We start from the raw sequence: 558,228 nt of genomic DNA on the forward strand, positions 1-558,228 counted from the left end.
TGTTTTTAATATGATTTTGCGTGGCTTAACATAATTAGACGCTAATGAGACTGATTTTTTCATTTGATAATAATGTTTGGAATCTAAAAAGTGATTTCAATCATCTTTTTTTCAATAAATGTTGATTTGCTTAACTTTGCAATGCTCTGCATTTTATTGGGTCACACTAGCACTCGTATTCTAATCTACAGCATGTTTCAACATGTTTAATCAAGGTGTATTTCTGCATTACATATTATTGAATGAAAATAGAAAAATAAATGCATATACCAAACAGCTCACAAGAAGTGAGTTCAAATGAGATTGCTGCATGTCTGCATCCCCGCAGCATTGGGTTGTTGCTCCAATATGGGCAGGTCGGCATTCTCCTCCGGCATGGCATTATGCTCCAGCCCGTGTTGCTTGGCGATGTTATGTAGCATGCAGCAGGTCACTACAATCTGGGCCACTTTTTCTGGCCTGTACAGCAGTGCTCCTCCAGTGCGATCCAAACAACGGAACCTGCTGTTCAAGATTCCAAAGGTGCGCTCTACAATATTCCGTGTGCGGATATGGGCCTTGTTGTACCTTATCTCTCTGGTAGTGGTCGGGTTGAGATGTCAAGAGGAAGGGGTGTAGGGGGTATGCACTATCACCTTAAACATATGAATCAATATGAAACACGCTCTTGTTTTTAATTTAATTATTTTACAAAGGATTTTACAAATTGACTCACCTACAAGCCAGCCATTTCCAAACTTGCCATCTCGCAACTTGGAAAACAGAAAACTGTTTCTCAGAATAGTTCCAAAATGGCAATACTGGATAGGCAATATGTTTTTATGATTGTTTCCTCATTCATTCCAAAAACGTTCACAGGAGGGTGAAAAATGCGTTCTCTTCTATGGAAGCGAATCGTGACCAGTATTTAAATTAAAATGCATTTGCAGAAATGCTTTTTCATTTTAAGAATGTGGCTACATTATTTGACTCATAAATAAAATTAATCATCAATCATCCTATTTGCATTTTAATTTTCTTCTTCAAGACTGCTCATTCTTTCACTTAATTAAAATGAAAAAGAAAAAGACATTTGAGATTTAATTTTCAAAATATGCCCCAACAAATAGATACCAAAATTCAATTTGAAATGTAAAATTTGAAAATTAAAATGCATTTGCAGAAATGCTTTTTCATTTTAAGAATGTGGCTGCATTATTTGACTCATAAATAAAATTATAGCTGCTGCGCAGCAATGGTCAGGGCCGGGTAATTTTAGGCAAAATTAGGTAATTCTGAGCAACACACACACTAAAACAAAGCATAATACAACTTAGAAGTTACATCATATAATTATGGCATGCCCTTCAAATTGTGGATGAGTGGCTGAAGTGATCAGACTCATAATATACAAAGGAAAGAAAACACTCAAGAACAAGAAAGTAAGAATAACATTAACTGCTAGCAATTATGAACAAACTGGCCTGATCTAGCTCAAAGCTAAACATTATCCATGGTGAAAAAGATGAAAACATTTTTTAAAATGTAAAAGTAGCTATTGGATAGACTCTGCATATTAACTGATAGCTAAGCCAAATAAACAGGGAAAAGAGACAAGGGATAACAGGGAAAAGTGTTGATAAAGAGTAATTGTCTCTCCTCAAAACTGCCTGGATCATAATTATTTTAACCTTAGTAATCTCTAATCCACATACTATGATCATAGGACTTTCACATTAGAATATCCATTCTGCCTTAGCTGAGGCTTGAACTCACAACTTCTGAGCCTGAGGTCCATGTTCTATCTCACTGAGCTAATTGGCAAGTGACAGTTCATGTGTGGCTTCACAAATTGACAAAGCCAAGCATCAGGGTGCCAGACAGTAGCCATCCATGCCATGGAAAAGCAAATTTCAAAGTGAAAGTTCCAAAGCTGTAGCACATATGGTTGATTTGTTATGAATTTTCAAAGTTTTGAAATTTAGTGGCTTGCTGTAGCGCCACCATCAGGACTATTGGCTTGTGTTTCCAGTTGAGGACATCTGGCATGGGACTGGACCTTTATGAAAAGTTGAGGTAGATTTCTCATATGGAAATGTTGCACGAGCTGAGGTTTGAACTCACAATCTTCAACACCAAGAACCATCCTCTATCCCACTGAGCTAATTGGCAAACAGAAAGATCACATGTAGCTTCACAAATTGACTAACGCTAGGGCCACACTGCCCGCGGAAGCGCCGCGAATAGCCTCGAAGCGCCGAGAAGAGAAGGCAGTTTCCTTTCCTTTCCAGCCGCAGCTGCTTTGGAACAGCATCAGGTTGAGCCGCAAACAGCAGTTTCTGACTCAAGTCTTTCTTCAACACCTTCTGCTCCTGAGTGCTGTAACAATGCTCGAGGTAAGATTTTAGCAAGAAAAGCTAGCAAAATAACAAGCAGTTGCCGGATGGATTTATTATGATGTCGTTACAGCACGAGATACACTGTTATTGAGTGTTAAGGCCAATTTCCACCAGATGCGTGTTGGTTGCGTCTCCGCTCCGGCACGGCAGCGGAGCCGATAGGATTCCATTCTAATCAATATGTTTGTTTCCACAGGCTGCGGCTGTGCTGCGTTCCGGCTCCGTCTCAGCTCCGGCACTCCGGAGCCCTCCGCAACAGATACGCAGGACTTCTATTTTTGCCGGACGCCAGAGCACAACGCAGCAATTCAGCACAGAGCAGATCGTGCGGGGCAGGAAGTCGTGCACAGAAACACGATAAAACATCCGGTTAATTTTCAAAATATAATACACACAGTGTTCACGGCGGATCATATTTCCCTGCACTACACCTTAAAAACTAATGGGCAGAGGCAGGCCTGAAGTCAACAGGTCAGAGGTTTTCAGACGTCATTTCACCCCGTGAACACCATGGACGAAGAGATATTAATCATGGCAGTGCACCGAGATGTCTTCTGGCGGAGCTGCACCACACCGCACAGCAAACGCAGCCGGTGGGTATTGGCGGACGGCAGAGGACGCAGCGGATAACCAGCGCTGCCGTTCCGCAACGGACACGCATCCAGTGGAAATCCAGCGTTAGGGCCCGCCAGGCAAGCATCAGTGATTTTTTTTTACTGAGGTTACAGTTACAGTGGGTTAGAAAGTTCACAGTAACCATTTATCTGTTTAAACAACTAACTTAAACGTCAACAACAGCAGGTCTGACATCAGTGTGGCGCGTTTAATTAAGCATTGGTGCCGAGTTCCGTTTGCATCACTGAAGTGACAATAACCATGGTAAAGCACACCCTCGAGTGTAATAATGCGATTATACAACAACTACCAATAAAAATACATAATCAAAATTTATCCATAATGTCAAGCAATACGCTCTCAAAATATAAAATATTTTTGCTAGTGTTCTCTCTGTTTCAATGGAAATACATGAGGTCTGACGTTAACTAGTCCTAGGGGGTATTCCAGAAAGCGGGTTATGTGAAAGCTCAGAGTAGTAAAATTTTCATGGGCTGTTCATTGAGTTACGGAGTTAATACGTCTGCTGACTTGACAGTTATTTAAGCTAGTAGCAGCAGGTGCAGTGTCTCTCAGTTTGAGCTTATACTTTGTAGACATTGTGATTTCTCAAAACTGAATAAATACCACACAGTCCAGCAACTTTTCTGGGGGAAACCCTGTGACATCGACACGTTAAATAATTTTCATACATACAAAGCTGTCTTCGTTTGATTCTAACCCATAAAATATGGTTGTCAAATATTGAATCTGCATCGTGAAATTAATATATTATGCACAGCTAAGATTAACTGATATGATATGGAGTACCTATTGACATCAGTGTGTAATAAGCCTGGAGGCCATGGCTAACAAGCTGCAGTCAACAAACACGCTTGTAAACTTGTAAACTTGCCTCTATTATTATCTTGCTGTTCTGCATTAAATTTTTAAGCAAACAAATATCCATTGATCAAAGGAATTATTGGACTGTATGTTTATCTCACCATTTATTTTTGTATGTTTATGTATAACTACTCTATATCCTTATTGTTATTTTTTTTTCATTCTGTTTCTTCTTTTTAACATATTCAAAATAAAGTTAAATTCAGTTCAATTTATCTTCTGCTTTTTTCCCTATATTTCTTCCAGCAGAGGTTTTGAGGCTGTTCAGTTCTTACCCTGCATGAGGTGTACAACGGAAGTCAACCTCACCAGCCATCATGACCAAAAAATTAAAAAAGACCACATACACTCACGTTTTCTTCTGCCTGGCTAAAAGAAAGGACAGTGGGGTCCCAACCCCAGCAGAGAAAAGAGGGCAGGTCTAGGGGAAAGGAAAATCACATTCCCAGTTAGGTCTACAAGTATGTATTGCATAATGTCAAGTGTAAGGGACCGAGCCAGCAAGCATGACGAACACAGGTGGTTTTTCAGAAAAAAGGGGTTTTATTTACCCAAAAAATGCAAAAGAAAAATATTTTACAAAAGATATAACAAAGGTTTGGGCACATAAAAGAGGTCAACCTAACAGAATGTAACTCAAGAAATATAGACTCAATATAAAGTGAGTTAACTGAACGAACTAACAGAGTAACTGCCCAACAAAAGACAAACCAGACCTACTGAACTGGACACAAAAGGACACACACAGTGGCTGATCAGACCATCTCAACAAAAAGGGGGATAACATACAAACACCACTAACTAAATTACAAACAATACAAAACTGGAATTACTGGAATTTCTCAATTGTGGGATCAATAAAGGTGTATCTTATCTTATCTTATCTTATCTTAAACACAGCAATTAGATTTTCAGTATAAATAAATTCAACTACTAGCCTAACGAAATGAATCAATAAACCAATACAATCTAACGCAATAACAAACTATTTGGTAACACTACATAATACGGCCCGCGACTTAGAGCGTACCTACCGCTCACTTAGAGCGTACCTACCGCTCACTTTGCACCTAATTTAACCCCCCCCCCATTTCCCCCATGTTTTGCAGTATAACTAGGCTGCTTCTTAGCGCGTAACTCCTGTTGACTTATGTCCTACTCTACACCAACTTCCACAGAAGTACAGAGTAACTCTTGCTCACTTCCCCCACTATTTCCCCCGTGTTCTACAGTATAACTAGGCTGCGTCTGAGAGCGTAACTCCCATACAATTACGTCCTACTTTACACCAACTCAGAGTAACTCACTTTGCTCACTTTCCCCCGCTACTTTCCCTGTGTTTTACAGTATAACCATTACAGTTGGGTCATGAACGCTATTTGATCGATGAATAGTCAAGTGTAATACGGTGTGTGCACTGATGTAGCCTACATTTTCGAAATACGTTTTGTTATCCATAGTTAAGTGGAAAACAGTTAAGAATGTTTAAAAACACAAACTTTGTAGTTCAAAAGGAAATGTAATCCACTTGTTATGGTTTAAAAGGCTAATGATTCATGATGTGAAATGTAAAGACAGGATAAAGTATTCCATGCCGAGAAAAACTTTACAGTTAAAAGTTTGCTCACTTTGTGTTACTGTGATGTATTTACGTAATAATGATAATGACCACAAAAAGAAATTGAAGTTGATGATGCAACACAGTAATACCTCTCTTTCTGCACAGGTGATGTTTTTTTAGAGATTCTGTGGAAAATTACACGTGGATTTGACATTCAACCTGACGAGGGAGATGGCTAGCCACCCATGACCCCAATCTCTGCCTTGACCCAAGGAGTTGGATCAAGATCACCTTTTATCCGGAGGAGCTCATACATTCTTCCATCTCCATCACTGGGTGTCACACTCCAGTATGATAGTAGTACCACAATGATCTTTTCCACTTGACTTTTGACTTAAAAAGTACATTTGTCAACTGAAACTGACTTGACTGACTATTTTTGACTTAGAAAAACCAAACGGATCACAATAAAGGATCAAGACTAAATTGAACAGTTTATAACAGAAGGAACAAAACTGAACGTAAATAACAAAAACCAGTAGAAATATGTTATTTTATGTTGTCAGGGACACTTAGTTTCGTCTTTGGATTGCTTTCAGATGATGTTATCTTGTGAAACATTGAAGTAACTGTGTTCTAACTCACTGGCTCTAATTACACATTAGTTACAATGGTAGTAGACTGTACTTAGACACTAAGGAGGGGATAACAGTGCAAACTTCATAATACAGCCCGGTTCCCTGTAGTTAGCGTGTACTTCCAGGAGAGCTAGGGTTTACTTAGACACTAAGGAGGGGATAACAGTGCAAACTTCATAATACAGCCCGGTTCCCTGTAGTTAGCGTGTACCTCCAGGAGAGCTAGAGTGTACTGAGCGAGAGTTACTTCTGTTAAATTAGGTGCAAAGTGTGGCAGGCACTTGGTTTATTATCAGGTAGCTCTAGTAAGTCCTTAAAAACTCTCCAGCTAATTCAGAATGCAGCAGCACGTGTACTAACAGGAACTAAGAAACAAGATCATATTTCTCCTGTTTTAGCTTCTCTGCACTGGCTCCCTGTAAAATCCAGAATTGAATTTAAAATCCTACTGTTAACTTATAAAGCTCTAAATGGTCAGGCTCTGTCACATCATAGAGAGCTCATAGTGCCTTATTATCCCACCAGAACACTGTGCTCTGAGAACGCAGGGTTACTCGTGGTCCCTAAAGTCTCCAAAAGTAGATCAGGAGCCAGAGCCTTCAGCTATCAGACTCCTCTCCTGTGGAATTATCTTCCTGTTACGGTCCGGGAGGCAGACACCCTCTCCACATTTAAGACTAGACTTAAGACTTTCCTCTTTGATAAAGCTTATAGTTAGGGCTGGCTCAGGCTTGCCCTGTACCAGCCCCTAGTTAGGCTGACTTAGGCCTAGTCTGACGGAGGACCCCCTATAATACACCGGGCACCTTCTCTCCTTGTCTCTCTCTCTCTCTCTCTCTTTCTCGTATCCTGTAACTGCATCTTGCTAACTCGGCCATTCTGGATGTCACTAACTCGGCTTCTTCTCCGGAGCCTTTGTGCTCCACTGTCTCTCAGATTAACTCATATCGCAGCGGTGCCTGGATAGCGTGACGTGTGTAGTTGTGCTGTTGCCGTGGTCCTGCCAGATGCCTCCTGCTGCTGCTGCCATCATTAGTCATTAGTCATACTTCTACTGTTATTATACACATATGATTATTGTCACACTTGTATACTGCCAGATATTAATATATACTTTCAACATATTGTGCCACAGTAGCCACAACTATAACTATAATATTATTACTTTCATTAGTGTTGTTGTAAGCTACTGTCATTACCGTCTGTCCTGCATCTCTCTCTCTTTTCCCCCCGTTAAAGCGTTTATTTTGAGGAGTTTTTGCTTATCCGCAGAGGGATGTTGTATGCTGTAAAGCCCTGTGAGGCAAATTGTGATTTGTGATATAGGACTTTACAAATAAAATTGATTGATTGATAGCTTGAATCCATGAAAACACAAAAACCACATGTAAAATTGTAAAGAGCTGTTGTGCGATTGACTATACAAATATATTCAACATGAGAGCAGAGCTATCTTTTTACAGACTGCTGAAAAATAAAGACAAGCATCACTAAAATTTACAAAACTACTACATGAATAAACTACTACATGAATAAAACATGTACAATGTAAACATTGTACATATTTACATATTTTAATCTCAAATGTGTTAATAAATGATTGTACATCTTATTTCTTCTTAAAAAGTGCATCTTATTCACTCAAAGAGAAATTACATCTCAGTCAAACAGGTGCATGTGTATTAACATGGGTTTTTTTCTATTAAGCACCTCTGAGGGCAGTACCAGCACTGTTATGCTGAGTAGAGCTGTTAGGACATGTCCATGATGTTGTATTAACGCACAAATGTTTACATTTTACCCCCAAGCCAGTTATAATACTGCTTTGTTTTTTCCTCAGATAAATACTGTGGTGCATCTGACTTTTCCGATCACCGAGAGTTGAACTTTCCACAACTAAAGCACTGTGGTGGGTTTCAACTCCTGCGGAGCCGAGGCTCTCCAAGGTCCAAGGTCTTGGAAATCATTCCTTGCCCAAAGGATGGGTATACTCCAGAGGGCCTGTGCAACAAAGAACTTGGAGTGGGGACAGCTGTGATTTACATAAGGCCACTCCAAAAAGATACTGACCTGCAGGTAATAATTTGTTTAGTATTATCTATGTTTAGTAGTATGTAGTATTTGATTCTTTAGAGTATGATAGAATATTGGTAAGGAAATCCTCAGCCAGTAACCCTCACAACTGAAATATGTCTGTACAAAATCCACCAAGCTCTAATGTAAAGAAAGATGTTTGATTGCTTGATGCATATTTATGTTACTATTGTCTCATTTATGCTAGGATCCTCCCAGTGTGACCCTCACTCCTCAAACAACTTGTTTATACAAAAATTTACATGGTGTAAATCGTGAAGTCCTACAGACATTTTATTATCCTAAAACATCAGTTGACAAAATTGTTTTTTTATTGTTATTTTATGAGTGTGTCTCACACACTGAACTGTTATGGATTGTGTTTTAGATTTCTTCAGTGTATTAACAATTTCCTGCTATCATTCTAAGAAAAAATAATTCAGATTCAACTACTGAAGAAACCTTTGAGAATACCCCATCAGGAAGCTCAGAAGAGACCCAGGCAGGAACCTCAGCTGCTGCTAGCTCATCAAGCAACCAACATCCACTTGAAGAAATTCAAAGTAGTAGCTCTGAAGGTGCAAAAATAGAAGGAACTTTTAGCTGCTGTCCTAAAGTCTAAAATCAACGGTTTTTTTTTTTTTTTTTTAAATTTTCTTTTACCATTGTTGTCCAGTTTTCACTTATAATGCCTTGATTTTCAGAGAGGACAGCAAAGCCTGATGTTTACAAAGCAGCCAACATGTTTCGACGTCACTTGCTCAACAATGCTGAACTCAAGCCAGAGTTGGTTGCAAGGCTTGATCTCAGATCCACTGAGGAAGGTCGTGAAAGGGAGATTCTAACTTTCTACAAAAAAAACAAACAAACCAGGAATTGACTGGGCAAGCCCATTTTCTGTTATACTGACTGGTAGGTATCATTCATTAAATGTGTTTTGACACTAGGTCTTCATCAGTGTGTGAAGGTGGAACAGGAAATGACATGTATAAATACTTGTGCTTGACAAGACACAGGTGTAAATTAATTATCAATTAGCCTGACTGCTCACTTAACTGACAGATGGTCAATATAGAATAAAACAAACATTGTAAAAATACATAGAAAAAATAGAAACTGTGAACAGGCATAATAGGAGAGAAGGTACCCATCGAGGCACTGAATAGAACGTGCCACATATGAGTAGTTAATTCCCCTATGAACACGCAACAATCTTAATAGTCTAGTACTAGACATAAACATTATATTGGACACAACAATGATGTATAGTCCCAGTAAGGATGAGTAAAGTACCAAGACCACATAGTATTACAAGAAGGCCAGCACAGTAAAAATAGATAAAGTGCTAGAGTGCTTAGTACACTATTGGCAGTGTGAAAAATTCTAACAGGCACAGTAAAAACATAAAGTACCATGTTGCTGCTCCTGAGGTACAGTAAATCTTATATAAAACATCTGCAGCAGAATATACAAAAATGCAAAAAGTACACAGAAGATCAAAGAAAACAACTTAATAAGAGTTCCTCATTCATGCCTCAGTCTGAAGTGTATGTATCCAGAATGCTTCACGTTGTAATAAAACTCTTTCTCTGTTGCCACTGCGTTTTAAATGTTTAATCTCTTCTATACCTTGATATCTGAGGGTACAAACTTCGTGTCCAGCACTGTGAAAATGTCTTGTCACAGAAGACTTCTCATCTTTGTTCCTAATATTGCTTTTATGTTCAGACATGCGGGTGTTGAGTTCTCTCTTTGTTTTACCAACATAACACAGGCCACACGGGGATTTAAGAAGGTAGACTACAAATTTGGTCTTGCAGGAAATCCTGCTCTTCACTGGATATTTACGACCAGAGTGTGGATGTACAAAACCCAAAACCAGTGAAGTTGGCACGTTATGTAAATCGTAGATAAAAACAGAATACAATGATTTGCAAATCCTTTTCAACTTATATCCAATTGAATACACTGCAAAGACAAGATGTTTAATGTTCAAACTGAGAAACTTTATTTTTTTTTTGCAAATAATCATTAACTTAGAATTTAAAGGCAGCAACACATTGCAAAAAAGTTGGCACAGGGGACTTTTTACCACTGTGTTACATCGCCTTTCCTTTTAATGACACTCAGTAAACATTTGGGAACTGAGGAGACCAATTTTTGAAGCTTTTCAGGTGGAACTCTTTCCCATTCTTGCTTGATGTACAGCTTAAGTTGTTCAACAGTCCGGGGTCTCCGTTGTCGTATTTTACGCTTCATAATGCGCCACACATTTTCAATGGGAGACAGGTCTGGACTACAGGCAGGCCAGTCTAGTACCCGCACTCTTTTACTATGGAGCCATGCTGTTGTAACACGTGCAGAATGTGGCTTGGCATTGTCTTGCTGAAATAAGCAGGGGCGTCCATGAAAAGACTTGGATGGCAACATATGTTGCTCCAAAACCTGTATGTACCTTTCAGCATTAATGGTGCCTTCACATATGTGTAAGTTGCCCATGCCTTGGGCACTAATACACCCCCATACCATCACAGATGCTGACTTTTGAACTTTGCGCCTATAACAGTCTGGATGGTTCTTTTCCTCTTTGGTCCGGAGGACACGATGTCCACAGTTTCCAAAAACAATTTGAAATGTGGACTCGTCAGACCACAGAACACTTTTCCACTTTGCATCAGTCCATCTTAGATGAGCTCGGGCCCAGCGAAGCCGGCGGCGTTTCTGGGTGCTGTTGATAAATGTCTTTCGCTTTGCATTGTAGAGTTTTAACTTGCACTTGCAGATGTAGCGACGAACTGTAGTTACTGACAGTGGTTTTCTGAAGTGTTCCTGAGCCCATGTGGTGATGTCCTTTACACACTGATGTCGGTTTTGATGCAGTACCGCCTGAGGATCGAAGGTCACGGGCATTCAATGTTGGTTTTCGGCCTTGTCGCTACGTGCAGTGATTTCTCCAGATTCTCTGAACCTTTTGACGATATTACGGACCGTAGATGATGAAATCCCTAAATTTCTTGCAATAGCTCGTTGAGGAATGTTGTTCTTAAACTGTTCGACAATCAGCTCACGCATTTGTTCACTAAGTGGTGACCCTCGCCCCATCCTTGTTTGTGAATGACTGAGCATTTCAGGGAAGCTGCTTTTATACCCAATCATGGCACCCACCTGTTCCCAATTAGCCCGTTCACCTGTGGGATGTTCCAAATAAGTGTTTGATGAGCATTCCTCAACTTTCTCAGTCTTTTTTGCCACTTGTGCCAGCTTTTTTGAAACATGTTGCAGGCATCAAATTCCAAATGAGCTAATATTTGCAAAAAAAATACAAAGTTTACCTGTTCGAACATTAAGTAACTTGTCTTTGCAGTGTATTCAATTGAATATAGGTTGAAAAGGATTTGCAAATCATTGTATTCTGTTTTTATTTACGGTTTACACAACGTGCCAACTTCACTGGTTTTGGGTTTTGTATAAAAGAATTACCCTTAATCATAGCATTACAATGCACACAATTTGGGCAGGGGACATTCCCATTGGGCAGTGAAGACAGAAAATGTTGTGGGCGAACAAAACAGTCAGTTTTCACCAGTTTGTCTCTCAAATTAGGGGCTCGTTTTTGGGCAAAAATTGGAGAGTCTTTATACAAATGGCCAACCTGTGGGTCCCTTGCTAAGATATACCAATGTTTCTTGACACAATTTTTAATGTCTGCATAGATATTAGAGAATGTAGTGGCACAGACTAAACGTGAAGCTTTTCGAGAGCGTGTTTTAGAGGACAGCAATGACTTTCTGTCTCCTTGTTTTATCTTATCCAGGCACTTGTCAAGAGTCTTTTTATCATAACCTTTAGCTGAAAATCTGTTACAAAACTCCTATAAAATAATATTAAAAGTAGCCTCAGTACTACAGATTCTTTTAACTCTCAATAGTTGACTAAACGGAAGACTTTTTTTTTTTTTCTTTTTTTGAGACCAGGTGGATGGTAGCTACCAAAGTGTAGGAAACTATTAGTGTCAGTCTTTTTTCTAAACACACTGGTAGTCAGTTGTTGAGCTTTACACACGTTTACATCAGGAAAGAAACTGAATTAGAGCTAAACTCAAGCGAGAACCTGATAGTAGGCATCCTAGAGTTCATATAAATTTTAAAGTCTTCGACTTGAGTAACAGTACCTGAAAATATGAAAAAAATATCATCGATGTAGCGAAACCAATATTTTACGAAGGGCAGAAATGGATTGTTATCATAAATAAAATCCTCCTCAAACTTTCCCATGAATAAGTTTGGGCTCAGTTAAGGATTCATTGCCTGACACAATGGGACGTCCAGGTACTGGCTCAACAGAACCCTTATGGATTTTAGGGAGAGTGTAGAATCGAGGACGTATAGGATACTTTTGAAAAAGAAACTTAAATTCATCTTGCGAGATGAGCATGTCCTCTAATGATTTTTTGAGAAAGGTATGAATTTCATCTTGAAATCTTATAGTAGGGTCACATGAAAGAGAAACATAGAAAGAACTGTCACTCAACTGTCTCAAAACCTCTTCTCTATAGGCTTTTGTACTTTGAACAACCACCGCACCCCCCTTATCAGCCCTACGAATAATGATATCAGTGTCATTACAGAGTTTGTTTATGGCTTGTTGCTCACCTGGGCTTATGTTTGAATGCAGTCTCTTTTCAGCTTTAAACTAACCATTCACCTCTTGTTCCATGAGCCTACAGAATGTGGCAACAGCAAGGTTCAAGGCTGGAGGAATGAAAGTACTCTTGGCCTTAAGCTTCGTGCTCACAGCTGGATAAGACTGGGCGGGGTCAGGTGGAGAAGACTCATGTTTGGCGGGATTTGCAAAAAGATTCTGTGAGGAGAATGGAACATTAGTGGGCCCTTTGTCAAAAAAAGCTTTGAATTTGATTGATCTTAAAAAGTTGAATGGTTCAGGGTGTTGGTGGCTTAGTGGCAGAGCAGGCACCCCATGTACAAGGCTGTTGCTGCAGCGGCCTGGGTTCAAATCCAGCCTGTGGCTTTTTGCTCTATGTCATCCCCCCTTCTCTCTCTCCCCCTTTCACACTTACCTGTCCTGTCCATTAAAGGCAAAATGCTCAAAAAAAAATCTTAAAAAAAAAATTAAACAGTTCAACTTTAGTTTTAAATGATTCAGCTTTATAAGAAGGGACAAAAGAAAGACCTTTAGCCAGGGTGGATGTCTCCTCCTCGGACAGGGGTCTGTTGGACAGGTTGATCACCGATGTGACGCTGTCCTGGACTTAGGTGTGTTGCCTCAGAGATATTGGATAAAGTGAGATACCCCACTCTACTCACTTCCTGATTCAGTGACGTCAGCGCCACGCCCCCACAGGAGACTTGCAGCAGCTCTGAATGTATTGTCGTCAATGAGGAAAATGAACGTGATCACAATTTATGGTCAATTCTTTCGCCCTATAGTCACTAAAGTAAATACTGGGTTCATTTTCCACAAGCCACACATCTTACCAACATTCTAACACTAAAGCTGCATTTTTCATCTGCACAGATCAAGAGAAAGTACCTGACACAATGGGACGTCCAGGTACTGACTCTACAGAACATAACAGTGTATAATTGAGGACGTATAGGATACTTTTGAAAAAGAAACTTAAATTCATCTTGCGAGATGAGCATGTCCTCTCATGATTTTTTGAGAAAGGTATGAATTTCATCGTGAATTTCATGCCTGTTCACAGTTTCTATTTTTTCTATGTATTTTTACAATGTTTGTTTTATTCTATATTGACCATCTGTCAGTTAAGTGAGCAGTCAGGCTAACTGATAATTAATTTACACCTGTGTCTTGTTAAGCACAAGTATTTATATATGTCATTTCCTGTTCCACCCTCACACACTGATGAAGACCCGCCCTGCATTCCAAATTGCATACTTCTACTATATACTTTTAGTATGTACTGCAGCTGCCCTTAAAAAGTATGTAGTGTAGTATGTAGTATGCATGCAGTATGCATACTATTGGGACACCATCACATCGCTCCCTGAACTCCGACCCTCTAGCTCACTTCCGCTGCCGTCCGTAGCGCCACATTTGAGTATTTTGTGTTGTTGTACTTCGGAGATGCAGCAAATCTCCTCTCGCATACCGTCGGAGGTGCTGGAGAGCTCTGTTGCTGTTATTTCGTAATGTATGTTGTTGTTTCTAATAAACTGACATGTTCACGTAAACAGTCCCGAGCCTATTATTAGTGACCTGTCTATTGAACTAGTCACCAGTAGGCATATTAACCCCCTTCACACACAGCTCTCTGTTGCTGGCAGATGTTTGTTGTTAAATATATTTACAGCTATGCAGCTGCTGGCACTATATTCTGTCTGCACGTGAAGCAGCCTTACATTCACATTACTTTTATTTGTAGTGTAACATGCTTGCACATTCTTACTACATTACTTAATATGTATTTGACTTTTACTATTTATATATTTACTAGTCTATTCTGCTCATACCTGGCCCATAGTGTATTCATATTTAGTCATATTCATTCATTATTTATACCACACGTACACCACTGCCTATACTGGTAGAATCTTCTATATTGTAGTCATAGTTGAACCCTAACATTGATTATACTATAATCACAATAAAGTTGAATGTTGTATCTGTGTTCTTGCAAAACTGTATGATATGCGATACTGCGAAATATGGCCGGATGTAGTAGAACATCCTGGTACTTTTGGCATACTGCATCTGACATACTATATATTGGGACACACTAATTCTTTTTCTGGCATACTAAATAGTATGGTAGTATGGGTATTGGAGCGCAGGGCCGGACTGCGTCCGAAAGGCCAAGTAGTATGGCTTGTAGTAGACCAAATTAGTATGTAGTATGTCCGAAACCGTAGTAGGGAGGAGCAGTATGCTACCACCCCTACTAAACACGCCTACATTGTAGTATGATGGCAGAGCATACTGCAGGGCTACTACTTACCCAAAATGCACCACAGGCTTCTTCTCCGTCTTCTTCTTCATTGTAGACGTTGCACGGCATGTTACCGCTCTCATCAGTCTCCTATTTAAATGCAGCGTGATCACCGCTCGGCAAGATTCAAAACATCGTGGCGGAGCAACGGCAACCAGCGGCTGGAGCAGCGCATCAATACAGATGTAACTACCACACTTTGTTACATTACTTATATATATATATATATATTCAAAAGACAACAAAAAAAACAACGATTAAATAAGTAATGATAATAATAAATACTAGTACTGTTAAAACAAATGATGATTAAGTTTGGCATAATGAAAGTAGGCTACATCATGGCAGAGCAATTTTATTGGATGTCATTGTACTGTGTGAGGAGACAGGTGTTCAAAGTGACTCAGCCTACACACATGACGGAATGTGCTGGTGGAAATGCTGTGTCTAGATATTGATATTCAATGAACTAATCACTTGACTGACACATGATGTTAGCTTTGTGACACTTATGAGAAGTGATAATGATGGTTGTCATCACCATAACAGGTTGGATTATTTAAAAAAAACAATATAAAGGATCTTCAAAGTGCAAAGTGTTGAGAAGCATGAGAGAGTTTGCAGACATGTTGCTGGTGGGTCAAGAGTGGCCAGCTTTCATTTTGGCGCAATACCTCAGCCAAGCCAGCAGATGGGGTGCTTTCATAGGCACCTCCATCCGCTGACAGAGCAGAGGTACTGCACATGTGCAGTACCTCTGCAGGTATCTGCAGAGTGTTTTCCATCTGTAGGCATCTGCAGATGGAAAACACTCCATCTGCCAGCAGATGGAGTGTTTTCCCACCAATCTTTTAGTATGTCCGAATGGACCCAACTTGTTTAGTAGGTAGGAGTACTATCTAGTGGTAGTACGTAGTAGTAGTATGCAGTATGCCAGTGGGCCTTTCGGACAAAAAGTTTGATGGGCACTTGAGTGCTGCTGGCCTTTTTAAAGACTGACAGAGCCGTGCACCTCCACAGTTTTTTTTTTTATCTCTGAGAGTGCTCATATTTTCCATTGTTTGTTACTGCTACTGAACACAGCACCTCACTCACAAAGCACAGCATAATGGCGTCATATCAGGACATTGATACCAAGAGGCGAAGCTCAATAGAACGCCCCATAGCAACAGACTCGCCCATGGTTTCGTCCTGCCACCACCATTTTGGACTGTCAGCAGACCGCAGCAGACCCGCTTGCATACAAAAACACACAGACAAACTAAAGTATATCGCTATTAATTATGCTTACAATGCTGCTCACCTCGTGATAGCTTGGTCACAGCTGCTTTTTCACGTTTTTGTAAAGCAAAATATAGACTTTAAAAAAAACAAAATGAAGAAAAACAGCCTAGATGGCATCTCTACATATTACATCCACTTATGAGAAGATTAACTTAATTACTCCTTCAAAATCACCCCATAAGCCAATCTACCAAAAAAAAAAAAAAAAAAAAAAATCAATATTTTAACTGGAAACACATTAATGGCGACGTAACATAGTCAGGAATTAAGATTTATTTACAGTTTGTACAGTAAGGGGACAGTAATAATAATCATAATATAGGCTATTTTAATATGATGTTTTAATGCTAAAGCAGATATAAATGATAGATGAAATGATCTGATATAAATGGTCCAAGAGGCCATGTATATATATATATATATATATATATATATATATATTACGCACTACTGTTTTCTTTTACTTTCGTCAAAGAGCATGGATCCAGTGATAGTTGTTGCAGTTACGTAATTGCACTACAGTTACGCACTACTGTTTTCTTTTACTTTCGTCAAAGAGCATGGATACCAAGAGGCAAAGCGCCGTTGAATTTTTGGCAACAGCCACTAGGGGCACTGCGGTAGCGCTGCCGCCATTTTGGACTGTTGAGCTTGGACTGTTACGCCCAGACAACATGCAAGATGTCAAGGAGAGAGTCTCCTCTCTCCTTGACATCTTGCATGTTGTCTGGGCGTAACAGGAGAGAGTCTCCTCTCTCCTTGACATCTTGCATGTTGTCTGGGCGTAACAGTCCAAGCTCAACAGTCCAAAATGGCGGCAGCGCTACCGCAGTGCCCCTAGTGGCTGTTGCCAAAAATTCAACGGCGCTTTGCCTCTTGGTATCCATGCTCTTTGACGCAAGTACGAGCTACTATGCTTGCTTTCTCTGACACAGACTCTGAGAGCATCTTGAGTCTGTTCCCTGAAGACATGCTCTCCACTTCCAGCTTCAACCTGGACTCTGCAGCATCATTTGCCCAGCGCTACGAGAACTTCTTAAAGAATGAAGTGCGCACATGTTTGCATGGCTCTACACTAGCTCATTACTGGCGCAACTGGAGGATACCGAGAGGCCTAATCAACAAAGAACCAGCGCTTGGCTGAGGTGACAATGAGTTTTGTATGAAAATCCTTAACAAGTGCTCCTTCGATCTCATGCTGCTTAAAATCAAATGCGCTGATGACGAACTCTCTAAGATTAAAGCTGATTTGGCTATCCTACGTGAAGAAATGAACATCAAGCTTGAGCAGCCTCAGCTACAAGAGGTAGCCTACTGAATAAATGCACTGAATTGAGAGACTCCTATGAAAAGCAGCTGACAGAGAATAAGATGGAGAAATACCGCAGAGACACCATGGATTATAAGAATGGCCGTGTTTATCCATGGATGTCCTCTGACGGATACACACCACAGTTTGGACGCCAGCGCAGGAGACAGACCAGGCCCCACACAGATATTTCTCCTTCCGGGGGCTCCAGCAGCGACACGACATCCAACAGTGGCCAAAGGCGTTTTTTAGAGCAACCATCCGTGGGGTACAACACAAGGAACAAGGCTCGAGGCAGCGGACCAGGAGGGGCGGGAGACGACACCCTTCGCACCAGAGGCAACCAGAGATATTGGATAAAGGAGATACCCCACCGTAGGCTTATCCAATGTTAAGAATACAGTTACTCTTCCTGTCTCCTAAGTGGGCGTGGTTAGCTCTCCCTCCAATCAGAGCCTGTTCTCCCTCAACCCCCGCCCTTCCCCACCACCTCGTTGAACAGAGGATCTGTGGATTACCTGTCTGCTTCCTTTGGGAATGAAAATACATTCTTCCTATTATTGCAGCCTATTGCTGCACAAAGCTTGGGCATTTTTTATTTATTACTAGCGGTAAATAACTGTTTGTAAGCTAACTGTGATTTTGCGCCTGATTTTACCACCTGTTTATCAAGATCACAAGATCTCGCGAGAACTTGTTTTCTGAGACGGACAGGGCTCAAACAAAGTTAACTTTATCTTGATCTGTGCGGATGAAAAATGCAGCTTTAGTGTCAGAATGTTGGTAAGATGTGTGGCTTGTGGAAAGTGAACCCAATATTTTACTTTAGTGACTATAGGGCGAAAGAAATGACCATAAATTGTGATCACGTTCATTTTCCTCATTGACAACAATACATTCAGAGCTGCCGCAAGTCTCCTGCGGGGGCGTGGCGCTGAAGTCACTGAATCAGGAAGTGAGCTGAGTGGGGTATCTTGCTTTATCCAATATTTCTGAGGCAACACACCCAAGTCCAGGACAGCGTCACATCGGTGATCAACCTGTCCAACAGACCCCTTGTCTGAGGATGAGACATCCACTCTGGCTAAAGGTCTTTCTTTTGTTCCTTCTCATAGAGCTGAATCATTTAAAACTAGAGTTGAACTGTTTAAATTTTTAAGATCAATCAAATTGAAAGCTTTTTTTGGGCCCACCAGGGGCGAAAATCCCATTTCATAGTTGGGGGGGGGACAATAAACAGTAAAATTTTAGATAATAATTCCAGGGGGGGACAAGGAAAAAAGTTGTAGCCTGTCTTTTATACAGCATCTTTTACTGCAGTTTGACACTTTAATCTTCTCTCTATCTCTCCAACAGGCAGAATGAATGTCTATACTTATAAGAAATGGCTTAACAACTAAACATTTCCTGCAATTAAACTGGTAAACTGGTTTATAAACAGTGTGCTGTGAGATCTGCCGCTGCGCACCTCACAACCGTGCGTAATAGTCGCGCGTAATAACCGCTCCTCAGTTAAACTGAACGTCTTTCATGTTTGTCTCACTGACAGGTGGAGAGCCTACAGAAAGGTATCCATTAGCTACGCTCCGCCACAACTGTGCGTAACATTCGCACGTAATGACCGCTCCTCGGTTAAACTGCACGTCTTTCATGTTTGTCGCACTGACAGGTGGAGAGCCTACAGACAGGTGTACCCATTAGCTACGCTCCGCCACAGCCATGCGTAATAGTCGCGCGTAATGACCACTCCTCGTCGGTTAGACTGCATGTCGTTCATGTTTGTCTCACTGACAGGTGGAGAGCCTACAGACAGGTACCCATTAGCTATGAGCTGCTCTGCCACTGACTGCTCTTGTCCTGTCCTCTCCCTCTTCTTTCTCTCCTGTCCTCTCTATCACTAAACTCTGAGCTTAATCATTAGCTTTTAGCTTAGCAGCACTCGTAATTGAGTAGGCTTTTGAACAATGCAGGAGAAATGATGCAGACAGTTTATATTATCAGCCTGAGCCTGGGGCTTGTTGTAACAGTAAATGGGATGTGTTGTAACTTGTGTAAGTTAAACTGTGTCTGTGTGAGTGTACATCTTACCCTGCGATGCGCGATGTGGGCAGCGGGTCCAGCCACACGCTGCTACTGCTGCCAAGCAGCCCCGCCCGTTGGAAAGAGTGTGGGATATATGACTACTAGGAATGGGAGGGGGGGACTAAATCTTTTAAGATTTAAATAGCACATTATTGCGTGATTATAATGAGTACAGCCTACATTGTGCTTTTAATAAATACTACTGCATTGTTCAAAAATTATTAATTGTGTCTCAAATTATTCTAGGGGGGACAGCTTTACTGAAGGGGGAGTCAGGTCCCCCCCTGTCCCCCCCTGTCCCCCAAGGGATTTCTGCCCTTGGGGCCCACTAATGTTCCATTCTCCTCACAGACTCTTTTTGCAAATCCCGCCAAACATGACTCTTCTCCACCTGACCCCACCCAGTCTTATCTGGTGGTGAGCACAAAGCTTAAGGCCAAGAGTACTTTCGTTCCCCCAGCCTTGAACCCTGCTGTTGCCACATTCTGTAGGCTCATGGAACAAGAGGCGAATGATTTGTTTAAAGTTGAAAAGAGACTGCATTCAAACATAAGCCCAAGTAAGCAACAAGCCATATACAAACTCTGTAATGACACTGATATCATTATTCGTAGGGCTGATAAGGGGGGTGCGGTGGTTGTTCAATGTACAGAAGCCTATAGAGAAGAGTTTCTCTTTCATGTGACCCTACTATAAGACTTCAAGATGAAATTCATACCTTTCTCAAAAAATCATTAGAGGACATGCTCATCTCGCAAGATGAATTTAAGTTTCTTTTTCAAAAGTATCCTATACGTCCTCGATTCTACACTCTTCCTAAAATCCATAAGAGTTCTGTTGAGCCAGTACCTGGACGTCCCATTGTGTCAGGCAATGAATCCTTAACTGAGCATATTTCTATTTATCTTGATTCACATATCAAAGATCTTGTATTCAAGATCCCTTCATTTCTAAAAGACACAACGGATTTCCTTAATAAACTTGACATGGTACAAAATATCCACAAAGATGATTTGATTTGCACGATGGACGTCACGAGTTTATGTGTATGTGTACACATAAACAAATGTGCCACATACTGAAGGGCTAGAAGCATTGAGATATTTTCTCAATCAAAGAGAGGCTCCCATTCGTCCTACAAACTTTTTGGTAGAAATGTCTGAACTTATCCTGAATAGGAACTATTTTAAGTTTGAAGACACCTTTTATTTACAGTGTCAAGGAGTTAGCATGGGTAGCTCCTGTAGCCCAAATTACACAAATTTATTCATGGGAAAGTTTGAGGAAGATTTTATTTATGATAACAATCCATTTCTGCCCTTCGTAAAATGTTGGTTTTGCTACATCGAAACGCCCCACTGTAGTTGAGGCAGAAAAGCCCAGTGGAGTGCAAAAAGATGACTCTCATCATCAGGATTCAACATCCTTTCTCTCTCCAGGTTTCGAAAGAGAACATGGAATGGGTCCAGGACTTGGATGTACACATCTCTCCATAGGCATTCTATCCTGGAAGGGCAAGTGACATGATAAATAAAAAAATTACAAACAAAATGAAAAAAATGTTTTTGCTTTGAATTATAATTGACAAAATTTAAATTATTTAAAATTAGAACTGAAGACAAAACAACGATGTTCAAAGAAATTATTGGTGTGCATAAAAGCGGTAACTTTAGATAGTCCTGAGTAACAAGCTAATATCCAGCCAGGATTTAGATTGTGACAGACAGTAAAGCTCCGCTGATGAATGAGCTATGGACTGAATAAATGAGGAAATTGAACAGCGTGTCTGACCCTACGCTAGGGCTGGGCGATTATGGCAAAAATCAAAATCACGGTTAATTGAACTTTTAACCTCGATTACGATTAATGAATGATTATCTCCACCCTTGATGAACAATTATGTTTTTTCACAGTTTCTTTTGTTTTGTATTTTACACTGCCCTCACACCTGGATATTTTGTGATATTTTCACACAAGTATCTTTAGGGAGTGAAAATAATTATGTTTTAAGGTGTGATGCTGTGGTTAATGTCTAGTTTAGGCACAAAACCCACTTGATTAGAATTATGAAAAAGATCATGGTTTGGGTTAAAATGATCACTGGAGACAAGTTTTCAAATTCCTTAAAGATATGCAACCTTTACTGTCATGGCAACAGTGAACACCAGGATTAATTGACATGAGCAAGATTAAGTCGATTAGAGTTTCTAAATGTCGATTTCGATTATTTTTCGATTAATTGCCCAGCCCTACCCTACAGTTTTATATATGAGGCCCTGGTCTTGGTAGAGTACTTGCCTAAAAAACTAAGTATGAAAATGTGTGATGTCAGAGATAAGCAAACTACACACTATAATGTTTGATGTATTAAGCTTTATGTCAGTGGTCAGAGGAGAGAAGATCATAACATCCAACAATTATGTGAATAGAAAAGAAGAAATAAAAAAAATAAGAAAAAAAAGTTTGAAAGTAGTTCTCTGGTCCCTAAATGTTGTCGTAACCCTTACACACTGTTCGGGTCTATTTTGACCCATTTTTCAGAGCCCTACAGTGCAAGTATTTCACTCACATTTGAGTGAAATATTCCAACTCTTTCATGAAATATTTAAACCCTAACATAAAAACCCTTTATAGGTTACCCTATAACTGTTGTTAGTGCCATTATGTTCTCCTGCCATGGTTTTCTCATAATACTGTGCTACTGAAAACTTACCGCTGGTTATGGACACTCCTTCCAGTAATGTGAGAGTTCCGGCTCTCTCCTCTGTGTTTCACCATGAATTGGGCAACCTCAATGTTCTCACCACCCTTGTCAGAGCGCACACATGATGACAAACCAAATTTGTCGATGCCATCAATGAAGCTCTCCAACACGGTATATGCCTGATTGTTCGTTGCAGCAGACAGATACACAATTAAACGGCTGAAGCCATCTATTCCACCGTGAACAACAAATCGCCAGCTATTGGTAAAAAAAAAAGGAGAAGAAGAAAAAACATTCTTCTAAAATATATAAGGCATCAGATAGCAATTTGAAAAAGGTTCATACACAGCTTATTTGACACGAAGAAAGGTAGGGTACAATGAAGAAAAGTTGTGGAGCGAGTGAACAAACTCAATATATCATATGTTCGAGTATGTACCGTATTAATTTGTGTTTTCCATCTATGTGCCACATTGCATTTGGTGTGGAGTATTGCCTCCGTCTTAGTGTCCGATTGGCCATGGCCCGCACTTCATTCCCAATTGGGTCCACTCTTTTTAAGGAGTCATGTACTCTTGTAACTACAACAACAATAGCAAACATTTAGTTTCAAAGACAAATTACATGTAATATTAACAGCACTTCAAAAATCAATGTTAACACAGGTAATGCTAATTAAGGTAAGATTTCATTTATGCCCATTTCATTTAAATAATTCTATTTTCATTTTATTTTATTATTTTAATTATATCATGTCATCATCTTTTTATCGTCCTTGTTAAATAAAGCACTTTTAACTACATTTTTGTTAGAAAAGTGTGATACAAATAAAGTTTATTATATTATTGTTATTATTATTACTTAGGTCAAACTGAGAGAACGTGCATTGATTGAGCTTACAGAGAACTTAATGCATTCGTATGGGGATAAACTTTATATTAAAGGTAGGGTCTGGAGGATTTTCCAGTTGCTGTTTGTAAACACACATTCAAATTTGGCGCCTCCTATCAGGCTCAACTCTCCCGGGTGTACAGAGCCCGGAGGTATGGAAGAAGGCTTCACAGAAGAGGCTCAGGCAAGGCTCATGCTGGTGCATGCTCGGAGACGCTCGGACACGGCACCTGCGCTCTCTCATTGGCTGGGGAAATCTGCCCAGAAGCGGTCCGAGCTCACAAAAACATCAAAATACGGTTAAAGGGCAGGAGCTCTGTGTGACCGGCCAGCCCTGTCCCTTTAAGGCCGTGGCCGGCGCATGTGTGTGATGTAGAGGTGCAGGAAGGAAAAACAGAGAGTGTTTAGTCCACAACAGTGTCCAGACAGAGTTCGACCAGAAACGGTGTTGTATTCTGCTTTTTGCCGACATAAGGAATTAAATGTGTGGTTTTGCACGAAAGAAGCCACTTCGTCCTCCTTCCTTCCCACACTTTGGCCTGGACTCTTAAGACGCCAGTTACCAGCAACGAGCCAAAAACATTAAAAACCAGCTCCCAACTATGGTTCGGAGAGGAAGGGTTAAGAAACAGTCACCACCACACATGAGTAGAAGCCCATAGGTGATGATTAAGCAGGATTTCATTTGTATATGTCTATATTTTGTTTTGTTTGAAAATCCTCCAGATCCTACCTTTAAACTTACTTTGCACTAGCAGTCCCCTGGCATGAAGGAATGACTTCATCATCCTGTATCCTGTGTTAGGGTGACTTTGGTGGATTTCTGCAATGATGACATCCAGCTCTTCATCACTCAGTGCAGAATACATGTCTGACATTCTAAACAAACAAAAAAACAATTTCTGAAATGTATCTTGGCAAGAGCAAGAAAGATGGTTTGTTAATTTTTTTAATTGACCATTTTCACAGCAGTCATTTTGATGTGAATTTTTTTTAGCTTATTGTGTGTGCACGGGTGTTTGCCACTATCATCACATTATGCTGTCAAGTCAAGGATACATAGGGAAAATGAGTTTCCTCTTGAATACTCGATTCAGAGTATTCAAGAATGAAACCATTCCCCTGTCGGGAGTTATTTCAATAATCATGGCTCACTATTCACCTTATTTTTCATGGAAACACGGAAGCAAAACAGAACGCAGCCAGCTTCTGTTTTTTTGTGTGATGCTTCCGGTCCAGCACCTTGTTGTTTACCTTGTTGAGTTTAGCTATATATATATATATATATATATATATATATTTCTCACATCGCTATATCACCGTTTAGACTAATCTGATGTTTGTAAAGTCTATAAACACAATGGTTATCGTAGATTAGCTGGGTTTACCGTTAGCTGTTAGCTGTTAGCCGTTAGCAATGTCTGCAATTACTCAATAACTCAATAAACGGTCCGTGAAAAAAATATTTTTTTTCCAGCGGATGTCTTAGTTACAACACGATTGAGTTAACTGGAGTAGTTTCATGTCGTATCCGACAACGGGAGGCTTTTAACAGATGACGTCCTGATGTTAGCTTTGCTGCTAGTGTTAGCTGTCCCTGTCAGCTGCAGCCACTGATGCATTCTAGACATTGTGATTTCCCAAAACTGAATAAATACCACACATAGCAACACAAAACTGCTTTGCTAGCTCAGTCATGTTGTAATGGCTGGATGGTTGATGCGTACATGCTGATTCGGGTGCCGATCCGCGCATCACTATGGCTTAATAATCAACTAAGTCAATAAAAACAACTCGCCCTGTGTTATGAGTGTATATCGCTGACAGAAATAAAGAAAGAAAATGAAAAAAAAAGAGAGAAAAGCAGCGTACACCTCACATATTTATTTCTCACAGTTGAGCACATGTTTGGCTGGCATACAGAAGCACAGTCTGTGTGTCTGTGTGCCGAGGGTGAGAGCCGCAGCTTCAGCTGCTCAGGTAGAGAGGCTGTGTAGCCCGGTGTGTTTTTTCGCTGATTCGGTTCTGCAGGTTCTCTGCTGGTACACTGGAGACGGGGATCAAGCAGTTTGTCTCACTCGGGATAGACTGTGCTTTTTTGGTTCATAGTTTTTGATTGACGTGCGATTTATTCGCGTTTAGAGGGAATTATTTTTACCGGCAATTACTGGATAACGGAAACGTGGGCACAGTTATCTATATAAAATACAAAGACTAACTAACTAACTAACTGAATGACTAACATAAACAATTGAAAATCGAAAAAAATTAGCTTGCACCGTTAGCTCCAGTAAGGGAAAGCATGAGGGAAAGCGGCTGACCAGAAGTCACGCACAAAAACACGGAAGTTGATCACTGTTTACTTCCGTGTTCGAAAATAAGGTGGATACAGTATAGTGAGCCATGATTATAGTATAGACACTACAGACAACTCACTGTGATGTCATAAGGCTTATGACATCACAATGAGTCGTCTATAGTGATCTACGTTAGTTATAAAACTTATTTTTAGTGGCAGTATTATGTTTTCTTATGACAAGCGGTATAATAACATTTTTGGCAGTTTTGTGTGTTTTTTGGCGGGTTTTGAACACTTTTTGGTCTGGAAATCATCAGCTGTACCTGGTAGTGACATGGCTGCTGTGAATATGGATATTAGCCAAACTGATAAATCCAGGTGTGCCTTACACTACAGCAGTCACATCAACAATGATCAGGCTTTAACTTTGGCACAAAGCATCAAATGGCAACAAATATGTTTAGTAGTTAACACGGTCCCTTTACAAATAATAGTAATAAGGAGCTTGTTACCGTCACCTCAATCCCTTGCTTTGCATCCTCCGACAGATGGTCTGGTAGCCTACACCGAACAGCTCCGCTATTTCCTTCACTTTGAAACCATTTAATAAATAGTTCTCTATGGCCTCGAAAGGGATGTTGATGGCTGGTCGTCCTCGTCTCCTTTGAGGCTCCACAGCATCCAGTCGTTCCAGGACTGAAGAGAGGTTAGCTAGCTAAGGCAACCTCATTAACTTCTGAATCTGTGACGGCAGAGTATGCAGCCAAGCTCTCTATGACCTGCTCAACTCAGTCACGGGCATCAGACTCAGATATAATATTAGCATCCACCTGGGCAGCTAATTCTACAAGTGCCTGCACAATCTCAGGGAGCGCCATGATCAGCACACGGTCAGCACAAAGCCGAAGAAGAGCGGCTACTGACGTCACTCTCCTGCACCGCTCAGATTGCTAAATCATTTTCGAATTATGGGCACTATTTTGCGGGGCAGACCACAAAAACGAAATAGCAATGTCCTCTTTGTTTTCTTTTTGATTATGGCATAAAATGTGCAGTCTTGAAGAAAATGCAAATGCAAATAGGTTGATTGATTATTAATTTTATTTATGAGTCAAATAATGCAGCCACATTCTTAAAATGAAAAAGCATTTCTGCAAATGCATTTTAATTTTCAAATTTTACATTTCAGATTGAATTTTATCTATTTGCTAGGGCATCTTTTGAAAATTAAATCTCAAATGTCTTTATCTTTTTCATTTTAATTAAGTGAGAGAATGAGCAGTCTTGAAGAGGAAAGTTAAAATGCAAATAGGATGATTGATGATTAATTTTATTTATGAGTCAAATAATGCAGCCACATTCTTAAAATGAAAAAGTATTTCTGCAAATGCATTTTAATTTAAATACTGGTCACGATTCCATACCCTGTGTCTTCTTTCATCGTTTCGATGTCTCCTTCTTGCAACAATAACCGCAGCCATGTGTGTGCAATTACGCATACAAACCGTTTGCACCTCCCTTTGACACGTGTTAAATACAGACGCAGTTTCTATTTGCAAAATTGCTATCAGGTTTGATAAATCACTTTGCGTGTGCTAAATTAATATATTTACATTTTCTCCTCCCAGCACACACACAATTGCAGCAAATGTACTAACTGGATGCAGATGCGCTATTTTGCACCTTTGAAAGACGCAGCGCTTAGTGTGCATTGTTAGTAAATCAGTTTGTACATTTTTTTGTGTGTGCAATGACTTTGCACACGTTTTTATTCACGCAAACCTTTAGTAGATCCGGCCCTTGGTGTTTAGAACTGAAACAATTAGTCAATTAAAAGATTAGCCAATCAACAGAACTGATTACTACTACATTTATTTTAATAATTGGTTCATTGTTTAATCATTTTCAACGATACCAAATATTTATGGTTCCAACTTCACAAATGTGGAAATATACTGCTTTTCTGAGTATTATATCATCCAAAACAGATTATCTCTCAAGTTTGAACTGTTGGCACAACAATCTGAAAATGTCACTCTCTGCTCTGTATATATGCAGCCTCAGTGGGCCCCTTTCCTCATTTAGTACAGCCATTGTCATGCCTGGACAAATAACTCAATCAACAAGTAGAGACACACGTCAGTATGTAAGTAATAAATTGTTTATTAGGTCTTTAAGAAGTCTGCACAATATGAAATCTCAGCAAACTCCAGCCCTGTCTTCTGACCAAACTGTCATTACAGGTTTTTCAACATCATAGAAAATTATTTCTATAACATTTTTTTAGGTCTTCAATATACTCCAGTCATAAGACAAAAAAAATGGAAAGCCATTTAATTCTGAGAAAGCATTACTCCCACTGTATTTCATGGTAAAAGAGGACTGGATAAAACTTCTATTTGTAGAAATAAGGTCTGCCAGCAGTTGCTGGCCCAAGGCAGCCCCAGTATTGAACTTGAAAACACAGGATTACAACAGGCTATCTCTCAAACTGATTGGCTGCTCTTAAAGGGATAGTTTGGATCTTCTGAAATGGGGTTGTATGAGGTACATATACATAGTCAGTATATTACAGTAGATGTCAGGTGGGGTGGTCCCCAGTTTGGAGAAGCAGACAGGAGAACCACCAAAGAAGCTAAGCAATGTGCAGCTATGGACATAACCAGCAGTAAAAAACATTTTAACCCCCTAAAAAATCAGAACACAGATGCTGCTGCTCTCCCATTGCCTCTGTTGTTTAGTTTGTTTGATTTATTGTGTGACTTTGGCATTAAACAGGGTTAACTGGATTCATCAGACTCAACTAACAATAACACAAACTAACTAACTGATTGGGGAAGCTGTAGAGCAGCACCTCCTGTGTTCAGTGACCCAAAATTACTGTTTTTATCAATGGAGTCTGATGGCTTTGACAAGAGCAGAGGTGGGGAACTCTTAACGGCTTTCCTGTCAGAAGGGGCTGTCCAATGGAAAGATAAAGCAGTGAAAATATTCTTAAAATAGCGTACTCTTAACACTACAGTACTACGTAATAATGCTACAGTAGTATTACTACGTAATAACTTGCCAAGAAAAAAAACTCATGAAGATTAATTTAAAATTGATTAAATCAACTTAGGAGAGAGAAAAACATTAACTAGTAGTCTTGTTTCTGACTGAAACTCAGACTTTATCATAAAGCAAGCATCAGTTTTGTTTAACAGCAGAGAATATGAAATCACACCGACCTGGGTACACCTGCAGGAACAACGCCCCTCATCACACGTGCATGGCTTTGACGGGCTAGGATTGGCTGAGTTTCATCGCTATCTTCCGCCCCTCTGAGCATACGTCACCGCGGCGGTGTCCGCAGCGCAGAAGGAGAGCAATACTGCACACTCACGAGCCTGGACGGGGCGAGACGGCGATCCCACAGTAGCCCTCATCCATCATCGCTATGGGAATTAGCACAGCGTTCTTTTTGAACCAAGCCCTGATCCCGTACTATCTGAAACCGGTCCACCTTGAGACACGGACCATAAAACACTGCAGTTGAGACTGTCGCTGCACCAGAGCTCGGCTCAGCTTCTACCCTCCAGTAAACTGTGGAGGAGGAGCAGTATGATGATGAGAAACATCTAGAGATGATATAGTGTTTCTCCAGCAGACAACTTGAACAACGACGTTTTCTCGAGCCTCATCTGTGTTGTGTGATTTAGGACCATGTCTGCCATGTGTGTGTCCGCAGTGGTGAGTAGCTCCCTGCTTGTTTTCATTCTTTACTCTAAGGCAGGGCTATGCAATTACAAATTCAACTGGGCCAGATGTAAAAAACAGAAATTGTCGATGGGCCACATTTTCAGCACGCGCGCGTGTGTGTATACATATATATACATATATTTGTATGTATGTATGTATGTATGTGTATATATATATATATATATATATATATACACACACACACACACACACACACACACACACACATATATATATATATATATATATATATATATATATATATACACATGGCCCTTCTCAACATAATACAGAAACAGAAAAAAAAGATTTAATAGCATAATAAGTGGTATTTACAGTAACTTATGACACGCTCTATCTCTCTACCAGCATCTCCCTCTCCTTCTCCTCCACACACACATCAAATACACAGAATATTTTATACAGTCCATGGCAGCCACAGTCATGTTTACATCAACAAAGTCAGTAGGAATATAAACTCAATAATAAAAAAAAATCTAACATGTCAATAAAATAAATATTCCTGACATCACAATACTGTGTGAAAAAAAGTAAAGTTATCTAAGCATGAAGAACACAGACATCATTATCAGTCATTCATCCTGCTCTCTGTCCCCACTCTACCGCGGAGACTCAATGTCTGCAGATCGGCTGCCTCCGGTGCATTTTAAGGTGAAGTGTTAGACTACATACAGACAGCTTTCATTTTAGTTCGTGTTTAACACTTTGCTGTTAGCCCAGCTAGCGCCCTGTGCTTGTGTAAACCGCGATCGTAAACCATAATAGCGGTGAATTAGAGACCGCGGACAGAGCAGATTGAAATAGGCCTATGACTTTCTACATGCTGAACACATGTATTGATGAAGTACTGGCTTTTTTACGGGCAGAGGTTTTATTGCACTTACTTACAGTAACAAGCGTAGTCAGGTTGAGCGTAGTGGTCGTTAACCAGAGTAATCTTGAAGTCATACTCCCTACATTTGCACCGCGACCTCTCTGCTGTTGTCTGACTTCACTCCGTTGTGCTTTGTGTGTGTGTGTGTGTGTGTGTGTGTGGGTGTGTGCGCGCGCGCGCGCGTGTGTGCTGTTTAGTTTAGTTTTATTTGCACATAATGTTAAAAACTGACAGTATAAAATTTACAAGATTAAAAAGGAAAGAGGTTAGAAACCACTAAAGGCTTATCAAAGAACCTCCCCTCAATTAAATCATACAGTAAGGATAAGAAAAATAGACAAAAAAAGACAAAACAAAAAAAGAAAAAAAGGGGGGGGGGGGGGGGGAGGGGGGCAAAGAGGAAAAAAAGTCAAGACAAAACAAGACAGGTAGCAAATAAAATGAACAAAATCAATATAAGATTACATGTTAGACAATGTACAGACAACAAAGAAATGTCAGACCAAAAGCAAGGACAATCCATGCAAGATAAATGAAAATTCCACATTAAAGTTGATTAATTAAATACTTGTTCATTTGATTTTTGAAGATTACCAGTGAAGATGATGCTTTAAGAGATGGTGATAGGTTGTTCCAGAGAGATGGTCCTTTATAACTCAGTGAGAATTGAGCAAGGGAAGACTGTCTAGTGGGATATGAGTTAATGTCAGATGAAAAAATGAAAAAAAATTTCAGCAGCATGTCTGTAACAGAATTACAATACATAATATAAGGAAAGATTAGACTGTAGTACAAGATTAAATGACAAGAATGATTGGTCAGTGAACGAACTCAGCTCAAGATACCAATTGATTTCATAGTCTTTTTGCATACATGGTCTATATTTCCATGTTAACTTCTCATCAACAATGACTCTAAGAATTTAATATGAGGAACTTGAGTTATTTTCTTGTTGTCTAAGATAATTTTGGCATTTTCTTTTGAGTATTTTTTGTTTTTAGCATAGAAGAGCACAAAATTAGATTTATTTATATTAAGAGAGAGTTTGTTCATACAAAACCAATTTGAAATAGATGATAATTCCTCATTAGCTTCTCGAAACAGAGTATCAACTTTTTTATGTGATGCAACCAGACGTGTCATCAGCAAATAAAAGAGGTAAAAATCAAGTAATTTATATAAATCAAGAACAAGAGAGGTCCAAAGACAGAGCCTTGGGGAACACCACAAAGTATCTTTGCTCTATGTGAAGAAATGATACATACTGTTCTCTGTCCTTTAAATAGTTAAGCAGCCATTTCAAAGCAACACCTTGAAAACCATATTAATGTAATTTTGTAATAAGTATATTGTGTTTGACTGTGTCAAAGGCCTCTGACAAGTCCAAAAAAACATTACCAAGAGAAATGTTTTTATTATCTAAAGCAGTAGAAATATTATGAACAAGTTGTGTAATAGCCATTTCTGTTGACATTTTTTTTCCTAAAACCATATTGGTGACAGAATAATATTTTATTCTCATCCATGTGGTTTTTTTACTCTTGAATAACCAATTTCTCAAGAATTTTGGAAAAAACTGTTAAAATGTATATAGGATGATAATTTGTGTGTACACTAGCATCACCAGATTTGAATTTAAGAATTTAAGATCATTTGGAACAACTCCTGTCTTAATGGATAACGTTAAAATATGTGTTAGAGGTTGAATAATGGAAGTAACTATTAATGCTTATAATCAATATCCCAGTATAAGCGTTTTATGTGTGATACTAACATTAATTCTTGAATTGAAAGATTCCTCTGCAGGACATGATGAAATACGAGCCAGTCTTGTTAAGAGAATAGTTACTTCCATTATTCAACCTCTAACACATATTTTAACTTTATCCATCAGGACAGGAGTTGTTCCAAATGATCTTAAGGACATTGATTATTGAAGTTTTCAAAAAGATGACCATCCGTATTCTCAATTTTGTTGGCTATTGAAGGACCAATATTAACAAAGAAATCATTGAAACCATGTGCAGTATCTGAAGGATTAGAGATTTTCTTCTCACCTTCAGATAAAACAGATGGAATAGGTGTCGAGGCCTTTTTCCTTTTTTTTGGGCATTTTAGCCTTTCATTGACAGAACAGACAAGTGTGAAAGGGGGAGAAACATGCAGGAAATGGCCACAGGGTGGAGTCGACCCCGGGCCCCTGCGGCTACAGCCTTGTACATGGGGCGCCTGCTCTATCCACTAAGCCACCAACGCCTTATTTTCTTATTCAACAATTCATTGATGAGTTTCCATGTTGATTTCATATCAACTGAGAAGTAGTGTATTTTTTGCAGTGTGCATCAATTTAGTGAAATGATTCTGATTTTTTTTCTGAGTTTTTGTAGAATTCAATGTTAAAAGGGGTGGGGCTAACAATACATTTTTTATATAGTCTATTTTTTATTTTTTTTTACAATGGAGGATTTCTTTAGACCTGGAGTAATCCAGGGTTTGCAATTTTTAGACTTATATTTTTATATTTTCTGTTGATTTGAACAAAAGGAAAGCATTTATCAAATACAGAATTAAATATGTCTATGAAGGTACTATAAGCACATTCTGCACTATGTTAATTCAGCACATCTTCCCATGAAACTTCATCTATTGAAGCTTTAAACAAGTTCTCATTTCTCTTAGTAAATCTATGACAATATGTTTTCTCTTCTAGATTTTTTTTAGGTTCATTTGAATTATTAATTAGAAAAAATTGAAAAATTGGGGCATCGGTGGCTTAGTGGATAGAGCAGGTGCCCCATGTACAAGGCTGTTGCTGCAGCGGCCCAATTTCGACTCCAGCCTGTGGCCCTTTGCTGCATGTCATTCCCTCTCTCGCTTCCCCCATCATGCTTTGCTGTCCTGTCAATTAAAGGCAAAAATGCCGAAAAAAAATCTTGAAAAAAAAGAAAAATTGAAAAATTTGAAAATGGTCTGAAATATCAGTGAATAATAACCCAGAATTGATTACATGTTCAAAGTAATTTGTAAATATATTATCAGTTAAAGTTGCAGAGGAAAACTTAATCCTAGTAGGTTTAAAGATGAGGGGATATAAGTAAGATGCATGAAGAATACTCAGAAAATCTGAAAATGAACTGGATTCATTTTTTAGAAGATCGATATTAAAATCGCTAAGGAGAATGCATTTCTTACCCTTGCTACTTCTCATCTTAACAGAGGAGGACAATACATCATTGAATGAACCAGTATCAGAATGAGGGTGGGGCGATATATACAGCCAATCACAACACTTTCACCACCAAAATCACTGAGACTAGGTAATTGAACAAAAAGAGATTCAACCTCGATTTGATCAAAATTACTGCTGAGCTCTTTTCTTTCAATAAAATGAAATTTGCTATCTAAAAAGATTGAAACACCACCACCATTTTTGTTTGTTCTACATGAGTGCAAAGCCTTATAATGAAAAACTGAATAAAGAGATACCATTCATCACTTAGCCAAGTTTCTGTTAGAGCAAGCACTGAAAATGTATGGTTTAAACTAGACAAATATTGGGTTAAATGACCATACATTTTTGATAACCTACATATATTTAAGTGAAAAGTTGAGAAAACATTATGACTTTGATCTAGAAGACCCTTAGAGAATTTGGTAATTCTTCTTCGTTGTAATAATTGCATAATCCTTGAGGCCTCTTGGAGTTAAGGAAGTTTACATCTGGATCAAAGCGGTCATTATACAAAGTGTCCACATCATCATTTAGATCATATGGATTAGAGGCATGAGCATCCGATGAATTAGGATTTAGATTATATACATCATCATAGTGGTTTCACAAGAAAATCACGTGAAAATACCTTTTAGTGATGTGTAGCATTTAACGGATGTTAAATAACTAGAGATATTTACTTAGGTCACAGAGGGTGCACCACAAGTTGGTCATATTTCAGGAATGCAATATTCCCCGTCATCCTCATCTCTCGGAGTTGAGGTAGTAGCTCTTTTAGTATGCTGCTCGATTATGGAAAAAATCATAATCATGATTGTTTTGGTCAAAATTTTAATCACAATTATGCAAATGATTATGGGACGCACATGATGACTTATATTGTTTACACGACAGCATGTCATTTATTTTTTCTACATGGTCGCACGTTTACAATTCTCCTCTGCTCTCTGTAACGCGCATGGCCCTGATGCGCACGCACGCGCGCGCACACACACACACATACACACCAACCTCTCTTGCTCTCCCTCTGCCATTTTCCGCACGCTGTTTTTGAAATCTTCAGCGATCACCTGCCCCTTACATTATTCGATTACACCTACTTGACTGGCTTGTGGAGTGGATAGAGGAGAGGAGGGGAGGGGGCAGTATTGCGCATGCGCGGCTTCCGGATGCATTTGATTTGCAACACAAGACAACGAGAGTAAACTGACAAGAAGCGCATAATCGTTTTATGTTGATTATTTTGTTTTCATAATCGTTGAAAGCTCAGATGGTTGGATAACACTTTCTTTGTTAGGATTTCTGTGTCTCCCCAAGATTCAGATTTCGATTCAGGCACTCCATCAATCAGTAGGTTGTTTCTTTTTGTTTGATTCTCCAGATAATCATTTTTTGCAGACAGGTTATTCATAGAGGTTTGGTAAGAAGCAAGGCTGGTTGAAATATCTTGGATTTTTCCAGAGTTGCTCTTTGGAGAAGACTGCAGTTCAGTTATGTCAGCTTGGGAAAATTGAAGACTTGCTTTTAGGTCATGAATATCTTTTGAAATGTTTAAAACATCTCTAACAAGATTATCCATTCAGACAAACATAGAATCAACAATCACTTGTAGGCATGATTTGTGGCTTTTTTTCTTGTTGCTCAAGAAGATCTTTGTAGAAAGTTTTTTGCTGCTCAAACATTTCATGCAACACGGACATGGTGACAAACTTCTCATCATTTCCAGCCATTGTGACCCACGTACCTTACGCGCTTTTTAGTGGCTGACCTGTAGGAAGATGCAGCAAGTTCTAGTGGTGGCTGCTGTTGGAGCCTGGGGTCAGCCTGGTGGCAGATGGCTCCTGCTGAAGCCTGGGCTCAGCCTGGTGGTGAATGACTCCTGTTAAAGCTTGGGCCTGGGCTGATGGTGGATAACTGTTGCAGAAGCCTGGGTCAGCCTGGTGGTGGATGGCTGCTGCAGAAGCCTGGGCTCAGCCTGGTGGTGGATGGCTGCTGCAGAAGCCTGGGCTCAGTCTGATGGTGGATGGCTCCTGTTGAAGCCTGGGCCTGGCCTGGTGGTGGATGGCTGCTGCTGAAGCTCAAGCTGCTTGCTGCTTGCTCCCATTGGGCCCAGGATGGTGGTAGATGCAGTGGGCCCAGATTGTTAATCCATCAAAAATCTCTTAAAGCATTGTCCATCCACACTTTAGCAAAACTTCTCCATAAATGACTTGAATATTTGATAAATAAAGTGTTTGTATGTTTTTAAAAAGTATTTAAAAAGTCTAGAAATACAATAAGACAAAACTGAAAAGAGAGACCGCTGAATGATAATACATGAAACCAAAACTTTAAAAAGTAACGATAACAGCCAATAACGGCGGAGCTTACTATTATTATTATTGTTATGGTCTTGATTAAATTTGCCCCGGGCCGTTTAATACCGGGTCTCAGTACCAATCCCTGCACCGGGCCACTCAGAGTTTGCCTCTGGGTCACATGTGGCCTGTGGGCCGCTAACTGATCCAAGGACTCCTCCAGCAGGTTCTCCATTTAAAAGGACAGTGCCTATTTTTTTCATCCCACACTGAACTTCAAAATAAGTCTCAAAATAATTCCCAATTTCGACTATTAAATCAACTCCAGAGAGACAGTTAATCTGTGGATTGAATATCTCTGCAGAGTGTCAGTCATCCCTCTGTAGGTGAACAACCGAAGAGTCTCCAGTGGAAGAATAGCGAATGAAAAGGCACTTGGCAGCCTGTTGTTCAGCCTGTAAACACTGTGTGTCGGCCAAACAACTGGAGATGCCAGTCAATGGACTCTAATCCATCAACCGTCTGTCTTAACAAAGAAATGGTTTGATTTAAAGTAAGCAAAGAGAAAGGAAATAGAATAAAGACAATCACAGTGGTTTATTTAGCAAATTAAATGAATAATAATAAAACAATCACAGGAAGCTCTAAGGCGCTTGTTTTAAATATTATCATTGTCATTATCATCACTTTAATGATGGGTGGATGGATGTTTTAGTGCCAGTATTCATGATACCAGACAGGATCTCCCTTCTTCACATGGTGTCCTTTGGCAATGTGCTGAATATAGTTAGATCTGTAGCTGCTTGAGCTCAAGGTCTCATCGTCCTCAGTGAGTCAGATGAGACACAAGCACAAAGATGCTACATCTGTCTCCTCACAGAGGATTTAGGGCTGTTATGTATATATGCAGACAAGACAAATTCACTTTTAATGACTTCTTTCATGGTCATGGAATTCAGAGGTTTGGGTTTGAAGTGGTTTGGTATTAAGACAGGATCATAGTATAGATCAGACATAACCCAAATGTCTGGTTTTATTTAGCTTATGGTGACCAGACGTCCCCGATTTCCAGGGACAGCCCCCGATTTGGGTGACCTGTCCCTGGTAAAAGCTGCCCCCGAAAATGTCCTCGATTTTGACATTGAATGGGGGAAAAATGCGTGCAGACTCAAACACCAGTTATTACAGTAGTCTGTAAACGCATCGCTAGAGAAGATGTCGTATGATGTACAGACGTTATCAGGAAGCACGACCAGATGCAGCAGCATCAACAACAACAATCTAGAGGCGGCAAAAAGGAGAGAAGAGGAGACCAGCGGCCGTGTTAAATGGTATGTTGTGTATGAACTTACTTATTTTGTGTGAGCTGGCAGTAGACTTGACTGTGTGTGTGTGTGTGAAGTGAGGTAAAGTAGGCTAAGTATGATTGTAACATGCAGTGCGTCTGTTTAATCTGAACTGAAGACCAAACGTAAGGTTATAAAAGTCAGTGAACGTTAACATTATGTCACTGTTTTTATATCTGTCATTGGTGAAGCTGTAATGTTAGCGTGAGATTACCAGGTGATGACATTGTATGTGGCTCTGTTTTAGAAAAGGAGGAGGTGGAAGACTGCTTTGGTAGCATAGGATTTTCGTGGGGGCATAGGGACCTGAGACTGTTAAAATAATAATAAATAATAAGTAAATGGTTAATAGTCGTGTGTTAACTGCTGTATTTTGTGTCCGGCTGGCACCAGTCACTGCTGTGTGGGTAACCAATGAATTTAGTAGTTATAAATGCAGACCATCTGATTAGATGATGCCCTATGTCACTGTTTTGTATGTCACTGTTGTTAGTGAAGGTGTAACTTGTTATATTAGATTACCATGAGATGACAATATTATCTCTATCTTTTGTGAGTGCACTTTATAAATGTAGGCTATTATTTGATTTTAATAAAGTAGCATTTTGTTGATGTTGTTTAGCCTTGCTGATGCTGTTGCATGGGGGATACAGTTATTTTTATTGTATGAAAAAATCATATCTGCAGTAGAAAGTTGCACTTTGGAAATTTGGTTTGGTACATAGTGATAAATGGTCTGAAAGGTTTAGGAACCTCTGATGTAGCACATTTCAAACAGAGGCAGTTACATAGAGCATATAAAAAAGAACACAATGACTAAATTATATAAGTATATTACCAAAACTGATGTTATTTCTTTAAGAAACTATTCACTTACTATTGGCTCTGTTCTTGCAGTTTTTCTCATGTTCTCCTCTGCTCTTATTCTACCCAGGCTCCAGAGGCGGAGGCTACGGAGGTGGATGAATGAGGGGATCACGGTGATGTCATCCCTTTTTTTGATTGCCACCTTTTGTGTCATAAATATCAGTTCAGTATTCAGTTATGAGTTGAAACCTTTGACCAAAAAAATCCATCCTAACTCAAGCTAATAAGATTAAGATATTTTTGTCTTCCTCAGTGGATGGATGGTTGGTGATGTCACTCATTTGTTAGATTGCAACCTTTTTTGTAATAAAAGTTGGTCAAAATACATGAAAAAGTACTTGTCCCCGTTTTTTTATTTCATAATGATAATATTTAATGATTTTTCGCCGCCGCACTGAAAATGTCCCCGATTTTCATCTCAGAAATCTGGTCACCTTAATTCAGCTGTCACTGCGTCATCACAGTTTTTTCTGTGGATAGCAAGTGTCTAAAAAACTTAGCCATGTGGGGATTAATTGATCTTTTGATTAAACAAAAAGGTTTGTCAGGCATTCATTTTCACAAACTTCTTGGGACTTGACCTTTTAAACCTTTGAAAAAATACAAGATTAGAAATATGTAGAATGCAAATGTATATTGTATGTCTGCCTATGCTAACAACCAAAGTAGTATTACTGTAAGTAAACTGCGTCCACTGTCTGCCTCTGTTTTTTGGACTATATCTGCTATTCCACCTAAACCTGAAGGGTCCAAACAAAGTACGGGCTCTCAGTTCAGGTGTGGCAGGTGTCATGTTATGTTACATGCTTTGGCCAGGCTCAAGTTTGTATTTTCATATACAAAAAAAATTCATAAAGATGTTTTCATACTTTCTCTTTATATGGCAAATGTCCACACTTCATGGTTTGCAAGTGTGTCCACAGTGCTCAGTGGGAACATGGAATGAGACAGGGTGCATTTCATTAGCCTGCCAAAATAATGGTCAGTTACAGATGAAATAAGGGAATGCATTGCCTTATGTCAAGGGTTGGGCTTCAGTCTCTAGTCTGGCTGTACAGGTCTAAATCCTGTTCAGAACAAAGATTTGTGATGAGATAAGTTGAAACTTGCAACCAGCTGCAAGATGTGCCGGTTTGCGTCCTTCTAAGAAACCTGCCAGTTTACAATAATGCAACTAGACAAGAAGGTGTATCATGTCCTTATCAAGGACTCTGTGAATGACAATGGCACTTTGTGGAGTTTTGTGTCACGGGGTCAATAATTGCAGTCCAGTCAGAGCTGATCAGATATATCAATGGATGACATGAGCAGCTGTTGCAAAGTTGAGTGAAAGCAAACTTTTTGACCCAGAACAATGAATGTGGACAGGCTATTCTCACAAATTTTTTGTATGTAATGCACCCAAATTTTCACATATCCCATGTATTTTGAAAGGATGTGATCACGTGGCGAGTGCACTGACATCAGTTAACAAGATAGCAGTCCTGAGTGCTTGTAAGGAGGCAGGTTGGTTGCAAACTGACAACTTCGGATCCGTGTGAACTTTGAATTAACTTTTAATCATTTTAAGGTACATCCTCACCATGTTTCTTTTGTAACCCTAACCACAGTAATTTTAATTGCCTAAACCTAACCTCTATAACTTTACATTAATTATGTAACTGCATGTTAAGGATGTATCATCATTCATGGGGTGCAAATTTGTAGGATATCACATCAGCTGTTGTGCATGCATTTTTCGTAGGATATCGTATGGACTGAGAATATGTTTATGCTGAAGTTCACTTTCACTATGCCTGGTGTTCTGCTGCTCCGTCTGTGCCCTGAGTACGCTCTGCGAGAGTGTAGTGCAATGAATAACCAAACAGTATATATATTCCAACAGAGCTGCTAATGAACGGTCCAGCTCCAAAAATAGAAAATCAAAAAGTGGCAGCAGGTGTTGTTATTTTGGTTTGCTGCCACAAATAAAATAATCTGTGGGAAACCCTGCTGTTTATTAGCTCTTCTGTCTTAATTGTGTTTCATTAAACTGGTCTTACACACAGTACTGTCCAACTTCTACCAGTGGACATGTTGCTACATTGATTGTATGTGCAAAATACAATATAATGTGTTGTTTTTGACAAGTATTGCAGTGGCTTACATGGCTAAAACTGGTATTGCTAACAACATATTGTTTTTCTGTCTTCTTGTGCTGGAATGCAGTCAAATCTGGTGTGACTGACGTGTCAACAGCTGCAGGGATGTAAATAAGATGGCATAAGCTTACTGGTGATGGAGGGCTGTTTGCCACAGCAAGCGAACATGTCATCTGCTGAGTTTGTCACTGACTTGACCAGCTGACCAGAATTTAACTGGTTGTTGAAACAAGTGACTTGTCTCATGCCTCATGTTCTCAAATGGCTGGCAGTGTGACAAGCTGAGTCACAGGTGACACCATCAGTTCATATCTCTACAACTTTGTCGTTCAACATTCTGAATCCCTTTCACTCAAAGATTTTAAATTTAGTGCAGTACAATAATATAAAAGTTTTGAGTACACCAGACAAATTAATGTGTCAAGTCCCTTGTCTGACAGGAATTTTATGTCAGTTTAACATAACTTTTTTTTGTTATTTGAGCAATTCATTCCATGTCATTTGAACAAAAAACATTGAGTACACTTTTGACAACAATTTCTTAATTTCACTAAATTATAAAAATATATGCTCACACAAGGGCACAATGATAGTGCTGTTTATTGACCTTAAACTAATTAGGCTAAATCAGATTTATACATTTTAGTCAAATTAACTCAAAACTCAAATTGTTGACTTGTTGACAAACTGTTGACTGACAAATTGGGTTTACAGTGCAGTTCATGAGTGTATTGGTGGCAAAGCTCTAAAAACGAAAAAAAAAAGGAAAACAAAAAGCTGGTAATACCCCTGGACCACCTGCCCTTACATTAAGATACAATGTATCCCAAACACATGTGTACCCTTCAAAGGAAATTAGGATTAAAACTGGAAGCTGACTCTCCAAGCAACCAGCTTCAGTAATAAGACAGTATGCATTGCAACATTAAAAATTGCCCTGTTTGATCTATCTAGTTAATATATTGTCAGTGATAGTAAATCACCTGTATTGCTGCTAAACACTAATTTGAAATTAGCAGTCTAATAAAGTTGTTTCTATCTTGTTATCACATCTATCTCTCTTGTCAGTTTATGAATGCACATGACTACAGAAACCAAAGGTTATAAGGTCACAGAGGGGGGGCACAGTTCTTCCTCGTGCTCCCTGGTTCAGTCATTAGCAGTTAACTCAAATATTATCGCTGGCTATTGTCAGTGATCAATTCAGCCTCACTGAATCCAAACAGAGTCTCTTTCTGTGAGCTGAAATGAGTTGCAACTGCAGAGCAGGACGACAGGAGGACACACAGCAACAGGTGCGACACGTGAGACTCCTCAGTCTACTTATTGCTCTGTGATTAAGTTTGTTATTCCTGACCATAAATTGCAAGACTTGTCACAGGATGAGGTCAGTGTGTGTGATGGTAGGTGTGATGCCTAGCAGACAAACACCTCTGCCTGGGTGTTGGCAGACTGTGTGAGGTGGCATGCAGCCTGTATGTCCACATGCACACCAACTGCTTATTTTGGGATGTTTTTTAGAAATGTAAAGACACTCAAAGGTGCTAATTTGTCTGTTGTTCACATCCAGTTTGAGGTGGATAAGCTAATTTGCCCTTTGTGTTTCATTGGGATACAGGGGACAGATTCTGTACGCTCCAGGCCCAAACTTTAGGCAGTGATTAAAAGTGCTGCGTATAGTATTATAAGAATAACCACAACACTGTTTTATATCATTGTTACACCCCGGTCTAGGGGTGTGGGTGCGTAACATAAGGATACACAGGAATATGAGAATAAATGTACAGGTGAGCAATTTATTGCTACACACTCCAAAAAACCCACACTGTACAAAATTGCACACAAATGGAGCAAAAGACGTCAGGGTGAACCCAGGCCAAAACACCAAACAAAAAGCAACCTGTCTACCGACCGGCGAAATAACTAATTCCTAACGAAAATAAAAGAAACAAAAATACAATACCAGGCCTAACTCCTTAAGCTAAAGGAAAACAGGAGAAAACAGGTACAACAGAAAAAGCAGCTCACCCCTACGCTCCATGCAAACAATAATACGTGACAGTGACTATTTACAATATATATACAGGCAACTCAGTTGGCCCTAAGGCGCTAGTCTTAACAAAAGATACAATATTTAGCAAAGCAAGCTAAATACGAACACACACACTATAGTCACACACAAGATCACTTATCAACAAAAGATCAGAGAAACGATGTGCTGCTGCCACGTACGAGAGTCGTCTTGCGGCTTCCGTGTGGCGGGCATTATGAAGGCCGAGCCCCTTGCTCAACCAATCTGGCAGCGGTGACGTCACGCTCATTATCCAGTCGGCGACCGTTGACAATGAAGGCCGAGCCCCTTGCTCAGTCAATCCAGCCGTAGCGACGTCACGATCGTTTAGTGAATCACCTGCACACCTGTTAACACAAAGCATACAATCTCCGGACAGAAAGAGAGGTCTGACTCTCCACTAAACATACAGATTAAATGCATATACACCACACACATAAATACACAGATCATAATGCACAATACACATGATGAATACACAGGCAGCCTGGGTACGTAACAATCATAGTATATACCAAAATTACAGAGGTGGTCAACAGGAGGCTCTCTGCCTCTCCAACACAAACAGAGCTGCAGGCGTCACAGTTTCTCACAATAGTAGATAGCAGAAAAAATGAAAAAAAAAAGTAAGATTCATCAGTTTTGATGATGTAATAGTTTAAAAAAAAAAGGTAATATATTAATCTGCAATAAGTTAAAATCCTGTTGAAGTTAAAAAGCTCATATAGGTAAAAGAAACAATTCATAAAAAAAAGAAGGGCTGAGATGTGTTTAAAAAGACCATAAAGTCACTATAAATATGAGTTAAAAAACAGTAAATGTGAAGAGTTAAAAAACGGGTTAAAACTGTAAACTCATCAGATGTTTAAGAAGGGGTTAAAATATTACATAATCTCTTATTCATTTCATTGTTTGTTTTATTTGTTACAGTTGAAAACTAAGCTATAATAATCTCTGTCTTCCACTAAGGAGGTCTAGATCTGTCAGAATCAGGGATCGATTATTTTTGTCTGCGCCCTCATACAAGGGATATCGCACGCAATGTTTGCCTCACTTCACTAAAGCTCTGGTTGAAGAAACACTGCATCACTTGTGTGATTATTTATCCCTGTTTTCCAGGTATGTGGTCGATATTGTGAGCTGTGAAACTGCTTCTGATAAATTTATAAGACGTTTTGACTGTGAGGAGAACATTTATATGATGCTTGAGTAAGTTAAAACTATGTTTACTGGGTATTTAAAAGTAAGTACGAGCAAGCGAGACTGCCGCCATCTTGTATAAATACCCCAAGTGTCTTCATTGTTTACGTTTGTATATGCACAAAAGTGAATGTATTTTGCACAGTTTATAATCTGTTTATGTAGTTACTTGATTTGTTCAAGTTTATTTGTTTATCAACTTTTGTATAAGAAAAGGGTGTGAGTTCACTAAGCTACTTTTCATCAGATTTACTGAGGAGAATGAACTAATAGGGAAAATGTGAATTACGTTTGAGGAATGCTGTATTTTATTTTATTAATAATTTAGATTCAGTTGTATAATGCAATTTGTGTATTAAAAGACTGCAGGTTTAGATTGTTAAATTAATGTGCAGTTTAAAAATAAGTGGCATTTAATCACATTATTTGAGCTGTAAACATACTTATACAGTATATGCAGATGTATTTTTGTGCAAATGTATTCTGTTTCAATGAAGGTATTGTTGTAAAATATGATTTGCCTCACTTCACTAAAGCTCTGGTTGAGGAAACACTGAATCACTTGTGTGATTATTTATCCCTGTTTTCCAGAGTGCAACAATGACAGCATTCACAAAAGCAGTCACCCATAAAACACTTCCAGTATCTTCTCTAAAAAGTTAAAGAGAACACTTTGAACAGCAGCATTCTCTATGTTAGAAAAAGGATTTGTGGGTAAAGTGGTTTTATTTCACAGAGAATCAACAGTCCCAAATGTTTCCAAAAGGCAACCACCCCAGCTGGATGCTGAAGTAAAGCAAAAATACATTAAAGGGCTACTCCTGAGATTTAGTATGCACTTCCACAAGTATGGGGGCTTACAAGAGACACTGGTTGTCAAAGCAGCAGAGGCTGAGATATTTAGCATAGAATAGAATAGAATAGAATAGAATAAATCTTTATTGTCCACCAGGGTGGAAAATTGTCTTCGGCTCACCAACATACAGGACGTAGCGTAACATAACACATAACAGAGCTAAAATATGAACAAAGTCAAAACACAAGATAAAAATTCATATAGATACATTTTTAAAAGATGAATAAATAAAATAAAATAAATAAAATACAGTGCTATAAAGGTACACTAGAGCAGTTCATGTAATTGTCTGTTGTTTAGTCACTTGGTAGAGTTAAGAATGCTAATAGCGCTGGGGACAAAGGACTTTTTAAAAGCCCCTTTAGCCAGAGGAACTCTGTAGCACCTCCTAGACTTCAAGAGCTCAAACTGGCTGAAGAGAGGATGGGAGCTATCTGCCAGGATTCAGTTGTCAGATCCTGTTTTGAGCAGAAAGTTACCTCCTTTGTTTTAGCCACATTGATTTCCAGCTGGCTGCTGTGGCACCATGCTTCCAGGTCCTTAATATGGGCCACATAGGGAGCCTCACCAGAAGGGTCATTTTCCTGCAGCAAGCCTACTAAGGCCATATCATCTGCGTACTTTATCAATTTAAATTTACAATCATTCATAGCAAATTCATTGGTAAAGAGCAAAAAAAGTACAGGAGAGATAACGCTGCCTTGAGGACAGCCTGTGCTTAGAATAAGCTCACCAGACAGAGTGGTGTTTGCATACACCCTCTGAGGGCGGCTAGACAAGAAGTCCCTGATCCACAGTACAAGGTCCCTATCAATATGTAGCTCCACCAGCCTTTTCAGTAAAATAGATAGCCTCATAGAGTTAAAGGCTGCACTGAAGTCAACGAATAAGACCCTAGCATACCCTTTGGGCAGTGAGAGCTGCTTTGACACTGAATCTGTTAGGATCAGAACAGCATCTGTGCCTCTGTTGCTCTTAAAGGCAAATTGGAGCGGATCTAACTCACTGGCCACTGTGGTGGTCAGAATATCGACTACAACTCTCTCCATGCTTTTACACAGGTTAGAAGTTATAGCAATTGGCCGGAAATCTTCAGGATTATTTGCACCTGGCTTTTTAGGTATGGGCCTTATCATTGAGTATTTCCAGGATTTAGGTGCACCTGTTGCTAAGAGGGTTTTAAACAACCTACTGAAAACTCCTTTTAATTGAGGAGCACAGTTTTTAAGTAGACGGGCTTTCAGGCCATCTGGGCCTGTAGCTGTGTTTGGCCTCAATTTAGAGAGACTTTTAGCGACGGCCTCCTCTGTGATGTCTATTGATGACCCTGCATAGAGATTATTACAGATCTCATCACATTCTTGCTTATCATCCACATCAGATCTACAAAAGTAGCGGTTCAGGTCATCTACAAAAGTTTGATTATCATTTACGGGGATTTTGTCACATTTTTTACTGTTTTTACCCATTAGGGTATTTAGACCCTCCCAAGCCTGTTTTATGTTACCAGTAAAGAAGTTTGTCAGTTTATTTTGACTCTAAGTCCCTGATATGGGCCAAGCTTCAAGAGTTGAATCCTAAATTTTCCTTAATGCAACTTGGTAGTGTTTTTGTTAGAGTCTCCTGGTCAACATATCCTCATACAGCAGTTTGTATATCCTATGCGCCCCACAAATGACATCACATATTTAATGTTACGCAATTGTGGTTTGGTTTAAGAAGGGAAAACTGATGAGGATGTACCTTAAAATTACTCAAAGTTCACTCACAGTTCACACAGCTCTGAACGCTGGTCTGCTGGGGAAAGTCCTGTGTGTTTGCACATCCCCCACCCCAGCGTGCCTCCTTACTGGATCTCATCCTTCTTTCCTCCAGTCAGCACATTGGTCACCTGATTGCAGCCTTTACACATACACTGCTCAGAAGAATTAAGGGAACACTTAAATCACATCAAATCTTGATGAATGAATTATTTAAGTTGAAAATCTTTACTGATGTGCACTGTATAATTTGTTGAGAACAAAATGTTGCAACAATGGTCAATGAAAAACAAAATAATCAATCCACTGAGGGCTGGATTCTAAAACACATTGAAAAATCGAAGTAAAAAAAACATGGAATCACAGGCTGATCCAACTTGTGTGAATTTTATCACGGCAACTCATAATGTGACTCAGTAGTGTCTATGGCAATGTCTTGGCATGCTCCTGATGAGTCGGCAGATGGTGTCCTGGGGGATGTCCTCCCAGACATGGATCAGGGCATCAGCGAGTTCCTAGACAGTCTGTGGTGGTACTTGGCGGCATCGGATGTACTAATACATAATGTCCTCCAGGAACTGCTTACACACTCTGGCCAGATGAGGCCAGGTTTTGTCCTGCACCATGGGAACCCAGGGCCCACTGCACTGGCGTAAGGTCTGACAATTGCTCTGATGATCTCATCCTGATACCTAACAACAGCGTTAGCTATAACATGGAGGTCTGTGCGACCCTCCAAGGATATGTCCTCCCAAACCATCACTGACCCACCGCCAAACCAGTCACACTGAATGATGTTACAGGCAACATAACGTTTACCACAGCGTCTCCAGACTCTTTCACACCTGTCACACGTGCTCAGTGTGAACCTGCTCTCATCTGTGAAAAGAACAGGGCACCAATTGCGGACCTGCCAATTCTGTTTTCTCTGGCGAATGCCAATCAAGCTGCACTATGTTTGACTGTGTCCATACGTCCCACTAGAGGGTGTTTGGTTTTTACCTCCAGTACCCTGATGGAGGTCATTTTGTAGGGCTCTGGCAGTGCTCCTCCTCTTCAGCTCTGCTATGCTCTTGAGACTGTGCTAGGAGACACAGAAAACCTTCTTGTGACTGCACATATGGATTTGCCATCCTGAAGGAGCTAAACTAAATGGGCAACCTGATTAGGCTGCAGGTACTGCCTTATGCTACCAGTAGTGACAAAGACACTAGCAGAACACAAAACTAGAGAAGAATCAGTCAGGAAGGATAAGGAGAGAGCAACTGTCTGTGGCCACCACATGCAAAACCATTTCCTCTTCAGGGTTGTCTTGCTTTTGCCTCTCCAGTGCACCTGTTGTCACTTTCATTTGCACCAAAGCAGGTGAAACTGATTCACAATCACTTGTGCTTCCTACCAAGTCTAACTGACTTGGTGTTATACTGTGACCATTAAGTGTTCCCTAAAAAATTTTTGAGCAGTGCACATGGGATATGAACAGATTATTGGCTCATGATTACATGAGATATGTACAAATTTTGGTTACTTCTCATAGGAATACATAAATCAGTAAAGGCCCATGTCTTTCAAAGTCCCCACCCCCAGTGTGCTGTGTCTTGAGTTCAGTCACCTTTGCTGACTCTCTGTCAAGGGGCTTCAGGTGCCTAGACAGCAGGCTGCAGGTGACTGGGTGCACCATAGAGATGCAGACATGGGATTCGCTGCACAGGGCTGTTGTTGCACACTTTAAAGAGTGAAGTGCAGTCAAGATATCCTCGATTGTCTGCCAGTTATCATCAGTCAGTTCCAGGGTTCTGGCCTCGGTGAGCTTGGTGGTGTTTCTGTCGGAGAGGGTCGCTGACACAGCCCATCTTTGCTCATGAAGTCGGTTGAACATTTCACACACTGAATTCCACCGAGTGCGGCAGTGTTGGATGAACTTGTGTTTCGGCAAGTTCTGCTCTGCCTGCTTTCTCTTCAGAGCAGCGGTTTGCAACCGTGCTGTGATGAAAATGTGATAGTAGTCTGCTACATGCGCCAATCACTCGACTCACACTCGCTATCTTGAAGCCATCATTAATAGCAAGCTGGAGAGTGTGAGCAAAGCATGGGACAGATTCCCACTCAAGGAAGCGCTGGTTTGCCAACACCATATTACTGGCATTATCGTGGACACGCTTTATCCAACACGCCCCACTCCTCAGCGGCTGCTTTCAGGTGTGCCGCTATGATCTCAGCGGTGTGCCGGTCATCAGAGCTGTGTGTCTGTAGGACAGCTGTCTTCAACTCCCAGTTCTTCTGAATGAAATGGCAAGTGATGGTTACATATGACTCCGTGGTCAGAGCTGTCCACGAGTCTGTAGTAATAGCCACCTTGTCAGCATTTTGCAGATTATCCCTCAGTTTCTCCACGCCTTCCTCATACATCCTCTCCACTCTCGAAGTTGCTGTTCGCCACGATGGTAGTTTAAACTCCGGCTCAAGAAACTCCATGAGCTCGCGGAACCCCTCACCCTCAACGAAACTTAACGGGAGCATATCTGTAGTGAGCATCTTTGTTAGAATATGTATTATCTTCTCCGCTCTTGCAGCATCGCAGCGGCGTTTGCTAGCACTGACACTAACAAAACTGCTGATAGGAGGCTGCCTACTGTCTGTCTCCGCGGTCTTCTCTTTATGCTTGATACGCAAATGGTTGAGCATAGAACTGGTTGTTCTGTGATAAACTAGTCTGATATTACACAGCTTACACTCCACGGTTGTTTTGTCGATCTTTTCAAAATACTTCCAAACGTCACTCTTCAACTTCTTCGCCACTGCCATTTGGGGTCAAGTGTTGTATGCGGCTGCGCACGTGACTGCGTCCCGTCCAATGAAATGCGAAGACTCGAATCTCAAGACGTTCAAAACGAGTACTTGAGTACTCATGCCCATCCCTATTTTAGATGTAAATATTGCATGTTTCTGGCAATCATGTCCGTCTGACAGAAACCACATGTTTTGGACAGCTGTGAGGTGACAGAATGTCCCACCATCATGGTTCTTATATTGCCAGATTCCAGAGAGTCTCCCCTCTTCATATATGGCAGAATATGTCATTTTCCAACTTGCTAAGGTGAGATAGATATAAAAATGTAAGAATTTAGTAACACATGTTTTTTTCATTGATATAAAAATTAATATAAAATACAGGCACATAGGAGGACATGAAATGATGGCAAATCTGGATAGCCCACATTGTCCTGAACGATATGATATGAGCTTAAAAGTAAAGGCAGTAAAAATACCCCAAAAACGCCTAGGGCCCATAGGGTTAAGTTATATAATATCCCTAACTGCCTTCTGCAAATAAAAATTCAACACACTCATTCTCTGGGACCGGGAGAGGTCTTGATTTCATTAAGATATTAAATTTAATAAATAAGAATCAAAATGACACATTTTTACTCTTACCTGTTGTGCTATTTATCAGTCTAAGCCAGCTCTGGCCCACAGTAGGGTGTCAGGTTTATAAATAAATAAATGAATTGAATTGAATTAAATCGATTGTTTTGGTGTGAGTTGCTGAGTGTTGGAGATATTGGCCTTAGAGATATCTGCCTTCTCTCTTATATAACACAACAACAGAGCACTCAGCTTGAGGTGCTCAAAACACCAAAAAATCCATTTGAAAATCTGAAAGCATCAATTTCTCTATTCAGAAATCATGACCCGATTATTCAAGATGATTCACAGATCGTGTTGTGAGCAGTTTTGTGTAGGAACTATTTTCTTTCTACCGATTATGCCCTTCAACTGATCACTGTGTGACAGAGCTGAGGAGGATGCCATTAATGTTTACATCTCATGCTGTCACAAGCACAAGCCTCTCATCCACGGTGGTGTTTGTTGGTGTTTTAAGCCCCACAAGCAAAGTGCTATCTAGTTCAAATTTTTTGGAGAGAAGGCAGATATTTCTATGGCTGATATTCTGCAAGTGTGGCAACGTGCACATAAATAATCTAGATTAATAATTAGCTCTACAGGTAAGAGGAAAAAATATATTTTCAATTTTGGGGGGAAGTGTCCCTCAGTTTGTCTCATTGCTTGTGCTGGTTGCCATCTCACCTCAGTTCCAACCAGACTCCACTCAGCATTTGTTGAAATTTGAATGTTATGGTTTAAGTAATTGAAAAAGATGGTAGAAAGTGTTAAAGATTCAAAACAACTCCCCAGACACTTTTGTTTTTGTACAATCTACACCAATTCCATGAGTCATTGACTGCTTACTGTAATAGTACGAAGATATGACATCAATAATGCAGTGAAGTTTAAAAACACTCCAGGCAGAACATGCACAGAGCACAGAGAGGCGAGACAGAGTGTTGCATATTACATGTGTGAAAACACATCTGTCTAAACACTCCGTCATTCAGTGCTGTATTAATGTACTGTCTTTACTTCTCTATAACTCTCATATCAGTCAAAACAAACACTGTCTGGTGGACCATGCCTGCAGCCTTGTCCCATCACATGCCAGACATGTGCAGACGACTGACTACTCACACACACAAACAGGGAAGTGAAATGATATTCAGATTTGACTGCCTGTCACCTAAAAAAAGATTTGACCTATCAGTCGTGCTCTTGCTGCGGCCCACAAACTGCCTCTCTGATAGTATTCCCTCTCGCCTTTTTAAAGAGGTTTTTAGCGCTGTTGGATCTTTTATTCTTGCTTTAATTAATACTTGTTTAGCTCTGGGTGTTTTCTAGCTCCTTTTAAACATGCAATAGTGCAGCCACTAATCAAAGAACCCAGTCTGGACCCCTCGGTTCTCTCAAACTTCAGGCCCATCTCCAAACTGCCCTTTTTGTCCAAAGTGTTGGAGAAAGTGATCTATGTCCAGCTGCAATCATATTTAATCCAAAATGATATTTAGGAGAAATTTCAGTCTGGTCATAGTCTTGTTTTAACTGTTGATTCAGGCTGTGCTGCTATTTTAGTGACTTTAGATCTAACCACTACCTTTGATACGGTCAATCACAGGACGCTTTTATCGTGATTAGACCACTGTGCAGGTTTTAAAGGTGCTGCCCTCATGCTGCTACAGTCATACCTGACTGACAGGACTTTCTCTGTGCACTTAGGTGAATTGTCCTCCAATGTGGCCCCTCTTAGTTGTGGGGTCCCTCAAGGCTCCATTCTCGGCCCTTTATTATTTTCTCTGTATATGTTACCCCTCGGTTCCATTCTGCGCAAACATAGTGTGTCTTTTCATTGCTTTGCAGATGATGTTCAAGTCTACCTGCCTCTAAAACTAGACTGTAAGGACTCCCTGCAGCCTCTGCTCGCCAGTCTTCATGACATTAAACATTGGATGGACATTAGTTTCTTAAATCTTAATGACAGTAAGACAGAGGTAATTGTGTTTGGCAACCAAAAATGTATTAATGACCCTGTTGCTGCCCTGGGCCCTTTGGCTTCCAAAAAATGCTCTTTTATAAAAAGCCTCGGTGTCACTTTTGACAGTGCTTTTATATTTGACAAGCAAATAGGCTCAGTAGTCAAAGGTGCTTTCTTTTCAGCTTAGGCTCCTCTCTAAAGCCCTTTCTCTCACCAAAAGTCATGGAAAGGGTTATACATGCTTTTATTACGTATAGGCTTGACTATTGCAATTCCTTGTATGTCGGCTTAGATTAGAGTTCTCTCCGGCGCCTGCAGCTGGTGCAAAACGCTGCTGCTCGCCTTTTAACCCGCACGAAAAAACAGTCACACATCACTCCAGTTCTGGCCTCTCTACACTGGCTTCCTGTTGATTTTAAGATTTTATTGTTTGTTTTTAAGATATTGAATGGTCTGGCCCCGCAGTACCTAGCTGAACTCATCCATCTCCACTCTCCAGCTAGAGCACTGAGGTCATCAAGTGATACATAGATTTTAGATGTCGCTATGTCTAGGCTCAAAACTAAAGGTGACCGAGCTTTTGTAGTAGCTGCCCCTAAGTTGTGGAATAGCTTACCACTGGATATTAGATCTGCTGACTCTCTTACTACATTCAAGTCGTTGCTTAAGACCCATCTTTTCTCACTGGCTTTTGGTGCATCTTAAGCTGTACATATTGGATCTTCAACTGATTGATTGATTGATTCTTCGTTTATTATGCTGATTTGGCATTTTATATTTTCATACTTTATATTTTTCGCGAATTATTATAGCGGATTGTGTAGACTGCATTTTGTATTTTGATTTTCTTTTGTTGCATTACAGTACTTAGTGCTTTCTAGATTGTACAGCACTTTGGTCAGCCTCGGCTGTTTTAAATGTGCTATATAAATAAAGTTGACCTTGACCCTTGACCTACATGCAGACTGGGCCCTGGTTGTGTCTGTGGGTGGCCTGTAGCTGCTGCTGGGGGTAGAGTTACAGCATGTCCTGCTCAGCCTCTCAGCCAGTGGGCAGTGACTCACTAACTCACACTAGTGTGTGTGTGTGTGTGTGTGTGTGCGTGTGTGTGTGTGTATTGTGGGTGTGTGTGTTAACAGGAACCTGCTCTGCAGTGGTGCAATGGTGCCACAGTGTTGCCTCTATGATGTAAACAAGAGCTGGCTGACTGACAGCTCCACCCTCAGATCTCTCTCTTCACCCTGTGCTCTGTCCTGTACTAGTGCTGGGAATTGAGTTGCACCAGCTATTCATAAATAGATCCTTACTATATGACAAACATGAGATTATATCATTTTTTGTGCCCTTCACAATATAGGGGGTGTTTAGTAAAGTAGAAATGTTTAAATCTGTTACTAAACAACATCTATAGCTCCATGTAGCTCCATTCACAAGGCTGTGTTACAATTGACAAAAGTAAATACTGCCCATTTGCAAAGCAGGGGAATGTCAAAAATAAATTTATTTTTCATCTGATTGTTTTCAAGGGTAGTGCAGCAATTTAGTAGCCTGGAAATCCAGACCCAAATCTACATAGAAAGATTTAGGATCTAGCTATGAGTAATGCAAATGGCCCAACTTGAGGGGCGGCACCAAGCATGCATTTGAAAATATCACTGCACGCAATTGGCTAACATCAGAACAGAGCGCTACCAGCGGAGCTAACTGGTAGATTAGACTCTTGCCGTATCCGGTCGGCAAAACAACAAAAACGTCCTTCTTGCAAAGGAAAGATTCAAGCGCCGTCTTCTGTTCCTCTTTTAGAGAAAAAGTCAAGTCTAACTTGTTCATTGTAGCGGCCAAAGCCGTTTCAAACAACTGGTGTTCATCCATAGCCATCTTGCAATGTTTACTGACTGATTCCGGACTTCGTCGTCGCAGAGCTGTCGTCATCTGTTTAGCTCGCCTCTGGCCCGCCTATATCAGATACACCGATGTGATTGATGCAGCTCGGCTCCAACGGCATGGGTAATGAGCAGCATTACTGATTGCCAGAGTGACTCGCTGAGCGAATTCAAATTGTGCTCTCACAAGAACTCTGGATTTCCAGGGTAGCAATTTAGTATTAGACTTCCATAACATGGACCCACAAAAGCAACATAAAGAAACCCTAGCATTACTGCCTTGGGGTTGAATGCTTCTGTGAACCTGTCAAGTTGCATTTACAGTTTACATCCATGTCTGTGAAAACATGGATGCTTCACACCCATATTCCCCCTGGCAGCACAGAAGATCTATACAATCAACACAGTTTCAGAGTCACCAATCCAGTATCTGACCAAATGTCTCCCCTTCTGTTCCTGAGATATGACATTGAGTAATAGCCAGACAAGTATTTTTGATCTAAGACCTTTTGGATATAAAATGTCATCACTTCATCACTTTATCCTGTTAGATATAGGGGCACCTGTGTGTGTGTGCACTGACAAAATGCCAGTGCTGCACTTTGTTTCCTCTTTTGCTCTTTGTGTCTTTTTTGGGCATTTTATTTTTCTAATGGCAAATAGGAATTGCATCGACAAAGGATTGGTTGCTTGTGTCTGATCAGGAGGGAGTGGTGCTTACAGAGATTGTCAAGATACAAAATCAATCAATCAATCAATCAATCAGTCAATCAGTCAATCAGTCAGTCAATCAATCAATCAATTTTTATTGAACATGTTAAAACCAAATAAAAACAAAATCAAGGCAGAATAAGGAATAAAGCCTACACACAAATAAAAACAACAACTAAAAAAAGAACCTGTAATCAACAGGCAACAAAACCTTATCAGTTTGGAAAAGAGTACATCTGCCTATACTCAATTTATCACCCAAACATCATGTCCAAAAGGGATAGGAAGAAGTTATAAGAAACTTTTCAAGTCCCACCCCCTTGTCCATCTGCTTTAGTATTTAGTGCAAAAAAAAAAAACTAATAAAGTTTGCCTAAGGAATGCGCAATAACCAAAATCCATTTCCTGTAGGCCTGCCAACAACAGCTCATACCTACCAAGAAGACAACAAAAAAAAACCAAAAAGACAAAACAAAAAACAAGACATAAACCATTACTGTTCCATCTCATATGCTTGCAGTATCTTCATTTTGTCTCTTCAGTTTGGATATATTACATGCTTTCAACTCATCACTACAATCATTCCATAGAGTAACTCCCCTGACTGTAACACTATGATATTTCATATTAGTCCTGACTGGTGGTTTCTTGAACATGAAGCTTCCCCTCAAATTGTATATACTCTCTCTTATATAGAACAACCCTTGGATACCAGCTGGTAGTTGACAGTTTTTAACCTTGTACATGAATTGTTTTGAAGTCAACTACATCTCTGAATTTTAATGTTTTCAATTTAATCAAAAGTGGATTTGTCATCTCTCTATATTTTGCTTTATTTACAATTCATATGGCTCTTTTTTGCAGGATGAATATTGGGTCAATGTTTGCTTCTATGTATTCTCCCACACCTCCACACAGTAGCACATGTATGGTAAAGTGAATGAACAATATAATGTGTAAAGGGAAACTTGGTTTAGGAGGTCTTTGGCCTTATTGAATATTGCAATTGATTTAGATATTTTAGTTTTTATATAATGTATATGTGGCTTCCAACTTAATTTGTTATCTATTATTACTCCAAGGAATTTGATTTCATTTACTTTTTTGATTTCCACATCATTTATCATGAGTTTCTTGCTTGATTTAGTAGATCGATTTCCAAAAATTATAAATTTCGTCTTACTTAGATTCAGTGTTCATTTATATTCATCAAACCAATTTTTCATCCTCCTCAGTTCCTTTTCTACTATATCCAGAAGTTGCCCCAAATTGTTTCCACCACACAGTAAGTTCGTATCATCTGCAAAAAGAGTTGTTCTCATGACTTTGGACACTGCACATGTATTATTAATATATAGAATGAACAACAGTGGTCTCAATACTGAGTCTTGAGGCACCGCGCATGTAACCTTCATTAGTTGTGATTTAGATTTATGTATTTCCACATACTGGTGCCTATTGTTCAGATAGCTCCGTATCCAGGGCAGTGCTGTTCCTCTAATGCCATATTTTTGTAATTTCTTTAATAACAGGTCATGATCTACAGTATCAAATGCTTTTTTTAGATCTAAAAATACCCCAACTGCATATTCTTTTTTTTCCCACTGCCTTTGTAATTTCCTCTACAAATTCCAATACTGCACAAGACGTTGTCCTGTTGGCTCTGAACTAGGGATGCACCAAAATGAAAATGTGTGGCCGAAGCTGAAGCCGAATAAAATTAACGCTATAATAAAAATAACGCTTGGCCGAATACCGAGTACCGAATACCGAATGCCCTTGTTTAGTTTTTCATTCATTTTTGCAGATGAACCCCCTCCAGATTAGTGTTGTCACGGTACCAAAATTGGGACCCACGGTATGATACAAGTGAAATTATCACGGTTCTGAGTAGCATCACGATACCACAGCGAAAATGAGGCAGATTTGCCTTTTTTCATTTATAAAAAGATGAATCACTTTTCTATAATACATTAATGATATTTCAATGGAATAAATTACTTACTGACTTATTCATACTTCAAAAACGGCATCAATAGGTGATTAACATAGCGGGGATCGAAATAAAATAAATAAATAAAATAAAAATCAACCAAAAATCAAACAGCCACCCTCCTCCCCTGACAAGGACAACAGTCCCTTAAGTGCAGTGAGGTTTGTGGACCGTTACCTGCCACAAAGAGAGAAATGTGAACGGCTCGTTTCTCCTCTGACACATCACATACCTGTGTGCTGCCACAGCTCGGCTGTTCAGGTACTTTTAGGCAGTCATGACACCAAGAAGAGGAAATTATTGGACCTGGAGCCAGGCTTCTCTGTCGCTGGTAAGCTGTTATCTTGCGCTGCGGAGCACTATGGCTGCCGTATTTGACAGGGATACAGTCCTGTCTGTGTCTGTGACCCCCATTCAACCCACAACAGCCTTTCGTTTCTGCTGCTGGTTGAAATCTGTACTCGCACAGCGTGCTCCTGAATTATTTCTTTTGCTCGCAGAAAACTATTTTTAGTCGCAAATGCGAGTAAAATGCTTGCACCGTAGAGCTCTGTGGAAAACAAATCACTGTAGTATATATAAACAAATCTAACCTACAAGTAAAAATAAATAAATAATAACTTTCACTGCTTAAAGATACTCAATTGCTCAGCTAATACCTGAAATGTCACTGGAAAACAAACCACTGCAGCAGCATGTTGAGTGCCAGGTGGCCAGCGCGCCGTTATTGGATGGCACATGGACACTCACCCTCTTGCGATTGGACTTTGAACTTAATCCCCAGTAGTGGTACCTGAAGTACCGTAGTACTACGGTACTCCAACATTATGGTATCATATGTACGGTCGTGTTTTAGTACCGCGGTCTACCATTGGTACCTGTATATCCTGCAACACTACTTTAGATACTTCAGTATTGCATTCTTTGCAAACTGCTTTTCTTCTATCACTCTCCAGCACTTTGAAATATCGCCACACTGCAGACATTTTACTTCGTCCGTCACTGCACGCTGTTTGATTGCGTCATCAAAACACACTGCTATTATTCAGTCTTGCTTTTCACTTATTCCACCGAATACCGAATGTGTGGTTTTTTTGCAATATTCAGCCGAATATATTCGGTTACCGAATATTCAGTGCATCCCTACTCTGAACCCATACTGCTGTTCACACAGTACACCATGTTTTGTAATAAAATCATCCAGTCTTGAGTAAAACAATTTTTCCAGAATTTTTGAAAACTGAGACCGCAGAGAAACAGGTAGATAGTTTGAAAGTTGATGTTTGTCTCCAGCGTTAAAAATTGGGATCACTTTTGCAATTTTCATTTTTCCTAGAAATATGCCAGTTTGCAGAGACTTGTTACAGATATGTGTGAGAGGTTTAGCAATACATTCAATGATGTTTTTAATTGTAAGCATGTCAGTACCTTTTTTAATCATTTCATTCAGCATGTTCCACGTATTTTTAATATTGTTTTTATTGTCCTAATTTACTGTAGTGTTCCTTTTTACTACTTCTAGTTCTTTGGATGAATTTGTTTTTATATGCCTTGTACATATTTTCAGCCTCTACTGTTCTTTTCTTTAAAAATTCTTTGTAAAATGCATTTTTCCACTTATTTGCAATTATTATTCCTTTAGTAATCCAGGGTTTCTCTGCATATTTTTTCCTCACTACTTTCATTTATGATAGGACAATTTTTCTAAAAAGATCAGTTGTTATTGATAAGAAATTGTCATAGGCTGCATCAACATCTTCTGTATATACATTGTTCCAATCTTGTTTAATTAGGTCTTGTTTTAAAGAGTTGATAGAATCCTGGGATTTAAATCCAACAGTTTTGATAGTTTTAATATTTTTATTGGTCTTAGTATTGCTCTGTATAACTGCAAAGACAGGTAATGGTCACTGGTATCATCTTCCTTGTTGCACTTTAAATAACTGTAGATCAATCTGTGAGTCAGTAGCTAGTGGAAGAGTCTGGGTAAGGCTAAACAAGTAATCAAATTCAAATTGTTAACAGAACACAAAAGTAGCAATTTTTTTAATACCACATGATCTAACCAACCAGACGGCTATTAAAACCTGGCCCTTTGTGCTTCACATTCACACACACTAGGGCTATGTGATATATCATGCAGCGCCGACACTGCAATGTGCGCATGCGTGATAGTCGCTCTGCAGGACGTGTGATGTGCAGTCTTGATACAACTTTTTTCTGCTTCATATCAAAAGAAACTCATATGATTCTTATTTGCCATGAAAAATGTTACCAGCCAAACCTCCCCGTTTAAGACAGGTTACATGTGTATGTGATGTAGTCTGGTAGTGTGTTTGATGGCAAGTAAGACTCTCCTGCATTTATGTGTGTATTTAAAGAAAAGTATTATAACCAGGCCAGCAAGTGACATGGACACAGTAATGCTTTTCCAAATTAGGCAGTAGAAAGTGTCTACATAAGCTCAGGTTCCAGCATTACGACTGTAAAAAGGGTCATGTTTTGTGTTCACGAGTTGCCGGACTGCCATTGTGCAAAGTGTCCCGCCATCTGATGGTTCAACCAGTCCTGAAAACCATCAGTTCTAGTGGACTTTAAACCCTAGATGCTGAGGTGACGCAAAAACACTGGGTGCAGTAGATATCTCCATTTATCTGTGCAGTGGTGAGCTCTAGTTTCCTGGCGCAGCGCAGGGTGGCAAACCCTGCGCAGAGCTAGTTTCGAGCAGCGCAACCCGAGGCGTGCTCAGTTTGGTAGTTGGCAGACCAATGTGCGCTGAGATGGGTGTGGTGGCGCAGCAGGAGGAGGTGTCGAAAGATCCAGCTTGGCGCAGTGACAGTTTTGTGCTAAAAGGCTTTGCCGAAGGTGCGCTAAAGGCTCGCCAACTGAAACCAGGTCTACTGTCAGCGCAGGCGGAGCGCAGCCGGTGTAAGTGGAACTTTGGTGCGCTCACGTCACCAAAACCTCACAGGCAGGTTTCCAGAATGTCAGGCACATTAACAATGCAATAAATACCTACAGAAACCACTATTTAATGCAACTACCTGCAATCAGCACTATGCTTTGCCTGCTGAACTGGTACCTCTCCCACAGATAGGAGTCTGTCTGTATCAATGGGTTGGTCCTGTCCTGGAAGACCCTTGGGGCTGGTGGTGGTTGGAAGGCCCACTGAACAATGTGGGCCTCCTCATCAACAGGATCCTCGATGAAGGGGCATGCCATTATTTCCTAATTTATTCTCTCTTGCTCTGTCTCTGTGTCTCTCTGGGTGTGTCCCTTTCCTTCTCTGGCCGTTGTTAGTTGACCTTAATTGGCTGTGAATTTGCTAGCCAATTGGAAACAGAGTGGGGTGACGCGTTCAGGTGTTAATGATGTGTACATGCACTGTGTGTGTGCGAGATTCACACGCACACGCAGGTGTAGTGGCGTTTGTAATGCGCTGTGCACGCGTCCTGAAAAGACGTGTGAGCGCATCATGTAGCAGGCGTGCGTGTAACACTCGTGTCTCCATAGTAACCCTATGTAAAATGTAGGCGTGCGCTCACGCGGTTTGATTAGATCTGATGTGTCCTAAGTAGGTGCAAGTGGCGCGTTGTAGTGTGGTTGGGTGAAACGTTTGACCCCTCACACACACACACACACACACACACACACACACACACACACACACTGACTGAGTAATGTCAGAGCATATCATCAGGCAGCCTCTTCTCCAATAATGCTAGAGGCTGACAGGGCTTTATCTTTTTGTTTTCTTTGTAGAGAAACTTAAAAATCCCAGATTCAATAGTAGTAAAGAAATGTTCTAATTCAACTAATTGTGGCTTTAACTTTATACTTGCTTGCATCAAAACAACAGTGGTTTGTTGAGGAAACCAGCTGTCTCCTAGCGTTATGGTCGTCGGCAGAGGTGCAGAAGAAACTCGAGGATGACAGCGTAATGCTGCTACAAACGGAACCTGGTAAGGTTTCGTTTTCACCTTGCATACAGTTGTTCCAATTTAGGGCTCGCGAGGATGCAGGCCCTAAATTGGGACACAGCTGCTAACTGCAGACACAGCTATTGTTAGTGTCTGCTTGGCTTAATGTTAACTGATCAACAGGTTAGCCAAGGTATCGTTAGCTAACGTAACATTAGCAAGTTACTTAGCCATGGGCTCACCTACCAGCCCCACTTTCAGTTGGCTAAACATTGTATAATGTATAGTGCACAAGTCACTGTTTAAAGCACTGTTTTTCATGTGGTCTACAGAGTTATCTGCCGTCGAATAAGACAATGCTAACTTGGAGCTAACATCGCCACTCCACTGCAGCTCGCCGACACCATCCAGCAGCTCAGGTCAAGGCCACCAGACCAGACCAGGTAAGAGTTGTTGTTCTGTTTATCCAGTAGTTTGTCTCACCAGACACTATGCAAACATGGAGATATACCTAAAAGTATGACTTCATAATATAAATATGTGCTGTGATAAATGAAAAATCATTCATACACAATCCCCTACCACCCATGACTGCTGCCATTGAACCAGGGCAGCTACATACTCCAATCAGCAATACTATGCACAAACTGTTACTTTTATACCCACATCCTCATTTCCATACGGTGTGAGGTCTGTATACTGTGTTGTAAGACTAGTGTTGACTGTTGAACTGACATGTTTGTTACATTGTACTGCTGAACCTGTGTTTAGCCACCTATGACTTAATTTTCGTTTTTAAACTGATTCTTCTATTCTTGCACACAGGGAAGAGGAAGAAAGACAGCAACACAGGGCTGCTGGAATACCTAGAGAGGGCAGATGAGAGGTTCTTGCAGCACAGCAAGGACCTGAATAATGCCCTGCTGCAGAAGCTGGACACCGACACCAGTGCGTTTCTTGGACTGATGGGGCGCATGGTGTCTCTGATAGAGGCCCAAGCCCAGAAATGAGCAGCTCTGTTACATGGACAGTTTGTCTTGCACATTCAACGCTCACGTTTCACTTTTGTCTTTAGCTTGTTTTCTGTTTTTAAATAAACTTTCGTTTTCTAAAAAGACATGTCTGCTTCTGTATGTTTTCATTTAATGATGTACAATTTAACTGTGTAGTAAGTTCAAGTAAAGCTAGTAAAAACAAGTCAATAACTCAACAGCTTAATCATTTATGAAGATGCTTTTCATAATAAGTTCAAGTAAAGCTAGTAAAAACAAGTCAAGAACTCAGCAGGTTACCCATTTATGAAGATGCTTTTCATAATAAGCTCAAGTGAAGCTAGTAAAAACAAGTCAATAACTCAACAGGTTACCCATTTATGAAGATGCTTTTCATATAGATGTCTTCAGTCACTGTTTATAAAGAAATGAGAACATGACAGCCATAATCATTTCTATGAATTTATTGAAGTGAAGGTTGAAACAGTATTGGTGACATGAAGTAGTCCAGCAAACACAGGTAAAAGTGAGGTAAGCAGCAACAAAACAGCAAAAACAATAGATAATAGACAACAGAATACACAACCAGAAGTGTAGTGACTAGTGTTATACTTAGCTGCTACCGGCTGACAGTGGCATAAATGGCTGTTAGGGTGTTTACTCAGTTTAACACAAAACAAAATAAAACTGCGCTCAGTCGAAACCTGTTAGAGTCCTACCACTTCAGCAAACCTTTACAAAGTCAACACAAATTTAAGACACCTGTAGCCACCTTCCACCTCGACACGACACTGACCTATGGTGGCTCGGAGGAAAATAGCCCTCAAAACAAAAAATGAATACATGGAAACATAAGTAAATACATTGCTCTTACAAGACATTTGAATGGCAGGTTCAATCATTCCCTCTGTTAAAATATGCCATTAAAGCAGCTTTAATGTCAGCCCCTTCTTGGTTACCATGCTCTGGTAATGTCTGAAGAGGAGGTTGAATGTTGGCCTGTCTGTCCTGGTGCTCCTCAGTGAAATTGTCACCATGTTGCTCACAAATGTTATGAAGGACACAGCAGGTCAGAGCCATTTTCTTTCTCAGGTCAAGCTTGCAGTCATTTCTTTTTAGGAGGCACCTCCACCGTCCTTTCAATCTCCCAAAGGCCATTTCCACAACCAACTGTGCACTGTTTAATCTGTAGTTGTAGGTGTGTTGTTCAGGGGTCAATCTGCCAGTGTCCGCAAAGGGCTTCATGAGCCAGCTCTGCATGGGGTAGGCTGGATCACCTATCAGGTAATGTCCAACATCACAGTCAGAGATGGACACTTTGTTTTGGCCCAGAAATTCCCCGTCACTTAGGACTTCCCACAAATTTGACTGTTTTAGGATTCTTGCGTCATGCACACTCCCTGGAAAGCCAACACATACATCCCAGAAAAGACCTCTGCCATCCACAGCTGCTTGTAGAACAACCGAATGCCATCCTTTCCGGTTGTAGTAGTCTCTGGGAAGCTCCTCTGGTGCTATAATTGGAATATGGCTTCCATCTATTGCACCAACACACTGTGGTACCCTCCAATGACTCTTAAAGTGAGTGGCCATTTCCCCCAACTTCTCAGCATCAGAGACTCTATCTGATGACATAGTTTCTCTAGATGGCATTGCTCTGGCCTCTAGCACTACCCTAAGAAACCTCAGAGTAACATTTGATCAAGATTTGTCTTTTAATTCTCATTTAAAACAAACCTCACAGACTGCATTTTTTCATCTGCGTAATATTGCGAAAATTAGGCCTGTCCTGACCCGAAAAGATGCAGAAAAATTGGTCCACGCTTTTGTTACCTCTAGACTGGATTACTGTAACTCCCTATTATCAAGTAGCTCTAGCAAGTCTTCAAAAACTCTCCAGCTAATTCAGAATGCAGTGGCACGTGTACTAACAGGAACTAAGAAACGAGATCATATTTCTCCTGTTTTAGCTTCGTTGCACTGGCTCCCTGTAAAATCCAGAACTGAATTTAAAATCCTACTGTTAACTTATAAAGCTCTAAATGGATCCCTCCTCAGTTGCTCTTCCTGAGGTTTCTAGTATGTAGTATGTTTCCTGCCACACCAGAGACAATAAAACACTGGATTTATTTTATGCCAACACCAAGGAGGCATACCACTCATCCCCCCTGCCCCCCCCTGGGAAGAGCTGATCACTACCTGGTTCATCTTCTGCCTGTCTACAGACCTCTGGTGCAGAGAGAACCAGCAACCACCCGCACTGTGAAGAGGTGGTCTGATGAGGCTGAGGAGCCCCTGAAGGACTGCTTCGAGACTACTGTGTGGGAGGTACTCAGTGATTACCATGGGGAGGACACTGACAGTCTGACATCATGTATTACGGACTACATAAACTTCTATGGGGAAAGCACCGTAACCACCAGGACTGTACGCTACACCAAACCCTGGATTACTCCAGAAATAAACGCTCTCCTGAAGGAGAAGCGGACAGCTTTTAACTCTGGAAATAAGGAGGAGCTGAAGGCCGTGCAGAAGGAGCTACAGAGAAACATCAGGTGGGGAAAGGAAGGATATAAAAAGAAGATGGAGGAACAGCTGCAGCAGAGTGATGTCAGCGGAGTCTGGAGAGGTCTGAAAACCATCTCAGGACACAAACAACCAGACTCCCAGGCCAGAGGTGACCAGCAGTGGGTGAATAATCTGAATCTGTTCTTCAATAGATTTGATCAGTCTGCCCCTCCCCTGGCCCAGACATCATGGCTGCAACCCCCTTCATCCTCACCTTCAGGGAGACAGGGAGTACAGAGAACTGAACCAGGACTTTGTGGACTGGTGTCTGAGGAACCACCTTCAGATCAACGCGGGGAAAACCAAAGAGCTGATGGTGGATTTCCGCAGGTGCAGACTCCTCCCCCAACACCAGTGAACATCCAGGGAAAGGACATTGAGATGGTGACATCTTATAAGTACCTGGGTGTTCATCTTAACAATAAACTGAACTGGACTAATCACATAACAGCACTATACAAGAAAAGCCAAAGCAGACTCTACCTGCTGAAGCAGCTCAGGTCTTTTGGAGTGCAGGGGGCACTCCTGAAGACCTTCTTTGACACTGTGGTGGCATCAGCCATCTTTTACGGAGTGGTCTGCTGGGGCAGCAGCATCTCGGCTGCAGATAGGAAGAGACTGGACAAGCTGATCAAGAAGGCCAGCTCTGTCGTGGGATGCTCTCTGGACTCTGCGCAGGTGGTGGGAGAAAGGAGGATGACAGCCAAGCTGTCATCTCTAAGGACTAATGACTCCCATCCTCTGCAGGAGGAGATAAAAGCAGGTCCTTCCTGCCTGCTGCTGTCAGGCTATATAGCCAGCACTGCTCACAGTAAAATGCACCATGGACACTTTACTGACACTATGGACACTTTACAAACACCACAGCTGTCTGCTGTTTTGCACATTCAATCACTTGCACTAGATGTGCTCCCTTTATCCACTGCTCATTTTCATTCACTGCTGCTCATTATTATTATTACTATTATTATTTTTATTGTTATTTATTGCCGTTTCTTGTATTTTTGTACTTATTTTGCATTCCTAGTTTTTTAAGTTTTAAGTTTTTAAGTTTCAATTTTGAAATCTTTAATCTGACTCTTTCCCCTTGACTGCTGTAACACTGGAATTTCTCAATTATGGGATCAATAAAGGTGTATCTTATCTTATCTTGAACTTGTCAAAGATCAAACAATGCTGAAGAAAAATTGATAATAAATTTACTGTAATTGCGATATCGGAAACATGGCTTAATGAGGAACATATAAACATGGTCAGGTTGGAGGGATATGAATTGTTTTACATGAACAGGATATCAAAGGTGGGGGAGTAGCACTGTATATTGATGAAATAATTTAGGGTCTTATGTACATAATATTAAACATGTAAAACAATTAGAAATATGTTTCCATCCAAATTCAAAATATCTGTCTTTTAAGTTTTTGTACATTCTTGAAATTGGGTTTGATTTGGCCATGGTTATCTCTGAGATTTATTACGCAATAAATTCCAAACCAATCATAAATCATCAGTCAGTTGTCTTATCCCGCCCCCCAGTGGCAGCGCAACAAAACCTTTCTGCTCCAGCTAAATCTGCCTCTTTGAGTCTGAGCCATCTCCTCTTTCTAGTCTGATGTTTAGAAAATACAGATCGTAAACTGGCTGAACTGCTCGGCTGCGACCCAGCGGAGGCTCTGCCTCTGGTGGGCTCCCAGCAGCACTCGAATCAGGTTGACCGGCTCCAGAGCCCGGACAATCCGAGCCTTTGCAGCTCGTGGAGCTGCAGGAAGAGGCAGCTCGTGACCGGCCAGGCTTGCCCCCCCGGGCCCAGTGCCTGTGTCGGCTCGCGGGGAGGGGATGTAATGCGCACCCTTCCTCACCCCTAACCCCAAGCAGTTAACTTTGCTACGCATAAACATATCCCCAATCGCGGAGGTGATGCTGTGGGAAACAACACAATTTTAGCCGGAGGGAAACATTATTCGAGGCGGGCAAATACTTCTACACAACGCCAGAGAGACGGCTGGCCAGCACTGGTCTCTCCCGCTTTGACAGTCGGTGTGTGTGTCAGAGTAAAGACATATTTAATCTATTAAGACTGGATGTGTTTGAATGAAAAAGGCTATTATCAGAAAAATGGAGCAGATTTATGTTTTCAATGAAAACGTATCTCAATGAAGAAAGGCAAAGCGCTAGCCTCCCATTGTCATTCATCTCAGCTAACGGCCGGGCTCAACCGGGCATGTCTGCAGCGCAAGTCCCATAGCAGCTCACCCCCCTGTTAATCAATTACAGCGGCTCCACCGGCAACGAGAGCGGCGCGACAACTCTCTATTTTATGGGCTCTTCTATTGTTTATCCATGACACTGTGTCCGTGGCGGACATTTGAAAGCGAGTAGATGACAAACAGTACAGTAAACTTGTAGATAACTCAAATATACGTATGTAATAACGTAGGTGGAAAATGCTTTAACATTTCATGCAGCCTACATGCAGCCTCTCGGCTCAGCAAACGGTAAACAACCCCGCTGGCTTCTCTACGTGTCGCTTCCGTACGCAGTCAGTGGAGCCCAAATGAATACGCCGCGATGCTACGCTGTACATTTGCAGCCGGTGGAGCCTGGCCGTAACATTGCATGTAAAAGTTATGCTAACTATTCTACGAAGTAACATTAATATGAAACTTAGCATTCAGTGACCACCTGAAAGGAATCATTTTCAGCTTCTGCTTCGTCCTCTGAATCATCAGAGGGCTCAAACATGTACGGCTGGATTAAATTTGTGGCAGCCATTGCTGAGCCAGGGAGATGTCAATCAAAACGAGGGAGCTGTCAATCAGAGCGTTATCTGCCACGTCCACTCTGTCCTGGCAAGTGGTCTAAACAGCAAAATGAGCTGTTTTTAAAACAGGTTTTCTAATAGTTATTAACGTAATTAGTTGGTTATTTTCACTCAGACTTTTGTGGATGATTAATGAGACACTCAACTTTGATATAATACATGCATTTTTACTATTTCAAGCTGTGTTTCCAAAGGCTTTAACAGGTGAGGCTTGAATTAGCGTCAGTTGGAGCCAGCAGATTTCACTTGATGGAACAGGTCAGAGCTAGACTGGGAGTTGGCGTTTAGTCAAACTTCAAGATTAGACCTTAGTCTGGATATTCTTAGCTATGTTGATGGAATACCCCCCTGGCCTTGTCAGCTAATAATAACAATAACAGCAACAATGATAAACGTTATAGCACTTTTGCAAAAATACACAAATACAATATACAAATCAACATAACAAAAGCGCCATACACACACACGCACACACACACGTGCGCGCGCACACACACACACACACACACTGTAAATGAATTACTTAGTTTAATGTACTTTTCTTGAGCTGGTAAAAATGGCTATAGACCGTTTCAAACCGGACAACATAAACATTCTAAATGGGTCCCTTTGTATTTCCTGTTTGAATGTATATTAATGCAGAAGCTGACAGGGAGTAAACAGGGACCAAAGTTGTTGCCCTAGCAACAGAATAGCAATGAAAAGGTCCATATATTAATGTAGAAACAGAACTGGAAAACAGGATGTATAGCCTATATATGAAAATATTATCTTTTTAACTTTGAACACAGACTCTCTTTTGAAAAAGGCTATATTTTCTTTTGTAATAAAGAAATTTGTGCGTTTTTCTGGTCAGCCAGTATGGATTTTATTTTTAATTGATAAAGCAGATTAATGATTTATGCACGTATGGTGTAACATTGCTGATAGGCTACCTTTAATGTTCTGTGTGCCCTGAACACATCCAGAAACACAAACTAGAGTTGTCAATGGGCCTAAAAATTACAACACGACTCGACCCGGCCTGCGGGTTTTTAAGCCCAGACCCGACGCAGCTGACACACCAGCATTAGCCTAATTGTCTGCCCGAAAAAAAGAAAGGAAGCCCAAGGCCCGACCTGGTCTACGTCATTTGAATATTTTTTCGGCCCAGGTTTGCCGGGCCAGCCCGACCCGTCTGGGATGATAGGGCCATGCAGGCATTGCTTGCTAACTGCTCGTATCTCCCCTTAATATGCAAAATGTTAGATGGACCCAGTCTGACGTTCCACTCTGTGCCACTGCCACCTGCGGCTGCGAGGGCAGGCTGCTGCGGTCAACCGCGGCTGCGTTTTATGGGGTAAAAAAACGTTCCGACCACTGGCCGTTTCGGCCTGGAACAGATCGGCCGTTCGGGAATACTCCCGAACCTCCCTATGGCCAGCCCGCCCCTGTGGTCAGATCAACGACACCCTCCCCCGGGGTCTAGGCTTGTGGCGCTGGTCTGACCCAGCCCGTATGCAGCGGAGGTTCCAGCACTGGAACACCGAGTGGCTGACAGCGTGACAGACGCCCGCGCGCACAAAGCTGGAAAGCGGGAGGACACTCCTAATTCCCCGGTCCTTAACTAACCTCCACCCTACCCCCGGAAATTCTCCACCTACGCTGGCTGTCTTCGCCCCCCCTCCCGGCCGTTAATGCAATAAAGGTGGCTTCGTCGGGCACTTTACAGCAGCTCCGCTTCCCAGAGCCAAACTATCGCTCGCTCGGATCTCCTTTCTCAGTTTGTACCCTGCAATCAAGTCCAGCTGTGTATGATCAGTTCAGAGTCTCTGTCAGATCCACAGCTGAACGCATTGTCTTTGATTACTTGTCGCCATGGCACCCGGTCCGGTCAAAGCCAGTTCATTAGCCTACAATATGAATAAATATTGGACGGTGATTAGAAATTCCTCCAACATGGTGCAGGGAAACTATTTTTCGGGTAGACCCAGGAGAGAAAGACTAGGATTTTTTTCCCCTTGATATAAAGCTGCGAGTATCCTATTATTATAACAAATGATCTGATGTAGAAGTGTTAAAAACAGTGCCTGAACAAGGAAAGAAAATAAAAAGATAGATAGATAGATAGATAGATAGATAGATAGATAGATAGATAGATAGATAGATAGATTACTAGACTACTGTCACACGTCCATCACACGACACGTTGTTGCTTTAAGAGCTGACACTTTTGACCCCTGCGATCACATGACATGTCAACGCGCGCACGTCTAATAACCACACGTCTAGGCGTGTGCAGGCATTGCATGTGCTTTGGACGTGTAACAAGTACATGGTGAATGCACGCGCAGTGCATGCGAAGCAAGTACACGGTAATGGTTGCACATGCAATGTACACGTATCAAGTATGCAGTGAATGCACTGTGTGTGTGTCCGCTGATATGTTTCACCCCTCATACATGGTGATGGTTGTACACGCAATGTACACGTATCAAGTACGCAGTGAATGCACTATGTGTGTGTGTTCGCTGATACGTTTCACCCCTCATAGTGTGTGTGTGTGTGTGTGTGTGTGTGTGTGTGTGTGTGTAGACATGGGTGAGTTATTCCCCTAAACCCACTGAGCTGTCAGTTTCCCAGCAGAGGTGAGAGGGGAGCCTTAAAAAGGAAAGCCAGAGTCATGTGTCTCTTATAAATCTCAGTAGTGGCTGTAAAGTGAAGGAGCGCTGCTCGGCACACGGAGCTTAAGAGGGACAGGGTGAGTCGGGAGAGAGAATGAAATGACGCTAGATTAAATGGCTTTCTGAAAGAGATGTTTTCCTACAAAGCTCATCAAAGCAACCTCATACACTGGGAACCAAAATGGCAGTGCTGGAAATTGGACTTTCCAGAATCCATGTAACCCGACACAGCACAGTCATGTCTGCCAGCCATGTTTCATACTGAATTATATAATGAGAAATCTGTGCGTAAGGCTTGCTCACCGCTGGTCAGGAAACAGTTTGGGGTTGGCATGCTTTAGTTTTCTAGGTCTAAATTTGTGACCTGATCAATATACAAAGCCAACATCACAAATTCATTAACAGAGTGACAATATAAATATAATTCATCTGTTGCTCCATCCAGCAAGCTGTCCATCTGTCTGTCAGTCCCTCTGTCTGTCAAGCCATCCAGCCATCTGTCCAGCCCCTTTGATCAAGAGGAAGATACAGTAATTTAACAACTTCTGGTTAACCTGCGGATAGTCATGGTCTCTGGATAAGTATTTGGCCACCATGGCTATTGCATGAACTTTGCTTTAGCAACCCCGATTAAAAATGACTGACAGCCACTTTCTCTCCATATTTGCTGTGGATTCTCATGTTTCCAATATGGATAAACCTTTGTCAGCTTGGCATTATTTTGGCCTTTTGGCATATTAACACAGCTCTAAGCATACTTGTTCCCTAAAGGAAGATCCGTTCAGAGGAACCATTTGGAGATGTCTAATAGGGATGCACAGCATGTGTGGCACGTTATGTTGCCAACAGAAGCACAGACCAGGGCTCCAGACTGTGACCAAATGGTTGCATTTTTCCACCATTTTTGGAGTCAGAGCGAGTATTTTTTACAACTACTCATGCGTGCACGACCCACAAATTTGCAAGCTTTTTCTTTTTTCATGTTGTAAAATGAAGGAGCGAGTCCGCCAGTGTAGGCTAATGTGTGTGAGAAGGGGGAAAGTCTGCCAGTGAGTGATGTTAACTGTGAGGATCGCGTCATCTACACTTATCAGTAGGCTTGTTTGAGATGAGCTGGGCCTTGCCTGGAAAGTGGACAAAAGCAGGCGGCTGCAGTAGAAGGCAATGACAACAAGCTGTGCAGTCAAGTCAGAGGCTGAATTCAAATGTCCACCCTCTGGACTTGCGGACTGAGCCCTCGCGGACTTCAGTTGTACGAATTGTGACGTGTTTACTGTCATCACGTAAAGTCTGTGAGGGCAGAGACTGCCAGCGGCTGATAGACAGCCCTCGAGACTGTTTTATGTGTTGCCATGGAAATGTGCAACTATCGCTGCTGTCATTTTTATATATGTCATGTAAGTTGATGAACAGTGCTTACTCAACTGTTCCTGCAGATAACAAGATATAAATTCCATGTGTAGCCTTTTTTATGACTAAACAAAAATGTATTAATACATCTCTATGTAACATATAGGCTACACGCATTCAAAAACACAAATGTTTATAAATAAGGACAGGACTATAACTCAATAAATTGACCATTACTTACATTTGAAACCTTCTTTTGTTGTTTTTTGTCCAATTTTTATAGCCTATTTCACTGCACAATCTGACAGGCCGTAATAATAAAAGGCATTTCCTCTACAGCCTAGACTTAAACATATCCCTGAATGATGATGTGGTTGAATATTCTTTCTTGCCCACACAATTCAAGTAGCATTTTAATAGACCTAAATATCGATAACTATTTAACACATTCATATGTTTTTTTTTTGTTTTTTTTTCGGCAGTTAAAAACCCCACAAGTCACATCTGTGTTGCAATGAAATGCGGACTATTTAATTAGTGAAGTCTGCTAAAGTCTGCACCCCAAGCGGACTCTCTGGAAGTCTGCATAGCATTCACTTGAGGCCCCTTGTGGACTAGTTGAATTGTGCATTTGGAGCCCTAAGCACTCGCGGACTTCCCCACTCCTATATCAGTTTGTTCTCACTCTCCAATTGTTTTAATTATGATTAATTTATTAAATGCTTTACAGGTGATTTGTAATTTATGTTCATGGTTCAACCTCCATTTTACATGAATTCACATGTAAATCAGCATTATATCAGTTTGCTGCTGCAGAGCAGACCTGCCCCCTCAGCTACATAGGCTAAATAAATTGTGTCTGACTATAAGGTTAATATTTTCAGAGGAAAAAAAATACAAGACAACAGCTTTCATTAAACATCAGTCAGACATAGGCAGGGCTTCACATCTGTACAGATGTTTTTTTAAGAATCCTCACATCCCACCGACCACAAGTCTTTGTTTTGGTGCTAAATACTTCAATAATTAAAACAGTCCAATGGTTATATACAGTAGACTACATATAGTTTATGATACAGTTAAAATGGCCAAAATGTGAATAATTGCATTGCAGGACAATTCAAGGTGTGCCCCTAAATTTTCTGCTTGTGCTCCTAAAATTTTTCAGTTAGGGGCTACAGTGCTAAACTAAAAACAATGTGAGTCTGGAGACCTGCAGACAGTGTTAACACAGCAAAGCTAATGCTAACCGTTTCATGTAAATACTGATGATGCTAAAACTCTTAGCTTCATTGTTCGGGGGGTTTCATTCAATGAAAACACAAATATTTTTGGTCTACCCGAGCCTGCTAGGGAGCTGATTAGTCAAGATAACTTGCAGACCACTGAGGTAGTTAATAATAAGTTTCACACAGAAAAACGAAGCAAGCTTAGTTAACTGATGAGTTAACCGACTGATGATTCGAATCTCAGACTTGAGACACTTATCTTCAGTATTATATATTCATTTTTTTACTATAACAAGCAAAGTTTCTAGTGGAATTAAAGAAAAGTTCCAACTATGTTTGTGTATGCATTCAATTATAGTTCTAAGAACGAAAGGAAATCAGAATCGGTTAAGATCTGAATCAGCAGTTCAGAGTTTCCCAGAAGTTTTCAGCACTATGGCAACCCCACATGGCAGACCATCACTAAATGGCAGCTATATCAACCTCAGGAGTTGGTGGAGACCAAAAACAGACCCAACAGTGGAGTAAATGTTGGTCTTGCATTAACCAGGTATTCAGAAACATCATTACTCCAAATGAATACAAATGTTTCTCTGTGATTGACAGATGTGTGAATAGGTAACTGCTTGCAAATAAGTTTGCCATATCAACTTTAAAGGTGATGATATGTCAACAGGGCTGGAGTGGGACTCATTTTCAGCCCTGGAGTTTCATTCCTCAAACCAGCCCACTTTAGACCTATTATAACCTTACATGTTAAGTCTACAATAGCGCACTGTTCTCTAAAGCCTTGTAATTCAGTGTATTTTTCTAAAATATTTCAAATTCAGTGCAAGTAAGTAGGGATGCACCGAAATGAAAATTTGTGGCCGAAGCCGAAGCCAAATAAAATTAAGTGCTTGGCCGAATACCGAGTACCGAACACTGAATATTGTTGTTTAGTTTTTCATTAGTTTTTGCAGATGAACCCCCTCCAGATTAGCGTTGTCACGGTACCAAAATTAGGACCCACTGTACGATACCAACGAAAATATTATGGTTCTGAGTAGTATCACGATACCACAGTGAAAATGAGACAGATGTGCCTTTTGTCATTTATAAAAAGGTAAATCACTTTTCTATAATACATCAATGATATTTCAATGGAATAAATTACTTACTGACTTATTCATACTTCAAAAACAGCATCAATAAGTGATTAACATGGGGGGGATCAAAATAAAATAAATAAATAAATAAAATAAAAATCAACCAGCCACCCTCCTCCCCTGACGAGTAAAGAACAGTACCTTCATAAGTAAAGAACAGTCCCTTCATAAGTAACGAACAGTCCCCAAAGTGCGGTGAGGTTTGTGGGCCGTGAACGGCTTCTTTCTCCTCTGACACATCACGTACGGTCTGTGTTCGGCTGGCTCGGCTGTTCAGGTACTTCTGGGCAGTCCACACGCCAAGAAGAGGATATTATTGGAGCCGACTTCTCCGTCGCCCGGTAAGCCGATGGCCGCCGTAATTGACAGGAATGCATTACTGTCTGTGTCTGTGGCCCCCGTTCAACCCACAACCGATGGGATTCGCCTTTCGTTTCTGTTGCTGGTTGAAATCTGTAGGCTGCTTGCAAAGCGTGCTGAATGATTTAAGCCTATTTTGCTTGCTCCAAACTATTTTTAGTTGCAAATGCGAGTCGAGTGACAGGCGGATCGCCACACTACCGATATATTACTCCGCCCATCAAGGCACGCTGTTTGATTGCGTTATCAAAACACGCAGCTATTATTCGGCCTTGCTTTTAACGTATTCCACTGAATACCGAATGTGTGTTTTTTTGCAATATTCGGCCGAATATATTCGGTTACCAAGTATTCGGTGCATCCCTACAAGTAAGGGTTGCTTCACACTCAGTACGTTTACATGGACAGTTTAATTCCACTTTCATTCGGAATAAAAGGCCATTCCAATTAAAAGTGGTTATGTAAATGGTCATTCCGATTGAAAAATGGTAATTCCGATTGAAAATTAAATCCGATTAAAGGGGGTGGTTTATTCCGTTTGTCATTCCGAATGAAAGAATTTTGTGTGCATGTAAACGCTCATTCCTCTTCAAGTTCATTCCGGTCTTTCTGTGCATGCTCGTTTCCTTGCCCTTATTTATTTATTTGGATCCCCATTAGTTACTACCTAGGTAGCAACTACTCTTCCTGGGGTCCTTCTGGCGCGATGACGTATATAGCTCGCATAGCAACAGGCTGAGATAGAGCAGTCGGACTTGATGCACTCACCGGTTTCCATACGCCAAAGCACGGTCTTCTATCTCCCTTCTTCGACCTTCTGCCTCTCTTCTCCTCCTTAAGAGACGAAGCATTAGCAGAACAAGGTTTTTGTCGTACTGTTGCTTCAAGAATATAAGCAAAACAAGCCCGAAAAAGGCACTAAGAACGGTGTCGTCATGCATCTTGTTATCTGGAGTTAGGACTACAGTGTTTTCTTCTGGTAAACGTAAACACGTAACATCCGCCCCGCCCCTATCCAATCAGAAACCTTCCCTGCTCCAAACATTGCGCAGACCCGAATAAAGGCGATTAAACTGATCTCCCGTGTAAACCCTCGTTCAGAATGAATATTTCTCATGTAAACTACCTGGAAAACTTTAATTCCGAATGATTTCATTCAGATTTCTTTCATTCTGAATGAGAAGCCATCATGTAACCGCGCCCAATGTAGATTTATTTCAACATGAGTGAACATCTCCAACATTATTCTTTCCAACACATCATTTTCAACAATATCAGAATCTATATTCTGTTTGTTGTATACTCACTATACTTTTAGGGTCTACAACTAACAAAGACACATGAGACCAGGGAGTGTTGCTCGTAGCTTGTATTGCTTCAGGTTACAGGAACTGCAGCCACTTCCTGGAAGTCAGCTTGTGTCGGCTCAGCATGAGTGACAGGCAAGGGGAGCCTTGAAAGCCAATCTGCATTTCCATGTTGCTCTGACTTCCTGTACTTGATTTCATACTGGTGGGTGGACAATATCAATGCCCATCTATGCATGCGACTGGCTGTAAGTGATGGAATACCAGTATGTCGACCGAAGATGGAGGTGAGAGGCCGATGGTCAGTCAATAATGTGAATTTCCTGCCGAAGAGGTACTGATGGAATTTCTTAACTCCAAACACTATTGACAAGGCTTCACGCTCAATCTGTGCATAATTGCTTTCCGCTTTGCTCAATGTTCGTGATGCAAAGGCGATTGGCCTCTCTTCCCCTGATGGCATGACGTGCGACACCACTGCGCCAACCCCATAAGGCGAGGCATCACATGCCAGCTGAAGCGGTAATGCTGGGTCGAAGTGAGTGAGGGCCTCAGGCTGGGAGAGGGCAGTCTTCACTTCTTTGAAAGCCATCTCACATTTGTCTGTCCATTTCCATGTCTTGGTTTTATTAAGAAGCTCATGCAGTGGCTTCAGCCTGTTTGCGAGGTTAGGGACAAACCGTGCATAGTATGTCAGCAAGCCCAGGAATGATCTCAATTGGCTTACATTCTCTGGGGATGGAGCCTCAACAATAGCCTTCACCTTTGATGGTGCTTTGTGGAGTCCAGTGCTGTCAGTGACGTGCCCTAGGTACTCGACAGATGGTTGGAAAAACTCGCACTTGTCCTTCCTGACTCTCAGACCATATTCCTCCAGCCTTTGTAGTGTTGCATCCAGGTTCTTCAAGTGTGACTGCTCATCGGGTCCTGTGATGAGTAAGTCATCCAAGTAACACTGGACCCCTGGAAGCCCACTCAGACTCTGGTCCATTGCTCTTTGGAAACGTGCTGGAGCAGAGGTTATCCCAAAAGGGAGCCTTGTGTACCTGTATAGATCTTTGTGTGTCACTATGGTCAACAGTTCCTGGGACTCTGGATCTACATGTATCTCTAGATATGCCTGACATAAGTCTATCTTACTAAACTTCTGTCCTCCAGCCAAACCTGAAAAGAGGTCATCAGTGAGGGGTAATGGGTACTGTTCCGTTGTCAAAACAGGGTTCACAGTCACTTTAAAGTCACCACAGATCCTTGGGGCCCCATCCTTTTTCATGACTGGGACGATTGGTGTAGCCCATTCACTGGTGCTTACAGGTTCCAGTACTCCACTCTTCACTAATCTGTCCAACTCTGCCTCTACCTTAGGTTTGATGGCATACGGGACAGATCTAGCCTTTAGACACTTTGGTGTGCTTCCTGGTTTGACTGTCAACTTCATTGTTATGTCCAGCATGTCATGCTGCCAAGTTCTCCGTCAAAAAATTTGGAGTGCTTCTTTAAGATCTCCTGCAGGGGGCTTGTATTTCCATCGTTAACGAAGAACACTTCCTGCCAGTTCAGTCTGACCTTTTGCAGCCAACGGCAGCCTAGCAGAGCTGGATAGTTTCCTGGAATGATGTACAGTGGAAGAATCTCTTTCTGTTGGTTGTGTTCCACTCTTACACCCACTCTGATACCATTGACACACGTGTACCTGTATCCAATTGCATCCGTACTGCATGGCCCTCAAACAGAGGTGTGACCCAGTATCCATCATCATTGTCAGTCACAGCCAAAACATGCACTGTGTCAGACTCGTCGTCACTCTCTACATCCTGTTCATGCTCCATTTTGTTCACGTGTTTCTTCTTGTTTTTAGAGAAACCACTTTTCCTTGTCTCGGTGTGCTGTTTGTTTGTCTGGGTCTTTTCATTTTTACATGCACGTTCAATGTGGCCCTTCTTACCACAGTTTCTGCAGTCCAAATCCTTACACCAACAATCAGAGGCTTGATGCCCTATTTTCCCACAGCAGTAGCAGAGCTTGCTAACTGTTGGCTTCTTCCTGAGCTCAAGGGACAACTTATGCACTTGGGTCGAGGCACTTAGCTGCTGTGCTTCCCGGCTGGCCATCTCCATCGATATACTTATCTCTATGGCCTTTTCCAGAGTCAAGTTAGACTCAGTAAGAAGTCGTTTCTGAATAGCGTATGGTGTCATTTAGGGATTGTCCAAATTCACAATGCTTAGACAAGCGTTTCAGTACTGCTACAAATTGTGCAACCAATTCACCCCCTTCCTGGTTCCTCTTATGAAATCTGAACCTCCCTGCGATGATCAGTGGCTTTGGGGAGTAGTGATTTCCTAAAATTTTCACTATTTCTTCATAAGACTTTTCACCTGGCTTGTGAGGTTCCACTAAACTGCGCAGTAGGTTGAATGTTTTTCCTCCCATAACACTCAAAAAAGTTGGCACTATGACATACCCTTTAGTTAGTTAGTTAGTTAGTTAGTTACTTAATTCATTTATTGTCCACAATGTGGAAATTTGTCTTTGGTCTCATAACAAACAACAAGCAGGACAACACAACAACAACAACAACAACAGCAACAACAGCAACAAACAGCAACACTTACACACAGACATCTTCAGGGCAAAAAGCAGGACAGCAGTGGCAGTTACATTACAACACATCAACGGGACATGGTGTTCAATGCCCCAATTGCGTTAGGAATAAAGGAATTTTTAAAAATATTACGATTAGCCCTTGGCATTTTATAACGTCTACCAGAGGGGAGAAGTTCAAACTCCCTATTGAGTGGATGAGAGGGATCGTTTGCTATTTTTACAGCTTTTTTACTAAGCACTTCCTCGTACACGCTACTTAAATGTTTCTGTCTTATCCCTATGATTTTTGAGGCAAGGTTTACTATCCTCTGCAGCTTGCTTCTTCCTTTTATGTTTAGGTTACCATACCACATTGCCATATTAAAAGTTAGAATTCCCTCTATCAAGTTCTTATAAACTGTTTCCATAATGTGCTTGCTCACTCTGAAGGAGTTGAGCTTGCGCAATAGATGGAGACGTTGGTTACAGGTTTTAAAAATATAGTCTGTGTTTTCACTGAAATTTAGATTACAATCAATATATGTACCCAAATATTTGAACTTGTCTACTACCTCTACAATTTGTCCCCTAATTATAAGGGGCTGCACAGGGTCCTTTTCATGAAAAACAAGTTCCTGTGTTTTTATTACATTGATCTCTAAGGAACTTTCATCGCACCACTTCTGGAGAGATGACACATGTGCTCTATATACTTCCTCTCCGACTACGTCCCCCTTCTTTAATAAGGCAACCAGGGCCATATCATCTGCATACTTAAACAAACAAAACTTTTCCAGATCTAATTGGAATTCGTTTGTGTATATGGAAAAAAGTAATGGGGATAAAATAGTGCCCTGCGGGGCGCCAGTGTTCAGTACAATGATGTTGGACCGAGTATTATTAACCAGAACCTGTTGAGGACGGTCACAGAGGAAGTCCCTAACAAGGTGGATATTACCACCGTTTACTCCTATATCGATAAGTCTCTGCAGCAGGATGTGAATCTGCATGCTGTTAAAGCTGCACACACGTTCCTGGACAGTGTACTGGGTAGCCCAGCGTGTGTCCATGTAGACACACAAACCACCGCCAATAGATTTCCGTGACGAATTAATGTCTCTGTCAGCCCGAATAATTGTGTAACCCGGCAAGTTGGGGTCTGACATCTCCTCTTTCAACCAGCTTTCCGTGAAACAGATGAGGTTACTCTGTCGGAACTCATTATCATAGTGAACTTTAGCGATCAGTTCATCCATCTTGTTGCTCAAAGAGCGAACATTAGAAAAAGTTATTACCGGTAGAGGATGTCTACTGCCGCGCCTCCTTAGTCTTTCTCTCACTCCACCTCTGGATCCTCTTTTCTTTATTTTATTTCCTTTTCGCGTTGCGATGTTTTTGAGTTGCGGATACTTAACCAGCAGCTCCAGACCAGAGTCCTCCAGCTTGATTAAGTGCCTGAGTGACAACAGCTGGTCCCACGTGTAGATGAGGATGCCGGCTTTTCCATATAAACTCCATACTTCGGCGATTAAACTACTGAGAAGGCACACAGCCAGCCAAAGTAATATGCCGGCGCTGAACTTCATTTTGCCACAAAGAGAATGCGGGCTTGATCACTTAAAACAACAAAAAACATAAAAATGACAGGAGACGAGACAGACAGGTGAGACACTGGGTCAGCAGCAGAGCCGCGCCCCTCCAAAGAGCCACGCCCCTCCCTCTTGTTAGCAAGCGCAAAATATTCAAATCTCTCAGTGAATGAACTCCATTGTTCAGTATTTTCCTCAAATGGTCCAATATTTCCAACTGGTGCAGCCATTTTCATGCAATATTCCTTTAAGTCCTCTTGCTTGTTTTCACTGTTGATGAGATATCTTCCTTCATTTACTTTTATTTTATTTCGTTTGACTTACTGTCCCTCTTTTCTTTCTTCCGGTCCTGAATGCAATTCGTTCCTCTTTCCGGTCCCGTTTACTCTCCTTTCCACCTTGGAGAATCCTCCCCCGCAGCAGCGCTGTCCTCTGTGTCAGCGTCATGTTCACCTGCAGGCAGTTAGCAGCGGAGCACAAACGTGACCGTGCACCGTTGTACACACGCACGAACTCGTTAAACTCCGACGTTTTCGGCTCTCTACTGAAAAATAACAAACACAGCGTGAGAGCGCATTACCTCGTCGCCAGTTTTGTTGTATACTCACTATACATTTAGGGTCTACAACTAATACATACTAATACTAACACATGAGACCAGGTAGTGTTGCTCGTAGCTTGTATTGCTTCCAGCTTCAATCTGTTATTACAACGATGCAACGTAACACAAGAGGGCGTGACCATATCCCTTAAGGGACAAACTTAGGTGACTAATACACAACACTGTTCAAATAAGCATTCACAGATATCCAAACCTTAAAAATGAAACAAAAGAATAAATAAAAATATTAAATAATACATTTGAAAAAATAAAAAATAAAATAAAAAGTGTTGCATTCTCTAATAACACTATCTCTCAGGGTTTTCCCTGGGTTTTTTTGAGACCAATGTGGCAAAGGCCTGTGCGGGGGGCATCTTGACAGCTGTACTTTTAGATACAGTCCTCCCTCTATTAAAGACCGGCCCACCGGGAATTGTCCCGGTCCTCCCGATTAGCCACTCCGGGCCTGTATGTCAATGTTGTTCGCTGTCCATGGGTAGCTTAAAGAATCAGTTAGTCCAAGTTTAAGTTTTTTGTGGTGAACATGGGGCTCAGTGTTGTTAATCTTGTCTACTGTATTTTTTAGATTTCTCTTTAACGTCCACATTTTCTTCTCCTCTCAGCTCTTATGTACAGTGGTGTTTGACATCTCAGCTCGGAATTTGACCACAACCAGCCCAGGTGACCAGTCTCTCCTCTCCCCCCGCCACTATCAACACACCGACCCCAACTCAGGCACCCAGCTGGTCTGTGACAAGTGCCCGGCAGGCACCTACGTCTCCGTACACTGCTCTCCAACAGCTGTGAGGGAGTGCAGCCGCTGCCCTCAAGACACCTTCACACGGGGTGAGAATGGCATGATTAAATGCCATCCCTGTCGGGCTCTGTGTCCTGCAGGCTTCATCGAGAAGGCAACCTGCACGCCCATCCAGGACCGAGTCTGCACATGTCCCCCCAACAGCTTTTTGTCTGGGGATGGTGTTACAGAGTGTAAGCCGCACTCGCTGTGCCCTCCAGGGACCAGGGTGAAAAAGCGGGGCGGTGAAACAGAGGATGTGCTCTGTAAGCCGTGCACCAAGGGGACTTTCTCAGATAGGGAGTCCAGAGCGGTGAAGTGCCGAATCCACACAGACTGCCAAGCGCAGGGGCTGGTGTTGCTCACACCAGGGACTAAAGAGACGGATAATGTCTGTGGACCACCTTCCACAGCCCTGTCTTCATCTTTTTCTGTCTCCACAACAACCACAGGGCCTGCACATGATGTGCTTGTACAGGAACCCATGCCTTCTTCATGCTCGCCATCAACATCACAGACTAGACCTGCACATCAAGGTGAGAGACACTGTTTATTCTTTGCTAGTTTTTTTGTCGTCAATTTTGACATTCATTCAGTAGGTTAATTACTGTCAATATTTGTTTCATATGGCTTGTATAAAGAAATCTCCTGCAAGTGTAATATTGTAGGAAAACATCTCTTTCAGTGATTAAAAATGTAAGAAAACCAGATAATGCAATACCTTCACCAATGAATGTCCTGAATAATATTGTAGTAAAATTACAAAAAACCATAAACATAAGTGAAATTACACATCTAACCCCATAACCCAGAATACATATTAAAGCTGTACTGGTGAAATGACGGGTTGCTGTTAATAGATTTCTAGTTAATAGTTAATAGTAAATAAATGCATTCGAACACTACAACAAAACACCTTTCTACACGTTTCCCTCAGGTTGTTATCCTCCCAGAACTGTTAAAGGAGTTTGACTGTTCGGTTTGAATGTACTTTTCTTGGGATATTTATTGGTATTTATTAGGTTTATATTTGGGTGTGTAGAGTTCCCTAAACTAATAAAGAAATTTCCTGTTTCAAATGTATTTTATTAGAGCATGTAAAGAAATAAATAGAGCAATGTGCAATGTGTTGATGTATAGTGCTGCGGCTGCATATTGCACTTTTTGCATTTATTTATGTTTCTACGTTATTTTCTGTTGTTACAAGCAGTCTGTATAATTGTACTCGTGTCTAAGTCTAGTCGGTTTAGATGATTGTATGCCCCTACACCATGCCGGGAGACAACGTGGACGCCAGAGATAATGAATGCCAGCTAGCATTCAGTAGCTGCCCAATTGCTACACGATGGCAGTGCACCGGTGTGGTGAAGAAGACCAGTGCCTAAGGGGCAGCAACAGAGAGGCCTGAGCCGAGCAGTTGGCCAGTCAGCTGGAGAAGGTAGCCCCTTTACGCGGGATTGGTGGTGTGCCGCCACAGGAGGAGCAGGACATCCAGTAGATAGGCGCTGACGGCCACAGCCTAGCAGCTGGACTCCACGTGGGAAGGCAGCCCCTGACCACAGTGGTGGAGGTGTTACCACGGGAGGAACAGTGACATCCAGCGGGTAGGCGCCGATGGCCGTAGTCTAGCCGCTGGATCTTCAACCGAACAGAGGGGCAGCTTGTCACCACAATGACTGCACGACTAACGAAGACTGCACGACTAACAAAGCTAACTAACGACCTAACGAAACTCCTGGTCTGCGGCAGTGGAGGTGGGGCGTTCGAGGAGAATACAGCATCCAGCGGGTGGGTGCCGAGGGCAGTAGCCCAGCAGCTGGACATCGCAGCGACAGCTTTAAGGTCGGTAACGATGCAGCCATGACAGCGCTCCTGACCCTGCTGATCCTTCTTCTGGTGTTGGCTGATCTTGTCCCCTTCATCTCCGCAGGTGGAATGTCACCTTGTGTACTCTAGGGAGGCGCTGCTTGCTCTTGTGGGACAAAAGCAAAGCATCCCCGGACCATCTGCCAGAGTACGTAAGAGCGAAGCCAGCTGCGAAATCACAGCGGAGAAAGAGGGGCAGGAGAGGGGGCATCAGACAGCGGCTCTGCAGACGCGCTAACAGACCACTGCTGCCCTCCATTATATTAAGCAATGTAAGGTCGTTGCGCTGTAAAATGGACGAGCTCTGGGTAAACATCAATATAGAGAATCAAGCACATCCCGGACTCCTCATTGTCGTCGTCTCCTGTGTCTTCTTTGTATGTGATGGTTGTATCTGCTATGCAGCTATGTCGCACCATGTGCCTCAACAAATTTCCCGCTTGGGACAATAAAGTTTATCTTATCTTATCCAAATACACATATATGCAGTTGTCATGTAATATGCTCCTTTTTAATTTTTCCTGAACATGTATTGAACAGTAATAAGAAAACATATATAGACCTATACCAGACGTTGCACTAGACTTTTTTGTCGCCGGTCATTTTGACCGACAGGGTCATAAAAATCCAGTCATAATCTATTTTTACCGGTCATTTTAATTTTCGTTTTTAAATGATAATAAAGATATTCAAAGACATTTAGCTTTCATTAGTTTGTTTTTAATAAATCCAACAAGCAAGTTATAAAGTGTGCATTAATAAGGACATGAACGAAAAGATGAACAGACATCCACACACCCGTGCCATTAGGCTTTGCCGTGGACACACCGGACGGCACTAACACGTCTGGTGTGTCCAGGGCATTATGTAGTTATGTCTGTAGGCTCGGTGACACAAAATTAAAATTGTAATGAAGTGATTATGGTATTGAAAAATGTGTTTGGTTATGCACTGTTGTGTTATTTTAAATTATAAATACTGCATTTTCTCCTCATGTTCCTCAGTGCATGCTGTAATTTTATTTTGAAAATTGTCCGGATTCTCTCGTCTTTTCTGTGTCCGTCTTCCTGTTTGGTACGATCTGCTTGATCCAGCTTGACAGAAGCGCTTGCGGCGCTTGTGAAAAATAGACCATATGCCGAACTGAAGCGCTGCCTCCACGGGCGCTCCGCTCTGCTCAGCAGCCTGTGTGGACAGTCAGATAGGTTAACATGGGCGCTGACTGAAAACTGCCTCTGCTGCTGGGCGCCGTGCCTCGGTTCCGCGTCTGGTGTGTCCAGGGCGTTATGTCAACAACACTACATCAGAGCGACAGATGAATGACCTTTTCTCTGCAGTGTGAAAACGGCAGCCATTTAAACCACTGACTGTGCACTGGGCAGTGGGCAGGGGTGGTAATTGCAACCGGTCAAAATGACTGATGGCCTTCAGATTTTCCAGTCATTGTTGTAAAAAAACGGTCAATGACCGAGAATATCCGGTTAACGCGACCCCTGACCTATACATACATATGCACAGCATATAAATGCAAACATATACACATACTGTACCATTAAAAACACAATGAAAAATTATATATATATACAGTACAGGCCAAAAGTTTGGACACACCTTCTCATTCAATGCGTTTTCTTTATTTTCATGACTATTTACATTGTAGATTCTCACTGAAGGCATCAAAACTATGAATGAACACATGTGGAGTTATGTACTTAACAAAAAAAGGTGAAATAACTGAAAACATGTTTTATATTCTAGTTTCTTCAAAATAGCCACCCTTTGCTCTGGTTACTGCTTTGCACACTCTTGGCATTCTCTCGATGAGCTTCAAGAGGTAGTCACCTGAAATGGTTTCCACTTCACAGGCGTGCCTTATCAGGGTTAATTAGTGGAATTTCTTGCTTTATCAATGGGGTTGGGACCATCAGTTGTGTTGTGCAGAAGTCAGGTTAATACACAGCCGACAGCCCTATTGGACAACTGTTAAAATTCATATTATGGCAAGAACCAATCAGCTAACTAAAGAAAAACGAGTGGCCATCATTACTTTAAGAAATGAAGGTCAGTCAGTCCGGAAAATTGCAAAAACTTTAAATGTGTCCCCAAGTGGAGTCGCAAAAACCATCAAGCGCTACAATGAAACTGGCACACATGAGGACCGACCCAGGAAAGGAAGACCAAGAGTCACCTCTGCTTCTGAGGATAAGTTCATCCGAGTCACCAGCCTCAGAAATCGCAAGTTAACAGCAGCTCAGATCAGAGACCAGATGAATGCCACACAGAGTTCTAGCAGCAGACCCATCTCTAGAACAACTGTTAAGAGGAGACTGCGCGAATCAGGCCTTCATGGTCAAATAGCTGCTAGGAAACCACCGCTAAGGAGAGGCAACAAGCAGAAGAGATTTGTTTGGGCCAAGAAACACAAGGAATGGACATTAGACCAGTGGAAATCTGTGCTTTGGTCTGATGAGTCCAAATTTGAGATCTTTGGTTCCAACCGCTGTGTCTTTGTGAGACGCAGAAAAGGTGAACGGATGGATTCCACATGCCTGGTTCCCACTGTGAAGCATGGAGGAGGAGGTGTGATGGTGTGGGGCTGTTTTGCTGGTGACACTGTTGGGGATTTATTCAAAATTGAAGGCACACTGAACCAGCATGGCTACCACAGCATCCTGCAGCGACATGCCATGCCATCCGGTTTGCGTTTAGTTGGACGATCATTTATTTTTCAACAGGACAATGACCCCAAACACACCTCCAGGCTGTGTAAGGGCTATTTGACCAAGAAGGAGAGTGATGGAGTGCTGCGGCAGATGACCTGGCCTCCACAGTCACCAGACCTGAACCCAATCGAGATGGTTTGGGGTGAGCTGGACCGCAGAGTGAAGGCAAAGGGGCCAACAAGTGCTAAACACCTCTGGGAACTCCTTCAAGACTGTTGGAAAACCATTTCAGGTGACTACCTCTTGAAGCTCATGGAGAGAATGCCAAGAGTGTGCAAAGCAGTAATCAGAGCAAAGGGTGGCTATTTTGAAGAAACTAGAATATAAAACATGTTTTCAGTTATTTCACCTTTTTTTGTTAAGTACATAACTCCACATGTGTTCATTCATAGTTCTGATGCCTTCAGTGAGAATCTACAATGTAAATAGTCATGAAAATAAAGAAAACGCATTGAATGAGAAGGTGTGTCCAAACTTTTGGCCTGTACTGTATGTTCAGTAGGGTAAGAGGTGTAGAATAAATGTACCCACTTACGATCAAAAATTGACCTTCTTTATCAGATACTGTGGCTTTGTGAATGCCTTTCCTTATCATAACTGCTGTACCTCTAGCATTTGCGGCAAAAAGAGTGGTATATATTTCCGATCCATTAACACTTAGGACTGGTGTGAGCATCATTTTTCAAATGAGTTTCCTGTAGAGATATTATATCTGGTGATAATGACTTAAGATGGGCAAACACCTTCCCTATCTTTACTGGATTGTTCAAGCCACATACATTCCAGCTGGCTAGGGTCAAACATCTCCTCCTGTTCTCTGTATTCAAATTATTTTGTACTGACATTCAAAAAAGTTACAGAATAAGGACACATTTTGAGTAATTGACCTTTAAGTGGTAACATTAAGATAATAAGACGACTGGGTCCCTCCCTTCCCTCTTAAACCTGTTAAAGCAGAAAAAAATATAAACAACAAAAAAACAGCAATAAAAAACATATCTAGCCAATACCAAACGGGTATAGCACAAATATACTTCAGGAAGCGTCTAAATAATAATACAAATACTCTGGGACTCTGGGCGCTTGGTCTATAAGAAGTTTCTTCTCCAAAGATAGGGCTTCGGCAAGGAGTCGGGAAATAAAGTCTTGAGCCCTTGGTCCTTCTTTTCCCTCCGGTATCCCCATTACCCAAATATTGTTCCCTCAGGAATGAGCCTTGAGGTCCTCACATTTTTCATCTAGTTGCTTCACCTCTGTTGTCAGACATTCCACTTTAGCGTGAAATGCTGAGAGGCTATCTGAGTGGCATGTAGCACATTTCTCCAATTCTTTCAGAGTGACGTCATGTACAGCTGTGTCATTTTTCAGTTCTAAAACAGATTTCTGGATGCTTTGACTTAGGGATGAGATCTCTCCCCTAATAGCTGCAGATACTTACGTAATACGGCTTTCTATGACGTCACAAACAGATGATTTTATCAAGTTCACCTCCGTGCATAAGGTGGAGATTGCCGCGAGCCCCGCTCTGTTCGAGGGTTCACCCGCACTTTTGCCATCAGCTTCCATGGTGTTGGAGTCTGGCACGTTCGAGGCTTCTGGGTCTGCTTCAGGCACTGCTGTCTTTAAATTCTTCAGGAGGCAGGTAGCGTTAAGTAATTTAACATTTTTGTGAAATTTTGATTAAATTATCGACAAGCTAACTGGAGGTGTGTCTTACTATTCCATTGCTTAGTGGTGCCCCCCCCATAAAGAAATTTCTTAACAGGCAAGGCAAGGGATTCAATACGAATCATTGTTGATTCAGATGAAAAAGAACAATTCATTAAAGTTGAATTGGCAGTTTTTTCTTTTTTTGCTTGCTTGTGTAAAGTTAGCCATCTTATTAGTTCACTTCCAATTGTATTTATAAAACCCAATATCACAAATCATAATTTGCCTCACAGGGCTTTACATCATACGACATCACTCTGTCCTTTGGACCCTCACTGTGGATAAGGAAAAACTCTCCCCAAAAAACCCTTTAATGGGAAAAAAAAATGGTAGAAACCTCAGGAAGAGCTACTGAGGAGGGATTCCTCTTCCAGGATGGACAGACGTGCAATAGATGTCGTACAGAACAGATCAACATAATAAATTAACAGTAATCCATATACAAAATGATACATAAAGAGAGACAGAGAGAGAGAGAGAGATGCAGGACAGGCAATAGTGACAGTAGCTTACAACAACATTAATTTAAGTAGTAATATTATAATAATAATTACAGCTATTGTGGTACAATATGTTTTATACATATATGCATATATATGATAGTATGTGTATGTGACAATAATCATATGCTTATAGTAATAGTAGAAGTATGAATAATGATAACAGCAGCAGTAGGAGGCATCAGGCAGGACCACGACAGCAGCACAACCACACACATCACACCATCGAGTTAGCGAGATGCAGTAACAGGACATGAGTGAGAGAAAGAAGAAGAAAGAAGAGAGAGAGACAAGGAGAGAAGGTGCTCAGTGTAGTCAGGTTCACTGTGTACAAAAATGTACTTTTGTGGGAATTTTTTGGGGATTTGTTGACCTATACATTTTTGGAATCTGCAGACCTTGGGGAATCCAAAAAACAATGTTGCCACTTGCACAGACACCTGTATGGCGGCCCTTTTGGAATTTCAAAATGGCCGCCATAAAATACAGAATTTCAGCTACCTTGGCCTCTAAACAACCTAAAAACTCAATTAAACATGCCAATCATATGTTTTCTTGGTCAAGGAATCCAATGGTGACTTCAAAATTATGCTCAGAATCGTGCTGTGGCGCCCCCTAGGAGTGGGAAAGAAAATTGTGGCACCCCCAAGAAGTGGAAAAGGAAATTGTTACTCTAATCCCCCTTAATGACCCCATGTCAGAAGTCCGGTGACAAAATACTTAACATTTCTGCATATGATTATATAAACAATGACAAAGGTAAATTAAAACTATAATCCATACATAAATGTGATATACATTTATTACACCATAGGCTGGTAACAGTCGGGACTCGGTTGGCACAGAAAACTCAAAACCCGAAAACTCAAAAACTCTCAATATAAAATTCTTTACAAGGGGGCTGAGGGGCTAACCCAGTGTAAATCCAGATCTAGAGAGTGAGTCCTAGGACGGGTCTGTTGTCTCTCAGCGATGAGTCCAATCATATGGGATTGAGTGTGGAGACACTGGAATTGCTGGCAATGGTCTTGGATAAAAGAAGAAACTGGATATTAATGAATGGCTGGTAAATAGAGACAGGGAATGTTCAATTTAACTAGAAAAAAAACTCATGCAAGAAATCATGGAAGGAGATTCTCTGAACTTACCCTTATGCTTTCACAGGTCTTCATCACTTTCCTCGGTGTCATTCGGGCCACCGCAGTCTGCATCATTCTCACATTCACTTCCACACAAACAAAGGTCTGTGCAGGCCAGATTGTGTCTCCTGCATGAGCACTGCTGGGTTGTGCAGTTGGTTTTACAGTTACACCTATGGGTGGAAATGAGCTATTTAGCTACAACCTTGTACCGTGCATATCTCCCTATTTATAGGGCTAATGTTTACTGTACCTTGTCCCTGTCTCAAAAATAAAATCACTCACTCACTCACTCACTCACTCACCTGACCATCTCTAGAATGGCCTGTGATGCAGGTGCAACCTTTGTTGTAGTAGGCAGTATCTTGCCATTGGGGTCTTGATAGTAGCCATGTTGGAGTGGGTCAAAAGGTTTTTGCCACATCACAGTGGCTTGGCACCACATCCTACTTTGGACCCGGACACGTTCAATATGTTCTGCAAGGGCATCGACTGTGGGAGGCAGCTTGCTGCTTTCAGCCAGGTGCTTGCAGAAGAGATGCCACCTTAGGTCTATAATGTTTTTTATGTCAGTGCCTTTCGGGCAGTACACTGAGCACACAAACTTTTCAAGCGCATCTTTTACTTCCTGTTGCACGTCGCCTTCGTCAGAGAGTTTCACCAGGGCGGAGAAGATGTCCTTGTCAGCCTTCATGTACTGTTGAAACCATCTAGTTTTGCTGATTCTGGAGAATCTCCCAACATTGTCAGCTCCAGTGAATGCATGGAATGCTGGTAATGCTCCTGCCTTCTCTTGTCCCAGTGCCTTCCAGATTGGCTCAATCTCCACAGTACCCAATGCCATATGCATTGCACTGTTTCTACAGAGCTTCTCGTAGTGTGCAACAGCCAGAACTAAGACATCTGTATCTGGGCTGAAGATGACCATCCGTGCTTTTGGGCAGCGCTGTGCTGCAGATGCTGCTAAGCATATCATTAGTGTGTCAGCCTCCTCGTGGTTGTTTTCTTCAAAACACATTTTGCTGCGATTGTTTCTTGTGCTGCCTGAGTCCGATGTGATGAACAACCTTTGGGAGTTTGCATTCTGGTTGAGGACTGCTTGTGCAAGGTACTCAGTTAGATCAGCTTTGGTCTGTTCATGAGATAGGAACCGTCTCATTGGTATATGTTTGATGTCGGTTTTATCATCAATCTGGTATTGAATGGGATCTTTGCCTTGTTGTCGCGTTTCTCCCTTGTTTTCTGTTTCAGTGAGTCAGCTTTATAGGTGTCGAAGACCAGAATAACCTCATCAAAATCTGCTGTCAGCATCAAGAGTCTGTCATTAAAGTGCTGGCCCAGATCTTTGACTGTACTGATTGTCCCCTGTTTCATTGCCAACTGCTCGACTAGAACCATTCCATCCACCACAGCGATTTGCGGACTCTTGGATGGTGTTAAAGATGTTTCAGGTCCATCACCATGTTCTGCAGATATCTGTGCTTGTGTCTGTTGGACTTCTTCATTTATTTTCACTTTTTCCAGACAATGTATGAGCTTTGACTTGTCAGTACACGGAAGGACGGATCCATCTGGGGCAAACAGTGCTCTGGGAGTTATTGTAAATTCATATTTCCCTACAGCATTTTTCATATCAATATCCCGGTTCGATCTGGCGAGAACCATAAACCGACCATATAGATCTTTTGTTTCTCTTAGATCCACTGACTGGTCTCGAATCTTTACTGACTGCTTTTTGTTTCCTGACAGGAACATGGCATTGTTCTGCCTCTTGATTGGTGCCCACAAACTGACATTTCCACTGATGCGCTCAGCAACATATTCTTCATACAATTTCTGTCCATAGTCGCCAACATTCAAAATCTGTAGGGCATTCTCTTGGGGAACATATGCATGTGTCATGAAGTTGTAAAGCTGACCACCTTCTGCATCAAAGGGATTTCCGTGACTCAGTATTGTAGACTTGATCTTGTTGACAGCATCATGTTCTTTTTGGATAGCACTTGCTTGTATCTCATGGTGTGCTTGTGGTTTATCAGCCCTGATACCAAATTGCTCTTTGTACTCTGTTGAGAGGCGTGACATTTCTGTGTGGCGAGAAAGAACCTCTGTCGTGCGTTGGCATTATTGGAAATACCAATTAAACCAGAGTGTATCTTCATCATCCGATTTAGTTGCTCGCATGCATGGTCTGTGCCAATTGAGACAAATGGTATCTCGGACTTTGTGATGGATATATTCCCATCTTGAAGTTCATGCCAGGTGTCTGGGTGACTGGTCTTCAGATCCTGCATGTCTGCAATGTACCGTGGCCATAGGCTTTTGTATTTCATTCGATCTAGGGCAAAGAAGAGCTTACTTAGTGCCTCTCCTGCTTGCAGGTGGAGAACTAGATCAGCATTTCTTGAGGCTTCAATGAAGAGCAGGATGGTTTCAACATGGCGGAGGTAATTTGTAAGTGACTTAAACATTGCATTACAGCATTTTTCTGTTTCCCATGTTTTCAGCTGTTCGATAACACCTTTGTCTGTAAGGATTTGGAGTAGGCTGTCATTTGCATTAGCAATGCATTCTCCACTTGTGCTTTTGTCAACAGCTAATCTTGCACTTCCTGGACATCACTCACAGGCTGGGAGCAGATGGATTTGAGGTGTGGCTTTTCTGAAAAGAATTTTTCCAGGAGAAGTTCATACAGAGACATGTATGTGAGGATGTGTGCACGAAGAGTTCTCTTGTAGTGAGCACACTTCAGGATCTGCCGTGTGGTGGCAGGGCCATACACACCAGCCTCAATCCATGCATCATCTATCCCTGAATTTTCAATGCATGTACCTAGTGCCCGCAGTGCTGCCATCACAGTGTGTAGCTCACCCAGCCTGGGAAAAACTGTTCTTTTCAAATCATCCCTTGAGTCCAACAGCTGCACTGCCTTTTCGTATAAGACCATGTCGAAGGTTATCACTGTTGGATGTTCTTCACCAACAACCAAACTCCTCAACTGGGATGCTTGTAGAATCACAGTGAGCATTGTAGACCACTCATGTGCAACTTCTGGCAGTAGCGGTAGAGCACCAACATGAGTCACAGATTGGCTGGATGACACAAGTGACTTGAATCCAGCCCAACCAGGGATTTTGCTTTGCTTTCCATTTTCTCTAGACAGGGTGGATGCGATGATCCAGCCTGTGGTGGTCATTTGATAAGACTCGGCAACTCCTGTAGTGTTGACCTCAAATCTTTGTGCTCTCTGGACTACTCTGTGTTTGGGTTTGCTACAAAGCTTGATGGGTGTGTGGTAACTGATAGATTCTTTGCCTCTTCAAGTTCCAGACTGGGTGCAATGACCTCCCCTTGAGCATTGGCCTTCTGATATACTGCAGTGATTGTCCCATGTGTGATTTCTTTTCCATCCACTGTGTCCTCGGCAAAGTCAGTGTTGTCGACAGCAAAGAACACAAAGCTTCCTTTTTCAAGGAAGTGAGGTACATACAGGCCATTGAAGCGCTTTGAGTTCTCCACAACAGCATTGGCTATAGCCGTTTCCAGAGGCAGTGTCCGATTGTATGGCACACAGTAGCTCTGTAAGTGAAGGAGGTCCAACAGCTTCTTGTTCCTGGTGTCATGATGGATGGTAAGTGCCAACCCGAGAACCTGCGGATTTTCTCTGGCATGCTGTATCCGGAACCTGTCTGTTACCTCCTTCGGTTGGTGTCGCACTTGCCTTTTGCTTTTGAAAGCATACATGGTGTTTTGGCTTATTGTAAGGGCTGATTGTTGCATTGTCCTACTCCTGGTCTATGTTTGCAACTCAACTTCAGGTCCTACCAATATCCACTGTATAAGGCTGTATAACTCTACTGGAACATCTTCTACCTTGCTCAATATGTTCATGCCTGATTGTTCCTTCTTATTGAAATTCACAATACTTCTGCGTATTATCTGAGCTGACTTGTGCAACATCTTCATGTCATCCATTTCACTTGCATGGTCCTGATCCATTTCACTTGCATGGTCCTGTGTCATAGTCATGTGGGCCATACTCTCTTCACAGGCTTCAGGGCAGTAAAGATGGATGGCCTTTTCCGGTTTGGTCTCACACACTTCACTCTTGGTAAATTGTGACAAATCTGATCCCTTAGCCATTCCTTGTCAGTTTTGGTTTGTGCTTCTGTGCCTCCTCACTGCCACCAAGCATAGAAATGTATGTTCTTTCTACATCATCCATGGGGAGAAATGCTTTGTCTTGAGTTTTAATGTCAACAATATTGATCAACTCGATCAAACATGACATCTGCATGGGCAGGTCTTCTGTTGTGCATTTGGCTTCATCGTGGGTATGGTTTCTGAGGACATGAAACACATGGTTTCTCCAGCACTGCCTATGATATCTCACACCTATTGCATGGGCATCACTTGGTGATATTGCAGTGCTTAATCTTGTCATCAACACTGGATCTTGGGAAATATCAACAGCCTGTCTGAGTGCCTCTCCTGTATTCTCAGTTCTTAGTTTAAAGAGTGGTTGACTATTATCTGTTTGACAGAAGAAGCATAGGTCGTTGAGTAGTGGGTTTGTTGCAGATCTTGTGAAGGGCATTGAGGGTCCTGGTTCACTGGCTTCCATTTCTGGGCTAGGATTTCTTTAGTGCATACTTGGAGACGGCTTTGAATTTTCAATTATTCTCCATCAAGTACTCGAACTCTCTCATTCACCACATCAAGTACTTTTTGTAAGGAATCAGTCCTGGGATTCAGAACCAAGTCTGTTTTACTAGCATTAGACCCCTGACAGAAAATGCATAGTTTCCTGTCCACATCTTCAGCCGAGTTGTCATCATCAGGGATTTCATCCATGATAAGTTATGCTCTGAAAATACAACAACCACCTTATTATTCATAAATCAGAGGCATCATCAAAGTCACTGAACATGCTTGGGTTTGGATTATTACTATGATATATTTATATTAGTAATAACTACACCAAGCTGAACTGTAGCTATCAGGTTCATCATATGGTTAACAGACCTTTCTCCTTCTCCTGTAGCACATATGCATCAAAGAGTGAACGATCTGAAAAATAAAATAATACAAAATAAATGTAGGCCATTGTTTCAGTTAGTTTTCAGTTCACCTCAAACACAAAAAACTTAGTAGGCTTATCTGAAAGATAATTGAAATTACACTCGTTTTCTAATGTAATAAAATATGTAGCCTAGGCTTTGCCTCAGGATGTGCATTGTTCACTGCAGCTAGCTACTTTTTTTGCTAGTCATCTCAATAACCTCTAAAATTAAATTCAGTTTGGTTTTATATTTTTTATCATAATGGAGAGATGGTGTTAATATCACCTCCATCAGATGAAGAGCCTGATGGAGTTCAGGCCTGACAGAGTTGACGCAAGGAAAAAACACTGCAGCTAGCTAGCTAATTTCAGCAACCAGCTAGCTAATTTTGGCAGTTACTAGCTAGCAACTGCCAAAATTAGCTAGCTGTCTTAATAATCTGAATAAATACTATAATTCAACCCACTATTGTATTTTAAAAAGTATAATAACAGAGATAGTGTTGAACTGGTCCAGCTGGTGAGGAATATTGACATTGTTTGTCTAAAATATCAAAAAATGGTTAACTTACAAGAGCGTGGTATTCTTGCATTCACCACAGGCAGAGGAATGGAAAGGGGTCCTCAGGGATATCGCAGACGATGCTTTTTCCTGATTTAATGGGGTTTATGAATTGCTTGGTTTTTGATATAAATTTCACTTTTCTATGTGGGACATGCTTTGTCCCAACTCTCAAGAATCAGTGATGTATGTGACTTGAGGGGGCAGTAAGAAGTGTAGCGATTTTCTTTCCCACCCCTAGGGGGCACAACAACACGATTCTGAGCATAATTTTGAAGTCACCATTGGATTCCTTGACCAAGAAAACATATGATTGGCATGTTTAATTGAGTTTTTAGGTTGTTTAGAGGCCAAGGTAGCTGAAATTCTGGATTTTATGGCGGCCATTTTGAAATTCCAAAATGGCCGCCATGCAGGTGTCTGTGCAAGTGGCAACATTGGTTTTTGGATTCCCCAGCGTCTGCAGATTCCAAAAATGTATAGGTCAACAAATCCCCAAAAAATTCCCACAAAAGTACATTTTTGTACACAGTGAACCTGACTAGTGTATTATAGGAGGTCCCCCAGCAGATTAGGCCTAAGTCAGCCTAACTAGGGGCTGGTCCAAGGCAAGCCTGAGCCAGCCCTAACTATAAGCTTTATCAAAAAGGAAGGTCTGCCTCCCGGACTGAAACAGGAAGATGATTCGGCAGAAGAGGAGCCTGATAGCTGAAGGCTCTGGCTCCTGATCTACTTTTGGAGACTTTAGGGACCACGAGTAACCCTGCATTCTCAGAGCGCAGTGTTCTAGTGGGATAATATGGCACTATGATATAGATAGATGTAGATATATGATATAGATGATATGAGATATGACAGAGCCAGACCATTTAAAGCTGTGTAAGTTAGGAGTAGGATTTTAAATTCAGTTCTGGATTTAACAGGGAGCCAGTGCAGAGAAGCTAAAACAGATCTCATTTCTTAGGGCGGCTGTGGCTCAGAGGTAGAGCGGGTCGGTCGGTCGGTCGGTCGGTCAGCGGTTCGATCCCGGGCTCCTCCAGGCTGCATGTCGAAGTATCCTTGAGCAAGATACTGAACCCCAAATTGGTCCCGATGGCTGTTCCATCGGTGTGTGAGTGTGTTAAAACTGAGTAGCAGGTGGCACCTTGTATGGTAGCCTCGGCCACCAGTGTGTGAATGGGTGAACGTGACTCATAGTGTAAGAAACGCTTTGAGTGGTCACTAGATGACTAGAAAGGCGTTATACAAATGCAAGTCCATATCTTAGTTACTGTCAGTACACGTGCCGCTTCTGCAACTTTTTCCATCTTTGTATGGTGTCTAACCTAAAATCCTCTCTAGTCTAATAGATAATTCAGATGCATCCAATGTCTCAGTAAAAAAAAACGAGCACTTTCCTTAGCCCCTTCCCAGGTGAATAAACAGCGGCAAGCTACCTTAAAACACCTATGTTTGTGGCTTCAAAAGCTGCAGGAAACATGGCAACAGGTTGCTAAAACACAGCTGGTTTTGTTGTATGTGGTCCTGAACAGTGGTCTGCAGCTTGACAGGTGTCTCACCTACAGTGTTGCCAACTTGGCAACTTTCTCACTAGATTCAGAGACTTTTCAGACCCTCTTAGTGACAAATTAAGACTTAGGCCTCTGGTTTCCCAGACCAGGCGAAGCGCAAGTTTGGCACACCGTGCGTACTGGCACAGCTACTCCTCTCTCCCACCTCCGTCCCTCCTACCTGCGCAAGTCAGAAAGAGGGAGGAGAGAAGGCGTGGAGTGGGTTTTACACATCCGATTCACATCACACCAATCAAATAAGCCCCTCTGCTTGCCCTTAAATGCGCTGAGTGAAGGCGTAATGAGAGTTTACTCAATTCGCCACGGCAGAAGAGAGCAGCAGCGTCAGACGGCCAAACTTCTCTCAGGAGGAAACAGGTCCAAGCTCGCAGTGTCCGAATATACAGAACTGCGAGCAGACCTCCACGGGCTGATGATGCAAAGGTAGCCTGGGAGGAGGTCACCACAACTGTAAATCAATGTTGCCCAGATACACTGAGAACCATTGTCCAGTGCTTTCTCTCTCGCAGACTCACTGTGTTTCTTTTCTTTTGACTTTTCTAAGATGACAGATACTGAATATATACTCCCTATCTGATGCTGTGGCTGTTTGTGGTTGGCTGAGAGGGATGTGAACTCATTAGTTTGCAGCTGTGTTAATCAAATCAGGTTAGGTTTCCATTACGCATGCCAAACATGCCAAACGGTGCCAATCCCCTTTGATCTGACATCGGATGTGCTGGGACAGACGATATAGAGATACATTTATGTGTTGATTGCAGATAGTTGCATTGAATAGTGTTTTTTGTGGGTATTTATTGCATTGTTAATGTGCCTGACATTCTGGAAACCTGCCTGTGAGGTTTTGATGACGTGTGCACTCTGTCCGCCGGTCAGCCAAACTTCCGCTACACCGGCTGCGCTCTGCCTGTGTTGACAGTAGACCTGGTTTCAGCTGGCGAGCTTTTAGCGCACCTTTGGCGAAGCCATTTGGCACAAAACTGTCACTGCGCCAAGCTGGATCTGTCGACACCTCCCCCTGCTGCACCGCCACACCCATCTCAGCGCATCTCGGTCTTCCAAACTACCAAACTGAGCGCGCCTCGGGTTGTGCTGCTCGAAACTAGCTCTGTGCATGGTTCGTCACCCTGTGTCACCCTGCGCCGTGCCAGGAAACTAGAGGCCTTAGACTTAGACTTAGATTTTATTGTCCCCTTGAGGAAATTCTTTTCTCTATTTCTTCTCCATTCCCCAATGTCCACCACAGAACAGAGCAAGACACACATTTGGAAACTCACGTGTGGGAAACACTGACGTCATTTGATGATTTTTAGCGACTTCTAGACCTACTGCTAGCTGCCTTCATTTGAACAGAGTAGTTAACACTGCTCCCCTAGGTGTCAAGATGATAGGTGCCAAGTGAGCTCATATACCACATTATTTAAGACACCTTGTTAAGATACATGAAATTAGTAAATGTAAGGTATTCATGGATTGCAGAATCGTGCAATGCCAACATTTTCTCCTGGTGACTGGGTTGTCTCTAAAGCTGACTAAAAAATGTGCTGTATGTCATTGTTTAATCCACACATATCAAGAAATGTAAAATTGACAGTGCTTTAACTGTTTCTTGACAAAAGGTTCATCCATTGACTCAGTATTCCCATATGGCGTCTACAGCCCAAGTTCATAGAGAAAAAGTTACAACGTATAACTCTGTCAACATATAAACTGTCCTTTTTAGGCCGTAAGGTGAACCCTGTTATCGTTTCATCCCACTCCACAGTAGGGCTGTAGTCTCCTGGTCGACTAGTCAATTATTTGGTCGCTATGTTCTCATCTGACCAAATTCTCATTGGTCGAATAATTGCCATGTTACTTTCATAAAGAGAAAAGTGCTACATCAATAGCTTTCCAGGATTAATCCATTATTTCCTGCAGCGGGGGGACAGGCTAAGTTACTTGTGAAAATGGGGGTGTTTTCAAAACACCCCCGTTGTTAACAGAAAGTTAACAACGGGGGTGCTCATGCTCAGCGTGCCGGTGACGCAGACCTCCTGTCTATTTCTGTAAGCTGAAACCATTTCCCTCAGTGGAAACGAAGCTTGTATTTCACAGATAAGACAGTAAAGCCTCCACTAAAATAGCATTTTAAGTCATGTGTGTGATTTATCCTTCAGGGATTTATACTTTGGGATTTATCCTGGCTTCATATGAGCAGAGGAACTCTAGCTGGCGCTAATAACGTTAGCATGTTGTATTTGCTCGGAAAACGTGTTTAGTAGGCTATAAAACAGTTGTTTTATCGGTGAATCTTGTGAGTTGTAATGGCGCCAAATTATGTACTGTTACTTTTGTTACATGTTGCTGTTGTCCCTGGTTTTATATGAGAAGAGGAAAATTTTAAGCCATATTTAATGTGTGTTAGGCTATAAATAAAGTTTGATTTGAACTAAACTTCACAGCACTAAACACAGTCCTCCACCGCTGACTAGTGTTATGGAGGTGTAACTGCAGAGTGACACAGACACACTACCGCAGAAGTAAAAATAATGTGCAGATGTTTTTTTTCCCATGACTAATCGATTATCGAGTTGAAGATTATGTGCGACTTTAGTTGACCAAGATTTTCTTTGGTTGACTACAGCCCTACTCCACAGTCATGGGACCACACAACCTTTACTTCATAAAAAGATCCATTCGTGTTTTCGCGAGTGGTGACACGGCTGTCATGTGATCATGCTACACCAATACAATACCTGCTTCTAGTAAACAGGAAAGGAAGATGGCGGCCTCCATGGTTTTATTGAGCTTTCGCAATGAAGAGGAAAACACTCCCAAGTCCTCAAAAGTGAGCAGGAAGGAGCTTAAATACTACTATATACGTCGCCGTGTCCATGAAGAATGATGAGGCAAATAGACAAAAAGGTGAATTAGCAAAAGTGTCTTAAAATACATTTGATTCGATACCTGGGCATAGCCTATGTGTTTTTCCATAGACAACGCTGCTGTCCTGCCTTTGATAAATGGCTATTGAGTTGCTGTATTCTAAAAAAATGATTGTAATGTCATGAATGTAAATAATAAAAATAAACAACTGTATGCTGATGTTTCTGCTTGCAAGTTCATTAACACATGAACCACTTATGAAATAATCTTTAATGAACAGCCAGAGCAGATGTTATTTTTAGAGCAGAGGTCTTTGTCAAGCAGCAACATATACAAGGGCTAAACAGTTTTATCACAGGGTTGTATGACGGCTGTCACACTTTTTATTGGTAAAATTTTGATCATGACTGAAGGTAGATAATTTTTAAATTGTTCTTGAGTATAGACTTCATGACAATACAGATCCTTCATTCATTTAATCAATCATCAATCATTCGAATGTAATTAGTAAAAATAAAACAACATTAAGCAACCATAAAAATCATCTTTATGAAGAAGGTGTAGTACAAAGCAGTGCAAAACAGCATATGGCAATGAAGGTGAGTATTACTGAGATGCCACTCTGTGGCAATACACCCCACAACACAATGAAATGAATGTGTGGTAAACCCTGGACATTTGGTGACATCAATGTGTATTAACACAATCACTAAAAGCACTGAATTTGATTTAATAAAAACAATACTCAAAAAAAAGATCTGAATGGCATAAGAGCTATGCCGCTTATAGGCTACTAGTGCACCACTGAGAACAAAAGTGTCCATGTAACTACCTAAACTGACTACAACTGAACTCCCACGGTGAGAGGCATTTCCTTTCCTCCTGCCCCACACCCCACACCTACTGCACAGAGTAGAGGGGGGAAGAAACTTCATGCTGATGATGGAGTTGTGGAGAGTGCTATTCTGAGCAACATGAATAGGAATGATTAACAATACAACATATTTCAAAAGGCCTCGCTTAACAGGCCAGAGTGTGGACTGTGTTAAGTGTTGACACTGTTTTCTAATGTGTGTTTCCAAATGTATGTCTTGATCTGTTCTGTGGTGGACATGGTGGAATGGAGATGGTGCTGTGGTAAAGAATTTCCTCAAGGGGACAATAAAGTCTGAGTCTAAGTCTTAATTTGTCACTAGTCAGCTTTTTAGAAATAAAGTTGCTAAGAGGGTCTGAAAAGTCTCTGAATCTAGTGAGAAAGTTACCAAGTAGGTACCACAGTAGGTGAGACACCTGTCAAGCTGCAGACCACTGTTCAGGACCACATACAACAACAAAACCAGCTGCATTTTAGCAACCTGTTGCAGTGTTTCCCTTTTGAAGCCACAAACAAGAAGAAGAGAAGACACAAGAAAAATTTCCGAAAGGACAATAAACAATATCTATCTATATCTATCAAACGTATGTGTTTTTAGCTTGCTGCTGTTTTTTTTTTTACCTGGGAAGGGGCTAAGAAAAGTGCTCGTTTTTTACTGAGACATTGATGCATTTGAATTATCCATTAGACCAGAGAGGATTTTAGATTAGACACCATACAAAGATGGAAAAAGTTGGAGAAGCGGCATGTGTACTGACAGGAACTAAGAAACGAGATCACATTTCTCCTGTTTTAGCTTCTCTGCACTGGCTCCTTGTAAAATCCAGAATTTAATTTAAAATCCTATTCCTAACTTACAAAGCTTTAAATGGTCAGGTTCCGTCATATCTTAGAGAGCTCATAATGCCACTTTATCCCACTAGAACACTGCGCTCTGAGAATGCAGGGTTACTCGTGGTCCCTAAAGTCTCCAAAAGTAGATCAGGAGCCAGAGCCTTCAGCTATCAGGCTCCTCTTCTGTGGAATCATCTTCCTGTTTCGGTCCGGGAGGCAGGCACCGTCTACACATTTAAGACTAAAGCTAAGACTTTCCTTTTTGATAAAGCTCATAGTTAGGGGTAGCTCAGGCTTGCCTTGGACCAGCCCCTAGTTAGGCTGACATAGGCCTAGTCTGCCAGGGGACCTCCTATAATACACCTCCTATAGTACACTGAGCACCTTCTCTCCTTCTCTCCTTCTCTCTCTCTCTCTCTCTCTCTCTCTCTCTCTCTCCTTTGCCAACACTCATGTCCTGTTACTGCATCTCGCTAACTCGCAGCAGTGCCATGGTGATGGAGGAGTTGTGGAGTGTGACATTCTGAGCAATATGAATAGGAAAGATTAACAATACAACATATTTCTTTTTTACTGGTGGTCACTTAATTTGTCACTAGTCGGCTTTTTAGAAATAGAGTTGCTAAGAGGGTCTGCAAAGTCTCTGAATCTAGTGAGAAAGCTGCCAAGTTGGTAACACCGTAGGTGAGACACCTGTCAAGCTGCAGACCACTGTTCAGGACCACATAGAACAACTTTACAGCTAAAATCTCATTACGCTCAGAAGGAGCTAGTGCTGAATTATGGCCGTGATCACAAGACTTGTGCGGGGTTATGAGCTACGAACTCCCCACTGCTTAGCTAAACACGAATCGATGTTTTTATGAAGTAAAGATTGTGTGGTCCCGTGACTTTGAACGAGATTGAGCTAAGACATTACAATGTGTTATTTTAGTGATCCCAAGAGGTGAAAGTAGAAGCATTTTAGTTTTCCTCAGCCTCCAGTCTTCAGTTTAAGCTAGGTTATTGCCTCCCTGCTCCACTCCATACATACATTCCTTTATGCCTTTTCCCTATAGAAACACTGATATGACTCATGAACCTCATATTATGCCTTTTTAAAAGAGTAAAAACAGTGTTGGTAAATTAATATGGCCTTAATTTTTTCTTACATTTTCAAAAGTATACTGTAAAACCGTTCCTTTATAATTAGATTCAGTTGGACTTATTCAGTGCTCAAGAATTTTTATATCATCTTCAGATTTTTGTCTAGAGAGTGCTGTTACACTGTGTGGCTCAAGTTGCTGCTGCAGCATCATTACATTAGTGACACTGTAGGAATTCCTAAAAGAAAGGACATTGGTATGCATGGAAACAAACAGCTCACTGCCTCAGGAAAGTTACTATTAGTGGTCATGAGGAGTTATGGGTATTTTCGTTTTCCTCATTCACCCTCTGTTTTGTTTCTCCTGCACTCCTTCTTTTAGGTCAGAGAATGTGAAAAATTCTTTCCTTTCCCAGTTTTCTTTCTGTGTTCTGTCCTCCTCCCTCACCTTGCCATTTTACCATCAGTCTTGTCTCAGTCAGTCAGTCATTTTTCAGAATCAACCATCCTTGGCTAGTAAACCCCTCCTCCCCACACCTATAATACTGTCACTACTGTTTGTGCTAGCATGGGATTGATGGCTTCTCAGCCAGGTCTTTTAACCCCATCTGTGCTGGTGGAGAGAAAGAGGGGGTGACTGTTACGCACTTGTAACCTGTCTTTTACTGTCGGTCGAGAGGGTGGAAAAGAAGCAGAAATAGTTACATTGTCTGTGTTCACCAAAATTTCTTTAACTACTTTGCTCAACAATAACAGCAGTAATAAAAGCTAAAATGTATTCACTTAACTGTATATCTTATTTTAATTCACTTGATGTAAACAGGTTTTGAAGTTACATTACACATCTCCTCGCAACCATAGATGTCCAGCAGAGTATTTTCTGTGAATTTCTAAATACTGTGCAAGTCAACTGGGTCGAAGAAGAGTAGATGCCAGAGCCATGAAAACAATGACTGAAACTGGACTGGACACAGCACCATACCAGTAAATACACATTTATCATGGAACTAGTGTGTTCTCAGCATAGACAGAAAAAGAGAGGATATAATCCTCCATCAAAGATTTTTTTTTTCCAATGTTGATGCTTTAAGTGCAGATTAGAAAAAATATTAACATCTTTTCAAATGTTTTCAAGTTTAAAAGCCATGTGGTAAACACATATGTACATAACCCTCATCATGGATGAGAGTTTTTTTTTCATCCAAAATATGTTTTAATACAGTTTGAATTTATTGATGTCAAAAAATAATCAAACAAGAATTTAAAGATAGATATTTAGATGTATTCACCATCTTACACTCTCTCTTTCTCTCTCATCATGCCTCTGAACCGGCAACAGCCGTGGCCGGAGACATAATTTTTATGTTGTCTGTCCATCTGTCTGTACATTTGTATGTACATTAGTCTGTCTAATTCTTATGAACGTGATATCTCAACAAAGCCTTAAAGGAATTTCTTTAAATTTGGCACAAACATCCACTTGTACTTAATAATGTACTGATTAGATTTTATTGGGTATGGGTCAAAGGTCAGGGTCACTGTGACCTTGTCTGTCTCATTCTCGTGAACACGATATCTCAAGAACTCCTTGATGATTTTTTTTTAAATTTGGCACAAACTTCCACTTTGAGTCAAGGATGAACTGATTAGATTTTGGTGGTCAAAGGTCAAAGTTATCGTGACTTGCATCAGTTTTGTCCTCACGAATGGGCTATCTCTTGAACACTTTGAGGGAATTTCTTCAAAAACGTCAAAAAAAAAGAAACTTTGTATAGAGCCTCTGTGCTGCCAGGGTGAAGATGTTTGTGAAGCATCCATGTTTTTACAGACATGGATGTAAACTGTAACTGCAACTTGTCTGGATCATGGAGGCATACAACCACAAGGTGGTAATTCTAGTTTTAAACTTTAGATAAGATGAAGGCAATGGACATGGTCATTTTGTTACTATGAATCTACAATTGTATTTAGACCACTACATATTTCATGTAAAGTCATAGATAGCCACAATCACTGTTGCTCAAAACTTCCACTATGGTTGCAGAAGGTTACATCATCTACAAGTCTTGAGTATTACTCTAAAAAGTTGACCTTGTATGTTAAAGACTTCTTGCTGCCAAGCCAAGATAGATTTGGGGATTAGGCCTGCACCTGTGTACCTGTCTGCTGATAAGAGGATGAGAGGGATTAACACCATCAGAGTGACAATCCTAAAAGCATTCAGCAGCCCATTTATGATCGAAGGTCATTATACAACAGCAATCCCAGTAGCAGCATTAGAGCTGATGGCATGGAGGGGATAGCGGCCACATCGATAATTGAGAGTTTGATGACGCACTAATATTGACTGACCATAAGTGTTCGTTCACATATCTGGAAAACACTGTGCCTGCTGTTATTAATTCAAACAGGACAATCCTAATTGTACTTTTTACATTTCAGCATATTACAGAGGTATGTTGGGGCGTGAATTGATAGGTCATCCCAGTTTCCTCTCCTCTTTAATTTTTTTTTTTTAAATCATCACTACACTGAAAGCCCAAGTCTGATTCAATTTGGCCTTGCTTAAACATAATCAAGAGGCAGACTGTGGAGTGAGCAATCCAGAGCTCATCCGCTTGGAGATCATGAGATGGAGCACAGCTCTACATCAGTTTGCAGGAAGTACAGGCACATTCTACTTTTTTTAGGGAGTACACAAAGATTTTCACTCAGAATTTTTTTCTACATCGTTTTCAAATGTCTTTTTTAATGATGCCATCTTGTTGTACCCTCTTCATCTACAATGGTTTAATTGCAGCCGGCTGGTGGATTAGCACCACCAGCTGTTTATTTCAAAGAACCAACTCTTACTATTTGAAAAACAAAAGTGTATAGAAACTCATATTCTTCATGTCTGGGTGATGCCACTGAATTTGTTTTAACACAGTGGATATGTTTCCAATCACATACCTACAAAACGCCAACACACATCTCTTTTCTTGTTGCTTTTGTAGCTGCCAGGGAACCCCCAGGCAGGTCTTCCAGCTCTGTTGTTTCATTTGTGCTGACTGACTCGCATGGCTAACCTTAGCTCTTGCTGCTAAAGCTAAAAACATTCCAGGCGGAACTCCTGCTCATGAACTGTGGTCCTGAATTAAGGTCATCAATCTACATTCCGTGCGGCTTGGTGCATGTATGTCACCAACCAAACTGGCTAGTAAGAGCGACTGTGGTACACGCCACTGCCAAATTCTGCTAGCATTTGGCAGGTGGGCAGCAGGAGTATAATGGACCTGAAGCACAGGGAGACAGAGTTACTTAGAACAAAGGCAAACACAAGGAAAATGGAAGCTTGAAACCCGAGACTGGCAGTAGTGTTAGTACCACATTGGAAAACTGAACAATCTGGTGAAGACTGGAGTGTAGAGATGAGGTATATATGCTGTAGGAGATTGATTAGTGGAGGGGTTTCAGGTTTGCAGGATCATTAGCAGCAGGTGTGGAATGGAGAGCCATGCTCAGACACACAGAGAGAGATACCTTTTTTCGACAAAATTAGCTGTGGTTCTTGAACTGATTCCGTTCAGGATTCTTGAAACCTTGGTGCTATATATAGTAAACCAGCCCATGTTTTCACCAGTTTTGTGCAGAACCAAGGATGTGTCATCAGCAAAGGTTGTTGTACAGTGCACAACAAAAAGACAGTAGGAGCAAAATTGTGGATCCCACTGATTACCTGTAAACTTTTACTCTGTTATTACAGATATTTGTTCTCATCCTAAAAACAAGCATAGGCCAACTTTTAATGAGACCACTGCATGACTATTTCTTACTTACTTATATCTCCATTTTTGACTCCCTCATCCTCTCTTCCCAGCTGCGAACCAAGTTTTGGAGCTCTGAACCTATTTATTTTTGGTTGCAATGCTCTAAATCCCCTTTACACTAAATATTTTTGGTATGGTACCTTTGGAACCGAAAGTACCCTTCAGACATGGTACCTAGACCCTAGCGTTTCTATTGCAAACCGTACCTTTACATGTGGGTGGAGTTATTGTCACTCACTGCTCCGCCCAGCACTCACTGTATTTCTTCATTATTGGTGACACAGAGGAAAGACTGCACTGCCAACATTTTCAGAACAAAATAGAACAGGCTGCAGTGAGAGTCTCTCACCATGGGATATTTAAAAATATCGGGTTTGTGCATTTAGTCTTTCTCAGGCAAGCTCAGGAGTTTAGTGTTGTGTTGGCCCGACACGACCCTTTTCTTTTCTCCTAAGACGATTAAAATATATACAGTTCACATAACCCAGCTGGCCAACAACGTTGTTAGGATGCATGCAATATTGCCTGAAGAGGAGCTCAGAAACAGTTTCAGAAAGTTCACAGTCGAGGTCAACAAAGTCATGGAGGCAAATGATGATGTGGAGGCCCAGTATATTGCAGAAGTGGAGCTGGATGCAGATTCTGATGCAGTTCCTACGTTGAATGAGCAGCAAAAGGCTGATATTGAAAAAACTGCAGGTGAGTGTGAGACAAAACTGAAGGAGCTGAAGGAAGGGGGAGGGGAAGAAGATGAACTGACTACGACGGTAAAGGCTACAGAGGATGAAGTAGAGTGTGTGGCGTCCTTTGAACTCAGCGGAAAAAAAGAGGCCTTTGACTTCATGTTCAACTACCTGGAAAGACTGGTTAAAAAGGCAAAAGAGCTGCACACGCAGTGGAAGTGCTGGGCCCCTCCTGCTGAGCAGAAAGACTTCCAGCGGCGCATACGACAACTTGAACAGGCTAAGTTAATGTCAAGAAAAGCAGAATTTATTCAAGCAAAAGCTAAAGAACACACTGAAAAAGTTGTGACTGCAGCTTCCATCAGCTACCCAACATCAGCCATTGGACTGAAGCCAACCTCCCTCCCTAAATTTACTGGCATCAGGCGTGACTATCACTGCTGGAGAAGAGACTGGGGGGCCCTTCAGAGGCAAGGGGAACCAACTGGGTCAAAAGAAGTCAAAAAGTTCCAGCTTCTTGACAGTTTGGATGAGAGAATAATGAGAGATCTTCGCTTGACAACCTATAACACAGCAGATGACATCTTTCCTGTCCTGGAGAATCGGTTTGGAAGCCAAACTGTGATCGCCATTGAGAAAGTCAAGGAACTCCAGAGACTTCCAGCTGTCAAAAGCCGCCAGCCAAAGAAAATTGTTGAGCTCATCCAAGCTGTTGAGAAAGCTCTTGAAGACCTAAGTGACCTTGGTGACACTGGCACTTTAAAGAACCCTCTGGTGAAATCAATAAAAAGCAAACTCCCTGATGCATTGAAGAAAGAGTGGCTTCTCTATGCAGTTGAGAGGAGCAGTGTTGAACCGGATAAGCGTTTTGACAGCCTTCTAGCTTTCCTCAAGAGCCAAGAAGGCATCTATGAGCAACTGGACCAATTGAGGGATGAAGACCCACCGAGGAAAGAAATCCAGTCTGAGCAAAGATAAGTCAGAACCAGAGCCTCCAACCAGTCAATCCATCTTTCGGGGTTTGTCATCTGTCGGGTTAGTGGAGTGGCCTGTCATTTTGATGGTACTGGAAGTTACAGCCAATGCTGGACAGAGAATTGGTACCTTGATTGACGTAGCTTCGGACACCAATTACATCACTCATGAGGCAGTAGGGCGACTCGATCTCAAAAGGGACTCGTCACACTCGTGGTCCATGGTGTAGGAGGCATGAAAGTATTTGTCAGAACAAAGCATTACCTCCTAAAAATCTGCGTTCACTGGGAAAGACAGTCGCTGGCAGCCATCCCGAGCTGTTTGAAGAGTTAACACTATCAGCCCACATGTCTTTGCAAGGTCTATAAGAACTGCTGCTGTAAAGTATGAAGAACGCATCTGTGTGGTCCCTATTCATCCTCCACAAGGTCAGCAAGCCCCAATAACCATTCAACCTCAGCAATCCAATTCAGCAGCTACTACTGTACCACAGATGATTTATCATTTGGTAAAATCATCACTGGACAATTGAAAGGCTTTTTCCTCTGCATGCTCTTTGTCTTCAAACAAAGAAAGCTAGGTGACACCCATCTCCACAGGAGATCTCACTTCACACCTCAGTGAGACACAAGTCTCACAACTCGATTGGACAAGACCTTTACAGGGACATGTGACTCTGTGATGTCACAGGCATCTGTACAAGGTCTGCTCCTTCCAAGCCTTCTTTCTCTTCTTGCCCTGGAGCTTCAACAGGTTACACCACTCTCCGGCTGGGCTTGGAACAGCCCAGAGGCCTAGACCCTGGCTCCATAGCCCAAACCACTAAAGGGAGAGCAACTGATCACAGACTCTGGCAAACACAAGGTTTGGAACTAGCTTTCCAGCAACAAGGAACTAAGTGAGTTAGCACCCAGCATCTAACTCTGCAAGGACCTCGAGCGACCAGTTTCCTCGGATCAGAACCTTTGGAACAAAGGACACAACAAAGACTGCAGCTGAAACCACAGCTTCCCAGCCTTCTTCTGTCGGCTAATAAAGCAGCACACCACCAAGTGACTCTTTCCCCCATCCATTCAAGGATCAGTAATGTAACAACTGGGCATAGCTTATCACAGCTTTACAGGCTAAGCAAGACTGTTTAACTTGTTGTATGTGATTTGATGCTGTTCACTGAGTTATTGTTGTGATTGTTGGCAGTTAGGTCATTGATTAGTTGGCTTCGCCAAAGCTAAGTGTTTAGTTTGCTAATACTGTTCACAAACAGATTCTTGCACACAGCTAAACAATCTCTACACTAATCCAGGTCGTTTGCAACACAAGTCACATTGACATAGACTCATTAACAAACAGGCTTTCAACAGAGCTACACCCAAACAGCAAAGCAATAGTCATGAAAATAAAGAAAACGCATTGAATGAGAAGGTGTGTCCAAACTTTTGGCCTGTACTGTATATATATACATATATATATTGTAAACTGAACAAGATTATTTACACAAACAGAATATATACAGTCAGGGTGAATGGGATTATTGCACAAGTTAAATTAAATTATTGCAGTGTGTGAAAAAGTCTCAGGGCCACTCAGAGGGAGGAGGTGTACAGTTTGATGGCCACAGGCAGGAATGATTTCCTTTGGCGCTCAGTGGTACATCTTGGTGGTATGAGTCTCCCACTGAAAGTACTCATGTGCCTGACCAGCACATGGTGGAGTGGGTGTGAGACATTGTCCAAGATAGTTCGTAGCTTAGACAGCATCCTCCTCTCTGACACCACCATCAGAGAGTCACACTCCGTTCCCACAACTTCACTGACCTTGCGGATCAGTTTGTTGAGTCTGTTGGCGTCCGCCACCCTCAGCCTGCTGCCCCAGCACACAACAGCATAGAGGATAGCATTGGCCACCACAGACTCATAGAAAATCCTGAGCATAGTCCGGCAGATGTTGAAGGACCTCAGTCGCCTCAGAAAATAGAGACGGCTCTGGCCCTTCCTGTAGAGAACGTTAGTGTTCTTAACCCAGTCCAGTTTATTGTCAGTGTGTACCCCCAGGTACTTATAGTCCTCTACAATGTCCACACTGACCCCTTGGATGGAAATAGGGGTCACTGGTGTCTTGGTCCTCCTCAGATCCACAGCCAGTTCCTTTGTCTTTGCCACGTTGAGCTGCAGATGGTTCTGCTCACACCATGTGACAAAGTTATCCACAACTGCCCTGTACTCATCCTCATCACCCTTGCTGATACATCCAACTATAGCAGAGTCATCAGAAAACTTCTGAAGATGGCAGGTCTCAGTGCAGTAGCTGAAGTCCGTGGTGTAGAGGGTGAAGAGGAAGGGAGAGAGGACAGTCCCCAGCGGGGCCCCGGTATTGCTGACCACTCTGTCTGACACACAGCATTGCAAGCGCACATACTATGGTCTGCCAGTCAAGTAGTCTACAATCCAGGACAACAGGGGGGCATCCACCTGCATTGCTGTAAGCTTGTCACCCAGTAGAGCTGGACGGATGGTGTTGAACGCACTAGAGAAGTCAAAAAACATGACCCTCACAGTGCTCGCTGGCTTATCCAAATGGGCGTAGACACAGTTGAGCAGGTAGATGATGGCGTCCTCAACTCCAAGTCGGGGCTGATAGGTGAACTGGAGGGGGTCCAAACGTGGCTTGACCATGGGCCGGAGCTGCTCCAAGACGAGTCTCTCCAGGGTTTTCATGATGTGGGAGGTCAATGCCACGGATCTTGCCACGTCTTTGGCACAGGAACGAGGCAGGATGTCTTCCACAGCAAAGGGACCCTCTGGAGACTCAGGCTCATGTTGAAGACATGCTGAAGTACTCCACATAGCTGGAGGGCACAGACTTTGAGCACCCTGGGACTGACACCATCAGGGCCTGCAGCCTTATTTGAGTGGAGTCTCATCAGCTGTCTTCTCACATGGTCAGCAGTGAAGGACATTGTGGAGGTGACGACACGTGGGGGAGGGGTGTAGTCCTCATGATGGAGAGAGCAGTCAGTCTGACCACGGGGGGATGAGGTGTGAGGAGGAGGAGGAGGGGGGGGTCAAGCAGGAGGGTGTTGAGGTGTGAGAGGGAGGAGTGGGGGAGGAGGGCGGAGTGGGAGATGGTTGACCAAGACAGACACCAGAAGAGTCGGGGGGGGGGATGTGGAGGTCCAGTAATGTCAAATCTGTTAAAAAACAGATTCAGTTCATTGGCCCTGTCCATGCTGCCTACAACTCCTCTGTGTGCATTCCGTGAGCCCGTCGATGTCCTCCTCCCCATGTGGCTCACAGAATGCATGCCAGTCTGTCGCACCGAAACAGCCCTGCAGTGTCTCATAAGTCTCCTCCGACCATCTCCTCACTGTCCTCATGGTCTCAGGCTGGCTTTTGACTAGTGGTACATAGCAGAGGTTGAGGTGCACCAGGTTGTGGTCTGACCTACCCAGAGGGGGGAGGGGGGAGCAGCTGTATGCATCTTTGGCGTTTGCATACAGCAAGTCCAGTGTCCTCTCCTCTCTGGTAGGGCAGCTCACATACTGTGTGAATGTGGGCAATGTTGTTGCCATGGTGACATGGTTGAAGTCACCCAAGATAGCTATGAAGGCACTTGGGTGTTTAGTCTGCAGGCGGGCTATGGCGGAGTGAATGACGTCACATGCCGACGTTGGGTTGGCAGAGGGGGGGATGTAAACAGTTACAATAATTGCATGTGAAAACTCCCTGGGCAAATAATACAACCTGAGTCCAACAGCAAACAGTTCAATGTCCGGGCAACAGATACGTTCCTTAATGGAAATATGGTTAGGACTGCACCAGCGGTTATTTACTAGAACAGCAAGCCCCCCTCCTTTGCGCTTACCGCTCTCGGTGTAGTCCCGGTCGGCCCGAACAGTCTGGAAGCCGCTGATGGAGACGTTGTCGGGAATGTCCTGGTGAAGCCATGTCTCAGTGAAGCACATAAGACTACATTCCCGGTACTCCTTCTGACTTTTGGCGACCGCTGTCAGCTCGTCCATCTTATTTGCCAGTGACCTCACGTTGCCCATGATGAGAGAGGGGAGACATGGCTTATATCTTCTCTTCTCCATAAGCCTCCGTTGTCTCAACCCTGCTTTTTTTCCGCCGCTGTTTACTTCCTCCCCTGCATCCTCTGTGTGTTTTCCTCCACAGTTCAGCTGGTATCTCCGATGTTCCGGCCGCCAAGCCAGCCGGCCTCAGCACGATGAGCTGATCTCTGGAGTAAACAATGCGGCCATGAAGTTGTTGCGCAATGGTGCCGGGTCCGAATGAAATAAGTAATTCCAGGGTGAGGAAAACGAGTACAACTCTCTTAATCAGCATGTTTTGAGAGGGCGCAGTTTCAAAATGACAATCACAAAAAGCCAGCACAAATACCAAACTTAATAAAGCAAAAAAGTAAGAAAACCGAGAAAACAAGCAGGAGCGACTGCAACAGGCTGCACGCGCGGGCGCATGCAGAACAGAACACCAGGATGCCCTAAGAGACCTTTTCCTTGCTGCACAAGAGGGTGTGGCCTTTCCCACCACCTCTACAGACTGGCTGGTAGTCTATAGAGAGCAAAAAACTGGACTGCTGGTTTGTGGTGGGAGAGCCCAGTTGGTGTTACCCTCTTATCGTACAACGTTTGGATCTCGACACTGTTGGTTTGTGAGGCTCACAGCAAGGGTCATGAGGGAGTGGCTGCAACTCTACTGAAGGTGAGAAAGAAAGCATGGGTCATCAAAGGAAGGAGGATTGCTCAAAAAATCATTGACAACTGTGTGATCTGCAAGAAAGCCATAGGCCAGAAAATGTCAACAAGTGATGGGAAATCTGCCTTAAGAGAGAACTGGACCTGCAGCCCCTTTCAAGTTCACAGCTGTGGACCTGTTTGGACCTTATCAAGTCAAAGATGATGTGAGGAAGAGGGTCACAATGGTCACAAATCAATCACAAAGGTTTGGGGAGTCATATTCTGCTGTGTGGCCAGTAGAGCTATCCACACGGGGCTGGCCAATACCATGTCGACTGAAAGTGCCCTGATGGCTTATCAGAGATTCATGGCAATTTGAGGGCATCCTAAGAACATTTGGTCTGACCTGGTGACCAATTTTGTCGGTTTGGCAGTGGAAAATCCAACCGGCCGATTCACCACATCGTAATGGTGCCACGGAGCAGCTGTTCGCATCCTGAAGAAGTGTTCCACAGTTTGTTCCACATACATCACGCCCAATGCGCTCATGCTGAGATGAGCACTTTGAGTGGTGACTGGAAGATTTTTGACTTCACAAGCTATCCCTATAAGAGACTCCAGGAAATGCAGCACCAGGTTAACAAGTTCTGGAGGTCCTGGAGCCAGCTTGCTGGTCCTCATCTGTTTGTAAGAAGTAAATGGCACACCTTACAGAGGAATGTTGCTGTTGGAGACATTGTTTGGCTGTGTGATCAGAACGCATTGAGAGGCCAGTTCAAGCCTGGAAAAGTCGTCAGTGTCAATCCCGACTCCACAGGCATTGTACGGGATGTGAATGTCAGGATTGTTCCAAGCGTCTGTATCCCTGAGGTGAGGTCTGCAACATCAGCATCCAAGCATCCTGCCTCCAGCATCCAGAGGGACCTTCACTGTTCTTCACTGGGACGTCCGGCGACTGGTTGTCCTGCTGCCAATTGAGGAGCAGGAAGGAGGCCCAGGAGGGAATCTCTGACCACAAGTGCACTATGTTTTGCAATCTTTTCACTGGTTTCCTTGAGAAGATCGAGTGGGAGGTGTTGAGCTGAACTGTTGGCCACGCCCTTCCAGCCTGGGTGCACCATGTTGAATGCCCCTCCCAGCCTGAAGGCACAAGGCTGAGTGCACCAGGTGAGGGTGGTTTGCTGATCATCTAGGTTTGGAATCACAGAATCACTACAGAACAGCAGTGGGAGCAAGCAGGAGAGGTTGCTAAGTTATGAGGATTTGGACACCAAGACTCTTTGTACAAAACTAAGCCTACAAGGAAGAAGGAACCGGTGAGCTTTAATGCATTGTCTGTTGTTTGTAGCATTGTTTCTAGCCCATTGTTTGCAAGTCACTTTAATGATCTGATTAAGAACTATAAATATTAATGTTTAAAATCATGTTGGATAAATATAATAAAAAATGCTGTCATGGTAGTTAAATTCAATTAAAACTGATACATTTAAAAATCACGTGAGTTAAATACAATTAAAGTGTGATCATTTAGATCTATCTTAAAAAAGCTGTTAGTTCTGTATAGTTAAGATCATGAAGTCAAATCAAATTCCACACAAAGAATGTATTTAATGTGTTTACTGTATTTAACTTAGTTACTTAAAATATTGCTCTATTATTTGCTACTTATTCACAAAGTTTATTTCTGGTTATTTAAAAATTCAAGTCTTTGCTATATGTTTCACTGAATGTGATTATCTTGCTTTTCATTTTCTTAAAGTGTTGTTTTTTTGTGTTTAAAGGTTTTTCACCTGGTTATTCACCATTGCATCAAACCTATAAATAAAAGAAAGAAGAAAAAGAGAGCAAAAGTGTGATGAGCGGAATCCTGTGAAGTCTAACTGAAATTAGCTGCCTTTTCAAGTGGGGGAGTTTTGCACACTGACACCTTGCAACAGTGAGGGCACTTGACATATACACTTGAAGATCCACTCTTTACTAAAAGTGTATGTCATGAAAACTAAAGTTATGGTCAAAGTTGCAATATAGAATATTTATGGTGTGTTAATTGAGTCACGTTGTCAGCTCGTGCATTGAGTAACATTACAGGTTAATGTTCCACCTTAAAGTCCCGGCAGTCGGCCCAGTGTATGAAGTTATTTTTTCTTTGACTCCGGCTGCTGCAAGAGGCAGCAAAACAACCTTTCATTGCATATTTACAGTTTACTCATTAAACGCTCCACGATATGAACAGTGGCTTCTGCCTCATAACCAGCCATAGCTCAGCCCTGAGCAACATGACCATCTGCTTCTGACCAATCAACGGACTGCAGTGTTCACAGTTCCACCTTTTAGTACCAGATCTGTGTGCTAGGTACCCCAACAGAAGGGTTACCAAAAATGGTAATGGTATGCAGCGGTTCCATCAGTGCTATCCACTAGGGATGCACCGAAATGAAAATTTGTGGCCGAAGCCGAAGCCGAATATTATTAAACGCTTGGCCGAATACCGAGTACCGAATACCGAATACCGAATACCAAATATCATTGTTTAGTTTTGATTAGTTTTTGCAGATGAACCCCCTCCAGATTAGTGTTGTCACGGTACCAAAATTGGGACCCACTGTGCGATACCAATGAAAATATCATGGTCCTGAGTAGTATCACGATACCACAGCGAAAATGAGGCAGATGTGCCTTTTGTCATTTATGAAAAGATAAATCACTTTTCTATAATACATCAATGATATTTCAATGGAATAAATTACTTATTGACTTATTCATACTTCAGAAACAGCATCAATAAGTGATTAACATAGGGGGGATCAAAATAAAATAAATAAATAAAATAAAAATCAACCAGCCACCCTCCTCCCCTTACAGTCCCTTCATAAGTAAGGAACAGTCCCTAAAGTGCGGTGAGGTTTGTGGACCGTTACTGCTGGAAAGAGAGAAATGTGAAAGGCTCGTTTCTCCTCTGACACATCACATACCTGTGTTCAGCTGGCTCGGCTGTTCAGGTACTTTTGGGTAGTTATGACACCAAGAAGAGGATATTATTGGAGCCGACTTCTCCGTCGCCCGGTAAGCCGATGGCCACCGTATTTGACAGGAATACATTCCTGTCTCTGGGCAGCACGGTGGTGTGGTGGTTAGCACTCTCGCCTCACAGCAAGAGGGTTGCCGGTTCGATCCCGGGCTTGGGAGCCCTTCTGTGTGGAGTTTGCATGTTCTCCCCGTGTCAGCGTGGGTTCTCTCCGGGCACTCCAGCTTCCTCCCACAGTCCAAAGACATGCAGATTGGGGACTAGGTTAATTGGAGACTCTAAATTGTCCATAGGTGTGAATGTGAGCGTGAATGGTTGTTTGTCTCTATGTGTCAGCCCTGCGATAGTCTGGCGACCTGTCCAGGGTGTACCCTGCCTCTCGCCCGATGTAGCTGGGATAGGCTCCAGCCCCCCCGCGACCCTCAAGAGGATGAAGCGGTTAGAAGATGAAGACATTCCTGTCTGTGTCTGTGACCCCCGTTCAACCCACAATCGGTGGGATTCGCCTTTCGTTTCCGCTGCTGGTTGAAATCTGTAGGCTGCTCGCACAGCGTGCTGAATGATTTAAGCCTATTTTGCTCACTCAAAACTATTTTTAGTCGCAAATGCGAGTGCCATGACGGACGGATCGCCACACTACTGACATTTTATTCCGCCCGTCACGGCACACCGTTTGATTGCGTTATCAAAACACGTCGCTATTACTTGGCCTTGCTTTTAACTTATTCCACCGAATACCGAATGTGTGGTTTTTTGCAATATTCGGCCGAATATGTTCGGTTACCGAATATTCGGTGCATCCCTACTATCCACAACTTTTTGCAGTGGAAACGGGAAAAAAAGCGTACTGAACTGAACCGTGCTTTACCATACTGCTCGGTGGAAACGGGGCTTAAGCCTCAAAACCAGCCAAAACTCAGCTCTGAGCCAAGTGCCTGTCAGCTATTGACTAATCAACGGGCTGCAGTGTTCACAGTTCCATCTTTTAGTACCAGATCTGTGTGCTAGGTACCCCAACAGAAGGGGTACCAAAAATGGGGACGGTACGGTATGATTCCATTAATACCACATACAGCTTTTCACAGTGAAAACAGAAAAAAGCATACCAAACCAAACTGTACCATACCGTACTGCTTGGTGGAGATATGGCTTAAATGTTTCAAAGTTGGGTGTGGGAACTGGAACGAACTGTTTCCATGTTGGTGGAAAAAGGGTAAAGAAGGACACACAGGGAACTAAAAGAAAACACAAGGGAGGGAAAACCAGCAGAAACTCAAGAAACAAGGAAGAGGCACAAATGGGACCTTAACACTTCTCTTGCCTTTATTACTGTAACACTCTTTTGGCAAACCTGTCAGCATGCACAGTAAAACCTCTAAAAATGGTCCAGAATGTGTAGGACTCACATTAAGTTACAGTCACACAATGCACAACTATAGGGTAATACCTTTTTGAAGTCCGTCCATGGGCGTGGTAGTGGGGGGAAAAGTGGACCTGACTACCCAGGGCCCGAGTAGGGAGAGGGGCTCATGAAAATCCTGATTCTTTTTTTTTTTTTTTTTGGTGATGTTTTTATTTCGAATGAATTGGACCCTCCAATTGATTGGTGTCATAATTTATTTCAAATATATTGATAACATCAACTGAGAGAATGAACTTAATGTCACAGTCATACACATATTGGACATTCTGGGGGCCCCCTCTTGGAGGCGCAAAATGGTTTAGTCCGCCCGACAGCGACCGGCGACAAGTGTAACGTCAGTGAGCCCAGATTGAATGACCTGGGGGCTAGACATCATGCTGCCCAAAAAGCATAAATCAGGGTGTCAAAAGAAGAAAGAGAGGAAAGAAAAAGAAAGAAGGCAGAATGAGGGGAGGCAGCTGCTGACTGCTTTCTTTCCCAAAGGTGAACCGAGTTTGCTTGTTATGCAAAGTCCAATTAAAGTTAATGTAGTCCACTCCAGACAGCTGCTGCTGATGTTTGTATGCTCACATGAAGTCTTTAGCTTAGCTAGTTGCCAACCAGGCTGCTTGCGGCTGTAAGTATAAAGACAATTATGGGCCAGCTAAGGTTAGTTGTCAACATTAACCAGTTTCAGAAACAAACAGTGGCGCTGGCGCAGCCGCAGCAGCAGGAGCAGCAGTAGCCAATCCTGGCGGCTCTTCTGAAGATGAGGCTGAGATTAGAGATGAGCAAAGACAAGGTGAGATCGTTGTTCAAGCAGGCTATTCAAGGGCGAGCTCCCCTCTCCGACCCCCCCTTACTTTGGTATGTTGGTTCGCAAGAGAGAGAGAGAGAGAGAGAGAGAGAGAGAGAGAGTGAGAGAGAGCGAGCGAGCTGCTGACTGGTAGAATTGCTGCCTAAATGCAAGTTGTTTACCTTAAGTTCAAAGTAAGTTAGCCTTTTGGTTCAGTGCGTGTGCTGTAGCCTATTGTCTACTAACACAGCAGAGCTGAAAGTGAAACTCTGTGCTGAGACTTAATAAATGATCCACCTAGCAATATTTCTGCTGCATATATCAACATGTAAATAGCTTACCAATATCACTGTAGGCTCAAGTGCACCCTAGTAATATATTAATTGAGCAATAAAGCAATTTATTATTTTTGTCTGGTAAAAAGCCTTAGCATTGCAGTGCAGTGCAGTGCTTAAAAGCTGTTGTAATGCTCAATAAATTCACGATGTTACCAAAGCCAATGAATAATCATGTTAAATAACTGTGATCTCAATATCAATCAAAAATAATTGTGATTATGATTTTTGCCATACATTTTTGCCATAGATAGATAGATAGATAGATAGAGAGAGAGAGAGAGAGAGAGAGAGAGATAGGTGTAGGTGGTGAGAACACAGAAAAACAATTAGCTATTTGTCTCAGTCTGGCTGAAAAATGGCTTAAAACATTTTTGCCTCTGCAACTTGCTGACCATGATGAATACTGTGTGTTATAGCAAATAATTAGGCTAGTCTAAGCATCTATTGTAGGAAAGCATATCTGATGTTTACTTCATGTTTGACTTTTAATGAACATATTTGCAACCTTTCACATTATCCTTGTACTTGTTCTAAATGGTAGATGTCAAGCGCTGTCAAGCGCCCTCTTGTGGATACTTACCAGTTATGACTGTTTGGTTGACAGCCTTAGAGCTCAGCCCATAGCAGCACAAAAATGAGCCCCATTTACAAAGACAATTTGTCAACATAATAAACAATGCTTGGCCATATGTTTTTAGCAGTTTATCTTGCACTGAAATGGCTCTAGAAATACAAAGTAAGCTTGCTTTAAAAAGTAGGTTGGGTTATTTGTATGTTAAGAGGCTAATACCAATTCTTTATTCTTGTAGATGTAGAGAGTTCTGCATCAGATGCAAGGAAGGGTGTAGTAAAACCCTATTTATGCTTTTTTATTTTAAATAAATACCCCTTTTTTTCTTTTTCTTTTTTTTTTTGCTCACGTGCCTTGTGCACTGGCATGGATAGGGGCCCACTGACATTGAGAGTGTACAGGGCCCAGAATTTGGTGCTACGCCCCTGAGTCCGTCCATCATTCAGGTTTATTTACCTTTTCATTCGCCATTATCAAACAGTGAATGACAGCTAGTCCTGTGAGGCAGGAAATCTCATTTCAGACTCTTCTTTTGCATTGTCCTCTGATTGTAAAATGGATAATTAACTCAATTTGGTCAGCAGAATCCTTTTCTGTCTCTAAAATTGCTTGAAGCCCTTTCTCCTCCAAGATGACCTAACCTGAGGTGACCTAATATGATCTCTTTGTCTCTTATCTTAAAAAGCAAAAATTCTCATTTCCTATGCAGTTATGTGTTTTTGATACCTGTGGCACAGGTGGTTCACAATTTGAAATTGGCTCTGTGGCCTGTTTCTCATTCATACATTCCTTTGACAAAAGAATAATTGTAAATATTACTGTAAAATGTCCCACTTTCCACATTGGGTAATTCTTCAATAACTGCATTTAAGGGATCCTTATTGGAAATTGGAAACTTTGTTTATGTTAAAAAAAAAAAGGGTGGATAGGAAATTAGCAAATGGATTGTTTTCTGACTGACTGTCTTTCTTTAAACCCTCAAATATCAATATCTGTCTCATAAATCAAGCATGGGTTGGCTCCAGTTAGGTGTGCAGTGCTTACCCAGGGATAGAAGAAGTCAGCAGAGGAAGCAGATGACTGAGAACAGAGGGAGGAGGTTATTCCTCTCTCTTAATGCTCTGCTTCTTGCTTGCTCTTTCCATCCATCTTTTTCTCATCACAGGCACCTACCGCCAGTCGGCAGCCATCCAGCTGAGGGAAAGCAGGGGTGGGGAAGACCACCAAGTAGAGGGGCTACTCCTCAGCTGGCTGGAAGCTTCCACCCCACCAATTCGTGATCCCCCTCGCACTCTGCTTCTCCCACCTCACAAGCAACTCATGGACCTCCAGCACCAGCAGGGGCAACCCAACTCTGAACCTGTGCCAGACCCCAACAGGAGGGCTGCGGAGGGTCTGGAGGGTGCAGAAGTAGTCAGGGTTGGGACGGGTATCAGTAAGGTAAGCGGGCAGGGGAGCGGAGGTGATGGAAGTGGGGTGTCCAGCTACTATAGGCCCACTCGCAGGGGGTCCCCAAGGCCGAGCACCCATAATCACTTTGACATTAATGAGCACCTTCCCTGGATGATCGTGCTGCTGCTCCTGCTGGTGCTGGTGGTGATTGTGATTTGCAGCGTGAAGCGCAGCTCTCGTGTGCTGAAGAAGGGCCCCATACAGGACCCCAGCAGCATCATGGAAAAGGCAATTCAGAAGAAACCATCTGCGCCTCCAACACAGGTCAAAGAAAAGTGGATCTACTACTCCAACGGACAGGGTAAGCCAGCTGTATCTTTGTATATTTGAACAAGAATGATTCTAATGAAAAATTGCAGAAGGCTGCTTCAGTGCACAAATGGGTGAAGTTAAAGAAAAATAGAAAAGTGCAGTAAGTAGCATGCAGATCTCGGCCAGGCAGAGTGTCACATTGTGTGGTGGACAGAAAAAAGATGGGTTACAATGTTGACACCCCAAAACCCCAAAAACCGGTCTACCTGATGTTATTGTCCCTCCTGGCTGCAATTTTTTTTTTCGTAGGATAGCGAAAGCATAACCCGCCCTACTCTCTCTGATTGGCCAGTACCTGTTGTCTTTGTTGTTGGGTTGGTTAGGTTTAGGCAAGACAAGTGGGATTAGTTAGAGTTAGAGTACAAATGCCAGGGTAAGCCAGTCAGAGGCAGAGTGAGGCAGAGGAGGATGGGCCATGTCTTTATTGTCCTACAAAACACAAATTGTCCCCTGGCTCCCTTACAGTCAAGATAGTTGCAAAGATTACAAAAATATTGACTTATTTGTCTTATTTCAGGCCTAACTTTAGTGGATCATAACATATTGGGTATGGAATTGATCTGCAGATGTGTCAGTACAAAATGACACCAAGCTTTCTATGGATGTCAGTTTTTGAGCCACAGCAAAATGCCTGTTGTTTATAAACAAAGCACTAAAAGTAAGGACATTTGTGTTTGGTAGATTCTTTCTCTGTTGTAACAATGCTTCATGGCAAGAAATCTTATACCTTTGGAGAGCCTGTTTATTTCCCTTTTCAATGGTGCCACATTTGTGAGGAACATGCATTTGTGGGATGAGCAGCAGAGCTCAGTATGTGGGTTGCGCCCATGAAACTTTCTGCGAAATCTTCTCTGCCAATGCCAAACAGCTTTTTTTTTGCTGTTGACTCTTGTTTGGGGTTATTTGGTGGATTGGATGACTGAGGTCTGAAGAAACAAGACATACTGGCAATTTAAAGGGGCAAAAAGCGAAATCGTTTCACTGCTAGGTTGGCTGTTGTGCACTGCCTGTAGACCAAAACAAAGTGTGTCCTGAGCCACACCTACCTCTACCTCTGCTCCACTTCACTCAGCTGCCCGATAAACCTGCTGCTTCTTCCCACTTTAACCTGAACAAACCATGGCTCGGTGCTCCGGTTGGATCCAAACGGAGAGCCGGGACTAGCTTGGAAGCTAGTGGAGGCTAATTGGCTGTGCTTCTCTCCGGTCACACTCCCAGCTAGCTCCGGTTTGTTATTCAGGTTAAAGTGTGAAGAAGCAGCGGATCTGTCAGGCAGCTGAGTGAAGTGGAGCCTGAGGAGGAAGCACCGGTTAGCCCCGGTTTCACTACAGGCAGATTCACTCGCTACAGGGTCAAGGGAATAAAACCTTAACAGCCAACTTAGTTTGGCTCAGTTTAGCAGTTAGCGATGTCTTTCACTCACTCTCGGTCTCTGCTGTGTTTAGCTATTCCCCTGCCTACTTCAAAAATGATGGTATCTGTAATAAATGTAATATATTTGCTGAGATGGAGGCGAGGCTCAGTGACTAGAAGAGCTGGTAGAAGCGCTCCATAGCTGTAAGTTACTAGTGTAGCTGGTGGCAGCTGACTAGTGCTAACCGCTAACGCTCTCTGGAGCTAAGGCTAACGTTCCTACTCTTCTCTGTGAGCCTGTGAGCCCGCCAGGCTCACGGGCTCATGGAGAAGAGTTCGTGTTAGCTCCCGGAGTTACCACTAGTCGGCCACCACCGGCTACTGGAGTAACTTACAGCTATGGAGCGCTTCTACCAGCTCTTCTAGTCACTGAGCCTCGCGGCCATCTCAGCAAGTATATTATATTTATTACATTGCTCACTGGCTGTAGCCTTTTATTGGGAGGGAGGGCCAAGGGCTCTGAGAGGAGGGAGGAGGCACGATTCACATGAACGTACAAGAACGCGCAGCCAGACTGGCTTGTAAACAAGGGGCTGGAGATCAGCACAGAGAGAGGGTGTGTGAGGTCATGCTATACTCCAGATGAAATTACACCCCTAGTTCTTCACATAGCGATTTTTTAATTCCTTCAGTCTAGAAATGATGAATTTCCCTTATTGCTCCTTTAACAACAGGAACCTCAGTAGCGTGTGAATGAACCATACACAGCCTGGCACCTCCTCCTCATGCTGGTGACCAGCCTGGTCACACACTGCTGTGGGATGGCATCCCATTCTTCAACCAGCATTCGTCGTAAGTCAGCCAACGTGTTTGTGTTGTTCACTCTGGCATGAACAGCATGCCCAAGCTGATCCCACAAGTTTTCAATGGGGTTGAGGTCATGACTGCTGGCAGGCCATTCCATCCTCTCCACTCTCAAATTTTGGACGTAATCTCTGATAAATCCTGCTCTGTGGGGGTGAGCGTTGTCATCTTGGAGGATAGAGTTCAGTCCCAGACTGTGGAGATCTGGGATTGCCACTGGTTGTAGAATTTCATCTCAATATCTCTCTGCATTTAGATTGCCTCCAATGATGACTAGCCTTGTTTTGACCATACAATCCAACTGCCATAAGCAGAATCTGGACTCATTGCTGAACATAACGTTCCTCCAGATGTTCAGGTTCCAGTACACATTGTAGCAGGACCCATGCTCACAGGTGCTGATTGTCGTCACCTGTGGGTACCAGAAGCTCAAAACAAGAGTCAGAGTCAACAGCAAAAAAAGAAGCTGTTTGGCATTGACAGAGAAGATTTCGCAAATTTTTCATGGGCGCAACCCACATACTAAGCTCTGCTGCTCATCTCACAAATGCATGTTCCTCACAAATGTGGCACCATTGAAAAGGGAAATAAACAGGCTTTCCAATGGTATAAGATTTCTTGCCAAGAAGCATTGTTACAACAAAGAAAGAATCTTTTTGTGCTTTGTTTATAAATATAAATATAGATAAATACTACACAGTAGGGATGTACAGTACAGGCCAAAAGTTTGGACACACCTTCTCATTCAATGCGTTTTCTTTATTTTCATGACTATTTACATTGTAGATTCTCACTGAAGGCATCAAAACTATGAATGAACACATGTGGAGTTATGTACTTAACAAACAAACAATCTGTAATAGTTTGTTTTAAAAATTGCTGCTCATTATTCTCAGGCAGAAGAGGATGGCAGGCTGAATGAAAGACAGGCAACCAACCCAGAGGATGAACAGAGCTCCCACAGAGAGGAGGAGGAAGAAGAAAATGGTTTGTTTTGATTGAAACCTAGGACTACAATCTGTAATAGTTTGTTTTAAAAATTGATAAATTGACAAGTGTTCCGTCTGAACGAGTTTTCAGTACAGCCGGTGACGTAGTGACTGCTCAGCGCAGTCTGCTACTCCTAGAACATGTAGACCAGTTAATATTTCTAAAAAAAATCTGAAACTAAGCCATATGAGATAAATCATGCAGTGAAGTGAGGTGTTGACAGTAAATGGCACTTACAGCATCGTTTGATTGCCAGTAGTTGATGTTTTTTTTTTTTTTGCTTACATTGTTAGCAGTTAAGAAAGACTTGTTGGGAAATGTTTACATTTACATGTTCAATTTCTAATAGAAATCACACCAATACTTTTTCTTCCTAGTACACAGGAGTACTATGGACATTGCACTTTGGAAAGAAATACCTCTATCTGAGCACCTTGGTGAGAGTATCGTTTACAGCAGCTGTTACTGGCTGCCAGTAATAGTTTTATTTTTACACTTGAGTCTGTAAGATATTGTTATTTGATTTTCATTCTTTGTAAGATGGAATTACAGCCATTTATGTTCACTATTCAGTCAACTAACTGAAATATTGTGAAGCACATCAGTCTGGCAGACAGTAGTATGTGTTGCTGATCATATTATTTGCACTATGCACATTGTTAATACTGTGCTTTCTGAAACTGTTCAACTGTGAAGTTTTATACATTTTGTATAATTATAGAGACACAGAATATAATTGAATATAATTCAATTGAATAAAATTGAATGCTCTGTCTGTACATACTGAATTATGTCTGTTTTTTAAAATAGGATTTATTGGTTTGCTCCATAAAAACCAACCAAATATTACATACATCCCCCAAATTGATACAGAGAGTAAAGCAGAATTGTGCTATTGAGGTAAGAAACCTGATGTGGGCTAATACACTCTTGTACCGCAACTAACTGTATCGAATGATCACATCATATCGAACCGAATCCTTTTATAATTAAGTCATATCATTATCAAATCATTTTTGAATCGCATCGTATCGTGAACAGGAGTGATTTGTATCACATCGTATCGACAGGGGCTTCAGTGTATTGCAAATGTATCATATCGGTGGCAGCGTATCGAGATGCGTATTGAATCGGCCTCAGTGGTGGAGATATACAGTACAGGCCAAAAGTTTGGACACACCTTCTCATTCAATGCGTTTTCTTTATTTTCATGACTATTTACATTGTAGATTCTCACTGAAGGCATCAAAACTATGAATGAACACATGTGGAGTTATGTACTTAACAAAAAAGGTGAAATAACTGAAAACATGTTTTATATTCTAGTTTCTTCAAAATAGCCACCCTTTGCTCTGATTACTGCTTTGCACACTCTTGGCATTCTCTCCATGAGCTTCAAGAGGTAGTCACCTGAAATGGTTTTCCAACAGTCTTGAAGGAGTTCCCAGAGGTGTTTAGCACTTGTTGGCCCCTTTGCCTTCACTCTGCGGTCCAGCTCACCCCAAACCATCTCGATTGGGTTCAGGTCCGGTGACTGTGGAGGCCAGGTCATCTGCCGCAGCACTCCATCACTCTCCTTCTTGGTCAAATAGCCCTTACACAGCCTGGAGGTGTGTTTGGGGTCATTGTCCTGTTGAAAAATAAATGATCGTCCAACTAAACGCAAACCGGATAGGATGGCATGTCGCTGCAGGATGCTGTGGTAGCCATGCTGGTTCAGTGTGCCTTCAGTTTTGAATAAATCCCCAACAGTTTCACCAGCAAAACACCCCCACACCATCACACCTCCTCCTCCATGCTTCACAGTGGGAACCAGGCATGTGGAATCCATCCGTTCACCTTTTCTGCATCTCACAAAGACCTAGCAGCTATTTGACCATGAAGGCCTGATTCGCGCAGTCTCCTCTTAACAGTTGTTCTAGAGATGGGTCTGCTGCTAGAACTCTGTGTGGCATTCATCTGGTCTCTGATCTGAGCTGCTGTTAACTTGCGATTTCTGAGGCTGGTGACTCGGATGAACTTATCCTCAGAAGCAGAGGTGACTCTTAGTCTTCCTTTCCTGGGTCGGTCCTCATGTGTGCCAGTTTCGTTGTAGCGCTTGATGGTTTTTGCGACTCCACTTGGGGACACATTTAAAGTTTTTGCAATTTTCCGGACTGACTGACCTTCATTTCTTAAAGTAATGATGGCCACTGGTTTTTCTTTAGTTAGCTGATTGGTTCTTGCCATAATATGAATTTTAACAGTTGTCCAATAGGGCTGTCGGCTGTGTATTAACCTGACTTCTGCACAACACAACTGATGGTCCCAACCCCATTGATAAAGCAAGAAACTCCACTAATTAACCCTGATAAGGCACACCTGTGAAGTGGAAACCATTTCAGGTGACTACCTCTTGAAGCTCATGGAGAGAATGCCAAGAGTGTGCAAAGCAGTAATCAGAGCAAAGGGTGGCTATTTTGAAGAAACTAGAATATAAAACATGTTTTCAGTTATTTCACCTTTTTTGTTAAGTACATAACTCCACATGTGTTCATTCATAGTTTTGATGCCTTCAGTGAGAATCTACAATGTAAATAGTCATGAAAATAAAGAAAACGCATTGAATGAGAAGGTGTGTCCAAACTTTTGGCCTGTACTGTATATCTCCACCACTGAGGCCGATTCAATACGCATCTCGATACGCTGCCACCGATATGATACATTTGCAATACACTGAAGCCCCTGTCGATGTGATACAAATCACTCCTGTTCACGATACGATGCGATTCAAAAATGATTTGATAACGATATGACTTAATTATAAAAGGATTCGGTTCGATATGATGTGATCATTCGATACAGTTAGTTGCGGTACAAGAGTGTATTAGCCCACATCAGGTTTCTTACCTCAATAGCACAATTCTGCTTTACTCTCTGTATCAATTTGGGGGATGTATGTAATATTTGGTTGGTTTTTATGGAGCAAACCAATAAATCCTATTTTAAAAAACAGACATAATTCAGTATGTACAGACAGAGCATTCAATTTTATTCAATTGAATTATATTCAATTATATTCTGTGTCTCTATAATTATACAAAATGTATAAAACTTCACAGTTGAACAGTTTCAGAAAGCACAGTATTAACAATGTGCATAGTGCAAATAATATGATCAGCAACACATACTACTGTCTGCCAGACTGATGTGCTTCACAATATTTCAGTTAGTTGACTGAATAGTGAACATAAATGGCTGTAATTCCATCTTACAAAGAATGAAAATCAAATAACAATATCTTACAGACTCAAGTGTAAAAATAAAACTATTACTGGCAGCCAGTAACAGCTGCTGTAAACGATACTCTCACCAAGGTGCTCAGATAGAGGTATTTCTTTCCAAAGTGCAATGTCCATAGTACTCCTGTGTACTAGGAAGAAAAAGTATTGGTGTGATTTCTATTAGAAATTGAACATGTAAATGTAAACATTTCCCAACAAGTCTTTCTTAACTGCTAACAATGTAAGCAAAAAAAAAAACAAACATCAACTACTGGCAATCAAACGATGCTGTAAGTGCCATTTACTGTCAACACCTCACTTCACTGCATGATTTATCTCATATGGCTTAGTTTCAGATTTTTTTTAGAAATATTAACTGGTCTACATGTTCTAGGAGTAGCAGACTGCGCTGAGCAGTCACTACGTCACTGGCTGTACTGAAAACTCGTTCAGACGGAACACTTGTCAATTTATCAATTTTTAAAACAAACTATTACAGATTGTAGTCCTAGGTTTCAATCAAAACAAACCATTTTCTTCTTCCTCCTCCTCTCTGTGGGAGCTCTGTTCATCCTCTGGGTTGGTTGCCTGTCTTTCATTCAGCCTGCCATCCTCTTCTGCCTGAGAATAATGAGCAGATATAAGCTATTAAATTTCTTTTTACTAAATCAAATAAAACACATCAGTTTGTTAAGGCAGAATAAATATAGGAGTGAGAATATACTTAATGAGCATATTACCATATTCTCCACTTCGGCTGTTATCCCCAGGTATACGGTGTCCCTAGTATGGTCATCATCCAGGAATTCCAGTGCCTTGAATTGAGTGCCTTTGCTATCGCTCAGTGTGGCTCGTGCTTCGGTAAAATCCGAAGGAGAGGAGGGGGGAGCAGCCGCAGAGGTGTCCACGCCGTGCCGTCTTTTCACGTGCGTCGCCATGTTCGTCGTGCTACTGACGTACTTGATAGCCGCATGGCATTGTGTGCAGATTGCATGCGTCTTGTCAAGTTGACCTCCTTGCTTGAAAAATCCGAAATATTGCCACGTTTGATTTGTGTGTCTTTTTTGGTGCATTAAATATCTCATTGCTGCTAATGTCGTTCTCGTTTGCCTCCATATTTGTTGTGTACAACACCTGCATGCTTGCGTCAGTGCCTGAGGACGTGATGGTGCATTCAGGTTGGCTCGGAAAATACATTAGGACAGAGAATAGATACTAGAACATAAAATAATCGATTTAACCATGGTATTTACCGATGCTAACAGGCTAGAACAGATGCACCGTAAATTCACCCGTAAATTATATCCGACGCACCTTGAATCTACCGGTGCAGTCGCATCCCAAACGATTGTATCGGACCACCGATATGAATCGGTGAATCTCCACATCCCTACTACACAGTGTTTAGGTCAGGAGAATTTGCCCTGCGTTCTAGTGTGCTCACCTGTGTGTGTGTGTGTGTGTGTGTGTGTGTGTGTGCGTGTGTGTGGTTTTTACCTTTAAGTTTTTATCCCATTATGAGTGGGGATCCTGTGCAAAATGGTCAAGTGGAGTTAATTTTCATTTCTTTCAAAGGATCAGTTTATGATTGGGGCTCTGGTTTTGGGGTTTTTAGTTTTAGGGTGAGGGTTTTATGGTAAGGTGAGTTTAGTTAGTTTAGTTTAGTTCCATGTGGAGACAGAAATGACACAACGTCATGTACTGTAAATAAGATAAATAACATAAGGCTTTTTAGTTTGTTTAATAAAAGGACATGGTATAGATCTGTTCTATGGGAAAGGTAACCTTAAATGACTTCTGTTATGAAATGAAATAAAATTAACTTGATCATCAAGGGGTGCGGGGGGTGGTAGGGGAAACACTGCTATATGAAGTATCTTGGGCCACTAAAAGCCCCCAGGACAACTTTAGTGCTTCTTGGCACAGACTCTCAAAGCCTGTAGTCCTCTATTAGGGGTTGAACAGCATTCTTTCAAAATAATTTGGCATTTGGTGTTTTGGTTATAATGTTCCAAAATCTCTCTGACATTTTCTTTTCCCCCATTGAGACTGAACAAAATGGAATGTCGTCTTGCGCAAATGTGGTGGCTGCTGGTGAAAAAGTTTTATCAACATGGTTTGTCCCCTGGACAGAAAAGTATCATCAGGACGTCATTAAAATGAGTGAACACAGTATTGATCGGTGGCCATGTGAGTTTATTTACCAATACCAAGTTTATAGCCTTGATTGTTGAAATGAAATCTGTGCAGCAGTCTTGTTGGAGTGAGGGCATTTAGTCTCTACCCAAGATAATTGAGACTTAAGACTATAACACACGAAGCCGATGGCTGGCAGTCGGTCAGTGTTGGGCTGTTGGTGAGCATCTGTCACCCTAGCAGGCACGGTGTTTCCCGCACCACTGCTCCTCATTGGTCTGAGTTGGGTTTTTTTGGGGGCTGATTCAGCATGTTGAATTGGCAGTGGTGACTGTGGAGCCTGTTGGTGAATGAAATCACTCTGATTGGCGCACGAGGAGAAACAAAGACCAATACAAACTTTTGTTCCATAAGAAATTGTTCTTTATCCATTGAGCTCTTTAGCAGAAACGTGATGGTTTGTGTTATTGTTCACCGGTGCACGGTAAATAGGCTATGTTCTTTCAACACTGGATTATGTTTTTAATGTGTCAACTGGCTAATTAGTTTCAAGATCGTCTTCCAGTTTCTCTTTTTGTATGTGGATTACAGATGACTGCCATCTGCTGGTGTGGAGAATTATTTTCTGTCATGCAGGCACAGATCATACGTGCTGGTTGGCTGTCAGCTGTAGTCTTTGTTTTCATGTACAACTTTTCTGGCCAAGACATGGCAACACAGTAGAGGCCTTCATTGCTGCTAGTTCTCTGAAGTCAGTTTGGTGTGTCTAGGCTTCATGTTATCTGTACAAAATGTGCAAAGGGTAATAACTGGGTTTCCATCCAAATGTATCGCAAATTTTAAGCAAATTTTGTGAAAATGCGAATTTATCCACGTTTCCGTTCATTATTGTTTTGCAAGTATTGGGAGTCAACAGGTCGAGCAGTAGGTGGTGCTTCTCGTGAAAAATAAAAATGCAAAAGAACACCCATAATTGTTGAAAATGCGAATAAGATTAGGTGGATGGAAACCCGACTAATGGGTACTGGTGGATTTTTTTTACACAGCGAGGTCACCTTTGTTTATTTTTATGATTTCAACACAGATTTTCTCACAATGTAACATTATCAGGGGAAAAACAGGATGCATGGATAGAGAGTTTACTGTGTCCTTTTGGATTTGAATGTGTCAGAGACACAGCAACAACATGCAGTATATGACATCATGTTGATAACAATGTGTCATTGTGACATCCTTTTATACCTCCTTTCCAACTTTCTTTTGCTTCATTAAGCTCTACCTCTCTCTACTCTCCTTTGTTGTAAGCCACCTTATTTCATTCCCCCTGTCTGATAAATTTTGGATGTGACTTTTCTTTCTGTTATTATTTTTACTCCCACACTCCTCTCCTCCCTTGTGTCAACACTGTGGATCAACAGGTAGAGTACATTTTGCCTCATGGTGGAGCTCTTGATGTCACACTGACAGAGAGAAAGACCCAAACTCAGGGGACACCTTCTGCCTGAGACACTCGACTCTCCACATTGAAACTTTGTGTGTGTGTGTGTGTGTGTGTGTGTGTGTGTGTGTGTGTGTGTGTGTGCTGTAATAAAGCTGAGCCACCCGCCACCGTCTCTGTACTCCCTCAGTGCCTGACCACAGAGAACTGGAATAATCTGGTTTCAGCTGCATCAGGGTTGTTTGGTTGGCAAGGCACATTAGTGGGTCAATTGGGTCTCTAACAGGGCAATAAAGACATATACAGATGGAAGGTAATGGGGGGGGGGGGGGGGGGTTGTGGGCTTGACAGGGGGAAATGTTGCATTGTACCGTTGTTGGCTACCCACAGTGGGGTTTCTCTGCTGTTACCTAGCAGCCCTTGTAAGCTCAGATACTTAACATGCCTTACAAAGAAGAGATGGGTATAAAAATAGACAAGTAACCTTTAAGCAACTTCTTTGACGTAATGAAGGATAAAGTGCAATTTTTCACAAACCCATGAACTGTAATGCCAGTGCATGCTGTAGTTACTGTATGTTGAATGCAAATGCCTAATCAGTGTTTCTTAGAGTTGTATTAATTAATGTTCTTAAGCCTCAGCCAGCCGCAGAATACGGGAGTCAAGCACTGGAAACCTGGTGGCAGGGGCGGATCTAGAAAAATATTTATGGGGTGGCAAGAGGGGGGCAGGAATTTTTGAGGGGTGGCAACATATGGCAGACGTATTTATGGTGCATTCCAGGCAACCCGTAACTCGTGTTTTCACAACCTGTAACCCGTGAAAGTGCACTGGAACGGCAGCCAAACCCGTAACTTCCCACCCGTGAACTCGTACCAAATCGATGTACTCCCAGTTCCGACCTCTGACGTCACATAACCCACAAACAAATGTGGCAGCCCCTGTGGATGCGGTGATGCTGCGTCTGATACACGGTGAGAAATAGACTTTAGGACAATATAAAATAAATTCGCACGTTGCAATCATAATATGTTAACATAATATGTTCAACGTTAAACAGGAAGTAACTGGCAGTTTGCCGTAACTTTCCTGGAACGCTACAAAGTCGTAACTCGTGACTTGAAGTCGTGACTTACGATTCCAGAAGCCTGCCTGGAACGCACCATTAATCACAGTTATCACAGTTTGATGAGAAATAGTATGTTCACACTACATAAGGGCACGGGCTGCCATTTACAAACTCATACAGACAAACTTAATCTCATGCAATCAATGTCTTGCGTTTGAGGTTTCATGTGATACAGTTCATATTAGGAATAAGTGTTGAAGGAGGTTCAACAAACTCTGAGTCTAACCCTGAACTCTGAGTTGATTTACCCTGAGATGGGAAACTCTGAGTTAGCGGTTCCAGAACAGCTGATCTGAGTTAGTCAACTCTGAGTATGTTCACTCACAAATAAAAGACAGCGCCTCCATTTTAATCCAATGGATGTAGAGATATTAATGCATGTGTAGCAGACGGTGCACGTTTATCTTTAAAAGAAGAGCCTGAGTCAGAGCGAGGAAAGTGTAAATAAGTTAACCATAAAGTTAATAAAAAAGTTTTATTCAGTGTTGTCCGTTTATTCATCATTTATCAGACTTACATTTCCTTAATGAAGATAAAGTGGTGGAATCTGACTGTGTATCAGGCTGTAGATACATTACATTATATTAATAATATATAATAATATATTTGTTCAGATTGAATCTGATGGGGAAAAACACAGGAGGCAGAAGATTTAAAACATATAGGCTATAGATCAAAGACATAAAGACATGACTGTAAACTCACAGTTTGACCCAGTAATAATATGTTTGGTGATTTGCACTTGAAAAGACGTTGAGGTTAAAATACAGTAGATTTTAAAATGTTGCACATCTATTTGTATCTTGACTCAACAGCATTCAGTGACTTTATTTCAGCTACAAATGTATTAAATTTAAAGACACTGAAATGCTGCACCATTGCTCACTCAGAAATATGAACATATAATCCCCAATATTAGGCTATAGGAATTATGTTCCATCAGTGCGACCAATGACATCAGTGATAGAGATCATTAGTCATTGATACTACGTGTCTAAAGCTTCATACCGATTTTTAAAATTTAAATAATTAGACCTACACATTATGTGCAATAAACATTTGGGAGCGGCTCTAACAGACTGACAGTCTGATCCTTGTGCACAGTGTTATAAAAAATAATGAATATAAAAAGGACAGAGGTTTGATTCTGAGCTGAGGGTGAATTCTCGCTGTGTAATATTTGAATGTAAAGACAAAAACTGATGTCCAAAGAAGTGATTGATGTGCATAAATTCAGTAACTTCAGACAGTCCTGAGTAACAAACTAATATCCAGCAGGATTTAGACTGTGACAGACGGTAAATCTCCGCTAATTAATGCGCTTCGACACGGACTGAATGAGTGAGGAAATGAAACAGCGTGTAAGAGGGAGGAGACAGAGAAAAACCTAACCTGTTCACAGACTCAGTTGCCATGGTGATTGACTCAGAGTTTGATTTACCTCTCTTTCTGGAACTGAAGACCCAGAGTTTCCCTCATTTCAGGGTTAACATACTCAGAGTTTTCACTAAAACCGCTTTCTGGAATAGGCTGCGCCTCTGGCTGCACTCAGTTTTCCAAACAAAGCAGTCTCTTGCCGCTCTGGCGTTATCTCGTGCTGCATTCACCGCAGTCGGACATTGGAGATTCGCGCTCGTAAAAAGGCAAATTGGCCATAACTTTTCTTTGAATTCATTGCTGCCAACTGGGGTGGCAGCAGGGGTGGCATGGCTTTCTTTTAGGGTGGCAGTTGCCACCCTATGCCACCCCGGTAGATCCGCCCATGCCTGGTGGTGTAATGCAAGGCAGTGCCACCGGATGAGGAAAGTCTTTGCTGTTCAGACTGGGAATTGGCGATGCCTGCACTTGGACATCAGTACTAATGAGACTGCTGCTCTTCAGCAGTCTCGTGCATCACCAATCACCCTGAGCGTGCACACGTGAGTGCGGAGCACAGAGAAGCAGTCAGAGCTACAGGCTACAGTGAGGCTAAAAACATGAGTTCAAATGGCGTTTTTCGAAACAACTTTTTATGTTGGGGCTTCAGGACACTTGTATCACTACGGATGTGCATGTTGGAGATATTTTGTGGTTTCAATTTTGTGTTCTTGGACGTTAGTCTGGGGCGCCGTCAGCCATTAGGTGTGCTAGCCGCTCCCCCCGCCGATCTCCGCAAGGGGTGTGAGGACTCTAAAACTTCACCAGGGCCTCCGTCAGCATATGGGTAAGTAGATAATAGCTGAATTTTCATTTTTGGGTGTAGTATCCCTTTAATAGGGTACGACACAATTTTCAACCAGCTTTGTATCAAAACAGTGTTGGTAGTCTGTTTAAAGGAACTGTGGTAAACTTCCTTCCATCCAACCAGTGCCTAGATATCCCACATGGGATTTATTGGTCTGATGTGGCCCAGTGCATTCTGCTAGTTGTAGATTTTCTCCCTCTTGAGCAAAAGCGCCCTTTTTGTCTGTATTTTCATCTCTATACTGCATAGACATCCCAGTATTATTAAAAGGCCATCTTTCCAGCGGTGAAATACCCCTTTAAATCAGCGTTTTCCCCTATGTGCATGTAGCAGTGATGCTTTTCCACTGCTAAATGATGAGCGTCGCTGCTATTTAAAATGCAATGAACTTGCTATCTCTACTTGAGCAGCCAGAGTCAAGGACAAGCAAGGATTATAGATTCATAAACCACAGATATAGGTGCGCTGGTCGCTTGCCACTGATTTTTATCGGCCTGTTTGTTCTAAATAGTTTGAAAGCAGATCGCATGATGCAAAACATGTGACACAGTTTCTCTGCACATCACTGAAATAGCTTAACTGGTCTGGTAGTTCTGACAAGCTGCAGCTCACACTGAACGTTCACTGTTATATCCATGGTTTACTGCTAACCTGACATCCAGCTCACCTGCCTGTCCCCAGCACAGACACAAAGTCTCTCTGCCACATGCCCGACATTGAGACCTCTAGTTTCCCGGGGCGGTGCAGGGTGGCGCAGGGTCGTGAACCCCGCGCAGAGCTACTTTCGAGCAGCGCAACCTGAGGCACGCTCAGTTTGGTAGTTTGGAAGACCGAGGTGCGCTGAGATGGGTGTGGTGGTGCAGCAGGGGGAAGTGTCGACAGATCCAGCTTGGCGCAGTGACAGTTTTGTGCCAAAAGGCTTCGCCGAAGGTGCGCTAAAAGCTCACCAGCTGGAACCAGGTTTACTGTCAGCGCTGGCGGAGTGCAGCCGGTGTAAGTCGAAGTTTGGCTGACTGGCGGACAGTGCGCACACGTCACCAAAACCTCACAGGCAGGTTTCCAGAATGTCAGGCACATTAACAATGCAATAAATACCCACAAAAAACACTATTCAATGCAACTATCTGCAATCCGCACATAAATGTATCTCTATATCGACTGTCCCGTCACATCTGATGTCAGATCAAAGGGGACTGGCACCGTTTGGCACGTTTGGCACGCGTAATGAAAACCCAACCTGATTTGATTAACACAGTTGCAAACTAATGAGTTCATATCCCCACAAACAGCCACAGCATCAGATAGGGAGTATATATTCAGCATCTGTCATCTTAGAAAAGTCAAAAGAAAAGAAACAGAGTGAGACTGCGAGAGAGAAAGAGAGAGCACGCGCGCACGAGAAAAACGCAACATTGATTTACAATTGTGGTGACCTCCTCCCAGGCTACCTTTGCATCATCAGCCCGTGGAGGTCTGCTCGCAGTTCCGTATATTCAGACACTGCGAGCTTGGACCTCCCGGACCAAAACATCAGTTTCCTCCTGGGAGAAGTTTGGCCGTCTGACGCTGCTGTCCTCTTCTACCATGGCGAATTGAGTAAACTCTCATTACACCTCTATGTGGCGCATTTAAGGGCGAGGAGAGGAGCTCATTTGATTGGTGTGATGTGAATTGGGTGTGTAAAACCCACTCCACGCCTTCTCTCCTCCCTCTTCCCGACTTGCGCAGGTAGGAGGGACGGAGGTAGGAAAGAGGAGTAGCTGCGCCAGCACGCACGGTGTGCCAAACCTGCAAAATCCGCCTGGCCACACCCAGCTGGCGAAGCGCAGGTGCACTGTGTCTCCGCCTTGCCCAGTCTGCGAAACTAGAGGCCTGAATTTTTATGTATACCAGGTCTTTGTCATCTGCAATTATCCAGGATCTGAGTCGTTTTGTTTCTATGAATGAAAACTAGGGATGCACCAAATATTCATTCATTCATTCATCTTCTAACCACTTCATCCTCTTGAGGGTCGCGGAGGGGCTGGAGCCTATCCCAGCTGACATCGGGCAAGAGGCAGGGTACACCCTGGACAGGTCGCCAGACTATCGCAGGGCTGACACATAGAGACAGACACATTCACTCACATTCACACCTATGGACAATTTAGAGTTACCAATTAACCTAGTCCCCAATCTGCATGTCTTTGGACTGTGGGAGGAAGCCGGAGTGCCCGGAGAGAACCCACACTCCCCCCACGGGGAGAACATGCAAACTCCGCACAGAAGGGCTCCCACACCCGGGATCGAACCGGCACCCTCTTGCTGTGAGGCGAGAGTGCTAACCACCACACCACCGTGCCGCCCTATGCACCAAATATTCGGTAACCAAATATATTCGGCCAAATAAAAAAAAACACGCATTCGGTATTCGGTGGAATAAGTGAAAAGCAAGGCCGAATAATGGCGGCGTGTTTTGATGACGCAATCAAATAGTGTGCGGTGACGGACGGAGTAAAATGTCGGCAGTGTGTGGCGATATTTCAAAGTGTTGGAGAGTGATAGAAGAAAAGCGGTTTGCAAAGAATGTAATACTGATCTATCTAGAGTAGTGTTGCAGGGTATACTGGTACCAACGGTAGACCGCGGTACTAAAACATCACCGTACATATGATACCATAATGTTGGAGCACCGTAGTACTACGGTACCTCAGGTACCACTACTGTGGGATAAGTTCAAAGTCCAATAGCAAGAGGGTGAGTGTCCAATAACGGTGTGTGCTGGCCACCTGGCACTCAATATGCCGCTGCAGTGGTTTGTATCCAGTGACATTTCAGGTATTAGCTGAGCTATTGAGTATCTTTGAGCAGTGAAAGTTATTATTAATTTATTTTTACCTCTAGATTAGATTTGTTTATATATATAGTGATTTGTTTTCCACAGTTTTGTGTAAGCAAAAGAAATCATTCAGGAGCATGCTGTGCGAGTACAGATTTCAACCAGCAGGAGAAACGAAAGGCGAATCCTGCCGGTTGTGGGTCGAACTGTGTCACAGACACAGATAGGAATGTATTTCTGTCAAATACGGCGGCCATGTGGTCCGCAGCGCAAGATAATGACTTACTGGCGACGGAGAAGCCCTCTTCTTGGTGTCATGACTGCCCAAAAGTACCTGGACAGCCGCACACAGGTATGTGATGTGTCAGAGGAGAGACAAGCCGTTCACATTTCTCTCTTTGTGTCAGGTAACGGTCCACAAACCTCACCCCACTTAAGGGACTATTCTTAACTTGTCAGGGGAGGAGGTGTGGCTGGTTGATTTTTGGTTGATTTTTTATTTATTTATTTATTTATTTTCGATCCCCGCTATGTTAATCACTTATTGATGCTGTTTTTGAAGTATGAATAAGTCAATAAGTAATTTATTCCATTGAAATATCATTGATGTATTATAGAAAAGTGATTTATCTTTTTATAAATGACAAAAGGCACATCTGACTCATTTTCGTTGTGGTATTGTGATACTACTCAGAACCGTGATACTTTCACTGGTATCGTACTGTGGGTCCCAATTTTGGTACCATGACAACACTAATCTGGAGGGTGTTCATATGCAAAAACGAATGAAAAACTAAACAACGGCATTTGGTGCTCGGTACTCAGTATTCGGCCAAGCATTTCATTTTATTTGGCTTCGGACACAAATTTTCATTTTGGTGCATCCCTAATGAAAACACAGGGTTGATTAGGGGAGACTGGAGAGTGCTGTAATATTTTTTGGTTTTGATGTCATGACTCAGAAACCTCTCAAATTATGTGGATATGCTTTTTACGTAGGTAACTTGTATCTGTGTTCTACTTGTCATTAACTGTTTTCACAAAGCAGCAATGTTAGAGTCACAATATAGATTGAGTCACTAGATATCAAATGTAACATCTGCCCACACATGCAGGAGCAATTCTAATGATGTATTGGGGATGGGAAGCATTTAATTTGACATCTCCAACTGTGTACAAAGTGTCCTTCTCATGTCAGCGGCCACGCACTAAATATCTGTCTAGACCTGACTCTTATTGTCCAGAGTTTATATGAAAAATAACAGGGATGCTTATGATGGGAAATGTAATGTTTAATTCACTAATTACCCTTAAAATGGCCAGATATAACTTTTTTAATCCAAACTACCTCAAATATTTGAAAATAGCAAAGTGGTATGATCACGGAGTGGGGATGCAAAAACAGTGGGGATGCAGCTGCTCTGCTTGCTCCAGTGTTCAGGCGTCTATGATCACTGCACGGATTAACTTAGCAACTAGCTGGTGAACATAGTGCAGTATGTAATGTAGCAACTAAAGAGCTAGGGGTCAGTGGAGACTAAAACAGAGCTGAAAGGAGAGTTAATATTGGGCTACAGTTCACCAATTTGCAATAAAAAACAACTTTGATGAATGCTAATAGTTTTCTGTGTCTGCTAGCTGTGTGAATGAGGAATTGCTCACTAAAGTTTGTCATAATAACTTTATAACATATGTCAGTGCTCTGTGCTGCTTCCCTCAAGTGGCAAAAAAAATAAATAAAAAAATAAACAGTGCTGTTTTATTTTTTTGCTGTGATTAAAATGGGTTTCTGATCAACTTTATTTTACCAAAATAAACATTACTTAAAGCAGCACATTTTTCTGTAAGAAGATGTAAATGACCAAAGTAATCAAACCATCATCGGGAAGATTGGCAGCATCTGCTGTACCAGCCTTTACATTGCTACACGTAACTTATACAGTTTTTTTTTCCTTAATCAATGCTCGCAGAAACATAATGCATATTGTCTGACAGTATTAGAGATGTAGAGGCCTAGCCATATGAAACACATTCAATGTAACTGATAATGCTTCACTTTGTAACATTGTAGTAACATTACACCCTTTGTTTGCTAATGCTCGTCATTGTAACATGCTTCCAAAATACACCTGATAGCTAGAATGTTGTAGTAGACTATACTGTTAATATTTTAGAATCAGATCTTTATTTGAGCAATTAAATATCACGTTTGATCAAATTCTGATTAAACTGTCATTGATAAATTGTTGTTATCCCTTGCTGACACTAATCTTGGCAGTCCACCTTGAAACTGTGCTGTTTGTATAGATCTTCTGTGCCAAGATGTGTGTGAAGCATCAGTGTTTTCACAGACATGAATGTAAACTGTAAGTGCAACTTGGCGGGTTCGCGGAGGCAGTGTAACACTTTGTGGGCAACAAAATTCTCCCTGACCTTGTCTCCACAAGATTTTGCAATACGACAATGTAACACTGCTGCATCCTTTATGGAGAAAAAGGCTGTCGTTATTAACATAACTACGACCTATAGCTTCTCAAGAAAATGTGGACATAGGTCATTTTAAGCCTTTCTAACAGTTACCAGTGACAACTACATCCAAATATTGATTAGCTCTCATCACATATGAGGATAATGATGCTCGTGCTCATCACCTATGCTTGGTACTGGTGCTGCTGACAGGATTTAATAACACAGAGGATATAACCTGGGAAAGACTCATAGAATTTGGTTCTTCAGGTGGCCGCTGTGGGTATATAATTGTGGAAACAAATCTGGCTGAAACCCATTTCTGTGTGACTGTGTGTTGAGGTCTTTAAAGACATTTAAAGACACATTTGTAAACTGACCTTTCTATGTTCAAGTGTGTGTGTGTGTGTGTGTGTGTGTGTGTGTGTGTGTTTTCCTGAAGTGCCCATGTGAATGTATTTATGTGGACATGTACGTATGCACATGCAACCCAAATAGACATTTTGCACTGCTGTTTACTCTCTGGAACATAAAACAATACAGCTTCTTAATCCTTCCAAGGTGCATGGCTGGCTCCCCTTCAAGGTTGTAATGCCCCTTTACTAGACCTGTTACACTCAGGCAATAAAGGAAAAAAGAAAGGAGAACGTCAAAGCACAGATCACACACATACAGTACTTGGCATTTGCTCAGAGCCGGTCAGGAAGTAGTGAAAACTTCTACTCCTCCACAGCAGGGCTGAATGGGGCTTTCCAGGGCCATGGGCCAGATTTGTATTGGGCAGGACCTGAAAAACCTATTTGTTGATCTTAAACAAAGGTGAAGCAGTGAAATAAAATAAAAAGGAATCACAAAAATTGTGTTTAAAGGTTTGCTCAAGGTTACCGTAAGCTGGTCTGTTATACCTTTTTGCCCTAACATTTTGTCCCTAGCACAAAAAAACTGTCATTATGAACACAAGTTTGACATAATGGCCATGGACAGGTGTACAGAGGTAGTAGGCAGGGTTTGAACTTTCTCAGGCTACATCCACAATATTACATTTTTTGTTCAAAGCACATAACTATTGCTACGTTTATGCCTAGTGCCTACAGTGCTCTGGCATTTTGGAACCCCTAAAACTAAAACATTTCAAAACACTGCTGACCCCAGTTTAGTTTGAAAACTCTGGGGTTGTGTTTTCGTCTAGACGGGCAGAAAGGGAGTCTTTTTGGAAATGATGTGTCACACACCAGAAGTCTCAAATGCAGAATCACAGGACAGAGACAGGAATAGGCTGACAAAAGATATTGCGACAAACAGAGGGTGCTCCACCCCAAAATGGTGTTAGTAGCCCAGTCGATTTGGGGATTATGTTTGACAAACTAGAGGTAGCCCAAAACAATAGGAACCTGAGGAGTGTCTATCAAATGAAAAGAGATCTTTTCACAGTGGTTGCCAGAAATCAGTAGTGTGACAGGTTCAGTGTAATACCTTACTTTAGCAAGAGGTTGGCCGTTGACAGCGTTGGCTTGCTTCACCTGCTTCACCAGTGCTGTGTCAATCATAGTTTCATCGGCACCATAGTCCAGCAGCACAGCAACCTCCAGTTGCTGATCTCTCCACTGTAAGGTGGCAGTTAGTAGAGCACGTTTGGCGGAAGATTTGGAGAAGGGTAGGTTGCTCACAAGTAAGTCCCAACCTACTGGCGAGCGTTGTCTTTTTACGGGCAGGAAGCAAAATAGTGTCCAGGCTGACCACAGTAAAGGCAGGAGCGTGAGATAATGCGCTACTGTCTTTCCTCAGGAGACATATGGGTCTGATCCACCTGCATGGGCTCAGGATCCGAGGGGCTTGGAGATGGCTCTGCAGCTGCTGGTGATCTGCGGGGAGAAAACTGAAGATGCCTGGCTAGCCTCTCCTTCTGCCTCTGTGTCAATCTGGTGTCAACTCGAATGGCAAGGTCAATGAGTGCATCTAATGTGGCAGGTAATTCACAAGTAGCTAGCTAATCCTTAATACTTTCAGAAAATCCATTCAAAAAAGCATCATACTGAGCGTCCACATTCCAGGAACATTTGGCAGCGAATCAGAGACTGACCTCCTCCTTTGACGTGTCCGTAACATGACCCGTGCTGCTTCTCTGCCCCTGACGGATCTGTCAAACACCTTCTTCATTTTCTGGGTGAAACTTTCCAGGGATGCACAGACAGGTGAATTAGCCTCCCACACAGAAGTTCCCCACTCCCTCGCTCTCCCATCCAAGAGAGTGATGATATAAGCAACTATGGAGTGATCAGATGGAAAGGTGGAAGGTTGCAGTTCAAACACCAGAGAACATTGTGACAAAAACGAATGGCAAAGGCTGGGCTCACTACTGTAGTGACTGGGAGAAGGCAGATGTGGCTTACGGCTTGGTTGCGGCACCAGAGGGACAGGCGGTGGAGAAGCTGCCTGACTGGAAGGTGCTGCGGCCTGAAGCTGCTGAAGCTGATTAGCCAGTTGATCCTCACTGTTGGCAAGTACTTGCAGGTGCTACGTCACTGTGGCCATCTCCTTCTGATGAGTGTGGAGTGCGGTGCCTTGCTAGTCCACAAGTAATCAGAGGTGTTGAAATTCTGCTGAGTCCATTCCAGGCAAGATTGTACTGTCACACACCAGACTCAAACGCAGAATCACAGGACAGAGACAGGAGTAGGGCAAAACAGTCACTTTACTTAAAGTCTCAGGCAGAACAGGTAACAAACTGTTCCAGAGGTTGAAACCATAAAATACAAATAACCACGCAGAGGCACAGAGACATCAGGCAAAGGCAAAAGGTCAAAAACAGGCACAGGTCAAAAAGGACCCAAAAAGGAAAAGGTACAACGGCAAGCTGGAGCACAAGCTACGATCTGGCAAACAACAAAGGCCAACTGACTCATATAAATGCTGACAGGTAAATAAGCTAACACGCAACAGGTGTGGCAGAATGAGCAGGCTGACAGACACTGTAGGAGGAGTGTCAGTGGGCGTGGTTGGTGTAGTAGTGGGAAAAAGCTGGCAGATGCTGAGTAGAGACTGAGCAGAGGGGGTGTGAGCAGGAGAAGCTGCAGGAGGGTGGGGATTAAGAGGAGCAGGAAGCTTCAGCAGTGTCCATGACATGATGATGCAGACACCCACATTTGCTTCCAGGCTGGGTAAAAAAAATATGGCTAGGTCTACATACTTTTTGTGATTTAATGCTTTATGTGTGGGTACTCCTTTCCCATTGCTTCCTCCAATGATGAATAATGCTTCTGGTGCCGCTGTAATATGTTGCCATAGTCCGTTGGTCAAAGAAATCTCTGGTCTTACTTTTTGCTATCTTGATAGTATTTTCTCTAACTGAGCAACAAAAAGCAGAAAAGACAGTATGCTTTCAATTTACACACCAGTGGCAATGGATGTTAATGTGATATGCATTTCTGGTGTATTAGTATAGACAGAGATTTCATTTTGAAACAGCAATAAAAAAAATTAAGAATAAATATGTACGATAGCAGAAAGACTTTTTACTCTTGTGTTGGCCAGACGTTCAGTTTTAGTTGAAATGAAAATTGGATTGACAATATTGTAATTGTCTAAGGAAGTTAGAAATTCAAGTTGGTTGGACGTTGACATTATGATGTCAGAGTTACTTTTTGTGGCTCAGTAATAAAAGCAGGAAGTGTTTTGATAGCCCTTCTTGTTGTGTTCAGAGACACAGTGGGGACACAGCTGGCACTGGACATCAATATGACATTTGAAAGACAATGGACTCTTACAGCAGACAAACTTAATATTTTGGTTAGAATGAAAGTCAGGTTGAAGATATTAAGAATTTTACAGTTTCATATTGTATGGACATTAACATTATGACCTTGTGCAGATGTTGGGTTTTGTTCTCCATATCTTACGACTAGAGGTATTGTAAATCAAGATGACATAGGCATGATATGTTTGAAAGAGGTTACAACACAACTTGAAACCAACAAAATATCAATCAGTCATCAGACATTGTCCTGACATTTAACTTTGGATGTAACTTTGAATGTAAATTTAACCAAATGTTAATGCCACGAGACATTGGTGGCCAGCTGGTATGAGTTTGAATGTGGTCTTAAGCTTTACTTTTTGTTTGTACAACCAAGTGAAACCACAATGCCTTTAGGGAGAGACTTTTTAAAAATGTGCTTCCTAATCTCTATTTATTTATCATGTTAAGACTGCAAAGACATGCAGAAACAAAACAAACAGAGTTGTGGGAGAGAGATTTAGAAGGCAATAGGATGCAGCCAAGAAGAGGCTTGGACCACAAGCTTTTCCTGCCACTGAGTCTATTTGGAACATGGACATTACTGGTGGTTTAACAAGTTTCAGCCTGTTAACTGTATTACTTACATGACTTAGCTGGGATTCACAGTAATAGCCCTGTCAGCACACAGGGCTGCACTGGTGGGGATGTGTTCCTTTTCCAGGAAGTCCAGTTTGAATATCAGATTGAGCATGAACTTTTTATTGGCTACAGTTTTTGTCAGAGTTACTTCTTGTGACTCAGTCGTAAAAGCAGGAAGTGTTTTGATAGCCCTTGTTGGTGGATGCAGTGGGGACACAGCTGGCACTGGACATCAATGTGACATTTGAACAATGGACTCTTACAGCAGACAAACTTAAAATTTTGGTTAGAATGAAAGTCAGCGTGAAGATATTAACAACTTTACAATGTCATACTGTGTGGACATTAACATTATGACCTTGCGCAAATGTTGGGTTTTGTTCTCCTTACCTTAGGACTAAATATCGTTATTCTGTGTCAACATGACGTTGGCATGAAATGTTTGGAAGAGTTGGATTTGGGTTACTTACAGTAATAACACCACTTGATTAGTGAACAAAAGTGAACGAAATATCAACCCAACAGTGCCCACACTTTCTGCGATGGGTGAGGAGATCACACCTTCCCCCTCCAATCCTCACCACTTTTTACAGGAGCACCATAGAGAGTTTGCTGACCAGTTGCATCTCTGTCTGGTGCAGGGCCTGCAAGGCTGCTGACTGGAAAGCCATGCAAAGAGTGGTGAGGACAGCAGAAAAAATCGTAGGGACTCCTCTTCCCCCCATCCAGGACATTGCCCGTAAGTGCTGCCTGACCAGGGCCCAGAGTATTTCCCATGACCCCACCCACCCTCACCATGGACTGTTCACCCTGTTGGCCTCAGGGAAGAGGCACTGCAGTATTAAAAGCTGTACCACCAGATTCCCCCCGCTTACCCACTACCACCACCAAACCACTCACCTGCCCAGGACTGTATTAGGACTGTTTTGGGACTCATTCACTGTGAACATGTTTAAATTGCTTTTTGTGCAATTTTAGCTATTATTAGTACTTTTTAACTTAAGATATTTTAATTAATTAAAAAGCGATAAGATAAGATAAAACTTTATTAATCCCACACTTGGGAAATTCACATGTCACAGCAGCTCAAAGCACAGACAGAATAAATATATATATATATATATATATATATATATATATAAAAGTAAGGCACTAAATTGAATTATTTTACACACAAGACTATTTACAATATATACACAGTATGTAAATTGCACAGGGTCTTAGCAGCGATGGTTTAAACAGTGTTATGCAGCAGACATGACAGTGCCACATTACATCAGGTGTTGCTGTTAAAGAGTCTGACAGCTCATGGGATAAATGACCTGCGGTAGCGCTCCATCATGCACTGTGGGTGCAGCAGTCTGCTGCTGAATGAGCTGCTCAGTGCATGGACAGTCTCATGTAGGGGGTGAGAGGTGTTGTCCATGATGGATATCAGCTTGGCTAACATCCTCCTCTCACCCACCTCCTCCTGCTTCCACAGCTCCAGCAGACCACTGCATAGATGACATATGTTACCACAGTGTCATAGAAAGTCCTTAGCAGTGTCCTGCACACTCCAAAGGACCTCAGCCTCCTCAGCAGATGCAGACAACTTTGGCCCTTCCTGTACAGGACGTTTGTGTTCAAGGACCAGTCCAGTTTATTGTTGAGGTGAACACCCAGGTATTTGTACTCCTCCACGACCTCAATGTCCAAATCCTGGATGTTCACTGGGGTAGTCTGGGGCGTTTTCCTGGTCAATCACTAACTCCTTTGTCTTGCTGGCATTGATGTGAAGATGGTTGACCTCACACTAGTTGACAAAGTCCGTGATGACCCCCCTGTACTCCAGATCATTCCCCTCTGACACATGCCCAACTATGGCTGTATCATCAGAGAACTTCTGGAGGTGGCAGCTGTCCGTGTTGTATCTGAAGTCCGATGTGTACAGGGTGAAGAGGAAGGGAGCGAGGACTGTCTCCTGTGTCGCCCCTGTGCTGCAGACTGCCACATTGGACACACAGTCACGAAACCTCACATACTGTGGTCTGCTGGTGAGGTAGTTGATGGTCCACGCAGCCAGGTGGCGGTCGACTCCAGCTCCTTCCAGCTTCCCCCTGAGCAAAGATGGCTGTATTGTATTGAAAGCACTGGAAAAGTAAAAAAACATGACTCTCACAGTACTTCATTGTTCTCCAGGTGAGACAGTGATTGGTGAAGCAGGTAGATGACTGCGTCATCCACCCTAATGGCTGTCTAATATCCAAACCGCGGGGTTGCAGTTCTGTTCTAACCAGGGTTCGGAGGTAGTTCAGTAATGTTATTTATTTATTCATTCATTCTGCCTAAGCATTCAGCCCTGCAAATGCACTTTTTTTAATTATCAGAAAACGTGAGCCAAGGCAACGTAATTTCGTTCACGTGCACTGCCTCTATATGTATGCATAGTCTAATCTTATCTTATCTTATCTTATCTTATCTTATCTTATCAACATCATCTGTCGTCTTTATTCTATGTCAAATTGACACTGACATTAGACGTCCTGACATTGAAATTTGGTCACCTGACGTCACAACCTGACTCTGTCAGCTGATTCTCCCCAGCGAGCCACTAATGTCGTTAGACAGTGTCTAACGACATTAGTGGCTCGCTGGGGAGAATCAGCTGACAGAGTTTTAAATTATAAGCCATGGCATATGAAAATAAAACTTACCTCTCATAAGTAGAGATGGACATAATTGGAATTTTTTATTTAGTTTTTTAAATTGCTTATTGGCAGCTTACTGAAATCTCACTCTTTTATTCTGAGAAACTACTTAATTCAAGACCTTATGATATAATATGGTATTAAAATGTTCAGTGGTAATGCACGGATGCATTAATGCATGCCTGAATGCAGTTTGTAATTAATGGTCATAAACATGGAAAAACCATAATGGACCTTCAAGAGAACATCAGATAGACGCAGGTGGTCACCAGGCATATTATTTACAACATATATTTCCATGCAGACCGTAGAGGAAAACATGAAGAAAAACACCCTTCTACCTGCCCACTATCCTCCCTCGTTAAACATCCACACTGTTAATAATGCCAAGTTCCACAAACAAGCCCAGCAGGGAGCGACGTGTAAGAATATACGGCGCTGTGCAGTACCAGGGTGGGCCGAGGAAGCCTGCTCTCACTTCAGCCTGGGTTTGATTGTGAGGAGCACAGTTTGGGGTGGTTGTTGCCTGGTTGGAAGTATACAGTGCTCCCACAAAGCCATGCACACATTTCACCAATTTAATGTTGTGTGTTCTGAAATTGGAATGAATGTGAGAGGACTATGTGATGTGAGTAATGGAATGGTATTTGTAAAGATGCTGACGCACACAGCACCCTGCTTCGCATCATGTTACACACAATAACAGTATGCTGAGGTGAGACTGCTTGTTGGATCCATATGCTCTTTTTCCTCACCTTACCACTTCCTCACTTTACCATTTCTCACTTGAGGGTTTAATTTACAAAGTGAGTACCTTGCTGTTGCTTCAATCTAAATCAATGTCTCAGTCAATTTAGCAACACAATAGAGTTCTAATGTAGGCAGCAGTACTACATGTTTCATCTCTGTTCCTGACAAATCACATTTTTCATATATATGATGTGATGTACACCTTTGCCAGAACCCCCATTAGCCACAGCTGTTGCTGCGAGGAAAAAACTTGCCAGAGCTGTGAAATGAGATGCCTTGTATATTCAGAATGCTGTGTTGTTGTCGTTGTAGTCAGGACTGCAGGACATTGAGGTGGTGCACACCTACAAATATCTGGGGTTCCTCTTAGATGATAAGCTGGACTGGTCCTCTAATACTGACACCCTCTACATGAAGGGGCAGAGCCGCCTGTTCTTCCTGCAGACACTGAGGTCCTTTGATGTGTGTGTGGAGATGTTGACTATGTTCTATCACACAGTAGTGGCCAGTAGGGCATTAACGACTTTGATTTTTTTCAGGTCGACTTATCTGTCAATAAAGTCGAGTCGAGTCGACAAGTCATTTGATGATATCATCACACTGACACGGCGGAGGAAAGTGGAGTATCTCCACACATGTGATGTGTGTCTGTCAAGGCCCGAACATACTCAAAGCGGATGTCCACAAGCCCTGTGCGCGCAAAGCTCAGATTTTACGACCGCACGGACTCCGCTCCGCGCACCAGTGACTGCTCGGCATGTATTTTTCACATCGCGGGGATTTTTCACGGACATTTTTACAGGAAACTACAACGCGGAAGTGCGCTCGACTATGAAAGCCCGAATGACTGCAGGCATTCCTCGCGGAGTCTGCTCCAAAGTATCAGCCTAATCAGAGGCAGCTATTGCATTCCGTACACAAGCACACAGAGAGAGAGAGTGGGAAAAAACACACGACTTGTCGACTCCTCCTGGGGGATGTCGACTTGTGCCACTGACGTCGACAAATCGACAAATCGACTTTTCTGTTAATGCCTAGCCAGTGCACGTTTCTGTGCTGCAGTCTGGGGAAGCAGCTTGACAGACAAAAACACCAGTGTGTTTGGACAAGCTGGTTAGAATAGCTGGCTCAGTGCTTGGCAGGAGACTGGACCCACTAAGAACTGTGGTGGAGAGGGGCACAATGAGCAAACTAAAAGCTATAATGGACAAGCAGTCACCCTCTCCACAGCCACCTGGAGCAACAGAGGAGCAGCTGCAGCCGTTGGCTCATCTCACTGCGTTGCAGAAAAGAGCGTTTCAGGAGATCCTTCATCCCAACGGCAGTAAGAAGTTTAACAAAGACTGTCCTGAATCAGGGGCGGACTGGCCATCTGGAGGTTCTGGAGAATCACATAACGGCCGGTACTCCCGGACAGCCAGCGGCCACCACGCAGTCAACACCGTTTTTGACAGACACATATACACACATGTCTGTTTTGTTTTTTTTTTTTTCTTTTTTTCTCCCTGATAATCTACTGTTCCACGTCCAATCCGCTAGGTGGCAGCCTTTAAATTGGATGCCAGCCGGCCCATAGATATCTATGAGCCAGCCGGCCGCCAATCAAATTGAATACCGTATGCACACCGGTTGTTGTGGGCTGGGCCGAATCAAAGTCCAGGGCTGTTTTTTCGTCCCAGTCCGCCCCGTCCTGAATCCAGTCACACACACACTTACAGACTTCACATTAGTCACAACTGGCTGGACTATGGAATTGCACTTATTTTAACATATTTTATTTTATGTCTGTGTTAATACCACTGTGTTGTTGTTGATGAGGGGGAGTGTGGTTGTTTTTTGTCTTTTATGAGTTGCTGGACAGCTGAATTTTCCTGCGTGGATAAATAAAGTTATTTCTATTCTGTTCTGTTCTATTGCTGAACTGATGCAAAATCCCAAACTGAATTATTCCAAACTGCTCAGTTTTTGCAAAGGTCAACATATAATCTCAATTTTCTTTCTGACTGAAAGATTACTTTTTCCTTGTGAAGGCTCTAACAGACCAAGCCAACGGTGTGTCCCACACTGTTGGCACTAGTAGGCCCTTGTTGGCTGTTTTTGAACCGTTCAGAGCATTTGTACTAAAGACAATTTGGTTCAGAACCTGAAAGTTGGTTTCCAACTAGAACCAAAAATTAGCAGATTTTTCTTGACTTAAAGTGCAAGCCATGACGACATCAGTGGGCATGTGCTATCAACATGTTTTCATCCCAAGTTGTCACGTATTGCTGCTTTATTCAGTGGACTTTCATGTCTACATATTGCAAGCTGTTTCTGCTGTTGACGTCACAGATCACCACAACCAACAGCGGGACATGAACAAAGCACATGGTTAAGTATAGTCAACAAAAACACATGGTTAGATCAAGGCAACAAACACATGATAAGGTTTAGAAAAAATCCATCATGGTTCAACAGGCTCCCAGGTGAAAGTCCAGAGTTTGTTGGACCCACCACTCCCACCCACCCTATAATGACTTTCTAGCTCCTTCTCTTATGTCATTAGCGACAGGCGCCATCCGGCCCTGTTATGAAATAATGCTGCCCATCTGTGTATCATACTGCTTTGACAGGCACTGTTGGGCCAACCGGCAGTGTATCATAACACCACGAAAGGTTACATTTGGCTGCATTTGACCAAAATTTGTCTTTTAACTCCAGTTTAAAACAAACTTCATGGACTGTGTTTTTTCATCTGCATAATATTGCGAAAATTAGGCCTATCCTGTCCCAAAAAGAAGCAGAAAAATTGGTCCGCGCTTTTGTTACCTCACGGCTGGATTAGTGTAATTCCCTATTATCAGGTAGCTCTAACAAGTCTTTAAAAAATCTCCAGCTAATTCAGAACACAGCGGCACGTGTGCTGAGAGGAACTAAGAAACAAGATCATATTTCTCCTGTTTTAGCTTCTCTGTACTGGCAACAATCCAGAATTGAATTTAAAATCCGACTCCTGACTTACAAAACTTTAAATGGTCAGGCCCCGTCATATCTCAGAGAGCTCATAGTGCCATATTATCCCACTAGAACACTGCGCTCTGAGAATGCAGGGTTACTTGTGGTCCCTAAAGTCTCCAAAAGTAGATCAGGAGCCAGAGCCTTCAGCTATCAGGCTCCTCTCCTGTGGAATCATCTTCCTGTTGTGGTCCGGGAGGCAGACACTGTCTCCACATTTAAGTCTAGACTTAAGACTTTCCTTTCTGATAAAGCTTATAGTTAGGGCTGGCTCAGGCTTGCCTTGTACCAGCTCCTAGTTAGGCTGACTTAGGCCTAGTCTGCCGGGGGATCTCCTATAATACACCTCCTATAATACACCGAGCCCCTTCTCTCCTCTCTCTCTCTCTCTCTCCTTTGCTAACACTCATGTCCTGTTACTGCATCTTGCTAACTCGGCTCTACTGCATGTCACTAATTCAGCTTCTTCTCCGGAGCCTTTGTGCTCCACTGTCTGGTAGGTTAACTCATATTGCAGTGGTGCCTGGATGGTATGATGTGTGTGGTGGTGCTGCTGCCGTGGTCCTGCCTGATGCAGCCTAATATTATTACTTAAATTCATTTTGTCATATGGATTACTGTTAATTTATCATGTTGATCTGTTCTGTATGACATCTATTGCATGTCTGTCCGTCCTGGAAGAGGGATCCCTCCTCAGTTGCTCTTCCTGAGGTTTCTACCATTTCTTTTCCCTGTTAAAGGGTTTTTTGGGGAGTTTTTCCATATCCGTTGTGAGGGTCCAAAGGACAGAGTCATGTTGTATACTGTAATGCCCTCTAAGGCAAATTGTTATTTGTGATATTGGGCTTAATAAATAAAATTGATTGATTAATTGAATTGAGATACTGAATTGGTGACATTTATCTTGGGTCCACCTTGAAACTGTGCTGATTGTATAGATCTTCTGTGCGGTCACGGGGTAGATGTTTGTTAAGCATCCATGTTTTCACAGACGTGGATGTAAACTGTAACTGCAACTTGATGGGTTTGTGGAGGCCAAACCATCGCCGCCTGACAGATTATCATACTGCCACAAAAGGTGGCTTCACTGATAAAGCAGTGGTTTTTGGCGACTTTAGAATAAGCTGGTTATCCAGCTTATCTAGTCTTGCAGGTAATAGTCTTCTATATTTTCTTACTGTTAGTACTTGGTCCATTGTCATTTTTTGGATAAAAACAAATATTTGTAATGTAAATGTAAATGTAAATGTTCTTTATTTATACAGCCCTTTACAACAACCCTTTCGGTGAACCAAAGTGCTTTACAATAGGTGCAAAAGAAGCAATAAATAAAACAATTAAAAATAAATAGAGGCAATAACAACAATAAAAACAATAAAAGCAATGAAAATAATAAAAGCAATAGGAGCAATAAAATACAATAAAATAAAGTAAAACAGAGTAAAAGTAAAAGAGTCACCACACTACTGGGTATTAAAAGCCATCCTAAATAAATATGTCTTCAGTCTAGATTTGAAAAGGCCCAGGTCAGAAATGAGACGCATTTCAACAGGGAGCTTATTCCAAAGCCTGGGAGCAGCGATGGAAAAGGCTTGATCACCCCAGTGTTTGTATTTTGACCTGGGCACTTCCAGCAAAAGTTGGTTTGACGATCTTAGCGCTCTACCAGGTTCCCGAACAGTTAAAAGCTCAGTTAAGTACACTGGGGCGAGACCATGAAGAGCTTTAAAAACAAACATTAAAATTTTAAAATCAATCCTGTACTGGACGGGAAGCCAGTGAAGGGATTTAAGAACAGGAGTGATGTGCTCTCGTCTGTTAGTGCTGGTTAAAAGACGGGCCGCAGCATTTTGCACGAGCTGGAGGCGACCAAGAGAAGCCTGGGAGACACCAACATAGATAGCATTACAGTAATCCAGTCTAGAGCTTATAAGAGCATGGATGGCCATTTCAAGGTTGCGGTGACTTAAAAACATTTTAACTTTGGCCAGGAGATGAAGCTGGAAAAAACTAGTTCGGACAACACTGTTTATTTGTTTGTCGAATTTAAGGTCTGAGTCAAGAAACACTCCCAGATTTCTGACATTTTGACTGAGTGTTGGAAACAAGGTTCCAAAGCCAGCCGTCCCTGTGTCCCCAAACATGATGCACTCTGTTTTACCATCATTAAGGTGAAGAAAATTCTGGGCCAACCACTGCTTAATTTCAGCCACACAGGAAAGCAAAGAACTCTGCAATTTGACTGTTTGGCTTCACTGGCAGATAAATTTGCAGATCATCTGCATAACAGTGAAAGGAGAGGTTGTTCCTGGCTATAATTGACCCAAGAGGCAACATATACAAAGAAAAAAGAATAGGGCCAAGAATAGACCCCTGTGGGACCCCACAGGAGAGAGGAGCACTTGAAGAGGACAAGTCACCAACCATAACAGAGAAGGTTCTGCCGGATAAGTATGATTCAAACCACTTCAGTGCTTTACCGCGAATGCCAACATAATCACACAGGTGTGACAGGAGGACTGAGTGGTCCACCGTGTCAAAGGCAGCTGAGAGGTCAAGTAACACTAACACAACCGGAGATTTGGTATCCACTGCCCGTGCAATATCGTTATGTACTTTTAACAGCGCAGACTCAGTGCTGTGACGACCTAAACCCAGACTGGAACTTCTCAAGGACTGAGTTGTTTTCCAGAAATGACTGTAATTGATTAAAAACAACTTTTTCTAAAACCTTGGAAAGAAAGGGCAAATGGGAAACAGGTCTAAAATTTGACATCACTGAGGGGTCAAGATTAGGCTTTTTAAGAAGGGGCCTGACCACAGCATGTTTAAAGGAGGCTGGGACAGTTCCTAGTCCAAGACAACTGTTAATAAGAAAAAGTAGACTAGGCCCCACAGTGTTAAAAACCATTTTCAGCACCTTGGGAGGGACAATATCCACTGGGCAATTTGTAGGCTTTAAGGATTTAACAATGTTACTTAGAAAGGAGAGAGAAACCATGTCAAACTGGTTGAACACAGCAGAGTGAGTAGGAGCAACAAGCAAGTCCTTATTAAGATTCAAGTTACAACATTTACTGATGTCTTGTCTGACAGACTCCACTTTGTCAACAAAATAGCAAAGAAACTTCTCACAAGTGGCGATTGAGACATCAGTCAGAGCAGAGGTGCATGGGTTCACAGCAGCATTGATTGTGTTAAATAAAACTCTGGGACAATGATTGCTGCTAGAAATAATGTTAGAGAGGTACTGAGATTTTGCTTCATGTACAGCCTTCTAATAATCAGCAAGGGAAACCCTTAACATTTCCAGAGACACTTGCAATTTGTCCTTTTTCCATCTGCGTTCTGCCTGCCTGCAGCGTTGCCTAACGGCGCGGGTGGTGTCATTCAACCAGGGATCTGTTCTTGGCTTGGCAGATTTTTGCCTAAAAGGTGCGACCAAATCCAGAATCCCAGTGCAGGTGGAGTGGAAGAAGGAGAGAAAGTCGTCGGGACATGGAGGGGAAACCAAGCTATCCCAGGCAAACAGCTGTGAGTCCTTGAACGCAGCGGTAAATTCATCGGCTGTGGAGGAAGTGATAATTCGCCGTTGACAAGATGGAGCAAGAGGTTTGCTCCTTGATTGGGGGGCTATCAGTTAAAAAATAACAGGGAAATGATCTGAGATTGCAGTCTCAGAAATTTCTTTGAGGGAGACTGAGAGCCCAAGGGAAATTACAAGGTCCAATATATGCCCAAGCTGGTGTGTTTTTTTATCCACTGACTGAGTTAGATTAAAACTTGCCAAAAGACTTTTGAAGTCAGTGGCAAACTGGTCAGACAGACAACACACATGAACATTAAAATGCCCACAAATTAGAAGTTTGTCATATTTTGGTAGAAAGTCTGCCAAAAACTCAGAAAACTCCTGAATAAAGTCTTTATTATATTTTGGAGGGCGATAGACAACAGCGCACAACACGGGACTTGCAAACTCCATCACAAACAGTTGCAGTTCAAAAGAGGAGTATGCATCTGCAGGAAGACGCCAGCATTTAAAACTGTCCTTGAACACAACAGCAAGCCCCCCTCCTCGCCCCGACGCTCGCGGGGAGCTGAAGAAAGAACAGCTGGGTGGGAGGAGCTCGGAGAAGACGCTGTTGTCACCTGGTTTCAGTCAAAAGGAGGAAGTCCAGAGAATGTGATATAAAAAAGTCATTTAAGATGAAAGTCTTATTTACGACGGACCTGGTGTTGATCAGAGCCATGCGAACCAAACTCTGATCCGTTTGTTGGGAGGCACGCTGGACCGGGTGGAGATTGTCCGGGATGCAGCCCCGTCTGCGGATCTTCACGGGCCGGCGGCAAGGAAGTGAGTACCCGGCCTCCGCTACTGCCGGCTGCAGCGACCGGTAAAAGTATTCCGTGGAGCCTCGGATGATGAAGCTGGCGTACTCCCCAGAGACCCCAAACGGCGGACGACGAGTGCTGTGCGTGGAGGACGAAGCCAGGTGAGCTCTCAGCCGGCATTTTGCTCCACCTCTCTTTCCGCGTCTCCTTCGACGGCTGTTACGTAGCGACCAAGCCGGGAGACGCCATAGATATGAGGGTATGGACGCCAGAACAGGCGGCGGTGGCGTAGGATGTCCATTAAAGCCATGGATCGGTTGGTTTTCCACAGAATCCCGGATTTTTAAAAGATTCAGGCGATCATACACCAACAGAGATGACACTTTATGAAAACACAGCGACAGGAGCAGGACAAAACACAGCAGAGGTAGCAAAGACAGACGGCCAGCCACACACAACGGCGCCATCTTGAAATCTCTGTAATAACAGATCATTGGTAATCAGCAGGTCATCAGTGTGATCCACCATCCTAACCCTAACCTGTTTACCTTCACTGTGCATTGTGCAATGCCCTCCATTGATGATACATCCTTGATTGGTGGTTCTGCTCAAAACTGGTTGAAACTTGGGCTGGTTTGCTAGTTAAAACCCAGGATTTAAGAATCCTGAGTGATACTGGTTCCAGAACCAGAGGTAATTTAGTGGAAAAGGGGTATTACAGTGCCCAGTCTTTTGAGTGCCAACCTTCCTTTCTTATTGTTTTAGATTGGAACAACTTATTGATTCTAACATTTAGCACCCTGAGCTACGAGCACTTTTGATAGTTATTTTGCAAAAACAAAAAAACTGTGACTAAAAAAATACACAGGAACTCTCTTTAGTTTTACTGGGCTTGTGGAATATACAAAGCAATTAGTGTCACAACAGAAGTTATTATCACCTGCACTGCCAACAGGATGAGTCATTGTCAACACACAGTCAGTCTAGGATAGGACATGACACTTTTGCGTTACTTTCTAACACGACAAATATTAACAACAAAACAGTGTCTCATTGTGTGCTGTAATGTATACACAAATGACACTCAAGTCTTGTCATTCACTTCAGGACAGTTCACAGTTTGTCCCCTCCAGGCAGCTGTATCGTGCTTTGTATGAGGTTTACAAAACATGTCAGTTTGGATAAATACCATCAACTAACAAGAAGTAGCTGTTTGAGCTTACTGCTACATATAAGACTGGGACAAGCACACACACTCAGATACATACAAATAAACACACTCCATCCCACTACAATACAAAAACACATCCTCAAGCTGACGTACTGAATCATCACAAGACACATAAAGGTCATTTAAATGTTGTCAGCCATTAGTGGCAGTGAGGCATACAGAGCAGGGGGATTTCTCCTCTGTCACTGTGTGTTAGGGCTGGTGGAATGGATGAAAGTCGACAGGACCTCTGGGTCCCTCCAGGATCCACGCGAGTTGTGTGTGTGTGTGTGTGTGTGTGTGTGTGTGTGTGTGTGTGTGTGTTTTACCTTTTAAGTTTTTAAGCCATTATAAGTGAGGATCCTGTGCAAAACGGTCAAATGGAGTTAAATTTCATTTCTTTCAAAGGGTCAGTTTATGATTGGGGCTCTGGTTTTGGGGTTTTTAGTTTTAGGGTAAGGGTTTTATGGTAAGGTGAGTTTAGTTTTAGGACTTGGGTTGAGGTTTAAACAAGAACTATAGAGGAAGAAGAAGAAGAAGAGGTTAAGGTGAACTTCGTAGTGGCGAGGGTTCATGCAAGGGTTGGGAAGAGGAGAAAAATTGTACAGGGTAAAGTTTCAGTGTTTGTGTGGCATGTTAGGGTATCCATGTAAGCATGTGTACAGGATTCACATTTCTATTTATACTTGCCTCTCGGCTCATGTGTGCTTGCTTTTCTCCGTGTGTATGCATTCATGCACATGTGAGTGTGTGTATATGTGTCTGTCAAACCATGAACTACTACCACTGGCTCCCACAGCTCCTCTTTGTTTTCTCTGTTCTGTTCTGGTTACTCCCCCTGCAATTTTGTTTACCACTGTACACCTTTTTTTCAGTAAAATGTTATTTAAGAAGACAAATAGAGCTCTCTAAATATTTCCAAAGAGCACTTTTTCCTTTATCATTTTTGACCAAAACTGGCTGCTCTGATCCTCCTGCAGCCACGCTGGCCATATTACAGCAACAGAAATGTGTGCATGCATGCACAGCGACGACAGCAAGCCGGATTGCAGCGACGGCTCTGTGCCTGCCAGATGCTGCCTGCACAGCGCGTGTCCGTTGGACCCGTCGCGCACACCCGACAGGCGCTGAGGTGGCGTGCACTGTTAGTATTGATACTTTTGTAAATTAGTGTTGTATCCGGATACAGCGTTTGATAATCAATACTTTTGACAACCCTATTTCCTATATTTTGGACTCTGCTTGTAACATTAGTGCAGATTAATTTTGGCTTTATGAGTTGATTTATCCTTGAGCAAGATACTAAACCCCATATTGCTCGAGATGGTGTTGCTCTGGGTGTGTGAGTCCGTGTGAACGTTTAACTGTGTAGTTGTAATGGCTGCATGAAGCCTCATGAATTATTTTCTTTATTTTCTGAGCCCACTAGATGGCGCCCTTTGTTTAACAAAAGGTTTAAAACACACTGACTTGCCATTTTAAACCAAGAGCGCCATCTAGTGGGCTCAGAAGATAAAGAAAATGCTTCATGAGGCTTGATTCGCCCATCACTATGTGTAGACCTTGTATGATGACCTCAGCCACCAGTGCTTTGAGTGTTTGGAAGACTAGAGAGGCACTATACTGTACAAGTGCAAGTCTATTTAGCATTAACCATTGTAGAGCAGCTGCTCTTCGCTTAAGCTGTTACTGCCCCCAGTGGTTTCATACAGTACATGGGTCATTGTGATCACAACTTTGAAATCTGGTGTATTGTTATTAACACATTTGTCATTACTAGCTCTAACCCCAGGTGTCACCAAATCAACCGGGACTGAAATTTTAAGTATTGTATATCCATCAAGAGGAACCTGGTGGCTCAGTGGCGAGAGAAGGCTTCCCATGTAAAAAGGATGAGTCTCTGCTGCAGCAGCCATGGGTTCAATTCCGGCTTGCAGCCCTTTGCTGTGTGTCTCTGCCCCTCTCATGCTCAAACTCAATCTATTAAAGGCAAAAGGCCCCAAAAATAAACTTAAAACTGAAAAAAAAAATTAAAAAATCCATCAAAATCATGAAAACATCTTTGCACATCTGAATAGCTGACAGATGCTGTGAAGCGCAACACCACTTGAACACAAATCTTGTCAACTCCTATTTCTTTGATATATGGTTAATATGGTTTGGTCCAGACATCCTCCATCAAATATTCTATGTGTCATAACAGCAATCCCATATAGATACACAGATACTAGATACTGTATATGACCTGAACAGAGGACCAGAAAAAGAATGTTAGTTGTTGGATAAAACACCTTAAGGAAACACACAAAAACCCATTCAAGTCATTCGGTTATGAGATGCCTTCTGACCTGACTGTTAATGTGCTTCACCCCCATCATATCTCGTAAGTACTCCAGAACAATAATCATCACTTCCTGTCCTGTCACATCCACTGCTTAGATGTACATCAATATTTATCATTATTAGTTTTCTGTTTCATATGTGGCATCAAGCATAGAAACCTGTATGCACCAATAACAGCATGGCTAATGCATTCAGCAAAACCTCTTCTCCATCACACAACACAACCGATGAGTCAGCATTTATATTTCCAGCCAAGTTACTGTCAAGTCACATAAGAGTCAATGAGGAAGTGGAGCAGAGAGTGTGTGAACAGGCAGCAGAGGGTCTGAGGGCAAGAGCTCCTTGTGACAAGTCAGTATTTTATGGCTGAAAAGAAACACCAAGGGGGGATGTGTGTGTGTGTGTGTGTCACATTAGAGACTTTGAATGTGAGGTGTAAGGGTATCTGAAATGCATGCATTTACTGTGACACATTTACAGTATGAATAAAGCAAAAGTAATTTCTTCATTTTGTAACAGTAACTTCAAAAGTCGCTAGAAATGTGCAGTATTTCCATTGCACCTTGCTCCAGTCATTAAATACAACTCTGACAGCTGCCTGCAAAGCCAATTCTGCCATATGTTCAGGATATATACAAGATTAAAATACCAGTTCTCTCAGACTACGGTGTTGTTATAGAGTATTAAAAAATGACAACAAAAGTTTAAAAATACTAGGACAAAACAAACAAACAAACAACCAAAACTCTCAAATATTAATAAAAGTAAAATATTTACCAGTTAAACTAGAGAGAGAGGAGCAAGAACAAGGCACAGATGAAGAACAAACTAGAATTACTGCCTCATTGTTGTATGCCTCCACAAACCCATCAAGTTGCAGTTACAGTTTACATCCATGTCTGTGAAAACATGGATGCTTAACAAACATCTACCCGTGACAGCACAGAAGATCTATACAATCAGCACAATTTCAAGGTGGATCCAAGATAAATGTCACTACTTCAGTATCTCAATTCAATTAATCAATCAATTTTATTTATAAAGCCCAATATCACAAATCACAATTTGCCTCACAGGGCTTTACAGCATACGGCATCCCTATGTCCTTAGGATCCTCACAGCAGATAAGGAAAAACCCCCCTCAAAAAAACCCTTTAACAGGGAAAAAAATGGTAGAAACCTCAGGAAGAGCAACTGAGGAGGGATCCCTCTTCCAGGACAGACAGACCTGCAACAGATGTCGTACAGAACAGATCAACATGATAAAGAGACAGAGAGAGATGCAGGACAGGCGGTAATGACAGTAGCTTACAACAACAATAATGAAAGTAATAATATTATAATTATAATTCGGGCTATTGTGGTACAATATGTTAAAAGTATATATTAATATCTGAGTATACATATGTGACAATGTGACAATAATCATATGTGTATAATAACAGTAGAAGTATGACTAATGATAACAGCAGCAGCAGGAGGCATCTGGCAGGACCACGGCACCCTAACTATAAACTTTATCAAAGAGGAAAGTCTTAAGTCTAGTCTTAAATGTGGAGACAGTGTCTGCCTCCTGGACTGCAACAGGAAGATGATTCCACAAGAGAGGAGCCTGATAGCTGAAGGCTCTGGCTCCTGATCTACTTTTGGAGACTTTAGGGACCACGAGTAACCCTGCATTCTCAGAGCGCAGTGTTCTATTGGGATAATATGGCACTATGAGCTCTCTGAGATATGACAGAGCCTGACCATTTAGAGCTTTATAAGTTAACAGTTGGATTTTAAATTCAATTCTGGATTTTACAGGGAGCCAGTGCAGAGAAGCTAAAACAGGAGAAATATGATCTTGTTTCTTAGTTCCTGTTAGTACACGTGCCGCTGCATTCTGAATTAGCTGGAGAGTTTTTAAAGACTCATTGGAGCTACCTGATAATAGGGAGTTACAGTAATCCAGCCTAGAGGGAACAAAAGCATGGACCAATTTTTCTGCATCTTTTCAGGTCAGGATAGGCCTAATTTTTGCAGTATTACGCAGATGAAAAAATGCAGTCCGTGAGATTTGTTTTAAATGAGAAATAAAAGGCAAACCTTGGTCAAATATTACTCCAAGGTTTCTTACGGTAGTGTTAGAGGCCAGAGCAATGCCATCTAGAGAAACTATGACATAAAGAAATTTGTGCTCATCCAGGTTTTTATGTCTTCAAGGCAATTATGAGTAGCTTCTTCTGGCTTCATCGATAAATACAGTTGTGTATCATCCGCATAACAATGGAAATTTACAGAGTGATATCTAATCATGTTACCTAAAGGAAGCATATATAGAGTAAATAGGATTGGTCCGAGCACAGAACCTTGTGGAACTCCAAAGTAAACTTTAATACGTAAAGATGATTCATCGTGAACATTAACAAATTGAAAATTATCAGATAAATAAGATTTAAACCAGCTTAGTGCAGAGCCTTTTAGACCAATTAAATGTTCCAGTCTCTGTAGCAGAATTTGATGGTCAATTGTGTCAAATGCTGCACTAAGATCTAGTAAAACAAGTACAGAGATGAGTCCTTTGTCTGAAGCAATCAACAGATCATTTGTAATTTTAACTAGTGCTGTCTCTGTGCTATGATGCACTCTAAATCCTGACTGAAATTCCTCAAATAAATTATTATCATGGAGAAAATCACACAGGTGGTCTACGACCACTTTCTCAAGGATCTTTGAAAGAAAGGGAAGATTAGATATTGGTCTATAGTTAGCTAACACCTCTGGATCCAGGGTGGGCTTTTTAGGAGAGGTTTAATTACAGCTACCTTAAAAGACTGGAGCACATAGCCTGTCAATAAAGATATATTGAACCTGTCCAATAAGTGAGTGTTAACTTAAGGTAAGACTTTCTTAAGTAGCCTAGTTGCGATGGGGTCTAAGAGACACGTTGATGATTTAGATAAAGAAATCACTGCGGTCAACTGTTGAGGAGAAATCGGGGAGAAGCTATCTAAATATATATATTAGGTCTTACAGCTGTGTTTGAGGGCAGATAGGTACTACCTGAGGACAGGAGGTCATGAATTTTGCCTCTAATAGTTGGAATTTTGTCATTAAAACAGCTCATAAAATCATTACTTCTAAAGGCTAAAGGAATACAAGGCTCAATAGAGATGTAACTCTCAGTCAGCCTGGCTACAGTGCTGAAAAGAAACCTGGAGTTGTTCTTATTTTCTTTTATTAAAGCTGAGTAATAGTTTGCTCTGGCATTGCGAAGGCCCTGCTAATACATTTTGAGACTGTCTCCCCAGACTAAACGAGATTCTTCCAGTTTGGTTAATCCCCACTTCCTTTCAAATTTTCGCGATATTTGTTTTAACTTACGGGTTTGAGAGATATACCAAGGAGCGAACTTTCTTTGCTTTGTTAACTTCTTTTTAAGAGGTGCTATGGAGTTGAGTGTTGTTCCCAGCAAGCCTACAGCGCTATCAACAAGATGATCAATTCAGGAGAGTTTAAAGTTGGCACGGGAAACCTCTGTTTCTGAAGGACATGGTATTAAATTTAACGACGGTGGAATCGTTTCCTTAAATTTTGCGACAGCACTATCTGATAAACATCTAGTCTAGTAACTGTTGCGTGTAATCGAGTAAAAAGAAATCAGAAGTAATCAAATAATGATCTGATAGCGAGGAATTCTGTGGATAGACTGTTAGGTTATCAATTTCAATTCCATATGTCAGAACTATATCGAGGGTATGGTTAAAACAGTGAGTGAGTTTATGTACACTCTGACTGCCAATGGAGTCTAATAATGAGATAAACCCGGTAGCCAGGGAGTCATTGTCAACGTCAACATGAATGTTAAAATTGCCTATAATAGTAACTTTATCTGATTTAAGAACTAAACAGGATAAAAACTCAGAATTCAGATACAAATTCATAATACGGGCGATGAGCACGGTACACTACAACAAATAAAAGTGACTGTGAGGTTTTCCAGGTCGGATGTAAAAGACTAAGAACAAGGCTTTCAAATGAATTATAATCTAGTTTAGGTTTAGGGCTGATTAAGAGACTAGAGTTAAAAAATGGCTGCAACTCCCCCTCCTCAGCCGCTGCCTCGAGGAATGTGGGTATTATTATGACTCGAGGGAGGAGGGAGGAGAGAGGGTGTGGAGTGGGCTTTACATAGCCGATTCACATCACACCAATCGAATGAGCCCCTCTCCTCGCCCTTAAATGCACCACGCGAAGGCGTAATGAGAGTTTACTCAATTCGCCATGGCGGAAGAGAGCAGCAGCGTCAGACGGCCAAATTTCTCCCAGGAGGAAACTGATGTTTGCTCACAGTGTCCGAATATACGGAACTGCGAGCAGACCTGCAGGGGCTGATGATGCAAAGGTAGCCTTGGAGGAGGTCACCACAATTGTAAATCAATGTTGTGTTTCTCTCGTGCACGCACGCGCTCTCTCTTTCTCTCTCGCAGTCTCACTCAGTTTCTTTTCTTTTGACTTTTCTAAGATGACAGATGCTGAATATATACTCCCTATCTGATGCTGTGGCTGTTTGTGGTTGGCTGAGAGGGATGTGAACTCATTAGTTTGCAACTGTGTTTATCAAATCAGGTTGGGTTTCCATTACGCGTGCCAAATGTGCCAAACGGTGCCAGTCCCCTTTGATCTGACATCAGATGTGACGGGACAGTCGATATAGAGATACATTTATGTGCTGATTGCAGATAGTTGCATTGAATAGTGTTTTTTTGGGTATTTATTGCATCGTTTATGTGCCTGATATTCAGGAAACCTGCCTGTGAGGTTTTGATGATGTGTGCACACTGTCCGCCAGTCAGCCAAACTTCGGCTTACACTGACTGCGCTCCCCCTGCGCTGACAGTAGACGTAGTTTCAGTTGGCGAGCTTTTAGCGCACCTTCGGCGAAGCCTTTTGGCACGAAACTGTCACTGCGCCAAGCTGGATCTGTCGACACCTCCCCCTGTTGCGCCGCCACACCCATCTCAGTGCATCTTGGTCTGCCAAACTATCAAACTCAGTGCGCCTCGGGTTGCGCTGCTCGAAAGTAGCTCTGCGCGGGGTTCGCCACGCTGCGCCTCCCTACGCTGCGTCGGGAAACCAGAGCCCCTGATATTTAACAGTCAGCATTTAATTCTCCCGTTTTGTCTTTCTGTCACAGAAGAGGTTTTAATTTTTGTGAGGTTGTTACGTACAACTCCTCTTTGTTTAATTTTAGATTTAGATAATTGAGGTGGTCACGGGACACAGACACCGTTTGTATAAAACTATAAGTGGGTATCTGCCCAAATGTCTCCCCTTCTGTTCCTGAGACATGACGTTGAATGATGGCCATAGACCTTTGACTTTTTGGACATCAAATGTCATCATGTTTTAAATTCTATTTTGAAATTTTGTCATGATTAGTATATGGGTTTTTAAGTTATGGCCAAAGACATGTTTTGTGAGGTGGACATTTGTGCCAAATTTATGGAAATTCCTGTATTTGCGAGAATGAGATGGACGCAAAGTCACAGTAACCTTGACCTGCGGTCACCAAAATCTAGTCAGTTCATCACTGAGTCCAAGTGGACATTTGTGCCAAATTTAAAGAAATTCCCTGAAGGCTATTCTTGAGAAATCACACTCACAGGAATGGAAAGGAGGGACAACCTGAAACATAATGCTTCCGGCCAGGGCCGGAGTGGGCCTCATCTTCAGCTCTGGAGTTTCATGCCTCAGACCCGTCACGACCTATTATAACCTTACATGTTAAGTCTACAATAGCGAACTGTTCTCTAAAGCCTTGTAATTCAGTGTATTTTTCGAAAATATTTCCAATTCAGTGCAAGTAAGGGTTGCTTTACAGTGTAGATTTATTTCAACATGAGTGAACATCTCCAACATTATTCTTTGCAACACATCCTTTTCAACAATATTGGAATCTATATTCTTTCAACAATATCAGAATCTATATTTTGTTCAAATAAACGTTCACAGATATCCAAACCTTAAAAATGAAATAAAAGAATAAATAAAAATATTAATTGTTAAATTTGAAAAAATAAAATAAAAAGTGTTGCACTCTCTAATAACACCATCTCTCATAGACTCACAAGTCAGTTTTTAGACGCTTTGCTTAACTAAAGACTGATGACTTTCTCCCTGATTTTGTGTTTAGATGGGCGGATACAATTTCAGAGTTTAAAAAAACTCCCTACGTTGCAGAACCAATAGTAAATCTGCAGGGTGGTCCTTTGGTGGCTCGCTGAACTCTTGTGCTTGTAAACATAGTCCCACTAGAAACACGTGTAGCGGTACAAAATGGCTCAGCCGTGCTCGCAGTAAATGCCATCAAAGTTCAGTGGATGTTTGTCGCGTTTGCGGCGACACATTCTCGCCAACTAAAAGAAACAAACATAATCTTTTACAAGGCCATGACTCATCCGTCTGGCCGGACTATAACGTTAGAGGGAATCGCCTTGTTGTTTACAATTACTTCCGGGTAGAAAACCAGCAGAGCTTTTAGCTATATATATAGCCTATATATCACATTTTTCACATCACTGTATCACCGTTTGGACTAATCCGATGTTTGTAAAGTCTATAAACACAATGATGAAACAAACATTACTATTTCTGTGTGCACGTTTAGCTGGGCTAACCATTAGCTGTTAGTCCTGTTAGCCGTTAGCAGTGTCTGTAATAGGTAATAACTCATTAAACGGTTTGTGAAAACAATACCTTTTCCAGCAGATATCTTAGTTACAACATAATTGAGCTAGCAAAGCAGTTTTATGTTGCTGTGTGTGGTATTTATTCAGTTTTAGGAAATCACGATTTCTAGAAAGCATTGGTGGCTGCAGCTGACAGGGACAACTAATAGCAGCAGCAAAGGTAACAGGACGTCATCTGTTAAAAGCCTCCCGTTGTCGGATACGACATGAAACTACTCCAGTTAGCTCAATAATGTTGTAACTAAGATATCCATTGGAAAAAATATTTTCTTCACGGATGAGTACACGTTTGATAAAATGGAGTTAAATCTCTCTGCATCCATTTTCAAGCTCTCTGTGTGTTTGTTTCCTTGCGGACGAGAAAAGGAGGAGCACACATTTCCGAGAAGGCGTGTCCTTTTCAAAAATGCAAGAGGCGTTGCTTTGTTGCCGGCCGTTTTCGCCGGTGTGTTAAACACACTTTAGAAAGGAGTGTCCCCAGACTATCAGAAGGCGGAGATCTGGCGAGGTGGTGGCGAGACTATATCTCTCAGGGTTTTCCCTGGGTTTTTTGAGACCAAGGTAGCAAAGGCCTGCGGAGGGGGGCATCTTGACAGCTGTACTTGTAGATACGCCCCCCCCCCACCCCCACCCCCCCTCTATTAAATATGAAAGGAGGTCCCCACATGTTTTAGCTTTACACTGCTGACTTATATAATCAGAACAGACATGTCCTGTGATTTTCAGCCTTTGATGGTTATATTTACCCTTTACAGCAGGCACATCCTGACAGCTAAGAATATTACTATCAGATATTGTCCCGCCACTATTAAATTTGAAAGGAGGCTGAAAATCAGCGGTCCTGAGACGTGTGTTTCTCTTCTATAATACACATTCTACATCTTGGAGGCGTCGTCTTTCCACATATGGGCTTCCGTCGCCTTTCAAATGGGGCAGAGCTCCGTGGGAAACAGTAGGAGAGACACAGCCTGAGGGGTTACCAGGATCTGACACAACACTGGAGGGAGAAGCAGGTCCGTGGAGCACCGAATGCGCGCTGCTCTGGTGTCGCTTTGGGTTGTGAGCGCGCATGACCCGCGTCTGCATTGAAAGTAATGGGTTTGTGCGCGAAAAAGACGCTACATCTGATCGCCTCCCATGCACATTGTACACACGTTAGGGTGCGTCTGCAAAAAAAAAAAAACAACAGAAAATAAGAGCTGCCAAAGGCGGTGGCCCAGGGACAGCGGTAAGCAGCATAGGTGATACCCAGTGCCATGACTGAACACCGGCCCAATAACAAAAAAAAAAAACAAAAAACAAAAAACCCTGAACACTGGCCCTCGCGATCCCGATTAGCCACTCCAGGCCTGCTTCCAGCCACGGCTATCACTGGTGCGGAGGCATAAAAAAACTTTAATGATAGGTATAGCGCAAACAAAACAAAGTGTAAATGGAGATGACCCATCCACAGGATGAGTGAGTAGCAGCGGTTTTGTAGTATTGTGTACAAAGTGCTAGTGCTGAATGTGTGTGTGTGTGTGTGTACTTGTATAAAGGTTATTATGGCTGCTGCTGTGGGGCTGTGCAGCTGAGTAAGTTACAGGCCAGACTTTTCGGAGGCAGAGGGGAGAGAGTTCAGTATCCTGATAGCCTGATGCACAAAGCTGTTCCCCAGTCTGGTGGAGCGGGCTCTGGTATCCTGTCCTAGATGGCAGGAGACTAAAAAGGCTGTGTGAGGGATGGGTGGGGTCACTTGCAGTGCTGTTGGCTTTGCGGTTTAGGCTTGTGTTGTAGATGTCCAGGAGGGAGAGGAGAGAGGCACCAGTGACCAAGGCCGTAACTACCATTGAGGACACCGAGGTCATGACCTCGGTATTTTTTCCCGACCTAAATGAATGAATAAAATGAAAATAAAAAGAAACCATTTCATTTGTGCTGTGAAAGTACATGGGAGGACCGATGGAAGGTGATTGAGTGACTGTCTCTTCTCTATAGTAACAATTATTTAAAAAAGAAATTTCTGGTACTCTTGTTTGATCAACGCGGCTTTCATACAGCTCTGCACACACATTATTCTTAGATGGATTACTCACGAATGCAGGGTCGCACAGAAATGCCACACATATCATATGAAAGTGCAGGACCAGAGCTTTCCGAGGATAACACACACATCGTTGTGCTGTCATCCCATCACGCTATAAATCCAGATCAGTTGTCTACAAAATAAAAACCTGACGAATTTCTTTACAACCCATTATACAGATCTTGTTATCAGTCACTTCATATAGTGAGGAATATCGTATCTTACCACGTCTTAGGCTTGCGTGTGTTTCTCCCTGTCTATCCACATTTGTAGTCCAGCTTTCAAGATGCAAATATCTCCATATTGTCCAGTTGACACTCTATCAAACTTTGTATGACAAGACAAGCGCACTTCACCTTTGCGCACCCAGACGACTGTAGCCTAATTATGCATGCTGACAGGGCTGTAGTCACCATATACATTGAGGGGGAAACGTTCAGGTCAGGCCAAAGAGCAGCACAGAGAACAGAGAAGTAAGTCAAGATCATGTCGACAAGAAAACGTCCAGAATTTTTTTTACTGCAAAGTGGCAAATATTATCTTGGAGGACATCACTGCACTTGGTTGACTATTTTTCTATGATCTTAGATGTAAATTTTGCATGTTTATTTCAAATGAAACACATTTTTGACTTGTGAATGAGTCAGTGGAATTTCTTGCAATAATGAAAAAATACTGGCAATCATGTCCGCCTGGCACAAACCACATGTTTTGGACAGCTGTGAAGTGACAGAATGTCCCAGCATCATGGTTCTTATATTGCCAGATTCCAGAGAGTCTCCCCTCTTCATATATGGCAGAATATGTCAACTTCCAACTTGCTATGGTGAGATACATGTAAAAATGTAAGAATTTAGTAACACGGATTTGTTTTTTTTTCATTGATATAAAAATTAATATAACTGACAACTGACAGATGAAGAGAAGTACTTCCTGCTAAAGAATAAGTGGTTCAAACATAATTATAAATACCCACAAAGTTTGGTGAAAGGCAATTACGCTATAATATGAAGTGGGAAGAGAAACATGATAAGATGGGATTAATCTAATATGATGTATGTAGTTCTTTATAGATGTAGCCTCTTAATTTGGCTGTCAAAGTACACCAGATTGAAGGCTTTTGATATATAATTGACAAAAATTTCTGACCCCCCCACGTGCACCACGACTAAATGACCTCGGTATTTCAAAAATCCTGCATACGGCCCTGCCAGCGCCACTTCACAGCTGTGTTCATTATATGCTGCAGGGTCTTGGGGCTGGAGGCAGTGCATCTCCCAAACTGCACAGTAATGCAGCTGGTCAGGATGGTCTCAGTGATCCCTTGGTAGAAGGAGCACATTATGGATACCAGGGATCTGACTCTCTTTAGTTTCTGGAGGAAGTAAGGACACTGTTGGGTTTTCTTTTGGGCTTTCTGGACGTCAATAACAATCTCTTTGTTTTCCGTACATTAAGAGAAAGATTGTCTTTACACTACGATGCCAGTTGGTTCACCTCATTCCTGTATTTTAAGTTGTTGCACTGTCATGGGTCATAGTTTTTACAGCTTGCGGCAAGTTAGGTTTAGGTCATTTCAAAACTTTTAAAGTGGCACTTGAAATGAAACTCAAGACCAGTTTTACGATAACTGAAATTGGAGGAAAAGAAAACATTGAAACAAAATAAAAGGTTTAGGGTTCGGAAAAATTTTGCCCTGAATGTTAATTGTGACATAAACCATGACATTTTGGGTTGTGGGGGAGATGAGCATAGAAAAGAGCTGGGAAATAAAATTGTGGCATATGTTGGTATTTTGTTTTTTTTTGTTTTGTTTAATTTTTCACTCTGCATGCAGGATTCCACTAACTATATGCATTGCCTTGTACTGGTTTCAGCCATGCTGTCAAATCTTGGTTAAATAGCCAATTTGGTTGAATTTGCACTTCCCCATGTTGTCCAGGGTACGGTGACAGCTAGATAGCAGACAGTAGAATCTCCGCTCTGTGCATCCTGGCATGAAACAGAGAGACAGTTTTGGTGGTTCAACTATCCTGATCTGCGTGCTCACTGTAGTGGTGTTTAATGTGTAGTTGCCAATCCTTACTGACTGCGGTCTCTCAGTGAAAAAGTCTAGCATCCAGTACCAGAGTGAGGTGGTCAATAGTGATGGCCAAATAAAGCCTTATGAAGCATTTCTTTATTTTCTGAGCCCACTAGATGGTGCATTTGGTTTAACGAGAGAGGCTCAAAGCAGCAACCTGCAGCTCTATAGGCCACTCTATCAGTCGGTTGGTTGGTCTGTCCACAAAGCTTTTCATTAATAACTCAAAAAGTCCTTGACCAAAAATGCTCAAAATGTGCATACTGCAACTAGAGACCATGAGTAACTATACCAGAAAGAATGCCCATGATTCGTCCATAGGTGACTAACTGATTCAAATCTTTTCGTGAATAACTCAAAAAGTCCTTGACCAAAAATGTTCAAAATTTACAAGAAGAACATTTACAAAGAACAACCATGATTCATCCATTAATGGTGTGATAGTTGCAAATTTGGTCGCAGGTATTGCAAATTTGCACTTGTTTTCTCACAATTTGGTATAGCCGAGTATTCAGGTTGGTAGGAATGCACTAACCTAGACAGTTAGCATAAGCATCACTAGCTTGATATGATAACTATCATCACCATGTTTGTTATACAATAGGCTATGTAGTCAGACGACCCAGACATAAATCATACATCAAACCAGTTGAGATCTGTCACACTTGTGAGCAGCACATGCAGCATGCCTGGCAAGTCTAGTCTAGCTGTGCCGTGAATTGTCCACCAACAGTCTCGCTAAATAGCAGCAAGATACTGTAGCTAGTTAACTTGTTTGCTGTCTAACCTGGAGCCTTTGGAGCCCTGTGTTCAACTTTTTTTAAATGAAAAAGAGAAAAAAAAAGCTAGGGACATATAGGCTTCCTAAAATAATATTTATCGATTCAGATTTAGATTCAGACAATGTTGAAACAAAAACTAAGGTCGGGAGCCAGGCCAGTAAGCTTGCGATCTCGTTTCCTTCTTCTTGAACAAACTTCCTTTGTTTTCTATTAAATATCAAAAACTCAAATACTCAGAAGTCAAAAAATCACTGGAGACTCGTAGAATCAGATGCAACTGAGTTTTATTGTGCACGCAGGCATCAGCACAACACAAGTCAATGAGTCAAGCTCCAGAGCAAGACTGGAATTTCTTTTGTCTGCGCACTCGCTTTTATTGTGAAGATTTCTGCTGAGTCGTCTTTTGTCTTTAGCCCTACCCTCCATAACGGTATCACATTTCTGCTGAGTTTCCATTTCTTCCTTTAGTCCTACCCACCATAATGGTATCACATTTCTTCGTTCTCCCCCTGATGGCCGCCTCTTTACTTGCACTCGTACATAATAGTATCCCTGCTCTCCTTTTCTCCCTTGGAGCCAATTTCACTCTAGAGGAGGCGGGCTTAGACTGCCCAGAAAAAACATTACAGGACCCTACAACACAGAGCTGATAATGTACCTACCAGCACTCAGGCCCAAGGGAAAGAGCATGAACATCTGAGGGAGGCTCTAAAAACTTGTGGTTACTTCAGTTGGACCTTTGTGAAATCAGCAGCCCGTTCCAGAAAGAACAAGGTGGGTGAGAAAGAAAAGAACACCACACACTCAGAAGAGCAACCTAGTGTACGCTGTCCAATGCAGTGAGGAATGCCCAGACTTGTACATTGGTGAAACAAAACAACCACTAAACAAACGCATGGCCCAACATAGAAGGGCTAACTCGTCAGGGCAAGACTCAGCTGTCTGTCTACACCTCAAGGAGAAAGTACACTCCTGTGAAGACAGCAATGTGCACATTTTGGACAGGGAAGACCGATGGTATGAAAGAGGTGTAAAAGAAGCCATCTATGTGAAATTGGAAAAGCCATCTCTCAATAGAGGAGGAGGTCTGCGACACCACCTATCCCCCACCTATAATGCTGTCCTTTCATCCTTGCCCAGGAGGCTCAACAACTTAACCTCTAAAAACAACGGTCGTTCACAAATGGCCTCATGTGACTCTAACGACTCCAGTGACAACCGTTGCAGCAGGAGTTTCAACGACTGTCATTGACACACCATTGGAGCACTAACAAACCAGTGACATCATTGGCCTTATGAGGACCTCCCAGAGGTTAAATACCTGGGTGCTTCCACACCAGTTTGTCAGACTAGTTCCAGCCTAGTCAGACAAGCATGAACTGATGAAGCCTCTTGGATAAGAGGTGAAACGTCTTCTAAGACAAAACCAAGTCCAGTATGCGTTCGATTCAATTGCCTTGAGATAACTATGACCTGGATGAATGAGAATATCCACAGGCACGTCATAGGAATACGTAAAATAATAAACCAGTGTGTGACTTGTCAGTGCACAGAGTACATTGCTTCAACACGTATCTTTAAAGGTCAACTTAAAGGTACAGTATAAACACTACAGTAAACATTACACTACAACAACTTTATTGATCCCATGTGAGGCAATTCATTTGTAGCATACTCATCCCAAGCATCAACCACAACAACATACAATTTCCTATGTTATGGACAGTCCAGTAAAACAGACCACTAGGTCACTGAAGGGCACATTATTGGCCTTATCAAATACAAATTCCAAAATACTCAGATGTAATTGAAATACGTATTTTAAATACAAGTAATAAAAATACTGCCCATCCCTGGCTCAAAGAATAGCAATTCAGTGTGCTTTCAACCTTTTGTTAAACAAAAAGCGCCATCTAGTGGACTCATAAAATAGAGAAAATGCTTCATGAAGCTTCATTTGGCCATCAGTATTAGTCAGGCCCAACATGATCAGTTTCCTCCCTGAGGGAGGATGGTATTGAATGTTGAACTGAAATCTGTAAACAGCATTCTTACACAGGAGCCTTTTGTGTCCAGGTGGGTGAGGGCTAAATGGAAGGAAGAAGTGATTGCATCATCAGGGGTTTGCACAATATGCAAACTAATAGGGGTCCAAGGTGGGAGGAAGGATGGAATTTATGTGGTGCATGACCTGTCTCTCAAAGCGCTTATAATAGTGGAGGTCAGTGCGACAGGATGGTAGTCATTTAAGCAGGATGGGGGTGACTTCTTTGCCACAGGTATAATGGTGGTGTCAGCCTGACTCAAGGAGTCCATGAGGACATCTTTAGGCTCTTGTACACAATCTTTTATACACTGGGTACACTGTCTGGACCAGCAGCCTACAGTCAATCAATCAATCAATTTTATTTATAAAGCCCAATATCATAAATCACAATTTGCCTCACAGGGCTTTACAGCCCTCTGTCCTTATGACCCTAGCAGCGGATAAGGAAAAACTCCCCAAAAAACCCCTTTAACGGGGGGAAAAAAATGGTGGAAACCTCAGGAAGAGCAACTGATGAGGGATCCCTCTTCCAGGACGGACAGACATGCAATAGATGTCATACAGAACAGATCAACATGATAAATTAACAGTAATCTGTATGACACAGAGAGAGAGAGAGAGAGAGAGAGAGAGAGAGAGAGAGAGAGATATGCAGGTAATGACAGTGGCTTACAACAACATTATTGAAAGTAATAATATTATAGTTATAGTTCTGGCTACTGTGGTACAATATGTTGAAAGTATGTATTAATATCTGGCAGTATACATGTGTGACAATAGTCATATGTGTATAATAACAGTAGAAGTATGACTAATGACTAATGATGGCAGCAGCAGCAGGAGGCATCTGGCAGGACCACAGCAGCAGCACAACCACACACGTCATGCTGTCCAAGCACCACTGCGATATGAGTTAATCTGAGAGACAGTGGAGCACAAAGGCTCCGGAGAAGAAGCCGAGTTATGCCGACAAGCCAGAGCCAAACCTAACTATAAGCTTTATTAAAAAGGAAAATCTTCAGTCTGGTCTTAAATGCGTAGACAATGTCTGCCTCCCAGACCACAACAGGAAGGTGATTCCACAGAAGAGGAGCCTGATAGCTAAAGGCTCTGGCTCCCATTCTACTTTTGGAGACTTAAGGAACCTCAAGTAACACTGCATTCTCAGAGTGCAGTGCTCTGGCGGGATAATAGGGCACTATGAGCTCTCAAAGATGTGACAGAGCCTGACCATTTCGAGCTTTGTAAGTAAGGATTTTAAATTCACATCTGGATTTTACAGAAAGAACAGGAGAAATATGATCTCTTTTCTTAGTTCCTGTCAGCACACGTGCCGCTACGTTCTGGATCAGCTGGAGAGTTTTTAAAGACTTATTAGAGCTACCTGATAATAAGGATAGATATAATTGCGCATCATCTGCATAACAATGGAAAATTAGCAGAGTGATTCCTAATCATGTTACCTAAGGGAAGCATGTATAAAGTGAATAGAATTAGTCTGAGCACAGGACCTTGTGGAACTCCAAAACAAACTTTAGTTTGTAAAGATGCTTCATCATGAACATAAACAAACTGAAATCGATTGGATAAATAAGATTTAAACCAGCTTAGTGCAGAATCTTTAGGCCAATTAAATGTTCCAGTCTCTGTAGCAGAATTTGAGGATCAGTTGTGTCAAATGTGGCACTAAGATCTAATAAAAGAAGTACAGAGGCGAGTCCTTTATCTGAGGCAATCAGATCATTTGTAATTTTTACTGGTGCTGTCTCTGTGCTATGATGCACTCTAAAGCCTACTGAAATTCCTCAAATAAATTATTATCGTGGAGAAAATCACACAGCTGGTTTGCAACTACTTTCTCTAGGATCTTTGAAAGAAAGAGAAGATTAGATATGGGTCCATAGTTGGCCAACACCTCTGGATCCAGGGTGGGCTTTTTTTAGAAGAGGTTAAATTACAGCTACCTTGAAAGACTGTGGTACAAAGCCTGTTAATAAAGATAATATTGATCATGTCTAATATGGAAGTGTTAACTAAAGGTAAGACTTCCTTAAGTAGCTTAGTTGGGACGGGTCTAAGAGACACACTGATGATTTGGATGAAGAAATCATAGAGGTCAATTGCTGAAGAGTAATTGGGGAGAAGCAATCTAAATATATCAGGTCTGACAGCTGTGTTTAACTTCCCTGTGTTTGAAGGCAAATTCATACTCTGTGAGGACAGGAGGTCATGAATTTTGCCTCTATTAGTTAGAATTTTGTCATTAAAACAGCTCATAAAATCATTACTCCTGTGGGCTAAACGAATACAAAGCTCAATAGAGCTGTTATTCTCTGTCAGCCTGGCTACAGTGCTGAAAAGAAACCTGAAGTTGTTCTTATTTTCTTCTATAAATATTGAGTAATAGTTTGCTCTGGCCTTGCGAAGGGCCCTCCTGTATGTTTTGAAACTGTCTTCTAAGACTAGATGAGATTCTTCCAGTTTGGTTAATCTCCAATTCCTTTTTCGATATTTGTTTTAATTTTCAGGTTTGGGAGTTGTACCACGGAGCGAACTTTCTTTGTTTCGTTAACTTCTTTTTAAGAGGTGCTATAGAGTCGAGTGTTGTTCGCACCGAGCCTACAGCGCTATCAACAAGATAATCAATTTGGGAAATTTTACAGTCAGTATGGCAAACCTCAGTTACAGAGGGATATGGTATTAAATTTAATGACGGTGGAATCGTTTCCTTAAATTTTGCTACGTGACTATTTGATACACACCTAGTATACATTTGGAAAGAAGCTTTGTTATATCTTTCGTGACAAGGGTGCCGCCATCTTGCAGTACTATAACCTGTGACGTCATGGGGTTGGTTTGTTTGGAGTTCGAGAGATGTAACGGTAGAGTGACAGATAGAGACAGTGACAGACAGTGAAAGATCGTGATAGTGAAAGATATAAACAGTGAAAGTTAGACAGTGAGTAGTCTGAGTGGGCGGAAGTTCGCTGCATAGATCAACCTCTCATTGGGCAGGACGAGCCACCCGCTGAAGTCCCGCTCTACCGCCTCTGGTTGTGTAGCAGTTTTCAACACGTTCTTTACTAACTTTTGCGGTGTTTGATCTTGCGGGGATGTAGCCATTTTTCTGCCATGATTCGCATCCTGTAGGCGATATTTTTGTGGGCGTGTTACACCAAACTTCTTTCCACCCGGCAATATTTTTGCAAGTGCACCATTGCTGTGGCACCACCAACGATTGTGATTGGTTGAAAGAAATAAAAAAAAAAGCCGGGGCATTTTTTTCTCCAATCTTAAAGTGAGAGTCGGCGCAGCCAGACGTTTCTTTTCTTGAGAAAGGTCTGGTGAGTGAGACTAGACAGTGAGACAAGGAGACAGTTAAAGATAGAGACAGTGAGAAACGGAGACAGGTAAAGAATGAAGCAATAAAGTTCGACGAGTGTCTCTCTCGCATTAAACACATCCATCACTCCACACAGCAGTACTCATCAACACCTGATGCACCCCTCCCACCCTGACACACATCCCCAAGTCCAAAGATCTCCACAGCATCTCTGCAGCACAGGATTTCTCTGATGGGAGCTTGGCTGTTCAATATAGCAGCCATAATTACTGTCCGAAATTAAAAATGAACCACAGCCCATATAAATGTGCGGGCCTGAAAGTATTCACCTAAAACTCATGTTATCCCACACCATACAGTTAGCGGTCATCACAACTGATGCGAACCGCCAAAGAAATACTTCTTACCGTGACTCCACATTTTCCAAAGCAGTCAGTCAGGAATCCAAACGTAATAAAATCCCCATACGTTAACTCCAATCCCGTTATCTTCCTCACTGTCATCTTGTTTATTCCTCTTGCGAAACATGCACTAAAGTAGCTTTTCCTTCACATGGCTCGGCTGCTGAAAAGCCGTCACACGTGTCCAGTGGCAATTTAAAAAATAAATATACATATGCATAGATATATATGTCGTAGCCATCCCGAAACAACGTAAGGCACAATAATTTACTTTTTCAACCGAAAGTGTTGACCGTCCGTCCGGCAAACCGCTTGAGGCCTCACTTGATTTTGTGTTTACCACCGGACTGGAATTGGCTCACAACAAAATCAGCATTTTTGATTGGCCGATGTTAGCGCTATCCGCTCACTACTGCAAAGGTTGTCATGACCAACATTACCATAACACTATTAAGTCAACAACAACCAATAATCGCGGTGGCAGGCCAAAAGCTTTTACCTTTTACTTAACATATATTGTAGATATTTATGCAAATAGCACTGGAACTTTGTATTGGTCCTGAACTGCAGTAACACACAACAGACACTTCATGACAGATCAGTCTCTAAAAACTAGTACTAGTAACTATTACCTACTACAGCGCCTAGTAAAAACAAATTGTATAGTAGTGCAAATCAGGAGGACATTGCCAATGTAGTGAGCAATGTTGGGTAAGGGTTACTTTAAAAGTAATCAAAGTACTTTACTGTGTTACTTTTTAAAAAAGTAACCAGTTACTTTACTGCGTTACTCCCTGAGCAAGGTAACTCAATTACTTTAAAAGTACTTCCAACGTTACTCCCTGAGAAAATTAACTCAAACACTTTTAAAGTATTCTACATTTCCTATTGGGCAATGGACCACAGGGCGCTAAGCCTACTTCCTTTTTGTCTCCAAAATTAAAGTTACGGACCACTCATCCTTCACTGAGATCCAGTTCTCCCATCACAGCCGTCACTTTGACCAGTAGAAACACAGAACGATCTGCTGCCGTAGACAACTGTATGACAACAACACCACAGCGTTTTTAATATTTCCTCTAGGAATGTTACCACACAGAGTAAAAGGGGGAAATGATGGTGTGAAACAGCAGAGTCACTTTGTCAACCCGCTGAGTTAACGTTACTTTCATTCGCATCAAGATAGCAAACAATGGTACATCCTCACGGTCGGACATAAAGTAATAACATTAACAAATAGCGGCGGGGCTTTTACTCACCACAACTGCAGAGGCTTCCAGCTTCATTTGAAACACACTACATTATAGACGGTCCATTATTTATTCATCCCTCTGTGTGTTTATGTATTTACTTTTTATCTGCTCCGTTGTCCTTGTAAAGTTAACAACATATCGCACCATCATTTCAAACTCAACACTTGTTTCAAATTAAAAGCACCTTATAGCCTAGGCTGAGAGAATCCCTCCATTTTCTAGTGAGTCCTCCACCTTTTTTAGACTCCACAATAGACAACGGCAGCATTTCTTCTCCACGTAGCGAGCCACAAGCTCCATGGCTTCTATCGGACTGATATCTCCGTTATTAGAACCAAACAGCTGAGGGACCAGCGTTCTAAAAGTAACGGAAGTAACTGATGTTTTGTTTGAAAATGTACTTAAGTATTTGATTACTCAAACAGCAAACTAACGCGTTAGGTTACTTGTTACTGCAAAAAGTAATCAAAGTACTCTAACACGTTACTTTGTAACGCGTTATACCCAACTCTGGCAGTGAGGTGCATGATTCTCCATGGACATTAGAAATAACTGTACATTGATACTTTTGATAGTCACAAAAGAATAATAACTAGTAGAACTGTAGAAAAGAAAATAAGTCAGTGAGGAAAAAAAACTGGTGACATTATGACTTATGATTCTGGCTGCTACATTCTGTACCCAGCCTCCAACAAGAAATGGGATATTAACATTATAATTTTGATAATTTTGTTTAATGTCCCTCAGAAGCAAAACAAACATCCCCAGTGTTTACACACATTAATCTTATGATAATAAAACACCAAATAATTGTATTGATTCAACAAGCACTACAGCCAGAACTGGTATGGACATTGAACCAAAACCAATTACACCCAACCATCACTGAAACAAAACAGAGGATACATTGGATAGTTTTCTATGCATGGTTATCGAAAGAAAAACAACACAACAGAAAGTGGTTGGGTATATGATTCTTTAATAAATCAGTAGTCAGATGTAAGAATATGATGTGGCCATATCTGTTTTGGCAACCGACTGCCACCCATCAGTACAGAAAGTCATGCATCAGGAGTATAAATGCATACAGCATGAGTATGACCTCTGGCACATTGTCAAGTCTGTCAAAAAATGACTGCTGCAGTGCCACAACGAGGAGTAGTTCGAGTGGATCAGAATAATCACAAACCATGTCTGGTTTTGTGCCACAACATGTGAGAGATATGTGTCAAGGTTAAAGGAGAAGTGGATAAAGATTATAATTCATTCAAATTCATTGAAAGTCTTGTTCTTAGTCTTTTACATCCGACCTGGAAAACCTCACAGCCACTTCTATTTGTTATAGTGTACTGTGCTCCTGGCCGTATTCTGAATTTGTATCTGAATTCTCAGAGTTTCTATCCAGTTTAGTTCTTAAATCAGATAAAGATATTATTGTTGGCGATTTTAACATTCATGTTGACGTTGACAATGACTCCCTGGCTATCGCGTTTATCTCATTATTAGACTCCATTGGCTTCAGTCAGGGTGTGCATGAACCCACACGTTGTTTTAACCACATCCTCAATCTAGTTCTGACGTATGGAATTGAAATTGATAACCTAACAGTCTATCCACAGAATCCCTCGCTATCAGATCATTATTTACTAACTTTTGATTTCTTTTTACTTGATTACACGCCACTCAGCAACAGTTACTATATTGGGTGTTTATCAGATAGTGCTGTCGCAAAATTTAAGGAAATGATTCCTCCGTCGTTAAATTTAATACCATGTCCTTCAGTAACAGAGGTTTCCCGTACCGACTTTAACCTCTCCCAAATTGATCATCTTGTCAATAGCGCTGTAGGCTCGCTGCGAACAACACTCGACTCTGTAGCTCATCTTAAAAAGAAGTTAACAAAGCAAAGAAAGTTCGCTTCTTGGATAACTCGCACACCCGTAAGTTAAAACAAATATCACTAAAATTTGAAAGGAATTGGCGATTATCCAAACTGGAAGAATCTCGTTTAGTCTGGGCAGACAGTCTCAAAACGTATAAGAGGGGCCTCCGCAATGCCAGAGCAAACTATTACTCAGCTTTAATAGAAGAAAATAAGAAGAACCCCAGGTTTCTTTTCAGCACTGTAGCCAGGCTGACTGAGAGTCACAGCTCTATTGAGCCTTGTATTCCTTTAGTCCTGAGCAGTAATGATTTTATGAGCTTTTTTAATGACAAAATTCCAACTATTAGAGGCAAAATTCATGACCTCCTGTCCTCAGATAGTACCTATCTAACCTCAAACACAGCTGTAAGACCTAATATATATTTAGATTGCTTCTCCCCGATTTCTCTTCAAGAATTGACCGCATTGATTTCTTCATCTAAATCGTTAACGTGTCTCTTAGACCCCATCCCAACTACTGCTACTTAAGGAAGTCTTACCTTTAGATAACACTCATATATTAGATATGATCAATATATGCTGATTAACAGGCTATGTACCACAGTCTTTTAAGGTAGTTGTAATTAAACCTCTCCTAAAAAGCCCACCCTGGATCCAGAGGTGTTAGCCAACTATAGACCAATATCTAATCTTCCCTTTCTTTCAAAGATCCTTGAGAAAGTAGTCGCAGACCAGCTTTGTGATTTTCTCCATGATAATAATTTATTTGAGGAATTTCAGTCAGGATTTAGAGTGCATCATAGCACTGAGACAGCACTAGTTAAAATTACAAATGATCTTCTAATTGCTTCAGACAAAGGACTCATCTGTGTACTTGTTTTATTAGATCTTAGTGCGGTGTTTGACACTATTGACCATCAAATTCTGCTACAGAGACTGGAACATTCGATTGGCCTAAAAGGTTCTGCACTAAGCTGGTTTAAATCTTATTTATCTGATCGTTTTCAGTTTGTTCACGTTCATAATGAATCATCCTTACGTACTAAAGTTTGTTTTGGAGTTCTGCAAGCTTCTGTGCTCGGACCAATCCTATTTACTCTATATATGCTTTTATTTAGGTAACATGATTAGATATCACTCTGTAAATTTCCATTGTTATGTGGATGATACACAACTGTATTTATCGATGAAGCCAGAAGAAGCTACTCATAATTGCCTTGAAGACATAAAAACCTGGATGAGCACAAATTTTTTTATGTTAAATTCAGACATAACTGAAGTTATTGTTCTTGGCCCCAAACAAGTCAGAGACTCTTTATCTGATGACATAGTTTCTCTAGATGGCATTGCTCTGGCCTCTAGCACTACCGTAAGAAACCTCGGAGTAATATTTGATCAAGATCTGTCTTTTAATTCTCATTTAAAACAAACCTCACGGACTGCATTTTTTCATCTGCGTAATATCACGAAAATTAGGCCTATCCTGACCTTTAAAAGTCTTTATAAACTCTCCAGCAAATTCAGAATGCAGCGGCACGTGTACTAACAAGAACTAGGAAAGGAGATCATATTTCTCCTGTTTTAGCTTCTCTGCACTGGCTCCCTGTAAAATCCAGAATTGAATTTAAAATCCTACTGTTAACTTATAAAGCTCTAAATGGTCAAGCTCCATCATATCTTAGAGAGCTCATAGTGCCATATTATCCCACCAGAACACTGCGGTCTGAGAATGCAGGGTTACTTGTGGTCCCTTAAGTTACCAAAAGTAGATCAGGAGCCAGAGCCTTCAGCTATCAGGCTCCTCTCCTGTGGAATCATCTTCCTGTTACGGTCCGGGAGGCAGACACCGTCTCCACATTTAAGACAAGACTTAAGACTTTCCTCTTTGATAAAGCTTATAGTTAGGGCTGGCTCAGGCTTGCCTTGTACCAGCCCCTAGTTAGGCTGACTTAGGCCTAGTCTGCCGGAGGACCCCCTATAATACACCGGGCACCTTCTCTCCTTCTCTCTCTCTCTCTCTCTCTCTCTCTCTCTCTCTCGTATTCTATTACTGCATCTTGCTAACTCGGCCATACTGCACATCACTAACTCGGCTTCTTCTCCGGAGCCTTTGTGCTCCACTGTCTCTCAGGTTAACTTATATTGCAGTGGTGCCTGGATGGTGTGATGTGTGTGGTTGTGGTGCTGCCGTGGTCCTGCCAGATGCCTCCTGCTGCTGCTGTTATCATTACTTAAACTTCTACTGTTATTATACACTTTCAAAATATTGTACCACAACAGCCAGAATTATAATTATAATATTATTACTTTCATTAATGTTGTTGTAAGCTACTGTCATTACTGTCCATCCTGCATCTCTCTGTGTCTCTCTCTCTCTCTCTCTCTCTCTCTCTCTCTCATTGTGTCATACGGATTACTGTTAATTTATCATGTTGATCGTGTCATACGGATTACTGTTAATTTATCATGTTGATCTGTTCTCTACGACATCTATTGCACGTCTGTCCATCCTGGAAGAGGGATCCCTCCTCAGTTGCTCTTCCTGAGGTTTCTACCGTTCTGCCGTTCTTTGGTGAGTTTTTCCTTATCTGCTGTGAGGGTCCAAAGGACAGAGGGATGTCATATGCTGTAAAGCCCTGTGAGGCAAACTGTGATTTGTGATATTGGGCTTTATAAATAAAACTGATTGATTGATTGATTGATTGATTGATTGATTGATTGATTGATTGGATCTCAGTCCTGCATCACATAACCAATGTGCACCACTGGGTGTCTGGTGAGACAATCACAAGTGTGAGCACCATACGTACACTCCTGAGGAAGAGAGTCAGCGTCCATTGTAATCCAGTCTGCATCCTCTGTTTACAGTTCAAATCACTTATGTACATACATACAGTGATATCAAAATTATCTCAAAGGCACTTGCTTCTAGACTGGAGAAAATAATCGCATCAATAATTCATAATGATCAAACAGGCTTCATTAATGGCAGACACTCAAGTAATAATGTCAGAAGAGTTCTTAATCTGATAAGTAAAGTACAACGCGTTAATAAAAAAGCAATTATTCTGTCACTTGATGCAGAAAAAGCCTTCGACAAGGTCAACTGGTCCTTCCTATTTGCCACCCTGAGTGGATTTAGCTTTGGAGAGTCATTTATCCAGTGGGTATCAGCCTTATATAATTCCCCTAAGGCCACAGTCACCACCAACGGGATCACATCTAAAAGCTTCATTTTGCAGAGAGGAACCAGACAAGGGTGCCCACTTTCACCTCTACTGTTTGCAATATTCATCGAACCATTGGCCATGGCAGTCCGTCAGAACAGCAAGATCATAGGTATCCATTCCGCCAATTCAGAGCATAAAATTAATTTATATGCCGACGACATTTTACTTTATCTACAAGAACCGAAATCGTCTTTACATGAAGTATTTAATCTCATAACAAATTTTTCTAAATTTTCGGACTACTCCATCAACTGTCCAAATCGACAATACTGCAAATAACGGAGAACTCCTGGAATCCTGCAGACCAAAGATTTTCTCTCCCTGTGGGCAACATAAGATATCTTGGCATAAATATTTCACCCAAACTATCAGACCTGGTCCACCTGAACTTTAGCCCGCTGCTAGATAAGATCTGTGGTGACCTGAAGCGCTGGAATAATCTTCCCATCTCCCTCCTGGGACAAATAGCCACAGTTAAAATGAAAATTCTACCCCAAATTAACTATTTTTTTTCCATGATTCCCTTCACACCCACATTGAAATGGTTCCTGTCATTAGATTCTGCAATTATAAAATTCTACTCAAAGAACAAAACAGCAAAAATTAGCCTAAGCACCCTTCAGAAAAACAAATTGGAAGGGGGACTGGACGCTCCTAACTTTAAACTTTACTATTTAGCGAACCAGCTACAATACCTATTGAAATGGTTATATCCTAACGAAGACTACAACTCCTGGCTTGAACTAGAACAGGCGGACTGCAACAATATAAACTCTCTGACCTCCCGTTTATCACCACTACACTCAGACGTCATAACTGTTTTAAGAACCCAATGATTGCTTCCACCTTATCAGCCTGGTGGAAGACACTAGAAATCACAAACTCTCCGATAGAACCTTGCTTGCTCTCTCCAATTTGGCACAACCCGGATTTTGAAATTAACAAAAGACCTTTCCATTTTAGCACATGGGAGATGAAGGAGTAACTCATCTCCATCACCTTTTCCAAGACAATATACTTATGACATACACAAACTTATTTCAAACTTTTGAAATAAGAAATGGAAATTTTCTACAATATTTACAATTGATAAAAACAATCAAGAGGAGAATTCCAGCGCCTCAGGACACTTTGCAGCCACCAGAATTTGTCAAACATATTATAAAGCTTTCTCCGAGTAATAAGAAGAACCTTTCTAAGATTTATAAATTACTGTCAAAGACCAGTTCTATACATTTACCAATTTTAAAATGGGGAAAAAGAGCTGGGTGTATCACCGGACCCTGACTTCTGGACTCAGATATGCAAAAATACATTTAAGATGACAAGACACACTAATATACAACTTATCCAATTTAAAGTACTCCACAGAACACACATCACCCAACAAAAGATGCCAATTAACATACTTTACAGAACAGCCTGTGAGCATATGCCACCTGTACATATAAATATTACAACTCAAGAAAGACTGTTGTGTAATATGTAACGTGTTTCTGTTAATGATGTAACCCCTAATCCCTCTATCTCTCTCACCACAATATACCACAGCGGTTCATCAGAACTCAAGGTCTTAAGCATGTGTTAGGTGCACTTTCTCCCACTTGAATCGGGCCTGCTCCTGGCTCTGTGGGGATCGCGGGTCACTGGCGGTTTCCCTGAGGCGGGTGCGTCTGGACTGCTCCCAACCTGTGTGCCTGGGGTCTCCTCGTGCTCCTGGGCCTGGGGCGGCGTGGCCGGAAAACTCCTGTCAATTGGAAAGATAAACAGTTTCCGCCCCTGGTGGTGCGGGGTGGGTGGGCTCCTCCTCCCTCCCCCCTCTCCCCGTCCCTCCCTGCTCCCCTCTCCCGGCCTCGGGCGGGCCCGGGGTCCTGGGGGGCCTGGTGTGGGGGCTGGGGGCTGCCCGCGGGGGGTGTTCTGGTGCTGCGCAGTGTGGGCCTGCCCGTTTGTGTGCGGCCGGCGGTGGGGGGCGGGTCGGATGGGCTGGGGGTCCGGCTTTGGGTCTGTGGTGGTCTGGGGGGGTACTGGCGGGGTTGCGGGTTGGCCTGTGCTCCTGCGCGTCGGGGTTCGGGGGGGCTGGGTGGGGCCCGTCATCCGTGAACCCTGGTGGCACGCCTCGTCCTTCTGCTGGGGGTCGATTTGCTGCGGGCGGTGTGGCCCAGGTCGGGACCATTGCGGGGGCCTGACGCTGCAGTTACTTGTGGGGCGGGGTTGGGAGGGGGCCCATTGGGTTTCCTTGGGGCCCGCCTGGCCCGCTGTCCATGGGCGCTGGGGGCCTCGCAGCGCAGGGGTCTGGTTGGCGCCACCTTCTGGCCCCTCCCATCCATCCCTCCAGCCCTCGGGCCGGGCCTACACTGGCCTGGCCTCCTAAACCACATTTAGTTCACTCACCACACATTCCACAGTTTTAATGCACCACATACACTCACTCTTCGAGGTGCAGACCACTGATGGATTGGGGGGCTTCATGATGGGGCAGGCTATGGGACAGTGGTGTCCGATAGCCCTCCATGCTGCCCCCCGGCCCATCCTTATCTGCTCTCCAATTTTAAAGCACCACATACACCTACATCTTGTGGGACAGATGGGAACAGGTTCCAGGTGCTTATGGCTGCACGGGCTGCAGGACAGCAGTGTGCTGTAGCCATCAGCCTTGCCCCCACCTGTCTTCTATGTCCCTCAATTTTAATGCACCACATCACACTTATGGGCACTCACATTCACATTCACGGTGTAGGGTTAATTTTTCTTCGTCAGGGATCGGAGAATCATAGTAAGAGGGGGGGTGGTGGGTTTACACACACTGTAGATATGCATGGTGTGGCTCGTGGGGCCCGGCCCTCCTGGGCTGAGGGTTGGAGCCAGGGAGCCCATTTACATCATGGTGGTGTTGCTGGGTTCCTGGTGTCTTGGGGGGTCCCATGGCCCTGTGGTGGGTGGGCCGGGTGGCGCCCTGGGGGCTCTGTGGGTTCCTGCCTGGGTTCTGCCTCCTGACCGGCTGTGGTTTCTGGGCCCTCTGCTAGGGGGTCCCGATGGGGGATTGACTGCTCGTGGAGGGCCGCTCAGGTGGTGGGTGGGTGTGCCCTCCTGCCCTGCCTGTCTGGGGAGTGTCTCTGGCTCTCTGGGGGTGCCGGCCATTGCCGCCCCGGGTCCCTGGGCCTGCGTGGTGTCCTGCGGCCTCTGCGGCTCCCTGGTCTTGGGGTCTGGGCGCTCCTGCGGTCTTGGGGTGCCATACTGCCCCCTTCCCCCGCAGGGCTGGCCCTGGACCCTGGTGATGGTTTTCATAAACACATTGGGAGGGTTCAAATACACGCATGCATGTTTGATACTTCAGCTCCGTGACGCATCGCAAAGAACCGATGGGATCACTCCAAAGGGGCCCACTTGCGTCTCAAACCTACCGCACCGCGCTGGCAGCTCTTCTCTACAATCGGGCTTTCCTCCTCCACCAAGACTCTCACATTTTTGGTGTTCAGTATAGACTTCTCTTTTGTTTTTATTTTTCAGTACAGTATAGTAGACATGTATATGTTTATTTTCGATAATCTGCATGGAGCACAACCACCTCAAGGCCACAATACATCAGCTACACTGCCTGTTTCTCCTCTGTTTTTTTTTTGTTTGCTTGTTTATTTGTTTGTTTGTTTTTCCTCCTTCTTCTCCGCATGCACTGTCACTATACAACTCAGGACTTAAGCACCTGCCTCCTCCCCCTTGCTTGTTTTCTTACTTCCCCCTTGACACACTTTGGTGTATCACGGCCCTCTCTGACTCATATTAGGAAGTTTTTCCAATAAAGGCTGTTAGGCTAGTCTCCAGGGAGGGTGGGTGACGGTCACAACCACGCATTATGGGTATAAAATACTTGACTGCAAGATTAACAGTGCATCAATCTTCACAAGAACCTTACACCCTTTTGTGGCGCTAAGCTATGAGTTAAAAAGAAAAAAAAAATGTACATATGTTATATATCATATTACTGGAATACGTCTTTCTTGCAGACAGTATTGATGTGTGAATTTTCCACAATTATAATATTAGTGCAAGTCCGAGCTCAGTTCAGTGTCAAAGAATTGTTTGATGATAAACTTTCAAATGTGTATTAGAGCAAAACAACTACTAAATAGAATTTAAATGCACATCAACCATTTCATTAAACAATAAATCATATTTAATGGCAAACAAAACACTTAAAAATCATCATACATGTAGGCATACTCAAATCAATGGTACACCAGGGAGGGAAAAACAGCCCTGATGGAGCTGACCACACAGGCAGGAATCGCGATCCGGTTCTTTCTCCCCAAATGGCCCCTGGCCCAGAGGGTGAACTGCTTGTATGCAGTCAACCTAAAGAGACTGATGGAAAAGAAATGTATTGGTGAGATTTAGTAAACAATACTTGAACATAGGTGATGTACATTGTGATATACGGGATGATGAATCTGATATATGTTTATATATATGTTTGTTTGATATTTTGAAGTATGGCTGTTGTATTACTGCTTTTTTCTATATACTTTATATTAACTGTTTTTGGATGTTTATCACCCTGGGCGTTTTGGATGGATAACCACACCTGCCATCATAGAGTTTATCAGCCTATTGGTGTGCATGATGTATAAATATAGGTATGTTTTCCATTTTCAAACATTGTGACCTGACGAAGATCCAGGTAGGATAAAACATTGTCATTATTACACTTTTGTGGCTTGGAGTAAGTGTGCAGAAGTTACCTTTTTTCATAGTTTTAGTACAACCACATGTATCCATACATTTTCTCTCCAGAACTGTCTGCTATTCATTCAGTCTCAAATTTTTAAACCTGAATGAATGTCTGAATATCCGACATCCAGTGCTGCCAACTTAGCGTCTTTGTCACTATATTTAGTGATTTTTCAGACCCCTCTAGCGACTCTTTTTCAAAAAAGCGACTAGCGACAAATCTAGCGACTTTTTCTGATGTTACTGAAGACTTCTGGAGATTCTGTTGTGAGAGCACGTATAATTCTTATTCTTCTCAACGGGCAGCGGATACCTCTCTCGCCCCAAATCACTCACAGACGGCCCAGTCCTCCCTCCCAGCAGCAGTCAGAGCAGGAGACGTTAACCCCTCCACGTCCAGACTGCAATTGAATCGCGCATGCGCAGAACCGCCGCTGGCTGATGCTGACCTGACTTACAGTCAGGGCGGGATGTAAATGTAAAATTTTCTTTGTCTAATATAAATCACTGAAAGAAGGTTCATTTGTAGTTCTAAACATATTTAGGGTGTTTTTTTACTCAGTTTTTGTCTCTCCCACGATGTTATTCCTCTCTCCTACAGCAGCCATTACAATTACATGCATATGGACAATTATGCAAATTAGGCGATGTCATTTAGCGACTTCTAGCGACTTTTAGAACAGCCAATAGCTACTTTTCTTACTGAGGAGTTGGCAACAGTGCTGACATCAAACTGTCTGCGTCATGGTGTCTTGACAGCGGTTTCCCAAACGTTTGACGTTGACCAAACGTTGTTTTGTCAGGCCTCTCAGACATGTTCCGCATCTAACTGGCTCATTCACCAGTAGCAATATGTAACATAGTCAGCTATGTGAACCAGCAAACTTACGTTAGGTACCATCATTGATAGCTAATAGCTGTTAGCGTCAACTAGCTAATGCTAAGGGTTAGCTAGCAATTAGTACTGGAGAAACGACATAAACAAAGACGTTTCAGTCAGACAACAACTACATGTAAACAAACAGCACGTGGAAACATTGTTTGCATTGTATGTTATCATATTCCTGGCCAACACCATAGAGCATGCATTTATCTTCTTTACTGCATACAGTTACCGAGTCATTCGCCTGTGGTTACACCTAGCTTAACTTACCTGCTGTTGACGGGACGCTCCAGCGTTTCAGCTCTGACAGCCCTCAGTGAAAGCATTGTCACCTCCAACACGTCCACCTCCCGGCACAGGATGCTGAATGTGTGCACCATGGTGATGCAGGTGTGGTCACGCAGAAGATGATCCAGACCAGCCTCCTGACAGCAGACGGATTCTGGCACAGTGGGCATCGGCGTACAAAAACCACACTGACACCAAGTAGCTAATGTTGCCAACACGCCCTTGACCCCAAATCACCGGCTCCATGACTTCTTCCACCCGTACCACTGCTCGGTTCCCACGCCTTATTGGCTCATATGTGTATGCAAGGACTTGTCACAGACTCAACAGGCCTTTCCAGTTCATCTTCTTCCATTTTCAGAAAGTGTGGCGCTCAAGCCGGTTCAGAAACGCTTCACTGTCTTCCCTGGCAAACGGAACCAACCAACCCCATTACGTAGGCAGTGCACTAGCTAGATAGCTAGGTAGAAATTACGAAAATCAATTTCTCATATCTGTGGTTTTAACAACTTTTTAAAATCAAATTTTAGGCAAGGTGTTTTTTAAATAGATTTTTGCACTACCAGTGCCAAAACATGCACGTTTCATTTCCACTTTAAGTTTAGGTTGAGGGCTGATTTATAGAGTACAGTCAAAAATGGCTGCAACTCCCCCTCCTTGGCCGCTGCCTCGAGGAAGATTTTATTATTTTGACTTGGAGGAGTGGATTCATTCAGACTAACATAATACTGTATATTCATTGTGACACAGCCAGGTTTCAGTGAGGCAGAATAAATCAATAAGATTGTCTGATATTAATTTGTTTACTAACACTGCTTTAGATGATAGAGACCTGATATTTAACAGTCCACATTTAATTCTCCTGATTTGTCTTTCTTTCACAGAAGAGGTTTTAATTTTTATTAGGTTTTTATATTCAACTCCTCTTTGTTTAACTTTGTTTTAAACAATTTAGGTGGTCGGGGGACAGACACTGTTTGTATAACACTATGCACTCAACTCTGGGTTGTCAGGGTTTTGAATTAGTAATAAACTTGGCCAGGTTTCTGGAGATGAGAGCAGCTCCATCCAAAGTGGGATGAATGCTGTCTCCCCTAATCGGACCAGATTTTCCCCAGAAAGTTTGCCAATTATCTATGAAGCCTACATCGGACAGCCAACGATTGAATGATGACATCTCATCTCATCACAAAACATCCCATCAGTTGTTACTGTCAAGAGCTGGCTTTATTGACGATCATTTACATAGTCCACATTACTCCACTTACTTTTGCTGAAGTAAGAGATTTAATTACTTTAATTAACACAATTGGAGTTAAATTTAAGTTACAGTTTTTACAGTGTTGAAAAAAAAAAATGCCAGAAGAATAACGTGTACTTTAGCAGTTTAGTTCCCTTTTGTTCCAATTCAGTATCTGACCAATTGTCTCCCCTGTTGTTCCAGACATATGATGTTGAGTTATGGCCAGAAAGTGTTTTTTTGCAAAACATTATGATGTCCTATTTTATCCTATTAGACATCTGTGTGAAATGTTGTCATTAAAAGCCTAACAATTCTTAAGTTATGGCCAAAACCATGTTTTGTGAGGTCACAGTGACCTTGACCTTTTACCTTTGACCATCAAAATCTAATGAGTTCATTGCTGAGTCCCAGTGGACATTTTGCCAAATCTGAAGAAATTCCCTGAATCGCTGTTGTTATTGCTAGTGCAGAGACACCGCAGACTATCAGTCATTCAAAAGGATTCTGTGTTGCCTCCTGTTGTTGTATCAGAGCATGATTTAACCCATCCATTTGTACTGATTCACCTGCTTCTTTTAATGTTATTTATTACTGATAGCACCAAACTCACACGCATAACCAACCTTGCTGCCAAGATAATTGGTCTCCTGACAGCAACCAACCACCAACCTGCAGTCCACAGCCGCGCCGGCGCATCAAAATCACGTGACCGATTTGAGACTATGTAGCAGCAACACACGACCTGCGTTCCAATACCCATACTACCATACTATTTAGTATGCCAGAAAAAGAATTAGTGTGTCCCAATACATAGTATGTCAGATGCAGTATGCCAAAAGTACCAGGATGTTCTACTACATCCGGTCATATTTCGCAGTATGCATGTCAGCATGCTTCTTTGGCCATTCTGACCCACAATCCTTTGTGCAGCGGAAGTTTCGTCACACTGACTGAGCTGCGTGTATAACCAACGCCCACACTTCCTTTCATACATGGTTTATTTAATTTGAGATACTAAGACACTACATATTAGGACTGTAATGATCTGATTATATACTGTCACATATACAGTTTTGCAAGAACACAGTTACAACATTCAACTTTATTGTGATTATAGTATAATCAATGTTAGGGTTCAACTATGACTACAGTATAGAAGATTCTACCAGTATAGGCAGTGGTGTAAGTGTGGTATAAATAATGAATGAATATGACTAAATATGAATACACTATGGACCAGATATAAATAGTAAAAGTCAAATACATATTAAGTAATGTAGTAAGAATGTGCATATATGTTACACTCCAAATAAAAGTAATGTGAATGTAAGGCTGCTTCACGTGCAGACAGAATATAGTGCCAGCAGCTGCATAGCTGTAAATACAGTACAGGCCAAAGTTTGGACACACCTTCTCATTCAATGCGTTTTCTTTATTTTCATGACTATTTACATTGTAGATTCTCACTGAAGGCATCAAAACTATGAATGAACACATGTGGAGTTATGTACTTAACAAAAAAAGGTGAAATAACTGAAAACATGTTTTATATTCTAGTTTCTTCAAAATAGCCACCCTTTGCTCTGATTACTGCTTTGCACACTCTTGGCATTCTCTCGATGAGCTTCAAGAGGTAGTCACCTGAAATGGTTTTCCAACAGTCTTGAAGGAGTTCCTAGAGGTGTTTAGCACTTGTTGGCCACTTTGCCTTCACTCTGTGGTCCAGCTCACCCCAAACCATCTCGACTGGGTTCAGGTCCGGTGACTGTGGAGGCCAGGTCATCTGCCGCAGCACTCCATCACTCTCCTTCTTGGTCAAATAGCCCTTACACAGCCTGGAGGTGTGTTTGGGGTCATTGTCCTGTTGAAAAATAAATGATCGTCCAACTAAACGCAAACCGGATGGGATGGCATGTCGCTGCAGGATGCTGTGGTAGCCATGCTGGTTCAGTGTGCCTTCAATTTTGAATAAATCCCCAACAGTGTCACCAGCAAAACACCCCCACACCATCACACCTCCTCCTCCATGCTTCACAGTGGGAACCAGGCATGTGGAATCCATCCGTTCACCTTTTCTGCGTCTGTGGTTGGAACCAAAGATCTCAAATTTGGACTCATCAGACCAAAGCACAGATTTCCACTGGTCTAATGTCCATTCCTTGTGTTTCTTGGCCCAAACAAATCTCTTCTGCTTGTTGCCTCTCCTTAGCAGTGGTTTCCTAGCAGTTATTTGACCGTGAAGGCCTGATTCGCGCAGTCTCCTCTTAACAGTTGTTCTAGAGATGGGTCTGCTGCTAGAACTCTGTGTGGCATTCATCTGGTCTCTGATCTGAGCTGCTGTTAACTTGCGATTTCTGAGGCTGGCGACTCGGATGAACTTATCCTCAGAAGCAGAGGTGACTCTTGGTCTTCCTTTCCTGGGTCGGTCCTCATGTGTGCCAGTTTCGTTGTAGCGCTTGATGGTTTTTGCGACTCCACTTGGGGACACATTTAAAGTTTTTGCAATTTTCCGGTCTGACTGACCTTCATTTCTTAAAGTAATGATGGCCACTGGTTTTTCTTTAGTTAGCTGATTGGTTCTTGCCATAATATGAATTTTAACAGTTGTCCAATAGGGCTGTCGGCTGTGTATTAACCTGACTTCTGCACAACACAACTGATGGTCCCAACCCCATTGATAAAGCAAGAAATTCCACTCATTAACCCTGATAAGGCACACCTGTGAAGTGGAAACCATTTCAGGTGACTACCTCTTGAAGCTCATCGAGAGAATGCCACGAGTGTGCAAAGCAGTAATCAGAGCAAAGGGTGGCTATTTTGAAGAAACTAGAATATAAAACATGTTTTCAGTTATTTCACCTTTTTTTGTTAAGTACATAACTCCACATGTGTTCATTCATAGTTTTGATGCCTTCAGTGAGAATCTACAATGTAAATAGTCATGAAAATAAAGAAAATGCATTGAATGATAAGGTGTGTCCAAACTTTTGGCCTGTACTGTATATTTAACACTAAACATCTGCCAGTAACAGAGAGCTATGTGTGAAGGGGGTTAATATGCCTACTGGTGACTAGTTCAATAGACAGGTCACTAATAATAGGCTTGGGACTGTTTACGTGATCACGTCAGTTTATTAGAAACAACAACATACATTACGACATAACAGCAACAGAGCTCTCCAGCACCTCAGACGGTATGCATGACTCTGGCGAGCTCGACAAGAGGAGATTTGCTGCATCTCCGAAGTACAACAAAACAAAATATTCAAATGTGGTGCGGAAGTGAGCAAGAGGGTCGGAGTTCAGGGAGCAATGTGATGGCGGATGTAGTGTGTCCCAATAGTATGCATACTGCATGCATACTGCATACTACACTACATACTTTTTAAGGGCAGCTGCAGTACATACTAAAAGTATATAGTAGAAGTATGCGATTTGGAACGCAGGGACGGCCTCGCTGAGTCCCCGTTTCATTTTGTGTGGAAAGTGCAAACTTCAAACCTTGTACCACTTTTTAAATCGTCTTGATAGGCCATATAAAACCGGACTTATGATAAATAATAAAGGCCATGATTTTCCTGAATATTGTTGTCACGTTTGATCCACGTTTGGTGCAGGAAGAAACAGTAAAAACGGGCTGTTCGGCCTGACGAAAGTGCTGAAGGCAGCAACAACAGCAAAAAAACAAATCGACACCCCCTTTCCTATTGGTTGGAAAATGCACCACGTCAACCAATCACACATTAATTTGTGAAGGGGTTTTCCAACACTCCTTCCATGTGCCACTGTGAAGGTGGACAACCAGTCCACATGCTAACATGCTGATGTTAAGCAGGTATATATTCAATATATTTTCCATCAATTGGAAGATTGGTGATTCGATCCCCAGCTCCTCCAGCCTACATGTCGAAATATCCTTGAGCAAGATACTGAACCCCATGACTCAAGTGATGTCCCAGTGTTTTCTCAGTCTTAATCAAGCTCCATCAGAGCCACAGAAAACATTTACAACTGTTCTCACAGGTACAGAGTTGTAAAATATTCCCCTTTTAAAACCAACATGTTAAAGTGGCTAGCTTGGTTTGAAAACAGGCTGGTGCCTTGTGATTGGAAGATGAGGGACACTTCTTCCAATTTTGGCCTGCAACTGACAGTTGAAGTTGTTTAAGAGTATACTTTTCAAACAGTGAAAAAAAGACAACAGATTGCAGGACAACTTCTAATGACAACTTTAGCTTGACAGCTGACTAATTGATTGACGTCTCAGCTGGTTTCCTAATACACAGACCAACCAACAGATATCATTAGATGACCTACTAGTTGCAAAAGCTGAAACAGTATAATTCCAGACACTCTCATACACACCATATAGAAGTTAAGCGTATTTGACAGAAAAAGAAAAATAACATATTGTGGGGTGCATAGCATGAGGACACCATTAGTTGGAAATGAGGCCATCACTTGCTGCTGCATCCTTTTAGTTAGCACAGCTTACAGCCACTAGCCTATATTCTTTAATTAAGAGCAAATCCAGCAACCATCTGAGATTTTTTTTTCTTTTTTATATTTAGTAGTGATCAAGCAAATCATCACCAACCCCCATCTTTTAGCTTGAAGCATGAATTCTATAACTTCTCTTTTCTTTCTTTGCTCAGGGGTGGATATCCTAAAGCTGGTGGCAGCCCAGGTGGGTATCCACTGGATAGACATCTATCAGTCGCTGGCCAACGCCACAGAGAGGGAGGTGGCCGCCTTCTCCAACGGTTACTCGTCAGATCATGAGCGGGCATATGCCGCGCTGCAGCACTGGACCATTCGGGACAGCGATGCCAACCTGGCCAAGCTGATCAATGGCCTGCACCGCCAGCGCCGCACTGACGTGGTGGAGAAGATTCGCTGTGTGATGGAGGACAACCCACAGGTAGGCTGGATGTATGGACATTTACCTTCTGTTTTGCCCCATCTGAGGTTTATCCAGAAGTGTAGCAGAAAATCAGGTTTGACCTTTTCTGTGTTCACATCTTCTCTATTGTCAGCTCTATCAACATCATTGGCACAAGCACTAGTGCACACTGTTCTCTCTGAAATCTAATCTGTGGAGAAAGCTGTCTGGTGTGTCCCACTGGAGCCAGTCTCTTTGGTTATGCTGCATTCCTCACATTAAACCAACAGTTCACTTTGGGAGAATGATCTGATGTTGAAGCAATAGTTACACTCACAGTTGCAGCCTCTTTTTGCATACTGCAGAGGTTTGAAAAAGGCTTTTTGGGAGGAATGAGTTAGTGAGGGAGTAAGTGGTGTGACTTTATGTCTCAAATACTACAAGGCAGAACAATGAGACATTTCTACCTGTTTGTTCTGTTTTTGGTCTGTCAATTGAGACATGTTTGTTAAAATCAAATAGATGTATACAAGTAGCACTCTGATGTAAAATCCTCTATTGCAATGTGTGTCATTTTTTTTAAAACATTGTTTATCAAGATTCAAATTTTTTTATGCCTCTATGCTGGCAATAGTTGTTGCCAAAAGCATTGTGTTTTCCTGTCTATCTATCTGTTCCATTCTCGTAAACAGGATATTTCAGGAGCACCTTAAGGATATTTCTTCAGATTTGGTAAAAATGTCCACTTGGACTCAACGATGAACTGATTAGATATTGGTGGTCAAAGGTCAAAGTCACTGTGCCCTGATGTCCATCTCATTCTTGTGAACACAATATCTCAAGACACAAATTTAATACTTTAATACTTCTTTCTGTCAGACCTACCCACACCCATTGGCATGATGTGCATGTGGCAGAATGATTGTTATTGTGTACAAAAACTTCACATGTCCTTCCTCAGTCATGGGATGTCTGCTATCAGCCTCAAAGTGTAATCTCCTCAGAACACACACACACACACACACACACACACACACACACACACACACACACACACACACACAAACAAACACAAAGCCATAAACACAGAGGACTTACAGAATCCTTCAGCACCATTTACTTTCCCCTTTCTTATTCTCATCTAACTTTCTAGTGATTTGAATCAAATGAATGCCCTTGACTGCACTCTCTGAGGTCAGTGCTGCACAGTTACAGACTTGTTCTGGTGTTTAATACACACCATTAGTGTCAGTGTCTCAGCTCTTTAGTCATCTGTCTGTAATTTGGCCTTTCATCACAGCTTAATAATGAGCACATCGTCATTGGCAATATTTTCTGTCCGTCTCACTGGACTGATGGTGGATGAGATAGCAGATAATGAAACTGGTGAGGAGGAGGCATAATGATTATTGGGTGTGTTAAAGGCAGTGTTGGGCAGTAACGCGTTATTAGTAACGCGTTACAGTAACACCCTTAGTTCTGGCAGTAAATAATACTCTAACGCGTTAGTTTTTAAATTCAGTAACTCAGTTACCATTACCAACGGTGTGTTACTCCGTTATTTTTGGCCAGGTTTTAAAACGGCGTGCAGCATGCAGTATTCCATCGCAAACTGAAGTTCCCTTTCACTAAAACATTTAAGCCCTAAACAATAAAAGATAGTCAAGTCTGATAGAGAAACACATCTCTCACCATCTCTGAAGTCACTGTTGACCTGCTGGCCTCACCACAGTGATGTAATGTTACATAAAGCGGTAGCGCTTCTGTAGATTTTTAGTCCCAGTAACGTTATATCCAGTGATATCCATTGTTATCCCGAGGAAGCTTTTGTTGTGGACAGACAATGTCTGCGGTGGGCGACAGACTCAACATCATCATGTAGCTTTTCAAATGTTCTCTTTAGCTCATTTTCCATATTTGTATCAGTAGGACTAAAAAGTTACTTTTTTCTACTTTTCTGATGAAGATATTCAGGGAACAGTTTGCGCTTCGATCTTAGAGCCCACACACAGTCTCTGGATTCAGGGGCCAGGGATCGGACTGGGCCGAAGGAGAATGTGAGTTATCGGACCTGAACAGTTTGGTCCACTAGCAGACAGAGGTGACAGAGAGAGTTTTACTAGTGGTGTGGTCGAGAAAGCGAGGGGTCTGGAACCAGAGGAGCAGTCCAGCCAGGCAGCAGAGCTAACCAGGGATGAGCAGCAGGGAAGTCAGGACCAGGTGGAGAGGTCAAGACCAGGTCCGAAGACAGGACATACAAAAGAGCCAGGAGGTAAGTAGGATGAAGACTCCTCATTGTAGGTCCCAAGAGGAGGAATGAGTGGAGGCTTCTGACCGGAGACCCTGACCCTGAGGTGGACCCGGATGGTTGATTGGGGTGCTGCTGGTGGAAATCTTCGATGAGCTGGGGGTCCAGGATATGGCAAGCTGGGACCCAGGACCTTTCCTCCAGACTGTACCCCTCCCAGTTCACCAGGTAATGGAGGCCCCTCCTATGGCAACAGGACCTGAGCAGACAGCGGACAGTGTAGGTAGGAACCCCATGAATGAGGCAAGGAGGTGGCGGAGCAGCAGCAGGCACCAGAGGACTCTCCTAGGCTGGCTTGACCCTGGAGGCGTGGAACGTAGAATGAATCCACATATACCATGGAAGCTTTAAGAGGAGGAGTGGGTCCACTGCAGAACGTTTATCTTCCAGGGCAGCTCTGACCTTCTCCTCTATTTCCCAGGTGATGGTAGCGACCAGACACGGAGCAGGCAGAATGGTGTCAGAGTCTTGGAACTGGTCCCCCCCTCCCAGGAACTGTCAGGACAGGGTTCTGGGCTTCACATTGCAGAACCCAGGGGATAGGAGAGGGTGAAGTTGAAACAGGTGAAAAACAGGGAACAGTGGGCTTGGTAGGACTTGAATCTTTTAGCAGAACAAATATATTAGAGGTTCTTGTGGTTAGTCCATATTAAAAACGGGGTTCCCTCCAGCCAGTGCCACTACTCCTCCAACTTCATCTTCACTGCCAGCAACTCCCAGTTCCCGATGTTGTAGTTCTGTTCAGCAGGGGACAGGCACATGAGAGAAGAAAGCGCAGGGGTGAAGCTTGGAGTTGATGGCCGAGCACTGAGAAAGCACAGCCCCCACTCCAATGTCAGAGGTGTCTCCACCACCGCCTTGCATCACGATGTAACCCAGGAAGGAGACAGAGGGGGTGTGGAACTTGTACTTCTCGGCCTTGATGAACACAGAGTTCTCAAGGAGATGCTGGAGGACGGTCTGGACGGGGTGGACATGCTCCTCTTAGGACTTGGAGAAGATGTTGTCCAGGTAGAAGAACGCAAAGAGGTTGAGCATGTCTCGGAGCACGTTGTTAACTAGAGCCTGAAAGATGGAGGGAGCACTGGTCAGGCCGAAGGGCATCACCAGGTACTGGTAGTGACCAGTCAGGGTGTTAAAAGCCATCCTCCGTTCATCTCCCTCACGGATGTGGATCACGTGGTAGACATTACGCAGGTGGACCTTGGTGAAAATGGTGGTCCCTTGAAGCAGCTAGCAGGAGGCGGAGATGGGTGACAGGGGTATGTTCTTTATGGTGATATCCTTGAGCCCTTGGTAGTCAATGCAGGGCCTCAACGTCTTGTTCTTCTCTTCGACAAAAAAGAACCCTGCCCCTGCTGGTGACGAAGAAGGACAGATGATGCCTGTGGCCAGAGAGTCATTAATGTAGTCCTCCATCACCTTTCTCTCTGAAGTACAGGTGCCCTTTGGAAGGTGTGGTGTTGGGCTGCAGATCTATGGCACAGCCGCAGAGGTGATGAGGAGGCAGGGAAGTGGCCTTGGCCTTGCTGAAGACCTCTGAGGTTGTGGTACTCAGGGGGTACCCCAGCCAGGTCTGGGGTGCCGACAGAGGCAGTAGTAGACTGAGGCAGGGGTGTTTGCTCCAGGCAGACCTGGTGGCAAGATTTCTTCCACCCCAATATGGCCCCTGTGCAGCACTCTATGTGGGGGTTGTGACGGGGGAGCCAGAAGAATTGAGGATGAGAGGCACTTGTCCTGGCTGTAGGATGTGAAACTGGATAGTCTTGTGGTGGTTCCCAGACAAGGGCATTTAGACCAGCGTCACTGTGTGGGTTACGGTACCCAGGAGGTGACTGTCCAGAGCGTTGGTGGGCACTGGTTGGGGAATGAGGACCCATGCAATGCCCAGCCAATTGACAAGCTCCTAATCGATGAAGTTGGCAAGAGTGTGGGACCCACTAGGCAGAAAAAGCTTGGCACAGCAGATGGGCCTGGACGTGGGGGGAATACTCCGGGCGGGGGGGGGGGGTACTCACCCGTAATTCCCCCTATATTCCCCCTAACCCTAACCCTCTAAAATCTGATGGAAAACCTTTTGAGAAGAGTGGAGGCTCTGAGAGCAGCAGATTACTGCCCATTCTTTTGGAATGACGCTCTAAACTGTTACAGTAGATATGGATGTTATGGATGAAAGTTCAGGTTTCCACCCACCATGTACTGTGTCTGTTCTGGGTAGTCAGCCCACTGGATATGAGATCGGTGATCAGGAATGGTGGCAAATCCTCGTGATAGCGGCACCATAAAGGTTTGCTCTCTTGGCAACCTAAAGTTCATCTGGTAGCTAAAACAAAATTGTTACTTTTTCAGCTAGCAAAAAATGCCATTAGCACCACTCCAAATCCACACCCAAGAGTCTGTGGATGGGACTCAGTGGTCGCTGACTGACAGCATTTGGCAATGGACAATGACAGCTGGGTTCATTAGGGTTGGACAGTATATCGATATTATGTTGATATTGTGATATGAGGCTATATATAGTCTCAGATTTTTAATAATGTAAGTGTTTTATTTCCTGGTTTTAAAGGCTGCATTACAGTAAAGTGATGTCATTGTCTGAACTTACCAGTTCTAGCTGTTCAATTACTTGTGCCTAGATTCCACTGTAACATGCCCATTTATTCAATTACAAGGTGTCACCATGAAATGGCGCTTCCCTCACAGAAACACAAAAACTAACAAAGGTTTACAGGTGCTTGTACTTTACCTACAGTAGTAGTATTTCCATTCTATTATTAATTTTTTTTATTAATCTAACTCCGCTGTCTCAGATGCAAGTATTACACTTTTATTGCACTACTTTTATCTTAAAGATTTAGTTTGGCCTATTAGTTACAGTACTTTTGTACAATAATATAAATTTGTTGCTAGGTTATATTATTACAGGTTACAATAAGCCACCCAGCAGTATTTAAGTTATAAAGTTATTAAAATGACCACCTTTATCTGCTGCAGCATCAGTGTTATAAACACATTAGTTATTAAGGAAAACCTAAAATGTTGTTACAATTGGCCCAAGTCGCCCCTATCTGAAAATATTGAGTTAGTCTCTCAGAATAATGAGAAACATTCTGAAAGTAACTTAGTGCCTAAAAATAATTACTTAAATCATTTTGAAGAAGTTGCTCATTAAGAGACTTAAATTTTAAAATAACATTAAAAGGGATAGAAATAGGATTTATACTTCCTGGTCAGTAGGTGTCGCACTCACACTCACCCGCTCTGGCTCTACTCTTCAATTCTACAGGTTGCCACATAACCAAATCAAAAATATTGACATATTTTGGGCCTGTAAAAATTTCTAAAACAATTTCTCTACTGTAATGATTTTTTTCAGGAAAATGTAGACTTTAATTCTACACCTTTCTAGATGTTCTGTGGATGTATTATTTTGGAAAAAATATTCATTTTGATGAAACAGCTTTACATATGACCTTTAACATTAAATAAGACACAAAATCATTTTTTAGTTTATAATGTGAAGAATTGTAAAATGTCACTTTTATCTGGTAGTTAAGACATCGACAGTGACGATGTGTTGTTGAATGTTTGCATCAAATGTTCGTATAGCCCATTTAGTGTGATGATGTGAGTGACTTGGAAACCTATTCAGGTGGAAACACTCACCCACAGAGGGAATGAAAAGGTTCATGGTAATGCTAATTATGTGTTTGAGCTCTCTCACCTTCCAAGATAAACAGGAACACATTATGTTGCGTAAGTGAAAGTACTCCACTCCTTTTCATTTAAACTCTGCAGGCTACGTGCAGCCCGACCATCGTTGCAGCTGCATATGAGGATGAAATTCATTTCTGCACATGGTTACAATTCTCTTCTGCTCGCTGTAGCCCTTTTTAGATAGGAATTGTGCAAATTTGCAGGAAAGCCCAATCAGTCCTGTTTCAGCATTGGCAGTATAAAAACAAAATAGGGGAGTGCAGCAAAATGCCGCCTACCTACTTTTGTTTATACAGAATGCGTCTTTTTCGCGGCAATGGGGGGCGTGAGCAAGTAACACAACTTGTAGCTCGGCGTGTGACGTAACCAGTGACGTGGGAGAGAAGCCGCAGCTAGTCAGTCCTTCAGCAATTCTCTCGTAAGTCGGCCCGTTCCTCGCCATTCCTGTCATCTGCTGCTTAATTGCCTCTTCGTTTGCAAGGGCAATAAAGAGGGCGCGCAGTTCCTTGTCTCCCCAGTTGCTGATCTTTACAGTGTCTGTCAGGTTTGCGTTTCCCTCTTGCTACTTGCTGTCCTGCTATCAGCTGTTTACTGTTTATCCACCGCCAGTGGCTTGCACGTGCGGCGTCATCAACAGCTCCTCCCACAAGTCTTCAACAGCCCCTCCCATTGCAGAAGGCCACCTCGGTCTGTTTAAACTAAAAGGTTTCTGCCAATATGACTACCGTACGAGGTGAAAAATTGGGCACCTCGGATCAATTCGCCAATCCAGCCCTGTGTGTCTAAAACTCACAGCTTGCTGGCAAAATGGCCCAACATTCGCGGAAAATCTGGCACTGTAAAAGGGGCTTGTATCGTGCACGGCGGAGTCGTGTTGGCAACCATGCACCGCTCCACACTGACGCGCCTCTGCCACCCTACAGTCACAGATGTGTTGCAGCATGACACGATCCATCAGACACATGAACGTGCTCAAATGGTCATCAGTATTACAGCATGCATGTGCATTTGGGCCAGCTACTTCAGTCAAGATCTTCTGTGACTGCACTCTCCCAATGCGTAATCCCAGCTGTGTACGCTTCCATACAGTCCCAACTTTTCCAGTTGCATGGCCCTCACACAGATGTGGTTGATCTGACACTCCAAAGAAAGAAAAAATTTCCTCAGACTTGTCCACTTAAAGGTCAACTTCACTGTGACATCATTGTGTTCTTCAAACACAGTTTTCTGGCCATTATTTAACCTCATAATGTAGAAACAGAAGAGGAGACATTTGGTCAGATACTGAATTGGTGGCACTAATCTTGGGTCTCCACCTTGATACTGTGCTGATTTTATATATCTTCTGTGCTCCATAGATAGATGGATGGTTTAATAGATGGATGGATGGATGGATGGATGGATAGATGGATGGATGGATGGATGGATGGATGGATAGATAGATAGATAGATAGATAGATAGATAGATAGATAGATAGATAGATAGATAGATAGATAGATAGATAGATAGATAGATAGATAGATAGATAGATAGATAGATAGATAGATAGATAGATAACTTTATTGTCCACCTCAGTGGAAATTTGTCTTTGGCTTCTCGCAGAAATCATACAGACGTGGTACAGACAGACATACAATACACCATTTAAAAACGTACAATACTAATAATTTGACCATTGTCTCCTGTCATGACTACATATGAGTCTGGACAGACATGAATGTAAACTGTAACCACAACTTCACTGGTTTGCAGAGGCATATAACTGTGGTAATTTTCATATTTGTCTATACCAAGATACAACAATACTAAATTACTTAACCTCGAGCCATAATGACACTATTCTTATTGCACTGTTGTACATTTGTTTGAGTATTAGCATGCTAACATTTGATAATAGGCAGTAAACACAAAATATCTACAAGGATGACGGGAATGTCGTTAGTTTTGTTTGTACTTGGCTATTCTGGAGTGATCCAAAATTCAGTCCTGATGATGGCACTTGATGAAAAAAGGGGATCATCACTGTCAGTAGGATTCATCCTCTGGGAACAATGACTGTCTGTACTAAATGTAATGGCATTCCATCCAATAGCTACTTGTTGAGACACTGACTGACAGAGCCACACTGCGAGAATGGCTAAACATGGAGGACGAAGGAAAGACAACTGTGAAATAAAAGGTTGAATGTAGTTGATTTGTTTGGGGAAAGACAGTAGCAATAAATTTGTTATTGTATTAAACACAAGCTCACTCAGTGTATTTCTTCCATGAGATCGTGGATTACTATCTGACTGTTTGAGGGCTATCTGGGGAGGGTTTTGGGATAGTTTTTAACCTCTTGGGTTCCAATTCGAAAATCTGGTAGGTTAGGCAAAATCACAACACTAAGTAATGCTTTTAAAGACATCTAAATACAGTGTAGTCTTTAAGAAATGGTGTCTGGTTTTCAGTGATTGCATTTTTCACAGGAGACAGACAAAGACAGGCAGACAGACACTTATGATAACCCTTTCTCCTCTTTGCTTTCACATGTTGTCTGCACAGGGAATACACAAAAACAACAACATACAATAGTCATTATCCCTTCCTGCCACAATGATGCACAAACAAGTGCAATTTCTTCCATGATTGGGTGTTTATGACTCAGGTCCCACTGGACCCCTTTTAGTTCCTTCCATAAACAGCCACGTAAGATACAATGAAACCACATCCATTACTTTCTGGAGCAATTCAGAGAGGTTGTCTGAATGTGTTTGTAAATGTATTTGACTTTAAGCGTGCTTTAATGCAGCCTGGGAGGAGGCTTATCCATTGAAGATATACTTTAAATGTCAGATAATTTATGGGTAAAGGCTGAACATCCCATCACATCATAGTGTGTCTAACATTGGGGTTTATGTGCTTTGCACAGTTGGGCCAATTTCCTATTTAAGCTGCATATTAGTTAATAGTTTGTGTGTAGAGTAATTACAGCTGAGTGAGATTCTTTGCTGTAACATTTTCAAACTATTTAATCAAAATATTCCCCATGTGTGCGTCTGTCCCCTGTGCCCTTCATGCTGGAGCAATTTGCCAACTCTGCCAGTGAGACTAGCTGACTCAGTCTGTATGTGTGTGTGTTGGGCTGACAGGTGCAGTCAGCAACTCTCTCTCTCTCTGCTAGGGCAGTGCTGACACTACTGCCTAAAAAAAGGGGATTTAAGTGACCTGAAAAACTGGCGGCCAGTTGCATTGCTTTGTGTGGACTCTAAAGTCTTTTCCAAGAGTCTGGCCAATCTGCTAAAGGGACACTCAGAGACAATTATACAAAATAGCCAGGCCTACTGTGTACCTGGTTGCTCAATTTATGACAACCTGCACGTTTTACGTGACATGATGGACTTGGCAAAACTCTCAAGTTTGAACTTTGGACTTCTTAGTTTAGATCAGGAGAAGGCCTTTGTTAAGCCTTACATGCTTTTGGGTTTGGGGAGTGTTTCATTGCTAGGGTGAAGATGCTGCCAGGGCCTCTTGTCTGGTTAACGTAGTGGGGGGGGCTATGTAGACCAGTGTCCTTCAAGAGGGGATTAGGCAGGGCTGTCCACTGTCAGTCCAGCTGTACACAATTGCAAGTGAGCATCTGCTAGCTTTGCTCCATAGGAGGGTTCAGGGTGGAGTGGGGCTATAGTTAGGTTTTAAGGACCTTATTGTAGTCTCAGCCTATGCAGATGATGTGTCAGTGCTGGTTAGGAGTGAGCAGGACCTTCAGGCTGTGGTGGGGACATTGTGGATCTATCAAAGAGCCTCATTAGCAAAGGTGAACTGGGGTAAGACTGGGGCTTGGAGGGAGTCACGGGTCCCACAGCTACCAGGGGGTCTTGAGTGGAGCAGGGAGGGACTGAAGGTATTAAGAGTGTAACTGGGCTCGGAGAACTGGGTCAGTAAAAACTGTGAGGGAGTTCCATCGACCATAGCCATGAGGTTGGCAAAGTGGAAGTGAATCCCAGGTCTCATACAGAAGTCGGACACTAATTATTAACAACCTAGTGGCATCTTCTCTGTGGCACAAGTTGGCAGTTCTCAGCCCAACTGCTGGCCTACTGGAGAAGCTTTAGAGAACACTAGTGGATTCAAGGACTAATGGACTTGCAAAGTACGGTGGTGGCTTTTAGGCTCCAAATAGCCCTGAGGCTGCTGTACAGACATCGGCTGGGGAGATCTGCTATGAAAGGCTAGCAGTTTTGGACTGGACTGGCAGCTTTTCCTGTTGAGCCGGGGTTCTGTGAACATCATGAGACTGTTGCCTTTCTATGGCGCAGTTCTAAAGAACTGGTGGATATTCCAGCACGCTCGAGAGGAGGTTGTGGGGCCTGGACCCTGGGGGCAGGAGGAGCCCATCTTCCACAACCCCCTGATCCCCTTGGGCAGCACCTATTCTGGGACCCTGCAGAGCTGTTTTGTGAGGGCTGACATGGTGACACTGGGCCACCTGAGATGAGCAGACGGGTTGGACTGGAAGACACCTCACCAGCTGTCAGAGGAGTTGAGTGTGAAGTCTCTGAGACTTTTGGAGGGGCTCAGAGGGCAGGTGCTGGTTTCCCTGTCTATGTTGGCCTTGAGCTCCTTCAATCAACCAATCAATCAATCAATCAATCAATCAATCAATCAGACTTTATTTATATAGCATTTTTCATACATTAAAATGTAGCACAAAGTGCTTTATCAATCAATCAATCAATTTTATTTATACAGCCCAATATCACAAATCACAATTTGCCTCACAAGGCTTTACAGCATACGACATCCCTCTGTCCTTATGACCCTCGCAGCGGATAAGGAAAAACTCCCCACAAAAAAACCCCTTTAACGGGGGAAAAAAAACGGTAGAAACCTCAGGAAGAGCAACTGAGGAGGGATCCCTCTTCCAGGACGGACAGACGTGCAATAGATGTCGTACAGAACAGATCAGCATAACAAATTAACAGTAATCCACATGACACAATGAGAGAGAGAGAGAGAGAGAGAGAGAGAGAGAGAGAGAGATATGCAGGTAATGACAGTAGCTTACAACAACATTATTGAAAGTAATAATATTATAGTTCTGGCTACTGTGGTACAATATGTTGAAAGTATGTATTAATATCTGGCAGTATACATGTGTGACAATAGTCGTGTATAATAACAGTAGAAGTATGACTAATGACTAATGATGGCAGCAGCAGCAGGAGGCATCTGGCAGGACCCCGGCAGCAGCACACCCACACACGCCACGCTGTCCAGGCACCGCTGCGATATGAGTTAATCTGAGAGACAGTGGAGCACAAAGGCTCCGGAGAAGAAGCCGAGTTAGTGACATCCAGAATGGCCGAGTTAGCAAGATGCGGTAATAGAATACGAGAGAGAGAGCGAGAGAGAGAGCGAGAGAGAGAGAGAGAGAGAGAGAGAGAGAGAGAAGAAGAAGAAGAAGAGAAGGTGCCCGGTGTATTATAGGGGGGTCCTCCGGCAGACTAGGCCTAAGTCAGCCTAACTAGGGGCTGGTACAGGGCAAGCCTGAGCCAGCCCTAACTATAAGCTTTATCAAAGAGGAAAGTCTTAAGTCTAGTCTTAAATGTGAAGACGGTGTCTGCCTCCCGGACCGTAACAGGAAGATGATTCCACAGGAGAGGAGCCTGATAGCTAAAGGCTCTGGCTCCTGATCTACTTTTGGAGACTTTAGGGACCACGAGTAACCCTGCGTTCTCAGAGCGCAGTGTTCTGGTGGGATAATAAGGCACTATGAGCTCTCTAAGATATGACGGAGCTTGACCATTTAGAGCTTTATCAGTTAACAGTAGGATTTTAAATTCAATTCTGGATATTACAGGGAGCCAGTGCAGAGAAGCTAAAACAGGAGAAATATGATCTTGTTTCTTAGTTCCTGTTAGTACACGTGCTGCTGCATTCTGAATTAGCTGGAGAGTTTTTAAGGACTTACTAGAGCTACCTGATAACAGAGAGTTACAGTAATCCAGCCTAGAGGTAACAAAAGCGTGGACCAATTTTTCTGCATCTTTTCGGGTCAGGATAGGCCTAATTTTCGCAATATTACGCAGATGAAAAAATGCAGTCCGTGAGGTTTGTTTTAAATGAGAATTAAAAGACAAATCTTGATCAAATATTACTCCGAGGTTTCTTACGGTAGTGCTAGAGGCCAGAGCAATGCCATCAAGAGAAACTATGTCATCAGATAAAGAGTCTCTGAGTTGTTTGGGGCCAAGAACAATAACTTCAGTTTTGTCTGAATTTAACATCAGGAAATTGGTGCTCATCCAAGTTTTTATGTCCTTAAGGCAATTATGGAGTTTAGTTTATTGATTACTTTCTTCTGGCTTCATCGATAAATACAATTGAGTATCATCCGCATAACAATGGAAATTTAGAGTGATTTCTAATGATGTTACCTAAAGGAAGCATATATAGAGTAAATAGGATTGGTCCGAGCACAGAACCTTGCAGAACTCCAAAACAAACTTTGGTACGTAATGACGATTCATTATGAACGTGAACAAACTGAAAACGATCAGATAAATAAGATTTAAACCAGCTTAGTGCAGAACCTTTTAGGCCAATTAAGTGATCCAGTCTCTGCAGTAGAATTTGATGGTCAATTGTGTCAAACGCCGCACTAAGATCTAATAAAACAAGTACAGAGACAAGTCCAAATACCGAAGCAATCAGAAGGTCATTTGTAATTTTAACTAGTGCTGTCTCAGTGCTATGATGCACTCTAAATCCTGACTGAAATTCCTCAAATAAATTATTATCATGGAGAAAATCACACAGCTGGTCTGCGACTACTTTCTCAAGGATCTTTGACATAAAGGGAAGATTAGATATTGGTCTATAGTTGGCTAACACCTCTGGATGCAGGGCTTTTTTAGTAGAGGTTTAATTACAGCTACCTTAAAAGACTGTGGTACATAGCCTGTTAATAAGGATATATTGATCATATCTAATATATGAGTGTTAACTAAAGGAAAGACCTCCTTAAGTAGCCTAGTTGGGATGGGGTCTAAGAGACACATTGATGATTTGGATGAAGAAATCAATGCGGTCAATTCTTGAAGAGAAATTGGGGAGAAGCAATCTAAATATATATTAGGTTTTACAGCTGTGTTTGAGGTTAGATAGGTACTATCTGAGGACAGGAGGTCATGAATTTTGCCTCTAATACTTAGAATTTTGTCATTGAAAAAGCTCATAAAATCATTACTGCTAAGGGCTAAAGGAATACAAGGCTCAATAGAGCTCAGACTCTCAGTCAGCCTGGCTACAGTGCTGAAAAGAAACCTGGGGTTGTTCTTATTGTCTTCTATTAATGCTGAGTTATAGTTTGCTCTAGCATTGCGGAGGCCCCTCTAAGTTTTGAGACTGTCTGCCCAGATCAAACGAGATTCTTCCAGTTTGGTTAATCGCCAATTCCTTTCAAACCTTCGCGATATTTGTTTTAACTTACGGGTTTGAGAGTTATACCAAGGAGCGAATTTTCTTTGCCTTTTTAACTTCTTTTTAAGAGGAGCTACAGAGTCAAGTGTTGTTCGCAGCGAGCCTACGGCGCTATCGACAAAATGATCAAAGTCGGTACGGGAAACCTCTGTTACTGAGGGACTTGGTATTGAATTTAATGACGGAGTAATCTTTTCCTTAAATTTTGCGACAGCACTATCTGATAAACATCTAGTATAGTAACTGTTGCTGAGTGGCGTGTGATCGAGTAAAAAGAAATCAAAAGTAATCAGATAATGATCCGATAGCGAGGGATTATGTGGAAAGACTTTTAGGTTATCAATTTCAATTCCATACGTCAGAACTAGATCGAGGGTATGGTTAAAACAGTGAGTGGGTTCATGTCCACCCTGACTGAAGCCAGTGGAGTCTAATAATGAGATAAACGCGGTAGCCAGGGAGTCATTATCAACATCGTCTTAGACAATAAAAGCAAGCAAAACAAAACAAACGAAACCCAGCGCCACCCACACACACCCGTACACACACCCGCACACACACACACACACACACACCTTCTCTCACACATAACACATGTATATGCCTGCAAGGCAGGCAACTGAAGCGCTATCTTACTGTCAGCAATTTGCAGTGAGGAAACACCAGAGACTGGATAAAACCAAATAAATAAAAGGAGCTAAAAATAAGTAATTAAATAGATAAATTAATTAATAATAATAACAATAATTAAAAGATGACTTAATAAAAATAGTTCAAAGCAAAGTTAAAAAGTTAGCATTAATATGAGAACATAAAATAAACAACTAAAATGATACAATAAAAAGGCTATGTTGAAAAGGCTGCCTTTTGCCTGTTCTGACTGGCTACAGGAGCCAGTTCAAGCCAGTTCAAACCAGTTTGCCAGCAGCAGAACGGGAGAGAAGACTACAGTTGTTTTTGAGAGTTTTCAGTCAGTTTTTTGGTGTTCCAGTTTCTAGTTTTTCAATTTAAGAGGGATGTGTGCATCCATATGTCCTGTAAGTAGACTTCAGTTTGATATTAATATGATTATTTGTGAATTGCAGTTACTTTGAACTAAGTAATAAGCAGTGTGTTAATGTAGGACACTGTTAAGTTGCTATTGGTCATTAGCCTACCATTTTGTTGTATGAAGGTTACAGTAGTGTGGGTTTTCACTCTGTTTGTTCTGTGTACATCCTAGAAACCACACACACAACCACAACTAGAAGCCCTGTAAGAACCAACCAAGTACAAAATAAAGAACTCTCTCTGCAACCCACGGCTTGGTTATTGAGACCCACCAGAGCCCTGATCGGACTCTCCACAGTGATTCGTGCTCTCCAACCACCCTACATCTTAAATCTATTTTTCAGGCTAAGTAAACTAAAAGACTAAATTAAAATAAATAATTATGAGGAAATGATATAACAAAAACTATAAATAAAATTTAATCAAAAGCCAGGCTAAAAAAGTGAGTCTTAAGTTTGCTTTTAAAAATGTCCACACTAGCAGCTGCTCTCATGTCTTCAGGAAGGCTGTTCCACAGGCGTGGAGCATAATAATAAAAAGCTACTTCGCCGTGAGTTTTTGTTCTAACTTTAGGAATTAATAAAAGGCCTCTATCTGAAGACCTGAGAATTCTGGATGGCTCATAAGTTAAACGCAAATCTGATAAATAAGATGGACTAAGACCATTAAGAGCTTTAAAAACCAATAAAAGAATCTTAAAATCAATCCTGAAGCACACAGGTAACCAGTGCAGAGACTTTAAAATTGGTGTAATGTAAGCTCTCATTCTGGAGTAGTTGTAATGGTGCAATATTCTTTTTAGGAAGACCAGAAAGAAGAGCAGTACAATAATCAATCCTAAAGGTAATAAAAGCATGAATTAGTGTATCTGTGTTGGCTTTAGAGAGAAATGGACGCACTTTGGCATTGTTTTTGAGATGATAAAAACCATTCTTGGTGATATGTCTGATGTGGTGTTCAAAGGTTAAGTTTGAGTTGAAGACCACACCTAGATTCTTAACAATATCAGATGGTTTTAATTCTAGTGCTTCTAGTTTAAAATTCAATTTTTCCCAGAAGTCAGCATCAATGTGTCTCCTGATGACGTCACCGAGTGACAGCATGTAGAGATTAAAAAGAAGTGGACCTAAAATTGAGCCTTGGGGGGGGGACACCACAATTCAGTTCATAGCTCACAGATGAACATTCATTAAAACTTACAAAAAATTCTGTGTTGCTAAGATAGGATTGAACCCAATTAAAAACAGTACCAGATAAACCAATGAAGCTGTGAAGTTGATTTAAAAGTATTCCATGATAAACATTATCAAAAGCTGCACTTAAGTCTAATAAAACCAGGACTGCAATTTTTCTCATGTCCAGTGTACATTTAAGAAGACAGAGTAGTTGTGCGCACATCCAATCCTGCTTTAGGTCAGGTGCTGGATAATGGGGGTCCATGCAGAAACGGTCTTCCTCAGGCAACTTCAAAAGAAGTTGAAGTTGCCTGAGGAAGACCGTTTGGGTTGAAACGTTGCTTTTTTAGTCATTAAAAACTTACTGGGAGCTCTAATTCAGTGTGCGGATTTTCTTCTTCTTTCTGCAGTGTACATCTAACCTCTACTGAGACTGCACTTGTTAACCTTAACAAGTGCAGTCTCTGTGTTTAGCTCTAAAACCAGACTGGAATTTCTCATGGATACTTTTGGAAATGGTAAAATCATTCAACTGATTAAAAATTAGAACACACACATCCCCGAAGCCCACTGGGTTGGGTGCTGGATCACAAAGTATCAAAAGCATGAAAAAAAGAAAAAAGCGATCAGCACACCAAAAGAGCTCCCGTATGCAATTTTTTATTTTGCGTGACGTTTCGAGCGTAATGCTCTTCCTCAGACTGCTAATTATTTACAATGAAGTCGCCATCTTAAATACCCATAATGCAAGGATTACACCACGTGGTACATCTCCAACAGGAGGACAATTTTGCCATATAAAATAAAATATAATAGAATATATATATATATATATATATATATATATATATACATATAATGTTTAGTAGCATATGCGATCATGTATAGAGAAATATATATAAACTGTGTAAACATCTACTGTTTAGAAAAATATATTGTGTGAAACAATATGTTGAGGATTTTATATGCATATAGAAAAATTGCATACGGGAGCTCTTTTGGTGTGCGGATTGCTTTTTTCTTCTTTGTCCATAACATCCAAACCATTCCTCTTCAGAAGGGGCTTAACCAATGCAGTCTTAAAAGCAGTTCTGAGTCCATCTGAAGGGAGTAATTTACAATAGTCAATAAATCGTCATCTAAAAAGCCATAAACCGATATAAAAAAGGAGGTAGGAACGGGATCTAAAAAGCAAGTTGATGGTTTTAGTTGAGAAACAACTTCACCGAGCATTTTAGCATCAACCAGGACAAAACTTTGCAGTGTTTCCCCACATACAGACACATGCTCTGAGTCAAGGTTCTGGGCTGTGTTTGCTGACTTGTATTGAGCTAGATTTGACCTGATATTGTCAATTTTATTTTTGAAATGGACTGCAAATTCCCCACACCTCTCACTCGACGATACATTATTTAAATTATTAAAAACAGGATTTATGAGACGGTCAATGGTTAAGAATAATATCTTAGGGTTATTCTGGTTGTCACTGATCAGGTTTGAAAAGTAAGACATGTATGCATGTTTAATTGCCTTGTTATAGAAGATGAGCTGTTCACGGAAAATTTGGTAGTGGATGGTTAGGTTAGTTTTTCTCCATTTCTGTTCTTCTATGTGGCATTTCCTCTTTAGCTGTTTTATTGTCTGTTTTTTCCAGGGAGGGGTTGGATTTGATTTAATCTTTTTTAATTTTAGTGGTGCAACAGAATCCAGTGTTGATTTAAGTTTGCTGTTAAAACTGTCAACAATAAAATCACAGGAAGAAGGTAAAATGTGGGAAGGAGTGTCACATAAAAGATGAATAAAATTTGCAGTCACTTCAGGAGTAAGATAGCGCTTCCTCACCGTTCTTTCTGAGATGTTTTCCTGATAAAAAAAAAAAAAAACATTGACAGTAAAAAAACAAAAACAAAAATGATCAGAAATGCCTACATCCACAGCTGAAGAAATATTGGCATTAAGACGATACGTTATAATTACATCTAAAACGTGACCTCTGTTGTGTGTGGGTTGAGTTACATATTGGTTAAAATTCATACAATTTAGCATATTTAAAAATTCTGAAGCAAGTGAGTCTGATTGATTATGTATGTGTAAATTAAAATCTCCTAAAATCATAATTCTGTTAAAGTTGGTGTGGATGATTGAGAGCAGCTCAGAGAAATCGGATATAAAAGTTGAACATCTCTTGGGTGGCCTGTACACAGTCAAACTGTGGAATTGGAAAAAAAAATTGGAGGACTGTTAAAAACAAGGCAGTGATGTTCAAAAGATGTGTATTCCTCAAATGTTATATTTTTAAAACTAAATGCTGCTGAGATGATGGTTGCTGTACCTCCTTCTCTCCTACCAGTCCGGGATGAAAATGAAAATTTATAGTTCATTGGTGAGGCTTCCAGGAGTGCAGCTGGTCCATCTGTGCTAAGCCATGTCTCTGTTAAAAACATGCAGTCAATATTGTTATCTAAAATCAGGTCATTAATAATAAATGTCTGGAAATTTCACAAAATCACCAACTCTTCTCTCTCTCCATCCAATTTCACCCCCATTTGGAATAATCCAGACTTCTTGAGCAACAAAAAAACACTCAACTTTTACACATGGGCAAAAAAGGGCATCACACATCTAAAACATATTTTTCATACTAACACCCTGGTATCATTTCCCCACTTGGTCCAGGAGTACGGCATCAGGAGTAACCAATTTTTGGAATATTTACAACTCAAATCATCTTTTCAATCAAAAATCAATAATAGAACCACCAGTCTATGCCTTTCTCCCGTAATCTCAGAATTATCCTCTCCCCAAAAAAACTTCTCTCCAAAATATATAAGATAATATCACAATCTGACAAAACCATATCTCTACCTTCAATAAAATGGGACCTCTCCATTACTCCTGATGCTGACTTCTGGACCCAAATCTGTAAAAATATTTATTTCATGACTAAAAATGTTAACCTATAACTCATACAGTATAAGATACTCCATAGAACTCACTACACTGGGCAAAAATTGTATAAAATGGGATTCACATCAGAAATATGCTCACACTGCACACAAAACTGTCCTGACACTTACATTCATGCCACCTGGCACTGCACACCCATCAAACACTTTTAGAAAGAAGTCACTGAGTCACTTTCCCGCTTCATGGGCTGTCGCATCCCATTATCTCCCTCACTCTGCCTTCTAGGAGACTTATCAACATTCAACCTAGATGGAACAAACCATAGACTTCTCCTTGTGGCCCTAACTATCGCCAAGAAAACTATCCTCATGAACTGGAAATCACGGAACACCATACATCTGGCTCACTGGAAAAACTTACTCACTGACTGCATTCATTCATTCATCTTCTAACCGCTTCATCCTCTTGAGGGTCGCGGGGGGGGGGGGGGGGCTGGAGCCTATCCCAGCTGACATTGGGCGAGAGGCAGGGTACACCCTGGACAGGTCGCCAGACTATCGCAGGGCTGACACATAGAGGCAAACAACCATTCACGCTCACATTCACACCTATGGACAATTTAGAGTCACCAATTAACCTAGTCCCCAATCTGCATGTCTTTGGACTGTGGGAGGAAGCCGGAGTGCCCGGAGAGAACCCACGCTGACACGGGGAGAACATGCAAACTCTGCACAGAAGGGCTCCCACGCCCGGGATCGAACCGGCAACCCTCTTGCTGTGAGGCGAGAGTGCTAACCACCACACCACCGTGCCGCCCTCACTGACTACATCTCCCTGGAATATGCATCCTCCCCTCTCATTAACACAACAGAACCTCAGTCCTTCTGGTCAGCTTTCATTCATTTCTTAACATCCTGAATACCATCTGACTTATTTTTCTTGTCTGTCAGCCAATCACCCATAACACTATCAATATCCTCACATGTACATGTTGTGATGTCCTGAGAGGCTGAGAACTCACACCCCTCTCAGGACATCACAACACACTCGCACACACACATACATACATACACACATAGATCCTACCACATGCACACGCACACATGTACATACACATTTACACACACAAAAAAGGGGAAGAAAGAGAGAGAAAACATATATGTATATATATTATTATCTTTTTAATTTATTGATTTATTATTATTGTTGTTGTTATTGTTATTATTATTATTAGTAGTAGTAGTAGTAGTAGTAGTAGTAGTAGTAGTAGTAGTAGTAGTGGTGGTGGTGGTATTATTAGATGATTATTTTGAGATAAAGAAGGAGGGGACACGGATAAAACATATAAAATATAACTTTGCTTTTCATTCATTATGGTTATTATTATTATTATTGTTATTATTATTATTCATCTTCTAACTGCTTCATCCTCTTGAGGGTTGCGAGGGGGCTGGAGCCTATCCCAGCTGACATCGGGTGAGAGGCAGGGTACACCCTGGACAGGTCGCCAGACTATCGCAGGGCTGACACATAGAGACAGACAACCATTCACGCTCACATTCACACCTACGGACAATTTAGAGTTACCAATTAACCTAGTCCCCAATCTGCATGTCTTTGGACTGTGGGAGGAAGCTGGAGTGCCTGGAGAGAACCCACGCTGACACGGGGAGAACATGCAAACTCCGCACAGAGGGGCTCCTATGCCCGGGATCGAACCGGCAACCCTCTTGCTGTGGGGCGAGAGTGCTAACCACCACACCACCGTGCCGCCCATTATTATTATTATTATCATTATTATTATTGTCGTCATTGTCACTACTATTATTATTATATAACTATTACATAGGCTCTGCCTCGGGTCCCTGGCAGGCTGGGGTGGGCTGGGCCCTGCCTGCTGTTGAGTGATCTTGGTGGACGCGGGGGGGGCGGTGAACCTGTGAGGGCCAGGCCTGTGTTTCCTGCCCCCTCTTGGCCTCCCCTTCACCCTGGTTTCTACCCTGGGTTGGGTCCATGTTGCACGCCTCGCTTTTTTAATACATCACACACCAGCTCAGGAAAGGAACAAAACAAAACATAAACCAAAACCAAAGCAAACAAACAAAAATAAGAATAGGGCAAGTGGGGCATGCATGTGATGGCTGGCGGTATTATTATTTTATTTTATGTATTCATTTTGTTTTTTGTATTTTTTTTTTTTTTTCTATTAGCTTATTTTATTTATTTGTTTATTTTCTATTTTCGTCTCCCCCCTTCAGTGCCTATGATGATAATGTTGTTGATTATTACTATGTCTTATTATTATTACTATCATTACTATTGTCGTTACTACCATTTATATCTGCTGTTCATTAGTTAAAATACACGTACGCACCCACACACTCACGCACCCACGCACGCACACTCACTAATTGTTGTTTCATCATGTCGTATGTCTCTTTATGTATGTACGTAGCCTTATTTTACGTGTCCTTATATGTATCTTGTATTGTTTCACAATTAAAAAAAAAAAAAATAAATAATAATAATAATGATAATAATAAATGTCTAGTTTAAAAGCGACCTGACATTTAAAAGGGCCATGTTCAGAGTTCTGTTTTGAGGTGGATGAGTTGGTGGTTGGTGTAACTGTACCGGTGTGAGGTGATGAAAATGAACTTGAGAGGTCCTTCTGCAGATTTGTCTGGTGGTGATAATAACTGGGATTGACAAGGCAGGGCTTGAAGTGTCCATGTGTTGACTGCAGGGGTGCTGGTTGGTGACACGGGGCATGATGGTGACAGAGAGGAAATATCAGTGATATGTGTTGTTGTTGTGTCCAGGTGTATAAGAGGGGTGGGCTGTCATGCATGTGTGGAAACAGTGTGGAAGATGTTCGGAGTGAGTGCATGGGTGCCTTGTCTACTGGGGTGAATTCAATCTCTGTTAAAAAATGGTGCACCTGCTAAAACGTCCGATGCCTCGGCGGTAGGCGGGAAGCACTCCAGAGATAAAAACAGATTTATTACAGTCCTTAAGAAGGTTAAAAATACTGATAAAATCACGTTTTAAAATCTCACTCTCATAGTCAGCCATGTTGTTTGTCCCAACATGGACAACTATGTTCTTTGCATGTGGGTGTTTACTCAGTCAGGCAAGGGGGGAGGAGCCTCCACCTTTTCCAGCGCTGAAATTAATGGAGAGCTCAGAGGGTTGGCAGGAGTGTGTTTGCTGAATGTCATCGTGTATCATCTCTGCTGTCTGTACTCTCAGCTGTCTGTGGGAAGATGGGCCTGGGGTTCTCTACGGGGCTCTATGTATTAGGGCCCAGGTATTCTGTGAGGACCAACAAAAAAATTGTTCTTGCTAAAGCCACAGTGTGTAGGAATTTCTCCCATCTAACGCTGAAATCATATATTGCATTCAAACGGATAGCGCACTCTAGCCCCTCACTTTTTCAAACGCATATTGCAACTATGGTAAACCATGTCATCCGATACTTCATGGAGTATTCATTCAGGCTCCTACACAGATACATGCGACGCGAGTTGACACAGTCCCTCCTCACCATGCTGGCTGTGTTTACAACGTAGGACTCTTGGGGCAGGTGTAAATCGAAACAAACAATCACGTCTTGTCTTTTGACAACTGACAAGTGGCTCAGCCTCACACACCTCATCCCTCTCCTCTCATCACTGCGCTGCTGAAAGCGGTTGTTTGATGCACAGTGCTGTAATTAGTGCTTGCTGGACATGTTTTTAATAAAGGAGGTCTAAAAGTCAAAAGTCTCTCTCTCTCTCTCTCTCTCTCTTTTTCCCTCATACATTCTCTCACACACACACACACACACACACACACACACACACGTACGGCAGCCTGGGAGCTTTTTGGGACAGTAGTACTACACTGTACTACTGAGCATTTAAGGCTTCCAGCATAAGGAGAGCAGATTCCATGTGGTTTGAGAGGCTGTCAGACAGAGTAGCAGACATCCACAAAGTGCTCTACCTGGGTGGCTTTTCATCACGTTTGCCACTTATGGTGTAATCTAGTGTATGGCAGTGACCACAGTGTGTATCACAGCCATGTCAGAAACATCATGTTAAAAAAAAACTACCTACCTCTGCCCTAATACAACAGAGGTGTCAGTACTGACACTGACAAAAATTGCTTGATTCAGTGTCATTCCATGATGTCTAAATTCGTCATTTTGGGTTGAACCCATATTTTGGGTTTGGGTGCACTGAAAAACAAGAAAATACAATGTAAAACCCATGACGGCTATTTTCATATATCAGACCCCTAATAACTTTAACAGACAGCATTATAAACCTCATATCACACATACCTTCAAGTATTTCTCCTTTAAAACCTGGTAGATTGCTGCACAGGTTTTCAGGAACCAATTGCCGAATTGTTGATACTCCCACTCGGAAATGGTAAGAAAGGCTCCTGAAGCTTTCCCCTGTAAACATTAACAAGCACATAACTCAGTTATCTATACTACAGACAGTGTGAATTATTTGCACAGAAAGCACAGAAAACCAGTTGTGTATGTATTGTATGGATTAAATACAGTCACAGTTTCAAGTACTGCTACTGAAAGGGCTTGAAATAAAACCAATCCATCCACTGACGTCACACAATACTATTTGTCTCAGCTAATTAATGTGCTGTCTGTACATACTAAAAGGAACCCCATATTATTTACATTTCCACAGTCAAGATCATTCACACTTGTGTCTACGTCCGTTCAGTAACCGCCCTACACACCCTGGGTCTGGGTTTACTAATTTGAACATACAAAGGAAGCTCTGAAAATCAGTTGTGTATGTACTGTTATGGATTAAATACTTTCAGCATTTCAAGTACTGCTACTGAAAGGACATGAATACCACCATTCCATGCATTGACGTCACACAATACTGTCTGGCTAGGATAATGTAGTGTTTTTACATACTAAAAAGATTGTCCAGACCACTTATGTACCTCCACAGTCAAGAGCATTCACAGCTGTCCCTACACCCATACAGTAAATATTCTACACAACTTGTGTGTAACTTTAGATATTTGAACATACAAAGATTAAAAGACAGTTTTGAATGAATTGTTTCTGATTAAATACAGCCACAGTTTCAAATACTGATACTGAAAGGGCTTTGAGTACCACAACAAGAATTGTTTATTCATCCAGAACTTTTCATATCTGGTGTAAACACCAGATATGGTCTTTTGCTTGTGGAAGTATCTCCGTTGGGAAGCAACGGAGTGCATTATCCTTATGTAAAGTGCAAGGTGCATATGTTATTTTGACAATCATTCTCACCTGTTTTCAGGGATTTTATTTACTTCAGTGTTTATATATCAGGGAAATGTGCATCCCGGAAAATTTGCAAGTTGTATGAGACAAACATTAATCAGACAAACCGATTGCCATATCTATAGTGACACCTTTAGCTTGCATACCTGTTGCCAAGAAGCACAGTGTAATCATCAGCTGCTTCCCAACGGAGATACAATCCCGGTAGTTAGTGTTCTGCCTCTGGATGATTGGATTGACAAGTTCAGTTCAACACGTGAAACTGGACAGGAAAGAGCCGAGCGAAATTTTTAAAATCAGAGGTTTCATTTGTCTCCAGCTCTCGACACAGGTTCGGGAAAGCCCCTTGAGCCTGTCGCTGCAGTATCCATGATTTCATCTATTTCTTGCGGTTTTTACCTTATTTGTCCTCTCCTCTTCCTTTTTTCTTCCACAAGCAAAAGACCAAGGGCTGACAATGCCAGTGCCATTTGCAACTTATCAGACATTTTATCAGCTACACAAAACCATCTGTGGTGAACGAGAGTGGCGTGAAAATGCTAGGCAACCGCTAGCTTCTTTGTTTATATTTCATGCATTCCTCGGACTTCCGGTTTCCCGAGTTATTTCCTCTCACGCATGCGCAGAACGTACGTACTGGTTGGCCGAATGATTATTATTAGGGCCCAAGCAACGACTAAGTCATCCGTAGGACCCTGTTTATTATTATTATCATTATTATTATTGTTATTGTTAGGGCCCGAGCAGGAGATTATTTATATATATATATATATATATATATTTTTTTTTTTTTTTTTTTTCTTCCGCCCATATGATCGCATTTTTCACTGCCTGAACATACCCCAAAACTCACCAAACTTGGAATATAAGTCACACCTGGCGAAAAATTTTATAATCTATTGTCGTCCTGAATTTCCACCACTAGGTGGCACTATTATTAAGGAAAGTGCGTTTTGGCTCATAACTCCCATATACTTTGTCGCACATTCAAAACCCTTAAACGCGTTCAGTGAATTGTGCTGAATCTTGTGGTATAGGCCACGCCTGTTTCCGCCTACCGTTTTTTTTCTGCAAATTCGCAAAATGTCGCAAACCTACTTTTTCGAACTCCTCCCAGACAATTTCACCGATTGGCATGAAACTTTGCACACAGCATCTGTGGACCCTCCCAACAAAAAGTTATTCAAAGAATTTTGACATTCCAAACAATACTCAAGTTATTAAATAGCAACTTCCTGCAGATTTCGTTCTAAACAGGAAGTGCTGCATATCTCCACTTTGGTGTGTCCGAATGACATGAAACTCAGTTTAATACTTCCCCATGAGCCCCTGAGGCTCTGTGCAAAGTTTCAGGCAATGACCACCAGATGGCACTCTTTAAATTGAAGTATTTTATATCTCAACATCAGTTGGGCGGATTAACACAAAACTTGGTATAATTATTGTCAATGCCCTCCTGAGGATATCTGACGAAGGACTTACCAATCTGTCACTAGGTGGTGCTCTGGTGGCCGTCTAATTTCATATTTGGCACTGTGCCAACACCATAACACTCATGGAAATAAAATTGATAGGGGTGGTAAAGACTGGCCCCTGTAACTCACACACCAAAAATGACCAGCAGGTGGCGCTATTTTCAATGCAAAAGTGTTTATTGCTAATAACTCCCACATAATATGTGGCACATTGTTAAACCTTCTATTTACGTGTTTTCTGAATTCAGCTGAATTGTGTGGTGTAAGCCACGCCCACTTTCGCGGCAACTTTCCATTCGCTAAATCGCGACAAATGAAAAACCTATTATTTCAAACTCCTCCTAGGCGATTTGACTGATTTGCACCAAACTTTGCATGAAGCATCTGTGGACTCTCCTGACAAAAAGTTGAAAGAAAATTAAAAAAAAAAATTTTGATCGTCCAAAAAAACGCCCAAAATATAAAACAACAAATTCCTGCAGATTGTTTTCAAAACAGACAGTCTTTCATATCTTGACCAAATACAGTCGGATTACTACAACACTTTTGCTAATTGTGTTCCATGGCCCGATGAGGGTTTGTGCAACATTCGGTGCAAATCGGCCAATAGGTGGCGCTCTGGTGGCAGTCTAATTAGTGTGAAAGGAAGTAAATTGGAAAATCTTCAAATCTTCTTCAAAACTCATCGATTTTCAACCTCTTCTTGTCCCTCATACTTTGAGCTAGGGACACCATGTCAACTTTTAAAGAGTCAGAAGACCTTGAACTTTTGGGCATGTATTCAGCTTCTACTTTTTGGAAAAATACATACATGGGTTGGGTGCCTACCTGTGTACTGGAAATGTAAGTAAGAGATAATGTTTATTTTTTTTATTTATTACAGCTGACAAGACATCTAGGTGCACACCCCCCGACAGCAGCATGCCCCAACACGCGTGGACTGCGAAGGCCCATTCATCGCTGCTTGCAGCTTTAATTGGGGTCCGAGCGACGACAAAGTCGTCCGTGAGGATCCTATTCTAATCGCGCTGTTTATTATTATTTATTATTAGGGCCCGAGTGACGACAAAGTCGTCCGTGAGGACCCTATTGTAATTGCGCTGTTTATTATTATTATTGGGTGTGAATGCTGCAAGCATAATGCTGCAAGCATTCACAACCTATGTTCTTCTACTACCAAAATTCTTTATTTTTCTTCTTCTTCTTATTGGGTGTGAATGCTGCAAGCATTCTTAACCTATGTTCTTCTACTACCAAAATTCTTTATTTTTCTTATTATTATTCTTCCGCCGCATTTTTCAATTATCTTCAACATACTTCAACCGATTCAAACCATTCAAACTTCTTCTGATTCGGCTTCATTAGGACATTATCGGAAACTTTCAAATTTTTCCATAACGTTCATATTTTCCCGGGAATTCAACGTTAAAATTCCGACTTCTATTAAAGCGGATGGAGCAAAAACGGTTGGACCGCTACTAGTTCCACAAACTTCAACCGATTCAAACCATTCAAACATGAAAACGTTCAGCTGAATTAGGACATTCATGGATGTATTCACTTTTTTCCTAACATTCATACTTTCCGAGATATTTCCGATTTTTCCCAAATCCTTTTCCCATTGGGAATGCATTACGGAATCCTCAAAAATCTAAAAATTTCACCTTTTTTCAAACTGTGACTACCCATTCATACTTTCAGCTAGAAACTCCATTCAAAATGGAAAATATTCATCATTTTGCTGACAATTTACATATGATTCAACTTTTCAATCCCATTCAAACTTTCAAAAATATTCAGCGTTTTCTGGAACTTTGTTATAATGGAAGTCAATGAGAAAATCCTTCAAACTCACTCATCTTCACCCACACATCACAAATTCATACATTGACGTAGAAACTCCGTTCCAACTCTCAAACGTTGACGCTGCCGTCGACTTTCAGGAACTAATTCGATTTTTTTCTCATTCACTCCCATGTAATCTGAGAGGAGAAATTTCTGGAAACAGCTGAGGTGCAACACATTTGTAACTCGCTCTGGTGACCCCATTTTGGACTGTAGAAATATAAAACATGACACGTGCGTTCACGAGAAGTGGCTGTGTCTCACCATCACTTTATTTTCATGATGGGACCAACGGTTTGGGTATGGGAAGAATTTGTTCGAGGAGTTCAAACCCATTAAAAACAGCCTTTGCTGATCTGCTCTGTCATGAGCTCTGTGTGTGCCCCTCAAGTGCAGGCAAGTCAGGAATCACCATGACAACGGCTGCACACACAGACATGCACACACAGCCCTCTACTCATACTTGAATTTTCTCTTCAACTCGCTCATATGGCCACAATTTTCACTGTACATACACAATTTATACCACAAAACGTAGGAAAATTTGTCCTGGTCACAGAAATGTTGACATGGAATCTGTCACATGTACACATCTTTGCTGAGCGGCTCCAAAGCGAAGGGAGCGCTGATTTTTTTCTCTTTCACTCCCATGTAAACTGAGAGGAGAAATTTCTGGAAAGCAGCTGAGGAGCAACACATTTGTAACTCGCTCTGGTGACTACATTTTTGACTCTAGAAATATAAAACATGACACGTGTGTTCACAAGAAGTTTATCTCTCTCACCATCACTTTATTTTCATGATTGGACCAACGGTTTGGGTATGGGAAGAACTTGTTTGAGGAGTTAAATCCCCTCTAAAAGAGCTCTCTTCTCTGTATTCTGTCTGTGTCTCTCTGCTCTTCTGCCAGGTGCACCTAGTTTATTACCATGGCAACCGCTGTGCCACACAAACTCACAGAAACATGATGTGTGTGTGTGTCTACATCTTACATGCAGACATGACAGGGGCAGATTCTCCATTTTAACCCTTTAGTTGCCAGAGTTATTTGAGGAAGATATTCATTTCAACATTTCAAAAGGCTTTGCCTTGAAACTGGTGAGAGATAAAGGCATACTGTAAATGAGAGAACTATTCATCATGACCCAAAGTTTGTGATGGGAGTAAATTAACTCATCTAATTTGCATATTGTGGGGTCACTAGGCGGCGGCCATATTGGATTTCATAAATCTCAGTAAAACAGCATTTTATTTGCACAGCAGATTTCTTTTGTTTTGTGCTGTTTTTATCGTCTCATTCTCAAAATAAAGGAAGAGGAATCTGATGGGAGTAAATTAACTCATCTAATTTGCATATTGTGGCGTCACTAGGCGGCGGCCATATTGGATTTCATAAATCTCAGTAAAACATTCAAATATTCTAATCATTCAAACTTTATTTTATTAAAGGCAGCTATTCAGTGTGGCGTCAGCTTTTCAACAAACTTTCTAATATTCAGATCATTCAAACTTCATTGTATTCAAGACAGCATTGCAGCATGGCTTCAGCTCGCAGCATTCACACCCGCAATTTCTTCAGAAATTGCTTCTCTAGTTATTATTATTCTTCCGGCGCGTTTTTCAACATCAGTTATCTTCAACATACTTCAACCGATTCAAACCATTCGAACTTCTTCTGATTTGGCTTCATTAGGACATTATCAGAAACTTTCAGATTTTTCCATAACGTTCATATTTTCCCGGGAATTCAACGTTAAAATTCCGACTTCTATTAAAGCAGATGGAGCGAAAACGGTTGGACCGCTGCTAGTTCCACAAACTCTAGTTATTACTATTATTATTCGGGCCCAAGCGACGATGAAGTCGTCCGCGTAGGACCCTATTGTAATCGCGCTGTTTATTATTATTATTATTATTATTATTATTACAAACATGTAATCTCCAGTTTGGCCCCTTTCCCAATTTCAAAAACTCACCAAAATTGGCACATGCGTTTGGTCTGGTGAAAAATTTGATATTTTGGCAGTGTTGTATGTGGATGGGGCCAAATAGTGACATAGCGCCCCCTAGAAAAATTCTTTGACTCGAGCCCTGCCTGTGAGTTTCACCTACACGCATGAAAATTGGTGGGCTCATAGAACATACCAAGAAGCACAAAAAATCCTCTTGGACACATGCCGTAAACCCAACAGGACGTCGGCCATTTTGATTTGAATTTTTGACATGTTTGAACGAACTCCTCCTTGGGATTTCGTCCGATTGACTTCAAAGTTGGTACAGATCATCGTGAGAACATGCTGATCAAAAGTTATTAAAAGCTTTACACTATGTCAAGGGGCGTGGCCGCTAGGGCGTGACAAACTTTGGCGACTTTTCGTTTTCTCGCCATCGAATTTCAAACGGACCTCACGCCCACATACTTGATCTCAGCAGCTTCAAACTTGCTGGACGTGATGATGGCTCTGCCCTGAACAGCCAGATATATTAATATCCCACCTTACTCATAACACCACCCGGTGGTAACAGGAAGTGACCAGTGTTTACTTTAACATGTAGTTATGACACAATCTTGACCGCATCCACTTCATTCCACTTCTAATGCATGCAGAACAAGTTGGTGAAGCTACCTTATGAACGCTGTGAAGCTACATCTAATGGTGTCCATGTGGTGACGTGGCGACTATCGATACCTCACCACTAAATACGTTTGGCTTTTTGATGGCTTCAGCGATCTCATATCTTCATGAAAATTGATACACAGGTCAAGAATGGCGAGCTCTTGCATCTGATATGGGCGCCGCCCATTGGGGGGACAAAATGCACCTATAGCGCCCCCTTGAAATTTTCAAAAACCCCTCCCCATAGGGTTTTTTTTGGAGTAGGAAGATGAAAATTGGTACATATGTGTATGTCACACAGACACACAAAAAGTCTCTGCCACCAATGGTGTACTCCAAACAGGAAGTTGGCCATTTTGATTTAAACTTTTCATTTTGGTGGCGATTTTGTGATTTCGACACTTTGTATTTTAACGAACTCCTCCTACACATTTTTTCCAATCAACTTTAGATTTAGTACAGATCACCCTGAGACCATGCTGATCAAAAGTTATTAAAAGCTTTTATCTATGTCAAGGGGCGTGGCCGCGATGGCACCGCCCTTGCCATCAAATACGTTTGGCTTTTTGATGGCTTCAGCGACATCATATTCTTATGAAAATTGATACACAGGTCAAGAATGGCGAGCTTTTGATTCTGATACCTTTAAATGTCAGTGACTGCTGTTTTGAGATCGGTGGGACAGAGCTGCCAGCTGAAATGGAGGTGATACAACCCCCTCTCTCCCTCAAAACTAATCAAACACATAAAGCATGTAACAGGCCCAGAACGTCAACCACAAAAACACTCAGGGTACCTTGCAAGTCATATCTCGATGTGGAAAATCCATGATCAGTCATATCAGGTTGATATGTGCTGAGGTCAGGGTGAGAATGTGTTATAGAGACAGCTTCATCAAGAGTGTAATTTTTTAATAAAAGTTGCCATTTGTAGCTTTAACCAAACACAGTAACCAAAGTAGTACACTTTAGCAAATGAAATAGAATTGTTTTTCTTTTTGAGGCAAAATTTAAGAGAACCAGCAACTGCAACATTTTAAGATCTGTGCCACAAAGTACAATATCAGATTATATAATATTGCTCAGGTTTTGTCTCTTGTATCCACTGACTTCCTGTCCCCTGAGGCTGCTAAATTTGTCATCCCGCATGGGTGTTTTTTCCCTGCATCTGCTCTTAGAAAAAACAATTGCTCCAGTCCCATCTGGTGCTGTGTTAAAGTTAGCATGCCTGCCTTTTTTTTTTTTTTTTTACAGTGTGTGTTTGTGTTTGTTTGCTTCTGTGCATGTATGTATGCACGCCTTTGTGAGTGAGACATAGCGTGTTTATTCTGTCAGAATCACGCAAGTTGTGTCACACTGGAGCTCAGTGACCCAGACGTTATGAAATAGTAAAAGAGAACAGTGCAGTGTCCTGTTGGAGCTCATTCATGAGGCCTGATAGTGAACTGAACAGAAAAATCTATCAGATCTGGCTGAATCCATGACTGCATAGAAATTACTTTTCATCAAAAGGAAAGATGTATGTTTTGTCTGTTTGTTGTTGTGTGACTTTCCCCCTCAGCTCCATTTTTCATTTGCAGTGTGTGGTGACTGAAGTGACCTCTCTGCTGCTGTGACCTTTAGGCCTAATGGACTCCCACTGTCAAAAACAAGACATGCTCTCATGATCTCATCCCCAAACCAGTCTCTACTGGTTCAAACCACACCATCATTGTGATACCAAAGAGCGAGCGGGAGAGGGGGGCTGAGAGGAGAGAAAGGAGGGGGTTGAAACGATAGAGGAAGGAGAGAGAAAAAGAGACAGACACAGGAAGATAAAGCGATAGGGACAGAAACTGAAACAAAATGGGACAAAGTGAGAAGAAAAAGGGGAAGATACAACAGAAGGGGACATTGAGATGAGGGAGAAAGAAAGAAAGAAAGGAAGAAAGAAAGAAAGAAAGAAGTAAACCCAGAGATGGAAAAAAGCAAGGATTGGGGATAGAGAAGAAGGCAAAGATGGAAGCAAAAGATAGAAACAGTGATACAGTTGAAAAAGTCAGTCAGTTGAAAAGTTTCATCCTCATGAATTATTTATTTTTGCAATTATAGCATTAGGTTCAACAGATTTTACAGTAACCCTTGACAGTGATCTAAAGATTTCCTCCCAGTACGTCTGTAATGCAGGACAATTCCAGAACATGTGTACATGGCTCGCCGGTGCTTAACTACACCTAACTTTTGTGAATTGAGCGGGGTGTACTATTTTGCGCTGGATCAGTCCATGTTTTGCACATATAGATGATTTGTGCACTCTATCAAAGACACCCTCCTTAAGTTCCTCAGGAAACTCCTCACCCAGATCCACTTCACAAAGTGTTTTAATAGAGTTTTAAAGAGACTAGCTTCAGGGAATGAATTTGAGCATATATAGATGGCTGGCTTGAGGAATGTTTAGCACATCTATGAATCTTAAGATATCTAAAGAAGCATTGTTGAGGTAGGGTCAATTTTTCAGATAACTGTTGAAAAGAAGCAAAGGTATTATTAATTTATGTTATTATATATGAATATATAAGATTGGCTGCCCAATAATAAAATCTAAAATTTTGTAGAATCCCTCCCTGCGACTTTGGCCTCTGTAAAAAAAAAAAAAAAAAAAAAAAAAAAATTGCGTGTCCTTGGAGGTTTTTTTTTTTTTTTTTTTTTTCCAGATACATTCTAAGGGCTCTAGTTTCCCAGCGCAGGGTGGCGCAGGGTGGCGCAGGGTAGCGAACCCTGTGCAGAGCTAGTTTCGAGCAGCGCAACCCGAGGCGCGCTCAGTTTGGTAGTTTGGCAGACCGAGGTGCGCTGAGATGGGTGTGGCGGCGCAAGGGGAGGCTGTTGACAGATCCAGCTTGGCGCAGTGACAGTTTCGTGCCAAAAGGCTTCGCCGAAGGTGCGCTAAAAGCTCGCCATCTGAAACCAGGTCTACTGTCAGCGCAGGGGGAGCGCAGCCGGTGTAACCCGAAGTTTGACTGACCGGAGGACACTGCGCACACGTCACCAAAACCTCACAGGCAGGTTTCCAGAATGTCAGGCACATTAACAATGCAATAAATAGCCACAAAACCACTATTCAATGCAACTATCTGCAATCAGCACATAAATGTATCTCTATATCGACTGTCCCATCACATCTGATGTCAGATCATAGGGCATTGGCACCGTTTGGCACGTTTGGCATGCGTAATGGAAACCCAACCTGATTTGATTAACACAGCCTGTAAACTAATGAGTTCACATCCCTCTCAGCCAACCACCAACAGCCACAGCATCAGATAGGGAGTATATATTCAGCATCTGTCATCTTAGAAAAGTCAAAAGAAAAGAAACAGAGTGAGACTGCGAGAGAGAAAGAGAGAGCGCGTGTGCACGCACGAGAGAAACGCAACATTGATTTACAATTGTGGTGACCTCCTCCCAGGCTACCTTTGCATCATCAGCCCGTGGAGATCTGCTTGCAGTTCCATATATTCGGAGCAGACCTCCCGGACCAAAACATAAGTTTCCTCCTGGGAGGAGTTTGGCTGTCTGACACTGCTGCTCTCTTCTGCAATGGCGAATTGAGTGAACTCTCATTACGCCTTCGCGCGGCGCATTTAAGGGCGAGGAGAGGGGCTCATTTGATTGGTGTGATGTGTGTAAAACCCACTCCATGCCTTCTCTCCTCCCTCTTTCCGACTTGCGCCGGTAGGAGGGACAGAGGTGGGAAAGAGGAGTAGCTGCGCCAGGGCGCACGGTGTGCCAAACTTACAAAATCCGCCTGGCCACAACCAGTTGGCGAAGTGCAGGTGCGCTACCCGGTCTGCGAAACTAGAGCCCTAATTCTAATAAATGGAGTCAGTTCTACTGAAAACATTATGGGTGAGGAAAATTGGTACACACTGAAATGAATAAAGGAATTTAGGGAGAGTATTCATCTGGAATTATGGAATTAATGCGGGCAGCACTGACTATCTCTGAAAATCCTCTACAAATCCTCCACAAATAAAAAGGGGAGCAAAATTAGCTTCATAAACGTCTCTAAATTTGCCAGTTACTTGGATCCCTAAATAAGTGAAGCCTTGCACTGCAGTTTTAAATGGTAGGCTATGTAGTGGATAATCATGCGCAGCCTTATTTAAAGGAAATAATTCAGTTTTATTTGAGTTCATTTTATAACTGGCTGTGGCACCAAATAAGTTAAGAGTAGTAAAAGCGCAGGGACAGACAGTGATAACACCTGTAATACAAGGGTCACAACGAAGCGCAATAGACTTAGACTTAGACATGACTTTATTAATCCCTTTGGGAGGTTCCCTCAGGGAAATTGAAGTTCCATATCACACACAGCACTGTTAAATATACATATACATAAATAATATAAAATAAAATAACACTGGAAGAATAGAGAGAAATATATATATATATATATATATATATATATATATATAAATATACATGTGTGTCTATATAATATATATAAACTGTACATAGTATTCAGTATTCACAGTATAAACAGAACACAGTATTTGTATGTGTGGCAAGTGGAGGGTGGGGATGAGTGTGTTGCCGAACAACGCCACCTGGGGAATTTCACCCCAAGAAGTAGTTACTATTTTTAGGGAGGCTAAAGGTCACACAGGTTCGGATCACCACTGGGCAGGAGACGGTGTTCAAGGTGTCAAAATATTCTTTATTACACAGATTATTATTAAAAAGGCTCAGGATTACAACGAAATACTGGGCCAAAAGGAGAAAGGACAGGGCTGGAGCTTACTGCAGTGGCCCGAAACCAATGAGGGAGGAGAAAAATAAACTAAACTATCACCCGTGACACTGCACACACGCACGCTGAGGAGAAGTGAAGAACCCACCACCAAGGATTGGGGCGCTGCTCTGGGCCCACAGCACCTGTCCACAGGGAGAGAAGGAAAATTAAAATGGCCTCACAGTATGACTGGTCTTACAACACACGCACGCGCACACAGTGCGTGCGCGCACACACACACACACACACACACAAAAACAATTAAGTAAAATGGAAAATAACAAAAAAAGGAATTAAATCTTCAAATAACTAAAATAGAACCAAAAACAATGCCAAAACAATAAAACCAAAACAATAAAGCCAAAACAGCAGTGTCATCCAGGGAGCCGTGGCGATGAATTCGTATTTAAATGGACTTCACTGGCGCAGTGTCACAGCAGGCCAGGCAGAGGAGTTATTTCCACAGCTTTTGCCTGCACAGAATATTAACAGTTAGCCAGGAGTGGAGCAACGGGTGAGAAGGAAAAGAGAGCGGACAATGCCGACTTACCCCGAGGAGGCACAACCACACCAGGAGGGCTTCCAGCGGGGCAACCTGGCCCCACGGCAACAGTAGTCTGCCACACTGCAGTAAAGAAAAGGACCACGTCACCAATGCGCATATGGCACGCTAAGTGGGAGAAAGAACAGCGGTGTGCATACCTATTATGCTGCGAGAGGAGACGTGTGCCACGATGGCAAAACACGCCAGACAGCGCTCCGATGCGCTCACGGCCACGCCACAATGGCTCCACCACACCTGCACAAGCTCTGCCACACGGTTACGCTGCAAGAGGAGACGTGCGCCACGATGGCAAAACACGCCAGACAGCGCTCCGATGCGCTCATGGCCACGCCACAACTGCTCCACCACACCTGCACAAGCTCTGCCACGCCACACCAGGCCACAGCCACCACGGGGGACGAGTGGAACCGGAAGAGAAGAGAGGGGTGGCCGGTGTGACCGGACCAGTATATAAACGGTGCGTGGCGCCGCCCAGCAATCAATGGAACACCAGTGAAGCCAGAGCCCTGCACTGGGAGGGGTAAGGAACAGTGCACCGGCTACATATGGTTGTGTTATTATTGCACATGTATTGTATTGTACATGGTTATTGTACATCTGTTCATCTGTTCACCCTCCTCCCCCTGTAGTGTAAAAAGTTAATTCCTGACCAAGTAGAATGGTTACACTGCATAAGTGTTTAAGAAAACAAAGCCATGTGACCATCATATAACCATGTTTTATGCATAAGTTCTAATAATACTGAGTGTGATGTATCTATATGTGTTAAAACATTGTTATACATGTCAGAGTATTCATAATATAAGTTCACATTGTATCCATACACTAAAGAACACACACATTCAAGTATAAGCTATCATGCTTTGTATAATGATAACACACACACATATTCAAATGTTTGTATTAACTGATGCACATTAAAGGTTCATATTGTATGAGAGCACATAGGAGCACAAGGGGCTGCATAAAGAAAGTCCCTAAAATTCACTCACATTTTTAAAAATAAAGTGAAAGTGAATCCGGAGCTAAGGGTGGAAAACTTGGGAAATTCCAGGCTCAAAACGAAAGTATTACACCATTAAAAACGGGCCTGCTCATGATTGGACAAAAGAAAAAGGTATCCACCAATAGAATTGGGTTAAAGTGGGATGGATTTGCAGAAAAAGTTGGAGACACTACCCAGTCTCCACTAGCATAAAAGCAGATGTGTTGAGAAGCGGTTTTCAGTCCAGCTCCGGGGCTTGACTCGATGAGTTGTATGTGTTAAGCTTGTGAACACATTAAACTCGATTGCATCGGACTCTGCCTGTCTCCAGTGATTTCGTGAGTGCTGCTTAGTTGAATCCAAGGTACCAGATCGACGCCTGAGAATATTTGAGAAGCAACGTTGAGGACAAGGTCGGGAGCCTACAGGCCCAACTCCAGGCACCGATTTTTGCCTCTTCACCCCCCAGTGAGGAGTTGAACAGTTTGATGGCACGGGGGACAAAGGAGTTTTTCAGTCTATTTGTCCGGCTCTTTGGAAGGGGCAGCCTGTCGCTGAACCGGCTCCTCCGGCTGCTGATGACAGTGTGCAGAGGATGGTTGGCATTGTTCAAGATGCCCCGCAGTTTGTTAAGAGTTCTCCTCTCCGCCACTGTCACCAGGGGGTCCAGCTTCATGCCGACCACCGAGCTGGCTCGTCTGACCAGCTTTTCCAACCTGGAAAGTTCTGCCTTTGATGTGCTCCCACCCCAGCACACCACAGCGTAGGAAAGGACGCTGGCGACCACGGACTGGTAGAACATCCACAGGAACTTCCTGCAGATGTTGAAGGATCGTAGCCTCCTCAGGAAGGACATCCTGCTCTGAGCCTTCTTGTAAAGCTGTTCAGTGTTGCTCGTCCAGTCCAGCTCGTTGTCCAGCCACAGCCCAAGATATTTATAGGTCTCCACGACCTCCACCTCCTCTGCTCCTAACAGAACTGGTCTGGGTCTGGGTCTGTCCCTCCCGAAGTCAATGACCAGGGGCCTCATTTATAAAAGAGTGCTTAGGATTCATACTAAAAGTTGACGTGCGCCCAAAAGCTGAAAATGGCATGTGCCAAAAAATAATCTGGTTTATAAAGCCGTGTGCACACACACTTGCACACAATGTTCTCTTTATAAATCACAGACCTCCTGGAGTTGTGCGCACCCAGATTCGCCTCATATTCTGCCCTCTACACGCCCTAGTTCAACCATAAATGGTCATGCAAATCACCTCGTGAATGCGATCTGCATATAAATATAAGATTTTATTTGGTGGCCACAGCAGCGGGATCACTAATAAAGCAAAAAAAGTGGCAACACATCAGTGCTGCTGATGCTGTCAGCTGATGTGTCTGTGGGACTGCACTACTGCACTGATCTAAAGGTAGACCAAATATTTCTACTACTTCACCAACATGTAGTTAATGTGTTGCTTTTAAATTTGATGATGTTTGACATTGATGTAGGACATAAAGAATCACATTTATTAAAGGTGGAGGAAAAAAGGAATATGTGCCAGTGCCATCTTGCGCAATTACGCACGAGGGTCACCGCAGTATTTATATGTTTATGGCAATTAGTCTGATCAGACACGCGGCCTGAATTACAGCATGAACCAATGGTATCCCTGTCCCAAAATACAATGTGTAATTTGAAATACAATTCAAAGATGAAAGTGTAATAGGCGAACACGTTTCTTCATGCCGGTTTTGTCATGAACAGCACATGTCTAAGTAGGGCTGATGAAATGAGTGTAACGTTTGTGCTTAATGGCTGTATTTCGAGACATGATAAATGCACTGGAAATATTTAGTTAAATAAATAAATATATTCCATGCAGTCACGCCGTCCTCCCCCCCTCCTGCGCTCACATAGTGGACAATGAGACGTTAGAGGCAGTGCAGATTAAATACGTATTTAGAAAGAATTTCAATTCAGGATTTGAGTTGGATTTTACAACGTTTTTATGAAACGATTATTACTCAATCCGAGCGCAAAATAAGGCTGCTGGATTTAATTTCAATGATAACGTGGATCTAAGGTGGATATCGTGTATATATAGCGTGACATTAAATTCGTGTGAGACTCCACTTCTCCACATTGCCGTCTGTGTCGCCACTTCCCAGTGTCTCCAAAATGTGCGCACACATGACTCAGAGTTTGCTTACACGTGCGCACATTCTCCCGCCAAGTTTATTTTTATAAATCACAACCTTTGCGTGGGAAGTGGCGTACGCCACTTTCAAGCCCCATTTTGTGCGTAAGCAAGCTTTATAAATGAGGCCCCAGTTCTTTAGGCAATCAATCAATCAATCAATTTTATTTATAAAGCCCAATATCACAAATCACAATTTGCCTCACAGGGCTTTACAGCATACAACATCCCTCTGTCCTTTGGACCCTCACAGCGGATAAGGAAAAACTCCCCAAAAAAAACCCTTTAACAGGGGAAAAAATGGTAGAAACCTTAGGAAGAGCAACTGAGGAGGGATCCCTCTTCCAGGACGGACAGACGTGCAATAGATGTCGTACAGAACAGATCAGCATAATAAATTAACAGTAATCCACATGACACAATGAGACACACAGAGAGAGAGAGAGAGAGAGAGAGAGAGAGAGAGAGAGATGCAGGTAATGACAGTAGCTTACAACAACATTATTGAAAGTAATAATATTATAGTTATAGTTCTGGCTACTGTGGTACAATATGTTGAAAGTATGTATTAATATCTGGCAGTATACATGTGTGACAATAGTCGTGTATAATAACAGTAGAAGTATGACTAATGACTAATGATGGCAGCAGCAGCAGGAGGCATCTGGCAGGACCACGGCAGCAGCACAACCACACACGTCACGCTGTCCAGGCACCGCTGCGATATGAGTTAATCTGAGAGACAGTGGAGCACAAAGGCTCCGGAGAAGAAGCCGAGTTAGTGACATCCAGAATGGCCGAGTTAGCAAGATGCGGTAATAGAATACGAGAGAGAGAGAGAGAGAGAGAGAGAGAGAGAGAGAGAGAGAGAGAGAGAGAGAGAGAGAAGAAGAAGAAGAGAAGGTGCCCGGTGTATTATAGGGGGGTCCTCCGGCAGACTAGGCCTAAGTCAGCCTAACTAGGGGCTGGTACAGGGCAAACCTGAGCCAGCCCTAACTATAAGCTTTATCAAAGAGGAAAGTCTTAAGTCTAGTCTTAAATGTGAAGATGGTGTCTGCCTCCCGGACCGTAACAGGAAGATGATTCCACAGGAGAGGAGCCTGATAGCTAAAGGCTCTGGCTCCTGATCTACTTTTGGAGACTTTAGGGACCACGAGTAACCCTGCGTTCTCAGAGCGCAGTGTTCTGGTGGGATAATAAGGCACTATGAGCTCTCTAAGATATGACGGAGCTTGACCATTTAGAGCTTTATAAGTTAACAGTAGGATTTTAAATTCAATTCTGGATATTACAGGGAGCCAGTGCAGAGAAGCTAAAACAGGAGAAATATGATCTTGTTTCTTAGTTCCTGTTAGTACACGTGCTGCTGCATTCTGAATTAGCTGGAGAGTTTTTAAGGACTTACTAGAGCTACCTGATAACAGAGAGTTACAGTAATCCAGCCTAGAGGTAACAAAAGCGTGGACCAATTTTTCTGCATCTTTTCGGGTCAGGATAGGCCTAATTTTTGCAATATTACGCAGATGAAAAAATGCAGTCCGTGAGGTTTGTTTTAAATGAGAATTAAAAGACAAATCTTGATCAAATATTACTCCGAGGTTTCTTACGGTAGTGCTAGAGGCCAGAGCAATGCCATCAAGAGAAACTATGTCATCAGATAAAGAGTCTCTGAGTTGTTTGGGGCCAAGAACAATAACTTCAGTTATGTCTGAATTTAACATCAGGAAATTGGTGCTCATCCAAGTTTTTATGTCCTTAAGGCAATTATGGAGTTTAGTTAATTGATTACTTTCTTCTGGCTTCATCGATAAATACAACTGAGTATCATCCGCATAACAATGGAAATTTATAGAGTGATATCTAATGATAACAGGAAGATGATTCCACAGGAGAGGAGCCTGATAGCTGAAGGCTCTGGCTCCCGATCTACTTTTGGAGACTTTAGGGACCACGAGTAACTCTGCGTTCTCAGAGCGCAGTGTTCTGGTGGGATAATAAGGCAATATGAGCTCTCTAAGATATGACGGAGCTTTGAGGTGTTGAGCTGCAGGTTGTTTGTGTGGCACCAGAGTTCCTCACCAGGCTCCTGTATTCCTCCTCTTCATTGTCTCTGATGCATCCCATGATGGCCGTGTCATCTGCAAACTTATGGATGTGACACGTTTCAGAGTTGTAGCAGAAGTCCGCTGTGTACAGATAGAGAGGGGTTCAACAGCTAAGGCAAACAAAAGAGGACTTAGCCCTGCCGGTTGGTACGAGGGAGGAGAAGGTATACTGACAGGATGTTATTCCTCAGTGAGGCCAAGGGGGATGAATACAGTAGCTTCACCCATGAGATGAAGTTCTTATCAAAGCCAAACTTATCTAAGGTGTAAAAGAGATACCTCCACTCCACGCAATGAAAGGCCTTTTCGGCGTCTGGGGGTATCACAGCCTCTGGGACAGAAGTCACGTGGGAATAATATACTGTGTTAAAAAGTTGTCTTAAATTTAGAAAAAGGGTGCCTATTTTTCATTAATCCTGTTTAGTCCAGAGAGATAATGGTTGGTAACAAGTTTTCCAGATGTAGGGCGAGTATTTTGGACAGCAATTTAAAATGCACATTTAAGAAACTGATTGGTCGGTAGGAAGAGCAGGCAAGAGGATCTTTATTCTTTTTTAAAGTAAGAGAAATGGAAGCTTGATTGAGTGTTGGGGGCAAACTGAGAGACTGAAATGATTCCCAAAACATATCAGTCAAAACAGGGACTAACTTGTGTTGACATTTTCTGTAATACTCTTTGGATAGCAATCTGATGCTGGTCATTTGCCACCTTGCATAGATGAAATAGCTGCACTAGCCGGCCAGCTGATAAATGACACGTCAGCAACACGTAGGATGACACTTCTGAGGAAGACTGGAGTCACAGTCGAAACTGTCAAGCAGGTAAAAGAAACATCTCCTTCACTTTTTGTCTGAAGATAAAAAAATATTGAACAATTTTAAAAAAAGAAGCCAAAATGAACCTAATCAATCCTTCTGAACAGCCCTACGTTCCTCAGTTCCTCCAGTGTACGCTGGAGTGGTTCAATTAAGGTCTTGAATTCTTGTCTCACTGACAATATTTCACAGCCCAGGCTTGTGGACAGGGCATCAGTTTTCCTGAATATGTTGCACTTGAGGGAGGCATTAAGGGCGCTGGTAGCATTAGCATTCTCTGATACCGGTGTAGTCTGCTCAGGATGTTACAATGCTTTGTGCCCTCCTCTCGCAACCTCTTATTTTGGACAAGAATTGGACATCGTGGTCGGTCAAGAATCACACTGGTTAAGCCAGAACGCTTTAAAGTTCGTTTTCAACTGTCCTAGACTATTAGTATGAAAAACTGCACATTAAATGACTATGTTTAAGTCACATTCTCTCAGAGCAGTAAGGGGACATGTTTACTCTCTTCGGTGCTCCATAGGGTCCCCATCCTCATGAATTATTAATGAAAAAATTCAACTATAAAAAACTGAGCCACAGGTTTTGTTACTTGCTCACGCCCCTCATTGCCCCGAAAAAAGGGGCATTCTGTATAAACAAAAGTAGGCAGGCGGCATTTTGCTGCACTCCCGGATTTTGTTTTTATACTGCCAATGCTGAAAAAAGACTGATTGGGCTTTCCTACAAATCTGCGCAATTCCTATCTAAAAAGGGCTATTGAAACCTCCCTTAAAGAAGCAACAGACAGCATTTTTGCCAATATTATATCATTGTGAAAATAATGTGGGTTGCACAGGGTAGTATACACAGCAAACTCAAACTGTCAGGGTTTATATAGGTTACTTAATGGCTTTGCAATCTTTGCAATAAGCTCCTGCCACCGGGGACGAATTTTCACGGAAGAAATCTGCTTTACGGCAGGAAATGCGTCATGTATTGCCAAACTGGTCGGTCAGCCAATCAGGGACTGGAGCTGGTCCTTATGAGTAACTGGCTGGGGCATGAGATAGTTGAGTCAGGAGCACAATGGCAGACGGACAAAGTTTGGAGATAAGTGAAAAACGGCCTCCCAAAAGAAAACAAGCTAATCTGTCTGAGGAGGCGGGGATGCACAAAAAGGAGAGTGATAAAAGAAGAGGAAAAACAAGAGTAAACCTCAGTCAAGCGTTCAAGAGATGGAGGGAGCTCCGTGACCAAAGAGGCTTCAACACCAATGTCCAGCTAGCTTTCTTTCTAATGGATCAGTAAGTAACACGGCTAAATGTTAGCTAGCCGAGGGAGGGCTGTACTATACTGGCTGCTAGTTCATTCCTAGCTGGCTAGCATTGCAAATCGCTGCAACCAGGGACTGGGTAGCGAGTGTTGGTCGGCTGACATCCTCATTGCCATAGCCGCAGCTACCCAGCCTCTCCGACCGGGAGAAGTGGCGTAAAATCCTCTCCTCCGCTCCCGTTTGTCTGGTGAACGCCTCTCCTCTGTCAATACACTCTGCCAGCAGTTTAATAATATTGATGCCAGTTGTAACATTTGAATCTTTTAGTACTAAGCCATGTTCTAAGCGGGATAATGTATAGTGAGCCGGTGACTGTTAAAAATAACTCCGCTGCGCGTCAGGGTTCCATTCCCCTGTTGGGAGTTATTTTTCAACAGTCACCGGCTCAATACATTATCCCTTACATGTCTACTGTTGTTTGTACTGATACTGTGCATATTGGTATAATTTACTGTGAGTTGTTTGTACTGGTACTGTGCATTCTGGTGTAATTATTTGCATTACTATTTGTTTTTTTCTTCAGATAAATCTTATAATTGTTGCTCGGTCTCTTTACTCATTTATTTAGTATAGTGTCCACACACCCTGTCATTCTACGTATACATAGAGGTATACTGGTGGCTTTACAGCCTATATTTTATTGATTATCTCTGATCCCCATGGTCAATTTGGTCTTTGTGACAGTCCGAGCGACACTGCTGACGCTAGGTGGCGCCAAGCTAAAAAATAAACTAATCCTATCTGTTGCCTTTTTAACTTCTAAGCTCACCTTCCCCCATATCTATGACCTTGGTGTCATCTTTGATCAAACCCCCTCCTTTGACCAACATAACAAACACATCACCAAAATAGCCTTCTTCCATCTCAGAAACATTGCCCACCTCTGGCCATCCCTCTCTTTTTCAGCTGCAGAGACTTTCATTCATGCATTCACAACTTCCAGACTGACCTACTGCAATATTGTCATCTATGGTTCATGCTCCATTATCATTAATTGGTAGCCTTTTAATAGGTATGGAGGGTTTATAAAATATTATATTATATTATATATATATATATATATATTATGATTTACCACCAAGCAGCTGTTAAGATGGTATATTTAACCCTCCTGGAAGATATTGTAGTCCATGCCCTCAGGAGAGAGCACATCAGAGACCAACATGTTAAAACTATACTGCAATGTAACCCAAAAAGAAGGACAAACTAGTGTTGCACGGTATACCGGTACTAAAATAGTACCGCGGTACTAGAGTATTCCAAACGGTACTATACTGCATTTGGAAAATACCAGTACTTTGAAATTGATTCAGTTCATTAATTTAGTTAATTTATTTTACTCATTTATGCACACAAATGCCTTTCTTGTTCCTATTGGAGCACAGATTGCACAAGTGGTGTGTAAGACAACACCTGTATCAACAGTCGCAGCTGGCGCATGTGAAAAAAGACAGGTGAAAGTCTGCCTTGCAAAGGGAGACAACACGAGATAACACAAACTTGGTGGAACATTTGAGTTACCAAACCATGACGTCCGTACCGACGTTGTAACATCTAGTCCCTGAGTATAGTTATGTTTTTCTGTCTTTGTGCATTTTGATGACTTCCTGTTTTATTTTTGTATTTTCCTGTCATTCCAGATCCTCACCTCCTGTCCTCCTGTGTTTCCCGCTTTGTGTGATTACCTGCCCCGCCCTGATTAGTGTCACCTGTGTCTCATTATCCCACCTTCCCTTGTGTATTTAGTCTGTGTGCATCCCTTTGTCTCTGCCAGTTCGTCTTTTCAGTTCCCTGTAAGCGTCCCAGCCTTTTTCCCAGTGTGAGTCTCGAGAGTATGATCTAGTTCTGTTTTTTGGACCCTGCCTCTGCCTTAGCGTTTTTTGGATACCTCTGCCTTGTCTGACTGCCTTCCTGTGTACCGAACCAGCCTTTTTTCATTAAAGACTTTTGTTGTGAACTGAACCTGAGTTGAGTCCTGCTCTTGAGTCCTATCAGTTCAACCTTAACAGACGTACTTACCGAACCATGATTTTTATGGTACCGTTACACCCCTACTATTTATTGTTCTAAAGGTTTGTGTCCAAAAGGACTTTTCCTTAGGAAAAGTACCGAAGAGTATCGAAAAGTATCAAAATTCATATTGATATTGGTATCGAAACAAAGATTTTGGTATCGTGACAACACTAGGACAGACTAATCAAAAAGAGGGTCTAAAAGGGAGCCTGACTACAAACGCAATAATACAAGATGTGTCAGTATCAGAGATGTCAGAGATGGACAGAAGGTGTTGAAGCAAAATGCTCACTCATTTAAGTGGCTAATGTTGAGTCTTGAATCACTGTGTTTTCTCTGGCTCACTCACTGCCACTACAGAAAACCTTGCTAAATGCATTTGCTGCTCTTTCTCAGGCAGGTTTAAAACCACTAGAGGGGGTTAGTTTCTTAAACACTCTAATGAGTAAGGGGAACAGTGATCTCTCAATATTGAGGAAAAGCGGTGATTGGAGCACATTAGCACTGGCTTCTTTATACCACCCAAAAAAGGAAAAAAAAAGAAAAAAGAAAAAACAGAAGCCAGATGATTGCACAAAAATGCACCAACAAAAGATACTGCAGTATCCATATCTCTGATGTATTAATATTAATATAAAGATATATAAGATTCTTCAGAAGTGCACCTCCTGACTATTATGTGTTTCGAAGCATTTAGATTCAAGCTTTTATTTCAAGCTGACTGGACACTTTTACTGACGGACTTTAAAAGGGCTAATTTAAAACTCTGCAGCTCAGTTATGAACTAGAACCACCAGAGCACATCAGGCTGGTCTGAGCTGCTCTGCACTTGCTTCCTGTTACGTTTAGAATTGATTTTAAGCTCCTTCTTCTTGTATACAAAGCTTGGACAATGGCCCCGAACCAGCTACATTGCTAATTTCCTCATTAACTATTTGCGTCCAAGAACACTGCGTTCATCTGCTGCTGGTTTAGTGGAGATTCCCAGCAATAGCCGGAAGAAGATCTGAGATGCGGCCTTTGTCAGTTACACCCCAAAGCTGTGGAACACACGACCTATAGATATCAGGGAAGCCAGCTCATGAAATATTTTTTTAAAGAAAGCTAAAAATGTATCTGTTCACTTCAGCCGTTAACTAACTCTGACTTTCCTGATACAGGTCTGAAACAATTTCATTTTACACTTAAAACTGCTGCAACTCTTTTAACATGTTGTTTCTTATTAGGGGCCGGGCAGCCTAAGCTGCCAGGACCCTATTGTTTTGCTGCATGTTCTTCTTCTTCTTCCGAGGAAATCATACTTCCCATGCGAAAAAATTACCAAACTTTGCACAAAGGCCCAGTCCCATGCCAGATTGCCTCAGCTGCAAAAACAGGCCAATAGTCTTGATGGTGGCGCTACAGCAAGCCTCTAAATTTCAAAATTTTGAAAATTCACAACAAATTAACCATATGTGCTACAGAGTTCCAACTTTCACCAAAATGTAGCCCCAATACTGAAGAAACTTTTGTACATTTAAACCTATTGCAAATTATGAAGTCCATCACTCTGTTTTTTTCAAAAACTGTAAAACTTATTAAACTTATCTCCTCCCAGAATTTTTGCTCAATTGACACCAAACTTGCTACAGAGCATCTTCAGACTGTCCTACACAAACAATCCACACAGATTTTTGATTTATCAAAAATTGAGCCTACAGTGCATCAAAATGTTTGACTGTAAACGGTATTGTAAACATATACTTACAAATTCTTGCTAAATACATTTTCAGTGTTCATTAAAGAAATGACAACATTTTGGAGTCATGGTAGATGATGTTTGGAAAATATCAGAATTTTATCTCAAAAACTGAATTTTTTACAGCATTTTGAATTTCGCTCTCATGCGAACAATTGGAGTCAATGCAAAAATGGCATTTTTAAAATCAGTTTTTCGCTTATGGAGCCAATAAATCATTGTTAAAAACAAATTACCAACATCTCCATGCTGTCTAGATGCAATTTGTGTATTTTTGGATTTTTGTCTTAATAACTGAATTTTTGACAGCCGTTTGAAATCTGCCTTTACACGCTAACAGCTGCTGTCTTGCACACAGGTGACTGGCTTAGTCAATTTGTGAAGCTACATGTGACATTTCTGTTTGCCAGTTAGCTCAGTGAGATAGAGGATGGTTCTTGGTGTCAAAGATTGTGAGCCTCAGCTCGTGCAACATTTCCATATAAGAAATCTACCCCAACTTTTCATAAAGGTCCAGTCCCATGCCAGATGTCCTCAACTGGAAACACAAGACAATAGTCCTGATGGTGGCACTACAGCAAGCCTCTAAATTTCAAAACTTTGAAAATTCACTTTGAAAATTTGCTTTTCCATGGCATGGATGGCTACTGTCTAGCACCCTGATGCTTGGCTTTGTCAATTTGTGAAGCCACACATGAACTGTCACTTGCCAATTAGCTCAGTGAGATAGAAGAGAGTTTTTTCTTTCCTTTGTATATTATGAGTCTGATCACTTCAGCCACTCATCCACAATTTGAAGGGCATGCCATAATTATATGATGTAACTTCTATGTTGTGATATGCTTTGTTTTAGTGTGTGTGTTGCTCAGAATTGCCTAATTTTGCCTAAAATAACCCGGCCCCGACCACTGCTGCGCAGCAGCTATAATTTGATTTTATTATTTATTGTTTCATGATTGTTTTTGTTTTTTTGATTTTATAGTTTGATTATTTTATGATTTTAAGATTTATGGTTTTGCTAATACTGAGCTATGATGCCTCTGTTTTCACCCTTTTTTGTTTTAAATGTCATTTTATATTGAATTGCCTCATTTGCCTGTTTTAAATTGATGCTGTGTATTCTTGTGTGAAGCACTCAGTGCCCATAATGCCCTTATTGTGAAGCACTCTGTGCTGCATTTCTTGAGTAAAAGGTGCCCTGTAAAATAAAGTGTATTATTATTATTATTGCTGTTTTGTATTTCCATTTTTTGTTATGATATACTCTTCTTCACTCTCACATCCTCCCATCTCTCTGTGTCTGTCCAGTTTGACATCAACCAGCTGATGACCTCAGTGAATGTAAGCCAAAGCCTCAGTCCCATCCACAAGCCACTCGAGTCTCCCAGCAGCGTTGGCAGCAGTGGCAACAGTGGTGGGAGCATGGGCGGGGCCAGCGGCACAGGCGTGGAGCAGTCGCCGGTGGACCGTACCAAAGGCTTCTTCTCTGATGAATCAGAGCCCCTGCTTCGCTGTGACTCCACCTCAAGCAAAGACTCGGCCCTCAGCAGGAACGGCTCCTTCATTACCAAAGGTAAGCACGTTAGCCCTGAATCTTAGCACTGTTCAGAAACTGTAGTGAGTCATTGGTATGACTGTACTGTTAGCGTGATGTGATAGAAATTGCACCTTTATTACTGTGAATAATGAAAGTGCAGTCAGACAAACATAACCTCTACTTGCCAAACTTGAGACCTCCAAACCTGAGACCTCCAAAACATGGAAAATTTTGAAACCAAAACTTTTGGGGACTTACGTTTCAGTGTGTTTATTTCCTGCATTCTGGTGACTGAAACAATAACTGCTTTTAATTTTACCTTTAATTCTCAAGGAAGAATTTAGAATAATTCTCTGGCATTAGCTTGAGTGAATCTCTTGCATAGCAATTATCCTTATTTTCTCATTTATTCATTTCATTGCACCATGTGACCCCTGTACTTAAAGGATAACTTTGGTATTTTTCAACCTGGGCCCTATTTCCCCATGTGTATGTGTGCGTGTGATTCATAGGTACAACTTGTTTTAAAATTGGTTCAGTATTGAGGGAGCCAGCAGCCGCGAGGTAGATATGGGGGCAAATGCGTCCTGTATAAGTTTGCGCATTAAAAGTGCTTTTTTCACCACTGACCAGTTCAGATCGCCAGTGCTATCTCTGTAAATAGCATACTAAGCATTTCCCTCATACCCTTCACTTCTTGTGGGCTGTGTGTGACGTCATCTCGCGAGAGCTTTGCTTGTTGCGTGAAGAAAACAGAGGAGCCATGCTGAGCGTCGCACACAGAGTGGCGCTGGTTGTCCCGGAATACAGCTGAGAGTTTTACTGCATCGGTATCATGGCTGCATATTTAACCGATTTTAAGAATGAAGATGAGCCCTTTTATTACGATGGCCACCCATACTTATTTGAGCCCGAGTATATGGACGAGGAGCTCCTACAAATTGAAGAGCAGACGAGGATAGAGAGAGAGGGCCAACGAGCAGACGAGGGTGAAGCAGCGGCTGCACGAGCATGAATCTCTGAGGACTGATGGTGCTCCTGTGGTTGCTGTGACTCCATGTTGTGTTGCAATGAGTGGGACCTGTTGCCCAATATTCCTGGTCTCGATGTGTCCTGGGATGATACAGAAACTACCAAACGCTGTGTAACTACGTTAGAGGATTTCCCCCCTCTGATCAATAGGACAGTGCTAGATACCTTTTTTCATGTGCCCAAAATAAATTGGAGGAGGCGGCCAAAACCACAGGGACTAAGTGGTCAACTATCCATCAAGTAAGTATACTAATATGTCTTTATGCATGTAATACTGATACCTAGAATTGTCTCAGAGACGCAAATTTAGTGTTGCATACTTTGCCTTCGTATATATCGTACCCCGTTTTCTTCCGGCAACAAGCAAAGCTCTCACGAGATGACGTCACACACAGCCGGGAGGACGTGAAGGGTCAGGGAAACGCTTAGTATGCTATTTACAGAGATAGCACTGGCAATCTGAACCGGTCAGTGCGAAAAAAAGCACTTTTAATGCGCAAACTTATACGGGACGCATTTGCCTCGTGGCTGCTGGCTCCCTCAATACTGAACCAATTTTAAATGGTGTATGTACCTATGAATCATACGCACACATACACATGGGGAAATAGGGCCCAGGTTGAAAAATACTTAAGTTATCCTTTAACGGGAAAATAAAAGTGACAGATTTTAGAAATTGCACGTCCCTTTTCTTTAACCTCTCTAACTCCGCCAGGACGCCGGCATCCTTGCTCCCCTCCTTCTCTGTTAAATGGTATCTCCCAGGTGCACTACGTCATCAAACCATGTGATGTTTGGTATTGCCGGATTCAGGAAGGTCTTCACTTTTCAAAAATAACATCATTTTTCTTTTATTTATTATGTATTTCACACCAGAGTGACCTAAACACACAAAGTCCAAAATCACAATGAGTAGTGACAAGTCATGTCATGCTGTTTTTGGATGGGAAAAGCTAAAGGATTACTCATGATCTTATGTGGAGCTGTTAGTGGGGACTTAGCTGGTTGATAAAGTTAAGAGTCACCCCTACCACTATTTTTGGCTGAAATATACAGTCTAGAAAGTGGGATCATAACTTTCACTTTCATATGGCTTTATTCTGGTGATATTTTATGGTGTTTCTGTGTCAAAAACAACATCAGCTATCACAATCACGCCTGATTTCAATAAGTTACAATGTTTGAAGCTGGCTGAGTGTTGTTTGATCACTGACAGCACTGTTTTGAAGTCGAGTGACCGACTTGTCTTTGGGAGCTCTGTCTGGATCTTTTCATGGAAAAACACTGTAGAATGGTCATACTTGGTGCAGTCTTCTTCAAGTTTGAAACTTGTGTACATTGATAGTGTGCCTACAGCCCCATAGTGTCATTTACTTGCTCAGATGAAGCAACAGACAGTTATTCATCCTGAAATACATTTTTTATTTTATTTTAGGCAAAATCTTCAATTTTTTACTGAGCTCAGTGGCCCATTAGTCTGTCTCTGTATCACCCAGAATGTTTCTGACCCTTTCACAAGAAACTTTAGGGAGTTTTCTTTCTGACAAGACCTCATGCATGCATGTAGTCAGAGTGGCTCAGAAGCTACAGTCATTTAATTTGGGGGTGGAGTTTAAAACACTTCTTAAGAAATGTGAATTTTTCTGTCCAGAAGGCCATTTTTCTTTTCATTGGATGGAAAAGGCATGACCTGTCCTACTCTATGTCTGATTGGCAGCAATGGCCGACTGAAGCCTCGTGAAGCATTTTCTTTATTTTTGGAGCCCACTAAATGGCGCTCTTGGTTCAAAAACAGAGGTTCAAAGAATGGCAATTCAATGTGTTATCAACCTTTTGTTAATTAAATGAAATGCGAAATACAGGTGTACAGATTAACAGGTGATTGTGCGGATATGATTTTAACAAAGTCTTTGGCACTTAGACACCAGAGGGAGATTATTTGAGATTGTGGGACATCTGAGCGGCAGCAAGAAGAATCTCACAATATGAAAAGGGCGAAGGCCCCTTCAAGAAAAGAACACAGCCTAAAATTACCCCCAAAGAATGTTTACTTAAGGAGCTGCAGTGAGCAAGCCATGATAAATCAAACATAGTTAAATGATCTGCAAAGAGATAAGACACCAAATGAGCAAAACACAGAATTATAGATGACTTTTTTTAGACTGCTTGGCCTGCAAGGCTGAGGGCTGAATGCCGTGAATGTGATGCTGCTTGGCCTGCAAACGCTGAGGGCTGAATTCCATGAATGCAATGCTGCTTAGCCTGCGAAGGCTGAGGGTTCAATGCCATGAATATAATGCTGCTTAGCCTGCGAAGGCTGAGGGTTCAATTCCATTAATGTGATGCTGCTTAGCCTGCAAAGGCTGAGGGTTCAGTTCCATTAATGCGATGCTGCTCAGTCTGCTTAAGTGGTGCAAGATGCCATATATGCTGTAGATTAGTTTAACCTGCAATGATTGATGACGCCTGAATGATTTAGCCAGCTATGGTTACGAGGCATAATGCTATGTATGCAATTACATGCTGTATTAGTAATGGTTTATGACAGTGAGACCTGAATAAACCGCATGTAGCCTTGGAGCTGGCCAACACAGCTGGTTAGCAGAATGACATGCATAGAAAATTTTGATTAGGAAGTAAATAATAATAATAATAATAATAATAATAATCAGTGGCAAATTAATCAATAATGGCACCGACTTGAAAAAATAATAAGATGCAGCTAAATGAGAATTAAACAACCCACAACCACCTGCCACCAGTTATATGCTATTGCAAATCAATCAATCAATCAATCAATTTTATTTATAAAGCCCAATATTACAAATCACAATTTGCATCACAGGGCTTTACAGCATACAACATCCCTGTGTCCTTAGGACCCTCGCAGCAGATAAGTAAAAACTCCCCCCAGAAAACCTTTAACGGGAGAAAAAAATGTAGAAACCTCAGGAAGAGCAACTGAGGAGGGATCCCTCTTCCAGGACGGACAGGCTTGCAATAGATGTCATACAGATCAACATAATAAATTAAAAGTAATCTGTATGGCACAATGAGACAGAATGAGAGACAGAGAGAGAGACAGAGACAGAGAGAGATGCAGGACAGACGGTAACTGTAATAGCTTACAACAACATTAATTAAAGGAATATTATAATTATAATTCTGGTTATTGATGTACAATATGTTTAAACTATATATTAATATCTGATAGTATACATATGTCACAATAATCATATGTGTATAATAACAGTAGAAGTATGACTAATGATAACAGCAGCAGCAGCAGGAGGCATCTGGCAGGACCACGGCAGCAGCACAACCACACACGCCACACTATCCAGGCACTGCTGCTATGCGAGTCAACCCGCGAGACAGTGGAGCACAAAGGCTCCGGAGAAGAAGCCGAGTTAGATATGTGACAATAATCATATTTGTATAATAACAGTAGAAGTATGACTAATGATAACAGCAGCAGTAGGAGGCATCTAGCAGGACCACGGTAGCAGCACAACCACACACGTCACACTGTCCAGGCACTGCTGCGATACGAGTTAACCTGCGAGACAGTGGAGCACAAAGGCTTCGGAGAAGAAGACGAGTTAGTGACATGCAATACGGCCGAGTTAGCAAGATGCAGTAACAGGACATGAGAGAGAGATAGAAGGAGAGAAGGTGCCTGGTGTATTATAGGAGGTCCCCCGGCAGACTAGGCCTAAGTCAGCCTAACTAGGGGCTGGTACAAGCCAAGCCTGAGCCGGTCCTAACGATAAGCTTTATCAAAGAGGAGTCTTAATTCTAGTCTTAAATGTGGAGACGGTGTCTGCCTCCCAGACCGCAACAGGAAGATGATTCCACAGGAGAGGAGCCTGATAGCTGAAGGCTCTGGCTCCTGATCTACTTTTGGTAACTTTAGGGACCACAGGTAACCCTGCATTCTCAGAGCGCAGTGTTCTGGTGGGATAATATGGCACTATGAACTCTCTAAGATATGATGGAGCCTGACTATTTAGAGCTTTGTAAGTTAACAGTAGGATTTTAAATTAAATTCTGGATTTTACAGGGAGTCAGTGCAGAGAAGCTAAAACAAAAGAAATATGATCTCGTTTCTTAGTTCCTGTTAGTACACGTGCTGCTGCATTCTGAATTAGCTGGAGAGTTTTTAAAGATTTATTAGAGCTACCTGATAATAGGGAGTTACAATAATCCAGTCTACAGGTAACAAAAGCGTGGACCAATTTCTCTGCATCTTTTCGGGTCAAGATGGGCCTAATTTTCACAGTATTAGGTACATGAAAAAATGTAGTCTGTGAGATTTGTTTTCAGTGAGAATTAAAAGACAAATCTTGGTCAAATATTACGATGAGGTTTCTTATGGTAGTCCCATTTCTTTCCATGGAAATTAAGATTTAAAGAACAGCTTGGTTGCATTTCAAAAACATGAGAGACTGCAGCATTCTGTGACCTAAACGTGCACGGTGGGGTCTCATTATGATGCCTCCTCTACTAAAAGCCCTCTCAACTGGTGCAGAGGATGCAGGAACTGACAGCACCTTCATTGCCAAGTTGTGGAGTTGTGGGAATCTGTCATGGTTTTTGTACCAGAAGACAAGTGCATTGTTAGTGTCAGTGTCCTGTATGACATCAAAGTATTTGTTGTTCTCACCCTCAGAGATCAAAGTGTCTGAAAAATACAAGCAAATGAAAGAAAATTACTGAATTAGATAGAAAGACACATAGTAATACAGTGTCAGCAGGTATGGAATACTTAACTGCTCTTACAATATGTTGTTTAGAACAAGCATATTCCCTAAAGGTGAAATACAAAGACGGTATCAGAGTTTTACAATATGAAATTAGCACCTAATAAATTCCACTACAAGACTAATTAATTTTTCTTTCGATGTAAAATGTATGTGTGTATACCTGTCAGTGTTTTCTTCAGATCATCTCTGAACTTCTTGATTGATGTTGCATTTTGCCCATTTGTAACATCCAGATCCACCCTTTTTTTAATCCAAACTGTGGGTCAAGCATTGTAGCCAAAAAGTACACATTGTGGCTGAAAGATTCCTCTCCCCCGTCTTTGGTCATGTTTGTTTTGGCAAAGATTCCACTGAATCTTCTCATCAGAGACTGATGAAGGGCCTTTACTATTGGCTGACACTGTATTCGTGTCTCCTCCATCTTCACAAGATGTGTATGCAAGTCCAGAACAGTCGGAACCACCATGCTAATAGTAACTGATTTCCCTCCCTCTGTCAGGTCTGTTGCCTCCAAGAATGGTGCGAAAATTGATGTCAATTGCTGGTTCCACTCACAAGTGCAGAATACCACTTGCTGCACTTGTTTGAAAGTGCTGTTGCAGCGAGTGTTGTTTGCAGTTGGAATAGTCTTAGTAGAGTCAAATGCAGCCTCAAACTTCTCTTTGAACTGTGAGCTGCTGTGTAACAGAGTTGAGAAGCGTGATGTTTTGGCAATGGCGTGAGAGATGGCTCTAACTTCCTTCATGCTGTCATTCACAACTAACTGCAGGGAGCGAGCAAAACAAAAAATATGTTTACCTGATGACCAGGGTAGCTCTGTGTCTTCCACAGGATTCATGTCCTCCCACAGGTACTGATCATCTAGATTTTCCTCCTCACTCTCGCTGTCATCTGACTGCTGTTGTGGCATGCGAACTTTAAAAGCACACTTCATGTTGGCAGCATTGTCTGTGACAATATAAGTTATCTTCTAAAAGATACCATACTCTTCTTTGATCTCCTCAAAGACAGAGAAAATTCGATCTCTACTATGTTTGCCTGGGAAACGTCTACAGTCCAGCAAGTAGAATTCAAGGGCATAGCACTCCTTTGACTCATTGCACAAATGAGCTGTTACTCCAAGGAAGGAGCGCAGCCTGTGATTAGACCAGATGTCAATAGTTAAGGACACTGTTGATTTTTTTTCTCCAGCTTCTCCAAAACAGTCTCCTTAACGTGCTTTACCAAAACTGGTATGTATTTCTCAGTAATTGTTCTTTTCTTGAGATTGGTATGCACTTGTTTCTGGGAAAAGGATGGTATAGTTGGCTGTGTAGCATCTGTCTGTTGTCCTGCCTTGTGGTCCAGGAACCTGAAATTCAGGCTTAAATAAAATGATTAGATGAAACAAACACCAAGAGAAAATTCTCAGAAATAATGGTTTAAGTTGCCTTATTAATGTGCAATTTTCCCACTTGAAAAAATATTATTTCTCCACTTAAAAGTACACTAGATTCAAATATTTTCCCCATTTTTTCAAAAAAAAAAAAGGTTAGTAACGTAAAATAATTTAATTTGCAGTTTACATTTAATTTAGTTTTTTTTTTTTTTAGTTTATTAACTTTGTTTGCCTTAAGATTTTAGGTGTAAGCCATGTTAGGCATTTTGATGAAAACTCTGAACAAGAAACAATATATAAATTTATGTACATGTATCTATCTATCTTTCTATTAATAGATTTGTGCTTAATGCCAACACACTCACTGCCATACTCAATATGTTCACTTTTTCATAAAATGAAATTAAACATCACTTTTAATTACTGCTTTTAAACAATCTTTTAAACTTTATGCATTAGCATTACTCACCATGTTTTGTCTTGGATGAAGCTTTTTAACATTTTTATATTTTTTATCAAACAAATATTAAACTATTAAGCTGAAGAGTCTATCACTCTACTTTGTGGTATTTTCTTTGGCTGCTGTTTCTCTAAATTATCTGCCACATACACATTTCAGGTCGAGAGAGTAAAGATGGCCACGGCTGCGTGAGCGTCTGTTGCAGACTTCAGACTGCTCTTCCAATTTGGGCTAATAAAACTGCTCTGATCGTCCCATCCACACTGACAGGTAAAAGTATATCGACTACGTTTTGATTTTTTTCTTCTACTACCAGCTGATGATCCTTCCTGTGGAGTAATTTTCCTCGTGCAGAAAACAGTTTGCTCTGCGTCATGGCCGAGGTCAATCTTCAATCAATCTGGCAAGCCATTCAACGATTCAAAGTTGATATGACGGCTCATTTTGACGAAAAAATAGAGACCATGCAAGCTGGCCTAAACAATATTCAGGGATCATTATCTACAATGAGTGATAACATAGCTTTGGAAAAAGAGAATGCCTACCTGAAGGATAAAGCTGAGGAAGCTGAGAACGGTTGGTCCTCTAACCTCCGTCTCATCAGTGTTCCACAACATAAGGAAGGTAGAGATGTGATCGCCTTTATGAACCAGCTGATCCCTCAACTTCTCGGTAAGGACAACTTTCCTATGGCGCCGGTCATTGAAAGAGCTCATCGCTCTCCCACCTTCAGCTCCAGCACCAGCTCGGCTTCTCCACGACCCATCCTGTTTAAGTTTCTTCACTTCCAGGACAAAGTGAAGATTTTACGCCTGGCCAGGGAGAAAGGGGAGCTCATCTACATGGGCGCTCGTGTCCACATATATCCAGACGTCAGTGCTGGTTTGGTGAAGAAATGTAGACAGTTTGCAGTTGTCAGAAAATTTCTCCATGCCGCCAACATGAAGTACTTTGTGCTGTATCCTGCCAAGCTGAGAGTGATGGTGGAGGGAAAACCAAAAGTGTTCAGCTCTCCTGAAGAAGCAGAGTACTTCTTCAGACACCTCTCCTCCCCATCCGCATCCTCCTCTTCCCCTGGATAAAGTCGTGAGTAGTCTATCTCGTAAAGTTGTCAGCCTCGCAATTTTTTTGGTTTTGCTTTTTCTCATTTCATTTTTTTTATTATTAACTAATAATGACTTTAAAGAACTTTATTTTGGTTAAACTACTGCACGGAGTCATGAATGAGTCTAGGACCCATGATTGTTTATGAGGGGCCGTACAAGCCATAATTCATTCTGGCCCTCTCAGTCACATACATTCTCCTTACACATACATAGATTTTCTCTCTCACACACATACATTCTCCTTACACATACGTTTTCTCTCTCACACACATACATTCTCCTTTCACATACATATATTTTCACTCTTCTTTCACATATATTTTCACTCTCACACACATACATTCTCCTTTCAAATACATATATTTTCACTCTTCTTTTACATACATATATTTTCACTCTCACATACACTGAACAAAAATATAAATGCAACACTTTTGTTTTTGCACCCATTTTTCATGGGCTGAACTCAAAGATCTAAAACTTTTTCTACATACACAAAAGACCATTTCCCCTCAAAATCTGTTCACAAATCTGTCTAAACCTGTGTTAGTGAGCACTTCTCCTTTGCCGAGATAATCCATCCCACCTCACAGGTGTGTCATATCAGGATGCTGATTAGACAGCATGATTATTGCACAGGTGTGCCTTAGGCTGGCCAAAATAAAAGGCCACTCTGAAATGTTCAGTTTCATCACACAGCACAATGCCACAGATGTCGCAAGTTTTGGGGGAGCGTGCAATTGGCATGCTGACTGCAGGAATGTCCACCAGGGCTGTTGCCCGTGAATTGAATGTTCATTTCTCTACCATAAGCCGTCTCCAAAGGCGTTTCAGACAATTTGGCAGTACATCCAACTGGCCTCACAACCGCAGACCACGTGTAACCACACCAGCCCAGGACCTCCACATCCAGCATATTCACCTCCAAGATCATCTGAGACAGCCACCCAGACAGCTGCTGCAACAATCGGTTTGCATAACCAAAGAATTTCTGCACAAACTGTCAGAAACCGTCTCAGGAAAGCTAATCTGCATGCTCGTCGTCCTCATCGGGGTCTCAACCTGACTGCAGTTCGTTGTCATAACCGACTTGAGTGGGCAAATGCTCACATTCAATGGCGTCTGGCACATTGGAGAGGTGTTTTCTTCACGAATGAATTCCGGTTTTCACTGTTCAGGGCTGATGGCAGACAGCGTGTGTGGCGTCATGTGGGTGAACAGTTTGCTGATGTCAACGTTGTTGATCGAGTGGCCCATGGTGGTGGCGATGGGGTTATGGTATGGGCAGGCGTATGTTATGGACAACGAACACGGGTGCATTTTATTGATGGCATTTTGAATGTACAGAGATACCGTGATGAGATCCTGAGGCCCATTGTTGTGCTATTCATCCACGACCATCACCTCATGTTGCAGCATGATAATGCACGGCCCCATGTTGCAAGGATCGGTACACAATTCCTGGAAGCTGAAAACATCCCAGTTCTTGCATGCCCAGCATACTCACTGGACACGTCACCCATTGAGCATTTTTGGGATGCTCTGGATCGGCGTATACGACAGCGTGTTCCAGTTCCTGCCAATATCCAGCAACTTCGCACAGCCATTGAAGAGGAGTGGACCAACATTCCACAGGGCACAATCAACAACCTGATCAACTCTATGCGAAGGAGGTGTGTTGCACTGCGTGAGGCAAATGGTGGTCACACCAGATACTGACTCGTTTTCTGACCCCCCAGACCCTCCCAATAAAGCAAAACTGCACATTTCAGAGTGGCCTTTTATTGTGGCCAGCCTAAGGCACACCTGTGCAATAATCATGCTGTCTAATCAGCATCTTGATATGCCACACCTGTGAGGTGGGATGGATTATCTCGGCAAAGGAGAAGTGCTCACTAACACAGATTTAGACAGATTTGTGAACAATATTTGAAGGAAATGGTCTTTTGTGTATGGAGAAAAAGTTTTAGATCTTTGAGTTCAGCTCATGAAAAATGGGAGCAAAAACAAAAGTGTTGCATTTATATTTTTGTTCAGTGTATATATACACTTTAATTTCACTGATACAGGAAGCTCCTCCTTAAGCAGGAAGTCACTCTTAAACTTCCCCCTTCACACTTCACTATCCTATCAATTAAAGGCAAAAATGTCCATATAAATATCTTTAAAAAAAAAAAAAAAAGTCAGTATCAGTTTCTTACAATCCACTTGGACGTGGTGCAAGAAGTACTTTATTTGAATGAAAATAAGTGTAAAAACACTTGATTACAAGTATAAGTCATACATCAAAAGTAAAATAGCTCATTGTTAAGAATTTTCTTTTAGTATTTAATTATTCATGCATAACCTTGGCCTTGTTATACTTTGCCCCAGTGGTGGAAAGTAATTACCAGTAAGTATATTTACTAAACTTTGAGGTACTTGTATTTCACTTGAGTATTTCATTGAATGATACTTTGTACTTCCACTCCATTACATTTCAGAGGGAAATATTGTACTTTCTACTCCACTACATTTATGTGACAATTTTAGTTCCTTTTCAGAAACATATTGACACAATTGATAATATAACAAGCTTTTAAAATACAACACATTGTTAAATGAAATTGAACACTAAGGGCTCTAGTTTCTCGGTGCAGCGCAGGTGGCGCAGGCTGGTGAACCCCGCGCAAAGCTAGTTTTGAGCAGCGCAACCTGAGGCGCGCTCAGTTTGGTAGGTTGGCAGACCGAGGTGCGCTTAGATGGGTGTGGCAGCGCAGCAGGGGGAGGTGTCGACAGATCCAGTTTGGCACAGTGATAGTTTCATGCCAAAAGGCTTCGCCGAAGGTGCGCTAAAAGCTCGCCAGCTGAAACCAGGTCTACTGTCAGCGCAAGGGGAGCGCAGCTGGTGTAAGCCAAAGTTTGGCTGACCGGTGGACAGTGCGCACACGTCACCAAAACTTCACAGGCAGGTTTCCAGAATATCAGGCACATTAACAATGCAATAAATAGCCACAAAACCACTATTCAATGCAACTATCTGCAATCAGCACATAAATGTATATCTATATCGACTGTCCCATCACATCTGATGTCAGATCAAAGGGGATTGGCACCGTTTGGCATGCGTAATGGAAACTGAACCTGATTTGATTAACACAGCCTGTAAACTAATGAGTTCACATCCCTCTCAGCCAACCACCAACAGCCACAGCATCAGATAGGGAGTATAGATTCAGCATATGTCATCTTAGAAAAGCCAAAAGAAAAGAAACAGAGTGAGACTGCGAGAGAGAAAGAGAGAGCGCACGTGCGCACGAGAGAAACGCAACATAAATTTATTCACAATCTTATCAGAATTGTGGTGACCTCCTCCCAGGCTACCTTTGCATCATCAGCCCGTGGAGATCTGCTCGCAGTTCCGTATATTCGGACACTGCAAGCTTGGACCTCCCGGACCAAAATATCAGTTTCCTCCTGGGAGGAGTTTGGCCGCCTGACGCTGCTGCTCTCTCCTGCCATGGCAAATTGAGTAAACTCTCATTACACCTTCGCGCGGCGCATTTAAGGGCGAGGAGAGGGGCTCATTTGATTGGTGTGATGTGTGTAAAACCCACTCCACGCCTTCTCTCCTCCCTCTTTCCGACTTGCTCACAATACTTATATACTTTTACTTAAAATCTTTCATGCAGGACTTTTACTTAAAATTGAGTATTTTTACATTGCTGTATTTGTACTTTTACTTGAGTAAAGGATCTGAATACTTCTTACACCACTGTTTTTTCCACACAATTTACTATGATTTCAATTTCTCTCAGGCACATCGACGGAAACCACAAACTTGTGAGGTGGAGGATGGTGTTCCATGGCTGTGTCGATGGTTTCAGTTGAACCATCATCTACCTTGCTTGTCTAGACAACAACAGAGCCTCAAGTGTTTTGTCTCTATTCATTGCTGATGTTCAGAACTTTGGAATACCGTCCAGAGTTAGATGCGATCATGGAATGGAAAACACTGGTGTTGCCCATTTCATGCTCTACAGGAGAGGACTGAACAGACGTAATATTATTACTGGCAGGTCAGTGCTCAATCAAAGAATTGAAAGATTATGGGCAGAGCTAAATCGAGTAGTGTCATTTCATTTTGTTAATCTTTTCAACTTTATGGAGGAGCACAATGTTTTAGATTCACTTAATGAGCTCCATTTATTTTGTCTTCATTATATTTATTTGCCACAAATTCAGAGAGCTGCCACTGAATTTCAGAACCAGTGGAATAACCATGGACTTTCAACACAAGGGGGGCTAACTCCTCTCCAGTTGTGGCAAAGGGGCATAGTCAACAATGCAGGAATACATAACCCAAGTATGAATGGTATTTGTGACATATACAGTGGCTTTGGTATTGATGCTAACAGATCGCTTTCAGAGTTATCGACAAATAATGTTGTTGTTCCATCAATTAACATTTCCATCAGTGACACATATATGCAGTTCAGCAGACTTTTGATCCATTTGAAGATGATGGAAATCATGGTATTAATTTGTTTTGCAACCTTGTGCATTTTCTTCAAGAGAGGCATTCCTAAAATCATAGCCGTATTAAGTACATTAAAGGAAACAAAACCCCTCAGATATTTCTGATTTGAAAAATAAGAGCACATTAACAAAAATAGAAACTGTCCACACAGGATATTTACTTCCTGTAGTTGTGTAATGGAAATCAAAACACACTACCAATCTTTGTACAGCATTACACCTAAAAATATTTTTAAGTTCGTTGTTGCCATTTCTTTCATTTTGTGGATCTTTGCTGTGCATGGGATGTTAAGACCTTTATTACTGTTATTCTGAGCTCAAACCTCTGTTTACATTTTACAGCCATGTTTCTTGAAATGTTCAAAGAAATTGTTACCCAAAAATTATGGAACTTATGTGAAACCACATTTTATTGAAGCTTTTGGCTCTGGAGAACTCAATAAATTGACTGAACTGTTCCGTATTTTAACATGTCGTCCTTTGTTCATTAGAATGACTAAAACTAACATCAGCATTAATACAGTATCATTGGAATCTGTGAGACAAGGAGCATTTTTGGCAAGATGGTGCCTCTAGTGCGGACGCCTGTTACAGCAGCTCCTGCTCACCACCGAGCTTTTCTCTCTCTTTTCTTTTTAACTTTCTCACTTTGAGGTTTTTTTTTTTAAGTTTGGCTAGCTAGCACTTATGTTTTGCTTTGTTATGGAGATGAAGACCACTCTCTTTATAGCGGTTTTTCTCAATTTTTGCTATGGATACGATTGTGTGCGGGGATCCGGCGCCCAGCCGTGCCTCCATTGTTTACACCCGGGACCAGCTGTTAGCGCTACAACACATCGCGGTGCAGCCCGAGGAGAGGCACGATATTCCTGCCGAGCTGCAGAGAAGGAGACGGGGATGTCGCGCCGGAGTGCAGCGCCGACACTGGACGAGACGGTAAAAACCTGTCCTCCCGTCCGTCGTCATGGGGAACGTAAGATTGCTCCCCAACAAGATGGACAAGCTGTTGGCGCTGACTCGCCATCAGAGGGAATACCGGCAGAGCAGCGTGCTGGTGTTTACCAAGACATGGCTGAAAGCGGAAGTACCGGACACGATCGCCATGCTGGACGGATTTCAGCTCATCAGACACGACAGGACAGCAAACAGCGGTAAGAGGAAAGGAGGGGGGCTGGCTGTGTTTGTGAATGATAGATGGTGTAACTCTGGGCACACCACTATCAAGGAACAGCATTGCTGTAGGGACATTGAGCTGCTGGCTGTTGGCATGAGACCATATTATCTACCCAGGGAGTTTTCTCATGTCATTATGGTAGCAGTGTATGTCCTCCCGTCTGCAAAAGCTGAGTCTGCTTGTGACATTCTCCACTTCTGTTACAAGTAGGCTGCAGACACAGCACCCTCAGGCCCTCCTTCTGATCTCTGAGGACTTCAACCACGCCTGTCCAGCCACCACCATGCCCACCTTCACCCAGTATGTTTCCTGCCACACTAGAGACAATAAAACACTGGATTTGTTTTATGCCAACACCAAGGAGGCATACCACTCACCCCCCCGCCCCCCCTGGGAAGAGCTGATCACAACCTGGTTCATCTTCTGCCTGTCTACAAACCTCTGGCGCAGAGAGAACCAGCAACCACCCTCACTGTGAAAAGATGGTCTGAGGAGGCCGAGGAGGCCCTGAAAGACTGCTTCGAGACCACTGTGTGGGAGGTACTCAGTGATTCCCATGGGGAGGACATTGACAGTATGACATCATGCATTACAGATTATATTAACTTCTGTGTGGAAAGCACCATACCCACCAGGACTGTACGCTGCTTCTCCAACACCAAACCCTGGATTACTCCAGATATAAAAGCTCTCCTGAAGGAGAAGCGGAGAGCTTTTATATCTGGAAATAAGGAGGAACTAAAGGCTGTGCAGAAGGAGCTACGGAGAAACATCAGGTAGGGAAAGGTAGAATATAAAAAGAAGATGGAGGAACAGCTGCAGCAGAGCGACATCAGCGGAGTTTGGACAGGTCTGAAAACCATCTCAGGACACAAACAGCCAGAATCCCAGGCCAGAGGCGACCAGAAGTGGATGAATGATCTGAATCTATTGTTCAATAGATTTGCAGTCTGCCCCTCCCCTGGCCCAGACATCACGGCTGCAACCCCCCTCATTCTCACCTTCACCTACCCCCCTCCTCCCCCCCAGCCTGGCATTGGGGTGGACGACACCGTCATCTTCCTCCTGCATAGAGCTCTTTCCCACCTGGAGAAGCCCGGAAGCTCTGTGAGAATCACGTTCTTTGATTTCTCCAGCGCTTTCAACACCATACACCCTGCACTTCTGAGGGACAAACTGGAGCACATAGGGGTGGCTAATCACCTCACATCCTGGATCCTGGACTACCTCACGGACCGGCCGCAGTATGTCAGGACCCAGGATTGTGTATCGGACTTGGTTGTCTGCAGTACTGGGGCCCCACAGGGGACAGTGCTGGCACCGTTCCTCTTCACCCTCTACACTGCAGACTTTACACACGACACCCCCACCTGTCATCTGCAGAAGTTCTCTGATGACTCTGCCATCATCGGCCTCATCACAGATGGGGACGACAGGGAGTACAGAGAACTGAACCAGGACTTTGTGGACTGGTGCCTGAGGAACCACCTTCAGATCAACGCGGGTAGAACCAAAGAGCTGGTGGTGGATTTCCGCAGGCGCAGACTCCTTCCCCCAATACCAGTGAACATCTAGGGAAAGGACATTGAGATGGTGACATCTTATAAGTACCTGGGTGTTCATCTTAACAATAAGCGACAGACTGATTCACCCAAAGTGTGTGAAGGAACGCTATCGCAGGTCTTTCCTGCCTGCTGCTGTCAGCACTGCTTACAGTAAACTGCACTATGGACACTTATGGACACCACTATAAGCATTGCTGTCCCCCATGTTGTTATTTGCACATTCAGTATTCACTTGCACTAAATATGTTCACTTTAATCCATTGCTCACTTTTTTTTGTCCCTCTCATTATTATTATTATTATTGTTATTATTATTTAATGCTGTTTCTTGTATCTTTTGTACTTTTTTCTGCATGTTTTTTAAGTTTTTAAATATTGAAATCTTTAATTTGACTCTTTCCCCTTGACACAATTTCTCAATTGTGTGATCAATAAAGGTGTATCTTAGCTTATCTTTTCTTATCTTATCTTATCTTATAAGAAGCAACACAAAGGCAGCAAACCAGAGACACAAAAGCGGACAAAAGCATAAAAAATATTTTCACATTACACATACATACACTCACCCACTGAAAAACATACTTTTTAAGTTGTGTATGTTAAAACAGCAACAATTTTACATCTTGATTTAAAAACAAAACAATCAGGACTCAATCAGAAGAGTCTACACCACCCGGACATTTAATTAGTCTTAGAACCTACCTTTCCATTACATGCTTACATGTGTAAATCAGGGCCTTATTGTGGTGCTAGAAGAAAACCATTACAAATTATCCACTTGCAATAGAACTTTCCTTTGTTTTTGTACAAATGTGCCAAAGGTAACCTGCTCCACTTCCATATGACTTATCCTCAGATCACAGATAAATGTAGTTACTGAAATACAAAGTAATGAGAAAATGAAAAGTATGAAATCAGTACACTGATGATCAAAAACAGGCGGGGAGTGCTGAACAACATTGTGTTTACTTATCAATAAAAACAAGCAACAGTAAAATCAGTTTAGTTCCTAGCTAAACTACAGAGCTAAGTTCCACAACAATTTTAAGATTACATCACAATAAGTTTCTCATTAGAAGTCAGCTTTTGCCTTCACTGAACTTTCTGAAAATCTGAAATGTACTAAAGAAAATGTTAGCACCTTATTGTTTTAACAAAGATGCAACAATATGTATTTTTCAAACAAAACAATGTGGAATGATATACACACCAGAAACATTTGTCAGGAACTGTTTTGGAATTATCTGAGTGTGAACTTGACTTTGACAGAATACTGAGAAGAAGGCTTGCCCATGAATTAAGCTATGCCAAAACCATGGGTATTGCCCAATGCAAAGTCCATGTTTTCCTGAAAGTCTCTGTAAGAGATGTGCAGTGGTAACTTCAAACAACTGATGCAGGTATTTACAATGGGCAGTTTGGAGATGGTTCCTGTGTCATTCTCTTGGTGAACAAATTCAACTGAAGGTTGTGGAGAGAAGCCAATTGGTGGAACAGTATTGGCTCCAGTGGCAAAGGCGAAAATTGTCCCCAGCTTGTGCGTTCCCTCTTGATCTAGAGAAAACAATACATTGGAAATTAGATTAAAATAAACAAAACAAAAAAAACACACTGCACGCATCACTAGGCCTACTCTTAAGTGATATACAGTGACAAGATGCAGTACATTATTAATTTAAAGTAAGACAAGAAACACTTATATCACTTCTACATTAACCTTCTGCATCTGTTAGATAGTCTCTCCAGAAAGGAACAACAACTTCTTCAGCACGCCTTCTGTTGCTGCCATCTGGAGATAGGCGGATGGTGAAGAGGCTGTCAACCAGGTCAGCTGTGAGGGTTGTAGGAGACCAGCATAGAAGGGGTCAAAAACTCTCCGGGTAAGCTTGCATTTTGTCCAGCACACCAAGTGTCCTCAGTCCATCCCGAAATCTGAGTAAAAATCACACTCTTTAAAGTGTTTTGGTTGGTGACTTCAGTTTTAACAAAAAAGTTTGTTTTAACATCTTCACATGTAGCAGATGAATGAATCAAAGAAAAAATAAAATTATAAATATAGAAATTTAAACCCTATTAAAATATGCAAATATCTTTTACTTCAGGTTAGTTACAACAGTAAGTATGTATGTCAAATTCATATTTTTCAAGATACTTGGTAACCAGTGGTTGAAGAAGTGCCAAGACCTTTTCTTAAGTAAAAGTATACCAATACAGCATTGTAAAAACACTCCAAATCCTACTAAAGTACTAAGTAAGTACTATGAGATTGATGTAGTATGCAGTATTGTAGTAAAAGTAGTGTTTGGTTTGGATATATTATTATATATGACATTATTAGATTATTAATAGTGAAGCATCAGTGTTAGAGCAGTATGTGTTACTGTTGGAGCTGCCGGAGGTGGAGCTAGTTTCAACTACTTTATATTCAGTAGCTAGTTTAGTCTAGTGGTTCCCAACCTAGGGGTCTGGCCCTTCCAAAGGGTCAGCAGATAAATGTTAGGGGTCATGAGATGATTAATGGGAGAGGAAAGAAGAAAAAACAAAGTTCTCACAAATCTGTTTCAGTTTTTGGACTTGGCCAATTCATGTGGAGGGTAGGCATGGCCTAGCACACTATACACTTAAACAGAAATGCCCTTCAAAAAACCCTTAACACAAGGCAGTCTTCATGGGTTTCAGTTCTTTATTGTAGAGGCAAAAAAGCTGGATAAAAATTTACCTTTCAAAAGGACCACGCACTCTGTATATCACTTGGAACATCAGGATGTCATCTACAAGCAGATTCTTGTCTTCCAACCTCCGCAGTGGCCTCAGGCAGCCAGCATTGGCCAAACACTCCTCAAGTGGCTCCGTTGTCGCTAGCAGATCTTCAAATGATGTACATTCTGTGACCTTCCAATAGATACAACAAACAAAATTTGACAAGGTTGTAATTAAACATCTTCCCCTCTACACAAGTCACTAGTGATGATACAAATGCACATAAACATATTCTAAAACTCAGAAGAGAAATTACCCTTTTAATTTTTTCACGCAGGTATTTTCCTATGTTGTATGTGATGATGATGACTGAATAAAACATACTACTACTACCACTAATATCTGCAACATCTTCAAAAACTGGCTTTGCCAATTCTGGGCCATCAACAAAGCAAGAGAAGAGAGCTGGGGACAGAAAGCTTGAGGGTGGACCGCCATGTACGAGGCTAAAATCACCTATTTGACAGTGCATGTGTACAAAGACTTGACAAATACCTGTACCATCATATAAAATGTAGTGATTTCAATAAATAAAATTATTATGACATTACAATTAATACATACCAGTACTGTCAAAGGCTAAGTTCATTTTGCCACTTTCTCCCTCAAACATTGGAGATAGGGGCAAAGCTTCCATTAACAGTCTTAGAAATGCTCTTCTTGGTCCACCTAAGTCCACAGCCTTTTCAGGTACTCCCATATCATCAGATTCCATTTCCTCTGATAGTTTATTTTTGTTGCAAGATCTTGCAAAAATATCGCTTACTGGCACCGATGATCCTGTGGTCCTTCTGAAACAAGATACAAGATAAATATGAGTTATAGTATATACTAATTTATATTATAGTATATAATATAAACTACTAGTTTATATTATAGTATATAATATAAACTAATATATATTATATTATATTATTCATTCATTCATTCATCTTCTAACCGCTTCATCCTCTTGAGGGTCGCGGGGGGGCTGGAGCCTATCCCAGCTGACATCGGGCGAGAGGCAGGGTACACCCTGGACAGGTCGCCAGACTATTGCAGGGCTGACACATAGAGACAAACAACCATGCACGCTCACATTCACACCTACGGACAATTTAGAGTTATCAATTAACCTAGTCCCCAATCTGCATGTCTTTGGACTGTGGGAGGAAGCCGGAGTACCCGGAGAGAACCCACGCTGACACGGGGAGAACATGCAAACTCCGCACAGAAGGGCTCCCATGCCCGGGATCGAACCAGCAACCCTCTTGCTGTGAGGCGAGAGTGCTAACCACCATACCACCGTGCCGCCCTATATTATATTATATAATATAATATAATATAATATAATATAATATAATATAATACAATATAATATACTAGTTAAGAATGTGGCATCATGTGTGTATTTTTCATGGTCACTGACAATTTTGAACATCAGAACATAACTGCCACGTACAAAGTATATTAGTAAACATTTAGTATAATACAAAGTCAAGAGGTTGTGATATGTAGCATAATAAACAAAGTTTTGTAAATTGTGTTCCAAGCATGCTCAGTGGCACCTGTTATTAAAGTAACCTCTCTCTTGACAGTAACAACCTTATCACTGTTGTTAGTCTTTGGAGACATTTCTAAACAAAAACAAACAAACAAACAAAAGTAATTGCCATCTCCAGGGACGAAGTGCAGTTGTGTGGTTTATTGAAGTGTTTTTAATAGTTTTTGGACAACAACTGAGCTGAACAGCACAGAAGAATAAGATATCAGGCTTTGGATACAGGCACCATACTTCTGAGTAGAAATTTGTTAGTTGTTGGTTTGGCAATGCACAACATTTGTTGACAATAATAAAAAATATAGAAAATTGCCAGCCTCATCATTTAACTTTTACATACCAGTGCTGTCAATGGCCAAAATACACATTATATATGCATATGAACATATGAGCAGGTATGGCACCTGAATTCACTACTAATGCAACAAAACTGTGTTTGGAAGTGGCTACCATAAAACATTTGCATTTTGTACTAACCTTTCACTCTGTAGGCTTGCCAGTATAGCCTGGTTCAATTCCTCATCATCACAAGACATGTCAGACAGTGCAGCCATTACTGAAAGGTAGTTATCATAGTTTGCTGACTGATGGTGTGTTGAGGTAGAGGGTAACACAGAACAAAGACTTGCTGGAGTGCTGCTCTGGTAGGGTGAGCTTGAGCTGTTTAGGCAAGTCAGGACCGGAGTTGGATCAGCTGAAGGTGTTCCTCCAAATGATGAGGTAGAAGGCTGACTGGTTGACTGATTGGTTGAGATACTGCTTTGGTATGTCAAGGCAGGAGTTTGAGTGACTAATGCTTCACACCCAGGTGATGAGGCAAAAAGTTGAACTGCAGAGGTATGGGTTGGTGGGGAGGCAGTCATTCGGCTGGTGAAACCGTCTGAAGATGCATGTGAGTGTCTATTTCCTGTTAGAGATGAGGAGCGCAGCTGCCTTGCTGAACCAGCGTTTTCCTCACAAATGTTGTCCTCACTGCTATAGCCTGTAATATCATCCTTGGAAAGACATAACACATATTTTCAGATATATTAAATTTCAACTGGAAATATAACTACCTGGAAAGACCAAGACTTAAGATTATAATTCTAAGAATTACTTTTGCTGTCCATGCTTTAAAAGTGTCCATAGAGTACCAGTATCCTCTCCTAATTTTAGCTCTCGGTTAGTCCAATTAAGCAGCTGTCAATTTATTCAATTTCTGTGCTTAGATTTAACATTTTAAGAACAGGCATTCCAAATCTGCACTAGTCTATAATAAATTATATTGTTCTTCAACATAGTTGTTCATAGCTACAAAGCTGAACTGAAATTTTAAGAATGACAAAGATAACATTAATCTTCATTCATGTTTATGCACCAATTATGATTATTATGGTTATTATTATTACAATGCTCTGCAAGTCAATTCAAATGTGATACAACATACCAAAATTGGCTGAGGGATTGATGGTCTGGTGTATAGGGCTTTGGATTTATAGACTTTATGTATGAGATTTGCATCCAGTTCTTGTCCAGCACGCAGTTTGGGTGAAATCAATCTGTTGCCACATGCCATCAGAAACTCGAGGCCGAGAAACAGTGGGTAAAAATGCAAAAGGTTATAAAAAGACACTGACACTGACAATCCGTGTTTCATTTCATCTTTGAAGATGGGCACAGCAGAAAACCAGCAGTCAGAAAAATAAATGAGGAATGTAAGTGATGCCAAAAAATATCAAATGTACTAAATAACTGGCTAATAGTTTAGGTTTGATCTGTTGTATACATAATCTAATTACATGTCATTTTCACTGCTGGAGATATCCTTTAAATTTAGACTTGACATAATTTAATAAAAGTGCTTACCTCACATCAGCAGAGAGTTTTTCTCCAAAGGCATCCCGGATTTGTTCAGTGACACTCCTCTGGTCCCAGGATTTCTGGAATTCAAATCCATTCAATATATGTCCTTTTTCGTGTAACTGTTGCTTTGTGCGATGTTTGACAACAACACTGCTTGATGGCCTTGGAAGAAGGATGACGTCTTTGTTGAAAGTATCGTGATAATGTGTTTTGGCCCTACAAAACAAAGCAGAAATGTATGTATTCATTTTTAATTGCATTCTGTGCTCATCAACCCATAAAACATGGCAAAATCTGGGATGTTGTATTTTTTGGAATCCTACTACGGCTCTTTTGAATAATATTTTTATGAATATTTATTAACAGAAAGCATAAGTACATTATGAAGTACATTTCTCATAAGTTCATAAAATATTTTATATTAAAATAAAATATATGTAAGATTTATATTGATATATAGTTTAGTTGCTATTCTGTTCTGGCTTTGTGAATGAACAAATTGAAATAAACAAATTGAAATATGATATTCATATATACCACAGCTCTTTAAAAAAATGGCTATCATTCATTTCATCATGCATGCCCTTTAACACTGCTCTAAAACTGGTGACGGAGTACATCAAACAATTTGATACATTTGAATTAACAAGCTTATGGATGAACAAGAAAACAGAAAAAGCTGTACTACAACGACCTACAATAACACTCTTTTACTTAAAATAAAGCACTGTCAATATCTTAAGAATGTTAATGTTACTGTCATTTAGGGCTAAATAATGTGACAGTGGTCTGTAGTTGCTCATGTCTGTGCTGGAGACCAGAGAGAAAGACGTTTTTAAAAGTCTCTCTGTGCTTTTGTAGCTTCTAACTCAATCTCTGTGGCTTGAAATTTAGTTTCTCTCCTGTGTCCCTGTTTGTTTCAGATTTCTGCTTCATTTTACCGTGTCCTGAATGCTTTCAGCTGTATCAGAGCTGTGTTAAGTTACTGCTGATGAAAACACACCATTTCCTGCTTTTGCTACTTCATATTAAAAGCCTTTAAATAACAAAATAACGGGGGTTTTAACTGTCAAGAATGCACAGGAAATTGAATGCGTTTATCAAAGTTTACTGTCGCTAATTCAGGGACTCACCAGCTAACTAAATTCTGTAAGTGAAACGAGTCATTTCGCAGAGATTGTGACACTCAAAACAATATATTCACCGTTTCACAGCCGCTTATTTGATCACTGCTTGCAGTAAACAGCGCTGCTTTTGCTCAAGACAAGCTCATCATCAGTTAAATACACACCTTCAAGCGAGTAACTTAGCCCTGTTGTAATGGAGTCAAGCCAAGCCAGCACATATTATGGAAAAAAAACCCCGAGTTGTAGTCTATGTTGCATTTAACATAAGTTCTGACATATTTTGATACAGATTGACTTAACCTGTTATTGCTGAAAGATCTTCCCTCTACCTGTGTGAACTAACATTAGCAGCGTTAGCATTAGCGCCACACAAACTAAAATGTACAGCTGAATAAAATTTCCGGGTGATGTCATTTATTTTTGCTACGTACAATCTTATTGCTAAAAACGTTAGCAATCTAAAACTACACAATGTGAGTGTTGGGGATTTAAAAAAAATGGATCTGAAATAGGTTTGTCACTGCTCAAACTGAGTAGAACATGGCGAAAGCATTAGCATCACGGCTAGCGGACATTTTCTCTAGTTAGCTACATTTATCCCTATCATAAAACGGCTCACAAGTTCAAAACAGACTCCGATATTTTCTGTATTTAAATAACTTTTATTTGCCTGTACTGTTTAGACTAACGTTAACTAACCAGCTTTGACTGTGTTGCCAAAGTGTGTTGCTAAATTAGCAGAAGTAACGTTACATTTAGGATTTAATGTTAGTAAATTGACAAGTTACCATCTAACGTTAACGTTATGTTGTTCTCACTGTGTCGGTCGTGAACAGTGTTGGGTAAGGGTTACTTTAAAAGTAATCAAACTATGTGACTGTGTTACTTTCTAAAAAAGTAACCAGTTACTTTACTGCGTTACTCCCTGAGTAAAGTAACTCAATTACTTTAAAAGTACTTCCAACGTTACTCCCTGAGAAAAGTAACTCAAGCACTTTTAAAGTACTTTTGAGTATTCTACATTTCCTATTGGGCAATGGACCACAGGGCGCTAAGCCTACATTTTTTTGTCTCCAAAATTAAAGTTGTGGACCACTTGCCCTTCACTGAGATCCAATTCTCCCATCACAGCCGTCACTTTGACCAGCAGAAACACAGAACAATCTGCTGCCGTAGACAACTGTATGACAACAACACCCCAGCATTTTTAATATTTCCTCTAGGGATGTTACCACACAGAGTAAAAGGGGGAAATGATGGTGTGAAACAGCAGAGGCACTTTGTCAACCTGCTGAGTTAACGTTACTGTCATTAGCATCAAGCTAGCAAACAATGGTACATCCTCATGGTCGGACATAAAGTAATAACATTAACAAATAGCGGCGACGCTTTTACTCACCACAACTGCAGAGGCTCCCAGCTTCATCTGAAACAGACTACATTATAGATGGTCCATTATTTATTAATCCCTCTGTGTGTTTATATATTTACTTTTTATCCGCTTCGTTGTCTTTGTAAAGTTAACATATCGCACCATCATTTCAAATTCAACACTTCAGATTAATTAAAAGCCCCTTATAACCTCGGCTGAGAGAATCCCTCCATTTTCTAAATAGGCTTTTATTCTGAAACATTTGTCAGAACTTCCTGTGGAAGATACAGTAGCTTGACAGTTTACATATGGCGCTTCAAATGTAGCTCCTGCCATGTCTGTCAGCGAGTCCTACTCCACCTATTTAGACTCCACCTAAACACCGGCAGCATTTCTCCGACCACATAGAGAGCCACAAGGTCTGTGGCTTCTTTCAGACTGATAGGTTTAACGTTATCTCCGTTATTAGAACCAAACGACAGCCGTTGCTGTTTCGGAGCTGAAGGACCAGCGTTCTGAAAGTAATGGAAGGAACTGATGTCTTGTTTGAAAATCTACTTAAGTATTTGATTACTCAAACAGCAAACTAATGCATTAGGTTACTCGTTACTGCAAAAAGTAATCAAAGTACTCTAACGCGTTACTTTGTAACGTTACTTTGTAACGCGTTATACCCAACTCTGGTCGCGAACGTGTCGTTCAAAAGAACTAATCTTTTAAGTGAACATACTGAACTGCATCACTTCCAGAACTGATTCGTTTTTCTTTCTCAGTTCAGCTGAGCTCTCAGCAGTGAGTGTATAGGCCGGGACTGGAACTGCCAATTCAGTCCGTGTAAATGATGAATCACTCACAAGGCGGAGACAGCCAGGCTGCAGGGAGGGAGGGACTGCCTCTCAGAGATACACTTTCATGGAGACCGTTTTCTCCAAGCTAACGGCTAATGTAGCCAGGAGTCAAGCCACATAAACATATACACACACCTCCCCGTTGTTTTAACAGATTTAGTTTCCAGATAAACAAACTTAAAACGTTAGGTTAGCAGCAGTAATGAAAAGAGTGAGACTCACAAGTCAGAGCAGATCAGCAGCTGCAGCGACCGAGACTAGGGGTGTGGTGTGTTCAAGTGTAATAGGCACTTTATTGATCCCGGAGAGAAATAACTTTTTTTTAACTTTGCTAAATTGCCACAGCAAGCAACAACTCACGTACAGTATAACACAGCATGTAACAAGTAGTGTATAAAACCCACAGTTTGAGAAAACGCGTGGCTGAGACTGTCACCAAGTTTGGAGCCAATCTGATTAAATATGTAGGACAAGTTTGTTAATTTGCAAGCCCTGGAAATGGGCAAAAACGCACAAAAGTGGCACAAGTAAATTCAAAATGGCGGACTTCCTGTTGGGTTTGGAGCATGGCTCCAAGAGGCTTTTTTGTACGTAATAGAGTGTTACAGGTGCCTACCAAGTTTCATACATGCAGGTCAAAGCAGCTTTGGGGGCTGCTTAATTGAAATATTCCAGGGGGCGCTGTTGAGCCATCTTGGTGCATCAAAGCACAAAAATCACATCAGACAACAGGACTTGTGACCTGTGATGTGTATGCCACGTTTGGTGAGTTTTCAAGCATCCCTTGTCCCTTCAAAACAACATCGTGTTTGATGGCGAACAAGGCGGCGCCACGGTCACAGCCTTTGATGAAAACTAAAAAGCTTCATTTTTAAGTATCATCAAGGTCTAAGGACTGAGACCAGCAAGTTTGAGGTGGGTCTGATTAACCTGCTAGAAGAGGGACATCAAAGAATGTATAAAGTAGCTTTCTGTTGCCAGAAGGTGGCGCTATGGCGGTGATTCAAAATTCCTCTGTAGATGTGTTCAGGTCTGGACTGTCATCATATGTGTGAAGTTTTGGCAAGATATTCCCACATGGAGTCAAGTTACAGCGACGTTTATCATCACGGCGAAACATCAAAGTTCGCCGTCAGGCCGTGGCCACGCCCTTCGACGAAAACTCACAGTTTCCACAATAAAGCATGATCAACGTCTTATGACTTTTTTCACCAAGTCTGAAGTGGATCTGGTCAAGTCTGTAGGAGATGTACATTAAAGTCTAAAACATGACATTTCCTTTTGCCAGTAGGGTGCGCTATGTTTATCTCTAATTACTGACATGTAGATGTGTTCAGGGCGGAACTGTCATCAATCCTGTGAAGTTTGGCCAAAATTGGACCATGTATGCTGGAGTTATAAACTACTTCCTGTTTAGTGGCAAGACCCCTAACTTTGACGCCATCCCACGGTCACACGCATTGACGAAAACTCAAGCTTTTGATAACTTTTCATCTTCAAGGTCTTGGGATGGGACAGACCAAGGTTTGAAGTCAATCGGATGAAATCTCTGGGACTAGTTTGTTCATTTATGACCACTGGAAATGGCCAAAAATGCATCAAAATTGCACAGTAAATTCAAAATGGCCGACTTCCTGTTGGGTTTAGAGCATGCCTCCAAGAGGCTTTTTTGTACGTCTCTGGGCGTCACATAAGCCTGCCGAGTTTCATACATGCAGGTTAAACTAGCTTCAGGGGCTGTTTCCTCAAACTTTTGTGGGGGGCACTTCTGAGCCATTTTTTGGAACCCGCACATGAGACCCTTAAAATGTCAAATTTTTCACCAGTTCTGAGATGTGTGCAAAGTTTCATGAGTTTTCGGGTATGTTAAGCCTCCCAAAAAGGCAATTCATTTGGAGGAAGAAGAAGAAGAAGAATAAAAAATCCTCGCATTTCAATAGGGGCCCTAAAAATCCTTGCATTTCAATAGGGTCCTCGCACCGCTAGGTGCTCGGGCCCTAATCATAAAAAATCCTTGCATTTCAGTAGGGTCCTTGCACCGCTGCTCGGGCCCTAAATAATAATAAACGGAGCAGTTTCAATAGGGCCTTCGCCGGCCTTCGGTCGGTGCTCGGGCCCTAATAATAATAATAAAAAATCCTTGCATTTCAATTGGGTCCTCGCACTGCTAGGTGCTCGGGCCCTAATAATAAACAGCGCAATTTCAATAGGGTCCTCAGACGACTTCGTCGTTGCTGGGGCCCTAATAAAAAGTCCTTGCATTTCAATAGGGTCCTCGCACTGCTGGGTGCGTCGGGGCATGCTGCCGTTGGGGGGCGTGCACCTAGAAGTCTTGTCAGCTGTAATAAATAAAAAAATAAACGTTATCTCTTACTTACATTTCCAGTATACAGGTAGGCACCCAACCCACGCATGTATTTTTCCAAAAAGTAGAAGCTGAATACATTCCCAGTTCAAGTTCAAGGTCTTCTGACTCTTTAAAAGTTGACATGGTGTCTCTAGCTCAAAGTATGAGGGACAAGAAGAGGTTGAAAGTCGATGAGTTTTGAAGAGGATTTGAAGATTTTCCAATTTACTTCCATTCACACTAATTAGACTGCCACCAGAGCGCCACTTATTGGCTGATTTGCACTGAATTTTGCACAAACCCTCATCATGCCATGAAACACAATTAGCAAAAGTGTTGTGGTAATTGGACTGTATTTGGTCAAGATATGAAAGACTGTCTGTTTTGAAAACAATATGCAGGAATTTGTTGTTTTATATTTTGGCCGTTTTTTGGACAATCAAAATTCTTTTAATAACTTTTTGTCAGGAGGGTTGACAGATGCTACATGCAAAGTTTGGTGCAAATCGGTCAAATTGCCTAGGAGGAGTTCGAAAAAGTATATTTTTCATTTGTCGCGATTTAGCAAATGGAAAGTTACCACAAAAGTGGGCGTGGCTTACACCACACAATTCAGCTGAATTCAGAGAACACGTAGATAGAAGGTTTAACAATGTGCCACATATTATGTGGGAGTTATTAGCCAAAAACGCTTTTGCATTGAAAATAGTGCCACCTGCTGGTCATTTTTGGTGTGTGAGTTACAGGGGCCAGTCTATACCACCCCTATCAATTTTATTTCCATGAGTATTATGTTGTTGGCACAGTGCCAAATATGAAATTAGACGGCCACCAGAGCACCACCTAGTGGTGGATCGGTAAGTCCTTCATCAGATAATTCTCAGGAGGGCATTGACAACAATTATATCAAGTTTCATGTTAATCCGCCCAACTGATGTTGAGATATAAAATAGTTCAATTTAAAGAGCGCCACCCTGTGGTCATCACTCGAAATTTTGCACAGAGCCTCAGGGGCTCATGGGGAAGTGGTAAACTGAGTTTCATGTCATTCAGATACCCCAATGTGGAGATATGCAGCACTTCCTGTTTAGAACTAAATCTGCAGGAAGTTGTTATTTAATAACTTGAGTATTGTTTGGAGTATCGAAATTCTTTTAATAAGTTTTTGTCGGGAGGGTCCACAGATGCTGTGCGCAAAGTTTCATGTCAATCGGTGAAATTGCCTGGGAGGAGTTCGAAAAAGTAGGTTTGTGACATTTTGCGATTTTGCGGGAAAAAAAGGTAGGCGGAAATGGGCGTGGCCTATACCCCAAGACTCAGCACAATTCACTGAACGCGTGGATGTAAGGTGTTTGAATGTGTGACAAAGTATATGGGAGTTATGAGCCAAAACGCACTTAATAATAGCGTCACCTAGTGGTGGAAATTCAGGAGGACAAAAGATTATAAAATTTTTCGCCAGGTGTGACTTATATTCCAAGTTTGGTGAGTTTTGGGATATGTTCAGGCAATGAAAATGCCATCCTTTTCGACGAAGAAAAAAAAGAATAAAAATAATCATTTGAAAAACAATGGGGACCTCGCAGGTCTGTGACCTGCTCGGGCCCTAATAAATGCTGCAGCTGTGATCGGGCCCTCGCTCCCCCATGCAACCGGGGGGGCCTGAGGCACGCGGGGGCTGTGGTGCGAAGCGAGAAGCGAGAAAAAACCTGGCATAAGCGAAAAAATGCAATGTTTCGTTCATCCACCAGGTGGCGCTGCGAGCGTTACCAGATGTGGCCAGGTGCATTCAGGGGTGGACCGTCATCACACGTGAAATATCGAGAAAATCGGACAATGCATGAAGGATTTATACCAAGCTGATGTTCCGTGGCGAAGGATGAAAAGTTGTCACTGCTTCCGCGGCAGCCTGCAACATGACAGTACACGTGTGTCACTGTGGAGATTCATTTTCGTCATGTGGCCACAAAATGTAGTTGATCAGGTCAGGAGCTTGAGGTTGGTGTTTGTCAGTGTAAAAGATGGCATTTCCTGTTCCCACAAGGGGACAGCATGAGCAAGATTGCCTTCGAGCATATGGAGGCGTTGACGGCGGGGCTCTTATCATGTACAGAAATTTTGAAGCAGTTTGGATGAATTATGTGGGAGAGAGAGCTACTTGAATATGCATGGCGACGGATCAAAAATGGCAGCACCATAGCAGCCACGCCCTTTGACCTACAGACATGCAGAGCACAACTTTTGATCAGCATGGTGTCTGGATGATCTGTAAAAAATTTGAAGTCGATTGGATGAAATCCCTTGGACTAGTTCATTAAAATACAACATGTGGAAATCATGCCAAAATGACAAGTCAAAATCAAAATGCCCGACTTCCTGTTTGGAGTAGACCATTGGTGCCAGAGACTTTTATGTGCATCTGGACAACATACACAAGTATACCAATTTTCATCTTCCTACTCCAAAAAAACCCCTATGGGGAGGGTTTTTTGAAAATTTCAAGGGGGAGCTATAGAGGCATTTTGTCCCCCCCCATGGGCGACGCCCCTATCAGATGTAAGAGTTCGCCATTCTTGACCTGTGTGTCAATTTTCATGAGGAGATGAGGTCGCTGAAGCCATCAAAATGCCAAACGTATTTAGTGGCGAGGGATCGATAGTAGCCACTCCGCAATATGGACACCATTAGACGTAGCTTCACCAACTTCTTCTGCATGCAGTTGATGCGGTCAAGTTTGTGGCATTAGTAAAGTAAAAACTGGTCACTTCCTGTTACCACCGGGGGTCGCTATGAGTAAGGTGGGATATTAACAGATCGGGGCGTTTGGGGCGGAGCCATCATCATGTCCAGCAAGTTTGAAGCTGCTGAGATCAAGTATGTGGGTGGGAGAGCCGTTTGAAATTTGACGGCAAGAAAACAAAAAGTCGCCAAAATTTGTCACACCCTAGCGGCCACGCCCCTTGACATGGAGAAAAGATTTTCATAACTTTTGATCAGCATGTTCTCAGGATGATCTGTACCAACTTTGAAGTCGTTCGGACGAAATCCCTAGGAGGAGGAGTTCAAATGTAAGTTGTGGAAATCGCCGTAACGAAAAAATTCACAACAAAATGGCCGACTTCCTGTTGGAATTTCACCATGACGTTAAGAGACTTTTTTGTGCGTCTCAGTATGATACATGTGTGTACCAAATTTCGTTTGCCTACGACAAACTAACCCTAATGGGGAGGGTATTTTGAAAATTTGTAGGGGGCGCTATTTCGGCATTTAGCATCGACCATGTGCAACCGGCCAAAAATATCGAATTTCGGATCCGGCCGGAAGAATGTGGAAAGTTAGAAGCATTTTGAAATTTGGAAAAGGGGCGAAATTGGGACATGAAATGTCAGAATAATAATAATAATAATAAACAGCGCAATTACAATAGGGTCCTACGGATGACTTCATCGTCGCTCGGGCCCTAATAAACAGCACGATTTCAATAGGGTCCTCGGACGACTTCGTCGTCACTCGGGCCCCAGTAAACGTACCAGGAACAAGAGGGACTTGGTCCTTCGGCCGAGGTCCCTAATAATAAACGTACCAGGAACAAGAGGGACTTCGTCCTTCGGCCGAGGTCCCTAAATAAAGAAGATTGTGACACAGGGGCCCTCTCCATAATAGGGCTTCAGGATAAGGTAATAAAGGACCCACCTTTATTTCAGTTGACATCTCAACTCAGCCTTTGCAGCAGGAACTCTACTAGGTTACTCTACAGTCTGTATAGAACAATAGAGCAAAATATACAAAGTAAAGGCTTTGACTCCTATAAACTGTTGCTCTGTTAGTCTGCTCATGTCTATTTATCGCGGGATTTAAAATGTTTCATGTTGCGTCAAGATTTTGTATTTTGATGCCCCCAGCTGGCAGAACCATGCAACTGATGTTGACAAACAGATCACCACATGTTTTATAATGTAGCATCACTGCAACTTTAAGCCCTGATAAAATGCAAAGAGGTGAGTTTTACAAAAAGTAGTCTATGGGGACCGACTCTGTTCTGGAGGAGGACCTGCAGTTTTTCACACCTCCACATTCACTTAGTTTTTCAGCCTCGCAGATTGCTGCTTGGTAGTGATTGACATGATTAACAGCCGTATTAGAGAATCCTCAGTCCTTGTTGGGTTTTTTTGCATTCATATGTGGTAATCCCATTAAAAGCACTACAAGGCAGTAGACAGGGCAGAGGAATATTATTTAATGCTGTGTGAATTCAGTGACAATTTCAGCAAATATGACAAAAAAAATTGTTGTTGACAAAAATTGTTTATTTATTAAATTACTACAGCTGTAATGTTGCTTTAGCATTTCCATTTCTTAACTGTGGCAGCAACTTTGGCAGGCTCATGACATGCAAATTTGGTCAAATTCATTCAAAGCCCTTTCTTGAGACAGATTGTAGTTTGTCTGTTTTTGGCTACAATATAATAACATGGTGGACTGTGTAAAAGGACCTGCTCCATATGTAGATACAAACAGTTCATTCAAAGGTAATGGAAACACAACAATTCTTAGTCCCAGGTGATTATAAACTAATGAAAACAAACATAGTTATGAGTATTACTTCTTTCCTGCCAATATATCCTCCTAAATCCTACACACTGGGCCTTTAACTGTTTTATAAACACCAAAGTAACTTTAATAAAAGCTTCCTTAATCTCCACTCTAGACTCACTCCCCTAACAAAGCCTTTCCTAGAGGCCACGACAGAGGTTTACTCTCATGTCCTCTGGTTTGTTGCAGTGGCCCGTGTTGATACTGAGCAACAGCAGTTTAACATTATTCACACTTGATGTGCCTCACACTTACTGAAAATGATGAGGCAACAGCTGGTAATGGCCAAATGAAGCCTTCTGAAGTATTTTCTTCATTTTCTGAGCCCACTAGATGGTGGATTTGATTTTAAAAGAGAGGCTCAAAGAATGGCAATTCAGTGTGCTTTCAACATTTTGTTGAATAAAGAGCACCATCTAGTGGGCTCATAAAATCGAGAAAATGCTTCATGAGGCTTCATTTGGCTATCAGTAGAAACAGCACACTCTAAAACACAGATATGTGGATGCTGACTGCCATCATGTGGTCACTCTGGGTACTGTTTCTATTAAATTATATTTTCTGCATTTCCTCACTATTTCCTCTATATTTCAGTGTCTGAGAATAAAAAAGAGCAATACAGTCATAATTTATGGACGTTGAAAAAAAGCTTGGTTTATTGTGAAAATCCCTATAGATTAAAATGTGAAAGTTGACTGGAATTTTGATTCCATTACACATGGTTCTTTGTTCCATTGTTAATGCAAAAATATTGATTCACTTTACTTTACTTTACTTCAATTCAATTCAGTAAAACTTCATTTCTCCCAAAGGAAATTCTTGTGCCAAAGAATGCTTCAAATTACAGTAACACAAATCACAGTAATCAGCAATCACTGTTCACAAAACGGGTACAACCAGTGGGTTCTCCAAGTCAGGGTCACACAGTAGGCCCTGTTTAAAAACAGCAGAGACTAGAAATATTGGGGAAAAAATGTATTCAAAATATACAAGATATTAAGTGTTTAAAGAGTAAAAAGCAAAAACCAGTGCCTAATGGAGTAACAATAGAAGTAAGATTAGTACTAGAGTTACTAAAAATCACCTTAAAAGGTGAACAAATGCAGATTGTGCTTTATAACCAATGTTATATTCTAGCATAGAATAGAATACTATAGAATAGAAAGAACTTTATATATCCCCGAAGGGAAATTCCACTGTCCAGCAGCTCATAAAAGACAAAAAGCAAACCATGCAACACAGTGGTGTTAAAATAGACATAATATAAAATAAAATAACTTAAAATAAGTGCACAAATAGAAATTAAATTGAAATAAAATTGTCCATTCCGCAGTTCAGTCAGTTGTGGGGCTAATGTGATGTGTGAAAGTGTGTGTTTGAGTGGATTCAGGAGGTGTTAAACAGTCTTGTTATCGTGGAGACGAAAGATCTCCTGAAACACTCTGTTCTGCAATAAAATGAGATTAGCTTACTGCTGCAGCTGCTCCACTGTCGCTCCAGGAAGCTGCAGAGAGGGTGTCTGCTATTGTCCGTTATAGCTTTCAGTTTGTTCAATGTGCCCCTCTCCACCACAGTTCATTGTGGGTCCAGTCTCCTGCAGAGCACTGAGCCAGTTTTTTTAACCAGCAAACACTTGGTGTTTTTGTCTGTCAAGCTGCTTCCCCAGCACACGTAGTGTAGAAAAGTGCACTGGCCACCACTATGTGATAGAACATGGTCAACATCTCCACACACACACACACATCAAAGGACCTCAGTGTCTGCAGGAAGAACAGGCGACTCTGCCCTCTCCTGTAGAGGGCATCATTATTGGAGGATCAGTCCAGCTTATCAACAAAGAGGACCCCCAGATATTTGTAGATGTGCACCACCTCAATGCCCTCCCACTGTATGGAGACTGGTTGATGGGGTGACCTCTTTCTTCTAAAAAAAAAAGGATCCTTACATCCTGGCTCCTCTAAGTAGTTGTAGGCCTGATGCAGAATGTAAAGAGCTGCATTTCTACCATTTTTTCTCCCCGTTAAAGGGGTTTTTTTGGGGGTAGTTTTTTCTTATCCCTTTTGAGGCTCCAAAGGACAGATATGCTGTAAAGCCCTCTGAGGGGTGATGTTGGGCTTTATGAACAAAATTGATTGATTGATTGATTGATTGATTGATTGATTGATTGATTGATTGATTGATTGATTGATCTTCCACTCCCATGTGCTCCTGATAGGCAAACTGGAGGGGGTCCACAGCATCAGTGACCTCTGACTTCAGGAAACGGAGGACCAGGTGCTCCAGGGTCTTCATAATGTGTGATGTAAAGGCCACCGGTTGGTAGTCATTTAACTCGGCCGGGCGCCCCACTTTGAGCACCAGTATGAGACAAGATGTTTTCCACTGCACCAGGACGTTGCCTGTTTGAAGACTCCTGTTAGAGGAAGGGGCTTTGCTAGCTGGAGCCTTGGATACACTCCATCTGGGCCCGCAGATTTCCCTGTACGCAGTCTCCTGTGCTCCGCTCACCTCATCTGCTGTAAAGGACAGTGGTAGTTGGCCGTGGGTGGTAGATGTTGTAGCTATAGCTGTAGCTGCAATGGTGGGGGAGGGGCTACTTCCTGGTGACAGTAACTGGACCTGCATTATGTATAGCGCCTTTCTAGTCATCCGACCACTCAAAGTGCTTTTTACACGAATCACATTCACTCATTTACACACACATTCATACACTGGTTGCCTAGGCTACCATACAAGGTGCCACCTGCTACTCAGTTTTTAAACACACTCACCCACCAATGGAAGTATCATCGGGAGCAATTTTGGGTTCAGTATCTTGCTCAAGGATACTTTGACATGCAGACTGGATGAGATAGGGGATAGAACTGCTGATCTTCCAACTGGTGGATGACCCCCTCTATGTGAACACTGCCCCCAACATCAAACCTGTTAAAGAACAGGTTTTGGCTTTGTCCACAACACCATCCATATCCTGGCTATTCTTCTTTAAATAGCCTGTAACATTCCTCATTCCCTTCCACACCTCTCTGATGTTGTTCTGCTGCAGCTTACTTTTCACCGTTCTTTTGTAGTTCACCTTTGCCTGTCTCAGTCTTCCATACAGCTCATGCTGAACCTGCCTGAGCCTCTCCTTGTCCCCTTTCTTGAACATCAGCTTTTTTTGGTTGAGGAGCTGCTTGATATTGTTGTTATCCCTGGGTTTATTATTGGGGAAGCAGTGTACAGTCTTTACTGGCATCACAGTGTCCCTACAGAAGTTTAGATATTGTGTTAGAATATCCACTCTACTGTCCATGTCCATGTTGTTGTCCTGTGGCTCCAGTAGTACAGTCCAATCTGTACATTCAGAACAGTCCCTGAGAGACTCACTGGTCTCTGGGGACCACTTCCCGACTGAGCGGGTGGTAACAGGCAACTTTAATACACAGGATTTCTGTGTCGGCTGGAGAGAGACCAGATTATGATATGATCTGCCAAGAGGTGGTAGGGCAGAGGCACTTAGGCACCCTTGGCATTTCCATAAAATAAATCTAGTGTCTTATTCTCCCTGGTGGGACAGTCCACATACTAAACAAACCCAGTCAGATGGCAGGAGAGAGTAGTGTTGTTAAAGTCCCCTGTTATTGCAATGAATGCACAAGGATGCTGGGTTTGAATCCTTGCAACAGTTTCATGGATGATGTCACACGCCACTGCCATTGCTGCCCAGGAATTGGGGCATGTAAACAATAGCACATGAGAATACACTCCCTGTGGAGTCGTTGGCTCCTCACCAGTGCCAGCAGCTTGTCACAATTGTTGGATAGCGAGTTTACATTCCCCATAAGGACTGACGACAGGAAAGGCTTGTATCTCCACCTCCTACCCTTTAGCTTAGCTCCTGCTCTGCAGCCTCTGAACGGCTTCCTCAGCTCAGCCGGGATCGGGTGTCTAACTCCGTAAGTGGTTCTTCTCAGAGCCAGAAGATCGTCCCTTGCGTACACAACTTTACTCATCACATTGGAAAAATTAAAAATCATTTAAATTTTTTTTTTTTTTTTTTTTTTTTGAGAAAATGATATTGTACTACATTGACAAGTGATCCTGATATTGCAAAGTAATATTGCACATAATGTTGCAAAGATACTAAACGGTAGTAATGTACATTATGTAAAGATTGTAATGCACCTAATGTAGGTGAACATTATGATTAGAGCAGCTTTCAGATAATTACAGTAACAGATTACCCTCTCTGTTCCCCCTCCAGAGAAGAAAGACACTGTGCTCCGGCAGGTGCGTCTGGACCCGTGCGACCTGCAGCCCATATTTGATGACATGCTGCACATCCTGAACCCGGATGAGCTGCATGTTATCGAGGAGATCCCAACAGCTGAGGACAAGCTGGACCAGCTGTTTGAGATTGCTGGAGTCAAAAGTCAGGATGCCAGCCAGACGCTGCTGGACTCAGTCTACAGCCACCTCCCTGACCTGTTATAGTGGAGGAAGGAGGAGGAAACCACACAGATGAAAAGTGGCACAGGACTAAGACAGAGAGTCTCAGTGGGAGGACAGAGTTAGATCTAGTATTGTACACTTTAAGCTTGGGTTGATATTTAATCTGATGGACTCATCATGTCACACTGTCACATGATTTGAGCCAAGTGTTGTAGTTTAGATGATTATTTACTCCCACTAATGACCCTTTTAACTCTTTACTGGTACATCACTCCTCTTTGCCTGTCTTCAGTTGTCTTGTGTGCACACACTATTACTCCTTCAGAACACTTTAATCCTCCACCATGATACAGGGTAAATGCTCAATATAGTTAAAGCATTCTCAGTGTCATACCAGGGAGTACCTTTTCATTTTTCTTCCTTATGTTCAACCATATGTGGTATTATGAAAGTATTGTGATCTTAACAATGAGGCTTAAGAGCCTCCGTATTTTGAAAAAGCTGGTTAAAACAGAAGGTGAATACATGGAAAACCATTAAAAGCACTATCTTTATCTTACCTGGCCAATGCCTTCACTTTTAAAGGGAAATTCCTGGGTTTTTTGTGCCAATCACCCAGGCTATCCTTGCTTATAACATGATTTCAGTGTTTCAAAAATCTCATTATCATCATGGTTATTGCTAAATAATCGTGGGAGAGGAAACTACACACAGACTGTAGTAAATAAGCTATGACTGTAAAGGACACTAGTATTATTCTTAGGGATCTAAGCAGTTTAAGATTCTTATAAACTACAGTCAAAGATACTTTACCCAGGAATGAATTGACCTGTAAATCATGTCCCTGAGCTGGTCCCTTTCCTCAGCTCCCTTTTCCTTCTTTCTTTCTTTCTTTCTTTCTTTCTTTCTTTCTTTCTTTCTTTCTTTCTTTCTTTCTTGCCATCAACTCCAGACTTGGAGCAGGTCACTTGTGAGTCTTAGCATTTTATTTTATAAGCATTCTGCCAGAACAGCAGGGCAGAGTGTTAAATAAGAGGGTTGACCTGCTGCTCTGGAACCAAAGCCATATATCAATAGTGCTGGATTCAACATCAAAACAATCCAATATTACCATACAGGAGAAATATTGAACCAATCTAATATATGGTATATGGCTTTGCCTTTGAACTGTTTGCTCCAAAACTAACAATTAACTGAACAGCAAGGGGGCAGTGTTCACAGCCCCTGCCTGATTCTCTGGAACCAAAGCAATATATCTAAAACAGTTTAGAGACATTGCTTTGGAACCTCTGCCACTGTTGGACTCATGGACAGTATATATTAAATACTTGTACCAGTATGCACATTGAGATCTCTGCTTGCTAGCCCTGTTTGCCTCAACAAATGTAGCGTTAATCAAGTGTTGTTGATACTTTTTGGAGCTTCATGTGGGTATGGCGGGTGTTTGAGTGTTTCAGTAATATAGCAAAAATAATGGACTATAAGTGATTTTATTAATGCTTTGGCATGTTTGCTACATGCTCTGTGTAGTTGATAATAAAATGTAATAATGATACACTAAATGTATTTTCTATTGAAGAGGCAGAGGCAGTTTTTCATTTTCACTTTATATAATTCTGAAATGCTGTTAACTAACATTTGTTAGACTTATGCTACTGTAGCATCTCCTTATTATCATTTCAACTTCTTTGTACCTTATGTTTTTATGGGCATTCAGATGTATTTACCCCACTTGGTGTGACAAGATGGCCTGTCTGGGATGTCAGATATGCATACTCCATACTCTACTTGAAGTCTGTATACTTGTGTTACTTCATTTGAATGAGGATGAAATAATACTCTTTACTTTCAAGTTCAACATTCTTGGCATAATAATAAAACTGAAAAGCACCACCAAAAAGTCATCACCTTTTGGAGAGGATTTTACAGACACCATGAGAGCAGCAAATAATGGACTCTATTTTTACCAACCAGTTACTATCAAAGCCTCTGTGGTGCTAGATGTGAAATCTCACCAGTCAGCCTGACATTGGGGGTCTAACCCAGGGCTAACGAGTATTTCAAGTACTCCAAACTGAGTAAAGAATACGGTTGTGCTGCTGGGGACTGTGGGATGTTGACGATGATGAAGATGATGATGAAAAGAATATGTGAGCTTGGTCTCCATGATGCTGTGGAGACTCTTACTGCAGGGTGTGAGCTTTTTATTTTCTAAGGAGGTCTGACAGAATGAAGGTGAGATATGAAACGCACGTGTGGCTTGAGTGGATGTTTTCATCCCATTTTACGTGTGTAAACAGTATGTTTACTACTTTGTAACCTCTTAAAATCAACCAATTAAAGCTCAAAGCATTTGTCATAACTGTGTGGCTATAAAACCTGAACCAACTCTTTATTTTGATGTTTTTTAATAAGTGTTAACATTAATATCAACGTCATATGTGATCTGTGGAGCCCCTGAGAGGACATGGGGGAGAAAAAAAGATGGATTTTTAAAAAAAAAATGAAGGGGGAGGAAAAAATACATAGGTTAAAAAAAATGATAATAATTATAGCTACCGCCCAGCGATAGGTCGGGTCCGGGCATTTTTAGGCAATTCTGAGCAACAAGCAGAAGAATTGGAAGACATTTAGGAATTTAGCAACACAATCTGCCTTTTGCATCAGCTGAGGCTTGAACTCACAACCTCTGAGACTAATTGGCAAGTAGCAACTCAACAGTGGCTTCACAAATTGAGTAAGCCATTCACTGTTCTGTAGGAAAGCAGCAATCCGTGCATGGAAAGGCAGATTTCAAACCACTGTAAAAAATTCAGTTATTAAGACAAAAATCTGAAAATACACATATTGCATCTAGACAGCATGGAGATGTTGGTAATTTGTAACAATGATTGATTTGCTCCATAAGTAAAAAACTGATGTTCAAAATTACCATTTTTACATTGACTCCAATTGTTCACATTAGAGCAAAATTCAAAATGCTGTCAGAAATTCAGTTTTTGAAATAGAATTCTGAAATTTGCCACACATCATCTACCATGACTCTAGAATTTTGTCATTTTTTTCATGAACATTGAAGATTTGTTTAGCAAGAATTTGCATGTATATGTTTACAGTACCGTTTACAGTCAAACATTTTGATGCACTGTAGGCCCAATTTTTGATAAATCAAAAATCTGAGAAACAGTTTTTGTAGGAGAGTCTGAAGATGCTCTGTAGCAAGTTTGGTGTCAATTGAGCAAAAATTGTGGGAGGAGATAGGTTTAAGAAGTTTTACAGTTTTTGAAAAAAAAAAACAGAGTGATGAACTTCACAATTTTTAATAGGTTTAAGTGTACAAAAGTTTCTTCAGTATAGGGGCTACAGTTTGAAAATTCATAACAAATCAACCATACATGCTACAACTTAACAACTTTCATCAAAGTTTTGAACTTTAGATGCTTGCTGTAGCACCACCATCAGGACTATTGGCTTGAGTTTACAGCTGAGGACATCTGGCATGAGACTGGACCTTTGTGCAAAGTTTGGTTTTCACCCATGGGAAGTATGATTTCCTCAGAAGAACTAGGATTACAATGACCTAATAAACTTTATTTATATAGCACCTTTCAAAACAATTACAAAGTGCTTTACAAAACCGAAAAAAGGCAAAGCAAAAACAGAATACAGTTTTAGAAGAGTGGGAGGCAGGAGCGGGATTTTTTTTTTTACTGATGCCAGAGAGCAAGGAAACAAAGTGATAACAAAGACAATACAGGCAACTAAACTACCCTACAGATAACTTTTATTTAAAATAACATTATGTCTTATTATAATGTATTATAAACACTTTAGCAATTCACCAACCAAAAACACCAAAGAACAAATTAAGTCAAAATGTCAAAACCAAAAATACCAGTGCCCCCCATGATGTGGCAGGCATCTCAATCAATCAATTTCAATCAATCAATTTTATTTATAAAGCCCAATATCACAAATCACAATTTGCCTCACAGGGCTTTACAGCATCGCATCCCTCTGTCCTTAGGACCCTCACAGCGGATAAGGAAGAACGCCCCCAGAAAAATCCTTTAACGGGGGAAAAAAATGGTTGAAACCTCAGGAAGAGCAACTGAGGAGGGATCCCTCTTCCAGGATGGACAGACGTGCAATAGATGTCGTACAGAACAGATCAACATACTAAATTAACAGTAATCCGCATGACACAATGAGACAGAGAGATGCAAGACGGACAGTAATGACAGTGGCTTACAACAACATTAATGAAAGTAATGATATTATAATTACGGCTATTGTGGTACAATATGTTGAAAGTATATATTAATATCTGATAGTATTCATGTGTGCCAATAATCATATGTATATAATAACAGTAGAAGTATGACTAATGATAACAGCAGCAGGAGGCATCAGGCAGGACCATGGCAGCGGCACAACCACACACATCACACTATCCAGGCACTGCTGCGATACAAGCACCTGGTACATTTTGTTTGGCCTCTCCATGTATACAGTATAGATTTTAATAATACCTAGATACTGGATGACAAGATGGCACTTGTACATTCAAATAGAGCTTCTAGCTACCAGTTTTACCTCTGTATATGGCCCACTAAAAATTGGCAGCAAGGCTGAGCAGCTCTCTTGAGGGGCTAGTATACAGTGGTGCAGGGATGACGTGTTTTTGTTTTTTTGTAGGCGGACGTGGAAGTTAGTGTCGCCCGTGGCCCTCATTAAAAAGCCAACGGGATTTTATCAATCAGATTTGAGATTACTGCAGACTATAAGGTATGTGGCAAACAAAAGTTCATGATACTTACATGTTTTTATTTATTTTTTTTTTGAAAAAGGCAATCCTCACACATCACAACCACTTTTGTGTTTTTTGCAGCGTAAATGTAATCACCAGAAGTAAAAAGCTCTGTAGTCAAAATTTACGAGTGGGGTATTTACCAGTGGTCATTTCTTAATGATAGGCCTTATTTCAGGCATCAGGAACCTGTTGACTTCCTGATAAGAGCACTACAAGTGCTATAATGCTAATTAATTTATGGGTTTTCAGACTCTTTCCTGCACCACTGTATTTAAGAGCTCTGCATTAGGGTACAGCAGCACCTTAGCATGAAAAGGAAAAAGGAAGTTATAACAGTTTAAACCAAGCTTAACTTAAGTGTAAAGAAATGGAGCTGCCTCTGCCTCTCTGCCTCTCTCACTCAGTCACTCAGTTCTCTTTTAAAAATACTTTGTAAACTTCACTATTGAGCTTGCAGCAGCTGACTATTGGCAAAAATAGTGTGTGGGTGTGCATATGGTGTGTGCATTCTAGGTCAGGCATGCTTTGAACTCATTGTGTGAGCAGTATACCAGAATTAAATTAGAGCAAGATGGAGCATGAGATAAGGTGATACTCTGATTGTTTTTTTGTTTTTAATACTTTTTTAAATCCACTCTGCCTTCCGCCCACACTCTGCTCCACTCAACTCACATGGTCTGGTGCATTTCAAATAGAAACAAATTAACAGCCAGCAACACTAAATAGCTTTAACTATAGTAAACTAAGTTGTGTGCAGAAGGTTTACCAACATTGAAATCAGCTGTGTGGCACCAGGTGAAACACTCCCAGTGTGGTACTGGCAGAGCACACTGAAAAAATGCCTTTCTCTTTCACAAGTGATCATTATTTTAGAATTTGATAAGGACATTTTAAAATAAAGAAATCGACCAAGCAATCTCGTACCCTGTGGTTTTCCATTTGCATACAAGATTCCACCACAGTTCAAACCACTGTCCAAAGCAAGTAGCAGGATTACCAGTACACCTAGTAATGACCTTTTAGTTGTGGTTTTATATTACACTGACTGACAGGGGGAGAAAATGTGTTTGGAGTGCCGTCAAGTCTCAGATTCTTACTGGAAGTGCTGTGAAACCTGCAGAACAAGTATTCCAGCCTTGACAGGTGGCTCTCTTTTCCCTACTGTGTACAGCACCACTGTAACTATAGGAATCTAATGCTCAGATTAATCGAACACAACAGGGAGATCAGGTAGGTGCTGGGTGCCCTGCCGAAGGGTATTTTTATGAATGCCAGGCAGTTTGAGGGATTACCTGCAACAAGACTGATTGTCTAAACCCTAAGACATATGATGCAGCTCTTGTACTGAACATGCAACCAGTTGCAGATAACAGACATATGGCAAGCCGTTTTAACATTTAATCACTAAGTCTGACTATCCGGAATTACCATTATAGATATCTATAACGTCATTTTGACTAGTAGTAATGTCATTGTGACTAGTATGAATTTTAATTTAAGATATCTGTAACATCATTGTAGTTTTGACTAGTCAAAACTGAATTACAGATATCTGTAACGTCATTTTGACTAGTCAAAACTGAATGACAGATATCTATAACGACATTCTGACTAGTCAAAACTGAATTACAGATATCTGTAACGTCATTTTGACTAGTCAAAACTGAATTATAGATATCTATGACGTCATTCTGACTAGTCAAAACTGAATTACAGATATCTATAACGTCATTCTGACTGTAGTCAAAACTACAGTTACAGATATCTGTAATTCAGTTTTGACTACTAAGATTCAAACTATTTTTGCCATTCATGTGTATGGGGTTTGTCATTATAGATATCTACAATTACATTATGACTATCTATAATTCCAGTTTGAGATATCTACAACGTCATTTTGACTAGTCATAATTCAGTTGTAGATATCTACAACGTCATTTTGACTATCTATAATTCAGTTACAGATATCTACAACGTCATTTTGACTAGTCATAATTCAGTTTCGGATATCTATAACGTCATTTTGACTAGTCATAATTCAGTTACAGATATCTACAACGTCATTTTGACTAGTCATAATTCGAATTCAAGATATCTACGTCATTCTAACTATCTGAAACTCAATTCAAGATATCTAGAAAGGACCATGTAGATATCTTCAATTGATGATAATTAAAGATATCTTGAACTTGAATTATGACTAGTCAAAATTAAATTGTAGATATCTCAAACTGGAATTACAGATATCCACAATTCAGTTGCAGATATCCGCAATAACAATTACAGATATCCGCAACTACATTGGAGATATCTATAATGACAATCCCCATACACATGAATGGCAAAAGTAATTTGAATCTTACTAGTCAAAACTGAATTACAGATATCTGTAATTAGAGTTTTGACTAGGCAAAATCTAATTAGGGATATCTTGAATAAGAGTTTTGACTAGGCAAAATTATGTTGCAGATATCAGTAATGAATATCCAGTCTAGCGATTAAATGTTAAAACGGCTTGCCATAAGGCCTTTCTCAATACCAAGAATGCAAAGAATGGACTTGTGTTCTTGAGGAGAATGTTCTTGCAAGTTGTGCTTGGAAGAATGAACTTGCAAGGTCACAAGCACACATGACGCTCTGTTGTCAATTTGAGACGATGCGTTCTTGTAGGTATTGCGCAATACCAGAGACAGCCTGCTACAGCTGTGTTTTTTTATCCAGTATCTCAGCTTTATCATCCAAAACAATTGGTATTGCGCTATACACACTCACACACACAGCATATTTATTATATGTATAGACAGTTATTTATATATATATATATATATATATATATATATATATATATATATATATATATATATATATAACTAAGCTCAGCTGTTGTACTTTACCACAAGTGTACACTAACAATGTAATGCCTATTTTTTTAATAAAGCAGCAACAACCTCCTTTCATTGTTCCATTCACCTCCTTATTTTGTTTAAGCTGTTTAGAAGTCTCACGAGCAAAGAAATTTCTCTACATCACGAGTCAACGGCAGGAAAGCCCGGGAAAGGCTATTGTTTGTGGGTCGCGTTGTTTAAGAGTGTCTGAGGGTGTTTTGAGAGTAGGTTGAATCTGGTTAATGTCAAATATGGACCGGCGAACGATCGCAGCTGTCATCGCCTTCGGTACTCTTTACCGGGAGGCAGATAAGGAGGCTGCTGAGCTGAGAAGGAGTCTACAGCTGAGAAGAACCAGGCTGAGGAGGAGTCTTCAGCTGAAAAGAGCCAGGATGAGGAAGAGGAGTCTGGAAAGGCGTCACGCTATCCTAGCGTTTGTCTCTGGCTTTGTAAGTAGGCTAACATTAATCTCACATAGTTTCCCTAAAGCAACACTTTGTTTTCCATTATTATTTATGGATCAGGAGGATCCAGGATCCTCCCCAAACTGTGTAATAGTGACGCTATAGACCCACCCCTTTCATTCATGTATTTCCAAACACGCAGTCAAATTTGACACCTAATATTTGACATTTTGGTACTGTTGATGGTGCCCCAGCACCACCTTGTGGTGAAATCATGGAGGGGCATGGAATTAACACCATATTAAGTTTTATAATTTATTTGAGGAAATTAAATAATATATGCCACACACTTACGTTATATCACATTGGCAGTTAAGTTCATTTGTATACAAGATAAATAATAAATGATAATGCGTAATGAGAACCTGACAAAAGAACAATATTTAATTAATTTTACATTATATAATTTTAAATACATCTAAGTAAAATAGGCATGATCACAGTAAACAGATAAAAACTATGAAATAGCTAAATAAATAAATAAATATAATTAAAATGTCAATTCATGATTGTTAACATTAAAAATATATCTCTCTTTTTTAATACAGGATCATTCTCCTCTGAGGTATGCACAGATAAACAACACTGTGCCTATCCTCTGCACCTTTTTCTCTGAGGCAGACCTAAAACCAGCCTTTAGGCTGTCCAGGGAGACCATCAATTTACTGGTCCAGATGCTGCCTCGGCAAAAGCCACATGGTTGGAGCCATGAGATTGAGGTGACTGTCTGTCTCTACTGGCTGGCATGTGGCACCTCCTATAGGGTTACAGCAGACATATTTGCCATGCCGAGGGCCACGGTTGGCAGGGTAGTCCACACTTCAGTGGAGGACATGATGGCCATCCTCCACAAGGTTATCCATTTCCCCAAGCCTGAAGAGATGGAGGAGGTGGGAGCAGGCTTTGCACGTCTGGCTGGGCACGAGGCATTTCGGTGTGTGGCTGGTGCCATAGATGGGTGCCACGTCCGCATTCTCCCACCTGCAGAACCACAGAAGAAATGCTACATTAACCACAAGCTCTTCCCTTCAGTGGTGCTCCAGGGAGTGTGTGACAGTGGCGGGAAATTTCTGGACACCTACGTTGGAAACACGGGGTCAGTCCATGATGCCCTTATCCTCCGAAGATGTCCAATGTACAAGGAGTCTCTGTACCCACCAGCTGGCTTCTACCTGCTTGGAGATGGGGGGTACCCTTGCCTGCAGCATGACCCTCATGACCCCATACCGCCAGCCTGTAGCAGGTAAGACTACACAGAATAGTTTATTACAGTTGTTGCATTGCATTTGCATTCCTGGGTTTCCCTCGGGATCACTGAAGTTTCTATCTATCCATTTGAAACACTACATGTATTTTATTACTGTGTTTTAATCAACAGACCAAGTTGAAGCACGCTTTAACAGGCACCATGCCAAGGCCCGCAACATTATTGAGCGCACCTTCGGGATGCTTAAAACCCGCTGGAGGGCCATCTTCCTCCGGGCTTTGGAGATCCGGCCTCTATTTGCACCAAAGGTCATCTCCGCATGCTGCATCCTCCACAATCTCTGCCTGCTGACAGGGGACATCCAGGAAGAAGAAGAGGAGGAGGAGGAGGAGGAGGAGGAGGAGGAAGATAACATTCCTGGTGCTGCTGAACTGGAGCTCTCTGGAAACAACCTCTGGGCCAGGCTTGCTGCGCAGGTGTCTGCCCCTGCAGAGCAACCTGCTTTTCTGAGGGAGCACGACTATAACTAACACAGAAATTAAAGTTATTGTGTGTGTACCTGTGATGTTAAATTGTTATATTGTTTAGCTGATTAATTAACAATGATTGTGTGTATAGTTAAATTACTTGTTATAAATGTTGTTTTGCTAATGAATAATTAAAATGATTGTATATATGGTTATTAACTGTTTTTTTTAAATTACACACCTCACAGAATGGCAATGACAATGGAAAAAATGCCTCACTTAATTAACTATTTTAGTTAGAAAGAAGCATGCCAAATTTGATGGCTTTCTACAAGTAAAGTCAGAAAAATGTTCTATGTAGCAGATGTCATTTTGAGAAGAAGGTATTGTTCTGACTATCATCATAACCTCTGGTGTCTCCCCTGAAGTCTAAATAACACATGCCTGCATGTTACCACTTTATGTATAACTGTTCATCTACCATACAGACTGAAACTCCATATTTCAAATATTTATTCAAAAACAAATACAACAAACAATAATTTGGAACAAACAATAATTAGGAACTGTTAAATTAAATTTAATCAACTATACATTTTTTTTATAATTTATTTACAAATTTCTCAAAGAGAGACAAGTATCTTTCAGCCCTTTCAGTGGCTGATCTCTCCCTCGCCTCTTCCCTCTCCACTGCCTGCCGCTCCCTCGCCTCTTCCCTCTCCACTGCCTGCTGCTCTCTTGCCTCTTCCCTCTCTGCCTGCTCCTTCAGGAACTCCAGGAGCTCCTGGTTGACCCTGGCCCTCTTTCTTGGCGGCAGGTTGGCCCGTTCTTTGGGAGGGGCAGAGGAAGGCGAGGTGACAACACCACCTGTAGTGGTGGTCAAATTAGATGCCACTACCATGGCCGGGCTTATGGAGTGCTGCCCCCGGAGTGCAGCATCCATTTGACCGTACCACTGCCAGGTGGCAGCAGTCACCCCACCCGCCTCCACCCCTTTCCCTGTCGGAGGATCCCTAAGCTCCTGAAATACAGCATCAATGAATGAACGCTTGAAGTCCCAAAAGGTGTCCAGTTTGAATGGCTTCACAAATGTTGACTAATATGTTTGTTGCAACACTATCAAGTGTTGAAATGTCAAGTTATAATACCATTATTTTAAGATGTCTTGCCACAATGAAATACCGATTCCACAAATATTGTGGAATACCCATATGTGTTTTCAGCTTGACTTTTTTGAGCTGATGAATTCCACATTTAACAAATATGTATATAGCTTCATCGCTGAAGAGTAGATACAATGATGGGTTACCTTGTATTTCTCCTTCAGGTTGTTCCACTTTTTCATGGCCTGCTTGGCTGTCACAGCAAAGCTGCAATTTTTCACAAAAACTCTGGATAAAGCACACACACACACACACACACAAAGAGAACAACTTAGTCAGACATCATATTACATGATATTATTACAAATTAAACACACAAGTTAACAGAGATATTTCGGTGACCAACACAAGCTGACAGAATATTCGATATGATGTAGTTATGGTATGATAATGCAGACATTTCGTATGAAGGCAATATTGCACTTCAGCAGTACATGCATGCAAGGAATAGTTGAGTGACAGTTGTACACATACACTCAAAAAAATGAAACGTTGACTTTAATTAAATATATTTTGTCAACAGGTTCCACGAAATTGTATTAAGTTAATTACAATTAAATATATAAAGTTAATCTAACTTAATCAAATTGTTTTAGAGTCTCTGTACTTGTTTTATTAGATCTTAGACCATCGAATTCTACTGCAGAGACTGGATCACTTAATTGGCCTAAAAGGTTCTGCACTGAGCTGGTTTAAATCTTATTTATCTGATCGTTTTCAGTTTGTTCACGTTCATAATGAATCATCCTTACGTACCAAAGTTTGTTTTGGAGTTCCGCAAGGTTCTGTGCTCAGACCAATCCTATTTACTCTATATATGCTTCCTTTAGGTAACATCATTAGAAATCACTCTATAAATTTCCATTGTTATGCGGATGATACACAGTTGTATTTATCGATGAAGCCAGAAGAAAGTAATCAATTAACTAAACTCCATAACTGCCTTAAAGACATAAAAACCTGGATGAGCACCAATTTCCTGATGTTAAATTCAGACAAAACTGAAGTTATTGTTCTTGGCCCCAAACAACTCAGAGACTCTTTATCTGATGACATAGTTTCTCTAGATGGCATTGCTCTGGCCTCTAGCACTACTGTAAGAAACCTCGGAGTAATATTTGACCAAGATTTGTCTTTTAATTCTCATTTAAAAGAGAACGCAGGGTTACTCGTGGTCCCTAAAGTCTCCAAAAGTAGATCAGGAGCCAGAGCCTTCAGCTATCAGGCTCCTCTCCTGTGAAATCATCTTCCTGTTTCGGTCCGGGAGGCAGACACCGTCTCCACATTTAAGACTAGACTTAAGACTTTCCTCTTTGATAAAGCTTATAGTTAGGGCTGGCTCAGGCTTGCCCTGTACCAGCCCCTAGTTAGGCTGACTTAGGCCTAGTCTGCCGGAGGACCCCACTATAATACACCGGGCACCTTCTCTCCTTCTCTCTCTCTCTCTCTCGTATTCTATTACTGCATCTTGCTAACTCAGCCATTCTGGATGTCACTAACTCGGCTTCTTCTCCGGAGCCTTTGTGCTCCACTGTCTCTCAGATTAACTCATATCGCAGCGGTGCCTGGACAGCGTGACGTGTATGGTTGTGCTGCTGTCGTGGTCCTGCCAGATGCCTCCTGCTGCTGCTGCCATCATTAGTCATTAGTCATACTTCTACTGTTATTATACACATATGACTATTGTCACACTTGTATGCTGCCAGATATTAATACATACTTTCAACATATTGTACCGCAGTAGCCAGAACTATAACTATAATATTGTTACTTTCAATAATGTTGTTGTAAGCTACTGTCATTACCTGCATCTCTCTCTCTCTCTCTCTCTCATTGTGTCATGTGGATTACTGTTAACTTGTTATGCTGATCTGTTCTGTACGACATCTATTGCACGTCTGTCCGTCCTGGAAGAGGGATCCCTCCTCAGTTGCTCTTCCTGAGGTTTCTACCGTTTTTTTTCCCCGTTAAAGGGGTTTTTTTGTGGGGAGTTTTTCCTTATCCGCTGTGAGGGTCATAAGGACAGAGGGATGTCGTATGCTGTAAAGCCCTGTGAGGCAAATTGTGATTTGTGATATTGGGCTTTATAAATAAAATTGAATTGAACTGAATTGAATTAACATGATTGTGAATTGAGCCAAATAAAAACAATTACTTCTGATCAACAAGAGCTATTTCAGCTTGCCATAATTAAATCAATTATGTTATATGAACTTAAAAAATATATTGTCATGCTACATATTTTACATTTGCCCTTTCAACATATATCTTATATCTACAAATAAAATAATACATTCAAGTTCAATTAATAAAAACATTATACTTTCATTCAATTGATTCTTTTTTAATTAGTTTGACATAATTCTAGTTTGTCAACAGGTTCCACACAAATGAATTTGTCGCATCCATCCAAATAAACTCAGTTGGCAACATTATGGTACACGACAGTCCATGGACATCTGTAAACTGCCTTTATGCAGCATAACATATACAACATAGAACAAAAAACATTCTTTTGGCAATATTTTGGTCTAACATGACAGGCTTGGTATTTTCAAAAAAAAAATTCTAACAGCATAATGGTCTAAAAATCTAACAACACACTTGCTGTTGTCAACATTGGCCTTTCAATTCACTTCTCAATTCTTGTAACTTGGAACTCAGTTTTACCACAAGACCACTTTTCACTTTATTCAGTTTTGATCCAAAATAGCATTGTGCCTATTCTGCATAACATTGAGTATGCAAATCAATGGTTGGCTCATTCAAACAGTTTGTTTATGAGCACCTCTACCTTTGCTGAGAGTCTTGAAGCATCCAGTTGAAGAAAGATCTTCTGAAGCACTTCAAAGAAGGCTTTCAGTTCTTGAGGATAACTGAGGTTCAGTGCATAGATTACACCCATCAAGAGTGCACATGCAGTGGCAACGTCTCCCAGGTCATGTAGAACTTCAACACCCTCGATCACGATTCCCACATCAGCTGGAGGAGTGGTGGCATCACCTCCCTCAACAGTGATGCTGTAGATGCCATGGAGAATTTGTGCAACCTCCCTCTGAGTAGTAGGATCAGAATCCTTTCCATGGGAGAGAAAGACACGACCAAAAAACAACAACTATGAAATCACAAACAGATTTTGCAGAATTGAATAGCATTATTTAATGTCCACTCACTTGGTATTTTATTTGGAACAGCACTGCTTTTACTTTTACTAAGCTTAGACATTTTGTTTGTGTTTACATTGCGTTAACAAGTCTTCCTAATATGTTTATATGATCTAAGTTGAGTGAGTAGCGGTACTGAGCTGGAGAGCAGAGATAAACAGCTCCATGAGTGAGGAGCGGAAATTCTCACTACACCACTCCACTTACATGCTCTGGTAGACAATATTAGGAACACTTACCAATAAAAATGCACTTCCGCCACCCACTACAACCTCAGTTATAAGCAAAGTCGAATTATCTTTCTGACAATGTCAGAAAAAATTAAACTGTATAAGCTTCATAAAAGTAATTGTATTGGCTTACATTAGATTGCACAGGTGTCCCTAATAAAATGCATGGTTAAGGTATACATTAAATTTCAAAATAAGTTTAAACAAACTAATTCCATGCAATTATAATGAAGTAACAACATTAGTTATTCAATAATAGGTTGAATAGAGGTGAAAACAATTAATATTACTAACCAGGTATTCCTTGAAGAGGATGTCTGGGTCTTCATTCAGATAGACACAAAGTGCCTTCAGGACGCACTCCCTCTTTCTTTTGACAGTTTCATTATATAAAAAAAAAAAGAAAAAAGAAACTTTAGGACTGCACATACACACCTACTACACTTAACATTTCTAAAAGCATTTGAAACGGATGTCACCTCAAATATGGATATAAACATGTACACAATGAGCAATTAATCACAAATTGGCATAATGGGGTGTGCAGGTCAGGAATTCTGCAGTGTGTGATTACAACCACCCAGAACATCATCAGTACCCATCTACAGAGGATCAGTGATATTGGTTTAGTGAGGTGACTGCGCAGAGCCCAAAGGATACTAAAAGACAACATCCATTGTAGCCACACCCTGCTGCTGTCTGGCAAAAGTGACAGTAATAATTTATTTTAACACAACATCAGCTTATGATTCCGTAATGTTTTCAACATTGGCAAAACATACCTGTGTCACTGGAGCCAAAATCATTTTAATTCTCATTCCTGCAGTGCCTCCTTTTTTGCTGAATGCTTTGATTAGGTTGTCAGTCTGCTGGTCAAGATTTAGGAAGAACTTTGAGACGAGAGGACCAGTAGTGATTCTTTGAAATTCTGCTTCCATCTGAAACCATAAACACAACATATTACTACTACTTACTAAAACATTCAATCTTATATTAACAGCCCATATAGGTTTTGCTACTTTCTGCCGTATTTCTGAATTCAGCACAACCCTGTAACTGCCCAAAGTACTAACTGACTCTCACAAGATTATATCAAAGCAGACTATATTTTAAAGAACTTAAAAATTGTTTCCAGTGCCATGGCTACATTTAACACAAAATGATAAACATTCCTATATGCTTATAGAAATCTGCAAGAACTCTTTCACATTGTCATTTGATACTGCTGTATTGATCATAGCCGATTTTAAGAAGCATATCATACCTCTACTACAGTGAAAAGTCCTGGCCATCTGCTTATGAACTCGGCGATCATGGGCTTGTCTTTGACGACTTCCTGCCTCCTGTATGCAAAGGTCTTAGCCATCTTCTCTTTGACAACTTGATCATTATTCCTCTTCTTAACCTCGGATAACAATGCCAATCGTTCACCTTCCAAGCTGTCCTGGGTCTCGCCAGCAGGATATGGAGGACAAAAATTTACATCTGCCTTTCTGGGTTTTTTCACATTGTAGGCAGGCTGACATCGGTCTGCAGGTTTGTGCTTGAGTGAATTAATGCTCAGTTCTGGGCACCCCAAGTTTCTGAGCTTTGTCCTATAGTTTGCCATCTTGTACTTCAGGCTTATTTTCCATCCGTAGAAGCCACTTGCGGATCCTTGTTCTCTCAAACATGGATGTGCTTTAATTAAAGCTTCAGCAACAGATTCTACTTCCAAGTTTGTAGGATATGCCTTGAACTTACTTATTTGCTCTGCCAGACTTTCCAAGATGTCTGACTTCATTTTTTGACTAGGGTTCAGAAGAACTCCATCTGATATGAAGGCCTGGTTTGCACTTTGAAGTTGCAGTTCCACATCATATGGAAACTTTGGTATTTGGAATTTTGTGGGCCACTGTGATCAAGAAGTTTCAGGGGAGGAGAGTATTATAGTGTCAGAAGATGAAGAGGTTTCCTCCCCACTCTGGTTCATGTTGCCTGGGTTAAAGTCTGGAGCATCTGACAAGGGGATGATTTTCACTGTGCTCTTGTCTTGAATATCGCTTATTTGGTTAAGGTTAACAAACTCATTATCAAAGTCAGTGTCCATGTACTGAAGTCTAATGTCCCCCTCTATATCAAACTGACGTTTGATCTCATTTGCAAGATCATCCACAGACTGTGGCATGCCTGATTCTATGATCAATTTCTCAGCATTGTTGGCGCCAAGGATAATCCGCAGTTTTACTGGTGCAGCCATCATCCAAATGCTTCAGTCTGAAAATGACAAAAATACAAGCATTAAACCATTAAATATGTATAAATTAAAAGCATTAAAATTGGAAAGTCAAAAACTGGCTTTAATAATATGTTACATATTATTAAAGCCAGTTTTTGACAGAGACCATATTCACATGGGGCTATTTATCTTAATATCTTAATACTAGAAGCCTATTTAAAGGGGCAAAAAGCAAAATCGTTTCACCGCTAGGTTTGCTGTTGTGCACTGCCTGTAGACCAAAACAAAGTATGTCATGAGCCACTCCTCCCTCTACCTCTGCTCTCCACCCCCCACCCCACTCGCCTCGTCTGTGCAGCCAAGGACCGCAGCACCTCCACGGACTATTACATCCAGACGATCCCGGTGTTTCTTCCGCAGGCTCCACTTCACTCAGCTGCCCGATATACCCGCTGCTTCTTCCCACATTAACCTGAATAACAAACCAGGGCTCGGTGCTCCTGTTGGATGCAAACAGAGAGCCGGGGCTAACGTTAGCTGGGAAGCTAGCGGAGGCTAACTGGCTGTGCTGGCAGCTGAGTGAACGTACATGAATGCACAGCCGGACCGGCTTGTAAACAATGGGCTGGAGATCAACACAGAGAGAGGTTGTGTGAGGTCATGCTATACTCCAGATGAAATTACACCTCTAGTTCTTCACATAGCAATTTTTTAATTCCTTCAATCTAGAAATTATGAATTTCGCTTATTGCTCCTTTAAATAGCGTTAGTTACTTTTTCACAAAGGTGCCAAGAGAAAGTCTTAGTAAAGGACTGATATATAAGATAAGTGGTGTGGTTGACTGAGCTTCTATGGATGAAAGAACATGTCTACAGTGAGTGGTTAACAGGTGACTAGTCAGAGAGGAAAAAAAAGGAAGTGAGAAGATGATGATAGAGAGGGAGCAGATAGAAGACAAAGGACGGTGAGCTAGAATGCAGGACAGACAGACTGGACATGTTAGTTCCTTATCATACTTTAAAATTTTAGTAAAGTGTTAGAAGTACCAATGTCTAACACATAATTATAATGTAAGCATTCATTCATTGTCTTAGAAAGTGTGCAGATGTACCCAATACTGTCAGATTCAACCAGTGACAAGGAGTTAGTGCATGCACAGAAACACACAGCTAAGCGGATATAGGTGACAAGTGTTAAGTTAGTATTAGGTGCTTATGCTAGTAAGAATGAAGTGCACATTCAGTAAGCTATCAAAGACAGTTGTTTACTCACATATTCAAGGCGTGATTTTGATATATGGATATCTTTTAAACGTAACCAGACGAAGGGGCCCAACAAAGTAGTCATGTAAAGGGTACTTCTCTGCCAGTTCGTCATGCTTTATCAGGGACACTTTGCCAGTTGGACATGATTGCAGTTCAAAGGCCCGGTAGTGCTCCCTAAACCAAGCTGAGAAACTCCTGACAATGAAACTCAGTGTATCCTCAAGTACACATATCCTTATTATTTCTCCAAATTCAGATAGCCCATCAGTAAATCCACAGATGACTATCATTCCCTTTCTGTAGTTGATCCCCTTACAATCTGCACTTTTAGTCATGTTTACTTCTGCCATGTCTGGGTACATCCGTTGGAGGGGCAACACCACATCATCTTTCAGCACCTCAAGAGGAATTTGACACACATTTGACACTTCAACTCCAGGTTTCTGAGGACGTGATGAATGTAAATGATAGGCAATCATCAGCTGGTGCTTCCTTGACAGTGATAGAGCAATATTCTTGAAGCACTTCGTATGATGAGCAACTCCCTTAAAAGAACTGTGTTTGCCTTCAAATCGCATGGTCCAGACTCCAACTAGAGGACCAAAGCATCGGATAAGGTGAGGGTAATGCTCCAAGTAGTGATGCTTTGGCAAAAGTTTTCGGTAGGGAAATGCTTCTTGATATTTCTGTCTGTGATCAGAAATTTTGAACTGAAGATATCCAATGGATTCTTCTGTATGGATCTGGGCTACAGCAAGTTCCACTATCTCTTTTAAATCCAAAATTATCTCCCACACTGGCTCACCATTGGGTATAACATCTCCAATCATGAAGGGCAGCAATCTCAGGAGAGTCCAATTTTCAGCTGCATTTCCACCTACTGTGTTTTTGCTTAAAAATGTCTATGGCACAATATGGGGACGGTTTGTTTTATCGTCTCCCTTGTAGGGAAAACCCAGAATAACCTTATTTAAAGTGTCTAAAGAGAGGTATTTTTTGGATATTAACACACCAAGACACTGTGCAAGTTCCACTGGAACAACACCCTCCAACAGATCATGAAGTATGTCAGGGGGGTATCCAGTCGTTACATCAAAATGAGAGAGATTTTCTGTCAGCACACATAGCCTTTTCACCCCAACACACGGCTTTCCACTCTCCACTGCATGTTTGACATGTTCTTTGTGTCCATCTTTGGATCGAAGCCTAAACTCACCCGACAGAACCTGCTTGGTCTGAAAATCACTGGAATGTCCTATACAAAATCGACAAACATACTCTCCCGAAAAATTCTCCACAAAGCCTGCAATCCCATGGGCACCCAGATTGTCTGCGGCTACACATTGTACAGTGCCTTTAATATTTTTTCCTATCTGTGGGACAAACACCCCATTCTCTTCCAAGACAGCCAGATCACGGAGAAGAGGTTCAAGAACTTTTCCATATCCATATTTCTTGATGTAGCTACTTTTACACATTAATGCCAAGTAGATGGATGACAAAGAGGAGTGCTGGCCTGAGGGTACGTTGCTCAAAATCCAGTACATCACACAAAGTTTGTGCTTCTTTGTGGAAGTACCCAGAGGGTTGCACACTTCAAAGTCATCAATGTAAAGGGTCACACTTATTCTCAATTCCCCTGCAGATAGGAACTGATTTTCTTTGAAAAACTCCCCAACTTGAAATGACTTGTATTCTTGTTGTGCAGTTTCATTCAAGTGCGCACTACTATAGTTTTCAACTACATCATCAATGACACCATCTTTGCTGAGGAGCTGCTGCAGTGACCGCAATAATGGTACATATTGGTAGGTATGGTTGCACTCCTTATCCAAAACATATTCAACTGGTTCAACTACTTGGAACTTGTCTTTGAAGTACTGCTTCCGCTTAAAAGCAGTGCCAAGTGGGCCTTGATCTCCAATTGTTTTTGTCAAAGGGTTAGAGAGGCAGACTGCAGAGGCCAACTCCTCTATTTCTGTTGCATTAAGACCAAGATTATGCTTAGTACAAAAATCTGACACAATGCCATTTAATGTAGTCATGGATGCAGAACTCATCAGGAAGTGCAAGTCCTGTAAAAGTTCATCGACTGCACTGCTTGGAACATGGAGTATGTGTTCCATCTTAAGCAAAACTGCTGCAAATTTCTCTTCTATCATCTTCTCAACATTTTCTGAAATGTCTGTCTGAGAACTTGACTGCACTTCTTGCTCATCTTCATCTAATACTTCACTGTCTCCATGTTCACCTGAAGGACTCAGTGTGTCAAAACTCTCTCTCAGTGAAACTATTCCAGGTTTAAAGTCACTGTAAGAAAAACCAAGGTGCTTTCTATTTTTATGTGATTTAAATGTCCCATAGATGTTTGTGCTAAATGAACATCCCTTGAAGAAACAGGGGACTGTTTCATTGGCTTTGAGATGCAAATTTATATGGGCAAAATACTCTTTTTCAGAGGACACTTCAGGGAATCCACAAACATGACAGTTGAATGTGGCTAATGACGATGTTTGCTGTGATGTCTCTTGGTTATGGACTCGACACAAATGTGACCTGAGCGCATTCCATGACTTAAATGTACATGGACAACTACTATATGGGCAAGGATATGGGTGCCGGCGCCCATAATGTGGATGTTTTAACCTATGGTGTTTAAGTAACTGGCCCCTAGTTGGGGTCTTTGAACTGCAACCTTTACACTGCCACATTCAAAATCTGGAAAAAAAACAGCAAAGTATCAAAATATCAGTAAAGAAAACTTAACTTGTAAAACATTTTCTTTAGAAAAGTGTGACTGAACATACCATGTGCAAGCTCAGCAGTGCCGCCTACACCACATTAATGAGGGAGGGAGCAGATAAAGGCCAGAATATGAAATTCAAGATGTTAACAGGAGCCATCAACTAACAAATTCATCAGTTGCTTTTAAGAAAACCAGAGTTCTAAAATAAATGAGCTATTCAGAAGAAGAGCAAGATATTGAAGCAGTCACCTGATGCATGTTTCTAGAAATAAAAATACAGACAACCCAATTCACAGTAAATGAGTAGTTAGTTGAGATCACACCTGTTATGAGTACAAAGCGTTGTTCAGACAGGAGGGAGCACAAATGATCAATGGACCATCATTCAGGACCTGATATATGCAACATGATGATGACAAAAAGATAGAAAAGTTCCATTTTTTACAGGGTCCTTAAGAGTGTTGTTATTACAACTTATCATGACTTCCAGCACTCAACCCAATTAGAAAATAATAAATTAAAAACATAACATTACAAAATTGTTCGGATTGAGCTAGGGGCCCCCCCAAATATTTCATAGTCTAAATAAATGTGCAAAGTAAACTTTCAAATTCATTACATATAAGTATGGGTCCTGCCCTACTGCTTTTAAATAGAAGATGAGTGACGTGCAGTGTCACAGTTAACATGCCTCGGGTCCACAAATGGGTACCTTTCCCAGTGAAAGATGGTTTCAATTAGTGCATTCTACTTTGAAAAAATATATGAACTACCTTCTTTATGTCAAGAGTAGAATATCACAGCATATCTGATACAGATATCATAGCCGGTAGGGATGTCCCGATCACATTTTTTTGCCCCCGAGTCCGAGTCTGAGTCATTTGATTTTGAGTATCTGCCGATACCGAGTCCCGATCCGATACTTTGGCAATGCAGTAAAATTTTTTACTGTAGATTAACTGTATCATCCCACTATTTTTCTGTTCTTTGTGCTCTACTAGGGATGTAACAATATCACAATCTCACAATATTACCATACTGTACCCCAATAACAAGCCCATGACATTTATTGCAGTATTGTAAGACATGTCATGATATCAAAACCTCACTGTATGATAATAGTACAGTAGCTCCACGGTATAATATTAATTCCATTATCCATTAGTCAACAACAAGAACATTTGGTCAAAAATAAAATAGCTTATCATGCCTTTCTCAATCACCAGCCTCTTTCCCTTTATTCCTCCCTCACCTGCCTGTCTGCCCCCACCTCACTCACTCTCCCCCCCACCTCGCTCCTTCTCCCTCCCTCATTCCCCCCTCCCTCACCCAGCTCACCTCACTCCTTCTCCCTCTCTAACTTTAAATAAATACCTGCTTCTGTAACTGCCGTCACACAACAGTGTGAGAAGTTTAACGATGTCCGCGACATCTGCGCAGTCTGTCCGTGTGTCTGTCTCACGTGCGTTACGTCTGACTCGCTCTCAGTAGAAGCTGCAGTGACTGTTGTTGCTGCTGGGGTCTGTAGCGCTCAAACATCAACAACAACAGCTGCTTGGAAGTCAGCAGTGAAACAATTCAGCCACACACACGCACTAAACAGTCAGCTGACACGGTGACACGGACGATCGTCTCGCACACTCTCGCAAGCGCCGTCATTTCATATCGTTACATGTCCGCGACGACGCAGCCACACACACACAGACGTGCACGAAAAATGAGCGCGTTGCACTGAAGGCGCGCCGCTGGCGTCGCTTTGGGTTATGAGAGCACATGATGCACGTCTACAGTAAAAGTAATGGGTTTGAGAGTGCAAAAGAGCTACATCTGAACGCCCCCATGCGGCCTGTCTTGCTTTAGACAAATAGGGAAAACCCTGACATGTATCTGATATGTCATAGGCCTATATCCGATCCCTGATCGGGATGTAACTTCCGATTCTGATCGAGTCTGAAACCACGTGATCGGCCCCGATTTCCGATCACGTGATCGGATCGGGACATGCCTAATAGCCGGGCCACTAGACACTTTCTTTTGAACTGCAAATCATAAATTCACGACAGAGGCTGGTCACCTTTAACTGTCACTGTTAAAAATTAAGCCTAAAGCCCATTTCACTAAGCACTGGAAAAAAAAAAAAAGTTTTAAGTTTGTAAATACGATACAAAAACAAAACTGTTAAAATACTTACATATAATGATGGTCAATCATGTACTCAAAAGTAGACGCAAGCTTCAACAGCAGCTAAAGGTATCTCCTTCACCTGCAAACGGGAGAGGATGCAATTAGATACTGAAAATTCAGAGAGGAAAAAAAAGACACTTCAAATATTTTTAAATCAAGCTTATCCTTTACAGGATCGCGCGGGGCTGGAACTGATCTCGGCTGACATTGGGTGAAACGCGGAATATACCTTGGACAGGTCGCCAGTTCATCACATAGAGAGACAAACAAACAGGCTCACATTCACACGGAAAGTTTGGAGTCACCAGTTAACCTGTATGTGTTTGGAGTGTAAGGAAGTCGGAGCACCCAGAGAAAACACGCAGACGCGGGAGAACATGCAAACTCGGCACAAAATGGCTCCAACCACAGAAAAGCCCAAGTCGGCTGGCGGGTTCAGAGACTGAACCTTCTTGCTGTGAGGCGACAGTGCTAACCACTGCACATCGTGCCGCATTTAATGTTTAGTAGCATTAAATTTACCTAAAACCGACATCTGCTCTGTGACGCTACACTGCGCTACACACTAATTCACATTTCCGTTATCATGTAGCTCACGCAACTTTCGGCCTCTACACTTTCGGCTAGCAGTGGCTCGTTCAAGTTCATAAAGACTAAAAACAACAACAACAACAACAACAACAACAACATAATGGCCAAATACAAGACAACCTAGGATATAAGACCAAGCATATCCACTTACCAGGGCTTCATTTCAGTATATTGCGTTTTAAATTACAATCCTTACTGGTCCGCTAATCCGAAGTAGTTGGTCGTTGACAATTTATACTTCCTGTTTTTACTCGCGTGCAACACGCCGCACTTCCTGTATCTGCTTCACAATAAAAGCTTCCCGGTGGTTCGCCAACAGAAAGCTTTTATTATGAAGCTACAGCAAAACGATAAGTATCAGCAATAACGCTAGCTTCACCAGCTTGTAAAATAAGTTTAATATCTGTAAATTCAGACAGTAACACAAAACTAACACTAATCTCTAAACCACAGAGACTCGGTCACAAAAAGTGATAACATGTTCACACCATGGCGGTGCTCAGCGGGAAAGTTAGCTAGCACAAGATCCACCTGCTCTCTAAAATTGCACAAACACGCCAATAATATATTATATATTCTATGACAAGCACAAAATACAATCACGCTCAATATGAAATTAATACAAAAAACAGGCCTGGGTAAAAAGAAAATGTTCACTTACCTTTCTCGACGACGAAAAAACAACAACTTGAAGTCTTGCGCATGTGCAGTCTGAAACGGCTTACTCTTCTTCTTCTTTGGGGTTTTAGGCGGCTGGCATTGCATTTCTGACACCCTCTGGATGTAAGAGGTATCACAATCCTAACTGACTTAAAGTAAATAGTTTGTGATTAAACAACAGATTAATATTTTTTACAGATAACGAGAGATACAATTTCGTGGACTTTATTAGAAAAACATGTTTAACTGTAACAAAGACAAGTATTTTAAGTAAAGTGAAAATAAAAAATAAATATAACTTGAACAACACCTCTAATTCACTTTTTTGAGCGTAAGTTATTATTATTGTTAATACAAATTAGTCATTTTGTTTAAGTTGATAATTACATAACTGTCACCTGTACTTTTTCTTTGCACTTCACAAGTACTTTGCACTGTTTAATACCACACTACAGCCTAGAATAACTTTATTGATCCTCAGAGGGAAATTACTTATCTATTCACCAGGTTACAATTTACTTTTATAATATTTGCTTTAGCTTTATACTTTGTATTTGTTTACTTTATTTTTGGTGCATCAAATTCTTCTGAGAGGCTATCAAGTCTGATACAAACACACCAATGGACCACCGCCTGTCGCATACAAACACATAAAAAGCATACTCACTCCCATCCATTTTTTGAGGAATTCCTCTTCCCTGTAAACAGGACCTCACTGGCGGCTCGCCACTCAATTAGGGCACTTGTTTGCTCTGTTGTCCCTTGAAGTTACAATGGTAACGTTAACATCACACAGAATATAATGTCAGAATAACAGATATCGTTAACTATAACGCTAGGCTAACGTGACAGGCTACAACCTATTAAACTAACGTTACTTAACGTTACATTTTTTTCAGAAATTAATGTAATGACACAATAACAGTGGTACGAATATTAATAAAACATATCTTACAGTTGTGGGTCTGGGTCTCCTCTGCCATTGTCACCTAACTGTGGGACAGTGAGAAAACAAGAAGGGTCGGTGAGCAGACCGGAGCAAGCCATCTAGCTAACCAGCTAACCCCGCAGGCGCTGCCTGGAGGCAGGCCAGTTTATGGAGCTTCTCAACTTCGACAATGTTAGAGCAAATATTAAATTCGCCGTCAATTTTTGTAAAACCACAGCTTTTGTCCTCCTTGTCAAAGCTTCCCAGGGCTCTCTCGACTGCCGAAATGCATGCCGGGATATTTGTGTTGACAAGAACGTACAAGTTACCAACCGATGCATCCTCGGTAAAAAGGGGCTTGTCAAGAAAACTTCCGGGCTCTTGACCGTTCTTGCCGAAATGCCAACTTGTGTATTGGGACCGGACAGTACTTGGGCTGTGGCTAATGACGTTTCACAGGGACACAAGAACACAAGTACAGACAAGAACGCATATTGAGAAACGCCTATACAGACAACCACCCTTTGCGTCTGACGTCACGCTCTGCGCGCTTCAATGGCGAGCGCCATGACGGACGGCGGAAGTAAAGCGCGAGAAACTGGACGGCAAGCTGGCAAATCTCATACTTTCTGGAAAGTTTCCTAACATCTGTGGCTATGCGGTGAGTACAGTACATGTTTGATTTGAACGTTTATGGAGACGTAAATCTCTCTCTAGACCCGTAACCCCCACAGGAAAAAGGGGGTTCGTTTTCAATGAACATCTTGGTCCAAGGCTAGACTGTCAGTTTAGTCCACTTTTTCACCAACGTCCTACATACATCCTAACGTCAGGAATAAATACTGATTTATGAAACAGTGTCAACCGTGTGTATATGACACAAATGTTAGACAGTAAGTATTAATCATTAGATCAGGAGTCAGTAAACTTCCTAACAAAAGAGCTAACAAATATCTGGAGCTGCAAAACATACTTACACAGTTTATGAAGTCTAAATTAAACTAGTAACATTACTAATGAGTCTAAAGGAGCATTCATTCATATGTTTTCCTACACGTGGCTACACTGCAGTGGGATATTGATGATGAACTTCGCATTTCTATTACAATAATACCACGTTTTGTTGCAATTATGGAATTATAGATAAAGAAAACTAATTTTTGTTTGAAAACTGTAAACATGTAAAAGACAGAGACTATAAAAATTACCTTAGGCCCACAAATAATAAATGACAATAATAAATAAAAATATGGAAAAAATGACCATTCATTTCATACATTTTTTTGGTGAAAGCCACAGTAGATAGATAAACTAACCCTAGTGCAAAGAGAAAATTAATGATGTGTCAGGATAGTTGTCTAGCATATAACTTATCCTGACATATCATTAATTTCATCTGTCTATCTATCTATCTATCTATCTATCTATCTATCTATCTGTATAGTGCACATGGTAATCACAGGCGTTTATCTCAACACAATTGAATAGACAGCTACTCTTAACATTAATGAGACTCAGGCTCAACTTACCTGTTGCATTTTTATCTTACCTATTTTGTGTGTAGTACCTGTGTGTATGTTATGGCCTGAGAGAGAGCACGTCCAAACATCTCTGCCAATGTGTTTCAGAAAAGCATTCAAGCATTGCATGCCAGTAATAGACTGTTTTGAGATAAACATTGAAAAACCAAAAGATTTAAAGGCAAGGGCACAGACGTACTCCCAGTATAAATCTCACAACACCATGAAATACCTAATAGGTATTACCCCACAAGGAGTAATCTCCTTCATCTCCAAGGGCTGGGGTGGACAGACAACGGATGCTCACATCACGGCAAACAGTGGATTTTTGGATCACCTTCTACCAGGAGGCTTGGTCTTAGCTGACCGTGGCTTCACAATTCAGGACCAAGTTGGATTGTACTGTGCAAGGTTTTAAACTCCTGCCTTTACACATGGCAAAAAACAGCTGGGCACTGTTGAACTGGAAGACTCAAGAAAACTAGCAGCAGTCCGCATACACGTTGAGAGGGTCATTGGACAAGCCCGATCCAAGTATAAAATGTTGCAAGGACCTGTGCCGATTAGTCTTCTGACGTCAAGTGATGAAGCAGACTACACCACTCTGGATAAGATTGTCAGAGTGGCATGTGCCCTGACAAATCTGTGTCCCTCAGTGGTACCAATTGATTGACTGATCTGATGAAATTATTTGTTTATACTGTACATCTCTACAGTTGTCATTGTGTTTAAATCAATTCATCTTCAACAAAGTGTGGAGGTATCAAAGTAAAACAACTTTATTTGAGTAAAAGTGTAAAAACTTGTACCATGCACATAACAATATGTTGACGGATCTATTAAAATCATCTCAAATGTATCAGAGTACTGTTTATATACATACACACAACACACATTTAAACCATATTAGATATTTCTGTATAAACACTTAGTGCTGGAGTAACTTCAAAACTGTAGCTTACCATACTACAACAGCTTAATGAAAGGTAGTTCAACTACACCTTCACTACTCACACATACTTTTTTTAAATTTTTTTTTATTTTATTTGAATGTAGTTGAACTAACATCCAACCACTGCAAAACTTGTTGAACTGCATCTAGTTAACTACTCCCCAACACTGTAAACATTTCAATTATCCAATCATTTTATTAGAACGAGTCCAGAGTGTTCGGAAGTTGAAACACAATGACGGTGCTCTGTGGTGGGAACACAAAGATGCAAAAAGAAAAAGCAATTATTAAAAGTATTTCTATATGAAATAGCCACATAAGAATTATTTAATTTTTTACCTTTTCTGGTAAAAAATAAATAAATATATATATATATACAGTATTTCATGTAAGTGAGTACACCCCTCCCATTATATCTTTTAATGGGACAGCACTATAGAAATGACACTTTGATATAACTTAAAGTAGTCAGTGTACAGCTTGTATAGTAGTATAGATTTACCTTCCTCTGAAAATTACTCAAAACACAGCCATCAACATCTAAACAGCTGGCAACATAAGTGAGTACACCCCACAGTGAACATGTCTAAATTGTGCCTAAAGTGTCAATATTTTATGTGCCAACCATTATTATCTAGCACTGCCTTAACCCTTTTGGGCATGAACTTTACCAGAGCTCACAGGTTGCTTCAGGAATCCTCTTCCAGTCCTCCATGATGACATCATGGAGCAGATGGATGTGAAGACACCTTGCGCTCCTCCACCTTCAGCTTGAGGATGCCACTCATGCAGCCCCAAACCATGATGCTGCCACCACTATACTTGACTGTAAGCAAGGGACAGTTGTCTTGGTGCTCTTTCAGCATGTGTGGCACCTTGGTGAAGAGCACCAAGACATCTGTCCCTTGTCAAGTATAGTGGTGGCAGCACCATGGTTTGGGGCTGCATGAGTGTTGTCACCACTATACTATCTTCATGTTGCCAGCTGTTTAGATTTTGATGGCTGTGTTTTGAGTAATTTTCAGAGGAAGGTAAATCTATACTACTATACAAGCTGTACACTGACTACTTTAAGTTAAATCAAAGTGTCATTTCTATAGTGTTGTCCCATGAAAAGATATGATGAAATATTTGCAAAAATGGGAGTGGTGTACTCACTTATGTGAGATACTGTATATATGGTTATTTCATATAGAAATACTTTGCAGCATAGATAAGTGTTTAACATGAAATAACCATATACATTAATTTTTTGTCAAAAGAGTGCCTTGGATTTTTCTACTTAGCGTCATTTTATTGTTCACCAGTTGTCTGTCCTACTCCTGCAATCCTTGTGGGTCTGTGGACTGTGTTATGTCTGTCAGTAATCTATCTGGGTAGGTGTATTTCTTGGCCAATAACTCAGGTAAAATGGCTGACCTATAGAAGGCCTCGACATTCTGCACTGCTTCTGTTAAAAAGTCAGCATCAGGCAAGATCCTCTGTAAGAAATAACTGGATGCAGACCACACCATGAAGTCACAGTACTCTCGTCTGGTCACAAACAGCTGGGCTTGCACCTGGTAGTAGTACTGATGATCTCTGTTAAGTGCATGTGTACTGTCTGTGTTTTCAATGCAGAAATGCTTCTTTTCAGTAGCACTGAGGACTCCGGTGTCTTTGGCACAGTGTGGGCACTTAATTTCCAAAATACCATCACCACAGCAGGTGCAGGTAACCACGCCATCTGGTGTTGCTCCAAGGTAGGGACAGGAGGGGTTGATGTGGAGACCGGCATCACAAACACTCAGGTCCTGATGCTGTTGTGCACCCCAGGCTTCATACGCCTCTCTGGATTTTTTCTCATGTTCACAACCCCATATGTTAAATAGGAGATTCCTGTTATTATAAAGTTAGTGCAGCTCTTTTATACATGTTATTCTAAAGTTATTGCAGCTCTTTGAGTGACCTTTACATTGGATTTCTTGTCCTTTCCCTAAGCACTGTAAACTCTTCTGATACCAGTGTCCAAAATTGGCCTTATCTTAATAGCAAATAATATTTTTTGTATCGCATCGTATGATACTGAACTGCAGACTATTATTGTGATTTTGGGAATGTACAGATATGTATATCACATTGCTGCAATGAAAATACACATCCGAACTATACAGCTGTTTAAAAGGCTGTACATGGAATATAATAGGAATATTTGGAATTAACAGGCAACATACACCTGGGAGGATACATAGACAAGGGCACTCAAAGAGACTGAGGGATGCACTCTTCTATCATCTTTTGTAGCTTAATGTTGAGCATTTGTATTGACTGTGCAGTGTCACACATGCCTTGTTGCAACCGTTGTAAACCTGCATAGGTCAGGGTAACAGATCTGCCTAATAAGGGATTTGGAGGGATTTGGAGGGTCTGTCCTTGCAGCTGACTTGAACCTGGATGCTGTCACCCTACCAGCCCTCATCTCAAGCCATAGCCTTGACTTTTCCTGTTCTCATGTCTCTTCCTCAACTTTTACTGCCTACAACATTCAAAATTATAGAGCATTAATGGCATGACACTTTAATGTACATCATAGTTATTTGAGATGAAGAGGAACTAATACCTGCTCCGGTGTAACTTCCATTTCCTTGAATACCACATCACATTTTTTCACAAGGTCCGACGCAGACAGCTTCCGGTTCTGAGCGCTGTCCAACTCCATCAGAGGCTGTGGTAGACCCAGAGACACCACCTTTGGTTGGAACTGGTGACAGTATTGTGGCCTTCTCTGAAGGGTTTGGTGTTGCATTATCCAGATCCTTGTAGAATTTTTCTATGGCTGCTGTAGACACACCTACACTTTTTCCAGATGGACCTGAATGGGATTTGTTATGTACACCACAACGCTTTTTCGCAGGATTTTAGAAATCAATTCTCCACTTGCTTTACGAGCTTTACCCGCTTTCACAGGAGGCAGTCCCCACTGTCTGGGCCCGTCAGTGCAGCTTCTGTCTTCGAGATGTTTCACGGCGGAGTCTACTGCGTACAGCAGAGCTGTTATGTGGGAGCAGACCTCTCCAAGGCCTGCTTTACATGTACAGTGGCCGCACAAAACTGTCCCATCCTTCTTCATAGACACCCATGGTTTCAGTTGGTTGCAGACAGAGCCTGACTATGATGAACCTGAAATTACAGAAAGTGGCATGCTTAATTATTTATATATGGGCGTGTGTATGTGATATGTTATAAGGATGAGGAAAATTTTATTATCCACAAGTGGAAAATTGTCTTTGGTTCCACCATAGACATTTCTTAAAAACATAAGAGCACGAAAGCACAAGACAAACATAACAAATGATAAAAGGTATTATTATTAATTGCTGCAGTTTAGCCTAGTTTATTATGTTGGACTAAGAGTCTCATCCTACTTTCCTCTCATGTATGTGTGAGCTCAGTCCTGCGTGTTCTTAAATGAAGCAATAGGAGAAGATATTCGGTCTCAGTCAATGCAGTTTTATTAAGCCGTAAAGGAATAAAATTACAGAGCTCTGGGTCTTTCTGTCGGTCCCTGACAAGCAACAAGTGTGTCAGTTCACAAAGTCTGACTGATTATCTCTCCCTGACCCAGCATGTTTAAGCATAACATGAGTCATTGTGCACGCAAGGCGTCGTCCTCTTCTCATTGGTTGTTCCATTTCCTTCTCTGCTGCACCACGCCCCCGCCTCGTGTTAATCTGACTCCTTCTTGGTGACGGGTGGGGCGTGGTTCCTGTTTTGTGAGACAAGAGAACAACAACACCTCCCTCCACCTGCAGTACTCTACTATCTGTACATCAGTTCTGTTCTTTTTACTGTATATGGAGCTAATTATCTAAGCATTGCGATATGCACTCATCTGTCTCCGTGTCTCTTCCTCTCCTGTACTTCTCCACTTCTGCAAAGCAACCACATTTTGATTAGCCGAACTCATCACAGTATTTAACATCAAGCCATTACCTAAAGTTCAAATAACAAACACATTAAAATCATTATATTCCAACAATTAGAATCCCCATTTCTTACTGGGGTCTGACACATTATGCACAAATTTATACATGTGAACTACATGATATTGCAACATAATAAAATTACCAGTATACAAAATATGTGACAGTACCTAACATTGTAGCATGATACAGCCATAACAAACTAAATCTGTAACGTTACATAACATCACAAAGTGCTCTACGTTAAACACAAATGTGTCAGGACCTGACAGTGATTTGATATCATAGGCAGATAAAATGTGTCATAATATTTTATCTTTAAATGTTCTTGTTCTTGTCATAAGAGGCAGATAAAATACATGTCAATACAATACAACTTTCCAGGGGGTTTCGGGTGTTTGTTCATGCAATGAACATCTTGGTCCAACGCTAGGACGCATGTACGCAATCATAGGCCTTTAAAAACATAGGTGTTATGAAATGTAGATAACATGATGACCGATGAAAGCTTACCTTTGCCATTATGAGGTACTTTCCCCCGCCGTGAACGTAGCACCGCATACTGGTAACCCAACCAGCAACAAAAAACTGGTAAGCATCCAGACTTTTGTACGCTTTTAGATCTGCACCTGTGTATGGGGATACCCCGTTTACAACATAGTGGTACAGATCGTGTGTATTGAAGTTGGGCAGACTCGACGACTTGGTTTGATCCGTAAATACATGGGGAGGAAGAAGGTACGGGTCGGTATGTAACTCTGCTAACGCTAGTTTCTCCAGATATCGCTCTTTGTGAGTACCTATAAGGTGACCCACCTCAACCAACAACTGCACAACATCTTTTTGACTTGTAGTAGCTATTTATAAGGTCAAAACGGTGTTAAATGTTACAAAGAAATGCTAATTTAAATCGAAATCGCTTCTATTGTTTGAATTTTCCAACTCGTCTGTTACGGCATAGACATATATACATAGACGCCGCATTGACTACCACTGCCTATTGGAGCCGACGTCCTCGCCGGCCGCCATCTTGGATGGGTCTCGCTTCGCCTCCACAGTGCATTCACTTCTATTGAGGAAGGAGCTGTATGCACAAGTAAAATAGAATAACTCACTGAATTTTCAACTGATTTTCACGCGATTTGGTTTGTTACAAACGGCACACATGTAGTTATGATACAGGATGCTTTTGTACATTAAAAATGCGGGATTTCATGCTTTAATACTTTCTGCTGCAGATAGCAACAGCATGTTATTTAGGTCACAACACAGTTATTTTATTCACCTCAACCCCAGAGTGGGATATATATATATATATATATATATATATATATATAAAATCCTGTATCATAACTACATGTGTGCCTTTTGTAACAAACCAAACCGCGTGAAAATCAGTTGAAAATTCAGTGAGTTATTCTATTTTACTTGTGCATACAGCTCCTTCCTCAATAGAAGTGAATGCACTGTGGAGGCGAAGCGAGACCCATCCAAGTTGGCGGCCGGCGAGGACGTGCTCAGGCAGTCGATGCAGCGTCTATGTATGGCCCTATTCCAATCCGATCCCTTACAGACTCACTGACTTAGAGGTGCGTTCATGTGAAGTGTGTGAGTATGTGAGGGCTGTCCCATTGTCAGATCGTCAAGTCAGTGAGTGAGCCCTTTATGCCCCCTTACCGTAGGTCAGCATCGATGCGGACTTATGGTAAGGAAATTACCCACAGTTCATAGCGTCGTGACGTCAAATACAGGGGTTGCCCTCGGAACACCGGAAGTAACACGGTCGGCAGATATGCAAACATTAATGTTATGGAAGGAGAGCGAAAAAACCGATAGATAAACAATGAAACATTACATTAACAAGGATTTAAGATGGTACATAAACACACATGAAGTCAGAGGAATACCAGTGGTTATATTCCACACGCAAAGAATATATATCTATATAGATAGATAGATAGATCTGTCTATCTATCTATCTATCTATCTATCTGTAGATATATATAGATATATATTCTTTGTGTGTGGAATATATGATGACAATAACCGATAAATGATCACGCCCAGCAGACCCGGCTGCAGAAACAAATTAAAGGGGGGGCACTAAATTTTTTTAGGGGGGCAAACTTTTTCAAACTACTTCAGGCTGAACAATGGCTCTGTAGTGTTACCGTGAACCTGTGTGGTGGTGTTGTTGTTGACGTCATCACTCACGCTTCTTCCATGCAGACGAGTTATGCTGCTTTGTGCTGCTCCTTGTTCTCCCTAGCTGCCGTAGCTAACCCTCCTAGCATGAATGTTTACTTCAGTGTTACTGTTGACTTCAGTGCTTACGTTTCCAGTTAAAGTCAATGGTGCTGCTGCTTCCTGCTCCCCCCCGTTTGCGTTGTCACTTCTCGTCGTTATATTTTTTTGGAAATAATTCCGGATATCCATAGCTCGCGCCTCGCGGCGATATTAATTATCGATGCTGTCCATGAATGAATGAGTCAGCACCCGCCCCCCTCTGTCTGTAATTGGCTGAAAGTTGACTTCATTTGTTGGTTGGATTGGTTGAACTGTATGATCGTCAAAACGAGATAGGAATAAGAGAGAGTTGGCCACTCTGAGTTAAAAAACAAACCCCCCCAAAAATAAACAGCTACCAGTCGAGGGCGGGCACAGCTGACTCTGTGGGCGGGCACTGCCCCCCAATGCCCGCCCATGCCGCCGGGTCTGTAGGGACTCAGCCTTCATTTTGCTTTCAAATGCCTGAAACCACTTTTTGTGAGTATTTGAAGAACAAATACAATGGCTAGAAGTTATAAGCTAATGTTTGCTGTAAACAAACTATGCCATGGTCACATGACATTGTTATCACACTGTGGCTGTAAAGTTGTATTACGCATGATGACGCCCTGTAGTTGCCTTGCTGCAGTAGCTCAAAGAATGGCAATTCAGTAGGCCCGTTTCCACCGCAGGAACTTCTGGGTAATTTTACGGGCCCGGGCCTGGGGCCGGGGCCGTTGGTGCGTGTCTCCACTGCAGGAACCACCCCCGAAGGATAGAGTTCCAGAACTTTTACAGGGGCTAAACAAGTCCCTGCCTCGGAGTAGGCACTCAGAACGGCCCGAGAAACTCCTGGCTGGGGCTTGGGGATTACGTGGTGCTGATTGGATATACTCAAGGCGGGATGTGACATTTTGTAAATAACAGCATGGTTATTGTAGATTAGCTGGGCTAACCGTTAGCTGTTAGCGGTGTCTGTAATAACTCAATACATGGTCCGTGAAAAAAATATTTTTTCCAGCGGATATCTTAGTTATAACATGATTGAGCTAGCAAAGCACTTTTGTGTTGCTATGTGTGGTATTTATTCAGTTTTGGGAAATCACAATGTCTAGAAAGCATCAGTGGCTGCAGCTGACAGGGACAGCTAACAGCAGCAGCAAAGCTAACATCAGGACGTCATCTGTTAAAAGCCTCCCGTTATCGGATACAACATAAAACTACTCCAGTTAGCTCAATCATGTTGTAACTAAGACATCCGCTGGAAAATATATTTTTTTCACGGACCGTGACCAGAGTTATTACAGACACCGCTAACGGCTAATGGCGTCCCTACGCCCCTACATCGCCCTGGTCAAAATAGTCGCGCAATGATTACGTCACATACAAAGCCCGATAACTTTACAGAAACCTTCCTCCTACTCCGCTCTTAGTGGAGACACAGTGGTTGAGAGGGCCGAGTGAGAGGACGTTCTTGTAGTAGTTCCTGCCCCCCAAATAGTACCAGGAACTTCTTCAGTGGAAATGGGCCTAGTGTGTTTTAAACCTTTTGTTGAACAAAAAGCACCATCTAGTGGGCTCAGAAAATAAAGAAAATGATTCATGAGGCTATCACTACCAAAAATCCATTCAAAACCCATTGACTTTGAGATGAGGAAAGTGTTAAAATGTTAACTTGTTATTTATGGGTTTTAAAGCTCCTGAGCAATGGGGCCACACCAAAAATATTACATAATAATGTTTCTTTTTTTCTTTTTTTCTTTTTTTTAAATTAAAATACATAAACACAATTAATTTCTGTTTATCTTAGTTGGATAGCACTGAAGTCAATGACAATCTTTCTATACTTCACTTACTTTACTTTTGTCATTTGCATACTATATATAGGCTATGTTATAGAAACTAATGGAACAATGTGAGCCATGATCACATAACATCAACAGTTCATCAGGCTAGGTTGGTAGCGAGCAGGTTGAAAAGCAGACCACAGAAAAAGAAAAGAAAACAGACCACAGTGAGTGATTGTATTTTTTAACTCATATGAGCAATGAACATGTATGCACATGTTTAAGGAGACAGTTTTGTATTTTTAACTCTCATGTTAGTAGGCTGTTTGTGTTTTTTACACTTGTGACTTTGCTCTATCCATGCTTTAAGTTTGTGTGGGCTGAAAAGGTTTCTATCCTAATATTTTTTTCTTAGTTTAGTTCTTTTTGCCTCAGAGCTTTTACAAACTGCAGTCAAGGACTAGCACCAGTTCACTTTCTGTTATCCAATTGTGGTCCAACCAATTCCAGTGATAGCTTGCCTAATATGTAACCAGGTAGCTTACATATTAACTGGTATGCCTTACCTGGCAAACAAAAGGCTAGGCTAAGCACAGTCTCTTATGTTTTCCGTATGCTGCAGATTACATATTATTATATAAAGTATAAATGTGCACTCAGAGCATGGGCTGAGATGGCACAGTCAAAGAGTTTGCCAAAGCATGCACTGCTATGTCATTAAGGTAAGAGATAAGATAAGATACACCTTTATTGATCCCATAATTGAGAAATTCCAGTGTTACAGCAGTCAAGGGGAAAGTCAGATTAAAGATTTCAAATTTAAACTTAAAAAACTTAAATAACTAGGCATGCAAATAAGTACAAAAAGTACAAGAGATGGCGATAAATAACAATAACAATAACAATAACAATAATAATAAAAATAATAGGAAATGGATAATAATGAGCAGCAGTGAATGAAAATGACCAGTGGATAAGGTGCAAGTGATTGTATGTGCAAAAACAGCAGACTGCTGTGGTGTCCATAAAGTGTCCATAGTGTCAATTAAGTGTCCATGGTCCAGTCTACTGTGAGCAGTGCTGGTTATGTAGCCTGACAGCAGCAGGCAGGAAGGACCTGCGATAGCGTTCCTTCACACACTTTGGGTGAATCAGTCTATCGCTGAAGGAGCTCTCCAGAGCTTTTATCTCCTCCTGCAGAGGATGGGAGTCATTAGTCCTCCGAGATGACAGCTTGGCTGTCATCCTCCTTTCTCCCACCACCTGCACAGAGTCCAGAGAGCATCCCAGGACAGAGCTGGCCTTCTTGATCAGCTTGTCCAGTCTCTTCCTATCTGCAGCCGAGACGCTGCTGCCCCGGCAGACTACGTCGTAAAAGATGGCTGATGTCACCACAGTGTCAAAGAAGGTCTTCAGGAGCGCCCCCTGCACTCCAAAAGACCTGAGCCGCCTCAGCAGGTAGAGTCTGCTTTGGCCTTTCCTGTTATGTGATTAGTCCAGTCCAGTTTTATTGTTAAGATGAACACCCAGGTACTTATAAGATGTCACCATCTCAATGTCCTTTCCCTGGATGTTCACCGGTGTTGGGGGGAAGAGTCTGTGCCTGCGGAAATCCACCCCATGTGGGTAATACCCTTTGTTTTTGGGGAGTGTTGCTGTTTTGCCATCAGAATTTCAGAATTTGAAAATACTAGTGCTAGTATATGACAAAATTCCACATCAGCTGCAGCCATTTTGGTTATTTCCAAAATGCTTCAATGAGAGTTATTTTTGCTATGATTTCCTGGGAAGGAGAAGAAGAAGAAGAAGAAGAAGAAGAAGAAGAACTAGGATGACAATAGTGTCCTGGCAGCTTAGCTGCCCGGACCCTAATGAACTTTATTTATATAGCACCTTTCAAAACAATTACAAAGTGCTTTACAAAACCGAATAAAAGGCAAAGCAAAAACACAATACAGTTTTAGAAGAGTGGGAGGCAGGAGCGGGATGTTTTTTTTTTTTTTTTTACTGATGCCAGAAAGCAAGGAATTGCAATAATCTAATTGACTGGTTATGAATACATGAAAAACCATTTCCAGATGTCTGTGAGAAAGGAATGATCTGATCCTGGAGATATTTCCGAAATGGTGGAATGCACGCATGTGTACCATTTTTGTGATCTATATACACATCCCTTCTTATAGAGGTGGCTATGACTCAGGAGGAGTGTTTTTCTCTAATCAGAAGATGAAGGATTGATCTAGTCCATTCATACAAGGATGACACCTTGTATGGTAACCTCAGCCATCAGTGTGTGTTTGTGTGAATGGTGAATGTGGTATGTAGCGTAAAAGCGCTTTGAGTGGTCAGAAGACTGCCATACAAGTCCGTTTACTACACACACACCTACACACACGCACGCATGCACACGCGCTGCGCACGCACAAACACACACGCACATGCACACGCACACACACACACACACACACACACACACACACACACACACACACACACACACAGAGTTAAACTCCAGTGGGTCCTCATTGTTGTAAATCCCTCACTTTCTCATTTCACTACTAACAATGGGCAGCATAGAAAGTCAGTGTGGCACTGACTGAGGTGGATGCAGTTTTTGAAGCAGATTATTATTATTAAGGTATGTGGGTGTGTGAATTCATCATATCAGGCCAAGGACCTGCAGAAAGTTGGAGCCGCGAAGATGTTTCTGATCCCCACCAATCTACAAAGGACATGCTATATCAAAGAGTAGTATAGGGTGTGTATGTGATATGTGATATCCCCTGGCAGCCATGTTGCAAGTCTAACAGTATCCAAGGACAACTGGTATTATTCCTGTTGTCTGTCTCGACTAAATAGACAACAATTCCTGTGCTTCTCTCTGATTGTAAATGGACTATTTAAATTGGTTAGTCATCTAACTTTATTTTTTAGATACATAATTGAGTGAACAGTACAAGCAAGAAACACTTTGCTGTTGTCATCATACAGATGAAATAAATGTTATAGTTCCAGCTTCTGTGAGTCTACACATAAGTTAGCTTCCTCCGGTTCCCTCGCCAAAAAGCCTCTGGGATTTTTCCATTGGATTGTGGAAAATAAGCTTTGTGGCATAGTCTACTTACAAGTTTTGTTCAGTAAGATAATCTTTATAAATGAACACCACTTTTTGTTATTTTTGAAGAACAAATGCAAGTTAAAAGCTAATGTTTACTGTAAACAAACTATGCCATAGTCATATGACATCGTTATCACACTGTGGCTGTAAAGTTGTATTAGGCGTGATGACGTCCTGTAGTTGCTTTGCTGCAGTAGCCGCGGGTTTGATTCCAGCCTGTGGCTCTTTGCTGTGTGTCATCCCCCCACTCTCTCTCTCCCCATTTCACACTGTCCTGTCCAATAAAGGCCAAAACAAAAATCTTTAACAAAAAAAAACAACAACAACAAAAAATTCACAGTGGGGTATTTAATGTCATAGAACAAAACGCAAAAGTCTAAGCTTGTGTTAAATAAAGACCTAATTTCAGGCATCAGACCAAAAACTAGTAAAGCCTCATGAAGCCTCATGAAGCATTTTCTTTATTTTCTGAGCCCACTAGATGGCACTCTTGGTTTAAAGAGAGAGGCTCAAAGAATGGCAATTCAGTGTGTTTTAAACCTTTTGTTGAACAAAATCAGCCAAAGCAAGTAAAACACAAGCCAGTAGATTTGACTGGTTCCCAGGCTAACATTCATCATAAGGTCAAAAGTGAGCTATCCAATGTGTGCTTCAAGTGTTTAATTTGCCATTCAAGTTGTCATTTCAGTTATTAATCCTATTAGTTTTATAATAGCTTGCTTTGCTGCATTTTATTTAACATGAGTCACCAAAACCACACTGACTCATTATGCTAGTTCCCGTAACGTCTAATGTGTACGGCACGCAAACTCATTTGTATATTCCACAGCATTGGTCTAGCGTAACTTTTTATTTACCTGAAATGGGTAAAAAAAACTACAAGATATTCTTCAAAGTTCTGGGTCCATCTCAACAGAATTAAGCTCAGGCCATGAAAACATAACATAAAGTGACCTAACAAAGTGAATACAAAGGGGACCATGCTATATAATGGCTGACAAGGCTGTTTTTAAAACAAAGTGATAACAAAGACAATACAGGCAACTAAACTACCCTAAAGATAAAACTTTTATTTAAGATAATATTATGTCTTATTATAATAAATACTTTAGCAATTCACCAACCAAAATCACCAAAGAACAAATTAAGTCAAAATATCTAAACTAAAAATACCATTGCCTCCTATGATGTGACAGGCATCTCAGTCAATCAATTTCAGTCAATCAATTTTATTTATAAAGCCCAATATCACAAATCACAATTTGCCTCACAGGGCTTTACAGCATCGCATCCCTCTGTCCTTAGGACCCTCGCAGCAGAAAAGTTAAAACACCCCCCAAAAAAATCCTTTAACGGGGGAAATAAATGGTTGAAACCTCAGGAAGAGCAACTGAGGAGGGATCCCTCTTCCAGGACGGACAGACGTGCAATAGATGTCGTACAGAACAGATCAACATAATAAATTAACAGTAATCCGCATGACACAATGAGACAGAAAGAGAGACAGAGACAGAGAGAGATGCAAGACAGATGGTAATGACAGTGGCTTACAACAACATTAATGAAAGTAATAATATTATAATTATAATTACGGGGGCGGCACGGTGGTGTGGTATTTAGCACTCTCGCCTCACAGCAAGAGGGTTGCCGGTTCGATCCCGGGCGTGGGAGCCCTTCTGTGTGGAGTTTGCATGTTCTCCCCGTGTCAGCGTGGGTTCTCTCTGGGCACTCCGGCTTCCTCCCACAGTCCAAAGACATGCAGATTGGGGACTTAATTGGTGACTCTAAATTGTCCATAGGTGTGAATGTGAGCGTGAATGGTTGTCTGTATCTATGTGTCAGCCCTGCGATAGTCTGGCGACCTGTCCAGGGTGTACCCTGCCTCTCGCCCGATGTCAGCTGGGATAGGCTCCAGCCCCCCCCGCGACCCTCAAGAGGATGAAGCGGTTAGAAGATGAATGAATGAATGAATAATTACGGCTATTGTGGTACAATATGTTGAAAGTATATATTAATATCTGATAGTATTCATATGTGCCAATAATCATATGTACTGTATATAATAACAGTAGAAGTATGACTAATGATAACAGCAGCAGGAGGCATCAGGCAGGACCACGGCAGCAGCACAACCACACACATCACACTATCCAGGCACCACTGCGATACAAGCACCTGGTACATTTTGTTTGGCCTCTCCATGTATACAGTATACATGTGTACTGTATACTGGATGACAAGATGGCACTTGTACATTCAAATAGAGCTTCTAGCTACCAGTTTTACCTCTGTATATGGCCCACTAAATATTGGCAGCAAGGCTGAGCAGCTCTCTTGAGGGGCTAGTATACAGTGGTGCAGGGATGACGTGTTTTTGTTTTTTTTGTAGACGGACGTGGAAGTTAGTGTCGCCCATGGTCCTCATTAAAAGGCCAATGGGATTTTGTCAATCGGATTTGAGATTACTGCAGACTACAAGGTATGTGGCAAACAAAAGTTCATGAAAATTACATGTTTGTTTATTTTTCAAAAAGGTAATCCTTACACATCACTACCACTTCTGTGTTTTTTTGCAGCATAAATGTAATTGCCAGAAGTAAACAGCTAACAATAAGCTATAAATAAACAACACTACAATAGCATGAGTTTTAAGTCACCACCACAACAAGGCTGTAAAAGCTGTGTTTGGTGTGACGCTCTGTCGTCAAAATTTACGAGTGGGGTATTTGCCAGTGGTCATTTCTTAATGACAGGCCTTATCTCAGGCATCAAGAACCTGTTGACTTCCTGATAAGGGCACCACAAGTGCTATAATGCTAATTAATTTATGGGTTTTCAGACTCTTTCCTGCACCACTGTATTTAAGTGCCCTGCATTAGGGTACAGCAGCACCTTAGCATGTAAAGGAAAAAGGAAGTTATAACAACTTAAACCAAGCTTAACTTACATGTAAAGAAATGGAGCTGCCTCTGCTCTCTCACTCAGTCACTCAGTTCTCTTTTAAAAATACTTTGTAAACTTCACTATTGAGCTTGCAGCAGCTGACTATTGACAAAAATAGTGTGTGGGTGTGCATATGGTGTGTGCATTCTAGGTCAGGCATGCTTTGAGCTCTTTGTGTGAGCAGTATACCAGAATTAAATTTGAGCAAGATGGAGCATGAGATAAGGTGATACTCTGATTTTTTTTTGGTTTGTTTTTAATACTTTTTTAAATCCACTCTGCCTTCCGCCCACACTCTGCTCCACTCAACTCACATGGTCTGGTGCATTTCAAATAGAAACAAATTAACAGCCAACAACACTAAATAGTGGGCGGCACGGTGGTGTGGTGGTTAGCACTCTCGCCTCACAGCAAGAGGGTTGCCAGTTCGATCCCGGGCGTGGGAGCCCTTCTGTGCGGAGTTTGCATGTTCTCCCCGTGTCAGCGTGGGTTCTCTCCAGGCACTCCGGCTTCCTCCCACAGTCCAAAGACATGCAGATTGGGGACTAGGTTAATTGATAACTCTAAATTGTCCATAGGTGTGAATGTGAGCGTGAATGGTTGTTTGTCTCTATGTGTCAGCCCTGCGATAGTCTGGCGACCTGTCCGGGGTGTACCCTGCCTCTCGCCCGATGTAGCTGGGATAGGCTCCAGCCCCCCCGCGACCCTCAAGAGGATGAAGCGGTTAGAAGATGAATGAATGAATGAATGAATGAATGAACACTAAATAGCTTTAACTATAGTAAACTAAATTGTGTGCAGAAGGTTTTAAACATTTAAATCAGCTGCGTGGCACCAGGGGAAACACTCCTAATGAGGTACTGGCAGAGCACACTGAAAAAATGCCTTTCTCTTTCACAAGTGATCATTATTTTAGAATTTGATAAGGACATTTTAAAATAAAGAAATCGACCAAGCAAACTCATACCCTGTGGTTTTCCATTTGCATACAAGATTCCACCACAGTTCAAACCACTGTCCAAAGCAAGTAGCAGGATTACCAGCACGCCTAGTAATGACCTTTTAGTTGTGGTTTTAAATTACACTGACTGACGGGGGGAGAAAATGTGTTTGGAGTGCCGTCAAGTCTCAGATTCTTACTGGAAGTGCTGTGAAACCTGCAGAACAAGTATTCCAGCCTTGACTGGTGGCTCTCTTTTCCCTACTGTGTACAGCACCACTGTAGCTATGGGAATCTATTACTCAGATTAATTGAACACAACAGGGAGGGTGATTGTCTAAACCCCAAGACATATGATGCAGCTCTTGTACTGAACATGCAACCAGTTGCAGATAACAGACAACCTTTTTTCAATCTTTTACAACACATTGAAAATTCTGAACTATTCTGCCAGACTATGTAAAGTCCTGCTTTCATCTAAAACCACACATTCAAAATGAACTATAAAAATGTAAAATAACGTGGTTCAGAAGGAGGCCACAAAATACAGTGAACATGACTTGGGAAATGAAAACAGATTTCTGATTTTCCACTTCAGTGATTATATCTCTAACCTATTTTTTTGGGCCTTATTATGATAGTAACAGAGAAAGACAGAAAAGGCAGGGAGGAAAGAGGGAACAACTCAAACCTGTGATTGGGACTCAGCCTTCATTTTGCCTTCAAATGCCTGAAACCCATTAACTGACTAACTGCTAATGAAAAAGAAAAAAATAACAAAAAACAAAACACAAAAATGACATGAAGTACAAGAGGCTTTTCCTTTTAGTCCAGTGCTCCAATGACTCTGTGTGAGCTCTAGCACTGCATTTGAAAGCACTGCCCATTTACAGGTAGTGAAAGTTTAAAGCAGCTGTACGGAACTTTTGGTTTTCGTTGATTATAGCGCCCCTTTGGTCGAAGCGGTATGATACCCACAACCTGGTGTCGTAAAATTCCGACTGCAGCCGGCAATTACTGCATGCATTTGTTTTGGAGAGCAAGAGGATTAACTAACGTCACGTCAGTCCAAGTAATTAGTGGAAACAGCAAATTTACTCAGTAAGTTCTCCTGTCGTGTTTCTGTTCTGATCTAATCTAATCTGTTGTGCATTTTGAGCTACTAAGGCTACTGTAGTAGTGTGAGCCTCAAGTTATTCTGGGTAATGTAGTAACCATTGTTGTGCTACTGGAAACAACGAGAAGCAGCCGTGTACGTTCGGTGTAAGGAGGAATAAACAGTTAACAAGTCATCTGCTGAGTCCGCATTATTATGTGAAAAGAATACTCCGATGATTTGGGAGTTATGCCCTTTCTCTATCATTTTCATATTGAGACAGTGGTTAGCAGTACATCTTGCACGGAGGGATACACCGGTGAGCAACAGCTGCAGCTGGCTCTGGGACAGGTACGCTAGGTCACTCGGTAAAAGCAAACAAAGGGACGACATGGATGATATTACTCACCCGACTGAAAGCTGTCCATCAGCTCCTGCAGGCCTGGGGCCTTTTTTTCCAGTTCATTTTAGGAACATGAAAAAAAGTTTCAATCACGCCAGGATTAGTGATTGCTGCAAAGTTTTCACTCCTTGTGATGCACTCTCTGTGGTGCTTTTCCTCCTGATGATATATCTCCCCAACGATGGTAGCACCTAATCCCATTCTGTGCAGCAAAATGGGAGCGGAGGATTCAGCCTCTCTTCTCGCCTGCTCAGCATCCAACACATGGAGTTCCTCATCTGTGTACTCCGGCTCAAACAGGTATGGCTCTGGATCTGTGTCCGCTACAAGAAACTCTTCAAAATCGCGTTAAATAAACAGCTGGGTTTTGTTTTGTTGTTACACAGTGGCCCTTTAACAATGATTTATTTTTTCTCCATAAGTGAAAAACTGATGTTTAAAAATGCCATTTTTGCATGGACTCCAATTGTTCACATGAGAGCAAAATTCAAAATGCTGTACAAAATTCAGTTTTTGAGATAAAATTCTGATATTTTCCAAACATCATCTACCATTACTCTTTGCAAGTATATGTTTACAATACCATTTACAGTCAAACATTTTGATGCACTGTAGGCTCAATTTTTGATAAATCAAAAATCTGTGTGGATTGTTTGTGTAGGACAGTCTGAAGATGCTCTGTAGCAAGTTTGGTGTCAATTGAGCAAAAATTGTGGGAGGAGATAAGTTTAATAAGTTTTACAGTTTTTGAAAAAAACAGAGTGATGGACTTCATAATTTGCAATAGGTTTAAATATACAAAAGTTTCTTCAGTATTGGGGCTAGATTTTGGTGAAAGTCGCAAATCTGTAGCACATATGGTTGATTTGTTGTCAATTTTCAATATTTTGAACTTTAGAGGCTTCCTGTAGCGCCACCATCAGGACTATTGGTCTGTTTTTGCAGCTGAGGCAATCTGGCATGGGACTGGACCTTTGAGCAAAGTTTGGTGATTTTTCGCGCATGGGAAGTATGATTTCCTCGGAAGAAGAAGAAGAAGAAGAAGAACATGCAGCAAAACAATAGGGTCCTGGCAGCTTAGGCTGCCCGGCCCCTAAAAAGTGAACATCCAACCTGTGTTTTTTCATTGCCATCTTCTTTGACTTTCAAAAAGCCACCATACTATATGTTGCCCTCAAAAATTCTCACAATAGAATAAAAAAGTTGTGTTCATGACATGCACAGTACATCCTTCCAGAATGCAATGTGTCACATTTAAAGCAACACTTACCTTTCTGGAAATTTTACACTTTTCATTGTTTAGGTTAAAATGCTATTAATAAGCTGATGGTCACACAAAAATGTAAGTGAATTTCACCAGAGATAACTCATAATTATACTATTCTCATATAGTTCTAAGTAGGGCATTAACAGAAAAGTCGATTTGTCGACATGTCGACGTCAGTGGCACAAGTCGACACCCCCCGGGAGGAGTCGACAAGTCCTGTATTTTTTCCCTCTCTCTCTGTGTCTGCTTGTATACGGAATGCAATCGCTGCCTCTGATTACGCTGATACTTTATCCTTCCGCAGTCATTCGGGCTTTCATAGTCAAGTGCACTTCTGCGTTGTAGTTTCCTGTAAAAATGTCCATGAAAAATCCCCGCGATGTGAAAAATACATGCCGAGCAGTCACTGGTGCGCGGAGCGGAGTCCGCACGGTCGTAAAATCTGACCTTTGTGTGCACAGCAACCTGATCTCACAGAAATACGTGAAATGACCACGACCTCTTAACACCGCATTCCGTGGTGGCAGCACGTAATGGGTTGAAAATTACGTGCTGCTACCACGAAAACAATGCCAGTATAAAGTCAATTAGGATCCTCTCCTGTGGCGGACACACAGATTCCCTGATTCAATCACGTCACATCAACCTCGTTTTCCTCAATGATATCTTTAACATTCCTGTATACACACAAAAACGCGGAAGTGTCCTTGATAACTCAACAATATGACAGGTGAATGTCAAGGCCATAAAATAAAATAAATGTATTTTGCCAGTTTTTGATAGCATAAGGCTTTAAGGGCATTGTGCTGTGGGCGGATGGGGCGCGTTCCACTACTGTTTTGTAGCTGCTGTCCGCCGTCTGTGGGCTTCATTCCATTTCAGATTGCCATCCGTCTGCCGTAACTGAATCCAAACGCCACTAATAAATAAATAAATAAGAAGATAAAAATAAGGCTGAGCACGGAAGAACCAGAGAGGAAACACCATCACATGGAGCCATCTACCCCTGGCAACCCGGCCACCCTCCACTCCACCAGGGGAGAGCGGACCCCAAGCCAGCGCCACAGAACCAGCAGCTGCCTCGCTGCTTATACCTCTGACCGTGGCAGCTGTCACACAAACCACTGCTGAAAATTACACATTTTGATACAGGTAGGCTATATACATATTGCAAAACTCTGTAAAAGTACACCAAAGCATATTTTCGTTTCCAAATATTTATTTGAAAACGAAACCATTCATACGGTCAATATAAAACATTTTGTTAGTAATAAAAAACAAATGTAATCTCAATGTGACCACGCCAGCCGGCGGGACTGTGACTGAACCACTTCCAATGTTCATTCATTCGTTCATTCATTCAATCGCGTGTTCAATGTGTGTGTGTGTGTGCGTGTGTGTGTCAGAGAGGAGTATCAATAAAAAAAAGTAATTATTTCGGTGTGTTATTCTTCCGTTTTTTTAATTAAAATGCGTAATATAGCCAACAATATTATAGACCAAATGGTAATCTAATTAGTATTGTAGAATGTATTTAGCAAATCACCACTCTCAACTAGAGACAGCAGCAAAAAAAAAAAAAAAAGGCATTATAAAAAGCCGACAAATAGTGTTAATTAATTGACGTGAGACATTGAAGAGGTTGTCTCCTATAGTCTGTAATTTTTTTTTTTTTATCATAACTTCTCGGAAATTACTCAAAAGTAGAACATGCTAAAAGTAAATACAATAATAGGCTAAATAGTATCTAAGCAATAATAAAGTGTGTAAACAATAATAAATATTATCTAAGTTATCTATTAGGCTACCATTCCACTCTGTAAATAGATTTTAAAATTTCAATATGATTTTAATATTATTTTTGCTTATTTCATTATTATTACTATTGGTTTTACTTTTTAGTAGTATTGTGTTGTCTGAGGATGACTCATTTTAGTAACTATCTACAGTAAAAAAGAAAAAAACAAGCAAAGAAACAAACAAAACTCATTTTATACACTGGGCCTTCAAAGTGCTCTCTGAAACTACACTTGGCATGGCTTGTGTCCAAAAAATGAAAAAATCTAAACTTTGTCGTAGAGCTAAACCAAATACATCATTGGAAAGGTCTCAACCTGGAGAGTAACATATGTCAGTATGAAGATTCTACATGGCTCCTGCTTTCAGCCATTGACCTTTGAACCTTGACCTCAGTGCATGTTTGAGGGCTTATAACTCAGCAACGAAAGGGGGTACAGACATGGGACCAACTATTATAGAGAGCTCTTGACCTCAGCTATCATGTGTGAGTGTAGTCAACAACTGTGGGTGCTGTCAGATATGGATAAAATATGGATAAAATTAATTTTCACCCATTTAGAAATTAGATATTTAAAATCTGATTTCACAAATGTGTTTACCATCCCCTTAAAGTCCACAGTGTACTCTCAATTCAGTATTTACAACTTCCAAATCTGGGAAAAACACTTAGATTTTTAAAAAACTACAATTTCCTGGGACCGCGCCATGCAGTTTGATACATATCAGCAACATAGTTGTAGTTCCTCTGATTTGCAAAGTAGGGCTCTAAATAGGGTTGTAAAAAGATATATCTACTGAATATATCAAATATCAAGCGAACTAGTTATTACACTCCACCTAGATGAACTATGGTAAGAAAAAGTAAAGATGTCGGCTAATTTTCGATATTTTAGCTAATACACTAGAAACGGCGTTTTTGGGACAGTAGGTTCGTTTGCGGCTTGTAAAATAGGGTTGTAAAAAGATAGATCTACTATCTGCACTGCATCTAGATGAACTATGTTAAGAAAAAAAGCAAGGATGTTGGCTAATCGTAGTTATTTTAGATAGTACTCTAAAAATGGCGTTTTTGGGACGGTAGGTTTTTTGCGGCTTGTTGTAAAACAGGGTCGTAAAAAGATACATCTACTGAATATATCAAATGTCTAGTAAAGCTGAATGACACTGCACCTAGATGAAATATGTTAAGAAAAGGTAGGCATGATGGTTCATTTCAGATATTTTAGCAAGTTCTCTAGAAACAGCGTTTTTGGGATTGAATATTTGAATAGGCTATAACAAATATCTAGAACAGCCAAACTATCACGTTATTATCATTATTATTATTATTGGTGGGAAATTATAACAGAGGAATATATTTGCCATTTTAATATTAAGAACACTTCCACGTTTTTGTGTGTATACAGGAATGTTCAAGATATCATTGAGGAAAACGAGGTTGACGTGACGTGATTGAATCAGGGAATTCGTGTGTCCACCACGGGAGAGGATCCTAATTGACTTTACATTGGCATTGTTTTCGTGGTGGCAGCACGTAATTTCAACCCATTACGTGCTGCCACCACGGAATGCGGTGTTAAGAGGTCGTGGTCATTTCACGTATTTCTGTGAGATCAGGTTGCTTGCGGACGTCCGCTTTGAGTCCATGCAGACCTCCGCAGAGTCCGTTCCGCCTATGTTCCGCCCAAGTATGTTCGGGCCTTGACAGACACACATCACATATGTGGAGATACTTCACTTTCCTCCGCCATGTCAGTGTGATCACGTCATCAAATGACTTGTGAATTGTGAAAAAAATCAAAGTCATTAATGCCCTAGTTCTAAGAAAACTCCGACTAATCATTGCAATGATTGGCCGAGTGTCCTGTCTGTCTTCCCCACGTGGAGGCCTGGCAGGCCTGTAACTGCTCACGTAGCCTAACCTTGCCTGAGCCTCTGTATTATCTTCCTTGTTTGTTGCCAGTCACCAGTACTATCTAATGTTAGCGTTTACGTTATATTATAAAACTCATCAGTCATCACTGACCCCGGATAACTTTCAAAACTCTGAGGTTGTGTTTGACTGCAGGACAGGTAATGTTATGTTTAGTTTGCTTCTAAAATAACATATAATGTTATACGACAACACAGCATCCAGTTGCTAATGGTTAACCTTAGCCTACTGTAGCGCGGCCTCTGAAACATTAACGTTATCTTCCTTGTGCGTTTCCGCCTACTAGTAACGTTAATGCTGCTATCTAACGTTAGCATTGTAACCTTATTCTAAAACTCATCAGTCATCACTGACTCCAGTTGAGTTTTAAACTTCAGGGTTGCGTTTGACTGTCTTGGTTGTAACGTTACACTTGCTCTCCTCTTCCGTGTATCTAACGTTACCTTGCCAACGCCTACGTCTATCAAAGACATGCACGGATAGAGCTCGTAAGTCACACCCCTTCTGGTAGACCCCCATAGGACCTAGGCTCGGAAAATATGAATGGGAGTCAATGGAGAGAAAATTATTAGACTTAGACTTAGATTTAGACATGACTTTATTAATCCCTTTGGAAGGTTCCCTCAGGGAAACTGAAGTTCCATATCACACACAGCACTGTTAAATATACAGTACAGGCCAAAAGTTTGGACACACCTTCTCATTCAATGCGTTTTCTTTATTTTCATGACTATTTACATTGTAGATTCTCACTGAAGGCATCAAAACTATGAATGAACACATGTGGAGTTATGTACTTAACAAAAAAAGGTGAAATAACTGAAAACCTGTTTTATATTCTAGTTTCTTCAAAATAGCCACTCTTTGCTCTGATTACTGCTTTGCACACTCTTGGCATTCTCTAGTCATGAAAATAAAGAAAACGCATTGAATGAGAAGGTGTGTCCAAACTTTTGGCCTGTACTGTATATATATATATAGGATGCAGGATCGATAAATTTCTTATCTTAGCCATCTGATAAGATCAAATACGTTATTTTAGGTGCCTAACTGTTTCCCAAGTATATTAGTGCGTGTGTGAATGAAGTCCATTTACTTGTATTAGTTTACAGCGCAGCCTTGCCGCATCCAATATGGCGGCGACGTTGACCTATCGCAGCAGCAGGCAAACCCACTCAATACGGCATCTACGTATGTCTACGTCGCCAAGGGCCCCTGGGCACGTGCCCTATGTGCCCCAATTATAATAGAGCTCGTAAGTTGCATGTTTCCGTTTCTGGTACATGGGACCTTAAAAATCGGTTTCTCATAATGTTAAAGTTAAACCCAAAGTTAATGTTAGCTGATGCCAATTGTTAGTTTTGCTAACTTAGCTAAATTCACATACACATATCTCTTACCTGACAAGTTTTATCCAGCGATTCCGAGTTTTAACATCAGATGGGAATCGAAAGAAAGAACAGCCGTTCTTGTTGGAATGGTGACCTTCGGGTACGAAACACACCAGCATCTTGATCTAATGGCTCCGTAGAACGTGGCAGAAGACTCAGCAGCAGCACTGAGAGTTGAGAAGTGGAGGGAAAGTGTGATGACGTGATGTCGCATAGGTGACATGTAGTCTTTCTCATTACATTGTTTCCACAGTCTTTAACTGAAGAATCATACAATAAATTGTCAAACTCTTAACATGAAAAGATATTATTTAGACCCACACAAAACATTTGTGTAATCCAAGGTATTTAATGACTGGGACCAGAAAATACAGAAAATACAGTTTGCTTACTGAGCAGACGTTGGTGTGGAGGATGCCATCCTATACCTCCTACACCGAGCCCACTCACATCTGGACAAGGGGAGCGGCACTGTCAGGATCCTCTTCCTGGACTTTTCGAGTGCCTTCAACACCATCCAGCCCCTTTTACTCCAGGAAAAACTCATCAGAATGCGAGTGGACCACTGCCTGGTTGCCTGGATTTCCAGCTACCTCACCGACAGACTGCAGTATGTCAGGTTGAAGGACATCACGTCTGACACTGTGGTCAGCAGCATAGGAGCTCCGCAGGGGACTGTGCTGTCCCCCATCCTCTTTACTCTGTACACAGCGGACTTCTGCTACAACTCTGAAACGTGTCACATCCAGAAGTTCGCAGATGACACAGCCATCATGGGATGTATCAGAGACGATGAAGAGGAGGAACACAGGAGCCCGGTGAGGAACTTTGTTGTCTGGTGCCACACAAACAACCTGCAGCTCCACACCTCAAAGACTAAAGAACTGGGGCCTCATTTATAAAACCTGGCGTAGGATCCATACTAAAAGTTTACCTACGCTGAAAAGCTCAAAAGTGCGTAAGCAAAAAAAAAGTCGGATTTATAAAACCATGCCTACGCACACCTGCAAGCACTTTCCCTTTATAAATCACAGTCCAACTGGAAAGTTGCGCAGCAGGATTTGATTCATGTCCCTCCCTCTCCACACCCACAATTCACCATGTATGGTCATGCAAATTACCTCATGAATGTGTTTTGCATATAAATAGGCATGATGGATCCACGGCATTTCACGCTGAATCATGGCAGCAACCAGAAGAAAGAGGAACTTTTCTGAGACAGAGATCGAGGTGCTTGTGGATGAGGTGTCAGCGAGACGAGAAACTTTATTCGGCGGCCATTCAAGTGGCATTACCAACAAACGAAAAGCCACTGAATGGCACGCTGTGGCCACGGCAGCAGCGCGCTGGCACAGAGTGCAGTGTCGCGAAATAAAAAGAAGTGGTCGGATTTAAAGGTGGAGGCAAAAAAAAAAAGTGGCTTTGCACCGCCGGAGCGTGGCGGCTACAGGTGGGTCCAGAAAACACATGAAACATGCACATGTGGTGAAAGTTCTGAAGCACTGAGGGATGGCTGTGATATCCCAGACCTATTCGCACAGGATTTATTATTAATTTCTATTTCCTGAATAGAACAGAAATCTATAAATTGAATTTATATCAATAGACAATAAAAGAAATAGGCATACCTGTCGGATAATTCCCTCTGGAACGAGCCCATTGCTAGGAAACCCAACGCTGTCAGCACTTTAATGTGTGCCGGTATGGCGCGGTTCCGGTGGGTTGATCGCTCTAAAATTGGACTCAATTCAGCAATCAGATCCAAGAGCAAGGCTCTAGGTAGTCTGAAACGGCTTATTAGCCAGTCATCATCATGAGCCAGGAAATCTTCCCGATCTCGGAATACCCTCTCCAGTCGGATCCGTCCATTGGCATGGTCTTCGAGAAGTGCAAGTGCATCCATTGTGCCTTATTGCGCACGGCTGCCACTGAATGGCTATTTATATGCGCTCTTTCCATTAACCAATCGTTCTCACCTTGTCACAATTGTCTCCAAAATGTGCTTAAGCAAGGTCTGTAGTTTGCTTAAAGTTACGCACATTCCTACGCTAGTCTTTTTTTTATAAATCCCAATTCTTGCGTAAGAAGTTGCGTACGCACTTCCAAGCCCGGTTTTGTGCGTAAGCAAGCTTTATAAATGAGGCCCCTGGTCATTGACTTCGGGAGGGACAGACCCACACCCAGACCAGTTCTGTTAGGAGCAGAGGAGGTGGAGGTCGTGGAGACCTATAAATATCTTGGGCTGTGGCTGGACAACAAGCTGGACTGGACGAGCAACACTAAGCAGCTTTACAAGAAGGTTCGGGGGGGGGGATAGGCCTTTGGAGGGAGGTGGAGTTGCACCTGACAGGTGTGACCTATCAAGATGCTGATTAAACAGCATCATTATGACAAAGTTGTGTCTTGATCACAATAAAAGGACACTCTGGAAGGATTAGGATTTCACATGACTAGCTCTAGGAAAAATGCATTTTAGATCCAACATGGCTAGCTACATAGCCAGCTACATGGCGGAGGATCAATGGCAAGACAATGGGTCTCAGGATCTTGTTACGGTATCTCTGTGCGTTCAAACTACCATCAACAAAATGCTGTTTGTTATCCGTAGCTTATAACAGCCCATACCATAACCCCTCTGCCACCATGGGGCACTTTGTTTACAACGTTGTCATTAGCAATGTATCAGCTGTTCAGGTAGCTGGTCTCAGATGATCTTACATGTGAAGAGACTGGATGTGGAGGTCTTTAGCTGGTGTGGTTACATGTGGTCTTTGGCTGTGTGGCTGGTTGGATGTCCTGCAAAATTCACAGAAAATATTGGAGATAGATAATGGTAGTCAAATCCAGGTGGTCAAACATCCAGGGCCCAGTATTTCAAAGTTATCTGATAGGATTATCCTGGCCGGATTGGATTAAATCCTGATCTGATCTGAAAACTGGGTATTTCAACACAGATCAAGAAGATCCTGATCCTGAGGATCAGGATTCAGATCTGGTAATCCAAGCCTCCCTTTAATCCAGATAAAGGCTGCATTTGGGTATTTCAAAAGTTAAGGCAGAGATCTGGATCAATTTGATACCAAATTTCAGGATTATTTGGAACCCACCCCAGAGGTGGATTTCACAAAGCCTCAGCTCCACCTCTCCTATATATTGTTACTCAAGATGTTCATTACACTTAATCTAAATTAGTGTTTTAGTTGTAAGTAATTTGAAGCATAGACAAATATTGTTTGGCCATACTTCCGAACTATGATTGTTTTTTTATGACTGATTACCTATTGATCACCTACATTTTGTTTTTATTAATGTTCAAAATAAAAATTAAAAAAAACTGCTGTAAATAAGAGTAACAAATACAGACCTATTTCTCAATGTCTAGTTTCACCTAACATTGTAACTTGTTTGTACCAAAACATCCAGCATAGATTTGTGGTCAGACAAAGGCAAGGAAATGTAATGCAAAGCAAATTTATTTGTATAGCACATTCTTTTCTTTACAGAGAGTGCAAGAAACAACACAGGGATTAACATAATAAGCACATGGACAACAACTCAGTCCTCTGACACTTACAAATGAACCGCATAATTCATACTAGTACTGTGTATTTTTCCTAGACTGCAGCAGTCTGCTCTGTACACATGTAAAACATTTTTTAAAAAAAGGCCGCTGTGTTGGCAATAACGTAACGATAAACTCTGAACAGGCTGGTGTTTAAAGAGTTCATCTATGACGTACTTCAGATTAATTCCCTTTTAAATTAAGCCATAGACCGCAAAATACACCAACAAAGCCAGCTACCTCGCCAGCCTGCAAGCTAACGTTACTTAACATGCAAGTCAATGGAGCCGCGTTAGCTACCGTTAGCATGACCTCGGCTCAATTAGAGATCGGTACGCCCACGTTTTAAGTAGGTGACAATTCAAATAGCTGGCTCACATCAGATGGTGGGTGGCCTTCATATGGTCTTAAAAACGCTACACATTAGGCAACGATAAATTTACATTTTGATGTGAAAGCTGTGCTACCAACTGCTCCTTTCGTGAAGTAGTCCGCCGTGTAGACAGAGCGCAACGGGTCATAACCATAGACTGTATAAAAATAATGGATAAAGCGAGATACCCCACTCAGCTCACTTCCTGATTCAGTGACGTCAGCGCCACGCCCCCGTAGGAGACTTGCAGCAGCTCTGAATGTATTGTCGTCAATGAGGAAGATGAACGTGATCACAATTTATGGTCAATTCTTTCGCCCTATAGTCACTAAAGTAAATATTGGGTTCATTTTCCACAAGCCACACATCTTACTAACATTCTGACACTAAGCTGCATTTTTCATCCGTACAGATCAAGAGAAAGTTAATTTTGTTTGAGCCCTGTCCGTCTCAGAAAACAAGGGAGGGAGAGGGAGAACAGGCTCTGATTGGAGGGAGAGCTAACCACGCCCATTTAGGAGACAGGAAGAGTAATCGTTTTCTGGGTGTCCGTGGGGTATCTTCTTTATCCAGTATCTCTGGTCATAATCTGAAAGACAAGCCCCCAAAGGGGAAACGATTCAGATCCAGGGACGGAGTAATGAGATTTGGAAATCCGTATGCAGTCAGATTGGGATCAAAGTGATCCACCATGCCAATGTTTTGAAATACTCAGATAAAGTCAGCAGGATCACCTTGATCCCTGACTGAGAAAAGGAGGATTTCATTGTCTGGATTATTCTGATCCAGATTACAAGTTTTGAAATACTGGGCCCAGGTGACCAGCAACAGCTCTGGTGGACATTCCTGCAGTCAGCATGCCAATGCTGACTCACTCAAAACCTGGGGCATCTGTGTCATTGTGTTGTGTGATCAAACTGCATATTTAAGAGTAGCCTTTTATTGTGACCATCCTAATGCTTATTAACAAGTATTTTGCACCTAGAATTTTTGAGAAATTAGTTTTTAGTGTGGATAAAAAAAAAATCTCAGATCTTTAACACAAACTTGTGATTTTCACAGGTTTAAGTTAAAGATCTGAGAGAGATCTGGGAGCAAAAGCAAATGTTGTGCATTTTTTCCCTTTTAATTAATGACCACAGAATAAAAGTGAGTCTCTTGTACATTGGCTGGCTGTCTGCTACACAACCTACAGTGGATTGATCTAGATTTAAATCTAGCTGCCACTGTGTTAAACACTGAGTCACTGTCTCCCTGGTGCTTTGTGTTATCACCTTACCTATTAACTGTGTTGCCAAGTTGTTGCTTCTGCCATTGTCTAAGAATTCCTTCCTATGAACTATTTAGGAAAAACAAAAACTTTTTTTTGGATAACCCATTAATCTAACCATCTTTATTCCACATAAACATACAAGTACAAAGACAGAATAGCTGATAAAATCAGACAGGGAAACAGAGGAGATAAACCTGTTGAGCCACTGCCAGCAATGTGTGTCACTTACTGGATTTCAGGAAGTTATTCGCTCAGCATGATTCCCATAGTTCCAGTTGCGAGTTGACAGACTCTACACTCCACACACCACTGCAGGCTTCTGTCATGAAGTATGTTTCCTAAACACACAGACGATAAATACAGCAGAAGAGAGAGGATGGTAAGAAGCTATGTTGAGAAAGTTGGTTTATTTACATGTCTGTGAAAATGCCTATTTTTTGGGGACTTTATTCAATAATTTTTTTGGTGTTGGTGTTTTTAGGAACAGGATCACTGAGGCTGAGCTGGTTGTTTACAATGTGACCTCTTTTCTAATTGTGGAAAAAATCTTTTCTATGGTGCCTTAGCCTTAGCTATGTAAATTTGTCTGTGCCAGTGTGTGAAATGATTGAGGTTATGATAAAATCACTTTTGCTGATAGTTTGTTTGCTATAAATTTCTTTGCTCTGACTCATTTGCATCTTTGTAGAATTAGCCTGTGCAGTATTTGCTGTGTGTTTTCAGTGAAGGGATCGATATTTTTGGCTTAGACTTGCGAAAGCTTTTTTGGACTGACAAAGTAATCATATACACAAATTCTTTTGACATTAATAATGGTCCAATTAAATCCCATTTATTTGTCTTGGTAGATCAACAAGCGTTTCTAAGAACTTGAATATACCCTGTGATTGTTTGATATATATAATATTTCAGCAGTTTGACTTAAATATTTAAAATTCTTGTCATTATTAGTGCAGTTTTTCACAGTTTTGAACAATTATTAATGTAGCAGAGATATAGGTTTTCATAGAGATCATCGAGATATATATTTTCATAGTATTTATGCTTTCAATTCTTCCCTGTCTCTTTTATCCTTTTTAAAAAGTGTAATGAGAGCAAAAGCAGTACTAACATTACTATAAGACAAAATATCAATACTTTAGACATTGCTGTTGATTTTTTTTTTTTTTTTTTTTTTTTACTAAATATGTATTTGTCATCCAGAAATGATAACAACAAACTTCAAGTCTAAGTATAACAAAGAAATATAAAAAGAGGAGAGGCAGAGGAGGGCAGCACATTTGCATTCTCAGCCACTCAATGTAGAAGACACAAGTAAGAGAGACCTCTTGTCTACTTGTTGTTTGTCTACTTCTCTGACCCTGACATCAATACACTCACCTGTTTGGTTCTCTACTTTAAACTTTCTTTTACAGAACACATGCAAGTTATAAAGTTCTTATGATTAGTAAGTGTCTGAAATCCCCATTTACTGCTCACTACAGTTAATTATTAATCAGAATCAGAATCAGAAATACTTTATTGATCCCCGAGGGGAAATTATTTATGTTACAGGTGCTCCTTCCAAGAGAGGAAAGATACGTGAAAATATAAGAAATTTAAACAATAGTATTTACAAATATACAGTTAAATAAACAGGAATTATTAACAAACATAAACATATACAGTACAGGCCAAAAGTTTGGACACACCTTCTCATTCAATGTGTTTTCTTTATTTTCATGACTATTTACATTGTAGATTCTCACTGAAGGCATCAAAACTATGAATGAACACATGTGGAGTTATGTACTTAACAAAAAAAGGTGAAATAACTGAAAATATGTTTTATATTCTAGTTTCTTCAAAATAGCCACCTTTTGCTCTGATTACTGCTTTGCACACTCTTGGCATTCTCTCCATGAGCTTCAAGAGGTAGTCACCTGAAATGGTTTTCCAACAGTCTTGAAGGAGTTCCCAGAGGTGTTTAGCACTTGTTGGCCCCTTTGCCTTCACTCTGCGGTCCAGCTCACCCCAAACCATCTCGATTGGGTTCAGGTCCGGTGACTGTGGAGGCCAGGTCATCTGCCGCAGCACTCCATCACTCTCCTTCTTGGTCAAATAGCCCTTACACAGCCTGGAGGTGTGTTTGGGGTCATTGTCCTGTTGAAAAATAAATGATCGTCCAACTAAACGCAAACCGGATGGGATGGCATGTCGCTGCAGGATGCTGTGGTAGCCATGCTGGTTCAGTGTGCCTTCAATTTTGAATAAATCCCCAACAGTGTCACCAGCAAAACAGCCCCACACCATCACACCTCCTCCTCCATGCTTCACAGTGGGAACCAGGCATGTGGAATCCATCCGTTCACCTTTTCTGCGTCTCACAAAGACACGGCGGTTGGAACCAAAGATCTCAAATTTGGACTCATCAGACCAAAGCACAGATTTCCACTGGTCTAATGTCCATTCCTTGTGTTTCTTGGCCCAAACAAAATTTTTCTGCTTGTTGCCTCTCCTTAGCAGTGGTTTCCTAGCAGCTATTTGACCATGAAGGCCTGATTCGCGCAGTCTCCTCTTAACAGTTGTTCTAGAGATGGGTCTGCTGCTAGAACTCTGTGTGGCATTCATCTGGTCTCTGATCTGAGCTGCTGTTAACTTGCGATTTCTGAGGCTGGTGACTCGGATGAACTTATCCTCAGAAGCAGAGGTGACTCTTGGTCTTCCTTTCCTGGGTCGGTCCTCATGTGTGCCAGTTTCGTTGTAGCGCTTGATGGTTTTTGCGACTCCACTTGGGGACACATTTAAAGTTTAAAGTTTAAAGTTTAAAATTTTCCGGACTGACTGACCTTCATTTCTTAAAGTAATGATGGCCACTGGTTTTTCTTTAGTTAGCTGATTGGTTCTTGCCATAATATGAATTTTAACAGTTGTCCAATAGGGCTGTCGGCTGTGTATTAACCTGACTTCTGCACAACACAACTGATGGTCCCAGCCCCATTGATAAAGCAAGAAATTCCACTAATTAACACTGATAAGGCACACCTGTGAAGTGGAAAATACTCCACATAGCTGGGGGGCACAGGCTTTGAGCACCCTGGGGCTGACACCATCAGGGCCTGCGGCCTTATTTGAGTGAAGTCTCATCAGTTGTCTTTTCACATGGTCAGCAGTGAAGCACACTGTGGAGGTGACGACACGTGGGGGAGGGGTGTAGTCGTCATGATGGAGAGTGCAGTCAGTCTGGCCACGGGGGGAGGAGGTGCGAGAGGGAGGAGTGGGGGAGGAGGATATCATACAGCGAGGGGGGAATCAGTTTAATCCATCAATCAATTCTTTATTTGTCATTGTCATAATAACACAGTTATAAATAATGAGATATTGTTATGAGCAACTTAATACTGACACAGAAGCATTTTTAGAAAGTGCAAAAACTGCATATGACATTAATGTCCAGAGAAGCCTAGCAAAAGTATTAAAAAGTGCATTAAATGCATATGACTGTATGACAGTAAGTCCAGCACAGCAAAAACACAAAACCACAAATACCCAGACATTTAAGGACAGTAACATTACAGCAGCAGAAATAGACATTCATCGGTCACTCATGTGCTAGAGAGAAAAGTGCAGTGGTACAGTCTTCAACCGCCATCCTCTGTGTGAAACAGAACAGGGGTTGGGGCAGTAGACAGAGGTGAGTGGAATGTTGTGTGGGAGCTGCAGCAATGCAAGACCTAGTTCACAGTTATTGTAGTGGTGGAATGTGGTGTGTGAAGATGGATGGGGGGCAGAAAGGGGGAGGGCTGTTCATTTAGTAGACTCACAGCCTGAGGGTAGAGGCTGTGGGCAAGTCTGGTGGTTCTGGTGCGGATGGACCTGTATCTCTTCCCAGAGGGCAGCAGGTGGAAGAGGTGATGTGCAGGGTGGTGCTGGTCACGCAGGATGTTGTGTACCCGCCGCACTTGTATAGTGCCTTTCTAGTCTTCCAGCCACTCAAGGCACTTTTTACACTACGCGGCACATTCACCCATTCACACACATTCAAACACTGGTGGCCGAACTGGTACCATACAAGGTGCCACCTGCTACTCAGTTTTTAATACACTCACACACCAATGGAACAGCCATTGGGGGCAATTTGGGGTTCAATATCTTGCCCAAGGATACTACAACATGCGGACCGGAGGAGCTGGTGTTCAAATCGACAATCTTCTTTAGTGGACGACCCGCTCTACCTTCTGAGCTCAAGTGCATATTTGGACCATACAAGCACCAAAAAGCCCCTGTCACACTTTTCCTTATTTTCTGTCATAATGTTTTAAGTAATTCCTGGGAGCAAAAACCTTGGTTTTAGGTCATTCTGAATACTCCATTCCCAACAGTGTTTTTTTTTTTTTTTTGTATTCTTTAGAGACAAGCTGACATCTATTTGTGACGGATTGATTTATATGGTCATCATCTCAAGTATTAACATCACATAGTCTACACTGCTAAATGTAGCTAGATACTTATGTCACGGAAATATGTAATCTTGATGTTGTTCAGTTCAGCCCAATTTTGAATCATTTCTGTTGGATCATGTCTAGTTTTCAACATATTTGCTTCAAAGCTTTTATTGGTCTTTTTTTGTACAGTAGAAAGTGCTGCTATCCTCTACAATCATTCTGCTGGCTACAATGGCTTTTCAGAGACACCAAGGGTGCAGCTGACACATGGGAGAAGATTGCCTTTCTGGCAGACATCTACTCATTTTAACCCAAACCACAAATAAGCTTAAATCCTTTCCTGGCTGAAAGCCCTCTGTTAACCCTTTTCCACCAATTATCTGTGGTTCCTTTTAGGATTCTGTTACCCCTTTTCCACCAATTATCTCTGGTTCCTTTTAGGTTTCTTGGAACCTGGGTGCTATCCAGCAAACCAGCCCGTGTTTCCATCAGGTTTGCATGGAACCATTATAATCAAGGATGTGATATCAACTAAGGGAGTTGCAAAATGCACATCAGAAGTTAACACTACCAACAAAATTGTAGAATACAACTATTAACTGTGAACTTTTATTCTGTTATTACAGAAAAAAACAAAACAAGAATGAATAGTTTTAGTGAGACCACTGCATGCTTTTTATTTGTCTAACAATTTCTCACTTGACTTTCCATTGTTGCCTTCTCCATTCTCTCTTTCCAACCTGTAGAATATGACATGCCCACTAATGCTGTCACACTTTGCACTTTAGGTCAAGGAAAACCTGCTATTTTTGGTTCCAGCTTAGAAACAACTTTTCAGGTTCTGAACCAATTTACTTACAGTCAGAATGGTCTGAATGGTTCAAAATTGGGTGTGAACTGGTTCCATGTTGGTGCAAAAGGGGTATGTGTGAAGTTCTGCCAACAGTGCCCAGATGTAGAAAATCCAGAAATGCTGACCAATCAGAGCAGACTGGGCTTTTTCAGTAGAGGGGCTTAAAGAGACAGGTGCTACAATGGAGTCTCTTCAGACAGAGGGTGAATACAGGTGTATTTGGGCTGACAGTATAAAGCAAATAATGTGTGTTTTGAACATTAAAGACTGTAAACACATTTTGGAAGAAACCCATAATACAAGTGAACCTGAAAATGAGCATAATTGGTCCCTTTTAAATTGCATCCCATTGGACTAGGGATGCACCGGAATGAAAATTTGTGTCCGAAGCCAAATAAAATTAAACGCTGGGCCGAATACCGAGTACCGAATACCGAATGCCGTTGTTTAGTTTTTCATTAGTTTTTACAGATGAACCCCCTCCAGATAAGTGTTGTCACGGTACCAAAATTGGGACCCATGGTATGATACCAGTGATAGTATCACGATACCACAACGAAAATGAGGCAGATGTGCCTTTTGTCATTTATAAAAAGATAAATCACTTTTGTATAATGTATGATATTTCAATGGAATAAATTACTTACTGACTTATTCATACTTCAAAAACGGCATCAGTAAGTGATTAACATAGCGGGGATTGAAATAAAATAAATACATAAAATAAAAATCAACCAGCCACCCTCCTCCCCTGACAAGTTAAGAACAGTCCCTTAAGTGCGGTGAGGTTTGTGGACCGTTACCTGCCACAAAGAGAGAAATGTGAACGGCTTGTTTCTCCTCTGACACGTCACATACCTGTGTGCTGCCACGGCTCAGCTGTTCAGGTACTTTTGGGCAGTCATGACACCAACAAAAGGAAATTATTGGACCTGGAACTGGGCTTCTCCGTTGCTGGTAAACCGTTATCTCGCGCCGCGGAGCACTATGGCCGCCGTATTTGACAGGAATACATTCCTGTCTGTGTCTGTGACCCCCGTTCAGCCCACAACCGTTCGTTTCTGCTGCTGGTTGAAATCTGTACTCGCACAGCGTGCTCCTGAAAGATTTCTTTTGCTCGCACAAAACTATTTTTAGTTGCAACTGCCGACATTTTACTCCGTCCGTCACCGCACGCTGTTTGATTGCGTCATCAAAACACGCCACTATTATTCGTCCTTGCTTTTCACTTGCTCCACCGAATACCGAATGTGTGTTTTTTTTGCAATATTCAGCCAAATATATTCGGTTACCGAATATTGGGTGCATCCCTATGTTGGACCTTCACACATGATCAGATTGACATTTAAATATCTTTACTTAAGTATCTTCATGCATTTCTCACTCACTTTTAATTCTGAACAGGTCTCCATTCTGGCATCTTAAAAATGATGAAAATCCTCTGCTGCTGAACCATCCAGCAACACTGGATCTTGTGGACTCACAGCCAACACTATGTGGAAGCTTCTGCTAGCTGCTGTTAAAATTAACGTGAAGAGGACACGCCAATAAAGGTGTGTACACTGGAAACCAATGTGAAGTTTGGATTTATTATTACTAGTTTAACATTACTTTTTGTTTATGTGTTTTCCACCCACTTTTTGTTATATTATAGGAGAGGGGGGTCTAGCTAGTGTTAGCTGGCTGTCACAGGTCCATTTGTGGTGATTGCAAACACCCAGTTTGTCAGGACTCGCAGGCAGTGCTGTAACCTCAGCACTCCGAATTTTACTGAATGTAAAAAACTCCAGTAATGTACAAAGTAATGAAGAGAATGCTCACATCACAGATGCAACAAAGGAACGGCCAACAACACCCATACAAGGATATATCAACAATTCAATTACAGTACCAATAGTATTACAGTAAAATGAGTAAATAAGAGTAAAAATATCCTTTAGAAAGACAATTTCGCGTTGGTGTACCTGGTACAGACAAGTTTCAAAGTCCATGGCTTAAAATGTTGACCAGCCCCAAAGTCACACTCGGAATTTTAATGACAAAGCTGGTACATAGATCAAAAGCATTGATGTAATGAGATAATTATTAAGTTCAGAAACCCTCAGAGCATTATTAATAATTGGCTTGACTTTTATTTGTTCAGTAGTTACTGGAGGTACTTTTTTTGACAGGATACACTGTGGTGCACAGTTCCAGGGCAGTTATTATCCGGCTCAACATCTGCAGTGATAGTTTTGGTGTCTGGCCTTTTTTGCACATTCTCTGAGCAAATCTGGTAAGAAAACACACTGACAATCTATTATAAATTATATAAAAGCTATATATCATATCAAATATCTGATTCTAAAAAATAATAAAAATATGCATTCTGTGCTTGCCCACCCTTTCCTGCTCCTCTTCCTCTTGTTGTTCTCCTAGAGTTCCAATTCCCTCTGTCTTTCTTCCCACATGATGAAATTTCAAAATTTGCCTGTCAACTTAGTCTATATTTGCCTTGGCCAAACAGCCTCGGCCTATCACTGCTGTTTGTGAGAGTGTTTTTAAAATTATTTATCTATTTCACATATTTGTCATTTGACACACACAAGTTTCTTTTAGTTTAGTTTTTTAATATGGGCATCACAGTAGCAATAGGGTTGTACATATATGCACAAGAACCATATTTTGTTTAGTGTTTGTAGTGAAATGCTAATTTGCAATGCGTTTACAGGAGGCTTTTTATAAAGGTAAAATGGTAAATGAAAAGAACACAAATATACACAAAAAATACATCCACAAATTTATACACAGAAATCCATCCACACAGAATACAGGTGTGCCATAGCAAACAGATGACAAAGACTGAATATTAGCTCTACCTGTGATTAGAAAAGAGCAGACAAACAGTTTCTTGGACCTTTTTTCAGCAAATGTGTTTGTAAAGGTAAGAAATTGAAAGTGATAATGGTGATGTATTGGAATTCAACTCACAGGGGTAGATCTAATCAGCTCTGTTCCAAAACATCTACCTTCTGAATAGCTCCTAACTTTCTGAGGGGTGGATGTTATAAAAATAATTGAAAAGTTAGAGTGATTAAAGCAGCTATGCGGAACTTTTTACAATTAATAAAACTGTCCCTAGTTCGTATCCCCCCCCTTGAAGATCCGCATATTTATTTGAACCCAACAGCGACAAAAAAGCGTTTCTCTATATGGCTATTTAGCGTAGCCTCGCTCGGGTCGGACACACAGTGGAAGTCAGCAAACCAGAATACGGCACCCAAGGCGGAAGTGATTCTGCTCGCCCGCAGCGATTAAACCACGGAAGAAGGAGCCGTGTTTACAGTGTTCTTCGAGTAAGCAGTACGCAACGGGCATTGCTGAACACATAATGCCAAACAGTTTTACCAGAGATGTATCTATGAAGACTTGGTTGTACTTTTGATGTCATGGCGGATAAAGAAGGAGCATCATCTAAAATTATCTGTGACTGTGACCATGAACACAAATATACAGCAGGCAGTTGTCCTCAGTTTATTATAAGAAATTCAGAGCTACACCAGAACATTTATGAACAGGTCTTACTTTACTACTAATTTGTGTTAGCATGTTTCCACTAATTACTTGGACTGACCTAACGTTAGTGGCGTTAGCTTTGCAAGCAAAGGCTGCAGGTAACAGCTTTACTGTGTTAGGATTATGTTATGTCTTCACTGTGTATCTTAACATAAAAGAATACTCAGACGATTTGGGAGTTATGCCCTTTCTCTATCATTTTCATATTGAGACAACATGATCGATATCTTTTTTGTGTCTGTACGTCCAGTGGCTGGGTCTCAGCGGTTAGCAATGCGCTTATAGGGGGTCAGTACGTCCTGCGTTGTGATCCGCGGAGGGATACACTGGTGAGCAGGCACAGACGTAGCTTGTAAACAAAACTCAGCTGTTTATTTAGCCTAGCAATATCTCCGGACTATAGTAGCTGCAATGGACAACTTTTAACGCGATTTTGAAGAGTTTCTTGTAGCGGACACAGATCCAGAGCCATACCTGTTTGAGCCAGAGTACACAGATGAGGAACTCCATGTGTTGGATGCTGAGCAGGTGAGAAGAGAGGCTGAATCCTCCGCTCCCATTTTGCTGCACAGAATGGGATTCGGTGCTACCATCGTTGGGGAGATATATCATCAGGAGGAAAAGCGCCGCAGAGAGTGCATCACAAGGAGTGAAAACTTTGCAGCAATCACTAATCCTGGCATGATTGAAACTTTTTTTTCATGTTCCTAAGATGAACTGGAAAAAAACGCTGCAGGCCTGCAGGAGCTGATGGACAGCTTTCAGTCGGGTGAGTAATATCATCTGTGTCGTCCCTTCGTTTGCTTTTACCGAGTGACCTAGCGTACCTGTTCCAGAGCCAGCTGCAGCTGTTGCTCACCGGTGTATTCCTCCGTGCAAGATGTACTGCTAACTGCTGTCTCAATATGAAAATGATCGAGAAAGGGCATAACTCCCAAATTGTCGGAGTATTCTTTTCACATAATAATGCGGACTCAACAGATGACTTGTTAACTGTTTATTCCTCCTTACACCGAACGTACACGGCTGCTTCTCATTGTTTCCAGTAGCACAACAATGGTTACTACATTACCCAGAATAACTTGAGGCTCACACTACTACGGTAGCCTTAGTAGCTCAAAATACACAACAGATTAGATTAGATCAGAACAGAAACACGACAGGACAATTTACTGAGTAATTTTGTTGCTTCCACTAATTACTTGGACTGACCTGACGTTAGTTAATCCTTTCGCTCTCCAAAACAAATGCATGCGGTAATTGCCGGCTGCAGTCGGAATTTTATGACACCAGGCAGTGGGTGTCATACTGCTTCGACCAAAGGGGCGCTATAATCAACGAAAACGAAAAGTTCCGCACAGCTGCTTTAAAAAATAAACTCCTCCTACACCGTTTATTGTATGGGCTTCAAACTCGCGCACATGACAGATCAACTCGTCCTAATCAAATATTCTGTATAACTTTTTCATTACTCGAATGGTTTGGATTTTATGGCATCTTCCAGGTGATGTCTTACAAAACCTCCTGACGATTTTTTGTGCCACCTAGACACACTATGCCCACTGCGACCGGTAGGAATCCAAACCAACACTGGCTCGTTCGTGTCATCAAGACCTACAAATCACGCGCTGCAACCACTAACCTATCTCCAACAGGAAGTGCGCTATTGCCCTTTCAATGTAAGATGACCTTTTTCACTAATTCTCTCTCTCAAAAAATATTTGCTCCTACACCGTTTATCATAACTGCTTCAATCTTGCACACATGACAGGTCTACCCCTGGTGAACATTACTTGTGAAGGACTTTGTCATTACTGGAACGGTTTGGATTTTAGAAGTGTTCTAAGGTGCAGGACACAAATCCTCATGATGATCTCTGTAAGAAAAGATGAGGGCCAACACATCGTAAACTTGTGTCTAAGATCACATTTTTGAGGTCATGGACATAAAAGCTATATATGTATGCGTTCAGAACAAGTTTATCTGTCGGGTGATGCCTTCAGATTGAAGATTGGACCCACAGTTTGGGAACTGGAAGGACTAGTTCGAGACATTTTCAACCCATTCTGCTCTCACTCTGCCTGCCTGTCAGCCACATGCGGTCCTTAATTAGCATAACAAAAGCTTCACTTTGACAGACACAAGAGTGTGTAAATACAAGATCTCCAGGTCAAACTCTTCTGCCTCATTTAGAAACTTACATCCTCACAGCAGTCACACTTCAAGCACACTTCCACTAGGTCACACTATTTCAAATGATTATGGATGTGTTGTTTGATTGTCATGTCAAAGTTTTATTACATCACATGGCTAATGTCTACAGCTTTCAAAATATAAGCTCACACCACTTCATAAGAACCCTTTACATTTTTCAAATTGAGTTTGACAATGATTGCATTCATTTGTTGTACACTGAAGCTTTCAACAGGTCAAGAGGTTTTAAATGACTTTAAAAATGAAGTATTTCCATTTATTTTATCAATTTTTTGTCTCTGAACCCAAGTGATTGACCTGGAGGGTTGCAGTAAATCACCTCATTTCAAGTACAAGTCATTAACAGTGTTACAAACATCAGGAAAGAATATACATCTTTGAGGAAATGTTACATTCATCAACGCAGTAGCCTCATCAAACACCTTTCTTTTGATTTGATTGACAGAAAAATAAAATGCTGTCTTTTTGATGCATACAACATTATGTATACTTAGTGCAATCTGTAACTCCCTCTGTCACAAACAGGAAGTATGTAAACATGTGAGATATGTCATTCCACCACAGAAACAAGGATATGCAACTCACTCATGCATTACTGTGTAACTATGACCAATACAACTGATGCATCAGCCTGCTTCCTGCCATTAAAGCAACAGAATCTTCATTTTAATATTTCTTATGTATATTTCAGGCTGAAGTAGTTCTTTGACCTAGCTCAGGGCCTAATAACAACTATTAAATTCTCCTTGACATGTATGGAAATTATTTCAATTTTTTCCCCCCTATAAAAACATTAGAACTATGAAACAAACCATTAAACAATTAAAATCCTCAAAACATAGTTAATATTTAATATGTATATTTCACGCTACAGTAGTTCTAAAAGATTGACTTGTTCAAAGTGGCAAAAATATTAATATATTATATTTTTACAGCAGTTTTTGGAAAGGTGATATTTTCTGTCTATAGGGATTTATACATTATTTTATTGAAGAAATTAAACACCACCTACAGTATATACCACCGTTTTCCATCTGTCACATACTACTACAACCTTTAATACTGATAACTCTGTTGCTACATTTATGATCATGACTGTTAAATACATACTGTATTGTTATCCAGTTAAAATTTATATTATGTACATATATATTCATGTACTTACATCACAATATGTTACACACAAAACAGGAGTACTGTCACAACAGGCCTTTGTCTTTTACACAATACATGGGGTACACTTCAATTCTTAACAGCATGACAAACACCATGTTGTTGTTGACATTATATAATTTCTTTATCATGACAGTGTATTACATTTCAATGTGGATGTTGCATTCTATTGACATAGCTTGTTTTATCAACATTTTGCCTCTCACAAATAATTCAAAATCTCTACGTGAGCTGGAAGTTGAAAAAGTGTGAAGCCGAGGTCCTGACAACGCTGCTCGCAGCTTTAATTAGGGACCGAGCCCGAAGGCAGAGGACTGCTGACAGAGCAGTCATCGCCAAAGGCGAGGACCCTATTGTTTTTGCTGCGTTTATTATTCTTTATTATTTCTTCCGCCGCCTCTTTGAGCTGGAATTTGACCCCCTAAACATGCTCAAAAACTCACCAAAATTGGCACACATGTCAGACCTGGTGAAAAATTTTAGAAAATCAAAAAATTAACCCCTGAAGTGCCAAAATGGGCTCTCTAGCGCCACCTAGGCACACTAAAATGGCCGCTGCTGCCCATCGGAACGTCACAGAAACATGAAACCAAAACTGCCATGTTCGTGTCATCAAGCCCTAAAAATCACGCGCTGACAACCCTGACCTAAATCAAAGTAAGATTTCGCCTCAAAACTGCTCTTCCTAAAAAAACATCTCCTCCTACACCGTTTATTGTATCGGCTTCAAACTCGCACACATTTCAGATCAACTCCTGCTAATTAGATCTTCTGTATAACTTTTTCATTACTCAAACGGTTTGGATTTTATGGGCTCCATAAGGTGACATGTCACAAAACGGCCTGACGATCTTCGAAAGCTGCGCCGTAGGAAATGAATGGCAGCAGGGGGAGAAAGGGACCAATCTTAGGGCTTTTTCTAGCCTTTACAGCATCTCCATACTTTGTGCTACAGACTCCATTCCAACTCTCAAATCTTGCCACAGGTCTCATCTATTCACTCATATTTTCATCTTTTTCATATCTTTTACCGTTTTTAATCTGTGCCTCTCAAAGTACCATGAGCAAATGTGGAGAAATTGTCAGTTTATAATGGGTGTGTATTGCACAGAATGCTGTGAGCTAGAGTGGAGCTGTTCAGCAACTCAGCATACAGAATGAAGAGTCTGTGCCTTGTGATGCCAGAACAGATTTGTTGTAAGGTCAGATTTGCTGTAAGGTAATGCACATGACACAAACATGAGCATTTCTTATCTAAACTACTGACTGTACTTCATGTATTAGAAGCTAATGCTGCTGCCATGGTCCTGCCAGATGCCTCCTCCTGCTGCTGTTACCATTAGTCATACCTCTAATATTATACATATGATTACTGTCACATATGTATACTATCAGTTATTAATATATACTTTCAACATACTGTACCACAATAGCCAAAATCATAATTATAATATTATTACTTTCAATAATGTTGTTGTAAGCGATTACCGTTACTGTCTGTCCTGCATCTCTCTCTGCCTCTCTCTCTGTGTCATACAGATTACTGTTAATTTATTATGCTGATCTGTTCTGTACGACATCTATTGCACGTCTGTCCGTCCTGGAAGAGGGATCCCTCCTCAGTTGCTCTTCCTGAGGTTTCTACCGTTTTTTACCCGTTAAAGGATTTTTTGGGGGGAGTTTTTCCTTTTCCGCTGTGAGGGTCCTAAGAACAGAGGGGTGTTGTATGCTGTAAAGCCCTGTGAGGCAAATTGTGATTTGTGATATTGGGCTTTATAAATAAAATTGATTGATTGATTGATTGATAAATAAATAAATACACAAATACATAATAACAACAATCATAATATTAACTGCTCACTTACTAAATATAATCATTTCCTGTTGTGTTCATATGTAACATCATAATTTAACTGTTACATCTTTTCTAAGTTACTGATCAGAACACTAGAGGGATACAGAAAACATGCAACATCAAGCCTATCTATTTTCTTTAGAGATGCATTTGTTTGATTCAAATTACCCTTTTCATATTTTCATGACTGAAACAGTTGCACATGAACACATCAGGAGTGAAAGAACCACAAAGTCTAACATGCATAAATACATACATTCACAGTCGTAACAGAGACCAACAACCAACATGTGGCAGACACAGACCAACACATCTACAATCACTAACAGCTGTGAAAACCATGATTATATTAATTAACTCTCTACACACTACACTGTTCACAACAGCTAACTCTCCACTCATTCCACCTGTAACACATGATTTGTTTCACCGAACATCTCTACACAGTAATCATATCCACATACTAAAAACATTTCCACACAATACACCCAAATCTCCCTATAATACACAATCTTCAAACGATGGAGTGGGACAGACTCTACACTAACACAAATTCATGTGAGTGCAAACCTACACAATGTCAACACAACAACAAACTACAAGTCAGTTTCCTCTTAAAACCCTACAGATAAACACAATGACAACAACAATAATAACACCACCACTACCTACATTTGCACTGGGACTCTGTATGAGTCACATGAAGCTACACAAACCAACCTGATCTAATCCACATCTAAATAACACTACACATCCACCTCTACATCCTCAAACAACCTGTCTAAGTCCTCTAGCTCACCCTGATCATCTCTCATAGTAAAACTACACAGAATACCTTCATGATCACTGAAGTACGTGGGCATCACTGCACATTCCACATCATACTGTGCTGTTTTAACATAAACGTGATCAATTAATGTCCCCTTCTCTGTTGATTCTTGTGTTACATGCTGATGAAATCCTTTTTGCCCCATGAATTTACAAATTGATGATTTTTTCAAAATGTTTTCATTAAAATCTCCCATCACTACAATTGTGTCACTAATTGGATTCAACCAATCAAGTAATTTCCCCAGATTTTGTTTCAATAAAGAATTTGGATGACATGGTGGACGGTAAATCACTGCCATCAGAATGTTAAATTTGGTACACAGGCACACCAAACACTCCAGATTCAAATCGGGTGCCTGTAGAATGGTACAGTCCAAATTGCCTACACTGTACAAACCAACTCCACCATGTTCTAGATCCTGGAGCTCTAACAATTTGGGGTGACTGCTGCTGTAACACAAACCTCGCGGACAACTGTGGAAAGTACATCCATCAATTTGGACACTGTCTAACGAGGACTGTGCAGTGAGCCACATTTCTGTGACAGCTATACCGTTGAGCTGTAAATGCTGTGTGCAAGACACCAAATCCACCAGGTGGCGACTTAAATTTTGAACGTTCATTAAATACACAGAGAAACTGTGTGCACTTAATGAAGGTTTAGGTTGCTCAATCAAAAATGGAGGCATGCTGTCTAAGGCCTCCTTTATTGCATCCTTGCAGTAAATGGCCTTCTCTTCAAAATCCCTGATGATCAGTCCAGATAAAGCCCTAACACGACTCAGAGCTACATACGCCTGCCCAAGTGCAAACACCTTCTTCAAAGACACCACAGCCTCATCTACCGTTAATCCCTGCACTTTATGCACTGCACACGCCCACGCTAGCGTAAGAGGAAACTGAAGTCGCAGACCACCTGCTTTAGTTGCCTTCTCCTCCTCGGGATCAATAGCAGTAGAATACCTGCATTCTACTGCCGCACGTGCACGTGTTTTCCTCCTCTGTGAGCCAATTTTGTTATCATCAAATTTGACATAAACTGTTTTAGGAAAACTTTCATCATCACCAAAATCAATCTGAGTTACCGTGCCACATGCGCCATTAACCAGACCGTCCTCAACATCTACGTTCTTACATAACATAACACACGCATTCCTTGCCAAACACAAACTCTCCGGTAAACATGTCTCCACCGCATCACTATGATGCCCTGTTGTACATTCCAATTGGTCTGTTTTCCTGTTATGTTTGAAATCTTTGGCTTCTATCTTAACATAATCTGGACACATGGTAATCAACTGCATAAAATTATGCTCACTTACTTGCATATTGGTTGGAAAAATATGCAAAGCAGAGCTCTCTTCCCCTGTCTCATGAGCCTTTAATATTCCAACATCACTAACTAACATGGGGGTGGCCTTTGAACGCACTCTCAACCTGTTCAGCAACGCTGCAAACACACTATCCTTCTGCCTAACTATGGTTTTCAACTCCATTACACTAAAGCCACACCACAGGTCCACACCAAGCTGACAACTATACAGAGGCTTCCCTTTAACGGGAGGCAACTGATAGAAGTCTCCAACAGCTATCACACTGACATTACCAAATGGGGAAAAGTCGCCCGTCTGCTTCACCTGCCTTAACCTACCATGAACATATGTCAACAGATTGTGGTCAACCATACTGATTTCATCTATGATTACAATTTGAAGGTGACTAAATTTGGCTCTCAAAGAGTTTAGTTTGTCCTCACCCAAAGGGATGTGAGATAAACCAGCATGTGTGCCAATACTGAATGTGTGATGAATTGTTGCTGCATTTAAATTGTATGCAGCTATGCCTGTAGGTGCGGTTAACAAAACACAAATATCGTCTGATTGATCACAAAGTGTGGACAACAATCTCCCTGCTTCATACTGAATAGTCCTAATTAAATGACTTTTCCCCATCCCTGCACCACCTGTCACAAACACATGCAGAGGTTCTGGGTTTTTACCCATCACCTTCTGCAAACACCACTGTCTGACCTTGTAAAACACAGCCATCTCTGTCTCATTCAGAGACCTAACTAAAGCTAAGCCCTCACTTCTACACATCACATTCCTCTTCCTCTCAAACTGCGCTACCTGTCTTCTACCAACAACCAAATCTGGCACATTCTCCAGACATTCTTGTAACTGCTCCTCTGCTATCTCAGATCCCTGCTGCTGCCTTCTCTCCTTTAAACACTCAAGGCGTTCAACTTCCTGTTCAGGACACAGCTCCCCCCAAGCATCCTCCTCATCTACGCCATGCTGCTCTGCAATCTCCTGCGCACGCTCTAAATCTGGACAAACTACATCAAACACTGCTCTATTATCCTTCACCACGTCCTTAACCAATGCACTGACCCGTCACTAAATGTCACACTTCCATCCTCATGGAACTGTTCAAACAGCTCAAAGCCTTCAGGTTTGAGGTCTGAGTCAGTTCTATAAGGAAGGAACAACTGCAGCAAACTCTGAAAATGCGCCTCCGGATGTTTTTCCAAACTAACGCGCATGTACCGAACAACCGCAAACTGAGTACGTGTTCTCCTCAAAATGAAGCCCAAATCATTTTTCAATCAAATCATGTCCGTAGACTTTTCGTTTTTGGAAAGAACACGATACTCCGACGCAAATGTCGCCATACACATATTTTACAAACACATCACTGTCGGGCCTGTTCCTATATCTATCCACGAAGCTCGTCATCCACATGTCTTCTGTCCTAAGATCATGTGCAGATGCTCTCTGCTTCAAAACACTGAGGGGTAAACTCATCTTCATTACTTCAATTTTTCCCTGTCGGCACAAACACAACCTTCCTAGAGCACTCCTTCAAATGCAAGTTTGTTAACCTATACACTGCCTCCTGAGCACTAACGTCCCTATTATGCAAATACACACTGCCTAACTTCTTCAACACATCTTTAGCAGAGACATTTCCTTGGTTTTTCACTTATATAACGTCCATGGCTGCGAAAGCATAAGTTACAAAGCTCACGTCAATATTAGCGTTCCAACACTTCAACAACTGCTTGCTATACTGATTTACCCAAACTTCATTTACTCCTCTCTTATAAACTACCTTGGTCTTGTTTTCCATACTCCTATATACCATTTCAAAGATCTCCTGATTAATGCCCACACTCATAAATAACTCCTCTACACTACCAAACAATTCACTTTCCACTGCTTTCTTAACAGACTTCAAAATAGACTTCACTGTGTCTTTTCTCATGTTATTCCTACGTTCAAAACACCTGCAGACTGGTTTGGCTTCTGACTGAGGATCCTCCTGTCTTCTCTGCCTCCTTCTTGTCACACATGCATTTTTTTTCTTCTACTTTACAAATAAATGTACGCTCAGAAACAGGTTTTGGGAAATTAAAACGACATACCGTCTTCTTTTTCCTGCATGACTTTGAATGTCGTTTGGAATGTGTTTGCACTGATGACACAATGCCCACGGACGGGCTTTAAAAACCTAAACCCATCATCAAACTGCAACAACTGCTTCAGAGACTCCTCATCCTTCAGCATACTCTGACTAATCCTTTGAGACCTCTGACCTCCCTTACCTTTACGCAACGCCACAGAAACACTCGACATCACCTGATCTATCTCTGACATGTACTGAGCAAAAAATATGTACTCTACATTACGTGCAAAACGACCATCACAGTGCATAATCCTATTGTTGAAATAACGCAACAGACTCAACTGATAACGCCGACTGTCATGGAAGGTCTTCTGACCCAGAGGAAACAACACAGGGAAACTCTTTGCTTCATTACTCTGGTCAGAAAGCATCCTAACTGGACTATTTCCCTCTGCAGGTGCTATATTCACAATGTCATCAAAATACTGATCTAATGCTTCCTGACCAATATCAACAGGCATAATACAAGTGTCCTGAAACATGCAGTGCTGCTGTCTGTCATGTAACATTTCATCTTGTGCTATATCTGATAATTCTGCTAGATCATCAACCTCAGCCTTTTCTACAACCTGACCAGCAACCCCACTTCCTGTACCAGCTTCATCCTCACTAGCTGATCCAGTCTCTTCCCTGTCCCCGTCTTCCTGCCTAAAAAACTCATTAATCCACTCCTCGTTAAACTCTATCTGTCTATAATGAACATTGGTCCTCTTTAAATACTCCAGCGCCTGTCTTACATGCAACGGATCCAAACTGGTACTCGTAATGTCCCTTATATGTCAACTTGCGCTTTAACTTCACCTGCACCAAAGACCCTTCCACACTCAAACGCGGCAGCACATTACTAGTTTGTGTAATGTTGGCGGGAACACAGGTCACTGAACCATGTACTCCATTTTGCCCCCCTTTAGGCAATGCCAACATTTTCATAAAAGGAATATGCAAGGCTATCAAATGCTGCTCTAAACTATTCTGACATCCCAGTTCTGGTGGAACGGGATCAACATCCAAGTTATTACTCTAACATTCAGCTGGCATCTCACCTGCACTAATCTTATGATGATACATATGACAAATCCACAGCTGACCTCTACACAACACCAACTGACAAGGCACAACACACTGATCGTTACATCTATGCAAATACTTCTCACTAATACACTCTTCTACAATACCCGCTGTAGCTAAACTTCTACCATACACTTACCTTACACAGCTCTGCACCTGATTTCTAAACAACAACCTATGACACACATAACACACAAAATCTGGACCATCTCTGACCTTTTCCAAAAACTGCTCCATAACAAAACCAAAGTCTACTGACTACTGACTCAACCTGATGCTATCCATAACCCTCTCTCTGTTCTCAACACTTTCTCTATATTTACCAACACTCATCATTTTAACCCTCTGTCTGTGCTGGATGTCTTCTCTATATTTACTAACACTCAGCGCTTTAACTTTCTCTCTGTGCTCAATGCTTTCTCTATACGTCACAATACCCTTAGCTTTACTAATTGCTTTAACCCTCTGTCTGTGCTGGATGTCTTCTCTATATTTACTAACACTCGCCACTTTAACTTTCTCCCTGTGCTCGATGCTTTCTCTATACTTCACTATACTCTTAGCTTTACTAATCGCTTTAACCCTCTGCCTGTGCTGGATGTCTTCTCTATATTTACGAACACTCGCCACTTTAACTTTCTCCCTGTGCTCGATGCTTTCTCTATACTTCGCCATACTCTTAGCTTTACTAATCGCTTTAACCCTCTGCCTGTGCTGGATGTTCTCTGTATATTTACTAACCCTCCTCGCTTTAACACTTTCTCTATACAATACGTTTTCCTGATACATCTTCATAAACTTTACTTGACATCTCTCCCTAAGCAACCTACTCATTTTCTCCCGTGTCCCTTTTCTCTGCCTCAAATACTTTGATTTTACAGACTTAGGACCTATGCCTTCAGACCTAACACATTCATTATGTCCAATGGCTAACTTCTCACTATCTACAACATCTGTCACTCTAGACCTAATGCTATAACCTGGCACATTACTAACTTTACAATAACTATAACAAATCTGAAGTCCAGGCTTATGCACATAAACAGTGTTCTCAAAATGTTGTCCAGTGACATCCTCTACATAAATACACTCTGCTGACAAACACTTACTGTTACACTTGTACTTCAACCAACGTCCATCATAAAAAGTACACACACTAACTCCTAACCAGTCTGCTGTGACCTGGATTTCTACCTCTGTAGCCCAACTGTTCACATTTCTCATCCTGGACTGCTGAAGATATTCTGACACAGATGAATATTCACTTCTCAGAAGACTTGCATACTCATCTGCATTCCTTTCTAACTCCTTACATACAGCTAGCCTAATCTTGCAATGGTGCTTCTGTGAGCCACTCACAGCCTGAGAGATGGCTCTGAAGAAGCAGTTACCATCAGCCACAATCCTCTCATTTAAACATGGGACCCCTAACAGCCCCACCTCTGTGGACACCAAACCACTGACCTTCCCAAAGTCTACATTTAACTTGCTACACAAAGCTTTACAGACATCTACACTAAGAGGATGGAAGAGCAGCTCCTCATTTGCCACATCACTAACAAATTCTACATCTGCATTAACCTCACGAACATCAAATGTCTTTAATTTCTTCAACACACTAGTGCGAGAAGAAATTTTACACTTTCTACCATCACTAACTGCTGACTCTGCTGCTGAACCACTGCTCACCTGACTGGCTAAAGTTACAACAGAAATGCCAGACAGTGCTGGACTTACAGTTACACCAACACCACACTCAGACACACAATTTCCAGAGGAAATGTATTTTACCCTGGCCTCAGAAACATCACTATACTTTGCCACTGGAGCAGTACTCATCTCAGTAATACAGCTCTCCACAGAAACACAAGACAACACTGGGCTTGCACCCTCACTGACACTAACGCCACACAGAGCTTCTGCCTAGAACTGAGACTGTCCGCCAAACAACAGATGTATCTATAGAGATCATCCAGACAATCAAACTGCAACACCACACTTTTACCATCACTATGCACTAACCCAATGTCACAACGCGAGTGACTGTCTACCACAGCAAACCGTTCATCCTCACAAATGATGACAGAACTACTCCCACACAGCGTCATAATACATGTACTATACTGACTGAAGATCCTCTCCAGTCCATTTCTCAGACTGATGAACACACCGCTTTCGATGTGTTCACCCTCAGTCATGCCTGCTTCACCCAACACTGTGTCACCATGGCTAAAGCTAAACAACTGCTCCCCTACCTCAAACTGCTTTGGCAAATCTCCAACAGACAGCAGATTTGATTCGTGGCTAAAAATGTTAAGGTCAAGCAAACGAGTGTACAACTCATCACCTACAACCAACGCGCGATCACAACATCAAACCTATCGCACGAGAACACACTCAACAATGTGTGTTTGGCTAAGCTGGCCAAAGCTATAGCCATACACTGCCACCCTCGATACACAAACCGCTCATCTCCCTGGTGAAACATTCCCCTCACAACCTTCCCCAGCCTAAACCCTCTGCTACCCTCTGCTGCCACAACATGACTGTCTGACTCTGACACAACTGCACTAACATCAGGAACTAGGGATGTCCCGATCACGTTTTTTTGCCCCCGAGTCCGAGTCCGAGTCATTTGATTTTGAGTATCTGCCGATACCGAGTCCCGATCCAATACTTTGGCAATGCAGTAAAATTTTTTACTGTAGATTAACTGTATCATCCCACTATTTTTCTGTTCTTTGTGCTCTACTAGGGATGTAACAATATCACAATATTACAATACTGTACCCCAATAACAAGCCCATGACATTTATTGCAGTATTGTAAGACATGTCATGATATCAAAACCTCACTGTATGATAATAGTACAGTAGCTCCACGGTATAATATTAATTCCATTATCCATTAGTCAACAACAAGAACATTTGGTCAAAAATAAAATAGCTTATAATGCCTTTCTCAATCACCAGCCTCTTTCCCTTTATCCCTCCCTCATCTGCCTGTCTGCCCCCACCTCACTCACTCCCCCCCGCCACCTCGCTCCTTCTCCCTCTCTAACTTTAAATAAATACCTGGTTCTGTATCTGCTGTCACACAACAGTGTGAGAAGTTTAACGATGTCCGCGACATCTGCGCAGTCTGTCCGTGTGTCTGTCTCATGTGCGTTACGTCTGACTCGCTCTCAGTAGAAGCTGCAGTGACTGTTGTTGCTGCTGGGGTCTGTAGCGCTCAAACATCAACAACAACAGCTGCTTGGAAGTCAGCAGTGAAACAATTGAGCCACACACACGTACTAAACAGTCAGCTGACACGGTGACACGGACGATTGTCTCTCACACTCTCGCAAGCACCGTCATTTCATATCGTTACATGTCCGCGACGACGCAGCCACACACACACGGACGTGCACGAAAAACAAGCGCGTTGCACCGAAGGCGCGCCGCTGGCGTCGCTTTGGGTTATGAGCGCACACGACGCACGTCTACAGTAAAAGTAATGGGTTTGAGAGTGCAAAAGAGCTACATCTGAACGCCCCCCATGCGTCTTGCTTTAGACAAATAGGGAAAACCCTGACATGTATCTGATATGTCATAGGCCTATATCCGATCCCTGATCGGGATATAACTTCCAATTCCGATCGAGTCTGAAACCACGTGATCGGCCCCGATTTCCGATCACGTGATTGGATCGGGACATGCCTATCAGGAACACTAACAAAAGGAACAAAAACATCCTTATCTGTGCTGATCCTCTGTGGCATCCGGGTTCCCTCCTGGACGGCGGACTCCATCGGCACGGCAAGGCGCGCTGCTCCACCACCTCCACGGACGGCTGGGCTGTGACCTGCACCTGGCACAAAAACAAAATATGAGGTTTTACTATATAATACAACGAAAGACGACATGTTACTGCTTCCTAAAAATCATCAATAAGTGACATTATATTTAAAATGAAACACACCTCCTGGACTGCTGGGCTGGGCTTGGAGGCAGACTTGGTCACAGGGGCAGGCACAGGTGTTGCTGGAACCTATCAAGACAGAATAAAAATCAAAAACTATTAAAACGCAGCACTCACTTCGTCGCGGCATATGTTTTAGAAATATTAAAAAAAATTCCACATCAACATCCTAATAAAACCCCCAAAAAAACCCACCAACCTGCTTTCGTCCTCTGCACGTTGTGGCAACACCTTTCGGCTGACGCTTCACACGGAAGGTCTGTAGGAAGGAAAACAAACCCCTATAAAAAATGTCCACCTTCTCCATGGCATCCAATATGACACTGCTGAACCACACAGGGTTGGACGGGATGACAGACTGTCCCACCGGAGATGTTCCAACCTTAGAAAACAAAAAAACAACAGAGTTGGTTAGATTTCATTTTTGGACAAAAAACTTTGCACAACTTTAAGCTACAAATTGCCCACTCTCAAGGGTCACTGTGATGCGGCACAGGAACGTGCCCTGTCACGACCAGAGTGGGGAACACCCGGCCACCTGGCAATCTCCGGGGAGACACCGAGAACGCGGGCGAAGGGGGTGCCAGCTGGAGGTACGCCACGTTCCACAGCAGCTGCACCAGGATGGGCATGCCATCGGAGTCGCTGAGGTGCACCTGAAAGACAGTTTAACACAACCAACATGTCACTCCAAAAACATGAAACTCCTCCATGTGTTATGTCACACCAACAAAGTATGCTGTACTTACGCCGTCATGGCACCACAGTTCCAACGGCTGGACTGGGAAGTGCGCTGCCACAGACACGTAGGGGAGACCTGACACAAATGACAGAAACATCATCAATCCTTCTAATATTTACACTTGTATAAATTATGTTGAATTACACATTACATCAATTAGAACTGTGCCGATGACCACAACTGTAACGTACCCATGCGTGCTGCAACACGGTGGTATTCCTGACGCAGCTGCTCTTGGAAGCCAAGGTCCATGGTCAGAGGGGAAGGGAAGTCCAACACAAAGACCTAGAAACAACCATTTCTTCATTAATTCCCTTAAACAAGTACGTAACACAACAGTCTGTTCACAACTACCAAATAAATACTGATAACAGTGACTGCAATAAGAAAAAAGGAAAAATAAATAAATAAATAAATACATAAAACACACCTTGGGCCAGCGGCTGCAGACGGTGGTCAGGAGCGCACCGAAGTCCAACGCCGCCTCACTGATGGTCCTGCTGGTAGTGAGGTTGTTGCTCGGGGCGAGCACACACACTCTCCATGGCACAGCAGCACACAGCACCTCCGTCCTCAGCTCCCTGGCGTCCGCACCTGGAACAAACAGAAAACCAAAAGACAGACAGCCCTCCGGGATGGCCATGAACCCATCCACCATGGCGCGCAGGTGGGAGTCTCCAATGACGAACACGAACTGCGACAACAGAGACATCGTTTTAGAACGCAGACACCAAGCGTGACACCATGCAACCATCACTGTCTTTATGAATAAGACAGAAATCATACCTGCTTCTCCGGATGCTGAGCTGGAGTGACCAACTTGAAGCTGCGCTGGGTCAGCTCTGAAGTTGGCCATCTCCGCACACGATGGTGGTGACCAGTACCGCGCCCTGTTCAGACAAATCAAAATTCAACAATGTCAGCACAAGATTTACTCATCTTTAAATTACATTTTATTGGTACCATTGAAACACATTACAAGAACATTTTTGATACATACGAGCACGAAACTCGGGGACAGGCGGCAGGGGGGTCCAAGTCTGTGCCGTTGCCATCCTCCTCCTCAGGGCCTGAGCACGCCGGTGGGACTTTGCATGGGGCATCTAAAAAAGACACAAACAACCAAAACAAATTAATTCAACATTCACACAGAAAACATACAAATCACTCTGACTGTATGCTAATCACACTCTAAAGCCATACTTTACAGGCAGACTCTGGCCTCAGCCTTCAAATACATACATAGCTCAACTTACGTTGGAAGCAGTAGACAGACACCTACTAAAATAGTAAGTGTGTGTGTGTATGTGTCTATATGTGTATGCGTGTGTATGTACAGAATCAGAAATGTGTTTCAGTTGGCTATGTGTGTTTATGATTGAATGAATGTATCTTTGTGTGTAGTGTACAAGTTCTGGATCAGAGGATCACAGATGTAGTGCAGATGATTGCAGGTCAATCGCAGCTGTCAAAGCAGTAGGGTACCAGATCACACGGCCAAGTGAGGAGGCTATCTGTAGATTAAAGAAAATGCATTGCTTCATTTAACAATAAGTGTGACATAGAAAATGTGTACAATTAAATGCCTGCTGGAGATAATGATATAATAACATACCTATATGCATCATTTTTTTTTAAATAATATTTTTAAATGTCTAACATGGTAAAATGGCTGGCACAGTCATCCATTTTAAGAGATCTTCCATTTGAACAATATACTCATCTAACACAACAGCATCCATATTAAATATTGAAAGTAAAATGGCTGACACTACATTACAAATCTCTGAGGTATAGACACACAGCTACACAGAGCTTTCATTTTAAAACAATATAGGCTTGACTAACACAACAGCATCCATATTAAATATATGTTCTTACTGAAAGTAAAATGGCTGACACTACATTACAAATCTCTAAGCTACAGCCACACAGCTACACAGAGCTTTCATTTAAACAATATATGCTCAACTAACACAACAGCATCCATATTAAATGTTCTTACTGAAAGTAAAATGCCTGATACTACACTACAAAACGCAGAGCTACAGACACACAGAGGTACAGTCACACAGCTACAAATGGCTTTAATTTAAATAACATGTGCAACTAACACAAAAACATCCATATTAAATACAATTAATACATTACACAAATCAATCTACACCCCAACTGGGCTAAATAACGTTGACGGAAACACAAAGACACATACACTCTGAAATTTTGGTCTCAGCAGGACTGAATAGCATCACAACAATCAACACATCACATTACAGTCAGACTACAGTTGATGAACAGCGGCTAAATGGAGGTCAAATACAGCTGTGTTCAATACCACTGCATCCCATTAGCATCAGCAAAAATCCTGTTTGACCAAAAACCTTAAATAAATGCTTAAAATACATCACATGTATTGTGCTACATCTTATAGCCTACTTAATATTTGTTTAACTCAACCACTTGTACATTAGCCGTTGAGTTTATCACACAAAAGTTAGCTGTAGTTACCTGAAAAGCTAATTCACTCAAGGCCAACATCAAACACAATACACAGCTAACAGACATTAGCATAAGTACAAATTAAAATCCATCAATAAATATTAGAAATCCATCTCACATCCATTGCACTGCCTTTAAAATTTCACAGTATTTCTTTAAATCAAGCATCTGTGCCTTGGCAGTCGAGTTTACCACAGTAAAGTTAGCTACAGTTAGCAGCGCAAAGTCATCACCTAAGCTAGCATAAGGCAGCATTTTGTCATCACAAAACACACTGCTAACAGACATTAGCATCAGCATAAATCATGCTACTTCATCAAAATCCACCAACAAATGTTAAAAATCCATCTACCATGCACTGCACTGCCTTTTACATTTCACAGTATTTCTTTAAATCAACCACTTGTGCATTAGGTGTGGAGTTAAACAAAAGTTAGCTGTAGTTACCCAAAAAGTTAATTCACTCAAGGCTAACATCAAACAAAGCTAACAGCTTACGGACATGAGCATAAACACAAAGCCAAAACCATCAATAGATATTTAAAATCCATCGCCGACACAGTCATCCATTTTAAGACATCTTCCATTTAAACAATATGCTCATCTAACACAACAGCATCCATATTAAATGTTCTTACTGAAAGGAAAATGGCTGACACTACATTACAAAACGCAGAGCTACAGACACACAGAGCTACAGTCACACAGCTACACATGACTTTAATTTAAATAACATGTGCAACTAACACAAAAGCATCCATATTAAATACAATTACTACATTACACAAGTCAATCTACACCCCAACTGGGCTAAATAACATTGACAGAAACAGAGACAAACACACACATACACTCTGTAATTTCAGTCTCAGCAGGACTGAACAGCATCACAATCAACACATCACATTACAGTCAGACTACAGTTGATGAACAGCGGCTAAATGGAGGTCAAATACAGCTGTGTTCAATACCACTGCATCCCATTAGCATCAGCAAAAATCCTGTTTGACCAAAAACCTTAAATAAATGCTTAAAATACATCACATGTATTGTGCTATATCTTATAGCCTACTTAATATTTGTTTAACTCAACCACTTGTACATTAGCCGTCGAGTTTATCACACAACACTTAGCTGTAGTTACCTGAAAAGCTAATTCACTCAAGGCCAACATCAAACACAATACACAGCTAATGGACATTAGCGTAAGCACAAATTAAAATCCATCAATAAATATTAGAAATCCATCTCACATCCACTGCACTGCCTTTAAAATTTCACAGTATTTCTTTAAATCAACCACTTGTGCAGTAGATGTCGAGTTTATCAAACAAAAGTTAGCTATAGTTATCTGAAAAGCTAATTCACTCAAGCCTAACATCAAACGAAGCTAACAGCTAACGGACATTAGCACACCAAGCCAAAGCCATCAATAAAGGTTTCAAATCCATCGTTCCCATCCACTGCACTGCCTTCAACACTCACTAATATATGTCCACATCAAGCAGCTGGGTCTTACTGTGCGTTCACACCAAACGTGATGGACGCGATGTCATCGCCTGTAACGCGAGTATCGCGTTGCTTGATCACAAATGTCACCTTTTTGATCATCGCTTCAATCGTGATGACACAACCCTCCTCCCGCAATTTTCTTCACCTCCCACTATTTTCTCGTCAACCATGGCTGAGTTAACTACTGTAGCTGCTCTTTATCTGTTGTGGACATCTGATTTGGATCGGAGACCCAAACGCCGCCATGTCTGGGTTCACAATATCTTCCAGAAACGCACACAGCTGGGTGAATATCATCACCTCCTGCAAGAGCTGCTTCTGGAAGATGGTCGTTTCCAGCGGTACTTCAGGCTGACGCTAGCCCAGTTTGAGGACCTGTTGGCCTGTATTGGTACGAAGATCTCCCGCCTGGACACCAACTACAGGCACTCCATCCCAGCTGCCGAGCACCTGTCCATCTGTCTCCGGTTAGTTGCTTATAATTTCTTTATGAAAATAAACGCTGATTGGATGTCGCGGCACAGCGTCACGCGATGTCGCTTGAAAAGTTCAAAGTTTCATCTTCAAATGACACACACGATGAGGCGATGGACATGTCATCGCTTCATCGCGTCGCTCTTATCACCTGAAATGCGTCGCCCGAAGCGACATCGTGTGTCATTGCGTCATTTACATTGATTTGAATGGAAACTTGTGCCGTTCATCGCGTCCATCATGTTTGGTGTGAACGCACAGTTACTGTGCGTTCACACCAAAAGATTCAGAATCGCCAGCGGTCGCTCAGTTCGCTGGCATTGCGCTACCTGGCAGCTCTGGCAGGGCTTGCAGAAGGCTGAAGGTGACGGGACTTTCAAGCTGCGCTGCAGAAAATCTCTTTCTTTCTTTCTTTCACTGTCCCGCCTTGAGAATATTCACGGTCTGCAACTGGCTGCTGCTCGCTGCTGCTTCGGTGGCGGTGCTGCTCATTTGCATAAAGTTCAGCTTCTCTCAACTTCAGCTTGACGCTCAGGTCGCTGGCATCGCGCTGCTCGCGGTCGCTCGCTGCAGCCGGCACGAGTGACGCTCTTCGTCGCGAGTGTTCATTGAAAATGAATGGCTGCTGGCTGCTTATGACGCTCATGAATCTTTTGGTGGGAACGCACAGTTAGGAATCGATAGAGTTAGCTACATTTAACGTTAGCAGCACAAAGTCATCACGCAACGAGCTGACTCTAACTGTGCGTTCCCACCAAAATATTCAGAATCGCCAGCGGTCGCTCAGGTCGCTGGCATCGCGCTGCCTGGCAGCTCTGGCAGGGCTTGCAGAAGGCTGCCAATGGACGGGGCTTTCAGGCTGCGATGCAGAAGATCTCTTTCTTTCTTTCTTTCATTCACTGTCCCGCCTTGAGAATATTCACGGTCTGCAACTGGCTGCTGCTTGCTGCTGCTTCGGTGGCGGCGCTGCTCATTTCTATAAAGTTCAGCTTCTCTCAACTTCAGCTTGACACTCAGGTCGCTGGCATCGCGCTGCTCGCGGTTGCTCGCTGCAGCCGACGCGAGTGACACTATTTGTCGCGAGTGTTCATTGAAAATGAATGGCTGCTGGCTGCTTATGATGCTCATGAATCTTTTGGTGGGAACGCACAGTAAGCTAGCATAAAGCTAACATGATTAACAAGGCCACTTACCTCAGAGTTGATGTGAAAACGCCGATCAAGCCCTGCAGCATGAGGCTTTTATGAGCTCGGATGATGATGAGCAATCATGCCACCGGGAGGTCCAATCAGCTATCACTGCATGTAGGCGCTAATCCATATGGAGTCAAATGTCAGCGTTCTGCGCAGGAACCCCTGTTTCTTTTGCGGTGTTTCCCTCAGAAAAAAAAAAAAATGACATGACATAGTAGCAATTCAGGATTCAGCAGTGCAGTGTGTGTGTATTGCATGGAATGCCGTGAGCTAGAGTGGAGAGGCTCTAAAAATCGTCTAAAACTTTTGTCTTTAACTGGCTGCCATGGCCACAATTTTCACTGTACGTACATAATTTATACCAAAAAACGTAGGAAAATTTGTCCTGGTCACAGATATGTTGACATGGAATCTCTCACACATACACATTTTTGCTGAGTGGCTCCAAAGCAAAGGGAGCGCCGATTTTTCTCAATCACTCCCATGTAAGCTGAGAGGACAAATTTCTGGAAAACAGCTGAGGTGCAACACATTTGTAACTCACTCCTGTGACCACATTTTTGACTCGAGAGATATAAAACACAACACGTGCGTTCACGAGAAGTGGCTCTCTCTCACCATCACTTTATTTTCTTGAATGGACCAACGGTTTGGGTATGGGAAGAACTTGTTTGAGGAGTTCAAACCCATATTAAACAGCCTTTGCTGATCTGCTCTCATGAGCTCTCTGTGTGCCCCTCAGGTGCATGCAAGTCATTAATCGCCATGACAACAGCTGCACACACAGACACGCACACACAACTCTGTGTGTCTGTGTGTCTCACAATCTTTAAAGGACGGATTACAGCAGCAGAATCTTCATTTGAAACAGCAAATACACATTATTAACCCCTACAATGCCAAAATGGGCTCTCTAGTGCCACGTAGGCGCACTAAAATGGCCACTGAGGCCCATAGGAAAGTCGACGACTGCTCAAACCAAAACTGGCGTTTTCGACCTACAAATCACGCGCTGACACCCATGACCTAAATCCAACAGGAAGTGAGCTACTTGTCCTTTCAAAGTAAGATTTCCCCTCAAATGTGCTCTTAAAAAAAACATCTCCTCCTACACCGTTTATCGTATTGGCTTCAAACAGGCACACGTGCCAACTCAACTGCTGCTAAACAGATCTTCTGTATAACTTAATCTCTTTCACCATTACTTTATTTTGATAAAGGACCAACGGTTTGGGAGTGGGAAGAACTTGTTCGAGGAGTTAAATCTCCACTAAAAGAGGTCTCCTCTGTGTTCTGTCTGTCTCTCTCTGCTCTTCTGCTAGGTGCACTTACTTAATTACCATGGCAACCACTGTCACACACAAACTCACAGAAACATGATGTGTGTGCGTGACTATATCTTACATGCAGACATGATGGGGCAGCATCTCCATTTTAACCCTTCAGGTGCCAGAGTTTATTGAGGAAAATATTCCATTTTCATTTCAATATTTCAAAAGACTGTGGCTAATTTGCATAATGTGGCGTCATTAGGCGGCGGCCATATTGGATTTAATAAATCTCAGTAAAACAACATTTTGAACATATTAACACAGCATATTTCTTTTGTTTTGTGTTGTTTTTGTCATCTCTTCCTCAAAATAAAGGAAGAGGAATCTGATGGGAATAAATTAACTCATCTAATTTGCATATTGTGGCATCACTAGGCGGCAGCCATATTGGATTTCATTAATATCAGTAAAACAGCATTTTGAACATATTTACACAGTACATTTCTTTTGTTTTGTGCTGTTTTTGTTGTCTCTTCCTCAAAATAAAGGAAGAGGAATCTGATGGGAATAAATTCCCTCATCTAATTTGCATATTGTGACATCACTTCTACATACCTACAGCTACAGAAAGCATTCAAATATCAAAACGTTCAGCTCTGTAAGGATTTTCTGATGTTTGTGGCAATATGTTTGATATTTCTAAATAATTCACAGTGACGACATAAGCTGGGGGCCGAAACGGGCGCATTATTCTTTCTTTCTTTCTTTCATCTGCTGCCACTTTAAACTGGAATTTGAACCCCTAAACATGCTCCAAAACTCACCAAAATTGGCACGCATGTCAGGACTGGCGAAAATCCGAAAAGTGCCAAAATGGCCTCTCTAGTGCCACTTAGCAGTCTAGACACACTAAAATGGCCGCTGTGGCTTGTAGCAATCACGTAGAAAGATGAAACCAAAACTGTCTTGTTCATTTCATTAAGACCTACAAATCACACACTGTAACCACTGACCTAAATCCAACAGGAAGTGCGCTATTGCCCTTTCAAAGTAAGATTTTGCCTCAAAAATGCTCTTTTTCAAAATTCCTTAAAAAATCAACTCCTCCTACACCATTTATCATATGGGCTTCAAACTCGCACACATGACAGATCAGCTCGTCCTAATCAAATATTCTGTATAACTTTTTCATTACTTGAATGGTTTGGATTTTATGGCGTCTTCCAGGTGATGTCGTACAAAACCTCCTGATGATTTTTGTGCCACCTACACACACTAAAATGCCCGCTGCGACCGGTAGGAATCCCGTAGAAAAACCAAACCAAAACTGGCTTGTTCATGTCATCAAGACCTACAAATCATGCACTGTAACTACGGACTGAAATCCAACAGGAAGTGGGCTATTGCCCTTTCAAAGTAAGATGTCGTTTTTCACAAATTCTCTCTCAAAAAATATTTCCTCCTACGCCATTTATCCTATCAGTTTCAAACTTGCACACATGACAGACCAAGCCCTGCTAAACAATTCCTCTGAACAACTTTGTCATTATTCGAACAGTTTGGATTTTATGCTGTGTTTAAGGTGACATCACAAAACCTCTTGACAATATTTGTGCCACATAGACACAGTAAAATGGCTGCTGTGGGTTGTACGAATGCTATAGAAAGATTAAATCAAAACTGGCTCCTTCATTTCCTCGAGACCTACAAATCACTCATTTACACCACTGACCTAAATCCAACAGGAAATGAGTTAGTGCCTCTTAAAGGTGACATGTCACAAAACCTCTTGACAATGTTTGCACCACCTAGACACACTAAAATGGCTGTAAGAATTCTGTAGAAAAATCAATCCAAAACTGGTTTCTTTGTCTCCACGAGACCTACAAATCATTCATTGACACCACTGACCTAAATCCAACAGAAAATGAGTTAGTGCCTCTGAAAGTAACATGAGCAAATGTGTCAGTTGTGAGCTAGACATTGTAAACTTGCGACTGATATTGCTTTTTTGACTCCACAAACATGAAAGCTATATATGTCTACATTTGGGATTGAGTGTATCTCTCTGGTGATATCTTCATATGATGATCGGACCCACTGGTTGGGAGCAGGAAGGAGTAGTTTGAGAAATTTGAAAGCCATCTTAAAATTCTTTGCCTCTCACCCTGTCTCTCACTCAACTGCATGTTGACATTAATTAGCATAACAATGGCTTCACTCTGACAGACACAGGCCTCTGTGTGTGTGTGTGTGTGTGTGTGTGTGTATGTGTGGTCACACACACCTGACAGTATAACATTTACCAAACTGAGCAGCTCATGTGGCTTATTCCTACAACTTCTGAAATAAATGCCTGATAGCAAAAACATGTAAGATTTCCAGGTCAAACCCTTTTGCTTCTTTAAGAATTGGAATCAAATCTGTAGCTACAACTTATACAATTTATATGCCATTTTATTTACATGAAGTCACTATTACTTTAATGAAAAAAAAACATTCATTCATTCATTCATTCATCTTCTAACCTCTTCATCCTCTTGAGGGTCGCGGGGGGGCTGGAGCCTATCCCAGCTGACATCGCGCGAGAGGCAGGGTACACCCTGGACAGGTCGCCAGACTATCGCAGGGCTGACACATAGAGACAAACAACCATTCACGCTCACATTCACACCTATGGACAATTTAGAGTTACCAATTAACCTAGTCCCCAATCTGCATGTCTTTGGACTGTGGGAGGAAGCCGGAGTGCCCGGAGAGACACGCTGACACAGGGAGAACATGCAAACTCTGCACAGAAGGGCTCCCACGCCCGGGATCGAACCAGCAACCCTCTTGCTGTGAGGCGAGAGTGCTAACCACCACACCACCGTGCCGCCCCTGAAAAAAAAACATGATTTATGATTTACCTTCTATGTAATAAATGTTAGATGGATTTTTTTTTTCTATTTATCACAGTCTGTGATATGTGAATGATAAATAACAGCACCAATTTTGATGCATCGTTACTTTTTTGGGGCAGTTTCAATTTTTCAACTTTTTTTTTTTTTTGCTTAAATCTTATAACCAACTCCTACTCAGATTATACATACCAAATATTCATTGTGGGTGTGTGTGTGTGTATGTGTGTGTGTGTGTGTGTGTGTGTGAGAGAGAGAGAGAGAGAGAGAGAGAGAGAGAAAGAAAACAGTAATGTCACCTTGCAGCAACCTGTAGCTCATAATTTGCATTTTTTTAGCTACACAATTACACACACACACACACACACACACACACACACACACACACCTTTTTTTAGTAGCTATACAGCCACAGCCTTCAGACATCCATATCACCACTAACATAACATTTATTTTATTTTCTTTGCAACAATGGCTTGTAAACCTCAATATGATTACAATATGATTATTGTCACATATGTATACTATCAGATATTAATATATACTTACCATATTGTATCACAGTAGCCAGAATTATAATTATAATATTATTACTTTAATTAATGTTGTTGTAAGCTAACAATTATCATCATTATCGTTTGTCCTGCATCTCTCTCTTTCTCTGTCTCCCCTTTTGTCTCAATGTGTCATACAGATTACCGTTAATGTATTATGTTAATCTGTTCTGTACGTCATCTATTGCACGTCTGTCATCCAGGAAGAGGGATCCCTTCTCAGTTGCTCTTCCTGAGGTTTCAACCATTTTTTCCCTAGGAATGATGTAGAAAGATCAAACCAAAACTGGCTTGTTCGTCTCATCAAGACCTACAAATCACGCACTCACACCCCTGACCTAAACCCAACAGGAAGTGAGCTTTTTGCCCTTTCAAAGTAAGATTTCGCCTCAAAAATGCTATTTCTTTAAAATCCTTAAAAAAACAACTCCTCCTACACCGTTTATCGTATGGGCTTCAAACTCGCACACATGACAGATCAACTTGTCCTAATCAGATATTCTGTATAACTTTTTCATTACTCGAATGGTTTGGATTTTATGGCATCTTACAGGTGATGTCTTACAAAACCTCCCGACGATTTTCGCGCCCCCTAGACACACTAATATGCCTGCTGCGACCCGTACGAATGTCGTAGAAAGACAAAACCAAAACTGGGTTGTTCATCTCATCAAGACCTACAAATCACGCACTGACACCCTTGACCTAAATCCAACAGGAAGTGAGCTATTTGCCCTTTCAAAGTAAGATGTTATTTTTCAAAAACTTCTCTTACTAAAAAAAATATTTCCTTCTACGCTGACTTCAAATTTGCACACATGATACGACAAGTCCTGCTAAACAATTCCTCTGAACAACTTTGTCATTACTCGAATGGTTTGGATTGTATGCCCTCTTTAAGGTGACATGTCACAAAACGGCTTGACAATTTTGCGCCACCTACACACACTAAAATGGCTGCTGCTGCCTGTAGGAATGACCTAGAAAGATCAAACCAAAACTGGCTTTTTTTTCTCCTCGAGACCTACAAATCACTTACTGCCACCAATAACCTAAATCCAACAGGAAATGAGCTAGTGCCTCTGAAGTAACATGAGCAAATGTGTCAGCTGTGAGCTACACATCATAAATGTGTGACCAAGATTACATTTTTGACTTTACAAGCATGAAACATATATCTATGCATGCAGAACGAGTGTATCTCTCTTATGGTATGTTCAGATTGACGATTGGGCCTACGGTTATGGGAATGAGAGGGAGGAGTTGAATGCGATCTCCATCTGCCTGCTCTTCAACTTGTCTCTCTTCTGTCAGTGGTGGACTTAGGATGTTTGTCAGGCAGAGGTGAAAAGGAAAAAAGGGTACCTACTGCGTGACGTGGGGGCCCATTGATGTGGAAAAAAAACTCAATTGACCCCCTAAATATGCTCAAAAACTCACCAAAATTGGCACGCATGTCAGGACTGATGCAAAATTTTAGAAAATGAAGTAATTAATCCTCAAAGTGCCAAAATGGGCTCTCTAGCGCCACCTAGACACACTAAAATCACCACTGTTGCCTGTAGGAATGTCATAGAGAGATCAAACCAAAACTGACTTGTTCGTCTCTTTGAGACCTACAAATCATGCACCGATACCCCTGACCTAAACCAGACAGGAAGTGAGGTATTTGCCCTTCCAAAGTAAGATTTCGCCTCAAAACCACTTTTTCTTCAAAAATCATGTTCTCCTGGACCGTTTATCGTATCGGCTTCAAACTCGCACACATGACAGATCAACTTGTCCTAATCAGATCTTCTTTATAACTTTGCATTACTGGAATGGTTTGGATTTTATGGATTTTATGGCATCTTACAGTTGATGTCTCACAAAACCTCCCAACGATTTTCATGCCACCTAGACACACTAAAATGCCCGCTGCGACCCGTACGAATGTCGTAGAAAGACAAAATCAAAACTGGCTTGTTTGTCTCATCAAGACCTACAAATCACGCACTGACACCCTTGACCTAAATCCAACAGGAAGTGAGCTACAGTCAGGTCCATAATTATTTGGACAATGGTACAGTTGTCATCATTTTGGCTCTGTACACCACCACAATGGGTTTAAAATGAAACAATGAATACCTGCTTAAAGTGCAGACTCTCAGCTTTCATTTAAGGCTCTTTTTCAAAAATGTAATATGAACCGTGTAGGAATGACAACCATTTCTTCACACAGTGCCCCGACTTTAAGGGCTCATAAGTATTTGGACAAACTAACATAATCATCAATTAAACAGTCAGTTTTAATACTTGGTTGCAAATCCTTTACAGTCAAGGACTGCCTGAAATGTTGGACACATAGGCATCATCAGATGCTGGGTTTCTTCCCTGGTGATGCTCTGCCAGCCCTTTACTGTAGCTGTCTGTACTTTCTGCTTGTGTTTTGGGTGTTTTGCCCTCAGTTTTGGCTTCAGCAAGAGAAACACATGCTCAGTTGGATTCAGGTCACTTGATATGACTTGGCCATTGTAGAACATTCCACTTCTTTGCCTTAAAAATGTCTTTGGTTGCTTTTGCAGTATGCTTCAGGTCATTGCCCAACTGCACTGTGAAGCATCGTCCAATGAGTTTTGAAGAATTTGGTTGAATCTGAGCAGATAATGGTGCCCCAAACACTTCAGCTTTCATCCTGCTGCTCTTGTCAACAGTCACATCATCAATAAATAAAAGAGAACCAGTTCCACTGGCAGCCATACATGGCCATGACATAACAGTACCTCCACCATGCTTCACTGATGAGGTGGTGTGCTTTGGATCATGAGCAGTTCCTTCCCCTCTTCCTTCTCTTGTCTTCCCATCATTCTGGTAGTTGATCTTTGTTTTATCTGTCCATAGTATGCTGTTCCACAACTGTACAGGCTTTTTAGATGGTTTTTGACAAACTCTAATCTGGCCTTCCATTTTTAAGGCTAACCAATGGTTTGCATCTTGTGATAAACCCTCTGTATTTATTCTAGTGAAGTCTTGTCTTGCTTACAAGAGCAGCAGGATGAAAGCTGAAGTGTTTGGGCTCAGCCTCATAGCTGAAGAGTCTGGCTCCCATTCTACTTTGGGGGACTTCAGGAACCACATTAAACCTTGCATTCTCAGAGTGCAGTGCTTTGGTGGGATAATAGGGTACTATGAGCTAGTGGTGCACGATTTGATAAAAATGTGCGATTATGGTGGACAATATCGGGATTTGTGATTGCAATTACAATATGATTACTAGGGTTGGGAACGATTAACCGATACAACGGGATATCTGGTTTGACAAGCGAGAGATACGGCCTCCTCAATTGATACAAATCAGCCATGAATCCTTAGATGAATCGATTGTAGAGTCATGGATCGGGTATCGTGAGACTAGCAAGCGGTTGACTGGCTTTAACAGTTTGCATCTCTAAAACAATGCGAGAGCCGGCGGCATGCTCTGTAGCAGGCATTACTGACAACGATAATGGATGTAAACAGCGCCAGTTTGACCGGTGGAGCTGAGGAACAGAAGCTAATGCTGGTTGGATAAACCAGGGAGCAGCCAAGCCGCAGCAGAAACTAAAGGTGAATCCTGCCGGTTGTGGGTTGAACAGGGGTTACAGACACAGACAGAAATACATATTCCTGTAAAATACGGAGGCCATAGTGCTCCGTGGCGGCGACCGAGAAGCCCGGCTCCAGGTCCAAGAAGTCTTCGTCAGTGTCATGACTGCCCAAGAATACCTGAACAGCCAAGCTGTGGCAGCACCAGCACACAGTTATGTGACGTGTCAGAGGAGAAACGAGCTGTTCACATTTCCACAAACCTCACCGCACTTTAGGGACTGTTCTTTACTTGTCAGGTGAGGAGAGCGGCTGGTTGATTTTGATTTTATTTATTTATTTTATTTTGATCCACCCTATGTTAATCACTTATTGATGCTGTTTTTGAAGTATGAATAAGTCAATAAGTAATTTATTCCATTGAAATATCATTGATGTATTATAGAAAAGTGATTTATCTTTTTATAAATGACAAACACAGAGTACAGCAAACACAGAGAAATAGTCTGACATGCTGTCAGTGATAAGCTGCTAGTCATCACAGTCCATGATATCAACTAATCACAGGAGATGTCAGATTCTGCCCCTACATTGCATGTTATTATTTTATTCTGCTTTATGTTTATATTGTACAGTGTTATGATAAACTTTATTCCAGACTCAAGTCCATATAAGATACATACAAAAACACAGACAATGTGTGATTTTGTGGTTGTTTGTCTTTTTATTTTATTTTTGCCGGTGTCATACAGCAACAATGCTTGGGGATGTGGTCTTTTACAATTTTGAAAATACTGTAAGAATGTCACTTTTATAGAATTGGCTTCTTTATTTTATAATATATGATTAATGTCTACATCAACAAATGTTAACCATAGAATCGTATCAAATCGTATCGAATCGTAACGTGCCCACACTGTATCGAATCGTATCGTATCGCCCCTACATCGTATCGAATCGTCCTGTATTAAAAATATATCGTTTTTGAATCGTATCGTAACCTGTGTATCTAGATACGTATCGAATCGTCTGTCACAGAGAGATTCCCAACCCTAATAATTATAATATACAATATATTTTGGCAACAATTAAATCGTAGGCAACTGGACTTTGATTTTGTCTAGAAGACGTTTCGCCTCTTATCCAAGCGGCTTCATCAGTTCTCAACGCATCTGTCCTCTCTGTCCAAGATGTGAAAGATCTTGGACAGAGAGGACAGATGGTTCGAAAGAGGGGTGAAAGAATCCATCCATGAAAGATCTTGGACAGAGAGGACAGATGGTTCGAAAGAGGGGTGAAAGAATCCATCTACGTTAAAATAGAGAAGCCGTCTCTAAATAGGGGAGGTGGCCTGAGACACCACCTATCCCCCATTTACAATGCGGCCCTTGCTGCTGTACCTAAGAGATTGAACAACAAAGACTGCCCGAAACTAACCTCAAGTGGCTCAAAGAAACACAACGACAGTCGTTCACTGGTAACCACACATTATGCCTAACGACTGTTGCTCACCAGTGGCCCCACTCACTCCTAACGACTGTCGTTCACTAGTGTGACTCACCTTACCCAAACAATGGTCCAGTGAAACTCCACTAACGAAGTATTGTCTTATGAGGGTGGTGGGTGTACACCTCCACAGAGGTTAAAAACCTGAGTCTTACTCCACTGTTTGTCAGACTAGTGAGGACTAGTCAGACCGATGCGTTGAGAACTGATGAAGCCGCTTGGATAAGAGGCGAAACGTCTTCTAGACAAAATCAAAGTCCAGTTGCCTACGATTTAATTGTTGACAAAATGGAATTGATCTGGATAAATGAGAATATCCACAGAATATACAATATAATAAATAAATGGTATCATGAGTCTTTTTGCTTGATTCAGTGTTTCCCCTACATTATATGAGGGGGGCACTGACCTGACCTGACATAGTTATTGTTATGGACAGACAGTGTGTCAATGACCATCAACAGACTGAGCACAGTCAGACACGCTGCTCACACAGCAGCGTAGCACGGAACTGTACACACAGCGGAGCGAGCCTGTGTTGCGTTCAGGCGTTGTCACGTAAATGACAATTTCCAGCATGCCATAGCACAACACATCAGCATGTCAAGTGGGCCAAAACCGAGCAAAATTGTTCAATTTTTCATTTGTTATGGAGTCCATGATGTCCCTGTGACACTTACAAATGTTTGCTTATCTGTGCTTGGATGTTGTTTTATGAGGCTCTGGCGGCTTTCAGTTGTCTCTTTGTCTTTAACTTTACACGGCTCGGCTTTCTCTCACATGCACTCTTCCTACTTTTCCCTGTGCTGTCTCAGGTGTTGTTATAGATTGGTCGTGTTGCCACGGGATGTGGTGACTTTAACTTTTAAACTTTTACACAGCACGTCTTTCAGGTACGGCGATGTTGGACAGAAAGAAGTGTTGTGTAAAAGTTTAAAAGTTAAAGTCGCCACGTCCCGTCTTAAATGCTGATATAGATTGGTTGTGTTGCCGCGGGACGTGGTGACTTTAACTTTTACACTTACACAGCACGTCTTTCTGTTCAACGTCGCCGTACCTGAATCCAAAGTATCGCCATGTAGCTTAATAGACGTTGCGGTTTTTTTGCCACCAACTCAGCCTGTTCATGGTCGTGCTCATGCTCTTCTTCAGCGTCTGTGTTGGTCACTGCTGCACGCCGGCTGCACGCACCAGGATAGCTTGTGGGCATGAGGTCAACAAACTCCACACACTACAGGAGAGGCAGTCAAATTCACAGGCACACACGTTAACATTTATTTACATTAAATCGCAAATCGCAGCCTTTTATGCGGTTATGTAATCGTACAGCCTGACATCGACATCGCAATTGCGATTGCGATTGCGATTGCAATCGCAATTGCGATTGCGATTAGATTAATCGTGCGGCACTACTATGAGCTCACTAAGATATGACAGAGCTTTGTAAATAAGGAAAATAATTTTAAATTCAGGATTCTGGATTTTTGAGTGAGCCAGCGCAGAGAAGCTAAAACAGGAGAAACATGATCTATTTTCTTAGTTTTTGTCAGTATGAATGCCGCCACATTCTGGATCAGCTGGAGAGTTTTAAAGACTTGCTCTAGCAAACTGCTAATCAGTAATTGCAGTAATCCATCCTCGAGGTAACAAATGCATGGACCAATGTTTCTGCGTCATTTGTTCATCTCAAATATTTTATTTACATCTTTATTATTTACTTTAGACACTGACACAAACAATAGAAAGCAATACTAGAATATCATATTATTATTCAACACTATATGAATATTGTATTATCACGACATGACATGACATGACATGACATGACATGACTGTATTGTGTTATATTGTATTGGTTATATCATATTGGTGGTTAAAACAAATGCCTGAAGGATGCATATATAATTCCTATCTAACTTGTTTGTGAATGTAAAGTAGCTACCAGTAGCTTAGGCTGTATAGTAAGTGACCTTAGACAGTATGGCTGATGCTGCTTGGGTTCAGCAGGATCCCACTAGTCAATCAATCAATCAATCAATCAATCAATCAATCAATCAATCAATCAATCAATCAATCAATCAATTTTATTTATAAAGCCCAATATCACAAATCACAATTTGCCTCACAGGGCTTTACAGCATACGACATCCCTCTGTCCTTAAGACCCTCACAGTGGATAAGGAAAAACTCCCCCAAAAAAAACCCTTTAACGGGGAAAAAAAAAAGGTAGAAACCTCAGGAAGAGCAACTGAGGAGGGATCCCTCTTCCAGGACGGACAGACGTGCAATAGATGTCGTACAGAACAGATCAACATGATAAATTAACAGTAATCCATATGACACAGAGAGAGAGAGAGAGAGAGAGAGAGAGATGCAGGTAATGACAGTATCTTACAAAAACATTAATGAAAGTAATAATATTATAGTTATAGTTCTAGTTACTGCGGTACAATATGTTGAAAGTATGTATTAATATCTGGCAGTATACATGTGTGACAATAATCATATGTGTATAACAGAAGAAGTATGACTAATGACTAATGATGGCAGCAGCAGCAGGAGGCATCTGGCGGGACCACGGCAGCAGCACTACCACACACGTCACGCTGTCCAGGCACCGCTGTGATATGAGTTAACCTGAGAGACAGTGGAGCACAAAGGCTCCGGAGAAGAAGCCGAGTTAGTGACATCCAGAATGGCCGGGTTAGCTAGATGCAGTAATAGGATACGAGAGAGAGAGAGAGAGAGAGAGAAGGAGAGAAGGGGCCCGGTGTATTATAGAGGGGTCCTCCGGCAGACTAGGCCTAAGTCAGCCTAACTAAGGGCTGGTACAGGGCAAGCCTGAGCCAGCCCTAACTATAAGCTTTATCAAAGAGGAAAGTCTTAAGTCTAGTCTTAAATGTGGAGACGGTGTCTGCCTCCCGGACCGTAACAGGAAGATGATTCCACAGGAGAGGAGCCTGATAGCTAAAGGCTCTGGCTCCTGATCTACTTTTGGAGACTTTAGGGACCACGAGTAACCCTGCGTTCTCAGAGCGCAGTGTTCTGGTGGGATAATATGGTACTATGAGCTCTCTAAGATATGACGGAGCTTGACCATTTAGAGCTTTATAAGTTAACAGTAGGATTTTAAATTCAATTCTGGATTTTACAGGGAGCCAGTGCAGAGAAGCTAAAACAGGAGAGATATGATCGCGTTAGTTGTCTCAGATTTGCATCAAAACCTTTCACTGAACAACTGTAGCAACTGTCACCATTTCACATCACTGCTTGTATGAATAGTTTTGATGTGAAATATTTTCAGGTGAGTATTTTGTATTTTGGTGTTGTTAATTTGTTCATGCGGGAAGTTCCACATCTCTGTCACTGAATAAAAATACAAACATTAGTCTGTGAAACAATGAAGCTAGTTAAATTCACTATATCATTTTTTTCTGTTCCTCTCAACTGTTCTCAAAAGGAATGGCAATATATAAGAATGGCTTGACCATCTGCGCCCTTCTAGTGACTCTCACTATTTTGGAAACAGGGAACTTCAATGATTCTTCAAGTCAGGTTTTACTGGTAGGTCCACTGTGTTTATGATACTGAACAGAAAATATGGGGTCACAAGTTTTGTTAAATAACACAAAGCAATTCTCTAATCCTGTTTTCGCAGGTACACAATGAAGAAGAACCCTTTCTACCTCACACCAGGGAGAAAAGGAATGGTTTGTCTGATTAATAAATATTATCAAAAATGATACGAATATTGGAAAATACACTTTTAGGCTTCCTAACTGAAAGTTAGATGAGAAGATTGATATGCTTTCTCATTTGTCTGTCTGAGAATACATTAGTTTAACATTACCTAATCAGGGGGAACAGTTACGCAGTCTTTTGTGTTGTTGTTATGAGGTTGCTAAGCAACCAGCAATGTTTTCAGGAAGACATTGTTCCCAGCCAGGCTTTGAGTGGCCAGACTGTGGAATTACAACTTCATGGTCCATCACATATTGCCATGGAGCCCAGAAAGCCTTTTTTCACAGAATTACATTGTGAAAGAGATGACTGTAAATCAGTAGATACATTTTTTGAGCATCACAATCCTGGCAAAATTACTTGTTTTACTATCAGGATTTAATCCATTCAGTCCAATAGCATTTAGAAAGTCTAGAAGTTAAAGTCTCTGGTGCGCTTGCTCTGTGGGCCCAAGCTATGGCTGGGAAGGTGAACTTTTTGGCTTCATAAGCGACTAAGCAACTTTTAATAGGAATGAAAGGGTATCTCCTCAAAGCTATATCCAGTTCTCTCAACATGTCCTCGTCCCAATTTGTTAAATACTGCCACTTTGTCAGCGGCCATACACATCAAAATATGGTGTGTTAGCAGTGTTGAGAGGATATCTTTCAAAATGTATTCTACTACAGATCATTGAACACATTCCATAAGGTTACTCAAACAAAGTAACTCACTCTAAATACTGTGTCCTGTCTGTGCGTCTCACCTGCCACTGTGGTGTGGCAAGTGCACTTCACACACTTTTTTAAAAATCTGTTTATGGAAAATGTGTGCCTCATGATTTCACATGGTGTCCTAACAGCAAGCAAGCATGGCTTTCTGTCCACACTGAATCTGTTAAATATGCACTTCTGTTACGTCATAGATACAAACCATGTAGCCATCAGCTGTATGCTCGATGGGAGATGTAACCACTGCTAAGAAACTGTCCTGCACAAATTACATTAATATAGCCAACAGCATGCTGGTTGTTATTAACAATGGACATTACCAGGAACTTTCAGCTCCCTGGTGGTCTCTGTTGTCAGCTGTAACCTTTAGGTTTTTGCAGTTAAATATGGAGGTGTTGTGCAGATAACTCCTCATTTAAACTCCATAAATCAGCTCTTTTTCATCCATTGCAAAGCTTTAAATACAAGTGATGGGAATAAATAAAAACAGGGTGCCTCACAAAAGTTTAACTCACAATGGCAGTGCTGCATTATTCCAGGCCAGTTGTAACAATGCGATAGAAAGCAATGCAATCAATCTGACACTTGCTCACGCTGCATTCAATTAAGATACAGTGTTTCAAAATCAAAACAAATAAAGTAATCCCTTCAGGTTATGTATTTTTAAAGACAGTAACTGTAGTCACAATAACCACAATTTTAACTGTAATGAATACAGATACTCTTATTCATATTTTAAATATGTAACTCAGTTACTTGTATTCTGTTACTCCCCAGCCCAGCACGTTAGGTACCCTCCTGCATCAGTTTTGGATGTTCAGGGATGACGTGTCAGTTTACACCCGTTATATGCACTATGTCTTTTTTGCAATACACCTCTATTTTCACAGAAAATGTACAGTCTTAAGTCTTAAGTTTATTATCTTAGATTTAGGCAATGAAAGCACATGCTCCTGATTGAAAGTGCAGAGTTCGTTGGACCTATCCAACAAACTCTACTGTCCACTACTACTGAAAATCTGTTTATGGGAAATGTGTGCCTCATGATGGCCAGCGTCCACTACTGCCTGCCCTATACAATCTTTCTCACTCTTTATATGTGACAGTAATTGCTGACAGCATTACAAACAGCTGCTGACTGGTGTGTTTCATACTGCTGTGAAGGGTGCCTCTCCTTTTTGTCTTTTGTATGGACATGTTAATTAGAGAGTTTTAGAGGTACTGGTAGGTGGATTTTTCCCCTTTTCTTATGCTAAGCTAGGCTAAGTGTCTCCTGGACGTAGTTAAAAATTAGTGTAAAGACATGAATGTGGTGTCAATCTTATTTAACTCAAAAACTGGAATTAGCAAATTTTCAAAATATCAGCCTATAAAAAGTTTTATACCTTGTATATCATGAATGCATGGTTGTCAAATATTTGCATATTTTTTTTTATCTAATTTCAATCTTCACAGTGCCTACAAGCCAATGGAATTACATCATTGATGTTGTAGTGAATGCCTCTAATGTAGAAACATTTGAGCAGATTCGGTCCTCATTGAATGCCACTAGTCTTCCCAGTCAACTGGATAACAACACAAAGGTCTCTGACATTAGCATCACAACAGGTGAGAAACAATCTTCTTTGAACAATTTCATGATAAACATATTACCAAGTTTAATAGTATATAAATACAAACTTTCTCCTCTGACAGTGTGTTCCTCGACTGGAACTGGCTCCCTATGCAGATGTGAGGAACATTTTGCTTGGCCATACAGCAGCTGTGTCACATATGGAGCCTGTGATCACTTATCCAGTGGCATCTGTAAATGCATCAATGTCATTCCAGCTGATGGCCAGTTCTGTCAGCCAATATCAGGTGATCAAGTCATAACTAATTATTAAATCTGGTTACAAGGGCATCCATTTCTTGTCATTGCTAACTGGCAGCATTGGCCAGATAAAAGGGGGGTAATAGTTTAATTCAGTGCAAATCCATGCATGTTAGTTCAGTTACATAAACTGTGTTCAATCTCCACGGGTGAGCTAAAGTGGCTATAGCCCATATTTTTTATATACAGTATTAACAGTGGATCACATGATGACTTGTATTTTGAAATGGTCATGCATTGTGATGAGCAAACAGATAATTAACATCAGACTCTGCTCTTCCTCTGAACTCTACAGGGCCTTTTCATCTCTTTTAGCTTATTTTTTTCAGGCCCACAACTTTACCATTTTGGCTCAGTTTCACTGCTCTCATCTGTGTCATTTCCAGATGCACAAGGCTGCTGTTTTTAGTCAAAACATATATACTACATATCACTACTAAACCCACTGTGCACTTCCTGGCCAGCACCAAATAGGAGATTATATACTAGACTATATACTACCTGGCTCTAAAAATACTATACACAAATATCTATTAAGCACAAGACACAAAAGTACAAATAAATATATGAAAATTATATAAACATATAAATAGATGTTAATGGGGAGACTTACATTACCCTGCACAGGAGGCCCAAGAGTACAGAACTACTGTAATCAAAAATAGATTAATAATAGATAAATATATGATGAATGAAGTTCCTGGCTAAAGACCTCAGCAGAAATTGAATGACTCTTTAAAGTAATTTTGCCATTTCACAACATATGTCCCTGTCCATAGCTTTAAGAAATATCAAATGCATGTATTGCAATTTTAATAGCGCCAGGTATCTAAAATCACACACTAGGGCAGCATTATATCAGTGGAGCAGTTGATCGACATGTCTCCTCCAGATGAGATAATCACTGGTTTCACCTGTATATGACAGGGAACCTGTTGCAGCCACTTTGCACCTTTGGTATAGTCCAGTGTGAGAACCTTGTATCCAACTGTGAATGTCCGCAACTCTGCTTTTGCTCATCGTTTCACTTGAGCTCTCTGTTGACGGTGCACCACCTCTCCTGTCTTTTGAGGTGTCAGGAGGTCAAGTCAAGTGTGCAGTTGTCTCTTGAGCATAGCTGAAGCAACACATTTGTCTTAGCATGAGGTGTGTTTCTATACAACAGGAAAGCACTGAGACGTCGGTTAAGGGACTGTGTGCCTTGAGAGGACTTGAGAGCTTGCTTCACTGTGTGTCTATAAATCTTTTGGCGAGCCCATATGTAGCTGGGTGATATGGTGCAGACTTGATGTGCCAAATAACCTTCTCTTCCATGAATGTTTTGAACTCTTCAGATACTAGCTGTGGACTGTTATTACTGTTGGGGTAGGCCAAAATGACTGGAGATAGACCTTAGTTCTTCAATAGTTTGCTCTGAAGACGTGCTCTTCATAACAGCAACTTCTGGCCATTTGCTATGGGCGTGGACGACCACCACCAAGAGCATGTGGTTCTCCAGCAGTCCAGCAAAATCTATGTGAATTCTTTGCCATGGTTCTTCAGGCCAGTACCAAGGATGAAATGGAGCCAACTGTGGGACATTTCTCAATTTCTGGCAGGCAGAACATGACTTTACTTTTTCCTCAATAGCTGCATCTAGGCCAGGCCACCAGATATAGCTACATGCAATTTTTTTCATTGCACCACACCGCAGTCCCCAGTGTGTAGCTCAGCAAGCAATTCCTCTCTTACGGGCGGTGGAATAATGACATGATAACCCCACAATAGGCATCCTGACTGGACTGAAAACCTCCTCAACAGGTAAGGCTTCAAACTTGGTGTCATGTCCAGCCAAACCTGAAAAAAAGTCATCAGTGAGGGGTAGTGGATACTGTTCTGCAGTCAAGACAGGGTTCACAGTGACTTTTAAACCACCACAGATTCTTGGCGTTCGACCCTTTTCATGGCGAGAACAATCGGTGTTGCTCCGTCACTTGTGCTCACTTGTGCTCCCCTCTTCACTCCACTTCTTCTGACTGTTGTGATCCACTGTCACATCCATGACTCCTCACAGTGGAACAGGCTCACCTGTGTATGTCCTTAACTTCAACTTTGTTTTCCTAAGAGTAAAACTCCTCTCTCTGTGCTGTTTGAGTGTCTGTGTCTGAGTCTTTTTAGTTGTACAGGCATGTTCAATATGACCCTTCTTTCCGCAGTTTCTACAGCGGGGTTTTACACACATCACACCAATCAAATGAGCCCCTCTCCTTGCCCTTAAATACGCCGCGCGAAGGCGTAATGAGAGTTTACTCAATTCGCCATGGCAGAAGAGAGCAGCAGCGTCAGACAGCCAAACTTCTCCCGGGAGGAAACTGATGTTTTGGTTCGGGAGGTCCAAGCTCGCAGTGTCCGAATATACGGAACTGCAAGCAGACCTCCACGGGCTGATGATGCAAAGGTAGCCTGGGAGGAGGTCACCACAATTGTAAATCAATGTTGCATTTCTCTCGTGCGCGCGTGCACTCTCTTTTTCTCTCTCGCAGTCTCACTCTGTTTCTTTTCTTTTGGCTTTTCTAAGATGACAGATGCTGAATATATACTCCCTATCTGATGCTGTGGCTGTTTGTGGTTGGCTGAGAGGGATGTGAGCTCATTAGTTTTGTTAATCAAATCAGGTTGGGTTTCCATTATGCGTGCCAAACGGTGCCAATCCCCTTTGATCTGACATCAGATGTGACGGGACAGTAAATATAGAGATACATTTATGTGCTGATTGCAGATAGTTGCATTGAATAGTGTTTTTTGGGGCATTTATTGCATTATTAATGTGCCTGATATTCTGGAAACCTGCCTGTGAGGTTTTGGTGACGTGTGCGCACAGTCCGCTGGTCAGCCAAACTTCGGCTTACACCGGCTGCGCTCCCCCTATGCTGAAAGTAGACGTGGTTTCAGCTGGCGAGCTTTTGGCACACCTTTGACGGAGCCTTTTGGCATGAAACTGTCACTGCGCCAAGCTGGATCTGTCGACACCTCCCCCTGCTGCGCCGCCACACCCATCTCAACGCACCTTGGTCTGCCAAACTACCAAACTGAGCGCGCCTTGGGTTGCACTGCTCGAAACTAGCTCTGCATGGGGTTCGCCACCCTGCGCCACCCTGTGCTGCGCCGGCAAACTAGAGTCCCATGTCTTTACACCAACACCCTTGTGCCAGGTGCCCTGTTTTCCCACAACAGTAGCATGGCTTGTCAGCTGCTGTATTGTTTTTGGCAGCCATTTCCATCAACGTTCTAATCTCTTTGGCTTTCTCCAGTCTCAAATTAGCCTCAGTAAGTTGTTGTTTATGAATGGCCTTGCTGCCTAGACCACACATCAATCTGTCATGTATGGTGTCATTTAGTGCAAGTCCAAATTCACAGGGTTCAGATAACCGTTTCACTAACCAACACAAAATGTGAAACAGATTCCTCCTTTTCCACGTTCCTTTTATGAAATTGGATCCTCTATGCAATAACCAGTGAGAGAATAGTGCTCTCTTAATATTTTTACTATTTCATCATAGGACTTATCTCCAGGCTTGTCACATTGCACAAGGCTGCAAGTAGGTTGACTGCTTTTTCCATACATAACACTTAAAAATGTCAGCACAAGCACATCCTCTTTAATCTTGTTAGCAAGGACAAAACACTTAAATCTCTTAGTGTATGAGCTCCACTGTTCTGTGTTTTCCCTTGAATAGTCCTATGTTTCCAATGAGTGCTGCCATTTTTGTTATATCTCACCGGCTTCAGCAATTAGTCTTATCCCTGTACTTATGTGCACTGCCAGTTAGTTCTTTTCCTTGTTTTATTTGACTTACTCATCTTTTGTTATTTTACAGTTCCAACACACTCCTTGCTTTCATAGTTCCAGTCTCTTATCTACCGCAGAGATTTCTCTTACCTCCTGCAGCAGCACAGTCCTCCGTGCTGGCCTGGCTCTGGTCACGCAGTGGCAACCAGCGTACACTGCAGCTCAGTTAGCCGAGAGCTAGCATTACACATCCTACCGAAACAACAAACACTACGTGAGGATGCATCTCCTTGTCACCAGTTTTGTTGTTTAGTCCACTAATTTTGGATTACAACCAATAATGAGGAAACAGGAGACAAGGTAGAACTTGCCAGCAGGCATGTATTCAGTATTTCCATCAGAGCAGGACAACGTACCAGTTACTACACATAAAACTGGAGGGAGAAACGGTATCTCTGAAGGAACAAACGTGTACTGTCAACAGTTATTACTCACCTATGAACCATAACTATAATCCACATATATGCCAACAAAAATGCCGCTCATACAATCTTCATACACTCTCAAAGGACCAGACAGAAATTTAATTTGCTGTGAGTAGTTATGTAGGTAGTAGATGCATGAAGATAAAGATGACCTATTTCTTCAGTATTTTAAGCAAGATTACTGTTTTTTTTTTTTTTTTTAAATCTTTTACAGTTTCAAAATAAAAAACATGTAAAGGGCTTGGGCAAAAGTTTGGGCATGTATGATCAGTACTTAGTAATGCCCCCTTTGGGAGGTATCACAGCTTCTAAATGCTTTTTGTAACCAGCTAAGAGTCTTTCAATTCTTGTTTGGGGGATTTTCACCCATTCATGCTGCAGAAGGCTTCTAGTTTTGTGAGATTCTTGAGCCATCTTGCATGTACTGCTCTTTTGAGGTATCTATCTTTGAGGTATCTATGCACAGATTTCCAGTGATGTTTAGGTTGGGGAACTGTGAAGGCTGTGGCAAAATCCTGAGCTTATGCCTCTTTAGGTAGTCCCTTGTGGATTTCAAGGTGTGTTTAGGATCGTTGTCCTGTTGTAGAAGCCATCCTCTCTTCATCTTCAGCTTTATTTCTTTTTACAGATGGTGTGATGTTTGCTTCAAGAATTTCCTGGAATTTAACTAAATCCATTGTTCCCTCTACCTGCGAAATATTCCTTGTGCTACTGGCTGCAAAGCAAGATTGATCCACCTCTGTGCTTAACAGCTGGACAGGTGTTCTTTAATGAAATTCTGTACCCTTTTTTCTCCATACACAACATTGCTCATTGTGTCCAAAAAGTTCTATTTAAAGTTCATCAGTCCACAGGACTTGTTTCCAGAAAGCATCATGCTTATTAAGATGTCCCTTTTCAAACTTCTCACATTAAATTTTGTGGTGAGGACACAGGAGAGATTTCCTTCCGATGACTCTTCTATGAAGGTCATATTTGTACAGGTTTCGCTGCACAGTAGCACAGTGGACCACCACTCAAGAGTCTGATAAAGCTTCCTGCAGGTCTTTTGCAGTCAAACAGGAGGTTTGATTTGCCTTTCCAGCAATACTATGAGCAGCTCACTTGGAAAGTTTTCTTGGTCTTCCAGATCTCAACTTGACCTGTTAACTGCATTTCTTAATAACATTACAAACTCAGGAAACAGCTACCTTCTAACAATTTGCTGTGTTCTTATAGCCTTCTCCTGCTTTGTAGGCATTAGTTATTTTAGTTTTCAGACTGCTAGGCAGCTGTTTAGAAAAGCCCATGGCTGCTGTTTGTTGTGACAAGGTTTCAGGAGTCATAGTATTTACAAAGCTTTGACAATTGCATCACTTGGCCATTCCTAACCAGCTTATTATGGTCTGAGACCCTGGTAAAAGTTGTCTGAGAGCTCAAATGATTTGGGGTGCCCAAACTTTTGCACAGTGCTTTATTCCTTTTTTTCACTTTGTACAAAAACTGTACAAAACAAAAATAATACTCCAATCTTGCTGAAAATGTTGCAAAGCATGTTTTATGTTTAACTACATGTCTTTTGGAGATCAGTTTTGACCAGGTGTGCCCAAACTTTTGCATGCCACTCTATTTAGTCTAAACAAATACTAAAAATAGCCTAGACAGTAAGATCTTAAACAGACATTTATGCCTTTGTTGATTTATTTTTCACACATAATCACATATTCAGTACATTGTTTTACCCTCTTTTTTTGGAAAGTGCCTGAAAAATTAGAAATCCTGTAAAATGTTTCTTTTCGGTGATATTGTCATCTACTTTGAATTTGGAACAGGTGATGCTTTGTAATATGGTCTCATTGTGTTTTCCAGCTATTAAGTCCCAGCTATAGTCATTAGCAGCAACAAAAAACATTTATTTCAGTGTGTTGAAACTTACATAACTCAATGACAGAAACAGTTACAGTGATTCTGACTGAGAGAAAAAAATACTTTTGTGTCAACTTTCAAATGAGATCATGCATGCACATGTAGTAAACATGGAACTTTCAGTTTACTTTGGGCATGCCTTGGATTGATGTTTTAGGTGAATTTAGGTGAATTTGACAGGACCTTTCAAAGGACCATCAGCCTTCTCAGGAAACTGAAATCTAAATTTTACCTTAAACCAAGTTGTCTAAATTATTTGTGATCAAGCATCGATCCCGTTTCAATTGTATGTCCTGAAACCAAAAAGACCCTAAATCATGTCATATTTTTCTAACAGCACTGCTAGCTCAGGTTGAGTATGCAGTGGATGTGGAGCTGAATGTAGCAGATTTTGAAACAGTGGACTACCTTAGGAGTTTCCTGGACAATGGCAACGTCCCTCTGACCTTGGCTCCCACTGTGAATGTCACACAAGTTGACATCACCACTGGTAAGAATTGAGCTTCTTCTGATCAGTTGACCATAGATGAATATTTTTTGAATCAAGGCGCAGTAAAGTGTGCTGTATCGAAGCGAATCATGACCATTATTTAAATTAAAATGCATTTGCAGAAATGCTTTTTCATTTTAAGAATGTGGCTGCATTATTTGACTCATAAATAAAATTAGTCATCAATCATCCTATTTGTATTTTAATTTTCTTCTTCAAGACTGCTCATTCTTTCACTTGATTAAAATGAAAAAGAAAAAGACATTTGAGATTTAATTTTCAAAATATGCCCCAGCAAATAGATAGATAGATTTGAAATGTAAAATTTGAAAATTAAAATGCATTTGCAGAAATGCCTTTTCATTTTAAGAATGTGGCTGCATTATTTGACTCATAAATAAAATGAATAATCAATCAACCTATTTGCATTTGCATTTTCTTCTTCAAGACTGCGCATTTTATGCCATAATCAAAAAGAAAACAAAGAAGACATTGCTATTTAGGGGCGGCACGGTGGTGTGGTGGTTAGCACCCTCGCCTCACAGCAAGAGGGTTGCCTCCTACCACAGTCCAAAGACATGCAGACTGGGGACTAGGTTAATTGGTAACTCTAAATTGTCCATAGGTGTGAATGTGAGCGTGAATGGTTGTTTGTCTCTATGTGTCAGCCCTGCGATAGTCTGGCGACCTGTCCAGGGTGTACCCTGCCTCTCGCCCGATGTCAGCTGGGATAGGCTCCAGCCCCCCTGCGACCCTCAAGAGGATGAAGCGGTTAGAAGAATGAACATTGCTATTTAATTTTTGTGGTCTGCCCTGCAAAACAGTGCCCATAATTCGAAAACGATTTGGCAATCTGAGCGGCGCAGGAGAGTGACGTCAGTAGCTGCTCTTCTTCAGCTCCGTGCTGACCATGGTGCTACCCATCTAATACGGTAGGGGGCGGTGTGCACATTTGATATACGGATGCATCACAGATCATGGCGCTTCCTGAGATTGTGCTTTCTAAACATTGTAATTTCCCAAAACTGAATAAATACCACACATAGCAACACAAAACTGTTTTGCTAGCTCAATCATGTTGTAACTAAGATATCTGCTGGAAAAAAAATTTTTTTTCATGGACTGTCCATTGGGTTATGGAGTTAATACGTCTGCTGACTTTAAGCTAGTAGCAGTTTATAGGCTACTTGTACTTATAGTTTATACTTTGTAGACATCGTGATTTCCCAAAACTGAATAAATACCACACAGTCCAGCAACTTTTCAGGGGCGGAAATCCCGGGTGGGACAGGGGGGACATGACTCCTCCCTTCAGTAAAGCTGTACCCCCCTAGAATCATTTGAGACACAATTAAAATTTTTTGAACAATGCAGTAGTATTTATTGAAAGCACAATGTAAGCGGTGCTCATTATAATCGTGCAATAATGTGCTATTTAAATCTTAAAAGATTTAGTCCCCCCCTCCCATTCCTAGTAGCGTATATCCCACACTCTTTCCAACGGGCGGGGCTGCTTGGCAGCAGCAGCAGCCTGCGGCTGGAACTGCTGCCCACATTGCAAATCGCAGGGTAAGATGTTCACTCACAGACACAGTTTAACTTAGGCTACACATGTTACAACACATCCCATTTACTGTTACAACAAGCCCCAGGCCCAGGCTGATAATATAAACTGCAACATTTTTCCTGCATTGTTCAAAAGCCTACTCAATTACGAGTGCTGCTAAGCTAAAAGCTAATGATTAAGCTCAGAGTTTAGTGATAGAGAGGACAGGAGAGAAAGAAGAGGGAGAGGACAGGACAAAAGCAGTCAGTTGCGGAGCAATGGGTACCTGTCTGTAGGCTCTCCACCCGTCAGTGAGACAAACATGAATGAAGTGCAGTCTAACTGACAAGGAGCGGTCATTACGCGCAACTATTACGCACGGTTGTGGCAGAGCGGCTCGTATGGGTACCTGTCTATAGGCTCTCCACCTATCAGTGAGACAAACATGAAAGACGTGCAGACGAGGAGCGGTCATTACGAGCGACTATTACGCATGGTTCTGATGGAGCGTAGCTAATGGGTACCTGTCTGTAGGCTCTCCTCCTGTCAGTGAGACAAACATGAAAGACGTGCAGACGAGGAGCGGTCATTACGTGCGACTATTACGCACGGTTGTGAGGTGTGCAGCGGCAGATCTCACAGCACACTGTTTATAAACCAGTTTACCAGTTTAATTGCAGGAAATGTTTAGTTTTAGTTTTAGTTTAGTTAGTATAGACATTCACTTTGCCTGTTGGAGAGATAGAGAGAAGATTAAAGCGTCAAATTGCGGTAAAAGATGCTGTATAAAAGACAGGCTACAATTTTTTTCCCTTGTCCCGTCCTGGGATTATTCTCTAAAATTTTACTGTTTATTGTCCCCCCCCAGCTATAAAATGGAATGTTCACCCCTGCCTGTGACACTGACACGTTAAATAATTTTCATACATACAAAGCGGGCTTGGTTTGATTCAAACCCATAAAATATGGTTGTCAAATACTGAATCTGCTGCATCGTGAAATTAATAAATTATGCACAGCTAAGATTAACTGATATGATATGGAGTACCTATTGACATCAGTGTGTAATAAGCCTGGAGGCCATAGCTAACAAGCTGCAGTCAACAAAGACCCTTGTAAACTTGTATATGTTTCATAGATATATTTACACAACTATTAATTCAGCATGATCTTGATCATGATAGAAATTAAATTGCATCATGCCATCTTGCTGTTCTGCATTAAATTTTTAAGCAAAAAAATATCCATTGATCAAAGGAATTGTTGGACTGTATGTTTACCTATATTATCTATATATTTATCTAAATATTGGCACAATTTAATAACAATAAATCATTGCACACATAAGTAATCATCTTAAATATTTAGGCTAATATAATTTAGATCTGCCCTGTAAAAGTGTGTGTACAGTGCACTGAATGAGTGTTTTATGTGAAGATGTTATTACTGCTTGTCATAAGAAAACACAATGCGCTCACTTGTAAGGTCCTCTTCACATCATTCAGTGCACTATACACACACTTTTACAGGGCAGATCTAAATTATATTAGGCAGCTTTGTATGTATGAAAATTATTTAACGTGTCAATGTCACAGGGTTTTCCCCTGAAAAGTTGCTTGAGTGTGTGGTATTTATTCAGTTTTGGGAAATCACGATGTCTATAAAGTATAAACTATAAGTACAAGTAGCCTATAAGCTGCTACTAGCTTAAATGACTGTCAAGTCAGCAGATGTATTAACTCCATAACTCAATGGACAGTCCATGACAAAAAAAAATATTTTTTCCAGCAGATATCTTAGTTACAACATGATTGAGCTAGCAAAGCAGTTTTGTGTTGCTATGTGTGGTATTTATTCAGTTTTGGGAAATTACGATGCGCCATGATCTGTGATGCATCCATATATCAAATGTGCACACCGCCCCCTACCATATTAGATGGGTAGCACCATGGTCAGCACAGAGCTGAAGAAGAGCAGCTACTGACGTCACTCTCCTGCGCCGCTCAGATTGCCAAATCGTTTTCGAATTATGGGCACTATTTTGCAGGGCAGACCACGAAAATGAAATAGCAATGTCTTCTTTGTTTTCTTGATTATGGCATAAAATGTGCAGTCTTGAAGAAGAAAATGCAAATGCAAATAGGTTGATTGATTATTCATTTTATTTATGAGTCAAATAATGCAGCCACACTCTTAAAATGAAAAAGCATTTCTGCAAATGCATTTTAATTTAAATAATGGTCATGATTCGCTTCGATAGTGCTATTCCTAGTAATTCCTTAAAATCACTTCCTGATGGGTTTCTGTCTATCATATATTGTTATTTCTGTCATGAAAGGATTTCTTGTATTTGACATGATATTACAGTTTCTTACAAGAATGCCTCTAACCAGTCAGTGGGTTATATAGGGTACTTATCCATGGACATTATAATACATACAGTAGATGTCAGTCGGCTCACCCCCACTTTGGAGAGGCAGGCCGAGGTCCGACATGGAAGCTAAGCAATCTACTGCTGTGGAGGGGTTTGCAAGAAAATGTATTTTAACCACCTAAAAGAGTCCCATCTATAAATTCAGTATCAGTTTATGTGTACGTTATATTTAGAATGTTTTCACTGCTCCACATTAATGTCAGATAGTGATTTCCAACGGGAAAATGATCCCCTTATATCGCCCTCTTCAAAGCTAAACTACATTGAGAAAAACAGTGATTTAACATCATTGAACACAGGAGCTGCCTCCAACAGTTATCGTGTTTGTATTAATGTGGCTTTTTGCGTTTAAAGAGTTAGTTCAGATTCACTGAAATCACAGAAAAACACAAACTAACTAACTGATTAAAGCAGCAGTAGAGCAGCAGCGCTGTGTTCAGCAAGCTAAAATTACTGTTTTTGTCGGTGGAGTCTGGTGGTTTTGACAAGAGCAGAGATGGGGAACTGAAGCAAATATCAAAGGCTTCCCCATCAGAATGAGCTGTCTGATGGAAAGATTAAGCAGTAAAAATGCAACATAGCATACACTTAAAATTATGTTGATATTTTTTGGTGGGACTTCTTTAAGGAGGCTAAAATACATTTTGTTGCTGACCCCGATCCAAAGCAGTACATTGCTTAGCTTCTGGGTCAGACTGCAGCCTGCTTCTTAAAAGTGGGGGCGTGCCGACTGACAAGGAACCAGCACAGCAGCTAAAATCATGCATCTGTTCTCTTGACCCTATCACGACAGCTGTTCCAAGTTTATTTGTTTTACACATGACATTTCATATCATACAGTCCTTCCTTCTTACAAAGTGGACTTCCCCTCCTTCAATCAGTGAGAGGCAGGACTTGTCCAAATACTTCTGAACTGCCACTGTATGTCAACAAAAAAGTTCCTCCTGGGCTTTACAGACAGGGCAACAGCAAGTCCTGTGCATACACGCACAAGTTAAAGTTCAACATACTAAATCCTGCAGTCACCTACGAAAAACAGTAGGTGGCCTATCAATGATTGATCTGATAGTTGTTACATTTTCCTCATAGTTCTTAACCAAGTGTGAAATACATATCAAGAAGGCTGTGGATGGATGAAAATACCACGTCTTTGAACACCTTTAACACCTTTAATCACTGAGTAGTTTGTGCTTTCTTTTCTTTGTTCTCATGAATGTTTTGTCTTTGTTTAGTGTGTTATCTAAATGGTACCAACTCCCAGTGCCGATGTGAGGAACAGTATGTGTGGTCACATGGAGACTGTAATACGTATGGAGCCTGTGATGAGGTCATTGACGAAACGTGTGGGTGTATCAACAATATTCCAACCAATGGGCGATTCTGCAAGCCAAAGACAGGTGACAGAGACTTTGGATGGTTACTTCATGCTTAATGTAGGCTAATTATTAAATGTTCACTTTTACATTTCAGCAGCATCTTCAACCTGATCTCATAGAAATATGTGAATTCACCACTACCTCTTTACACTGCATTATGTGGTGTTACCAGTTAGTTAAAATTATCTGCTGGAATGTTGGATGTAATCCATTTTCATGTCCAGCGAGTGGATGTTCGCCAGAAGGTCTTCATCAGGGCTGGAGAAACAGGTCCAGCCCTAATGAAGACCAACAGTGGTCGAAACATGTTGGCTTTTTAATGAGCTGGCCATTATATTAAAGGCTTTTTAATCTAAACTTTCCTTCCTCATTCTCATTTTTGTTTGGAGTGCCTGGATTCTTTTCCTGTTTGCAGTCTTCACCATTGCTCGAAAGCAGAGCCGATGTTGACCCGAGTTTTGGCTCCTGCAGCATGGAGCTCTCTCTTAGTGTTAGCTTTTTCTGCTATATTCTTTCTTTTGCCAACTGATTTCCCTGTTGGAGCGGCTGGAGGTGGAAGCAGTGGTCCGCATTTGTCTGCCATTGTTACCGAGAAAAGTTTATATCCACAGGCGTCCCTGTTACTAGTTTATATCCACAAGTGTCCCTGTTACTAGTTGATATCCACAAGTGTCCCTGTTACTGGTTTATATCCACAAGCGTCACTGTTACTAGTTTATATCCACAAGCGTCCCTGTTACTAGCCTATATCCACAAGCATCCCTGTTACTAGCCTGTTTGTTGTCTCGGGTAAGTGGTAAGGTAAGTGCTGCTTTAACATAACAGAAGTAAAGTGCGTAAAAGTAAAATAGGTCAGCACTGATATTTGGTTTCACATGGGACACAAACAGCGGCCTCCTATTGTCATGACCCGGCTCAAAGGCAATGACAAAAACAGAGAGACACAGCGCAAACTCAAATACAAAAGTATATTTATTTAAACAAAGCAACATAAATAAACATAATGCAGGTATGGGGTGTGTTAGTCAGTGTGATCAGTAGTGTACATGTGGATGTGTGGAGCATGCGAGGTGTGGTGCTGTGGAGATAACCTAAATGAAAATAGAGTCAAACAAAAGTACGGGCGCTGGCGGAGGGAGGGAGGGAGGGAGAGAGAGAGAGAGAGAGAGAGAGAGAGAGATTTTGATTTTTATAGTTCCTTTATTTTACGATTTAGGAACCCGCATTTTGATCAAAAAGCACAGAGGAAATACAGTACATCTGTTAAAACCAATATTAAAATTCAAACTAAAACCAAAAAAGTCAATAAATAAAAATAAATAAAACACATAGATTAGGTCGTGCAGACGGGGTTAGAGAGATGTATCACATGAGATGATTAGAGAAAACCAGAGTGCTGTCAGTGACTGAACACAGTGTGTTGGAATGAGTCCAGGTCTTAGTGAACTTGTCCATGTCCTGCATCTGACTGTAATATTTAAAATCTATTTGGACCCTGGCTTTCACCATCCTGCTGAACAACAGCACTACATCTATATCCACCATATCTTTCCTCTTCCTACTCACATATACTGCCATCTTAGCCTGCCCCAGAATGAAGTTTAAAAGTTTGCACTTCCTTTCTGCTGCCTTTCTGTACTTAAAACCCAAGATAAAAACCTGTACAGAGAACTTTTCTCCAGCACTGCTGAAAAGACTCTTCAGGAGGGTGAACAGAGGAGTGAGACGTGTGCACTCACTGTAGCAGTGGAAGACTGTCTCCCTCTCACCACAGAACACACACCGGTCAGTGTGCCCTGGGGCAATGATGGACAGAAAGGAGTTCACTGCTACTATGCCATGCAGTACCCTCCACTGCAGGTCTGCCACTTTCTTAGTCAGAGGGCCTTTATAAAGACTCCTCCAGGAGGGCTTCACCTCATCGCCCAGCTGCAGGTGACCCCTCCATGGAGTGTCGACATGGTTCAAAGTCCTTTCTTTGAGACACTTGACCATGACCATGTACAGGGCCTTGCCAGTGGCCTCCTGCAGGCTTAAAGTGCAGTGCTGTGCGTTTAAAAACCAACCAGAGCAGTCTTTAAAAAACGGACGGACAGTGACAGAAGGAAATGGATCGTCATTGCAGGGGGCAATAAAACCTTGGGAGTGCCGGCTCAGTAGGAGGTGTTGGTGTCCAGTCAGGCAGCCTCTCCAATGCTCCAGCAGTCTGCCCATGCTCCTCACTGACCGGATCCCCACAAAAGCTGTCAGGGCAGCTGCATCTTGTAGTCCAGTTCCAGTCAGGTGAACCACAGAGCCCAGAGTCGTGATCCTGGCCTGACAGAAGATGTCCCTCATTGATATTTCTGCCCAGACAGGGACTTGAGCTGTTCTCCATAAACCACAGGCTCCTGGAGCAGCCAGTGAAGGGAGACTGTGTTCTTCTCCCTCGCCATCGACTTCCACACAGTGAAGGCTCCCCGGTAGAAGGGTGGCAAGGTACGGAGGTCTGCTGTGCTGAGGTCCATGAGGAACAGATGATGTTTTAGACCCAGGCCAGCAAACTGCTGGAGGATTACGTGGGCCAGCGGTCTCCAGACCAGATCCTTGGGGCTGTACAGCAGTCGCTGGATAAACTGCGGCCGGAAAGCCGCTTCCATACTGGCCAAGTGGACGAGTCCTTGACCACCCTCCTCTTTAGGGAGGTAGAGGACAGCTTGAGGGATCCAATGAAGTTTGTGCCAGAAAAAGTTGATTAACATAGTCTGTATTTTCGAAAGTAGGTTAGGAGGCGGGTCTACACAAGCCAATCTGTGCCACAGAGAGGATGACACCAAGTTGATGAGTGCCCTCCCTCTGTATGACATGCTCGGTAGCAGCCATCTCCACCTCCTGAGCCTGCCTTCCATCTTTTCTAGCACGTTGTCCCAGTTCTTGTTTAAAACACTCTCCTCGCCTAAGAACACCCCAAGGTATTTTATGCTCCCTGTCTTCCATGCCAGTCCTTCTGGTAAAACCAGGTTAGTTGTGGGCTTGTTGCTGATCATTACTGCTTCGCTCTTGCTCCAGTTCACCTTTGCTGATGACATCTTGTTAAACAGTCCAATGTTCCTTTTTATTGTGTCACTGTCTTTTTGTGTGTTTACCATTAAAATGATATCATCAGCATAGGCAGACAGTTTAAAAACAGCAGGACATCCATTAAAAACAACACCATTGATATCTTTTCTTAGTTTGTGGAGCAGAGGCTCTATGGCTAGGGAGTATAGCATCCCCGATAGGGAGCATCCCTGCTGAACCCCCTCTCCACATTAAAAGAGCAGCCAGGCCACCATTAATCTTCAGTATGCCCGCAATGTCACAGTACAGAACCTGGATCTTAGCTATGAAACCTGGGTTGAACCCAAAAGCAGCCAGCGCCTGCCAGAGGTACTGGTGTTAAACCCGGTCAAAAGCTTTTTCCTGGTCTATGGAAATCAGACCAGTATCTGTGCCTAATGATCTAGAGACGTCCAAAACATGCCTAATTAAAGTGATGTTATCACTTATGGACCTGCCGGGCACACAGTAGGTTTTGTCCACACGGATGACCTCACTCACAACCTCCCTCAGCCTCAGGGCCAGGGCCCAGACTGTCCTGGAAAACCTCTAGCATGTCTTTACCAAGGACCGACCAGAAGGACTTGTAGAACTCCACAGGGAGCCCATCAATGCCTGGAGCCTTCTCATTGGCCAGGCTCATGAGGGCTGTGTGTAGTTCATTGATGGTCAGCTCGGAGTCCAGGGCTGTGTTGGAGGCAGCGTCCACCTAGGGCAGGTTGTTAAAAAACAGTCCACCCAGCTGCCACCCATCAGCCACCGCGCCCTGGAACCCTGGCCGCCGGCGCCGAAGCACATCCAGCGGGCCTCATCCAAAGCCCCGGCACGCCTGGATGAGGCACCGGGTTAAAGTTAAAGTTAAAAAGAGATTAAAGGTAATTTTATGTTCATGAAGGGGGTAAAAATATGGAGATGTATTTCATGTTTAATATTTATGGCATATATTGTAAAACAAGTCTACATGTCTGTAGAATAAGAGGTCAATTTATTTTTCTCTGATGTTACTGGTAAAACAGGTTTGATGGGTACATTGCACTAATTTTTATTTTGCATTCATTTTATTTTATATTTTTTAAAAAATAAGGGATTACTTCTTCAACCATATATGTGTTGTGTTTGATTATTTCATTGAGAAGCCTTTTGCGATACGTGGTGTTTGGTGTTTATATTTTGATTTAAAGGGGAACTTCATTCTTGGGGGTCAACGCCACTGAGGAAATCTGCGCTTAATTAAATTTTAAAAAAAAGCCCTGTGTGATTTATCGTCACCGTCCAAAGTCTTAAGCCATTCCATAAACACAATTCAGCCTTGTCTAATCAGCGTTAACTCTAGCTAGGCTGGAATAAGCCTCAATTTAGTGTGTGCATGAGTATAAAAGCAGACCAGAACAGTCAATTGTTGAAAAGAGGATAATATGTTGCAAGAGGAAGGGAAAATGAGAGTCATGTTCCTCTCTGTCAGAACAAACCATGCTGATGGAGCTCTATGAAGACTATAAAGCGGTAATCGCTAAAAGGGGCAATACTTAACAAGGTGAAGGGATAGGCCTTGCAAAAAATGTAGACAGACCTAATGCATATGATATAAAACCCTCTTTATGTTTTTTATTTGTATTTGATGATAAATGGACAGTCAGACAGGCTACAGTAAGACTGTGGCTATATTATCAGTAGGCCAGCTACAATCAGACTTGTGTTTAATGTTATAGCGTAGGCTAACTTAGGAGAACTGATATGACTACAATAAATTAACTGTAATTAGCCAAGTATGTTAAGGTGCGTGAAACCTGCCTGACCTAACCTTTGGCTTATATTCATTCTTCTGTTACATCTCAGCAGGAGTCATCTCAAAAGCAAGAAAGGATTGTAGCAACAAGTGAAAATTAAATACAAAAACATTTTCCAGAGTGATAAGCATAGCCTATAACTAACTATTAATTACTCAGTCCAGCACAAGGCATGATGGAAAATGTGGTTGTTGCCACATTATAGTCTAAACTAAAGGGTGATCATGAATACATTAGGGATTAACTAAAATAGGTTGGCCTGTGTCAAATAACCATTTGGCTTTTTTATGCAGTAAAAGTAGTAAGACATGATTTTTAAAACTTCATGCTTGGTTACATTGTGAGTAAATCATCTGAAACATGGGATAAAAGTGTTTCCAAAGTGAAAATGTACCATATAGAGCTGTCTTTTGGGATTCTTTGACATGCAGCTCCACAAAGGTTAACAGCTAGCCTGCCATGGAGCAGACTAGTTCAGCAGTATAAGTTACCATGGGTATTGAGCAAGGATTCATATGAGCCACAGTAATGGAACAGTTCTCTCACTTAAACTACTAAGACTTATTGAAATAAGCCAGGCTTTTCCTTGAGCCGCCTCAATGGAAAACCCCTCTGTTTTTTTCTAAGTTAACACACGTTAAGCTACACTAAAGGAAAGTTAAGGAAATGTACTCTGGGATACAGAGTTAATTTCTGAGTAATTTAATTCTTAAAGAACTCAGTGCCCTGCCCACACTACTTTTATAAAAGGCAGAAGTGGTGCAATAAGGCAAACAAAACAAAGCATGACTGAAAAACGTATGATCAAGAATCTGATTTACCTATTATCCATTTGATTTCTATTACACTTCTCTTCTCACCATAATCAAACTGTTGTAAGGTGTCCAATTGTTCTTCCCTAATATCTCTGTGCAGCTCCCCCAGTTGTTTACGAATACATCCTTTCTGTTGAGTTGAACATCTCAGATGTCACACTAATAAACCAACTCAGGATCATTCTGAAAAACATCAATTACCCCATCAACATCAACAACCAAATACAAATCAACAACATCAACATTTCTACAGGTAGGAATAACGACTGTACACAGCTCATTTCAACCGATATTTATAGTCATTTTCTCTTAGACTGTTTTCATCTGTTATTTTATTCTGCTAAATCTGCTTTTTTTTTTTAACAAAACACTGATGAATATCTATGTCTCCAGTTTGCTCTCTGAGCAGTGGTGGTTACCAGTGCAGATGTGAGGAGCAGTATCTTTGGTCATGTGACCAGTGCTTTACGTATGGGTCCTGCAACAACATCACTGATGACACATGTGGATGTATCAGTGCCATTCCCCCTGATGGAATATACTGCCAGCCTGCTGATTGGAACAGTAAGCTGTTTTTAACCAGGCTGTACTGGTTTGTTGAAGCATTGAAACATACTGTATATATGAAGGGAAAAACTACAACCTTTTTCAGCTTTTCAGTCATGATTCCTCCTTTATTGCAAATAACTAATTGCTTCTGTTACTGTACATCTAACTCTTGAAAGAAAAGAAGAGGTGATATCATAATATCCATTCGATCTGTTGGTACTCCTCCTCAGTGTTGACATTTCCTAACTGGTAATGCCTTCACTTAGCAATCAAGACAGCATAATTTTACTAACACAAAACCCTATATTTCGTTTTCTTCTCTCTCTGTCTACAAACAGACTTCACAGCTTGTCCCCTAACAACAGTCTCTCCATCACCAACACCAACAAGTAAGCCCGAGAAGATAATAATGAATCAATAATTATTAATAACATACACATTCAAAGTAATGCAGCTAATATGACCGTTTCCATCTGCTTCATTTTCTCTCGCTGCAGCTCCTCCAGTTGTTTATGAATACATCTTTTCTATTGAGTTGAACATCTCAGATATTACAGTAGTAAATCAACTGAGGAACATTCTGAGAAACATCAATTACCCAATCAGCATCACCAACCGAATACAAATCAATGATGTCAACATTTCTACAGGTAGGATTTTTGTTTGAATCAGAATTCAATGGATTAAATGTTTTTGTAATAATGGTATATGGAGGATTGTAAGGGCCATAAATAAATATGTAAAAACATATATAATCAAATGCTTAAAGAAATAAATAAACATATAAATATACAAAAATAAAAAAATAATTATACAATTTAAGGCTTAAGAAATATATAAATACATAATGAATATTGATAAATAAATGATTAAATAAATAATTATCATTATTGCGATCGCAATAATTAACGCAAATTCAATGAATGTCCGCAATATTTGTGGAGGCTTGCAATTTTTTAAGTCCCGCAATTTTTCCGCGTTTTTCCGCGTTTTTCCGCATTTTCTGGCCAACCAGAGGTCGTCGCACATGCAATGTCATTTGAAACGTCATCAAGTGCGCTAATGGTATTGCAGTATGGAGAAACGCTCTGTATTGACATAAGAATTTGCACTGTTTAAATGCATACAATATGTGTTGAATGTATTAAAATGTTATGTTTACAGAAGATGTAGGTTACATGTTTTACAGTCACATTGTCTGGTTTTAGAGCTAAAATAGTCACTCAGGATTTCTTGCAACATTATTGGAATCCATGTTTTGAAACGAATTAAATAAAAATTGTATAGATTTTGAATTAATTTGTTTTAAAATGTAATGCTTTGTTACAAAGTTGTATAGCATGCAGCATTTTACTTTGAAAAGTTAATGTTTTGTATAAATGTAATGCTTGCCATGATGGCTCATATACCTGTACTTAAGCTGTTCACTTGTGATCGGATCACCCAAGATGCATGTTAATACCAGGTGTAAACAGGCTCCAAATCTTGTATTTTTCATTACTATCTCCAGTTTGCTCTCTGGGAAGTGATGGTTACCAGTGCAGATGTGAGGACCAGTATCGCTGGTCATGTGACCAGTGTTTCCTGTACAGATCCTGTGACAACATTACTGATGACACATGTGCATGTATCAGTGTCATTCCTCCTGATGGACAATACTGCAAGCCTGCTGATCAGCACAGTAAGCTGTGCTCTATCAAACACTTTAAAAGAAACAAAGCCTTTGAACAAAGAATTGATTCATGTCATCACAGTTCTTATCTAATTTACATATGACATGACTGTCTCAGTCAGACTGCCTGATGAAAAGTTATATGGTATTATTGATTTGTTTCAGTTTGTACAGCAAGATTTGAAGCATCTTAATCTTTACTTTTGAGATGAAAATATGCTGTCTATAGTCCACAGTATACCCAACAGAAACAACAGTGTGTTTGTGCACTTGTTCTTATTCAACTTTTCTCTTTCTTTTTCCTGACAGGATTCACCTCCTGTCCTGTTGCAACACCCTCTCCATCACCAAGTACGACTGAGAAGACACCACTCATCGTAATAATCACAGTACAGATCAGAAATTATGGACATTAATTCCCTTTTTTCTGTCTCGGCAGCTCCTCAAGTCATCTATGAATACCTCATATCTATTGAGTTAAACACCACAGATGTTACAGTAATAGACAGACTGAGGACCTTCAGTTACCCAATCAGCATTAACGATGACGTTCAAGTCTCTGACATCAACATTACTACATGTAAGTAGAATGCCTTTTAAGTGGACACATTTTCCACACTTTGATCTATTTTAAAAAGTAACACACATTGAATTTGTAGTTGGATTTCCATAATTGTCAGGGAAGATTTGTTTTTTCTTGTTTTTTTTTTAAACCTCATTTGCTTTTCTCTTTCCATCTCTAAATTTGGCATGCATCATTTCTCAAGTTCTATGATAATGTTATGAACTAATTTTACATATTCCATTTCAATGTATTCTCATAGAACTGTTTGTAAGATATCCTATGAAAAGTGCAGGCACAACAGTTTGTATGACTGTTGCGAATTTGTGCCCCACAAATTATGTTCTTAATGTACAGTTACATAATTAATGTAAAGTAAAGGAGGTTAAGTTTAGGCAATAAAAGTTACTGAGATTAGGTTTAGGAAAAGAAACATGGTGAGGACGTACCTTAAAATGACTCACTCATGAAGTTTGTTTTTTGTGATCGATCCACCACCCTAACCTGCCTTGTTAAAAGCGACAAGACGTTGGGTACTTTGCTTGTTGTGGGCAACACACAAAAAAATTATGAGAACAGCCTGCCTATTTCACTCATTCATTGCTGAGTAATCTATTTAAGTGTGACAAAATGAGTCCTAAGTTCAAATGCTCCAGCTATTAGTCATGAAACTCAATGGACAACATCAGAAGATGACTCTGACTGGAGAAACATCAAGAAAACCTTTAGAAAGCAGCTCAGAAAAATCCTGTTTTCCTCAGAGTTTGCCATACCCACTCAAACTGATGCTGTATCTTTATCTGACTTTACTACCTGACCATGCTGTCAGGTCATACCTGTATGTAAAGTCAAGTGACACCAGTGCTTAATTTGAGCTGGAACTTACTGGAACGCATACCAGGATCTTTTCAGAAAAGGCCCTAGTGCGTTCCGGAACTAATTTGCATGGGTCTAGAACTTTTCACATCTAAAAACTACATACAGTATTGGCTGATATCACTAGTGTTGCAGGGTGGAGTACCGTAGTACTACGGTGCCTCACATACCACTACTGTCCAATAAAGAGCTGGCCACCTGGCACTCAATATGCTGCTGTAGTGGTTTGTTTTCCAGACATGTTTGAGCAGTGAAAGTTATTATTTATTTCTTTTTACTTGTCGGCAGTGATTTGTTTTCCACAGAGCTCTACGTGCGAGCATTTTACTCACGTTTGCGACTAAAAATAGTTTTGTGCAAGCAAAATAAATCATTCAGCACGCTGTGCAAATACAGATTTCAACCAGCAGCAGAAACAAAAGGTGAATCCTGTGGGTTGAACGGGGATCACAGACAGGAATATGGCGGTCAAATAGCCTACGGTGGCTCCGTGGCGCAAGATAATGGCTTACCGGCGACAGAGAAGTCCGACTCCAGGTCCAGTAGCCTAATTTCCTCTTTCGTTGGCATCATGACTGCCCAGTAGTACCTGGACAACCGAGCCGTGGCGGCACACAGGTATGTGGCGTGTCAGAGGAGAAACGAGCCGTTCACATTTCTGTCTTTGTGGCAGGTAACGGTCCACAAACCTCACCGCACTTTAGGGACTGTTCTTTACTTATGAAAGGACTGTTCTTTACTTGTCAGGGGAGGAGGGTGGCTGGTTGATTTTTATTTTATTTATTCACTTTATTTCAATCCCCCCTATGTTAATCACTTATTGATGATGTTTTTGAAGTATGAATAAGTCAATAAGTAATTTATTCCACTGAAATATCACTGATGTATTATAGAAAAGTGATTTATCTTTTCATAAATGACAAAAGGCACATCTGCCTAATTTTTGCTGTGGTATCGTGATGCGACTCAGAACCATGATACTTTCACTGGTATCATACCGTGGGTCCCAATTTTGGTACTGCGACAACACTAGATGTCACAACCATTCCATCTGGAGTTGCCCAGTGAGGCAGCTCGGGTACCGCTTAAAAAAGTGTTCCCCCACTCTTGGGAGTGGGGGAACACTGCTCTCTCAGAGGCCCAAAGTGTTCCCCTACTTCTAATTTTACAAATTAAGCACTGGGTGACACAATGAGCAAATGTTAGGTATATTAGGAGAGTTCAGCAGCATCAGATGCTCTTGTGTATGTGTGCCCAATTTTCATTAAATTTAGCATATTGTAAACTCTGTTACATTTAGAAGCTTAGTGATTTTCAAATAACAGTCCCTCCAGGATGTGGAGATGTTGTGATCACAACAATTAACACAAATTCGGCCAATCCCTGTGAATACTATACAACCTTAAAACTTGGTCAATCACTGCAATCAATCTCAATTATAGAGCTGTGTGCAGTGTATTGATTCGCTCAGCCCCTCTATCTCTGTTTCAGCATTGGCAGTATAAAAACAAAATCGGGGAGTGCAGCAAAATGCTGCCTACCTACTTTTGTTTATACAGAATGCGCCTTTTTCGGGGAAATGGGGGGCGTGAGCAAGTAATAAAACGTGTAGCTCAGCGTGTGACGTAAACAGTGACGTGGGAGGGAAGCCGCGGCTGGTCCTTATGCAGTTCTCTCGTAAGTTGGCCCATCCTTTACCGTTCCCATCATCTGACGATGGCCTCTTCGTTTGCCAGGGCAAGGAGGGCGTGCAATTCCTTGTCTCCTCAGTTCCTCATCTTTACAGTGTCTGTCAGGTTTGCGTTTCCCTCTTGGTACTCTGTTCGCTAATTCCTGCTATCAGCTGTTTCCTGTTTATCCACCACCAGTAGGTTGCACGTGCGCCATCATTAACAGCTCCTCCCACCAGTCTTCAACAGCCTCTCCCGCTGCGGAAGGCCGTATTGGTCTTTTTAAATTAAAAGGGATCCGCCAATATGACAACCATACGAGATGGAAAATTGGGCACCTCGGATCAACTCGCCAGTCCAGTTCTGTGTGCCTAAATGCACGCAGCTTGCCGACAAAACGGCCCAACATTCGCGGAAAATCTGGCAGTGTTAAAGGGGCTGGAGTCCCACACACATACACACACACACACATGCACATGCACGCATATGAGGGGTGAAACATATCAGCGAACACACACACACACACACTGTATTCACTGCGTACTTGATACGTGTACATTACATGTGCAACCATCACCGTATACTTGCTTCGCGTCCACTGCGTGTGCATTCACCGTGTACTTGTTACACATGCAATGCGCGTGCATTCACCATGTACTTGTTACACATGCAATGCGCGTGCAATGCCTGCACACGCCTAGACGTGTGGTTATTAGACGTCCGTGCGTTTACACGTCATGTGATCGCAGGGGTCAAAAGTGTCAGCTCGAAGCAACAACGCGTCGTGTGACAGGTAGCATGTCATATGAAAATTATTATAAATTTCAATAGAATAAACTTGCCTGATTAACTGAAAACAATTATACAATAACGAAAAATATAATAGCCTATCGAAAATATAAGTCCAGTCAATTAAATTGATCATCTGAAAGAAGCCCATTTTACTGCGCTGAGACTCACAGCGAGCAACTAACATTGAAGTGTCCCAAAATGCGTGTGACAGATCATCTGTTATTATACTTGCAGCTTTATATCAAGGAAGAAATGTGTCTCATGAAATTGTTATATTTTTAATGTAAACTGTAAACGTATGTCTATTCTAATGTTTAGAGTGATTCCAACATATGGTAGTCTGAGTAGACTGTTAGCATTGTGACTGAAAATATTTCCCCATAATTTACATGAAGTATTAGATTTTTAAAAGGTATCATACTATCTGAATGCATTGCAGAGTAGAGAGTTTCACCCTCCTGGTCACAGGTTGAGGTGGCTTAAAATGAGGTGTGTTAATTCAGCACCAGGGACAGCTCCACGGATTTATCATTAAACAGCGACCTGCTCCACCTCAATCTGTGATATCCACGGATTTGGGTCAGTCAATTTTAATTATTAATTAATAGCGTAATAGGGTACGGGCGGATTAAAACCAGCAGACTTCTGGTGGCGGCTGCCTTAATTCATCAATAATGCAGAAAAATGGTTGAAGTAAAAAAAAAAGTAATTTATTATGAAAAAAGTCAACAAAACAGGTTTCAAAATTCAAATTATACTTTGTTCAAACAAAATCTTCAATATGACACCTTATCGTTGGTTAATTTTCTGTCAAACATTTTTTTTAAAGATGTGCACTCCACAGACAGAAAGCACCGCACGGAGCGAGGTTTTTGAGGGTGCTCGGCTTTCAGTTAAAACTGACAGGACTGCAAATATAACACAAACACTTAAGATAAGATGTCATACTTTAAAACAAACTCTTAACTGGCCGGATCAACGAGATCCTCCATCAGGGTCTAGGCTTGTGGAGCTGGTCCGACAGTGCAGTGGAGGTTCCAGTGCTGGAACACCGAGTGGCTGACAGCGTGACAGACGCCCGCACACACAAAGCTGGAAAGCGAGAGGACACTCCTAATTCCCCGATCCTTAACTAACCTCCACCTTACACCCCGGGACTTCTCCACCTACGCTGGCTGTCTTCAACACCCCCCCCAGCACCGCTTCCCAGAGCCAAACTGTCGCTCACTCGGATCTCCTTTCTCAGTTCGTGCCCTGCAATCAAGTCCAGCTCTGTATGATCAGTCCAGAGTCTCTGTCAGATCCACAAGTGAACGCATTGTCTTTGATTACTTGTCGCCATGGCAACCGGTCCGCTCAACCCCAGTTCATTAGCCTGCAATATGAATAAATATTGGACGGTGATTAGAAATTCCTCCAACATGGTGCAGGGAAACTATTTTTCAGGTCGACCCAGGAGCAGTAGTATCGCTATGCTAACTAGCTTGCTATGCTAATCAGACGTGCGTGCGTAGACACACAAGTGATCACAGGGGTCAAAAGTGTCAGCTCTAGAAGCAACTCAGCTCACTTCCTGATTCAGTGATGTCAGCGCCACGCCTCCGTAGGAGACTTGCGGCAGCTCTGAATGTATTGTCGTCAATGAGGAAAATGAACGTGATCACAATTTATGGTCAATTCTTTCGCCTTATAGTCACTAAAGTAAATATTGGGTTTGTTTTCCACAAGCCACGAATCTTACCAACATTCTGACACTAAAGCTGCATTTTTCCACCTGCACAGATCAAGAGAAAATTAACTTTGTTTGAGCCCTGTCCGTCTCAGAAAACAAGTTCTCACGAGATCTTGTGATCTTGATAAACAGGCGGTAAAATCACAGTTAGCTTACAAACAGTTAGGCTATTTACCGCTAGTAATAAATAAAAAATGCCCAAGCTTTGTGCAACAATAGGCTGCAATAATAGGAAGAATGTATTTTCATTCCACCTGCTTCTCGATCCGCATACACAGACATCCACAAAGCCTCTGTTCAATACGGTAGTGGGGAGGGGGGGGGGGTTGAGGGAGAACAGGCTCTGATTGGAGGGAGAGCTAACCACGCCCACTTAGGAGACAGGAAGAGTAACCGTTTTCTTAACATTGGATAAGCTTATGGTGGGGTATCTCGCTTCATCCAATATCTCTGGTGACACGTAGCATCGCTATGCTAACTAGCTTGCTATGCTAATCAGATGTGCATGCGTAGACATGTAATGTAATCACAGGGGTCAAAAGTGTCAGCTCTGGAAGCAACAACGCGTCGTGCTACGGACGTGTGACACGTAGCATCGCTATGCTAACTAGCTTGCTATGCTAATCAGATGTGCGTGCGTAGACAGGTCATGTGATCACAGGGGTAAAAAATGTCAGCTCTTGAAGCAACAACGTGTCATGTTACGGACGTGTGACACGTATATATATATAGGCTATATAGGCTAGATCTACTGTATACATATATACATATATATATACATATACATCCATGTATGCTATAAGTGTAGCCTATATATATTTACACAGTATCTATCTATCTATCTATCTATCTATCTATTTTCTTTCCTTGTTCAGGCACTATTTTTAACACTTCTACAACAGATCATTTGTTAGCCTATAATAATAGGATACTTGCAGCTTTATGTTGTTAATGAATTTAAGAAGAAAGCAGGAAAAGCTCGCACACTGATCAGAAAATTGGATTGTCCACTCCAGAGGTTGATGGATGTTAAGGTAGCATGTTTAATGGTCCATCAAAAATATATACAAAAATATATAACAAGTGCTACCATAGTGTGAAAAACAAAAAGAAACAAAATAAAACTGACCAGAAACGTTTCGGCTACACAGCCATCCTCAGTCTGCCTAAAGGGGCAAATCACACACCTGTGCTCTATTTGTAGATTGGGGGCGGAGTCAATCAGTGCATGGATCCATACATGTTCCAGGGCCACAAGTACAACTACACAAAGGATGATATCTAAAGCTATTATAGCATATTAAAGCATCATCAGATTACTAAGAGAAGAGGCCTGATTTTAGATCAACACTAACAGTTTTAAAACTAGCAATTACTAAATATATAGAAGGATAGAAAGACACATTTCTCATCCCTGATCATGGCAGACAACAAACACACACTACCCCAAGGGTTCTAAATGAAACAATTTAATACCATTTCTTCGTTTAAACCTTTTGGATGCAGAGTTTGGAGATAAAATATCCATTTACACTCTGCCTGTAAAAAAAGACGTTCCATGTCACCTCCCCTATGTGGTATTTTAATCTGCTGGATAACACAGAAGGTGAGAGAGGAAATAGGGTGGTTAGCATCTCTGAAATGATGAGCAATAGAGTATTTTTCATCTACCCTCCTAATTGCATTTTTGTGTTCAATTATCCTTGTTTTTATTTGTCTTGTCATTTTGCCAACATATTGGAGTCCACATGGACATGAAATTAGATATATGACGTTACTAGAACTGCATGTGGAAAACTGTCTTTTATCATACTTTTTGCCAGTAGTATGACTGACAAAAGTGCTAGTAGGCTTGCATGAATCTCTACACGCTGTACAAGAGCGACAAGGAAAAACTCGTACTCACGACTATGTATATTTGTTTTTATTTATTTACATCGATGTTCATGAATTAAAATAAAATTGGAGGGAAAAAAACAATTACACAATAATGAAAAGATATCCCGGCTGCCAGCATTTTCTGGTGAGATAGGTTATGTTAAACAGAAAGTAGTGGGGAAATTTCTGGAGGAACTCTAGAGGAAAGAGAAGTTGCAGAAGAGCAGGCTTCATTATTAAGCAGCTACAGTGGCAGTGGAATTAATGTAAGTGCATTAGAATGCTAGAAAATAGCTATTTTAAAATAAGAGCCTTCTAAAAAGTCAAATATGAGGTGTTTTCTCATATTTGACTTTTTAAGAAGGCTCGTATTTTGAAATTCTACATCAGAATCAAATGAAATTTAGTGTGTGACATTCTGAGGTGGTCTACTATCAATGCGAAGTGAAACCATCCTCTGGAAACATGAGATTTCATTTTTATTCAAAATAAAAATGACATCTCTATACAAAATAAAAATGAAATCTCTATACAGTCTGGTATTATGGCACTGACTCACAAACCCCAGACTCCACCTTGTGGCAGGAACAGGCAACAACACACAGCACCCCAACTGCTGTGGAAATAAGGAGGTATAAGTAGGTATAATAAGTAATATAACAATTTCATGAGACACAATTTGTTCCCCTTGATATAAAGCTGCAAGTATCCTGTTATTATAGGCTAACAAATGATCTGTTGTAAATAGTGCCTGTGTTCTCACTGTGACCAGGGAACAGTAGAGACTGAGCTGCACTTCTTGACTCAATGTGACAAATATAAATGCATTAGAGAAGAGTATTTTGCAAAAATAATAAAGATATTCCCAGAGTTCTTGCACTTAAATAACCTAGAGAAACTTCTGGTCCTACTGGGAGAGAGGGAGGACTGTTGTGTACTGGCAGCAAAATATGTAACAGCCTGCCATCAACTTCACATCACACATGATGATTGATAACTGTTTATATACTGATAATTAATCTGTTGTATTAATTAATTTCTTTACGACTTTTACCCTGCCATAGCCACTCATGTTCTCCATGTTTTGTTTTTTTAACTGCAATTATTATAAATGTATTGTTATTGTTTATGCTTGTTATATTTGTGTTATATTGTGTTAATATGCTTTGGCAACATTGTTTTGAATGCAGTCATGCCAATAAAGCAGCTTGAACTTGAACTAGATAGATAGATAGATAGACAGATAGATATAGGCTACACTTACAGCATATGTATATATATATATATATATATAAAAGAGGTTGGCTGGTTTGGGTGGCGATGCTGTGAGCTGCTGATGCTGTTGATGTCCTGAGTGGAAGTCACATGATCTGCATCTGATGTCAGAGCCGTAGTGTGCAGGTGTTCAGGAGTGCAGCATATATACAGTAGATATATATATATATATATATATATACATACATAGGCCTACATGTATATATATATATATCTACTGTATATATGTACAGTAGAGATATGTAAGGGATAATGTATAATGTATAATGAACCGGTGAATACTGGGAAAATAACTCCCGACAGGGGAATAGCGGAGGGGTTCTGTTCCCCCGAAGGGTGTTGTTTTTCCAGTATTCACCGGTTCATTATCCACCTTATTTTCAAACACAGAAGTCAATCAAAAACTATGAACCAAAAAAGCACAATCTATCCCGAGTGAGACAAACTGCTTGATCCCCGTCTCCAGTGTACCAGCAGAGAACCTGCAGAACTGAATCAGCGAAAAAACACCAGGCTACACAGCCTCTCTGCCTGAGCAGCTGAAGCTGCGGCCCACACCCTCGACACACAGGCACACATACGGTGCTTCTGCATGCCAGCCAAACGTGTGCGCAACTGTGACAAATAAATATGTGAGGTGTACGCTGCTTTTCTATCTTTTTTTTCCTTTTCTTTCTTTCTTTCTGTCAGTGACATACACTCCTAACACAGGACGGGTTGTTTTTATTGACTGAGTTGATTATTAAGCCACAGTGATGCACGGATCAGCTCTGATAGCACCCGAATCAGCATGTATGCATCAACCATTCAGCTGTTACAACATGATTGAGCTAGCAAAACAGTCTTGTGTTGCTGTGTGTGGTATTTATTCAGTTTTGGGAAATCACGATGTCTGGAAAGCATCAGTGACTGCAGCTGACAGGGACAGCTAACACTAGCAGCAAAGCTAACATCAGGACGTCATCCGTTAAAAGTCTCCCATTGTCAGATACGACATGAAACTACTCCAGTTAGCTCAATCATGTTATAACTAAGACATCCGCTGGAGAAAATATTTTTTTCACGGACCGTTTATTGAGTTACAGACACCGCTAATGGCTAACAGCTAACGGTTAGCCCAGCTAATCTACGATAACCATGTTATTAATTACAAACAAAACGTGCACACAGAAATAGTAACGTTTGTTCGATCATTGTGTTTATAGACTTTACAAACATCAGATTAATCTAAACGCTGATATAGTGATGTGAAAAATGATATATAGCTAAACTCAACTAGGTAAACAACAAGGCGATTCCCATTTACAGTGGTCAAGAGTGCTGGACCGGAAGTGTCGCACAAAAAAACGGAAGCTGGCTGCGTTCTGTTTTGCCTCCGTGTTTCCGTGAAAAATAAGGTGGATACATTATCCCGCTTATTACATGGCTAATTATCAGTTAAATAAATAATTTGAGACAGAATATTGATTAATTATATGATTTTTATTGATTTATAAATTAAATCGGGAGGAGAGAAAAAAAACGTCTGGCAACGGCTGAATCTCCTTGTCAGGACAGCGTCCCTAACAACACTGGGCTACATAGCAACGGTCATTACACAGTAATATCAGACCTCTGAATGCCGTGACCAATCAGAAAACAGCATTTAATAGAGCTGTGTAAATATATATATATATATAATTCTGGTCAATTCTGGTGTCCCAAGTATATTTATAATGTTAAAAATATATAAATATTTCAAAACACTAGATTATGTCACTCAACTCTCCCCTCTTCACTTACTCATATGAGTATTCACTATAAGAAATGAAAATTTAAGGAGCTATTGAGCTCAAAAGTACCAAACTGTCCTTCCTGGGTAACGTCCCCGCTTAAATCTAAGTACAAAAATGTGCCAAAAATGTCAGAAATCTTAATAAAAGCATTAATTATCTGCTGGGGCATAATTGTGTTCATGTTTGCAATGACATATGCAAATATGGTAACAATGCTAAGCTTATTTACATTTTAATGCAAGAAATACTTTTGTCTCCATATTTGGATTTCCATAATGTCCTTCCTGGGTAACAGACTATAGTGGCTATATATTACCATATTTTGATTTGGATAGTCATGTGACAGACTGTTGCATCAGCCAGAAGATTCTGAAGGACCCCCAAAACACATTACAAGGTCAGAAAATCTCTTAAAATGTTGATATTTTGACCTTTTCGGTCACTGGTGCAATATGTCCTCAGATCATGTGTCTTTCTGGATAACGCTAATAAAACATTTATGATGTTTATATATTCAAAAACTACCAATTTCATATGAAATATGACATTGATGTGTTGAAGTTTAAGTTATAGTTTTCCACAGTAGGCCTAGTTAAAGCCTGATTATAAAAGGAAAATTGTTTTTTCGTCCTTCCTGGATAATGATATGTCCTCCCTGGATAACAAAGATCTTCTGTTACCCAGGACATGTCCTCTGTTATCCAGAGTGGACATGTTCATCAATACATATTTGTATTAGTATCTGTATCTTTTTAGGCATTGACTTGATATTGTTATATAATATAATATAATATAATATAATATAATATAATAATAACAATGTTATGTATTTTTTTTAAATTTTTATGGCATTTTCTGTTATTTATCTTGAATTCATCTGATTCAATGAACACAGGCCATTATCATAGATTTTTGTGAAGTTATTGTCCAAAAATGAACCACTAATATGCTATAATCTAATATTTATGTTTTTAATAAGGTTTTAGTATAGTTTTTGATGTTTCAGGGTCAGTTTTGTTCTTCCAGATGCAGCTTTCTAATAAAGAGAGGCAGAGACTATACAGGGCCAGGAAGAATGCTGATCCACAAGCTAGGGCTGAGTGTCTTGAGGAAAAGAGAGCAAGGTATTGTGATTTAGTGAAGGCAGATCAGTAAAAAGGAAAAAAATATCAAAATAGGTTTACACTCACTGCAAAAGGCTTAGATGTTTTAGTTAACCCTCCTGTTATGTTGCAGGTCAAACTGACCTGTTTCAAAGTTTAAGAACACAGAAAACATGTTATTAAGTTTTGGAGCATGAAACTGTTTCTGCTGGACTTCATTAGTGTAATAAACATGTCAATGAAAAATGACTACTGACACGGCAGTGATAATGGAGGAAGGGTAAAAATATCACATTTCTTGCAAATCGAGACACAAGAGAAGAGAATGACAGCCCAGGAGGCTCTGGAACATATCCTTGATCAGGATAGTGAAGTTGAGGAGGAATTGTTTGAAAATTAAGATGATCTTGAGATCAACTCTGATCATGATGATGAATTTTCAGATGATGAGAGTATTGTCCAACAACCATCAACTCCAAGAGAAACATTCATATCAAAAAATAGCCAAATAGAATATTGAATGCCTTAATTTTTGGCAGTGTACTAAAATAAATCAGTTTGAAAGTTTATTTTTTAATGAAAAACAAGTGAATTCTCATAAGTAAAGCATGATCTGTAAGGGGTGAAATACTTGATTACATTAAATAATGATTACATTAATGTCAATTGAGCTAACGATAATGTTTATAGAGAAAAATATATTTACCTCCGCCAAGGAGGTTATGTTTTCACCGGCGCTGGTCTGTTTGTTAGTTTGTCTGTTTGTTTGTTTGTTTGTTTGTGTGCAAAATAACTAAAAAACTGATCAGCGGATTTTGATTAGATTTTCAGGAAAGGTGGATAATGGGACAAGGAACAGATGATAAACTTTTGGTGGTGATCAGTTGAAGCAAAGTGGATAAAATAATAAAGTCTATGGTCTGACAGCCTCAGCAGCAATTAAGACGGTAAAAATAGTGCCATCTGGAGGCTGGAAAGCACGTCTTGTTCTACTTGCTAAATACTGTTGTAATTCTAAAGTTGAAATTAATGTTCTGTGTTGGAAAAAAGAAAGTGAAAAATACAAAACAACATTATATTCTGTGTTGGTACAAAATAAAAATGAAATAAATACACCACAGTGTCTCCATGGTGAAGGCATATATAACCTAATAATGATAGAAATGCAAATAACCTAATTGTGATGCAGGCTGCAAAATCTGATGCAGAGAGGGAGGGAATATTACTTACTTGGCGGAGGTCTGCAATCTCTGAGTGCTTTTCTAGTTTTAAACTACTTTCAGATGGTTAAATATCCACCGGGTCAGTTTGACCCGGGAACATCATTGCATTACTTGATAAATGAGTTACATTGTTGCATGAAATGAAAGATTAAAAAACATCTTTTCAGATCTTTAACAGCTGTCAGTCTCTTAGTATTATGTATGTTTGTTGAAAAATGATGTTCTGAGAAAGCCTTTAATGATAATTACTTTGAAATCTTGCAGTATGTCATTCCTGGCTAACAGCATGTCATTCCGGGTAACAATGACACAGTCAAGTAATTTAACCCAGATTTTCATGTTATATTACTCAATCATGTTTCTTGAGTCGAGGATACAATAACAACCCTTTTACCTTTACTATAAAACATTTTAAGACATTTTCCATCTTTTTTTTGGCATGGAACATTGTGTGATCAACAGCAACTAATGAACCCATTTCAGTATAAACATCCAAATATATTACATTAATTGTGATGAAAATGTTGTTTTCTGAGCAGTAATTGTTTGTTGAGCTCTAACTATAGTTATGTATAAACTTTTATATGCCAACAATGGTAGACATTTTAATTAATTTTCCAATTCCATTCCAGGAAGGACATTTTCCATGGGATTATCCATATGATTGACTGAAAAATGTTAATTGCATTTTTAAAATCAATTATTTTTGTTGAGTTGTATACAGAACACTCTAATAAAGATAGAAAGTGCCTAAATTGGCATTTTTAGCCAATTTGATTTATTTTCAATTTTCAAATCCTTCTTATTCTTATTCGTCTTTGACCCACACACACACACACACACACACACACATATATATGTATATATATATATGTATATATATACACTGCTCAAAAAAATAAAGGGAACACTTAAACAACACAGTGTAACTCCAAGTCAATCACACTTCTGTGAAATTAAACTGTCCACTTAAGAAGCAACACTGATTGACAATCAATTTCACATGCTGTTGTGCAAATGGAATAGACAACAGGTGGAAATTATAGGCAATTAGCAAGACACCCCCAATAAAGGAGTGGTTCTGCAGGTGGTGACCACAGACCACTTCTCAGTTCCTATGCTTTCTGGCTGATGTTTTGGTCACTTTTGAATGCTGGCAGTGCTTTCACTCTAGTGGTAGCATGAGACAGAGTCTACAACCCACACAAGTGGCTCAGGTAGTGCAGCTCATCCAGGATGGCACATCAATGCGAGCTGTGGCAAGAAGGTTTGCTGTGTCTGTCAGCATAGTGTCCAGAGCATGGAGGCGCTACCAGGAGACAGGCCAGTACATCAGGAGACGTGGAGGAGGCCGTAGGAGGGCAACAACCCACCAGCAGAACCGCTACCTCTGCCTTTGTGCAAGGAGGAACAGGAGGAGCACTGCCAGAGCCCTGCAAAATGACCTCCAGCAGGCCACAAATGTGCATGTGTCTGCTCAAACGGTCAGAAACAGCCCGACGTCCACAGGTGGGGGTTGTGCTTACAGCCCAACACCGTGCAGGACGTTTGGCATTTGCCAGAGAACACCAAGATTGGCAAATTCGCCACTGGCGTCCTGTGCTCTTCACAGATGAAAGCAGGTTCACACTGAGCACATGTGACAGACGTGACAGAGTCTGGAGACGCCATGGAGAACGTTCTGCTGCCTGCAACATCCTCCAGCATGACCGGTTTGGCAGTAGGTCAGTAATGGTGTGGGGTGGCATTTCTTTGGGGGACCGCACAGCCCTCCATGTGCTCGCCAGAGGTAGCCTGACTGCCATTAGGTACCGAGATGAGATCCTCAGACCCATTGTGAGACCATATGCTGGTGCGGTTGGCCCTGGGTTCCTCCTAATGCAAGACAATGCTAGACCTCATGTGGCTGGAGTGTGTCAGCAGTTCCTGCAAGACGAAGGCATCGATGCTATGGACTGGCCCGCCCATTCCACAGACCTGAATCCAATTGAGCACATCTGGGACATCATGTCTTGCTCCATCCACCAACGCCACGTTGCACCACAGACTGTCCAGGAGTTGGCGGATGCTTTAGTCCAGGTCTGGGAGGAGATCCCTCAGGAGACCATCCGCCACCTCATCAGGAGCATGCCCAGGCGTTGTAGGGAGGTCATACAGGCACGTGGAGGCCACACACACTACTGAGCCTCATTTTGACTTGTTTTAAGGACATTACATCAAAGTTGGATCAGCCTGTAGTGTGTTTTTCCACTTTAATTTTGAATGTGACTCCAAATCCAGACCTCCATGGGTTAATAAATTTGATTTCCATTGATAATTTTTGTGTGATTTTGTTGTCAGCACATTCAACTATGTAAAGAACAAAGTATTTAATAAGAATTTTTCATTCATTCAGATCTGGGATGTGTTATTTTAGTGTTCCCTTTATTTTTTTGAGCAGTGTATATATATATATATATATATGTGTATGTATGTATGTATGTATATATATATATATATATATATATATATATATGTGTATGTATGTATGTATGTATATATATATATATATATATATATATATGTATATTATACAGTATATATATGTAGCCTATATATATATATACGTGTCACACATCCGTAACACAACACGTTGTTGCTTCCAGAGCTGACACTTTTGACCCCTGTGATCACATGACGTGTCTACGCACGCACGTCTGACTAGCAGAGCAAACTAGTTAGCATAGCGATACTATGTGTCACATGTCCGTAACACGACACATTGTTGCTTCCAGAGCTGACACTTTTGCGAGTGACGGAAAGCGGGCGGCAGTGTTTAATGCAGGATACTCGATATGGACTTGAAAAACAATTTCGGAGTGGGGGTTTCGGAACAGTCTAATACGCAAAAGGGCAAAATGCGAAAAAAATGTTTATGAAAACACAACTATTGATTAAAAACATACAGATGGAGGTTTGCAGCATTTAGGATCCAATTCAGTGAGAGGGACATAGGCTGTATATTCACAATTAGGCTGTTGTAGCCTATATATTATGTTAGTTAAATATTTTTAAACTACAGCCAGACATTGAGGGTGGTCAGTAGCTCTGATTTGTGAGGATAAAATGAAAATTTAAAAAAATTATGCGTGTGTATATGCAGGCGTATGTCTGCTGCGACTTGATCCATTTATTCATTTCACTCTTGCGAAGCACACACACACGCCTGCCTGCACGTGTAAACGATGGAGACAGACAGTTTGCCAAAGTAATTTGACGCGTTCAAGTGTTAATGATGTGTACATGCACTATGTGTGTGCGAGATTCGCACGCATACGCAGGTGTAGTGTATGTGTAGCGTTTGTAACACGCTGTGCACACGTACTGATAAGACGTGTGAACGCGTCATGTGAGCGGAGCGCACAACGCCTGCGTGTCATGTAGTGGGCGAGTGTGTAACACTCATGTCTCCATAGTAACCCTATGTAAAATGTAGGCGTGTGCTCACGCGGTTTGATTAGATCTGATGTGTCCTAAGTAGGCGCAAGTGACACGTTGTAGTGTGGTTGGGTGAAACATTTGACCCCTTATAGCACGCACACACGCACGCATGTGACAGAGCTAACTGTTAGCATTACAGGGCTAACCTTACCCAACAGTTATTAACATGTTTACCAAAATAGTTGAGCTGTGTCATTATCGATGAGAGATTACTGGCTCTGTGTCAGATGTTTTATTGCTGCTGCAGGGCTTCTTTTCAGGAAGCTTAATATGATGAGTAGGGATTGGATCACGTTGTGCTGTGTAAGCTTGTGCTAACTGGGCAGAGAGAGCAGCAGGAGAGCCTCTCAAGGAGATGGTCTTTCAGTGCTGCCTTGAAAGGCATCAACAGGTGATCTTTGGCAATCAGCTGTTGCTGACAGTATCACAACATATTTTTGCAAATTCCGCTTGCCCCCACAATTTAATCACAAAAAAATACACCTAGAAACATGAGAAATTGCATTGCAATTATTTTTTTTTAGAAAACCTGCTGTGAAATCAGGCATTTCAGGTAACAACAAATCCAGAGACAGTCTGTGAAATCCTGGGGGGACAGAAATATTAGTACACATCAACAAAATCATTGGTATGTACATTACATATTACATATCCCAGGCAAATCTGGCATGTCTGTAATTTCTTAAGTAGAAATTCCACTACAAATTTCCTTTTTAGATTACGGTTTCTTCCATGCAAATTGGCATCTCTGTAAATACTTTGAGTTGTATTATTTTTTTTTTCAGTGCCTCTTTCCCACATCATTCCCAGTGTTGCACTGAATTCTGTGATGTACCAGATTCTGTGACCCAGCTCCTAACCCCTAACCCTAGCCACTAAACAACTCAGAAAACTCAGGAAAAAAAAAAAAAAAAGTTTTAAGAATCTGACGGGCCACAGATGATGGTGTTACAACAGCAGAAAATTATGGAGGCTACTTTGGCAATTCTAAATGTTTAATTGAATAAATTAATTTAAATTGGATAGTAAAATTTAAAACAAAAAAAAAGTTTTGACAAGCTCATGAGATGGATGACATGTAACATGGTGTGGCAGAATTAGTTCTGTTTGTTTAACCCACATTAAAAAAGATAAAAAGGAAGCTAACACTGTAGATGCTGTGTAGAGTTTCTGTGTTGTGTTAGAGTAGAGTTATAAATGACTGTGCGAGTCACATCGGGGGGATGATGTCAGTAAAGTCCCTTGGCAATTCTAGTCATGTGGCTTTAGAAATGTGTTATGCACATTTTAACACAATGTATATGATTATTTCCAGTTTGCTCTCTGAGCAGTGGTGGTTACCAGTGCAGTTGTGAGGACCAGTATCGTTGGTCATGTGACCAGTGTTTCCTGTATGGATCCTGTGACAACATCACTGATGACACATGTGGATGTATCAGTGCCATTCCTCCTGATGGACAATACTGCCAGCCTGCTAATCAGCACAGTAAGTTGTTTTCTACTAATTATAGCATTAGAGCCAACATGCGATGTGCCTTACTGTAGAATCCATAGATACTGAAACACAGATGCCTCGTTGCCCTCTGGATCGTACGTCAGCAGTGCCACCACATTTAAGAGTGCTTCCCTGTAAACAAATGCCAGTACACATGGGAGCTGCAGTTTTTCTGGATAAAAAGCACTGTAACATTTATATTTTCCAACCGATTTCAGTGAGTCATTTTTATTTTCACGGGTGTATGATCTATATGCAGTAAAGAACAAAGTTTGCTAGTTTATTATAATCTCAATATTTAGGCTAAAATCACTGCTGGAGGCTCAGAAGAGAAGTGTATGTTAGGCTTAGATGAACTAAATTACTTATGTGGTGTAAAATAATTCCTTGTCATGAGGAATTGTAAAAACACAGTGTGTCAAGCATGAATCTGGTTTATTTTCCTCAGTGAATACTTGTGGAGACATCCCTATATAAAATAATCTAATGTGGATAGACAATTTATCAAGTTGCTACCATGCTAGCTGGCTAAAACTGTCTGCCTATTAAATCCTTGATCATAACAAAATATAAATATAGCAATGTGGAATAAACTGTAGCGTCCTGAATGAACAGTCCCATACTTTTCAGACTCTTTTAGCAACTTACCACTCAGAGGGAACTCATTCAGTGACTCCTTTGGCAGCAGCATGGCATCTCTCCCTCACTCTCTTGCCGTGCACGCAAAGGAGTCTGTGTCGTCCAGTGATTTTGTCATAAACCTTTGGTAATGTAAGCTTATGCAATACTCACAGGTTGACAAAAACAGCATGTGCAATAGTTATCATAGCATAACAGCCTTTCAAAAAAAAAGAAATAGGTCTGTTTGTGTGTGTAAGTGGGTCTGATAGTCAACATTAAATGACATAGGTTACAGCAGGATGATTACTGGAGAAAAGGCACAGCACAAAGCTCAGTCATTTAGAATTCCTTCATAAGAGAAGGAAATTGTTTGTTGATTTATGTATATATGTAGGCCAGAGGTTTTTTTGTATTTGGTACCTGTTTAAATTTGTAATATGTGGAAAATTTCCCTGATCGGGATGATCTGATACATCACAACATCAGTGGAATTTCATTCCAGAGGGAAGACAGATAAGTGATTAAAACCAAGTGTATCACTTCCAAGTTTGATATTTAATTTGTTTTCTGATTCACCATCGAGTTACAAATCTGAACAACAAAAGAAAACACACAACCTTCTTCATTTTTTAGACAGATTTTTCTCTTCACGTTATGTTATTTCGCTCATGAACTTTAATTATTGACACAATTAAAGTCAGAGAGTTTTTCTGTCAGCAAGAAAAACATTTTATATCATGGACCGTCATTGTCATTCAGTCACACTGATCATTCCTAAACATCAGGGTTGATGAGTTACAGAATTTTAATTTTCCCTGAAACATTTGGCCTAATAGATAATTTCCAGTGTTCAAAGGACATCGTAATCATATTCTGGGTTACTAAATAATGAATTCACAATCAGAATATCAATAAATACAGACGCAAATGATGAAAATGCCAAAATCCCATAAACATATTCTGTGACTCTGAGCAGGACACAGTGCATATTTTGAATACAGAATGCAGGTTGTTGTTCATGTGCAGGTGATTGTTAGATGGAGAGAAAACACTGATGCTCTGCTACTGTTAATCGGATCTGTATCTTTATTATATATCTATATATAAAATTATGTGTGTGCACACACAAACTCCATTAAAAGTTTCTATAGCTGTTAAAAAAGCCTCCTGACAGCTGATCCAGCTGTAATCGCTGCTGCTGTCATCAGAAATAGATGTCACTTTACGTGACGCTTCAGGTGACGCTTCAGGTGAAAGGACATCTCATTTCTCCAAAGACATATTTCCACGTTTCTTCTCTCCTCACGTCTCATCCACGCATCTCTCCCCCGTGTCTTACTAGGGGGGAGCTAAGATGTGAGGAAGAGAAGCAAGTGAGGGAAATGTGGATGCAAGATCGGGTATTGGGTTAACCCCATATTTTCAAATGTAACATGCAGAAAAATACAGGAAGCTATATTCAAGCTATTACAGTGTGGAGCATATTGTTACAGTGGTAATTATCTTAGAAGTGTTATTCTCTTTATTTGAATTTATTCAACAATGTTTTCTCTTCCTGCATACAGACTTTACAGCTTGTCCTCTTACAACAACTCCATCACCAACAGGTAAGACTGAAAAGACAGTATTTTAATTTTGAAAATGTAAAAAAACAAGCACAGTACTGATTGCAAGTTATACTGCAACTGTAGTAAATTTATGAATCTTTCTTTTGAATTCAGCCTCTGCAGCTCCTCCAGTTGTTTATGAATACATCATTTCTGTTGAGCTGAACATCTCAGATGTCACACTAATAAATCAACTCAGGACCATACTGAGAAATATCAGTTACCCTGTCAGCATCAACAACCAAATACAAATCACAAGCATCGACCTCTCTACAGGTAGGATTCATGACTTTCAAAATTAAATTTCAGACTATTTCTGAACTAATAGTAATGCATTTTCAGCTTATTGTGCTAATACATATCTTTTTTGCACTAAAGACCTCTTAACAATTCAAGTAATTAAAGTAAGAAATTAAACATATGTATTAAATGAAATATGTTGTCAACAATCTGACTGTCCAAATCTGAAAGTTTGCTTTCCGAGCACCTCCCCTCCTGCCTGTCTGCCCTATAGGGAATTATCAGCTCTTTGTATTACATTGTTGACATTGGCATTACAAACTGACTCTGCCTTGCAGCGCTACAAACTGACGCCACTTGGCAGTATATTGTATCATTGCAAAAGGTGCCTTTGTGCGTCAGTATCTGATGTCAAAATCACAGACAAAGCGGCAGTATTTGAGTAATGAATAATGGGCTGAATTCTCAATGCATCACAAGTATAAAAACTCATGACATATTCAGTTTCCCTAAATGAAATGAATTATGCGGTTTTCTCTCCAGTTTGCTCTCCGAGCAGTGGTAGTTACCACTGCAGATGTGAGGACCAGTATCGTTGGTCATGTGACCAGTGCTTTATGTATGGATCCTGTGACAACATCACTGATGACACATGCGGATGTATCAGTTCCATTCCTCCTGATGGACAGTACTGCCAGCCTGCTGATCTGCACAGTAAGAATTAACATGCAGTTTTGAATAGGTGTGAAAATAAGCAGAAAGTATTTTCTAAGAAGAGTCAGTGTCCATGTGTGTTTCAATTCAATTCAGTCAATTTTATTTATAAAGCCCAATATCACAAATCACAATTTGCCTCACAGGGCTTTACAGCATACGACATCCCTCTGTCCTTATGACCCTCGCAGTGGATAAGGAAAAACTCCCCCAAAAAAACCCTTTAACGGGGAAAAAAAATGGTAGAAACCTCAGGAAGAGCAACTGAAGAGGGATCCCTCTTCCAGCACGGACAGACGTGCAATAGATGTCGTACAGAACAGATCAGCATAATACATTAACAGTAATCCGCATGACACAATGAGACAGAGAGAGAGAGAGAGAGAGAGAGAGGTCAATTGTGTCAAATGCCGCACTAAGATCTAATAAAACAAGTACAGAGACAAGTCCTTTGTCTGAAGCAATCACAAGGTCATTTGTAATTTTAACTAGTGCTGTCTCAGTGCTATGATGCACTCTAAATCCTGACTGAAATTCCTGAAATAAATTATTATCATGGAGCATCTATGTAATCATGTAATCAGCATATACTTCTCTTTCTTCTATACAGACTTCACAGCTTGTTATGATACAACACCAACTCCATCTCCGACATGTAAGGCCAAGAAGATAGCATTTTATCAATGATCACCAACATTTCTCTTTACACTAAACCATGTTTCTTTTAATATCTCTGCAGCTCCTCTGGCTCTTTATGAATACATCATTTCTGTTGAGTTGAACATCTCAGATGTCACACTACTAAATCAACTCAGGACCATTCTGAGACACATCAGTTACCCTGTCAGCATCAACAACCAAATACAAATCCATGATGTCAACATCACTACAGGTAACAACAGTAACAAATCCATAGAATTAATTAGCATGCACTGAAAATCATAGCACATTATGTTAACACATTTATATGCTAATATGTCTGATTGATTTCTTTTCATTTTCTGTGTAGTTTGTTATCCAAACGGTAAAACATTCCAGTGCAAATGTGAAGAACAGTATCGTTGGCCCTGTCAAATGTGCTCTACTTTTGGCAACTGTGATGATATAACTGACAATACTTGTGAATGCATCAATGCCATTACTCCATATGGGCTTTATTGCCAGACAGTGTCCGGTAGGAACTGACCTCTTTTGAATTCCTTTTGTTTGGTATACATTTTTAATTTATTCTTTCTATTTGGGTTCAGTAGGACCTGATAAGTATAAATAACTTGACATTATCTCTGAAGACTAAGGAGTATTTGAAAAAATGATGTCCTCATATGTGGACATTGGATTGCTTTTTAAAAGTCACAAGTGTATAATCAAGTGTCAACCTATTTTTTTTTTGTCAATTTCTGAACAAAATTACAAACAATGCAACATTTGTTCACTGTCGAGTAACTTTACAGGTTAGAGGTCAAGTCCAAGTTGAAATCTAAAACTGTTCAAACTGTTCATTTCATTGCCTGAACATGGCTGTGCCATAGCAAAATTGCAAATAATGTAACATATCTAAAAGCCTTGTGACTTGTTAATTTCATAACTCTGTAGGAATTTTCCTTGCTCCACATGTCAAGCTAAAATGCTGCATTAATACAATAATAAAGTCCCAATGTCCTTAAACAAGATGATAATTAAGTTACAATGTCCCAAAACAAGAACTTCCAAATTATCAGTGTCTTAGCTTGTTACTATTACTACAACTGGTAAAATTTGTGTGCCATATTAAACTACAAACATTATTAAACATAAATAAACAAGCTCAAACATTAAAATTGGATCAGGTTTTGTGATAGGATTGGCTGTATGCTGACTTGGCAGATATGGCTGCCATTTTTTTACATGGATTATTGTATTGTGGTCTCACTACCATTAGATGGCGTATAAAAGGGGTCTGAGTTAAGTGGAATAAAGTATGAAGTGCAGAAAACATATAATGTCATGTCCTTGTATGAGGACAGAGGGTGACAGGAGATAAAGATTTGAGCACTACTGTTTGTTTCAGAAATTAATCTCTGTTGTTGTTTTTTTGTTGTTGTTTTTTCAAACAGATCTCTTTATTTGCCCATCACCAAATCCTCCAAATGGTATGAAATACCAATGCATTTTTCAAACTTGTATAAATTGTAAAGTATTTATTGTATACCACACTAAATGGAAATACCGTAATGTTTTAGTGCCCCTTTTCTACCTCTTTTCCCAACCTGTCACTTACTCATTCTGTTTCATCAAGCTTCTGATATGTGATCTGAGTCAGGAGAGCTAAAGTTCACAGTATTTTTGCTGTTTCAGCAAACAACGGTTTGTTTTCGTTTTGTATTTCTAAAATCACAGGTACAACAACTGCTGCACCAACACAGAACACTACCATCTTAACACCAACCCCTACAGTCATAACTGGTAAGTATTAACTCTGACTTCAGTTTTTCAGTTAGCGATAAAGATCTTGCTAGATCATGTTAATACAACATCTACAACTACCACAACAACAAATGTGAACAGTTCAGTAACAAAATGGTCAACCTTATACTGTACAAGCTAACACTTCAGATAACACCAGTGTATGCACATCTGTAGTGCTATCATCACCTCCGATGCATGGCACTGCAAATAATAGAGCAATAGTGGAATCCATAGTATATGAGTACTCCATAGTGTATGAGTAGTCCATTAAATTGATTGTAACAAACTGATATTTAAAGACTCGACACCTGTTGTTACAACAGATCTAATCGCCACAACAGCTATAAACACTGTAATAAGTGATTTGTTATCATTGTTGTGATGCCATTCATTGCTCTAACAAAAACAGCATGTAGCAAAAACATAAAAGCCTTATGATTAGTGTTTCATGGTTTAGTCATTTATCTTATGAAACACATGGTCATAAATTGCCTTTTCAGACACAACACTGATTTATACAACAAACTTGAACACAACACCTGTGACTGTAGTGACCAGTAAGTACTTACAGATAAGGTATGAGTAACACTTCAGATTCAACACCTGTTACTACAACATTTTTGTCAAATTTTTTGTTTATCAATCTCTAAATTAAATTGTTAGACTGGTCACCTACAATAACAGTATACTACATATCTGAACACTATGACTCTTCAAACTACAGCAAGACAAAATTGAACTGAAACAATTCAATGTAGTAGTTATTTGTTTTCTTTATTGGCCTATATATATATATATATATATATATATATCCTGTTGCCATGTCCCCACAGTATTAACCTGGGGCCATTCATTGCATGGTGTCCTTATGAGATGCTGCCTTTTTTTTTTTTTTTTTTTTTCAAAAATGGTTAACAGGCCAGGCTTTGTACGATATGTTTCCCAGACTTACAGTAGTTGCTGGAACTTGAAGAAAATTTCCTGCCCACCTGGTTGTCAGTAGTTAATATTTCAATAATTTTAACAGCGTAAATGCTGGTATTAAATTTCACCTTTGGAGTTCAAGAAAAAAAATACACTGTCAATAATAATAACAATATATCAGAAATGTTGTGTACTAGTTTCTTCCAGGTCATCATTGAAGTAAGGCTGTATGAAGTTTACCCTGAGTAAAATATACCAACATGATCTCATCCTATTTTGTCATATTTTGACGACTGGACAGTGGCAGCCTTTTGCATTGTATCTTGACATGGATCTTGATGCACAAAGGGTTGATGGTAAATCACGAGTCAACTCACCTGATTACAAGTCAACATCACTAACAACTCACATGACTAATGAGCGACTAATGACTCAAGTGACTGGTTAACAAGTGACTAAAGACTCATATGACTAAGCTAACTGACTAATGACTTCTGGTTTAGGCGTCATGGTGTAGAGACACGCCGAGTCTTGCTCCCGCAACTGACTCTTTAAAAACTAAGTAACTTCAATTTTGTTACATACAGAGCAGACTTAATCACTTTAAGTGATACACTGATGAAACATGACAGGCAAAGTAACCAGACAAAAAAAAAGAGCAGAGTAGTTCAAATGAGTCTAGTGGTGAAGCCAGCGGTGAAGTCAGCATGGCATCCATAGCCAGCCACTCTCTCTCCGCTGACTTCAAAACAAATATCTCGATACTATCTCGTTAGACCGCATTCAGTCCACGGTGTCAGACCACGCTCTTAAGATTACGGCGCCAATCTACAAGACCAATGTCTGTTCGCACTTGAGGCTACGTGTGCTAAGCTAACGGAGAATAACGCCAAGCTGTCAGCCAAAGTCACCAACCTCGATTCGCAACAACATCAGATTCATCGGCTTACCTGAGTCCATCGAGGGGCCTCGCCCTACCGCCTTCTTCTCCGCACTGCTTGTGGAGGTCTTCGGCACTGACGTCCTGGATTCACCGCTTGAGTGTGACAGAGCCCACCGGGCTCTCACCAACAAACCGAGGTTGGGACAGAAACCCAGACCCGTCATTATCCAGCTGCACTGCTTCCCTCAGAAAGAGAAGATCATCCGTGAAGCCCGCGCCAGGAGAGGCGAGCTGAAGTACCTAGGCACCCCCATAGCTGTCTATGAAGACTACGCTCTGGAGGTAATGGAGCAGCATAACACCTACCGAGAGGTGATGGCCGAGCTGTACAACCTAGACCTCCGGCCAGCCTTGCTATTTCCTGCCAGACTCACCATCACCATGAAGGAGGGAGGTAGGAAAAAGTTTCCTTCGGTGGAGGAGGCTAAAGACTACGTAGCATCTATCCGTGCTAATACTGATTAGTATGGGTGCTTAAAATGAACATATCCGACTATTCGTCGGACTGTTGCTAATGCTACCAGATGACCTCTTTCCAGCTACATTAGCCTGTTGCTAAACTAGCCTCCTTTTTAAAAGACTGTATATTTGTACTGCGTGGACCTTTTTCTGAACTGATAGTTATAACAGCTGACCGAAAGCGACCGTATCTTTTAAAATGTATTTTGTTCTTTTCTACATAAACTGATGACTTATGAAAGTTTCTAAAGGCTACATTTATGTCTGAGGTAAAATTATAGCTTGAGGAAGCATCACCCTGAAGCATTTATCAATTAAAAAGGTGGTGATATAAACGTTTTTGTTTGCTGTGCTTGCTCCAAGGTGCTGATAACAAAGAGTCTCTGTTTTGACATTTAGTCCTTATTTTCAAATATAGAGATGATTTATATTTATTTAATTATTTATATTTTTAATATTTCTTGAGGGTAATTAACATCACAGATAAAAAAAAAAAAATGAAGCTAAAAGAAAAGGATTTTGGTTTTGGTTTAATGTAGCTTTTCTTGGGCGTTATACACACCACTCTGTTATTTATTTTTTACTCACTTTATTACTTTTTTTGGGAGGGGTATAATGTGTAAAGGGGCCTCTGGCTCTGATTGTAAGTATAGTATAAGCATAGTCAACTCTAGACATTTATCTTGGTTTATTAAAGGGGGAAAAAGAGGAAAAAAATATTTATTTATTAATTATTACCTTTTTTTTTATTTTTTTCATTTTTCTTTTCCTTTTTTTTCCCTCCTCTTTTTTCTTTCTCAGAACTATCAACATGATGTTGCGGGAGAAGAGGGTTAGGGAGTGGGAAGTATAAAGATATGCTGATTATTATATCAGAGTGTCTGCTGCTGTTTTTTTGGCAGCAACTGGGCTAGGGCTTAGGTTAAGGGGAGGGGTTGGGTGGGGGGAAGATTATATGTTTGTTTCATCAGTTAGGTTTCTTATTTTGTTTCATTTTCTTTTATTGTGTTGTTCTCACTTGAGTGCTATAGTTAAATACAAATACTTAACTTGGCTAGTGATGGACTGGGGGCTCATCCTACTCTCCAATGTGCTATGTGTGAGCTCAGTCCTGCATGTTCTTTAATGAAGCAATAGGAGAAGATATTCGGTCTCAGTTAATGTAGTTTATTAAGCAGTAAAGGAATAAAATTACAGAGCTCTGGGTCTCAACTTCAAGTCCCTGACGAACAACAAAGGTGTGTCAGTTCACGAAGTCTGACCTCCTGTCCTTTCCCTGACCCAGTATATTTGAGCGTAACAGAGTGTCATTGTGCACGCAAGGCGTTGTCCTCTTCTCATTGGCAGTTCCACTTCCTCCTTCACCACACCACGCCCCTGCCTCGTGTTAATCTGACTCCTTCCCGCTGACAGTGGGGGCGTGGTTCCTGTTTTGAAAGACAAGAGAACAACACCACTCCTACACGTGCTGTACCTTACTATCTGTACATCACTTTCTATTATTTTTACCATATATGAAACTAATTATCTAAGCATTGCGGTATGTGCTCCTCAGATTTCATGTCTCTTCCTCTCCTGTACTTCTCCGCTTCTGCAAAGCAAACACATTCAGATCAGCTGAAATCATCTTAGTATTCTCATTGTTCACACATCTAAAACTTATATAGTGAAACACAACTGATAGTAAAATGCATAAAATCATTCTATTCCCAACAGTCCCCCTTTTGGCCTCATAGGACTGATGCCACATTTTTTAAGTACCAAATTATCCAGGTCCCCCTTTTTAGGTCTTGTGATTACTGCACTTTTTTTTTCTTTTGAAACAAAAGTTATAACTCCCCTTTTGGTCTCATACACATGAGACCACTCACTGTCTTCTCCTGAGGCTGAGTCCGAATCTGAATCAGTAGGCGGCTCTCTAACAGGGTGGCCGTCTCCATTTGAGTCATCTGATATGGTGGGGGCTGTGGATGTTTTCTCTCCACAGCTGTCACTATGATTCTTTCACAGAGGACCGGATACATGGGATACAACAACAACCACATAATGCTAACACCGCGAGCATTCCCACCAGAGACAAGAATACCGATACCACTAAATCTTTCCACTTGCAGAACCACTTCTCGAAGATACCACCCAGGGGTTTATCAATGCCTGAGTGTTCATGCATTCAGAGAGCGTGCGCAGCCCTTCTAGCGCCTTAGTTACTGACCCGTCTGGAGCTGTGTTGTTTGGGATGAAGGAGCAGCAGAGGCCCTGGAACATAGAGCAGACACCCCTTTCTCCGCCAAAAGCATGTCTAACGCAATTCGGTTCTGTACTGTCATCAGGGAGGTAGCTGCCAGTTGTTCAGAGAGTCCTCCAACCGCGTCCCTAGTGCTGTTGGCCAGTCTAAGAACATTGTAATGCACATAATTAATTCTGTCCACATTTTTGTTAGGGGTGATGGGAAACAGTGCAGCTAATATGGGTATGTTTTCAAAACCAGCAGCCACTTGGTCAGCCAATTTGTACTGGTCTGGGACCCCGCGAGGAACACCTATGGCATCCATATACGTGGTTGTTCCCTGGCTCATATCAAATGCATTTCTTTTCTGTCTACCTGAGTTGGTCTGGGTATCCCTCATCCCCAACAAGATCAGGGGTACAGCCAGTCGGACCAGTGCACACGTACCAACCCAGGAGGATGGCAGGGACAAGTGGAGGGTTTTATCTCCACAGTACCAGAACAGGTCCCCTCTAGCCTGAACCATGCTGCTGGCGTTCTGCCACGTACTCACATTCAATGTTCTCTGGCACCAGTCAGCTTGCATCTGTCCCATATCAGTTACTACCCCGGTGGAGAGGTTCCTATGGAAACAAGTGTAATTGGCGATTCTGGGACTAAACGTTGGTGGGATGGTGTGATTCTTTATGTGTGGAAACAGAGAACTCAGAGTGGTACAATTAGCAGGATCAGGATACATGGTCATATTTATCATGCAGTTGAAACCAATAGGGTCTGTGTCAGGATACAAAGGGGCTGGTGTGGTGAACAGCGTAGGTCTGGCGGATGAACATACGACACAATTGGACATGTTCATGGATTCTGCTGTCGCCGTCACCCAGTCTAACCATAGGTTTTTGTCTCCGTAGCCTGTGGCCAATCTGACTACGTCACTGCGGGTCAATTTAGAGTAGTCAATGTTTATCACGCCTGTGTTCTGTTGAGGTTCAGGCGCCTTGGTTCCATTACTTGGGGATACGGTGGTATTAGTAGGGGGAGGATTCAATAAGGTTAGTTTAATTAGTCCCATGGTATCGGTGCCACTGTGGTCTACTCCCAACACAAACCACTTATGGTGGCGTGGTTCTAATCCTAATAATTCTACTAATAATTTCATTTTTTTTTTTTTTTTGCAAAAAGGTAAATATAAACGTGTAAAATATAAGCGTAAATATGGAGTGTAAATGTTCTGCAAGCGAGTCTTTCTTGTATCCTGGCTTTATATTACTCAAACGTACTCTGGGCAAAGTGTTGCTTCAGAGGAGCTTCAAACCTTCACATTGATCACAGGATATCTCTTCCGCACTTATGCTAAGCTAAATGAATAAATGTCGGTGTGAGTAAGCTGTGCGTGTGTTTTTTTTTTTTTTTTAAGCTTTAGTGTCTCTTATGTCCTCCAGTGTTCGGGCAGGTGTCTCTGCCACTGCACACTGACTCCAGTGATACCATGTGTCACCTTTTCCCTGTAGTTTGACGGCGTGGGACGTCCGTTCCACGACTTTGTAGGGACCAGTCCACCTAGGCTCTGACCACTTTCGTTTGATCACCTTGAGTAGGACCCACTCTGATGTTGGGGTCTTTCCTTCTGCTCCTCCCGAGCTGTGGTCACCTGTTTGGAGAAAGCTGACACCAATGCTGTTAGTTGGTCATAATATGGTTTGTATTGCATAGGGCTTTCTATTTCTTCTGTAGTTTGGATCCCAGCTCCCGGTCCGGGAACTGGTGTCCTGTTTTAGTTCATATGGCGTGAACCCTGTCAATGCGTTCACCGAGCTCCTGATTGACATTAGAGCTAGGGGTAGAGCATCTACCCAGCTCATTTTAGTCTGAGCACAGATTTTGCCTATTTTTCCCTTAATAGACTGGTTCATCCTTTCCACCTTGCCCTGTGACTGAGGATGATAGACTGTGCCAAATGTGTGTTTTAGCCCCAATGCCTTCTCTACCTGCTGTAGGTCTTTGTTTTTAAAGTGAGTTCCGTTATCAGATCTGATTCGTTTGGGGAACCCGTGCCTGGGGATATATTGATTTATCAGAAATTTGATTACTGTTTTTGCATCCTCTGATTTGGCAGGTATGGCTTCTGGCCAGCCGGTGTATGCATCCACCGCCACCAGAAGATACCTGTGCCCTCCCACTCTCTCTATCATATCTGTGTAGTCAATAATGACCTCTTGACCTGGGAGTTTAGGTAGAGGAAATTTCCCTTGGTGTGGTTTCACTGTGTGTCTGACATTATATTCTGTACATATTTTACATTCTCGGATGTGATTCTCAATCATGAATGGCAGAAAAGGGTGCCACTAATGAGTGAGACCTCGCACCATTTGCACCTTTCACAATGAGCCACCCGTGAGCCTCCTGGAGGACTGATCTCATCAGCCCTGGGGGTAACACTGGTCTTCCGTCCGGAGACCTCCACACACCCTCTGTTCTCACTGCTCCTCTCTCTTTCCAGATTGTAAGCTCCTGTGGAGAAGCTTTCTGCTGCTCTGCTATTAACATATTTACATTACACGGTGGCAGGAGATCATGTACTGTTTTCTCTGTTTGTAGCATGATATACTGTGGACTATATCCTGCCTTTCTCTTGGCTGCCATGTCTGCAGCCTCATTTCCCCTAGCGATAGCTGTCCTGTTTTATCATGGCCCTTACACTTAATGACTGCTACCTGTGCTGGCTTCATCAGAGCCTCCTGTAGCCTCTTCATATCTTTTCGTGTTTAATGGGGGTTTTGCTGCCGTTAGAAAACCCGATCTGATCCACTGTGTCATCTCCACATGGATTGCTCCTACAACATATGCAGAGTCTGTGTAGATGTTCACTCTCTTCCCTTCTGACCATTCTAATGCTGCAATCATTGCCTGGAGCTCAGCCAACTGTGAGGACTCTTTCCCTGTCACCCTTTCCGTGAGGACTTCCTCAAACCCTGTTTCTGTCTGTCTCACCACTGCATATGCTGCTTTCAGTCCCTCAGTTGGATGCCTGAAACAGCATCCGTCTGTGAACAGTGTTTCCTCTGCGTTAGTCAGGGGCTTCGCCTGCAAATCTTCTCTCACCCTGGTGTCTTTCTGCACCTTTTCCTCACATCTGTGTGGCTCGCCTCTCCCATGTTATCTGCCATGTTTACACCTTCATGTGTGAATGTTATGTGTGGTGCATTTAAGATCTTTTCCAGCCTCGTCTGTCTGAGTGATGTCATAGTAAATGCCGCTGAGTTTACATATGCCACTATGCTGTGCGTTGTTAGTACAGTCAGTGCGTGTCCCATCACTATGTGTGCTATTTTCTGCAAAATTTTGCCACTCCTGCTGCATGTCGAGTGCACGGTGGGTGTCTATCCTCGGTTGGGTCTAAGGATATGCTTACATACATCAGCACCTGTCTGCCTCCCCCTTTTTTCTGGAAAAGCACACCAGAGGTGGTGTGTGTCTTTTCGGAAACATCAAGAAAAAACGGTAGCTTGTAGTCGGGGATGGCTAGATCCGTAGCAGCAGAGAGTGCCTGTTTGAGGGAGATAAATGAGGTTTCAGCGTCAGTGGTCCATACCAGGGGAGCAGTAAGATTGCGCATGCCCTGTGCGTTAACCATGGCACGCAAAGGATGGGTTAGTTCGCCATAAGAGGCCACATAGTGCTTGCTGTACCCGGTGAGGCCCAAAAATGACAACATGTCTTTCACGGTGTGTGGTTTTGGGTGATGCAGAATCGATTCTCTGTGTGACGGGGACACGGCCGTGCCCTTAGCCGACACTATGCGACCCAGGAACGAGACCTGCTGCCTACAGCATTGTAGCTTGGTTTTAGAGACTTTGAACCCTGTGTGGTGTAGGCGTAGTAAGACAGAGCGTGTGGCCTCCAGGCAGGTGGAGGGATCGGGTGCGGCCAAGAGGATATCATCAACGTACGGGATTACCACAACCCCTTCTGGTAGTGACAATTCGGCCAGCTGCTGTTTGAGAACCTGATTGAAAAGACCAGGTGACAGGATAAAACCCTGTGGGACGCGGGTGTAACGTAGCTGTCTACCACGATGAGTGAATGAGAAAATGTCGCGAAGGGGCGGCGCGAGAGGTAGGCAGAAAAAGGCGTTCGCAAGGTCTATACAAGAAAACCACTTATGTTCTGGCGACAAGCTAGACATGGCGGTGTATGGGTTTGGCACTGGTACTGTGGGTGTGGAGATTACTGCATTAATGCGTCTGAGATCATGCGCCATGCGATATTTGCCTGTATTCTGTTTCTCTACAGGAAGAATGGGTGTGTTCCAGCTGGAGTTTGAGGCCTCCAACACTCCAGCCTGTAACAGACCCTCGATAGTATCTGCAATACCAGCCTCAGCCGCTGGCTTGTGGCGATATTGATTCTGCCAAATCGGTGTCCAATCATTTAACTCAAATGTAATGGGGGTGACCTGTGCACAGTAGCCCACATCGGTGGGCCCAGAAGACCAGAGAGAGTCAGGAAGTGTGTGTAACATGTGTTCTGCGTCTGGATGGTCAGTCTTTTCCCTACCATGAAACCTCTCTATCTGTCGGTGTTCCAGGATCGCCTTGTCTGTAGCTCCTGCCTGATGCGATATGCTTTCTCAGAGGGTGAGAAATCCACCTGAGGAATTTGAGTGCGGATCCAATCAGTGAGTTGCATTAGCCTCTTACACATAGGGCCCAAGTCTTTGGCCTGATGTTTTGCATGGATTGCCAGAGATATGTGAGGGGAGGCTTCTTCCTCCCCTTATACCACTGTTGCTGTTCTGAAGCGAGGTCAACAGCTGCAGCCACTCCTCATTACCCACCAGTATACAGGACGACTGTATATCCCACCTGTGACCTTCAATTTCGTTATAAAATGCCTGCTGATACATCTCATCCCCTTTTCTATCATAATAAAGTGTTACATGGAAGGGATCAGGAGGAGGTGTGTAAGGATTTAATGACTGAGCCCAAGGCGCCATGACTGATAGAGAGCAAATCCCAGGAGTTGCTGTGGTGTTTGGCTCGAGGAGGCCCCAGTAGATATCTGCCCACTGTCCTTCAGCTGTGGGGGATGTGTCTGCAGATAACAACATTTGTGAAGATGAATGTACAGTTGACAATGAGCAGTTCACAGTGTATCCATTTGGGAACGTCACTATCAGTCCGTCCGGGCTGCACAGGATGGAGGCTCCACACTTTAATAACACATCTCTGCCAAAAGGTTAACAGGACATGCCATTGAGGAAACAAATGTGTGTGGAAATATCTGATCTGCTTGGAGTATGGTAGTGGTGAGTGGTTTTGTGAGTGGCAGATTTTCTGATTGACCCGAGAACCCAGTTAATTCAACCGCTGATGATGACATGTGAGTAGCAGACACAGGGAGGTTTAATGTGGAATACCGTGCCCCCGTGTCCAACATGAAAGGCAGTTCTTGATTCAGTACTTTCAGTCGCAAGTAGGGGTCTGCCAGCCCCTCCGCGTAGGGGTTCTTGGGCCCGTCAATATCCTTGGGAATCTTCCCAGGTCATCAGAGGATATTGACCCTGCGGAGCGACAGTGGCATTGGGTGCTTGATGCACATAATCTTGATAACCTCCCTGTGTGGTCCCTGATACCCGCCCCTGGGGTTCTGTTTCCGCCACCCTGGGAGGTCCGAGCTGCCTGCCTCGCATCCTGTCCTCCAACCACTCGGGTCAGCATTACATGAGTGGGTCTGGTGTGGACAGCGTTCGCCAATGCAATGGGTCTCCACAAAGGAAGCACCCCCATCAACCTGACCCCCTTGGGCCGCCACGTCTTCCCCTGCCTCTGAATCTTCCTGTACCACCTCGGAGCCACTCCAATTGGGAGGGCGAGGTCTACCTCAGGGGTTGGAAAAAGATCGGGGTAACTGTGGGTGATGGCTGAGGCTGCTGAATCATTTGATTGTTTGATTTTTGTCTTTTTCACATCGTTCGTTTACGTGCATCCTCCAATTGAAGTTTGAGCAGCTGAACCTGTGCTGAGTCTGTGCTTTCCTTCTCTTCCGCCTGTTTAGCTCTGTGTTTTTTCATGTGGTGTGTGAGGTGTTTCTCCCACTGTTCAGTGGAACAGCCAGGAAGGTCAGGATTGTTCTCTAATGATTCTTTTACCTTCGTAGGCAGTCCCTCTAACACGGCCTTTCTGAACAGGGTGGTTTGTAGGTCACAAGACCCTGGGTGTACTCAGCCACATCTACCCATGTGTTCTTACATCTGCTTAGGAATGTGGCGCCGTTTTCGTCAGGTGCGCTGTGCTACGGGAGCGTGTGCATGGCGCCAGATGGAATGGGAACCTGTTGTCGCATGGCCCGACCGATAGCAGTGGCATGTTGGGCGAATGGCTCTTTAACCGCTAAATTAACTGTTTTTGCCACCGTCTCAAGTGCAGTTCAATCACAGCTGGAGAGCTGTTGTCCCAATAAGCGCTCTCCAGTCCCCTAATGCTACTTTGTGACCCATGGTCTGTTTACAGAAACGCTCCATCCAGGGGCCTCCTCCTCTAATGGCGGGGCATCTTATCCAGGATGCAGTGCATATCTGTAAAGGAGAAGGGTTGGTATACCTCTCCTCCTGGGGTCTTTTCCAGGAGTGGCATGGCAAATGTTTTTGGCTTGTTCTTATTTTGTCGGAGATTATAAGGAGAATGTGGACAACCTGAACGTGAGCCCGCAGCACTGTGTGGCCTTTTGATTGACTTTATTATTCCTGTTAGTCTTACAGCCTTCGTACCTTGGTCACTCTCAGAGTCTGACCCTGACCATCCTTGACTTTCCTCATCCTCCATTTCCTCTATCTCAGAACACTCCTCTGGTTCTTCTTTCCTTTCCTTATTTCTCCTTTCTCTGTTGCTTCTATCTGACCTCTCTCTTTGTGCCCTCAACTGAAACACTGCCTCTGCTAGTGGCCTCGGCTCCTCCTCCGTTGCTTCCACGTTAGAGGTGCTGGAGGAAAGAGGGCCCTGTTTCATGCTTCTCTTACTGTCTCTGCTCTCTATGCTGCACATCATCCTGCATGTCCCTACTCCTGTCTATAGATCTCAGAGTCTCCTGATACACATTCTGCGCTCCCGCCACAATATTCATCACGTCCTGTTTCATTGCCTCCACCTGTACTATTCCCTGTCTTATTTCCTTCATCACTTCCTCTTTGGCCTTCACATACTCTCCTTCCCCTATCACATCTGTATTAAGCACACCGTCTTTAATCATCAACATTGGCATTTGCATATTCTTTCCTGAATATGGTGGGGGAATTGGAGGTGTGTGTGTTTGGGGTATCTCAGGATACAACCTATTAGAGGTGGGCTCTGGTGGGGGTGAGGCTGGATCCTTTGCAGGAGCAGACAGAGGTTGCTTATCTTTGTTTTGTTTTTTGTGACTTTTGTCTGTGTTTTTCCAATAGGCCATGGCTGTAACTGCCATCTGATGGAGCAGAGCTCGTTTGCGCTCCTTCATTTCTTTTTGATGTTTCCATTTTCTCTTTATAAATTTAGGTTCGTTCTCCTTTTAACGTGTTCTTCCAAATCATCTCTCGCCTTTAACTCTGCAGCCAGCAATTTCTTTGTAACATTTACTGCCTCCTCATCCCGAGGAAGCTCATTTTGGGCCTGTAATGCCTTCCATAAATCATCAAACTCCTTTCCTACAGCCTGTCTCTGCTTATCTATTACTCCTGACAATAACTGTTTCCTAATCTCCCGTACTGTGTTTTTACTAGGATGGGAGGACATCCACCCTGCTCACGACAGTCCCTGTCAAATTCACCGTCCATGATGTCTCTCTGTCCCTCCTCTGTCCTTACTTATTTTACTCAGAGGGTACTACTCGTCACGATGTTAAAAAAAAACTTCACACAATTACAACAATACACACAATACTCAGCGCCACGTGACCGCTCTGCAGCGCAGTCTGCGCGGACTTATTTTCCCCTTTCTATCGCTGTGATTTCGCTGCTTAAGTTCCACCAATTGCAGGCCGACACATCCAAGCTTCTACACCACTCTCCTAGGAGGGTGCGGGATGCCTATGGCTCGGCGACAATTGGCTTCTATCTTAAGGCAAAATTACACAGCTTCCTCTTTTTCTTCCCCACAGAACGCGACCACCGCTCAGGCACGAAAAGAGTTGGAATTCGAGTCACCTCTAATAGACTCTACACAACTCTTCTCTTCCCGTAAAGATAGCTGGTTGTCGGTAAGCCACCCACAAAACAATATCCCTAAAAGACTTATTTATTTACACTCCCAATATCAGGGTGGTTCTGCGGACCACTGAATAGATGTCTCAACATGAGCGATAGTATTCAGTGTTAGGGATCACATGGAAAACGCTCCCCTGCCCGCAGAACTCTGTAACCTCTTTTTTGTGTTGTAGCAATCTACACAAAGGTCTTTCAACCTCAGACAACCCGTGTCTTCAGACTATATTCTCAGCTGTCCAAGGGGCAACCTTATGGATTCTCCCCCCGAGCTTATCCACCTCAGGACACTTGTCTTTTTCTTTTTTAGAGATTAGATGGAAAACCTAATCTCAGGGTTTTTCACCCGACTATGTTTCGTATTTAGGAGTCAAATTTATGATTTGCTCCAGGGCCTTTCACCCGACTATGTTTCATGTTTAGGAGTCAAATTTATGATTTGCTCCAGGGCCTTTCACCCTGTCCTGTCGAGGTGTTGACTATGTTTCGTATTTAGGAGTCAAATTTATGATTTGCTCCAGGGCCTTTCACCCTGCCCCGGGGCTTTCACTTTTGTGTTTTGTTCTAACTTTATTCCTTTACATTTCAGACTAGGAGACTTTAGTACAATGACAACACAAGTTTTAGTGTTTCCAATTGCAGAACTTTGATAAAACAGGCGTCTGCTTACCTTCTTTTAGGCGCGGCAGGTGTTGTCACAATACTGCTGTCCTCCGCTGTTGAATGTCTTTTATCCCGTCACTTCTCCGGCTTCAAATCACGTCGGGTCACCAATTGATGGACTTGGGGCTCATCCTACTCTCCAATGTGCTATGTGTGAGCTCAGTCCTGCATGTTCTTTAATGAAGCAATAGGAGAAGATATTCGGTCTCAGTTAATGTAGTTTATTAAGCAGTAAAGGAATAAAATTACAGAGCTCTGGGTCTCAACTTCAAGTCCCTGACGAACAACAAAGGTGTGTCAGTTCACGAAGTCTGACCTCCTGTCCTTTCCCTGACCCAGTATATTTGAGCGTAACAGAGTGTCATTGTGCACGCAAGGCGTTGTCCTCTTCTCATTGGCAGTTCCACTTCCTCCTTCACCACACCACGCCCCTGCCTCGTGTTAATCTGACTCCTTCCCGCTGACAGTGGGGGCGTGGTTCCTGTTTTGAAAGACAAGAGAACAACACAACTCCCTACACGTGCTGTACCTTACTATCTGTACATCACTTTCTATTATTTTTACCATATATGAAACTAATTATCTAAGCATTGCGGTATGTGCTCCTCAGATTTCATGTCTCTTCCTCTCCTGTACTTCTCCGCTTCTGCAAAGCAAACACATTCAGATCAGCTGAAATCATCTTAGTATTCTCATTGTTCACACATCTAAAACTTATATAGTGAAACACAACTGATAGTAAAATGCATAAAATCATTCTATTCCCAACACTAGGTGCTTTAGTTTCTCTAGGTGTGCTGCTAGCTAACAGACAGCGGGTGCCAGTCATGGGGGAAAGAGGTGTTCAAGCTCATCACCCACCCAAATTTCAGTATATTAACTCATTTCGAGCTCTAATACATTAACAGCACCAAGTGGTGCTCTAAGATTTACTAGTTGGAACGTTAAGGGTCTGAATTCACCTATAAAATGCAATAGGGTGATTAGCCATTTAAAACATTTAAACACTAAAATCGCTTTTTTGCAGGAAACCCACCTCAAGCCATCAGATCACCTTAAGTGCCGCAGAGGATGGGTAGGCCAGCTGTATCACTCTTCATTCTCAAGTAAGGCCCGGGGGACTGCAATTCTTATCCATAAATCAGTCCCACTTTCTGTGTCTAAAGTCATATCTGACCCTAATGGTCATATTATTATTATTACAGGGAAGATCTCACGTACTAATTTGATTTTAGCTAATGTGTACAGTCCAAACTTTCTTTTCTCCATCCCTGATCTGAACTCCTCTCAGCTTATTCTCGGAGGCGATTTTAACTGTTGCCTGTACTTCATCGGTCATCTAACAAGCCACTTACTCAGTCGAAATCATCTAAAATCATTCAACTGTTTATGGAACAATATGCGATTTCAGATGTCTGGCGTTTTTTTAATTCAAGCAGTAAGCAGTTCTCTTTTTTTTCTCCTGTTCAAGGTACCTTTTCTCAAATTGATTTCTTTCTTATCGATAATAAATTACTTCCATCTGTCACATCATGTTCTTACAGTCCCATTGTAATATCAGACCATGCGAAAGTTACAGCTGACATCTCCCTCACTGGCAGGTCCCCGTCACGATCTCCTTGGCGATTCAATTTGCTACTACTTACAAACCCTGATTTTATTAAAACCATCAAAAACTGCATTGATTTTTTTTATTTCCACCAATGTTAACTCAGATGTATCTGCAACGATTGACAGCCTTGCTGAAGGAGTTTGGGCAAATTTCAGGCTATAAGTTAAACTATCAGAAAAGAGAACTTATGCCCATTAATACTGCAGCTACAATCTACCCCCTCTTGATGTTGCCGTTTAAAATTAATCTCGAAAATTTTAAATATTTAGGCATTTGGGTAACTAAATACCATACAGAATTGTTTAAATGTAATTACACCCCTCTGCTCACCCGATTGACTCAAGATTTTCATCACTGGTCTCTCTTGCCTTTATCTCTGGCTGGGAGAATAAACTGTGTTAAAATGAACGTGCTCCCTAAACTTCTCCATCTTTTTCAATGTATACCCGTTTTTATTCCAAAACAATTTTTTCGTTCACTAGATAGCTCTATCTCTCGGTTCATATGGAATAAAAAAAATCCTAGAATCCGGAAAGATATTCTACAAAAATCCAAAGAATTGGGTGGACTAGCACTACCAAACTTTTTGTTTTACTACTGGGCTGCAAATATTCGTACTATTTTACACTGGCACTCCATTAATAACCAACCTCCACCTTGGGTACAGATTGAAGAAGCCTCATGTAGCTCCTCTTTAACATCTCTCTTGTGTCTTCCTCTGTCAAGTCCACCACTAAAGCACTCCAATAATATTGTGGTTAAAAACTGTCTTAAGCTCTGGACTCAATTCAAACACCATTTTAGTATTCAGTCAATACCTCTTTTATCCCCGATACATTCCAATCCTATGTTCCTTACTTCTGTTACCGACACGGCTTTCAAAGCACTGGCAGAACATGGGATCACCTTGTTTAAGCATTTTATATTGATGGAACATTTGCATCTTATGATCAGTTAGCTCATGTATTTAATTTAACAAGAATTCACTTTTTCAAATACCTTCAAATCTGTGACTTTGCTCGTACACATTTCTCTGGGTTCCCCACAATTCCTTCTTCTAATCTGGTCGATACTGTTTTTAAAATTAACCCTCATCAGAATGGTACCATTTCAAAACTATATAACACTCTCTTACTGTACCAAACTTCAGCCTCTGATAAGCTACAAACTACGTGGTCTGAAGAACTCAATATGGCGATGGAGACGTATACATGGCAGTGTATCCTGAAACGTGTTCATTCATCTTCTATCTGTGCCCGTCATGGAGTAATACAATGTAAAGTAGTCCATAGAGCCCACTGGTCCAAAAGCAAACTTGCTCGAATATTTCCTGGCTCTGACCCAAACTGCGACAAATGTCATCTTACCCACATGTTCTGGACCTGCCCCACTCACTCTTCATTCTGCTATTCACACTGCTAAACCGAGTTTTGCTCACAGTGAGAATACCATGAATTTCTAATTGAATGTATATTTTTATTATTATGACTTTTTTGGGGGGGGGGGGGGCTGGGGCTGTTTTTTTCTGTTTAATTTTATTACTCGTTATTTGAAGAGGAAGTGTTTTCACACACAGTGTGCATTAATTGGTGCAATCTGAACGATGCTAACAGAGCTTTTTGTGATCTTGTTGTCTGAGTCTTGACAGATTTAGGAGAGGAACCTCTTCTGGTCATTCCCCTCCTTTTTTTTAATTTTTATTTTTTTCTTGCCGGTTTTCTCCTTTTTTTTTTAAACAGAGAACCATAAAGAGGCTTGAATATATGTGGACATTGACCTCTGTCTGCAGTACCTCTGATGATCCACTGAAATGTACTCCAAATTTTTCTTACGCCATTCTTGTTGTACTAAGAAAAAGGGAAAAAAAGTCAACTTCTCCATACAACAATATACATGCCATACATATGTGTGTGAAAATGCTAGAAATAAATCAGATATACATTTTTTTTTAAAAAAGCTAAATGACTAATAAGTGGGAAGTCGCAGGCGGGTGCCATCTTGGCATCTAGTATCTAGGTATTATTGCAAATATATGCTAACAACTGACTCTTTGCTAAATCCCACCCCCAGATGCAAAGTGGCCAATCTTAACGTAGCAGCAGGCCGGCTCAGAACAGGGTCCTACAACAACATAGCTGTGCTTCATTGACTCTCATGCAGTGTTTCAAATTTCCTTCATTTTCAGGCTGGTTTTGTGGATTTTGAGCTATATGTTGTGCCTGGGGCACGTGTATTAATGATACAATGATGATAAGTCCAGGCTAAAGGGATGTCTGTGTCCCCACAGACACACAGCTCCTTACCTGCCTGAAACAGCTCGTTTGAATTTTTCGCCTTTACTTCCGCAAAGTTATTTCCTAACAATGTAACAAATTAGCAATGGACATAGTGCCTGCTTGCTGGCCACTGAGCTGCACCCCGAAAAGAACTTGCTCTGAGCAGAGCTGGAGCAGAGGCTGCAGAGTTTGAACTGTTGTTAATATGCTGTTATCAAAGGAAGAGAAAGTGTCATTGCAGTGGTTATGGCAAAGTTAGATCTAAATCGGGATTGAAATGGAGATAATATATGAAAGTCATTGAGGTACTGTGATAGTTGGTTGAAGATAAGCTTTTCAAATATCTTAACTGTACTATTAATAATAGAGATGGGTCTGTAATTGTTGACGTCATGAGAATCACCACCTTTATGCAGTGGGATGATTCTGGAACACTTCTAGCTCGGTGGGAATTCACATGTAGATAAAGATAAATTGAATAACATGGCAAGGGGATATGATAAAACATGAGCTGCAATCTTTATAAACCTAAGCTCTAGACCATCTAGGCCAACAGCGTTACCTGAAGTTAATTCACAGATCACCTTTTTCACATCAACAGGACGAATCCTTTGGAAGGGAAAGGATCTGCTGCATTTAGGATTAACAAGGGAAACATCAGAGTAGGGAAGATCCGAAAATTGGGAGCTACAGACAGAAGAAAAGTGCTGGGCAAGGCATCAGCAATTGTCGAGGGATCATTAGTTAAGTTATTATGAACTCTGATATGATTTGTGTTTGAGTTAGCTTTATTAAATAGACTATTAATTCTATTCCAGAATTGTTTTGGGTTGTTGAAATTATTATTCAGACAGTCCCTATAATAATTTGATTTGGCATTTCTTATTTTGGTTGTGCATATATTTCTTAATTGTTTGTATATAATCCAATCAGCAGGATCTTTTTTGATATGATACTTTGACCAAGCCTTATCCATGGTAAATGCCTCCCTTTAACCTTAATGGTTATGCAAGGGGCATGCCGGTCAATAACGTTAATCAGCTTGGTATAAAAGAAATTCCAGGCATCTTCAATAGATGGAATTAGCTGAAGCCTGTTCCAATTAATGTTGTTCAAATCCTGAATGAGAAGCTCGGTGTTCAAATTTTTAAACTGCCTTACTCTGATGTATTTTGGAGGAATGCGAGGCAATTTGATCTTCCAGACACAAAAAATAATGGAGTGATCACTGAAACAATTGGACAGTTCCCCAGATTTTTGGATACGATCGGGATGGGTGACTAGAATCCAGTCTAGAAGTGACCTAGTCAGATGAAAGGGGTCAACTCTGGTAGGCTCATTTATAAGTTGAGTGAAATTAGCACCAGGCCTGGAATTTCGTCATTTTAGGGGCAAGGCCACTTGGCCTTTCGTGTTGTCAATTTTTTGAGGGCACAAAGGCCAAAAGCCAGGGCAGCAAGGCCATGAAATAAAACAATGATTTTAAGTCCACGTCCATAATGAATTTAAGGACTAACGATGTATAACTATCTGTGAAATGAATAAATAAAACAAGCTCAAGCAATAATAATGAGTATATTAAGTAATAATGTGATTTATTTAATAGCACTAATAAACCCAGTGTGTTTTAAATATAGAACAACCAGGTTTATGTATTCATAAGCAAACAATTTTAAATATTAGGCCTAAATATTTTTTGAGTGTACATGATAAAATGATTCACTGAACAAGACTGGCTTACAATTATTTTTGATGTGTTGTTAGATAGTTAACAAACAAACAAACTACAGCAGGGCTATTCAATTAGGCTACTGTTTCAACTGGGCTGCATTTCAAAACCAGATAATGTCGACTGGCCACATTTTTAGCAGCGAGCAACTGATCCACTTTTTTTTTTTTTTTTTTTGCATACATATTATATATGACATCACAATACTGAGTGAAGAAAGGCACATTATCCGGCATGAAGACAAACCTCAGTATCATTCATCCTGCTCTCTGTCCCGCCTCTACTGAGGACACTCACTGTTTGCAGGTCGGCTGCCTCAGGTACATCTTCAGATAAAGTGTTAGTCTACATACAGACAGCTTTCATTTAGTTTGTCTTTAACACTTTGCTGTTAGCACCGCGGGCGCGATGTGCTTGTGTCGACCGCGATTATAAATCATAAGAGCGGTGAAAGAGAGACTGCGGACAGAGCAAATGGAAAAATTCTACGTGCTGATCACATGTATTGATAAAGTATTGGTTTGGCTGGCAGAGGTGACATGTAAGGGATGACATGCAGAGAGCAGGAGAGAGGCTGCAGATGAGGCTGATGATGAAACCGAAACTTTAAAAAGTAACGCCGATAATGGCGGCGCTTACTATTATTACGGTGTTGATTAAAATTGCCTTGGGTTGTTTAATACGGGGTCTCGGTACCGATCCCTGCCCGGGCGTTTGATGAAGTCTCCTGGTTGGCCGATGATAGACTGGTGTCAAACTGTTGTTATAGTCCATCCGTTTTCAAGGGCACTGGGCCAAATGAGGAGGGCACCATGGCCCTCGTGGCCCTCGTGAAATTCCTGCCCTGATTAGCACTATTAATAAGGTTCTGATCCTTAAAAGATGAACGTTCGAGCCAATTCTTATTAAAGTCACACAGAATGATGCATTCATTTAAGTGATCTATGGAGTTAATGGTAGACAAAATGCTTTGTGTAGATTCAACAGGAGCATCTGAAGGTCTGTAAATATTTCCTAAAATTATTTTTTTATTTTCATGAAAAGTAATTTTAATGAGAAGGCATTCAAAGTGCAAAGGCTTCACATTTGGTGTGACAAGCTCAGAGCATAGGTTTGATGAGACATATGTTGCCACTCCTCCTCCTCCTCTAGAACCCCTGTCTGCTCTGTACAAGACATAATTTTCAATTTCGATGGCATTATCGGCAATAGTATTATTCAAATGTGTTTCTGAGACTGTGATTACACTAGGTACGTTATAAGTCACCCAGGCCTTTAAAGGGAAAATTGGTTTATTTCAACCTGTCTCCTATCGGCCTAAATTTGTTTCAGGTGACTAGACATAAAAATAATAGTTAGCATATTAGCCGTTAGCCTACAGTAGATACAGCCGGGGCGCATAGTAGCGTCAGACCTGTTAAAATGTAAGTGAACGGGCAACCTTCAAGTGCAAAGTTAGTCTACTAAACAAGCTTTTTTTCCACAAAGACCACCTCATATTGTTAGGATAAATGTCAGAGAACATATAGAAAATGACATGTAAACGTGTTGTCTTACCTTACTGGTGTGGTGCCATGTTTGTTTACCATTTCGCCCTGCTTTCCAAAGCACGGCCGAAATATCACGAGAACAAGCAGCGACCTCATACCATAAGTTCATTCATTTATTTTATGAAAGATTTATAGAATAATGGCTGACTTTTTACCTGACTTCGACTTTGTGGAGGAGGAATTCGATTTTGCAGAGTTTGATGGCCGCCCTTATTTATTTGAGCCAGAATACAATGATGAAGAGCTTCGTGAAATTGAAGAACGGGGGAGGAGGAGAGAGAGAGAGGTGCAACAGGTAGAGGACGAGAGAGGAGGAATGGCTGCTGCAAGGCTGCATAGCTCTGGAGATTGGTGGTGTACCTGTGAATGCTGTGCCCCAGTGCCCACAGAAGAGGAATGCCTCTGTTGCAAGGAATGGGACCGGTTGCAGCCTTATTTTCAAGGTCTGGATGTGACTGAGGACGAGACATCTCCACCTGGAGTAGTATCCAGCTGGGCTTTATCTAGAGCTCGCGAGATATATTTTGGCCGCGCTTTGGAAAGCAGAGCTAAATGGTAAACGAACATGGCACCACACCGGTAAGGTAAGACAACACGTTTACATGTCGTTTTCTATATGTTCTCTGACATGAGGCGGTCTTTGTGGAAAAAAAGCTTGTTTAGAGGACTAACTTTGCACTTGAAGGTTGCCTGTTCACTTACGTTTTAACAGGTCTGACGCTACTATGCAGCTGTATCTACTGTAGGCTAACGGCTAACATGCTAACTATTATTTTTATGTCACTAGTCACTTGAAACAAATTTAGGAGACAGGTTGAAATAAACTGAAATTTCCCTTTAAGGAATCAATTTTATGGAATATGCTCCTGATGTTCACATGAATTACATAAAGACCTTTTGTCATAATGAATAAGTGAATGAAGAGAAATATGCACTGGCATACGAAGTCTGATACAGAAGAGGGGGTAGAGGATGAGGGTAGGGAAGGCATCCTGGGTGAGAGCAACACACACGCACGCACGCACACACACATATCCACACAGGCAGACACGCACAGACGCAGATAAGACATAGATAAGAGCAAGGGCAGAGCGGAGCTCAAAGAAAAACGGAGCTCAAACAAAGCTCGGTCTGCAAGCTTACAGGGGCAAGCCTACTGATGAAACAAAAATAACCTAAATTGGGCAGGAATACAACTAACACGAGCCTTGCTCATTTATTCCATAAACAAAGTCATAGCCTACATAAGTCCGATGGGGAATGAGACTACACATGAAAGAGCGACCATCAAGAAAAATAAATAAATAATAAGTGAAGAGCATAAATAAATAAATAAAAATAATACAAAGACATCAGTTGTTCACAACATGTCTTTACATCGGATCACTGTAGTTAAGTGACTAGTTTTACAGCAGGCAATAGAGAAATACGGCAAAGAGAAAGTTATACGGCACTCTTCCAGCCTCACAGTGAAATTTTCAAAACGACAGTTTATTTTAAGCCTTAAATCCCCAAAACTCAAAGGCATACTACATGGCGCAGGATAGGATAGCAGCCGAAAGAAGATAAACAGTTCTTGAGTGAAAATAGGAGAGCGAGAATGGAGGAAAAAAAGAGCAAAAGTTAGTTACCGAAGGAGCTATGGAGATTTCATTGGGATGTCCCGGAGGAAGGTGTCGGCATCATCCGGACAGTTGAACGTAGTGGATTTGCCATCAGTAAATATTCTAAGCCTGGCCGGAAAGAGCAAAGAATATTTTAGATCTCGGTCCCGAAGTTTTTTCTTGAACGGATCAAACTCCTGACGTCTCTACAGCAGTGCGGTGCTGAAGTCGGGAAAGATGTGGACTCGCACACTGTTGAACACCAGCTCCTTCTTCTCCCGGGCCAGACGCAGGATCTTCACCTTGTCCTGGAAGTTAAGGAGTTTGACAAGGACTGGCCTCGAGCCGGCTTTGGTATCCTGGTGGCGAAATGTTGGAGTGCGATGGACTTTATCCAGAATCAGCGGAGATGTGAAATTCTCTTTGCTGAGAAGAGAGGGGAGCAGCTGTCTCATGAAGCCTGCGACGTCACGGCCCTCAGCCTGTTCGGCAACAAGTTCAAGCTCCGATACATGGTCACCCAGGGTGGACAGCTTCGCATTTATAGTGTTCAGGCTCCTTTCTATATTGTCCATTGTTGCATCAAAGTGGGACAGCAGCTCCAACTTAAGTTGCTGGATGGCGTCCACAAGGGCCTGATTGAGAGTTGGTATTTGATCCATGATCAGGATATTGAACAATGAAAGTAGACTTCCACTGTTACCTTGTGAGATAAGAAAAATTCCGTAGGCACTGTCTTATCAAGGTAACAATCTGGGGTAATCAAGACTTGAGTATAAGTTACAGAGGCCAAACTAGATTAGTTTCAAATGCAGACTGAGGCATCAACAAATGCTCACGCCTGCTTCACTGCAGCCATGTTTTGGTGGTGAGGCACTCTCATGTACTGGGGATGTTGCCAGAGTGAGACTGTCCTAAAGAGAGACCAAAACAGTCTGTAGGACACGAGGCACCTTGGGTAGCTACAGGTGGCTGACAAGATGTTCCAGGGACCATGAACCACACTTCACTGTCACTGGATGACTCACCATCTAGTGCTACCATGGCAGTTGGAGAAGGCGCCCTTGGTGGGTGGTCGGCAGCTTCAGGCTGGACTTAAGCCTTCATCATGTCCTGCATATTCTGGACCTTGTGTAGGTTGTTCACAGGAACAACAGTGTAAACCGCTCCTTCGCCGGCAGGGGCCCTCACAACCTGATAGACCATCAGGCCAGAGATCTTGGATTTTCTGGCGCCCTCTAACACTGTGGGCCTTCAAGTACACCAGCTCGCCCACTGGAAGAGGTGACTCCCGGACCTGCTGATCATGCCACTCTTTCCGTCGGCCGGCAGCAGCCAACATCCTCTCACGAGCACCCTCAAAAGCAACTTGGAGTCTGGCCTGGTGTTCAGCCACCCAGTCCTGTACCTGGCCTGGTACTGGATCCTGGACACACCCCAAGAAAAAGTCAACCGGAAGCCGAGGTTCCTGTCCGAACATGAGGTAGAAAGGAGACTCGCCTGTGCTTTAGTGAGGAGTTGTGTTGTAACAGAAAAGCACCTGTGGCAAACAGACGGCCCAATCCCCTTTCTGGAAAACTGGAAGGGTACGAAGGAGCTTATGAAGAGTTCGGTTAAACTGCTTGCATTGATCATTACCCACAGGGTGGTACAGAGTGATACTGGACTTTTTGCAACACCTTACAAAAGGCAGAGCTGGTGAATCAGCAATCTCTCAAAGCTCCTTCCTTGGTCCGAGTGAAGGCGACTTGGAATGCCAAACTTGTAAAGCCACTCAGAGATCAAGACCTGGGCCACAGTGGAGGCCCGTTGATCCCGAGTAGGGACAGCTACGGTGAATTTACTCAACACGTCAATCATGATCAGGACGTTCTTGTACCCAACGTGAAATCAATGGTCAAAATCTCATTAGGTTGGGAGGCGAGCAAGTGACCCATAAAGCTATTTGGCCCTTGTCCAGAGACATTCCTGGCCAATAGCAATGATGCTGGACCAACTGGGTGGTCCATTCTATTCCCTGGTGGCCATGTTCTTGATGCTTGATGCCACAGCCAAAATGAACTGGAGAGATTCGTCTCCCCCATCTGGACAGAACACTGTGTCTTTCCACCAGACAGTCCCATTGTCGAAAAAGTGCTTTTGCCGACTTGGAAAGCTGTTGCCTCTACACTTAGGTAGGCGGAGCCTTCCGCTGCCTAAACACAAGTACATCCTTAAGGAGGGAATCAGCCTCCTGCAAGGAATGAAGATCAGCAGCACAGTGAGAGGAAAGAGCTGAGACCACAGACTGGGTGGCCGACGCCAAAGGATCTAGGAGTGGATCTTGCTGGAGACACTCAAAAATGACTTAAAAAACAGGAGCTACTTAGACTTGCTGCCACTCTAAACGGGGCATCATTCAGTTGGACATATTGTGCTCAGTGGGCCAAAGACCTCTGCTGGCGTAGGCCACCGGTCTAACACCATTGTCCGTCTCCTGTGAGAGGAAAGCCCCAAGGCCACTGTGGCTGGCATTGCCATAAAAGGGCGCAAAAAGTCAGCCTAGGTCAGCACTGGGGCTGTAATGAACTTTGATCTCAAAGCCTCAAAGCTCTCTCCACACTGAGGTGTCCATGCAGCATCCAGAGCCTGACCTGACCCCTTCTTTGACTTTGTGCCTGCCAGCTCACCCACCAGCCGATGCAGGGTACCTGCCAGCTTGGGAAGCTCAGAAAGGAACACCGCTCAGACACATGACTGGGGCAACGCCAGTTAGCCACAGCCTCAGTCTTCTTGGGGTCTGTGGCCACTACCTGGCTTGAAATGGCGAGCCAACCTCCTGCTGAAAAAAGTGCACTTCTTGAGTTTTGCCTTGAGGCCCTCCTTCTGGAACTGACCAAGCACCATTTCCAGCCACTGGAGATGTTGCTCAACAGAGGAGGGGTAGACGACAATGTTGTCAAGAAAGAGCAGCAAGGACTGACTCTACTGATTGCCGAACATCCTCTGCATGAGCTGCTAGAAGGTGCTTGGGGTGCTACACAAGCCAAAAGGCATGCTGTTAAGCTCAAAAAGGCCAAACGGTGTACAGAAGGCAGTTGTGGCCCGGTCCTGCTCTGACACAGGGACCTGATTGTAGCCACTGGCCAGATTGACCGTGGAGAACCAGCAGGCCCCCGACAGTGCATCCAGAGTCTCCTCAATGCAAGGCAGGGGGAATGCGTCCTTCCTGGTCTTGCTGTTTAGGGGGCGGTAGTCCACGTGCATGCGCAGACTCCCATCCTTCTTCCGGACCAAGATGATGAGAGATGCGTAGGGACTACTGCTCTCCCTAATGACCTGAGACTCAAGAAGCTGATTGATATGAGCCTTCACCCCCCCGTACTCCGATGAAGGGATGCGTTGATACCTCTGCCTGACTGGAACATCATCAAGCAGAGGCATATCATGCTAGATAAGGTTGTCAGCCTAGTGACTTGCAGCCCAAGTCACTATCATCATACCTGTGCCGCAGAGACTGTATGCCTGTCTGCTCCTGCTCAGTCAATGTGGACAAATCAAGGGACTCTATCCTACTTGGCACAGAGGGGGCAGCTGTTTGAGAGGAAATAGTCGCCAAAGTGGGCTCCACCTCAGTCACACCAGCAGGCAGGCTGACAACCTGGGCAAGGATGCCAAGACCAGTCCGTGGGTAAAGGAGAATCTCTGTTGTCCCAGCGTTGACCACCGGTACATACACTGTACCCCGGATAACCTATACAGGGCAAGGAGAGGTTAGCCACCCAGCTGGTAGACCTGATTCAGAAAACTTTGACCAGAAAACTGCTGAGGACAGGTGCTAGTGACCAACTTCATCACTCCACCAGGTATGCGCACAGCTTGCTTGCCCCGGACCCTCACAGTGCCAGTTGGGCCCCCTAGAACTTGAATGGTCTACTGGTGTCACCTCTGTGAGGCTGCAATGACTGGATCAGGCGCCTATGAAACAAAAGGTGAATTGAAAAGAGAGAGGCCATATGCACAAGAGTTCTTGGTGGCATGGATGAAGCACATTCATCCCTAGCATCCCAGGGACAGAAGACACAATGTCAGGGGGATCCTTAAGAACAAGGATTCCACAGTGGGGCATAACCTTACCGAAGAGTTCCACATCAAGCTTCAGATAGCTGATGTATGGAATCTCTAGGCCATTAGTCGCTCGCAGCTATAGCCAGTGACAAGAATGAAGGCTATCATGGCTCCAAGGTGCAATCGGCTCCAGAAAGAAACTTTCAGTAATTGTGGACACCATGAAACCAGTGTCCACTAAGCATGCCACAGGGACCCCTCCAACAGAGGCATCAATATTTGGACAAGGAGCAATTAATTCAGCCACTGAACCTTTCTGTGAGCCTATAGGCTCCCCAGCTGAACTGTGGCTCAGCTGTGGGCTTCAGTTTTCAGATGTGTGGGAAGAATGAGCGAGCCCAGTATTTTTGGAGTTTGAGCCAGCCACCAAATTAGCATGGTATCTAGGGGGAGCGTGCTCACCATCACATTCTTGAGCAAAATGGCCAGGCTGCTGACGCCTTCTGCAGATTAAAGGGCCATTGCGAGAAAGTCTATCTTGGGAGCGGGGAGCCTGCAGGGAGGCTCCCGTCTGGGTCTGGTGGTTATCTGCTGGGGCTTCAAAACATCCAGCAGTTCACTAAAATCTGGCCCATGTGAAGTGACATTAGGGGTAGGCTGGACACGGACCTGCACTCCATACTGCAGGCCGTAAGTTGATGGCAGAGAAGCATTACACCCCCTAACACCCCCTGGAAGACCTTCCCTCTCCCATCTAATAGCCTCACTCCAACAGGATGGCAGTTGGCTGGTGGCGAACAAATTGCTTGAGCTCCGACCGGAGAGAACAATCAAGAACATGCTCAATGAATTGATCCCGAAGGGGAACATCAGTATTTGGCATCCCGTCAGGCGCACACTGCTTGACCTGTGCCATTAAAGCCATAAGAGCTAAGGAAAACTCATGCAGTGTCTCCCCTTCAAGTTGGTGCAGAGAAAAGAAAGCCTGCTGTAAAGTTAAATATGGCTGAGCACAGCCATAAAGCTCCTGTAAGATGGCGAGAGCCTTAGCTGGGTCTCCTCGCTCGGCGGCAGAGCGATACTTGATCTCCTCCCTCGCTTCTCCCTCCAGATGATCAAAAATTAAAAAGGCTGGGTCAGCAACAGAGAGATGGTGGACACACACACATGTCTGTACCTACCATAGCAGTGGTAACATAGCTGTGGAAATTGATCGCAGAGTCACTTTTATGCTCTAGATATTTTTCTCTGCCAGTTATAATTTCTTCTCACCTGTGAAGACCCTGCATGATCATCATTGCTGGCCTCTGGTCCACTGTCTCCTCCCTGACCCTGCTCTTTCTATTGTAGCAATAAAGATTAAAAAAATATGTGCAAAGCAATAGTGAGCAGAAGTTCTGCGCAGAAATTAAGGAGGAGTGGGTTTATTCCTAGCATGAAGCTAGCTAGCAAGTGATTTAACATAGGTAACAATAACATTAGTATTCTTGTTAACTAGCTTCACTTGATATATTGGCCTCTATTAATTAGTCATCATTTAGCTAACATTATCTACATGCAACAGCATTACTCAACTTACACGGTTTGTTTGGAAGAAACTGTGCAAGGTTTTTTGCTTCTTGCTGGCTGGTTTGCTGAAAAATAGTTAACACATAGCAGCACTGCCCAGTAGCACACTTCTCATCTGTGCGATTGATTCTGATCACAACACGACAGTATGAGTATGTGCCTGGCGCCGTCTACTCATGGTGCATTTAAAGACGGCTCGGAAAAACACATTGCCACATGTTAAAAACAAATTGAATGGTGGTAACCGCATGTAAAAAATGCGGGGTCGGAGGGCACAGATACGGGAAGTGCGGGGCACATGTCCCACGCATACCCCGCATCTGCTACGCCCATGCACATGAGCAAAAAATGACTGGCAGGAAGGAAGCGGAGGAAAGAGAGAAACAGGTGTAACCACACCTCTATATATAAGGGCAGACGGTGCCGCCCCACAATCTGTATGCGCAGCAAGTTGGCCGCAGTGGAAACAAAGTGAAGACAATAAAAAAAAAAAAAAAACTTGAGTTGACGGCAGCTACACTCGTTACTGTAGGTGAAATTAAACCTTAGCAAGTAAGAAGCCAATACTTTATCAATACATGTAAACATGGAGACAGTGACAGTGACAAGGACAGCACGCTAGTTCAGCTAATAGCGAATGGTTACTAATAAGCTCAAATGACAGCTGTCTGTATGTAGACTAACTTAGTCTGACACTTATCTTAGAATTGGGCAGATACTTTTAAACTTAGCTGTTGGCTGACACAAACAGCCCCTCCTCTCTCTACCTGCGTTAATGTTACCTGTACACAGTGAATCACATCCACAGAGAGGGAGCAGGACTTTGTCTTTTGGAGTACATCAGCAGGGCCCTGGTGCCCAATACTATAGCCACTACAGCCAGATTCCAGCATATAGAATGCCAAATGGACCCTACACAAACCATCTCAGTGGGTACACAGTCTGTGGCATCTTAGAATATGGTTCTGATCAGCACAGCCATGCAGGAGCATGTGTTTTTGTGTTTGAGATATAGTACCTGGAAATATTTTACAGTACTGAAATATGCTGTTTTGCTTCAGGATATATATTTCTGCATCACATCATCACACGCCTTTGACTTTGTTATGATGTTAGAACAGGAAAAAGTAAAAAAAATACACACACACACACACACACACACACACGTTTTCTTTCATTTAGACTTTCAGCTGTTGGATGAGAAAAGGGAGAAACTTAAACAGAGCTAGCAGACCCTCATGACTCAACCTGTAACCCTGGTGAGTCGGTTATTACAGAGAAATCTGAGCAAAAATGTATTCTTTTAGTGTACCAAAGGCTGTAAAAACACACCCTACATGCAGTAATTTGTAAATATTTCATTTTCATTACCAGAGTTGGTTATAACGGGTTACAAAGTAATGCGTTAGAGTACTTTGATTACTTTTTGCAGTAACGAGTAACCTAACGCGTTAGTTTGCTGTTTGAGTAATAGAATACTTGAGTACATTTTCAAACAAGCCATCAGTTACTTCTGTTACTTTTAGAACGCTGGTCCTTCAGCTCCGAAACAGCAACAACTGTCTTTTGGTTCTAATAACAGAGATAACGTTAAACCTATCAGTCCGAAAGAAACCACGAAGCTTGTGGCTTGCTACGGGGAGAAGAAATGCTGCTGTTGTCTACGGTGGAGTCTAAAAAAAAGGTGGAGGAGGACTCGCTGACAGACAGGTCAGACTCAGCACTTGCATTATGCCTGGTACACACTATACGACTTTTCTAACCGTTCTGAAAGTCACTATGTCACATTACACGATTGTGGAGTCATAATATCGTGCCGTGACTTGGCCGACAGACGTGACACACTACATGGTAGTTTAATTGGTGGTACTCACCAATTAAACCCGGTCGTCTTTCACAACGTGTGTGATGTCATTAGGTTATTCTTGTCCTATTTTTATTACTTTTACTATCATCTGAGTCACTGTGTCTGTTCATGTTTCAGCCGAAATGTTGTTGTAGTCACCTGAAAGCGTCAGCAGATGGCAGGAGCTACATTTGAAGCACCGTATGTAAACATTCAAGCTACTGTATCTGCCACAACAAGTTCATACAAATGTTTCAGAATAAAAGCCTATTTAGAAAATGGAGGGATTCTCTACCCGAGGTTATAAGGGGCTTTTAATTTGAAAGAAATTCAGGAAGTGTTGAGTTTGAAATGATGATGCCATATGTTAACTTTATAAAGACAATGGAGTGATTAATCAGTAACGGACTGTCTATAATGTAGTCTGTTTCAAATGAAGCTGGTAGCCTCTGCAGTTGTGGTGAGTAAAAGCCACTATTTGTTAATGTTATTACTTTATATCCGACTGTGAGGATGTAACGTTGTTTGCTAGCTCGATGCGTGTGACAGTAACTCACCCGGTTGACAAAGTGCCTCTACTGTTTCACACCGTCATTTTCCCCTTTTACTCTGTGTGGTAACATCCCTAGAGGAAATATTAAAAACGCTGGGGTGTTGTTGTCATACAGTTGTCTATGGCAGCAGATCGTTGTGTGTTTCTACTGGTCAAAGTGATGGCTGTGATGGGAGAACTGGATCTCAGTGAAGGGCAAGTGGCCCATAACTTTAATTTTGGAGACAGAAAATGTAGGCTAAGGGCCCTGTGGTACATTGCCCAATAGGAAATGTAGAATACTCTCAAAAGTACTTTAAAAGTGCTTGAGTTACTTTTCTCAGGGAGTAACGTTGGAAGTACTTTAAAAGTATTTGAGTTACTTTACTCAGGGAGTAACGCAGTAAAGTAACTGGTTACTTTTTTTAAAAAAAGTAATGCAGTAAAGTACTTTGATTACTTTTAAAGTAACCCTTACCCAACTCTATTCATTACCAACATAATAACATCAGATAAAAGATATGAAATAGTTGTGGCAACACTTGAAAGGTGGATTCAGGAAGTACTTAATTTAAAAACACAAGGAAATCAATATTTAAATTCAATATTTTACAGACTGTAAATGACCTTCCTCAAAAGAGGAAGTGGTTGCCTTACACATCTTTAGCTTCAGCCAAAGGGCAGCACGAGACCAGTGCAGTAACCACCCAGATCAGGAAACTCCTGGCATATCTGGAGTACAACAAAGGACAGGATGGACGTCTAAATGGAAAGAATTGGAAACTAGTAGTGTTGTAGATAAAATGCTGCTGTGTTCATATTTATGTATCTATCTATCTATTGTATATTATTTATTAAGTTTTTTGTAGTTTTTATTTTTTACATTTGCTAAAAATAAAGTACTTTTTACAAAATACTTATTTGTCATTTCTTTATTAGTGGGTTTTTTGGTATAATGGAACCTTAGTGTTCAGAATTGAGTTTACACGGTTGTATCTCATTACATGTCATAAAAACATATTCTTCTTCAGTTCTATAGTCATACCTGTAAATGCTTTGGATGTTCTGCAGGGTGTATGGCTTCAAACAGTCAGGCTCCAGGCCTGGATGGTGTATCAAGCATGTAGAATAAACTGGAACCTGGTTCATCACCCCAAAACCTAATAAGCAAAAGAGACGCAAGGCATACTGTTTTATAAGTAAGCAAATAAAGACTCAGGAGACACATCACTGCACAGAACAAATACTGATCCAGGAAGCAACATGCGTTTTACGATGAAATTTTGATTTTATATAAATGATGTTGAGAAATTGTGACACATTGGTACATTGCACAGATTACAGTCATAAGGTAAAGATGATTATAAAATGCAGCTACATTTTAGAATGGTTCCAGTAAACATGACAGCTAAGACATCTGAATGTACCTGTTGTTTTTATTCATTTGTTTTTGTATAATACAGAAATCTGTCATCTCAATCTGCTGTGGTTAAATTGATGAATTCATGGGTTAAAACTTGTGTGGTTTAAACGGAGACGTGTTAGTAGCAGAATTTATAATAACTTTGGTGTCATTACCTAGCACAAGCTACATTAGTCTGATCTGAGTTAAGCCTGCTTAGATAAAAAAAGAGTTATGCTTTACACCACTGCATATAACAAGTGAGTGCTGCAGATGGTGTTTCCACGTTATGTAGTAATTGACTATATTATTAGAAACCTTTTGTACTTTGCAGCAGACGTTTTCAACTTCATTCATCAGAGGACAAACATACAGTTGTTCACATAATGTCAGATAAGTTACAGTTATCATGTTACAGCTGAAATATAAGACAACTACAAAACAAAAAGTTACCACTGTGAAATGTCCTGCTCCAGTATTTGTTGCAAATGTGTTACGGAGTCTATCGGCTTGTGTTTCTTCACTCAAATTGATGAGGGCAAACTGCTGCCATCGTTAGCTTGGCCACAGCGATGTTGTTTGAGGTAGCCCCCAGAAGTGTAATTAGATAAGGTCAGGGGCGTGACATTTCCGATACACACTCTAAGTGTTGCACCAGTCACAACAGGCTGAGCAAGCTGACCAATCAGAGCAGACTGGGCTGCGTGGGAGGTGGGACTTAAGCCGAAACACAGCATTTCAGACGGAGGTGCTGCAGCAATGGGCAGTATAAGACAAATAATGAGTTTTTTTTAACATTAAAGCACATAAATCTATTCCACTAGACCCCAATATTACCATGACCCTGAAAATAAGCATAATAGGTCCACTTTGATGATTATAACACTGTAAAAAAATACCTACTCTGCTGCACAGGAACCAATGAAGAGAAGCAGACATTGTTGACATTCAACCACCGTTGTGTCATCACATTGTGCGTAGGTGGAAGTTGTTTGACATCCCCTGGAGATCCCTGCCCATCTGGCAGCGGAGGTCTGCTGGGAGTGGCAGGGGGCCAAAGCCAAAGCCAAAGCCAAACACTGTTTATCTGCACACACTGTGATGCCACACAGCTGGTTCAATATCAGCAAAGTTTCCCTTTATATTCATTGTCTTATGTCGCAATCACCAATGATCTGTAGCCAATAGTTAGGCTTTAGCTTCTAACTATCTTTGTCTTTTTAATCTGTTTTTGCCACTGAGTTAGTTTGACACTCTGGATACATCCTTCAAGCACATTTTGTACACCCCTCTGTCTGCTTCTCTCTGGAATCACTATTTCATTTTTCAAAAATTTGGTAGCATTTATTCAGGGAGCACAGTTAGTTACAGCGTGAGCTCCATGCTTACTCCAACAGCTTGTTGGGCCATCATAAAGGGGCGGGGCTTTGCAAAAGGTCAATTGGCTAAAGACTTCCGTGACTTACAACTTACTAACAAGTGGCTAATGACTCATGTAACTAACAACTAGTCCAGCAACTCACTAACAACTCACATGACTAACAAATGACGAACGACAAACTAACAACTCCTGTGACTTATGACTAACAAGTGACTAATACGACAAAAAAACTTAAAATTGACTTTTGGTTTCACAAGGATTTGAACATTAGTCAAAGTCCTGTACTTGTTGTCATTTGTAAATCAATTAGTATAGTTGTGTTACTGTGTATTTGTAAAGAACTTTGTTTTACTCACATGACTCCAAAGAAATTGGCAAATATATTGATTTATTAATTGACTGTGGCCAGCTTTAAAAAAATGCAAAACTGTATCAAAGCATCCATTTCCAAACACTCACACAACCTGAGTAGTATAATCCAGGTCTCATTTATCCAGTCTTGTGCTCAGTACCTCACAAACACATGCCTTTTCACACTAACACAGACACACAGACACAGACACACAGACACACACACACACACACGCACACACACACACACACACACACACACACACACACACACACACAAATAACAAAAACCATAGTGTCAGAGTGTGGCTTTTATGAGAGAGAATATATAAGTTTCATTTTCAGTTAACTTTTTAAATCATAAGGTTTAAGTGTTGTGTTTAAATGACATTTTGAGTATACTGCTCGACTTGTGTGAGAGTTTGTAAATAGATGTTTTGATATGGTTTTGCTTTTGTGAAACGCGGTCCCCAATCAATCAATATGTTCACCATCTTTAATCTTTAAAGAGGCCCTGAATCTTGCAGTGCCAACAGTAAGTACAACATTCACCATGATCTCCTCATGCTTACCTTTAGCTGAAGTATGAGAAAACCACAGTCTTCAGCATGGATGCAGTAACCTGGTTAAAATTAGCAATATGTATATATATATATATATATATATATATATATATACAAAATATAACTTAAAGATAACACATCTGAAATGACTGAACAGCTACTATTGCTACAACAGATTAGAACATCACAGTAATCACAGTTATATAATGAATTGTAACAATGGCCTTCCTTTTTATATCCAGGCAGTTAAGGCTATGTCAAATAGAGTGATTAATCTGAGTTTGAGTAATTTTATTTTTTATTTTCAGCTGTACATGACTTTAAAATGGTCTTTGCAGGTTTTCTTCAACAGCAATGTGCACATTTATAAAATGTTCTTTTCAGATTCAACACCTATTGCTACAACTCATTTAAACACGACAACACTCACATTGTTGCCATCGAATGTGGTTACCAGTAGGTTTTCAGAAGATGGAGTAGAGTTCCGTAAGGAGTTAAATTGTGTTTAAAGTTTTTCAGCATTTGTATCTTAACTTAAAGGATTTTCCTTTATTAATTATTTCTTTCTAGATTCAACATCTGTTGTGACAACAGATATGAACACCGCAACAGCTAATACACCAACAGCAAGTCTAACTAGTCAGTGCTTTAAAATAATTAATAGAGTAGTTTCTGTTTTCCAAATTGTCTTTCATTTTGTCTGTATTTTACTCCTCAGTTTAACACACACACAATTATGATTTTGTTCTTTTCAGGCTCAACAACAGTCTCTACAACAGCTGTGAACACAACAGCAGTTACAACAATAACAACAACAACAGCTGTAACAAGTCAGTGCTTAAAAAATCATACACAACTTCTCTTTTCCCCAAATTTATTAAAACTTATATTTTATCTTTGTCAGATTTCACCCCAGTGTTTAATACACAGAATTGTTTTTTCTCTCAGACTCAACAACAGTTGCTACCACAACAGCAGTTACCACAACACCAACAATTATAACAAGTCAATGCTTGAAAATAATTCATACATTATTTGCCTTTTCCAAATATTCCTAAAATTTGTTTTATATTTGTTTATCAGATTTTTACATATAAATTTAACCTGCAGAAATGTTTTTTTTTTCCAGACCCAACAACAGTCACTACCACAGCTGTGAACACAACAGCAGTTACAACACCAACAATTACAACAAGTCAGTGCTTGAAAATAATCATACACTACTTTAACTTCTCCAAATTTTCTAAAAAGTTGTCTGTATTTTATCTTTATCAGATTATACCCCTCAGTTTAACCCACAGTTATGTTTTTTTTTCCTTTTCAGACTTCACAACAGTTTCCACCACAGCTGTGAATACAACAGCAGTTACTATGACACCAACAATTATAACAAGTCAGTGCTTTGAAAAATCATGCAGTATAAGTATATACAGTATAAGTCTGTGTTTCATTTTTGTTGGTCAGATTTTTACATCTAAGTTTAACACAGAATTTTTTTTTTAATGTTTATTTTCAGACTCAACTGCAGTTGCTACAACAGTTGTGGACACAACAACAGTTACCATGACACCAACAATTATAACAAGTCAGTGCTTTAAAAATAATTCCCACATTACTTTTCAATTACTACAACACCAACAATTATAACAAGTATAACAAGTCAGAGCATAAAAAAATCAGGCATTATTTGTCTTTCTCAAATGTTTTTGTAATGTGTCTGTAGCTTATTTCATTTTTGTTCATCAGATTTTCACATCTGTGTCCACATAGCGCCTTTTTCTGGCAGAAAGGCGCTGGAAGGGCGCTGCGGAGCGCTGGGATGAAGCGTCTGTGCGCCCCCCAAAAAAACCGCTCACAAAAAGCCGACAAATAGTGTTAATTAATTTACATGAAACACTGGAGAGGTTGTGGAACCTATTCTATAGTCTGTAATACTTTTTTTTTTAATTATATCATAACTTCTCGGAAATTACTCAAAAATGCATTCATTGTGTGCTTCTAAGCACACGGGCAGCATAAACAATGAAGTTATAGTATTGGCAGTCTGGCAGATCGTTGCGGCGCTTGGAGGCAGTTGACAGTGACAGTTTTGTCAGCATCCATTTTTCTTCCTACCAGTAACCTATGGTTGAGGCAGCTCCAGCTCCAACTCCGCTTACATGCTCTGACTCAGGCATCAGAGCCTCTGAGCTACAGCGATAGATGCATTGTCGCTGTCCGTGGTGCTTTACACTGGGGATTACAGTGCCCCTCCAAGCGTATATAGCCTACCTGTATGTATCAAAATATATACAGATCATATGTGACACACACACACACACACACACACACACACATATATATATATATATATATATATTGTCTCTGTTATGGTAATGTCATGTCATACAACTCCGGAGGATAAACGGACACGGCCAGCACCAGCTTCTCCTCCATTTTTTTTCTGGTTACCAGGGTGACGAGTTCTGCGATGTGATTGGTTGCCTGGAAAAAGCGCCGGTGACGACACCAGCGCCTCTCTGAAAAGTTCAGAGATTTTCAACTCAAAACGCTCGGAGCGGCCGCACAAAAAAGGACGAGCGCCCGGAAAAAAGACACTGGGCGCAGCGCCTTATCCCTAGGCGGCCGCATGCGGCCGCAGACGCTCTCTCCTCAATGGGAACAATTGAAAAAAGATGCTGGCCTTCTTCTGGTGCTCAGAAAAAGGCGCTATGTGGACACAGGGCCTAATAAGTTCAACACACAGAATTTTTTTTTTTACTGTTTATTTTCAGACTCAACTGCAGTTGTTACTACAGTTGTGAACACAACAACAATAATAAGTCAGTGCTTTAAAAATAATTCTTACATTACTTTTCCTTTTCCAGATTTTCATAGAATTTGTTTTTATTTTGTCTCCATTTATCAGATTTTATCTCTGTTAAACACAGACTTTTTTTTCCTTTTCAGACTCAACAACAGTTGCTACCACAGCTGTGAACACAACAGCAGTTACTACAACACCGACAATTATAACAAGTCAGTGCTTAAAAGTCATATATTGTTTACCTTTTTCAAATTATCTTAAGATGTGTCTGTATCCTATCAAAGCTTACCTCTAACAAGCCAGTGCTTTAAAAGAATTCATACAGTACACTCCTTTTCGAGATTTTTTTTGAATTTGTTTTTATTTTATCTTTGTCAGATTTTATATGTTTAACACACACTTTTTTTTTTCCTTTTCAGACTCAACAACAGCTGATGCTACAGCTGTGAACACAACAGCAATTACTACAACACCAACAATTATAACAAGTCAGTGCATAAAAAAATCAGGCATTATTTGTCTTTCTCAAATGTTTTTTTTAAACATGCCTGTATTTCATTTTTGTGCATCAGATTTTTACATCTAAGTTTAACACACAGAATTATTATTATTATTTTTTTTATGTTTATTTTTAGACTCAACTGCAGTTGCTACTACTGTTGTAAACACAACAACAGTTACCACGACACCAACAACTATAACAAGTCAGTGCTTTAAAAATAATTCCCACATTACTTTTCCTTTTCCAGATTTTCTTAGAATTTGTTTTTATTTTGTCTCCATTTATCAGATTTTATCTCTGTTTAACACACCGACTTTTTTTTTCCTTTTCAGACTCAACAACAGTTGCTACCACAGCTGTGAAAACAACAGCAATTACTACAACACCAACAATTATAACAAGTCAGTGCATAAAAAATCAGACATTTTTTGTCTTTCTCAAATGTGTTTTAAACGTGTCTGTATTTCATTTTTGTGCATCAGATTTTTACATCTAAGTTTAACACACAGAATTATTATTATTATTTTTTTTATGTTTATTTTTAGACTCAACTGCAGTTGCTACTACTGTTGTAAACACAACAACAGTTACCACGACACCAACAACTATAACAAGTCAGTGCTTTAAAAATAATTCCCACATTACTTTTCCTTTTCCAGATTTTCTTAGAATTTGTTTTTATTTTGTCTCCATTTATCAGATTTTATCTCTGTTTAACACACCGACTTTTTTTTTCCTTTTCAGACTCAACAACAGTTGCTACCACAGCTGTGAAAACAACAGCAATTACTACAACACCAACAATTATAACAAGTCAGTGCATAAAAAATCAGACATTTTTTGTCTTTCTCAAATGTGTTTTAAACGTGTCTGTATTTCATTTTTGTTCATCAGATTTTTACATCTAAGTTTAACACACAGAATTATTATTATTTATTATTTTTTAATGTTTATTTTCAGACTCAACTGCAGTTGCTACTACGGTTGTGAACACAACAACAGTTACTACGACACCAACAATTATAACAAGTCAGTGCTTAAAGTCATATATTGTTTGCCTTTTTCAAATTATCTTAAGATATGTCTGTATTTTATCTATATCAAAGTTTACCTGTAACAAGCCAATGCTTTAAAATAATTCATACAGTACATTCCTTTTCTAGAATTTTATTGAATTTGTTTTTATTTTATCTTTGTTTATCAGATTTTATCTCTGTTTACCAGACAAAAAGAAGAAAAAGGTGCTCGCACAATGTCCTTTAACTTGCAAAGTACTTTATTAACAGCAACGTTTCGGTCCTCATACCTTTGTCAAGCAGAGATGAAGACATGTAGCAACTCATAATGTTAGCAACTCATAATGTAATAATGGCCCATAATGTAATAAAATCTTGAGCGCATAATGTAATAACGACTTTGCGCATAATGTAATAATGCAATAACTTATTACATTATGAGCCTTACTGGCGCCGCTCATAATGTAATAACAGCTCATAATGTAATAATGGCTCATATTGTGAGAAAAGTGTTGCATTATCATCATTTTTACCTCTGCCATTCCTGCAGGGGTGGAAGGAAATGCTTTCACCTCTGTGTCTCTCTGTCTGTCTGTCAGCAGGATCACACAATTTCTGCAAAACGTAGTGGAGCAATGGCCAACTTAGATGCCATATACCTCCACCCCCAATACGCGGTGGGCCACATACGTAAACAGGAAGAGAAGCCTAAAGGCCAAAACACACCGGCGCCATACAACGCGTGTCAAAACAGCCGCCCCCATTATTTTCTATTTACAAACCCACACCGGCGGCGGCTCAACGCGCGTCGACGTGCCGCGCTGCGGCACTTTACGCTATTGTCCTATTTTTCCAGCGTTGCCCCTTGAAAAAGCGGTTGGCAACCAGTACCGTCATCTAGCGGACTGGAGTGTGCAACAGAAATCCGTTTGATGCCCGCAGCGCGAAGCTTTTTGTGTGTGTTGGGGGCGACACTTGACTCGCGTCAATGACGCCGCCGGTGTGTTTAGGCCTAAATTGTTTAAAGGTCAAAATTGTACACACTGACAACAAGAATGCACTAAGGGAAGAGGTCTGTGTTTGACTATGATTTGTACATAGGTGGTGCCACAGTAACCAGCTCAAAAGCCGGCAGGAGAAGAGGGTGGATTAGGGAAGGAGGGGCACTGCAGTTCATTTAGCTTAAAAGAGCATTTTCTTTTGTTTACTGTTGCTACAATAAATGCAGGACACAATAATAAGTGAACACTCTTTCCTTTCATACAACCTGATGAAGACCTTCCAGTTGCTGTTATTTTATTGTTGGTCTTAATGCCAATTTAATAAAGACTTTTAAGCAATGTTTTCCTACTACTTACGTTAAATACATGATAGCAGCATGACATATTCATTCAATTTACTTTATTTTGGAACTTGTGCAAGAATGAAAAGAGCGTTTTAGAACCATGTAATAACAATGAACCAGCTCAAAAGTTCTTAAAATGTAAACACAGCCTGTCAGGACACCCAAGTAAAAACATAAGTCCAAATAAATTTAACTAAACAATATGCATAAATAATACATGACCATAAATTATAGCTGCCAACAAAAGTCCAGGGGGCTCCATTTGTCAATGACTGTGTCAGTGTTCACTCAGATCAAGGCTTAATGAGTGAATGGGATTTAAAAAAAAAAAGAAAAAAAGAAAAGAAAACTTTACTTCTTCCAATAAATGTCTTTAATATGGAACCATCCAAAGGATATACTGTATGTTGAATCACGTTCCAGGCTGTAATTCACCTCAACCTAAACTTTCCACCAAAGTATCACAAATATAAATTCTTGGTAGGAATGGCAGGGTTAGCTCTCTGAACAAGTTGGAAACTCTGTTGAAGGTGCCCAGCATTGTAAAATCCATCAACAGGCAATACTGGATGCAGTGGTGTTACCAGGATGCCAGGTGTGGGTGGGCATTAGTCTTACCTGGGGGGGCAAAAAAAAGTGCTACAATGCTCAAGTAGGTCGAAATCCAGCGTAGGGCTACTGCACCTTAAAACATGTTTTGTTTTCTCCTTAATTGAGATAACTGTTGTTGTGATTTGGGCTAAACAAATAAAAGTTGATTTGATTTTATTTGACTTAGAACACATCCTTAACTGAACAGTATGGACAATGTTTTTTGTTTTTTTTTTTTTTTTAAGGTGAAAGAGGAGGTAACAGCACAAACAAAGGTTAAAACTTAGAACACATCCATAAATGAACAGTATGGACATGCAGGTGACAAACAAAGGTTAACTTAGAACACAATAAGATGTGCAGGTAATAAGGCACAGGTTAGGTTATCCTTATCCTCTGGGATATCCTTGTTATCCCAGACACCATCTACAGGACAAGTCTGCGGCTGCTCTTGGCAAATTCTGTCACAAATCTGTTCATGTCAAGATTCCTTGTAATTTCTTTCTCATGGGCCAAAATGACTAAATCTCTCTTCCGTGAATGCAGCATTGCTCTGCGGAGAGGAGTGAGAATGCGGGTTAATGTTGAAAAAGAGCTTTCACATGCAGCTGAAGACACACCAATGATTAGTGCAGTGACGTACAATCTGTGCAGGATGGGAAATGCATCTTTGTACTGCTGAATGCATTTGCAAGCTTCAGAGAGGTTCACATCAGTTGGCAGTTTATCCATTAACATTGGTCTTGTAACCACAATTTCATTTTGCAGGCTCAGGCTACTTTGCTCTGTGCGTGCAAGCACCTGAAGTGGCTTCAGGAGGTGGGGGTCAAGGAAAGCGGCTGTCTTAGGAAGGAGAGAGGATGTGGCTTTCATTAAGTCAACATTCTTTTGAGAGAATATTGTCTCCATCTCAACAATGGCCCTGTCTAGAATGTTGAACATTGCCCTTTTAAAGGCCAGGTTAGGGTGAGTTTGAGCATCAGCTCCGCCATGTCCTAATGTGGATGAGACTATGGCACCATCAAGCTGTGAGCTAACTATCCATCTCCTTTTAGGTGGATTGGTACTTCCACACTGAGAGAAATGCTCCTCCCAGAAGGAATCACTTCTCATCTCCTTCAATGTGCCCAGTGAAGCAGTCACAACCTCACATGCAGTGCACAGATCCACAGTTTGTGACTGTAGGATTGAGTTTGCTGATGTCAGTGCACCAAGCACATGAAGGAGGAATTTTGCAGTTGCAAAGAAGCTCTGCCTCTCAAGCTGGGCCAGGAGACCACTTGCCTCTGTACAAATGTCCAAGGGTGCAGTGTCATCCTCTGCCACTTCAGACAGGAGTCTCCTGATGATGTCCTCGTTGTTCACAATGGACTTAGTGACCTCATAGTGACTGGTCCAGCGAATTTCCAGCAATCTTTTCAGTGTTGGTGCATTGTATGTGTGTGTAACATAATGTTTATGACAAAATGCTTTCAGTGAGCTGGACCAATCAAAAAACCTCTTAGCTGAAGGCTCAGCTTGCATTGCATGAATAACTGCCAAATGCAGCTGGTGATTGAAGCAGTGAACATAAGGAATGTCCCTGCTAAGCTTTTGTTGAAGGAGGGCCTGCACCCCACCCCTCACTCCAGACATGACCGCAGCACCATCATAGCATTGAGACACTATGTTATCAGCATTATATGACAGGTCAGAAAGATGAGAGAGCAGTTGGGTGCTCACATATTCAGCATCAAGCTGACCCAGTTCCACCAAGCCGATCAGGTGCTCTTCTGGGATAGAGTCACGGACAAATCTTACCACAATGGATAAATTTTCAATGTTGCAGCGGTCCCTGGTGCCGTCACTTTTGATACAGAACCCTGGAGAGTCAGAGTTTTCATATCTGGTCCTGATATCATCCAACACCATTTTTGCCAATGTTGCAATTATTTCATTTTGAATGACATTTGATGTGTATTTGGCGTTATCAGGGATGCATTTTGTGATGTCAGCAAGTTTGGGATCTTTTTTCAGTGTATAATCAAAGAGCTTATTCACCAGTCCCTCCTCATCCCCACCCTCATGATAGTGCCCACGCAGAGCAAGCTCATTAATTGTGAGAAACTGAATGACTTCACCCATGCTTTTCACATAGTACCTGTTCTTTTCAACTTGGGTTTGACCCAGCAGATGCGCAATAGTGTCACCAGTCTCTGACTGCTGCTTATGCTCCTGCCATGCCATCATAGCTCTGGTATGTGCGGTGCCTGATGCATGTTTGAAAAAGCCTCCGTCTTTTTCAAGTGCTTTTTTCCAATTGGTGTATCCACGCATGGTAAATATGTCCTCGCGGTCTTTATTGGAGCTAAATTTGCGACAAGCAAAACAAAAACTGGCATCGCGCATCACAGAGTATTCCAGCCATGGTCGGGTTTGGTACCAGGCTGCATTAAAGCACCTTAATGTTTTCCCAAACGGCCGTCTGGGGTACGTATTCAGAATAGGTTGTGATGGGCGATCCAAGTTTAAGTCTGGAGGAGCACACACAGCAGGGCCAGAGTCAGAGGACTGGACGGGAAGAACAGGAGGGACGCTTTCAGACGCCGCCGGCAGAGGGGCAGAGCTGCCACCGGGACATGATGCGTCTGCCGGCCGCACATCACCTGCAGACCCCGGCAGCGATACTGAGCCCTGCTCGGTGTTCGCGGCGGTGGTAGAGGGGGAGTTAGCGGGCGTGGAAGCTGCTTGCTTCTTTATGAGCCACCTATGCATCTCTCTTTCTGGCAGTATGTGCTTATTTGACTGAGAGGAGCTACCCGCCAAAGGCAGGTAACTGCTAAGTCTTGCTAACACGTAGCACAACACACAACAGAGGACACGACACACAGATGACAGACAAAAAGTACAAGATGAGTGAGATGAATGATAATAGTCCGGTACGAGAGGCAAAAGTAGGAGACGGTGGTAGTGCTAGGGCAAATAGATCGCTGACGTGACTGAAACTAGATGGCGAGGCAGACGAGTAATAAATGAAGAGCAGCAGGACAAACGTCAAGTACTGTCTGAACTACTGACGGTGTCTGCGAGTTGCGCTTTGGCACATGCGCGATTCATTCGCACCCTGGACGCCGAGGGGTTAACATCTCCCTGCTGGGAGGGGCTGCTCCGTGGGGACTGAGCTGACAGTGTGTGCTGTAGGACGCGGGAGAGTCCACGGCAGTGTCCGCTGACATCACAGTACTATATGAATGGGATACCATACGCGGTGCCCAGACTGCCGTCAGTACTACATCCAGTTTTCCTTGGGTGGGCAGAGCGTGTCCTTGGGTGGGCACTGCCCACCCCTGCCCCCCCCGGTAACGCCCCCGACTGGATGGATGGATGACAGTACGAGCAGAGGCAAGTTAGGGCTAGCAACCAAGAGAGTGTCAGGGTCAGCATGAAAGATACATTTTGGCACTGTAGGACCTGCAGAAGGAACAACTTCGGGGCCAGTGTGACATATTGTGTTGGAGTCAGAATGATGGACAGAGTCAGGGTTTGAGTGGTCAGAGTCCAGGAGAAGATGATTGTTGGGGTCAGAGGGATGGTCAGAGTGATGGTCAGAGTCAGGGTTTGAATGGTGGTCAGAGTCAGGAACTGCATCAGAGCCAGTATTATAAACAAGCACACTCTGCTTCTCTGTTTCCCGAATACATAGCATGGGTGCCACCTAGGGGCTCAACTTTATACATCTTACATAATAAAATGTGAGAGTGTAATTAATATTAAATAATTCTTGCTTTCACAAATTTTGTTTAATAATGTGCTGAAACCCATGCCGTTTGCTTTATTTGCACCTTTAAGAGGTAAAAATGATGATAAGGCAGCAGTTTTCTTGCAATATGAGCCATTAGGCTATTACATTATAAGCTGTTATTACATTGAGCAGCGCCAGTAAGGCTCATAATGTAGTAAGTTATTACATTATTACATTATGCGCAAAACCGTTATTACATTATGTGCTCATGATTTTATTACATTATGAGCCGATTATTACATTATGAGCCATTATTACATTATGAGATGCAGCCAATCAGAGACTGAGCAAACAGAGGGCAATAAGTCAATCATGTCAAGCTGCACACAACTAGCAATCACAAGGACCTCCCACAACAAAAATGGTGGAAAATTATAGAATAATACAAAAGATACATAATAATTTAAAGACAATAATCACAAAACCTTCTTAAAACCCTCTTAGATGACAACAGCATACAATAAGACTGAGAGACTGTCTATATTTTATGACAGAAAAATGCATACAATAGTGAAGGTCAGTATATGTTTCTCTGTAGGAAAACAATCAGAGATAACGCTAACACAAAAAATATCTATACACAATGATAGAAAATACATCCATACATAATAGAAAATAATCGAAAAATATCATAGAAAATGCTATAGAGAAATTCTGTACATAAAAATCTGGAGAGGAGCACAGAAAATCCATCTAGGCCTTCAATACCTGACAACAGAAACATAATAATTAGTGGATTAAAACACAAATCCTTAATAATATGAGAATATGTTTCTATCACAAAAAAAACACTTCACAGCATCACATTCGATGAGAATTCATCATTAAGTCCTTTGGGAGATAATGTCTGTAAGGTAAAGATCCAGCAAGCCTCACGTCTCTTCAAAATAAGGCATGGTCACCACCACGCGGTGGTAACTTGACTTGTTCAATACCATAAAATCGCAGTGCAGAGATGTCATGTTTGGCCTCATTAAAGTGTAAGGCATCAGGTGAATCCTGGTCATGTCTGCGAGTGGCACTCTTGTGTTCACTGATTCTTACTTTTCTAGTGGTTTTGCCTGCATAACATAAACCACAGGAACATTTTAACAAATAGACAACATGAGTGGAGGCGCAGGTAATCACACTTTTTATAGGAAAACGCCTGCCTGTGTGTGGATGACAAAAATATAACTTTAGAGGTGTTGTTGCACTGTGCACAATGACCGCAGCGGTAATTCCCACTGGGGAGAGGGCTCAAAAATGACTGGGTAGGCTGAGGAGATCTATCATGCGTGAAATTTGCATGCAGCAAACAATCTCTCAGATTATGATCCCGTTTGAAAATAAAAAGAGGGGATTCTTTAAAAAGAGGGGACAATTCTGGATCAGAGTTTATGATGTGTCAATGTCTTTTGAAAACCGATTTAATCATATGTGAACTGGGGGAGTAAGTAGTGATGCACTGGTCTGTTTTTTTTACTGGTACTAAGAAGTTCAGAACGAGACTGCATTGTATGCCTGGTCAACCCAAGTGATAGGATATCCTCGCTGAATGAATCTGTTTGTCATGTCAGTAGCCTTTCCAATGAAGTCTTCTGTAGAGTGACAAATTCTTCTTAATCTATAGAATTGGCTTTTGGGGAGGACTTTAAGGGGAGTAGGATGAGAACTGCTGGCTACTAAAAGAGTGTTCATATCCGTTTCCTTTCTGTATAAGGTAGTAGCCAGACCATCAGCACTTCTGAACACCCACATAACTAGAAAATGAACCCTCTCACTGCTGTACTCCATAGTGAACTTGAGGTTACAATTGAAACTGTTAAGCATTGTGAGGAAATCCTTTAAATCTTCAACACTGCCCTGGTACAGACAAAACATGTCATCTATAAAGCGATACCATTTTAATATTTTATTGAAGCGGCAGTTTTTTTTCAGGGTTAGACACAAACATCTTCTCAAAAAAGCCCATGTACAAGTTTGCATAATTAGGGTTAGCCTAGGGTTAACCCCCTAACCCTTGTGGGATCAGCTTGGACGTGCTGTTCGTGCCAGAGTGACCAACACAACCACGTTGGCTGACTTGCGACAAATGCTGGTTGAAGAATTGGATGCCATCCCACAGCAGTGTGTGACCAGGCTGGTGACCAGCATGAGGAGGAAGTGCCAGGCTGTTGTGGCTATGTATGGTTCTTGCACAGGCTACTAAGGCTGCTGTTTGTTAAATGAATGAATTGTTAAATTGCCTGTATGTCTTGTTTCTTCAGACTTCAATCATCCAATCCACCAAACAACACCAAACAAGAGTCAACAGCAAAAAAAAAAGCTGTTTGGCATTGGCACGGAAGATTTGGGAAAGATTTTCATGGGCGCAACCCACATACTCAGCTCTGCTGCTCATCCCACAAATGCATGTTCCTTACAAATGTGACACCATTTAAAAGGGAAACAAACAGGCTTTCCAACCGTATAAGATTTATTGCCAAGAATCATTGTTACAACAAAGAAGTATCAACCAAACACAAATTTTCTTACTTTTTGTGCTTAGTGTAATTTGAGGACACTGTGTCCCAGAATGCCTGTGATAAGTTGGGAGTGAGAATGTGTAGCAGCTTCAGTAGATCATAATGGATGTGCTATGCTGTGGGCATGCTGTGGCTGTCGCACCACATCCGAGGCCTGTGTATTTCAGCCATAAGACAGAAATACTGTATTTGTCCAGAAAATAATACATTAAAACTTTGCTTGAATGATTTTTGCTTCCATTGCTAGTAAGAACATACGGTAATACAATGGCCTTTGCAGATTCAACACAAATTGCTACAACACATCCAAACACTACGACGACTACCACAGTTTCACTAACAACTGCAGTAACCAGTAGGTTTATAGAAATAAGGGGTTGGGTACATTTGTCAGTAATTTGGCTTCATTTACAGGATTTCACTTTCACATGTTTTGTTTTTTGTTTTTTCAGATTCAACACCTGTTGCTACAACAGATGTGAACACTACAACAACTGATACGCCAATAACACTTACAACATGTAAGCAAATCAGAATCATTGTTATATTATATTCCCGCCCTATGTCCTAGAAATTATGTTTATATACAACTAACCTGAAACAGCAAATAGTAATGCTGAACAAATTCTGTTTTCTGTTAACATATTGAGAAAATTTTATAATTAACATACCCGGCAAATCATAAAAAGGTTAACAGCAAACAAATAAAATTGTTTTCCACATAATAGGCAATATTGTCTTACAGTATCCACTCAACTTGACTACAGCATTAGGTCGTTATTACCTTTTTCATTAACATTTAACCGGTATCATTTATAAACACTACATTTATGTATCGCATAGGCTTCAAAAGGTAGGTGAAGCCTATGCAATACATAAATATAGTGTTTCCTTAGCTGAAAGAAATGTTGTCTCTGAATATAATCCAAGCAGAGATTATGTTGCCACAACAACTCATTAAAAAGCAAAATGTAATTTATAGGAGACAGGGTTTTATATTCCCTTGTTTTATTTTAAATGTTTATTGTTTTAATTATAGTTATGTACAATATGTTTATCATAAAAATTGAATAAAAATTTCAGATACAACAGCAGTTGTCACAACAGGTGTGAACACAACAACAGTTCCCTCAGCACCAACAACTGTAACCTGTAAGTGCCTAAAACCAATTGTTAGGGTATAGTATTTTGATATGGGTTTGAATAATTGTGTTTCTTTACTGTCAGCAATAAAATTATAGCACATCTGAACACCACAACACTTTTTGTTACAAAGCCCTTCCTTATTATGCAATGCAGTGCTTAAGTTTTAATAATGTCAATATAATGAGATGTTGTCCTCTAAATATGTAGTGATACTTAAAGTGACTAATTTTGTTGAACAGCTTTGGGGTTTGTAGTGTCAGCAATAACTGTGATTGCAAAATTGTCCTTGCAGATTCAACACCTGTTGCCACAACACATCTGAACACCACAACACCCTTAACTTCACCAACAACTACAGTTATGAGTGATAGTTTTCAGATTCAACACCCGTTGCTACACCAACAACAGCTACAACAACAGTAACTGTAACAACTCAGTTGTTTGGAAAAAAAATCAATAATTTAGGCACAATGTGTTAAATTTAGTAATACCTTAAAGTTAATGACTTGGGCTCAAATAATTATTAAACAGTTTCTGCAGACTCAACACCCCCTGCTATAACAAATCAGGCATTGTCAAAGCTTGTTAATATTTAATATTCATTTGAAATTATCATTTTTCCTAACTTGAAAGATTTTTGCTCTTCAGCAAACAATTGTATTTATTGTTTTTCCAGATTCAACAACAATTGCTACAACAGTTGCCACAACACCAATGACAACTTCAACAAGTAAGTGCCTAAAAATAATAGTCACAACATAAAAATGTGCTGAGAATTACAGTAATGAATCTGGGCTTGAATGATTTAGTTTTTTTCACAAATATATACATGATCAGAATATTATTGATCCTGACTGAACATCTCTTTTCACAACACATCTTAATGCTGCAACACTCAAACTACACCAAGAAGAGTTACAGTGGCCTCCTTGCTAATAACATGGTAGTTATACCATGGTACACAGTAAATGGTATTTGGTATTCACACTTAACATACTTGCAGTGCAGTAAATGTGTAGTAAGTAAGGGATAATGTATAATGAGCCGGTGAATACTGGGAATACAGTCAGGGGAATTCCCCTGAAGGGAGTTGTTTTCCCAGTATTCACCGGCTCATTATACATTATCCCGCTTATTACACGGCTAATTATCAGTTAAATAAATAATTTGAGACAGAATATTGATTAATTATATAATTTTTACTGATTTAGAAATTATATCGGGAGGAGAGACAAAAAAAACTGCCGGCAACGGCTGAATCTGTGCTACAATAGCTACAGGGAATCAAGAGAAAATGAAAAGCAGTGTCCCTAGCAATGCTGGGCTACATAGCAACGGTCATTACACAGTAATATCAGACCTCTGAATGCCGTGACTGCCCAATCAGAATACAGCATTTAATAGAGTTGTGTAATAAAAGCAAGTCATCTGGGCTGGTCTTTATGAAACCAGCGTCTCCACTAACAGCTATTACTAGCTGATGGTATTCAGGAAGAAAGCACTCATATAACTCTTCCCTGGTTGACATTTGTTAAAAAACTTTGTGGGATTAACTTTAACTTTTTAAATCTTCCAGTTCATAATACATGATTATACAATTGTCTTTATCAGATTCAACAACAGTTGCTACAACACATATGAACACAACAATACCTATAACAAGTAAGCATTGGAAAAATAAGAATTGTTACAGCATTAAAAGGTAAAAACTAATCGACGCTTGGGATATTTATTTTTAATTATATAAATCACCCTCTTAGGGTGGTATCTGTATCATCCTCAAGCTCTGGTCCTCTACTAAAGGCCTGGGAGTTTCAGGGTTCTGCACAGTATCTTAGCTGTTCCTTGGACTGCACACTTATGGACTGAGGCTTCCGATGTTGTCCTGGAATCTGCTGGAGCCACTCTCCCAGTTGCAGGGTCACTGCCCGAGTGCTCCTACTACCATGGGGACCATGTCAGCTTTGACATTCCATATCTGTTCCAGCTGTTCTTTCGACCCTTGATACTTCTGCACTTTTTGTGTTGCTTCTTTGTGATGTTGCTTTCGGCTGGTATCACCACATCTACCACCACTGCCCTCTTCTGGTGTTTCACAACCACCACTATGTCCGGTTGGTTAGCCAGCAGCTGTTTGTCAGTCTGGAAGCTGAAATCCCACAGAATCTTAGCCCTGTTGTTCTCAACCACCTCGGTTGCATGTCCCATTGGAATTTGGGTAGTTTGAGTCCATACTGGGGACAGATGTTCCTGTACACTGTCCCAGCCACTTGGTTGTGCCTCTCCATGTATGCTGATCCTGCTTGCATGTTACACCCTGCCACTATCAATCAGTTCAATCAATTTTATTTATAAAGCCCAATATCACAAATCACAATTTGCCTCACAGGGCTTTACAGCATGCGACATTCCTGTCCTTAGGACCCTCGCAGCGGATAAGGAAAAACTCCCCTCAAAAAAACCTTTAACGGGAAAAAAAACAACTATGTGCTGGACCGTCTCAGGTCCATCTTTGCACAGCCTGCACCTTGGGTCTGATCTGCTGTGGTAGACCCTGGCCTCTATGGCCCTTGTGCTTATGGTCTGTTCTTGTGCTGCGATGATTAGTGGCTCTGTACTGTCTGTCAGTCCAGCATTGTCCACCCACTGGTAGGTCTTCTTGATATCAGTCATTTCCTCTTTCTGACTGTGGTATGCACCATGTAGGAGCTACACCTCTTCGCTGTCATCAGGTTTCTGTTATCTGAGGCATTCACTTAGAAGCTCATCCTTTGGGGCCATCTTCTTGATGTATTCCTGGATTTTGGATGTGTCATCCTGGATCGTGGCTCTGATGCTCACTAGTCCTCAGCCTCCCTCTTTCCACTTAGTGTATAGTTATATATAGCCGCGGGGTGCTGGACTTGGGGTGGAACCCTCTATGCATGGTGAGGCGCTTTCTTGACTTGATATCTGTGGCTTCTATCTCCTCCCTTGGACAGTTTATGATCCTGGCAGCGCCTACATGTTGATGGCTCAGACATTGTTCTGACCATTCAGCTGACTTCTCAGGACTTGCCTTTCTCTCTGGAGGTATTTGGTTGTGGTCGACTTTCTTGCAGCCTCCTTATGATTTCCATTAGCCTGCAGGATCCCAAGGTTGCAGCTGTCCTGGATATCTCATATATGTTGTCCTCTGGTAGGTCAACTCCTTCAGTACTGATCATCCTGCCTCTCTTTGATACATCCGATCCGATACTTAGGTATTTAGAAATATGTGTTGAGATTTGTCATTTATTTTAACTTAAAGGATTTCAGTTTTTTACTGACAATGTGTTCTTTTCTGTTGCTACAGCAGCTGCAACACCAGTAACAACTGCAACCTCTACCCCAGCTCCAACCACAGCTCTCACAACAGCAAGAAGCACCAAGGCTACTACCACTACTATGATGGCATCCACCAAAGCCACTACCAGGGTTACTACTACTATTTCCCCCACCACTACCCCCACAACTGCTACTGGTAGCAGTGCCCCTTCAACAACCAGGGCTTCCACTTCTGCACCTACAATAACAACCATGCCTCCTACTACAGCTGTTACAGGTATGGTTTCATTGACAAGAGTGGGATAAAGAGGCACTACAGACTGCTTTATGATCACTAACGGTATATTTATTTGTTACCTTAAAGGGATAGTGCACCCAAAAATGAAAATTCAGCCATTATCTACTCACCCATATGCCGAGGAGCCTCCGGTGAAGTTTTAGAGTCCTCACATCGCTTCCAAGGGGAGATCCAAGGGGAGAGGGGGTAGTAGCACAACTCCACCTAATGGAGGCTTATGGCGCCCCAGATTCAAACGTCTAAAAACACATAATGTATCACATTACACATAAAATATCTCCATACTGCTCGTCCATAGTGATCTAAGTGTCCTGAATCCCCGACATAAAAAGTTGTTGGGAAAAACATCATCTGAACTCTGTTTTTAGCCTCATTGTAGCCTGTAGCTCTAACTGCCTCTCTGTACACCGCGCTCATGTGTGCACTTGCAGAAGACCCTGAGACATGGGTACCGCGTTCACAATGAGACTAAAACCAGAGTTCATTTCCTGAGAGGAACCGCCCACTGGGGAGCACCCTCGAGAATTCCGTAGCTTCAAGGGCTTTTTATGCCTCTGTGCCATTGATAGTCGTGGCCAGAGGCATTATGTTTTGGGGTTATCTATCTGTCCTGTTCTCATGAACATATTTGACAAGTATCCACTTGGACTTAACGATGAAGTGATTAAATTTTAGTGGTCAAAGGTCAAGGTTGCTGTGACCTCATGTCCACTTAATTTTCATGAATGCAACATCTCAAGAGGGCCTTGTGGGAATTTCCTCAAATTTGGCACAAATGTCCAGGTGGACTCAACGATGAACTGATTGGATTTTGGTGGTAAGAGATCAAGATCACTGTGACTTTAGGATAAAAGGATAAGGTGATGAAATTTTATATCCAAAAAGCCAAAGGTCTTGTTCACTGTGACATCACAGAATTTGGAAAAAGCACTTGGTACTGGCCATTGATCAACATAATAACTCAAAAACAGAAGTGGAGACATTTGGTCAGACACTGGATTGGTGACACTAATCCTGGGTGCCTACCTTGAAACTGTGCTGACTGTATAGATCTTCTGTGCTGTTGGGGAGAAGATGTGGGAGAAGCATCAAATATAGTCTAGAATATGCAGTTTCTATACAGCAACATTTGTAGCATTGTCAACTGTCATGGCTACATTTAAGTCTGGACAGACATGGATATAAACTGTAAGTGCAACTTGACTGGTTTACAGAGGCATACAACCGGCAGTAATTCTAGCTTTCTGTGTGCATTTGCACTGCCAATACAAATAAACCTGGATACGAATAAACCCCAACGAGCAGAGCCCGGTGAATCACAATCGGACCAATCAGATCAGTCTATCTTACAGAGGCAGGCTCTGGGCAGGCGTAACATGATGAGGACAGTGCTGCACCATAGGAGTCGAAAAGTAAACAGCCAAGATGGCAGCTGCTGAAGGAGCGCGTCCATTCAACTTACCCTTGAAAGAAACGCTAAGCCAACTACACTCATCTTTTTCCTTGAGAGAGGAACAGAAGACTGCCCTAGAAGCCGCTTCCAGGAAGGAAGTTTTTGCCATTTTGCCAATGGGATACGGCAAAAACATAATATATCAGTTAGCCCCACTGGTCAGCAAACAAATGGGGCTTAGTGCAATGAATACGTCACCTTGTTTTTTGCTCTGATTGGCTATCGTGCTATCCAACTGCGTGCGGCGGCATTTAATATGCCTCAGTTAGTGCTGCCCCTTGGGCAGAGATGGGCAAAAATACATCATACATACATACAAAATTCAAAATACTCCTCAAATAAATGTATCAAAATAAAATACAAAATACTGGTGCCAGAAAATGTATCAAAATAAAATACATGTATTTTGTTTTTTCAAATACAGAAAATACTTTTTTCTTTTTCTTTTTAGCAGCAACCCGCAGCTCTATAGGTCACTCTGTTGGTGGGTCGGTTGGTCGGTTGGTCCACAAAGCTTTTCGTGAATAACTCAAAAAGTCCTTGACCAAAATTGCTCAAAATTTGCATACTGCAACTAGAGACCATGAGTAACCATACCAGAAAGAATGCCCACGATTCGTCCATAGGTGGCGCTATACTAACTGATTCAAATCTTTTTGTGAATAACTCAAAAAGTCCTTGACCAAAAATGCTCAAAATTTACATGCTGCAATGAGAGACCATAAATAACTATGCCAGAAAGAACAACCATGATTCATCCATTAATGGCGTGGTAGTAGCAAATTTGGTTGCAGCTATTTGCACTTGTTTTCTCACAATTTGGTATAGCAGAGTATTCAGGTTTGAAACAGAAACACGGGCTATGCACTAGCCAACACAGCATGCTAGCGTTATTAGCATGTTAGCATTGATCGCTAGCTTTGCCAAACACTGGCTATGCTCTAACCTAGACAGTTAGCATAAGCATCGCTAGCTTGATAATACAACTATCATCACCATGTTTATTGTTACACAATAAGCTATGTAGCCAGACCCAGACATAAATCATACATCAAGCCAGCTGACATCTGTCACACTGTGAGCAGCACCTGCAGCATGCCTGGCAAGTCTAGTCTAGCTGTACTGTGAACAGTCTCGCCAAACTGCAGCAAGATACTGTAGCTAGTGAACTTGTTTGCTGTCTAACCAGGAGCATTTGGAGCCCTGTGTTCAACTTTTTTCAAATGAAAGAGAGAAATAAAAGCTAGGGACATGTAGGCTACCCTAAAATATTTTTTTACTGATTCAGATTTAGATTCAGACAACTTTATTGATCCCACATGCGGCAATTCATTTGTAGCATACTCATCCCAAGCATCAACCACAACAACATACAATTTCCTATGTTATGCACAGTCCAGTAAAACAGACCACTAGATCATTGAAGGGCACATTAAATGGCCCAAGATTAAAAAATATATCAAAATGTAAAAAATATTGTTACATCCATTATTATAAGAATGTGTTGCCTGTTATTTTTGCTTTTTGATTCGTGGAGAAAGTATTTTGAGTATTTTAAATACAAAATTACTCCACTCAAAAGTATTTTGTTACAAATTACATTTGCTTTTTATCGGTCTTGTCAAATACAAATTACAAAATACTCAAATATAATTGAAAAATGTGTATTAAATACAAGTAATAGAAATACTGCCTATCCATGCTCTTGGGTAGGAAGGGTGGAGGGGATAGGTGAGGGCCAGACTCAAAGGCCTCTAGTTTCCCGGCGTGGCACAGGGTGGCGAACCCCACGCAGAGCTAGTTTTGAGCAGTGCAACCCAAGGCGCACTCAGTTTGGTAGTTTGACAGACTGAGGTGCACTGAGATGGGTGTGGCGGCGCAGCAGGGAGAGGTGTCGACAGATCCAGCTTGGAGCAGTGACAGTTTCGTGCCAAAAGGCTTCGCCAAAGGTGCGCTAAAAGCTCGCCAGCTGAAACCAGGTCTACTGTCAGCGCAGGCGGAGCGCAGATGATGTAAGTGGAAGTTTGGCTGACTGGCGGACAGTGCGCACACATCACCAAAACCTCACAAGCAGGTTTCCAGGATGTCAGGTACATTAACAATGCAATAAATACCCACACAAACCACTATTCAATGCAACTATCTGCAATCAGCACAAATTGTATCTCTATATCGACTGTCCTGTCACATCTGATGTCAGATCAAAGTTTGGCACATTTGGCAATGGAAACCCAACCTGATTTGATTAACACAGCTGCAAACTAATGATTTCACATCCTTCTCAGCCAACCACAAACAGCCACAGCATCAGACAGGGAGAAGAAGAAAGAAAAGAAACAGAGTTAGACTGCGAGAGAGAAAGAGAGAGCTCGTGGAGGTGTGCTCGCAGTTCCGTATATTCGGACACTGCAAGCTTGGACCTCCTGGACCAAAACATAATTTTCCTCCTGGGAGAAGTTTGGCCGTCTGACACTGCTGCTCTCTTCTGCCATGGCGAATTGAGTAAACTCTCATTACACCTTCACGTGGCGCATTTAAGGGCGAGGAGAGGGGCTCATTTGATTGGTGTGGTGTGAATTGGCTGTGTGTTAAACCCGCTCAACGCCTTCTCTCCTCCCTCTTTCTGACTTGCGCAGGTAGGAGGGACGGAGGTGGGAAAGAGTAGTAGCTGCGCCAGCGCGCATGGTGTGCCAAAGCGCAGGTTCCAAAAGATGGCCAAAATCTTTCGAGATTTGAGTCTGGATTTCAAGGCTAAATACGAATGTTAAAGTGATGTAAGCCAGCCTGCAGTTGGTATAACAAGGTCACTTTCTTTTTAACAAGTCTAATTTGCATTGTATTTCCCTTGCCACATATACGCTCAGTAAAACCTTGACTTCACTGTTGGAACAGTCTGTGTTTTGTGTTGTCTGTAGCTTACATAGCTAACAGTTTATTTATTTATTTATTTATTTTTTAAAAAGGTGGGGTTTGATCAATCAATTTACACCTAAGTCACTCAAGGTTCCTCTTGTACTGGGAGAGTTCCTACTCTGACATAGGTGCTAAAAAGTCCTTGAAAACTCTCGTTCCAACTTATTGCAGTGCAGGCACAATAAAAACCAGGCCTCTTAAAAAGTTTCTCTGGTTCAAAAATGCTAAAGTAAAAACATTATTAACATTATGCTGTAATGCAGGTGGTGTCAAACTAATTTTAGTCTGGGGACCACATACAGCACTGAACCTGTGAAATCTGCTTGACCTTCAGGATGGATGCAGTGTGAAATGTCCTTAATTCACATATTTTAGTTATTGTCTTTTTTTTTAAGTTTCAGATTTTCAATGTAGAAGTGTGGGAGTTTTACTTTGAAATATCTCTAAATACTGATGCAGTAAAAATACTTGAGTTTTGTGTCTGTATGTCAGACATGTCCTCAACATCAGGAATAATCTTTTTAATTTTTGTTTCCAGCAACCCAAAAAGAATAAAGACATTTCCCTCACAAGTTAGTGGTATTTACTTTTCACAGTTCTTCTGACTATAATCCAATTAATTGTATTTCTATAATATTGTATGTATTTTATAGCACCTTATTTTGAAAACCCAACATTGGCACACATCCTTCCGCTAACTTTACTAAGTCTGTCATTAGCTCCCCCCAACAGCTCAATCTGGGCTGTTTGAAGGCATTATTCACTGTAGCTCATATTAATTTCAGTATATGGATGCACTAAAGTTGTAGCCTTAGCTAGGGTTGTCTCCCGTCCCTTAAAATATGGAATTTAATTTTAAGATTAAATAGTGTGTCCCGTTTTGAATCAATACGGGACGGGGTTAGTCCTGTATATCTGAGTTGTCTTGAATGCATCATCATCCCGCCCGTGTTCCGTGAAGACCCGCCCTTCTCTGCCCCTGATTTGCCAATATGATATGATAAACAATGGCTGAGGCCACACCCCCTCATCGAAAAACGAAAGCGGATGCAGAGGTGTCGGGCTAGACTACTATTATGAGTTGTCCGACAATGCCACCTGGGGTTTAAAGAGTCTAGGGACTCTAGAGGATTAAAGTACGCACCTTTTTTTTTTTTTTTTTTTTTTTTTTTTTAATAAAGCCAGGTTCTCAAGGGAGAGCAGTATATGGTTCACCAAGGATAAAGACAGCATCAGGCAGACAATAATTTATTTTACAAATGCACGAATAAAAGCCGCAAATTGTCCGTTAAAAAAAACAAGGGACTAAATATACTTTTTTAGCAGGTCTGGCACTAAAATGCAAAATAAAAACAGTTAAAACATAGTCAGTAAAACACAATAAAATAGCCTTAGGCTACACCATAAAAGCTAAACAGAGCACCCAGAATGATAAAAAAAAAAAAAAATGTAATAAAATGTATTATTACAAGTCACTCAATGGGTGGGTCAGAATACCGCATAGTCCAATGTCCCTAGGACGGCCACAGAGTCCAAATGGTATCGTTTGCTACCAATCCATCCTCTGACTGCTACCCGGCCGTCAAGCCCACGGTCCAACCGGTTGTCACCCGCCGCTGCGACTGTCTCGCGTCACTGCTCCCGAGCGTGGCTTCGTAATCCTACCGGTAGAAGAGACTGGGCAGTGCACGGCTCACAAAACACAGGCATACATCACAGTTACTACTGCTACTGCCACTGCACTTATCTATAGTGCAGGAAGTCACCGCTAGCTCGGTATTAGCTTTTAGCACAACTGTTGTATCAGAGAACTGCGTTACTCACACGTCCGGGCTGAGGCTCCAGCCCCTGCCCGACAACCGCAGTATCTGGCCGTAGATACAACAGTAGGTCTACTCGTTCCCAGCCCACTCTCCCGACCTGACGACACACCCTGTTGTCCCGCTGCCGCCGCTGCCGTAGCCGTGTCGTCTCATGTCTCTTTTGTGCCCCGGTTTGGCGTCCTCTCCACCTTACAAGCAGCTCCGCTCAGCTTCCGGCTCATGCATTGGTTAACTTGGCGCCCACCCTCAGCTGCAGATTCGCTGCCACCTGCTGTCCATCGTTCTTTTCAATCAAGCAATTACCTTATTAAGTCCACTGAGGTGTGCACTACGACAGGAAAGACACTACATAAAAAGCTACAGTCCAACTCAGTTTAACATACCCAAAATCATATGAAAAGTAATGCATGGTGGCACAAGGAGCACCACTATCTTGAGATTATTTTTTAAAAAAAAGATTATTCCTTTGTAGAAGTCCATCTTTTCTCCTGCACTATGTTTTATTTTTCAAATTGATGTTTTACATGTCAAAACAGTTGTTTAATTTACAGTTAATAAGTTATGAGAGTATGACATCTATGGTACTTGAATTAAATAGAGATGAAACAGTGTAATGTGTGTCTCTTACATTATTGTTATATCTGCCTTTCTACTAAAGTTTTGTGCTTACATATTTTATTTAGAGTCCTTTTTTAAGTCTTTCTCACCGCTGCCACACCACAGGGCCTGTCGGAGTCATTGGCCCGAGGAGTGCTGCGGGGGCCATCCTTTATTTTGCTTTATAGAAGGTGGCAACCCTAGCCGTAGCTGATGTGACCATGGAGATTAGACTGACTGCTGGCTTGACCCCACTTCATTCTGCTACTTTACTAACTGTTTTGACAGCTGTCAGCAGCAGAATTATAGTAGACTTCTAATGAAATGGAATAATTGTTTGAGATATGAAACACAACGAAAAATTGAAAGACATACATACAATGGGGCGGCACGGTGGTGTGGTGGTTAGCACTCTCGCCTCACAGCAAGAGGGTTGCCGGTTCGATCCCGGGCATGGAGGCCCTTCTGTGCGGAGTTTGCATGTTCTCCCCGTGTCAGCGTGGGTTCTCTCTGGGCACTCCGGCTTCCTCCCACAGTCCAAAGACATGCAGACTGGGGACTAGGTTAATTGATAACTCTAAATTTTCCGTAGGTGTGAATGTGAGCGTGAATGGTTGTCTGTCTCTATGTGTCAGTCTGGCGACCTGTCCAGGGTGTACCCTGCCTCTCGCCCGATGTCAGCTGGGATAGGCTCCAGCCCCCCCGTGACCCTCAAGAGGATGAAGCAGTTAGAAGATGAATGAATGAATGAATACATACAATGAAATACAATGTAAGCAATGTATTTCATAGTTTGCTACTATAACTGTGAGCACACCTCTTGACTCACTGTCTCAGCTGTGATGCGCACCTCCAAGCCGGCACTGAGAGTCTCGTAACAATGAGACTGCCCTCATTTCCCATCATGCCTGTCTAGTACTGATCTAGTGTTTATTTTGTAGTTTTAAGTTTTCTGTTAGGCCTATATGCTCCAGAATGCAAATTTGACTTTGTATTAATACAAAATGAACTTCATGGCTTGCTGTTTTTTAGTCCCCTTCCCAAACAGTATGAAAAAAGTATGGTGGTCATTTGACATCTGTTAAAATATACCAGATAGTACTCAGTTAATAGAGATAGGAGATACTGTATATATTATGGACTGCCATGCTAGTTTTCCACACACTAACTGACTGCTGATATGAGACTTGATACATGAATGAGAAACGGTAGAGTGACATAGCTGCCATACTTGCTCTGAATACTGTTTGAATATTGGTCAGCCTACTGAAGTTTTGCCAACCACTTGGCATGTGAAAGCTGTGGTAGCAGACAGTACAGGACCTAGCACATTCAGCGCCCTGGGCAGGCTTATAATATCTATATTATAACTCAGTAAACAAACAATAGTAGTGCTCCACATGACAATGATAGTATATGCACATTTCATTTTCTTCTTTATTTTTTTTCTCATTCAAATCTCTTCACATACTCTCCGCTCCATCATACCCATCAGTGCACTAGCATGCTCTGACAGTGACAATCACTCACTGAGGAGCATTTTAAGGTAATCTGCACAGAGTACTGCAGTGATGACATTTATCTGTAGGCAGACACAGAAATTAGCATCACCCTGGTTAAAAAAAAAGCCAAAAAGCCTATGCGATTTTCCATTGGATTTTGGATTATTGCAAAATATAACCTCTGAGCCAGACAAATGTTTATGTTACTTAAATGTTTTGTTCAGCAAGATAATCCTCACAGATGAACACAGTTTTTATGATTTTTGAAGCATAAATGCATTTGCCAGAAGTAAAGAGGCTATAAAAGAACTATGCCACAGTCACACGACTTGATGTCTCCACCACAGCATGGCTGTAAAGCTGTATTTGTCTTCTTTAAGACATATAAAAGCTTCAAAATTCACAGTGGGGTATTTACTATTCTACGTATTTTATGTTGTAAAACAAGTTGTGAATGTCTCTTAACCTTGTGTTAACCACAGATAAGCTTTGCTCATGTTTTTCATCCCTTTCAAATGAACAGGATTTGATGTGGAAATGTCAGTCGAATTAGACAAGGAATACACAGCAGAATTAAATGATGCAACAAGTGCAACATACAAGGATCTTGAAAGAAGGATTAATGCAGTGGTAAGTATGCTTATAACATCATATCCACATGTAACTTGTATTTTGAGTTCTTCATGTTGCAAAGCAAATAATAATAATCATCTTCTCTGTCCCACAGTTACAGAAGCAGTATGAAGGACTCACAGGGTTTATTGATGTTTCTGTGAGCAGATTCAGGTATGGTAATTCTGCCACTTAAAACATTTGCAGGCAGGAATGTGTACACCTTTTACACCACAACTGTGGCTTCTGTGTTTATCTTACAGAGAAGGAAGCATAATCACAGACTTTGTTGTTGAGACAACTGAAGTTATTGCGGATGAAATGGCTGAAGCAAATGGAAAACTCCGTGAAGCAATGCAGCCCATTGCCACTGTCATTGGCCCAGTTACTGCATCATACAACAGTAAGTTCAAACAATAATAGGTCAAAACCTAGTTCATAGCTGGACCGTGCATTAAAGGAGGACTATTAATTTGAAACAGTAAGTGATAAACTCAGTCATGGACTTATGCCATAACTTTTCATTGACAGAGCTGACCCTGTTGTTACAGTCCAGCACAAAATTTCATGTAGACTTAAGTACATGTTAAAATGAAGAACAGTACACTTGGACATAGCAAAAGGGAGCTGCTTTCTCTGGTGATAAACCCACTGATCAGCTACTTTTTGCTCAGTTTAACACAACCCTCCCCCCCTTCAGCTCCGCCTAGGGATGTACGTCCCCACGTGACTGGTGGAGGCTGTGCAGGCTTCGGCCACTATTGGAGCCAAGTTCCACCTATAGCAACAATTTGAAAAATGTCTGATGGGTGCTGATTACCAAAAGAAGAATTTTGTAATTGTGGTGGCACCTGTTTTGACAGTGTAACATGTAATATTAACTTAAGTTTCCATCATCGTGTTATTTCCACTCTCTCCTCTATGGTGGCACCCGTTCTATGGTTCTGACCAGCTAATAAGGTTTAAATAAATTCAAGGTTTATATCATACTGTTCCTCAAACAAATTGATGAGGTGATCCTCTTTTTCCTCTGTCCAAAACTGTCATTTCAACCGTGACTGACTAGTTAGCTAGTTGGCTTGCAAATTCCACCATGCTTTAGCACTAACGTTACAGTTGTTACAGAAAATAAGCCAAACAAAGTTGTCACTCATCTGAATATAGCAGCATGCTTTCCTACGTTGTGGCAAGAGTGTTTTGATGAAGCACTAAGTTGTCAAGTTTTACTCATGTAGCAGCTGGCTAATTAGCTATCTTGCTTGCTGATTCCACCATGCTATTATGCTACACTGGTTTAAGAGTGGAATACACTGTACACGGCTCTGTCACCTTGTCAGCACCAATTAAGTTTGAAGGAACAATGGCAAATGGGGAAACACTAACACTTACATCATCACATCACAACCATTCATTCATTCATTATTTATAACCACTGGATATTCTTGAGGGTTGCAGGGGGGGCTGAAGCCTATCCCAGCTGACATTGGGCAAAGGCAAGGTACACCCTGGACAGGTCGCCAGACTATCGCAGGGCACATCACAACCAATGACGTAATTTATCAGCCACTCAGCCACTCAGCAATGGACAGATTTTTGTGTTTATAGGGATGGCCTTACATTCGTTGGTCCAGCCAAATATACAGTAAATAATTACTTATTGTTCCACTTGACTAATTTCCAAAGTGATCTCTTTGACTTTGTTCACAGGTACAACTACAATCAGCTTTCCAAGCCTTACTTATACTGGAAACACCATGTCGCTGACGTGTGGGCCTCCTGAAAACATTAATGTAGGACTAATCTCTGGTTCTGTGTGGAAATTTCAAGGGAGGGAAATTAAAGAGAGTGGAAGGCTTGAAGTAACTACTTCTAGCATGAAGTCTGTGCTTACAGTTAAGAATGTCATCCTTGCTGATATTGGTAAGTCAAAGATAGTTGAGTTTGTTAACTAATAAGAAATCAGTAACTATGAAATCAGTATAAATTTGAACAATGTAGTAGTTCCCCAAGTATACACCATATGAGGCATATACATTCCCTGACACTGTGTAGTGAGATCAGATATCATAAATTAGAATTTTATTAATTGTATGTTTCATCAAAATATTGTGAAATAAAATGAATGTTGTCTTTTCCCAACCTGTTCTCATTCCAAAATCGTCAAACACTGACACTTTGTGATTTTGGTGCCAGACACCCACAAAAAAAGGGCATCCTTTTGCAGTGGGCCAGGAGCTGAAATTCAGGAAATTCAGTCTGCAAATCTACACAGCATTTCAGTAAACTAGGAGAAGGGCAATTAGCTTGATCTAACTTACTGATACTAATAGAGAGTTCCTGCAGTTTGGAATTATGGGTTTTAGTTAAATGTGCAGAGTAGGAAATGATTTGACCCCAAAGGCATGCATATAATGATTCCCACAGCAAAGAACAGGAGACAGTCTCTGTCTCATTCTGATTAATAGTGATTAAGTCATCAATTGAGGGCGCAATAAATGTATTGAAATTATAATTCGACAGAAACAAAGTGTTGAACCTCCATAATGCTGAGTATAGGGGTTGTGGAGCTTACTGAATATCTAAAGAAAGAGGGCCATGGTCAGAAATAAAAATAGGATGGTATTTAACAGTCAACACTTTGGAAATTAATTTGGCATCAATGAAAAATAGTCAATCCCAGAAAATCTCATATACATATCTGAGAAAAGAAGGAATATTCTGTAGCATGGGGGTTACAGAATCTCCAGGGATCAATGAAACCGTTCTTAGACATGAAATCATAAATTGATCTTGACATCAATGAGGAGGTCAGATTTTGGGGATTGGAGCGGTCCAGACTGGGATCAATTACACAATTTATGTTCCTTCCAGATATAAGAAAGTTATTATTTAATGATGGTAGACATTCAAACATCTTAGTACAGAAGTGTCAGTCATCGAAATATAAATGAATAAAATTGTACCTGAAACGATTAAATATTGTTATTTTTATGAGATACTTTTAGAGGTTGAGAACTGTACTGATTCACCAATTACGATAGCAACCCCTCTGGCTTTAGAAATGAAATTTGAGTGACATTTTAATCTGGCCTGGTCTTTGATGCGCATATGGGTTCCCTGCAGAAACACTGGGCCAGCTTTAAAACGTTTCAACTGAGCAAATACCCTCAATTTCTTAAAAGGGCTCCCCATACCTATATTCTAGCTAACAAACCTCATGGTGGAGCCACCTTGTGGAATCCCTGATATTAGTGGCCATCTGTTGAGTAGTTGAATATAACAAGGGAATGAAACCTGGGAGTCAAATCCTCAACAGGCATGTTTTTGACTTGTGATACTATTTGAGCTTTGTGGGCTCCTGCAAACTTAACAATGATAAAACAACAAGGCACAAAACAAATCCACTTCAACATCAACATCACATAACTTAGTGTGTGGAAAAAAAGTGTTAGTAGTAATCTATTAACTCAGTTCATCTTTTCTCAGTTCTTTTACTTTTACTAATAAATTCCCTGGCATCTTCTGGTGATTTAAACTGCTTTTGTTTTTTTGACACCATCGTGTAACATGGAGGTGGCCGGGTGTAGCAGGCCGAATCGTATCCCTGGAATCTTATGGAGCTGGCGGCGAATGTCACTGAATGCAGCTTGGGCCCAGGCCGTCTTTGTACTGTGATCAGGGAAGATAGAGATGACCATATCTCCCAACTTCATCTGTTTCTGGGCTCTGGCACATGGCAAAATGTCAACACAGACTATATGATAATGCAGTCGGGCGATTATGGGGTGAGGACACTCACCAGGTTTCCGCTTTGGCTGGAGAGTGCGATGAGCACGTTCCAAGAGGGGCGCCTTCTCAGGTTTAAGCGCCTCCTTGAGCAAAGTGGAGATAGCCGCTGCAGTGGGAGAGTTGAAAGAGTCCTCGGGAATAACGTTATTTTTATATATCTCGCCTCCTCACCTCTTCAGACTGTTAGTGTGCTGCTGCTATGCTAAGGATTACCCTGTGGATGGTCTTTGGGTGGACATCACATCTCCTTTCCTGGACGTTTGGCCGTTGGTTGCAAGCTAACGATCGCCTTGTGCTACCATTCCCTGACCAGACCATGCCACCACTGTACTCCGCCACAGAACTTTGAAACTAAGACAACTACCAGCATCTGATCTTCATGAACTTTCTCATGAAAGCTGCAATACATTGCAAAAGCCATTCTCCACACAGAGGCTCTGGCCGTGTGTTTACATATAACTTCACGTCCCCTAACTCCGTTCCATCCCTGTGGTCCTGGAGCACCCCAACTTCCTCATTACATTCTCACAAGCTATCACGAAGCAACATCACCTGAAACTGGCCTTGCTTAACACTAGCTTACTTAACAATAAAAGCCTTATTCTGAGTGAATTTATTACTGTTAATAACATGGATTTCCTCTGTCTCACTGAAACCTGGCACAAACCCCTGGACTATTTCTCACTCAAGCCCTGATCACACAGGATGCAAGGTGCGGAGCACTGCCTTTTTTTTTTGTTTGTTTGTTTTTTTGTTTTTTTCCAACCGAATGCCACTAGTAAAATCAAATCCTGCTGCCTCTTTTTGTTGTTGCCAAGCAACCACCCCATCACCTCCTAACATTCCCATGTCATCAATGTACTGTTTATTTATTTATTTTACAGTTATTAGCATCTAGTCCCTAAATTTTTTAGGCAGAGGGTGCTTTCTCTAGCCCTGGTTGAGGGTTAAGGGTTTCAGTTAATAGTTTGTTGGCTGCAAGAAAAATTGAGATCTGTGTGGGTACACAAGACCCTTAAAAAAGAGCGTGGATCACAGGGAGTACCACCAGTTTGTTCAGGAACTTTGCCTTGATGATGGCCGTATACAGGGATATTTTAGGATGACTCAGGGGCAGTTTGACAACCTGCTGTCTATCATCAGGCTATATATACTGCACTGCATGTCATGTAATTATTCATGGAAGTTTGACGCGAGTTCTAGTTAGTATTGTTGTCATCGTTGTCATATTTTGGCTTTTATTTATCATTTATTATTTATTGTTTGTTTTACAGTATTGTTGTTTGTGTAGATTGTTTTATATAGTTTACTTGATTTTTTTTTCCTTCTTGCACCATCAGAGGCAGCTGTTTTAATTTCGTCATACACATGTTGAATGATGACAATAAAGGTCTTTCTATTCTATTCTATAGCTCTAGGTATCCAGCAACCACTACCACCAATTTCTCCTCCCTTGTTTGCCAGCTGTAAACTTGTTGTCATGACCACCACAGAAGGCCCACCTCTCAAATCATCCAATTGGACAATGACAAAAAGGCAGAGATAACGTGAGGCATTTTTCTGCTCTGAGCTCTAAATTTTTTCAACTTGAGGCATTCAGAGTGCTCCAGGCGCTTAGAGCACAGAAATGCAAGGCGGTCGCAATGCAAAAACCTCAAGCAAAAAGCAGCCCCCAGTTGCTAAAATGCATCCTGTGTGATCAGGGCCTCAATTAGACCACACCTGCAGGATGCGCATACATTGATCAACCTCGCCTTGAGGGGCAGGATGGTGGTGTTGTTGCTGTTTATAGAAAGGACTTAAAAACAACCACCATCCCCATTCCTCCTGCTAATTCATTTGAACACGTCGCCTTCAAAATTCCTGGTCCTACTCCATTAGTCACAGCCATTATCTACTGCCCCCCAATCAAAACTCCTCTTTTCTATCAGACCTCTCTGATTGTCTGACCCAGCTTACGTGCCATCTCACCTTCCATTCTCCTCTGTGATTTTAATTTACACATTGATGACACTGACTGTAAATCTGCCATCGATTTCCTGGAAGTGCTGCAATCTCTCAACTTCATACAACATGTCAATGTCCCCACTCACAGCTGCAGTCACATCTTGGACATAGTTTGCATAGTTTGGTCTTACAATACATCACCTTTCCAGCCTCAACCTCCATATATCTGACCACTTTGCAACCATCTTGGACACTGACATCCTATCCTTATACCAAAAGAAAAACGCAAAATATCTTTTAGAAATCTGAAATGTCCCATGTCCCCCTCAGCTTTCTTAGCCTCTCTTGCCAGTGTCTGCCTCTACTCCCCCACTGTCTGATCATCCCTCTGACCTGACACCTGAACTCCACCAAATGAAATGCCGTAAGCACCATCAGCTCGAAAGACTCTTCAAGAAAAACAGTTTAACAGTACATCTCCAAATCTATACAGACTATCTTCAGCAATACAAAACTGTTCTCACTACAGGCCGGTCCACCTCGTACTCACAACTTATGTACTCTGGCTCCACCAATCCCAAGGCTCTCTTTCCACCATAAACAAACTTCTCAAACCCTGTGACAACACCTCCACATCCTTCACAGTTAACATGTGTGGCACTTTCCTCTGATTCTTCCAGAAAAAAAAAAGACTCCACCTACAGCAGTCTGTCCACTGCCCCTTTCACTACTCAGCCTCTGACTCTCCCCTTTCTGTCAAAAATACTGGAATGTGCTCTTGCCTCGCCTACCTCTCCTCCAATGACCTTTTTGATTTCTATCTGGCTTCCACAGCACTGAAACCAGTAAACTGAGCTGGGAAAAATCTGACATCGGTCCCAAATCTCTCACAAAAACCTCTCACAACTTCTGCCTCACCATTGACAATTCCACTCTGCATTCCTCCCTGCACACCTGCAACCACCTATTATTTTTGCACAACCGCTCTTTCGAAAAACATGTCAATCAAATCACCAGTACTGCCTTCTTCCACCAAAAAAAAAAACATAGGTCGTCTCCGCCCATCACTCCATACATGCCTTCATCATATCCAGAATTGGCTACTGCAGCAGCATTTATTATGGTACACCATCCAAGCTCCAATACATCCAGAACTCTGCTGGCCCCTCTGCTCACCCATTCCCGCTACTGCAATCACATCACCCATGTCCTTTAGAACCTCCACTTCCTGTCCCACAACGCATCCAATTCAAAGCCCCTCTCCTCACTTACAAAGCCCTTCATAACCAGGCCCCCTCCTACCTCACTGGCCTGCTCCACTGCCACACTCCTTCCCGCAATCTCTGCTCCTCTGATGCCAATCTCCTGACTCCACCACTCAAGACCAAGCACTGGACCTGGGGCAACAGAGCCTTCTCCATAGCTGTCCCCTCCCTTTGGAACACAAGACTGCACTGACCTTTCCTGGTTCAGATGACTCATCAAAACTCATCTTTTCAAAATGGCTTTTAATATGTGCACGATGTTGTGTGTATTTTATTGTAGTCTATTTTATGAACGTTTTTTAACTAATGTGAAAAGTAAAAAGCCATGAAAAGCGCTCTATAAATATATTATTATTATTAGTGTATCAAAATATTTAGTCACAGCTGTGACTAAATATTGAAATACGAAATATGAAAATATGAAAGTGAAATATGTAATACATGTTGACAATTTTATTTTTTCTTTATTTTACAGGATCACACTGCAGTCATTAATACTTGTTTCTTTTATCACAGGACATTACGAATGTACTCTGACGGGTGGAGTCATAAATTTCCACCAAAATGGAGATATAACAAGAAATGAAATCAGACCAGCTCCCATTGTACGACTACAGAGTAGAGTTAATGTTAAATGTGACGGGACAGAGGGACAAAAACCACTTCAGTGTTGCGTACAGTACCCCTATAAGGTCAGGTGGTTTTTAGGCTCAACTGATTTACCCTTAGGTAAGTGGAAACTCCTCAGGATGACCACACTGAAAAACCAGACACAGCTATTAACAGTTTCTTAATAACAGCATTATTAAATGTTCACAGATGTCACTGTCACTACTAATAATGGAGAAACCTACTGCATCACGCATGATTACCAGCTACAGAGCTGCAGCGAGTCACAGTCAAGACAATTTACTTGTAAAGTAGATGACCCTGAGGGTTACGAAAAGATGACAAATATGATAATTTTCAGAGAGGGTAAGAGCAATATTTGAAATGTGACAGCACTGTTCATTTGCTACTTTTTACCATCTTTTGTGTAATATTAATTGATTATTTAATTCTTAAGAATTTACATGTAAGGATCCACCATATGGGACTGGACGAGTAGACGACATATCAACCATAGGATGTGACAATGGTCAAGAGGGGAGCAGGACTGCTGTCTGTCAGGAAACAGGAGAGTGGAACATTTTGGAGGACACCTGCATCATAACACAAATCAAGGAATTATTAATTGATTCAGAGGTAGGTGATCAGCTGATGCACAGTTTCGGTGCTAAATCTAAGCATTTTTTTACCACTCCAGAATGAATGGAAATGGTAGTGTCATAGTGATGTCCGTTTTGTCTGGGTTCGTGAATCCACAAGAGTCTCAGCTTTCCAGTCATACCTAATTTATGCAATTTCATGACTGTTAAGTGACCTTGGGCAACAACCCAACTTGTCAAATACCACTGCTTTTGTTGGTAGGTGTCATCGTTAGATATGGATGGAGAGAGTCATAGTTTAAGGCTGTATGATACACTGGGCTGCGTCACTTTGTAGCACCACCTGTAGAATAAAGACAGACATCCAAAACAGACATAGGAAGGTACACAGCGTGTTATATTTTGATGTTTAGGTTCACTGGGATGAGAATGGGTTGTGTGTGATGTGCAGCTCTGATATGCACTGTACTGAGCTGCAGGTATCATTTTAATTATTATTTTATGATACAATATTCATGTAAATTATACAACCTACAATGCACACTTTAAAATAATTAAGCAGTTTGGATATGTTTTACAGCCAAATATTTCTGCACCAAGAAAACGTTGTTAATTATTGCCAATAGTGGGATAGTTAGTGGGCTAAAACTGTACATTAGTAGTTGAGGTAGCACATTGAAGGCAGATAGTTAAAGTGTTTATATGTTGTATTGACTTAAAAGTGGGGTGCACTGGTAGTTCACATGGGAAAAGAATATACTAATAGTGTCATTTGGAAAGAGTAGCATTGTCATCTTCTACCTATGCCAATCCTTAATGCCTATGTGCAGTTTCACATAGATTGACCATGTCAGTGAGTAGAAAAATGTGGGACAGACAGAATGACTGACTGACAGAATGACACACTGACAGTTTCCGTGATTATGTACAGCATACCATACCATACCATGAGTTAGTCATACCAAAAAATTATAAGAAAAAAAAAACAAGCATTCGGCCACAGGGGGAGCCACAGTGATCAGTCACATTTTAGGCATTTTCAAGCATTTTTCTGTTGTTATAGCACCACCCAGTTGCCTATTAGAGTTAAATTTCTCCAGTCACCTTGTGGCGTCCTGTTCTACATATCTCCCAAGTTTAGTAAAAATCGATATGGCGGTTAGGCCTAGATAAGAAATTAGTTCTCTAGCATCCCCATTTTGTTTGATCGGGTCAATAATGGAGGGGTCCCCTCAGATTATGTGTGGTCATATGCCTACAAAATTGCATGGTGATCGGTGAAACCCTTGAGATGTTGTACACCTTTTTGTGATGAGCCACACCCTCCGCAATATTCATTGCCTTATAGAAGCTCAGTTTTAGTAATTTTTCCAACTTTTGCCAAGAGGGAACTTTAGATATTGGTCCCTTATGAAACCGAGTTTCATGCAGATCGGTCAAACTTCCTAAGAAGAGATCGATTTTAAGTGTTTTTCAAAAAATTCAAAATGGCAGAAAATCTGTATAACCAGAAGTTATGGGTTCTCTTGTTCCTCATGAGGAGAGGCATCTCTGTGCTAAGTTTCATGTCTGTACGGCATACGGGGCATGAGATATGCCCATTCAAAGTTTGCAATTTCAGTCGGTTGCTATAGCACCGCCCTTTGGCCAACTGATGTAATTTTGCTTCATTCGCATCCCCCCATTACCCTCTACCACTGTACTAAATTTCACATAGATTGACCGAGTCAGTGAGGAGAAAAACGTAGAACAGACACACAGACACACACACAGACACACCCACAGACAGTTTTCGTCATTATATAGTAAGATAGTAAGATAAGATATATAAATTTATTTAAACAAAACAAATACAAATTACACAACAACACAATAAACAACATATAAAAAAAAACAACTTAACTTTTTTAATTGAAAATACTGTGACTTGGAATCTTTAACAGCTTCATAAATTAGATCATACATTTGTACCGCCACATTTTGTTTTCACAATTAGGAAATGCACACTTACAAACCATTTTACTTTGCCAAACTGATCTCCGACTTGTTGCCTGTAATCTCCGGTAATGCCCTCCACCTAGAGTAGTATCCAGCTGGGCTTTATCTAGAGCTGCTTGTTCTTGCGAGATTTCAGGCATGGTACGAGATTGCTGCTTGTTCTCACTCGGCCGCACTTTGGAAAGCAGAGTTAAATGGTAAATAAACACGGCAGCACACAGTTAAGGTAAGACAACACGTTTACATGTTGTTTTCTATATGTTCTGACATTTATCCTAACAATATGAGGCGGTCTTTGTGGAAAAAAGCTTGTTTAGTGGACTAACTTTGCACTTGAGAAGTATGCCATTTCACTTACGTTTTAAGAGGTCTGACGCTACTAGGTGCACCCCGGCTGTATCTAGGCTAACGGCTAACATGCTAACTATTATTTCTTAGGGGTGTCAAATTATTGCGTTAATTGCGAATAATTAATTACAGCCATATTTAACACTCTATGTTTTTTGATCACGTTAATCTCATTTTTAATCTCTAACTTTACTGTTTCTGCGTACCACAGAGTTGCTGTTTATAAAATCTGTCTGTAGGCGTACGATTGGGCTTCTTTGTGCTTGAGTTGTGGGAGAGCTGCAGCGCTACAGAGCAGAGCCCAGCATCAGCACTGATGACTGTCCCCTGCAGGGGCGGTCTGCTCACTCAGGGGCCTATGAAAAGCTGTCTGCCCTAGCACGCAAGTATCTGACCTCCCCGGCAACCCAGTAATTTTCGGGATAATCAGGGCAGGATTCAGGATTCTGGACAATTGCTTGGATTTCGGGACTGTGACGATTCGGAGGTCAGATACTTGCGTGCTAGGGCAGACAGCTTGTCATAGGACTGTGCCAATCCCGAAATACAAGCAGTTGTCCTGAATCCTGAATCCTGTCCTGATTGTCCCGAAAATTACACTAGAGCAGAGTCTGGAGTAGTTATTGCCCGATAAAACAATAAAAACTGATCATAGTGGTTGAGTTGTTATGCAGCTGCAGTGCAGCCTCTTGTTCTAACTGTTCAAAACTGTTCTATAAACTGATACAGCTGTAACCAATGCACCAGGTGTCTTTTATTTTGTTAGCTTTTAGTTTTTATTAAGTTTAAAGGACAAGTGCACTTACATTGATCACTTCCATGAAATAAAACGAAAAATTGGAAAAGAGGAAAATAATTTAGAAAACTGTTAAAATAAAATTAGGGAACTGATCACAGATGTATTGTTTCTGTGTGTTTTTACATCTATTGTTGCGTTAATCTACAGCTATGCTTTTAATGAAGTTGACATGTCATGACAGTCAAGCACCCCCCGGTGGTCGAGACTGAAGGTTGCAGCACTCTTTATTGGGACTAATCTCAAAAATAACAGAATGCAATGGCTAGGTGTACTGCATCTGTGTTCAAGTGTGTTATTGTTGAAAACAATAATTATGACTTTATAAAATCACTTTTTGTAATATATATCAATCTTTTGATCATCTGCCATAATAATGTAATGAATTTAAATGAAAATACCTCAAGTTGAGGGCTTTTCTCTGCAATTTTGAGATGAAATTAAGAAAAGAGATTAATTAGATCAATTAATTTCACATCATAATTAATTAATCTCTCCATTTTTTTAATCTCTTGACTGCACTATTATTTCTATGTCACTAGTCACTTGAAACAAATTTAGGACGATCGGAGACAGGTTGAAATAAACCGAAATTTCCCTTTAAGCACATCTGCCACCCTGTGTTTCACTGAAACCTGGCTCAGTGAACACATCCTGGACAGTGCATTACGGCTGCTGGGATTCCAACTTTTCCGAGCGGGCCGCATCACGGAGCTCTCGGGGAAAACGAAGGGAGGCGGAACATGCTTCTACATCCTAAATGAACTGACTGACACTGTGACATCCTACATCAGTTTTTGTGAGGATATGTGTGTGCAGACCAAGATTTTCTGTACATACAACAACAACAAACCCTGGTTCACACCCAAACTCAGGCGGCTGTGCCAGGCCAAGGAGGAGGCCTACAGGAGCAAGGATCGGGCCCTGTACAAGCAGGCCAGACACAAGCTGACAAAAGAGATCAGGGTTACCAGAGAGGAACTCCTACTCATTGATCAGTCCTGCACTGGAAATTTGTTGCCGGTTTTCAACGACCCAGTGAGTTTTGCAGCGATTTTGATCGGAGGAGCAGCGGCTCTCCTTGGGATTTGCTGCAGACAGAGCAAGTGCGCGGCAGTGCTGGTGAGGCTATGGCAGCGGGGATTACGCGCTCCGCTCCCGTCTATATACCTGTCTGCTCTTTGGCAAAAAAAAAAAAAAAAATGGACGAATTGCTGCTGCTCACTCATAAATACTCAGACTTAAGCACATCTGCTGCCCTGTGTTTCACTGAAACCTGGCTCAGTGAACACATCCCGGATAGCAATTTGCCTCAGGGGCTTTACAACATACAACATCCCTCTGTTCTAAGGACCCTCACAGCAGATAAGGAAAACCTCCCCCCAAAAAACCCTTTAACAGCGGAAAAAATGGTAGTAACCTCAGGAAGAGCAACTGAGGAGGGATCCCTCTTCCAGGACGGACAGACATGCAATAGATGTTGTACAGAACAGATCAACATGATAAATTAACAGTAATCCGTATGACACAGTGAGACAGAAAGAGAGACAGAGACAGAGAGAGATGCAGGACAGATGGTAATGACAGTAGCTTGCAACAACATTAATGAAAGTAATATTATAATTATGGCTATTGTGGTACAATATGTCGAATAATATCTGTTAATTAATATCTGATAGTATATTTATATTTATATATATATATATATATATATATATATATTTATTTGTATGTGACAATAATCATATGTGTATAATATGTGTATAATAACAACAAAGTATTGGTCCATCTGACCATATGAGCGCTGAATTGCAAGTTAGTGTAAATGTAGAAACATGTAAAGAACCTAATTGCAAAATAATACATTTATCATAATTTGGCTTCAAACCAGACAGAGTTGCAAGGCCATCTAAATCCCTAAGTAAGACATTCAAAAAGTTGTCAAAAAGAAAATTGTATTATCTGCATATAATGAAATCTTTTATTCTTGTCCATAACTATTGAAAGCTTTAATATTTGTGTTATTTCTAATTTTTAGCGATAATGTCGATTACCAGTAAGAATAAATGTGGGGATAGGGGGCAACCCTGCTTGACTCCCCTAGATCAGGGGTAGGCAACCTGTGGCTCTGGAGCCACATGTGGCTCTTTAGCCCCTGTCCAGTGGCTCCTTGAGCCTTTGAGAAAAGAATTCTATGGAAATTCATTCTATGAATCCAAATGTTGCTGAACCTTGATAGCAATGGCTGGTTAGCTATGGATGCCAAATCCAAAAAAGTAAATTGAATAAAATGAAAATTTAAGTACGAGATAATTATTAATAGTGCCCTGCACAGTGGCCACCTTGTGGTAAGACATATTAACAAATGCTTATTTAGACCATAAGTATAAGCTAATTTAGACTTAATAGGCTATTTACCTTGATTATAAGGCTCAAACATGTTTTGCGGCTCCACACAGATTTTTTCAAATTATTTTTGGTCAAAAATGGCTTTTTTAATGGCAAAGGTTGCAGACCCTTGCCCTAGATAATGAAAAAATTTAGTGAAAGATAACTATTGTTTGTGATTTTACTTAATTGATTATTAAGTAAAATTAGCACCTTAAAGCAACTGTGCGGAACTTTTTACCATTAACAAAACTGTCCCTAGTTTGTATCACCCCCCCTTGAAGATCCGCATATTTATTTGAACCCAACAGTGACAAAAAAGCCTTTCTCTATATGGCTATTTAGCGTAGCCTTGCTCTGGTCGGACACACAGCGGAAGTCAGCAAACCAGAATACGGCACCCGAGGCGGAAGTGATTCTGCTCGCCTGCAGCAATTAAACCACAGAAGGAGCCATGTTTACAGTGTTCTTTGAGTAAGCAGTACGCAACGGGCATTGCTGAACACATAACACATAACAGTTTTACCAAAGATGTATCTATCAGGACTTCGTTGTACTTTTGATGTCATGGCAGATAAAGAAGGAGCATCATCTAAAATTATCTGTGACTGTGACCATGAACACAAATATACAGCAGGCAGTTGTCCTCAGTTTATAAGAAATTCAGAGCTACACCAGAACATTTATGAACAGGTATTACTTTACTTCTAATTTGTGTGTAACGTTAGCATGTTTCCACTAATTACTTGGACTGACCTAACTTTAGTAGTGTTAGCTTTGCAAGCGAAGGCTGCAGGTAACAGCTTTGCTTTGTTAGGATTATGTTATGTCTTCACTGTGTATGTTTACATAAAAGACTACTCAGACAATTTGGGAGTTATGCCCTTTCTCTATCATTTTCATGTTGAGACAACATGATCGATATCTTTTTTGTGTCTGTACGACCAGTGGCTGGGTCTCAGTGGTTAGCATTGCGCTTATAGGGGGTCAGTATGTCCTGCGCTGTGATCCGCGGAGGGATACACCGGTGAGCAGGCACAGATGTAGCTTGTAAACAGAACTCAACTGTTTATTTAGCCTAGCAATATCTCCGGACTATAGTAGCTGCAATGAATGACTTTTAATGCGATTTTGAAGAGTTTCTTGAAGCGGACACAGATCCAGAGCCATACCATGTGTTGGATGCTGAGCAGGTGAGAAGAGAGGCTGAATCCTCCGCTCCCATTTTGCTGCACAGAATGGGATTCGGTGTTACCATCATTGGGGAGATATATCATCAGGAGGAAAAGCGCCGCAGAGAGTGCATCACAAGGAGTGAAAACTCTGCAGCAATCACTAATCCTGGCGTGATTGAAACTTTTTTTCATGTTCCTAAGATGAACTGGAAAAAAAGGCCCCAGGCCTGCAGGAGCTGATGGACAGCTTTCAGTCGAGTGAGTAATATCATCCGTGTCGTCCCTTTGTTTGCTTTTACCGAGTGACCTAGCGTACCTGTCCCAGAGCCAGCTGCAGCTGTTGCTCACCGGTGTATCCCTCCATGCAAGATGTACTGCTAACCGCTGTCTCAATACGAAAATGATAGAGAAAGGGCATAACTCCCAAATTATTGGAGTATTCTTTTCACATAATAATGCGGACTCAGCAGATGACTTGTTAACTGTTTATTCCTCCTTACACCGAACGTACATGGCTGCTTCGCATTGTTTCCAGTAGCACAACAACAGTTACTACATTACCCAGAATAACTTGAGGCTCACACTACTACGGTAGCCTTAGTAGCTCAAAATACACAACACATTAGATTAGATCAGAACAGAAACACGACAGGAGAATTTACTGAGTAATTTTGCTGTTTCCACTAATTACTTGGACTGACCTGACGTTAGTTAATCATCTTGCTCTCCAACACAAATGCATGCGGTAATTGCCGGCTGCAGTCGGAATTTTACGACACCAGGCTGTGGGTGTCATACTGCTTCGACCAAAGGGGCGCTATAATCAACGAAAACGAAAAGTTCCACACAGCTGCTTTAACCCATTTTGTCAAAGAGGTAACAAAGTTAAAATATTATAAACATTTATAGATGTACTCCCATTTCACTGTATTGAAAGCCTTTTCAAAATTAGCCACAAAGATTAGACCATTTTTTTGGTCTTTTTCATACAGTTCAATAATTTCTTAGAGATGTCTGATGCTATCACCAGCAGATCTACCCTCAATAAATCCATTCTGATCTTTATCCACAATATCATGAATGCCTTTTTTGATTCTAGAGGCAATACATTTAGATTGTATTCATTATTATTAGTTAGAGGTCTCCAGTTTTTTTAATCTAATTGGATCTTTGTATCGACCATTTGCCTCTCGCTTTAAAAAAGAGAGATCAAACACTCCTTGAGTTGAGTTGAATTCCGCTTACTCTACCAATCTGAAATGAATAATTGAAACATGCTAGAATGGGATCTTTTATATAAGCAAAACATGTCTTATAGAATTCAATCAGAATCCCATCTAGACCTGGTGATTTATAGGATTTAAAGGAATTAATTGCATTGAATTGATTGCTCTTCTAGCCCTTCTCCATTCATCTAACTTTAGAATTATTTATTATGCCACTGGCCTTTTTATGTTAAAGTCTCATGACAACATTACTTAACATAAAAAAAATAAAAATAAATTATGGCAAAGCCTAGGAGCAAACCCTGGGATTTATATTCAATACCTTACTACTATTTTAATTCTGATTTCAGGATGTAGATCATTTTTGTATTAAGATCTTTGTTTACTGATTATGTGACATGAGTGCACATAATAGGCTCCTCTTGTCCTGCTCATGAGTCGTGTACCAGAGCATATTATAGTGTTGGTATGGAGCATACATGATTCTTACATAGCAGGATGAGCAACTGAAATGATAGAGAGTAGCTTATGAAAGAGTTTCTTAGAGAGGTTCCCTGTAGATCCAGTGTCAAGTGTTCCATTCAGAGTCTGCTGTCTATTTCCAATATAACTAGCACTGGACAGCTGTGTGACTGATTTGGGTTAACTGGCCATCATAAATTATTTATCAGATTTCTTCCTTTTCTTTAGCCCCCCTCCAGCACACATTCACATCTAGTGTTTTGTCCTTTCAATGCGACTACCAGGACATATCTCTCTATTGAAGCTTGGCAAAAAAAAAAGGAAACAAACTTTGTAACTTTGATATCCATTCAATCTGGCACACCTAGACTGCTAATGCCTAATATAAGCCTCAGCTAAACTTCAGGCTGCATTTTGCATTTTTGCAGACTGCATAGTCACATACTGCTTAAGAACCCTGGCAAATCCTCTGCAGCCCAAAAACATTTTCCTCATAGGCCGCTATCATGAAAGAGATGTCTGTAAAACTTTTGATAGGACACCTCCAGCTGCAAACAAGGTCAGTTATGAATCTTTCTATTATGAAATTTTGATACATGGAGATTTTACATTTCTAAAATGTTCCTCAAGCTGAGAAAAGTGTTTCTAAAATCTGTGACATCATCATAGTGTAAAGTCTATGAGCTGAGCGGGAACTCAGGGCCAGCAGGAGAAACACTACTGCGCATATTCAGCAGGCCGCATACTGCGAAAGTAAACAATGATAAACACAGGTCATCACAGCTATCACAAATAATTATTAATTCTGTAAGAAACCTGAAAATAGGCAAAAATTAATCTCATCTGTTGTCTGGTTAGAGTGCTCTCTGTGGCCTGTGCATAGCCACACCATTTGTGAGTGAAGAACCTCCACTCTGCAGCAGGGCTTTGGATAGTGTTTTTGTAATTCCAACAATTTCACCAGGGTGATATGTCTTCTCTCTATTTAATCACCTCACATACATTTTAGGAGACACAATCTCACAGTTAAACTTTTATTTTCTATCACATCAATAATTTAAGCTTTTCAACTTTGTTTGAACAAGGACCCTCAGTATTTGATTGAAGAAGCTTGTTAAAAATAAGTTGTACCTGATTAGGTTGGCTACAGCTGTTTTTTTCAGTGTGTCAGATCAGTGTTGTGTTACAAAGTAACGCGTTACAGTAACGTAACTACTTTTATTGGGTTACCACTGAAAATATGGTAACGGAACGTAGTTACTTTGTCAGTTGGGCACAATGTTACTTTTCCCGGGGACAGATTTGACGGTGACACTGCCTGTCTGACTCAGCTGTGCACTAGGCAGGAATTGTGACAGTTGCCATGTCAACAGTACAGACAGGAGCACCAAAATCAAGAATCGTATAAGGAATATGGAAGATACACAGGCCTCCTCGGATTATTTTAACGGTTTGTCAACCGAAGACAGGTTAGCTTATTGTAATAAGCTAACAATTAGCAACGGAGTGAGGTTTCCTGACCCGTACTTAATGTAGGGTCAGTGGGTCACCGACCCATTGAAATGGCCTAAGCTACAGTGGCCGGACATTTTTTTTATATCTTGTGGAGAAACCCAGCGTTTATATGCATGAAAAACTCAAGGCATATAAATCCCTTGATGTGTATAATTTTGTACTTTGCGGTCATGTCCAAGATATTGAATACCAGGATTTATCTGATGGTTTTTGTGCTCTACGGACCGAAGTACTGCAGAGCCAGCGACAAGGACACAAAACAGTAACGTTAACTAATGTACAAGACCTGGGCGATTGTGAACAAGTCGACCGACTATATACTGACAGCGAACTGCACTTGTATAGCTGGGTAACTGTTGTTTAATGTAACGTTAACCTTGCTAGTCAGACCTCAGACATGGGACATGGGAACCTCAAAGGAAATCAAAACGACCCCCAAAACATCAATAAAATGCAGCATTGTGTTAACAGAAAACAGAACAATCATAACCTGCCTATCTTCCTGGCGCTGTGTGAACGGCAGCCTGTTGCAGCAGCTCCTATTCTGTGTATTTTAAATTGCTGCTGTGACATTGAAATTTCCCCCCAAGGGGTCAATAATGTACCTACCATACCATACCAGAAGAGAAAATGAATTAATTTATTCATGCAGGTCTGTAGCTTACTGCAAAGTATGAGTCTGTTACACAAACACAGTCTCACAGTTACACACGTAATAACAGAACAGAAAAAGATTTATTCATGAATATGACACTATTTGTTCAAAGATAGTGTCTGTGAATATTAATATTTTCCTCATTCAGTGATGCAGCAGGTCTGGCAAATAGGCTATTAGTAGTAGTAATCTGTCATGTAACAAATTCATGTAGCCTAGTTAACACAAATTAACTCTCACTCTAGCTCTCAATCTTTATTTTATCTCCAAAGTGGTAAATACCAGTGGGAAACTCGGATTTTTTCACATTTAGGAAATGAGATGGGGTTCTACCCAAAGTCAAGCACCATAAATGTAATGTAAAAGTAACGAGTAACGTAAAAAGTTACTTTTCACAGAGGGTAACTAAGTAAAGTAAGGTATTACTTTTTTAAGAAGTAACGAGTCACAAGCAAACACTACTTTTTAAAAGTAACTTCCCCAACACTGTGTCAGATACATATTTAGTCAACATTTAAGTGAATATCGGATAGGACTCTCTATGGCAGATACCTGGTATTAAAGGACTCAATTGGGGCCTAAAGAACCAGACATCCCTAATGCCAGGTTTAGATTACACGACATGTTTATCCATTTCACCAATCACTACCTCAGATTGGTGACAGTGGAAACATAAAATCTTGCTGGGACTATAAGTTGGTCCTCCACCAATCATTGTCTATCATGATGTGCATGATGTCATCGCATCGGATTATTCGTGCCCAAATTTTGTTATGATTACTATTATTTATTTATTTTTAGTTACTATGGCTGTTCATGCCCCAGCAAAACTATTTATGTTATGTTGGGAATCAACATATACATATTTACCTCACACGGAGGCATCAAATATGTTGGGATTTAATTGGCTATCGGAAATAATTAATAATTATTATTAATAATTAATAATTATGTTAAATAATGTGACTTAATTAAAATTAAATCACCTTGTGGGGCACCATTCCCGTAAAGGGAAAAATGATAGCCAGTTAAAGATATCAGTCTCGTAAAATACGCTAAACTATTAATTTGGAGTTTGATTAATAATTAAATTAATGACAACAATCAAAATTAACAGTAACGCCTGAAGGATTTCAGAGTTCTTGACGCAGCAGAGGTTGACTATTCATTCACTCTTGTGCAGCATTAAACAGACAGCAGGTATGATTCCAAAGAATTATATTTATTCACAAATTAGCAAAGCAAACCAAAACACACAAATTCTAACTAACTATATACAAGCTTGGTGTGTATATGTGTGTGTGTGTGTGTGAGAGAGAGAGAGAGAGCGAGAGAAAGAAGAGAAAGGCAAAGGCGGGTGTAGTGATCAAGGAGCCGTTTGGCCTACAAAGCAAAATGGCTGACAACAGAGAACTACCACAATGGCCGAATCAAGGCTGCTTCAGTTTCGGGGGAGGTGTTTGTCTGACTGTGTGGTCAGGACAAAGACAAAGGAAAAGAAGCGGGAACTTTGAAATGCCTGTTTGGGTGTAGCTCTGTTGAAAGCCTGTTTGTTAATGAGTCTATGTCAATGGGATGTGTGTTGCAAATGGTCTGGATTAGTGCAGAGATTGTTTAGTTGTGTGCAAGAATCTGTTTATGAACAGTATTAGCAAACTAAACACTTAGCTTTGGCGAAGCCAACTAATCAATGACCTAACTGCCAACAATCACAACAATAACTCAATGAACAGCATCAAATCAAATACAACAAGTCAAACAGCTTCGCTTAGCCTGTAAAGCTGTGATAAGCTATGCCCAGTTGTTACGTTACCGATCCTTGAGTAGATGGGAGATAGCCGGCAAAGGAAGGCTGGGAAGGTGTGGTTTCAGCTGCAGTCTTTGTTGGGTCCTTTGTTCCAAAGGTTCTGATCTGAGGAAGCTGGTCGCTCGGGGTCCTTGCAGAGTTAGACGCTGGGTGCTAACTCACTTAGTTCCTTGTTGCTGGAAAGCCAGTTGCAAACCTTGTGTTTGTAACTCTACCTTTCTGTTTCAGGTCAGAGAGTCTGTGATCAATTGCTCTTCCTTTAGTGGTCTGGGCCTCTGGAGCAAGGGTTTGGGCCTCAGGGCTGTTCCAAGCCCAGCCGGAGAGCGGTGTGCAGCTGCTTCAGCAGCTGGAGCAAGAAGAGAAAGTTCTGTGGAAGGGAGCAGATCTTGTACAGATGCCTGTGACATCACAGAGTCACATGTCACTGTAAAAGGTCTCGATCAATCAAGTTTTGGGACTTGAGTCTTACTGAGGTGTGAGGTGAGATCTCCTGTGGAGAAGGGTGTCGCATAGCCCTCTTTGTTTGAAGACAAAGAGCATGCAGAGAAAAAAGCCTTTAAATTGTCCCGTGATGATTTTACCAAATAATAAATCATCTGTGGTCCTGTGAATCCCAACAGTTATAATGTAAAAAAGTGCCACCAGATGGGAGGAGCTACATTTGAAGTATGCTATGAAAATTGTCCCTCCATCACAAGTTCCTGCAAATGTTTCACTATAAAAGCCTTTTTTTATAACTTGAAGGAATTCTGTCCACTGAAATGAAATAGAGGGCTTTCATTTCTAAATGGATATGTTGGACATGTTGAGTTTGAAATGATGTGTGTAATGCATTAAATCTAATGGGGCAAACAGGAGTGGATTACAGATAAAAATTGAAAAATACAGAGGTAATGAGAGATAAAAGCCTGTGTCTATAAATAAATCCATAAAGTCTTATGTCTAATATAATATTTTTCAAATGAAGCTGGTACCCTCTGCAGTTGTAGTAAATAAAAGCCCCACCATTATTTGTGAATTTTATTCCTTTATATCTTTCTTCATTATGAAGAAAAAAAACACTGTTTGCAAGCTTGATGCAATGGCAGTACTGACTGACTTGCTGAAGTGTCTCTGCTGTTTCATGCCAGCATTTTTCATTTTTCACTCTGTTGTGGTAACGTCCCTAGAGGAAATATCTAAAAGGCTGTGATGCTGTAGCAGATCACTCTGTGTTCCTATTGGTCAAAGTGATGGCTGTAATGGGAATAGTTGTGGATGACAAAAATAACTCAAATATGCTAGACTTTCTCATAAAAGTAATGAGGGGTCTCAGACATGGCATTGGTTGTCATCTTCTTTGATGTATTACACAGGATAAAGCAAATGATTAATGCACACAACACCAACTGTCACTTATGATCGGAGTGGATCCTGTAGGATGGCTGCGTTGGGCTATATTCAAGCTGATATTGTGTTGTCTGAAACCAGCATAACAGCAGCACATTATTTTAGTCTGCCCTCTATTGTTGTGTCTTAAATAGTGCACAGCTGTTGTCTGTACCAGTTTCTAGTGGCCAGAAAGAAACATCTCTGCATTTGTCACAAATACTTTTAAATCTCACACAAAAATGTAGTAACATATTTTTGTGTTGTTAATGTTTCATTGTTTTAGGATTTGGTTGTGGATGAAGTACCAGTCTTTGTGGTGAATCTAAGTGCCACTGTCAGAGAAGAAAAAACAGAAGTTGCAAATTCATCTGCAACCATATCAGCTATTGTTGACATCATACAAAACATTGCAACTGTTTCCACTGAGGAAGTCACTCGGCCTGTCATAGAGGTTGGTTAAACCCTCCCATCTGTGGCCTCTTGGTAACGGTTATGGGTGTAACGTCAACAAATGTACTTTTTGACTTTATGATAAGGTTGTTTCATTACAGTGAAATATCTCTTTATCTGCAGAATATACTTGAAACAGTTGATGTCATCATTGGTGATGATTCAAGAGAATCCTGGGCAGTTCTGAATGCAAATCAAACTCGCAATGCAAGCTCAGAATTATTGGCTTCACTCGAGTCCCTCTCTAATGGGTTGGTCGGTGAGTTTGACTTTGCAACTGAACGGATCCTGCTCAACAGAACCACATTTAATAACTCCTTCAGGGCTGATCTGAACAACAGCATCCTCATAGACATTCCAGATACCAACTTGTTCAATGTCTCTATCACTACTATCACCTTCTCCACCCTTTACAATGTTATGCCACCACGAAACTCCAGCTTTGAAGTCAGCCTCTTCAACACCACCAGTAACGACACAGTCACTGCTAATGCCATCAATGCTGCTGTGGTGCTGGTCCAAATAAATGAAACAATTAGGAATGTTACGTTGAGCTATGACAAGCTAAACAGTTCCCTTTCACTATACCCACAGTGCGTCTTCTGGAACTTTACACTCTTTGATAAACTGGGTGCTTGGGATGATAAGGGTTGTACGTTTGTTTCCGACATAAACAACACCGTAACCTGCAGCTGTAACCACCTCACCTCCTTCTCAATTCTGATGGCAACAGACATCCCTCAAGACCTGATACTAGCCTTGGATATAATCACTTATGTTGGAGTTGGGATATCTCTGGCAAGCTTAGTTGTATGTCTCATTATTGAAGGATATGTTTGGAAAGCCATTACCAGAAATAGCACTGCCTTCATGCGCCATGTTTCCATCATTAACACTGCCCTGTCCCTGTTGATTGCTGACATCTGTTTCATCATTGCTGCCTCAATTGCTAAGAACCCCCTTGAAAACCCAAAGGAGGACTATACAGTTTCAGTTGGACCATGCAGCACGGCAACATTTTTTATGCACTTTTTCTTCCTTGCGCTTTTCTTTTGGATGCTTGTGTCAGGCCTTCTGCTCTTTTACCGGACGGTCATGGTTTTCTCCCACATGTCCAAGTCAACCATGATGGCCATTGGCTTCACTTTAGGCTACGGGTGCCCTCTGATGATAGCTGTTATTACTGTTGCTGTCACGGCACCAAACAATGAATACATCAGGAGAGACCAGGCTTGTTGGCTAAACTGGTTCGAGTCCATGGCCCTGCTGGCCATGGTGATACCTGCCTTGACTATAGTTTTCATCAACATTTTAATTGTAATTGTGGTCTTGTTCAAAATGTTGAGAAGGGGTGTTGGAGAGGCTGCTCAAACAGATGAAAAGCATACAATGGTGGTCATTATAAGGTGTGTGGTCATTTTGACTCCTTTATTTGGACTGACCTGGTCTTTGGGAGTGGGAACCATGATATCACCAACAGATAGAGGAATCCATATTGCCTTTGCATTCTTCAATTCACTACAGGTATTTTGCATCCATTGAAACATGACAGTATTTATCTATACAAATATTTTCTGTTTGTCATTCAAATTATAAAGAAATGTGCACAATGTCATTCTTTTCACAGGGTTTCTTTATTTTAGTATTTGGGACACTGTTTGACTCAAAGGTAAGATGACTTCAAAGAAATAGTTTGACATTTTGGGAGACGCACTTCTTTGCTTTGAGGAGAGCTAGATGGGAAACCAAATACAATACTGTGTGGTGGTTGGGGAAGTATTTAAATCCTTTATTTAATACCATAATGTAAAAATACTCCATTGCAACTTAATATCTTGAATATGAATATCTTTTCAAATGAAAGTACTACAAAAGTATTACCATCAAAATGTACTTAAAGTATGAAAAAAAGTATTGCCTATGGTCAATGTTTTGTTATCGTATATTACATGGTTCCATTTCATGATGCAATAATGTTTTAGCAGGTTTTTTACTGTTGAAGTTGGATGATGTGGAGGACATTTTTCTGCTTTTTATCCTATAGCAATCCATTGTATTTTCACAGGTGTTGTATGTAATCTGCAAAGTAAAGAGTAATTATCAAATATAGTCATAAAGAAAAAAATAAAGAAGTACAATATTTCCCTCACTAATGTAGTGGAGTCAAAGTATTATGCAGCACAAAATGTAAATACTCAAGTCAAACACAAATACCTCTAAATTGCAGTGTGTAAGATTTAGGGGGATTTAGTGGCATTTAGTGGTGAGGATCGAAGGCTGTAACCAGCTTGAACTTTCCCTGTGTAGAATTCCTTCAGTGTTTATTGTTTAGGAGGTTTTCACTGGAAGCTGAATTCTGCAAGGTCTATTCCTCTTCCAACATATGGACCAGGGGTGTCATTTATAAAACAGTGCATAGGATCCATACTACAAATGTACATACAGACAAAAGCCAAAAATTGTGTGTGCCATCAATTTTTTTTTTTTTTACAGTTTTTGCAATCAGCCTTCCCCCTCACCATCTGGCGTATGCCTCTTTCAGGCCTTGTTTTGTGCGTACACAATGTTTCTAAATGAGACCCTAGGTGATTTAAACCATGTTAAATAAATAAATACATTTTAATAAATTAATGTATCTTTTTACACTCTTGTCACGAAGAGGTTGCTAACTATGGTATCCCTATCTATAGTCAGTGTTTGGCTTATCTGTTCTGTTCTGTAAAAACATGACGGTGCAAAATGGTGATCTCTGTGGATGAGGACCCGCTCCCTTTGTAGATATAAATGGCTCATTGTAAGGTAACAAAAACACAAAATTTTTACTTTAGGTTAATTACAAATGAAAGAAAATATACATATTATATTATATTCAATTCCTGCTATTATATCCCACTAAATACTACACACTGGACAGTACAGTTCCTGAGAAAATATACTGACATACTTTCCCCCACTGCCACACAGATTTTTGAGCGCTTGGTGTGAAGCTAGAGACAGGAGGCAATTTGTTTTGCCTAGCTAGACTGGGAGGAAGTAGCCTGGCTCTGTCTAAACATTACAAAGAATATCTGCCTACTATCACCTCTAAAACTCATTAAATAACAATAATTCCCTGAAATGTCAAACTATTATTTTAGAGTATTGATGTTGCAGGGCATTTGGACACTATTGATTTTGATACTGACATGAATTTAATTGTGCCTGTAGATCCGTTCTATCCTCTCAAGAAAGTTACCTACATCAAGCACAGGCTCTGGCTCTAACCCAACAAGAGTAAGTTCATATATATATATATATATATATATATATATATATATATATACAGTACAGGCCAAAAGTTTGGACACACCTTCTCATTCAATGCGTTTTCTTTATTTTCATGACTATTTACATTGTAGATTCTCACTGAAGGCATCAAAACTATGAATGAACACATGTGGAGTTATGTACTTAACAAAAAAAGGTGAAATAACTGAAAACATGTTTTATATTCTAGTTTCTTCAAAATAGCCACCCTTTGCTCTGATTACTGCTTTGCACACTCTTGGCATTCTCTCGATGAGCTTCAAGAGGTAGTCACCTGAAATGGTTTCCACTTCACAGGTGTGCCTTATCAGGGTTAATTAGTGGAATTTCTTGCTTTATCAATGGGGTTGGGACCATCAGTTGTGTTGTGCAAAAGTCAGGTTAATACACAGCCGACAGCCCTATTGGACAACTGTTAAAATTCATATTATGGCAAGAACCAATCAGCTAACTAAAGATAAACGAGTGGCCATCATTACTTTAAGAAATGAAGGTCAGTCAGTCCGGAAAATTGCAAAAACTTTAAATGTGTCCCCAAGTGGAGTCGCAAAAACCATCAAGCGCTACAACGAAACTGGCACACATGAGGACCGACCCAGGAAAGGAAGACCAAGAGTCACCTCTGCTTCTGAGGATAAGTTCATCCGAGTCACCAGCCTCAGAAATCGCAAGTTAACAGCAGCTCAGATCAGAGACCAGATGAATGCCACACAGAGTTCTAGCAGCAGACCCATCTCTAGAACAACTGTTAAGAGGAGACTGATCGAATCAGGCCTTCATGGTCAAATAGCTGCTAGGAAACCACTGCTAAGGAGAGGCAACAAGCAGAAGAGATTTGTTTGGGCCAAGAAACACAAGGAATGGACATTAGACCAGTGGAAATCTGTGCTTTGGTCTGATGAGTCCAAATTTGAGATCTTTGGTTCCAACCGCCGTGTCTTTGTGAGACGCAGAAAAGGTGAGCGGATGGATTCCACATGCCTGGTTCCCACTGTGAAGCATGGAGGAGGAGGTGTGATGGTGTGGGGGTGTTTTGCTGGTGACACTGTTGGGGATTTATTCAAAATTGAAGGCACACTGAACCAGCATGGCTACCACAGCATCCTGCAGCGACATGCCATCCCATCCGGTTTGCGTTTAGTTGGACGATCATTTATTTTTCAACAGGACAGTGACCCCAAACACACCTCCAGGCTGTGTAAGGGCTATTTGACCAAGAAGGAGAGTGATGGAGTGCTGCGGCAGATGACCTGGCCTCCACAGTCACCGGACCTGAACCCAATCCAGATGGTTTGGGGTGAGCTGGACCGCAGAGTGAAGGCAAAGGGGCCACCAAGTGCTAAACACCTCTGGGAACTCCTTCAAGACTGTTGGAAAACCATTTCAGGTGACTACCTCTTGAAGCTCATCGAGAGAATGCCAAGAGTGTGCAAAGCAGTAATCAGAGCAAAGGGTGGCTATTTTGAAGAAACTAGAATATAAAACGTTTTCAGTTATTTCACCTTTTTTTGTTAAGTACATAACTCCACATGTGTTCATTCATAGTTTTGATGCCTTCAGTGAGAATCTACAATGTAAATAGTCACGAAAATAAAGAAAACGCATTGAATGAGAAGGTGTGTCCAAACTTTTGGCCTGTACTGTATATATATATATATATATATATATATATATATGTATATGTATACATATATATATATATATATATCTATATATATCTATATCTATATATATATATATATATATCAAAAACTATTGCATAAACTCTTGCACGTTTTGACCCTGATGTATCCTACCTATGGATAAATCTACAGAATGCAATAACTTTTACGCATTTTTTTTTTCTACCAGAGTACAAGTACTGGCATTTCTTCTGTCAGTGGACTAAGCTGGATAAGTCGACTGCGTGGAAGACGATGTATGTCGTTTTCAAATTTATTTTTTCCCCATTTACATATATCAACATACAATTATACAAAACAAACAATTTGTTATTTGTCTTTCAGATATCTACCGCGTGTCAGAAGCTGCTAACTCAAGCAGTACTGGTGCATCAGAGTCATTCATCAATATCTGAATCAACGCAAACTGTACACATAAAATTAATTTCATTACTGAATCAAAAGATCTACCTTTTATTGTACAATTTCTCAGTACATAACCAGAAACTTAAAAGCATTAACTTCACTAGGGTGATACTGTTAAAGCTGGTGCAATAAGACTGGTCAGAATAAAATAGTGTGGCCCCAAAGAGCATTAGAAGATGTTTGGATAGTGATGTTATTTCTGTGATGGGAAGCTCTAGCAGGTATGACTTATCCGAAATGTAAAGTTCAGTGACACAATGTGGTGAATAAAACTGTGAAATGGTATTTGAAACAGTTGCGTCATGCTGCTTATTTTAATGTGTGAAGTCTAGTGCACCTGTTAACAAGTGACATGCACAAAGCCAGAGGGAGGAACAGTTAAAAAGCAATGCATAGTTAATCCCGAATCACTCTGAATCAATGAGTCATAAATTGATGTGTGATGATAATTTGATATTTTCACGTACTCTCAAGTAGGGAACCTCATCAACTATTTTCTAGGTTTCTCATGATTAGAATCAGAATCAGAATCGGTTTTATTGCCAAGTAGGTTTTCACATACAAGGAATTTGGTTTGGTGTATTGGTGCATAACAAAGAATATAAAATATATAAAAACATAGAGAATTTATAAGCATAAGTATAAAAGGGAAATACTATAAATAATTGGAGGAGGTGAGGATGGACTCAATGATGGCAGTGAAGAAGTGCACCATCATTGTCTTTGGCAGGTTGAACTTCTTCAGCTGTTGCAGGAAGCACGTCCTTTGATGTGCTTTCTTTGTAAGGGGCCTGTAGTTCAGTTCCCACTTGAGTTCCTGGGTGATGGTGGTCCCCAGGAAGCAGAATGACTCCACAGTGTCAACTGGGGAATCAAACATGGTGATGGGGGTGGGTGGGGCTGGGTTCTTCCTGAAGTCTACAACCATCTCCACTGTCTTAAGAGCATTGAGCTCCAGGTTGTTCAGCCTGCACCAGGTCACCAGCTGGTCAATCTTCCACCTGTGGGCAGATTTATCCCCGTCACAGATTAGTCCAAAGAGGGTGGTGTCGTCCGCGAGCTTCAGGAGCTTGATGGACTGATGACTGGAGGTGCAGCTGTCGGTGTACAGGGAGAAGAGCAGAGGAGAAAGAACACAGCCTTGGGGGGATCCGATGTTGTTAGTGCGGGTGTCAGAAACATGTTTCCCCAGCTTCACGTGCTGTCTCCTGTCAGACAGGAAGTCAGTGATCCACCTGCAGGTGGAGTCAGGCACACACCTGTTGTAGAAGGTTACTTGTTTTGATGAAACTGAACTTCTAACCTAATGATGTGTGTCGCTCATTTAACCCCTCCTGTGACAGCAGTGAGAGACACCAAGGTCACGAGCCAGGGAGGACAACAAGTGTCCTTGTTAGTCTCAAGAGATGTTGTGTTTTAGGAATGTCAAGGTGCCACATATTTTGACTTTTGATGTGCATGTGTTATGGGAACTATAAAGATAGCAGGGCGAGAGGACTTGCTAGGCACTCACGGACTGACTGACTGACTGACTGACTGTTCATGCGGTTGTATGTTTGAGTGTCTCCATTCATATATGCTTATTAAAACTCAAGAAAGACAGCCGACGTGTGAAGACTTTTTCTTTGAACTGTTCATTAAATAGTAGTTTTGCCACTACAAAATTGGCGACCACGAAGGGACCTCATCTGTGAGTGGATTCTGGAATTCTGGACTGAAGGTGTGAAGACTGTGCGCACAGCAAGAGCTGAGGCTCTTACCACCTCAAACTCCCCCACAAAGGAAGGTTGAGAAGAGGGCCTGATGTCTGGAAAACCGGGATTCCCTTCACCGTTGGGGTCCAGCAAACTTGGTGGCTGTCAACACCTCGCTGTCTTTTCTGGTGAGTTTTGAGGACTGCGCAGGACAAGTCTTTTCCACCTATTGAAATCGGTCGGCAGACGTGCCAGGCACTGTTTCTGGGAAACTGAGTGCCGGAAAAGTGGTAAGCTCGATTTAGGTCAGGGACCTAAAGTAACGTAGGTTAGGAACCTAACATAACCGAACATTATTTCAGCCATTAAAGGCAGAAGAAAAGGTGGTGAGAAGGAGAAGTAGAGACACTTGGTATCAAAGTGGAACAGACAGAGTGAGTGAAGCGTGTTTTTCTTTATTTCCTTTGTGTAAGTCATGCGCAATTTAGGGTAAAGGTAGAAACATTTTTTTTCCCTTTAAAGTGATAAGTTTGCACATTTTTTGTGACTGATTTTTGCTTCCACAAAGTTGACTTACTTCTAATATTACTAAGAAAACAGAGTTTGATTACAATGGGATCTGGACAGAGCACAACCTCAAAGGGGAAAATTGAGCCTGATTATGGCGCTCCCAACGTGCGATTTATGGAGATTAATTATGGAAAGGAGAGTGTGGCTCAATTAGATCTGTGGGTCAATAAGTGCTGTTTCCCGACAACAGGCAGCCTAAGCGTAAAAACAGCTCGAGGATTTAGAGGTGAGACTTAGAAAGAAAGGGTGTAGAAGAGAAGTTTGGAGGTAAAGTCAAGTTCCAGGCAGATTGGTCAGCTTTTAATAGTTGGATGAGGGAAGCCAAGCATAGGCAGGGCCCCAAAGGTTTCTGGGCGCAGTGTTCGAAGCTGGATTCGGACCTTGACTCGGCTCCACCTGTACGGCCTCCACCGTATGTTGAACACCACGAACCAGAGGGAGCAGCTGGCCTCTCTGAATCAGTGATGCTTATAGAGACAGAGACATTCAGCTGATGACAAGATTGAAAACAGAGTTCCTTGTTCATTTGGACTGGGGAAAAGTGGTGGCGGTTAAGCAGGATGCAGATGAGACTGTCTCTGCTTGTCTATACCGCCTGAGACAAGCAGTGATGCAGTATGGTGAACTAACTGAACTTGAGGAAAATCAAAAGAAGGGGAAAAAGACAATGACCGTTGTCTCAAGTGCGGCAGAAAGAGACACTGGGCAAGAAATTGCCGTAAAGGGGGAAACAACAAGAAAAAAGATGGGGCAGATGAGTCAGATTGACTATGTGGTGAGAGCACGAGGACGGACAAATCTGGTGACGACACTGACCTGGAAAACCAACCAATGCTTCAGACACGTGAGAACACTGACACTAACACAAATACAGAAACACACAACACGCACATCATGACTGATACAGAGTATGAGCTTGTTTCTGACAAGCTCGATTCTGCACCTTGAATCTAAACAGAGAGAGAGTGAGCATAGCAATATGCTGGCTGATTTGGCATACAAAAAGGAGGCCTCAATACACACTGTCAGTTAAAGGTGTGGAACTCTCTTTCTTGGTGGATTCCGGGGCCACAGAATCAGTCGTAAGACGTTGTGGTTTTCATCTGAAGGCTAAACCTAAACTGAGTGGGAGATATCAGAAAACAGTTGGGGTTGCAGGAATAGCGATTATTGAAAAATACACTGCTCCACTGAATTGTTTTGATCCTGACACTCATTTTTGTATTCTGACAAATGCCCTATCAATCTGATGGGACGAGATCTCATGTGTGTGTTGGGAATTGTTTTGATTTGTACACCTGACACCATTCAGCTCAGGAGGAGAGTGAATGAAATGAAGGAAAGTTCTGGGGTTTTTTTTCAACACACTGAGGGACTGTTTGTGTGTGATCGAGTTGAAGATGGATCTCCCTCCCTCTGTTTTGCTGCAGCTCTCACACACACACACACACACACACACACACACACATGCTGACGTCACATGTCTGCACTGCACAGCACATGATTCCTATTTCTCACACTGACCGTGATTATGAGGACATCTGATGTAATACAGGACAGGAAAAGGATAGGTTACAGCTAGATTGGTTGTATTGGAATGACATTAATTGTGCTGTCTCTGTGAAACTTCCTGATCAATCAATCAATCAATCAATTTTATTTATAAAGCCCAATATCACAAATCACAGTTTCCCTCACAGGGCTTTACAGCATACGACATCCCTCTGTCCTTATGACCCTCACAGCGGATAAGGAAAAACTCCCCCCAAAAAAACCCTTTAACGGGGAAAAAAACGGTAGAAACCTCAGGAAGAGCAACTGAGGGGGGATCCCTCTTCAAGGACGGACAGACGTGCAATAGATGTCGTACAGAACAGATCAGACACTTGGTTTCACATTTAGGCCACATTTTCACGTGCTGACGTATTGCGGTAAGCGAGTTGTGTCATTTCCGCTGTTTCTGTGACAGCGTCTCTGTACTGCTCTGGTGAATTCCACTTGCCTGCTTTCTCACCTCAGTTGCTTTAACGCTGCTTTTACGTCTACTTCAAGTCATAACCCACACTGGTTCTGTTTAAGCACCTATAGCTCTCCTCCTTTCTACGATTTTCTCGCTAATCTCTTAGCTGTTGTTTGCACGCTCTTAGCCTTGTTAGCTACATTAGCTTTTAGCCATGGCTTCTCCCTCTCCTGCTCTTTCTTGCCCGGTGTGTCAAATGTTCAGTTATGCCTCTGCCTCCTTTAGCGACAGTGGTAATTGTAACAAGTGTAGCTTATTTGCTGCGTTGGAGGCGAGGCTTAGTGAATTAGAAGCGCGGCTCCGCACCATGGAAAACCATTCAGCAGCTGCTGTAGTTAGCCAGTCCCCTGTAGCCGGTGCGGAGCCACATAGCATAGCCTTAGCCTCTGCTAACTGTCCTCCGGTAACTCCCGTTCAGCCGGGAGGTTGGGTCACGTCCGCCAGAAGCACAGCTCAAGCCGAAGCCCACGGCTCACCACCAGCCCGTTCACGTTTCCAACGCTTTTCCCCACTCAGCGACACACCCGCTGAGGATAAAACTCTGGTTATTGGCAGCTCTATTCTGAGAAAGCGTGAAGTTAGCAACACCAGCGGCCATAGTCAAATGTATCCCTGGGGCCAGAGCGGGCGACATTGAATCAAATTTAAAGCTGCTGGCTAAAGCTAAAGCGTAGATTCAGTAAGATTGTTATTCACGTCGGCGGCAATGACACCCGTTACGCCAATCGGAGGTCACTAAAATTAATATTGCTTCGTGTGTGAATACGCAAAAAGCGATGTCGGACTCCGTAGTTTTCTCTGGACCCCTCCCAAATCTGACCAGTGATGACATGTTTAGCCGCATGTCATCATTTAACCGCTGGCTGTCCAGGTGGTGTCCAGCAAATGATGTGGGTTTTGTTAATAATTGGCAAACTTTCTGGTGAATACCTTGTCTTATTAGGTGAGACGGCATTCATCCCACTTTGGATGGAGCTGCTCTCATTTCTAGGAACCTGGCAAACTTTATTAGTAATTTAAATCCCTGACAACCCAGAGTTGAGACCAGGACTCGGAGACGCAGTCCTAAATGCCTCTCTGAGCTTCTAGTTCAGTTACCCAGCCATAGTTTTAATAGTTTTATACAAACGGTGTCTGTCCCCCGACCACCTAAATTATCTAAATCTAAAATTAAACAAAGAGGAGTTGTGCATAACAACCTCATAAAAATTAAAACCTCTTCTGTGACAGAAAGACAAAACAGGAGAATTAAATGCGGACTGTTGAATATCAGGTCTCTATCGTCTAAAGCAGTGTTAGTAAACGAATTAATATCAGATAATCATATTGATTTACTCAGTCTCACTGAAACCTGGCTGTGTCAAGATGAATATGTCAGTCTAAATGAGTCCACTCCTCCCAGTCATAATAATACCCACATTCCTCGAGGCAGCGGCCGAGGAGAGTTGCAGCCATTTTAACTCTAGCCTGTTAATCAGTCCTAAACCTAAACTAGATTATAATTCATTTGAAAGCCTCGTTCTTAGTCTTTTACATCCGACCTGGAAAACCAGCCACTTTTATTTGTTACAGTGTACCGTGCTCCTGGCCCGTATTCTGAATTTTTATCTGAATACTCAGATTTTTTATACAGTTTAGTTCTTAAATCAGATAAAGTTATAATTGTAGGCGATTTTAACATTCATGTCGGCGTTGATAATGACTCCTGGCTACAGCGTTTATCTCATTATTAGACTCCCTTGGCTTCAGTCAGTGTGTACATGAACCCACTCATTGTTTTAACCATACCCTCGATCTAGTTCTGAGGTATGGAATTGAAATTGATAACCTAAAGTCTTTCCACAGAATCCTCGCTATCTGATCATTATCTGATTACTTTTGATTTCTTTTACTCGATTACACGCCACTCAGCAACAGTTACTATACTAGATGTTTATCAGATAGTGCTGTCATAAAACTTAAGGAAAAGATTACTTTGTCGTTAAATTCAATACCAATACCTTCAGTAACAGAGGTTTCCCGTGCCGACTTTAACCTCTCCCGAATTGATCATTTTGTTGATAGCACCGTAGGCTCGCTACGAACAACGCTCAACTCTGTAGCTCCTCTTAAAAAGAAGTTAAAAAAGCAAAGAAAGTTCGCTCCTTGGTATAACTGTCAAACCCATAAGTTAAAACAAATATCGCGAAAATTTGAAAGGAATTGGCGATTAACCAAACTGGAAGAATCTCGTTTAATCTGGACAGACAGTCTCAAAACGTCTCAGAGGGCCCTCCGCAATGCCAGAGCAAACTATTACTCAGCTCTAATAGAAGACAATAAGAACAACCCCAGGTTTCTTTTCAGCACTGTAGCCAGGCTGACTGAGAGTCAAAGCTCAATTGAGCCTTGTATTCCCTTAGCCCTTAGCAGTAATGATTTTATGAGCATTTTTAATGACAAAATTCTAACTATTAGAGGCAAAATTCATGACCTCCTGCCCTCAGATAGTACCTATCTAACCTCAAACACAGCTGTAAAACCTAATATATATTTAGATTGCTTCTCCCCAATTTCTCTTCAAGAATTGACTGCAGTAATTTCTTCATCCAAATCATCAACGTGTCTCTTAGACCCCATCCCAACTAGGCTACTTAAGGAGGTCTTTCCTTTAGTTAACACTCATATATTAGATATGATCAATATATCCTTATTAACAGGCTATGTACCACAGTCTTTTAAGATAGCTGTAATTAAACCTCTACTAAAAAAGCCCACCCTGGATCCAGAGGTGTTAGCCAATTATAGACCAATATCTAATCTTCCCTTTATGTCAAAGATCCTTGAGAAAGTAGTCGCAGACCAGCTGTGTGATTTTCTCCAGGATAATAATTTATTTGAGGAATTTCAGTCAGGATTTAGAGTGCATCATAGCACTGAGACAGCTCTAGTTAAAATTACAAATGACCTTCTGATTGCTTCAGACAAAGGACTCGTCTCTGTACTTGTTTTATTAGATCTTAGTGCGGCGTTTGACACAATTGACCATCAAATTCTACTGCAGAGACTGGATCACTTAATTGGCTTAAAAGGTTCAGCACTAAGCTGGTTTAAAGCTTATTTATCTGATCGTTTTCAATTTGTTGACGTTCGCAATGAACCATCCTTACGTACTAAAGTTTGTTTTGGAGTTCCGCAAGGTTCTGTGCTCGGACCAATCCTGTTTACTCTATATATGCTTCCTTTAGGTAACATCATTAGAAATCACTCTATAAATTTCCATTGTTTTGCGAATGATACTCAGTTGTATTTATCGATGAAGCCAGAAGAAAGCAATCAATTAACTAAACTCCATAATTGCCTTAAAGACATAAAAACTTGGATGAGCACCAATTTCCTGATGTTAAATTCAGACAAAACTGAAGTTATTGTTCTTGGCCCCAAACAACTCAGAGACTCTTTATCTGATGACATAGTTTCTCTAGATGGCATTGCTCTGGCCCCTGCCACTACCGTAAGATACCTGGGAGTAATATTTGATCAAGATTTGTCTTTTAATTCTCATTTTAAGCAAACCTCTCGGACTGCATTTTTTCATCTGCGTATTATTGCAAAAATTAGGGCTATCCTGACCCGAAAAGATGCAGAAAAATTGGTCCACGCTTTTGTTACCTCAAGGCTGGATTACTGTAACTCTCTATTATCAGGTAGCTCTAGTAAGTCCTTAAAAACTCTCCAGCTAATTCAGAATGCAGCAGCACGTGTACTAACAGGAACTAAGAAAGCGATCATATCTCTCCTGTTTTAGCTTCTCTGCACTGGCTCCCTGTAAAATCCAGAATTGAATTTAAAATCCTACTGTTAACTTATAAAGCTCTAAATGGTCAAGCTCCGTCATATCTTAGAGAGCTCATAGTGCCTTATTATCCCACCAGAACACTGCGCTCTGAGAATGCAGGGTTACTTGTGGTCCCTAAAGTCTCCAAAAGTAGATCAGGAGCCAGAGCCTTTAGCTGTCAGGCTCCTCTCCTGTGGAATCATCTTCCTGTTACGGTCCGGGAGGCAGACACCGTCTCCACATTTAAGACTAGACTTAAGACTTTCCTCTTTGATAAAGCTTATAGTTAGGGCTGGCTCAGGCTTGCCCTGTACCAGCCCCTAGTTAGGCTGACTTAGGCCTAGTCTGCCGGAGGACCCCCCTATAATACACCGGGCACCTTCTCTCCTTCTCTCTCTCTCTCTCTCTCTCTCTCTCTCTCGTATCCTATTACTGCATCGAGCTAACCCGGCCATTCTGGATGTCACTAACTCGGCTTCTTCTCCGGAGCCTTTGTGCTCCACTGTCTCTCAGATTAACTCATATCACAGCGGTGCCTGGACAGCATGACGTGTGTGGTTGTGCTGCTGCCGTGGTCCCGCCAGATGCCTCCTGCTGCTGCTGCCATCATTCGTCATTAGTCATACTTCTTCTGTTATTATACACATATGATTATTGTCACACATGTATACTGCCAGGTATTAATACATACTTTCAACATATTGTACCGCAGTAACCAGAACTATAACTATAATATTATTACTTTCATTAATGTTGTTGTAAGCTACTGTCATTACCTGCATCTCTCTCTCTCTCTCTCTCTCTCTCTCTGTGTCATATGGATTACTGTTAATTTATTATGCTGATCTGTTCTGTACGACATCTATTGCACGTCTATCCGTCCTTGAAGAGGGATCCCTCCTCAGTTGCTCTTCCTGAGGTTTCTACCGTTTTTTTTCCCCGTCAAAGGGGTTTTTTTTGGGGGAGTTTTTCCTTATCCGCTGTGAGGGTCTTAAGGACAGAGGGATGTCGTATGCTGTAAAGCCCTGTGAGGCAAATTGTGATTTGTGATACTGGGCTTTATAAATAAAATTGATTGATTGAATTGATTGATCAGCATAATAAATTAACAGTAATCCGCATGACACAATGAGACAGAAAGAGAGAGAGAGAGAGAGAGAGAGAGAGAGCGAGAGAGATGCAGGTAATGACAGTAGCTTACAACAACATTATTGAAAGTAATAATATTATAGTTATTGTTCTGGTTACTGTGGTACAATATGTTGAAAGTACGTATTAATATCTGACAGTATACATGTGTGACAATAATCATATGTGTATAATAACAGTAGAAGTATGACTAATGACTAATGATGGCAGCAGCAGGAGGCATCTGGCAGGACCACGGCAGCAGCACAACCACACACGTCATGCTGTTCAGGCACCGCTGCGATATGAGTTAATCTGAGAGACAGTGGAGCACAAAGGCTCCGGAGAAGAAGCCGAGTTAGTGACAACCAGAATGGCCGAGTCAACAAGATGCAGTAATAGAATACGAGAGAGAGAGAGAGAGAGAGAGAGAGAGAGAGAGAGAGAGAGAAGGAGAGAAGGTGCCCGGTGTATTATAGGGGGGTCCTCCGGCAGACTAGGCCTAAGTCAGCCTAACTAGGGGCTGGTACAGGGCAAGCCTGAGCCAGCCCTAACTATAAGCTTTATCAAAGAGGAAAGTCTTAAGTCTAGTCTTAAATGTGGAGACGGTGTCTGCCTCCCGGACCATAACAGGAAGATGATTCGACAGGAGAGGAGCCTGATAGCTGAAGGCTCTGGCTCCTGATCTACTTTTGGAGACTTTAGGGGCCACAAGTAACCCTGCATTCTCCAAGCGCAGAGTTCTGGTGGGATAATATGGCACTATGAGCTCTCTAAGATATGACGGAGCTTGACCATTTAGAGCTTTATAAGTTAACAGTAGGATTTTAAATTCAATTCTGGATTTTACAGGGAGCCAGTGCAGAGAAGCTAAAACAGGAGAAATATGATCTCGTTCCTTAGTTCCTGTTAGTACACGTGCTGCTGCATTCTGAATTAGCTGGAGAGTTTTTAAGGACTTACTAGAGCTACCTGATAATAGAGAGTTACAGTAATCCAGCCGAGAGGTACCAAAAGCGTGGACCAATTTTTCTGCATCTTTTCGGGTCAGGATAGGCCTAATTTTCGCAATATTACGCAGATGAAAAAATGCAGTCCGTGAGGTTTGTTTTAAATGAGAATTAAAAGACAAATCTTGATCACATATTACTCCGAGGTTTCTTACGGTAGTGCTAGAGGCCAGAGCAATGCCATCTAGAGAAACCATGTCATCAGATAAAGAGTCTCTGAGTTTTTTGGGGCCAAGAACAATAACTTCAGTTTTGTCTGAATTTAACATCAGGAAATTGGTGCTCATCTAAGTTTTTATGTCTTTAAGGCAGTTATGTAGTTTAGTTAACTGATTACTTTCTTCTGGCTTCATCGATAAATACAGCTGTGTATCATCCGCATAACAATGGAAATTTATAGAATGATTTCTAATGATGTTACCTAAAGGAAGCATATATAGAGTAAATAGGATTGGTCCGAGCACAGAACCTTGCGGACCTCCAAAACAAACTTTGGTATGTAAGGATGATTCATTATGAACGTCAACAAACTGAAAACGATCAGATAAATAAGATTTAAATGAGCTTAATGCAGAACCTTTTAGGCCAATTAAGTGATCCAGTCTCTGTAGTAGAATTTGATGGTCAATTGTGTCAAACGCCGCACTAAGATCTAATAAAACAAGTACAGAGACGAGTCCTTTGTCTGAAGCAATCAGAAGGTCATTTGTAATTTTAACTAGTGCTGTCTCAGTGCTATGATGCACTCTGAATCCTGACTGAAATTCCTCACATAAATTATTATCATGGAGAAAATCACACAGCTGGTCTGCAACTACTTTCTCAAGGATCTTTGACATAAAGGGAAGATTAGATATTGGTCTATAGTTGGCTAACACCTCTGGATCCAGGGTGGGCTTTTTTAGGAGATGTTTAATTACAACTACCTTAAAAGACTGTGGTGCATAGCCTGTTAATAAGGATAGATTGATCATATCTAATATATGAGTGTTAACTAAAGGAAAGGCCTCCTCAAGTAGCCTAGTTGGGATGGGGTCTAAGAGACACATTGATGATTTAGATGAAGAAATCACTGCGGTCAATTCTTGAAGAGAAATTGGGGAGAAGCAATCTAAATATATATTAGGTTTTAGGTTTAGGTTTAAGTTTTTGAGGTTAGACAGGAACTATCTGAGGACAGGAGGTCATGAATTTTGCCTCTAATAGTTAGAATTTTGTCATTAAAAAAGCTCATAAAATCATTACTGCTAAGGGCTAAAGGAATACAAGGCTCAGTAGAGCTTTGACTCTCAGTCAGCCTGGCTACAGTGCTGAAAAGAAACTTGGGGTTGTTCTTATTGTCTTCTATTAATGCTGAGTAATAGTTTGCTCTGGCATTGTGGAGGCCCCTCTTATAAGTTTTGAGATTGTCTGTCTAGATTAAAGGAGATTCTTCCAGTTTGGTTAATCGCCAATTCCTTTCAAATTTTCGCGATATTTGTTTTAACTTACAGGTTTGAGAGTTATACCAAGGAGCGAACTTTCTTTGCTTTTTTAACTTCTTTTTAAGAGGAGCTACAGAGTCAAGTGTTGTTCGCAGCAAGCCTTGGTATTGAATTTAACGACAGAGTAATCTTTTCCTTAAATTTTGCGACAGCACTATCTGATAAACATCTAGTATAGTAACTGTTGCTGAGTGGTGTGTAATCGAGTAAAAAGAAATCAAAAGTAATCAGATCATGATCCGATAGCGAGGGATTCTGTGGAAAGACTGTTAGGTTAACAATTTCAATTCCATACATCAGAACTAGATCAAGGGTATGGTTAAAACAATGAGTGGGTTCATGTACACCCTGACTGAAGCCAGTGAAGTCTAATAATGAGATAAACACGGTAGCCAGGGAGTCATTATCAACGTCGACATGAATGTTAAAATCGCCTACAATAATAACTTTATCTGATTTAAGAACTAAACTGGATAAAAACTCTGAGAATTCAGATACAAATTCAGAATACGGGCCAGGAGCACGATACACTATAACAAATAAAAGTGGCTGCGAGGTTTTCCAGGTCGGATGTAAAAGACTAAGAACGAGGCTTTCAAATGAATTATAATCTAGTTTAGGTTTAGGGCTGATTAACAGAGTAGAGTTAAAAATGGCTGCAACTCCTCCTCCTCGGCTGCTGCCTCGAGGAATGTGGATATTATTATGACTGGGAGGAGTGGACTCATTAAGACTAACATATTCATCTTGACACAGCCAGGTTTCTGTGAGACTGAATAAATCAATATGATTATCTGATATTAATTTGTTTACTAACACTGCTTTAGACGATAGAGACCTGATATTTAACAGTCCACATTTAATTCTCCTGTTTTGTCTTTCTGTCATAGAAGAGGTATTAATTTTTATGAGGTTGTTATGCACAACTCCTCTTTGTTTAATTTTAGATTTAAATAATTTAGGTGGTCGGGGGACAGACACCGTTTGTATAAAACTATTAAAACTATGGCTGGGTAACTGAACTAGAAGCTCAGAGAGGCGTATAGGACTGTGACTCTGAGTCCTGATGTCAACTCTGGGTTGTCAGGGATTTAAATTACTAATAAAGTTTGCCAGGTTCCTAGAAATGAGAGCAGCTCCATCCAAAGTGGGATGAATGCCGTCTCTCCTAATAAGACCAGGTTTTCCCCAGAAAGTTTTATTAATGATGACATGTGGCTAAACATGTCATCAGTGGTCAGATTTGGGAGGGGTCCAGAGAAAACTACGGAGTCCGACATCGTTTTTGCATATTCACACACCGAGGCAATATTAATTTTAGTGACCTCCAATTGGCGTGACGGGGTGTCATTGCCTTTGACGTGAATAACAATCTTACTGAATCAACTCATGCAATCTCGATTGCATGAGTTGATTTTGTCACAAAACTCTGATTCACACGTCTCACTGGTAAATCCCAACTGCGCAGACCTGGGTCTGTGGGTGCGGAAGTTCAACGCCACTCCATGCTGGACGGCTACAACTGATCCTCATACTGATTTTAATGAGGAAATGTGGGTGTACTGGAAGAAACTAAATTGTGCCATTGAGACTTCCCGTTCAGTCGTGTTTGCAGACAAGACTGGGTTTTGATACTGACATGTGCATGGTTAAATCCGTTGCAGACATTCCAGAGCTACAGCAGGTTCCCGCTTACCTCTGGGCCAAAAGTAAACATGATGTGCCCTGTGAGGCAAATTGTAATTTGTGATATTGGGCTTTACAAATGAAACTCTTTGATTAATTGATGTTGGTCTGTTAAAAAACTGCGAGCCTGTGATAATAACACCTAAACCAGACAACAGACCCTGTCATAATCAATATCCTCTCTGTTGAAAGCAGCCGTGATTGTTCCATGTGCAAGCTCTCCTGTGAGGACGCTCATATTTCCTGTGCATAAAATACGACACGATGGCGAACCTGCAGAGTGGAGATTTGTGCAAAGGCCTGCAAGCTGTGAATGCTGCTGTGCAGGCCAGGGCACCTACGGTCCCAAATCCAAATACAATTATGTACCAAGATCCAGCTGATAGCAAATGGTTTTCAGTTGTTAAACTGTCAAATGTTTTCTTGTCACTGTTCCAGTACACCACGAGAATCAGTTGTGGTTTGCATTTTGATTTGAAATTCTGCTTTGAGAGATAGTTTGGAAACTTTTTTACTGCCTAAAGGAAGTGCTTTGTTGCAGTATGTTGATGACATTTTGGTTGCGAGTGAAACCAGAGAGGGCTGTGTTAAAGATACCATCGCCTTGCTGACTCATTTGGCTGAACAGGGCCATAAAGCCAGCCTGTCAAAGCTACAATTTGTTGCAAAAGAGGTCACATTCCTGGGTCACGTGATCTCTTCCTAATTATGCTGAAACTGAAGCACCAATAGCAGCAATTGCTCATGGGAAAGGCCTTGGACTGTCTGACTGTACACGACCATTTACCCAGACTGTTGATGAAAAGGGTGAGTACATGACTTCTGTACTGTTACAAGAACACGGGGGGAAACAACGACCTGTAGCTTGTTTTTTCATCTAAACTTGATAGTGTTGCTGCAGTTGACACATATGATTGTGTGTTTGTGATAACTTCTGCTTGCTCTCACAGGCCAGATTTGTGAGACACACTGATTGCCAACGCTGATTTTAATTTTTTTGTAGATGGATCAGCTTCAAGAGAGAGATATGCTTGGGGTGTGGTTCATGATTTTGGACAAATTTGGAAGGATAGGGATTTCTTAACTTCAACGGGGAAAACTATTGCTCATCATGTGCTGCCATTGTCTTTAGCCTTGCATGCTACCTCACTAACACCTGCTTCTACTCCTACAGTTGTGGCTACGGCTGAGATAACAGACCTGCAGATAAGGGCCTTTCCGGCAGAGAAGGCCATTTGGAAAAAAGCAGAATGTACTGTGGTTGATAAAGTGTGGACAGGCCCTGATGGCCTGCCCTGTCTCCCTCTACCTTTTTCATTTCTTTGCTAAATTGACACATGGTTTGGACCACGTGTCAAAGGGGGGAATGGTTGATGAGATACAGAGATACTGGTTTACAAGAGAGTTTTCCAGTTATGCCATAGAATTTTGCACGGGGGTTATGCCACAGTGTTTTGCAAAAGATGTGTGATCTGTGCTACTCTACTTTATAGTATACCTTTTATACTAATACTTTTGATCACTTGCAAATGAATATCATTGAACTAACAGTTAAACAAAAAAAAGTTTGTTTTGGTGATTGTGTGCATGTTTTCAAAATTGGTTGGAGCTTTTCCCACAGCTAAACAGGATGCAGCAGCAGTGGCGAAGGCTTTGATGGCTCTGATTCCCAGGTGCGGAATTCCAACTAAAATCAGCTTTTGTGAGTGCAGCTTTGAAAACTGTTGGTGAGTTGGTGAGTATTGATCTGAGACGCCATTGTGCATATCAACCGGCCTCTGGAGGGTCATGTGAGAGAGAAAATGCAACTTTAAAAACAAACTTGTGAAAGTGTGTGAGGAGACTAAGATGTCATGAACAAAAGCTCTTCCTATTGTGTTGATGCACATAAGGGCTAGAAGGAGGAGCAGAAATGGATTCAGTCCATTTGAAATCTTATTTGGCAGACCTCTCAATACCAGGATTGGGCCCGTTAAAAGGCAGTTGCCAGACACTGGTCATGGCAAGGATGAAATGTTATGATATTGTGCAACCTTGTCCTCTGTTTTGTCTGAAATCCACCAACAGGTGAAAGCCGCCCTGCCCAAACCAATGGAAGGGAAGCTGCATGATCTGATGCAGGCGACTACGTTGTAGTGAGAGATTGGAGACGAAAGGACTGGAAAGCTTGCAGGTGGAATGGTTTGTTCCAGATGCTTTTGGGGACGGAGATGGCTTACTGACATCCAGTGATGGGTATGGATCACTCAGACATCACGTCTGGGTGTGTGGCAAACGTGTTCATCAGGCACTTCAGCCTGGATGGTGTGGCAGGTACTACTTGGCTAAGTTGCTGCCAGCTGTGACTATTGTTCCTGATTTGACTCATTTTCACACAGACTACGATCACTACTAAACCACCGTGAGCTGTGGTAAGGGTGGCCCCTGTGGAGAAGGGTTTTGGGGGTCTCCTGCCAAGGTGGGGAACAGTAAACAATGCACACAAGATTGATGCTGTAGCTGTGGACTTGGACAATCTTACAAACAATGTGGCTACAGGATTTGGCTCACTCGCACCAGCAATACAGGGCCTCAGAAATGTGGCTCTGCAGAACAGGATGACTATGGATTTAGTCCTGGCCAGTCAAGGGGGGGTTTGTCACACTGTGGGTACTGATTGCGGTACACATGTGGTTGCTCATCTTAATGACCTGCTACATCTGAAAAAGAGCCATGACACTGAGTTCGGAGCAGGTATGGTATACCTGTGGTCCTGGTTTTCTTTGAGCGGATGGAAAACATCATTAATGCATCTGTTTGCCCCTGTTGTAGTGGTTCTGCTGGCGCTATGCATTGTTATGTGTTGTGTTGTTCCCTGTGTGAGATCTCTGATTACATCAATGGTATCATCTGCTGTAGGGTGCTACATGCAGATGGATCTGTGGACTCCTTACAATTCACCGGAGTCACTCGTTTAAGTTGATTCACATTTATGTGTTTTAGTTTAGAAATTTTTTGATCATTAAAGTTGATTCATTAGTAGTTTGATTAGCAATCACATTTTTACATTACACTGCTTTAACAGTGATTACACTTAGCATTAGTTTAGTAGACACCATATTTACACAATTTATTCTTTGGATTTTCACTTTCATTTTTTTAATTTCATTTTTATTTCTCATTTTATTCATCTTCATTTTCTTTTATATAAACATTCGCATGACAGTCAGTAAAGCAATGTGTTCCTTTTATTGCTTTTAGTATTGTGTATTCTCATTAAAGATGACATTTTTCATTTATGCTTATCTTGCTTTGACTTGACTTTTTCTTTAAACTGTTCATTAAATAGTAGTTTTGCCACCACAGGGTCGATGATGGCCTTGAGGTGTGACAGCACTAGATGCTCAAAGGACTTCATTACCACAGAGGTCAGGGCGGTCTGTGGTCATTAAGTCCTGTGGTCCTCTGCCTTTTGGGGACAGGAATGATGGTGGAGGTCTTGAAGCAGGCTGGCACATGGCATGTCTCCAGTGAGGTGTTGAAGATGTAGGTGAACACCGGAGGACAGACAGACAGTGCTTCCACGTGGACGGAGAGGCAGAGTCTGGTCTGGCTGCTTTGCGGGGGTTCTGCTTCTTAAAGAACCTGTTGACACACCTCTCCTGGATAGTGAGAGTGGTGGTGGGGGAGGAGGGCGCCATAGGTGCGGGCAGTTGAGGAGGGCGGCAGAGCTCTGCTGAGGTGGGGGAGGTGATGCTGGTGGGTTGGAGCTGGTGGTCGCGGGGGATGGTGTCTGGACTGTCCCATTGTCAAATCGACAGTATAACTCATTTAGATCGTTGGCTAGACGCAGGTCGTTGACAGAGTGTGAGGGTTTAGGTTTGTGGTTTGTTATCTGTCTGAGCCCCCTCCAGACAGAGTCATTGGCTGAGAACTGGTGTTGTAGTTTCTCAGCATACAGCTTCCCTCATTGCCTTGCTAAACCTGTACTTTGACTCTTTCAACCTCTCCTTGTCCCCACTCCTGAAAGCCGTTTCCAACTGTCTGAGTTTAGGACTAAACCAGGGTTTGTCATTGTTATACCTCACTGTAGTGTGTGATGGTATACAGCAGTCCTCACAGAAGCTGATGTATGATGTCACAGCCTCTGTGTAGTCATCAGACTATTGTTGGCGGTCCTAAAAAAAACATCCCAGTCAGTAGTGTCCAAACACGCCTGAAGATCCTCCACAGCATCACTGCTCCACTTTTTAGATGACCTCACAACAGGTTTGCAGAGCTTTAACTTCTGCCTGTATGATGGAATCAGATGGACGGTAGCGTGGTCAGAGTGGCCCCCAGTGTGGCGCGGGGGACAGCGTGATGGGCATTGTTGACAGATGTATAACAGTGATCCAGGATATTCTTCTATGTGGTCGGACATTTCATAACTGTTCGTATTTGGTTCATGTGTGAGGTTACCTTAGTTAAAGTCGCCAAGGACAATAACTAAGGAGTCTGAGTAAGTCAGCTCCACACACAGCATCTGGGTGGCAAGTCTGCGCTGTGCCTCCTGCACGTTGGCCTGAGGCGGGGTGTAAACACCGACCAGAATGAATGAAGCAAACTCACGGGGGGAGTAAAAAGGTTTGCAGTTGATTAGGCTGACCAAACGTCCTCTTTTGCCCGGACATGTCCACTTTTCACGTCCTGTCCGGGGCGTCCGGGGGGTGTTTATAAATTGATGATAATGTCCGGTTTTCCGTGTGTGTGTGTGTGTGTGTGTGTGTGTAATCGCTGAGAGGCTGCCTTATCGGCGGATCTCCAACACTCGCAACGAGGAAGCAGCAGGATCTTTGAGTAAACTGCGAGTATCATTTAAGTAGGCTATCTCGTGGCCGGGGCGAGTGTCCTCTTTTTTGGAAATCAAAATATGGTCACCCTACAGTTGATGAAGAAAGATTCCAGATCAGGAGAGCAGTGCTGCTGGATCACTGTCACGTCATTACACCAGCCACTGTCAGTGTAAAAACTACCTCTGCCTTTAGTCTGGTATTGATCCACATCCACTTTATCACCAGTGAAGAGGAAATGCAGCTAGAGCTGCACAGAGCAGTGAGTGACAACAACCCTGCCTACATACTGTCTGCAGCGGAAACAATGCAGAAACAGATCTGGGGTCTAGGTACATGTTCTTAGGGGTTACTAACAGTGCTAAAACTCCTTTACCTAAAGTTTGGTGGAAACATGGCTTTAGCTCACCGCTGATAGGCCTACTTGAATCCATTAAATGACATTTTGTTAAGTTGCTGAATTTAAGTTGAAGTTATGTAATAAATCAATCAATCAATCAATCAATCAATCAATTTTATTTATAAAGCCCAATATCATTCCTCTGTCCTTTGGACCCTCGCAGCGGATAAGGAAAAACTCCCCCAAAAAACCCTTTAATGGGGGAAAAAAAACGGTAGAAACCTCAGGAAGAGCAACTGAGGAGGGATCCCTCTTCCAGGATGGACAGACAGATCAACATGATAAATTAACAGTAATCCGTATGACACAATGAGACAGAAAGAGACAGAGAGAAAGACAGAGACAGAGAGAGATGCAGGACAGACAGTAATGACAGTAGTTTACAACAACATTAATGAAAGTAATAATATTATAATTAATAATAATATATTATTATCTGATAGTATACATGTGTGACAATAATCATATGTGTATAATAACACTAATGATAACAGCAGCAGCAGGAGGCCTCTGGCAGGACCATGGTAGCAGCACAACCACACACGTCACACTATCCAGACACCGCTGAAATATGAGTTAACCTGAGAGACTGTGGAGCACAAAGGCTCCGAAGAAGAAGACGAGTTAGTGACATCCAGAATGGCCGAGTTAGCAAGACGCGGTAGTAGGACATGAGAGAGAGAGAGAGAGAGAGAAGGATAGAAGGAGAGAAGGTGCCTGGTGTATTATAGGGGGATTCTCCAGCAGACTAGGCCTAAGTCAGCCTAACTAGGGGCTGGTACAAGGCAAGCCTGAGCCAGCCCTAACTATTGTAAGGAAAATGCTCAGCTTCAGCAACACTGAAATGAAGAGACTCGGAGAACCATGGAGAAAAGTTACAGCCAACAGGATCACTTGTGTGTCTGTGTGTATGTGTGTGTGTGTGTGTGTGTGTGTGTGTGTGTGTGTAGGGACACACTTGGGTCATATTCCCTGGGAATCCAATGTTCTCCTGATTTCCTTTGTTTGTTCCTAAAGCTGGACTTCGTGCACTAATATTTCCTGTCTAAGAACTGGCAAAAGCAACCATTCCTGTTGCCAAAATTGGCACATCTGTTCCCCTGGTCAGGTCACCCTGACCCAGAACGTTCTACTTCATTAGACCTCCCAAGGCTTAACTTACGCACAAATTACTCAAATTATCAGCAATTATAGCAATTATTTGTTTTATATATTCAGACAGTTCCATTTGCAGTTCTCAGCTAAAGCGATCAGTTACCATCAGCATGTATCATTTGCCATGTTACAGATTTTATCATGTCTACATAGTCCATACATAAATGTATGCAACACTGTGGGTTTCTCAGATCAAAATGGTTAATCATGCAACTTTAAGTCCCTCATGGAACCTCCAAAACCTTTCTCATCCTGTGCTTCTCCTCTCTTGAGACATAGACTATGCTGGCCATGACCTGCTTCTCTCGTATTAGTATAATGTCTTTTGGTGTAATCACAGGTTCCACGGACACCACTGGTGCCATTCCCCCTCTCCAAGTGGCTCCGAATCCCCCCTCCCTTCTACCAGTCCAGGGCCCACCTGTGGACAGGCTACTGCTCTGTGGCCAAACTCTCCACACTGCCAACATGCTCCAGGCGATGGATATGGCTGTGTGTATGGCTGCGTGTAGACATTGACAACTGGGGGTGGTTGCGGTGGCTGTGTTGGCTGTGCGGTGGGTGTGTTCATTAGCGTGTGGTTCATTTTTTCATCCATAATTGGCCCTTGGGTGTTAGCTTTGCCCTTGCTCTGCAGCTCGCCTAGTCGCAGCTGTGCTAGTTTTCTCTGGACTTCTCTATCCTGCTCCTTCATCCTCTGCTCATCTTTTCTGTGTCACTCCACTGCGTGGATCACATGGTCACAAAATTGTCTGTGTGGCATCGTTGCTAGTGCCACTACGTCTCTCAGTGTGCTCTGGACTGGGGGATCTCTGAACAGAGTCGTTAGCACCTGGCTCTGCTCAATGTTTTCCTCAGTCTCTTGTCTCCATCTTTTCAAATGATAGTTTATGTATGTCTCCGGATTATCAGTCTCTGTGAAGGGGTCACCCTGCAATGCTTTAGGGTCAACTCGTGTCGGGTACTCCCCCCTCAGAGCTGCACACAGTCTCCCATGATAGGCATCAAACTCAGTTCCATCAGCCATTGGACTTATCATCCACTCACACCCATTGTGCTTCAGCATGCTCTCCATTGCCGAGGCTCCGATAGTCTGAGCCCACACCGCCTTCACATCCCCCAGAGCCAAGAATTTGCCAATGGTACCTTCCTCAAAAACTCTGATCCACCTTGAGCCCCCGTCATGAATATCAGGGAGTCTGGAGACCAGGCCGGTCAGATCAAGGATCTGCCACGGGATATAATGTCCCTGGGTCCCCTTTTTTAAGATTGGAGCCATGTAATGTTAATTATTATATCTGTCTGTTTTTTTTAAGTAGTGAATATCTTCAAATGTTTCAATTCCAATTCTCTCTTTTCTTGACATTTCTTTGACTGGTCTTTAGGCTTGTAATCTCTTATTCCAGTTTCCATACTCTCACAAACCACCATATCAAACGTGCCTCCCTTCAGCCAAGGGTATTCTACTCCCTTGGTTCGTTTTTCCCATTTCTCTGAAATTTTCTGGATGTCTTTCAAAATGTCAGGGTTTTTGCTTCCCGCCAGAGCTATTGGTGTTGGGTGCATTGTTTCAGATTGTAGTTCAACTGTTTTATGTAAATTTGTGTTCTTATGTGTCACTGTGTGTCTTTCCCTATTTGCTCCCCTTTAAGTGTTTTGGTTTCTAGGAAAAAAAAGAAAAACTCTCAAACTTTTCACTTTTGCTGGCGCTCTCGAAAGGAGGGACTGGGAAGGGACTGTGCTGTACTGCACCTAAACTATTTTAGAACGGCCTGTGTCTGTGTCCCCAGGCTCCTCCCCCTTAGTTTACTGATCGATTACTGCCTCAGTCTGTTCTCAGCTGTCTATGGGACAACTTCTCTCCACACAAATCCAACTGTCTATACAACTACTTCCTCAAACACACTTTCTCCTTCTCTCTTCCAGCCTTGGACAAACAACACACTTACTTATTTCTTTCTCTCTTTTAACCTCTGCTCGGACACCACACACACCAATCTTCACCTCTCAACACAACGCAAATTCCAACTTTACTACTGTCTCAGGCACACTCTTTTCTGTCTTACTTCAACACAAACACATTCACACTCTGGACACAGCTTTCATACGCTTCTCTCAGATACTACACACCTGACGCTCCCCTCTTACAATTAAGGGTTAACATTTCACGCTCTTGGCGTTCAGCCCAGAGTCTTACACACACATGTACAGGCACACACACATACTGCAGTCCATACACTCAGTTTTCACTCTTATGCTTCAGATCTACACCACGCTTTTATATTTCACCTCACACATTCATGTATGAGCTCAACACACCATTCAAACAATTACACAGTATTACATATGACGTCCAAGTAGACAGTTTTCCACACACAAAAAAAATGCTTTGTCTTATCAAAAATTTGTATTTTTAGATTGTTCATTTTAGATTCTGTATTCTGCTGCAGCCTTTTTCTATTTGTTCAAGAAATTATAATTTTCCTGTTATTTTCTTAATAATACTGGTGTTGTCTGTATTTTATTATTTATTTTATTATTCCAGCTGGATTCTTTTATATTTTCTCTATTTATAGGCCTTTTTCTATATTCTATTGTCTATATCAGCTTATGATCTCTTCTCTTTAGACCATCTCCTGGTTCATAGGAGCTTAATTGCCTCTCTCGGCGCTCCTATCTCTTTCACCCTTTCTGAATTTAGAGTCATCAATTTGTGCCACTAATCGTTACTGCCGAACCTCGGCCACAGTTTTCACTCAAAACTGTCAAAGCAGGAATATCTATTTCTCCAATTGCCGGAAATAGTAAGAAGCCTCAGGTTTCACTCAAACCTGACAAAGTAGGGGTTGCTATTTCTCTGATTGCCGGAAATAGAAAGAAGCCTCAGGTTTCACTCAAACCTGACAAAGTCTGTGCAGTCTTTCTCTAGACTCGCCTCTGAAGTCTCTCTTCTCAGACTTCCGACACATGACTTGGCCCCCCTCAGGCTTGACCAATCGTCCGTTCCCCAGCTGCTCTTTTAATTTCTGGCTGTTTTGTTTTAGACACAATGCCAATCACTCGTAATCAAATTTTGCTTCACTCTTTTAAGATCAGTTTGTCACTGAGCAGCTGTTCTGTGCACAGAAGTTTAAAAACTGCTGGCTAAAGCTAAACGTAGATTCAGTAAGATTGTTATTCACGTCAGCGGCAATGACACCCGGTTACACCAATCGGAGGTCACTAAAATTAATACTGCCTCAGTGCGTGAATATGCAAAAACTATGTCGGACATAGTTTTCTCTGGACCCCTCCTAAATCTGACCACTGATGACATGTTTAGCCGCATGTCATCATTTAATTGCTGGCTGTCCAGGTGGTGTCCAGCAAACGATGTGGGTTTCATTAATAATTGGCAAACTTTCTGGGGAAAACCTGGTCTTATTAGGAGAGACGGCATTCATCCCACTTTGGAAGGAGCTGCTCTCATTTCTAGGAACCTGGCAAATTTTATTAGTAAGTCAAATCCCTGACAACCCAGAGTTGACATCAGGACTCAGAGTCACAGTCCTATACGCCTCTCTGAGCTTCTAGTGCAGTTACCCAGCCATAGTTTTCATAGTTTTATACAAACGGTGTCTGTCCCCCGACCACCTAAATTATTTAAATCTAAAATTAAACAAAGAGGAGTTGTGCATAACAACCTCATAAAAATTAAAACCTCTTCTGTGACAGAAAGACAAAACAGGAGAATTAAATGCGGACTGTAAAATATCAGGTCTCTATCGTCTAAAACAGTGTTAGTAAACGAATTAATAGTAGTACACACAAAGCAATCACAATCGGCTAAGGTAATACAGGAATATATGGATGATTTTGGGCTTGGCGATGGCTGGAGACTCAAATACCCATTGAAGAAGGAATATACTTTCTTCTCTCCTGTGCATCGCTCATTTTCAAGAATTGACTTTTTTCTCTTAAATAACTCCATCTCACAAAAAATTACCACAAAAATACACCCGATCATTATCAGCGACCATGCACCAATATCACTCAATCTGCAAATAGAAACCATGCATAAACAGTGCCCAACATGGCGCTTTAATATCTCTTTACTTTAAGACCCAGACTTTGACAAAATGGTGAGACGGGAGTGGGCAAACTTTCTTGAAGATAATGACTCTCCAAATTTATCTCCTTCTTTAATATGGGAAGCTGGGAAGGCAGTAATCAGAGGAAAAAATATATCATTCTCCTCCTACAAGAAGAAACAGGAACTGCAAGCAGAAAAAACATTGAGGAAAAAAATTAAACAACCAACACAGGAATATGCAAACAATCCAAGTGATCAAGTATGGAGCCAATTACAGAGTACAAAATTGCAACTGGACAATATTCTATCAAAGAAAACGGAATTTATCATACAGCAGCTAAGATATAATAACTTTGAACACAGTAACAAATCAGGAAAATTTTTGGCTAATCAGCTCCAACGCAATAAAGAAAAATCTCTGACCAACAATCCAGGGGCCGTCTAGCAATTACACACAATCTCCTCAGGAGATTAATCAGATTTTCTATACTTTCTACCATAACTTATATTCAACAGTAAATAATCCAAACCCAGAAGATATTCAGGCTTTTCTAAACCTAAATTTACCTCAATTATCCACTGAACACAGAAACATCTTAAACGTTCCCCTGACTATGAATGACCTAGAGAGCACATTATGTCTAAGGCACTCGCTTCTAGGCTCCAGGACCAGACGGCTTTCCTGCCGAATTTATAAAACATTTCTGGACAATATTAGCACCACTTTTCTTCAGGACAGTGACAGAGATCAAAAAGAACGGAGGTATAAGACCTCACATGAATACAGCAGCAATCAAATTATTACTAAAGCCAGACAAAGACCCCACACTTCCTTCTAGCTATCGTCCTCTATCACTAATCAATAGTGATATCAAAATTATCTCAAAGGCACTCGCTTCTAGGCTGGAGAAAATAATTGCATCAGTAATTCATAATGATCAAATGGGTTTCATTAATGGCAGACAATCAAGTAATGACGGCAGAAGAGTTCTTAATCTGATGAGTAAAGTACAACGCGGCAACACAAAAGCAATTATTTTGTCACTTGATGCAGAAAAAGCCTTCGACAAGGTCAACTGGTCCTTCCTATTTGCCACCCTGAGTGGATTTGGCTTTGGAGAGTCATTTATCCAGTGGGTATCAGCCTTATATAATTACCCTAAGGTCACAGTCACCACCAACGGGATCACATCTCAAAGTTTCACTTTGCAGAGAGGAACAAGACAAGGGTGCCCACTCTCACCTCTATTGTTTGCAATATTCATTGACCCATTGGCTATGGCAGTCCGTCAGAACAGCAAGATCATAGTTATCCATTCCACCAGTTCAGAGCACAAAATTAATCTATATGCCGACGACATTTTACTTTATCTACAAGAACCGGAATCGTCTTTACATGAAGTATTTAATCTCATAACAAATTTTTCTAAACTTTCCGACTACTCCATCAACTGGTCCAAATTGACAATACTGCCAATAATGGAGAACTCTTGGAATCCTGCAGACCAAAAATTCTCTTTCCCTGTGGGCAACATAAGATATCTTGGCATAAATATTTCACCCCAACTATCAGACCTGGTCCACCTGAACTTTAGCCTGCTGCTAGATAAGATCTGTGGTGACCTGAAGCGCTGGAATCTTCCCATCTCCCTCCTGGGATGAATAGCCACAGTTAAAATGAAAATTCTACCCCAAATTAACTATTTTTTTTCCATGATTCCATTCAAACCCACATCAAAATGGTTCCTGTCATTAGATTCTGCAATTATAAAATTCTACTCAAAGAACAAAACAGCAAAAATTAGCCGAAGCACCCTTCAGAAAAACAAATTGGAAGGGGGATTGGACGCTCCTAACTTTACACACTACTATTTAGCTAACCAGCTACAATACCTATCCAAATGGTTATATCCTAACGAAGACTACAATTCCTGGCTCGAACTAGAACAGGCGGACTGCAACAACATAAAACTCTCTGACCTCCCGTTTATCACCACTACACTCAGATGTCATAACTGTTTTAAGAACCCAGTGATTGCTTCCACCTTGTCAGCCTGGTGGAAAACACTTGAAATCACAAACTCTCAAATAGAACCTTGCTTGCGCTCTCCAATTTGGCACAACCCGGATTTTGAAATTAACAAAAGACCTCTCCATTTTAGCACATGGGAGATGAAGGGAGAAACTCATCTCCACCACCTTTTCCAAGACAATATACTTATGACATACACAAACTTATTTCAAACTTTTGAAATAAGAAATGGAAATTTTCTACAATATTTACAATTGATAAAAACAATCAAGAAGAGAGTTCCAGCGCCTCAGGATACTTTGCAGCCACCAGAATTTGCCAAACATATTACAAAGCTTTCTCCGAGAAATAAAAAGAACCTTTCTAAGACTTATAAATTACTGCCAGAGACCAGTTCTATACATTTACCAATTTTAAAATGGGAAAAGGAGCTGAGTGTCTCCCCGGACCCTGACTTCTGGACTCAGATATGCAAAAATACATTTAAGATGACAAGAAACACTAATATACAACTTATCCAATTTAAAGTACTCCACAGAACACACATCACCCAACAAAATATGAATAGAATGGGCTTCAGACAATCTGACATATGCACTCAGTGTACTCAGAACACTGCAGACACCTACTTTCATGCCCTCTGGTTATGTTCACCCGTCCAGCACTTTTGGTCAACAGTCACTCAAAAACTCTCCTCCATTTTGGACTGCAGGATCCCATTATCTCCCAACCTGTGCTTAATTGGTGACCTGATGACAATTGACCTCCCAAACAGCCACTGTAATTCTCTTCTTGTAGCTCTCGCCATCGCCAAGAAAACAATCCTAGTGAATTGGAAAGATAAACAGACCCTCAACATCAACCATTGGCTGAATCTCCTTGCAGAACATATTTCGCTGGAGAAAATATCTGCTAGCCACAGAAACCAATTAACATACTTTACAGAAAAATGGTCAAAATTCATCCACTCACTAAACGTGTGTGTATAGTGCCACTCAGCCTGTGAGCATATGCCACCTGTACCTAAAAATATTACAACTCAAGAAAAACTGTTGTGTAATATGTAATGTGTTTCTGTTAATGATGTAACCCCTAATCCCTCTATCTCTCTCACAACAATATACCACAGCGGTTCATCAGAATTCAAGGCCTTAAGCATGAGTTAGGTGCACCCTCTCTCCCTTGAATCCGGGCCTGCTCCCTGGCTCTGTGGGGGACCGCAGGGCCGGGCGGTTTCCCCTGGGGGGCGTCTGGACTGCTCGCCCTGTTTGCCTGGGGGTGGCGGGGTCTCCTTGTGTTCCCTGGGCCTGGGGCGGCGTGGTCTGGGGCCCTCCCCGGGCTGGGGGCCTGGTGTGGGGGCTGGGTGCTGCCCACGGGGGGGTGTTCTGCTGCCACGCAGGGTGGGCCTGCCCGTTGGTGTGTGGCGGGCGGTGGGGGGAGGGTCGGATGGGCTGGGGGTCCAGCTTTGGGTCTGGGGCGGTCTGGGGGGGTACTGGCAGGGTTGCGGGTTGGCCTGTGCTCCTGCGTGCTGGGGTCCGGGGGGCTGGGTGGGGCTCATCGTCCATGCATCCTGGTGGCGTGCCTTGTCCTTCTGCTAGGGGTCTGTTTGCTGCGGGCGGTGCGACCCAGGTCGGGACCGTTGTGGGGGCCTGACGCTGCAGTTGCTTGGGGGGCGGGGTCCGATGGGGGCTTGTTGGGTTTCCTTGGGGCCCACCTGGCCTGCTGTCCATGGGCTTTGGGGGCCTCGTGGCACCAGGATCTGGTTGGCACCACCTTCTAGCCCCTCTCATCCATCCCTCCAGCCCTCGGGCCGGGCCTACACTGGCCTGGCCTCCTAAACCACATTTAGTCCACTTACCACACATTTCACACTATTAACGCGGGGTCTGATGGGGGCTCGTTGGGTTTCCTTGGGGCCCACCTGGCCCGCTGTCCATGGGCTTTGGGGGCCTCGTGGCACCAGGATCTGGTTGGCACCACCTTCTAGCCCCTCTCATCCATCCCTCCAGCCCTCGGGCTGGGCCTACACTGGCCTGGCCTCCTAAACCACATTTAGTCCACTTACCACACATTTCACACTATTAACGCTCCACATACATTCACTCTTTGAGGTGCAGGGGGTGGGGGGTGGTTTGGGGGGGGTGGGCGGGGGGGGGGGTCTGCGTTGGGCGGTGGGGGGCGTTGGATGGTGGATGGGCGGGCCTTCCTGGGGTGTGTCTCTGGCTATCTGGGGGCACTGGCCATTGCTGCCCCGGGTCCTGCGTGGTGTCCTGCGGCCTCTGCGGCTCCCTGGGCGTCGGGTCTGTGCGCTCCTGCGGCCTTGGGGTGCCTTACCGCCCACCTTCCCCCGCGGGGCTGGGACATTGGCCCTGGACCCTGGTGATGGTTTTCATAAACACACTGGGAGGGTTCAAATACACGCATGCATGTTTGATACTTCAGCTCTGTGACGCATCGCAAAGAACCGATGGGATCACTCAAAAGGGGCTCAGTTGCTTCTCAAACCTACCACACTGTGCTGGCAACTCTTCTCCACAATCGGGCTTTCCTCCACTGCCAGGACTCTCACATTTCTGGTGTTCAGTATAGACTTCTCTTTTGTTTTTGTTTTTTCTTTGTTTTGTTTTGTTTTTTTCTTTATTATACATTTATTTGTTTATTTTTGGTAATCTGTATGGAGCACAACAACTTCAAGGCCACAATACATCAGGTACACTGCCTGTTCCTCATGTTTTGTTTTTGTCTGTTTTTTTCTCCTTCTTCTCCGCATGCACTGTTGCTATATAACTCAGGACTTAAGCACCTGTCCCTCAATCCCCCCTGCTTGTCCCTTACTTTCCCCTTGACACACTATGGTGTATCACAGCCCTCTCTGGCTCATATTAGGAGGTTTTTCCAGTAAAGGCTGATAGGCTAGTCTCCAGGGAGGGTGGGTGACGGTCACAACCATGCACAGTATGGGTATAAAATACTTGACTGCAAAATTAACAGAGCATCAGTCTTCATAAAAAGCTTACACCCTTTTGTGGCGCTAAGCTACTAAGACTAATGCAGACAGGTTGAGAAAAAAAAAAGTAAACGAATTAATATCAGATAATCATACTGATTTGCTCAGTCTCACTGAAACCTGGCTGTGTCAAGATGAATATGTTAGTCTGTCATAGTAATACCCACATTCCTCGAGGCAGCGGCCGAGGAGGGGGAGTTGCAGCCATTTTTAACTCTAGCCTGTTAATCAGCCCTAAACCTAAACTAGATTATAATTCATTTGAAAGCCTCGTTCTTAGTCTTTTACATCCGACCTGGAAAACCTCGCAACCACTTTTATTTGTTATAGTGTACCGTGCTCCTGGCCCGTATTCTGAATTTTTATCTGAATTCTCAGAGTTTTTATCCAGTTTAGTTCTTAAATCAGATAAAGTTATTATTGTAGGCGATTTTAACATTCATGTCGACGTTGATAATGACTCCCTGGCTACCGCGTTTATCTCATTATTAGACTTCACTGGCTTCAGTCAGGGTGTACATGAACCCACTCATTGTTTTAACCATACCCTCAATCTAGTTCTGACGTATGGAACTGAAATTGATAACCTAACAGTCTTTCCACAGAATCCCTCGCTATCGGATCATTATCTGATTACTTTTGATTTCTTTTTACTCGATTACACACCACTCAGCAACAGTTACTATACTAGATGTTTATCAGATAGTGCTGTCGCAAAATTTAAGGAAATGATTACTCCGTCGTTAAATTCAATACCAAGTCCTTCAGTAACACAGGTTTCCCGTACCGACTTTAACCTCTCCCAAACTGATCATTTTGTCGATAGCACCGTAGGCTCGCTGCGAACAACACTCGACACTGTACTCAAAAAGTTAACAAAGCAAAGAAAGTTTGCTCCTTGGTATAACTCTCAAACCCGTAAGTTAAAACAAATATCGCGAAAATTTGAAAGGAATTGGCGATTAACCAAACTGGAAGAATCTCCTTTAATCTGGGCAGACAGTCTCAAAACTTATAAGCCTCCGCAATGCCAGAGCAAACTATTACTCAGCATTAACAGAAGAAAACAAGAATAACCCCAGGTTTCTTTTCAGCACTGTAGCCAGGCTGACTGAGAGTCAAAGCTCTATTGAGCCTTGTATTCCTTTAGCCTTTAGCAGTAATGATTTCATGAGCTTTTTTAATGACAAAATTCTAACTATTAGAGGCAAAATTCATGACCTCCTGTCCTCAGATAGTACCTGTCTAACCTCAAACACAGCTGTAAGACCTAATATTAACTCGGCTTCTTCTCCGGAGCCTTTGTGCTCCACTGTCTCTCAGATTAACTCATATCACAGTGGTGCCTGGATAGCGTGATGTGTGTGGTTGTGCTGCTGCCGTGGTCCTGCCAGATGCCTCCTGCTGCTGCTGCCATCATTAGTCATTAGTCATACTTCTACTGTTATTATACACATATGACTATTGTCACACTTGTATACTGCCAGATATTAATACATACTTTCAACATATTGTACAGCAGTAGCCAGAACTATAACTATAATATTATTACTTTCATTAATGTTGTTGTAAGCTACTGTCATTACCTGCATCTCTCTCTCTCTCTCTCTCTTTCTCTGTTTCATTGTGTCATGTGGATTACTGTTAATTTGTTATGCTGATCTGTTCTGTACGACATCTATTGCACGTCTGTCCATCCTGGAAGAGGGATCCCTCCTCAGTTGCTCTTCCTGAGGTTTCTACCGTTTTTTTTCCCCGTCAAAGGGGTTTTTTGGGGGGAGTTTTTCCTTATCCGCTGTGAGGGTCCAAAGGACAGAGGGATGTTGTATGCTGTAAAGCCCTGTGAGGCAAATTGTGATTTGTGATATTGGGCTTTATAAATAAAATTGATGATGATGATGATGAAGTCTGGCTCTCTTTTCTCCTTTGCTCTCCTTCCCGCCGACAAGTTCTCTGCCTGTGAAGGATATAGGTATGCAGTGACCTCTTGGAGCACCCAGCTGCGCACAGTGACTGAGATTTTTAGGGTGATTTTATCTTAGCCAATTCAGAATTTGAGTAAGGAGTTTTAAAAGTCCTTACCTTTTGTTTGGCGCGCCTGTCACCCCACGCAGGGAGGATGCTCCTCGGAGTCACCACTAACTGCCGTCCTCCCTTGAGAGATGACTGTTCGTGACGCCAATTATGTAAGGAAAATGCTCAACTACAGCAAACACTGAAATGAAGAGACTCGGAGAACCACGGAGAAAAGGGATCACTTTAATTGCAGAACTCAGTATACAAGTTGTAGGTACTTGTGGGTACAGTATAAACAGCAAAACAGTGAAAAACAGTGAAACAGCAATCACCCTTCAAATGCTTTTATAATGGGCGTCTGTTCGTTCATGTGCGTGTGTGTGTGTGTGTGTGTGTGTGTGTAGGGACACACTTGGGTCATATTCCCTGGGAATCCAATGTTCTCCTGATTTTCTTTGTTTGTTCCTAAAGCTGGACTTTGTGCGCTAATATTTTCTGTCTTCTTTGTTTCTCTAAGAACTGGCAAAAGCAACCGTTCCTATTGCCAAAATTGGCACATCTGTTCCACCAGTCAGGTCACCCTAACCCAGAACCTTTTACTTCATTAGACCTCCCAAGGCTTAACTTACGCACAAACTACTCAAATTATCAAACACCTCTTGGGACCTTTTTGCTGCCAAATCCGATATTTGACCAGTTGCTTTCTAAACCTTGTGTAACTGACCTTATCTTTCACCATTAGTACAAAACGATACATTATCTGCCTCTACACTATAAGCTTTATCAAAGAGGAAAGTCTTAAGTCTAGTCTTAAATGTGGAGACGGTGTCTGCCTCCCGGACTGCAACAGATGATTCCACAGGAGAGGAGTCTGATAGCTGAAGGCTCTGGCTCCTGATCTACTTTTGGAGACTTTAGGGACCACGAGTAACCCTGCATTCTCCAAGCGCAGAGTTCTGGTGGGATAATATGGCACTATGAGTTCTCTAAGATATGACGGAGCTTGACCATTAAGAGCTTTATAAGTAGGATTTTAAATTCAATTCTGGATTTTACAGGGAGCCAGTGCAGAGAAGCTAAAACAGGAGAAATATGATCTTGTTTCTTAGTTCCTGTTAGTACACGTACTGCTGCATTCTGAATTAGCTGGAGAGTTTTTAAGGACTTACTAGAGCTACCTGATAATAGAAAGTTACAGTAATCCAGCCTTGAGGTAGCAAAAGCGTGGACCAATTTTTCTGCATCTTTTTGGGTCAGGATAGGCCTAATTTTCGCAATATTCATTCATCTTCTAACCGCTTCATCCTCTTGAGGGTCGCGGGGGGGCTGGAGCCTATCCCAGCTGACATCGGGCGAAAGGCAGGGTACACCCTGGACAGGTCGCCAGACTATCGCAGGGCTGACACATAGAGACAAACAACCATTCACGCTCACATTCACACCTACAGACAATTTCGAGTTATCAATTAACCTAGTCCCCAATCTGCATGTCTTTGGACTGTGGGAGGAAGCCGGAGTGCCCGGAGAGAACCCACGCTGACACAGGGAGAACATGCAAACATCCGCACAGAAGGGCTCCCACGCCTGGGATCGAACCGGCAACCCTCTTGCTGTGAGGCGACAGTGCTAACCACCACACCACTGTGCCGCCCTTTCGCTATATTACACAGATGAAAAAATGCAGTCCATGAGGTTTATTTTAAATGAGAATTAAAAGACAAATCTTGGTCGAATATTACCCAGAGGTTTCTTAGAGTAGTGCTAGAGGCCAGAGCAATTCCATCTAGAGAAACTATGTCATCAGACACAGAGTCTCTGAGTTGTTCGGGGCCAAGAACAATAACTTTGTCTTTTGTCTGAATTTAACATCAGGAAATTGGTGCTCATCGAAGTTTTTATGTCTTTAAGGCAGTTATGTAGTTTAGTTAATTGATTAGTTTCGTCTGGCTTCGTTGATAAGCACAACTGTGAATCATCCGCATAACAATGGAAATTTACAGAGTGATTTCTAATGATGTTACCTAAAGGAAGCATAAATAGAGTAAATAGGATTGGTCCGAGCACAGAACCTTGCGGAACTCCAAAACAAACTTTAGTACTTAAAGATGGTTCATCATGAACATGAACAAACTGAAAACGATCAGATAAATAAGATTTAAACGAGCTTACTGCAGAACCTTTTAGGCCAATTAAGTGTTCCAGTCTCTGTATTGAATTTGATGGTCAATTGTGTCAAACGCCGCACTAAGATCTAATAAAACAAGTACAGAGACAAGTCCTTTGTCTGAAGCAATCAGAAGGTCATTTGTAATTTCAACTAGTGCTGTCTCAGTGCTATGATGCACTCTAAATACTGACTGAAATTCCTCAAATAAATTATTATCATGGAGAAAATCACACAGCTGGTCTGCGTCTACTTTCTCAAAGATCTTTGAAAGAAAGGGAAGATTAGATATTGGTCTATAGTTGGCTAACACCTCTGGATCCAGGGTGGGCTTTTTTAGGAGAGGTTTAATTACAGCTACCTTAACAGACTGTGGTACATAGCCTCTTAATAAGAATATACTGATCATATCTATAGTAGGACTAGATTTTTGACAACACCTAGCTTGATCTTCTTGCAGGCCCCCTTGAGGTTCTTATTTACCTTCTCTAGTAGCCTCTTTGTACATGGCTTTGTTGTAGTCACCAGTGTTATGTCGTCCATGTAAGTCCTAACTGATGGAAGATGCTCCCCATTCTGCCGTCTCTCCCCACCTACTACCCACTTGGAAGACCTGATGATTACCTCCATCGCCATAGTAAATGCTAATGGAGAAACTGCCTGACCATCTCCTGAACTTCCTTCCGCCAATGTGGCCTGACATTCATTTCATGCTCTATCCCCACTGACTTCATCCTACATAAGGTTGTTCTATTTAGTTCAACAATTTATTTCACATTTGTTCCATCCCCTCTAATCTCTTCGGGGATGATCACTACTCCAGTCCATTTCCACATAATGTGAAGATCTCTCTTAGCTTGTTTGTCAACCTGCTCCTGACTTAATGGCTTAAGGTCATAGTGAACCTGTTCTGAGAATGCTGGCATGGGTTTCGACACAGTGTGAATTGGTAATTTTGTGGTTGCATCATACTTATCTTGATCATGGTTGTGCGATGCTTCCTGGAGTGGCTGTGACTCCAGCGGATGTCCCGTGCTCCTTGTCTTCAGAGTCTGACTCAGGCTCCTTGAAGCAGTCTCCTTTGTCCCCAGGTTGCCTGTTGGTTGCAACACCAGGCTGCACATTACTCCCGCCAACAACCACATCATTTTCCTCATTGTTTGTCAGTTTTATACTGCCCTTTGACTCTGCATGGACCTTGGTGCAGTGGCTCAGATGATACCACGTCGTGCTTCCTTCGACTTGGACTGCTGTTGGAGTCGCCCTCACCACGGTGTAGGGCCCTTCCCTTCTCGGCTCGTGCCACTTTCTCCTGAAAACCTTCAGGTACACTTGATCACCTGGCACCACCTGTCTCTCGACCTCCTGGTCAGCTTTTGGCTCCTTCGCCTTTTCCTGCAAATATATAGATCTATGGATGGCAGTTAATTGTTGTCATGTAGTCAGACAGCTCCATTTGCAGTTGTTCCAGATTAGGCCCTTTGTGTGGCAGCCTTATTGCTAGTGGGACAGGCATGCATTGTCCCGTAAGCATTTGGTGAGGCGAAAGGTGCGTGTTTCTGTGAGTTTGCATGCGGGAGCTCATTAGTGTGAGTGGTAGCGCATCCACCCAGTTGAGCTTCGTGCTGGCGCAGATCTTACTGATTTTGGCTTTCAGGGTTCCGTTAATTCTCTCTACTATACCCTGGCTAGCTGGATGTATACACTACCTAATCTTTGTTTGATCTTCAGATACTGCAACACTCCTTTCACCGCTTTTTGAACAAAAGCAGAGCCATTATCTGAGCTTATTTCTGATGGGATGCCAAACCGTGTTATGACCTCTTTGGTGAGGAACTTAATGACTGTATCCGCTCCAAGAGTCTTAGATGGAATTGCATCAACCCATCAGCTGAAGCGATCAATTACCACCAACATGTATCGTTTGCCATGTACAGGTTTTATCATGTCTATATAGTCCATACACAAGTGTTTAAAGGGTCCCTCTGGTACTGGAATGTGTCCCACAGGGGTTTTCACCCCTTTTTGGACATTGTTTTCAGCACAAATCTCGCACTGGTTCAGTACTTCTTCAACCATTGCTTGCATGTATGGGGACCAATAGCCCTGCTGTCTTATCTTTTTCAACACTTCCCCCCTCCCACAGTGTGCAACACCATGGGTTTCTATGATTAAAATGGTTAACACAGCCACTGGTGCAACTATGAGTCCCTCATGAGATCTCCAAAGACCTTTCTCGTCCTGTGTTGCTCCCCTCTTGAGCCATAGACTATGCTCGCTCTGACCTGCTTCTTTCTGTATTTGTATAATGTCCTCTGGTGTGACCACAGGTTCCAGAGACACTACTGGTGCCAATATTGCTTTTTTGCACTTATCTGCCACGTTGTTGCCTCTTATTACCGCATCATTTCCTTTCCGATGCGCCTGACACTTAACGATTGCGAGTTCTTTTGGTTGCATCATTGCTGACATCAAATCATTTATCTGTTTCTCATGCTGTATAGGTGTGCCATCTGACTTCCTGAAACCTCTGTGCTTCCACAATGCTCCAAACAAATGACAGACACCATGAGCATAAGCAGAATCTGTATAAACGTTGGCCAGCTGACATGCCTCTGTTAACGCCTTCAACTCAGCCAACTGGACTGAACATGGTTGACTCCAGCTCTCTGCCTTTTCTGTTACAAAAACATCTGCATCCTGCCTTACCACCATATAGCCGGCGTGATTTCCTAAATAGTCTCTGAAACAGGAGCCATCAACAAAGAATATCACATCTGCATGGGGAAGTGGAACTGACTCTAAGTCTGGTCTCAACTTAGTGTACTTCACTGTCTCTCATGTGGTTCACCCTCGCCTTCAAGCAGGATGACGTTTGCTGGATTAGTTGTTGCGCAGTTTTTCATTGTTATATCAGGGTATGACAACAATGGTGTGTACTGCAAACATCTGGCTTGAGTTATTACAAACTTCCCTTGATTTATTACGATGGGTTAGGATGGTAACTGGATACCCCATCGTTACAGTTGTTGCTTTTTCGTACGCATACTGCACTGCTGCGAGGCCTTGGTAGCAGGGCGGCCTCCCCTGCGGCACATTGTCCAGCTTCGTGCTGTAATATGCAATTGGTTGTTTTTGGTGGCCACTGCATGTCTCTTGCATTAGTACTGTGGATGCGTACATATTCTGTCTATTCAAGACATAGAGCAAAAATGGCTTGCTGTAATTTGGTGTTGCCAGAGCAGGTGCGCTCTGCAACTCTTGCTTTATGGTTTCAAAAGCCACCATCGCCTCATTCGTCCATTTCAAAGGAGCTTTCAGCAATTGAGTCCCTGTCTCTTTAATGAGATCTCTGAGGGGAACCGTTTTTTCCGCATAGTTCTCGATCCAATCAGAACTGTATCCTGTCAGCCCCAGGAACATCATCATGTGTTGAACTGTTTTCGGGTGTGGCGCTTTGCTTATTCCCTCTAGTTGACAGAGTGAGACTGCAATGGTTCCTTCAGGAATTGTTCCTCCCAGGTATTCCACTTGAGATTTAGAATACTGTAATTTAGTTTTAGAAACTTTGTGTCATCCTTCTGCCAATCTTTTCAACACTTTGAGTGAGTCTTGATGACACTCCTCCAATGTATGATTAGTAAATCGACAACATATTGAATCAATGTGCCGCTGATTTCTAGCCCTTCCAGGTTCTGTTTGAGTACCTGGTTGAACACACTGGGACTGAGTTTTAATCCCTGTGGGATACGTGTGTATGTCATCTTCCTGCCTTTGTATGTGAATGCAAAAGGATATTGTGACTCTTCAGCTAAAGGTATGCTAAAGAATGCAGAACACAAATCAATTACAGTGAAAAATTTTGCACTGGGTGGCACGTTTGTGAGGAGTGTGTGAGGAGTGTGTGAGGGTTTGGCACTTCAATAGGCCAGTCTTGTATGACCTCGTTTATTGCTCTCAGGTCGTGAACCAGTCGATATTTTGATTTATCTGCTTTCAATACCGGAAATATGGGTGTGTTGCACGGACTTTGTGTTTCAGTCAATACTGATTCCTTTGACTGCTTCCAGTTTTAAAAGATATTGTGGTTTGTTTGGCAGTTGCACATTGGGTTTCAAATCTATCCTTACTGGGTTGGCTGCCTTCACCAACCCCACATCTGTGTCATGCTTTGACCACAGTTGCTCAGGGACCTGACGTAACATGTCTCCTAACAGTGTATCATCAGAGTCAGATTCAGGTGTTTCTGGTACACTCAATATTGGAGTTGTGACTACCTGTGGCACAGCTGTCATGTTGGTGGTGCATTCAATTTTGATCATAGTTTTGTCTTCTGACATAAATATGGAAGCATTATCTGTTTTCTCCCAATTTACCTGTGACGCAACTCTCATCATGGGTCCCAGATCTTTTGATTCACAGTCCTCATTTACCACTAGGGTAATGTGTGGATTGTACCATTGTAACATTGTACCATTCTGCAATGAATGGGTTTGGCTCTACATTCATGGCTGCCCATTTTGGTCCAATTATTATATAATTAGAGCTCAGGTCAATTTTCATGTTTTTCATTTTCTCATCCCAATTTTCCTCAAAAACTTTGCTGCACGATGCGTCATGCAACATTGTGCAGTGGTAGTCGGAGAAAGGTTTAGTTGCTTTTGGGATTTGGGCTCGAATGTATTTTTCCCATTCACTGAATGTTCATCGTACTGGTTCTGTGATTTCTCCCAGCCAATAGACTTTTGCACAGTCTGTTTTTACATGCATTTGAAAATCCACGTCTGAGGTATCGATGTACACTCCTTGTGGGGTGCACCAGATTTTAGCTTTTAATTTGCATAGTGCGTCTCTTCCTAACAAATTAACTGGGGTTTGATCGGACACTAAGATTGGGATTCTTATTTATTCACCCTTTGTGACCAGGCGCACTGGAGCTGTCGTTGGAGTTAGCTGCTTTAATCCCGAGAATCCTACTGTCTTGACGAATTTGCCTGACATGGGGAGGTGGATGGCATATTTAGTACTCACACATGTATACGTGGCTCCTGTGTCTATTAGCATTGGAGTTTGCCTATTTTCTATTTGAACCTGCAGCATTGGTTCTTTATCAGCTGCCATGGTGATTATCGGCAGCTGACATTCCCCCATAGGATTCTCTGGGCACCCCTAATAACCATGGTTTGGCCCTGCCCAAGGATTGGCTGGACCCATTGCCCCTCTCTGAGCAGTTCCAGGTCCCCCCCTCCCCTCTACTCGTCTGTGGACTGGCTGCTGCTCTGTGGCCAGGCTCTCCGCACTCCCAGCATACTCCAGGTGGACCTCGTCCTCGACCTCGTCCACCAAATTGTTTGTTATTGTATTGTTGCCGATATGGTTGTTTGTATGGCTGTGAATAGACATTGACAACTGGGGATGGTTGCATGGGCGGCGCCGACTGCATGGTGGGTGTGCTCATTGGCATGGGATTTGTTTTTTCAGTCGTAAGTGGCGCTTGAACTTTAGCTTTGCCCTTGCTCTGCAGCTCGTTTAGTTGCAGCTGTGCTAGTTTTCTCTGGACTTCTCTATCCTGCTCTATCACCCTCTGCTCATCTTTTCTGTGTCTCTCCACTTTGTGAATCACATTGTCACAAAATTGTCTGTGTGGCATTGTTGTTAAGCCCACTACGTCTTCCAGCCTGCTCTGGACTGGGGTGGGGAGTGCGTCAGTGACTGAGTTTCTGAACAGAGTTGTTAGCACCCGGCTCTGCCCAATGTCTTCCTCAGTCTCTTGTTTCCATTTTTTCAACTGGTTGTTTATGTATGCTGCAGGATTATCAGTCTCTGTGAAAGGTTCACCCCGCAATGCTTTAGGGTCAACTCGTGTAGGGTACTCTCCTCAATACAGCCCACAGTTTCCCACAATAGGCATCAAATTCAGTCCCATCAGCCATTGGACTTATCAACCACTCACACTCATTGTGCTTCAACATGTTCTCCATTGCCGAGGCTCTCAGAGTCTGAGCACACACCGCCTTCACATCCCCCAAAGCCAAGAATTTGCCAGTGGTAGCTTCATCAAAAGCTCTGATCCACTTTGAGGCCCTGTCGTGAATATCAGGGAGTCTGGAGACCAGGCCGGTCAGATTGAAGGTCTGCCACGGGATATAATGTCCCTGGATCCCCTTTATTAAGACTGGAGCCATATAATGTTCATTATTGGATCGGTCTGTTTTTTTAAGTAGTGCTCTGTTTTTGAGAGTTATTTTTAGCTCTTCCTCTTCCTCCTCCTCATCTTCGCAGCCCCTCAATTCAGCTGCTTGTTTGTCTATCTCCTCCTCAAACTTCATAATGGCGGACCAATTAAACTCTCATCTTAAGTCCTGCATTTGCCAGATCCAGGGGCGGATCTAGAAAAATATTTATGGGGTGGCAAGAGGGGGGCAGGAATTTTTGAGGGGTGGCAACATATGGCAGACGTATTTATGGTGCATTCCAGGCAACCCGTAACTCGTGTTTTCACAACCTGTAACCCGTGAAAGTGCACTGGAACGGCAGCCAAACCCGTAACTTCCCACCCGTGAACTCGTACTAAATCGATGTACTCCCAGTTCCGACCTCTGACGTCACATAACCCACAAACAAATGTGGCAGCCCCTGTGGATGTGGTGATGCTGCGTCTGATACACGGTGAGAAATAGACTTTAGGACAATATAAAATAAATTCGCACGTTGCAATCATAATATGTTAACATAATATGTTCAACGTTAAACAGGAAGTAACTGGCAGTTTGCCGTAACTTTCCTGGAACGCTACAAAGTCGTAACTCGTGACTTGAAGTCGTGACTTACGAGTTCAGAAGCCTGCCTGGAACGCACCATTAATCACAGTTATCACAGTTTGATGAGAAATAGTATGTTCACACTACATAAGGGCACGGGCTGCCATTTACAAACTCATACAGACAAACTTAATCTCATGCAATCAATGTCTTGCGTTTGAGGTTTCATGTGATACAGTTCATATTAGGAATAAGTGTTGAAGGAGGTTCAACAAACTCTGAGTTAGCGGTTCCAGAACAGCTGATCTGAGTTAGTCAACTCTGAGTATGTTCACTCACAAATAAAAGACAGCGCCTCCATTTTAATCCAGTGGATGTAGAGATATTAATGCATGTGTAGCAGACGGTGCACGTTTATCTTTAAAAGAAGAGCCTGAGTCAGAGCGAGGAAAGTGTAAATAAGTTAATAAAAAAGTGTTATTCAGTGTTGTCCGTTTATTCATCATTTATCAGACTTACATTTCCTTAATGAAGATAAAGTGGTGGAATCTGACTGTGTATCAGGCTGTAGATACATTACATTATATTAATAATATATAATAATATATTTGTTCAGATTGAATCTGATGGGGAAAAACACAGGAGGCAGAAGATTTAAAACATATAGGCTATAGATCAAAGACATAAAGACATGACTGTAAACTCAGTTTGACCCAGTAATAATATGTTTGGTGATTTGCACTTGAAAAGACATTGAGGTTAAAATACAGTAGATTTTAAAATGTTGCACATCTATTTGTATCTTGACTCAACAGCATTCAGTGACTTTATTTCAGCTACAAATCTATTAAATTTAAAGACACTGAAATGCTGCACCATTGCTCACTCAGAAATATGAACATATAATCCCCAATATTAGGCTATAGGAATTATGTTCCATCAGTGCGACCAATGACATCAGTGATAGAGATCATTAGTCATTGATACTACGTGTCTAAAGCTTCATACCGATTTTTAAAATTTAAATAATTAGACCTACACATTATGTGCAATAAACATTTGGGAGCGGCTCTAACAGACTGACAGTCTGATCCTTGTGCACAGTGTTATAAAAAATAATGAATATAAAAAGGACAGAGGTTTGATTCTGAGCTGAGGGTGAATTCTCGCTGTGTAATATTTGAATGTAAAGACAAAAACTGATGTCCAAAGAAGTGATTGATGTGCATAAATTCAGTAACTTCAGACAGTCCTGAGTAACAAACTAATGTCCAGCAGGATTTAGACTGTGACAGACGGTAAATCTCCGCTAATTAATGTGCTTCGACACGGACTGAATGAGTGAGGAAATGAAACAGCGTGTAAGAGGGAGGAGACAGAGAAAAACCTAACCTGTTCACAGACTCAGTTGCCATGGTGATTGACTCAGAGTTTGATTTACCTCTCTTTCTGGAACTGAAGACCCAGAGTTTCCCTCATTTCAGGGTTAACATACTCAGAGTTTTCACTAAAACCGCTTTCTGGAATAGGCTGCGCCTCTGGCTGCACTCAGTTTTCCAAACAAAGCAGTCTCTTGCCGCTCTGGCGTTATCTCGTGCTGCATTCACCGCAGTCGGACATTGGAGATTCGCGCTCGTAAAAAGGCAAATTGGCCATAACTTTTCTTTGAATTCATTGCTGCCAACTGGGGTGGCAGCAGGGGTGGCATGGCTTTCTTTTAGGGTGGCAGTTGCCACCCTATGCCACCCCGGTAGATCCGCCCATGGCCAGATCAAGTCAGTAACTGTACGATTGCTCCCCTGCTGCACTCTTTCTTCCCACATAACAATCCAGCATGGCTGGCATACTATGTCTCACTTTCCTGGCAGTGCTACAATGTTTTGGACTCAGTACTTTTACACTAGCTGAAGTTTTTGTGTCTGTACTCTTGAGTTGCGCTTCCATGCACTTGTTCCTCCAAATTGTGTTCATTGCGTCTCCGTTTCTCTGCTATCACTGCCTTTACTGATTTTTGTGAGTCGCTCATTCCCGAAGGACTATCTTTTGAACTTTTAGGGGTTGGGTTCTTATCTTCCCTAGGTGTGGTGGTCTTGTGGTGGTCTCTCATCACTTAAAATGATCTGGGATATTTCTTCTGCTGTTGGTTCTTTAACATTACCTTTAAAATGTAGCCAACCCTCCAAATTTGGATACAGCCCCGCGACCTCCATCATGTTAAGTTGTTTGTTCTCCTGACCCTTCTCTTTCCCTACGTTGTTCTGTAGTTTCATAAGTCCCTGTCTCATCTTTACCCTGTAGTGTTGGCCTTCATCTTTGAACAGTTTCAAAATTTTCAATTCCAATTCTCTCTTTTCTAGATGTTTCTTTGACTGGTCTTTAGGCTTGTAATCTCTTATTCTGATTTCCATACCCTCACAAACCATCATATCAAACGTGCCTCCCTTCGGCCAAGGGTATTCTAGTCCCTTGGCTCGTTTCTCCCATTTCTCTGAATTTTTCTGGATGTCTTTCAAAAGGTTAGGGTTTTTGTTTCCCACCAGAACTACTGGTGTTGGGTACATTGTTTCAGATTGTGGTTCAACTGTTTTATCTAAATTTGTTGTTCTTATGTGTTGAAAAAGGAAAAAACGCTCAAACTTTTCACTTTTGCTGGCACTCTCAAAAGGAGGGGCTGGGAGGGGACTGTGTACTGCACCTAAACTATTTTTAGAAAGGTCTGTGTCTGTGTCCCCCGGCTCCTCCCCCCTTAGTTTACTGGCCGATTACAGCTTCAGTTTGTTCTCAGCTGTCTATGTGGTCACTTATCTCCCCACAAAACCAGCTCTCTATACAACTTTCTCCTCAAACACACTTTCTCTGACTTTCTCTCTTTTAGCCTCTGCTCGGACACCGCACACCAGTCTTAACCTCTCAACACAACGCAAATTCCAACTTTCCTATTGTCTCAGACACACTCTTCCTTCTGCTTGGCGGTCTTGGCGTTCAGCCCAGAGTCTTATACGTACATGTATAGGCACATACACATACTGCAGTCCATACACTCAGTTATCACACTTATGCTTCAAGGCTACACAGCGCTTTTATATTTCAATTCACACGTTCATACATGAGCTCAACATACAGTACAAGCAATTACACAGTATTTGACACACACAAAAAATGCTGTGTCTTATCAAAAATTTGTATTTTTAGATTGTTCAATTTAGATTCTGTATTCGGCTGCAGCCTTTTTCTATTTGTTCAACAAATTAAAATTTTCCTGTTATTTTCTTAATAATACTGGTGTTATCCGTATTTTATGCCAGCTGGATTCCTTTATATTTTCTCCACATATAGGCCTTTTTATATATTTTATTGTTTATATCAGCTTATAATCTCTTCTCTTTAGACCATCTCCTGATTCATAGGAGCTTAACTGCTTCTCTCGGCGCTCCTATCTCTTGGCACCCTTTCTGAATTTGGAGTCATCAGTTTGTGCCGCTAATCGTTACTGCTGAACCTTGGCCACAGTTTTCACTCAAAACTGTCAAAGTAGGAATATCTATTTCTCCCACATACGCGGGAAGTGTGGCGCGAAGGGAGAAGGGAGAAGAAACCTGGCAGGAGCGAAAAAACGCAATGTTTCGTTCATTCACCAGGTGGCACTACGAGCGTAACCAGATGTGGGCAGGTGCGTTCAGGGGTGGGCCCTCATCACACGTGAAATTTCGAGCAAATCGGACAATGCATGAAGGATTTATACCAAGTTGATGTTCCGTGGCAAAGGATGAAAGGCTGCCACCGCCGCCGCAGCAGCCTGGAACATGACAGGACACGTGTGTCACTGTCGAGATTCATCAACTTGATCGTCATGTGGCCACAAAATGTAGCTGATCAGGTCAGGAGCTTGAGGTTGGTGTTTGTCCGTGTAAAAGATGGCATTTCTTGTTTCCACAAGGGGCGCCATGAGCGAGATTGCCTGCGAGCATATTGGATGAAATCCTTGGGACTAGTTCGTTAAAATACAGCATGTGGAAATCATGCCAAAATGAGAAGTCAAAATCAAAATGGCAGACTTCCTGTTTGGAGTAGACCATTGGTGCCAGAGACTTTTATGTGCTTCTGGACAACATACACATGTGTACCAATTTTCATGTTCCAACTCCAAAAAAAACCCTACGGGGAGGGGTTTTTGAAAAATTCAAGGGGGCGCTATAAAGGCATTTTGTCCCCCTCATGGGCGACGCCCCTATCAGATGTAAGAGCTTGCCATTCTAGGCCTGTGTATCAGTTTCGTGAGGATATGAGGTCGCTGAAGCCATCAAAAAGCCAAACGTATTTGGTGGCGAGGACGGCGCCATAGCAGCCATGCCCCTTGACATAGAGAAAAGCTTTTAATAACAGTTGATCAGCATGGTCTCAGGGGCTGAGGCTGCCGAGCAACCAGGGGCTGCGGGGAGACCCAGAGCAGGCATGGATTGGTGGTGTAAATGTGGGGCTTACTGGCCACTTTATTTGGTACACCTGTGCAATCTAATACAATCCAATACAACAGCTCTGCCACACATTCTACGTTTACAAAGTTTTTACATTTTCATCTTTTGTCAGAAAGGTGATTATTCTACTTTATTATTGAGGTCGTAGTGCGATATACATATTTAAAAGTTTTCCTAATATTTTGTCCCCCTCAATTAGACAAAATTAGGAGACCACCCCAGTACACCACCACCATTCACTATGACCTCAGTAATAAACAAAGTAGAATCATCACTTTCTAGACGATGTCAACAATAACTGAAAATTTATAAGCTTCGGGGAAAAAATCATGGTATAGTCGTTCTACTGGATTGCATTCGATAACACAGTTGTACACAAAGTGGCCAGTGACCGTATGTTACATAAATACCGTATTTCGTCAAATAGTAGCTGGGGCTACTATTAACAAAAAAATAGTTTGGGACCAGACTACAAATAGGGGCAGGCTACTATTTGAAGGAGGCTTTCAATAAAAGAAAAAGAATCACAGCAAAATTTGAAAATACAAATACTGTATTTATTTTAATTTAAACAGCAGAAATATTTATGTAATCTTGTCTTTACATTAAAAATGTATATTTTCTATATAGTATTACAAATAAAGTACTGTATTATTTACAGTAACAAACTTTATTTTAACAGTAAAAATAGTTTTTGGTGTTTTTGTAAATCACCACTATTTACTATTTACTACAGCACAGTGTACTAGTTGTCCTGCCTTGAAACAGTGAATCATCTCATCCTTTGTCCCATCTGCAGCCATCGTGATGCCACACACCTTACAAGACAACATGCCACAAATTAATTTTAAAACTAGGCTACATTCATAATTGTGACTTTTTATCTCACAATTTTGATTAGGAATGGCGATTTTTTTTCCATTACTGGTGAAAATGGACTTCCATAGATAAAGATGGTTATGGCAAAAATATCAGTGCCAGAGGCACGGTATGATACCAGTGAAAGTATCACGGTGTTCTGAGATGTGCCTTTTGTCATTTATAAAAAGATAAATTATTTTTTTATAATACATCACTGATATTTCAAAGGAATAAATTACTTATTGACTTATGCTTACAAAACAGCATCAATAAGTGATTAACATAGGGGTGATCAAAGTGTGGTGAGGTTTGTGGGCCGTTACCTGGGGTGACCATATTTTGATTTCCAGAAAAAGAGGACACTCGAACGGCCACGACATAGCCAACTGAAATGATACTCACAATTTACTCAAAGATGCCTTATCATTTCAATATATTTAAAATTTATACGTATGGATAGAAAATTTAGTTATATTACAAAATAATATCTCTCAAAGACAGAAATTCAGATAGGCCTCTATAGGGGACACACACTAGAGTGTGGCGATCCAAGCTCGACGGTACCCGACGGGTTGGGCCGGGTTTGGTCAAACATGTAGAGCTACATTTTTAACCAAACCAGTATTCGGGCTCGGGTCGGATTCAGTGAGCTTTCAGTAAAAATGTAGTGTAAAAATAAATAAAATCCAATTGTCTGTTCTGTTTATTGCTTGGCACTGTAATTTACGTGACAACACCTTAACATAACATACACAGACACGCATTGGCTGTTTGTTTCTACCTCTCTCCCCGCTGGACGTCTCGGACCTCCAGCCGCCCGCCTCCGCCTTGATTAAATGCTGAAAATAATATAAAAGAGGGAGACAGGTTTTTCCTATTTTATTTTATTTTGTTTTATGTCTCCCTCTCCTCTCGCTGGAATCGTCGGACCTCCCGCCTCCCACTCCCGCCTCCCGGTCCTGTCTCAAACACGGTGGTCTCACGCTCCATTGAGCACCCACGGCGCACGCCCAGCCTGTTAACCCTATGGGCCTTAGGTGTTTTTGGGGTATTTTTACTGCCTTTAGTTTTAAGCTCATATCACAGTCATTATAAAGGCTACATACACATGCTATATCTTGCTTTTTTTTTCAGGACAATCTGGACTAACCAGATTTGCCATCATCTTATGTCCTACTATGTGCCTGTATTTTATATTAATTTTATATCAATCAATCAAAAATCAAATCCGTGTGAGTAAATTCTTACATTTTTACAAGTATCTCACCACAGCAAGTTGGAAAAGGACATATTCTGCCATATATGTAGAGGGGAGACTCTCTGGAATCTGGCAATATAAGAACCATGATGGTGGGACATTCTGTCACTTCACAGCTGTCCAAAACATGTGGTTTGTGCCAGGCGGACATGATTGCCAGTATTTTTTCATTATTCCAAGAAATTCCATTGACTCATTCACAAGTCAAAAATGTCTTTTATCTGAAAGAAACATGCAATATAAATAAATAGTCATAATAATACCCACATTCCTCGAGGCAGCAGCCAAGGAGGGGGAGTTGCAGCCAGTTTTAACTTTACCTAAACTAGACTATAATTCATTTGAAAGCCTCGTTCTTAGTCTTTTAAATCCGACCTGGAAAACCTCGCAACCACATTTATTTGTTATAGTGTACCATGCTCCTGGCCTGTATTCTGCATTTGTTTCTGAATTCTCCGAGTTTTTATCAGTTTAGTTCTTAAATCAGATAAAGTTATTATTGTAGGTGATTTGAACATTCATGTCAACTTTGATAATGACTCCCTGGCTACCATGTTTATCTCATTATTAGACGTCAGTCAGGGTGTACATGAACCCTGAACCCTGTTGTCACTTAGGCTGTTACTTTTGACCAGAAGCGCACAGAAACAAGTTTCCAAGCCAGAAACATGTGGTTTGGTGAATTCTGTAGTAGCAAGGCAGTTTTCTCTGGTTTCCATCAGTAGTTGGTAAGAAAACAGCATGATGTCACTTTTAGTGTTTTCAGGGCCCGAAAAGCATTTTGAGAGCATGTTGTCACTTAGGCTGTTACTTTTGACCAGAAGCACACAGAAACAAGTTTCCAAGCCAGAAACATGTGGTTTGGTGAATTCTGCAGTAGCAAGGCAGTTTTCTCTGGTTTCCATCAGTAGTTGGTCAGAAAACAGCAGGATGTCACTTTTAGTGTTTTCCTGGCCCGAAAAGCATTTTGAGAGCATGTTGTCACTTAGGCTGTTACTTTTGACCAGAAGCACACAGAAACAAGTTTCCAAGCCAGAAACATGTGGTTTGGTGAATTCTGCAGTAGCAAGGCAGTTTTCTCTGGTTTCCATCAGTAGTTGGTCAGAAAACAGCAGGATGTCACTTTTAGTGTTTTCAGGGCCCGAAAAGCATTTTGAGAGCATGTTGTCACTTAGGCTGTTACTTTTGACCAGAAGCACACAGAAACAACTTTCCAAGCCAGAAACATGTGGTTTGGTGAATTCTGCAGTAGCAAGGCAGTTTTCTCTGGTTTCCATCAGTAGTTGGTCAGAAAACAGCAGGATGTCACTTTTAGTGTTTTCAGGGCCCGAACAGCATTTTGAGAGCATGTTGTCATAGGCTGTTACTTTTGACCAGAAGCACACAGAAACAAGTTTCCAAGCCAGAAACATGTGGTTTGGTGAATTCTGCAGTAGCAAGGCAGTTTTCTCTGGTTTCCATCAGTAGTTGGTCAGAAAACAGCAGGATGTCACTTTTAGTGTTTTCAGGGCCCGAAAAGCATTTTGAGAGCATGTTGTCACTTAGGCTGTTACTTTTGACCAGAAGCACACAGAAACAAGTTTCCAAGCCAGAAACATGTGGTTTGGTGAATTCTGTAGTAGCAAGGCAGTTTTCTCTGGTTTCCATCAGTAGTTGGTCAGAAAACAGCAGGATGTCACTTTTAGTGTTTTCAGGGCCGAAAAGCATTTTGAGAGCATGTTGTCACTTAGGCTGTTACTTTTGACCAGAAGCACACAGAAACAAGTTTCCAAGCCAGAAACATGTGGTTTGGTGAATTCTGCAGTAGCAAGGCAGTTTTCTCTGGTTTCCATCAGTAGTTGGTCAGAAAACAGCAGGATGTCACTTTTAGTGTTTTCAGGGCCCGAAAAGCATTTTGAGAGCATGTTGTCACTTAGGCTGTTACTTTTGACCAGAAGCACACAGAAACAAGTTTCCAAGCCAGAAACATGTGGTTTGGAGAATTCTGCAGTAGCAAGGCAGTTTTCTCAGGTTTCCATCAGTAGTTGGTCAGAAAACAGCAGGATGTCACTTTTAGTGTTTTCAGGGCCCGAAAAGCATTTTGAGAGCATGTTGTCACTTAGGCTGTTACTTTTGACCAGAAGCACACAGAAACAAGTTTCCAAGCCAGAAACACGTGGTTTGATGAATTCTGCAGTAGCAAGGCAGTTTTCTCTAGTTTCC

The 558,228-nt window shown here is 41.6% G+C and overlaps 6 protein-coding genes and 1 long non-coding RNA gene across 39 annotated transcripts; 3 read left to right on the top strand and 4 right to left on the bottom strand.

Annotated features, from left to right (window-relative positions):
• Nucleotides 1–293: 293 nt before the first annotated feature.
• LOC125896823 (uncharacterized) lies at nucleotides 294–30,420 on the bottom strand. Its single transcript, XM_049589695.1, has 6 exons — nucleotides 30,337–30,420; nucleotides 24,136–24,269; nucleotides 22,939–23,080; nucleotides 22,509–22,757; nucleotides 21,155–21,301; nucleotides 294–576 (listed from the first exon to the last, which is right to left on the bottom strand). The coding sequence occupies exons 2-6, from the start codon at nucleotides 24,266–24,268 to the stop codon at nucleotides 294–296; spliced, it is 954 nt and encodes a 317-aa protein (XP_049445652.1). The 5' UTR covers nucleotide 24,269; nucleotides 30,337–30,420.
• tnfrsf21 (tumor necrosis factor receptor superfamily, member 21) lies at nucleotides 28,978–282,587 on the top strand. Of its 4 annotated transcripts, none has more exons than XR_007450415.1 (7): nucleotides 28,978–29,418; nucleotides 79,802–80,510; nucleotides 118,228–118,815; nucleotides 191,819–192,084; nucleotides 239,703–239,967; nucleotides 247,727–248,653; nucleotides 252,471–253,650. XR_007450415.1 is itself a non-coding variant. In XM_049590672.1 (7 exons), exons 1-6 carry the CDS (start codon nucleotides 29,392–29,394, stop codon nucleotides 274,609–274,611), a joined length of 1,893 nt encoding a protein of 630 aa, XP_049446629.1. In that variant the 5' UTR covers nucleotides 28,979–29,391; the 3' UTR covers nucleotides 274,612–274,632; nucleotides 276,605–276,715. The 4 variants fall into 4 exon arrangements, 3 of the variants coding, with proteins under 3 accessions (XP_049446629.1, XP_049446626.1, XP_049446628.1); XM_049590672.1 differs by lacking the exons at nucleotides 247,727–248,653; nucleotides 252,471–253,650 and adding exons at nucleotides 274,574–274,632; nucleotides 276,605–276,715 and having other exon boundaries at nucleotides 28,979–29,418; XM_049590669.1 differs by lacking the exon at nucleotides 252,471–253,650 and adding an exon at nucleotides 276,605–282,587 and having other exon boundaries at nucleotides 28,981–29,418; nucleotides 247,727–247,837.
• On the bottom strand, nucleotides 256,750–264,852 carry LOC125897405 (putative protein TPRXL). Of its 2 annotated transcripts, XM_049590726.1 has the most exons (7): nucleotides 264,598–264,852; nucleotides 261,656–262,287; nucleotides 260,707–261,224; nucleotides 259,254–259,480; nucleotides 258,649–258,821; nucleotides 257,647–257,861; nucleotides 256,750–257,483 (listed from the first exon to the last, which is right to left on the bottom strand). In XM_049590726.1, the coding sequence occupies exons 2-5, from the start codon at nucleotides 261,863–261,865 to the stop codon at nucleotides 258,799–258,801; spliced, it is 978 nt and encodes a 325-aa protein (XP_049446683.1). In that variant the 5' UTR covers nucleotides 261,866–262,287; nucleotides 264,598–264,852; the 3' UTR covers nucleotides 256,750–257,483; nucleotides 257,647–257,861; nucleotides 258,649–258,798. The 2 variants fall into 2 exon arrangements, with proteins under 2 accessions (XP_049446683.1, XP_049446682.1); XM_049590725.1 differs by lacking the exon at nucleotides 264,598–264,852 and having other exon boundaries at nucleotides 261,656–262,411.
• A 2,704-nt stretch (nucleotides 282,588–285,291) lies between the features above and the next one.
• On the bottom strand, nucleotides 285,292–286,473 carry LOC125897433 (uncharacterized). The gene is made up of 3 exons (XR_007450424.1): nucleotides 286,394–286,473; nucleotides 286,037–286,203; nucleotides 285,292–285,935 (listed from the first exon to the last, which is right to left on the bottom strand). It is a non-coding gene; the product is annotated as an uncharacterized LOC125897433 (long non-coding RNA).
• On the top strand, nucleotides 286,059–286,691 carry LOC125897420 (putative nuclease HARBI1). Its single transcript, XM_049590754.1, has 2 exons — nucleotides 286,059–286,197; nucleotides 286,333–286,691. The coding sequence occupies exons 1-2, from the start codon at nucleotides 286,059–286,061 to the stop codon at nucleotides 286,689–286,691; spliced, it is 498 nt and encodes a 165-aa protein (XP_049446711.1).
• Nucleotides 286,692–332,628: 45,937 nt separating this feature from the next.
• On the top strand, nucleotides 332,629–509,897 carry LOC125897346 (uncharacterized). 27 transcript variants are annotated; one of them, XM_049590601.1, is made up of 57 exons: nucleotides 332,629–332,745; nucleotides 339,048–339,196; nucleotides 339,815–339,918; nucleotides 375,446–375,549; nucleotides 375,644–375,695; nucleotides 377,892–378,044; nucleotides 378,132–378,296; nucleotides 384,806–384,958; nucleotides 390,171–390,335; nucleotides 396,095–396,247; nucleotides 396,388–396,558; nucleotides 396,882–396,932; nucleotides 397,041–397,193; nucleotides 398,054–398,224; nucleotides 398,525–398,566; nucleotides 398,655–398,795; nucleotides 415,897–416,067; nucleotides 418,263–418,304; nucleotides 418,419–418,580; nucleotides 419,088–419,258; nucleotides 419,869–419,913; nucleotides 419,998–420,150; nucleotides 420,268–420,432; nucleotides 421,352–421,387; nucleotides 421,635–421,700; nucleotides 456,185–456,253; nucleotides 456,370–456,444; nucleotides 456,563–456,619; nucleotides 456,744–456,809; nucleotides 456,939–457,007; nucleotides 457,131–457,199; nucleotides 458,389–458,436; nucleotides 458,564–458,632; nucleotides 458,840–458,908; nucleotides 459,056–459,124; nucleotides 459,255–459,323; nucleotides 459,468–459,536; nucleotides 459,667–459,735; nucleotides 459,883–459,951; nucleotides 468,443–468,517; nucleotides 468,615–468,683; nucleotides 469,246–469,314; nucleotides 469,985–470,038; nucleotides 472,643–472,891; nucleotides 481,724–481,830; nucleotides 481,928–481,986; nucleotides 482,076–482,215; nucleotides 483,520–483,732; nucleotides 489,330–489,542; nucleotides 489,633–489,788; nucleotides 489,880–490,058; nucleotides 504,046–504,213; nucleotides 504,336–505,736; nucleotides 505,840–505,881; nucleotides 507,420–507,485; nucleotides 509,370–509,436; nucleotides 509,525–509,897. In XM_049590601.1, exons 4-57 carry the CDS (start codon nucleotides 375,448–375,450, stop codon nucleotides 509,593–509,595), a joined length of 7,017 nt encoding a protein of 2,338 aa, XP_049446558.1. In that variant the 5' UTR covers nucleotides 332,629–332,745; nucleotides 339,048–339,196; nucleotides 339,815–339,918; nucleotides 375,446–375,447; the 3' UTR covers nucleotides 509,596–509,897. The 27 variants fall into 27 exon arrangements, with proteins under 27 accessions (XP_049446558.1, XP_049446559.1, XP_049446581.1 ...); XM_049590602.1 differs by lacking the exon at nucleotides 339,815–339,918; XM_049590600.1 differs by lacking the exons at nucleotides 332,629–332,745; nucleotides 339,048–339,196; nucleotides 339,815–339,918 and adding an exon at nucleotides 341,432–341,967.
• Nucleotides 356,115–362,269, bottom strand: LOC125897411 (uncharacterized). 3 transcript variants are annotated; one of them, XM_049590741.1, is made up of 9 exons: nucleotides 360,497–360,526; nucleotides 357,769–358,026; nucleotides 357,513–357,615; nucleotides 357,299–357,402; nucleotides 356,943–357,206; nucleotides 356,704–356,797; nucleotides 356,520–356,587; nucleotides 356,239–356,426; nucleotides 356,115–356,152 (listed from the first exon to the last, which is right to left on the bottom strand). In XM_049590741.1, exons 3-8 carry the CDS (start codon nucleotides 357,613–357,615, stop codon nucleotides 356,241–356,243), a joined length of 819 nt encoding a protein of 272 aa, XP_049446698.1. In that variant the 5' UTR covers nucleotides 357,769–358,026; nucleotides 360,497–360,526; the 3' UTR covers nucleotides 356,115–356,152; nucleotides 356,239–356,240. The 3 variants fall into 3 exon arrangements, with proteins under 3 accessions (XP_049446698.1, XP_049446699.1, XP_049446697.1); XM_049590742.1 differs by lacking the exons at nucleotides 357,769–358,026; nucleotides 360,497–360,526 and adding an exon at nucleotides 362,191–362,269; XM_049590740.1 differs by lacking the exon at nucleotides 360,497–360,526 and adding an exon at nucleotides 358,128–358,218 and having other exon boundaries at nucleotides 357,513–358,026.
• Nucleotides 509,898–558,228: the final 48,331 nt, after the last annotated feature.

Source organism: Epinephelus fuscoguttatus, linkage group LG11 (assembly GCF_011397635.1).
Source record: "Epinephelus fuscoguttatus linkage group LG11, E.fuscoguttatus.final_Chr_v1".
NCBI classification, from domain to species: Eukaryota; Metazoa; Chordata; class Actinopteri; order Perciformes; family Serranidae; genus Epinephelus; species Epinephelus fuscoguttatus.

Excerpts from the sequence above, each read along its gene's own strand:
- LOC125897411 (XM_049590742.1), bottom strand. The coding sequence starts at position 357,615 with ATGCCCCATGCAAAGTCCCACCGGCGTGCTCAGGCCCTGAGGAGGAGG. Across the intron at positions 357,403-357,512 it reads TGTCCCCGAGTTTCGTGCTC|GGCGCGGTACTGGTCACCAC; the intron begins GTATGTATCAAA and ends TTGTCTGAACAG. Across the intron at positions 356,588-356,703 it reads CCGTGTTGCAGCACGCATGG|GTCTCCCCTACGTGTCTGTG; the intron begins GTACGTTACAGT and ends CATTTGTGTCAG.
- LOC125897405 (XM_049590726.1), bottom strand. The coding sequence starts at position 261,865 with ATGAAACACGGATTGTCAGTGTCAGTGTCTTTTTATAACCTTTTGCAT. Across the intron at positions 261,225-261,655 it reads CAATCCCTCAGCCAATTTTG|GATGATATTACAGGCTATAG; the intron begins GTATGTTGTATC and ends TGTCTTTCCAAG. Across the intron at positions 258,822-259,253 it reads CTTAGCCTTTGACAGTACTG|GTCACAGAATGTACATCATT; the intron begins GTATGTATTAAT and ends ATCTATTGGAAG.
- LOC125897346 (XM_049590600.1), top strand. Across the intron at positions 456,445-456,562 it reads AACAACAACAGCTGTAACAA|ACTCAACAACAGTTGCTACC; the intron begins GTCAGTGCTTAA and ends TTTTTCTCTCAG. Across the intron at positions 507,486-509,369 it reads CTGGCTCTAACCCAACAAGA|AGTACAAGTACTGGCATTTC; the intron begins GTAAGTTCATAT and ends TTTTTCTACCAG.
- LOC125896823 (XM_049589695.1), bottom strand. The coding sequence starts at position 24,268 with ATGTCAGACATGTATTCTGCACTGAGTGATGAAGAGCTGGATGTCATC. Across the intron at positions 23,081-24,135 it reads CAGGGGACTGCTAGTGCAAA|TTACAAGAGTACATGACTCC; the intron begins GTAAGTTTAAAG and ends TTGTTGTTGTAG. Across the intron at positions 21,302-22,508 it reads AGGAGTGTCCATAACCAGCG|GATAGAATGCCTATGGAGAG; the intron begins GTAAGTTTTCAG and ends TTGCCCTTCCAG.
- tnfrsf21 (XM_049590669.1), top strand. The coding sequence starts at position 29,392 with ATGTCTGCCATGTGTGTGTCCGCAGTG. Across the intron at positions 192,085-239,702 it reads TGATGGAGGACAACCCACAG|TTTGACATCAACCAGCTGAT; the intron begins GTAGGCTGGATG and ends GTGTCTGTCCAG. Across the intron at positions 239,968-247,726 it reads CGGCTCCTTCATTACCAAAG|GTCGAGAGAGTAAAGATGGC; the intron begins GTAAGCACGTTA and ends TACACATTTCAG.
- LOC125897420 (XM_049590754.1), top strand. The coding sequence starts at position 286,059 with ATGATGCCCTTATCCTCCGAAGATGTCCAATGTACAAGGAGTCTCTGT. Across the intron at positions 286,198-286,332 it reads ATACCGCCAGCCTGTAGCAG|ACCAAGTTGAAGCACGCTTT; the intron begins GTAAGACTACAC and ends TTTAATCAACAG.